Source organism: Mesoplodon bidens, assembly GCF_964165515.1.
Source record: "Mesoplodon bidens genome assembly, chromosome: 10".
Classification (NCBI taxonomy): Eukaryota; Metazoa; Chordata; class Mammalia; order Artiodactyla; family Ziphiidae; genus Mesoplodon; species Mesoplodon bidens.
The window spans coordinates 40674431-41249474 of NC_138172.1; the positions used below are offsets into that span (position 1 = coordinate 40674431).

At 46.1% G+C, this 575044-nt stretch overlaps 9 protein-coding genes and 1 long non-coding RNA gene across 26 annotated transcripts; 4 read left to right on the forward strand and 6 right to left on the reverse strand.

Annotated features, from left to right (window-relative positions):
* Nucleotides 1-696: 696 nt before the first annotated feature.
* SCAP (SREBF chaperone) lies at nucleotides 697-87662 on the forward strand. Of its 4 annotated transcripts, none has more exons than XM_081246944.1 (23): nucleotides 697-773; nucleotides 48041-48264; nucleotides 62352-62481; nucleotides 73506-73663; nucleotides 74478-74698; nucleotides 74884-74989; nucleotides 75824-75996; nucleotides 76394-76520; nucleotides 77947-78059; nucleotides 79056-79150; nucleotides 81060-81158; nucleotides 81320-81538; nucleotides 82249-82625; nucleotides 83164-83352; nucleotides 83436-83637; nucleotides 83726-83841; nucleotides 83923-84448; nucleotides 84527-84612; nucleotides 86172-86254; nucleotides 86361-86527; nucleotides 86709-86789; nucleotides 86979-87185; nucleotides 87268-87662. In XM_081246944.1, exons 2-23 carry the CDS (start codon nucleotides 48143-48145, stop codon nucleotides 87511-87513), a joined length of 3843 nt encoding a protein of 1280 aa, XP_081103070.1. In that variant the 5' UTR covers nucleotides 697-773; nucleotides 48041-48142; the 3' UTR covers nucleotides 87514-87662. The 4 variants fall into 4 exon arrangements, with proteins under 4 accessions (XP_081103070.1, XP_081103071.1, XP_081103068.1 ...); XM_081246945.1 differs by having other exon boundaries at nucleotides 83926-84448; XM_081246942.1 differs by having other exon boundaries at nucleotides 83923-84612.
* A 327-nt stretch (nucleotides 87663-87989) lies between these two features.
* Nucleotides 87990-128853, reverse strand: PTPN23 (protein tyrosine phosphatase non-receptor type 23). Its single transcript, XM_081246946.1, has 25 exons — nucleotides 128663-128853; nucleotides 119942-120016; nucleotides 96635-96762; nucleotides 96314-96390; nucleotides 95648-95697; nucleotides 95363-95494; nucleotides 95046-95126; nucleotides 94819-94950; nucleotides 94687-94734; nucleotides 94216-94272; nucleotides 94030-94088; nucleotides 93769-93848; nucleotides 93540-93654; nucleotides 93380-93445; nucleotides 92863-93008; nucleotides 92242-92553; nucleotides 92007-92161; nucleotides 91754-91905; nucleotides 91487-91666; nucleotides 89655-91389; nucleotides 89391-89575; nucleotides 89193-89297; nucleotides 88979-89117; nucleotides 88778-88891; nucleotides 87990-88697 (listed from the first exon to the last, which is right to left on the reverse strand). Exons 1-25 carry the CDS (start codon nucleotides 128744-128746, stop codon nucleotides 88218-88220), a joined length of 4887 nt encoding a protein of 1628 aa, XP_081103072.1. The 5' UTR covers nucleotides 128747-128853; the 3' UTR covers nucleotides 87990-88217.
* A 34062-nt stretch (nucleotides 128854-162915) lies between these two features.
* KLHL18 (kelch like family member 18) lies at nucleotides 162916-217554 on the reverse strand. Of its 4 annotated transcripts, none has more exons than XM_081247508.1 (10): nucleotides 217235-217554; nucleotides 186048-186178; nucleotides 182761-182901; nucleotides 178127-178325; nucleotides 175760-175920; nucleotides 174365-174501; nucleotides 172610-172847; nucleotides 168608-168712; nucleotides 166893-167004; nucleotides 162916-166156 (listed from the first exon to the last, which is right to left on the reverse strand). In XM_081247508.1, the coding sequence occupies exons 1-10, from the start codon at nucleotides 217361-217363 to the stop codon at nucleotides 165770-165772; spliced, it is 1740 nt and encodes a 579-aa protein (XP_081103634.1). In that variant the 5' UTR covers nucleotides 217364-217554; the 3' UTR covers nucleotides 162916-165769. The 4 variants fall into 4 exon arrangements, with proteins under 4 accessions (XP_081103634.1, XP_081103631.1, XP_081103632.1 ...); XM_081247505.1 differs by having other exon boundaries at nucleotides 172610-172832; nucleotides 217235-217432; XM_081247506.1 differs by lacking the exon at nucleotides 217235-217554 and adding an exon at nucleotides 192868-192958.
* Nucleotides 217555-217631: 77 nt separating this feature from the next.
* Nucleotides 217632-267184, forward strand: KIF9 (kinesin family member 9). 3 transcript variants are annotated; one of them, XM_081247504.1, is made up of 21 exons: nucleotides 217632-217836; nucleotides 222035-222132; nucleotides 223801-223966; nucleotides 226013-226119; nucleotides 228184-228408; nucleotides 236094-236177; nucleotides 236288-236380; nucleotides 237219-237366; nucleotides 238466-238530; nucleotides 240558-240635; nucleotides 246036-246104; nucleotides 246947-247051; nucleotides 248795-248850; nucleotides 249632-249722; nucleotides 250209-250342; nucleotides 251905-252096; nucleotides 253268-253482; nucleotides 256497-256673; nucleotides 257103-257218; nucleotides 257633-257737; nucleotides 266103-267184. In XM_081247504.1, exons 2-21 carry the CDS (start codon nucleotides 222040-222042, stop codon nucleotides 266151-266153), a joined length of 2370 nt encoding a protein of 789 aa, XP_081103630.1. In that variant the 5' UTR covers nucleotides 217632-217836; nucleotides 222035-222039; the 3' UTR covers nucleotides 266154-267184. The 3 variants fall into 3 exon arrangements, with proteins under 3 accessions (XP_081103630.1, XP_081103628.1, XP_081103629.1); XM_081247502.1 differs by lacking the exon at nucleotides 257633-257737 and having other exon boundaries at nucleotides 217726-217836; XM_081247503.1 differs by lacking the exons at nucleotides 246036-246104; nucleotides 246947-247051 and having other exon boundaries at nucleotides 217726-217836.
* Nucleotides 267185-316264: 49080 nt separating this feature from the next.
* SETD2 (SET domain containing 2, histone lysine methyltransferase) lies at nucleotides 316265-436622 on the forward strand. Of its 4 annotated transcripts, XM_081246579.1 has the most exons (21): nucleotides 316265-316515; nucleotides 354147-354162; nucleotides 355643-359988; nucleotides 363187-363318; nucleotides 366058-366186; nucleotides 369479-369602; nucleotides 370788-370865; nucleotides 372561-372658; nucleotides 374724-374850; nucleotides 380472-380606; nucleotides 381361-381480; nucleotides 382898-383560; nucleotides 401374-401422; nucleotides 405807-405990; nucleotides 412599-413268; nucleotides 421199-421333; nucleotides 423523-423662; nucleotides 427177-427288; nucleotides 433406-433486; nucleotides 435340-435441; nucleotides 435791-436622. In XM_081246579.1, the coding sequence occupies exons 1-21, from the start codon at nucleotides 316445-316447 to the stop codon at nucleotides 435950-435952; spliced, it is 7674 nt and encodes a 2557-aa protein (XP_081102705.1). In that variant the 5' UTR covers nucleotides 316265-316444; the 3' UTR covers nucleotides 435953-436622. The 4 variants fall into 4 exon arrangements, 2 of the variants coding, with proteins under 2 accessions (XP_081102705.1, XP_081102706.1); XR_014016893.1 differs by lacking the exons at nucleotides 412599-413268; nucleotides 421199-421333; nucleotides 423523-423662; ... (2 more) ...; nucleotides 435340-435441; nucleotides 435791-436622 and adding an exon at nucleotides 386284-386567 and having other exon boundaries at nucleotides 405807-405849; XR_014016894.1 differs by lacking the exons at nucleotides 405807-405990; nucleotides 412599-413268; nucleotides 421199-421333; ... (3 more) ...; nucleotides 435340-435441; nucleotides 435791-436622 and adding an exon at nucleotides 386284-386452.
* A 1677-nt stretch (nucleotides 436623-438299) lies between these two features.
* LOC308623430 (death domain-containing membrane protein NRADD-like) lies at nucleotides 438300-441823 on the reverse strand. The gene is made up of 3 exons (XM_081245797.1): nucleotides 440167-441823; nucleotides 439034-439176; nucleotides 438300-438931 (listed from the first exon to the last, which is right to left on the reverse strand). Exons 1-3 carry the CDS (start codon nucleotides 440340-440342, stop codon nucleotides 438612-438614), a joined length of 639 nt encoding a protein of 212 aa, XP_081101923.1. The 5' UTR covers nucleotides 440343-441823; the 3' UTR covers nucleotides 438300-438611.
* Nucleotides 441824-441976: 153 nt separating this feature from the next.
* On the reverse strand, nucleotides 441977-472869 carry NBEAL2 (neurobeachin like 2). Of its 4 annotated transcripts, none has more exons than XM_081245793.1 (54): nucleotides 472256-472869; nucleotides 463156-463244; nucleotides 462956-463084; nucleotides 462773-462854; nucleotides 462565-462689; nucleotides 462300-462382; nucleotides 460581-460666; nucleotides 460199-460481; nucleotides 459930-460036; nucleotides 459354-459434; nucleotides 457789-457872; nucleotides 457289-457387; nucleotides 456236-456837; nucleotides 456021-456153; nucleotides 455815-455934; nucleotides 455288-455609; nucleotides 454981-455063; nucleotides 454778-454870; nucleotides 454408-454585; nucleotides 454146-454279; nucleotides 453613-453772; nucleotides 453261-453363; nucleotides 452940-453093; nucleotides 452677-452835; nucleotides 452312-452471; nucleotides 452050-452135; nucleotides 451370-451882; nucleotides 450531-450709; nucleotides 450277-450436; nucleotides 449899-450036; nucleotides 449450-449806; nucleotides 449213-449362; nucleotides 448904-449061; nucleotides 448628-448752; nucleotides 448405-448540; nucleotides 447772-447932; nucleotides 447357-447673; nucleotides 447161-447256; nucleotides 446736-446860; nucleotides 446524-446664; nucleotides 446226-446356; nucleotides 446000-446109; nucleotides 445790-445907; nucleotides 445585-445682; nucleotides 445398-445514; nucleotides 444684-444773; nucleotides 444488-444597; nucleotides 444147-444319; nucleotides 443938-444032; nucleotides 443568-443684; nucleotides 443313-443471; nucleotides 443088-443236; nucleotides 442516-442651; nucleotides 441977-442431 (listed from the first exon to the last, which is right to left on the reverse strand). In XM_081245793.1, the coding sequence occupies exons 1-54, from the start codon at nucleotides 472304-472306 to the stop codon at nucleotides 442330-442332; spliced, it is 8247 nt and encodes a 2748-aa protein (XP_081101919.1). In that variant the 5' UTR covers nucleotides 472307-472869; the 3' UTR covers nucleotides 441977-442329. The 4 variants fall into 4 exon arrangements, with proteins under 4 accessions (XP_081101919.1, XP_081101920.1, XP_081101921.1 ...); XM_081245794.1 differs by lacking the exon at nucleotides 472256-472869 and adding an exon at nucleotides 463848-463881; XM_081245795.1 differs by lacking the exon at nucleotides 459354-459434.
* A 1884-nt stretch (nucleotides 472870-474753) lies between these two features.
* Nucleotides 474754-523856, forward strand: CCDC12 (coiled-coil domain containing 12). The gene is made up of 7 exons (XM_081246594.1): nucleotides 474754-474895; nucleotides 508224-508291; nucleotides 518608-518687; nucleotides 520291-520352; nucleotides 520598-520632; nucleotides 521673-521749; nucleotides 521847-523856. The coding sequence occupies exons 1-7, from the start codon at nucleotides 474785-474787 to the stop codon at nucleotides 521930-521932; spliced, it is 519 nt and encodes a 172-aa protein (XP_081102720.1). The 5' UTR covers nucleotides 474754-474784; the 3' UTR covers nucleotides 521933-523856.
* LOC308623842 lies at nucleotides 496905-501309 on the reverse strand. The gene is made up of 3 exons (XR_014016896.1): nucleotides 500967-501309; nucleotides 498565-498666; nucleotides 496905-497368 (listed from the first exon to the last, which is right to left on the reverse strand). It is a non-coding gene; the product is annotated as an uncharacterized lncRNA (long non-coding RNA).
* A 16558-nt stretch (nucleotides 523857-540414) lies between the features above and the next one.
* Nucleotides 540415-562186, reverse strand: PTH1R (parathyroid hormone 1 receptor). 3 transcript variants are annotated; one of them, XM_081246211.1, is made up of 15 exons: nucleotides 562079-562181; nucleotides 560934-561056; nucleotides 550542-550644; nucleotides 548514-548648; nucleotides 546785-546895; nucleotides 546555-546673; nucleotides 546292-546386; nucleotides 545883-546078; nucleotides 545234-545387; nucleotides 543562-543622; nucleotides 543133-543199; nucleotides 542752-542846; nucleotides 541950-542091; nucleotides 541803-541844; nucleotides 540415-541141 (listed from the first exon to the last, which is right to left on the reverse strand). In XM_081246211.1, exons 2-15 carry the CDS (start codon nucleotides 561006-561008, stop codon nucleotides 540764-540766), a joined length of 1773 nt encoding a protein of 590 aa, XP_081102337.1. In that variant the 5' UTR covers nucleotides 561009-561056; nucleotides 562079-562181; the 3' UTR covers nucleotides 540415-540763. The 3 variants fall into 3 exon arrangements, with proteins under 3 accessions (XP_081102337.1, XP_081102338.1, XP_081102339.1); XM_081246213.1 differs by having other exon boundaries at nucleotides 540932-541141; nucleotides 541950-542087; XM_081246212.1 differs by lacking the exon at nucleotides 550542-550644 and having other exon boundaries at nucleotides 562079-562186.
* Between the last annotated feature and the right edge of the window lie 12858 nt (nucleotides 562187-575044).

Sequence of the window (575044 nt, forward strand, 5' to 3'; positions counted from 1 at the left end):
TATTACAACAAATATGTGTTCCATGTAGAAGATGGTTACATGCCCATGAGCAAATGGAAAAATCCTAACACCCTAATCCTCCACCCAGAGATATCCACCGACCACACATCAGCATCGCCCCAGACCCTTCTTGGATTGTTTTTAACAAAATGAGCTCATACCCTACAGCTCATTTTGAATATTCTTTCAAGAACATCTTTCCACATTAGTTAAGTATTCATAAAACTTACCCTTTTAAAAGGCCTTAAGGAAATCCAGTTTATGGACTTAATTTATTCGACCCATCTGCATTTGTTGTATATCTCGGCTGCTTTTAATTTTTCGCTGTTATGAAACGGAACATGGGCAGTCTGTGCGTGTTCTTGCTAATTCCGCGGAACGTGTTAAAAGCTCTGGTACTCTACTCAAAGGTCTGTCCCACTTTCGCGGTCCGCCTCGCCCGGCCCCGCCCCACCCCACCCCAGACCTCTCCCCAGGGGTCGTGTGACCGGTGTCCACCAGGGGGCGAGCGGGAGCCGCGGTTGGGGGCTCTATCACGCATGCGCACGCCACAGGGAGCATATGCGAAGGACGGCGGGGGCGGGAGCGGGAGGGGAAAGGTAGGAGGTGAGAGGTGAAGGGGCGGAGAGCTGCGCGGGCGCCTGGCGGCCGGGAGAGAGAGGGCGGGCGCCACGCCCGGACCGCGCGGGCCGGGAGCGCGCACGCCGCGCCCCGCCCCCGCCGCCGCCGCCGTTGCCGCCGCTGTCGCCGCCCGAGAGCTGTTGCCGCCACAGGTACCGCTGCGCGCGTCCCCACGGCGTCCGCCCGCGGGCCCGGCTCGGGCCTCCTGCTGCGCGGCCCGGGGAGTTCCGGGATGGGGGCCACCGGGGGCACTGGCGCGCCGGCGTGGGCGCTGTCCAGCAGCCGTGCGGGCCGGGCTGAGAGACTGCAGCCAGAGAGGGGGCCGGGTTGCCGCGTCCCCAATCCCACCCTGGCTGCGCCCCCGTCCGGGCCAACCGCGCGCCCGCAGCCCTCCCCCTGGCCCTGGGGACCACTGGCCTGAGGGTGGGTCGCGCTGTTGCGCCCACTGGCCCCGCCGTCCCTTGGGAAGCTGCCGGTTCTAGAACCTGCTTTTGGGCTGTCTGGGTTTTCCGGAGTGCGGAGGAGAGCACTCTGTCCGCACCTGCCTCTTTTACAAGATCTGATTGAGAGGCAACACGTAGCTTCTTTGCTGGGTTTTGCTTGGTTTCTAGTTTTCTCTTTCGCTCAGACCTAAACATTGCTCACTGATGTTGCCTCTGTTTATTCTGGGTGGTTTATTACCTCCGTTCATCATGCAGGATCCTAACGTCAGAGTAGCATTAGCTGCAGGGAGCCAGGGATCTAGACTGTTTGAGCCGTAGGTGGTTGTACAGGTGGAAATGCTCGTGGCCTAGGGGAGCAGTGAGTCCCCTCCTGGCAGGAGTTTGCCCTGTTTCGTGTCACTTACTGCCCCACCTTCTGTGGTGATAGAGCTGGGTGACTGAACTCCTTCTGGGGATTTTGTAATTTTGTGAAGAGGACATAGTAAAAGGTTTCTTTAATGATACTAGCTTTGAGTGTGTTTCTGACCAAACGTTTGTGAAGTTTGGTTATGCGGTGTCCTTATTGCTGTGCTGCCATCTCAGGGTATTGTGCTAAAGACTGAAGCTTTTATAAGGGAGTCAGGGTCAAGGGTGTCTGAGAGTATTTTAGGTGTTCCTCTAATTGACGACCTATATCTTTTTAATGTATGTTGATAGAATTTAGGTTTTAGGTGTTTTACACATTTGCAGCATTCCCCGGGGCACACGATGTAAAAAACACAAAATATGTATAAATATATCTCCACACTCATTCTTTTGGTGATTTATTGAAATTGAAAGAATTACTTCTCATTTATTATGAACGCGTCTGGTGTTTGAGAGCTCTCTTTTGCTATTGTGGCAAAAACAGCACCTCTCCAGAGGTCTCCATGTGCTTTATAATCACTGGTTTGGGTCCCCCTCTCCCATCATCTAGATTAGTTTACTGCCGGGAGGTGGGTATAAAAAGTCTACTACTCCTAGTTTATGCACAGAAAATGGAGGCATAAAGACTGTGAATTCTTTGAGGTCATATATGAACAAGTAAACTGTCCAGTTGGGAAATGAACCATACCTGTGAGGTTCAGTACACAGGCATTTATTAACATTTGGTGGTAGACTTTAGGGGATGCTTACTGTCTTAGTGTATACATGACTGTGTCCTAAGGACCCTGGAATGACACTTAGGTTTATGTGTTATCTGCTTACCCTCACCATCGGTGGCCATTCGGTGGCCACCAGTGTTAGTTTTACTGGCTCCGATAGGTACTTCATGTACAGTTTGTGTCATCGCTCCCATTAAACAGGTGAGAAGACTCCCCCTCATACAGAAACTGGGTTGCCAGTGTCAGCCAGCTTGGCATTGGGGATCAGGCCTTCAAACCAGGTCTGCCGAACTGCACCACCTACCTACTCCCACTGTAACTTGCTCCCTTCCTGAGTTGGCCACTGAAGCAAAGTCCAGGTGACTTCTTTTGCCGCCTGAAATAATAATTCTGGGTAAAATATTTATCCAGCACTTGGGCTGTCTAGATTCTGTGCTAGGTGCTCTCATAACAGCTTATCTCACTTAATCTTCATAATAACCAGGGGCAATGACACTGTTATCACCCCCTTAACTGATTAGTTTTAGAGACGCTATCTGACTGGCTCTGGGTCACCTAGTGAATTAGACGCTGAGGCCAGGTGGAAACCCAGGTTTGTCTGAAAACAGAGTCCATGCTTTTATGCTGTTCTTGGACCTGCTGGCTTGACAGTCTTCTCCACTGCCTACCAAGTGAAAGGTAGCAGAGGAGGGTGTTAGGGGTGAAGGAAGGAACCCAGTGTCACAGACTTGAGTCAGAGATGGTGGAACTCCGCAGGAAGGAGACATTCATTTGATCACTGTGTTTGACAGCTTCCCCTTGAGTGGTCAGGGGCACTGCCTGAGAACGTTTGCAGGGTTGCTGGGCCATGCAGCTTTGCCGTAGAGTCCAAAGAGTGGTGTGTGTGTGTGTAAGCACCAAGGGTGCACGTGGGTCTCAGGAAAAAAAATTAAAACGAATCTTTGTGTTTATTTCAGCCTTATTTAATTTTTATTTTGTATTTTATAATGTACACTCTATTATCACAGTAGTACATATATATAATTTATGTATAAGTATACATATATTGGGGATATGTACTTGAATTTTTGTTGGGGATTCATAATCAAAAATGTTAAGAAACCACTGGTTTATTTGATATTTAGCATTTTCTGAATTCATAAAATATGTGAAGTGTTATTTGTCCCATTTGTTCCTAAGTTGGAAGTCTAGTGAAGTTCAGTGTAATTCCACATAATCAGAGAAATGCTATTTCCTATTAATAACCAATTATTATTTTAGAAATTGCAGTCCGAGTGTGAAAGAGGATCTGGTATTTCAATAGTCTTTATGTCTCAAATATAGTACCGCTCTTAAGTTTGACACTATAGTGACTGATAAAGCCCTTCAGAAGTTAAAATTTGGGGGAATTCGCTGGCGTTCCAGTGGTTAGGACTCTGCACTTTCACTGCTGAGGGCCTTGGTTCAATCCCTGGTCAGGAAACTAAGGTCCCACAAGCCACACAGTGCGGCCAAAAAAAAAAAAAAAAAATAGAAGAAGTTGTTAAAATTTTGTTGTTGAACCTTTTCTATTTTAAACATGTTAATTCAGTCTGAAGCCAGAGAGACTAAACTATTCAGTTTACGCAAATATGGCAGTTGTAATAGTTGTATTTGCACTATTTCCCAACCTTAGAGTATTTTCAAATCATCTAAATATTGAAATTCCAAATACATTGATTCCTTATCACTTTTTACAAACTAGATTCTTCAGTTCATTCCACTGCAGTGGTTAGTTAGTACATTATTTTAAAATGAGTGGTTCCAGAATTATACCTAATTAAAAAATATCTTTGTCATCTTCCAGCTTATCATTTCACAATTGAATAGATTAGTGTTTGTTCAGGAGTTTAGGTTAACATAACAGAATGGGTTTTGAGCAAGAAATATATTTTCCTAATTATATAAGCTGTTTTTATCCAGATGAGTTATCATTACTTTGTAACTAGGTTCTCAAACATTAGTGTGAATTAAAATTACCTGGAGGGATTGTTTTAACCCCACCTCCAGAATCCGTAGGTGAGAGGTAGGCCCTGGAATTTGAATTTCAAACAAGTTACCAGGTGCTGCTACTGTTTGACCTAGGGAACCACACTTTGAGAGCCATGGCTCTAAAACCAGAGCACGATGTCAGTGCTTTCATGTTTCACTCTGAATCTCGTCAGCATCAGTCTTTTTTTTTTTTTTTTTAAATTTATTTATTTATTTGGCTGCTTCGGGTCTTAGTTGCAGCACGCGGGATCTTCATTGTGGCATATGGGGTCTTTTTAGTTGTGGCATGTGGAATCTTTTTTTTTAGTAGTGGCATGTGGGATCTTTATTTGCAGCATGTGGGATCTAGTTCCCTGACCAGGGATCGAACTCGGGCCCCCTGCATTGGGAGTGCGGAATCTTAGCCACTGGACCACCAGGAAAGTCCCCAGCATCAGTTAGTCTTATAGTATAGTTTTGCCAAGTATGGTTGGTCCCTGAATTAATGATGATTCAACTTACAGTTTTTCCATGATATGACGGTGCCAAAGCAATCATGCATTTGGTAGAAACCATACTTCAAATTTTGAATTTTGATCTTTTCTGGGGTAGTGATACTCAGTACATGCTCTTTCTTGTGATGCTGGACAGCAGCATCGAGCCGCAGCTCCCAGTCAGACCTGCAATCATGAGGGTAAACAACTGATAAACTTACAGCCATTCTGTACTCAAACAATCATTCTGTTTTTCATTTTCAGTACGGTACTCAGTAAGTTACATGAGATATTCAACACTTTATTATAACATGGGCTTTGTGTTAGATGCTTTTGCCCAACTGTAGACTAATGTAAGTAATCTGAGCACATCTAAGGTAGGCTAGGCTAAGCTATGATGTTCAGCAGGCTAGGTGTATTAAATACATTTTCGACTTAACAATATTTTCAACTTAGGATGGGTTTATTAGTATGTAACTCCATTGTAAATTGAGGAAGATCTGTACATAACTGGCTCTTGTTTTTAGTCAATTTCCTTTTTATTTTTAGATGACATCATAATTAAGATTGTATCCTCAGTTATAGTGCTATTTCTGTTTTCCCTGAAGTTTTAAGGTTCTTGAGGAATTAGTTTTTTTTTAAATTCGAGTCACCCAGGTTGAATAAAAATTAATAGGTGTGCCCTCAAGCGCACACATACACACACATGCACACGCACACATTTCAATTGTCTATAATCCCAGTGGTAACCACTAGCAGGCTTCTTCTCAGGCTTCTTTCTTGCTCATTCTCTTGTTCTCTCTTTGTATAATGAGATCATACTGTTTTGTATACATTTTCTGTTATTGTGTGAACATTTTTTCATGTATAAAACTATTCTGGAACATTTTTGGATTTTTAAAAACATGAGCTCTCATTTATTTATTAAAAAAATATTTATTTATTTGGCTGCACCTTGTCTTAGTTGTGGCATTCGGGATCTTTAGTTGCAGCACACAGGATCTAGTTCCCTGACCAAGGATTGAACCTGGGCCCCCTGCATTGGGAGCGCAGAGTCTTAACTGCTGGACCACCAGGGAAGTCCTCTCATTTATTTTTATGTTTTCCAATGACTTTCTCTTTGAGCAGCCTTGCTCACAGTTTGGCTGTGGGCTTCATTCGCACCTTTCAGAAGACTGCGTTGTCACTCACGAAGTCTTCAACCATGGTCTCTCTCCTCTTCAACAATCTTCAGTAGCTCCCCACTCTCATGATCTGCCCCAAGCTGGCCTACCCACTCCTTCCCTCTACCAGCCTGTATTTATGCCACCTCATCTTCATGGGGTGATTAGTTACCTTCTTCAGGTATGAGCCGTGGTTCGGTTTGACATTCATTCTTGGTTATCACCCCAGCGACAGTGACTGTTAGAAACGTCAAGACCTGCCTTCCTTCCGCAGGCAACAGAGAACATTGCATCTCATATTCTTGTCAGGGAGGATAATCTTGAATTCTTCACCTCCCAGAAGCTATCCTGAGCTCAACTGTGGTAAAGGACATCCATGGGATTGTGCTGGAACATGCTTCAGTGTACCTGTTCTAGGCAGTGTTTTGTCTTTGGATGAAACTGGATCATTAGGAAGCAGCATATTTCCGGCCTGCTTCCAGTTGTTTTGTTTTTGTTTTAACTAAACTCATTTTGCATGGCCCCATAAGCTTGCGTTGAGATCTATATTAGAAGTCCCCAAGAAAATCTGGAGGCCAATTAGAAATGTCCTTCAGGTCCAGTGCCTGGAATGCTCGTGCCTCTTCTGAACCATTGGGCCATTGGTTTGATTAAACCCTACTGTGAACTGTGTCAAAATGGTTTCCTCTTTGCCTTGGCCCCTAGGGAGCTCAGAGTCTCTTTTATATTCAGAGCCCTCTGGCTTGTGCTTTCTGTATTAACCTTACTTCTGGCATATAACATTTTTTTTTTTTTTACAGCTAGATGTTTTGCTCTTTCTCTCAAATTTTACCATAAAATATATAACACATTTCATCTCTATTCTAAACATTACTGTGATTATATTTTTGTAGCCAAATTTATGTTGTCATCTGTTTCCTTTCATTTTTTTTGTACACTTGAATCCCCCTGAGCTCTGCTTTCCCCTGCCCCCTCCTATGTACTAATTTTTTGTTGTTGTTGTTCCATTTTTTTAATTGTGGTAAATACACAACTTAGCGTATTAACCATTTTTAAGTGTACAGTTCAGTGGTATTAAAAGTACATTCATGGGGCCTCCCTGGTGGCGCAGTGGTTGAGAGTCCGCCTGCCGATGCAGGGGATACGGGTTCGTGCCCCGGTCTGGGAGGATCCCATATGCCGCGGAGCGGCTGGGCCCGTGAGCCATGGCCGCTGGGCCTGCGCATCCGGAGCCTGCGCATCCGGAGCCTGTGCTCCGCAACGGGAGAGGCCACAACAGTGAGAGGCCCGCATACCGCAAAAAGAAAAAAAAAAAAAAAAAAGTACATTCATAATTTTTTTTGCAACATCAACACCATTCTCTCCATATCTCTTTTCATCTTGCAAAACTGAAACTCTGTACCCATTAAACAATAACTCCTCTTTTCTCCTCTCCCAAGTCCCTGGCAGTCACCATCCTACTTTCTATGATTTTAACTACTCTAAGTATATCATATAAGTGGACTTACACAGTATTAGTCTTTTTATGGCTCGCTTATTTCATTTAGCATAATATCCTCATGGTTCAGGCATGTCGTAGCATGTATCAGAATTTCTTTCCTTTTTAAGGTTGAATAATATTCCATGTATATACCACGTTTTGTTTATCCATTTATCCGTTGACAGACATTTGAATTGTTTCCACCTTCTGGCTGTTGTGAATGATGCTGCTGTAAACATGGGTATACACATATTTGTTCAAGTCCTTGTTTTCAGTTCTCTTGGGCCAGTATGGAAGTGGAATTGCTGGATGGTAATTCTATGATTAATTTTTTGGGAACCACCATACTGTTTTCCACGGAGGTTGTACCATTTTATATTCTTACCAGCAATGTACAAGGGTTCCAGTTTCTCCACATCCTTGCTTAACACTTGTTGTTTTCTGTCTTTTTTTAAGCTTTATTATTATTATTTTAAATTTATTTTATTTTTGGCTCCATTGGGTGTTCATTCCTGTATGCTGGATTTCTCTAGTTGTGGCGAGCAGGAGCTATTCTTCGTTGCGGTGCATGTGCTTCTCATTGTGGTGGCTTCTCGTTGCACAGCATGGGCTCTAGGGCACATGGGCTTCAGTAGTTGTGGCATGCGGGCTCAGTAGTTGTGGCTTGCGGGCTCTAGAACGCACGCTCAGTAGTTGTGGTGCACAGGCTTAGTTATTCTGCGGCATGTGGGATCTTCCTGGACCAGGGATCGAACCCGTGTCCCCTGCATTGGCAGGCAGATTCTTAACCACTGTGCCACCAGGGAAGTCCCGTTTTCTGGGTTTTTTTGTTTTGCGGTACACGGGCCTCTCACTGTTGTGGCCTCTCCTGTTGTGGAGCACAGGCTCCGGACGTGCAGGCTCAGGGGCCATGGCTCACGGGCCCAGCCGCTTTGCGGCACGTGGGATCTTCCCGGACCGGGGCACACACCTGCGTCCCCTGCATCGGCAGGCGGACTCTCAACCACTGCGCCACCAGGGAAGCCCTCTCCTTGTAGTTTTTTTGTTTTTTGCTAAGAAGTTTTTTAAAGATAACTTAAAATCAACACAGAAATTGGTTACATAGTACAGGTCTCAACTATTCGCTGAGAATAAATTTTAAGAATAACTTCTTTTTTTGTTGTTTTTTTATATATAAACATTTTATTTTAATAATACTGTTTATCACTTCAGTTTACATCATTCCATTATGAAAATGTTTAACTGAAGAGAGGATATTTCTTCAAAACACTAAATAAGCAGAGCTTTATCAGTTAAATTTACAGCAATACAGCATTTAGAAATACATAATTCTTCATTTTACAATAATACTTCCTCTTTAAAAATTTGTCATGGTTTGTCAGACGTAATGCTATGAAAGGATAATACAGTATATGTAGTGTAAGTGAACCAGATCTTTTCTCAAATAGTCTTTCTAAAGTCCTACCAAATTTGTGTGAACGTATTTGTTGAATAAATTAAACATTTTTTGTGTTGTTAATTTGTAATATTGTACAAAACTCAAAAATAGCACCTGTACCTATTATAGGAAGCTTATTTTAGCATTTTACCTGTAAGAAACACTGATCTGTATACTTAAAATGATTTCTTGAAAACATTTTCATAATATAGTCCAACATTTAACAAATATCTGAAAATAAAGTCTCCAGAACATTAAGATTTTATCCCCTGATTAGTATTCAAATTAAGAATAATTTTCTTAATGTTATACAAATGAGTAGTTATGACTTGAGATAAAATGTCCATTCACAGCATCATACGTTGATTCAGAAAGATATCTTCAATAACTAAGGCAGGAGTGAAAGTGTACTCTAGAAAAATATGAGCCTAGAAAAGAGCAGCATTTCTTAATCTCATTTTACATGTGTATTTTAAAATTTATAGGGACTTCCCTGGTGGTCCAGTGGTTAAGAATCTACCTTCCAGTGATGTGGGTTCGATCCCTGGTTAGGGAACTAAGATCCCACATGCCGCAGGGCAACTAAGCCCACACGCTGCAACTAAGATCTGAGGCAGCCAAAAATAAATAAATAAATAAATTAAAAAAAATAATAAAATTTATAGCATAAGCAGTTTAACAATTAAATATCATAATTACAGAGTTGACCATTTTATTAATATTCCGGAAGTTCATATACTCACTTTGGCCTTAAAACCTTTTAAAATTCTTTTCATAATTTAAATGGTAAATACTGCCTTGTATTTGTGCTTGTACAGTTTATAAAATGGATGAAAGAAACTACAGAAGAGATTTCTAATAAATTTATTTAAGGTAGCAGCAGTGTGTATTTAAGGATCTGCTTTAATTCCACCTAAAGAAAGAAGTTATGAGTTTATATTCTGAACCACACAACCTAGTATTCATTGTACACTGTTTCAAATTCCTGGCCCCCTGCTCACTTTAGATAGCTAAATCCTGCCTTCTTGAATGTTTATAAATGGGCAGGAGTCCGGTTAGATATAGTTCAGTGGTTTTTTTATACCAGCAGCTCTAGCACTAGCACTGTCCTGGGTGCAGAGCAAGCTCTATTCTATTAATATTTCTGAGGTATTTTCAGTGGTTGCTACTGAGTCATTGTAATTTCGATTTGCATTTCCCTAGTGATTAGTGATGTTGAGCATCTTTTCATGTCTTTATTAGCCATCTGTATATCTTTGGGGAAATGTCTATTAAAGTCCTTTGCCCATTTTTTAATCAGATTGTTTTTTTTGTTGTTGAGTTTTAGGATATTTCTGTATATTTTCTGTATATTCTATATATTAATATATAGATATATTTTCTGTATATTCTATATATTATAGAATTTTCTGTATATTTTATATATTAATTTTCTGTATATTCTATATATGAATCGCTTATCAGCTGTATGGTTTGTAAATATTTTCTCCCATTATGTGGGTTGCCTTTTTACTCTTTTGATAGTTTTTTTTTTTTTTTGCCATGCTGCATGGCTTATGGTATCTTAGTTCCCCAACCAGGGATGGAACCCGGGCACTCAGAACTGAAGAGTGTGGAGCCCTAACCACTGGGCCACCAGGGAATTCCCTGTTGATAGTATCTTTTAAAAAAAAATTTGTGTGTTTACTTTTAAAAAATATTTATTTATTTTGGCTGCACTGGGTCTTAGCTGCAACATGTGGGATGTTTATTGCCACATGTGGACTTCTTAGTTGCGGCATGCATACTCCTAGTGGCAGCATGCATTCGGGATCTAGTTCCCCGACCAGGGATCAAACCTGGGCCCCCTGCATTGGGAGTGCAGAGTCTTACCCACTGGACCACCAGGGAAGTCCTCGATAGTATCTTTTGATGCACACAGTTTAAAAATTTTTATGAAGTCCAGTCTGTTTATTTTTTCTTTTGTTGCCATTGCCTTTGGTCGTACACCAAGGAATTGCCAAATCCAATGTCGTAAAGCTTTTGCCTTATGTTCTCTTCTAAGAGTTTTTATACTTTTAAGTCTTAAATTTAGGTCTTTGATCCTTGTGTATTCATTGTTGCTAAATTTTGTAAAGGGATAAATTCTGAAAAGGCCTTGCACGTTACAAAGGACTTCTCTATTTATTAATGTTTATTATCAGAAAATTGAAATATACACAAAAGCAGAGAGCAGTATTCCACCGTGTATGTATCACTTAGTTATGTCTGTCATTTACTCATTAACTTGAGGGCACTCGTTTCATCTATATCATCCACTCTTCTCATTATTGTATTTTTAAATTATTTGGTGTTTTTTTTTTTTTTTTTTTTTCCAGTACGCGGGCCTCTCACTGCTGTGGCCTCTCCCGCCGCGGAGCACAGGCTCCGGACGCGCAGGCCCAGCGGCCACGGCCCACAGGCCCAGCCGCTCCATGGCACGTGGGATCCTCCCGGACCGGGGCACGAACCCGCGCCCCCTGCATCGGCAGGCGGACTCCCAACCAGTGCGCCACCAGGGAAGCCCCGGGTGTTTTTTTTTATTGAGGCAAAATATACATAACATAAAATTTAACGTCTTAACCCGCACATTGGAAGCGTGGAGTCTTAACCACTGGACTGCCAGGGAAGTCTCCATTTTAACCGTTTTTAAGTGTAGCATTCAGTGTCATCAAATATATTCACAGTGTTGTGCAGCCATCACCACTTTCCATTTCCAGAACGTTTTCATCATTCCAAACAGAAACTCTGTACCCATTAAACAACTCCCCATTCTCCCCTTCCTGCCAGGCCTTGGCAATCACCATTCTACTTTCTGCCTCTATGAATTTGCCCATTCTAGGTCCTACATATAAGTGGAATCATACTATATTTGTTCTTTTGTGTCTGGCTTATTTCACTTTACATGTTTTCAGTATTCATCCATGTTGTAGAATTTCATTCCTTTTTCAGGCCCAATAATATTCTGTTGTACGTACATCCACATTTTGTTTATCTCTTCATCTGTCAATGAATATTTGAGCAATTTCTGCCTTTTGCCTGTTGTGAATTATGCTGTTTATCTGTAAAGATATCAGTACGGATATCTGTTTGAGTCCCTACTTTCAGTTCTTTGGATATATACCCAGGAGAGGAATTGCTGGATCATATGGTAATTTTATGTTTAACTTTTTGAAGAACTGCCAAACTGTCTTCCACAGGGGCTTGTACCATTTTTCACTCCTACCAGCAGTGCACAAAAGTTCCAATTTCTTCACATCCTTACCAACCCTTTTTTTTTTTTTTTTTTTTTTTAAATTTTTTTATTTTTTGCGGTACGCGGGCCTCTCACTGTTGTGGCCTCTCCCGTTGCGGAGCACAGGCTCCGGACGCGCAGGCTCAGCGGCCATGGCTCACGGGCCTAGCCGCTCCGCGGCATGTGGGATCTTCCCAGACCGGGGCACGAACCCGTGTCCCCTGCATCGGCAGGCGGACTCTCAACCACTGCGCCACCAGGGAAGCCCTTTTTTTTTTTTTTTTGTTGCCTGCACCATGCAGCATGTGAGATCAAACCCGCGCCCCCTGCATTGGAAGTGTGGAGTCTTAGCCACTGGACTGCCAGGGAAGTCCCTTTTTTTCTTTTCTAACACTTGTTATTTTTTTGTTTGTTTGTTTGTTTGTTTGTTTTTTGTGGTACGCGGGCCTCTCACTGTTCTGGCCTCTCCCGTTGCGGAGCACAGGCTCCGGACACGCAGGCTCAACGGCCATGGCTCACGGGCCCAGCGCTCCAGGGCACGTGGGATCTTCCCGGACCGGGGCACAAACCCATGTCCCCTGCATCGGCAGGCGGACTCTCAACCACTGCGCCACCAGGGAAGCCCTGTTTTTGTTTTTTTTAATAAGAGCCATCCTAATGGGTGTGAAATGGTATCTCATTATGGTTTTGATTTGTATTTTCATAACGATTAGTGATGTCGAGCGTCTTTTTATGTGCTTTTTGGCCATTTGTATATCTTCTTTAGAGAAATGCCTATTCAAGTCCTTTGCCCATTTTTTTTTAACATCTTTATTGGAGTATAATTGCTTTACATTGTTGTGTTAGTTTCTACTTTATAACAGAGTGAATCAGCTGTACGTATACATATATCCCCATATCCCTTCCCTCTTGCGTCTCCCTCACATCCTCCCTATCCCACCCCGCTAGGTGGTCACAAAGCACCGAGCTGATCTCTGTGCTATGCAGCTGCTTCCCACTAGCTATCGATTTTACATTTGGTAGTGTATATATGTCAATGCCACTCTCTCACTTCGTCCCAGCTTACCCTTCCCTTGCCCCATGTCCTGAAGTCCCCTTTGCCCATTTTTGAATCAGATTGTTTTGTTTGTTTTTTTGCCGAGTTGTAGGAGTTCTTCCTATATTCTGGATATTAATTCCTTCTTAGATATATGATTTGCAAATATTTTCTCCCATTATGTGGGTTGTCTTTTCACTCTGTTGATAGTTCTTTTGATGTACAAAAATGATTAGTTTTTTTTTTTTTTTTTTTTTTTTTTGCGGTACGCGGGCTTCTCACTGTTGCGGCCTCTCCCGTTGGGGCTGCGCAGGCTCAGCGGCCATGACTCACGGGCCCAGCCGCTCCGCAGCATGTGGGATCTTCCCGGACTGGGGCGCGAACTCCTGTCCCCTGCATCGGCAGGCGGACTCTTAACCACTGCGCCACCAGGGAAGCCCCATAAATGATTAGTTTTTATGAACTCTAATTTGTCTATTTTTTCTTGTTGCCTGTGCTTTTAGTGTCATATCTAAGAAATCCTTTCAAAATCGAGTATCATGAAGTTTTTAACCCTATGTTTTCTTTAAAAAAATTTTTTTTTAAATAAATTTATTTTATTTATTTTTGGCTGCTTTGGTTCTTCATTGCTGTGCGCGGCTTTCTCTAGTTGCGACGAGTGGGGGCTATTCTTTGTTGTGGTGTGCGTGCTTCTCATTGCGGTGGCTTCTCGTTGCGGAGCACAGGCTCTAGGCACGTGGGCTTCAGTAGTTGTTGCATGCAGACTCAGTAGTTGTGGCTCGTGGGCTCTAGAGCGAAGGCTCAGTAGTTAATGGCGCATGGGTTTATTTGCTCCATGGTATGTGGTATCTTCCCGGACCAGGGCTCGAACCCGTGCCCCCTGCATTGGCAGGTGGATTCTTAAACACTGCGCCACCAGGGAAGCCCTATGTTTTCTTTTAAGAGTTTTATAGTTTTAGCTCTTTGTTTAGGTCTTTGATCCATTTTAAGTTAATTTTTGTATATGATGTAAGGTAAGGGTCCAGTTTAACTTTTTTTGCGTGTGACTATCCAGTTTTCCCGGCACCTTTTGTTGAAAAACTGTTACAAGGAGAAGGGCCCCAGGTGACCCTCATCTCTTGGCTCTCTTTGGCACTCTCCCCCTCACAAAAAGGTCTTTTGCATATTTTGTGTTTGGAATGGAACCACCTTCCATGTGACATTTATATTAAAAGCTCTTGAGATAGTAATAAAATAGAGACTCGTCACAGCTTCACTTTTGGGTAAACTATCAAGAACCGTGCTGCTTTCCAGCAGACCACAATTCTGTCAGGAAACCAGGCAAGAGGCCACCATTCTGTGTGGCTTGGATGTGCCCATGTGTGGCTGAGAGCAGGAGGCTGGTCCTGGCCATGCTCCTGCCAGCTGGGACCAAGGCTGAGGGCACCCTACCTCTGAGCCAAAGGTCCTATCTTGTGGAATGACAAGGCTGCCCCATTGAGCCCCTGGGTTGTTTCTAGCTTTTTTTTTTTTTTTTTTTTTTTTTTTTTTGTGGTACGCGGGCCTCTCACTGTTGTGGCCTCTCCCGTTGCGGAGCACAGGCTCCGGATGCGCAGGCCCAGCGGCCATGGCTCACGGGCCCAGCCGCTCCGCGGCATATGGGATCCTCCCAGACCGGGGCACGAACCCGTATCCCCTGCATCGGCAGGCGGACTCTCAACCACTGCGCCACCAGGGAGGCCCTGTTTCTAGCTTTAAAACAGATTCTTTGCCCATGTTCTTAGCAGTGGTCATTTCAATCCCTTTGTTAGTCATTGCTGACCAGGTCAAGAGGGAATGAAAATGTAGGTAGCTGGCGTTGTGGACGAAAATCTTTAATATGTTTGTTGATGCTGAATTGTGAAGAGGGTTGGCATCTTGTACCTGGTTATTTGTGACGACCATCACAAACAATTAATGTAATTTAGTCTTCCTTCAATATGGGTATTGCTGTGCCATCACAGTTACTCTAAATGTGACAGTAATCATCCTCTTGAATATATGTGTTTTCAGACTTCACATTCTCTGAAATCAGCTTTCACTCATTAGCTGAAACTCCTTTCTTTTTTCAGTACTGTTCATTTAGTCTGCTGAAAATTCTTCCAGCTTGTTTGGGTAATTTTGATGCTTAGAGAAGCAGAATTTCCTGTCCTGATCATTGGTCCACTTTGCAAAGCAACTTTCCCCCAAAGATGAATTGTTTGCACCAGTGGGCTAGTTTAGCACAGTGAACAGACCTACAGTGACTTTCTTTTCGGCACCAAATGAGGTGCTGGCTGCTCTAGGGAAACAAAGGTGATTCAGCTGTGACCTCCCAAGAGGGACCACGCTCAATCAAGGGAGGCTGAGAAAGTCAGAATGGACACAGGGCAGTGTGGAAATACAGTTACAGAAGCTCAGAGTAGAAGGCTGCTGCTCCTACAGGGAGGCTTTCATTATTTTTTAAATTTAGCTTTTCAGTGCAGTACTACATTCACATAGCACAAAATTTAAAGGGTATGACAGGGCATACATGGGAACGTTTCCCTTCCACCTTGCCCCTGGCCACCAGATCCCTTCCCCAGAGGCAGCCAGTGTTACAAGTTCTCGAGTGTCAGTTCAGGGCTGTTCTGTGCATAATACAGACAAATACACAGAGAGCTCTTTTCTTTCTTTCTTTTTTAAAATTTATTTATTTTTGGCTGCGTTGGCTCTTCATTGCTGCACATGGGCTTTCTCTAGTTGAGGCAAGTGGGGACTACTCTTCGTTGCAGTGCATGGGCTCTAGGCGCGCAAGCTTCAGTAGTTGTGGCTCGCGGGCTTAGTTGCTCTGCAGTATGTGGGATTTTCCCGGACCAGGGATCGTACCCATGTCCCCTGCATTGGCAGGCAGATTCTTAACCACTGTGCCACCAGGGAAGTCCTGAGAGCTCTTTTCTTTTACATGAAAGTAGCACACTATATCCCTTGCTTTTTCTTCTGTTTATGATAGTTCATTATCCATACATAAGAACTTTTTCATTGTCTTTTACAACTGGATAATATTCCATTGTCAGGATGTACCTTAATTTATTTAGCCTGAGCTTTATTGATGGACATATAAGGTGTTTTAAACTTTGCTAACACAGACACCACTGACTAATGTTCTGTATGCATCAGTCCATGCATGGCCAAGTGCACCTATCCATTCACTTACCTGAGCCAGGAAGGCTGGGTTGGTGAGTATGTACTTCTGTGATTTTGATCCCTCTTACCAGATAAACCTCCATAGAGGTTTTGTCTACATATGCTCCCAGCCGTGTGTGGCAGTGTCTGTTTGTCCATACCCTCATCAACACCGTGGTACCTCACAGTTTGGTTTTTGCCAGTTTGGTAGGCGAAAAAATGGTTTCTCTCTGTAGATTTTTTTCCCACCTAAACTTCTTAGTTCAGCCTGCAGAAAAGTTAAAAGAGTAAGAGAATGAACACTCAGGGGTAGTTTTAGTTTAAGGTTGATGGACCATTTCTGTTTTCTGTGAAAAAGCTGTTTGTATCCTTGGCCTATTTTTCTACTGGGCTTTGGTTTTTTAAAACTTAATTTTGTAAAAATTATTTATATATGAAGGAACTTTGTACTTTGTCAGTGGTATGAATTGCAGTTATATTTTTATAGATGGTTATTTATTTTTTTACTTAGGATGGTTTTGTCATGGAAAAAAAAAGTTTTTAATTGGGTTGTATTTATTGACTTTTTAAGGCTTCTGGGGTTCTCTGTCATACCTAGGAAGATTTTCCCTAGTAGAAGACTATGAAAAATTATCCTGTGGTTTCTTTTTTTTTTTTTTAATAAATGTATCTATTTATTTTTGGCTGTGTTGGGTCTTTGTTGCTGCACGCGGGCTTTCTCTAGTTGCGAGAGCAGGGGATACTCTTTGTTGCGGTGCGCGGGCTTCTCACTGTGGTGGCTTCTCTTTTTGCAGAGCACGGGCTCTAGGTGCTCAGGCTTCAGTAGTTGTGGCTCGCACTCTCAGTAGTTGTGGCTCACGGGCTCTAGAGAGCAGCCTCAGTAGTTGTGGCACACAGGCATAGTTGCTCTGCGGCATGTGAGATCTTCCCAGACCAGGGCTTGTACCTGTGTCCCCTGCATTGACAGGTGGATTCTTAATCACTGTGCCACCAGGGCAGTCCCTATCCTGTGGTTTCTTAAAGTACTTTTTCTATTTCATTTTTTACCTTTTAGTCTTTTATCCATTTGGAATTTATTTTGGTGTGAAGTATGGGTCCACCTTAATTTTTTCCCAATTGGCCACCCATTTGTTGCAGTACCTTTTATTGAACAATTCATCTTTTTCCTACTTGTTTAAATATCCCCTTTCATTTACTACATATAATATACTTTGCCACATATCATGTACGTTTGGGTCTATTTCTGGACTTTCTGTTGTATACATTAATCCATGTTTTAGTGTGTTCTTATCACATTGTTTTTTTTTTTTTTTTTTTGCGGTACGCGGGCCTCTCACTGTTGTGGCCTCTCCCGTTGCGGAGCACAGGCTCTGGACACGCAGACTCAGCGGCCATGGCTCACAGGCCCAGCCGCTCTGCGGCATGTGGGATCTTCCCAGACTGGGGCACAAACCCGTATCCCCTGCATTGGCAGACGGACTCTCAATCACTGTGCCACCAGGGAAGCCCTATCACATTGTTTTAATTACCCAAGTTTTATAGCGTGTTTCGATATTTGGTAAAGTTAATTCTCATTCATTATCTTTATTTTTCAGAACTTTCCTGGCTATTTTTGTTTTTCTATATGAACTTTAAAATAACTTTGCTAGTTAAAAGTCCTGTTTGTTTCTATTGGGACTAAGTTACATTTTTAGGTTAATGTAGGAAGAGTGACATTTTGATGATGAGTCTTCCCCACTAAGAAGATTGCATGCCTTTCTCTTTGAGTCTTCTTTTATTTTTGAGAGATTTCTTGACATTTCTTGTCAAGTTTATTCTCAGGTCTTTTTTTGTTTTTAGTGCTGAAGCATTTTATCTTCTACCTACTTGTTGATGATGTATGTGAAGACACTGATTTCTCTATATTAATTTTCATTACCTTACCTGATTCTTTTATCAACTATAAAAGGTTTTCAGTTGATTCTCTTGAGTTTTTCAGGTATAAAATAATATTATCTTCAAATAATGATACTTTAATCTTTTTTTCCCCAGTTGTATACCTACGTTTTCTTTCTGTTGCCTAATTGTGGTAGGTAGTACCTCCACAACAGTAGTAAATAGTGGTGGTGAAGTGCATAGATAGCTGTGTTTGGTCTCTGACTTTAGTGGGAGTTCTTCTAATGTGTTTCCATTGGGCTTGGTTTTAGCTTTGTTATAAATGAAGCATTCTACCCTTTGACCAGCATATCTCCATCTCTCCGAGGCCCTGGTAACCACCATTCTACTCTGTTTCTATGAGTTTGACACTTTTTTTTTCTTTTTAAGATTCCACATAGAAGGGAGATCATGCAGTATTTGTCTTTCTGGCTAATTTCACTTACTGTCATGTTCTCTAGGTTCTTCCATGTTGTTGCAAATGGCAGGATTTCCTTCTTTCTCACGGCTGAATAATATTCCAATACACCCCCAAACACACACATCTTCCTTATCCATTTATCTGTTAATGGACAGTTAGGTTGTTTCCATATCTTAGCTATTGTGAATAATGCTGCAGTGAACATAGACATGCAGATATCTCTTCAAGAATTGATTTCATTTTCTTTGGATGTATATCCAGAAGTAGAATTGCTGGATAATATGGTAGTTTGTTTTTTTTTATTTTTTATTTTTAAAATTTTTATTGGAATATAGTTGATTTACAATGTTGTGTTAGTTTCAGGTGTACTGCACAGTGATACACATACATATATCCACTCTTTTTTAGATTCTTTTCCCATATAGGCCATTACAGAGTACCGAGTAGAGGTCCCTGTGCTATACAGTAGATCCATATTAATGATCTGTTTTATGTATAGAGGTGTGTATATGTCAGTCCCAGTCTTCCAATTTATCCCCCCACCCTTACCCCCAGTAACCATAAATTTGTTTTCTACATCTGTAACTCTATTTCTGTTTCGTTGATAAGTGCATTTGTACCTTTTTTTCTTTTCTTTTTTTTTTTTTTTTTTTTTGTGGTATGCGGGCCTCCCACCGTTGTGGCCTCTCCCGTTGCGGAGCACAGGCTCCGGACACGCAGGCTCACTGGCCATGGCTCACAGGCCCAGCCACTCCGCGGCATGTGGGATCCTCCTGGACCGGGGCACGAACCCGCGTCCCCTGCATTGGCAGGCGGACTCCCAACCACTGCGCCACCAGGGAAGCCCCATTTGTACCCTTTTTTTAGGTTCTACATATAAGCGATATCATATGATATTTGTCTTTCTCTGTCTGACTTACTTCATTCAGTATGACAATTTCTAGGTACATCCATGTTACTGCAGATGGCATTATTTCATTCTTTTTTATGGCTGAGTAATATTCCAACGTATATATGCACCACATCTCCTTTATCCATTCCTCTGTTGCTTCCATGTCTTGGCTATTGTAAATAGTGCTGCAGTGAACATTGGGGTACATGTATCTTTTCAAATGATGGGTTTCTGTGGATATATGCCCAGGAGTGGGATTGCTGGATCATATGGTAGCTCTACTTTTAGTTTTTCAAGGAACCTCCATACTCTTCTCCATAGTGGCTGTACCAATTTACATTCCCACCCACAGTGTAGGAGGGTTCCTTTTTCTCCACACCCTCTCTAGCATTTATTGTTTGTAGATTTTTTGAAGATGGCCATTCTGACTGGTGTGAGGTGATACCTCACTGTAGTTCTTATTTGCATTTCTCTGATAATTGGTGATGTTGAGCATCTTTTCATGTGCTTTTTGGCCATCTGTATGTCTTCTTTGGAGAAATGTCTATTTAGATCTTCCGCCCATTTTTTGATTAGATTGTTGTTGTGACATTGAGCTGCATGAGCTGTTTGTATACTTTAGAGATTAATCCGTTGTCAGTTGCTTTGTTTGCAAATATTTTTTCGTATTCTGAGGGTTGTCTTTTCATTTTGTTTATGGTTTCCTGTGCTGTGCAAAAGCTTTTGAGTTTCATTAGATCCCATTTGTTTATTTTTGTTTTTTATTTTCATTACTCTAGGAGGTGGATCGAAGATCTTGCTGCGATTTATGTCAGAGTGTTCTGCCTATGTTTTCCTCTAAGGGTTTTATAGCATCTGACCTTACATTTAGGTCTTTAATTCATTTTGAGTTTATTTTTGTGTATGGTGTTAGGAAATGTTCGAATTTCATTTGTTTACATGTAGCTGTCCAGTTTTCCCAGCACCACTTATTGAAGAGATGGTAGTTTGGTTTTTAAATTCTGGGGGAACCTCCGTACTGTTTTCCATAATGGCTGTACCAATTTACATTCCCACCAACAGTGTACAAGGATTCCATTTTCTCCACATCCTTGCCAACATATGTTCTTTTTATAGACGCCATCCTCACAGGTGTGTGATGATATCTTATTGTATTTTGATTTGCATTTCCCTGATCACTAATGATGTTGAGCATCTTTTCATGTACCTGTTGACCACTTGTATGTCTTCTTTGGAAAAATGTCTATTCTGGTCCTTTGCCCAGTTTTTAATTAAGTTACTTGTTTTTCTGTTTTGTTTGTTTTGTGTTGTTTTGCTATTGAGTGGTATATGTTTGGATATTAACCCCTTATCAGATACATGGTTTGCGAATATTTTCTCCCTTTCCATACATTGTCTTTTCATTTTGTTGATTGTTTCCTTTGCTGTGAAGAGCCTTTCAATTCAATATAGTACTTTGTGTGTGTGTGTGTGTGTGTGTGTGTGTGTGCTTTTTATGCCTGTGCTTTTGGTGTCATATCCAAATAGCATTGCCAAGACCAGTGTCAAGGAGCTTATTCTCTATGTTTTCTTCTAGGATTTTTATGGTTTTAGATTTTACACTTAAGTCTTTAATCCATTTTAAGTTAACTTTTGTGAGTGGTGCAATATATGGATCCAGTTTTATTCTTTTGTGTGTGGACATCCTGTTTTCCTAATGCCATTTATTGAAGAGACTGTCCATTTTCCATTGCATATTCTTGGTTCCTTGTCAAAGTTTAGTTGACCCTACATGTGTGGGTTTATATCTGGGTTCACTGTCATGTTCCATTGGTCTGTGTGTTTGTTTTTATGCCAGTACCCCACTGTTTCATTACTATAGATTTTGTCGTTGTTGAATTTTTGAATTTTATTTTATTTATTTTTTATACAGCAGGTTCTTATTAGTTATCCATTTAATACATTTTAGTGTATATATGTTAATCCAATCTCCCAATTCATCACACCACGACCACCCCCGTCCCTTTCCCCCTTTGATGTCCATACGTTTGTTCTCTACATCTGTGTCTCAATTTCTGCCCTGCAAACCGATTCATCTGTACCATTTCTCTAGGTTCCACATATATGCGTTACTTCACTCTGTATGACTGTCTGTAGATTCATCCACGTCTCTACAAATGACCCAATTTTGTTCCTTTTTATGGCTGAGTAATATTCCATTGTATATATGTACCACATCGTCTATCCATTCGTCTGTTGATGGACATTTAGGTTGCTTCCATGTCCTGGCTATTGTAAATAGTGCTGCAATGAACATTGAGGTGTATGTGTCTTTTTGAATTATGGTTTTCTCTGGGTATATACCCAGTAGTGGGATTGCTGAGTCATATGGTAATTCTATTTTTAGCTTTTTAAGGAACCTCCATACTGTTCTCTATAGTGGCTGTATCAATTTACATTCCCACCAACAACGTAAGAGGGTTCCCTTTTCTCCACACCCTCTCCAGCATTTGTTGTTTGTAGATTTTCTGGTGATGCCCATTCTAACTAGTGTGAGGTGATATCTCATCGTAGTTTTGATTTGCATTTCTCTAATAATTAGTGATGTTGAGCAGCTTTTCATGTGCTTTTTGGCCATCTGTATGTCTTCTTTGGAGAAATGTCTATTTAGGTCTTCTGCCCAATTTTGGATTGGGTTGTTTGTTTTTTTAATACTGAGCTGCATGAGCTGTTCATATATTTTGGAGATTAATCCTTTGTCCGTTGATTTGTTTGCAAATATTTTCTCCCATTCTGAGGGTTGTCTTTTCGTCTTGTTGTAGTTTCTTTTGCTGTGCAAAAGCTTTTGTTTCATTAGGTCCCATTTGTTTGTTTTTGTTTTTATTTCCATTACTCTAGGACGTGGATCAAAAAAGATCTTGCTGTGATTTATGTCAAAGAGTGTTCTTCTTATGTTTTCCTTTAATAAGAGTTTTATAGTGTCTGGTCTTACATTTAAGTCTCTAATCCATTTTGAGTTTATTTTTGTGTATGATATTAGAGTGTTCTAATTTCATTCTTTTTTTTTTTTTTTGCGGTACGCAGGCCTCTCACTGTTGTGGCCTCTCTCATTGCAGAGCACAGGCTCCGGATGCACAGGCCCAGCAGCCATGGCTCACGGGCCCAGCCGCTCCGCGGCATGTGGGATCTTCCCAGACCGGGGCACGAACCTGTGTCCCCTGCATCCGCAGGTGGACTCTCAACCACTGTGCCACACCAGGGAAGCCCCTGTTGGAAGATTTTTAATCACAGTTTCAATTTCATTACTTGTGATTGGTCTGTTCATATTTTCTATTTCTTCCTGGTTCAGTCTTGGAAGGTTATGCCTTTCTAAGAATTTGTCCTTTTCTTCCAGGTTGTCCATTTTATTGGCATAGAGTTGCTTGTAATAGTCTCTTAGGATGCTTTGAATTTCTATGGTGTCTGTTGTATCGTCTCCTTTTTCATTTCTAATTTTATTGATTTGAGTCCTCTCCCTCTTTTTCTTGATGAGTCTGGCTAAAGGTTTATCAATTTTGTTTATCTTCTCAAACAACCAGCTTTTAGTTTTATTGATCTTTGCTATTGTTGTCTTTGTTTCTATTTCATTTATTTCTGATCTGATCTTTATGATTTCTCTCCTTCTACTAACTTCGGGTTTTGTTTGTTCTTCTTTCTCAAGTTCCTTTAGGTGTAAGGTTAGATTATTTATTTGAGATTTTTCTTGTTTCTTGAGGTAGGATTGTATTGCTATAAGCTTCCCTCTTAGAACTGCTTTTGCTGCATCCCATCGATTTTAGATCGTTGTGTTTTCTTTGTCATTTGTCTCTAGGTATTTTTTGATTTCCTCTTTGATTTCCTCAGTGATCTCTTGGTTATTTAGTAACGTATTGTTTAGCCTCCATGTGTTTGTGCTTTTTACGTTTTTTTCCCTGTAACTGACTTCTAATCTTACACCGTTGTGGGCAGAAAAGATGCTTGATATGATTTCAATTTTCTTAAATTTGCTGAGGCTTGATATGCGACCCAAGATGTGATCTATCCTGGAGAATGTTCTGTGTGCACTTGAGAAGTAAGTGTAATCTGTTGTTTTTGGATGGAATGTCCTATAAATATCAATTAAATCTATCTGATCTATTGTGTCATTTAAAGCTTGTGTTCCCTTATTAATTTTCTGTTTGGATGATCTGTCCATTGGTGTAAGTGAGGTGTTGAAAGTACCCCACCATTATTGTGATACTGACGATTTCCTCTTTTATAGCTGTTAGCAGTTGCCTTATGTATTGAAGTGCTCCTATGTTTGGTGCATATATGTTTATAATTGTTATATTTTCTTCTTGGGTTGATCCCTAGATCATTATGTAGTGTCCTTCCTTGTCTCTTGTAACATTCTTTATTTTAAAGTCTATTTTATCTGATATGAGTATTGCTACTCTAGCTTCCTTTTGATTTCCATTTGCATGGAATATCTTTTTCCATCCCCTCACTTTCAGTCTGTATGTGTCCCCAGGTCTGAAGTGGGTGTCTTGTAGACAGCATATATATGGGTTCTTGTTTTTGTATCCATTCAGTGAGCCTGTGTCTTTTGGTTGGAGCATTTAATCCATTTAATTATTAGGTAATTATTGATATGTATGTTCCTATTACCATTTTCTTAATTGTTTTGGGTTTGTTTTTGTAGGTCCTTTTCTTCTCTTGTGTTTCCCACTTGGAGAAGTTCCTTTAGCATTTGTTGTAGAGCCTGTTTGGTGGTGCTGAATTCTCTTAGCTTTTGCTTGTCTGGAAAGCTTTTGATTTCTCCATCGAATTTGAATGAGATCCTTGCCGGGTAGAGTAATGTTGGTTGCAATTTCTTCCCTTTCATCACTTTAAGTATATCAAGCCGCTCCCTTCTGGCTTGTAGAGTTTCTGCTGAGAAATCAGCTGTTAACATGGGAGTTCCCTTGTATGTTATTTGTGGTTTTTCCCTTGCTGCTTTCAATAATTTTTTTTGTCTTCATTTTTTGCCAATTTGATTACTATGTGTCTTGGCGTGTTTCTCCTGGGGTTTATCCTGTATGGGACTCTCTGTGCTTTCTGGACTTGGGTGGCTATTTTCTTTCCCATATTAAGGAAGTTTTTGACTATAATCTCTTCAAATATTTTCTTGGGTCCTTTCTCTCTCTCTTCTCCTTCTGGGACCCCTATAACGTGAACGTTGTCGCATTTAATGTTGTCCCAGAGGTCTCTTAGGTGTCTTCATTTCTTTTCATTCTCTTTTCTTCTGTCCCGCAGCAGTGAATTCCACCATTCTGTCCTCCAGGTCACTTATTTGTTCTTCTGCCTCAGTTATTCTGCTATTGATTCCTTTTAGTGTATTTTTCATTTCATTTATTGTATGGTCCATCTCTGTTTGTTCTTTATTTCTTCTAGGTCTTTGTTAAACATTTCTTGCATCTTCTCGATCTTTGTCTTCATTCTTTTTCCCGGACCATCTTCACTATCGTTATTCTGAATTCTTTTTCTGGAAGATTGCCTATCTCCATTTCATTTAGTTTTTTTTTCTGGGGTTTTATCTTGTTCCTCCATTTGGTACCTAGCCCTCTGCCTTTTCATCTTGTCTGTCGTTCTGTGAATATGGTTTTTTGTTCCACAGTCTGTAGGATTGTAGTTCGTCTTGCTTCTGCTGGCTGCCTTCTGGTGGATGAAGGTATCTAAGAGCCTTGAGCAAGTCTCCTGATGGGAGGGACTGGTGGTGTGTAGAGTTAGTTGTTGCTCTGGTTGGCAGAGCTCAGTAAAACTTTAATCCACTTGTCTGCTAATGGATGGGGCTGGGTTCCCTTCCTGTTGATTGTTTGGCCTGAGGCGGCCCAACACTGGAGCCTACCCTGGCTCTTTGGTGGAGCTAATGGTGGACTCCGTGAGAGCTCACACCAAGGAGTACTTCCCAGAACTTCTGCTGGCAGTGTCCTTGTCCTCACGGTGAGACACAGCCACCCCCTGCCTCTGCAGGAGACCCTCCAACACTAGCAGGTAGGTCTGGTTCAGTCTCCTATGGGGTCACTGCTCCTTCCCCTGGGACCCGATGCACATACTACTTTGTTTGTGTCCTCCAAGAGTGGAATCTCTGTTTCCCCCAGTCCTGTTGAAGTCCTGCAATCAAATCCTGCTAGCCTTCAAAGTCAGATTCTCTAGGAATTTCTCCTCCTGTTGCCGGACCCCCAGGTTGAGAAGCCTGATGTGGGGCTCAGAACCTTCAATCCAGTGGGTGGACTTCTATCGTATAAGTGTTCTTCAGTTTGAGCGTCACCTACCGAGCAGTTATGGGATTTGATTTTATTGTGATTGCGCCCCTCCTGTTGCCTCACTGTGGCTTCTCCTTTATCTTTGGATGTGGGGTATCTTTTTTGGTGAGTTCCAGTGTCCTCCTCTAGATGATTGTTCAGCAGTTAGTTGTGATTTCCTATAGCTTTTTAATATAGTTTGAAATTGGGACACATGGTGCCTATAGCTTTGTTGTTCTTTCTCAAGATTGCTTTGGCTATTGGGGATCTTTTTGTGGTTCCATATGAATTATAGGATTATTTTTCTTATTTCTGTGAAAAATGCCAATGGAATTTTGATAGAGGTTGCATTGAATCTGTAGATTGCTTTGGGTAGTATGGACATTTTAACAGTATTAATTCTTCCAGTCTATGAACTTGGGATATTTTTCCATTTATGTGTGTCTTCCTCAGTTCCTTTCATCAGTGTCTGTTTTTTTAACTTACTAATTCATTTTTTAAAGTTTTATTTTTTATTTTTGGCTGTGTTGGATCTTCATTGCTGCATGCGGGCTTTCTCTAGTTGCGGTGAGCAGAGGGTACTCTTCATTGAGATGCACGGGCATCTCATTGCGGTGGCTTTTCTTGTGCAGCATGGGCTCCAGGTGTGTGGGCTTCAGTAGTTGCAGCATGCAGGCTCGTAGTTGTGGCACACGGGCTCCAGGGTGTGCGGGCTTCAGTAGTTGTGGCTCATGGGCTCTAGAGCACAGGCTCAGTAGTTGTGACCCAGGGGCCTAGTTGCTGCACTACATGTGGGATCTTCCTGGACCAGGACTCAAACCCATGTCCCCTGCATTGGCAGGCGGATATTTAACCACTGTGCCACCAGGGAAGCCCCCAACTGTATTTTGAATGTGACTATATATATATACTTACCTTTAGCAGTGTGTTTTATATTTCTATGTTTCTATGTTATTAGTTAGTGTACATTCATTACAGCTTGAAGAACTTTTAGCATTTCTTGTAAGGCAGGTCTAGTGATGATGAATGCTCTATACATTTGTTTGTCTGGCAAAGTTTTCTCTCTCCTTTATTTCTGAAGGACAGCTTTGCCGGGTAAAGTATTCTTGGTTGGAAGGGTTTTTTTTAATTGAAGTATAGTCAGCTTACAATGTGGTGTTAGTTTCAGGTGTACAACAAAGTGATTTGTATACACACACACACTGTGCCTATACAGTAGGTCTTTGTTATTTATCTATTTTATATATAGTAATGTGTATCTGTTAATCCCAAACTCCTAATTTATCCTTCCCTCCATCTCCCACTTCCCCTTTAGTAAACCCTTGGTTTGTTTTCTGTGTCTGAGTTTTTTTTGTTTTTGTTTTTTAACTTTTCATTTCATATTGGAGTATAGTTGATTAACAATGTTGTGTTAGTTCCAGGTGTACAGCAGAGTGATTCAGTTATACATATACATGTATCTATTCTTTCAGAAATTCTTTTCCCATTTAGGTTGTTACATAATATTGATCAGAGTTCTCTGTGCTGTACAGTAGGTCCTTGTTCATTATCCATTTAAAATATAGCAGTGGGGCTTCCCTGGTGGCGCAGTGGTTGAGAGTCCGCCTGCCGATGCAGGGGACACGGGTTTGTGTCCTGGTCTGGGAGGATCCCACATGCCGCGGAGCGGCTGGGCCTGTGAGCCATGGCCGCTGAGCCTGCGCGTCCGGAGCCTGTGCTCCGCAACGGAGGGGCCTCAACAGTGAGAGGCCTGCATACCACAAAAAAAAAATAAAATAAAATATAGCAGTGTACATGTCAGTTCCAAACTCCTTAACTATCCCTCCCCCCCACCCATCCCCCCTGGTAACCATAAGTTCCTTCTCTAAGTCCGAGTCTGTTTCTGTTTTTTTTAAAATAATTTTTATTTATTTATTTTAAATTTATTTTTGGCTGCATTGGGTCTTCGGGCTGTGCGTGGGCTTTCTTTTAGTTGCAGCAAGTGGGGGCTACTCTTCATTTTGGTGTGCAGGCTTCTCATTGTGGTGGCTTCGCTTGTTGCAGAGCACAGTCTCTAGGCATGCAAGCTTCAGTAGTTTTGGCGCATGGGCTCAGTAGTTGTGGCTTACGGGCTCTAGAGCACAGGCTCAGTAGTTGTGGTGCACGGGCTTAGTTGCTCTGTGGCATGTGGGATATTCCCGGACCAGGGCTCAAACCCGTGTCCCCTGCATTGGCAGGTGGATTCATAACCACTGTGCCACCAGGGAAGCCCTAGTTTCTGTTTTATAAATAAGTTCATTTGTATAATTTTTTAAAGATTCTGCATGTAAGTGATGTCATATGATATTTCTGTTTCTCTGTCTGACTTCAGTCAGTATGGCAAGCTCTAGGTCCATTCATGTTGCTGTAAATGGCATTATTTTATTTTTTACTGGCTGAGTAATATTCCATTGTATATATATATACCCCATTTTCTTTATCCATTCTTCTGTTGATGGACATTTAGGTTGATTCCACATCTTGGCTATTGTAAAAGGTGCTGCAGTGAACACTGAGGTGCATGTATCCTTTTGGACCATAGTTTTCTCTCGATACATGCCCAGGAGTGGGATTGCAGGATCATATGGAAGCTCTGTTTTTAGTTTCTTTATTTTAATATTTATTTATTTATTTGGCTGCGCCGGGTCTTCTTTGTGCCTTGAGGGATCTTTTAGTTGCAGCATGTGGGCTCTTAGTTGTGGCACGTGGGATCTAGTTCCCCGACCAGGGATCATACCCAGGCCTCCTGCATTGGGAGCATGGAGTCTTAAACCACTGGACCACCAGGAAGTCCCTGTTTTTAGTTTCTTAAGGAACCTCCATACTGTTCTCCATAGTGGCTGTATCAATTTAAATTCCCACCAACAGTGCAAGAGTGTTCCCTTTTCTCCATACCCTCTCCATCATTTGTTGTTTGTAGATTTTCTGATGATGCCCATTCTAACTGGTGTGAGGTGATACCTCATTGTGGTTTTGATTTGCATTTCTCTAATAATTAGTGATGTTGAACATCTTTTCATGTGACTCCTGGCCATCTGTATGTCTTCTTTGGAGAAATGTCTCTTTAGGTCTTCTGCCCATTTTTTGATTCGGTTGTTTGTTTTGATGATATTAAGCCGCATGAGCCGTTCGTAAATTTTGGAGACTTATCCCTTGTTGGTCACATATTTGCAAGTATTTTCTCCTTTTCTGAGGGTTGTCTTTTCATTTTGTTTATGGTTTTCTTTGCTGCACAAAAGCTTTGAGTTTAATTAGGTCCCATTTGTTTATTTATTATTATTATTATTTTTGCACGGTACGCAGGCCTCTCACTGCTGTGGCCCCTCCCACTGCGGAGCCCAGGTTCCGGACGCGCAGGCTCAGCGACCCTGGCTCATGGGCCCAGCCGCTCCGCGGCATGTGGGATCTTCCCAGACTGGGGCACAAACCCGTGTCCCCTGCATTGGCAGGCAGACTCTCAACCACTGCGCCACCAGGGAAGCCCCCATTTGTTTATTTTTGTTTTTATTTCCATTACTCTGGGAGATGGATTGAAAAAGATATTGCTTTAATTTATGTCAGGGAGTGTTCTGCCTATGTTTGCCTCTAGGAGCTTAATAGTGTCCCGTCTCACATTCAGGTTTTTAATCCATTTTGAGTTTATTTTTGTGCATGGTGTTAGGGAATGTTCTAATTTCATACTTTTACATGTAACTGTCCAGTTTTCCCAGCACCACTTATCGAAGAGACTGCTTTTCATCCATTGTATAGTCTTGCCTCCTTTGTCATAGATTAATTAACCATAGGTACATGGATTTATTTCTGGGCTTTTATCCTGTTCCCTTGATCTATATTTCTGTTTTTTGTGCAAGTACCATACTGTTTTGATGACTGTAGCTTTGTAGTATAGTCTGAAGTCCAGGGGCCTGATTCCTCCACCTCTGTTTTTCTTTCTCAAGATTGCTTTGGCTATTTGGGGTCTTTGGTGTCTCTGCACAAATTTTAAGATTTTTTGTTCTAGTTCTGTGAAAATTGCCATTGGTAATTTGATAGGGATTGCATTGAATCTGTAGATTGCCTTGGGTAGTATAGTCATTTTGACAGTATTGATTTTTCCAATCCAAGAACATGGTATATTTTTCCATCTGTTTCATTTTTGATTTCTTTCATCAGTGTCTTACAGTTTTCAGAGTACAGGTCTTTTGTCTCCTTAGGTAGCTTTATTCCTAGGTACAGTATTTTATTCTTTTTGATGCAGTGGTAAATGGGATTGTTTCTTGAATTTCTCTTTCTGATCTTTCGTTGTTAGTGTACAGAAATTCAACAGATTTCTGTGTATTAATTTTGTAACCTGCGAATTTATCAAATTCAGTGATGAGTTCTAGTAGTTTTCTGGTATTGTCTTTAGGATTTTCTATGTATAGTATCATTTCATCTGCAAACAGTGACAGTTTAACTTTTCTAATGTGGATTCCTTTTATTTCTTTTTCTTCTCTGATTGCTGCAGCTAGGACTTCCAAAACCATGTTGAATAAAAGTGGCGAGTGGGCATCCTTGTCTTGTTCCTAATCTTAGAGGAGATGCTTTCAGCATTTCCCCATTGAGTATGATATTAGCTGTAGGTTTGTCATATATGGCCTTTATTATGTAGAGGTATGTTCCCTCTATGCCCATTTTCTGGAGAGTTTTTTTAAATCATAAATTGGTGTTGAATTTTATCAAAAGCTTCTTCTGCATGTTTTGAGATGATCATATGGTTTTTATTCTTCAATTTGTTGATGTGGTATATCACACTGATTGATTTGTGGATATTGAAAAATCCTTGCATCCCTGGGATAAATCCCACTTGATCATGGTGTGTGATCCTTTTAATGGATTGTTGGATTCGGATTCCTAGTCTTTTGTTGAGGATTTTTGCGTCTGTGTTCATCAGTGATACTGGCCTGTAATTTTCTTTTTTGTGTGTGGTATCTTTGTCTGGTTTTGTTATCAGGGTGATGGTGACATCATAGAATGAGTTTGGGAGATTTCCTTCCTCTGAAGTTCTTTGGAACAGTAGCAGAAGGGTAGGTGTTAGCTCTTCTCTAAATGTTTGATAGAATTCGCCTGTGAAGCCTTCTGGTCCTGTACTTTTGTTTGTTGGAAGTTTTTTAATCATAGTTTCAATTTCAGTACTTGTGATTGGTCTGTTCATATTTTCTGTTTCTTCCTGGTTCAGTCTTGGGAGATTGTACGTTTCTAAGAATTTGTTCATTTCTTCCAGTTTGTTCATTTTATTGGTATACAGTTGCTTGTAGTAGTCTCTTATGATCCTTTGTATTTCTTTTTTTTTTTTTTGCGGTATGCGGGCCTCTCACTGCTGTGGCCTCTCCCGCTGCGGAGCACAGGCTCCGGACGTGCAGGCCCAGCGGCCATGGCCCACGGGCCCAGCTGCTCCGTGGCATGTGGGATCCTCCCGGACCGGGGCACGAACCCATGTCCCCTGCATCGGCAGGTGGACTCCCAACTACTGCGCCACCAGGGAAGCCCAATCTTTTGTATTTCTGTGGTGTCAGTTGTAACTCCATTTTCATTTCTAGTTTTATTGAATTGAGTCCTTTTCCTTTTTTCTTGATGAGTCTGGCTAAGGTTTATCAATTTTGTTTATCTTTTCAAAGAACCAGCTTTTAGTTTCATTGATCTTTGCTATTGTTTTCTTCATCTTTATATCATTTATTTCTTTTTATTTTATTAATTTTTATTGGAGTATAGTTGCGTTACTCTTTATCATTTATTTCTGCTCTGTTCTTTATGATTTGTTTCCTTCTACTAACTATAGGTTTTGTTTGTTCTTTCTGTAGTTGCTTTAGGTATAAGGTTAGGTTGTTTATTTGAGATTTTTTTGGTTTCCTGAGGTAAGATTGTATTGCTGTAAACTTCCATCTTAGAACTGCTTTTGCTGCATCCCATAGGTTTTGGATTGTTGTGCTTTCATTTTCATTTGTCTCTAGGTATTTTTTGATTTCCTCTTTGATTTTTTCATGATCCATTGGTTGTTCAGTAGCATATTGTTTAGCCTCCATGTGTTTGCACATGTTTGTGTTTTTTACAGTTTTTTTCTTGTATTTTATTTCTAATCTCATAGCATTTGGGTCAGAAAAGATGCTTGATATGATTTCAGTTTTCTTAAATTTACTGAGACTTGCTTTGTGGTCCTGTTTTTTTTTTTTTTTTTTTTTTGCGGTACGTGGGCCTCTCACTGTTGTGGTCTCTCCCGTTGCGGAGCACAGGCTCCGGACGCGCAGGCTCAACGGCCATGGCTCACGGGCCCAGCCGCTCCGCGGCATGTGGGATCTTCCCGGACCGGGGCACGAACCCGTGTCCCCTGCATCGGCAGGCGGACTCTCAACCACTGCGCCACCAGGGAAGCCCTGTGGTCCTGTTTTTGTTTTGTAAGTAAGTTCATTCGTATTATTTTTTAGTTTTCACATTTAAGTGATATCATGTAATACCTGTCATTCTGTCTGACTTACTTCACTTAGTGTGATAATCTCTAGGTCCATCCACGTTGCTGCAAACATGGCCATATTTCATTCTTTTTTTAATGGCTGAGAAATACTCCATTGTGTGTATATATATATATATATATATATACACCACATTCTCTTTATCCATTCATCTTTTGATGGACACTTAGGTTGTTTCCATGTCTTGTGTATTGTACATAGTGCTGCTAAGAACATTGGGGTGCATGTATCTTTTCAGATTAGAGGTTTCCTCTTTTCTGGATATAGGTTGGCAGTTTTTTCTTGCAGCACTTTGAATAAATCATTCCACTCTCCCGTGGCCTATAAGGTGTTTGCTGAGAAATCCACTGATAGCCTTACAGGAATTCCCTTGTATGTGAGGAATTTTTTTCTCTTGTTGATTTTAAAATTTTTTGTCTTTGGTTTTAGATGATTTCATTATAGTGTCTCTTGGAGGAGGTCTTTTGGGGGACCTGTAAGCTTTTTTTCTTTAAATAAATTTTTTTTTTTTTTTTTTTTTTCTTTTTGCGGTATGCGGGCCTCTCACTGTTGTGGCCTCTCCCGTTGCGGAGCACAGGCTCCGGATGCGCAGGCCCAGCGGCCATGGCTCACGGGCCCAGCCGCTCCGCGGCATATGGGATCCTCCCAGACCGGGGCACGAACCCGTATCCCCTGCATCGGCAGGCGGACTCTCAACCACTGCGCCACCAGGGAGGCCCTAAATAAATTTTTAAAATAAATTTGGACGTCCAAATCTCTTCCCATATTGGGAAGATCTCAGTTGTTATTTCTTTAAATAAGCTTTTTGCCCCTTTCTCCCTCTCTCCTTTGGGGACTCCAGCAGTGCTTATGTTGTTTCTCTTGATGATACCTCATGATACATGAAGGCTTTCTTCACTCTTTCATTATTTTCTCTTTGTTCACCTTGAACTGGATAATTTCAAATGATCTGTCGTTGACATCATGGATTTTTTTCTTCTGCGTGATCAAGTCTGCTGTTAATACTTTCTAGTGCATTTTCATTTCATCCATTTTATTTTTTTCAGCTCTAGGATTTGTTTGGTTCTTTTTAATGATTTCTGTGTCTGTTAAATTTTTTATTTTGTTCATGTATTGTTTTTCTGACTTCACTGAATTGCCTTTGTGTGTTTTCTTGCAGCTCACTGAGGCCTTCTTTAAAACAACTATTTTGAATTTTTTATTGTGCAGATTGCAGATCTCCATTTTTTGGGGGTCAGTAACTGGAAAATTACTGTGTTCCTTTGGTGGTGCTATGTTTCATTGAGTTTTCACGTTCCTTGAAGTCTTGTGTTGCTGTCTTCGCATCTAAAGCAGTCATCTTTTCCAGTCTTTACTGACTGGCTTCAGGAGAGATACACCTTTTGTCGGCCCTGCTAGGGATTCCGAGGCTTTCTCAGTAAATGAAAATTGCATTAGCAGATATTCCAATTGCTTTTTAAATGGTTATCAAGTTTTAGAATTAACCTGTAGAAAACACACGGAAGATTTTATTTTATTTTATTTTTTGGGTTGACTTAAACAACAACATTTATTTTCTCACAATTGTGGAGGCCAGAAGTCTGAGAGCAAGGTGTCCACTGGGTTCATTTCTCCTAAGACCTCTGTCCTTTGTGGAAATTTTTATAAGAGTTGAAAAAGTGAATATGAAAAACCTTGACAATGTATGAAGACATAATCATTAAAATAACTAAAATCAGAAATACATTCCAGTAGTCTTTGATAGAAATGCGTGTATACCACTTTTTTTTTTTAAGTTTATTTATTTATTTTTTTAATTAGTTTCTGCTTTATAACAAAGTGAATCAGTCATACATATACATCTGTTCCCACATCCCTTCCCTCATGCATCTCCCTCCCTCCCACCCTCCCCATCCCACCCTATACCACTTTTATAAATGAAAAGTAATGACTGTTGCAGCTCATAAAGAGGAACTTTGGGGTGATACTTTTATTTCTTGATTGAGTGGTATTTAGATTAAATGGCTATGTTTACTTTCATGGAGCTGCTTGCTGTTAATTTGTATACTTTTCTGTAATATTTAATGCGAAGCTTTAAAAGTTTATTTAAAGTTAAAAACTCAGTACTCTTCACTTAAACTGTCTCTGCACGTAAGCATATCACATGAAGACCAACAACCACTATTAACATTTTCTTCCATTCTTTTGTGCATTTTTTGCCTATAATCTTTATTTAATATTTTTTCGTTTTGTGAAAGTACATGCTCTGTACTTTCACAGAGCACAGTGGATTGATGATATGATTGACAGAAAGATGCTAAGAACCATAGTATGGGAAGTTTCTTTAATGTCAGAGAATCCAGAAATTTATTAAGGTTTTTACATTAAAAATATAAGGGTTCTGATTCTGGTCAACATGTAGTAAGCACACTCTACCCTTTCTCTCTGACTAAATACAATTAAAATCCTAGGGCAGACTACATGGACCAGCTGTCTGAGTACCGTGAAAGATAAATGGTAGCAGATGGAATGGGAAATGAAATTGTTTTTGTTTTTTCTCTCCATAGAATACCTTCCAGCCTGGACTCAAAGGTAACCCAAAACCTGGAACTGGGCACTAGGTGCAGACAGAAAGAAGTCTGAGGGAAGCCCTGTCTTTATAGTCTGAGGAGTGAGAAAGGGGATTCTTAAAGAGGTTGGAAAGAAGGGATGGAGGAAGAGAATTTTTTGTGTTTTGTTTGCTTTTTTTTTTTCCATTTTGTCCTGCTCTTGTCCCCCATGAAATTCTGTGGTGGTGAAGGCAGCAATGACATTGGCAGCCAGGTGGGAGCAGAATCCTTTTATTTATAGGGATTATGGTCCTAAGAGCATGGAGATATTTGCTGATTTTGTCCTCTCAATTCTCACCACGTTACCCGGGAAGCAATCACAGTTGTGGGAGGTGCTCAGCAGAGCAGGAAAACAAAAGCCCTTCCCTTCTAGCAAGAAGACCCAGAAAAGATCCTCTAGGACCTGGAATGTCTTGGGAGGATTGTAGAGAGGAAGGAACTCAACAAAGTGAACCCATAATATTGTGTATGAACTCCTGGGTTCTTTTCCAAAATAGCATATGTGCATCTGACTCTAAACAGCATGCCAAAGGCTACACTACTGCCCAAGTCCTATGTTGGCCGTTGCACAATATGCATGAGACAGATCAAAATGGTACTGCAAGGGCTTTGAAAACCAAACTGACATTGGAACCACAGCCCAGGGAAATTGGATAGGAATTTGTGGATTGGACTTAATCAGGTAGATTGCTGCTAAAACAAAAATCCAACATTTTCTGTTGGATTTAAACAAGGTTCAGAGTAACATAGCGTAGTATCTAAACATTCAAAATTACTCCACATATAAAGAATCAGGAAAATCTCACCATCTCTTAAGAAGAAAAGATAGTCAACAGATGGCAACCATGACATGACATAGATGTTGGAATCATCAAAGAGTTTAAAGTGTAATTATTAATTAAAACTTTGCTCTAATAATTGAGGTTAAACCTCCTTGAAGCAAATGGAAAGTTACACATTTAAATTTAAAATTGGAAGTTTTGGGACTTCCCTGGTGGTGCAGTGGATAAGACTTTGTGCTCCCAAAGTAAGGGGTCCAAGTTTGATCCCTGGTCAGGGAACTAGATCTCATACGCATGCCGCAACTAAGAGTTTGCCTGCCACAACTAAGGAGCTCGCCTGCCGCAGCTAAGGAGCCTGCCTGCTGCAACTAAGGAGCCTATGTACTGCAACTAAGGAGCCCACATGCCACAGCTAAGGAGCTGGAGAGCTGCAACTACGGAGCCTTGGAGCTGCAACTGAGCCTGTGAGCCACAACTAAGGAGCCCCTGCCGCAACTAAGACCTGGTGCAACCAAATAAATAAATGTATATTTTTATAAAACATAAAAAAATGAAATTGGAAGTTTTATAACTAAAACTAAATTTAAAATTCATTGAGTGGTGTCAGTGACAGAATAGGGATATATTAAGTCAGTTAACTTGAAGGTAGAATAAAAACTATCTAGTCTGACCAACAGGGATTTAAAATAAACTGAAGAAAGATGAGGAGAGCTTCAGGGACCCATGGGACAATAACAGAAAGTTTATCTTTCATGTTATTGAGGTCCCAAAAGGAGTGGAAATGGAGTGGTGCAGAAAAAGTGTTTGTGGAAATTATAGAAAGAAAGAAAGAAATATGTTTCTATTTGCAGTTGACATGATAGTCTGCTTAGAAAATCCCAAGGAATGTACAAAAAAGACTGTGGAACTAATTAGTGAGTTCAGCACAATTGTAGGATACAAGATCAACATATTAAAATCAGTTATATTTCTTTGTACTAGCAATTAACATGGGGAAACTGAAATTGAAAACACAACCACTCAAAAAACTATTAGGCGTAAATCTAACAAAACATGTACAGCGCTTATATGCTGAAAACTATACAATAATGATTAAAGAGGGAATTCCCTGGTGGTTCAGTGGTTAGGAGTCCACGCTTCCATTGCACGGGGTGTGGGTTCGATACCTGGTCAGGAAACTAAGATTCCCACAAGCCATGGCTTGGCCAAAAAAAAAAGAAAAATGGTTAAAGAAATCAAAGATCTAAATAAATGGAGAAAGATATCATGTTCATAGATTGGAACACTAAACATAGTAGTGATGTCAGTTCTCCAATTGATACATATGTTTACTGTAATTCCTATCAAAATTCTAGCAAGATTTTTTTTTTTCTTTGCGTTACACGGGCCTCTCACTGTTGTGGCCCCTCCCGTTGCGGAGCACAGGCTCTGGACGCACAGGCCCAGCGGACATGGCTCACGGGCCCAGCTGCTCCACGGCATGTGGGATCCTCCCGGACCGGGACACGAACCCGCGTCCCCTGCATCGGCAGGCAGACTCTCAACCACTGTGCCACCAGGGAAGCCCTAGCAAGATTTTTGTAGACATAGACTAGATTACTCTAAAATGTATATGGAAAGCAAATAAACTAGAATGGGTAAAACAATTTTGAAGAAGAATAAAATGGAAGGAATCATTTTACTCATTTCAAGACTTTATAGCTATTGTAATCAAGACTGTAGAGTATTGGTGGAGGGCTAGACGTGTAGATCACTGAAACATTATAGAAAACCCAGAAATAGACTCAAAGTACAGCCAACTGGTTTTTTTATTTGGTTGCACTAGGTCTTTGTTGCAGCACATGGGCTCCTTAGTTGCAGCTCGCCAGCTCCTTAGTTGCAGCATGTGAGCTCCTTAGTTGTGACATGCAAACTCTTAGTTGTGGCATGCATGTGGGATCTAGTTCCCTGACCAGGGCTAGAACCCAGGCCCTCTACATTGGGAGCATGGAGTCTTATCCACTGTGCCACCAAGGAAGTCCCCAGACACCTGCTCTTTGACTGAATGTTTGTGTCCCCCCCGCCCCAAGTTCGTATGTTGAAATCTTAACCCTTGGTGTGATTGTATTAGGGAGTTGGGGCCTTTGGGGGGTAATTAAATCGTGAGGGTGGAGTCCTCATGAATGGGATTACTGCCCTTATAAAAGAAACCCCAGAGAACTCTCACTTCCTTTTCTGCCATGTGAGGACACAGTGAGAAGATGGCCAATTATGAACCAGGAAGTGGGCCCTCACCAGAAAGTGAATCTGCCAGTGCCTTGATCTTGGACTTCCTAGCCTTTAGAACAGTGAAAAGTAAATATTTGTTGTTTAAGCCATCCAGTGTATGCTATTTTTATTATAGCAGCACAAAGGACTAAGACAGGTGCCAAAGCAATTCATTGGAGGAAAGGTAGTCTTCTCAACAGTTGGTGCTAGAACAATTGGTTATCCATAGGGAAAAACAAAATGCAAAAATCCTAGATCTAATCTCACATTTTACAGAAAAAGTTACTCAAATGTATCATAGGTTTAAATGTAAAACTATGAAAAATTTTAGGAGAAAACCTCAGAGAAAAAATTCAGAATTCTTTTACATGACACCTAAAGCATGATCCATTCATTCCACCTAAAGGAAAAAAAAAAGATAAATTAGACTTCATCAAAATTAAAAACTTCGGCTCTATCACAGTCTGTGAAAAGAATTTTAAAAAGAGGTTAGGGCTTCCCTGGTGGTGCAGTGGTTGAGAGTCCGCCTGCCGCCCCGGTCCGGGAGGGTCCCACATGCCGCGGAGCGGCTGGGCCCGTGAGCCATGGCCGCTGAGCCTGCATGTCTGGAGCCTGTGCTCCGCAACGGGAGACGCAACAGCAGTGAGAGGCCCGCGTACCGCAAAAAAACCCAAAAAACAAACAAACAAAAAAAATAAAAAGAGGTTATAGATTTGAAGAAAATATTTATGAACAACATATCTGGTAGAGACTTACATCCAGAATATATAAGGAAATCTCAACAACTCCTAAATACCAAGAGGATCAAAGAAGAAAGTACAAGAGAAGTTAGAAAATACTTTGAGGTGAAAGAAAACAGAAATCACAAATACAGAAACTATGGGATGCAGCTAAAGTAGTGTTTGGAGGGAAATTTACAGCTGTAAATTCCTGTATTAAGAAAGAAGAAAGAGTGGGGACAGCAGAAGCTAGAAGAACTACAGTCCTGCAGCCTGCGGAATGAAAACTACATTTACAGAATGATAGACAAAATGAAAAGGCAGAGGACTATGTACAGATAAAGGAACAAGATAAAACCCCAGAAAAAGAACTAAATGAAGTGGGGAAAGGCAATCTTCCAGAAAAAGAATTCAGAATAATGATAGTGAAAATGATCCAGGTCCTTGAAAAAAGAAGGGAGGCAAAGATGGAGAAGATACAAGAAATGTTTAACAAAGACCTAGAAGAATTAAAAAACAGAGGTGAACAATACAATAACTGAAATGAAAAATGCACTAGAAGGAATAAATAACAGAATAACTGAGGCAGAAGGACGGATAAGTGACCTGGAAGACAGAATGGTGGAATTCACTGCTGTGGAACAGAACAAACAAAAAAGAATGAAAAGAAATGAAGACAGCCTAAGAGACCTCTGGGACATTAAATGCACCAACACTCATGTTATAGAGGTCACAGAAGGAGAAGAGAGAGAGAAAGGACCCAAGAAAACATTTGAAGAGATTATAGTCAAAAACTTCCTTAACACGGGAAAGGAAATAGCCATCCAGGTCCAGGAAGCACAGAGAGTCCCAGGCAGGATAAGCCCAAGGAGAAACACGCCGAGACACATAGTAATCAAAATGACAAAAATTAAAGACAAAGAAAAATTATTAAAAGCAACAAGGGGAAAATGACAAATAACATACAGGGAACTCCCATAAGGTTAACAGCGGATTTCTCAGCAGAACTCTACAAGCCAAAAGGGAGTGGCATGATATATTTAAAGAGATGAAAGAGAAGCACCTACAATGAAGATTACTCTATGTGGCAAGGATCTCATTCAGATTCAACGGAGAAATCAAAAGCTTTACAGAGAAGCAAAAGCTAAGAGAATTCAGCACCACCAAACCAGCTCTACAACAAATGCTAAAGGAACTTCTGTAAGTGGGAAACACAAGAGAAGAAAAGGACCTACAAAAAACAAACCCAAAACAATTAAGAAAACTCATAAGAACTCACATATCGATAATTACCTTAAATGTGAATGGATTAAATGCTCCAACCAAAAGCCACAGGCTCGCTGAATGATACAAAAACAAGACCCATATATATGCTGTGTACAAGAGACCCACTTCAGACCTAGGGACACATACAGACTAAAACTGAGGGAATGGTAAAAGATATTCTATGCAAATGGAAATCAAATGAAAGCAGGAGTAGCGATACTCATATCAGATAAAATAGACTATGTTTTAATAAATTTATTTATTATTTTAGTTTTGGCTGTTTTGGCTCTTCATTGCTGTACACGGGCTTTGTCTAGTTGCGGTGAGCGGGCGCTACTCTTCGTTGTGATGCAAGGGCTTCTCATTGCGGTGGCTTCTCTTGTTTCAGAGCACTGGCTCTAGGTGCGTGGGCTTCAGTAGTTGTGGCTCACAACTCTAGAACACAGTCTCAGTAGTTGTGGTGCACAGGCTTAGTTGCTCCACGGCATGTGGGATCTTCCCGGACCAGGGCTCGAACCTGTGTCCCCTGCGTTGGCAGGCAGATTCTTAACCACTGTGCCACCAGGAAAGCCCAAAATAGACTTTAAAATAAAGACTGTTACAAGAGAGAAGGAAGGACACTACATAATGATCAAAGGATCAATCCAAGAAGAAGATACAAGAATTATAAATATATATGCGCCCAACATAGGAGCACCTCAATACATAAGGCAAATGCTAAGAGCTATAAAAGAGGAAATCGACAGTAACACAATAATAGTGGGGACTTTAACACCTCACTTAACACCAGTGGACAGATCATCCAGACAGAAAATTAATAAGGAAACACCAGCTTTAAGTGAGACAGTAGACCAGATAGATTTAATTGATATTTATAGGACATTCCATCCAAAAACAGCAGATTACACTTTCTTCTCAAGTGCACATGGAACATTCTCCAGGGTAGATCACAACTTGGGTCACACATCAAGCCTTGGTAAATTTAAGAAAATTGAAATCATATTAAGCATCTTTTCCAACCACAATGCTATGAGATTAGAAATCAATTACAGGGAAAAAAATGTAAAAAACACAAACACATGGAGGCTAAACAATACACTGCTAAATAACCAAGAGATCATTGAAGAAATCAAAGAGGAAATCAAAAAATACCTAGAGACAAATGACAATGAAAACACGACGATCCAAAATCTATGGGATGCAGCAAAAGCAGTTCTAAGAGGAAGTTTATAGCAATACAGTCCTACTTCAAGAAGCAAGAAAAATCTCAAATAAACAATCTAACCTTACACCTAAAGGAACTTGAGAAAGAAGAACAAACAAAACCCAAAGTTAGTAGAAGGAAAGAAATCATAAAGATCAGAGCAGAAATAAATGAAGTAGAAACAAAGAAAACAATAGCAAAGATCAATAAAACTAAAAGCTGGTTGTTTGAGAAGATAAACAAAATTGATAAACCTTTAGCCAGACTCATCAAAAAAAAGAGGGAGAGGACTCAAATCAATAAAATTGGAAGTGAAAAAGGAGAAGTTATAGTGGACACCTCAGAAATACAGAGCATCCTAAGAGACTACTACAAGCAACTCTATGCCAATAAAATGGACAACCTGGAAGAAATGGACAAATTCTTAGAAAGGTATAGCCTTCCAAGACTGAACCCGGAAGAAATAGAAAATATGAATAGACCAATCACAAGTAATGAAATTGAAACTGTGATTAAAAGTCTTCCAACAGACAAAAGTCCAGGACCAGATGGCTTCACAGGTGAATTCTATCAAACGTTTAGAGAAGAGCTAACACCCACCCTTCTCAAACTCTTCCAGAAAATTTCAGAGGAAGGAACACTACCAAACTCATTGTATGAGGCCACCATCACCCTGATACTGAAAGCAAAGAAAGATACTACAAAAAAAGAAAATTACAGGCCAATATCACTGATGAATATAGATGCGAAAATCCTCAACGAAATACTAGCAAACAGAATCCAGCAACACATTAAAAGGATCATACACCATGATCAAGTGGGATTTATCCTACGGGTGCAGGGATTCTTCAGTATATGCAAATTAATCAATGTGATACACCATATTAAAAAACTGAAGAATAAAAACCATATGATCATCTCAATAGATGCAGAGATAGCTTTTGACAAGATTCAACACCCATTTATGATAAAAAGTCTCCAGAAAGTGGGCATAGAGGGAACCTACGTCAAGATAATAAAGGCCATATTTGACAAACCCATAGCAAACATCGTTGTCAGTGGTGAAAAACTGAAAGCATTTCCTCTAAGATCAGGAACAAGACAAGGATGTCCACTCTCGCCACTCTTAATCAACATAGTTTTGGAAGTCTTAGCCACAGTAATCAGAGAAGAAAAAGAAATAAAAGGAATCCAAATTGGAAAAGAAGTAAAACTGTCACTGTTTTCAGATGCCATGATACTATACATAGATAATCCTAAAGATGCCACCAGAAAACTCTAGAGCTAATCAATGAATTTGGTAAAGGTGCAGGATAAAAAATTAATGCACAAAAATCTTTTGCATTCCTATAACAACGAAAGATCAGAAAGAGAAATTAAGGAAACAATCTCATTCACCATTGCAACAAAAAGAATAAAATACCTAGGAATAAATCTACCTAAGGAGGTAAAAGACCTGTACTCAGGAAACTATAAGTCACTTATGAAAGAAATCAAAGATGACAGATACAAATGGAGAGATATACATACCATGTTCTTGGATTGGAAGAATCAATATTGTGGAAATGACTATACTACTCAAAGCAATCTACAGATTCAATGCAATCCCCATCAAATTACCAATGGCATTTTTTACAAAACTAGAAGAAAAAATCTTAAAATTTGTATGTAGACATAAAAGATCCAGAACAGCCAAAGCAATCTTGAGGGAAAAAAACAGAGCTGGAGAAATGAGACTCCCTTACTTCAGACTATCCTACAAAACTACAATAATCAACACAATATGGTACTGGCACAAAAACAGAAATATAGATCAATGGAACAGGATAGAAAACCCAAAGATAAACCCATGCACTGGTGGTCAACTAATCTATGACAAAGGAGGCAAGGATATACAATGGAGAAAAGACAATCTCTTCAATAAGTGGTGCTGGGAAAACTGGACAGCTGCATGTAAAAGAATGAAATTAGAACACTCCCTAACACCATGTACAAAAATAAACTCAAAATGGATTAAAGACCTAAATGAAAGACCAGACACTATAAAACTATTAGAGGAACACATAGGAAGAACACTCTTGACATAAATCACAGCAAGATCTTTTTTGATCCATCTCCTAGAGTAATGGAAATAAAAACAAATAAACAAATGGGAACTAATGAAACTTAAAAGCTTTTGCACAGCAAAGGAAACTACAAACAAGATGAAAAGACAGCTCTCAGAGTGGGAGAAAATATTTGCAAATGAATCAACAGACAAAGGATTAATCTCCAGAATATATAAACAGCTCATGCAGCTGAGTATTAAAAAAACAAACAACCCAATCCAAAAATGGGCAGAAGACCTAAATAGGCATTTCTCCAAAGAAGACACACAGATGGCCAAGAGGCACATGAAAAGCTGCTCAACGTCACTAATTATTAGAGAAATGCAAATCAAAACTATGATGAGATATCACCTCACACCAGTTAGAATGGGCATCATCAGAAAATCTACAAACAACAAATGCTGGAGAGGGTGTGGAGAAAAGGGAACCCTCTTGCACTGTTGCTGGGAATGTAAATTGATACAGCTACTATGGAGAACAGTATGGAGGTTCCTTAAAAAACTAAAAATAGAATTACCATATGACCCAGCAATCCCACTACTGGGTATATACCCAGAGAAAACCATGATTCAAAAAGACACATGCACTCCAATGTTCACTGCAGCACTATTTACAATAGTCAGGACATGGAAGCAACCTAAATGCCCATCGACAGACGAATGGATAAAGAAGATGTGGTACGTATGTACAATGGAATATTACCCAGCCATAAAAAGGAACGAAATTGGGTCATTTGTAGAGACATGGAAGTAAGAAAGAGAAAAACAAATATTGCATATAAACGCACATATGTGGAATCTAGAAAAATAGTGCAGATGAACCATTTTGCAAGGCAGAAATAAAGACACAGATTAGAGAAAAAAACATATGGACAGCAAGGGGGAAAGCAGGGGGTGGTGGTCGTGGTGGTGGGATGAATTGGGAGATTGGGATTGACATATATACACTAATATGTATAAAACAGATAAACTAATAAGAATCTGCTGTATAAAAAAATAAATAAGAAAGAAGAGCTCAAATCAGTAACTTTAAGAAACTAGAGCAAGAAGAAAAAGAAGAGCAAAATAAACCCAAAGCAAACAGAAGGAAGAAAATAATAAAGGCTAGAGTGGAAACAAATGAATAGAGACTAGGAAAATAATAGAGTAAATAAAAGCAAGAGTTTGCTCTTTTAAAAGATCAACAACTGAGAAAAAAAGAGGAGACTCAAACAGCTAGAATCATTAATGAAAGTGGGGACGTTAACACCAAACTTGTAGAAATGAAAATGATTTATAATACTTTGAACAGCAAATATTATGCCAATAAATTAGATAGCCTAGGTGAAAATGGGCAAATTCCTAGAAACACACAAACTAACAAAATTTACTCAAGAAGAAATAGAAAATCTGAATAGATGTAACAAGTAAAGAGGTTAATAGTTTATAAACTTCCCACATAGAAAAAAAAAGCCCAAGGACTTCCCTGGTGGCACAGTAGTTAAGAATCCACCTGCCAATGCAGGGGACATGGGTTCGAGCCCTGGTCCGGGAAGATCCCACATGCTGCGGAGCAACTAAGCCCATGTGCCACAACTACTGAGCCTGTGTTCTAGAGCCTGCAAGCCACAACTACAGAGCTCGCATGCCACAGCTACTGAGCCTGCGTGCCTAGAGCCCGTGCTCTGCAGCAAGAGAAGCCACCACAGTGAGAAGCATGCACACCACAACGAAGAGTAGCCCCCCGCTCTCTGCAACTAGAGAAAGCCAGCACGCAGCAACAAAGACCCAATGCAGCCAGAAATAAATAAATAAAATAAATTAATTAAACAAAAAAAAGCCCAAGATCAGATGGCTTCACTAGTAAATTCTACCAGATGTTTAAAGAAGTTTTATCATGAACTGTTACAGAAAAGTACAAAGGAGCACTTTCCAAGTTATTCTACAAGGCCAGCATTACCCTAATGCCAAAGCCAGACAAAGACATAAAAAAAGAAAGCTACACACCAGTATCCCTTATGAATATAGACGCAGAAGTTCTCAATATTATTAAACAGAGTCTAGCAAAATTTAAAGGGATTATACCCAGGAATGCAAAGTTGGTTCAATACAAGAAAAAAAATCAATCAGTGTAATACACCTTATTAGTAGGATAAATAAAAAACCACATGATCATCTCAAAAGACACAAAGCATAATACACTATCATGATTAAAAAAACAAAACACTCAACAAACTATGAATAGATGGGGACTCCCTCAACTTGATAAAGGGCTTATATGAAAAACTCCCATGTAATACCATACTTAAGGTGAAAGACTGAATGCTCCTTTCCTAAGATCAGGAATAAGATGCATTCTCACCACTGCAATTCAACATTGTAACAGAAGTTCTAGCCACAACAATTTTACAAGAAAAACAAAAGGCATCCAGATTGAAAAAGAAGTTAAACTATCTCTATTTGCAAATTACATGATCTCATATATATAATGTCTTAAGGAATACACACACAGACACATGCACACATGCACAGGTTCAGTGTCACTAGCCATTAGGGAAATGCAAATTAAGATCCAATAAGATACTAATACATTCTTATTAGTACAGCTAAAATAAAGAGTAGTGAGAATACCAAATGCTGGTGAGGATGATAAGAAATGAAGTCTCATGCTGCTGGTGAAAATGTAAAATGGTATGGGCACTCTGGAAAATATTTTGGCAGTTTCTTAGGATAAATTTTGCTTTGGAAAAGCTTTGTGTTAAAATGACTACAGTGGAGTAAATATGAATAATTCCCCTCTTGCTCGGTTCAGGTAGGTGGGCTGTGTAATGAAGTAGAATTTGGATTTCTTTTTTTTTTTATTTTGTTTTCCTGGTGCTGTGAAAATTAGCAATTAGTATAACTAATAAGGATGAATGGAAACTGAAAATGACTAAGGTCATGTCAGAAAGATTTGTATTTGCTGCAGAATTGAAGTGAGATGGTTTTTTTCTCATATTAGTAGTTCCATGTATAAGAGAACCCACCCACACCCCTGCCCCCTGCTTCTTGTGTTACCGATTTGTGTGAGAAGAGGCCTGAGAAGGAGATTAGGATTAGTAGGATCGCAATTTCCTGGAGGGCTTGGTTTTGGGACACTTAAGGGAAGAGATGTGGGGCTTGGCAGAGGACTGAGGTTGGAAAAGCTACAACTTGTTTATGGCCATCAGTCTTCAGGGATCCTCTTGACAGCGTCTTTCCACAGGCATATATCTCATTAGTGTGTGTTTTTCCCCTTGAAGTAGAGCGGAGGGTTGGGGACACAGGAGCAGAAACGTTGCTTCCCTTGAGTCCTTGTTTATGCTGGGTGGTGAGCACTGTTGCTGGTGCCCTGCTGCAGGTCTACTGCTTGAGACCTTTCTGAGCTGTTATGTTCCAGGTGAACCTTGTGAATGGTTGAGCTGTTGTCAGCACCTCTGCTCTCGGGTCAGCGTCTGTCACCTGCCGATTCCTCTATCTGTTGCCTTCTGAATTGACCCACAGAGGGTTCTTTGTACTATTTCCTTAGATGGTTCTTGGACTGGAAAATTGCATGTGCGCCTGAGACTTGTGCTTCCAGGAAGGTGGATGGAGTGGTAGCCATTCCTTCTTGTGAATTGGCTGTGGTGTGACTCCTTTTGCTTCTCCCTTCTGGTCTCAACACTTCTGAGGAATCATCTCCTTGGCCTGGGTTTTCATCAGTGAGCTGAATCAAGCCAAGATACATGTCTGGGCAGGTTCCCTGCAGCACACACCAAAGAAAACAGCAACATGGAACAGGAGAAGTGGATTTAAACTTGAATTTCATCGGCGAGCTCAGTAAGGAAAGGAATTCTAGATTCTTGGGCCCTTCTGCTAGAGTTTTCTATTCTGATTTTATTTGTTTAAGTTTCTCTACTTGGAAGCAACAGAAATTAACTGGCTCACACAAGCAAAAAGAGTATTTATTGGAAGGATATGGGGTGGCTCACAGACAGGAAAGAAGAGCTGATGAGCTCGTCTTCAGAAAGGGCTGGAGCCAGAGCAGCCCATGATCTGGGGAGCAGGAACCTCTTGGGGAAGAATAAACACCACTGTATCCAGTTTTGCTTCTTTCTGCTCAGAAGGCAAAGGCCAGGGAGAGAGGCCTAACCAGCCTGGCGGGGGTCAGGGAGGGGCACCTTAACTGGCTGTTATGTCCAGGCCAAATCCTGTGGAGAAAGGTGGTTCTCAGAGCCACACTGGACTGCTGTTACTCCAAGGAGGAGACAGCTGCTGGGCAGGCAGAAATAGGAGGGGCCCTTTGCCCTCACCCTCCCAGGAACAACTGGGGGACCAGGAGCAGAGATGTCTACCCAATACCACTGTCACAGTGAATTTTGTTTTATGTCAGGGGCCTAGGCTTTTTGGTGTTTTTGTGTTGAGGGCTGACCCCACTGGACTTTCTTTATCAGTGAATCACTGTTTGTGTAAGAATGTTTTTTGAGGGATCAGACCTTGTATAAAGGTTTTTCCCAAGGATTTCTCTCAGTCTGGCCTGTGCACAGAGAATGGACGGGGGCGGTTTCCAGAATGTCCATTTGGCCAAGAGCAGCTGAAGGTGCTGTCTGTTACACAGGAGTGCTTTCCTGTGCCACGTGTGAGAAAAATGCCCTCTAGGGAGTGGCCTTTTAGAAGTACCTAATATGGAAGAGGATTGAGAGTTTATTACCAGAGCTAGAGAGGCAGTTTTTTTGTTTCTTTGGTTAGACTTACTTAGACACTACCCACAGTCACTAGGAGCCGACCAAGATTGTGTGTGTGTGTGTGTGTGTGTGTGTGTGTTTTGGGATTGATGTCTCCAGATCTTGCATGTAGGCCTCCTGATTCCCTGTCCACGTCCCTGCCACCTCCCCCAGCAGCCCTAGTGTTGAGAGCCAAGTACTCTTTGTTAATTGGCTTTTCTCCCTTCTTGCCAGGTGCCTGCCTGCAGATGGTGTCCATTGTCAGTGCTGTCCAACGTGTGCCAGGCTGATCCATGGTCACTTTCCGGGATGGCAGCAAGGTGACTTCAGCTGAGGATGACCCTGACTGAAAGGCTGCGTGAGAAGATATCTCAGGCCTTCTACAACCATGGGCTGTTCTGTGCGTCCTACCCCATCCCCATCATTCTCTTCACGGGGCTCTGCATCTTAGCCTGCTGGTATGTTTCCAAGTTGCCCTGGATATGGGGGGCCAGTGCCTTGGCACAATAGATTTCCTAACCCTGACTGTTCAGTAGCCCTTGCACCGTGTGCTTTTTACACAATGGAACTTGAGGCTCATTGGATCTGTCAAGTGGAAAGCTCTAGTCCTGGGGTGTTTAGCCACGACAGTAAAACAGTCCAGGCTGGCCCTGACTTGGTGAGTCACCAGATTTGTTCACATTACTGGTAATCTGTCTCAAAATAACGTTTAGATGTTTCTAAGAAACTGCAAGATAATTGAAAGCATGATCTTTTAATTTTCCTTCTCAACAGTGGCAGCTTCCTTTTGGTACCTGGTTAAGAGCAGGAGCCTTGGAATGTTGCAAGGCAAAGTCCATTTGAACAGTTCCTTGGACACTGTCTTGTAGGCTAACCCCAGAGACTTGGTTTTCTACTCTCTAGTCATTTTCTTGTGTTCATGTGGACCCTCCTTCTGACCTCTGGTTGATATTTGGGGCCTGCTGTGCTCATCAAGGACTGTTGTGACTGTCATTCTGTCATAGGGCCCCATAGAGCCCTGAAGAGTGTGGCTGATGAGGACATTGTGAAAGGAGACGTTTGATGTAAGATGATATCCAATGGTCTCCTTGGCTCTCAAACACTGATACTCATGAAAAGAGCCTAACTGATTATCTTTGTCTCTGGAAAGAATTATGGTTTCCAGATTCATTGTACATCTAACGTTTATAGATGTTTTCAGTGCTGTGCTGGAAGAAGGATGGTTCAGGACTGAACTCGTTATTCAGTTGTTAATGATCGCAAGTTCTTCCCTAATTAGGACAAGGAAAGATGAGCATATTCATTGAGAATTTCCTGCTGGGTGCTGTGTTGGTGCTTCAGGTATCTAATTAAATGTCTCGTTAATCCTCATAAAAACCTTGGGAAGTGATCCAGTTATATTTCCATTTAACCAGTGGGGGATGGAGGATTAGAGGCTTGCCTGGTCTACACAACTAATAAGTAGGGAAACTGGGGTTCAAATCCAGCTTTAAAGGGATTCTGGTGCCTGCACCTGTGGCACTCTGTTCCCCCTGACTCTTCTCACTCTGGCTCAGTGTATTTGTACTGATGTTTAAACTTTGTTAATTTGTGTTGTACAAGATTAGACACTTGTGGCTATGTCCTGTAACTGATGAATTAGGAGTGTTCTGAGAACCCAGCTCTTGGATTTGCTTGTTTTTTTTTCCTGTAGGTTAATTGACCCATCTGTCTCTTTCAAAATCATACTTTTCTAGGCCTGGCCCATATGCTAGGGCAGTGGTTCTTAAACCTGAGCTAGCATCAGAATTACCTGGAGGGCATGTTCAACAAGATTGCTGGGCCCTACCCCAGTTTCTCATTCATCAGATCTGGATAAACCCAAGAATGTGCATCTCTAAACAAGCTCCCAGGCCTGGGGACTACATGCTGAGAACCACTAGGCTGTGTGTCTTTCTTGAAAATTTCTCTGAAGTTCTACCGTGTCTCAGCTGAAAGTATTTTCTCTTTTATTCTGACTTCTAGAGCAGCAGTTTGTGGTGACACTTATGGTTATCATTAGGCATATTGCCTTCTGTTAGAGGTGGGTGGGGTCCTGCTCCCCTTCATACATTCTCAGTTGATAGCTTCTTTATATGTGTATGTGTATGGTAAGTAAATATATAATGGATGAACACATTGAATTAAACTTGTGTTCTCTGTGGCAGGGGTCCCCAACCCCTGGGCCACGGACCAGTACGGCCTGTTAGGAGCTGGGCCACACAGCAGGAGGTGAGCGGCAGGTGAGCGAGCAAAGCTTCCTCTGCGCTCGCCATCGCTCGCATTACCGCCTGAACCACCCCCACCCACCCCCACACCGGTCCATGGAAAAATTGTCTTCCACGAAACTGGTCCCTGGTGCCAAAACGGTTGGAGACCTCTGCTCTATGGGCAGTGTAAGTTGAGGAGGTGGTTGTGATTCCCCTTCCACAAATATGGCTCTAGCTACTGGAAAAGGGAAGGATGTTTCCTCTTTGCCATTCATCTTCTGAGGATTGGATTTGGCCAGCTGGGACCAGGCAGCTTCCTGGACAGGGAAAGTAGGCTATGTGTAGCAGCTGCAGTTGTAGCTGGGTGCAATTGGCCTTTATCTTTGAATGAATAATTTGATATCACACAAGTGTTTCAAAACAGATTGTCCTTGGATTTATGACTTGGGGGCCTCTGGTATGAAAACTTTATGAGATGGCTAAGGTCTCAAGTGTGGAAGACTCCTTCTCGACTCTGGGTGAATTAGAATGGGATGGAGGATGGGGGAAGAGGCAAATGTGATAATAACAGTATTTAACAACCGGTACAGCCCAAATGCAGCCAAACTGGGCAGACACCTGTCTTATATCCCACAGGTGTCTTGGCTGAACATCAGTCCTGAGAAGGGAGTGGGTGAGCCTCAGTGTAGGATTGGGCTGATAGGAGGGAAAGGAAAACTAATCTTCACTGAGCACTGGCTTTGTGGTCAGGTGCTTCCACACACAGTGTTTCATTTGGTCGCCTAACATCCTTGGAGGAGGTGGTTATTCCCTAGTTCTTTTGCTGATGATGAAACTAATGTGGAGAGATAGTAAGTGGTATGTGCTCCAACTGGCCGGTCTGTGTGGCAGATCCAAATCTGTACTTTCTCCACTTCGCTGTGGCGACATGAACTTTATGAAGAACACTGTTTGGTGCTGATACCTTTCGCTGCAGGGAGTCTGCTCCTTGAACGAGAAGCCTCAGAAAGAGAATCTCAGTTGCAGTGGGCCAGGGACAGGGCCTGGCGGGATCTGCCTAGACAGAGGATAGAGAGGCTTTTTGAAGCAGTGGCCCTACATAACAGAAGTTGAGGAGAGAGCATAAAATTGGGTTTTACAGCCACCTCAATAAAGATTGCTATAATATATGCCAAGAACTGTGCCAGACCAGTGACGCAGAACACAGTCCCTCCCACAGTCTCAGCCTGAGAGAGATAACTTCAGTGCCATTGGGTATTGTGCATAGCACATTTGACCTAACCTTGGTGCAAAGGGAGACAGCGTTACGGAGGCTTCCAGGGAGGAGAACACCTGGGCCGAGCCCTACAGGAAGAATGGGTGGCATCTTCCTTGCCTCCTTTCCTGTTTATGGTTGTGTTCATTCAGCTCGCCGCTCTCCCAACAAAAGCACAGGGAGGCTCCGACCCTGGCGCACCCTTCTGAACCTGCTGCCTCTTGTGGTCCCACTCTCTAAGGGCACTGTGGTTTCCTCTTATCTTTACAGTCACCCTGTACTGGGGTGTACCGTCACATTCTTAATGCTGTGTACTTACTTTTTCAAACCAGCATCTTTGTTATGTGATTGTAAAGGAATTTAAAATTTTTCTTAAAATCTGATTGGCTCAGGAGAAAATTTCTAAGGCTAGATGAAGTCCCTCAGCCTCCAAAGATGATAAAGGTTGTATCAGAAAATCCAGAGATTCTGGGCCTTTATGGACAGGAGACCAGATATTGTGGACCCAGGGCACAAGCCTCGCTATCCTCTTCTGTATGGGAAGCTTTTCTATCCAGAGCATCTCCCCTTCTGCCAGAGCTTCAGGTTGCCTGCAGAAAATAAAGTGTGGTTAATAGATAGGGTTTTTTTTCATATTCTGTAATTTTTTTAAAATTCAACAATGTTGTGTTAGTTTCTGGTGTACAGCAAAGTGATTCAGTTTTATATATATATATATATATATATATATATATATATATATATATACACACATACATACACAAATTCTTCTTCATATTCTTTTCCATTATGGTTTATTATAGGATATTGAATATAGTTCCCTGTGCTATACAGTAGGACTTTGTTTTGTCTATTTCATATATAGTAGTTTCTATTTTCTAATCCCAAACTCCTTATTTATCCCTCCCTGACCCCCCTTTCCCCTTTTGTAACCATAAGTTTGTTTTCTATGTCTGAGTCTGTCTCTGTTTCATAAATAAGGTCACATTTGTGTCATATTTTAGATTCCACATATAAGTGATATCATAAAGTATTTGTCTTTCTCTTGCTGACTTCACTTCGTATGATCATCTCTAGGTCCATCCATGTTGCTGCAAATGGCATTATTTCATTCTTTTTTTATGAGTAGTATTCCATTGTATATATTTACCACATCTTCTTTATCCATTCATCTGTCAAGACATTTAGGTTGTTTCCATGTCTTGGCTATTGTAAATAGTGCTGCTGTGAACATAGGGGTGCATGTATCTTTTTGAATTTTGGTTTTCTCCAGGTATATGCCCAGGAGTGGGATTGCTGGATCACATGGCAACTCTATTTTTGTTTTTTTAAGGAACCTCCATACTGTTTTCTGTAGTGGCTGTACCAATTTACATTCCCACCAAGAGTGTAGGAGGGTTCCCTTCTCTCCACACCCTCTCTGGCATTTATTGTTGGTGGATTTTTTTTTTTTTTTTTTTTTTTCTTTTTGCGGTATGCGGGCCTCTCACTGTTGTGGCCTCTCCCGTTGCGGAGCACAGGCTCCGGATGCGCAGGCCCAGCGGCCATGGCTCACGGGCCCAGCCGCTCCGCGGCATATGGGATCCTCCCAGACCGGGGCACGAACCCGTATCCCCTGCATCGGCAGGCGGACTCTCAACCACTGCGCCACCAGGGAGGCCCTGTTGGTGGATTTTTTGATGATAGCCATTCTGACTGGTTTGAGATGGTACCTCATTGTAGTTTTGATTTGCATTTCTCTAATAATTAGTGATGTTGAGCAGCTTTTCATGTGCTTATTGGCCATCTGTATGTCTTCTTTGGAGAAATGAGTGGACAGCTTTTAGTAGTTTTATTAGATACTCAGATTCCATTTAACTGCTTACCTTTATTGTACCTGGAATGAGAGAGTTGTTCAGCTTGAACCGAAAGGACTGCTGCTCTTGCTACCTCTGTCTGGATCTAGCAGCTGCCTGGGCTGTGGACCTGTTCATCCCACTGGATCACCCTGGGAGCCATAAATGTTCTTTCCTCTGGGAAAATCTGATGAAACTTGTAGCAAGTAGGCACTGTGGCAAGAGGTATCTGTTTACATTTCCTAGAAGTTAGGCCACCAGGACCAGAGGTGTGGCTCAGCAGCAGTCCAGCAAGGCAGAGGGTGCTGTTTCTTGGGACCTGTCCTGGGAAGTGGTAGGTATGCCATGGAATGAAGGAAGAGTGTCTGGGTGCCAGGCCAGCTTAATTGCCCTATGTGTGGGTCAGAGGTTAATGTGAGGAGTCATCAGGTCACCTGTGATTCCATAACCTGCCTGGTCATGGTTAGAGAGGGTGGATTTTAACTTGGAGAGCAAGTTGGAATCATGATGAGACCATTCCAGACCTCCTGAAGGAGGATAATCGTACAACCTGTGTGGGTATCTGAGAGCAGACTTGACCCCTTCCTCCTTCTTTTTCTCTGGAGGAAAGCAGCACCTTCAGGCTGAGGCTGGACATCTCAGTTGTGGTGGCTTCCGCTCTCAACCTCTCTCCCTTGTCTGCCTACAGCTCAGGTTTCCCCACGATCATCGTGACCCCTTTGTGGGTGGGCACACAGGAGACTATGGAACAGGCTCCCTCTTTTTGTACCTATGTGGCCACTCTCTGGACACATTTATATTCCATTTAATGAACAAGAAAGAAATCTGAGTAACTGAAGCCCTGTCTGCACCTGTGCTTTGGAGAGCTGGGCTGGATAGCTGAGAACAAAGTCCCAGAGCACCACTGACCTCTGCCCCAAAGCCTAGACTCAAGAGCCCAGGGGACCAGCTCCAGCAGCTGCTCCTGGGTCTTGTTCAACATTCCAAAGCCAGAGCCTCCCTCCAAGCAGAAGTTACCCCTGACCTCACACACGAGCTCTGGAAAAGCTCTGAAAGGCTTGTAGGAGATCAAATACTGCTTTATCACCCCAAATTTCCTCCAACCCCAAATTTCCTCCAACAGAAGAGAGATCAGGAGATCTCAGAAATTTCCCTTTATAGTCTTTCACTACCCCACCCCTAGTCCTGTATTGTTCTCCCCTGAGAAGGGAAGAGAGAAAACATGTCCCACTCCTGATGTCTCCAGAGAGGTGTCCTGTGCCACATCTCTTGAGTGTCATTTTTCTGGTTGCTCTTCCTGTATGTCTTCAGTGTCTCCTGAGCTCCCATCACAGATGACTAGGAGTGAGAATGGGAGGAGATGTAGAGCCAACATCATCATTTGTGGGACCCAGTGCAACGTGAAAATGCAGAGCTGCTGCTTCAGAAAGCAGGGGAAACGTACTGTTAAACGTACTAAAATATGCTCGGATGGGAGTGGATGAAAGGCTTCCTCCTGCCAAAATGCCCATCAGATTGCTGTGGTGCAGCCAGCCTGGGATAGGCGATGGCCAGTGCCTCAGCCTGCTCCAGGACACTGCGGGGTATGCACTTCTGAACAGCCCTTCATGTTTTGGTCAGGTGCCTGCAGGGGGCAGCAGCAAATGGATACCTGGACAGGGAGGGGAAGGCCAGATCCTAGGATGCAAGTTAGCAGTGGAGCTGGTGGTCAAGCTCCTGTCCTGGGGAGGAGGGACCACCTGTGAACCTACACTCCAAATCCTCAGCACATGCTCCATTGTGATGGACTTCATTTACAAAACACAAGTTGAAATGTAGATTTATTAAGAATTTCCACATATGGTGAGAATGTAAATTGATACAGCCACTATGGAAAACAGTATGGAGGTTCCTTAAAAAACTAAAAATAGAACTACCATACGACCCAGCAATCCCACTACTGGGCATATACCCAGAGAAATCCATAATTCAAAAAGACACATGCACCCCAATGTTCATAGCAGCATTATTTACAATAGCCAAGTCATGGAAGCAACCTAAATATCCATCAACAGAGGAATGGATAAAGAAGATGTGGTACATATATACAATGGAATATTACTCAGCCGTAAAAAGGAACGAAATTGGGTCATTTGTAGAGACATGGATGGACCTAGAGGGTGTCATACAGAGTGAAGTAAGTCAGAAAGAGAAAAACAAATATCATATATTAACACATATATGTAGAATCTAGAAAAATGGTATAGATGATCTTACTTGCAAAGCAGAAATAGAGATACAGATGTAGAGAACAAATGTATGGATACCAAGGGGGAAAGGGATGGGGTGGGAGGAATTGGGAGATTGGGATTGACACATATACACTATTGATACTATGTATAAAATAGATAACTAATGAGAACCTACTGTATAGCACAGGGAACTCTACTTAATGCACTGTGGTGACCTAAATGGGAAGGAAATCCAAAAAAGAGGGGATATGTGTATACGTATAGCTGATTCACTTCGTAGTACAGTAGAAACTAACACAACATTGTAAAGCAGTTATACTCCAATAAGAACTTTAAAAAAAAAGAAACCTTGCATTTTGCTTTTTTTTTTTTTTTTGCGGTACGCAAGCCTCTCACTGTGTGGCCTCTCACTGTGTGGCCTCTTCCATCGCGGAGCACAGGCTCCGGGCACACAAGCTCAGCGGCCGTGGCTCTCAGGCCCAGCCGCTCCGCGGCGTGTGGGATCTTCCCAGACCAGGACACGAACCCATGTCCCCTGCATCGGCAGGCAGACTCTCAACCACTGCGCCACCAGGGAAGCCCTGCATTTTGCATTTTTTTTTTGCGGTACGCGGGCTTCTCACTGTTGTGGCCTCTCCCGTTGCGGTGCACAGGCTCCGGACGCGCAGGCTCAGCGGCCATGGCTCACGGGCGCAGCCGCTCCGCGGCATGTGGGATCCTCCCAGACCGGGGCACGAACCCGTGTCCCCTGCATCGGCAGGCGGACTCTCAACCACTTGTGCCACCAGGGAAGCCCCCATTTTGCATTTTTGTAGAATCTTTTCCTTGGTGTTTTTCTTGAGCTTCTATTAAAAGGAATTTATGATTGTTTAAATTTTTAAACAAAACAGAAATGTAATACAAGAGTATACTGTGATGTTAAGAGGGTGGACTCTGGGGCCAGACTGCCTGTGTTCACATACTGGTTCTGTCACTTTCTTGGGGGCTAGAGGGGATATAGCTTCTACGTGCCTTGTTGGGTTGTGGTGAGGCTTTTTTTGGTTTTGTTTTGTTTTAATATTTATTTATTTATTTATTTTGGCTGCGCCGGGTCTTAGTTGCAGCACATGGGATCTTCATTGTGGCATGCGGGCTTCTTAGTTGCAGCATGTGGACTTCTTAGTTGTGGCACACACGTGGGATCTAGTTCCCCAACCAAGGAACAAACGCAGGCCCCCTGCATTGGGAGCACAGAGTCTTACCCACTGGGCAACCAGGGAAGTCCCTGTCGTGAGGCTTAAATGAGAAAAAAGATGGAAGGCACCTGGCACACAGTAGGTACTCAGTGAGAGTTAGAAACCATCATCATTGTTACAGAGATAGAAATGGGCAGGTTCACCATCAGTGATAAGAACCATGTTGGGGTGAGTACGGGGCATTTTGGCAGCAAATAGGAGGAGGGGCCTTAACTCAGACTTTGGGGAAAGGGGAAAGACTTCCTAGGCAAATGATACTGTAGTTGAGGCCTTGAAGCTGAGTTATCTAAGAGAAGAATGAGCAAGAGTGTTCCAGCAAGTACAGAGCCTCAGAAGCAAGAGGGGAGTTGTGTGGCTCCAGGGCAAGATTGGAGAATGACTGTAAGCCACTTTAAGCATTTCAAGGCCTGTGGACATTTCCTAAGAGACTTTATCCTAAGAAAGTGGATGCTCTGGAGTGTGCTGCCCTTCTTTCTCTTCCTGCTGGAATGTTTAGACTCCTGGAATTCACAGATACTTTACATATTTCAAATCTTGAGAAACAGGCTGCCTTTAGTCAGTATGTTTTGAGCAGCTACTGTATGGAAAGTGAATGTAGATAAATAAAATGTACTGCCTGCCTTCATCTTGTAGTAGAGCTAGAGCTTCAGCAGTCTTAGCTCTGGGCCCCAGGACTCCTCTCTGCACCCAGAGCTCAGGGGTCAGCCCAGGCATTGTGCAGAGCTTTCCCCAGCAAAACCTTAGCTAAGTCCAGAGACAGCCCTTGACACCTCCCTCCAAACAGTTGAACCTTAGCTTTTGGAAGGAGCAAAAGAGAAGCAACTCTTCACATAAAAGGGATTCTCGATGGATTAATAGCTGATTTCTTCTCAGAAACCATGGAGGCCAGAAGGCAGTGGGATCACATATTTAAAGTGCTGAAAGGAAAAAAAATCAAGAGTTCTAAATTCTATAAAACTATACTTCAGGGACTTCCCTGGCGATCCAGTGGTTAAGACTGCACTTCCAACACAGGGGGCACCGGTTTTTGTTTTGTATTTTTAAATATTTTTAAATTTTATTTATTTATTTTTGACTGTGTTGGGTCTTCGTTGCTGCATGTGGGCTTTCTCTAGTTGCGGCGAGCGGGGACTACTCTTCATTGTGGTGCACGGGCTTCTCATTGCAGTGGCTTCTCTTGTTGCGGAGCACGGGCTCTAGGCACACGGGCTTCAGTAGTTGTGGCGCATGGGCTCATTAGTTGTGGCTCGTGAGCTCTAGAGCACAGGCTTGGTAGTTGTAGCGCATGGGCTTAGTTGCTCTGCAGCATGTGGGATCTTCCCGGACCAGGGCTCAAATCCGTGTCCCCTGTGTTGGCAGGCAGGTTCTTAACCACTGCGCCACCAGGGAAGCCTGGGGGCACAGGTTTGATCTCTGGTCAGGGAACTAAGATACTGTATGTGGCAGGGTGTGGGCCAAAAAAAAAAAAAAAAATTAAACAGTGACTCTTTCAAATTGAAAAAAACAACAACAAAAAACTATACTTCAGTAATGAAAGAGAAATTAAGACATTTCCAGATAAACAAAAGCTGAGGGAAATTGTTACCAGTGCACCTACCCTGCAATTTGAAGCCATAAGAAAAAATAAACACTAGTAAAGATAATCAGTATTGTTGGTTTGGTTTGTAATTTCTTTCTTTGTCTTCTGTGATTTAAAGGGCAAGTGTATTAAACAATAATTTAAAATCTACATTAAAGAGATTAAATGTAAAGTGTAATCTGTGACAACAATATAAAAGGGGAGAGACAAGGATGTATAGACAGAGTGTGTGTATCCTGTTGAAGCTAAGCTGCTCAGACTGCATGATTTCAGTTGTCTTATTTTCATGATTGCTCATCCTTTCTTCTCTGCTCAGATTTGCTGTTGAACCCCTCTATTCAACCTATATAAGTTGTTAATAATAGAATTCCCAAGGTGACCACTAAGAAAATAACTTTTTTTTTTTTTTTTTTTTTTTTTGCGGTACGCAGGCCTCTCACTGTTGTGGCCTCTCCCGTTGCAGAGCACAGGCTCTGGACACGCAGGCTCAGTGGGCCGTGGCTCACGGGCCTAAGCGCTCCGTGGCATGTGGGATCTTCCAGGACTGGGGCACGAATCCACGTCCGCTGCATCGGCAGGCGGACTCTCAACCACTGCGCCACCAGGGAAGCCCAGAAAATAACTTTTTAAATATGTAGAACAGGAAAGTAGAAGGGAATCAAAGTGGCACACTACAAAAAATCAATACCCCCCCCTTAAAAAAAGGGCAGCAATGGAGGAACTGAGGAACAAAAATCATATAAGACAAACAAAACAAATAGCTAAATGGCATAAATAAATCCTTCCTTGTCAGTAATCACATTAAATGTAAGTGGATCAAACTCTCCTCTTAAAAGAGTGGCCAATTTGATTTTACAAAGACTTTATCTACATGCTGTCTACAAGACACTTTAGATATATACTACGCTTTTTTTTTTAACTTTTTTTTTTTGGCTGCACCCCACAGCATGTGGAATCTCAGTTCCCTGACCAGGGATTGAACCCATACCCCCTACACTGGAAGCATGGAGTCTCAACCACCTGGACCACCAGGGAGGTCCTTAGATATACACTACACTTTAGATATAAGAACACAAAGAGGTTGAAAGTAAAAGGATGGAAAATGATATTCCATGCTAAACAGTACCCAAAAGAGAGCTGAAGTGGCTATATTATTATCAGACAACATTAAAAAATTTATTAGAGACAAAGAAGGACATTATATATTGATAAATGCTTCAATACAACAAGAGGATATAACCATTATAAACATATAACACCTAACAACATATCCCTAAAATATATGAAGCAAAAATTGACAGAATTGAAAGGAGAAATACACAGTTCTCCAGTAATAGTTGAAGTCTTCAATACTCCACTTTCAATGATGGCTATAAGCAGACAAGATCAATAAGGAAATGGAGGACTTGAGCAACACTGAAACCAGCTAGACCAATACATATTCTTCTCAAGTGAACATAAACATTCTCCAGGATAGACCATAGGTTAGGCCACAAACAAGTCTCAGTAAATTTAAAAAGATCGAAATCATACAGAGGATCTTTTCCAATAACAGCAGAATGAAACTAAAAATCAATAATAGAAGGAAGGCTTCCCCGGCAGTGCAGTGGTTGAGAATCCGCCAGCAAGTGCAGGGGACACAGGTTCGAGCCCTGGTCCAGGAAGATCCCACATGCCACGGAGCAACTAAGCCTGTGCGCCACAGCTACTGAGCCTGTGCTCTAGAGCCCATGTGCCACAACTATTGAAGCCTGCGCGCCTAGAGCCCGTGCTCTGCAGCAAGAGAAGCCACTGTGATGAGAAGCCTGTGCACCTCAATGAAGAGTAGCCCCCACTCGCTGCAACTAGAAAAAGCCTGTGCATAGCAACAAAGACCCAACGCAGCCAAAAATAAATAAGTAAAATAAATAAATTTAATTAAAAAAATAATAGAAGGAAAATTCACAAATACATGGAAATTAAACAGTATATTCTAAAACAACCAGTGGGTCGAAGAAGAAATCAGAAAGGAAAATAGAAAATACCTTGAGATGATGAAAACAAAAACACAATATACCAAAACTTATGGGATGCAGCGAAAGTAGAACTAAGAGGGAAATTCATAGCTGTATAAAGGACTGCGGACTCATATCTAGAATATATAAAGACGACTCAATTAAAAACAGTTAAAGAGTTGAAGAGGTGCTTCACAAAAGAGGATTTATCCAAATGGCTAATAAGCACATGAAAGAGTTTTCGACACTATTTGCTGTATATTAAAACCACAGAGAGATACCACCACCTCCTCCTCTAAATGGTTAAAATTAATTGGACTGACAATATCAAGAGGTGACAAGGATTTGAAGCAGTTGAAACTCCTATCACACTGCTGGTGGGAACATAAATTTAAATAACTACTTTGGAAAACTGGTGTTATCTACAAAGCTAAATATACGTATACTCCACAACCCAGAAATTTCATTCTCTGAATATACCCAACAGAAATGAGTGCTTACATAAAAATGAGTGTATACATAAAAATTACCACAATAGCTCTATTCTTAATAGCTTCAGCTGGGAACAGCCAGATGTTCCTCAACACTGGAATAGATAGATGCACTGTAATATGTTCATTCAGCAGAATAGTACATATGGAAAAGAATGATCTGCTACTTGTGCCACTGTGGATGACTCTAGTAGATGTAATTTAAGAGAAAACAGCCAGTCACAAAAGAATACACAGTGGAATGGATGATTTCAGTTATATGCCATCAGAAACAGGCAAAACTAATTTATGGTGATAGGAATTCTAATAGCGGTTTATGGTAGTGGATACTCTTCACTGGGCCAGGGCACAAGGCCACCTTCTGAGGTTCTGGAGATATTTTATAGCTTGATCTAGGTAGTGGTTACACAGGTGTAGGCATATGTAAAAATTAATTGCACTATATACTTAAGATTTTTTTAAAATTTATTTATATTTTATTTTTGGCTGCGTTGGGTCTTTGTTGCTGCATGCGGGCTTTTCTCTAGTTGCAGAGAGCGGGGGCTACTCTTCGTTGCAGTGCGCGGGCTTCCCATTGTGGTGGCTTCTCTTGTTGCAGAGCATGGGTTCTAAGCATGCAGGCTTCAGTAGTTGTGGCTCGCAGGCTCTAGAGCACAGGCTCAGTAGTTGTGGCGCATGGGCTTAGTTGCTACGTGGTATGAGGGATCTTCCCGGACCAGGGCTCGAACCTATGTCGCCTGCATTGGCATGCGGATTCTTAACCACTGCACCACCAGGGAAGTCCCTATACTTAAGATTTGTGCATTGTACTACATAAAAGTTAATTCTCAGTTTTATTTAAAACTGAGAATTAACTTTTATGTAGTACAATTTTTTTTTTTTCCGCACCGCGCCACATGCGGAACTTCCCCGACCAGGGATCAAAACTGCCACCCCTGCAGTGGAAGCGTGGAGTCTTAACCACTGGACCACCAGGGAAGTCCTGAAGAAAAAGTTTTAAAAGAAGTGAAACCTGAAACAAAAGCACATCCATTTGCCAACTTTTTGATGTTAGGCCAAGCTTTTTCCTTTGCGTATGGTAGGTCCATTGACTTCTGTTCAGCCTGATTTAGTGTAAACCACACCCTCAATGTGTTTTGCACAGTTTCCATGGTCTGTCCCTTTAAATTGGAGCAATTTGCTCAGCAGTCTGAATCAGGATCCTTCTGGATTTTTGTTTCCCCAGTTTTTTTTTTTTTTTTTTGGCTGTACCACTCAGCATGTAGAACTTCCCAACCAGGGATCGAACCCATGCCCCCTGCAGTGGAAGCACGGAGTCTTAACCACTGGACCACCAGGGAAGTCCCTCCCCAGTTTTTTCTTGTTGTCTTACTTATGTCTAAGTTGACCAGAAGTTTGTGTAGCAGCATCTGGCCTTTATTACATCTCCAAAAATATTCAACCAGTAAACTACTTCATAAAGTAGTTTATGCATTGGGCTTCCTGTGACTAAAAGGGAGTTTGAAAAATTCTGATCTAGAGGCTTCTGAGTTTTCTCCTAGCTCTGAAGTTTTATGACTAATATTTTGTACATTTGTACAGTTCTCCTAGCATGGAGAATTTAGTGCAACTGCAGTGGTTCCTGCGTCACTGTTACCTCAGCACAGCTTCTACCTGCCATCGTGTCCTAACTCTTCTCTCCTTTTTGTTCATCCCAGCTACCCACTGCTGAAACTCCCCTTGCCAGGAACAGGACCCGTGGAATTCACCACTCCTGTGAAGGATTACTCGCCCCCGCCTGTGGCCTCTGACCACAAGCCAGAAGAGCCTAATGAGCAGCCAGAGTGGGTAGGTGCTCAGTGTATCGCTGAGGAGAGCCCTGGGCCTTGGGTGCAGACTGGCCGAGGCAGGGGTTCTGTGAGCGAGTGAGGGTGGTCAGCTTCTGATGTGTGAATACATATACTTGAATAGCTTTATAAAGGCACAGAAAATATTCAGTTATACATTTAATATATCTAGTTATACACTCCTGTTTTGAAAGGAAACACCAAACTACATAGAAAGAAGTGTGTCTGTCCGAGAAAAGCTGGGGATTGTGGTTGCCATAGCTGTGGACAGCTGGGTCTGGGTTCATATGTAGGCTGCTCACACACCATGCACAGGTGCCAGGCAGTGCCCTGGCAAACTGGCCATCTCCTTCTTGCGCAAGGTCGTTATGGGAACCACTGAGCATCCCTAGAGAATGTTTTATCATCAGAGTCCCAACACCATTTAATATTTGCAGTGTGCACCTAACTTTTTCAAATCCGCTAGGTCCTGTTTTATCCTCACAATCCAGTCAGGTAAAACATGCAGGTTTTGTTTATCTCTTTTGCAATTAAGGAAGCTGGGGCCCAGAGTGATGATGTACCTCAGTTTAAATTTAGTTTTCATGGGGTCAACACTGGATTAGAACTCCAGATCTCCTGACCTGAAGCCCACTGCTTCTTCTTGAATCATACTGTTCTCAGCTGACTGTCTCTGAGCTGAGCACTAACGTAAACAAGGAAGAAACAATCTTTCCAGTTGAGCGTCTGAGGTGCAGGACTTAACCCACCAGAACTCTGGACTCATTATTTGGAAATCTTCTAAGAGTGATTAGTTCGTCTCTAAAACTTTTACCTGCCAGGTATGGATGAAGTGTTCTTCTCTCATGTATTGTGCTCTGGTCCCATGGATTGGTGCTGGGCTTGCTGAGTCTGTTGTTGAGGAACAAAACCAAGCTCAGGGCACAGAGCTTTTCCTCTCCTACCTTCTCTCTGACAGTGATTACACATTCCTTCCCGTTTCCTTTTTGGGTAATATAGCAGCCAGGTAACTTGTTATAAACTGTGCTCTAATGTTGCTGAAATAGAGATATATCTGGTAAGATAGGTATGTGTTACAACTACGCATGGTGTCAAGAGGAAGTACACAATCCAGGCTCAATGGTACTCTGCCCATGAAGGTCAGATGTGGCAGAAACCAGTTCTGTTGCTTCATGTCTCAGCTTGACCCTTGGCTCACTATGGAACCTTACCGGATCAAGCCTTTTGCCTCCATTAACCTCTTCATGCAGTTTTACCACATAATGGAGCTGATGGTTCCCGGTCACAACAGGGTTGTCTGTGTTTGTGAATGTTTTGTGACTAGTAGAGTTCAGTGGACCGGATGGTACAGAATAGATGTTTCATGGTACAGCTGTTAGGGGTTTACTTGTTTGTGAGCCCTTTAAACTTCCTTAGTGTTCCGTCTTTGGCCTGGGATGGTGATAGTAAGCAGGTGTACAAAATAACTTGAGGGTTCAGGAATTAGAAGATTGTCCCTTTTTTCTCTTTCTGATTGGGGTCCCCAGCCCCTGAAAGGTTGAGAAGGAGACCCAGGCCCTGGTGCAGTCACCTGGTGTCATGCAGCTCAGTGGTCAGTTATCTCACCTCCATTGACTGTTCGTCATAAAAATAAAGGTCAACACTATAGGAATTCTAAGGGTTGCTTTAATTATAAGGAACAGGAAACACAACCCAAACCAGAGTAAGTGAAAAGGGCATTTTTTGAGTCATATAACTCACAGCCACAGGCAGGGCTTACTCAAGGGCAGCATGGTTTAGGCCTCAGAAGGAGTCCACCTTTCAGCTCTGCCCTGTCTGGATCGCTCACTGTTGTCTCCCTAACAGTGGCTGCAGCAGATTCAGTCCCATGTTCTTGCAATATCCAATCCAGTGGAGGATGAGAGGGTGCCCACTTGGCTCTGAATGGGGTTACCTGCCTGTCCCCACCCCAAACCCTGTGGCCGAGGGAGGTGCTTTGTTGACTGACTTCATCACCTGATTGTCTTCATCACCAGGCTGGGGTTGAGAGAGGATGGTTTCCCAAGGAAAATTAGGACGCTCGGGCACTGGGCGTCTACTGCTCACACCAAGGAACCAAAATGTCCTTCATTCCTCTGTTCATTCCTTTATTCAGCACATGTTTATTGCACATGTGCAGTGTGCCTGGCAGAATGATCTTGAGCCTCACTGCTCCGGAGGAGATCTAGTGTGCTTGGGAGGAGAAGACAAAGATATCAGTTTAAAATAAATTCAGCATATGTCAAAGGGAAACAGGAGCCAACTGAAAGAGCTCCAAATGGCCAATGCTGGAAAATAAAATACATTTTGCAACAAAATAAGTAAAGTAGTATTGGATTGTAACCCACAGTGTAAAATAAATATCTGAGTCCATATGATTGAATAAATCAGCGAAGGAAAATAGACAAATCTGGGCAAAAATTCTAAATTTGTGTAGCTGGGCTTCCCCAGTGGTGCAGTGGTTAAGAATCCGCCTGCCAATGCAGGGGACACAGGTTCGAGCCCTGGTCCAGGAAGATCCCACATGCCGTGGAGCAGCTAAGCCCGTGCGCCACAACTACTGAGCCTGCGCTCTAGAGCTCATGAGCCACAACTACTGAGCCCGTACGCCTAGAGCCTGTGCTCCGCAGCAAGAGAAGCTACCATAATGAGAAGCCTGTGCACCATAACGAAGAGTAAGCCCCGCTCGCCGCAACTAGAGAAAGCCCGTGCGCAGCAACAAAGACCCAATGCAGCCAAAAATAAATAAAATAGAATAAATTAATTTTTTAAAATGCAGTAAAAAGTAATCATTGTATTAAAATATATATATATATAAAGTAGCTACTCTGCCCTCAGGGAGGTGGAATATAATCCCTCTTCCTTAATTGTGGACTGTGCATAGTGGCTTTCTTCCAAAGAGTACCGTGTGGAGAGGGGAGAAAAGCGTCTCTTTACAGTGGAGAACCTGAGCAAGGTGATGAGGGTCAACATCAACAGTGATAAATCAGGTTGATGATATGTACCCTTGATGTGTGACAAGAAGGGTGCTTTACCTCTGTGGTCTTCCTCCCAAAACCCCATAAATCCAGTCTAATCATGAGAAAAACTTCAGACGAGTCCCGGTTGAGGGATGGTCTGTCTACACAGGTCCTGACTAGCGCTCCTCAAGACTGTCAAAGTCATCAAAAAAAAGAGTCTGAGCACTTCCCTAGTGGTGCAGTGGTTAAGAATCTGCCTGCCAATGCAGGGGACACGGGTTCTAGCCCTGGTCCAGGAAGATCCCACATGCAGCAGAGCAAATAAGTCCATGCGCCACAACTACTGAGCCCACATGCTGCAACTACTGAAGCCTGTGCACCTAGAGCCTGTGCTCCACAGCAAGAGAAGCCACTGCAATGAGGTGCCTGTGTACAGCGAAGAGTAACCCCCACTCGCTGCAAGTAGAGAAAGCCCGTGTGCAACAACAAACACCCAATGCAGCCAAAAAAAGTCTGAGAAACTGTCACAGCCAAGAGAAGCCTCAAGAGACAGGACAACTAAATATAACATGGTATCTTGGATGGGATCTTGGGAGAGAAAAAGGACATAGGTACAAGCTAAGGAAATCTGGTTTCCTTACTTTTCCTTAGTGATAGTTTCTCAGACTTTCCTTGTTCTTAATGACCTGGACAGTTTTTTTTGTAAATAAGTATTTTATTTTATATTATATTTAATTAATTAATTAATTTTTATTTTTGGCTGCGTCAGGTCTTCATTGTGGCATGCAGGATCTTTTTGTTGTTGTTGCGTTGTGTGGGCTTCTCTCTGGTTGTGGTGTGCGGGTTTTCTCTCTCTAGTTGTGGCGCTTGGGCTCCAGAGCATGTGGGCTCTGTAGTTCGTGGCACGCAGGCTCTTTATTTATTTACTTATTTTAAAATTTTATTATTTTTTGGCTGTGTTGGGTCTTCGTTGCTGTGTGAGGGCTTTCTCTCCTTGTGGTGAGTGGGGGGCTACTCTTCATTGCGGTGCATGGGCTTCTCATTGAGGTGTCTTCTCTTGTCGTGGAGCACGGGTTGTAGGTGCACGGGCTTCAGTAGTTGTGGCACGTGGGCTTAGTAGTTGGGGCACATGGGCTTCAGTAGTTGTGGTGCTGGCTCAGTAGTTATGGCTCACGGGCTCTAGAGTGCAGGCTCAGTAGATGTGGTGCATGGGCTTAGTTGCTCCGCGGCATGTGGGATCTTCCCAGACCAGGGCTCGAACCTGTGTCCCCTGCATTGGCAGGCGGATTCTTAACCACTGTGCTACCAGGGAAGTCCCGCAGGCCCTTTAGTTGAGGCGCGCAAGCTCAGTAGCCCTGCAGCATGTGGGATCTTAGTTCCCCAACCAGGGCTCGAACCCATGTCCCCTGCATTGGAAGGCAGATTCTCAGCCACTGGACCACCAGGGAAATCCCGATCTGGACAGTTTTGAGGAGTGTTCCTCAAGTGAGATTTGCTTATTTTTCTCTAGATTAGACTGGGGTTATGGGTTTTGGGAAGGAACACTACAGAGGTAAAGTGTCATTCTTTTCACATCTGTCACGCTCCTAAATTATTATTATTATTATTTTTTGCGGTATGTGGGCTTCTCACTGTTGTGGCCTCTCCCGTTGCGGAGCACAGGCTCCGGACGTGCAGGCTCAGCGGCCGTGGCTCAAGGGCCCAGCCACTCCGTGGCATGTGGGATCCTCTCAGACTGGGGCACGAACCCGTGTCCCCTGCATCGGCAGGCGGACTCTCAACCACTGCGCCACCAGGGAAGCCCCCTAAATTATTTTTTAAATTTCCATACATTAAAGTTCAGTCTTTGTGCTGTAAAGTTCTTGGTACTGTCAGGTTTGTTTGGGTTTTCTTTAAGCCTTTCTAATAGAAGTATGGAACAATCTAGATGTGTTTTTAATTTGCATTTTCCAGATGACTACTGTCAAGTGCTTATTGTATTTGCATACCTTCCTTTGTGAAGTGTTTCAGTGTTCTGCCTGTTTTGAATTGAGCTGTTTGGATTTCGTTTTATTGAACTGTAATTCTTTCTGTATGCTGGAGGTGTCTCTTTCTATATAGTATATGACTCCTCTTTCTCCCCTTTTGCTGAAGTGTTCCCCCACAGTGGGGTGGTGTCTGCACCCTACAGTTGGGCTTTTCTGTGTCCTCCAGAAAGGACTCTAATCAACTCTACTGGGTCCTTGTGCTCTGAGTTAGGTCTGCCCTGTGTTGGAGTCACTGATCAGTTGTCTTGTGGGTAGGGGAGGACAGTTCCCTCTGGAAGGAGGGATGTTTTTACCAGAGGAAGACCAGAGCAAAGCAGAAAGGTGAAGACTTTCCATTTCACAGGCATGTGACCTTGGGTAGGTTATGTAACACCTGTGTACCTTAGTTTCCACGTTCGTAAAGTGGGGATAATAATTATACCTGCATTATACATTGTCATAGGATTAAGTTAAAGAATGCAAAAGTTAGGTCAGTGCCTGGCCCATCATTTGCATTCGATAAATGTTTCTGGCTGTCATTGTCATTGATTAGATCTGGTCGGAGCAGAGGGCAGAAGAACAGAGGTTCACATGCTTGCACTGCCCTCTGAGTGCACCGGGCATGCACTCCTTATCTTTTACTCCTTTGTTCACATCACGCTCTCCAGGAAGCCTTCCCCCGCTGTCTTGCAGATGTGTGCTCTGTTTCTCCTTGTGAACTGTAGTGTGACCTAGTTGCAGTCATGTTTCATTCAAATTTGTCCAACCTTTTGCACATAATATATGCTTAAGAAAGGGTTTATTTTGGAATGATTTGTTGAATAAGCGTGGCTTATTTAGGAGACAGAGAGTCTGAAGTGAGGCATTTTTCTTGGAGCTTGATAGGTGATAAGTTAGGTGGGACCAAGTTAAATCTTGGGCTCTGGAGTTTAAATGAATTCTCTGGGCAGTAGAAAGCCATTCCCTTAGAGGCAGTGACATGATGAAAGTGGTGGTAAGAAGGTCAATCTAATTGAACTTAGAGAAACTTGGAGACTGAGTTGACCGTGCCTAGGAGGGAGGGTGAGGGGACAAGAAAGGGGAGGAGAGATTGATTTTAAAGGGATGCCAAACCAATTTTAAGAGTTTTAAGACATAATGATACAACTAGATATCACTAACATGTATTTGGCCAGACACCTTACTAAATGGTTTCTTTTGTTTGGTCCTCACAGTGATCTGCTGAGGTCTGAGAGTTTATTCCCGTTTCCCTCAGTAAGTAAGGGACTGAGTCTTGGAGAGTGTAGAGACCCTTGTCCAAGGCACACAGCCAGGGGTGGAGCTAGAATTTAACCCTGGCGTGTCCCCTGAGCCTGCCCTTCCCACCACACCCCCACCCCCTCGCCTATCCAGGGCTGGAGAGCAAGGAGCCGGAGCCCTGTTTTCCAGAAGAGCTGAGTAATGGGAGTCCTCTGTATGGTGTTGTAAAGGGAGCCCCTGGGTGTGTCAGTGTAAAGGTGAAATACCTGGAGCTCTAGCTTGCTTTCTCTAAATGTGAAGGAAGGATTGTGTTTAAAACAGCAAACTTGAGGTGTCCTGCACTGGCCTGGCTCCCCTAGACCAGGCCACCATGGAAACCTGAACCTCACACCAAGACCTACCTGCCGTGTCCACAGAGGTGGCTGGGCTTCCGGCCCAGCACTGCAGTGTTTGGTGGTAGCCTGAGCCTGATGCAAGGTTTCCAAGGAGCCCTGGTCAGGGACCCCACAGGTCCTCAGGACCTCAGCTCCCCTCCTGCACTGCTTGTGCTGGGCCTTTCCATCTATGTCCTGTTCTCCATGGGAACTCACATAGTTCAGAACTACCCAGGCAGGTAGAATATACCAGCTTGGGAATTAGGCGGCCCTGGGCTGTAATCCTGGTCTGCTGCCTATCAGCTGTGTGTCCTTGGGCATATCCTATTTATCTCTCTGAGACTTGGTTTTCTTATCTGGGTCCTCTAGCTCAGGGTCTCTTACAAACTGCAATCAAGGTGTCAGCCAAGGCTGCAGTTATCTCAAAGCCTGACTGGAGAGAATCTGCTTCCAAGCTCACTCAGAGAGTGAGCTGGAAGCAGGTTTCTTGCAGGCTGTTGAACTGAGGGACTCTTGTCCCTCATTGGGTGTTGGCTGAAAGCCCCTCAGTTCCTTGACACATGGACCTTTCTGGAGCAACTCATGATATGGCTGACTTCATCAGAGTGGTGGCTCTAAAGGAGGGGGGCAGAGGAGGACTCATCTGCTTTTTCCTTCCATTAAAAAAAAATTATGGCAAAATACACACAACATAAAATTTACTCTCTTAACTGTTTTTTTTGTTTTGTTGTTTTGTTTTCTTTGTTTTTTTGGCTGTGCCATGTGGCTTGTGGGATCTTAGTTCCCCGACCAGAGATTGAACCCAGGCCCCAGCAGTGAAAGCGCTGAGTCCTAACCACAGGACCATCAGGGAATTCCCTCTCTTAACCATTTTCAAGTGTGCAGTTCAGTGGTATTAAATACATTCACGTTATTGTACAGCCATTATCACCATCCATCTTCATAACTCTTCGTCTTGTAAAACAGAAACTCTGCACCCATTAAAACAGTAACTCCGCATTCCCCCTTTCACAGCCCCTGGTAACCACCATTCTGCTTTCTGACACTATGAATTTGACAACTTTAGGTACCTCATATAAGTGGAATCATATGGTATTTGTCTTTTCGTGCCTGGTTTATTTCACTTAGCATAATGGCGTTAAGGGTCATAGACTTTTGTAACCTAATCTCAGAAATAAGAGCTCATCACTTTTGCTTTATTCTGTTTGTCAGAAGCAAGTCACTAGGTCCAGCCCACTCTCAAGGGGGATTATACTTGGGCATGAGTGCCAGGAGGTGGGGATTACTGGGGCCATGTTAGAAGCCTCCATCTAGTGAGCACTCCTCGCTCTGTACCCAGGGGCATCTGTACTCCACTGACCCTTACACTTTCTCCATCACCCACTTAGGATACCTCGTGTTGTCTCGTGTTTCCATGTCTGTTTCTTACTTGAGTATCAAGTAGGGATTATGATAGGGCCCAGCACAGTGAGTGGTAGGCCCTGCCCACATCTCCTGCTACCATTTTCGTGCCTGCCTGCTTTCCAGCCACCAGTATCCGCATCTCATTTGTCAAAGGATCTCTGGTACAGAAGGCCTGAGGTGCTGGAGAATTCGCACCCCCTAGGAGCAGCCCTCAACCAATAACTGTAGGAGTTGGTTTGTAACCTCAGCTGTCTTCCTTTATGTGGGATAACTCAGCTAAATCCAGTTATCCACAGAGGATGCTTGCTCAGTAGCACACACTTTGTGGGCTGCCTTCCCTTCCCTGCTCCTGTACCTACTCCCCTCCCTGTGTTTCCTCCACCTCCCAAGGAAACTACTTGTCTAAGGGCCTGCTGCTGGGGGAACCCAAACTAAGATAGTGAATGACAAGAGTTAGGCTCATGCCTGTAAATAAACCACCATAAGAAAATTTTGATGCCCAGAAGAGGGAGTTTGAGGGTACATTTTTGGACGATGAGTTTGATACAGTCATATTAAATGACTAACCCAAGATCTTGAAAAGAGCTGGACAGATGTGGAATAGCTGCTTGGAAAGTTCAGTTGGAAATCTGGGAGGTGAATAAGAGCCGGCCAGCAGAGGGAGGTCCAGCCAAGGCCGGAGAGCGTGGCTGTGCCGTAGGCTCTCTTCTACGTGGTTTTTGTCTGGTAAGGCTTACCAGCTGAGGAGTGAAAACAAATGAGCAGTGGATTTTACCCGGGGCTGGTGGAAGGTCAAAGGAAAAAGAGGTGTCTGGGGCATAGGGGTTACATATTCTTGATGAAAACCATGGATCCTCTCCCCTAAAAATGATGACAGTGATAATAATAGATACACTTTTCAGAAGAAATATGAGTTAAGCAGGGTGCTCATAGAACTCCTGGAGCCATTCCTAGAGCCCAGAATGAGAGCTCTGGTTCTGAAGTATGTTCATTGTTACTTTGTTGAAATGGTGGCCTGGATGGTCCTGGGTGGGAAGGGGGCTGGATTTGGACTGGAGGGCCAAGGAGCTGTCCTGCCTGGAAACCAAAGGTTCAGTTGCACAGGCTCAGTGGGCCTAAGGGTGGGGGTGGAGTGTGTGACGAGGGCCGTGGGCAGAGGAGATGGTACGTGCGGAGTCACAGCCTTGTGCCCAGTGGGAACAGACCTGGATCTGGAGGCTCCACAGTGCCAGCTCTACCTGGGTGATGTGCTGTGTCCTTCACAGAGTTTGAGGATGATCCCCTGGGTATCGCTCTCCTTGTAGAGCTGTGGGTCTCTGGGCAGCTCCGTCCATACTCAGGCCTGTGTGGTGTGTTGAGTTGATGAGCTGCTGTTTGGGTCAAGACCTGTGGCAGTCAGTTCTGTCTAGGTACCTCTCTACCTCCTGGCAGCTTCTAGTGGGCTGAGTCTGCTGCAGAAGACTAAGTGGGTGAGGACTTCTGTCCCCAGAGCCTTTCATAAATACACACTTCACAAAGGCTCAGATGGATACCTGGGGTTGTTCCTTTGCGCCCAGGGGCTCAGGGGCCCAGGAGCTGTTAACTTGCTGTGTGTGCTCAGCATCTTAACCCTAGCTCGTGCCACAGCCTGGAGTACGGTATCACTGAGTGGCTAGGTGGCCTGCCTTTCATCTACACACCTGCCCTTCAGAGTTCCTGATTGCGGCACGGGCTTCAGGACAGTCCCCTCGTCCCTCGGCTCCTCCAGCCTGCTCTTGACAATGCCTCACGCCTGTGGGCGCACAGTCCCTGTCTCTGGGTGGGTTGCCCCTCCCTCTCAGAGATAGTCAGGGGCTTTTGTTTGTCAACTGGTTAAAATCCAGACGGCTCAGTCAGGTGTCATCCTGGCCACCTCTCATTTTTACTGTGATTTCCATTATTACCCGCCAGGACCCCTCTGTGCTGTCCAGGCTGCTCCTCAGAGGCCCTCACTGCCCCTCTTCCACCAACCCTTCCCCGCCTCCAGTCAGCTCCTCTCCAGCCACAACTTCGCTGCAGCTAGTCCAGTACCTTGTTTTGGGGGTGCTCCTTGACACATCCGTCACTGGAAGTCATTCCTCGCCTATTACATGTGTGTCACTTTTGTCACTTAAGTGCATATTAGCTCTTTAAGGATAGATGGCAGGTTCTAGTGAGAAAAGTGTGGTGTTCAACGAGGAGACCTGGGTTTGAATCCTCATACCATCCTTCTTGAGTCCTGAAACCCTAGCAAGTCACTTTGCTTCTTATAGGACTGTTTTGGGGGTCAGTGAGACAATGTGCCACACCTGTTATTGCTAGTGTTTCCATCGGCACTTAAGTCTCTGCATGTGCTGTTTATGTGCGCGTGTGCGCGTGCGTGTGCTTGTGTGCAAATCGTAGTGATGCTGCAGGGTGAATGTCATTATCTCCCTTTCACTGAGGAAATTGAAATCCAGAGAAGTCAAAAACATTTCCAAGGCCATACAGTTGGAGAGTAGAGATTTAGAACTGGGTCTGTTGAGCTTCAAAAACCAGCGACCTGCAAGTGGCCAAACCAGGATCGGCAAGATAGGCTACACCCTTTGGGGAGCTTATGGCCTATTGCAGGGTCAGCAGGCATTTTGCATCAAGGGCTAGATAGTATAGGTTTTGTTTAGGTTTTGTGGGTCATGCCATCTGTCGTGAACACTCACCTCTCATTGTTGCATGAAAGTGGAACAGTGCAGAAGGGGTGGGTATGGCTGTGTTCCAGGAAAACTTTATTTAGAAAAACAGGTGCCAGGCTCAATTTATGGCCTGTGGCCATAGTTTGGCAACCCCTATTCTATTGGAAAATGTGTAGGAAAGTGGTCCATTAAGTGGTAAGAAGTCCCTTTGGACATCTTCATTTTTGAAGGCCTGTCCTGTTGGCCCCGCATTGCTTTGCCCATAGTAGGTGCTCAGTAAATCCTTCCTGAGTACAGGCCATGATTCTCCCTCTTGTGCTGAGCTGACCTTTCTAACCCTCCCCCATTTCTTCTGCAGTACGTGGGTGCCCCGGTGGCTTATATCCAACAGATATTTGTGAAGTCTTCAGTATCTCCCTGGCACAAGAACCTCCTGGCAGTAGATGTGTTCCGCTCACCTCTGTCCCGGGCATTCCAGCTAGTGGAGGAGATCCGAAACCATGTGCTGAGAGACAGGTATCCCTCCCTGGGACCGCAGCCTCCCTGATCCAGCTCTGTATTGAAGGGAGGGAGCAGCCCTCAGTGTAAGTCCATTGAGCCAGCCAGCTCTGTGGAAGGTGAACAAGTGAGAAAGAGGTGGGTGGGCTCACTTTGCTTTTCTCAGCACGCTTGTGGGTACACTGTGGCTGTGTTCCCCTTGGACCTGTGCAGATGGCACAGGTAGAGCCCTGAGCTTCGTCGCCAGGTCTCAGACAGACTAGGTATCCACTGGGCCAACCCTGTGACAAGCTGAGGTCTGTTTGACTCGTGACCCAGAGGGCTCACTGCCTAGGGGTTGTGAGATGTGAATCTAATGGTGGTGGCCATTCTGACAAGAAGCAAGCTGTCCCTGGCGGTACACTTCTGAAATCCCAGCCCACCAGTGATTCTCTGGAGTGTGCTGTCTTTGTAAGCTGCCTCACTGCTGGGTTTTAGTTAGCTGAGGGCTTTGACAGGCATTTTGGTGAACAAGACAAAGCCCTTGGTTTTCACCCTATCCCCTCTGCCTGCTGAACTGGCCAAGGTATTCTAGTGAGTGGGACTGTGCACACTCCCAGATCTTGCTTCTCCTCGGAAGTGATGGGCTTTTGGGGTCCACATGCACTTTGAAGGTCAGACAGCCACATGGTTTGGTTGTTGACCACCTGGAAGAACTTCTCCTGCTGCCCTGGTCCTCAGGCTCTTTGAGATACCAGGCATCTGGGAGCCTGATGACGGAGACCTTGTAAGCGCAGTGGGCCTATCCTGTGCTGGCAGACACAGCAGGTGCCTCATCCTGTCTCCCGCACAGCTCCGGGACCAGGAGCCTGGAGGAGGTATGCCTGCAGGTGACCGACCTGCTGCCAGGCCTCAGGAAGCTCCGGAACCTCCTCCCTGAGCATGGATGCCTGCTGCTGTCCCCTGGGAACTTCTGGCAGAATGACCGGGAACACTTCCATGCTGATCCTGACATCATCGGAACCATCCATCAGCACGAACCTAAAACCCTGCAGACCTCAGCCACGCTCAAAGGTACCCCCAGGGCAGGTTCCTTGAGAACCCGCCAGAGGGCCTGTTGGTCACCATGTCCTCTTTGATGGCTGCTCTAGCAGATCAGGGGTTACCCCTAGTTTCCAAAGATGGGGGTGGAGAGGGGTCCTGGTGTCTCTACAGTAGCTGCCGTTCCTTTGTCAGCACCTGCTGTGTTCTGTCTGCAGACTTGCTGTTCGGTGTCCCTGGAAAGTACAGCGGAGTGAGCCTTTACACCAGGAAGAGGCTGGTCTCGTATACCATCACCCTGGTCTTCCAGCACTATGATGCCAAGTAAGGCCATCAACGCTCAGGGCTCCTGACGGGGCTGTGGGATGACAGGAGGCTTTGACTAGTCCTTGTTCTGGTTAAAGTGTCCAGAATGCCCCCTGGGAACTTGGAGTTCTCAGGCCTCCTATAGAAATGTTTATATCCCTTAGGCTGAAGGGTGCTGTCTGCTGACACTTGAGTGGGATGACCTGACAGCTGGTTAAGAATACGGGGCGATGAAAAAAAAAAATAGAATAAGGGACTCTGGGACTTCCCTGGCGGTCCAGTGGTTAAGACTCCGCACTCCCACTTCCAGGGGCGGGGGTGGCGGGGGTTTGATCCCTGGTCGGGGAACTAAGATCCTGCATTCTGCACTGCATGGCCAAAAAAATTTAAAAAGAGAATAAGGGACGAAGGCACGGCTGGCACATTCAGTGTCCTGGTGCCTCCAGGGGTCTCTCTTGAGCCTAGGGCAGGGGTCCCCAGCTGGTTACTACAGAGCCCCATGTGACCTCAGAACCTTCCCAGCAGACCGCTGCAGATAGCTCCCAGCAAGGGCCCGTAGGATGCTGCTGATCGGCTGTCCTGGGCCTTTGGCAGGAGTGGGGTGATAGGTTGGGAATGGGGTGCTGAGGGGGAGGTCCTGAGACACCTTTGCCAACTTTTTAATTCTTTTTAATTCTTCCAACCCCCCACCCCCACCCCACCCTGGAGACTGGAGGGAAGGTTAGACACCACAGAGAAGCTCCCTCCAACACGGGGAGGAAGGAAGCCCCGACAGACCTTCCTTTCAGGGATTGTCTTTGTCCCCTGGACCAAGAGGTACAGTCCATCTACCCCACCCCACTCCATGACCAGGTTTCTGGGCAGCCTGCGGGCCCGCCTGATGCTCCTGCACCCCAGCCCCAACTGCAGCCTTCGGGCAGAGAGCCTGGTCCACGTGCACTTCAAGGAGGAGATTGGCATCGCTGAGCTCATCCCCCTTGTGACCACCTACATCATCTTGTTTGCCTACATCTACTTCTCCACGCGTAGGTCCATGGCAAGGAAGCTGGGGCTTTCTCTGAGCTAATATGGGCATTTCCAGATCACCCCCTTCCCTGCCTGTGCAGGTGGCCCAGGCAGAGATGTAGAACGTGCTTGGTGGTTACAAAAGCTGGGGCTTCACCACCCCCACAGAGTCTCAGGGGCTTGGGTGGGTCCAGGGCTCCTCTTACTTCTCAAGAGAAGTCCCTTCTTGGGTAAGGGTTCCCAAAGGGCACACTACGCCCCTGAGACTGGGAAGTGTACACCTTCTTTGGTCAAACCGGGGCCTTCCCTTCCTCAACTGTCAGGGCACGCTCCCCTCCTAGGAGCTCAGTTTAGAAGGGCCTGTGTGTGCCAGGCTCTGGGGAGATGCTATCCTGACGTGCCTTCTCTGCCCTCCAGGCAAGATCGACATGGTCAAGTCCAAGTGGGGGCTGGCGCTGGCCGCCGTGGTCACAGTACTCAGCTCGCTGCTCATGTCGGTGGGGCTCTGCACGCTCTTCGGCCTGACGCCCACCCTCAACGGCGGGTAGGTCCCGAGCAGGCTCCACTGGGTGGCAGGGTGGGACCGCAAGCAGGAGGACCTTGCACCTCTGGGCACTTGGCCTCCCCTGCACTGGACACTTGCTGTTACCCCATATTCTCACATGGTTATTTTGACATTTAAGAGGTACATTTTTTTCCTCTTTAAGTTACCTGATTTGTGTCCATACATATGTATATACATAGTATATCTATATTTACATATAATACACATATAGTTATGTGCATGTATGTACGTTCATGTGTATATTTCTGTGTGTGTATATGGGGTAGGTATTTATATATGCATATATGTGTGTTTATGCATATATATGGGTATGTATTGTATGTATAGGGTATATGGGGGTGTATGTGTGTATTTGTGTATTATGTATACACGTGCAAATTGCTTCTTGATGGCTTAAGCCATAGATGGGTGTGACAGAGAAGGTACATTTCTTCCTTTCTTACTATTAAAACATTTAAATGTCTAATAAAATAGGTAACGTTAGAGTGAGCTTTTTAAAAGACATAGGACATAAACACATTCTAATTTGTCACCTTTCCACGGTTTGCTTTCCCTGCCATTTCTCTCTGAAACTTGGTCTGAAAACCCTTCCCTGGGTGTGTCCTTGGGCTTCAGTCTCCTCAGCTTTGCTGGGCCCCACTTGCCTGTCCGTTAGCGAGTACTGCCAGTTGGCCTGTGCCCTGCCTTGGCTTGTCACACTGGTCTCAGGAACAGCGATTTTGTGTTTTCTGTTACCTTCCTTGCTCACAGAACTGCTTCCTTTCCTAAAGGTGATAGTGCTAAACACCCGCTCCCGCCAGAGCTGTCTGCTGTGCCCTCAGAGCCCCCCACTTCCACTGCTCTCCAGTGGAGACCCCAGTGAGGTTTGCCTCGGCTGGTGTTCTTTGTGCCTAGACTTCCCTCATAGACCGTTACTAGTAGTGGGAGCCTCTGGTCTCAGAGAGCTATAGGAGAATTTTCTTTAGAAACAATTGCTCGTCTCCAAACACAGCTTCTCCACAGAGGCGAGTAGGGCTTTAGGCTGGTCTCCTCCCCCTTCCATTTTGTCCTGATGGCTTGTCTGGGTGGTCTCTGGCCAGTGTGGGAGCCTGGTGTGGGGAGGCCCCGAGAGCTGTGCTCTGGCAGCTGGGCAGCCCAGGGGCCTCTCTCCGCTGTGCTGGATAGATGGAGATGGGGGTGGTCGCTCTCTCCCCGCACAGCTTCGAAGCCTGCCTGAAAGCTGAGAGCCGTGCAGACAGAGGCCCTCCTGGGATGGGGGTCGGTCTTGTGCTGTGCAAGTCGCTCAGCAGCCCCCACTGTAGGGTGCCAACCCCACAGCCCCCCGGGACCCAAGCCCGTTAAGAACCAGCTGTGTGTCGGGGGCCCTCCTCAGTGCTCGGTTCACCCTGTCCCTCTCTGTCCCCAGTGAGATTTTCCCCTACCTTGTGGTGGTCATTGGGCTCGAGAACGTGTTGGTGCTCACCAAGTCAGTGGTCTCCACCCCAGTGGACCTCGAGGTGAAGCTGCGCATCGCCCAAGGTAACAGGTGGGGAGTGCGGGGTGCACTAGGGCAGGGGAGGGGGGCTGTGCTACGTCTTCCGGCTGAGGAAACGGGGAGCCCAGGAGCCTCCCTTGCTGTGGCCTCCAGCGTCCCATGGCAGCTTGTTAGCATGAGCCCTGAGGAACCATGGAATCACCAGGCCATGCTTCGTCCTGGTTCATGTGTCAGTCAGAAAGCAGACCAGACTCTGCTGCGGGGCTCATATGTTTGACCCTTCGTCAGGCTGGCACCTGGTCTTTCCTCCTGCCTCACTCCATCACATGAGGCCCAGGCCCCTGAAGCTGGTCACCTCAGAGACGCTGCCTCCACAGCTGTCAGGAAAGCCCCCCGTGGCCTCCATGGCAGGAGCTGGGGATCTGGGGTTCTGGCAAAAGCGAGAAAAGAGCCTGGAGGTCTGAACTCTTGCACCTCCTTGTCCTTCTCACCCCCTATCTGTGGGAGCAGGGCTGGGGGCAGGCTGTTCACTCAGCAAACCTCTGTGAGCTTCTGTGAGAGGCCAGGCTCTGCACTAGATGTAGGGTTCTGAGGAGACTAGGGGAAATGGCCGCTGTCCACTAGACGCTCAGAGCTTTAAACGTGAGACTCTGTGATAGCCTGGGGCCCGGGGGGGGCTGAGGTAGATTAGAACACAGCGACCTCCTCTGTCCCTCGAGCCATTCTCCCACGTGCAGACAGACCACGCACACCCGACGAGGACAGCCTGTGAGGCTGGATGTGCCAGCTTTGGGGTCACTTGGCTCTCCTCTTGGGTTTGCTCAACTCACACCTTGCTTCTCCCTTCCTCTGATGGTTGTAGCTCTCCCCTGGACCCTCCAAACCCTCCTTCCCTGCAGCAGCTGTGACAGCAGGGTCCTGAGGGTTGGGGCGCTTTGGTGGAATGGCTGCCTCGGAAGGCTCCCCATGTGGTTGTGTGCAGACACGTAGTGGACAGTGGTCACGTGCTGGCCTCATGGTCCTGTTGTCGTCCTCTGCAGGCCTAAGCAATGAGAGCTGGTCCATCATGAAGAACATGGCCACAGAGCTGGGCATCATTCTCATTGGCTACTTTACCCTTGTGCCTGCCATCCAGGTAAGGCCCCCTCCAGGGCTGTAGCTTAGGTGAGCATGGAGCGACTGCTGTTTCCCCAGCTGTGTGGGGCACTCCCCCGCTACACTGCCACCCTCACCTATGAGGTGGGCCCTCTGCTGGCAAGATGGCTGTCACCATGCACAGGGTGGTCCTGGCGTAGCTGGTTCAGGAGGAGGACTCAGTGAGCCGAGGCTGGGCCATGGGATTGAGCTCCCAGCCTGGCAGCCTCTGCCTTTGACCCTGTCCTTGCCCCTCGCTGCCTGTCTCTCATTCACCCAAGTGGCAGGAGGGGGCTTGGTGGGTGCAGCAGAGGCTGGCTGCCCGCTGTGCAGTCCAGCCAGACCTCGTTTCCCAGTTCTCAGGCAGAACACGGTGGGGCCCCTGAACTGGGCCCTTCCTGCCTTTCCTGACCCGAGCCCTGACCCACCCTTGCAGCCTCTGAACACATGGCCCGCACCCTGGGAGGGCCACCAGCCATTGCCCAGAGCCCTGGCCCAGCCGTGGGGCTGTGAGCAGAGGTGGGGGTGGACCCACACTGAGTCAGAAGCCCAGACTGTTGCTGCCGGTTCCAGGACGAGTTGTGTGAAGGGAGTGAAGAGCCATCCCCTCCCCGTCCTCCTCCACAGCGTGCAGGCCTGCTGAAGTTTGGGGATGAGCTGAGACCACAGGGGCCCCAGGCTCCCACCCCCGCCAGAGGGCGTCTGCAGGACGCGGGCAGTCTTGGGACATTAGAGCTGACATGACCACGGTGCCACCATGTGCTCCATCCTTCATCTTACCCCACATTTGAGTAGAAGCCATGGTGATGTACCAGAGGTTGCAACAAGGGCAGGGGAGAAGAACTTAAATCTGAGAAAATTCCATCTATCCACAGGGCTTGGGGAGCAGAGAGACCACCCCTTTTCAGTTTCAGGGCAGAATTAATTCCCCCCCCGAGCTCTTCCCTTCCTTTCATTGGTCCAGTGTGGTCACTGGCCAGGAATATTTCTTTTTTTCTTTCTTTTTCTTTTTTTTTTTTTTTTTGCGGTATGTGGGCCTCTCACTGTTGTGGCCTCTCCCGTTGTGGAGCACAGGCTCGGACGCACAGGCTCAGCGGCCATGGCTTACAGGCCCAGCCGCCCCACGGCATGTGGGATCTTCCCGGACCGGGGCACGAACCCGTGTCCCCTGCATTGGCAGGCGGACTCTCAACCACTGCGCCACCAGGGAAGCCCTGCCAGGAATATTTCTGAGAGCCCCCCAAACCAGGCCAGGCTTGGGCTCTAGGTAAGTGTTGGTCTGTGGCACGTGAGCAGGGCCAGGGGCTCAGTCAGGGAGGGCTTTTTGGGTAGCAGGCTGGTGGGGCTCAGAACTTTCCAAGTTGGGGCTTCCCTGGTGGCGCAGTGGTTGAGAGTCCGCCTGCCGACGCAGGGGACACGGGTTCGTGCCCCGGTCCGGGAGGATCCCGCATGCCACGGAGCGGCTGGGCCCGTGAGCCATGGCCGCTGAGCCTGCACGTCTGGGGCCTGTGCTCCGCGGCGGGAGGGGCCACAGCAGTGAGAGGCCCGCGTACTGCAGAAAAAAAAAAAAAAAAAAAGAACTTTCCAAGTTGGGTCAAGGCACCTCACCTCCAAGTTCAGGCATCAGCCTTCTCTGGGTAAAAGGGTGTGTGTGTTGTGGCGGGGGGGTGGGGGGGTGGGGGGGTGGGGGGGGTGTGTCTCTGCTGCCCCCTTGTGGGGAGGGAGGGAGCTGCTGCATTATCCTCTTCGGCTGCTCCCAGATTTCAGAACTACCAGCATCTCTTTTCTTTCTCTCTGCTGTGCCTTGCCTGAAACTGCCCTACAGATGCCAAGGTGCCTGCAGGCACGGAACTGGTTCTCTAGGTGCTGGACCGTGAGGTCATGGTGTCCCCTCATCTGCTTAATTCCAGGAGTTCTGTCTTTTTGCCGTCGTGGGCCTGGTGTCTGACTTCTTCCTTCAGATGCTGTTTTTCACCACTGTCCTGTCCATTGACATTCGCCGGATGGAGGTAGGACTGGGCTGAGCCCTGCCCACCCACCTCCTCCGCATCCCTGGCTGTGCTCAGGGGATCTCTGGGTGAGACAGGGGCAGGCCTCGGGGAGGGCAGCAGCCCAGTGCGGGCAGCCTCTGGACAGCAGCTTTGGGCCCTGACCACTGCACCCCCAACAGCTAGCGGACCTGAACAAGCGGCTGCCTCCTGAGGCCTGCCTGCCCCCAGCTAAGCCGGCGGGGCGGCCAGCACGCTTCGAGCGGCAGCTGGCTGTGCGGCCGTCCACACCCCACACCATCACACTGCAACCGTCCTCCTTCCGAAACCTGCGGCTCCCCAAGAGGCTGCGTGTCGTCTACTTCCTGGCCCGAACCCGCCTGGCACAGCGCCTCATCATGGTACCTGCCACCCCTGCCCGAGGGCCAGCGCTCAAGTCCCTCTTGTATTTTGCATTTGTCTTGGAGGTGGGGGGTGCCCCTCAGGCCTTCATGGCTTTGGGAAGCCACCCACTCTACCCTCCTGCCCAGACCCTGGTGGTTTCTGAGGTGATAAGCCTATCTTTGGAGACGTAGCCAAGGTTATTAGGGAGAGGAGTCATCTCCCCAGGGTGACCCAGGACGGGGTGCCCTGGGATGGAGCCACCATGGTTGCCCGAGTCAGGGTTCACTGTGCAGGCATCAGAAAATGCTGGGCTGGGCAGAGGGGAGAAGGAGCAGGGCTGGCCGCTGGTCAGTGGGCCTCTCCTAAGGAGTTGAAGTGAGATGGCAGCGAGGCTGAGGCCCTCTGAGGACTAGGACCCGTGGTGTCTATGGAGCAGGTCATGCAGCTGGTCCCTCTGGCCATGCTGACCATGGGAAAGGTAGCAGCTTTCTGGGCCAAGCTGAGGTGGGGTTTGGGGATGGGAAAGTTCTGTAACAAACCTAAGGGTGCACCTCTGTTTCCAGGCCAGGAGTCCCAAACCCTGACCATGGAAAGGGAACTAGGTCCCTCTGGGGGGCAGTTGGCCCCCAGTCATAGTGGGAGGACTTGGGGAGGCAGGAGGGAAGGACAGGTTGGGGCTGCCCGTTGCTCCCAGAGGTCCTGCTGAGCACCCGATGCCCCACTGCAGGCTGGCACCGTTGTCTGGATTGGCATCCTGGTGTACACAGACCCAGCAGGGCTGCGCACGTACCTCACTGCCCAGGTGACAGAGCAGAGCCCTCTGGGCGAGGGTGCCCTGGCTGCCATGCCCGTGCCTAGCGGTGTGCTGCCTGCCAGCCACCCGGACCCCGCCTTCTCCATCTTCCCACCTGGCACCTCTAAGTTACCCGAGAACCAGACATTGCCAGGGGAGCTGCCCGAGCCTGGGGCTCCGGCTGAGGGCGTCCATGACAGCCCAGCCCCAGAGGTAACCTGGGGGACTGAGGATGAGGAACTTTGGAGGAAGTTGTCCTTCCGCCACTGGCCAACGCTCTTCAGCTACTACAACATCACGCTGGCCAAGAGGTGAGTTGGGCTGTGCCAGGTCCCACCTCCCCACCTGGCGATGTCAGCTCGCTGTCCCCAGAGCATCCCTTCCCTTTAGGAGGGAGATCCTCTGGTTTGAATTCTGCATTTCCTTTCAAATAAACACCCCTAAAGTTGTGAAGTAGGAGCCAGGGCTCCAAGCATCCACAACCTAAGAGTAGCCCGGGGCCCTGCTCTGGGGAGTCATAGGTTGCTGTCAGCCACTTGGCCAGAAGGAGATCCACCTCACTCACTTCCACCCACTCTGAGCCAGAATGGGTGACAGACATGGCAGTGATGGCTTGGCTGCCGGTTTCTGTGACACAGCAAGGTTGGGGTGCCAGAGCTGGGCTGGGGAGGGACGTTACCTCTGCTGCCCCAACCCGTGCTGGGAAGACTGTCCTGAGAGGGTGTTCTTGGAGCCTGGCAGGTTGAGCTGAGTCCCGTGTGAAGAGCAGAGAGGGGGACTGGGGCAGCAGCAGGAGGGGGGTCCCTTCCGAGGGCATCTCTGCTGAGGCTGCCCGCTGCCCGGCCCCAGGTACATCAGCCTGCTGCCTGTCATCCCGGTCACGCTCCGCCTGAACCCGAGGGAGGCCCTGGAGGGGCGGCACCCTCAGGACGGCCGCAGTGCCTGGCCCCCGCCGCGGCCTGGGCAGGGTGGGCTCTGGGAGGCCGGCCCCAAGGGGCCAGGCACGGCACAGGCGCACAGAGACATCACCCTGTACAAGTAAGGCCCACGAGGGAGGGGGGCAGCTGGCAGGGACGGGGTGGGGGGATGGGGCATGCCTCACCAGGCTCCGCCCGGTGCAGGGTGGCAGCACTCGGCTTGGCCTCGGGCATCGTTCTCGTGCTGCTGCTGCTCTGCCTATACCGCGTGCTCTGCCCTCGCAACTACGGGCAACCCGGCTCGGGGCCTGGGCGGCGGCGGCGTGGGGAGCTACCCTGCGATGACTACGGCTATGCGCCACCCGAGACAGAGATTGTGCCCCTGGTGCTGCGCGGGCACCTCATGGTGAGCGCGGGTGGGAGCTGGGGGCACCTGAGGCCTGGGCCGCTCAGACACCAGCGCCTGTGCCCATGTCCATGCTGTGCTCCCACAGGACATCGAGTGTCTGGCCAGTGACGGGATGCTGCTGGTGAGCTGTTGCCTGGCAGGCCACGTGTGTGTGTGGGACGCGCAAACTGGAGACTGCCTCACTCGCATCCCACACCCGGGGTAAGTACCCCCCACCTCCCACCCACGCCCTGCCCTGCATCTGTGCCCCACTGTCCTCACCCCACCCTCCCCACCCCCCAGCAGGCAGCGCCAGGACAGTGGTGTTGGCAGCGTGTTGGAGGCTCAGGAGAGCTGGGAACAGCTGTCGGACGGTGGGAAGGGTGGCCCAGAGGAGCCTGGGGACAGTCCTCCACTACGGCATCGTCCCCGGGGCCCTCCGCCAGCTTCCCTCTTCGGGGACCAGCCGGACCTCACCTGCTTGATCGATACCAACTTCTCAGCGCACCCACAGCTCCTAGAGCCCGCTCAGCCCGAGCCCCGGTACCGGGCGGGCTGCCGCCGTGCTCAGGCCTCCCCAGGCTATGACTTCAGCCACCTGGTGCAGCGACTGTACCAGGAGGAGGGAATGGCTCCTGTCCACACACCAGCCCTGCGCCCACCCTCGCCTGGGCCCACGCTGCCCCAGGCCCCTGAGGACGAGGGGGGCTTTCCTCCCGAGAAGGGCTCCCCTTCCCTCGCCTGGGCCCCCAGCGCAGATGGCTCCATCTGGAGCCTGGAGCTGCAGGGCAGCCTCATCGTGGTGGGGCGGAGCAGTGGCCGGCTGGAGGTGGGCAGAGGGGACGTCTGTGCAGGGGGTTTGTGGGCCCTCCCAGCTCGCAGGTGCTCACAGCCTCTGGGCCTACAGGTGTGGGACGCCATCGAGGGCACTCTGCGCTGCAGCAGCGAGGAGGTCTCCTCGGGCATCACGGCCCTCGTCTTCCTGGACAAAAGGTGCGCGTGCTAGGATGCCTGCCTCAACCCTAGACAGCCCAGCCCAGCACACTCTGAGGTTTGAGCCCTGCTTCCCCTTCACTGGTGTGTGACTTGACTTCCCTACTCTGTGCCAAGCCCCACACCTGTGAACAGCAGGTAGGCCACCTCAGTGGGAGGGTGACAGCTCAAAGGGTTAACAGGTAGGAAGCACTTAGAATAGGGCCTGGCACATGGAGAGTGAGCAGTTCTCACCCTTCTGAAGTCAAAGTTGCTCTAGGTAGCCTGTCAATACTGGCCTTTCTAGGTTTCCTGGGTTTTCAGTTCCAGAAAAATGCATTTTCAGAAGAACCGTCTTTTCTTCCCCTTTGATGCTGGACACTGTCCTCGCCTCCCTCCTCAGCACGGCTGTTGGCTGGGTGTTCCCGGGGCTCGATCACACACTCCCTGGGAGAGGAGGATTCCCGGCTTCTCAGGCTTGAGCTCCCACCTCTGGGCTGAAAAACCTGGGCCTCACCCATGACTAGGTGCCTTTGCTGAATGCTTCACCTGCCTGACCCATGCTGGCTCTTCCTTGCAGGGTCACTGACTGTGGCCCCACCATCTGAGCTAAAGCTGGAGCCTCATTTTCTTGGGGTGGGGATACCCCTTGCTCTTACCTCTTAGCTTCTGTTGGCTGCTGCTGTCATTCCTGCCATTGCCAGGCTTCTTGCTCAGGCCTTATTTAGCTAACATCCTACCCTGCGGTCTGGCCAAGTTCACTGGGTTCTCCACGCTTGGAAATTCTCCCCTGCTACTGTTTGTTTGTTTGTTTGTTTGTTTTTTTGAATTTTAGGGGAAGCCCACATGTCTCAGCTCAACCCCCAAAGTTCCATGGTCTCTCCCTCCCACCCCTGTGCTGTGCCTTCCCCATCTCTGTCATAGATCCTTCAGATTATGGGCAGAGGTGAAGATGTGCATTGCCCCTTTGCTGGAGTAAGATTTTGAACTCCACTCACTTCAAAGCTTTGGGGCCACAGGGCTAATGTCTCCATCTCTGCCTGTCAACCTGTGCCTAGGAATCAGGGGCGGTGGAGAATAATCCTTATTTCTTTGTGGAAAAAGGAAATGGAGCAGGTGGTGCTTGGGTCGAAGCTGCTTTTCTGTGATGGAGACAGCAACACCTTCTGTGGCTCTAGAACACAGCCCCACCTTAGGTCCTATTTCTCCTCCCCGAAGCCTTTCCTTTAGCTCCAGGCTGTGGAGGGGGACTGCCCATCCCCCTTGTTTGTTTTTGTTTTTAATTTCCAATCTTACACGATGCTCCCCAGGTACCACTTTACACACACTAGCTCATTTACTCCTCATGACCACGCTGTGAGGTGGGTACAGTTGTTCCCATTTCACAAATGAAGACTGAGGCACAGAGGTTAATAATTGGAGTTGCAACCTGGTCCCCAGCACCTGTGCTTCCCTCTTGGCCACGGTCCCTCATGGCTCCACTGTTCCCACAGCCAGTGGGAAGGGCCTGTGAAGGGCCCGCGGTGCTCAGCCCCAAGGCTCTGAGGGAGAGCCACCTGGCAGCCGCTCTTCTCTTCCAGGATTGTGGCTGCCCGGCTCAACGGTTCCCTTGATTTCTTCTCCTTGGAGACTCACACTGCCCTCAGCCCCCTGCAGTTCCGAGGTCAGGGGACCTGGACTGGGCTGCCGCCTGCACCTGGTGGGTGGAGCGGAGGGGCTGCCTGCAGGGTGTCTTCTCGGAGATCTCTCACCTGGCCTGTTGTCCCCAGGGGCCCCGGGGCGGGGCAGTTCCCCCACATCCCCTATGTACAGCAGCAGTGACACAGTGGCTTGTCACCTGACCCACACAGTGCCCTGTGCACACCAGAAGCCCATCACAGCCCTGAAGGCAGCTGCCGGGCGCCTCGTGACTGGCAGCCAGGACCACACACTGAGAGTAAGTGTTGGCACCATCTCTTGGGCACTGGGGTGGCCCAGCACAGGGGGTGGGGAGCACATGGGGTCAGTCAGGGAGTGGCTGGAGGTGTCCTGGATGAACTGTGGAAGGGAGTTCCTGGCCAAAGTGTGATTTGGAAAATCCCAGAGAGACCAGAATCTGATACCTGTTCCTGCCCCAGGTGTACCGTCTGGAGGACTCATGCTGCCTCTTCACCCTGCAAGGCCACTCAGGGGCCATCACGACTGTGTACATTGACCAGGTGAGGGCCGTGGCTGGGGTGTAGGGTATCAAGCCAGGCCCATGGCCCTTGTTTCTAACTCCCGGGAGCTGGTCCCCAAGGGCCTCTGTGAAGCAGAGTGAGGGCTCCCACCCACCAGGGCACTAAGCCACCCTTGTGGACAGAGGTGTTTCACCACAGTGACCAGCTCCCCTGTGCCTGTTCCCTTAGACCATGGTGCTGGCCAGTGGAGGACAAGATGGGGCCATCTGCCTGTGGGATGTGCTGACTGGCAGCCGGGTCAGCCACATGTTCGCTCACCGTGGGGATGTCACCTCCCTCACCTGTACCACCTCCTGTGTCATCAGTAGTGGCCTAGATGACCTCATCAGCATCTGGGACCGCAGCACAGGCATCAGGCTGTACTCCATTCAGCAGGTAGGCATGTTGGGGGCCACGGGATTCTCGGTGTTTTAGGGAAGGATTCAAGACACCGAGCCTGTCCTGTCCTTGCCTCCAGGACCTGGGCTGTGGTGCAAGCTTGGGTGTCATCTCAGACAACCTGCTGGTGACCGGCGGCCAGGGCTGTGTTTCCTTTTGGGACCTAAACTACGGGGACCTGTTACAGACAGTCTACCTGGGGAAGAACAGCGAGGCCCAGCCGGCCCGCCAGATCCTGGTGCTGGACAATGCTGCCATTGTCTGCAACTTTGGCAGCGAGCTCAGCCTAGTGTACGTGCCCTCTGTGCTGGAGAAGCTGGACTGAGGGTGGGCCTCCCTGCCCGTCTGGCTGGGGTGCTCTTTGGGGCAGTGTGCTGGACCTGTACTGGGGAAAGAGCTGAATCTTTGGGAAGCTGTCTCTGAACTGTCCTGTCCTGCCTCATGACTGTAATATTAAATTTTTTTTAAAAATCACATCAGCCAGGGGCTTTGTGAGCCACTTGCGTCTTCCCCTGGGTGAGCTCTGGCATCATTTACACCCTCCCGGTGCCTGAAGTGCAGCACTTGGTTAGACAGTTCTCAGCTCAGAGCAGCTCCTGCCAGAAGCCATACAAGTCAGAGGAACAGTTTACAGGCTGGGGAAGTTTAGCAAGCCAGCACTAGAGGCCGCCTTGCATAACCACTTCAGAGGTGTGGAAACCAAGGTGACCCCCTCCACCTCCACACTCGCTAAAGAAAGGTGGTGCTGCTGGGGCCCAGCCCCCCACCTCCCGGGGAGCAGCGCTGAGCAGAGACACTGGCCACAGAACAGGTTTGTTTATTCAACAGCAAAGAGCTGAAAATGTCAGGTCCCACAAAGGAGCAGAACCTGACCCAAGACCCGTGGTGTATCTCTATCCCATAGAGCTGTGGGCTGGGCCAGGCAGGGCTGAAGGCAGCAGGAATGGGAGTAAGACTAGGCCCCACCTCAAGAGGGGCAGACTGGCATGGGAGACAATGTAGTGCAAGGACCAGGCAGGCAAACCCTGTTCAGGTCTTGTTGAGTGTCCAGAGTGGATCCAGAAGGCTGAGGGGGTCGTCAGTGGGCCGGGCAGCCCGCAGACCCTGCCCGTTATGGGCTTGCAGAAAGTTTTGCTTGCTCATCCGCTGTTTTCCCCTCAAGGAGCTGTCCAGAGAGAAGGCCTCAGGAGTTAGGGAGGCCAGCAGCTCCAGGGAGGAGGAGGGGGGCCCCAGGCTGGGGACCTCAGGTACCGGCTGCTCCTCCTCAGGCGGGGGGGCCTCAGGCAGGGGTGAAGAGAGAGGGGGTGGGGAGGAGGATGGGAGCTGGGTGGACTCTGGGAGGCTGGGTGGTGGCAGGCCTGGGGGCTCTACAGGGCCTGGCAGGCCGGCAGCCGGGGAATCCAAGCCCCCAGGAGGCCGGATGCTGAGCTTGGCGATAGTGGCCTGGATGGAGCTGATGGGCACATCCCCACCGAGAACCAGGTCCTGGGAGTCCTGAGGAAGGTGATTCTGAGGAGACAAGAGTGGGTGAAGAGGGAGTCCACGAGGCACTGTCAGTCCCAGCAGCCCCCAGGGGCTCCCTCCCTCACCTTCTGGGTGACACTGGTGCCAGCTGAGGGCTTGCACGGAAGGGGCACGCCGTGGCGCTGCAGGACCTGCTCCACGTGTTTCACCACCGCCTCATGGCAGAACCTGAGATGCAGCTGCAGGGGCGCATTGGGCCTGGTCAGCCGGGCGGGGCCCGTCACCCAGGATGGAGGGCCCATCCCAGCTCCCGCCCGGGCCCTCACCTTCTCCTGCAGCATGTGTTTCCTCTGCTGCCGCATGCGCCGCACCAGCTGAGGCAGCTCAGGGATTCCACTCCCAGCCTCCACCTCCTGCACAGCCGCGTAGAGCAGCGCGAAAGCTCCCGTGCGGCCCACCCCGGAGCTGCGGCAGGAAGGGGCTGTGAGGCCAGCCCAGGAGCCCCCAGAGGAGGGCCGCTTGGGAGCTACCCACACCTACCTGCAGTGGACGACGACGGGCGTGTGCAGGGGGCGCTGATGCAGGTAATGAGCGTGCACCTCCTGGATGAAGTGCAGCAGGTTGCTGGGGCTGTCCGGCAGGCCTCTGCGGGGTGGGGCGGTGTCTCTAAGCCAGACCTGCTCGAAGGCCGCATCACCCTCCCAGCCCCCCAACCACCGCCCAGGGGAGCAGACGCACAACTCCGGCCACGTGGGGAAGTGGAGGTGCACGAGCGAGCGCTTGAGGCTCTGGTCCCGGAACTGCAGGCTCAGCACCCGCTCCACGTGGGTCTCGGTGGTGCGGACACTGCTCAGGGCCAAGCTCAGGGCACCGTGCACCATGGGCTGGCCCCTCTCGGTTGGGAAGTAGCGAGCCACCTTTTGCTGAAGGACAAACAGGGCAGTTAGGGCTGGTTTTCCAGTTTCCCTGCTGGGCACCCACCAACCAACCTCTCCCTCTCACCTTTTCCATCTCGGCCTCGGACACGAGCATGACAATGACTGACACTTTCTGCTCATGCACCATGAGCCAGAAGTCGGCAGCTGTGCCAGGCAGGGGGGCCTGGGTGGCCACCAAAGGTGGGCAGTACGGTGAGAGCCCCTCCACGCGGCTGGCGTTGATGTAGTCGTCCTTGCCCGAGCGCAGCACCACACGGTTGCTGTCGTAGGGCATGACGTCCTGGTGCCGGTTCTTCAGTGAGTAGCAGCGGGCGATGGCGATGGAACGGCCACGGGCATCGTGCTCCTGTGCGTCTTGCAGCTCCCGCCAGACAGCGTCCAGAGCCCCTGCATCGCCCAGCTGGCCCCGAAAGGCCTCCAGCTCCTGCTGCAACTGCTGCAGCCTCTCTGGGTGCTCGTAGGGGTCCTGCTCGATCAGCCGCAGGGCCTGTGGCCGCCGGCCCTCAGCTGCATCCACCTTAGTAGGCTGCAGCAGGGGCTGCCCACCCCCAGGAGGCTGAGCGCCTCCATGCTGACTCTCAGGGCTGGAGGAGAGCAGATCTGCACTCGCAGCACCTCGGCGCAGACACACGGCTGGCTCTGCTGCAGGGGGCCGAGGAGGGACGGGGCCGGGCCCCGGTGATGGGGCAGGTGAAGGCACCAGGTGGGGAGTGGGGGCAGGCTGGCTGGCAGGCGGAGGGCCTCGAATGGAGAGTGGGGGGGCCTGGGGGCCCAGGGGCCTGGGGGAAGGGGCAGGGCCATATGCCAGGGTGGGATGGGGAGGCTGAGGGGGCCCAGGGCTGGGGAAAGGCAGCACCCCTGAATGGGGGGGCAGGGGGTCCTGAGAGGGGCCTGGGTAGAGCTGGGTGTGCAGGGTGGGCGGTGGCTGCCCCAGGACACCAGGCTGAGGGGCAAAGGGATAGGGAGTCTGTGGGGGTACCAGTCCTGAAGCCTGGGGTGGGAAGAGGTGCGGATGCTGGAGTGGAAGGGGCTGCTGGGGAGGCTGGGGCCCAAACACCGCTCGTGTGGGATGAGGCTGGGGCCCAGTCCTCGGGGCTGAAAAACCTGTGGGCATCCCAGGAGAAAAGTGGTGCTGGGCTGGGGGAGCTGCGAGGGGTGGCTTGGCCCCCATCGGGTAAGTGTAGGGCACGGGCAGTGGCTGGGGGGGCGGCCCCGGGAAGCGGGGCCGGGGAGGAGCAGGGGCAGGGTTTGGCCGTGGTGCCGTGTGGCTGGAGATGGGGGCCTGGACGCTATCTACTGTGGTGGTGGCTGGCCGAATCCCCACGGCCAACTCAGGGCCCGAGAACTGGGGAGGTGGGGCTGAGGGCAGGCCTGCAGCTGGTGGGGTGGGCCCCACCCCCCCATAGGGACTGCTCACCATGCCATGCTGTGGCGAGGATCGTGGCATGAGGCCCAGCTCTGGTGTGTAGGCCCCGGGTGTGTAGAGAGCAGGTCCAGGTGCCATGGCCACCACAGGGTGCCCTAGGGCCTGGGGGGCCCTGGGCTGCAACATCTGGGCTGGGCCTGAGTAGGTACCAGGCGGTAAGGTGCCTGAGAGATAGTGGGGTCCTGGGCCTGCAGAGCTGGGGAAGGGGCCGGGGGGGAAGTGGAGTGGGGCAGCGGCCCCCAGGAAGGTGTCGGGGGGCAGGCTGCGCAGCTCCTCAGGCAGGTCCCCGGCCTCCACTGCCTCGCCCTCCTCCCTGCGGGGCAGCAGCGGCTTTGGGGCCGTGGGCCGTGGCGGCGGCTTCTTTTTCAGCTCCCTGTAGGATGAGGTAGGGAAGAAGTGGAGCCACACACCCCCTCAGCCTGACCTCGGTCTGGGCTGCAGCCACACCCCGGCCCCGGGGCCACACTCACCTGTCCAGGAGCTGCTGGCGGGCTGCCTCGCGGGCCTGGCAGGTGGACTGTGCCCGTTCCAGGAGAGCAGCCACCTTGCTCTCCAGGTCTGCATAGAAGTCCTTGCCCTCCTGGGACTTCTTCATCAGGTCCTCATAGGCTTCATAGGAGGCCACCAGGGTCTGCAGCGTGGAGTTCCACCTGGTGGGCAGAAGGGCCGGCAGGAGGTGAGTAACTGGAGCCCAGCTCTGGGCAGGACTGGGTAGACGCACAGGGCTAGACACTGACTTTTGGTCCAGTTCACTGAGCACCCGCCGCACAGATGCATACTGCACGTTGGCCTCTGTCAGTGCCCGGAGAATGTTGTCCTGGGCGGCCAGGTTCTGCTCCAGGTACACCCTCAGCTGGTCATACTTCTTCAGCTGCTCCTCAAACAGCTTCTGAGGGAGTGTGTTGGGGGGTGGAGGACAGACACTCAGGGCCTCACCACCTAAGGGTGGAGCCCAGAGTCAGCCCCTGCACACTGCTCACCCAGCCCCACCTTTATCTCTGAGTGGTCTGTGGTAACCAGTGACGCCGTGATGTCATCCTTCTGGATAAGCTCACGCAGCTGCTGCTCCAGGGACACACGCTGGTCCCGCATCTCCTGCACCTTGGCCAGGATGCGCTTCAGGTTCTGCAGCACTGCCTTGTCCTCTGGGAGCGGCAGTGGTCAGTGAGGCCAGAGAAAACCCCAGCACCAAGCCTCTCCCCATGGGGACAGGAAGGGGGCTCACCTGGGGTGAGGGCTGGCGTGGGCAGGGCGGCCCGGACCTGGTCCAGAGGCCCACTGAGCAGGCGCAGGTTGCCAACATGCAGATTCATGGCGCGGTGCAGCTCGCTGTTGGTGAAGGAGGCCTTCTCGTGGACCTCCATGTACTTGGCCCATTCTCGCCTCACGTCTGCCAGCTCGGCCTTGGAGACAGCCGTGCTGGCCCCTGCCTGGCTCACTGCCTCCTGCATCTTCTGTTCTAGCAGCTCATCCTCCTCCAGCAGGTCCCTGATGTCCTTCAGGGAGGCCTCCACATCCGTGAACACACCTGACAGTACTGGGGGCATGTTTAGAGGAGGTGGGGTCAGCTCCTGTGGCAGGCAGACCAGGCATCCAATCTGGCCCATCCCCCAGGAGACAGAACTGCCCCCTCCGTCAGGCTTGTGTGCAGCCCAGTGCTGGCTGAGCAGTGCAGACAGAAGGCACACAGGGTGCGGTGGTTCACCGAAGTGTGCAGTCGGTGCTGTGACAGGGGCTGGGAGGGGTGAAAACCTCCATCCTCGGTCAACAAGGGACACAGAGAAGGCTGCAGCAGATGACTCCCACGTTCCTGCCCTCCACCTGCTTGCTCTTCCTCCTTACTCACCTTGCATGGACTGGACGAGGTTCCTGACAGTGTCGGGCCGGACGCTGAGAGCCGCACACTTCTCCATGAGCTGGGGTGGGATGTGGCTGTAGGCATCAAGGTTGTCCACTGTCTCGGGATCCAGCTGCATTGAATCCATGAACTGGCTGTTGAGGGGCAACGGGACCAGGTGGGTGCTGGCTCAACCCCTCAGCTACACAAGGAGCCCACTAGGGCAAGCCCCCACCACTGAAGCAAGGTCTGAGGTCCTAGCAGACAACAAATCAGCATCTCAACTGCCACCACAGAACATGCCCAGGGCACTGCTGACAACAATGGGACATCCTCCTCTCAAGATGCGTGACTCTCAACTTACAAATCTAGCATACAAGACCCTGGGCAGGGAGGGCACAGCCCGGAGGCCTGCTGGTGCCAACAGACCTTTCATTTACTCCTCTCCCTGTCGCAGGCAGCACTGGGGACCCCACAGAGGTCTGGTGTGTACCCTCCATGCCTCCCACCCGAGCCCTGCACTCACTCCAGGACCTCATTCTTGTCCTCAATCCTGGCCACCATCTCCCGAAGCAGCTTGGCCTTCTCCTCACTGCAGGAGAAGTGACAGCCATTTGCTGGAAGCCCACGTCTGCTGAGGTAGCCCAACCCGACCTGGGCTAATAGGGCCTGCCTGTCCCGCCCACCTGTACAGCGACGAGGCTTCATGGGCAGCCATGGGTACCAGTTTGGTGAAGATGTCAGGGCCCGTAACAGCTGGGTCTGTGGGGTTCACTGGTAAGGGCTTCACCAAGGGGGCACCTGGGAGGGGTGAGGAAGAATCGTGGAGACCAGGCCCACTCGAACCTCGACTGCCTCTCTTCTGTCCCATCTTCAGCCCCTACCCCGATCCTCGGCCTCCCTTCAGCTTCAGACCTTTTACAGGCTGAAGGGTGTCCAGTGCTGGGACAGCCTCGTGGTAGATGAAATCATTGTCCTTCTTGGCAGAATTGTATCTGGGGGTCAGGAGAAGGAGGAATGGGGAGTCTTGAGTGATCAGCAGGGATCCAGGACCTAGCCTCCCACGTGGGCCACTACTCTCTGGCCCTGGTGGCTTCCTCCCAATGATGCAGGCAAAAGGCCAAGACCCTTCCTAACAAGAAGGAACCAGAGCCACCCCAAACCCCAGAAACTCACTTTCCCCCAATGACGTCCATAGTGAAGCGAAGTGCGTCTTGCACAGTGTCAGGCTGGCCCTGTAGGGTAGGGATGGGGGTGCTCAGTGCCAACCACAGCCAGTGCTAGGACACCCCTCAGCCCCACCAGGCTTGCTCCTTGTCTTCTCAGGCTCCGAGGGGCAGCCAGGCTCTTCCTCATCTTTACCTTGGCCAGCTTGATGGCTTCATTGAGCTTGTCCAGGGCACTCTGGAAGTACGCGACCTGCGGGGGACAGAGACCAGTCCGTCCTTCCCTGCTTGGACCCTACTCCTTCCGCCACCCCAACCCCCACCGAGCCTGTCTGGCCATCAGGTGACCCATCAGAAGACAAGGAGCTGAGGAGGTAGCCACGCGCCAGCCCAGCCAACAGCACGACGCTTAGCGTCTACCTTCCAGCTCCACCCCACAGCCTGCATCTCCCACCAGCCATCCCGAGGGGAGCCTGCTGCGCCTCCTCTGTCCCCTGGGGATGAAGGCTGCACACTTGGGACAACACATGAGAAACACCAGGTCTACGGTGGTGGTGGGGGGCGGCCAGGGATGTGGGGGTGAGAGACAGAAGAAGGGTCCCCACGAGGATCTGACCAACAAGGCTGGGACCAGTCCAGAGTCCCCTCCTTGCCACAGCTCACTCACCCGCTCTCCGAACTTCTGCTGCTCCTCAGCCTGCTTCCCCATGTGCAACTGAGAAAGAAGAGATGTCACTACTTACTTCCTGAGCTACGGCAACTCAGCCCAGCCCAGCCCTGGTGGCCACAGTGCCCTCACATGAGCCACAGCCGCAAAGTAGTAGATCTTCATCTGTACCAGCTTCTTCCAGTCCTTCTGGATCCGGCCCAGCAGTGAGGCGGTATCGGGGTTCTCCAAGGCCCGGCACGCCTCCTTGTAGTAATCCACCACCTAGAAGCCAGGACAGCGCTATAAGTTGGGGATCGGAAGTAAACCAAAAGCCTGTCATCAGTCCCTTGTGGGCCACCGTCTATCCCTGTCCCTACCTGTGCACTGATGCGAGCCACCAGAAAGCTCTTCCTGTTGTCCAACATGGACTTCTCCAGCAGACACTCCTGAGCCTGGCCCTGGAAGAGCAGATGGAGATGCACTCCATTCCTCACCGGCACAGACCACACGGACGCCCTCTCCGCCCAGCCTCCCGCACTCCAAGCAGCACAGCCCTGCTCCTGATCCAGCTGGGGCTCAAAAGATCAAAGCCTCTGATCTTCCCTCACTGCCATGTGCACAGGACCTCTAGGATCCAGCCCTAACCGTGCCCGCCCCTGGGTTCAACTCGGCCCCAACAAGGGCATCTCCTCACCAGCATGAGGTTGACATTGAGAGTGAGGATCTGCCGGCTCATGTCAACGCTGTAGGCTTGAGGGAAGTGCTCACGCAGGTAGGCAAAGGCACCTGCTGCGCACTGGAAGTGAGTGCAGGAGACCTTCATGCCCTGGGAGAGAACAGGGGAGGATGCCAGAAGCAGAGCCACAGAGCTGCCTGTGTCCTCTCCACAGGGCAGGATTCACACTCTGGAGGCTGACAATACTCAGCACCCCTCCCTGGTTCTGTCCTATGGCCCACCCACTGCCCCTACCCTTCTCACCTCCTCAGACATGCGCTTGTCCATGGCCCCCAGCATGGAGTGCAGCGCCCCTGGGGAGGCACAGAACACGGGGTCAGGGCTAGCCTGGGACTGCTGGTGTCACCCATGATCAGGACAACAGGGGTCTGGGGCAGTCGGACCAAGGGCACCAAAGCTGGAGTAAATGGAGTCTCGGTCTCTGGCTCTGCACCAGGCAGGGATGGGGTGAAAGGGAAGGGGCTCCTGCCATCCACAGCCCTCAGCCTACAAGTCCAGTCTCAGTGCCTCAGGGATGACTACATAGGACTTGGGGCTCCCCAGGCTGAGGCTGAGCCATCAGGGTTGACGGCAAGGCAAGTCTAGGCCAGCCTTGTTCTCCTCCTGTTGGAAGCAATCCAGAGCCACACAGGGGGCCAGGATCTGTCCAGTCAGAAAAGCGAGGCCACCCCTCTGGGCCGGAGCACACTAGCAACACCATGTGGCAGCCAGCCTAGTAGAGCCTCTCCCCAGCAGGGTGGCTCCCTGTGGGCCAGAAGAGAGGTACCAGCAGAGCTGTGGGAAGGCAGTGGGAGGGTCAGAATCCAGGTGTCTTCCATCAGCCCACTGCCCTTGTGGCCTCCTGCTGAGCGGAGATGGGGTGGGCAGGGCTGGGAGGTAGGGCCATGGGGAAGGGGTTAGGTAGCTCACCAAGGTTGTAGAGAATGCAGGCCTGCTCATACTTGATGTCTTCATGGGCCACAGACTTGCCTGAGAAGATCTCAGTCCTGTGGACAGGCCACCCCAGTCATCTCGAGTGAAGGAGCTGGTGAAGCAACCCGCCACCCCCAGTGTGGCATAGGATGGGAGGGAGGCCTGGGGAGACCACACCAAGCCACTCCCCATGCTGTGCAGCAAGGAAAAGAAAGCGGTGGGGGCGGGGGGTGGGGGAGAGGGGCATCCCCACCGCCCAGACACCCCTGGGCCGTCCCAGGCAACCTCCAGGCTCCCCCCAGCCCTGCCAGCTCTCACCAGGTGACAGAAACAGCGGCCTCCTGGCCTGCACCCATGGGGACCCGACTCTGCAGGTAGTGGAGCTGGCCCAGGTACTTGCGGAGGACACTGCAGCCCTCAAAGTCCCGTGGGACACGAACAGCATTCTGGGGGATGGATGGAAGAAGCAGGCCTACTGTCATTTGGAGTAGAAGACAGGCAGGGCTGTCCACCCACAAATGCCCAGGAAATAATCGGAGCTGGGGGACTGCACAGTATAAGGGACCCAAAGAAAGCCCGCAGCTACCTGTAGTCATTCAACAACCATCCTACCAGCCAGGACTGTTGGACTGAATCATTCCCACTTTTCCAGGAGGCAGTTTAAAACATGCATTAAAAATTTTAATGTACTTAATGTTTGACCCACAGTTCTGTATCTAAAAATATACAGTAAGAAATCCAGAAAAGCAAATGCTTGGATGAGCATGCAAGGATATTTATCACAACATTAACAGGGCCAAATACTGGATGCCACCAAAACTTCCATTACAGAGGATTAAATAAATTACGTCAAGGCTACCCACAAAAGAGAATACTCTGCAGCCATGAAAACTGAAGACAAGGATCTCTACTGATATGTTAAGACGTCCATAACACATTTATTGTTGGGGGGAAAAAAGCATGTAACAGATGAGCAACATAATTTCATTTTTATAAAATCATATGGAAATTGATATCAACTAGGTATATAAACAGAGAGAAAAAAATCTAGACAGTTAAGTGATTATCCCTGGATAGTAGGGTTTAAGTAATTTATCTTATTCTATACATGCATACAGAGACATATTTGATTCTTTATATTGCTTATGTATTCTTTTATACGAACAATTTTCAATTTTTATAGTAAGCAATAAATCTAGTCCCATTTGGGGAAAAAAACAAAGTGAACCCTCTGCTCAAACAAACAGAAGAAGAGACAGTATGCCCTCCAAGAAGCAGGTGCACAAAGAGTGGAGGGGCTAGAATCACTGTGCATACCCTAACCCCACCTGCTGGAGCGACCAGAGATCCCCACACCAGGGTTCCAGCAGCCGAGGGGCCCAGTAGAGAGCTGCTGGGCACCAGCTAGAAGAAATCCTCTAGGGGACTTCCCTGGTGGTACAGTGGTTCAGACTCCGCACTCCCAATGCAGGGGTGGGGGGCACAGGTTCGATCCCTGGTGGGGGAACTAAGATCCTGCATGCTGTATGGCGCACCGTCCCCCCCACCAAAAAAAAAAAAAATCCTCTAGGACAAGACACTCCAGAGCTGGGCTCTGAGCCTTCTGTCTGGGATGCTCAGAAGGGATGTGGATACCCTGTGGAACATCAGAGGAGGAAGAGTCCAGCACCAGTCCACTCAACACCACTTCCCAGCAGTGTCTTGGGGGACCATCTCCCCTCTGGGCCTCAGTCTCCTCTTTCAACAGGAATGCTAAGCTCCCTCTCTGCCCTCTAGAACGCCCACTGCAAGGATAAGGTGTGTCACAGCCATACTGCTGAGGTGCCACCTCGAGGGGCCTATCCCACAGGCCAAGGCTTCTCATATAGTCATTCTTATCACTCCCCTCCCCATCATACTTCCACCATAATGAAATGGCACTTAACGTTTTCCATTTTTTAAAGTGGAGCCACATCCTAAGCAGTTAACATCTCTAAGATAACAGGTATGACGTACTAGCTACACATTTTTAAAATACTAAAGGATATACAAAAAGATTAAAAAATGTTTGTCTGCGTACTTCCTAAAACCATCTTTGGGAAACAATGGAAGCAACCCTCCCTCCAGGTCATGGAGATTCACCTGCATCCTTTAATCCAACCAAGAATGCAGCTGCCTCTTGTCCCACCCTGGTCTATCACACTCTGAGGAACTGCATGTGGTAGGAGTAGAACAGAACAGGGGAGTCTGAAAGCAAGCCCAGCCGCCACACCACACCCACTCCCCCACCCTCCAACAACCCCCTCGCCACCTCTGTCAGTTTTATTCCCTGTGATCACAGAACCAAAAATTTACTCCAGAGTAACTGAAAAGTCTTCTTAAAGAATTACTTCAGGGCTTCCCTGGTGGTGCAGTGGTTAAGAATCCACCTGCCAATGTAGGGCACACGGGTTCGAGCCCTGCTCTGGGAAGATCCCACATGCCACGGAGCAACTAAGCCCGTGCGCCACATCTACTGAGTGTGCGTGCGCTCTAGAGCCCGCGAGCCACAACTACTGAGCCCATGTGCCACAACTACTGAAGCCCACGTGCCTAGAGCCCATGCTCCGCAACAAGAGAAGCCACCGCAATGAGAAGCCCGCGCACCGCAACGAAGAGTAGCCCCCACTCACTGTAACTAGAGAAAGCCAGCACGCAGCAACAAAGACCCAACTCAGCCAAAAATTCAATATAAAAATAGATAAATAAATAAATTTAAAAAAAGAATTACTTCAGGCCCAGTTTTACAGATGAGGAAACTGAGGCCCAGATCAGGAAAAGAGAATTGCCTACAGATTTCCAGATTATATCCACCTTCCATTTCTACTGCAAATCAATGAGTTATGGTAAAAGGTTAACTTGACTTATGCTGTCTCTGCTTTCTACATCTCTGTGCTTTCATAAATTTCCTGTAATTCACTAAAAACTGGACCAGTGTTCTAAAACTTCTGTAATAGTTCATTTAGTTACTCTTTTATTTTCACTTTATACACTGCTGAATCTGGGAGTTTTCTTGATCTGATAATTTTTTTTTCACTGAAATAATTATTATCACCGTTCTATGTAAGAAAGTTTGTTCTGTGGTTTCACTGAAGAAACACTGATCTAGTCCAACTCCCACACTCTTTCAATCAGTAACTCAAGCCCCAGGAAGGGGAAAGTGACTATCCTGATGTCCTTCTGTGAGCTGTCTGTGCTGGGAATAGCCTCAGATCTGGAGCATTCTTGGGGTTGGCTCTCTCCAGCCCACTGCTCTGTGCAGGCTGCCTGCCCTACACCATAAAGGACCTGCCTCAGACGAGGCTTTGGAGCTGGGTGACAATGCTCCCTCGAGGGTGTTTTGTGTGCATGTGCACCTGTGTGCACAAAACAATGGTAGTCTGAGGGGTTAAGATTATCTCATTAGTTTTCAAACTCTTCAAACAGAATTTTTTTTTAAATTTAATTTATGCAGAGTATTCTGGGAAGGTAGCAGAGTAGGAAGCACCAGAAATCTGTCTCCCCACATAGACAACAAATGCACTGGCAGAATCTGTCTGATGTAACAGTTCCAGAACTCCTGGAGTCTACTGAGGACTTGCAGATGTGCAGAGGAATGTTTGGATAAATTTTGGTGAATCTCAGCCCTTAGCACAATCACAGCTACCCAGTGCCCATCCCTGTGCAGGCAGCCTTGCATGTGTTTCTGGAGCAGCTTGCATACACAGCCTGTGGGCGCCAGGGTGGGCAATGAGGACGCTGTCCTCCAAATATCAGGGATCTGCTCTGATCGGGGCTGATCGCGCTGCTTCTGATCTCAGAGGTGCAAAGAGGAGGCGGACACTGTTGTTACACCTGCCCCTGCTGTTGCACTCCCCCTCTGGCTGAAGTGACTTCAAGGGGATTTAAAGCACCAGTGCTTCTCCCCCCATATCCCTTCATTTTTCTCTTTTTCTCCTTTTGGGAGCCAGATATTGAGAACTATTGGATTCAAAAGCAACCACATATTCAGAGGAAGTTAGACAGTCATCATGCACACCCAGGGGAAGGCAAAGGCTCAGAAAAAACCTGAGAAGACTTCAAGTCCACACCTCAGACTGATTCTTGGCACAGAGACAGCCTACAACACTCCAAACAAACAAACAAACAGCAAACCCTGGGAAAAGGGATGATTCTGATTTCCAGAGTCACCACATCATTAGATTCAAATGTCCGGTTTTCAACAACAAAAATACAAGACATATATAAAGAAATAGGAAAATATGACTCATTCAAAGGGACAAACAAACAAACAAACAAACTGTTCCTGAAAAAGATGTGATGACAGCTCTACTAGATAAACAACTGTCTTAAAGATACTCAAAGAACTAAAGGAAGATGTGGAAAAAAGTCCAGAAACCGACATAGGGAACAAAACGGAAATATCAACGAGACAGAAAAAAAGGAACCAAGAAGAAATTCTGAAGCTGAAAAGTACAATAACTGAGTTGAAAAATTCACTAGAGGGCTTCCCTGGTGGCGCAGTGGTTGACAGTCCGCCTGCCGATGCAGGGGACACGGGTTCGTGCCCCGGTCCGGGAAGATCCCACATGCCGCGGAGCGGCTGGGCCCGTGAGCCATGGCCACTGAGCCTGCGCGTCCAGAGCCTGTGCTCTGCAACGGGAGAGGCCACAACAGTGAGAGGCCCACATACTGCAAAAAAAAAAAAAAAAAAAAAGGAAAAAAAAAAAGAAAAATTCACTAGAGTGATTCAAAGGCAGATTTGAGTAGGTAGATGAAACCATCAGTGAAATCAAAGCTAGGACAATTGAGGGGACTTCCCTGGTGGTCCAGTAGGTAAGACTCTGTGCTCTCAATGCCGGGGGCCTGGGTTTGATCCCTGGTCGGGGAACTAGATTCTGCATGCAAGCCACAACTAAGAGTTCACATGCCACAACTAAGAAGTCCACATGCCGCAACTAAGAGTCTGCATGCCGCAACTAAGACCTGGCACAGCCTAAATAAATAAATATTAAAAAAAAAAAAGTCTAGGACAACTGAAATTATCAAGTCTAAGGAACAGAAAGAAAAATTATTGAAGTGAACAGAGCCTAAGGGACCTGTGAGACACCATCAAACAGATAAACATACACATTGTGGAAGTCCCAGAAGAAGAGAGAAAGGGGCAGAGAGAATATGTGAAGAAATAATGGCAAAAAAATCTCCAAATTTGACTGAAGACATGAATATAAACATCCAAGACGCTTAATGAACTTCAAGTAAAATGAACTCAGAGACCCACACCAAGAAAAATTATAATCAAACTGTTGAAAGACAAAGAGAACCTTGAAAGCAGCACAAGAGAAGTGACTCATCAAATACAAGGAATCCTCAATGGGATTATCAGCAGATTTCTCATCAGAAACTTTGGAGAACTGAAGGCAGTACGTTGATATATTCCAAGTGCTAAAAGAAAAACACTGTCAACCAAAAATCCTGTATCGGGCAAAACTGAGGAGAAATGCTTCAAAACTGAGGAGAAATCAAAAGACATTCCCAGCTAAACAAAAATTGAGGGAATTCACCACCACTAGATCTGCCCTACAAGAAGTGCTAAAAGGAGTCCTATAGATTGAAATAAAAGGACACTTGATAGTAACTTGAAGCCATATGAAGAAATAAAGATCCCAGTAAAGGTATGCTGTACATGGGCAATTATATAAGCTAATATTATTATAACACTGGTGTGTGACTCCACCTTTTGTTTTCTACATAAGAGACTAATAGTTTTAAAAAATTCAACTTACACACAGTAGTCTTTAAAGAATATATCTTTAACATATATAAACATACCAATTAATTATCCCTGCTTTGGGGGGAAGATACAATCTCCTACACTTTGAAATTATAAATAAAAATTTTATTTAAATCCTCTTTTGTTATTCAAATAGAAACAGTTGTTTTTAACTACTTTCAAACAGAGTAGCAAATGAGATAATTCACCTTTCTGACAATTTTTTCTTCCTCTTAAGAACAGTGTCACCTTCTTTAAAAGGCAGGTAAGTTCCTCTACTTCAACATAATAAAGGCTATATATGAAAAGCCCTTGGCTAACATCATACTAAGTTAGTAAAAGACTGAAAACTTTTCCTCTCACACAAGAAACAAGATGACAAGGATGCCCACATCAACCACTTGTATTATCACAGTACTGGAAGTTCCAGCCAGAGCAATCAGGCAAGAAAAGGCATCCAAATTAGAAAGGAAAAAGCAAAATTATCTCTTTTCACAGACATGAACTCATATGTAAAAATACCCTTATAGATTGCACCAAAAAAATCTGTTAGAATTAATCAATGAATTCAGTGAAGTTGCAGGATACAGAATCAATGCACAAAAATCAGTTGTTTCTAAACAATCACAATTAAAATTTTTTTGAATTTCAATTCCAATAGCATCAAAAAGAATAAATTACTTAGAAGTAAAATTAACCAAGAAGGCCAAAGACTTGCGTAGAGAAAACTACAAAACATTGCTATAAGAAATTAGACATAAATAAATGGAAAGACGTCCGATACTCATGTATTAAAAGACTTAATATTGTTAAGGTGGCAAGCCTCCCTAAAGTGATACAGTTTTTAGATTTTACTTTGTTACGGATTCAGTGCAATCCACATCAAAATCCCAATGGCATTTTTTGCAGAAATAGAAAAATCCATCCTAAAAATTCATATGGAATCTCAAGGGACCCCCCCCCACAAATAGCCAAAACAATCTTGAAAAAGAAGAATAAAACTGGAGATCCCACAATTCCTCATTTCAAAACCTATTACAAAGCTGTAATAATCAAAACAGTTTGGTACTGGCATAAAGACATATGGACCAGTGGAGTAAAAGAGAGTGCCCAGAAATAAACCCTCAAATATATGGTGTTATGGACTGAATAATGCCCCCCCTCACCAATTCATACTAAAGTCCTAACTCCCAGTACCTCCGAATGTGACTGTATTTTAGGAGGTAGAGCCTTAAAGAGGTAATTACAGTGAAATGAGGTCCTAGAGGTGGGCCCTAATCCAATATGACTGTTGTCCTTCTACAGATATATGTAGAGGGACACCCATGTGAAGATACAGGGAGAAGATGGTCATCCACAAGTCAAAGAAAGAATCCTTAGAAGAAGTCAGCTTTGCCAACACCTTGATCTCAGACTACTAGCCTCTACAACTGTGAGAAAATAAATTTCTGTTGTTTAAGCCAGCAGTCTGGGGTACTTGGTTATGGCAGCCAGAGCAAACTAATACACATAGTGAAATGATTTTTGACAGGGGTGCCAAGACCATTCAATGGGGGACAGTCTTTTCAATTTATGGTGCTGGGAAAACTAAATATCTACATGCAGAAGAGTGAAGCTGGAACCTTACTTTACACCATTTACAAAAATAAACTCAGGGCTTCCCTGGTGGCGCAGTGGTTGAGAGTCCGCCTGCCAGTGCAGGGGACGCGGGTTCGTGCCCTGGTCCGGGAGGATCCCACATGCCGCGGAGCGGCTGGGCCCGTGAGCCATGGCCGCTGAGCCTGCGCATCTGGAGCCTGTGCTCCGCAACGGGAGAGGCCACAACAGTGAGAGGCCCGCGTACCACACACACAAAAAATAAATAAATAAACTCAAAATGGAGCAAAGACCTAAAAAATATAAGAGCTGAAACTATAAAAGTCTTAGAAGAAACAAAAGGGAAAATCTTCATGGCATTGAATTTGGCAATGATTTCTTGGATGTGACTTGAAGAGCACAAGCAACAAAAAAAAAATTGTAAACTGGACTACATCAAAATTTAAAACTTCTGAGCATCAAAAGGACACAACCAACAAAGTAAAAAGGCAACCCATGGAATGGAAGAAAATATTTGCATATCATATATCTGATAAGTGGTTAATGTCCAGAATATATGAAGAACTCCTACAACTTAACAACAGAAACTCGATTCAAAAATGTATAAAGAGGGACTTCCCTGGTGACACAGTGGTTAAGAATCTGCCTGCCAATGCAGGGGACACGGGTTCAATCCCTGGTCTGGGAAGATCCCACATGCCGCGGAGCAACCAAGCCCGTGCACCACAACTACAGAGCCTGTGCTCTAGAGCCCGAGAGCCACAACTACTGAGCCCACGTGCCACAACTACTGAAGCCCACGCGCCTGGAGCCCATGTTCCGCAACAAGAGAAGCCACTGCAATGAGAAGCCCATGCACCACAACGAAGAGCAGCCCCTGCTCACCACAGCTAGAGAAAGTCCGCACACAGCTACGAAGACTCAACACAGCCAAAAAATAAATGGATAAAGGGGATCAGAATCAAGATGGTGGAGTAGTAGGAGGTGGAACATATCTCTTCCCACAAATACATCAAGAATACATTTACAGATGGAACAATTCTCACACAACACCTACTGAACACTAGCAGAAGACCTCAAACACCTGAAAGGACAAGAAAGATTGCCATGTAACTGGGTAAGACAAAAGGAAAAAAAATAAAGAGGAAGCAGATGGGTCCTGCACCCTAGGAGGGAGCTGAAGGAGAGAGGTTCCCACACCCTGGGAAGTCCCCTCACCAGCGGAAAGATCAGCCGGGACAGAAAAGAAGCTTCCAAGGCTCAGAGAGAGCAACAACCAGTTAGTGGCAGGCAGGACAGCCAGAGATTACACAGATGGGCCGTGCCACTGCCCTGTGCATCCCAGCCTTAGAAGCACCTTTGCTGGTATGGGCAGGGGCTGGGTGCTGGAACGTGGGGTTTAGAGGACAGACCCGGGGAGAGGACTGCTGTTGGCTGCATGGAGACAGCCTAAAGGGGCTGGAGTGTGGGGCACAGCAACTAGGAGTGTTCATGGAAGAAGCCCAGGCTGCCACAGAAGCGAAGTGCCATTAAGTGGCACAGGAAGGGAGAGGTGGGGCCACCACTGCAGCCTCTTTCCCCACCCACCAGCTCCTACCTCCATAGGCTCTGGCCGCTGCCCCAGCTCCCTTCTGCCTGGGCAGGCCCAGGCACTCCAGCTGCCACTTTGGTTCCCTCCCACCTGGGCAGGCTCACAAGTTCCAGCCACTGCTTCAGCAGCCCTGGGCGCAGACACCAGTGGGTTGCCCACACACAGAGGTGGGGCTGAAATCACAGCTGAGCCCCCGGGGCCGCGTGACTTAGGAAGCAGAGCTGAAATCTCTCCCTGTGGCTGAACGAACCACAGATTTACACCTCCGCTGCCAGCTTCGTAAATTCAGTGCCTGCAGAATATCTGAACAGAAAACTGGTGCTCCCATGGCTGGGACAGGTCTGGCCTTAGCAGCTGTGCGCATTGTGGGCGTGTACACCAGGCGGCTGGGCTGAGCCAGGGTCTGAGCTGCCTCCATAGCGCCCACAGAAGGTCCAAGTGCACAAGTATTGCAGTCTTGGGACCTGACTTCTGTGGATCTGTGCTGGTGGCATTGTGAAAACAAAGCCTGAGAGGAACCAGGGAGGGCTGCCAGCATACCTACGGTTGAGGTGGGGCTGAGGGCAGTGCCAATAACAGTGTACTCTGAGAGTCTGCACAATAGGTGAAAGGTGACACAATGGAGCACACTCACACGTGAACAGCTCAGGAGGAGGAGGAGTACTCAATGGCTCCTCTCCCAGTGGGCGCACCCCAATCCAACCTACCTTGCACCACATACCAGAAATGCAACTCAGAAATGGATCTGGGGGCTTCTACTCCAACAACTGGGGAGCACACCCTGCCCCGGACAAGGCAGTGAAAACCACAGAGCAAAGAGGAGGCCCCGCTCAATATCCAGTGCTGGCTCTGGTCAGCACATCAGTCACACCTCCTATCAAGGGGATGATAGCCAGCATACAGTGAGGAAAGAGGTGGCAGGCATCCATACTAAAAACAGCCCTCACACCCAAAAATATTAAGCCCACACAGGCTACACAGGAATGTTACCACATAAAAATAGCCCTCCAAGACCACAGTAGACAACTGTTTCTCCTCAACTCATACAGCAAGAAAATATAAGTAAAATGAAGAAGCAGAGGAACCACTCCCAGTGAAAAGACCAAGAGAATTCCCCTGAAGAACAAACAATGAAGCAGACCTCTTCAGTCTAACAGACACCAAATTCAAAAAAGAGATAATGAGGGACTTCTCTGGTGGCTCAGTGCTTAAGAATCTGCCTGCCAATGCAGGGGACACAGGGAAAATTCCACATGCCGCAGAGTAGCTAAGCCTGTGCACCACAACTACTGAGCCTGCATTCTAGAGCCCGTGCACCACAACTACTGAGCCTGTGCACCATAACTACTGAAGCTGATGCACCTAGAGCCCATGCTCCGCAACAAGAGAAGCCACTGCAATGAGAAGCCCGCACACCGCAATGAAGAGTAGCCCCCACTCGCCACAACTAGAGAAAGCCCACGCAGCAACGAAGACCCAATGCAGCCAAGACTAAACAAAAATAAAAAAGGAGATAATGAAAACACTGAAGGAACTGAGAAAAGCTATTGACAGAAATGCAGACTGCTGTAAAAAGGAACTAGAAATTATAAGGAAGAGCCAAGAAAAATTAGTGAATTCATTTGAAGAGATGAAAGCTGGACTAAAGGCTATGAACAGAGGAATGAATAATGCAGAACAAATAAGTGATCTAGAAGACAGAATAATGGAAATCACCCAATTAGAACAGCAGACAGAAACCCAAATAACAAAAAATGAAAGCAATATGAGACCTATGGCATAACATAAAGTGGGCCAATCTATGCATAATAGGGATCCAAGAAGGAGAAGAAAGAGAAAAAGGTAATGAAACTGTGTTTGAAGAAATTATGGTTGAAAACTTCCCAAACCTAAAGAAGGAAACATATCCAGATACAGGAAGCACAGAGGGTCCTGAACAAGATAAAAAGTTAAAGATAAAAGAGGATTCTAAAGGCAACAAGAGAAAAACAAAAAATTAATTACAAGGGAACCACCATAAGGTTATCAGCTGATTTCTCTACAGAAATGCTGCAGGCCAGAAGGGAGTGGCAAGATATATTCAAAGTCCCAAAAGGGAAAAATCTGCAACCCAGGACACTCTACCCAGCAAGATTATCATTTAGAATAGAAAGAGAGATAAAGAATTTCTCAGACAGCAAAAACTAAAAGAATACAGCAATACTAAACCTATCCTAAAGGAAATATTGAAAGGTCTCCTCTAAGTAGAAAAGTAGAGGGAATTCCCTGGCAGTCTAGTGGTTAGGACTCTGTGCTGCCACTGCAGGGGGCCTGGGTTTGATCCAGGTCAGGAAAGTAAGATCCCACAGGCCACATGGCACAGCCAAAAAATAAATAAATAAGAAAAGCAGTAAGAATCTACAGGAAAGAGAAAATCATAATTGGAAAGTAAATCATTTAAACAAGAAAGTACACAGATTTTTAAAATAATAAAAAAAAATTTGTGAAAGCAATGATAATCACAATGAATGGCAAAAGGATAAACATGAAGATGCAAAAGAGGGCATCAAAATCATTAAATGTGGGAGAGGAGAGTAAGAAAATGTAGATTTTTTTTTCTAGAAGGTGTCTGAGCCTATTTGACTACCAGTCTAAAGCAAGTAGATATAGGAAGGAGTTAACATACTTGAAAAACAGGGCAACCACATAAAACAGATTCACAAAAAAACAAAAAGAAGAGAAGATAAGCGTAATACAAAAGAAAATCATCAAACCACAAAAGAAAAAAGAAAAAGAAAGGGACAAAGAAGAAATATAAAATCAACGGGAGTGCTCGCTTCAGCAGCCATATACTAAAATTGGAACAATACAGAGAAGATTAGCGTGGCCCATGCACAAGGATGACATGCAAATTCATGAAGCAGTCTATTTTTTTTTTTGATACAGCCACTATGGAGAACAGTACTGAGGTTCCTTAAAAAACAAAAAATAGAACTACCATACGACCCAGCAATCCCACTACTGCGCATATATCCTGAGAAAACCATAATTCAAAGAGTCATGTACCACAATGTTCACTGCAGCTTTATTTACAATAGCCAGGACATGGAAGCAACCTAAGTGTCCATCAACAGATGAATGGATAAAGAAGATGTGGCACATATATACAATGGAATATTACTCAGCTGTAAAAAGAAACGAAATTGAGTTATTTGTAGTGAGGTGGATGGACCTAGAGTCTGTCATACAGAGTGAAGTAAATCAGAAAGAGAAAAACAAATACCACATGCTAACACGTATATATGGAATTTACAAAAAAGTTATGAAGAACCTAGGGGCAGGACAGGAATAAAGATGCAGACATAGAGAATGGACTTGAGGACACAGGGAGGAGGAAGGGTAAGTTGGGATGAAGTGAGAGAGTGGCATGGACTTATATATGCCACCAAATGTAAAATAGATGGCTAGTGGGAAGCAGTGGCATAGCACAGGGAGATCAGCTCGGTGCCCTGTGACCACAGAGGGATGGGATAGGGAGGGTGGGAGGGAGATGCAAGAGGGAGGAGATATGAGGATATATGTGTATGTATAGCTGATTCACTTTGTTATAAAACAGAAACTAACACACCATTGTAAAGCAATTACGTTCCAATAAAGATGTAAAAAATAATAATAAAAATAGAAATAAAAAAATAAAATCAATGGGAAAACAAGGTTTAAAATGGCAATAAATACATACTTTCCAATAATTACCTTAAATGTCAATGGGCTAAATGCTCCAATCAAAAGATACAGAGTGGCAGACTGGATTAAAAAAATAAGAGCCTACAATATGCTGCCTACAAGAGACCCACTTTGGGGCAAAGGACACACATAGATTAAAAGTGAGGGGATGGAAAAAGATATTTCATGCAAACGGAAATGACAAGAAAGCAGGGGTCACAATACACATGTCAGACAAAACAGACTTTAAAACAAAGGCTATAAAGAAAGATAAAGAAGGACACTGTACAGTGATAAAAAGATCAACACAAGGAGAGGATATTACACTTGTCAACATATATGCACCCAATACAGGAACACCCAAATAAATAAAACAAATACTAACAGACATAAAGGGAGAAACTAACAAGAATACATTAACAGTAGGAGACTTTAATACCCCACTCACATCAATGGACAGATCTTTGAGACAGAAAATCAGTGAGGCAACAAAGATCTTAAATAATACAGTAGAAAAGTTAAACTTAATTGATATCTTCAGGACATTACATCCAAAAAACCCAGAATACACATTCTTTTCAAGTGCACATGGAACATTCTGTAGGACTGACCACATACTAGGGCACAAAACAAGCCTCAACAAATTTAATAGTATAGAAACTATTTCAAGCATCTTTTCTGACCACAACAGCATGAAACTAGAAATCAACCACAGAGAAAGAAACAAGAAAAAACCAATTACATGGAGACTAAACAACATACTACTAAAAAAACCAATGGGTCAACAAGGAAAATCAAAGAAATTAAAAAATACCTTGAGGCAAATGACAATGAAAACACAACCATAAATACCTCTGGGATGCAGGAAAAGCAGTTCTTAGAGGAAAGTTCATAGCAATACAGCTCGTCCTTAAGAAACAGGAAAAATCTCAAATAAACAACCTAGCTCACCACCTAAAAGAATTAGAAAAATAAGTACACACAAAACCGAAAGTCAGCAGAAGGAAGGAGATAATAAAGATCAGAGAGGAAATAAATAAAATAGAGATAAAAAAACAAGACAAAAAAATCAATAAAACCAAGAGCTGGTTTTTTGAAAGGGTAAACAAAATTGACAAACCTCTAGCCAGGCTCACCAAGAAGAAAAGAGAGAAGACACAAACAAAATAAGAAATGAAAGAGGAGAAATCACAACAGATACTGCAGAAATACAAAAAACCATAAGAGAATACTATGAATAATTATAGGCCAATGAATTTGACAACCTCAAAGAAATGGACAACTTTCTAGAAACATACAGCCCATCAAAACTGAATGAATGGGCTTCCCTGGTGGCAAAGTGGTTGAGAATCTGCCTGCCAATGCAGGAGACATGGGTTTGAGCCCTGGTCTGGGAAGATCCCACATGCCGCGGAGCAACTAGGCCTGTGAGCCACAACTACTGAGCCTGCGCGTCTGGAGCCTGTGCTCCGCAACAAGAGAGGCCACGACAGTGAGAGGCCCGTGCCCCGCAATGAAGAGTGGACCCCGCTCGCTGCAACTAGAGAAAGCCCACGCACAGAAACGAAGACCCAACACACCCAAAAAAAAAAGAAATAGATAACTTGAATAGACCAATCCCTAGAAATGAAACAGAATGTGTAATTTAAAAAAAACCCTCCATACAAACAGAAGTCCAGGACCAGATGGCTTCACTGGGGAATTTTACTAAACATACAAAGAACTTATACCAATCCTTCCCAAACTCTTCCAAAAGACTGAAAAGGAAGGAACACTCCCAATGACATGCTATGAAGCCACCATCACCCTGATACCAAAACCAAAGACACTACCAAGAAAGAAAATTACAGGTCAATATCTTTGATGAATATAGACACAAAAATTCTCAAACCAAATCCAACAATACATAAAAAAGGTCATACACCACTATCAAGTTGGATTCATCCCAGGGTCACAATGATGGTTCAACATACACAAGTCAATCAATGTGATACACCACATTAACAAAAGAAAGGACAGAAACCAGGACTTCCCTGGTGGCCCAGTGGTTAAGACTCCATGCTTCCACTGCAGGGGGCATGGGTACAATCCCTGGTCAGGGACCTAAGATCCCATGTGCCACATGGTGTGGCCAAAAAAAAAACCCGGGGGGCGGTGAGGGGCAGAAATGACAGAAGCTACATGATCATCTCAACAGATACAGAAAAAGAATTTTATAAAATTCAACATCCATTCATGATAAAAACCCTTACAAAAGTGGGTATAGAGGGAATATATCTCGACATAATAAAAGCTATTTATGGACTTCCCTGGTGGTGCAGTGATTAAGAATCCGCCTGCCAAAGCAGCGAACATGGGTTTGAACCCTGGTCGTGGAAGATCCCACATGCCACAGAGCAACTAAGCCTGTGCGCCACAACTACTGAGCCTCGCTCTAGAGCCCGCAAGCCACAACTACTGAGACTACTGAAGCCTGAGGGCCCAGAGCCCGTGCTCTGCAACAAAAGAAGCCACCGCAATGAGAAGCCTGTTTGCCGCAACTAGAGAAAGCCGGCATGCAGCAATGAAGACCCAACGCAGCCAAAAATTTTTAAAAATAAAATAAATTTATTTAAAAAAAAAACACCTTGTGGTAACTGCAAACTGAAAATCTATAATAGATACACACACAAAAAAAAGAAAAAGGAATCCAAACAAAACACTACAGTCAGTCATCAAATCACAAGAGAAGAGAACAAAAGGGTAGAAAAAAGACTTACAAAAACAAATCAAAAGGGCTTCCCTGGTGGCACAGTGGTTAAGAATCCACCTGCCAATGCAGGCGACACGGGATTGAGCCCTGGCCTGGGAAGATCCCACATGCCGTGGAGTAACTAAGCCCGTGTGCCACAACTACTGGGCCTGAGCTCTAGAGCTCGCAAGCCACAACTACTGAGCCCACATGCCACAACTACTGAAGCCTGCGCACTTAGAGCCCATGCTCCGCAACAAGAGAAGCCATGACAATAAGAAGCCCATGCACAGCAGTGAAGAGTAGCCCCCGCTCACCACAACTAGAGAAAACCGCACACAACAAAGACCCAAAACAGCCCAAAATTAATTAATTAAAAAAAAACAAAACAATTAACAAAATGGCAATAAGAACATACATATCGATAATTACCTTAAACATAAACAGATTAAACACTCCAACCAAAAGACACAGACTGGTTGAATGGATACAAAAACAAGACCCATTTATATGCTGTCTACAAGAGACCCACTTCAGATCTAGGGACACATACAGACTGAAAATGATGGGATAGAAAAAGGTATTCCATGCAAATGGAAATCAAAAGAAAGCTGGAGTAGCAATACAGTAAGTCCCCTACATACAAACCTTCAAGTTGCACACTTTCAAAGATGTGAACGTGCATTCTCATGTCTAATCATGTAAATCAGTTCATGTGTTTGGCATATATTGTCACGTGCGTGCACCCTCTATGAGTGGCTGTGTTTTTGTGTACTTTACTGTACAGTACTGTACAGAGCACAGTAGTATAGTATCTTTATTTCAAGCCCAGGATGTCTGGAAGCAAGCATAAATGCAGCGGTGGTGTAGCTGGTACAGTACTACCCAAACATCACTGGAACATTTTTTTCAAGAGGGTAGATGGAATTTAATCCAGCAAGGAAGCAGAACCTGTGCCATCAACTTCAGGTGTGAGTGAAACTGCAGCTTGCCCTCCATCTCCTATTGCTGACGATCCATCAGCCCTACCATCTCCCATCTCCTCTCCCTCCTCCAGGCAGTAACTCTTCTTGCCTGTTCACTCAATACCAGCCCCTATATGCAGCTGTTGTACTGTATTACTGTATTTTTCAAGGTACTATATTGTAAGATTAAAAATGTTTTATTATTTTTTTTAATTTTATTTTATTTTTTGCGGTACGTGGGCCTCTCACTGCTGTGGCCTCTCCCATTGCGGAGCACAGGCTCCGGACGTGCAGGCCCAGAGGCCATGGCTCACAGGCCCAGCCGCTCCGCGGCATGTGGGATCCTCCCGGACCGGGGCACGAACCCACGTCCCCTGCATTGGCAGACGGACTCTCAACCACTGCGCCACCAGGGAAGCCCCAAAAATTTTTCTTTATTTTTTGTGGGGTTTTTTAAATGTATTATTTGTGTGAAAAGTATTATAAACCTAATACAGTACAGTACTATATAGCTGACTGTGTTAGTTGGGTACCTAGGCAAACTCCGTTGGACTTACAAACAAAACGGGACTTATGAACACACTCTTGGAACAGAACTCGTTCGTATGTAGGGGACTTACTATACTCATATCAGATAAAATAGACTTTAAAATAAAGAGTGTTACAAGAGACAAAGAAGGGCACTACATAATGATCAAGGGATCAATCCAAAAAGAAGATATAACAATTGTAAATATATATGCACCCAACACAGGAGCACATCAATATATAAGGCAAATACTAACAGCCATAAAAGGAGAAAGCAACAGTAACACAGTAATAGTGGGGGACTTTAACACCCCACTTTCATCAAGGGACAGATCATCCAGACAGAAAGTCAATAAGGAAACACAGTCCTTAAGACACATCAGACCAGATGAACTTAATTGATATTTATAGTGCATTCCATCCAGCAGCAGAATACAGATTCTTTTCAAGTACACATGGAACATTCTCCAAGACTGATCACATGCTGGGCCACAAAGCAAGCCTTAGTAAATTTAAGAAAATTAAATCATATCAAGCACCTTTTCTGGCCACAAGACTGAGATTAGAAATCAACTACAAGAAAAAAATGATAAAAAACACGAACATGTGGAGGCAAACAATATGGTACTAAACAATCAAGGGATCACTGAATAAATCAAAGAGGAAATCAAAAAATACCTAGAGAAAAAAGAAAATGAAAGCACAATGATCCAAAACCTATGGGACACAGCAAAAGCAATTCTAAGAGGGAAGTTTATAGCAATACAATCTTACCTCAGGAAACAAGAAAAATCTCAAACAACCTATCCTTACACCTAAAGCAATTAGAGAAAGATGAACAAACAAAACCAGAAGTTAGTAGAAGGAACGAAATCATAAAGACCACAGCAGAAATAAATAAAATAGAGATGAAGAAAACAATAGAAAAGATCAATGTAACTAAAAGCTGGTTCTTTGAAAAGATAAACAAAATTGTTAAACCTTTAGCCAGTTTCATCAAGAAAAAAAGGGACAGGGCTCAAATCAATAAAATTAGAAATGAAAACTAAGTTACAACTGACAGCACAGAAATATTGGGTTGCCCAAAAAATTTGTTCGGTTTTAAGTAAAAATAAAAGACACATTTTTCATCTTCACCAAGAACTGTACTGAACAATGTATTTGGTAACCAAACGAACTTTTTGGCCAACCCAATACAAAGAATCACAAGAGACTACTACAAGCAACTATATGCCAGTAAAATGGAAACATAGAAGAAATGGACAAATTCTTAGAAAGGTACAATCTTCCAAGAATGAACCAGGAAGAAAGAGAAAATATGAACAGACCAATCACAAGTACTGAAATTGAAACTGTGATTTAAAAACTCCCAACAAACAAAAGTCCAGGACCAGATGGCTTCACAGGCGAATTCTATCAAACATCTAGAGAAAAGAGTTAATACCTGTCCTAAAACTATTCCAAAAAATTTCAGAGGAAGGAACACTCCCAATCTCATTCAATAAGGCCACCATCCAGAAAGTGTCCAGAAAGTGGACATACAGGGAACACACCTCAACATAATAAAGGCCATATATGACAAATCTATACCTAACATCAAACTCAACGGTGAAAAGCTGAAAACATTTCCTCTAAGATCAGGAACAAGACATGGATGTCCACTCTTGCCATTTTTATTCAATATAGTTTTGGAAGTGCTAGCCATGGTGATCAGAGAAGAAGAAATAAAAGGAATCCAAATTGGAAAAGAAGAAGTAAAACTGTCAACTGTTTGTAGATGACATGATACTATACACAGAAAATCCTAAAGATGTCACCAGAAAACTACTAGAGGTCATCAATGAATTCTTAAAATTGCAGGATACAAAATTAATACACAGAAATCTGTTGCATTTCTATATACTAACAACAAAAGATCAGAAAGATTAATCAAGGAAACGATCCCATTTACCATCACAACAAAAAGAACAAAATACCTAGGAATAAACCTACCTAAGGAGGCAAAAGACCTGTACTCAGAAAATGATAAGATACTGATGAAAGAAATTAAACATGACACAAACAGATGGAGAGATATACCATGTTCTTGGATTGGAAAAATCAATATTGTGAAAATGACTATACTACCCAAAACAATCTACAGATTTAATGCAATCCCTATCAAATTACCAATGGCATTTTTCACAGAATTAGAAAAAAAAATTTTTTTAAGTTTTTTTTTTGATGTGGACCATTTTTAAAGTCTTTATAAAATTTGTTACAGTATTGCTTCTGTTTTATGTCTTTGGTTTTATTGGCTGCGAGGCAGGTGGGATCCTAGCTCCCCAACTGGGGATCGAACCCACACCCCCTGCATTGGAAGGCGAAGTCTTAACCACTGGACCGTGAGGGAAGTCCCTAGAACAAAAAAATTTTTAATTTGTATGGAAACACAAAAGACCCCAAATACCCAAAGCAATCTTGAGAAAGAAAAACAGAGCTGGAGGAATCAGGCTCCCTGACTTCAGACTATACCACAAAGCTACAGTAATCAAAACAGTATGGTACTGACACAAAAACAGAAATACAGATCAATGGAACAGGATAGAAAGCCCAGTGATAAACCCACACACCTATGGTCACCTAATCTATGACAAAGGAGGCAAAAATATACAATGGAGAAAAGAAAGTCTCTTCAATAAATGTGTGGGAACTGCTGGGAAAACTGGACAGCTACACACAAAAGAATAAAATTAGAACACTCCCTAACACTATACACAAAAATAAACTCAAAATGTATTAAAGGGGCTTCCCTGGTGGTGCAGTGGTTAAGAATCCGCCTGCCAATGCAGGGGACACGGGTCTGGGAAGATCCCACATGCCATGGAGCAACTAAGCCCCTGCACCACAACTACTGAGCCTGCACTCTAGAGCTCACAAGCCATAACTACTGAAGCCCGCGTGCCTACATCCCGTGCTCTGCCACAAGAGAAGCCACCGCAATGAGAAGCCTGCGCACCACAACAAAGAGTAGCCCCTGCTCGCCCCAACTAGAGAAAGCCCGCACGCAGCAACAAAGACCTGATGCAGCCAAAAATTAATTAATTAAAAAAAATGTATTAAAGACCTAAATGTAAGGCCGGACACTATAAAACTCTTAGAGGAAAACATAGGCAGAACACTTTTTGACATAAATCACAGCAAGATCTTTTTCTATCCATCTCCTAGAGTAATGGAAATAAAAACAAACATAAACAAATGCAACCTGATTAAACTTAAAAACTTTTGCACAGCAAAGGAAACCATAAATAAAACAAAGACAACCCCCAGAATGGGAGAAAATATTTGCAAATGAAGCAACTGACAAGGAATTAATCTCCAAAATATACAAACAGCTCATGCAGCTCAATATCAAAAAAACAAATAACCTAATCAAAAATGGGCAGAAGATCTAAATAGACATTTCTCCAAAGAAGACATACAGATGGCCAAAAAGCACATGAAAAGATGCTCAACATCACTAATTATCAGAGAAATGCAAATCAGAACTACAATGAGGTTATCACCTCACACCAGTCAGAATGGCCATCATCAAAAAATCTACAGGGCTTCCCTGGTGGCTCAGTGGTTGAGAGTCCGCCTGCCGATGCAGGGGACACGGGTTCGTGCCCCGGCCTGGGAAGATCCCACATGCCGCGGAGCGGCTGGACCCGTGAGCCATGGCTGCTGAGCCTGCGTGTCCCGAGTCTGTGATCCGCAACAGGAGAGGTCACAGGAGTGAGAGGCCCGCGTACCGCAAAAAAAAAAAATCTACAAACAATAAATGCTGGAGAGGGTGTGGAGAAAAGGGAACCCTTCTACACTGTTGGTGGGAATGTAAATTGGTACAGCCACTATTGAGAACAGTACGGAGGTTCCTTAAAAAACTAAAAACAGAGCTACCATATGATCCAGCAATCCCACTCCTGGGCATATACCCGGAGAGAACCATTGTTTGAAAGGATACATGCACCCCAATGCTCACTGCAGCACTATTTAAAATAGCCAAGACATGGAAGCAACCAAAATGTCCATCGACAAATGAATGGCTAAAGAAGATGTGGTGTGTGTGTGTGTGTGTGTGTGTGTGTGTATTTATATATATATATATATATATACATATATATATATAAATACACACACACACACACACACACACACATATATATATAATGGAATATTACTCAGCCATATAAAATTATGCCATTTGCAGCAACATGGATGGACCTAGAGATGATCATACCAAGTGAAATCAGACAGAGGAAGACAAATATCATGTTATCACTTATAGGTAGATACGAAAAACTGATACAAATGAACTAATTTACAAAACAGAAACAGACTCACAGACTTAGAAAACAAACTTATGGGCTTCCCTGGTGGCGCAGTGGTTGAGAGTCCGCCTGCCGATGCAGGGGACGCGGGTTCTTGCCCCGGTCCGGGAAGATCCCACATGCCGCGGAGCGGGTGGGCCAGTGAGCCATGGCCCTGGGCCTGCACGTCCGGAGCCTGTGCTCCGCAATGGGAGAGGCCACAACAGTGAGAGGCCCGCGTACCGCAAAAAAAGAAAAGAAAACAAACTTATGATTACCGAAGAGGAAAGGTGGGGGAGGAGGAATATATTAGGAGGTTGAGATTAACCTGTACACACTAATATATATAAAATAGATAATCAGCAAGGACCTACTGTATAGCACAGGCAGCTCTACTCAACACTCTGTAATAACCTACATGGGAAAAGAATCCGAAAAAGAATAGATCTATGTATGTGTATTACTGGATCGGGTTGCTGTACACCTAAAACAAACAAAACGTGGTAAACCAACTATACTCCAACATAAAATAAAAATTTTTTTAAAAAGAAGAGAAAAAAAAGAAATGCCTACTCTATTCCCCTCAGGCCTCGGTGACCTTGGCTGGTGTCACATCCCTAAAGCCTGAGCAGGCTTGGGTCCCGAGGCTGGACTGTCATGGGGCTGAGGGAGCTGGGGAGGATGTGCCGGCAAACGAGCCCCCCCCGCCCCCGCAGACATATAGTGCCTGGTCCCTCTGCACGAAACCACAATCTCCAGATCCAGGTGGGCCCTCCTACAGTTAAACCAAGCCTAGTGTACCGAAAGGATGTTGGACCCTCTGGGCTGAAACAGCTTTGAAAAGTCAGCTGGCCTCTAAGTCTCCTGGTGGGGGGATTCCCACCTCCAGCCTCCTTCCTTAGAGTTACCCCACCTATGTACACCACCACCCTCAGCACAGCGGTTTGGCAGGGGTTGGGATTTGTCTTGGGGGTGAAAGGTAAGGGAGAAGAAGTAATGGAACAGAAGCCTGAAAGGTTCAAAAGGATACATGCACCCCAATGTTCACTGCAGTGCTGTTTACAATAGCCAAGACATGGAAGCAACCTAAATGTCCACCGACAGATGAATAGATAAAGAAGATGTGGTACAGGACTTTCCCTGGTGGCACAGTGGTTAAAAATCCGCCTGCCAATGCAGGGGACACAGGTTCAATCCCTCGTCCAGGAATATTCCACATGCTGTGGAGCAACTAGGCCCATGCGCCACAACTTCTGAGACTGCGCTCTAGAGCCCACGAGCCACAACTACTGAGCCAACGCACTGCAACTACTGAAGTCTGTGCACTCTAGGGCCTGTGTACCACAACTACTGAGCCTGCGTGCTGCAACTACTGAAGCCCGCACGCCTACAGCCCACACTCCACAAGAGAAGCCACCACAATGAGAGGCCCGTGTACCGCAACAAAGAGTAGTCCCCGTATGCTGCAACTAGAGAAAGCCCACGCACAGCAACAAAGACCCAATACAGCCAAAAATAAATAATTTTTTTAAAAAAATGTGCTACATATATACAATGGAATATTACTCAGCCATTAAAAAGAATGAAATAATGTCATGTGCAGCAACATGGATGAACCAGGAGATTATCACACTAAGTGAAGTAAGGCAGACAGAGACAAATATCATATGATATCACTTCTGTGTGGAATCTTTAAAAAATGATACATATGAACTTATCTACAAAACAGAAAAAAACTCACAGACTTATAAAACAAACTTACGGTTACCAAAGGGGAAAGGTGGTGGGAGAAGGATAAACTGGGAGTTTGGGATTGACATATACACACTACTGTATTTAAAATAGATAATCAACAAGGACATACTGTATAGCACAGGGAACTCTACTCAATATTGTATAATAACCTAAATGGGAAGAGAATTTGAAAAAGAACAGATATCTGTATATGTATAACTGAATTACTTTACTGTACACCTGAAACTAACACAACATTGTAAATCAACTATACTCCAATATAAAATAAAACTTAAAGCAAAATTATTAGATAAACCAAGAAAAAAAAATACCACTGCTGTATGCTCACTGATACAGAAATATATCCACAGTATGTTATGTGAAAAAGGCAGGCTACATAGGCAGTATAGGTGGGTACATGGTCCTACTGTGGTTTTCTATAGTATATATAAATAACATTAAAAAAACATATATATATATATACACAAAAAATTGTGAAGAGGGTTTTTTCTTTTGCTTTTTGATTTTAGTATTTTCAAATTTTTCTATCATTAATTTTGCTGCTTTTACAGAGGAAAAACTACTAAATTAAAATAAGAAGACAGTTCTAGGTGGTTTCTTTACTTCCCTATCAAACCAATTCTGTTCACACCTGCATAAAAACAGTATCCTCCTACCTGTCTGAGCAACTCCAGCTTCTTCAGTTCCTCATTGTAGGCTTCTGGATTCTCTCCATAATTCTTCTGGACAAACTAGGGAGAGAGAGAGAAGACTGTAAACCAGGGATAGAGCATACTGCCCTGCTCCCGCTCCTGCCCTCTGAGTCCTCGGCAATCACCAGTCAGGGCTCAGGATAGAGTTCAGTCCCACAACCACGAGCTCATCTCCTGGGCCGCTAGAAACTTGACCTCAATAACGGGACAGCACCAAGATGCTGACTGCGGGAGCCTCCTCCATTGAACAAAATGAAAAAGAAGACTGGACAACCTGACTGGAACACCCTGGCTGGCCCTCATCATGCTGCAGCCCTCTCTCTGAAGCCCAGGACTCTGCCAGCTCAGGAAGCTGGGGAACTCAGCTGGCTGAAATGGGATCCTACTGAGCATTCCAAAATGGGCCACAAATTCAGGCCTCCCTCAAGTACTGGTCCCTGGTGTGTCCTGGGGTCACAATCATAATCCTGACCCAACAGCAAATGTAGTAGGAAGAAGAACCAAAGAAGAGTGGGAGCACAAAGCCTTCTTCACCAGCCCGCCTCCCTGCGGAAAGGGCACCACAGAAGTAAGTGACCTCATTGGTGAGGAAAGGCCTGTGGATGTGTGATGGGAATGACCCAGACAGGGGGAGGGGAGAGAAGGGGGCCCGTAACAGAGAAGGGGCTGGCATGCCTGCCCACAACAGCCTCACCACCTCTTGGACAGTGAGCACACTCACCAGCCTGGGGGCATGGCCTGGACCAAAGGGCCCCTTGTTCACCTAAGATCAACAGACTAAGGCAGCTGGAACTACTCCTGTTGCAGGAGGTCCCGTGGGACAGAGGCCGAAGGGACTGGAGGGATATCTGAGAGTCCTAGAAACAAGGCTTCACCTGACATCGCTGAGAACCTCTGTCCCTGTAGTCACACAATGGTAAAGGGGAGAGAGATGCTGCTCCCTCCGCTCCCAGCAAACTGCCCCTAGAGGAAACCTTCTACCTGTCTCATTCCTCCTCCAAGACCAGCAGCAAACACCTACTGAGCTCCTACCCACAGGCCAGACACTGTGCCAAGTGCCTAATAAGTCACTCAATCCTAACAACAACCCAAAGAAGCAGACATCATCATCGTCACCATTTTACAGATGAGGAAATGAGGAAACTGAGGCACAGAAGTTAAGGCATTTGCCGAGGTCACACAGCACCAATAACTGATGGGGCAGTGACTGAAATCCAGGCATTTGGGCTCCAGAGCCCATATTCTTAACCACACATCAAACCAATCCATTTCTATTTTTTAAACATGGTTCTCATAAAACAAAAATGGGAAGCGAAAATCAATCTCCGGCCACACAGTGAGTCAGTGGAGCAGACAGGTTATTGTTTAAATTCTGATAAAAATCCTCCATGGCTTGGTCACTCCCCCTACTGACCAGAGGAAAGAGGCGGCTGAAGGTTCTAGAGTAAAGGACAGAGACCATCTCTCAGTCAGTCTCTCTATAGCTCACACCTCTGCACAGCTCAAAACAAGGTCTGGTCAGGACCTGAAGGTCACGGCAGAGTCTGAGAAGGAAGGCCCAGCAGCAGGTAGAGCCTGGGCCTTCGCACCCCAGATCAAGAGTAAGATACTAGAAGGCACTGAGAGGACCCCAGCACACCTACAAAACTAACAGCCGGTGGGGGTTGGGAGGATCAGGGAACCTCCAGAGCCCAGCCAGGCTTTGGAGTAGCTGGGTATCCTTTTCTGAGGGAACAATAAGACCTATGAACAGTTTTATGTTGAAAGCATGTCCAGGGTTCAGAGCCACGGCAGGGGGCAAAAAGGCGAGGAAGGAGTTATAAGTGAAAACAATAAAACAGAATGAAAAGACCACTTCCAGAGAGAAATACCAAGACTGAGTAAGTCCTGGTTGTGCCCCTGGGTTGCTTTGAGATCTGGGCTTGGTTTTTCACCTGTAAAATGGAGTTAACATTATCTGCTATGAGGCTTCCCTGGTGGCTCAGTGTTTAAGAATCCACCTGCCAATGCAGGGGACACGGGTTCGATCCCTGGTCCGGGAAGATGCCACATGCCATGGAGCAACTAAGCCCGTGCGCCACAACTACTGAGCCTGTGCTCTAGAGCCACAACTACTGAGCCCACGCACAACAACTACTGAGGCCCACAGGCCTAGAGCCCGTGCTCCGCAACAAGAGAAGCCACTGCAATGAGAAGCCCGTGCACTGCAACGAAGAGTAGCCCCTACTTGCCGCAACTAGAGAAAGACTGCGCATAGCAACAAAGACCCAATGCAGTCAAAAATAAAGAAATTAAATTAAAAAAATTTTTTAAATTATTTTTAAGAATTACCTGCGGGCCTCCCTGGTGGCGCAGTGGTTGAGAGTCCGCCTGCCGATGCAGGGGATACGGGTTCGTGCCCCGGTCTGGGAGGATCCCACATGCCGCGGAGCGGCTGGGCCCGTGAGCCGTGGCCGCTGGGCCTGCGCGTCTAGAGCCTGTGCTCCGCAACGGGAGAGGCCACAGCAGTGAGAGGCCCACATACCGCAAAAAGAAAAAAAAAAAAAAAAAAAAAAAAAAAAAAAAAAAAAAAAAAAAAAAGAATTACCTGCTATGTCTAACTCACAGAGCTGTCATAGGACTTGAGCTATTCACTAAACAGAGAAAGAGGATGCTAAGTTGAAAATACTGTTTACAATATGCCAAGACCTGTACTAGGGACTCACATGCATTAATTCTTGATTCCCACAAGCTTATAAGGTATATTATTAGTCCATGTTACAGGTGAGAAAAATGAGGCCCAGGTTAGTGATGTAATCATTTGTAGCAGCTGAAAGTCACCAACTATTAAGTTGTAAAGGTGGGACCTAAGGCAAGGTCTGTCTGATTCCAACGTCTATACTATTTCCATGACGGTACTCTGCTCTTTTAACGAGCAACAAACGGCCCAGAATTCTGCAGGTAAACTGAGATCACTGGAAACATCCATCCTGGGTCCTGCCATTCTTTCGCAGAGATGAGCAATCGCAGTGCTAGCTCTCTGGGCCAAACTTCCTGATTCTTGACCCAGGGATATTCCTCTTGTGTCACCTTCTCTGGTACTATCACGGTCTCATTCTTCTGTGCATGCTCTTTTTTTTTCCTGGATGATGGGGATGTTTAGCTTCTGCTTTTAATTTGATATAACACCTTAGAATTTCATGGTGCTAATTAAAGCAATAACCCAAGAAGAAAAGGCAATAAAAGGCATCACACCTGTTGGCATTGTATTCATTCACCATGCACATTATATTTCTTTTTTTCTTCATTTGCAGGATTGACTCAAATATGGGGAATGCCTTGGGCTATTCCACACAAAATTAAGTCCCACTTACAGTGTTGTTAATGAATACAATATACGTTTTGCTACTGAATTTCAAGTGAGATTAATTTTATTCAGAGAAGGAAGTATTATTGCCAAGGGAAATCTTCAGCCCCTTGGTATCAGCAAGCCTAAGACCAAATTACAGGCCAAGAGCATCAGGGGGCTTCCCTGGTGGCGCAGTGGTTGAGAGTCCGCCTGCCGATGCAGGGGACATGGGTTTGTGCCCCGGTCCGGGAAGATCCCACATACCGCGGAGGGGCTGGGCCCGTGAGCCATGGCCACTGAGCCTGCGCGTCCGGAGCCTGTGCTCCGCAACGGGAGAGTCCACAACAGTGAGAGGTCCGCGTACCGCAACAACAACAAAAAAAGAGCATCAGGGATGAGAACAGGCATTCATCCTCACCTAGTCTAACCCCTACATAAGACTCAAGGCTTCTCTCCTACACCTCTTCTGACCGGCCCCTCCAACTGCCTGGATAACACTAGTGAGGACGACTCAAGTTACCTCCCCTGGAGGGTGCTAGAACTAGACTAGGTCGCTCAACCTAAGCACTCTCTACACACAAGTATTTATTACTTCCCAAGTAAAGAAGCTGGTGTGAAAGGGATATACGGCTTTTATGTATGAGATTAAAGTCAGAGAAGAATGAACTGAACAATCCAGGTCACCTGCACCTGGAGCCATTCTGCAGTAAACTCGAGTGGGCAGATAGGCTCAAGCAGACCGGCTCAGTGATTCCAAATCTGTGATAAGAGATAAGACAGGTCACCACCAAAGGCAACTGGCAACATCCTGTGCTCCTCACTGCTGAGGAGCCAGGCACTTTTAGGCCTCTGGTCATCTCATTTCCCCATCTATGTGTGGGATAAGTTTTTCAAGAGTGAGCTATCCCATAAGAAATCTGGAAGGGGAAAAAAACTCCACAAACCTGAAAACCAGACTCTACCTACATGAGAATAAGATGAACAGTAAGAAAAGGCAACAAGAGTGTACACTGTGGCACAGGTCAACCGAGTGAGGGGAGCGGTAAGATCTGTCTGAATTTGAAGGAGGGTGGTACAATTGCCGGCAGCTAAAGGGACCCCGAGAAAGTACGGTTCAACCTGGGTGATGAAGAGGAGGAAAGGAATTCCAGTAAGGACTGGAACAAGGACAACGACCAGGAAAAGAGGCTGAAAGTTCCTATGGGAGGCCTGGTAAGACTGAAGTGTGAAAGGCAGGCTGAAGCGAAGTGGTGGCAGGCCTTGAACAGCAGACAGTTTCTCTGGAGTAACCTGGTGGGAAAGTGGAGACTTAGAGAGATCAACCCAGCCAGCGAGGGAAGAGGGGAGAGGCCAAGAAGCCACTTGGTTGCTAGGGTGGCTACCTATGGTACATGTGTCCTTGAGGATGGTTTACTATGTGGATCACTAGAAGGTAAGCTCCATGAGGGCAGAGATTTTTGTCATCACATACAGCCCTGAATTCTCAGGGCTGGCACATAATAGTCACTCAATAACTATTTGTTCAATGAATGAATCAGGGATGGATGTAGCACCTGAGTCCAAGTGAGCCTGACCTGAGCTCAAGTGCAGTTGGTTAAGGGCAGGTGTTTGGGACCACAGGAGGAAAGAACTTCAAACATGAACATGTGTGGCCAAATCGCTCACTGATGAAGAGCACAGAGTCATCCTTCATCAGTTTCCAGTGAGTTAGCACTCTGGGCTCCAAAACACAGGTATGGTACAGGGCTAGCAGCATTTCCCCACTAAAAAATTATGTGGGTCCAGGTATCCCAACCTAAAACTTGGCACTGCCGTTCAAAACCAGCTTGCTGTTCTCCTGGCTCTTATTTCACATTATTCCATAATTGAAGGCATATCCATCAGGAATGAAAACCAGTACTAACCATTATGAAAGGTTTTTTTCAAAGGCCCAGCTCTCACAAATAAAGAAACCCTTTACCTTCTTGAAAAACTCCTATTCATTCTTCAAAACCCACCTCCTTGGCAAGCCTCCCCTGATGGCCCCTCCTTAGGCTGGTACTTCTGTACACACTGCACATTATTTCTATTCTTCCACTGATGTCACAATCTAATTTTTAAATCTCCTCTACCAAACTATGTATTCCATGAAAAAAAGGACTCTTATTCATCTGTATTTCAGGACTCCGCATGGTGCTCAACAGACTGACCTCAACAGAACCATTTTCATTCTACTATCCTAAATTAAATTCTACTCCTAAGCTCTAAGTCATTGGTGAAGGTTCCTGTAGGTCGGAGCAAGGGTAGGAAAGGACAAGGGTACCAGTGGCAGAAGGTTAAGCGTGGGTTCTAGGGTTGGGGACAGGAGTCCTGGTCAGGGAGAGTTCCCAGCTGCAGTGGCTACTGTAGTCTCCTCTGCAGGAAGACAGTTCCAGAGTACCTGAAGCAGTTGGCCACCCACAAGATTGCTATTCCTTTTCAGTGGGTTCATGTAAACCATGCAACAATTTTAACCTATCAAATAAATGGTGTATCTTTCCCCAACCACAACATAAGGAAACAAAGAAAAAGAGCAGATGTCTAGGAAATGAATTTTTCCTCAGCATCTGATACCACCTTAGTAAATGGCTGAGTAACTCCTCCCATGGAGGCCCAGGGGCTCCCAGGAGATCACTGCTCACATAATACCTTGTGGGCTAGGTGTAAGTGACAAGAGCATCAGAGGCTAAGTTCAAACAAAAAGATCTCCAAGGAGTTCCTGGACTAAGATTTTATCCACTGGATTTCCATAAATTTATGGTCACCATCTCTTAATTCCCTCTCAACTGTCAGTCATCTGAGAAACATTTTCCTGCATGCCAACTATGAAAAAGGGACCCTGCTAGGTTCTGAGGAGCAGGGAGATGCCTCTCAGGTTACTTACAATAGAACAGCGGGGTTAAAACATAGCGCACGTGGGCTTACCTGGTGGCGCAGTGGTTGAGAGCCCGCCTGCCGGTGCAGGGGACACGGGTTCGTGCCCCGGTCCAGGAAGATCCCACATGCCGCGGAGCGGCTGGGCCCATAAGCCATGGCTGCTGAGCCTGCGCGTCTGGAGCCTGTGCTCCACAACGGGAGAGGCCACAACAGTGAGAGGCCCGCGTACCGCAAAAAAAAAAAAAAAAAAAAAAAAAAAAACCATAGCGCAGGGCCTCCCTGGTGGCGCAGTGGTTGAGAGTCCGCCTGCCGATGCAGGGGATACGGGTTCGTGCCCCGGTCTGGGAGGATCCCATATGCCGCGGAGCGGCTGGGCCCGTGAGCCATGGCCGCTGGGCCTGCGCATCCGGAGCCTGTGCTCCGCAACGGGAGAGGCCACAACAGTGAGAGGCCCGCATACCGCAAAAAAAAAAAAAAAGAAAAAAAAAAAAACCATAGCGCACGTAACCGTCACTAGGAAAAGGATAAAAAGAGTGAGGAATTCAGAGAAGGGAAAGATTAATCCAGATGAAAGACTTGTGGATGAGACAGAGCTTAAACTGGGCCTTGAAAGACTGACAGAACCAATAAATAGAGATTAAAGAAGAGCCCCATCGGGACTTCTCTGGTGGTCCAGTGGTTGAGACTTCGCCTTCCAATGCAGAGGGGGGCAGGTTCAATCCCTGGTCGGGGAGCTGAGATCCTGCGTGCCTCGGGGCCAGGGGGCCAAGACGTGAAGCATAGGCAATACTGTGACAAATTCAATAAAGACTTTAGAAGTGGTTCACGTCAAAAAAAATAAAAATTAAAAAAAAAGAAGAGCCCCATCCCCACCCCAGAGGGCAAAGATGTGAGCTCTTCTGGGTGGGAGGAATTCCACAACCAAAGGCACAGAAGAGCAAACATACAGAGAATGTTAAGGGAACAGCAAGTAGCTGTGAACAGAATCTGGGATACTTGTATCAGAAGCACGTAGATCAAGCACATCCTGAAAAAATGATGAAAGAACTGGGGTAGGTCAGAGAGTACTCTGAATGGGTTACGGTTGAACTAGAAAACAAAGTTTTGTTGTTTTAGAAAAATTCACCTAATTGAATTAAAAGAGCAGATGGAAGATAAACCCAGTGGATAAAATCTTAGCCCAGGAACTCCTTGGAGATCTTTTTGTTTAAACTTAGCCTCTGATGCTCTTGTCACCTACACCTAGCCCACAAGGTATTATGTGAGCAGCGATCTCCCTGGGAGCCCCTGGGCCTCCATGAGAGGAGTTACCAAACTCTGGGAAGGAGGTAACAAAATTTTGGAGTTTTAGATCAATTAATCTAATTTCCTGGTTTTACAAATGAGGGAAAAGATGCCCAAAGAGATTAAATGATGGACTCAAAGGGATACAAACTGTTAGTGTCTGAATTGAGGCAGTGGCAGTGTCAAGAGAGAATGGGAGAGCTTCTTCGGAAACTACTTCTCAGTCTATTTTCTTTGTCCTATTTTTTTTCTCAAGCACCTTACTGAATGGTACTAAAACCACAAGGATGTCAACCTGCAAGAGCCTCCTGGTTGTTCCTTTTCACTACTGCTCTGACCCCCAATGCTACCAGGTGGTCATTCCCAAGGCAGCAGATGTCTCAGAGGGCATCTGATGCTCAGTCGACACACGTGGCCCCGCTTTGTACCAGCCACACCTGATCACGCCACAGCGATCCCTTGCCTCCATCAGCGCCAAACCTGCCAGTCTCTTCCGTCCAACTGAAGGTTCAACAAATGACTCCTAAAGTCTCTCCGGAAGCTACAACACTGTTTATCCCCTCTGGGCAGTCGTGAAAGGCAGTAACCCTTCCCCAAATGACACGGAACTGTATCTTCTGGTCCAAAGGGTCTCCAGATTAGGGTTCTTCTTCTGAGGAGACCAGACAAAATGGCACCAAGTGTCAGAGAGACTCCAATCGCAGAGGTCAGGCATTCCTGTGGCTCACGGAGCTCCCGTCTTAAAACACATCCTGAGCCATCCTCAGCGTCTGTCCCAGTCCGGTCGTGGACAGACAGCGCACCGAGGGCCGGGCACAGCCTTTCCACCCAGCCGTTCAGGGAGGGCCGCCCACCGCTCCCCGCAGGGCGGTCCTGGCGTGGATTAGGGGCGGAGCAGAACGAGGTCCACAGCGTCACACCGAGGAAGTGAGGTGCCTGGATGGGAATCTTGGATGGCCGAGGAGACAGCGGGTGCTACCCGGGGCCTGCGGGCGCGCAGGGGTGGGCTGGGGTGAGATGGGGGTGGGCCAAGCTAAGGAAAGCCAGCGGAGGCCCCTCCTGGCCTCACCCGACGTCGCGACAGGGCCTGGGGAGATGATGGACGCACAGGGGGCGTCCCGCGCCGGCAGACGACAGAGATACGCGGGAGAAGGGGGGCGGGGAGGAGGCGCACTCACCTTCTTCACGGCCGGCTGAAAGTGGAAGTCACCGGCCTCTTTCAGGTCCAGCCAAATCATAGGCATGCGGGGCACAGCCTCCATGGCGGCTGCCGCCCGCCGGCCACTCGGCCGCTCCCCTAGCTTTTCCAGGTACTAGCTCAGCTGTATGCACCGCGCCGCCCCTCCACGCCGGAAGTCCCTGGTCACGCTGGGATAAAAGAATGCCCCCACGGCCTGCTGGGAGATGCGGTCCCCGCCCGCACAGCCTTTCGCGCAGGCTCATCTTCCATTGCGCATGCTCAGCCTCCTCCACTGGGCGTGTGTAGAGGGCAAATCTCCAGCCCGAGGCGAAAGGGTTTCTGGGAGTAGTAGTCTACCTGCACTTAAATGCCAGGCAGGGTGGTCACTGGTTTCTTCCTCCTGGGCGAAGTAGACCTGCTGGATTGACTCTGGCCCGAGGTGCTCCGCACTCAGGGAAAGGGCGTAAAAGAACGTAACCGTGAACTTGTAGACTTAAGTAGTGTCGAGGGCCTTGGTAGATGGGGTTAGGTGCGGTGGTAGAGATAACATGGCGGCAGGCCACCCAGAAGAGGTGACTTAAAAACTGAGCCTTGGGGTAGGGGCCTCCAGGCCAAGAGGGAGACAGGGCTAGGAAGAGAGCAAGAGGTTTCATTCCAGGTGTCGAGGTTTGGAACAGAGGAATGACTGGTTGGAGACTGGCACACTCGGTCCAGCCTGTAAGGCCGGGCACTGCCTAAGAGACGGGCATGTCCGTTTGTGATGATGAGATAAGAAGGCGTAGATGGTGTGTAAAGAGGAAAAAAAAAAAAAAAAAGAGGCCTAGAGCAATGTGGGTAGATGGGGGTGGGGATGAATATATACGGCCACGGGAGTACCTTTCAGACTGTCTGGAAGCGGACCAGGGAGAAGAGAACAGCTATTGCCTTTGAAGAGGTAACCTGTAGAGAAGGGATTTAAAACTCATGTATATATTACCTAGCTTTAAAAACAAATAAGATGTAGAATGGTTTGTTAGATAGGGCAAAAGTGGAAGCAAGGAAGTCAGTGAGGAGCCTTTTGTAGTCTTGCAGGAGACAAATGATGTCAGGTTGGGGCAAAGGGAGATGAAACGTGGGCAGATTTGAGAAATGTTTTGGAAAAAAGTATCAGAACTTGGGGTGAATGGATGTAGGGGGTTGAGAATATAAAAGATTATTGCCAAGTTTCTAGTTGGTATAGCTGGGTGGCTCCACGACTGTTTGCCGACATGGGAAAATGCGGAGAGGAACAGGTTTGGAAGGGAAGAGCAAAGGTTCAGGGCTGTTTCTGTTAAGCAGGATATAGATGCCCTTATGTTGTTCAAGAGAAGATGTGGAGGGCTACCCTGGTGGCGCAGTGGTTGAGAGTCCGCCTGCCGATGCAGGGGACACAGGTTTGTGCCCCGGTCCGGGAGGATCCCACATGCCGCACAGCGGCTAGGCCCGTGAGCCATGGCCACTGAGCCTGCGCGTCCGGAGCCTGTGCTCCGCAACGGGAGAGGCCACAACAGTGAGAGGCCTGTGTATCGCAAAAAAAAAAAAAAAAGAGAAGATGTGGAGGAGACCACGGGATGTGTGATCTGGGCTCAGAAGAGGGTGCTCATCCATAATCAAGGGCCCAGGTCCCCTTTGCAATCAAGGACCTTCATGCCAGTTGGAGTTAGAGCAAAAGAAAATGCAAGTACACCAATGTTCACAGCAGCATTATTTACAATAGCCAGAAGGTGGAAATAAACCAAATGTCCATCAACAGATGAATGGATAAACAAAATGTAGTATAACATACACTGAACTATTTTATTCAGCCTTAGAAAGGAAGGAAATTTGGATATTGGGTTGGCCAAAAAGTTTGTTCAGGTTCTGTAACATCTTAGGGAAAAACCCGAACAAACTTTTTGGCTAACCCAGTACATGCCACAATATAACTGAACCTTGAACACATGATGCTAAGTGAAATAAGTCAGATACAAAATGGCAAATATTGTTTGATTCCACTTAAATCAGTTAACTATAAGTAGTCAAATTTGTAAAAATAAAAAGTAGAATGGTGATTGCTCAGGGACTGGGAGGAGGAGGGAATGGGGAATTAGTATTCAGTGGGTACAGGGTTTCAGAATGGGATGATGAAAAAGTTCTGGAGATGGATGGTGGTGATGGTTGCACAACAATGTGAATGTACTTAGTGCCACTGAACTGTACACTTAAAAATGGCTAAAATGGTAGACTTTATGTTAGGTATATTTTACCACAATAAAATCTTTAAAAAAAATCCAAGACCTGGGACTTCTCTGGTGGTCCAATGGGTAAGACTCCGCGCTGCCAATGCAGAGGGTCCGGGTTCGATGCCTGGTCAGGGAACTAGATCCCACATGCTGCAACTAAGAGTTCGCATTCCGCAACTAAGAAGTCCACATTGCTGCAACTAAAGATCCCGCATGCCACAACAAAGATCCTGCATGCCTCAACGAAGACCTGGCACAGCCAAAAATAAATAAATACTTTTAAAAAACGCAAGACCTTACAGATAATTTTTTTAAGGAAAAAGAAAAATTTACCAGCATCTTAGAAGAGCTCGTATCTGGAGGACCTTCTTGGGGTCACCTGCTCAGAGGTGGAAGAATTGAGGATAAGACCACAGTCAGAGGTTAAGGTGTCAGCAGGGTTAGTTTATTCTGAGGCCTTGCTTCTTGGTTTGTAGGTGGATGTCTTCTGCCCACGTCTTCACATGGTCTTCCTTCTGTGAACATCTCTGTCCTAATGTCTTCTTATAAGGACACCAGTCATATTGGATTAGGGCCCACCCTCATGACCTCATGTTAACTTAATTACTTCTTTATAGATTCCATCTCCAAATAGTCACACTCTGAGGTACTGGGGGTTATTACCTCAACATATGAATTTTGGAGGACACAATTCAGCCTGTAACATATGGTCTCAGTGACATGAAGGCAATTGGCATGAGAGGCATCAAAGACCAAGAGGTCCTGTGAGGGAGCCTTGAATCCTGAGGCAATGGAATGAAGATGGGCCGGTGGAGGTGAGACAGCAGAAAGGATGCCTCTGGGTTAAGGGTGCCCTCCTTATGCACATAGTTCCTCACATAGATGGGCAGAGTTGGGAGTTTGGGGAGATCTAAGACTCACTAGTACTGGGGAAGGGTAGGCCCTGTCACAAGGGGGCAGCAAATACCCCATTCAGCCAGGTCAGTACACCCCTTTCTCAAGACAACCCTCCTGTCAGAATTGGAATGACCTCAGAGACACACAGACATCCTCCCTCATTTAATCGATGTGGATCCATTTTACTGATGTGGAAACTGAGGCCTGCATTGGGGAGTGGACCACTCAAGTCTCCCAGCAAGTGGATAAAGAGTCCAGGCTGGGCCTGGGTCTCCTCCCTTCTAGTTCATTTATTCAATTAATATTTATTCAACACCCACTGCGCCCTATGTGCTGTTCTAGGCACTGTTGAATAAAACAGGCAAAGATCTCTGCCCTCATGAGGTTACAATCTAATGAGGAGAGATAGATATTAACACAATAAAAAATATACAGTGTATGAGATGGCAGAAACTGCTATGGTAAAAAGAAAATGCGGAGAAAGGGTGGGAATATGAGAAGGAGGACTTTTACAATTTTATATCTTTTATATTGGGTGGTCACAGAAGGCTTCACTGAAAAGATACTATTTGAGCAAAGATCTGAAGGACGTGAAGGAGCAAGCCAGGGGCATAGCTAGGGGAAGAGTGTTCTAGAAAGAGAGAATAGCAAATGCAAAGTCCCTGAGCCAAGACTGTCCCTGCCATGCCTGAAGGACAGCAAGGAGGCCAGAGTGGCTTAGGTAGAGTGAGTGTGGAAAAGAGCAGTAAATGGGTTCAGAGAGGTAATGGGTAGGGGTTGCAGATGGCGTAGAGTCTCTCAAAAACTGTAATGAGGATTTGGGCTTTTCCTTGGATGACCTGGGGAACCATGGGAGGATTTGGAACGGAGGAGGGATAAATCTGATGTAAGTTTAAGGGTTCTACTGGCTGCTGTATTGATCGACTGTGGAAGGGAGTGGTGACTAGGAGGAAGGGCCCTTAACTGGGGTTGTGGATTCCCAGGACACTATTTAGGCCCTAGAGAGGGGAGGGCGGAGACAGGAAAACTGCACCACTCAGATCCTCCTTCAGGGTCTTTTTAGGGGGTCTGGAATACGGACACATACAGGAAGCATGTGAGGGGGGCTTGAAAAAGAAATATACCACAGGGGCAGCATTGGGGTGGGGTTTGTTGGGCTTAGGCCAGCCAAAGAGGCCAAATTACCTCTATAGAATAGGGTGGGGCGAGTGTGAACCCAGAGGGGGCAGAGAGCCTCATGGGGTTGGTAAGGAGTGAAGGCTTCCTGGGAGAAGAGAGGTGATCCATAGGCTCAGTGCAATTCCTCTCAAGTTCCCAATGTTTTGGTGTGTGGAAGTTGTGTGGAAGTTGACAAGCTGTTTCTCAAATTTATATGGAAAAGCAAAGGCCTGAGAAGTCTTAAAGAGGAGAAACAAAATGAGAAGCCCTGTTCCACCAGATGTGTAGTCCTGTTAGAAAGCTGAGTAGGGCTTCCCTGGTGGTGCAGTGGTTAAGAATCTGCCTGCCAGTGCAGGGGACATGGGTTCGAGCCCTGGTCTGGGAAGATCCCACATGCTGCGGAGCAACTAAGCCCGTGCACCACAACTTCTGAGCCTGCACTCTAGAGCCCACAAGCCACAACTACTGAGCCTGCACGCCACAACTACTGAAGCCTGTGCGCCTAGAGCCCGTGCTCTGCAACAAAGAGAAGCCACCGCAATGAGAAGCCTGTGCACTGCAACGAAGAGTAGCCCCCACTCACCACAACTAAAGAAAGCCCTCACCCAGCAATGAAGACCCAATGCTGCCAAAAATAAATAAATAAATAAATTTATATAAAAAAAAGAAAGAAAGCTGAGTAATTGGAACAATGTGGGTATTTGCTCAAGAACACATTAGACCATCAGAGAACCCAGAAACAGAACCCACGTCCACTTAATGGACTCTAGAGGTGGTATTGCAAGCCAGTAAGGAAAGGAGGTACTAGTGAATACGTGATGCAAGTCAGTTGGTCATCCAGAGGAAAAAAATTAAATTGGAGTCTGTTATGGGTTGAATTGTATCCCCCCCCAACCAAAAGCTATGTTGAAGTCCTAACCCCTAGGGATCTGTGAATGTGACCTTATTTGGAAATAGGGTCTTTGCAGATATAATCAAATTAAGATGAGATAATACTGGATTAGGGTGGGCCCTAATCCAATGACTGGTGTCCTTAACAGAAGAAATTCTGCCTCAAGATGCCCATATCAACTCATGCCTGAGTCTCTGACGTGCTGGCCTGTCCTACAAATTTTGGACTTGTGAAACCCCACAATCACCTGAGCCAATTCCTTAAAAGTAACTCTGTCTGTCTATCTATCAACTATCTGTCTCCTATTGGTTCTGTTTTTCTGGAAAACCCTGACTGATAGAGAGCCTACTCCACACCATATTTCCAGTAGTATTTGAAGTCAGGAGAGCGGTCATCCTTGTGGGCTGGGGGAGAGAAGTGACTGGAAGTGGGGGACACAAGAAAAGCTTGTGGGATCTTATGAATATTCTGTCTGTTGATCAATCAGGATGCTAGTTATAGGAGTTTGTTTACTTACTCCTGTAAGAGGTAAATAAACCAAGCTGTACACTTCTCTTTTGTGTTTTTGTATATATGTTACAGTTTAATAAAAAAAATGTTAACATAAGAAGATAATTCCAGGTATATTAAGGACCGAAATGAGAAAGACAAATATCTCTAACTTTTAAAAAGTAGATACAGGAGAATATCTTTACAAAGTTGACTAGGGAAGAATTTCTTAAACAAGCAATAAAAAGCACTAGCCATGAAGGAAGATCAATAAATTAAATTTCACTTAAGAACTTCTGTTGAGCAAAAGACATCATAAAACACAGGAACCAACTTAAGAGGCTTCACCTGCCAAATCTGAGACAATTTGAGCATCAAAATAAAATAAGGATAGTAAGAGATTATAACCCATCAAATAAAATAATACATGAACTTACACAGGTTTAAATAAATAATTGGGGGAGAGGACAAAAGCTCTTCTCTGCAGTAGAAAGCCAACTACTTGATGTACAAGGAAGGATGAAATTAGAAAACCACTATTCAGCAACCACGATATTAATAATTCAGGGAAAACCATCAATGGATGTAAAACTAATGGACTTGAGAAGTAAAGTAACAGGATAATTACAAAGTCCCACAGTATCTCCCCACATATACTTATTATTACAAAGGGAAAAATAGTAACTTTATATGGAGAACCTTGAAAGACCTCACCCTAACCTAAGGGATGAAATTTACTATCACCAGCAATGGGATAAACACACATCATGTACCTCCTGGTATGATGCACTGAGAAGGACACAGCATCAAAAATTACCTTAATATAATAGTGAATAAACACTAGACAAACATAAGCCGAGGAATGGTCCACAAATGTTATGAAACACAATGATATATTGTTCTAGACTAACGGACACTAAAGAGACCTAACAACTGAAAATAACACATGATATGGGATTTTCTTTTGCTCTAAAGGGCATTACTAACACAAATGATGAAATCTGAATAAGGTCTGTACGTCAGATAATGGTAGTGTATCAGTGTTAATTGCCTGATTCTGAGATTTGTTCAGTGGTTATGATTACATAGAATGTTCTTGTTTTTAGGAAATATACACTGAAGTATTTAGGCATAAAAAGGCATCATTCTGCCGCTACCCTTTACTCTCAAGTGTCTTGTGGGGAGGGGAGGGGAGAAGGGAGAATATGCATGTGTGTATTTTATATATAATATAACATATATATATATGAAAGAGAGAGAGAAGAAGGGAGGGAGGGAGAGAGAAAAGGAAAACAGGAAGATGGAAATGTGGTAAAATGTTAACATTTGGGGAATTTGAGTAAAGTATATGAAGGAATTCTTTGCACTACTTTTGCAACTTTTCTGTGTAAGTCCAAAATCATGGCAAAAGAAAAAAGTTAAAAGAAAAACAAAGAAAGTGGAAAGATAAGACCAAATTGGGAGAAGATATTTGTGAGACATAAGCAAGAAAAGTTTACCATCTAGAATATGTAAAAACTCTCAAGAGTTCTCAAGAAAGACAAACAACTCAATAGAAAAATGGCAACTTGTATGGCAACTTACAGAAACAGCCAAAAATGTATGGAAAGGTGTCAAACCTCATCAGTAACCAGAAAAATGCAAACCCAAACCACAATGAAAGTTCACTTTGTACTCATGGGATGAATGAGTATACATTAGTCAAAAATAAGTGTTGGTGAGGACATGGAGCAACAGGAACTCTCATCCCCTGCAGATGGGATGTAAATTCGTGCCACCACTTTGGAAAACTGGCATTATTTAGTCGTGTTGACACTGTGAACAAAGAATGTCACCTGCCAATTCAGTAAACAAAGGATGTTGTGGCCATAAAGCCATCAGCCACTGCAGCCCCCGACTGTGTGCCGAGGGGATTCAGGATGGAGAAAAACAGGATACTGGCCCTGGATAATTAAGGTGCCTATCAAAGGAATGATTTCAATAAGCCCAGACTTTTGCATCTTCCCATACGTAGAGAAGCCCTGAAATCATTAACTTGAGATGTGTTTTTGTGACTAGCAGTAATCCTTGGATGTCCTACTGCATGTTTTTTCCTCAGCAAAAACTCCTATGTATTCTGGCTTCTCTTTGGAACAGTCCCTCAGAACTGAGAGGCTGTATCCCAGGCGTAAGTCCTCAGTAAGTCTGCTGAATAAAACATAATTCTCAACTTTTAGGTTGTGCTTTTTTTCCTTTCAGTCAGCAACTCTATACGTCCTTTGTGTCCCAGCAATTCCATTGCTGGGTGTCTGTATAGCCTGGAAAGACTCCTGCCCACAAACACCAGGAGGCATGTCCAGAAAGAAGGGTCATAGCCACCCAAACAGGAAACATGGAGCTCTCTCCCGCGTCCACCTTTCTGGGATGCGAATCCAGAATCACTGCATTACAGGTGGGGAAATTGAGGCATGGAGAGGGGAAAGAGGCTGCCCCAAACACCATGTAGCCTCTGAGGGAAGGTCAGAGGAGAGGTCTGGTGTGGCCGGGGAAGGGAGTTGGGGAGAAGAGTAAAGGGGAAGAGGGGAACTCACCTGGTCTCAGACCTGGTCAGCTGGAGGCCAGAGCCGGAAGAATTCCACTGTATCCCTTCCATCTCAGCCAACATCCATGTTCCTGGAGCTTGGGGAGGGAACTCTGGGGTGGCCCCCCTCCCGTGGTTCAGAAAGAGGCTTCTATGGGAGCAGCAAAGAAGCAGCTGCTCCTCCCTCCAGAGGGTCCTGGGCCCTCCAGGAACCCTTGGAGCATTGCTTACTTTCTCCCTAGAAAAGGCTCCAACAAGACAGGTTCGCAAATATGAAGAAGTTTGGGGATCTCTGAGGCCCATTCACAAAACCAGCACCCCTCCCGAGCTCCCAAGTCACTTGGCCAGCAGATGGCACCAAGGCCACAGGGTTGTCAGCACGGCTGTGATCCTGGGGGTCATTGGCTGCACAAAAGCCCAGCAGATTTGAAATTATGTGGGGTCTTTTTGTTTTGTTTTGTTTTGTTTGCTCGGAACCAGGTTTAATTCTTGGGGGAAGGGGGCCCTCCTGTCCCAGTGTCTGTGAGCGGAAAGAGAGCAACGGGGGATTTATTCCTCCCCTGCCTAGGACAGACACCCTCATTCAGGCCTTGATAGGGAGGGCCTCCAGGGTAAATGGTGCCTTCGAGATTTCCCAAATACACCCTCCTGATTGCATGGTGCCAGGAAGTGAGCAGTAGCACAGCCATATATGGCAGAACTTTGAGACGTTCTGGCCTTTGCAGTGAAAGCCTGGAGGCTGGGTAGCACCCCTAGTTGGGGGTGGGGTGGTGACAAACTTGATGGGTCAGGGCTGAGGTCAGCTTGTAGGAATTTCCGAGGCCAGGGCCTTCCCAGCTGAGGTCTCTGTGTCTGTGGGTAGTGTGGGCAACTTGTGTCCACACTGCTGGTTCTAGAACATTAGGTGTGTGTCCCCAGGGGACCAATATGGCCCACAGCCACTTTCTCCACACCCTCCTTGACTTGCACAGGCCACTTGGGCAAGGGGCTAAGGGTTTCTGAAATCTGTGCCCCCCCTCCTGACCACCCCATTACAGCAAGGAGGAAGCCAAGGCCCGAGAAGGGCAGAGCTTGCCCAAGGGCCCACCAGGCTTCTTTCTTCATCATTCTCCAGACCTTGTGAAAGCTTTTTGTTCCAACCATGTTTTCAAGGAGGTGTGGGAGCCGTGGGAGAAGTCAAGGGCCCCAGCTGCCTGGGGTGCTGGCTGAGCAGGTAACTGCAGAGTGGAAATGCTCACATGAACGGGATCTCTTGCCTCCTGCAAGACATGTCCCTGGAGTGTCCCCTTCCTGCTCCTCTACCCCCCAGCCACCCTCCGGAGCCTCACCCACACCCTGCTCCAACCTCAGGCCCCAGGGTCGAGTCACAGGCTGGGTGGAGAAACCTCCTGCTGGACACCTGGAATCCTGCCCTCACCCTCTGCAGCTCAGCTCCCAGCAGCCGGGGACCCAGACACAGCCCCCACGCTGAAGGCAAAGCAGCACAGTGGATGACGCTACCTTGGGCTGGAATCTCAGAACTTCCACTTACCAGCTCTGGGTCAGGCCCCAGTTCGTAACATCCCAGTGCCTGAGTCTCCTCATCTGCAAAATCAGGTCTCCCGGTCAGAGCCTGGAGGGGTAAGAGCTCTGTGCTTCCTAATGGTCTCAGCTGCATCTCTGAGCCATCACTGCCCTAAATAAAAGCCACCACACCTGAGCTTCCTCCACCCACATTAGCTTTAATCCTCTCACCTCGCTTATAAGGTAAGAATTGTTATCTCCGATTTACAGATGAGGCACACAGAATCCCAGAGAGACTGGCCAAGAACCAGTGGGGAAGTGGCAGCGGTGGGATTTGAACCCAGGTCTGTGGAACCCTGAAGCTGAGGCAGGGCTCACAGAACCGTATTCTGAAGATGCTCTGGGTCAATTATCAAGCACAAGTTATTGAAGGATTTTTATGTGGCTATAACAGAGTTTGACCTTTGGAACTCATACTCGGTAAGGTCCACCTGTCAAAAAAAAAAAAATCCCACCAGAGCCCCCAGCCCAAGTTCCCGGGCCTGATTACTGCCATCCAACCTCAAACCTTTGGACATGTCATAGAGTCTTATGGTTTGATGAGATTATAAAGGCTACATAGTCTGTCCCCACACCTTTCTATTGGACGCCTGAACCCTACATTTGTTGCAACATCATGTTGCAAGTAACAGAAAAGCCCATTCAAACTAGCTTAAATAGTAACATCCAGAGGCCCTCCACCTTCAGGCAAGGTGTGACCCAGAAGCTCAGTGATGTCATAAGGATCTGTTTTTCTCTTTCCTCTCTGCCTTCTGTGGTGCTGATCTCATCCTAAGGGGCCCACCTCACAACCTAAGATGTTTTCTCTGTCACATCTAGCCATGCTTCCTTGTTTACTTCCAGGAGGAAGGAAAGTGCCTAGTATTCCCACCAAAAGTTCTGAGATGTATTCTAAGTGGACCAGCTTAATCAATCACCAATGGTGGTGGAGAGATGGAAGGCATTGCTTGACTTAGACCAAGTTGAGTTTTCCTCTCCCGGAGCCATGCAGATCCTCAAAGGGGAACTGGGGCCTCATTGGAAGGGAGAAGGGGTAGGGCAAATGGATGCTGGAGAAGCCAGGCATCAAATGGCCCCTATAGTCTCCTACAATTTCCCTGCCAAGTGATCTTCTAGACTCTGTTCAGTGTCTCCCAGGCCACCTCTGCCATGCTGGACTCCAGCTATTATCAAGAGACCTTTCTTGGTTTTGTTTGTTCGTTTTGTTTTGTTTTGAGAACTTTCTTGTTGACATGCCTCCCCCTGGGAAGAACAATCTGGTCCTCTTGTTCGTGGCAGCCTTTTGGAGACAGAGCAGGGAATCAAGGTCTCCTTGTCAGTCCTCTCCTCCAGGGAAAGCTTCCCAGTTTCCCACCATTCTACACAGGACTCAGCTGTGTAACTTGGACACACTTCCTAACTTTTCCAGGCCTCATTTTCCTCATCTATCAATGCTGGGGACAACCTGAGCTTCTCAAACTGATGGGGAGCCATGTGATGGGGGTCTACAAAGTCCCTGAAAAACTACTTTACACATCTAAAGCCTTGATTTTACTGGAGGCTTTTTTTCCTCCAATGGAAATCTAAAACATTTTGATGTTAAAACAGTGTGTACAACTCAACAATATAAAGACAAATAACCCAATTAAAAATTGTACAAAGGACTTGAATAGACATTTCTCCAAAGAAGATATACAAATGGACACTAAGCACATGGAAAGATACTCAACATCACTAGCTCTTAGGGAAATACAAATCAAAACCACAATGAAATATCACTTCATACCCACTAGGATGGCTATAATAAAAAAGAAAGGGCTTCCCTGGTGGCGCAGTGGTTGAGAGTCCGCCTGCCGATGCAGGGGACACGGGTTCGAACCCCGGTCCTGGAAGATCCCACATGCCGCAGAGCGGCTGGGCCCGTGAGCCATGGCCGCTGAGCCTGTGTGTCCAGAGCCTGTGCTCCGCAACGGGAGAGGCCACAACAGTGAGAGGCCCGCGTACCGCAAAAAAAAAAAAAAAAAAAAAAAAAAGAGAGACAATAAAAATCATTAAGATGTGGAATACCATAGGTTGCTGGTGGGAATATAAAATGGTACAGGCTCTTTGGAAAATACTTTGGCAATTCCTCACAAAATTTAAAACACAGAGTTACCATATGACCCAGAGATTCCATTCCTAGGTATAAGCCCAAGGTAACTGAAAATATATGTCCACATAAAAACTTGTATGTGAATATTCATAGTGGTATGATTCATAATAGCAAAAATGTGAAAACAAACCAAATGACTATCAACTGATGAATGGATAAACAAATGTGATATATCCATATGATGAAATCTTATTCAGTCATAAAAAGGAATTAATCCACAACATGGATGAACATGAAAACATCATGCTAAGTGAACAAAGCCAGACACCAAAGACCACATATTGTATGATTCCATTTATATGAATATCCAGAATAGCAGACCCATAAAGACAGAAAGTAGATTATTGGTTGCCAGGGGCAAATGGGAGGGGAAAATGGGGAGTGACTGCTAATTGGCACAAGGTTTATTTTTGCGATGATGAAAATGTTGCGAATTGTACACTTTGAAAGGGTAAATTTTATATGTGAATTTTATCTCAATAAGAGTTCCATTGAACTTAAAAAAATAGTTGCAGATGTGGAATAAAATGTAGACTCCATGTGGGTATTTAAAAAATATTTTTGTGGGCTTCCCTGGTGGCGCAGTGATTGAGAGTCCACCTGCCGATGCAGGGGATACGGGTTCGTGCCCCAGTCCGGGAAGATCCCACATGCCGCGAAGCGGCTGGGCCCGTGAGCCACGGCTGCTGGGCCTGTGCGTCCGGAGCCTGTGCTCCGCAACAGGAGAGGCCACAACAGTGAGAGGCCCGCGTGCTGCAAAATATATATATATATATATATATTTTTTTTGCTGTTTTTGTAAAACAAAGTTGTTTATTGTAATTTTTTTTCAAATAATAAAGAAAAGTTGAAAGAAGGAATCAAAATCCTTTGCCAGCTCCATACAGAGAAAAACTGTATGGATATTTATTATTCATTAATATTTTAGTGAACATCTTTTCAGACACCTTGCTAGTGATACTGTTATGGGTATTGATCAGTGTATAATTTTCTGTACAAGGAATCCAACCTTACACTGCAGGCTGCATTGGTGAGTTTTCTTTGGTCTGTGCAAGCCCCCTCTCTGCTTTTTTTTTTTCTTCCAATCTCATTTCCTGCCCTCTCAACCATCATTCATTCTTACCTGCGCCTTGTGGGTGTTATGTTTATCAATTTGAGGGATGTATTCTGATGTATTCTCCATACATATATATGGAGAGAGAGAGAGAGGGAGGGAGAGTTGTTACACATCTCATTCTGTTTCTTTCCTTTGTTATCAAGCACCATGTGTTTAAGATTGATCCATCTGGTTGCTCTGTCACAGGACTTCTCAACCTCAGCACTCGTGACATTTGGGGCTGGACCATTCTTCCTTGTTGGGGCTGTCCTGTGCATTGTAGGGTGATTATCAGCATCCAGTGGCCTTTATCCACTAGATGTCAGTTGCGCCCTCTCCCCAGTTGTGACAATCAAAACTGTCTCCAGACATTGACAATTGTCCTGGGGGGTCAAGGGGCAAAGTCACCCCAGTGGAGAACCACTGCTTAACTGCTGCATAGAATTCCTTATTCACACTTCCTGTGATGGACACAAGACCAGCTGCAGCAGAACCCTCATTCTTCAGCTAAGAACCTGTGATGAACATAATGATCCACCAATAACTGGACCTGTATTCCAATATGTAGTAGCAGTATTCCATAGGTGGACATATCACAACTGCTCTAACAATCTGCTCTTGAAGCACATTTATTTATTTATTTATTTTTATTTTTTGCTGGGTTGGGTTTTCGTTGCTGCGTGCGGGCTTTCTCTAGTTGCAGAGAGCAGGGGCTACTCTTTGTTGCAGTGCGCAGGCTTCTCACTGCGGTGGCTTCTCTTGTTGCAGAGCATGGGCTCTAGGCGTGTGGGCTTCAGTAGTTGTGGCTTGTGGGCTCTAGAGCGCAGGTTCAGTAGTTGTGGCGCATAGGCTTAGTTGCTCCGCAGCATGTGGAATCTTCCCGGACCAGGGCTCAACCCGTGTCCCCTGCACTGGCAGGCAGATTCTTAACCACTCCACCACCAGGGAAATCCCTTGAAGCACGTTTAGATTTTTTCTAATTTTTCACCATTATATGCCATGGCTGCATGGATTTTATGATGAGACTTGGGCCCTTGAAGACCTGTTGGGCCTGTGAGGACTGTTCTGTGCTCTGCCTTCTTTCCTCACTTCTGGCTCTGACCTTCTCAGCTCTACCCTTAGCTTTTGGGGGAAGTCATGATCTGCTCTGTGCCTTGGTTTCCCCACTGGGGGGCTTCAGTGGAAACACCCGGTAGTTGCTCTCCTCCTCCCCAGTTTCTGAGTCTCCTGCAGAACAGGAGCCCCGCAGCCAAGGAAGGGCTGGGAAGTTAACATGCAGACCCCAGTAACTGAGGGAGTCAAGGAAAATGGGAGCCCTCGGAGGAAGGGGAGGCCCTTGCTCTTCCTCTTGTGAGCTGCTGCCTGGGGTTGGCCATGTCAGCAGCCAGGAATCCCTGCCCTGTTCCTGTTGGGGACAGCCTCCCTGCTTTGCCAGCAGGGAAAGGCCTGGGGGAAATGGACAGCGAGGCTTTCCCTGGAGAAGTTGCTGACATCACATCCATGAGGGGCTGTGAACCATCCATTGTCAGATCTTGTGATTTCCTCCTCTGGAAACCGGGCCGATCGAGCCCTTCTAAACGCAAGTCGTCGGGAGGTGAAAGGCTTGTGGAGTGTGAGGCGTGGTTGGACCTTGATGACTGCTAGTCATTTGGCAGGAGGGGAGGGGAGGAGAGACTGGTGGTCGAGGCTAAGGGGCGTCCTGGGGCTGAGAGGGAGCTCAGACTTCTCAGGACACTGGCTCTGCTCTGGCCCTGAGCTCTGGGAACCCTCCTCCACATCCCACATTTGGAAAAACTGAAGCCAGAGGTGCAGCCTCCTAGCAAGTGAGTGGAATAGCCAGAGTGGAAGTGAGTGGCAGAGTTCAGGCCTTCCCAAGCCCTCTGGGCTCCGAGGGGAAGGGCCTCACTGGGGACCACCTCCAGCCCCATCACCAACGTCACTGCTGGTGCCTCACACTCATCCCCACCTGGAGAGAGGGGCCACAGGCAGGACAGGAAAGGGGGCCAATCAAGGAGGGTGATCGCGTCTGCATCACTTCTGCAGGTCCGCCGGGTGAGGCGTTCTGCTGGGTCCCCTGGAGCGGACACTCCAGGAACTGAGAGCTCCCAACTGCCACCTGCAGTCAGGGACCTGTACGAGAAAGCCAAGTGCGACATCATCACCAACATACTGAGGAATTTCTAGGGCTGCGGAAGGGAAGGGATGCCCTGCAACCCCACCACAACCTCTTATTCCCACCCATTCTCTTCCTCTGCTGCCCGAAGCACTCCCTTTCCTGCAGTCTGAGCCCACCCATACTCTGCATTCGCATACCTGCTTCCCTCTGTCTGGAATTCCTGCCCATCCTGTGTCTGTAAAGCCTGCTCATCTTTAAAGGCACAGCTCCAAAGTCACCTCCTCCAGGAAGCCTCTCTGCTCTTCCCTGGGCAGCATAAGTGTCCTTCCCTCATCTGTGCATTCATGATCCTCAAACCATCACCTGGCATTACCTGCTGTGTCCCAGGCTACGTAGCACTGTATTTACTCACAGCTGAGCCCTCCTCAGCCAGCTGCAGGTGGCTCAGCAAAGTGCTCCTGAATCCTGGGAGGGCAGTGCCTTCTGTGCAGGACCCTGAGTGCCCCTGTTCCCTGCCCAGTCACTGTGACAACTAAATGTCCCTTCATATATCCAGGTACCTCCAAGAGGGGGTCAGTCCACTCTCTGGTGAGAGCCACAGGAGAGAAACTCAATAAAACGCTTCTCAAATAAATGATTACATGAATGTGAATGAATAAGGTGTTAGAGCTGGGCTAGCTGGACTTGGGGTGAGGAGACAAATGAGACAGGTCCTGGGGGTGATTCCACTGTGCATCATGGGAACACAGACTCCCTAAGGTCAGGGCAGGGACAATGAAAAGAAACACGGGTTGGGGGGGCATCCGAGGGCTGCCCTGGAAGCTCAAGAAGGCAGAGTAATCTGCCCCCAGCCTCCTCAACCACCTTTCATTCTTTTATGCTTCCTTCTTTATCTAAGCTCCAGCCAGAACCTCTCCCTGAACCCCAGACTTGCATTTCAGATTGCCTCCTGGACGCCTCCCCATGGATGTCCAAGGTGTGCCACACACTCAGTATCTTCCCTCCAAACCACCCTTCCTACAGCCCAACCCAGACCAGCTGATGGCAGCCTCCATCCAAGCACCTGAGCAACTGGCTCTCTGCTGTCTTTCACAGCCACATCTGGTCCACCAGCAAACCTTGGCCTTGGTTCCTGATGCATCCAGCCCTGAGAACAGGGCCTGACACACTGTAGTTGCTCAGTAAATACTTGTTGAATGGATGAATGCCCTTTTCTGCTCACTAGTAGGCTCCTTTTTCGAGAGTCTTTGCTACAGAAATATCTGTGGGAAACTCTCATTTGAGGGGCCATAGTGCAGAGCCCCTGGGGAAATGGGTTTTTTAGTAATTATCCCAGGAAAGCCAAGGACTCCTCTCCATCAATGATAATAATAACCATGATTTATAATGCCACTTCCCATACAGTGAATGGGAATACACTTCTCAGGTCTCAGAACTGCGTTGCAAGCTCCATGCATCACCTGCAACTTTTAGTGAGAAAACTAAGCCTCAAGGAAATTGGTTAACTTGCCCATAGTCCACACTCCAACTCCCTTGCCACCTACATCTCAGGTAGCCCCACTGGTGGGCAAGAGGGGGTGGGGGATGCTGCAGGGAGCGACCCTGGGGTGGGAAATGGGCAGGTTTGGGCTGAGCAGGATAAACTAGACCCCAGACCCTCTCCCCATGGTGGGACAATGATGTTCAGCTGGAGAAGGCCACTTCTAGCTCGTGCAGAGAGCAGAAGGCGCCAGCACCGCAGGCACACCACCACACATCACTCCCTTGCCTGACCCCCACCCCGAAAGAGTACTTCCAGGTCTCATCCAGGTCTTCTGGGGGGTCCTGGACACTAATGGGCTGAGCAACTTCTCCCAGGAAGCTCAAGGCTCATCTATGGTGGTCAATGCCACATTACACAAGGCCCATCATGCTGTACCCCGCAAGAGAGGCAGGCCTATAGGATCAGCCACAAGGCTCTGCTGGGGCCACTCTGCTGTATTCTCATAGCCCAGACACTATCAGGCCCTGAGATAGTATCAAGGCTCCAAATACAGCTCAGTCTCTTGGCCTTGGCAGCTTCTGAAAGTCTTCAGGCCCACAGAAGCAAGACTGAGAAGGAAAAATTCACTGGGGGTTGGGGGTGGGAACACAATGGGTGAATAGACCTCTAGGGCAACATCTAAATGGCTGTAGGAATCAAATTTCATTCCTCATACATACAGGTACAATGTGAGTTTTATTTTTAAAAGAAAAAATGACTTCAGAGTCATTTTATGGCCCATTTTACAACCAGCTTATTCTCATTTAACCTGTCAGCTAACACACTTCAGTCACTATTGACTCACCCCATGTTTTTTTTCTGTCTAATTCTCCATTGGGTGGTTAGACCTCCATTTATTTAAGTCACTCCTGCTGTCGAAGTTGTTTCCATTTTGTTTTGCTTTGAAATTGTTGTAAACAATGCTGAGATGAAAATAAGTTCCTAGAATGGAAATGGCATCAAAGTGTATGACCATATTAAGAATTTAGGGGCTTCCCTGGTGGTGCAGTGGTTAAGAATCTGCCTGTCAATGCAGGGGACACGGGTTCAAGCCCTGGTCCAGGAAGATCCCACATGCCGTGAAGCAACTAAGCCCATGTGCCACAACTACTGAGTCTGCGCTCTAGAGCCTGCGAGCCACAACTACTGAGCCCGTGTGCCACAACTACTGAAGCCCGTGAGCCTAGAGCCTAGAGCCTAGAAGCCTCCTACTTCCCCAACAGCTCCGCAACAGGAGAAGCCACCGCAATGAGAAGCCCATGCACTGCAACGAAGAGTAGCCCCCACTCACCACAACTAGAGAAAGCCCGTGTGCAGCAACGAAGACCCAAGTCAGCCAAAAATAAATTAATAAATTTTAAAAAAAGAATTTAACATATTGCTAAATTACTATCTAGAGTTATAGACAGTAGTTTAGCAATACTGCTCTTCTGGCAGTTTTATTTATGCTGCTGGGAAACAGGGAATTGCCTGAGTACCCAATAGGGGAATGGTTAAGTAATTTGTATTATATTCACTGGATTGAATATTGTACAGGTTTTAAGATAAATTTGAAGACAATGTTATATCAAAGAAAATGCTTGTGTTAGACTGCAGAAAGCCTGATTAAAGAAAACAGGGACAGAAGGCAAAAAGAGCTCAAGTTACATGAAAGGGGATAGCCATAGATACAGGAGTGACAGGATTTAAGAGCTTATGACTACTTACACCCACAGAGAATATGAAAACCTGGAGGAAACGAATGCTTTCGTAGCTAAACATGATTTATCAACATTGACTCAGGACCTGAAGGGGAATATGTGAAAAGGCCAATTTTCTCACAAGAGTCTGGAGAGGTGATTAGAGCTCCAGGACCAGACAGTCCACAGCTGAGATTTATCTAGTCTTTAGAGTGGGGCTTCTCAATGTACATAACAGTCATCTGAGGAGTGTCATTAAACTATAGACTCCAGACCAGTAGGCCTGGGGTGGGCCCCAGGAATCTGTTTTTGTAACTATCTTCCAGGTGATGCTGACACTGCTGATCCATGAACCACACTTGGAGTAGGGAGGCTTTAAAGGACATATAATTCCAAAGTTATTTAAACTTTGTTAATAGTTTATATAAAATACACATAAAATTATATATCTATGTATAAATTATTTAATTCAAAATCAAGGAAAAAGATGGAAAGCTCCTCAATTCATTTTCTTTCTCTCAGAATACACTTAATAGTAGAACCTAAAGATAGTATAGGGGGTGTGGCCAAGATGGTAGCTTAGGAAGAACCTGAGCTCACCTCCTCCCACAGGCGCAACCAAAACTACAACCATTTATAGAACAGCTATCTATGAGAATGTCCTGAAGACCAGCAGAAAATGTTTTCCACAACTAAAGATACAAAGAAGGAACCACAATGAGATGGGGAGGAGGGGTGGAGATGTGATATAAGTCAAGACCCACACCCTCGGATAGGCAACAAACAGGAGGATAATCACCACTGCAAAGTTACTCCCCAAGAAGCAAGGGGTCTAAGCCCCACATCAGGCTCCTGAGCCTAGGGGTCCTGCATCAGAAAGGTGAGCCCCCAAAACATCTGGCTTCGAAGGCCAGCAGGGCTTGCATTCAGAAGAGCTGGGGGGCTGTAGGAAACAGACTCTGTTCTTAAAGGGCATGTGCAAAATCTCACATGATCCAGTGTAGAGGCAGTAATTTGAAAGGAGCCTGAGTCAGACCTACTTGCTACTTGCTCATCTTTTTTTTTTTTTTGGCCATGCCACGCAGCTTGCGGGGATCTTACTTCCCCAACAAGGGATCGAACCCAGGCCCTCGGCAGTGAAAGCATGGAATCCTAACCACTGGACCACCAGGGAATTCCCACTTGCTTATCTTAGAAAGTCTCCTGGAGAGGCAGGAGGCAATTGGGACTCCCCCTGGGGACATAGATGCTGGCTGGAACCATTTTTGGGAGCTCATTTTTGGGAGCTCATTTGGGAGCTCAACAAGCTCATACCATGAGAACACTGGTGCTGGCAAGTACCATTTTGGAGTCCTCCCTCTAGTTTACTAGTGCCAGGGCTAACCTGCCCACCAGTAGGCTGGGACCAGCCCCAGGTTCCCCTGGGCTACGCAGCCAGCCACACCAGGACCTGGCCTTGTCCACCAAAGATTGGTAGCCACCACACAAGGCAAGGTCTGGCAGCCAGTGGGGGTAGGGGCCAGCCTGACCTACCAGCATGCTCACAGTAATCAGGTCAACCACAACAGAACAGCCCACATAGGGGGCATCCCTAGAGTATACAGCTCTGGTGACCAAAGGGAAGTGTGTTGCTGGGCCCCTTAGGATGTCTCCTACACAAGGCCACTTCTTCAAGATCAAAAACAAAACCAACCTACCTAATACACAGAAATAAATACGAAGAATTAGGCAGAATGAGGAGACAGAGGAATATATTCCAAATGAAGGAAAAAGACAAAACACCAGAAGAAAAACACAGTGAAGAAGAGTTCAAGGTAATGATCATAAAGATGCAGAATGTACTCGGGAGAAGAATGGATGAACACAGTGAGAAGTTTAGTAAAGAGTTAGAAAATATGGAGAAGAACCAAACAGAGCTGAAGAATATAATAACTGAAATAAAAAATACACTAGAAGGAGTCAACAGTAAATTAGATGTTACAGAGGAATGAATCAGTTAACTGGAAGACAGAGTAGTGGAAATCACCCAAGCTAAACAGAAAAAAGGAAAAAAGATTTAAAAAAATGAGGATAGTTTAAGAGACTTCTGGGACAACATCAAGCATACCAACATTTGCATTATAGGGGTCCTGGAAGGAGAAAAGAGAAAGGGGCAGAGAACTTATTTGAAGAAATAATAGCTGAAAACTTCCCTAATCTGGGGGGAAAAAAAGACATCCAAGTCAAGGAAGCACAGAGAGTCCCAAACAAGATGAACCGAAAGAGGTCCACACCAAGCACATTATAATTAAAATTGCAAAAATTGAAGACAGAGAATCTGAAAAGCAGCAAGGGAAAAGCAACTAGTTACGTACAAGGGAACTCCCATAAGACTATGAGCTGACATTTCAGCAGAAACTTTGCAGGCCAGAGGTAGTGGCATGATATATTCAAAGCAATGAAAGGAAAAAAACCTACAACCACTCTACTCAACAAGGCTATCATTCACATTTGAGAGATACAGAGTTTTACAGAGAAGCAAAAGCCAAAAGAATTCAGCACCACTAAACAGGCTTTACAAGAAATGTTAAAAGGACTTTGCTAAATGGAAAAGACCACAGCTATAAATATGAAAATTAGGAAAGGAAAAATCTTATTGGTAAAGGCAAACATACAGTAAAGGTAGTAGATCAACCACTCATAAAGCTAGTAGGAAGCTTGAAAGACAAAAGTAGTAAAATCATCTATATGTGCAATGAACAGTTAAGGGATACACAAAAATATGTAAAATATGATGTCAAAAACATTAATGTGTGGGGTGGGTAGTAAAAATTGCATTTTTAGGTTGTTAGAATGCATTTGAACTTAAAGAGATCATCAATTTAAAATAGCTATATATATATAAAATAACCACATATACATATAAAATAACCACATATACATATAAAATAACCACATATAAAATAACCATATATATGTTGTTACATATGAACCTCATGGTAACCACAAACCAAAATTTATAATAAATACACACATACAAAAAGAGAAAGGAATCCAAACGTAACACTAAAGACAGTCATCTAATCACAAGGGAAGACAGCAAAAGAAGAAGAAAAGAAACAAAAAGAACTACAAAAGCAACCAGAAAACAGTGAACAAATTGCAGTTAAGTACATGCCTATCAATAATTACTTTAGGGCTTCCCTGGTGGCGCAGTGGTTGAGAGTCTGCCTGCCGATGCAGGGGACGCGGGTTCGTGCCCCGGTCTGGGAAGATCCCACATGCCGCGGAGCGGCTGGGCCCATAAGCCATGGCCATTGAGCCTGTGTGTCTGGAGCCTGTGCCCCGCAACGGGAGAGGCCACAACAGTGAGAGGCCCACATACCGCAAAAAAAAAAAAAAATTACTTTATATGGCATGTACGGCCTTCAATAAATAAATGCAAATGATGTAATTGAAAAAAAATTACTATAAATGTAAATGGACTAAATGCTCCAATCAAAAGACAAACAGTGGCTGAATGGATACAAAGACAAGACCCATATATATGCTGCCTACAAGGGACTCATTTCAGATTTAAAGACACACATAGACTGAAATTTAGAGGACAGAAAAAGGTATTTTATGTAAATGGAAATCAAAAGAAAGCCTGGGTAGCAATACTTATATCAGACAAAATAGACTTTAAAACAAGGACTGTAACAAGAGATAAAGGACATTATATAATGATAAAGAAATTGATCCAACAAGAAGATATAACAATTAGAAATATATATGCACCCAATCAAGGAACACCTAAATACATAAAGCAAATATTAACATAAAGGGTGAAACTGACATTAATACAATAATAGTAGGGAACTTTAATACCCCATTTACATCAATGGACAGATCATCCAGATGGGAAATCAATAAGGAAATACTGCCCTTAAATGACACAATAGATCAGGTGAACTTGATAGACATATATAGACTATTCCACCAAAAGCAGCAGAATACACATGCTTTTCAAGTGCACATGGAACACTCTCCAGGACAGATCACATGCAAGGCCACAAAACAAGTCTAAATAAATTTAAGAAGATTGAAATCATATCAAGCATCTTTCCTGATCACAACAGTATGAGACTAGAAATAACTACAAGAAAAAAACTGCAAAAAACACAAAAACGTGGAGGCTAACCAATATGCTATTAAACAACCAATGCACCACTGAAGAAATCAAAGAGGAAATTTTAAAAAGTACCTGGAGACAAATGAAAATGGAAACACATGATCTACAATCTGTGGGATGCAGCAAAAGAAGTTCTAAGAAGGAAGTTTAATAGCAATACAAGCCTACTTCAGGAAACAAGAAAAATCTCAAATAAACAATCTAACCTTACACCTAAAGGAACTATAAAAGGAAGAACAAACAAAACCCAAAGTTAGTAGAAGGAAAGAACTAATAAATATCAGACCAGAAATAAATGAAATAGAGACTGAAGAAAATAGAAAAGATCAATGAAACTAAGAGCTGGTTCTTTGAAAAAATAAGCAAAATTGATAAACCTTTAGCCAGACTCATCAAGAGAAGGCCTAGATAAATAAAATCAGAAATAAAAGAGGCAAAGTTGCAACTGATACCACAGAATTCCAAAGGATTATAAGAGATTACTATGAACAATTATATGCCAATAAAATGGATAACATAGAAGAAATGGATAAATTCTTAGAAATGTACACTCTCCTAAGACTGAGGAAGAAATAGAAATATAGGGACTTCCCTGGCCCTGGTGGTCCAGTGGTAAAGAATCTGCCTTACAACACAGGGGACGCGGATTCGATCCCTGGTCAGGGAACTAAGATCCCACATGCCGCAGGGCAACTAAGCACGCACACCACAACTACTTGCACCTCAACTAGAGCCTGCGTGCTGCAAACTACGGAGCCCACGCGTTCTGGAGCCTGCGCGCCACAACTAGAGAGAGAAAACCCACACGCCACAACGAGAAGCCCATGCACCACAACAAAGATCCCGCATGCCTCAACGAAGATCCTGTGTGCCACAACTAAGACCTGACACAGCCAAATAAAATAAATAAATAATAAAATAAATCTTTTAAAAAAAGAAATAGAAATATGAATAGACCAATTAATTATCAGTAGTGAAATTGAATAATAAGGATAAAAAAAACCCTCCCAACAAACAAAAGTCCAAGACCAGATGGCTTCATAGGTGAATTCTACAAAACATTAAAAAAAAAAAAATGTGGCTGCACCGTGCAGCATGCAGGATCTTAGTTCCCCAACCAGGGGTCAAACCTGGGCCCCAGCAGTGAAAGCGCCAAGTCCTAACCACTGGACCACCAGGGAATTCCCTACAGAATATTTAAAGAAGAGTTAACACCTATTCTTCTCAAACTATTCCAAAAAATTAAAGAATGCTTCTGAACTCATTCTAAAAAGCCTGATGCCAAAACCAAACAAAGACATCACAAAAAAAGAAAATTACAGGCCAATATCACTGATGAACATTGATGCGAAAATCCTCAACAAAATATTAGCAAACAGAATCCGACAATAAAATATCATACATCATGATCAAGTGGGACATATCCCAGGGATTCAAAGATGATTCAATATCAACAAATCAATCAATATGATACACAACATTAATGAACTGAAGAAAAAATCATATGATCATCTCAATAGATGCAGAAAAAGCTTTTGACAAGTTCAACATCCATTTATGATTAAAAAAACTCAGGGGTTTGAGATTAGCAGATGCAAACTAATATATAGGGTAGATAAACAACAAGATCCTAATGTATAGCACAGGGAATTGTAATTAATATCCTGTGATAAACCATAATGGAAAAGAATATATATGTGTATAACTGAATTGCTTTGCTGTACAGCATAAATTAACACAACACTGTAAATCAACTGTACTTCAATAAAATTAAAAAGAAAAAAAGAAAAAACCTCTCAACAAAGTGGGTATAGAGGGAATATACCTCAACATAATAAAGACTGTATATGACAAACCTACAGACAACATCATATTCAATGTTGAAAGTCTGAAAACATTTCCTCCAAGATCAGGAACAAGACAAGGATGCCCACTCTTGCCACTTTTATTCAATATAGTGCTGGAAGTCCTGTAATTCAATATAGTGCTGGAGGGAAGGAGGGAGGAAAAAGAGAGGAGAGGAAGGAGGGAGGGAAGGAAGGAAGGAAGGAAGGAAGGAAGGAATGGAGAGGGGTAGGGAAGGAAGGAATGGAGAGGGGTAGGGAAGGAAGGAGGGAGGCAGGAAAAAGAAAAGAAAAAGGAAAGAGGAAGGAAGGAAGGAAGGAAGGAAGGAAAGGAGGGAGGGAGGGAGGGAGGGAGGGAGGGAGGAAGGAAGGAAGGAAGGAAGGGAGGGAGGGAGGGAGGGAGGGAAGAAGGAAGAAAAGGAATCCAAATTGGAAAGGAAGAAGTGAAACTGTCACTGTATGCAGATGACAACATTTTCTGTACTTCATATAGAAAATCCTGAAGATGCCACCAAAAAACTATTGGAACTAATAACTGATTTCAGTAAAGTGCAGGGTACAGAATTAATATACAGTAATCTGTTGCATTTCTATACACTAACAGTGAACTATCAGAAAGAGAAGTTAAGAAAACAATCCCATTTACAATTGCATCAAAAATAATATTATATCATGCTCATGGATTAGAAGAATTAATATTGTTAAAATGAACATACCCAAGGCAATCTACAGATTCAATGCAATCCCTATCAAAATACCAAGGGCGTTTTTCACAGAACTAGAACAAATGATTCTAAAATTTGTATGGAAACACGAAGGGCCCCAAATAGCCAAAACAGTCTTGAGAAAGAAGAATAAAGCTGAAGGTATCACACATTTTGAACTATATAACAGAGCTACAGTAATCAAAACTGTATGGTACTGGCATAAAAACAGACATATAGACCAATGGAACAGAACAGAGATCCCAGAAATGAACCCACACTTATTTGGTCAATTAATCTATGACAAAAGAGGCAAGAATATACAATGGGGAAAAGACAGCTTCTTCAATAAATGGTGCTGGGAAAACTGGACAGCTACCTGCAAAACAACTGAACTAGACAACTTTCCACACCATACACAAAAATAAACTCAAAATGGATTAAATACTTAAATGGAAGACTTGAAACCATAAAACTCCTAGAAGAAAACATAGGCAGTAAGTTCTAAACTGGCAGTTCAATTCAGTGGGGAAAGGGTGGATTTTTTAATAAATGAGGCAGGCCTAACTGGTTCATCATCTGGAGGGAAAAATACAGTATCTGCTAAAAATTCTAGCTGGATTAAAGACTCACGTGTAAAAAAAATAAAATAACATCTTTCAAGAAAACCCAATGGCCAACATATGGAAACAAAGAAACCACCAGCTGAGAAATGACTGAATAAATGATGGGACATATACACCCTGGGACATGACACAGCCTTTAAAAATGGATTAGAGCTTCAGCAGAAGGTGTGGGGAAAAGAAGGCTCCAAAAATTATGTACAATGGAATCCATCTTCTGTAAAACAGAAACTCCCAAATATGGACCTGCAGATACATACAGATGCTTTATATTGGTGTAGCGAAAATAGAGAAGAAAATACCCCAGGGTATTAACGTGGGTTATTGTGGGGAAGCTACTGATACAAGAGGTAGGAGAATGAAGGGTGGAGTCAGCAAAAAAGGAAAAGAAAAAAGTGGGAGCTGCACTTTAGCAAGAATGACTATGAGGAACACTTCTGCATTTATATGAAATAGGAGGGGTATGTATGAGGTGAGCATATGCATAAAGGAATTAAACATTCCAAAACTGTGATAATCTTGAAGCCCATGTAACATTGAGGAAAGTCTGTCAAAAGACAAAAGCAGGATTCTGAAGTTAACCCACATGGAGGACACACCTGACTCCAGCAAAGGAGCTGCTAAGCTGGGGTTGTCCCCACGTGATGGAGACCACAATGCCCTTGGAGTCCACAGGTCGCCTTACCATCTCGGCCTGAACTGCACCCCAGGATCTGGAGCCCCAGAGGAGACAGCAGACCTTGGGGACTCAGAAGCCACAGTGGAAAATCAGTGTCCGACTTTTTTTTTTTTTTAACAGCTTTATTGAACTATAATTGACATACAATAACTTGCACATATTCAAAGTATACATTTTGGTAAGTCTGACATAGTATACATCTGTGAAACCATCACCACAGACAGTGCACATATCCACCATCCCCCAAAGTTTCCTCACACTCCTTTATATCCCCTGACCCCTCCCCAATACCCTCCTCACCAATCCTGCTGTCCTCAGGCAACCTGTGATCTACTTTCTGCTGCTACAGATTAGTTTGCATTTTCCAGAGTTTTATATAAATGGAATCTGCTACAGAATGGAGGTTTTTGTTCCCTCAAAATTCACATGTTGAAATCCTAACCTCTAAAGTAAGGAGGGGAGGGCGTTTGGGAGGTGATTAGGTCATAAGGGCACAGCCCTCACGAATGGGATCAGTGTCCTTATAAAAGAGACTACGGAGAGCTCCCTTGCCATGCCCATCATGTGAGGACACACAGCAAAAAGACAGCTGTTTGTGAACCAGGAAGCAGGACCTCACTAGACAGTGAATCTGCTGGTCCCTTGATCTTGGACTTCCCATCCTCCAGAACTGTGAGAAATAAATTTCTGTTGTTTATAAGCCACCTAGTCTTTGGTTTTTTGTTTTTTTTTTTTTGCAGTATGCGGGCCTCTCACTGTTGTGGCCTCTCCCGTTGTGGAGCACAGGCTCCGGACGCGCAGGCTCAGCAGCCATGGCTCACGGGCCCAGCAGCTCCACGGCATGTGGGATCTTCCCAGACCGGGGCACGAACCCGTGTCCCCTGCATCGGCAGGCAGACTCTCAACCACTGCGCCACCAGGGAAGCCCATTCTTTGGTATTTTGTTACAGCAGCCTGAACAGACCAAGACAGAGCATACAGCATATACTCCTTTTTTGTCTGGCTCTATCACTAAGCATCATTATTTTGAGATTCATTCATGTTGTATCAATACATCAGTCATTCCTTTTATTGCCAAGTATGGATGTATCACAATTTGTTATCTGTTTTATCTATTTTCTCTACCACTTATTGAGTGTCCTTGAGTAGGTCTCCTCCCCACTCAGCCTTTATTTGCACATGTATAAAATGGGGATATCCCTGCTATCTCTTCAACCAGGCTGTTGGGAGGATCTGACAAGACCTGATATGCAATGCTCTATAAAGAACCAAGGAGAGACTTCCCTGGTGGCGCAGTGGTTGAGAATCCACCTGCCAGTGCCAGGGACACGGGTTCGAGCCCTGGTCCGGGAGGATCCCACATGTCACAGAGCAACTAAGTCAGTGCACCGCAACTACTGAGCCTGCACTCTAGATCCTGCGAGCCACAACTACTGAAGTCCGCGCACCTAGAGCCCGTGCTCCACAACAAGAGAAGCCCCCACTTGCCGCAACTAGAGAAAGCCCGCGCACAGCAACAAAGACCCAATGCAGTCAAAAACAAATAAATTTAAAAAAAAAAAGAACCAAGGAGAGCTCTGTTTGGGATGGAGGGGGCCACACATCTTATCTGCTAAGGCAACTGTGTCTGAACTTCTCCCCAAACCATCCCAAGAAGAGAACAGGCCCTGAAGCCCTGGAGAGCCACTGGAGGGGTATGAACAGGAGAGTGACACAACTTTGGTTTATAACTTTACAATTTCACTCTGGCTGCTCTGCTGCCTATAGACTGCAGAGTGCACAAGGGTGGAAGTGGGGGCACAAGGGTGGAAGCAGGGACACCACTTAGGAGGCCACTGTAGTGATCCAGGTTCTAAGGGATATGCTGACAGTGTGGACTAGGATGGAAGCAGAGGATAGAATTGGATTGGAAATAGAGTCAACAGAACTAGGTCATGGCTTAGCTGATGGAGATGATGATGATGAATAACTTTCATCCCTTCCCCCCTCTAAAACCCAGCACTGGGTTCCTGACTAAACCACTGGGAAGATGAGAGATACACTATGAGGATGGGGAAAACTAAGGGCTGACCAGGTTTGAGGTTCCACTTTGGACATGGTCATACTGGGACATATCCAAGTGCATATGTGAATCTGTGCTGGCCCAGAGATAAGACTCCAGATGCCTTCCTCACATATGGGAAAGGGCAGTATCAGCTAGGGAGAGCTCACTCTGAGCTCCGAGGCCTCTTTATATTTGGAAGTTAGAAAGAGGTGGAAGTGGGCAGTACCAAAGTGGAGAGAAGAGATGATCATGATCTCTGAGACAAGAAGAGGTGAGCATCTCCAGACAAGGGAGAGAGGGAAAGTGAGGGGCTTGTAAGGGCACAGACCAGGCCCACTCTGGTAATATCAATCTCTGTTAATGGTGCAAGAATAGCCCTAACCACAAGAATCCAACCTTCTAAGAGAAGTGGGTACCCACCTTCAGGAGGCCCCCAGGCAAGTGAAAAAATTGAATTAGAAATTAAAAATCATCCTTCTAATAACAGGCCCAGATGGCTTCACTGGTGAATTGTATCAAATATTTTAAAAAATAATACTAATTCTTCACAAACTCTTAGAGAAATAAGTAGGAAACACTTCACTCATTCTATAAGGCCAGTATCAAAGGCCAAAGCCATCACAAGAAAAGAGAACTACAGAAAATAGCTCTCTAGTGAACACAGATGTAAAAACTACTCTTAAAAAATCAGCAAACCACCCAGCAACGTAAAAAGGATTACACACCATTACTAAGTGAGATTTATCCCAGGAATCCAATGTTAGGTCAACATCTTGAAAATCAATTAATATTATATACATATTAACAGCTTAAAGGACAAAAACCACATGATGATCTCAATAGGTGCAGGAAAAGCATTTGATAAAACCTAACACCCATTCATGAAAAAAACTTCTTCAGGGCTTCCCTGGTGGCGCAGTGGTTGAGAGTCCGCCTGCCGATGCAGGGGACGTGGGTTCGTGCCCCGGTCCAGGAAGATCCCACGTGCCGCAGAGTGGCCTGGCCCGTGAACCATGGCCGCTGGGCCTGCGCGTCCGGAGCCTGTGCTCGGCAACGGGAGAGGCCGCAACAGTGAGAGGCCTGCGTACCGCAAAAAAAAAAAAAACCCCAAAAAACCCCAAAAAAACTTCTTCAACTTGAAAAAAGACATTGATAAAAAATCCACAGCTTAACATATTTAATGGTGAAGGACTAAATGTTTAATGTTTTCCTCCCTCAGACTGAGAACAAGGCAAGAATGTCCACTTGTGCAACTTCTACACAACAGTGTACTGGAGGTTCTTTTTTTTTTGCCCAGGCCGTGCAGCTTTCAGGATCTCAGTTCCGCAACCAGGGATTGAACCTGGGCCATGGCAAGTCCTAACCACTAGGTCACCAAGGAACTCCCTGTACTGGAGATTCTAGCCAGTGCAACACAGCAGGAAAAAATTAAAGGCTTCTAGATTGGAAAGAAAAAAAGTTAAACTGTCTTCATTCACAGATGACATATCATGCATGTAGAAAATCCCAAGGAATACACATATACATTTTTTTTTTTTTTTTTTGCGGTACGCGGGCCTCTCACTGCTGTGGCCTCTCCCATTGCGGAGCACAGGCTCTGGATGCGCAGGCTCAGAGGCCATGGCTCACCGGCCCAGCCGCTCCATGGCATGTGGGATCTTCCCGGACCGGGGCACAAACCCGTGTTCCCTGCATCGGCAGGCGGACTCTCAACCACTGTGCCACCAGGGAAGCCCCAATTTTTGTTTTTAAAAGATAAAATCTAATAGGGAGTTCCCTGGGAGTCTAGTGGTTAGGTTTTGGCAGTTTCACTGCTATGGCCCGGGTTCAATCCCTGGTTGGGGAACATCCCTCAAGCCACGTGGTGCAGCCAAAAAAAAAAAGAAAAGAAAAACTAATAGCTAAGTTTAGCAAAGTCACAGAATATAAGATCAATATACAAAAAAACAACAGTATTTCTATATACTAGCCCCCAAAAAACCCCCAAATTAAAATTAAGCAAGCACTTCCATCCACAACAGCATAAAAACAAAAATACTTAGGATCAATTTAACAGAAGGAAGTGCAACACTCATACAACAAAAATGGCAAGATATTGCTAAGAGAAATAGAGGAAGATCTAAACAAATGACATTCCATGTTCATGGATTGGAAGACTTTGTATTGTCAGTATGGTAATTCTCCCCAAATGAACTATAAATTCAAGACAATATCTATTAAAAACCCAGAAAACTTTTTGTAGAAATTGACAAGCTGACCTATAAAAGCTATATGGGAATGCAAAGTACCTAAAATATTCAACAGAATTTTTAAAAAGAACAAAGTTGGAGAACTTACATTATCTAATTTTAAGACTTACTTTAAAGCTGGAAAACTCAGTACCATACAATCAGTGTGGTATTGGCTCATGGACAGCCATAGAGATCAATGAAACAGAATTGAGAGTCTAGAAGTAGAAGTTAACACTTATATTTATGGTTAACTGATTTCAACAACAGTACCAAAGCAATTCAATGGAGGAAGAGATAGCCTTTACAACAAATGTGCTGGGACAAATGGATATCCACGTACAAAAAAAGATGAATTTTAAAATTAACTCAAATGGATTATATACCTACACAAGAACTAAAATTATAAAACTTCTAGAAGAATTTCTTCATGACCTTGGGTTGGGCAAAAGCTTTTAAGATATGACACCAAAAAGCACAATAATAAAAGAAATAACTGATAAAACTAACTTAATCAAAATTAAAAACTTCTACAACATTATTAAGACACTATTAGGAAAATAAAAAGACAAGCCACAGACTGGGAGAAAATATTTGCAAATCATTTATCTGATAAAGAATCGGTATCAAGAATATGTGAAGAATTCTTTAACTCAATAAGACATATGACCCAATTTAAAAATGGGGAAGTTTTCAGTAGGTATTTTCCTACAGATAGACAAATGGCTGACAAGAACATGAAAAGATGCTCAAAAACCATTAGTTGTTAGAGAAATGCAAATTGTCAGTTTCTTAAAATGTTAAACATAAACTTACCGTATGTATGACTCAGCAATTCCACTCCTAGGAATATATTCGAGGAATGAAAATATATGTCACACAAAAACTTGTACATAATAGCAGTACTATTCATAAAAGCCCTAAACTGGAAACAACCTAAATATTCATCAACTGGTAAAAAAAAAAATGGATAAACAAAATGTGGTATATCCATACAGTGGAATACTATTCAGGAACAATAAAATAAAAAGAACTACTGATATATTCTATGACATGAATGAATTTCAAAAACATTATTCTAAGGATAGAAGCCAGACACAGAAGACCACATATTGTATGATTCCATTTATATGAAACATCTAGAACAGGGAAATATATAGAAACAGAAAGCAAAATAGTGGTTGCCCAAGGATGGGGGTGAGAATGGGGACTGTGTATGGGGCACGAGGAAACTTTATGGATTGATGAAAATAGTATAAACTGGGGTAGTGGTAATGGTTGCACAGCTCTGCACATTTACTACAAACTACTGAACTGCACATACAATGAGTGAATGTTAAAGTATGTAAATTATACCTCAATAAAATTGTAAAAAAAAAAACAACCAACAGTGATGCAAAACAAAGGGAAACTAGGAAGCATGATTAGGTGAAATCTGAATCTGGCTATACCTGACCTCAAGTTCGTCAAGAAACATAATGGTTGTATCTCTTCCATGTGTCTGGTGTTGGTACACAATTGTGGAGATTCTTAAGGAGCTCACCATCTAGTGGGTGAGACAAGCAAACAGGCCACTGCCCTGCTGGGATTCAGTCAGGGACAAGCATGGAGGAGAAGTACCAGGTTGACCAGAGATGCCAGACCACAGCAGCCTTCTATGCCATGCTAGGTAGTTTGGGTTTTTATCCTGAACTACAAACCTGGAAAAAGAGAATTAAATAGGGAACTGAGCTCCGTTAGAGGAAAACATTTGTGTATCACTAGAGATAAAATAGGAAACAGTAAGCCTGGGATAATTTCTGTAAGAACTGTGAGATTCCCTTGCCATTTTTCCATTGGGTAATGTTATGTTATTGTGAGCAGCAGTAAAAACCAGTACTGTTGATCTTTGGGGTGAAGAGGAGTGGGCTCTGCTGCTAGTTGGGAAAGCAGAGTAGTTCAAAGAACAACAACAACAGAGAAATGGAAAGTCAAGCAGATGAGTCTAGCTAAAGTTCACTGGCCCACTCTCTACCCATGAGCTCTTTGGTTCTGAGCAAAGGGGTGTAGGTTACATGGAAAGGGCTGTTAATACTTTAGAGGCATTTGACCTTTCTCCCACAGTAGAGCCCACAGATAATCTGGTTTCCTCTGTTTCAACACAAAGGTACCTGTTTCCATAATCCAAACAGGGTTCTTCTCTTTCTCTCGCTGCTCAGTCTGCTTCTCGAAGGCCATCACAGTACTGGGCAGCAGACCTCCACACTCGGGGCATGGAGGCTGGATGGATCAGCTGCTCCAGAGAACGAAGACACTGCTCTTTCCTCAGGTGAACTGGACTGTGAATGTGAAGATCTGGTCTCAATTCTTGACGGTACTACCAGTTAGTTGATGAATCAGGTCAGTTACTCAGCCCTTCGGAGAAAATTTATGTTAAAATGAGCTATGTCACCTATTGCACAGAGGTTACTGAGAGGACCAAGTGAGAATCAACAGTATTTATATGTGAAACGTGCTGGGGGGGTGTATGTGGGAGTGACATACCCTTCCAAAAACTTTTTTAAAAAGTTACCATCCAGGGCTTCCCTGGTGGCACAGGGGATAAGAATCTGCCTGCCAATGCAGCGGACACGGGTTCAATCCCTGGTCTGGGAAGATCCCACATGCTGCGGAGCAAATAAGCCCGTGAGCCACAACTACTGAGCCTGCGCTCTAGAGCCCATGAGCCACAACTACTGAACCCGCATGCCACAACTACTGAAGCCCGCGCGCCTACAGCCCATGCTCTGCAACAAGAGAAGCCACCGCAATGAGAAGCCCGTGCACTGCAACGAAGAGTAGCCCCCGCTTGCCACAACCAGAGAAAGGCCACATGCAGCGACGAAGACCCAACACAGCCACACACACACACACACACAAAAAAAGTTGTCATCCAAGAGTACAACCATTACCCACTGGATGAGGTTGACCATAAGCTGACTTTTGGTAAAGTGTGAATGAAGAATTTCCTAAAATCCACCACCACAGTAACCAGGATGCAATCTCGGGAAGGCAGATCTGGAATGTGGCTCTATCTGGGAAAGAGGAAACTAAACACTGGAGTCCGGTTCTCACACCGGGATAAGCATACCAACCATGGCGGAAACTTGCCTGCACAAGGGCCTGAGCTGCACCCCAGCCCTAGGGAATTGGTCTCTGGGGAGGGTTCTACAAGTCAACCTGTGGTTTAAAAAATTTCCAGTGACTTTTATGTGCACCAAAGCTAAGCACCTCTGGCTTGGAGGTATAAAAAAGGAGCTGGGGGTTTTGGCTCCAGGCGGTCACAGGCAGTCACATTCCACTTAGGAACTCTAGGAGTTTTATAGCAGGGAGTGAAGAAAAGGGGAAATCCAAGAGAAGTGGTGATCCGGACAGGAGCAAATATGCAACACGCTCATGAACTCTTTTGCATATATTTTTCATCAGAACCCATTCTTATAAAATACACGTCTCTCCAAAGCCTACTTTTGCCATGCTGCTGGGCTTTTTCCTTATTTTCACAGAAAGATTTTCACTTTGTCCAATATTTTTTCACTGAATTACAATAAAAATATGATTTACCTCTAATTTAAAAGAATAAAATCAGGAAAGGGCAAGAAGATATTACGAGTGTACTCTTTATTTCTCTTTGGTTTCTTAACACAAAAGACATGCGTTCTATAAATAAAAGGAATTTAAGATTTTTCTGGGAAACAATAACTTGGGGGGAGGGGGAATCAGAATTCCTACCTACTCACATCTCTGTGGCCAAGTCAAAAGGTTGGACTTCAGCTCCCATCCTGGCTTTGCTCTCGGATGAAACCCAGAAGAGAAGGCTCCTTGTGTTATCTAAGGGGAAATACCCTAGGACAGCAAATGCCACAGTCCTCTGCTCAGAGCTGGGCTGGACCCCAAGGTTCACTGTCCACAGTATCTGCCCTATACCCTTTTCACAATATCTATGGGTAGCATCTCTTCTTTTCATGGTTTTACTGGAAAGGCTCCAACACCAAAGGATCAGACCAGCCACCTGTAAACAGTCATCACCATCAGACTGAGGAACCAACTGTGGAGAGTGTGAAAATGTTAGTGTTTGCTCACTTGTGCTCAGAGCCCAGATCAAGGCACTGGCTTCACCTTACTTGGAAACACTGACCCCAGGTGGAGCAGTGTAACTTCTACACCAGGAGGTGGGAGTAGATGTGGGAAGGCTATCACAAGAGCAGCAGATCATGGGAAAATGATCTCTCAACCCCAATGGCAAAATCTGGGTCAGCATCCTAAGGACCTGGTGAGGCCCACTGGCTGATTCTTAACACATTCACAACCCAGGTTTGTCAGTGCTGTTGCAAATTCACAAAAGAAAGGGGCTTATAATAAGAATACAAGCACTGATAACTCCTCTCTAACAGGAAACACAGACCCCACCCTCCTTCCAAGTCTACCTCTTAACAGGCAAACCGACAGGGAGCGAGAAATGCCAGAGCTCTACCACGAGCCCAGGCTAAACTATATCAGATTGTTAAGTCTTTTAAAATAAAAACATCATTTTCAAGTGCTTTTAGCAGAGGCCCAGCTCCTAAGTGGCAGGTAACAAAGGTACTTCCCTCTGGAAACATGGCGATTGCACACACTGGTAAACCTCACAGTTCCAGGGTAGGAGAGATGTCTCAGGTGTCACATTGTGCCTTTCTGAACAGGCTTCCAGGACACCCAGGCAGGCAGCGATGGGCAGGAGACCAACCAAGTAGAGATTGGGACCCTGAGACCCAGTCTTGCATTGGAAATGTATCCTCTTTTAGTCTCTACTGGAAGAATTTTAGAAAACCAAATTTTGGCAGCAGCAGTTGAAGGACAGCTCCACTGCCCAGTGCACTGGTAAGAGAAGAGTCCTCCTGTTGGGGTCCCACTGTGCAGCATCAAGGTCCCATCCAGGGAGGAGGAAGGAGGAGCATGGAGTCTCTTCAAGAGGTCATTAGCTAAGATCATAGGAAGAAATATAAAATCTGTTCTTTGCAGCAGCAAGAGATTCTTTCGGCTTTTAGTTCTTTATGTCATTAAGCCAGCTTTGCTAGAATATAAAGGTCCACCTTGCTGGTCAGTCTGCCAAGGGCTGGAGGGGAGACCAGACCCCTGGAATTGGCGAGTGGATGGAGGAGCAGCGGACTGGCAGGGTAGATAAGGTTACTGGACCACGCCAGCCGTGGCTGGTGGAAGGACCAAGTCTCTGGTTAGGTTCTAGAGGTACAAATGGTCAATGTACCTCAGAAGCATCACGATGAAGAAAACTACCCAAGAATGATAGATGGGCAAATGAGAATCTGGCCAGACCTGCTGTTACCTGCTGGTCAAATAAGGAAGGAATGAAAGTGGGGTGGGAATCTGCATGAGTGCCATGGTGGCAGTGGGAGATAACCACAGGGGCATCTGGAGCCTCCAGCGACAAGTTGGAGCTCCCACCTAGAAGAGTGGCAGTAACTTAGCCAACTCACTAAGCCTACGATTAAAAAAGTCCTCTGATAGTGGGTGTGAAGACAAACCCCACGAGCACCTTGCTACAGGACTGGTCGAGTGCACACTGATTCTGGACACGCAGGGGCTCAGAGGGAACCCCGAGTGCCATGCGAGGCCTTAGGACCCTGGGATCCGAATGTGGGAGCGGATACCACCCTTTTCACGTTGGGTGGTTTTCCATTTAAACACATATTTGCCTCTAGTGTCTTTTATGTTTTCTTCTTGCAAAAAAATGTTCACTTTAAAAAATTATTTTTCTTTTCAGTTTCTTTCAAGTGTTTCTTTAACTTTCCTTCAGTTTCTTTGAAGTATCTTTTATCCTCTCCCTCTGTTTCTCCTGAACAAGATGAAAAAGACCTCACTGAAATCCCAAAATTAGACACAGGAAAAGCTTCTGTTCTTCCTGCTTACTCAGCAATGCAGACAAAATTCTCGGTGCACTCGGATGGGAGGAGGAGGTGCGTGTGTGCAACCAGCACTGCTGTGGCTGCAGCCTTGCAGTGAGGACAACCCGGCCTGTGTCCCTCCTCTCCCACCCACACCCCACAGTTTCCAACACGCTTGGCCATTGAAGCCACCCCATCACAAACTGGCCACAACACAGCTGCCGAGCAGTAGGCAAGGAGTGTCAGATGGAAGACACTCTGCAGATGGGCGACCCACAGAGCTGTGGCAGGTGAGAGCTGGGCTTGGATGGAGCCTGTGGACATGTGGACCAGCAAAGCAGTCCTGTGTCACCAGCTGCGGGACCCAGAGGGGCTTCTGTCCCACGCTGTGCATCTTGATGACCTAGGCCTGATGGTCACAAGGGCTGCACAGGGAGGGAGGACTTAAGCACCTGGAAAAACTGTACCTCTGGCGAGCTCACATTTCACCCTGTCTTCTGGTCCACCACCTCTTCCGAGGGGGACTATCCCTGGAAGGAAGTGACTGTGTTTGTACCAGATCCCTACCCCACCACATCCCACCCTTCGCCTTAGATGGTGAGGAGAGGGATGCAGCCCACACCGACCCCTCCCTCGTGACATGCCATGGGGGCCATAAACGTCCAGCGGTCCATGTCTGGGTCGTACATCTCCACCGAGCTCAGGTTCGACTGCCCATCGTAGCCCCCCACGGCGTAGAGCCGCCCACAGCTGGCCACCAGGGAGACCCGGCTCCGGCGTGTGTGCATGGGGACTATCAGGCACCACTGGTCCGCCACAGAGCTGTACACCTCAGCAATGCTGAGGAAGCCCGAGCCGTCGTAGCCCCCGCACACAAACATCTTGCTTCCCAGGGATGCAGCTCCATGCCGGCAGCGCTTGTTGAGCATGCCGGCCGCCGGGTGCCAGGTGGCTGTGTGGTGGTTGTAGTGTTCCACCTGCAGTGGGGAGAGAGGTGCAGGTTCGGGACAGTCAAAGCCAAAGCTTGGTCACCGGTGGCCCACCTGGCATCAGGCCCCAGGGGGAGGCCTGGGGACAAGGAGCTCTGCCAGTGTGTGCTCTGCCCGATGCCCAGTTTCCTCAGCTGCGCACCTGCTCATGGGCTTATAGGGACAGGTGAGAGAGAGATGGCCTAACCTGACCAGTTCTGTTTACACCTGAGGAAACAAATCAAGGAGTTGCCCAGGATGCACTGCTATGTAGTGACAGAGCCGGGATGAGAGCAGGGTCTCCTGAGATCCGTGCAGTGTGTTCCCTCACAGCACTGACTGACTTTGGAGGGACCAGTAAATGGCTCTTGAGATTTTTTTAAAAGAATAAATGCAATTTCAAACAAATTATCCAGAAGAATGCAACTATTTGAAAATTCACCCTCTGTATATGACTGGGCTTACTTTGGGCAGGAATTTCACTGGGTCTCACGCAGCATCCGCTGGGGAACTGAACAGGGTGGGGGTGTGGGTGGTATGGCCACACCCTATCTCTCTCCTTTGTGCACACTGGTTCCCATTCTTGGAGGCATTTCGGAGCATGTGGCAGATGGCCTGAGGCCTCTAGATGACACCTTACCTAGCAATGGCAAGGCTGAGGCTTTTTCCAAAGAATATCCTTTCAAAATAACTCTCAAAGATAACAAGAGTAGGTGCCCTTAGCCCAGGAGGAGCCCAGACTCACACTATTGAAGATCTGCAAACCGTCATGGCCGCCCGACACGTATATCCTGCCCTCAAAGACTGTAACCCCTGCAGCACTGCGATTGGAGCTCATCGGGGTCACCACAGTCCACCTTCAGGAAAGAGGCAAAGTAGAAGGGGAGCCATGAGATTTGGTGTTCCTGTCCTCCCAAGACAGCTTAGAAGGATTCAGGGGAACTGTGCTGTGCTCGGTCTCACCCTGGACGATCTCCCCACTTCTTGTCGCCTCCCACACCGCCTCTGCTAAGGGCTCACTCTGGCTGCCGCCTCTCACTTTAAGCTTCGGGCCCATAGCTGGTCACCTCTGCCGGCACTCAAAATTAGCATTGCCCAAGCAAGACCTCTCTGATAGATCTGCTCCTCCATCACACTCCCTGGTCTCGATAATGGGACCATTAGCTACTTAGTTGCTATACTTATAATCTCAGCATTTTCATGACCTCTTCTCCATCATCCTCAACATTCTGTGGTCACCACGACCCCCCTGGTTTGCTTCCTAGTCACTGCTTGTCCCCATCCCACTACTGCTGCCCTAGCTCTGGCCTCTCACTGGACCACTGCAACAGTCCCCTTACAGGTGGTCTGGCTTTCAGACCATCCCCATTCCGATCCTGCACAGCAGGTCCTCTAGTGAGGACTCCTGTTTCCTCTAAGGCAGAATCCAAGTTCCTTAATGTGGTTCTTTACCACTTGGTCCTCATCCACTTTCCAGCTTCGCCTCCTGCCATGTGCCACCCACACATGCTCCTCAACCACACACAGCTCTTTCTTATCTCCAAGCCTCTCTTCCTGCTGTCCCCCCACCTGGGATGCACGTCTCCCACTATCCACGATGGGTCTCCCCTTAGAAGACATCTCTGCAACCTGACTCTCCCCACCAGCTGTGGGGAAGATGAGAGCCCTCCCCACTCTGTGCCCAAGAGCTCTAGACATAGGCACCCAAGGGAGGACGATCATCTTGTGCTGTGGCCCCAACAGACTAGGTGCTACTTAAGGAGCTGAGACATCCTGCTCGCTGCCCGATACATAGTAAGTTGGTTAAGTGAATGGAATATTGGCTTAAAAGCACTGTGATGAATCCATTCTACTAATGTGCTTATATTGTTATAGTAAAAGCAGATTCAAATACTGAAATGAAGAACTCGGGCTAACCTTGCCAGTGTTTTCCAAAGAGTGTTCCGCAAAATAAGTCCACCAGATGGTGACAGGTGTTAGATAAAATGAAGTTAAGAGGTTTCTCTGCCGCATAATTTTTCAGTCTTTAAAATAGTAATATGTATTATGGGAAGATGAGGCCTCTGGTGGTACAGACATCAATGTTTCCCAAGCTTCTTTGAGTATTTGAAACATAACTTTTTTTTTCCAAATCCTATCTTACCCACTTTGGAAAGTGCTGTTCATCTATTTCTCATCCCCTTTCACCTGCATTTCTATTAAAATGCGCTGATATAGTTAAGAGGTACAGAGCATTAATAACTGTTTCCAAGTATCTAAGCAGACTGTTTTTAGAATTTATTTAATCATTCATTCATTTAACCAAAAGTTATTAAATACCTATTATATGCAAGGTACTACAGGGGCTAAATAGGTGAGATATTCCCTATCCTTGAGAAGCATGATTAAAAGACTGCAGTTCTGATTTTTCATACTCTGTTTAGCAAGCTCCAGTTGCCCCAGGGGAGCTGGAGTCCTTACTTGTCCGTCTCAGGTGAGTAGGTCTCCACAGAGTTCAGAGAAGAGTTGCCATCATAGCCACCACAGACGTAGATCTGCCCGTCCAGCACGACCGTCCCCATGGCACTGAAACAGAGGTGTCATCCCGATGGGCCTCAGACTTCTTGGGGCAACCTCTCACGCTCACTGAGAAGTAAACCTAGCCCCCAACTGCCTCTTTCTAGAACAGACCTAAATCCCAGGAATGTGACTAAGCAAAGTGTAACACTGAGGGGAAAGGAGCTGCCCTGTGGTTCCTCTTGCCTCCCGCCCCCCTTCTTGGGGTTACTTCCTCTCCCTCCTCCTCAGTCCCTGATATGCTCATCTTCCACCCTGCCGTGCTCAGGGTCTGATTTACCTTTAAGGCCCAGGTCAAATTCCTCTCTCTCCTCCTCCAAAAGCCATCCTGAATCCCCCAGCAAGAATTACTCCCTCCCAACCCCACACTCCCAGAGCAGCTCCTTTATCACAGCTCCTGTCAGTCGTCCATTCGTTCAGCACGTTTTCATCAGGCCCTCATGAGGCACACCACGCACCAGGTTTAGAGAACTGAGCAAGCCACACTCCTGCCCACGGGGTACCAGGAATCGACCTGCCATCTCTTAACAAGTGGGGACCTCCTGGAAGACTGGGGTCTCTATCAGTGTGACCCTGACAGTACTTAGTGTGGTGCTTCGTACGTAACAAGCCCTCAACATACGTTTGTTGTGTTACCTTGATTTCCCCACGCAATTCACTATAAAGTTTGACAGACATCTTTTCATTACATACATGGCCCTGCATGTCCCCTAATTTGTCTCAGTGGGTGAGGCAACAGCTTCTGTTTGTTTCGTACTTACTACACACATCAGGTGCTCCACACTTGCTATTTTCCACTCTCACACATCCGACATGAAGTATCACCATCACCACTGTATAGATGAGTAGCTGTGGCTTGGGGAGTCTGGGCTATCCTCTCAGGGCTGCCCAGAGAGAGGCATGCCTTAGATTTCAATGACACAAGTCTGATTCCCACACTGTTCATCATGCCAAGCTCTCCTAAGAATCTTCTACATAAAGCCTCATGAAAAATTAAACATGAATGCCAAGCTGCCCGATTCACTGTTTTCAAACCTGATGCTGGAGAAGATTAAAAATGAATCTGGGTGCCTAACAAATAGGAAAATAAACTATACCAGGCTTTACAGCCCCCTTTCAAATGTACACAGCAAATCAAAGTGATCCACACGATGTCCCTGAACCAGCCTGAAAGAGGAAAAGGACCTGCCTTGGGAGAGGACTGTGGGAAGGTCACAAACTCACTAGACATGTCACTATCCTTCTAGAAGTGGACAAAAGTAACAATTTAGGAGTTCAACAAAAATGTAAGGAAGAATTGATAGGTGCCACAAAACTGTGTGAGATTAACTATCAATGAACGGTAAAGACAGTGTGAAGAGATAAGGGGAAGAAATGCTGACCAGTGTGGACTGGATAAGGCATGGGAGAAGGCTCCACGCAAGCAGCCTGGAAGACTGGAGAAGGACAGGGAATGACGGCAGAAAAGAGGCTGTCACCAACTGGCAGGACAGAGGGTGTGTGGTTCATCAGGGGAGAAGTGACTATGAACATTTTAAGGTAGCCTGTAATTTAAAGGGGACGAAATGGAGCTGGGCCCACGCTACTGATAACAGGGCATTAACCACAGTGAGGGAAAGGGCTACCCGCAGGGCCCCTCCCAGGCAGCACTCCAAACCCTGCGACATCACAGCTAGCAAGTGGCCCAGAGCAGACACACAATGAAGAACAACTGATTGACATCAAAGCGAAAAAGGTCCTCCTCGTTGGGGATATATATGGAGCAGTGAGTCATTCGAGGTCACAGAAAGCTGCAAAGTATCCAAGGAGCAAGAAGGGGAAGCACGGAGGCTGAGGTGGCGGGGAAGGAAGGAACCATGAGAGTGTAGCTTACGGCTTCGGGAGGAGTAGATCTTATATACATACTTTTTCTTCCAAAAACGAAGCTACTTTGGCCTTTGGTGAATCTTACTGGTACAAAGGCAGATTCCCCCCTGCTCAAGGCCACAAACAAACACTACTGAACGTGATAGACCATGTGTATCACAGACCATGTGTGACAGTTTTGTGTGACAGTTTCATGTGGCAAAGGACTTCCACACTGAAACATGACTCTTCTTCCTGACCACAGTCAATGACTTGATCTTTTTTTTTGGTGGTCATGTGATCTTACAAGTAGAAAACCCAAATCATGGCCAGACAAAGGGGTCTGTAAGGCAAACACTCAGACGAGAGAATTACAAAGCAGAAAGGCCTTTAAAGGGCAACTGGTCCAGTGGTTTTCGAACTGCCTCTTTCAAAAAAAAATTTCATTTACCTTTTGCCTCCTAAAGTTGGGCATATGTCAAGGAAGCTCAATACATAAAGGGATAAATGCAGAGCTGTTCTGGTTAAACAGGTAGGGGGCCTTGGATGGCTGACCTATCTTCTGTTAGTTTTGGAAGAGAAACAACAGAGCGTCATCTGAAACCACGATCTCGGGGCTTCCCTGGTGGCGCAGTGGTTAAGAATCTGCCTGCCAATGCAGGGGACACGGGTTTGAGCCCTGATCCCGGAAGATCCCACATGCCACGGAGCAACTAAGCCCGTGCGCCACAACTACTGAAGCCCGTGCGCCTAGAGCCCATGCTCCACAACAAGAGAAGCCACCGCAATGAGAAGCCCACGCATCGCAACGAAGAGAAGCCCCAGCTCGCTGCAACTAGAGAAAGCCCACGTGCAGCAACGAAGACCTAACGCAGCCAAAAACAAACAAACAAACAAACAAACAAAACACCACAATCTGGGGCGGCTACCCCAAGGGTAAGAGAACACAGAGCCTGTCCAGTTACACTCTTCCCCTCCAAAGCTCCTGCCGTCCAACCATGACAATACCCCACACACGGCTGACGTAAGGAAGGATGCTGCCAGTCACTTTGGCACTAAGAAGACTAAATGGAGGCACTATGTTTTCTTACTCAGGAAATGTGAGCAGGAGGAGACAAGTGGCTGGAAGGCGTTAAGAGAAATAAATTCGGGACTTCCCTGGTGGCACAGTGGTTAAGAATCCGCCTGCCAATGCAGGGGACATGGGTTTGAGCCCTGGTCCAGGAGGATCCCACATGCCACGGAGCAACTCAGCCCATGTGCCACAACTACTGAGCCTGCGCTCTAGAGACCGGGTGCCTAGAGCCTGCGCTCTGCAACAAGAGAAGCCACCACAATGAGAAGCCCGCGCACCGCAAGGAAGAGTAAGGCTGGCCGCAACTAGAGAAAGCCTGAGCACAGCAATGAAGACCCAATGCAGCCAAAAATAAATAAATAAATAAATAAATAAATAAATAAATATCTTTTTTAAAAAAAGAGAGAGACATAAACTCGGTCCACCTCACAACTAGCTGGGTGCTCATGCCTGGGGGACGTGTGGCATCCAGAAGTAAAGAGCACTGTTGTGGTTCACACACTCCCTGGTAGTGAAAGCACATGTGGGTCAGGGATCCTGGGGGAAAGAAAGTATAAAGAGGAGCACCTCGGATTCCCTTTTATGACTAATAAAGTTAAATTCTCCTCATTCTTCAGGTTTCAACTTTAATCTCACCTCTTCCCTGAAATCTTCCAGACGTTCCAGTCCAGCTTCTCTCCTGCCTCGCGCCTTCCATAATACAAACCTTTAGTCCTTACCTGGCACTTAAATAATAATACAACTTCCACACGTCCCTGTCTTCCCTGTCTTGTCTCCCCAGGTTCCTCAAAGGACAAGGCAGGGGTTTTACTTTTAAGCAGATGGGGGCTGGCTTCTAGGAGGTACGGGCAGTGGCTGGCCTGGCTGCAGGGGATCCCCAGGCTGAAGCTAGCGTCTACTTTATAATGTGCCCTGCTTGTCTAGCATGGTGTCCCCCAGAGGCCTGGTGTGTATGCTCAGGACATACAGACTGGCTCCCAGAATACCTTCTCTTGCTATTCATGCTCCCCACTCGGGTCCACGTGTCCGTCTCTGGGTTGTAGACCTCCACAGTGCTCAGCCGCAGCTGGCCGTCATACCCCCCGATGGCATAGAGGAGCCCGTTCACCACGGCCACACCGACACGGCTGCGGGCTGTGGTCATGGGATGGCACTTCTCCCAGCGATTGGCGATGGGGTCGAACACTTCCACCACATTCAGGGAATCACCTGCATAAAAATTTGCTACTCAAATTAAAACAAATGAGACCGCTCGTTTAGATCACAGCTGTTGTGCAATGATTATACGGAATGTTCAACTTCGTCCTATCAGCTCTTCCCGCAGAATTACTCAAGCCAGGAGGGCACACTAAGAAACTGCAGCCATGATTAACCTCAAACTTAATTGTTTAAGGAAAATCAGAATCAGACAGGAGGCATTTATTTACTTTCTGGAGAGGGCAGTTTTAAGTTGCAAGGAGGTTCTTCACCTGCTTAAAGGCAGAGGTGAAGGCAAATGGATCCACTATTTCCCCGACACAGAGCAGGAAATGGCTTCCAATGCGACTCTCACTTCCTAGTGGTGACCCTGGGCAAGCTGCTTTGTATCCCCATCTTCTGTTCTCACATGTGAAATAATCTCCATAGCAGAGTTCCCATGAGGATTAAATGATATAATATGTAAAACACCTAGCACAGTTCTAGAATATACTAAGTACTCAATAAATAGTAGTCACAGAAGCAAGGAATAATAACTCCAACCCTACCGTTTTCATCAGTTTTTTAAGATCAAATAAAATAACTCCCTCCCTGTTTTATTCTGCTTTGGGACACTCAGCACCTGCTAAGCTCTAGCGTTTACTAGTTGAGGACTTACCTTTCCCAGGTCATATGGTTAACAAGTAGCGGAGGCCAGTACCCCCCTCCCATTAACTTTCAATTAAAAACAAAACTGCCCAGGACTGCCCACCAGCTCCCCACCTCCCACAAGCTTGGGCTGACTCTGAAAAGGCCTGGCCTTCACATCCGAGGTGACGACTCCCTGTGCCACTGCGCTGCAAGGATTCACGTGTCTCCACTGCCCTCTCCTAGACTGCTACTGCCCTGCAGTGGTGCCTGGGGTGGGCAGGAGTGGGGGTGCCCCATGGAGGTTTCCTGAAAACTTGACTGTATGATACTAGAACTGCCAATAACACATGGACTACAAGGCATGTGGGTTTCACTGGAGGTAAGAGGTGAAGAGTAAAAAATATTGATAGTGCAGACCATGCGTATTTGGAGAATCTTCCTTCTTATGGTGACACTCTCACAGTCTAAGTCCAGAGATCCACATGACCGAATGTGATTAGCCTGGTAACAGAATTGGGTCTCTGATTATATCCTATCCAAAGCTGAGTAAATCCCATAGGTGACGTGATATTAGGGGAAGAGTGCAGGCTCAGGAACCAGGACCTGAGTTCTAGTCCTTGCTCAGCCAAAAGACTTGTGTGAACATAGCTAAAGTTCCCTGGGCCTCTACTTCCCCATTGTGAAGGAAGGGAGCCAGGCCTCTGGAGTTTCTAAAGGTCCCTTTTGTGCTGATATTCTGCTTCAATGGTATTAATATCTGACATGCGCTAACTGCAGAACAATTATATAAAATCAAGAGGGATAAAGGTGGTGACACGCAAGGGGGAGGAAGCAGAGAGCCAGGCTAGGTTGTTTGGTGTTTCTTCAACCACGGCATCCAAGACAGAGCTCTACAAAGGGGAGCTGCAAGATACCTGCTGAGTTGAGGCCCCCCACGGCATAGATGAGCCCAGCGATAGACGTGCAGCAGCGAGGCCGAGTTCTGAAAGCTGGCAGGTGGGGCCGGCGCTCTGGCATAAGGTGATAGTCCTTTGCTTCATCCACCAGGTCCCTGGAATAAAGTGCAAGATGCTAGGACAGGAGGTATTCTCTCCACTTGGCCCACATTTGTAGGTCTGAGCCTGGCTCCGCCAACCACAACTGCAGGGGAAACATGGGAGGAGAAGCCTTCTGGAAGGTTTGCTCTCAAAGAACCCAGGTGAGTCCAGGGGAAACTATACAAAGCTATTGGGGTGTGCTCAGCATTGGAGAGGCAAGATGAGCAGAGCCCATCCCTGTTAGTTTAATAGAAGAAAAACAGGGTGTTCCCTAAAATAGTCAGCCTTGGGGAGGTTCAACAAGCTGCTTGCACCCTGTTGCCACTCAGACCCCGCTCTTCCTTTGCATCCCTATGGCTCACACCCAGCAATTAACCATCTCACCTGGACTGTGGCAGCAGAAGCCAACTGCTCCTGAGAGATCTCCCTGCCTCCAGCCCCACCCCTCCATTCCAGCCTCCACACTGGGGTCCAAGCTGGTTTTCTAAGACCCTTCGATAACTACCCACTGCCTACAGAACAAAGCTCAAACTCCCCAACAGCACTCTTGAGACTGCTCATCACAGGGTCTCAGCTACCTCCAGCCACACCTCCACCCCTCCCTGACACACACACTTTCACGCTGCGTGGACCACGCCAGTGGACCACGCCACTGACTTCCTCCTGAACCAGCTGTGAATATGAGGAGCAGTTTGAAGGAAGATGCATATTTTCCTCTGCTGCTCTACTTTTATAACCATCCTTCTACAGGGCTGCCGTGTCCTGAGCTGTTTTGGTGGCTCTGCTGCACCCTGTTGTTTTTGATTTATTCTGGCTAACAGTTTTGCATGCTGCTGAACATGCCCCACCCCTGCCCATCACTGTAGCTGGGCAGACCCACCTGAGGCCAGCACACTGACTAATGTTTACTGAAGAGGATGAGGAGCCCCAGGAAGTCACCAATAAGTCAGCTGCTGGTGTGGACAGGGTCCGGGCAGGCAGTATAGACGCCTGTAGGTCCATAAACAGCTCAATGGAAAGAGATGCTAGAAAATCCTCAGATAACTTAGGGGAGGAAGCACCTTTTGCCTTGATGCTCCCATGCGGCACATTTCTTTGCCCGAGGTGAGAGACTCGGGCTCTTCCAGGTTCTAGACAGAAGGCAGATCAATCTGTGTGCTGTGAATTAAGAACGACCACTCCAAATCCTTCCTCCCCCGAGCTAAGTGGCCAAGTTCTCTTCTCCGTCCAGACCCTCGGCATCATCCTCGTGCAGGCCCCACCTCTGCTCACCTGCATTTGTGGCAGCAACGCACCAGGTCATCCTGCTGCACTCGGTCTGACAGGAACTGGGGCCGGCAGAGGGGCAGGCGGATGTTGGACAGCAGCTCAGGCAGGCAGGGTCCCCTCTGCTCCCGGTCGTATCTGACCCAGGCCAACACGGCCTCAAAGACCTGTCACAACAGAGACGGGAAGCTCTGGCGGCAACTCCTCCACCCGTACGCCACAGCCCTGTACCCCCCAATCTCAAACCCTCTGCTCCCTATACTGGGCCCACCAATCTTTCCTCCTACTTGTCTCCTGAATCCACTGTTTTCTCTCCACGTCCCCAGCTACCCCATTCAGTCCACTCTCTTGAAAGGCAAGCCTAGGTTACTGCAACACCTTCCTGGCTTTCATTATGACTTCCTAACGAAAACCTGTCAAAGCTTCCTTCTTCCTTCCTGTACTGTAACAAAGTGCTGTTGACCTTCCCTCCCACTGCTCCTGCACCCTCTTCTCTAGCCAGGCCAGGTGTCCCTTTTACCTCGAATACCCCCATCTCTTCCTTTCTATCTAAATCCTTTCCCATTTCTTTTAAGGCCTGGATCCAGATCCGTGTTCTCCAAGGAGGCTTCCCTAATGGCTCTGGTCACAAGGATATCTCCCTCTAAAGCCCCACAGCCCTTGTAGAATGCATCACTGCAACAGATGTGAGCTGCCCTGGGTCATATTACCTAGTGGAAGAGCCAGGGACAGAACCCCTTGCTCTTGGGATGGGGTTCTTCCTACAAATCTCAGGGCCCACACTGCTGAGCTGAGAGTTCACTTTTCTAACGGTCACTAATACGAAAGGGTGAGGACTCTTCAGACATTAAGGAAATGAGCTGAGTTGGGACTAACATCCCAACGGCTTGCCTCCTGGAGCCTGGGGCTCCTTCTGCCGAGGCACGGCTTCATGATAGGCCAGGACTCATGACCAACTGACGAGACGAGCAGAGGCCTTGCTGCAGTGGTGCTCTGGGTGCCTGCAGGGCCAGGTCCAATTCCCCCCACATCCGACGCCCTTCACTGCTCAGCCCTCGTCACCCTCTGCTCAAAGAAACATTGACTCACTGTCCTCTTAAGACACCTTGCACCAAACTTCAGTTGAACAGAAAGATGTCCTTCACTCCTCTCTGGCTACTAACACCCTACACTCTCATTTAATCTTTTCTTGACCGCTTCAAGAAGATGTCTTCTTTGTCCTCAGAGGACCCTGTGATCACCCACACCTCACCTGGCCAATAGCTTCACCTCCTCTTCCATGCAACCAACTCCACTTAGCCTTGGGCATGGCTCCCTCTCAGGTCCCCTGCAGCCTATTTCCTCACCTTTCTCTCACCCGACACGGATTCCAAGGGTCATTATTGCCATGCTAGTCTCCTATCTCTCTTAATCACACTTACCTGGAAAAAAATCTGTACCCTGCTGAAGTCCAGCTCTTTATATCCAATTCATCCCCTACCCTGCACCAGTATATGCAGCTGATAGAAAACACACAACAGGGCTGACCAGCTCATATTGAACTTGTGACTGAAAATCTCATCTGGCCCTGCTTCCTATCCAGCCCTCTCCATTTCCTGAGCTTCATCCATTTACTCTCCCCCTTTCCTAGAGGACTGGTTCATACCTTTTCATCTCTCCTCAAACGTCTAACATTCCTCCCTCATCCTCACTCTCAGATGAAAACACAGAAACAAACAAGAAGAGAGTGTGAATAAAAACTCCCAGCATCTCCCTTCCCACCCATCCATCCTCCCCCTGTGCAGGGCATGTGCTCTCCTTCTCCCTCTTGTGGCCGTGGATGTGAACAGCCTAAGCTCCTCTCAAACACACACCCCGTGCCCTACACTGTCTCTTCTCACCTACCCCAGGACACCATTCTCCCTTTTCTCCTACATTACCAATTCTTCCCTCTCTTCCGGAAAATTCCCATCAGCAGTCCAACTGTACTGTAATTTCTCTCATCTTAAAAAAACCAAAATGCTCTTGACTTCATATTCCCACCCCCCAGCAACTGCCCCCACGCTCTACTCTCCTTTAGAGTAAGACTCTTCCAGAAAGTTATCTATGCTCATTTCCGGTTCACAGAAACATTATTTCTAATAGTAAATTTTGGAAATAACCTGAACATTGAAGAATGAGGGTCACAGGATTGATAAAAATCAGCTGAATATTATTTAGACACTAAAATGTGTAAAAAGTTTTCATGAAAAATGCATATGGTATGATAAAGCAAACCCATAATAAACAACAGCTGTGCACACACCATGATCTACATTTTGAAAAAAGTAAAATAGAAAACAAAGGTTAGAAAGAGCAGCAGCCCCCATGTCACCTCTGGACTGCTCTACAGACCTGCTCCTCTGATTTCACATTCAGCTCATCCCGAGACACCAGCTCAAGCACGTCTTCCAGGGGCAGGGCCAGGAATTCTTCCGACATGGACACCTCCACAAAGTGCTGGTGGATGAAGCTGTTGGCCGCGTCGTATAGCACAGCACACATCATGGTCTCAGCAAACTGGCGTACACCCAGGCAGTTTTTGGGGTGAAGCCTTTTGGCATAAGAGAAGATAAAAAGAAAAAAGTTAGAGAAAGAAGGTTATCTTTGATCATTCTCAAGTTGGTTCTGGGTAGAGTTACAGAATGGAAAAAAAAACAAGCTCTGTCCTCAGCTTTAGTGGAAACCCCCTGCGTGACATCAGGTGAGCTTCTCTGGGACTCAACTTGTAAAGGTATAAAAATAAAGCAGGGGCTTTCCTGGTGGCGCAGTGGTTAAGAATCCGCCTGCCAACACAGGGGACACAGGTTCAAGCCCTGGTCCGGGAAGATCCCACATGCTGCAGAGCAGCTAAGCCCGTGCACCACAACTACTGAGTCTACACTCTACAGCCCACAAGCCAGAACTACTGAAGCCCATGCGCCCCAACTATTGAAGCCCACATGCCTAGAGCCCGTGCTCCTCAACAAGAGAAGCCACCACAATGAGAAGTCCGCACACAACGAAGAGTAGCCCCTGCTTGCTGCAACTAGAGAAAGCCCGCGTGCAGCAATGAAGACCCAACGCCGCCAAAAAAAAAAAAAAAAAAAAAAAAAAGGCAGATTATCCTCAAAGGAGCCTGCCTCTTGGGCCTAGTGCTCCATGTGTCTATGTGGAGTGAGCTCTCTGGGAAGTCCTGGGAAGCAGCTCTCAGGAGAGAGGAATAGAGCACATACTGGAAAACTTTGCTTTCTTTCAGTGGTTGACATTCTTGATTGAATGTCCGCCTCTGGTCACCGGGAAGGCCCTGAATATGTAGAATGAGAGTTTAAACCACATGGAGAGATGACTTCTTTAATATCAGGACCCTTACACTTTTTTCTTTCCTTTTTTTTTTTTTTAAACAAAAAGAGGCTCTATGGGCCTGACTGTTCAGTCAACAGCGGCAGCTATCACTTATTTGGCACCATCAGTGAGTCAAGTACTTTGCCAGGGCTTCTAGACACATTCTCCAGGATCTTTTAAACAACACTCCACAGTAGTAATTGCTCTCATTTTTAGGTGGAAAACTGAGTTTCGGAGAAACTAAGAAATGTGCTCATCGTCCCTCTACAAGCAAGTGGTGGTGCTGAGATTGAACTCTGGCCTTTTGTGCACATTCCCACAGTCCCGAGACAGACCTGCACTCATCAGGGCCAGGGAAACCCAGGGTAAATTCTGACCCTGCCACACTGGGCAACTTGGGTGGATTCCTTAGGCTCCTCAAGTGTCAGTAATAGCCTTGCCTAGAAAAGGTGATGACAACAGCTACTCACCTCCTAGGGCTGTGGCCATGACTAAGTAGGAATGTAGGAAATGCATCCGACATAGTGCTTGGTATGAAGTTAGCTTCTGGTTTAATTTTTAATATGGTTGTTTTTCTTACTACTATTACACTTGAGAAAATTCCAAATGAGCCCAATGTGGTTCCAAAATCTTGGTGACAGCAGTGGACCATGGGGGATATGGCTTTTCTTATTTTGATTTTGTGACTGACAATCTTGTGATGGGAGATGGTACATATTAGATTAAAATTGCCCAGGTTTACTCTTCTTTGTGAGAACGCTTTCTCTTCCCCCTCCCCCCCATATTGATTTAAGGGTTACAGTAAGCTATACTTACTAATCAGTATTCACCATTGCCCACCGCCAGTAAGTAGCAAACCTGTCAGGGACTGAAAGGGCAGAGCATCTCAGGAGCCTGGCTTTATGACTAGTCTAAATTCTGCATAGCTGTTGTTTCATTCTAGCCTAAACTGGCTCTGTCCATTGCTTTGGAAACCTAGGCCATTTCCAAAGGCCAAGGAAACATAAGCATTGAGCACCCCTGGGCAAGCAGCATGGCCAGGGAGAAATACGGGACTCAGGGTCAGAATGTCAGCTCAGTCATCTGTCAAGTAACGTTAGCCTTTCTCCTGGTTGAGACTTGTTAAAAGCACGTATGGCAGATCAGATACGAGGACAGACCCTCCCTGGGCCTCTACAGCATGTGCTTCACTCATCCCTACTACTCTGACATCAAGTCAAGAGGAGGGTTCAAATACCACGGATAAGAAACTGGATAGAGTCCAAAGACACAGGACAGGATGATCCACTTTGCTGACTGGCACACATTTCCATCCTTTCCCTCCCAGGTTAGGATTCCTGTGCCTCACCTTTGGTTGTCTTTGACTGGCTTGGAATAATTAAGCACAAAACACACTTTCCACTGAAGTGGGCTTTCACATCTAAGAGGGTAGGATGTGGGGAGCCTGTCTGTAAGCCAACTGGTGGGGAAAAGGGAGGGAGAGCTGCCATGCAGGAGAGGGGACCATTCAGGAGAAGGAGGAAGACAAGAGGGGCAATAACCCAAAGGGCAGATAGAGACCCATATCTGTCAACAGCCACTTTACAACCTCCTTCCTTGCGGACATAGCTTGACCATGATAAGATGTAATGCTTTATTGACTTGAATTAAATAAGTTATTGGCTTGGTTCATTGACGCATCTGATGTTCTGATCCAGTTCTGAGAGAAGAATTTTGGAAAATACACACCTCCAATCCTCACCTAAAAACAAGGAGGTCCATTCATCTGAAGGCTGGATAAGGAGCCACAGAAAAAAATCAACCCCAACCTCATGGGGGAAAAAAAAAAAATCAGCAGGCTGAATACCTAACAGGCAAAATGGCCTCAGGAACTACTGCTCTCAGGACTCTGACGGCTTTGCAGCTTTTCTGTACTGTCATGCCCTGTCCTTTTCACAACCGCTCAGGATGGTTTCCCTCAAGTCTTCAGTAATCAAACCTAGAAACTGAAGGGCCCACATGCTTGTCTTCAAGAACACACAGGAAGGGGGCAGCTGCGAGACTCCATCACACTCTGCAGCCAGGCTCAGGGAAAACCACCCCCAGGAACACAGGCAGTGATGGTAGCTATTGAAAAGAAAACAGAAAGGCCAAACCTCTGGGGCCTGTGGCAGAGAATAAAAACAGGAATAAGGTGTGAGTTTAGGCTTCAGAAGGGGGCTCCCAGTGCTGAAAAGAAAAATGTCAAGGACAGACTCAAAGCATCAGGCTTTGTGCTAAAAGTACCTTTTCCTAATATGTCACTGGTGCATGTAAAAACTGCACTGGTCTAAAAATCACTTCTAAGCATCTTTTACATGACACTACTTTATAATAGAGCCTGGATCCAGTGTTGACAGTGAGGAACTCAAACGCCCCTAGGTGGAGCTGTTGTCCCCTTGTGAGAATGGCCAACTTCATCCTTTCCACAGGGCCTTAGTCATTCTCCAAATTCTGTGGGAATACAGAGATGAACCAAGTCCAGTCTGCGTCCTTAAGCTCGCAAATAATGTAGGACAGACAGTGTGTGCCCTACAAGCCCATCACACGCAGCTCTCTAGCCTGACCCAGAAGGCATCCTAGGGCAGGTTAAGCCAGGCTCTGGGGCTGCACTCACTACGTGGTCTCCAGCTGCAAAACCCGAACAGACCACCTACCTCCCAACGAAACCAGCACAGAGTGCCCCTGAGTGTTAGCATCATTACCACGGTCGTTAAGACCATCTGCACACACAGCAGTGCTCACTGATGCCCGTGAGCACCATAGGCAGGATGTGGACCTCAGGCAGGGTCCACAGAGCCGCTAAGTGAGTTGAGCTGGTGGAACAGAAATGGGGGAGGGAGAGGTTGGCTCTAAGAAGGGATGAGGTTCAGGAGGCCAGGTCTGAGGCAGAGGAATGCTGGTCTTCAGGCCAGGGGCCTTGTGATCAGAGGAGCTCAGGCGGAGCCAGGCCTTGGAGAGACCACAGAGGGGCACTGTTCTGGTTTCTCCCTGCCTGTGTGTAGCCCAGCACTAACCCTCACCCCCAAGCCTCTAGTGGTTAAAGGTGGCTTTTACCTTGTGGCTAAGAGCTCTGCCTCTTGAGGGGGAGGAAGAGCCTTCTTATCTGCTCAGTCCTCAAAAGGTCATGGCCAAGTACTGGACGTAGGTAGGGGTATAATCCATGGCCTTACTCTAAAGGAGCATATAATGATTGCTCCCAGGGACTGAAGGGGACAGAGAATTTCAGGAGGTGAAATTTGGGTGGGTTCTTGCAGAGCAGAAGGAAAAAAGAAGGCCAAGAAATTCAAGGAGAGAGAAGGACCTAAACAAAGAGGGAGACAGCTGTGGAACAGTTAGGGAGCACTGAATAAATCTGGTGGTGGCTGGTTAGATTGGACAGAGAGGACCAGAAGAAGAGGTACATGTCAGACCAAGGGAGAGTGCAGGCAAAGCTCCATAAATCATGTCCCTGAAAGGTTCATCCCAAAGAACCGGGTACTGCTTGATACTGATTTCAAGAAGGGTCATTTCTGCAGAGTTATCTTCCCAGCTCACTCCCTTCTTGCGACTCTCCATGCCCCCAAAGACTCAGCAAACCGGCAGGGGGTCCCAGAAATGAAACGGTCTGCTCCCCGACACAGGCCAAGCCCATCACATCACCTCACCGTTCTCGGAGGAATGTGCAGCAGGCGTCTTTGATGCTCTGCAGCTGCAGGAAACTTGCCCCCATCAGCAACGACTGGACGTTTTGCTGGTCAATGGCAAGGTGGCCGTTGTAGGCGAAGTTGATCAGAGCTTCCAGGGCGCTAGAGGAAAGAGGAAAGACGCTCTTCAGAGATGGTGTTCAGCCCACAGGATACTCAGGCCCTAAGGAAGCTGACATTGTTACCTGAGGAACGGGTGGGCCCCGCTCTCAAATACATTTAGCCCACGCCCTTTGAGAATCTACCTGAATGGAATAATTACTTCACCATAGCTATCATTCTACTTCTTAGGTTGTCTTTACTGCCCAAATGATTTTATTATAGAAGGTTCTGAAAAGACAAAGCAATGACCCAGAATCTCACTACTGAGTCAACTGTAGTCATTTTTCTAGATTAAATTTCATTTCCTATTTGCCTGCATGCTTAAGTTGTATGGATATAATCATGTAATACTTATGAAGCCCTTTCCCATGTTTCTACACTGACTTCATGTTCAACTTTCTTTTTTTTTTGGCAGTGCCACGCGGTTTGTGGGATCTCAGTTCCCCCCGACCAGGGATTGAACGTGGGCTATGGCAGTGGGAACGCTGAGTCCTAACCACTAGATCGCCAGGGAACTCCCCATGTTTGACATTTTCAACGGCTGCTATACAGTAATCCAACACGTAAATGTGCTATAATTTATTTCCTTTATTGGTAAGCATAATAGCTATTATAAATAACATTTTTGGATTATTTCTTTGGGATAAGTTTCCAGCCTGAGGTTTCCAACATTTTTTTCTGCCTTCCAATTCACACCAAGAATGAAATCCAAATTCTGTCTATAGGGCTGTATGTGGTCTGGCCCCTTTCCATCTCTCTGACCTCATCACCTTCTACTCTTTCCCCCACACTCTATTCCAATATGCTGAACACACTCTCACTTCAGGGCCTTTGCACTGGCTACTCCCTCTGTTTGAATGGCTCCTCCCCCAGAGGTCTTGCTCCCTCACTCCAACTAAGGTCTTGGCTCAAATATCACCTCATCACAGAGGGCTTTCCTGATCACCCTGAAATAGCACAGACCCTCACCATCATTCGCTAGCCTTTATTCTGCTTTACTTTTCTTGTATCACTTTCACTTCCCAGCCATATCATGTATGTATTTGTTTACTGCCAGATCACCACTACCAGCAAGTTGGAATAATAAGAGGTGCTTTCTGTTTCCTCTGCTATACCTCAGTACCTACAGCAGCACAGATCACAGGTGCTCAGTCTGTTAAATGAAGCACTTGGACGGTGCATGGTGATTAGCATGGCTCTGTCAGACACAGACCTCAGAGATGAGAGTGTACAACTGCCCTTGGATATAGACACACTTCTATGTCTTTCATTACAAGTAGCTGGCCTGAGATTGCACCCTTGCAGTGCGTATACAGATCCTCTCCATGTACTGGGGCAAATCACCTTCAATCATCCAGAAGGTACCATACAGTTTCCTAGCTCCTTTCCTTCAAGTTTTCACCACGGGGAGATTAAGACGTTAGGCAACCAATGACAGCTTACTGGCTAATATTTTGGAGTTATTGGTTTATTTATTGTCTCTCTCCCAACAAGAATCTTGCGTGTCCTGTTTGCTGCTGCATGCCCAGACCCCAGAACAATGCCAGGTACATAGTAGGTGCACAGTGGACCCTTGGATGTAGCCTAGGTTATAAACACAGAGCCTCGGCTCACAGACTTGCAGTAAAATCTTTTAAGTCATAAAATATGCCTTTTTCCTTTCAAGGCCCCAAAAGGCATAATGTGGAATATGTTTATATAAAGCCTTTATACAGAAGTCAGGAAAGTATTTCTGTAAAGAGGGTCTAGATGTAAGGATAACTTTAAGTAAGTGTGTAAATGATGCAATTTCAGGGTTTACAGTACTGCCTCCTGACCCTAAAATTTATCTAGGGCAGAATTTCTCAACCTCAGCACTACTGACATTTGGAGCCAATGATTCCGTTATGGAGGGCTTTCTGGGACACTGAAAGACGTTTAGATGGGATAAACTCTGGGCTTGACCTCCTTGGACTTCAGTTTTCTTCTATTTTAAATTTTACTTATTTATTTTTTTCGCTACATTGGGTCTTCATTGCTGCGCGTAGGCTTTTTCTAGTTGCAGCGTGTGGGGGTTACCCTTCGTTGTGGTGTGCGGGCTTCTCATTGCCATGGTTTCTCTTGTTGCGGAGCATGGGCCCTAGAGCGCATGAGTTTCAGCAGTTGTAGCACGCGGGCTCAGCAGTTGTGGCTCGTGGGCTCTAGAACGCAGGCTCAGTAGTCGCGGTGCATGGGCTTAGTTGCTCTGCGGCATGTGGGATCTTCCCAGACCAGGGCTCAAACCTGTGTCCCCTGCATTGGCAGGCGGATTCTTAACCACTGCTCCACCAGGGAAGTCCCGGGCTTCAGTTTTCTCACCCATCAAATAACCATGATTTCTGCTACTTTCTCGACCTGCGTCATCCCATTAACAGCCAGTAGACACACGTGGCTAATTAAAACTAAATTTATGATTATGTTTTATTTATTTATTTATCTATCTATTTATTTATTTATTTCTTGGCCACACTGCGTGGCTTGCAGGATCTTAGTTCTCCGACCAGGGATTGAACCCAGGCCCTCAGCAGTGAAAGCATGGAGTCCTAACCACTGGACTGCCAGGGAATTCCCCTAAAATTAAATTTAAATGAATTAAAATTAAATAGTATTTAAAATTCAGTCCCCCAGTCCCACTAGTCACATTTCAAGCGCTCAACAGCTACATGTGTTAGTGACTACCAATTTGGAGAGAACAAACAGAACATCTCCATCGAGGCAGAAAGTTGGACAAGAGTGGACAACAATGTTCTGGACTGATGGGAAGGGTAATGAATGAAGACACTTATTTGAAAGACTAGTCTGCCAGCTAAAAAGCCTAGCACAGAAGAGTGAAGAGAATAATATACCACTAACTTTGTACCCAGTCCTAGTTTTAAAAACGTATCTTGGACTCTAGTTCCTATGAGACGTGTTACTCTCATTGAGTTAAAACACATCAAAACTCTCCTTATTTTAACCCTGTCTCAGGCCACTGGCTGAGGTTCTAGCTTGTTTACTGGTCACCTACTATGTGTGTGGAGCTGTGCTAGATACTGGGTCCTGCTGGAAGGCCCTCAAAGGGCACCAAACACAAGGCTGAAACTGCACCTAGAAAGCAGGTTGTGAAACCTGATGGAGGAATTTAGTACCTTGGGTCCATTCCTTGCATTACAATCTCATCCTGCTTGCACTCCATCATGTCATTTGTAAACATAGCGTGGAAATACGGGATTGAGGCTGCTAAGACGATCCGGTGAGCACTGAATTTGTGGTCCCCAATCTGCGGGCAAAGTAAAATACAAAGACAGATATTGAGGAATGCAAATACAAAAACCCACCCTGCCCCTTCCACAGCTCAACTCTCTGCCCACTGGAGTGGTACTGAAGGCATCCCAGTATGTGACAGCCGAGGCTTTTCATGGAGACCCTGAAGTATTTTAAACTCAACATACGCGGTTATAGTAGGAGAATGTAGACAACACATTTTCATAAGGTATTAAAATGGTTAAAAGTTTTTATTTATATGGCAAGCTTCACTGCACCCCTCCAAACTCCCCCCACCAACTCAAAGACCTGATTTCTCGAACACTTTATCCTGATTCCAATTTTATTAGATGGCAGATGGAAGAGACAAACTGGCCAAGAACGCTGAAGCACCTAACAGTAGGTTCCTCCAGAAGAGTAAACAGACAATGACAGGAAGAGATGAGGAGAAACAAGACCAAGCTTGAATAGAGGGTGCATGTGGGGATCAAGGACAGAGGAGGCATTGTGGGCACAGATGTTAGGGGGTCCCTGGGCACCAACCAGGCTGTGGTAGACCACAAGGAGCCCAGAGTCCTCTAAGGAACATGACCCTGGCAGCAGCAGCTGGAAGGACTGGGGCTGTGGACTGGCCAGTGCTCTGCATGGCCCACAGGGCTCATGTGGACAGAGGCAGACTCTCTCTCTAACTTGTACCAAACGCTCAGGAACACATCCTTAGCCTGGGGAGTTCCGTAAAGTGCTTTCCAACTATCTGCCAAAAGGATACTCCCTTTAACTTTGCCATTTATAGCTCCAAGACACATAAACATTTCCACTTCAGAATTTTCTACTCTTCAGAAAGAGCAAACAGTCTTTTTTTTCTTCCCCTTCACCTAAGTTCCACATTAGTGAAATGCCAGAGCCATCTCACTATCTGATGCTCATCTCTTTGTGTCATATTTATTCAAGGATTCTAGCTCAGGTTCTGTCACTATGTCCTCTTTTTCACTGAACTTTAGGTTTATTATCTGTAAACTGTCCTTCAAGATCAAGCACACAACCATCCAAATACCAAAGGATCCTTACTAGATTCAGATTCTAGGAGTTCCTCATATAATCCATGTGTTGTTCTACTACCAGTGTTGGGGACATTAAATGGCTGCATGCTTTGAGGGTTTTTCATAATTAAAAAAAAATCACAGTAATAAATGCAAATACTTCTTAAAGTTGTTCTACAAGGCTTATAATGAAAACCAGAAGTTTCTGTTTCCCTGATTTCTGTTCCCAGGGCAGCCACTTTCTTCTGGTATTTATCTCTATCTTTCTAAGTAATATGCCTCTAATATTATTTCTTGAATTTTCACTTTTAGTTATTACTTGTGGTAGTCAGCCTCCAAATAGCTCCCAACTCATCCCTGCCTTCTGGTATTCATGTTGTGCAGGTCCCTCCCACAGTGTCTCAGGGTTGGTCTGTGTGACTGATGGAACGTAGCAGAAGTGCTGATGGTATGTCACGTTAAGGCTAGGTCATAAAACACACTGCAAATTCCTCTAATTGTCTCTCCTGGGTCACATGCTCTCAGGGAAGCCAGATAACAACATATCCTGAGAGGCCCAGATGACTGCAGCCCAAGGTGACACCTGGACTGTAACCTCATGAGAGCTTCTCAAATCCTGCTTCTCAATTCCTGACCCACAGAAACTGTGAGATAATAAATATCTGTTATTTTAAGTCACTAGGTTTTGGGGTAATTTGTTATGTGGCAAAATATAACTATTATGTTATGTATTTAATTCTTATGATGGAAGATTAGGATTTTGCTCTGACATGCTCTCTTCACATACTACTCCATACTACTTCACATACTATCTCCATTTTCCCATAGAATTATGCCAAATTTTGGTCAAATTAACATTAAGAATTGCATTATTAGATCTATGTGAATACTATTTGTAGACAAGCCAGGATGTATACTATGATTACATTTCTTTGTTGGTATAATTTCTGTTTTCCCTGAAGAGAATAATAAAGTGTAAAACTCCCTTTAATATGTTCCATCAGGTACCCTATCAGTTTGTTCTTGTGACATCCATACTGGAACTCTGTCTTTCTGGGAATTCCTTTCCCCTTGCCTATATTGGAACTCCTGTTTCCTGGATCCCATTTAGTCCTCTTCTTTATTATTCCCTTGTTCTGGTGAAAAGTGTCTTCTAGCAGAGCTTCCTAAGAAAGGGTGTACTATAAACTGTTTTTAACTCACAGCACTTCTTTCACAATATGTGTGGGTTTGTTCTCACACCAACCAATTCTCCAACTTTCCAGATACCAATTGGTATCCTACAATTTAATTCAAATCTGACACTAACTACCTAGAGTTAGTGCAGACCCCACAGGTTAAGGACTCAGTCCCACCAGACTGCCCCTGCTTCAGATGCTAACTGGGCCACTCATACTTCTGACCCATCAGCTATAAGGTCAGGGTGTGGGCGGTGTCCCCAAAACCTCCTCTTCAGGTTTGATAATTTTCTAGAATGGGATTTTTCTGTAGGCATGACTGATTAACTCATTGGTGATTAACTCAATCTCCAGCCCCTCTCTCCTCCCCAGAGGCAGAGAGGTGGTGCTGAAAGTTCCAACCCTCTGATTACATGGTTGGTTCTTCTGGCAACGAGCCCCCAACCTGAAGCTATCTAGGGGCCCACAAAGAGTTACCTCATTAGTGTAAACTTAGCTGACTTCTCGTCTTACCCCTATCACTCAGAAAATTCCAAGGGTTTTAGAAGCTCTTGTGTCAGGAACTGAGAACAAAGGGCATATATTACAACAAAAGATGCTCTTATTACCCTTACTACTCAGGAAGTTATAATGATTTTAGGAGCTCTGTGCCAGGAACCAGGGACAAAGACCAAAAACATATTTCTCATTATATCACAATATCAGAGGGCATATGCACAAAATGTCTGAAAATGTCTTTATTATCCTTAAACTTGAGTGACAGTTTAGCTGGCTATAAAATTCTAAGTCGAGAATATTTTTTTCTGTCAGAATATTTTGGTTTTTTGCCATGCCATGTGGCTTGTGGGATCTTAGTTCCCCAACCAGGAATCGAACCCACGCCCTCGGCAGTGAAAGCAAGGAGTCCTAACCACTGGACCGCCAGGGAATTCACCTGTGTCAGAATTTTTTTTTTTTTTTTTTGCGGTATGAGGCCCTCTCACTGTTGTGGCCTCTCCTGTTGCGGAGCGCAGGCTCAGCGGCCATGGCTCACGGGCCCAGCCGCTCCGCGGCATGTGGGATCTTCCCCGACCAGGGCACGAACCCGTGTCCCCTGCATCGGCAGGCGGACTCTCAACCACTGCGCCACCAGAGAAGCCCTAGTTTGTGGCTTTTGAGCAAGCTAATGCCATTTTGAATACTAACATTATATGACTATTCTCTCTAGAGGCTTTGGGACTTTCTCTTTATCTTCAGAGATCTGCAATTTCACAGGGCTGTAACTTGGAGTTGGTTTTCTTTCATTCACTGTGCTGTATCAATCTATAGATATGATTTTAGTTCTGAAAACATCTTTTCATACCATTTCTTTGATAATTTCCCCCTCTCTATTGTTTATTTCTTCTCAAATTTCCATTAGTCAGGTGTTAGAACTCTTGGAATGATCCTCTATAATTTATTTTATCTGTTCTCCCCAATTTTCCATCTCTTTCATTTGGTCTATCTTCTGGGAATCGTCTTTAACTTTACCTTTCAATATTTCTGTGTTGTATTTTTCATATTTGCTATCATATTTTTAATTCCTTTTTTGGGGGGGTGGCGTGACATGTGGCATGTGGGATCCTAGTTCCTCAACCAGGGGTCGAACCCGTGCCCCCAACATTGGGAGCACAGAGTCTTACCACTGGACTGCCAAGGAAGTCATCATATTTTTAATTCTAAGAGGTCTTGTTTTCTGGAGGTTCTTTTTTTTTTTTTTTTTTAAAGAATCTAGTTCATCTTTTATGCATGCAATATTTTCTCTAATCTCTCTCAAGATATTATAGTTAAAATCTTTCCTTCTTCTCCTCCCTGATTTTACTGTTTCCTGAGTTCTTTTCACCTCCATTTGATTTGGACTCTTTTTTTTTTTCCCCCTAAGGAACCATTTAGAGTTTCAGAACAGTACTTTTTATTTTATTTTATATTTTGGCCATGCGGCATGTGGGATCCCAGTTCCCCAAACAGGGATGGAACCCACACCCTCTGCATTGGAAGTGCAGAGTCTTAACCACTGGACCGCCAGGGAAGTCTCCTGGACTCTGTCTTTTATGTTCTTTAAATGTCTCATGACACTTGGCTATCTGCTCATACTTTTAGAAGCTGTTTGAAAGCTCTGTGTATGGGAGCTAAGCTTGCCAACTTGTGTGCTTCACATTAGGGTGATCAGGCAAGAAGAATCTGCCATTTTATTGAGGATCCCCAAAAGTAGATAGTATCGTTAAGACTTTTTCTCTGGGATTAAATTTATCAGAGAAGGATCTTTCAGTCTCTTGCATGAGAGCACCTGCCTGCAGATATTCTGAAAACTGTGAGAAAGGGGAATGGTCCTATTAATCACTATATAGAACTTTGTCTTAAAGCCCCTATTTTCAGTTTTGCTCCATATTCTATCTCATCTTCTGTGCTTGGTGTGCCTCTGGTTCAATATCTAAGACTAAAATATCTGTCTCCTGAGAGAGTAGAGGAGGGGCTGTAGGCATCTAACTGCTTTTCACATAGACTTTCAACTAATCTTCCTGTTTTCAGTATTTGGTTTCTCTGATTCTGGAGCTATTCCAGGGTTCTGCATTACAAATCCTCTTTGTTAGTTCCCTGCCACCCCTCCCTGCCAAAGCAGGCACCTTCAGTTCCTCTGGCCCACTAAGTTCATCACACTTGCTTCCTGGCTTCAACATTCCGTTGACCTCTCATTTGCTGATCTCTCTTTTCCCTCTTACTATCATTTTAATGGGATTACAGGAGGAAATGAGGGCAAAATGTGCATTCAGTTTGCTGTGTTACACTGCTATGCATTTATTTTCCATCTACAAAGTAAACAGAAGACAAAAGAACAAGCTGTATGTGCACGAACTAGGTGACCTGATTTCCCAAAAAAGCTCAGCTAAAGAGAAGACAGGCCTATCTTGGGATATGCTAGGCAGATTACATCTGAATTCTGTGTTCAGTTAAGGGGAACAACTAATTTGTCTTTATCTAGAAGAGGGAGACCAAGATGGAAAAGGGTCTGGAAGCTACATCTTACGAGGAATGGCTAAAGGACAGATAATTTAGGGATGACTATAGCTGTCCTCAAAGACTAGAAGGGCTATCACATGGATGAGGGCAGATCTGCAAGTTACAAGGAGGCACATTTTAGTTTATCACAAAGAATAACAGCTTATTACCTAAGAACGTTTAGGGAAGTCCTTCACTGATTCTAAAACTATTAAGGGAACTTCCAGTTCTACAATCCTAGGATAATACACTATGGTGAAAAGCTTAAAAAAAACCCAAATACTCTCACTGTACTCTTAGTTAAAAAAAAAAAAAAATGAGATGATCATTTATGAAGTTCCTTTTGCTAAGTACCCATTACACATATTTTCTCATTTTAGTCCTCACAGCAACCCTCTGCATTAAGTAGCTACTGTGAATTCCATTTTATAGATGAGGAAACCAAGATTTAGAATTAACTTGCCCCAGTTAAGTAGCTATTATGTGAAAGAAAATTATACTTGAGTTGTTTACTGGTGGAGTTTGAGAGGGACCCAGTAAATAACACACCCCTCCCAGCTCAAGTTCTCAGCCAACTGGGAAATTTTTAGAATTGAAAAATAAACTAACACACATAATAAAAGTATATAGAATTAAATACAAACAGGTGAATGAAAGTAAAACTGGGCAAATCTGAATAAGAGTAGCTGATTGTGTCAATGTCAATATTCTGCTTGTAATGCTGTACTATAATTTTGCAAGATATTACCACTGAGGGAAACTGGGCAAAGGGTACACGGGAATCTCACTGTTAATATTTCTTAACTGCATGTGAATCTACAATTATCTCAAAATAAAAAGTTCCCTAAAAAAAAAAAAGGGACAAAGCAAATGGGAAATCCAAATGATAAATCTAATATTGTAAACTACAGCTTATACAGGAGGACAGTGTGTTCCCTATTTTAACATCTTGAATTACACAGGCCCACGCAAAGGCTACTTTCTCCACTGATCTTCAATTACACACTGTTACTGCAAATCTCCTCCCTTTTCCATCCCTAAGGTGGCAAAGAAATGTGAACTGCTGCTACAGAAGTTAGGAAAAAATAATCAATAAGCAACATATAATTGATTGGTCAGAAAAGTTAAGGCTATCTGGCATATATCTCTACCTTTAATCACATTTTGCTATACCTACCTTTAAATAAACAATATTATAAATATTAATAAAACCATATTTATTATAATCATAAAGTATTAGTAATGCAATTGAATCAGACAGTAAATTAAATGAATTTAATTAAATATTAGTGAATTAAATGGAATCAGATAGTAAAGTATTGGGAAGACCCAGGTTCAAAGTCCAAGATAGGAGGGAAGGAAAGAAATGAATCTATGGTGTCATGAAACACTCTGAACTGAAAGAGCTAAACTCATGAACACACATGTGGAAGTTACCCAGGTGGGATCAAGGTATTAGGTACACAACACACCTCTAGTGCCCGTGCTCACAGGACCACTTACTACGTGTGTATCAGCGCCAGCCACTTAACCACTGTGGGATGATTTGCAATGACCAGCATCTGTGGAGCAAATTAGGGGCAATCACAAGACTTCCTAGGTATATACAATTCTGCGAAATTTGCTTCTAAGAAAAAAAAAAAAATCAATTCAAACGGGAAAGCCCAAACCACTTCCACTAAAACTGCAGCAAAGACTGAGCATTCTTGCCACTTAGCTTCTACAAAGAGTGGACACAGAGCCTTTTCCTGAGCAGTGGTGGTGCACCAGACAGGTGGTGTAGCATCAACATTGGAGTTAGAAGGCCCTCACCAGTTATGTTACCTCAGACGCATCCCCTCCAAATTTGGCTTCCCAACTAAAAAAGTGAGACCATTCCTATTCATCTGACTTCTCAAGTGTATTTGAGAAGATCTAATTTAAGAATGGTTGATATGAACATCATTTGACCAAATGACCAGGGTCACTCCAAATTCCTGAAGCTCCAATGGGAAAAAAGTATTGTCCTGTGCAGACCAAGCTGATGTTGCTGTCAATCCTGGGTCTTGTTTGGAGGGATGGATCTGTGCTGATTTGTCCTAGCCTGGCCACCAATGGGAATAATTCAAGGGCACTTTTGCAAACAACAGAGGTGCTCCATAATGGTGAACAGATAAATAAATAAATACCTGGATGGATGGGCTTTGGAGCAGAGTGCTATTTAGCTTGTTCTGAGAGGGGCCTCAGCATTGCAACTTTGGTCGCGTTAAATTAAGTTATATACAATACATGTGAAAACACCCAGCTCAGCATCAGGCACTTAACAGAGATTTAAAAGTTTTTTGTTGCACCCAGCTGAGAGCAACGGCCATGAAAGACCAAGATATAAATAACTGAAATCCTCTCAAGTTCTGTCTGATTAATAGAACCCTGGTAGAGAGATTAAATCTCTGAGTTTTAGGGCCAGCTCTACTATAGATACAAGCAAGCTGCCTAATTTTACCACACCTCAGGTTTCCAGGTTGGAATATAGGATTATTACTTATATGCGCACAGCAAGGAATATACTAGTTTAAAAAAACTTCTTAAAAGCAGCACCAAAAATACTGGAAAAAATATCACAATCAACCACTCTATTAGGCATTATTAGAAAGTTCAGCATGGGGTCAAAGGTCAAAATACTTGCCAGTCTCTACCTGTGCCCATGCCAGAGGAGACGGAGAGCACAAGCCACATGATACATATAAACTGCACCGATTTCAAGGCCAGCTGTTCCTTTTCTGTATGACCCAGGCAAATCTCTTCCCTTTATCCCTGAGCCTCAGTTTCTTCATCTGTAAATAAAGGGCTTTAACTGGATCAGGGTTCTCAAAAGGTAGTAGCTGTGTTAATAACAGTAGCCTATCACGAATTCAGTAAAGCTTTCTTTTTAATCATGATGGAATCTACATGCATTTGAAAAATAACTGTACCTACACCTAAACGATATAATTTATCTGGCCCACAGATTGGTGCACATATAGATTTGAGGGCCCCCTGCAATAACTCTGCAGAATCCCTGTAGCACAGGAACCCCTGCACCAGAGGTTCTCAGAGGTCCCTTCTAGTTAGTAGTGTCTGAGACCTTGACTGAGCAAAAGGAACCAGAAATCCTCAGCACCTCATGTCTACCTAAGTTTTGACTTTGTTTAACACACACACACACACACACACACACACACACCCTCCTCCCATTTCCTTCCTTGGAAAGACTGGGGAATCTTCCATTCCTGACCCTGCCCTGGTGGTATCTTGGATCAACAGGGATAGTGTAGCGTGACACCACAAATTCTGTTCCCTATCACAGGCAGGTGAGGCGCAAGATTCAACCAGTTGCTTATTCAAGCAGGAAAAGCAGCAGGACAAAATCTGAGTTGGAAGTAATCTGAGACAGGTGTTCCCAAAGAAAGCAAAAGATACACCCAGAATTGATTTCTCTTTGATGGAAAACATTTTGATACTATTGCTCCTACCTTCAAGGAGCCCACAATGAACATAAATTAAACAATAAGTGAACAGTTAAGTGCCCTGCCTGTGCAGACAGAATACCCTTGGGATCAGTGGGGTTTAAGATTAAGCGTTTAGGCAGTCACAAGAGATGCTGAAAGTGCATAAATAGTAATCCATAATTTTACTAAGGCACACATTTGAATCATAAAGACTATGAATCTTGTGTGTAAGAATGAGCCTGTAAGAATGAGTAGCGATGGGTTAATCTCTAAAATTCCTTTGGGCTAGAAAGTCAATAATTAAGAGAGACAGTATATCATGGTAGATAAGAACATACTCTGGAACTAAATTACCTGGGTTCAAATCTAGGTTTTGCCATTTACTAGCAGTGTAACTCTGGACTAGTTACTTAGCTTCACTGTGCCTCAATTCACGAAATCTGCAAAAATGGGGTAAACAGTACCTCCCTCATTGTGTTATTGTGAAGATTAAATTAGCATTTAATGCATGGCATTTAAAACAGTGCGTAGCACATATTAAGTGCTAAATAAGTGCTTGTTAAATAAATAAAATGTCCTTAAATTGAGAACTTTATAGAATTTATTTTTAAGACCTTTAGAGAAAGGGTTGGCAAACCATGGTTATGGGCCAAAATTTGGCCTTCCTGCCTCTTGGTTTTTTCTGTGACCCATGAGCTAAGTGTAGTTTTTTGTTTTTTGTTTTTTGTTTTTTTTGCGGTACGTGGGCCTCTCACTGTTGTGGCCTCTCTCTTTGCGGAGCACAGGCTCCGGACGCACAGGCTCAGCGGCCATGGCTCACGGGCCCAGGCGCTCCGCGGCATGTGGGATCTTCCCAGACCGGGGCACAAACCCGTGTCCCCTGCATCGGCAGGCAGACTTTCAACCACTGCGCCACCAGGGAAGCCCCTAAGTGTAGTTTTTACATTTTTAAATGGTTGAAAAAAATCAACCCTAATATTTCATGACATGTGAAAATTGTATAAAATCCAAATTTCAGTGTCCATATATAAAGTTTAATTGGAACACAGACATGCTCATACAATGGCAAAACTGAGTAGGTGTGATAGTGACCAACGGCTTGCAAAGCCAAAAATATTTACTATCTGCTTCTTTATAGAAAAAGTTTGCTGACCACTGCTCTAGAGTCACAGGAAGAAATATTATGAACAGGGATGTGAACACATTCTCTAGAAAGAAGAAGATGCTGATCACTTATCTAAGACCCCCCCCCATTCTCCACCCACGTCACACCTGATTTTCTGCTGGTATTCACAGACTCCCCTGCCAAACCAGTATGATCTGTCTGCACTTTGTGGAATCCAGCACTGAGATAAAGTGTCTTATACAACGCTTGCTCCTCTTCAAAAGGAAGTGAGCTAAGGCATTCACTCTGGAGTCATGAATAGCCTGTAACCACCAAATGCCTTGTTATTTTTTTGTTTGTTTGTTTGTTTGTTTTTGCGGTACGCGGGCCTCTCACTGTTGTGGCCTCTCCTGCCGCGGAGCACAGGCTCCGGACGCGCAGGCTCAGCTGCCATGGCTCACGGGCCTAACCGCTCTGCGGCACGTGGGATCTTCCCGGGCCGGGGCACGAACCCGCGTCCTCTGCATCGGCAGGCAGACTCTCAACCACTGCGCCACCAGGGAAGCCCCAAATGCCTTGTTTTAAAAACTTCAGTTTCTTTCTTTTTTTTAAAAAAATTATTATTTATTTTCTTTATTTTTTTGGCTGCATCGGGTCTTAGTTGCAACATGAGGGATCTTGGTTGAGGCATGCAGGATCTTTTGTTGCGGCACGTGGTCTCTTCGTTGCAGCACGTGGGCTTCTCTCTAGTTGTGGCCTGCGGGTTTTCTCTCTCTCGTTGCGGCGTGAGAGCTCAGTTGTGGTGCACAGGGCATGTGGGATCTTAGTTCCCCGACCAGGGATTGAACCCGAGGTCCCCTGCATTGGAAGGCGGATTCTTTACCACTGGACCACCAGGGAAGTCCCTAAAACTTCAGTTTCTTAATCATAGTTATACAATTATTCTTTCTCCAACCCCCCACCCCCATGGAGTTTCAATGCTAATTAGCCTCAGCAAATAATGCAGCCTTGTCCATCAGATACATAGGAGATGGACTGCGTGGAGATGCCTTGAAGCATCTGCCTTCCAACCTCAGGTATCAACCTATCCTCCACGTTATTCAGCGACCACCCAGCACAAAGCCAGCTCAGCCCACCTCTCCACGGCAACCAAAATCTTACACGTGAGACAAGTAAGGCTACTCCATGTTAGAGATGGGAAGCTTCAGTCTCAAGAATTGCACTTTTCTGGGCTTCCCTGGTGGCGCAGTGGTTGAGAGTCCGCCTGCCGATGCAGGGGACACGGGTTCGTGTCCTGGTCCGGGAAGATCCCACATAGGCCCATGAGCCATGGCCACTGAGCCTGCGCGTCCGGAGCCTGTGCTCCGCAACGGGAGAGGCCATAGCAGTGAGAGGCCCGCGTAACGCAAAAAAAAAAAAAAAAGAATTGTACTATTCTGTTCTTACCTACTCCAGTGGACTTCAAACTCTTTGAGGTAATAAGGGTCTTGTACATCCCCTAAACAGTTCAGTAAATATTTATTGAAATTAAAATACCAACTCTATCCTTAATAGCTGCCCAGAAAATCAACAATTCCCTGTGAAAATAAATTAACCCTGTAGACAAAAAAGCAGTTTCACTAAAAGTTATAGTCAAAATGGACTGCAGGTTCTTTCAGTTAAGTTTACAAAAGGATATGGAAGACTGAGAAGGAGGCACTGTGATTTTTCTACTCATTTCCTTCAAAATCTTCTTACATATATAAGTAGGTACAGTAAATCTTCAAATAACCACAACACTTGAGGGCTAGTACAACAATCTATTATTATTATTTACTATCAACTAGATATCATATGATCTCTATATAGCTGTGTAGTATAAATTTAGCTATTAACTATGTATTAATACTGCTATAATAATATATTAACCATGAATGATCTATAATAGTACGATGATGATGATCTATTAACAGTTTTAGGTTACTTGAAGGTTAACAGAAAGAAACACTTGTAGCTTCAATACATGCCACTAAAAACCTTCCAAACAAACATGACTAGCTATGGACTCTACCTCATGTCAGCTGTATTCAGTGTGCCTTACCTTCTTCTGGGAATGTCTTCTATCTTCATTCCCACCACACTATACAAAATATGACCTAAGCCCTACCAATTAGACCCTTCCTCAGGATTTTTCAAATAAGGAAGAAGGAAGAGGGACAATCCCTCCAGGTACCAAGGAGCTATCAGGTGCTTCATCCCCTTCCGTGTGTGATGAAGCAGTCTGCAGTGGGAGAAGGATGCTGACCACAGAAGGGACGAGTCTTAGCAGCATTTCAGTCCCCCAGGCCCATCATCAACCCTATCTTTTCTCCTGTTTGATTACATGAGCCAATAAATGATTGGTCTAGACTACTGAGGCTAGTTCTGCCATTAAGAGCCAGAGCTCTGAGCACTGTGGTCTGGAGAAAGTCCTGGGGAAATGCAGGAAAGGGGGACCTTCCTTCCTGATCTTAATAGATGGGCTCTAACTAAAAGTGGTTTCGGCTCTGATTGCACCCTGGTGGTGCCTCAAGGCCCCCACTCTGCTCAACAGTTAGGTCTTAAAGGATCCCATGTGTGAAAACACCAGGGTGATAGCATCCGCTACAGGCATCACAGGCATAAAGCAAACACAGTGTTTTACTGACTGGGAACACTGCGGGGGATGCAGAAACGGGCAACAGGTACCTGGTGCATGGATGACTCATTTTTCGAATTCCTAGCAGTTTATCTTCTGAGAAAAATATCGTAACGTTGGATAGGGATAGCCAAACCCAGCATCTGAATCCCCATCATAACTGGGGTATGTGACCTGCCTGAGGTCAGATGGACAGGAGCTAGGGCTACTTAGTGTCCTCCTCTGTAAGTGTGAACAGTAGACTCTGAAGAAATGTTACTCCTAGCTCACACTCCCCCTCCCCTTCCCCCTCCAAAATGAGACCCTGATCATTTTAATAGCCCTATAGCTAATAAAGAAATCGATTTTGTAATTTTAAAACCCCTGAAAAGAAGGTCTCCAGGCTCAGGTGGTTTCACTAGAGAATTCCACCAAACATTTAAAAAAGAACTAATACCAATTCTAAACAATCTCTTCCAGAAAATAGAAGAGGAGGGGACAACTCAAATTTATTTTATGAAGCCAGTATTAGCCTAATACCCAAACTAGACAAAGATCGTACAAAAAAAAGAGAAAACTACAGACCAATATCCCTCATGAATATAGATGCAGAAACCCTTAACAAAATATTAGCAAATAGAATTCAGCAATATATGAAAAGAACTATATACTGTGACCAAGTACAGTTTATTTCAGGGATCCAAAGGCAGGTTCAATATTCAAAACTCAATCAATATAACCCACCATACTAACAAGTTAAAAGAAAAAGAAGTCACATGATCCTCTCAATCAACGTAGAAAAACCATATTACAAAATTCAACACCTATTCATGATAAACACTAGGAGTAGACGGTAATTTCCTCAACTTGATAAAGAATGTCTACAAAAAAACTTTAGCTAACTTCATACTTACTGGTAAAAGACTGAATGCTCTCCCCTAAAATGAAGAAAAAGGCAAGGATGTCTACTCCTACCACTGCTATTTAACACAGTTCTGGAAGTTCCAGCCAGTGCAGTAAGGTAAGAAAATGAAATAAAAGGAATACACATTAGAAAATAAGAAATAATACTATCCCTATTTGCTAATGACACGACAGTTTATGTCCAAAATCCAAAGCAATCTACCAACTCCCACCCCACACAGAAACACCAAACCCCACGCAGAACTAACCTAGAACTAATGAGTGAGTTCAGCAAGGTCACAGTACATAAGGCTACAGGACACAATACTGACATAGAAAATCAACTGTATTTCCACATACTATCCATTAACGTGTGTAAACCAGAATTTGAAATATAATTATATAATTGTTCAAAAAAGTAAATACTTCAGTGTAAATCCAACAAGCTGATTTAGAGGACTTACATGCTACAAATGCTGATGAAAGACATCAAAGATCTAAATAAATGGAGAGACATACTGTGTCCAAGGATGACAAGACTCAATGCAATAAAGACATCAATTCTCCCCAAACTGGTGTACAGATTTAATGCAATTCCTATCAAAATTCCAGCAAGATTATTTTTATAGCTATAAAGATTATTCTCAAACTTATATGGAAAGGCAAAGGAACAAAAACAGCTAAAACAATTTTTAACAAAAATTAAGTGCAAATGGCCAATAAGCACATGAAAAGATGTTTAACATCATTAATCATCTGGGAAATATAAATCAAAACCACAATGAGACACCACTTCACACCACACTCACGAGGATAGCTATTATCAAAGGAAAAAAAAAAACCAAACAGAAAATAACAAGTGTTGGTGAAGATGTGGCGATACTGGAACCCTTGTGCACTGCTGGTGAGATGCAAAATGGTGTAGCCACTGTGGAAAGCAGTTTGGTGGTTTCTCAAAAAGTTAAACACAGAACAATATGACACAGCAATTCCACTCCTAGGTATGTATCCAAAAGAACTGAAAGCAGAGTCTCAAAGAGGTATTTGCACACCCATGTTCACAGCAGCACTACTCACAACAGCCAAAAGGTGGAAGCAACCCAAGTGCCCATCAATAGATGAACGGATAAACAAAACATGGTATATACATACAACAGATTGTCACTGAGCACTAAAAAGAATGAAATCAAGAAAGAAGCCACAGATTGGAAGAAAATATTTGTAAAACACATGTCTGATAAAGGACTGTTATTCAAAATATGCAAAAAATTCTTAAAATCCAACAATAAGAAAACAGCTGAATTTAAAAATGGGCAAAAGACTAACAGAAATCTCACCAAAGAAGATACACAGATGACAACTAAGCATATTAAAGAAGCATATTAAGATACTCCACACCACGTCAACAGGGAAACGCAAATTAAAACAATGAGGTAAAAATACACATCTACTAGAATGGCCAAAATCCAGAGCACTGACAACACCAAATGCTGGCAAGGATGTGGAGCAAAAGAAACTCTCATTCATCGCTGGTGGGAATGTAAAATGGTAAAGCCACTTTGGAAGACAGTTTGGCACCTTCTGACAAAACTCAACATATTCTTATCATATAATCCAGCAATCACACTCCCTGGGATTTTCCCAAAGGAGTTAAAAACGTATGTCCACATAAAAATCTGCACATAGATGTTTATAGCAACTTTATTCATAACTGCTAAAACCTGGAATCAACCAAGATGTCCTTCAGTAGGTGAGTGGATAAATAAACTGTGGTACATCAGGTCAATGAAATATTTTTCAGCATTAAAAAGAAATGAGCTAGGACTTCCCTGGTGGCTCAGTGGTTGAGAATCCGCCTGCCAATGCAGGGGACACGGGTTCGAGCCCTGGTCCAGGAAGATCCCACATGCCGCGGAGCAACTAAGCCCATGCACCACAACTACTGAGCCTGCGCTCTAGAGCCCGCGAGCCACAACTACTGAGCCCACGTGCCACAACTACTGAAGCCCGCACGCCTAGAGCCCGTGCTCTGCAACAAAAGAAGCCACTGCAATGAGAAGCCCACGCACCACAATGAAGAGTAGCCCCTGCTCGCCGCAACTAGAGAAAGCCTGCGCACAGCAACAAAGACCCAATGCAGCCAAAAATAAATAAATTAATTAATTAAAAAAAAAGAAATGAACTATCAAGCCATGAAAAGACAGGGAGGAACCTTAAATGCATATTTAAGTGAAAGTAGCCAATCTTAAAAAGTTACATACTGTATGATTCCAACTACATGACATTCTGGAAAAGGCACAACTATGGCGATAGTACAAGGATCACTGGTTGCCAGGGGTTAGGGAGGGATTAATAGGTGGAGCACAGATGATACTTAGGGCAGAGTTTTAGGGCACAGAATATGGGTTTTTTTTTTGCTGTACGCGGGTCTCTCACTGTTGTGGCCTCTCCCGTTGCAGAGCACAGGCTCCGGATGCACAGGCTCAGCAGCCATGGCTCATGGGCCCAGCCGCTCCGCAGCATGTGGGATCTTCCCATACTGGGGCACGAACCTGTGTCCCCTGCATCGGCAGGCGGACTCTCAAACACTGTGCCACCAGGGAAGCCCACAGAATATGGTTTTTGATAAAAATATGACACACATTTATCACAAAAGTGTTCCCTAATGTAAATTATGGACTTTGAGTGATAATGATGTCTCGATATAGGTTTATCTATTATAACAAATGTACCACTCCGGTGCAGGATACTGATAGTGGGGGAGGCTGTGTGTGCAGTGCGAATAGGGAGTGTATGGGAAACCTCTGTGCTCTGTTCATTTTTGCTGTGAACCTAAAGCTGCTCTAACAAAACAAAAGACTATTTTTTTAAAAAGGAATGATATTCTAATACATACTACAACATAGATGAACCCTGAAAACATTATACTAAGCCAAATAAACCAGGGACAAAAGGACAATATTTTATGATTCCAGTTATATGAAGGGTCTAGAATAGGGAAAATCATAGGGACAAAAAATAAAACAAAGGCTACCAGGGGCTGGGATAAGGGGCATTGAGGCATTATTGCTTAATGTTTATAGAGTTCTGCTTTGGGTGATGAAAAAGTTTTTATAAATAGATAGCAGTGATGGCTATACAACATTGTAAATACATTTAATGAAACTGAATTGTACAATTAAAAACAGTTACAATGGGGGAAAAAGGTAAAATAAAATAGTACAGTGGCAGGAGTAACTACTCATTTCACGATTTATTATACAGACGGCTAGAATAAGCAAAACTGTGCTGTACTGGTGCAGGAATAGGGACACTGACCAATGAAACAGAACAGAGAACCCAGAAGTAGCCCCACACAGGTACAGCCAACTGGTTTTCGACAAAGGTACACAAGCATTTGTGTACCTTGAATGGAGGAAAGACAATCTCTTCAGCAAATAGGACTGGAGCAATTGGACGTCTTTAGGCAAAAAAAGGAACTTTGACATAAACCTCAGTTTATACAAAAAATAACTGAAATCTGCCAGCAAGTGGGAAATAAAGGCAGGGTTTCTATGTTGCAACCTGGAAGAACTGTTTCTTCTTTGGGAAACCTCAGTTTTTGCTCTTAAGACCTTAGACTGATTGGATGAGGCCCATTACATTACGGAAGGTCATTTGCTTTACTCTAAGTCTACTATTTATTTATTTATTTATTTTTCTTTTCGGTACGCGGGCCTCTCACTGTTGTGGCTTCTCCCGTTGCGGAGCACAGGCTCCGGACGCGCAGGCTCAGCGGCCATGGCTCACGGGCCCAGCTGCTCCGCGGCATGTGGGATCTTCCCGGACCAGGGCACGAACCCATGTCGCCTGCATCGGCAGGCGGACTCTCAACCACTGCACCACCAGGGAAGCCCCTCTAAGTCTACTATTGAAATGTCAATCACATCTAAAAAATATGTTCACAGCAACATCTAGACTGGTGTTTGATCAAACAACTGGGCACCAAAGCCTAGTCAAGCTGACACACAAAATTAACCATTGCACTCACATATGCTGGTAGGAATGTAAAATGGTACAGCTACTCTGGAAAGCAGTTTGGTGATTTCTTCTAAAACTGAGAATGAATTTACCATGTGGCACAGCAGTTGTAGTCTTGGGCATTTATCCCAGAGAAATGAATACCTACATTCATACAAAATCCTGTAAATGAATGTTCACAGCACCTTTATTCGTAATACGCCCAAACTGGAAAGAACCTAAATGCTCTTCAGTGGGTGAGTGGTTAAACAAAACGTGGTGCATCCATACCATGGACTACTACTCAGAACTATAAAGGAAAAAACTATCGATACAACAACTTGGATGGCCCTCAAATGCATTATGCTGAGTGAAAAAAGCCCATCTCAAAGGTCAAATACAACACTCTTGAAATGATATATGGAAAACAAGTTAGTGGTTGCTAGCGATTAGAGATGGTGGGTGGGAGGGAGATGGGCCTGATGATAAAGGGGTAGCACAAGGGAGATCTTTGTGGTCACGGAATAGCTCTACATCATGGAAGTGGAGGTCACTGGTAACCTTGACAAGAGCAAATGGTGGCTGCCTGACAATATGAACTTACCTATCCTACTAAAACACGAGTCCCACCAAGGGAGCAATCTTTCATGTTTCCTGGAATAGTCTAGCAATTAACACTCAGTATATGTTGAATGAATGAAGTTTCTGAATGAATCAACTCGATTTAAAATTGAGTCTGGTCGTGTCAGTCTCCATTTTGTTGAGCTCCCTACTGCCTGAGTCAGATCCAAATTCTAAACTGGCGCCAATCTACCCTAACCAGTTTTATTCTCCACCAGGCCTCTCTTCCAAGCCTCTGCCAATTCCCTTACAACGCTCTATTCCCTCTGCTTGGATCCTTATCCCTTACTTTTCTGCCTGGTGAATTATTCCTCATCCTTGAAGATCCAGCTCAAATGTTCCCTCCTGAGGGGCTAACCTGACTTCCAGGCAGTCAGCTCTCCCCTTCCTGTAGCACCTGGTACAAGCCTCTAGCACACAAGATACCACACTATGTTGTCCCTAATGAATGTCTCTGCATCAAGGCTGAATATTCTTCCCATGGAAAGGATTGTATCCTAGCACTTAGTGCCTCATTCTCGAGTCTTCTTAATGAATCCTAAAACGATTTCATCTAAAAGGTAGCTCTCAGTCCTTCATCTGAGATAAAGATAACAAAACTTCTAGGAGTTTCACCTCTGCTTTTTAATCCTGGTCTTCTGGCTCAGGGCTGGTGGAACTGGTGGGAGGAAGGCACTGGCCCTTAACTACAGAAAGCATCAGGAGTGTTACTCTCTAACCTTATCTGAAAATTTATTAGTTGAAGTAAAAGCCTCAAGAAAAAGACGATAAGGCTTGGGGCCAACTGGCAGAGGGCTTGCCTTCCAAGCTAACAGTGCATTCTCAACCCTGGAAGAAATAAGCCACTCCACAGTTGTCTAGTTCAGGTGCATGTCTAACAAGGTGGCATGTAATGAAATGGGGTGGCAGGGGTGTCACTTCATCTTGAATGCTGGATAGCTTGCCTGCCAGCCCAGAACACGGTCAGAGGGATGCTCATCCATCCTACTCTACGCAGAAATGTTTAGTCCTCACAAACCCATGGGGCCGGGAAACAGATGACAAGTACAATGAAACATATGGAATTGGTTTGGTCTGGGGTTTTGATGGCATTTAAAGCACACTGTGTGAAACCCTCTGTGATGGAGCTTGGGTGTCTCTGCTTTAGGGGGCCCCACGGGGTAAGTGATTCAGGAAGGGGGTGAGAGAGGAAGTGGCTGACCAGCTAGCACTAAAAAAAGACCTGGGGCTATGGTCCCACGGGAAGAGCCAGTAAAGAGCTGGCTAAACACTCAGGCCTGTCCCCACCTCTTCCAAACCCTTCCCTGGCTCACCCATGTCCAGCAAGGTAGAATGGGAGGTAAGTAGGAGACAGGAGGGAGGAGTCATCAGAAACCACTCAACATCTAACTGTACCAACCACATGTGATTTGCAAATGTTTCTTACCAGTTCAGACTCCTGACCATGAGAATTCAAGGAGTTCAGTCTGCATTCAACCCACCTCCCCAAACACACCTTCCACCTTGCTCCTCCATGTCTTACCTGTTCAAGAAACATCCTGCATACGCACTTTCATGCCTGGGCCCTTGAACAGGCTCTCCCCAGCATGGAATGCCTCTTCCTACCATATCTGCCTGTCAAAGTCCTATTCATCTTGCAAGGTACCAATCAGACACCATCCTCTCCATGAAACCATCACAAACCCTCTAAACTGGAAATAACTGCCGTCTCTCTGGTGTTCCCTCAGGCCTCTGGTGATACCGGGGCAGTTACAGAATTAATCACACTCTGCCTTGTCTCATAGTTAACTGATGGGTAGCTCTCTCTCTCACCAATCTTTAAATGCCAAAGATAGGGGCTGACTCCGACTCATAGCAGGGTGCCTCACGTACCTAGCAAAGCACCATGCACAGCTAAATGCACTTCAACAATATGTTGACTGAAGGAGCGTCTCGAACATAATGGCAGGGGTCCTTGAGGGTAATTCAGCAAACACTTTTCAACACTTGAAACACGCCAAGTACTGTGTTAACTAATGGATGCTTCACGTGCTTCCAAAGCTCAACATCTAGAGGTGGAGAAAGACTCTCTTAACACACCTACATTCTGCTCAGTATGCTAAGGGGGGTAGGTGCAAAGTGTTAAGGCAATGTTTCTCCAACTTTCAGGTGCACAGGACATAAGAATCACCAGATTCTAGCTTAGTAGGTCCGACATCCTGCATTTCTCACAGGCTCTCAGGCAATGCTGATGCAATGACAATACTCTGAGTAACAAGGGGTTAAAGTGGGAGAGGGAGAGATTAACTGCACCTGGAGGAATGAGAAAACTCTTCAGAGAGATGCGATTTCACACAACTCCCCACTGTGATAGGGCAAAAGAAAGAAGATGGCACAGGTCTCTGCCCAACAGAAACACAGGTTGGCAGGGAGTCAGGCAAACAAACTTTCGACCACAAGACAATGCTGAACAGACACAAATGCAAAGTGCTTTAGGAGAAGAGAGGAAGGAGTGTTTGGCCGCTTCTCTCCCCTTAAGAAGAGAAAACTACAAAAGGAGCTTTAAAGCGTGGGTAGGACTCTGCTGGCCGAGGTGAGTGGGTACTCCAAGCCAAAGGAATACTAGAGCAGAGCCCCAGAAGTTGGAGAACTTAGGTCCTTAGAGACAGCCAGCAGGCGGAGACTGTGTGCAACTAGGGGAGAAAGGCAGAGAGGGGCCAAGTCTGAAGGAACTGGACTATCAAGAACACAGATGGAGGGCTTCCCTGGTGGTGCAGTGGTTAAGAATCTGCCTGCCAATTCAGGGGACATGGGTTCGAGCCCTGGTCTGGGAAGATCCCACATGCTGCGGAGCAACTAAGCCTGTGTGCCACAACTACTGATCCTGCACTCTAGAGCCCACGAGCCACAACTACTGAAGCCTGCGCACCTAGAGCCCGTGCTCCACAACAAGAGAAGCCACCGCAATGAGAAACCCGCACACTGCAACAGAGTAGCCCCCGCTCATCGCAACTAGAGAAAGCCCGCGCACAGCAACGAAGACCTAACACAGCCAAAAATAAATAAATTTATAAAAAAGAACACAGGTGGAGATCCTAGAAAATTCACCCAGAGTGGCAGTCGACACCAACAGAACATCCTTAAGCTTCTCCCTCTTATATCTCACAGAAGGCAGTGACAGATTTCTGTGAGCAGCTTAGAATAATCAGAGATTCAGTTAAATCAGCAGTCCTTCCAATAATCCTAGAGAAAACCAGCCAGCAGCTGCTGCTCCTGCACTGCCACTACCCCATGGCTCTTCCCAGATGTCTTGCTGACTTAAAGTGATAGCCTATGGACATGTGGAAAAAAAGGCAAGCTTTACCCAACATGGGTAGGACCACCTTTGAAAACCACCAAGAGCCGAGCAGCTCTGTTCTACTTCCTGCTCCCCTGACAAGTTTCTAACCTCTGATTTTCTCTGTGGTGTGGAAGAACAGACGTTCCTTCAACAACAAGCCAGAACTGGTCTTTCTTGCTCTGGCCATTACCATTATCTCTCCTGAATGGACAAGAAGGGGAAAATGGAAACGATATGCTGTGCTTGCTTCATGAACTATGGAAAATGCATCCTACCTCTCTTAGATACACCTCTAAGACTCACCCTGCCCTGCCGATTCTTCATTCACTCATTCATAAATAAATAAATACTGTCTAGCTTCATTCATTCATTCATTCACTCATTCAACAAGTATCTACTGAGCTGTACTGTACTGTACTAGGAATTATGCTGGGCCTGGGGGCTACCTCTCCGACCTTGTGTCCTTCCCCTTTTCTCCTGGGTCATGCTATTCTTATCACACCAGCTGCCTGCTATTTCCCCAAAATGCCAACTATGCTCCTGCTTCAGCTGTGCTGATTATTCCCTCTGCCTAGAATACTCTTCCCTCAGATACACTTATGGATCCCTCCTTCCCTTCCTTCAGGTCTCTACTTAGAGAGACTGGCTCTGGTCCCTCTGAGAAAACAGCACTCAGTCCCCTTATGGTCCTTTATTTTTCTCCATAGTACGCATCACCACTGGACATTTTATATCTGTTCATTTGTTTATTGTGTCGTCCTGTCCCCCACACCCCCAGGCTGGAAGGTAAGCTCACATTCACAGAGGTTCTGCCTACTCTGCTCACTGCTGCGGCCCCAGCACTTAGGACAGTACTTGGCTCATGGAAGGCGCTGACATATCTGCTGATACACTGTTGAATGAGAATGAAAGGGAAGTCACTCAGAGCGGGAGAATGACATGATCAGAGCTGAAAAACAATCCCTTAGCTATACCAGGATCATCCCCTAAAGGGTTTAAAAGAATTCTCAGCAAGCTGCTAGAGTTAAAGAAACCCCAGGTTAGGTAAAAGGTGAAGAGGGTCTGAATTAGGACAGTGGGTTACTGAGCACCTGTTATGCAGACACCTCAGTAAACGATTCAGTCACAGCCCCTGCTCTCACAGTTACAATACTGTAAATAATTATGTAACTGTCATTATGATAAATGCCACAAATACACCTAAAGGAGAGGGGACAAGCCAAAGCCAATCCCGGAGTTTCAATCCTACATGACTAGATGGATGGTGTGCCATCCTTACACAAAGGGAACAAAAGAAGAGATTGTTGAGAAGGGAAAGAGGCTTCATTTTAGACTTAATGAGCGTAAGGATCAACAGGACAAATGGAAATGCAGGTCTAGTGTTTAGGACCAAAATAAGCAGTTGGAGCAAAGATCTGAAAGTCATTTGTAACTTGTAAACTATGCCAACAAACCTTCAGTGGAAGACAGGTTAGCATAGTATGTTTCGCTGATCCTCAGGATAGCTCTGTTAAAGGTTACATGACATTCAGATTTTACATATCAGTACAGGAAAAATAAGCTTATAACATGTGTGCATCACTTAAATGTGTATCTCTTAGAAGTCAATTCCTTTTAAGAGACCACTTGAAGTGCAGCCACAGGGCTGAGCTAATAAAATGTGGCTCTTAACAGCTGAAGCAGCTTACTGCAAAAGCTAAAGAAGATTACTCCTTAGCATGAAATGTTTTTGATCAGTGGATCCGGACAGAGACAAATTCTGTTTTTAGTGTCTCTCCAATCACAAAGCACTATGAGCAATCTCATTCGCCCACTTGCTAACAAGTCTTCTTCAGCTTCTCTCTTCTTTTTTAATTGTAGTAAAATATACATAAAATTTACCATTTAAACCATTTTTAAGTGTACGGTTCAGTGGCATTAAGTACATTCACACTGTTGTACAACCATTACCACCATCCATCTCCAGAACTTCTTCATCTTCCTAAACTGAGATTCTGTACCCATTAAACACTAACTCCCGATTCCCTCCTTCTCCCAAGCACTGCGAAATCTCCATTCTACTATTTATTTTTATGAATTTGACTACTCTAGTTACCTCATTTAAGAAGAATCATACGATATTTGTCCTTCTGTGATTGGCTTATTTCAAAACTCAGACCAATGTCTTTAAGGTTCATCCATGTTGCAGTATGTGTCAGAATTTCCTTCCTTTTTAAGGCTGAATAATATTCCAGTGTATATATGGAATATTATTCCATTGTACGTATGGAACAAAATGTACCACATTTTATCCATTCAACCACTGATGCAGTCCACCATTGGGCTGCTTCCATCTTTTGCATATTGTGAACTATGAACATGCTTGCACAAATATCTGTTCTTGAGCCTATTTTCTAAAAAGCATTTTTGTGTTCTCATCAGATATGCAGCACACTGCCCAGACAAGTTGGGCCATACCTGAACTACTGATCTACTTTGCCTGCCAAAACCCAAACTCCGGCCCTTACCTTCACGGCCCTGCACACAGCCGCTCAGGTCCACTGGAACACAGGAGCCATCACGGTCTCCTCTGGCCTGCCATTGTGCAAGCAGCTAAGCATCCTCAGCTTCAACTAAGACAGAAAGGGAGCACGGTGTCTTTAGTTAATGCTTTGGAATAGTCTGCTTCAAGCTTCAGCAGAGTTACAAGACTTTAAAGATGAGATGCAAAATATAACAGTAACTTCTCCTATGTCAGTTATTCAGTCACCGACCAGGACAGTCCCATGATCACCTGCAGTAAGCTGGAAAAAGAAAGTTTTTCACTTCTGGTTCACCCGTACTCTTTAACAAGAGATGCTTCCAATTTCTGAAGTATACGCCGGGGCAATAAAGCAACTGTAATCTACTCCAAAAACCTTAAACTTTACAAAGGCCATATCAGTATACAATATGGGTAAGGCAACAGGTCTGGCCCACACCTGTTTTTGTAAATAAAATTTTACTGGAACACAGCCAGACCCATTCGTTTATGTACTGTGTACAGCTGCTCTAGCTATAACACCAGAGTTGAGTAGCTGCAACTGAAACTGTATGACCCACAAATCCTAAAATATTTACTATCTGGCTCTTTACAGAAAATGCTTGCCAACTCCTGGTTCACACATCTTGGTTCATTCTCTCTTCTCCCCACCTAGAAACAAGTAATGATGTGATCAGCTGTTTGGGTAGAAAAGGCCTAAACTGATTGTGGGGAAGCCGGCTGGCTTCTATGCCAAGAAGGCAATGTGAGTGCCAACAGTCAACAAACCAAAAGTAGGAAGGTAGATGCCATACTTGTAATTCAGGAGGGGCTACAGGAACACATCTTCGGAAAAACATTGTGGTCTCATTTTCCATCAACCAGCCCACAAGCTGAACCAGGCACGGCCAAGGGGCAAACAATGGAATCTCACGCAGAAAACAATAGAGGAACCACCTGCAGTAAGAAGCATCCCCAAACACAGGCTTCTTAAATTCACCCAACTGGACGGCAAAGCTCCAGAAGCCTCAGAATGAATGCCATGAATGTTGCTCAGCTAGTAACTGATTTTCCAAGATACCTCTGTTGGGCTGCACACAACAGGCAACATGGCCTGCACTTGTCCAGCTTTAAGACCAAAGAAAGAGCCCGGAGTCTGCAGCAACAGAGACATCAATGGTGTAATGGATGGGGGACCTTACGTGTCTGAAGCAAGGTCCCGGAGTGACACCCCACCGTGTGCGGCAGACAGCGGGCAGGACAGGGTGGCAGTCTTCATTCCCACATGGAAGGGGAGATTGCTAGTTATAGGGGAATTGACATCAGGTGGGCTCATTAGTTACCACGGAAACCAGCAGAGGGGCACACCCCTCCCAGCTCCTTTGATAAGAACAATCACCAGCTGGGGTGGGGAAAAGAGTGTAGGAAGGTCAGTCATACGTGTAGGGTACAGGTGGAGCAGGCCCTGGCCGGGCAGGGGATGTACAGAGAGCAAGAGAACAGCCATCTTGAGTGCCCTAACCATACAATCTCCAACCCTCTTTCCCCACCTACGTGTCAGGAAGCATCAAACTCTCTCATTCATCTAATTGGTATCCAAATTTAACAGCATCACCTACAACATAACTCACAGAAAAAAGAGCAAAACTGACTTTTTGATATGAATTCATATCACAAGTGCACATTGTGATATGTGTGCACATGCTCTAAAGGAGCACATTCTTGCCCTTAGTTTTAATTACTCATTAAGCAGAGGCAAGGCTGAAAATGAAACACAATTACCTGAAGAAAGACAGTAGAAAGCCCCGGGAATGAGCAATATTCAGAGGCACAATATCTCCCAATACAGTGTCATTTCCAAATCGAAACAGTCAAAAATTCATATGTTCAGAAAACTAGCAGAAAAAGCCTGCATCTGTCTTCTCTCCTGAAATAGAACAGTGGTGTTGCATCTGGCCATACACATCACCGTCCTCCATGCTCACAGATGACACTGCAGATGGTGTTTGTTCCCTGCTCTGCTTTATACCATTAGCAGGGCAGGTGAGTAATCTGACAGAGGATGTAAAAGCAAGCTTCCACCAAACAGCTGTGTTGGATCTCAGATAATATAGCTTTGTGCCTTGGGCAATCCCTTAATATCACTAAGCCTCAGGGTTTTTTCACCTGTAAAATGGATGGCTTTGATAGAAGACCTCTATGGCTCCTTTTAATATGATTATTCTAGCTCTATAATTACACCCGTGTAACTCACCACACTACACATAGCATAAAAATGGCATGCATCAGCAAGTCCTTACCTCACTTCCTGACATCCTTCTCCACCTACTCTTTCATCACAAAATCAGCATGACAGCAAATTAAGCAAGATTCCACACTCAGATGTGAGGCTCTTGAAGTCAGTTTCAGTGAAAATTGTGTACCTGGATTCAGTGGGGCAAAAGGAAATATTCTAATACTGTGCCTTTCACCCATGAAAAGATATTTCCTTCTGAAGGCTAAATTCTCAGATCTGGGCTCAAAACTTTAGCAAGGGCCTTGGGAAAATGCTGGGAAGACTGATGCCGGCAGATCTTTGAGGAACCCTGTATTAGTGGTTGCAAAACTGTGTGTGTGTGTGTGGCGGGGGGAGGTTCCTGTCTCTTCTAAGCTTATGGGTCAGCGAATAGTATGTATATGCGCTGATCCCATTCTGCTCTCACAAATAAAGAAAAAGAAAGGATATGTGAGGAAAGAATAGAAATATAGGAATCTGGTGAGTCTAAATCTCATGAATAAGAGATTGTGGAGGGCTTCCCTGGTGGCACAGTGGTTGAGAGTCCGCCTGCCAATGCAGGCGACACGGGTTCGTGCCCCGGTCTGGGAAGATCCCACATGCCGCTGAATGGCTGGGCCTGTGAGCCATGGCCGCTGAGCCTGCGCGTCCGGAGTCTGTGCTCCGCAACGGGAGAGGCCACAGCAGTGAGAGGCCTGCGTACCGCAAAAAAAAAAAAAAAAAAAAAAAAAAGAGATTGTGGAGAACACGCATTGCATCTGGGGAGTCTGCCCAATTTGCTGGATCCAGATGAACATGACAGATGCGGCCTAAGCACTGGGCTCCTGGTAGCCCAGAGGAAAGGGGATGAAACCAACTGTTGGGAAGAGGAGATAAGAGCCTCTGTGACTGCAAACCTCTCTACCCAGACTTAGTCTTATGTTACAGGCTGCCAAGAAGTCTTGCACTACTATCCTTCTAACCTTTAAGATAAAATGATTTGCCAAGGAAAAAGACATGGGCTTTTTTCCTAATAGAAGAAGAATAATACTCAGTTCTATTCATAACCCAAGATCCAAAGATGGGCTCCAGGGGAACTGCTCTTATGACTGAATGCAAAAGTTTGCACATATGTAAGTATGTGCATTTTTCTGGGGAGAGAGTTCAGTGCTTTCAGTTTCTCAAAGAAGTTCGAGTCACCATAGATATAAAATGTGATTCTAAAAAATCCAGTATATCAATATTACTCTTTTCTGTTATGCCTCTACTTAACTATCCAACAGGCATCTAAGGAATTTAAATTTCAAATATTTCCAAAAAGAAAATTAAGCAAGGTTCAAGAGTTGGCAGTGAATTTTGAGAAAGTGGCATGCTTGCTAATGCTGTCACACTCTCCCTAAAACTTGGAAAGATAGAAAAGGTGACATGTTGTTAAGGATGAGTACAATTGACCTGAGGTAGATTAATTCAAATGGTAGCAGCTGAAATCACTTCAGTCACTGTCACTGATAGAAGAGGCAACAGGAGAGCAGGAAGGAACACCTGACCTGGAGTCTGGACACCAGGAGTCTAGTCTCTAGTTCTAGCTCTACCCAATCTAATTTGTGACCTTGGATGAGTCCCCTCTCCCTCTAGGCTTGGTCCTCATCTGTAAAATGCAAGCTATGGAAGTAGATCAGTGCTTTGCAAATGCTTTTAAGGCAATGAACATAATGTTTAGATAAAACCATCTAGAATTAAACCGAGTCTAAAACGAATTCAAAATGGCAGGCAGAACACATGCATTTATCTCCACTTCCCCTTAATAGGAAATCCCATTAAGTTATTATTCATAAATATCTTCTACTTACTGAATATTTACTACATGATTGTTTTAAGTGCATTAACTAGTGGAATCCTCAACACTCTTACTAGGTAGGTGATGATCCCCATTTTACAGATGAAGGAACTGAATCACCAGCATTTAAGGAACTTGTCCAAGTTTTCACTGCTAATAAGTGGCAGAGCCAGGCGATCTGGCTCAAGTCTGTATTGTGCTACCTCTCAGACTGACAATCAAGGAATAGCAAAGCTCCCAAGTACAAAGAAGCTGAGAGAGCAGATTAGAAATGTCACCATATTTTGGAAGATGAAAAGCAGACAAACGGATAGTAACTGACTTATATGGAGAATACTGAGTGCTCTAGATGGCAAGTCACTCCAGAACACCCTCCAAAACTCAACTGTTGAAGATACAGGTTTCCTCTGAAGGTGTGAACATAAGGAAGGCTGTAAACAGGCAGTACTGGTTCCCTGCCCCAGGCAAGTGCCCTGTCACTGCCCCAGCAGAAGTCTGGAGGTTTATTCTCTGGACAGGATGAACCAGAGACTCCAGACTTGGGCAACCAGAGCACCAAGGAAGACATGAAGTGGTACTATTCAGGGGGATTAAGGGAAAGTCTGCATACAGAAGCAAGAGCTCCCAGTCCCCTCCCACTATCAGCTCCTAGAATGATAACAGCCAGGCTTACTCCATGTAGGCAGAAGCCTGAAGGAAGATCCATGGACTCTGAACATATCCCATAGAAAAGGACAGGTCCACCACCTTACAGGTATGGCTCTCAGGATGTGGCCCGAGACCAGGAGTAGTATCACTGCGGAATTTATCAGAAATGTGAATTCTCAGGTCCATTCCAGACCTACTGAATAAGAAATTCTGGGGTGAACAATGTTTGAACAACTGTTTTTTTAACAAGGCTGCCAGGTGATTCTAATGTCTGCTAAAGTTTGAGAACCACAGCCCTACTGGGAGGCCCACTAATCAATAAACCCATCCCATGCCAAAAAGCTTCCAACCAGCTTTTCAGTTTCTATTTATTTGGAAGAAAGTCTGGAATCACCAGAAGTTTCAGGAAAGACTCTATCTTGAAAAAGAGAGACCGAGGGACTTCCCTGATGGTCCAGTGGTTGAGACTCTGCGCTGCCAGTGCAGAGGGCCCAGGTTCCATCCCTGGTCAAGGAACTAGATCCCGCATGCCGCAACTAAGACCTGGCACAGCCAAATATTAATTAATTAATTAACTAATTAAAGAAAAAAAAGAGAGAGAGACTGCAACAGATTTCACAGAGCAGCTCTAGGGAAGGGGAGTGAAATGAGGCAGAGCTTGGTTTGCGTGGCCTCTCTCTGGGCCCTACCATAACAGGGCATTGAACTGCTCCTCAGGCTCCACAGAATAGTCAGAAAACCAATGAAGCAGAGCTTTCTACAGTCCTGTCCAGCTCTAGCCTATGCCTTTATACTGGTCCTTATGCCCCAGATCCTTGAAACTAATATAGCAATTTAGACAGGCATTCTCAGCTGGAATCACTTCTGATAATTTACTTGTCCCTTTGAGTGAACAAAAAGTATTTCAATGGAAAAAACACACAAGCATTTTTATGCTACGGGGTTGCTATACTCTATATGTGCATTAAGTGCAGAGGCAAAATGCAATGCTTTAACTTACGTAGTGTGACCATCTCACTCTATCATTCCCTATTTGCTTCTCTGTGTCTTATAAGCTTTCCCTGGCTTACCCTTACCGCCTAAATCTTAATCCGAAAATTCGCCCCCACTCACCCCAAGTGTTACTGCCACAACCAGATCATTCTTTTGTTGACAAATCTCTAGTAGCCTCGACATCTACTACCATGTGATCACCGTGGACAAAAATCTCTCATTTATATTTACTTTCTCTGCTTCCTTCCAGCTCATTTTTCTCAAACCCTTTGGTTCCCCACTAAAGATGCTCTCCCCTCTCAGTCCACTTCACTCCTCTACTGAAAAACTAATCTCCTTCAGGAGGGGTTTATAGTGATGAAAACCTTAGGCCAGGCATTATGCAAAGAATACCACCAATTTTCTCATTTAATCCTCGTATGAATACGAAGAATTAGGAATCATCCATTTTTACACTGGGAAAGCTGATGCTTAGAGAGATTAAGTAACTTTCCCAAGGATTTTAATCCAAATCCTTCTATCTCCAAAGCCACACTCTTTTTTTTTTTTAGTCTTTGGTTGAACCATATACCATTCTCAATGCCACACTCTTAACCATTCTACTTTACCGTCTCCAGAGGTCTGACTCAAATATGTGGAAGAGGAAGTTTCCTTAACTTGTCGAAAATAAGAAGAGCAAACAGATCTCTGCATAGTTTTATTTTTTAAACAGGGTCCTTCACAGATGCTGACAGCCTTCTAGCCAAAGCCCAGCAGGGAACAGGGTTTGCAGCAGCATCTCCCCGCCTGGAGAGCCCCACCTGGCTCAACAGCTTGGCCAAGGAGCAGCACAGCATGCCTCTCTAGCAGGAATGGATGCAAAGCACGGGAGGAAGCCTGGCTCTTGCGCCCAGAATGCCAATAGGGAACAGGTGGTTAAGAGAGCCCTCTCCCCACGCAGCCCATCAGTCCATTCTCCGAGACCTTTGTGGTGCTGCTGGTGGTGGTAGTGTGCCTTCTAGTGCGAGGCAGAGTGGTTGCCCACCTCAAAAGATTTCCAGATGCGATTTTAAAAGCTCTTAAGAGACAAGGTAGTAATCTATCAGTCAAGGGCAAGCAATGACTCCTCAGGAAAAGCCCACGCCTCTACCACAGCGCAGCTAACTTCGAGGGGCACAAAGAAACGTCTGTAGTGGCAAGAAAAGGTGCTTCCGTAGTGCCCATCAGAATGTAGACAGAGCCACAGCCCCTTCGTCCATAGAGGAGCTGCAAGTCCATTTTCTCTCGTCTGAGTGACAGAAAAGGGAGGCGGGCACCCCAATGTCTCCACTCCGAGGGCCTCAGCGGCGCACCTCTCAGCCTTTCTTTCTAAGGGCTGAGAGGCTGTCTCTGTCCGTCTCCCCACTCAGTCCCAATCCCCCTCTCCCAGTCAGCGCCCTTCTCTCCCCTACTCGCTCTCCCTCCAACCTCCTTTCCCCACCCCGCTGAGCTCTAGACCTCTCTTCCCTTATCCCCCGCCTCTCTTCCCTCCCCATTCGGTCCCCTGGCCCTCAGCCCCGCGCCGCCCAGCACCCGGGACCTTGAGCGTCACGTCGCACAGCTTGCCCTGCCGCCGGATCTCCTCCATGACGCCGTAGCCGCGACTAGGCAACTCGGACACGGAGAAGTGCACCAGGTCCTCCAGCTCCTCCGCGCCGTCCTCCACCATCTTCCCCGGCCGCCGCGACTGCGCAGGCCTGGCCGGCTGGCTCGAAGCTAAGCTGGGCGGGGCGAGGGCACCTATGGACCGCAGCTCGGAGCGCAAGGCTGGAGTTAGGCGGAGCTGCGCGGCCGCCGTAGTCTCAAACAGCTGTGAGCCGGAAGCCTGGCTGCCCCGTTTCCTGGTTCTTGCGCATCCTTCGTTCCCCCGCTACCCCTACCCTGGCTTCGCGCCTGCAGCTGCCGCAGTCTTTTTAGATTAATCGGTCCCATCTCCCGTCCTCCTAATTCGGCCCTGGCCTTACTCGTATCTCAACAGAGGACCACGGACTTCATTTCCGCCACCACCCCCTACTTCCGGAACCTCCGGAAGCGGCCTGTTGCCACGGCGACTGTGTACACAGCCCGGCAGCCGAGCTTGCCGGGTTTCTGTAGCTGCTAATGCAGTGGTCGGGCTGCGGAAGGGCTCCAGCCTCCGGAGCGGTAAGCAGGGGTCACGCGCGGTCCGGGTGGGGAGAAAGAAGGCCGGAAAGGGGGTGTCCGCCCGGGCGGCGGGCAGCTGCTGGAATCTGAACACCGCTCCACCCGGGAGTCCCCCAGCTTTGGCTCGCTGATCTGTGAAACCCGGGCGGAGGAGGGTGAGGCGTCGATGCTGCGGCTTAGGGTCTTCGGATTTAACGTTCCCTGGCCCCACGAGGGTCCTACGTCGCCCCTGAGGTTCAGAGATCTCTGGTCTTCTGGACTCTTCTGTATTCGGTTTTCTAACTGGAGGGGGGCTTCGGGATTGCCATGCCGGCCCTTCGCTTTACAAATGCGGAAATCGCTCCGGAGAGGCACAGGAATGGTCCCAAGGCCCACTGCCTCCCAGACACCACACAGGGGTCCAGAATGTTGGGTTAGAAAAAGGAGAAAGACCAGTTTGGCCTGGGTTCGAGTCTTTTGTTTAGTCCAAGGCCACGTGCGTTTGGACCCTCTTTCGGGGGGTTCAGATGCTGCTACCTTGCTGGTGGCTACGAGTGTTCTCCTTGAGAGCCTCTGTTCTGGACAGGAACGCTGGAAGATAGGGACCCACCTGGTCCTCTCCTTTTGTTGATCTTTCAGGGGTGCTTGGTGGCAATCTGTTCATTCCCACCTCTAAAACAAATGAGGAAACTGTGAACCTTTCAGCAGAGAGGGCTCTAGGTGGCCACTCAAAGGTTCACTTATTTACACCAGAAATATCTAAGGGTGGTGTCCACGAGGGAGAGGCATTCCTCACAAGGTCCTGAGAGAGAAGGACCCTACTAAAAGGGAGAGCGTGGTGAGGGGCTGAAGTTGGCTTCTTGCAAGTGGGCCTGGAAACCCAGTGTCCTCCTGGAAGGGCTGTGGGCTCAGGGGTTGGAGGCGGTGAGGGAGGCGAGTGACATCATGTGCCCTTTGGGACTCTCTCAGTAATGACCGAAGATGGACCCACATATGGAGATTCCGCCACCCTCTGACTTCCAGTCATGACCATCACCACCAATCACCATTTCTTAAGCACCTACTCTGTGCTGGGCACTGTTCTGGACTTTGAGGGGGGATTCAAAAGAAATAAAAGACACAGTCCTGTCCCTCAAACAGCTTGTAATTTAATTTGGGAGCTGAAACCCACTCAAATGATGTGGTGTAAGAACGGTAACAAGCATTATTTCAGTAAGTGCAAGTTGGTGTGGGGTCTCCAAATGACTGGGTGTTGAGGGGCTGCTGGGTAGTGGATTCGCAGGAGGGATGTAGTTAATAGAGAAGGCTTGTGTCAGGTGGATATGGCTCCTGGCGTGCCTGGAGCCATGGGCGTGAGCATGGGGAGAATTGGGAAGCACAGATAGAATGACTGCATGTGCATGTTGGCAAATTGCTGGGCAGAAAAGGGGCAGGCTCTGAGGGGAGGGTAATGCTTGGAGCTGGCCTGTGCTGCCTTTGGGCTGTCTGTGGGTAGGGGCTGCCAGGAGGGAGGCTTGAGCAACCACCCTACTTCTTCATGGTCCCTTTCAGAGGGCACTCTGGGCAGCATCTTAACTTCCCTGGGCAGGAGGATGGGCCTTCGGACTGGTATGGGAAATGGTTCCCAGAACTTTAGAAATTGAGTGTTAGTGTTTGCTTGAGTCAGCACACCTCTCTCCACTCTTCACTTCCCAAAAGCCTAGATCAAAGTGAACTTGGAGATGAGATCATCTCTTAAGTTTCCTCAGTTTGGGAGTCCTGTTAGAGCTATTTGTGGCTTTTTATTTCTAGAGCTCAATTTTGCAAACAAAAATCTTAGACCTGAAATTGGACAAGCCATTATCCTTACTCACCTGAATACCTTACAGATTCACTTTCTAAAAATTAAAAGATCTGAGTGATCCCACAGTGACCAGGAAAAGACTTCCATGAAATAATTACTTGAGGACTGTGGGAAGTGGACTCACACTCTACAGTAGGCAGGTGTGAAAGTAGTTTGCTTATTTAATGTAACATCTGAAGGGTTTGTAATAGGGGTTAGAGTTTTATTTTGCCCACTTCATTGAAACTGTAAACTGAATGGGCAGGGCCTTTCTCTATTTAATTTGCTTCTGTAGAGATACTTAATGCCACTTGATGATAGCTAAGATAATTGTATGAGGAAATCAAGTGGTCACCACAAGTTGTGTCTAGAAATGTGGAGGGACATTAATTTTTTAACAGTCAAGGTCTTGCAAATTAGCTTTTTAAAAATATTGGCCATCTGATCAGTTTATTTGTTAGAACACTTTGCAGTAGCACAAACAAGCTATTTCTTTCTGAACAACTGTGATGGTATTGCTGTTTACCAATTTGAAGATGAAATTGAGTCAGCTCCCTATCCCTCATGTTTCCCTACTTCTTCATAAATTCAGCAATTCCTTTGCTGGTTGTCTTTTTCAGAAGTATCCAGGAGTTTTCTTTAGCCTCAACTCCTCTGTCCTGCCCCATGAAAGTACAGGTTATTTTAGGGGCAAATGCCTCATTTCTTATGGAACTGGCCCAACGCTGTCAGGGACATCAAAAGAGAAGTGCGTGATGCAGCACACATCCTGACCCTCAGGCATTGTCTCTGTTCAAAGTCTGTTTTGTACTTTGTGGAGCATTAACTCTAAATGAGTTCTGGGGTTTTTGTTTGTTTGTTTTTTTGCGGTATGCGGGACTCTCACTGTTATGGCCTCTCCCGTTGCGGAGCACAGGCTCCTGACGTGCAGGCTCAGTGGCCATGGCTCACGGGCCCAGCTGCTCCGCGGCATGTGGGATCTTCCCGGACCGGGGCACGAACCCGTGTCCCCTGCAGCGGCAGGCGGCCTCTCAACCACTGCGCCACCAGGGAAGCCCAGTTTTGTTTTTTTTTAAATAAATTTATTTATTTATTATTTTTGGCTGCATTGGGTCTTCGTTGCTGCGCGCGGGCTTTCTCTAGTTGCGGCGAGCAGGGCTACTCTTCTGTTGCAGTGTGCGGGCTTCTCATTGCAGTGGCTTCTCTTGTTGTGGAGCACGGGCTCTAGGCGCACGGACTTCAGTAGTTGTGGTACGCAGGCTCAGTAGTTGTGGCTTGCGGGCTCTAGAGCGCAGGCTCAGTAGTTGTGGCGCACTGCTTAGTTGCTCTGGGGCATGTGGGATCTTCCCAGACCAGGGATTGAACCCATGTCCCCTGCATTGGCAGGTGGATTCTTAACCACTGCACCACCAGGGAATTCCTGTACAATTCAATTTTTTTAAATGTTTATGAAATACTTTAGTTGGACAGGATATTAGAGATCAATTAACTCTCCCTGTAATACAAACAATCCCTTTTGTAGCATCTCTGCTAGTTGGCATCTTGCTTGACTGTTTATAGTGTTTATGGTCCTTACTTTGAGAAAGTCTTTCCCACTATAGGAAAACTCCACATAATAAGAAGTTAATTTACCTAATTTCCCTCCCTGTCATTTATAACTATAAGCTTTCAATCTATTGGATGAAGCTACATTCAATGTTTATTTTAACATTTTATTATACATGGTAATTACTTGTGATAGTATAAATGAAGGAATACAAATATATGTGTGTCTGCCTGAAAGAAAATGATGAGAATATACATAATTACGTTTTAGGAGAGGCAGAGGAGGTAGGGGACTGAGATTTTTCTCTGAATGGAGTGGCAGAGAAGAGAATATTAGACTATGGGCTAGATTAAATGTACTTCCAGGGAATCTTTTTCTGAGCTAAGTTAGTCTAATGGAGGTAGAGAAGGAGGTGCTACATCTGAAGTAAGGTATATTAATGAAAAAAAGAAAATTAGTTCTAATGCATTTCATAGTCAGTATTTTAGAGGAAAATATAGTGAATAAGTCAAAGTGTAGGTAAACTCTGATACGGAACATTTCTAGAAACCACATCTAAAATTAGGCCACTAAAGGAAGCATTCTTTTTGCTTTGTATTTTGGTCTCTTAGGGGGTTGTTGGTGGAGAGTGGTGAGGCACCCTGTAAAGTAGGAAGTACACGGACTTGTTGAACAGCATCCTGTGGACAGATCACTGAAATGCTGGGGGGCAAAAGGAAGACTGGCTCTCAGTGGGAGAGGAAAACATGGACTGCACATCATGTTTTCTGATCTTCTTGATGAATGACACCTCCGTTCTAATGGTTGTTGGAGGATGACTACTGAAAATTTTTCTATTTTCTTCTTTTTAGCTAGAATGGGTACTAGGAAAAAAGTTCATGCATTTGTCCGTGTCAAACCTACTGATGACTTTGCTCATGAAATGATCAAATATGGAGATGACAACAAAGTAAGTACAGTGTGTTTGCCTTCACCTGCCTGGGCATCTCTCTGTCCCTCCTCACTACAACCTCTAAGGTTTCCAAGCAACCTTTTAAGGACCAAGACAGAATTGGTAAAAGTTCAGATGGAATCTAGAGTCATTCAAGGCCAAAGCACTCCCCCACAATGTTGTTGATGAGGAAACTCATGAAACTCCCATTTTTAATGGGAGTAGGTCCTTGTTGGTTATCCATTTTAGATACAGCAGTGTGTACATGTCAATCTCAAAATGGGAAAAGAATTTGAAAAAGAATAGTTAGATGTATAACTGAATCACTTTGCTGTACACCTGAAACTAACACAACATTGTTAATCAACTATACTCCAATATAAAATAAAAAGTTAAAAAAAAGTTTACCTTTATCCTTATATCTGACACAGGAAGCTGACATTTGTGCACACTCATAAAACTTCCTGGTGATCAGATCTCCCAGGAAGTACAATAGGAATGTCTTCAGATGATTATTATTAAACTTACCAAAGGGAGGGAGAAACTCTTATGGAGAGAACTGGAAAGATCTATCCATCCCCCTGTCCCCACCACTGTCCTGACAACTCTTCTGAAGGCTGTGACAGGCTTAGGACACCTCGAGACTATGGGATGTTTTCATTCAGCAAACATTTGCGGATCTACTATGGGCAGCATGGAGACATTAAGAGAGGAATTCAAAGGCCAACTTCTCAAGGTTCGAAAGTCCTAGCAGTCAGAAAGAAACTCACATGCAGCGCTGTGAAGTGCACCCTGCTGGACATGGATTCAGTGATGACTGAAGCACACAGCATTTAATGTATGAATAGACCAAGGCTTTCTCTGTTGATCTTAGTTTTTCTGCGTGTGGCTGTGTCTTGGCTTCTGGACTAGGGCAGCCAGTATAAGATTCCAGTGAGAGTCTGTTTACTTTAGAAGTCCCCATTTCCAAGATTGGAATCTACCATTGACCTAACCCAATATGTTTCTAAACTAGCTGCTGCCACAGTGGCTTGCTATGGAGGGATCTAAAACTCTAAAAAATTTTTTTAGAAATCTTTGCATCTAAAAATGTGCTGATTACAAGTAGGTAGTCACCCTCAATTTAATACCAGTGAGTAACTGTGTCTGAGGAGTCCAGAGCCTTTCCTGTGGCTATCATTTCATCATTGCTCACATTAGCCCATAGCGTGTGTGTGGAAGTAAGTGCTCACCACAGTGCTGAGGGAGGCCTCACCGCCAGTCACGAGGGAGATGGGGCTCAAGCCCAGGCCTCTATCACCAAGCCTGCTATTCTCTCTGGCCTAATTCAAGGCCTCCCTGTGCTTATTGAATTTATCTAAAGCTTGTTTAATGTGATAAATATTGATATGTGATAAGTATGCTTGACCCCATATCAGAAATGGGGGAACCAAGACAGACAGCACCCTGAACACTAGGGTGAGATGTGCTGAAACCAGCAAGTGCTCCAGTCTCCTGATCCTTCCATCTTGAGGGTGTGTGGCCTCCCTGCAGTGCCTTCCTTCCCACCTCCCAAAGGTCGTCCAGAATACGTGCAAGTCCCTGTTCTTCCTAAAGTTCACCTTCTCTGTTTCCTCCAGGTCAGGCCTTGGCTATCAGTGACTTTTTTATACCAGTTTCTTAACAACTATCTCTCTCTCTTCCTAGACCATTGATATTCACTTAAAAAAAGATACTCGGAGAGGAGTTGTCAATAACCAGCAGACAGACTGGTCATTCAAGCTGGATGGAGTTCTCCATGATGCCTCCCAGGACTTGGTTTATGAGACAGTCGCCAAGGATGTGGTTTCTCAAGCCCTCAATGGCTATAATGGTAATTTAGTTAATTAATTGTTGTTTTACATAAGAACCTGTGGAACCCCTGCCCACCCAGGAAGAGGTACAAGTATTTTATGGTGAATAAAATACAACTTCACTTACTAACTTTTGTTTGATTATTTGTCTGTCTCCATGTTCTTATGGTGGAAAACTTATTTGCTTGGTGATACTGTGGGCATGGCTTGATCCATGGTCCTGGGATCCTACCTTCATAGGAAGATTATATGACCCTGACTCTCTGTAGGTCATGGGGATTCAACTATTATCCTGTTTCAAATCCCTGAATATTAGTTTTGAACATAAAGTCTTTATGATAAATTTGATGGAGTCAAAACATTTTTCTCTTGGCTACCTGCTAGGGGATATTTCCATTCATTCTACCAGTACAATCAATCTATTCCATTGTATTATAGTATTATTTACATATATCACTAAAGACTTGAGTACAGTTTGAGTTTCTTAAAAGCTTAACTAAAAAGCTTTTTTAACAAATTAAAATTTATTGGGAAATTTTTACAAACTAGTTCACTCTAAGACTGTTTCAAAATCTTTTTTAAAAAATATTTATTTATTTGGCTGCACCAGGTCTTAGTTGCAGCATGTGGGATCTAGTTCCCTGACCAGGGATCAAACCTGCCTCCCCTGTATTGGGAGCACAGAGTCTTAGCCGCTGGACCACCAGGAAAGTCCCTTAAAATCTTAAAAAGATTTAAAAATCCATAGAGGGACTTCCCTGGCGGTCCAGTGGTTAAGACTCTGTGCTTCCACTGTAGAGACAGCGGGTTTGATCCTTGGTCGGGGAACTAAGATCCCGTATGCCACGCAGCGTGACCAAAAAAAGAAAGAAAAAATACATAGAAAAAAATATATCACAGTCTGTAGACTTTGCCCGTCTGGTGGCTCCTGACTAGAATGTTCCCTGTTTGCAAGTTTTAGGTCTTCTGCTTAAAAGTCCGTTGAGTGTAGATGCCTAAATGTTGTAACGTATCCTGTGTGTGATATATAGCTATGGTCTCCATTGGTCCTGAGGGGATGTGGCCCTGAGGAAGCAGAGACAAAGGAGCTAAGGCCCGGGGAGGCTAAGAGTCATGGGCTCTGAGTCCCAGCTGAACTGACTCCTTCCTGCACATTTCTGCAGGATTAATAGACACTGCTTCTGACTCCAGCTCAGATGCTGAATTAAGACCCCTTGTGTAAAACCTACCAATCCCAGGAACTTCACGTGGCAAAGGCAAACACTGATTTCCACGGCCCAGCATTGCCCGGGCAGATCTGTTTTGTAAATGCCCAGAAGCAGCCTTTGGGTTGGGTCTGGCTCAGGCTGCTCAAGCCAGGAAGAAGAGCAGATGGGAACCGGAGCCCGTGACTGGTTTGTGTCCCAGAGCCTGGTGATGGTAGACCTAAAGCATGAGAGAGGTGCAAGTGAAAGTCTTCCCAGAGAGGGCAATGTGACAGATCAGGGCTTGGTCATGGTGTTCCATTTCTGAAAGTGGCCTGGGACCAACTAGCAGCCCTTCAGTCCAGTGGGAACTTGCAGTCTACAAAGAATTCCCATCACTAACAGAAAATGCCCTTCTGACTCCCATCTCTTCCTGGGGATTTTGAAAGCCCTTCTTTCCTCCTGCCTGGGCTGCCCTGCAGGGAGGCCAAGCCCTGAGAGCCTGGGTGTTCATGATCTTGCTAAAGAAGGGCTGAGTTCAATGCTCTTATCTCCCTCATCTTTCTAGGAAAATTCCAGTGTTCCCTGGAATTCCCTGCTCTCCTCAGAAGCCCTAGGATCAGATCCCCTCTTTGGAGAGGAAGCAGTAGAGAACTACATGGACCACAGATTCGGAGCAGCTGTCTGTGTTTTGACCATTTATATCCCTGTTTCCCTGCTCACCCACCCTCCATGGCAGGAATTCCTGCTGTCCTTGGCTGCTCCTGATGGCCACCTTCGCACTAGGGTTCTGGCTGGCACTGGGCATGCTGGGGGACGGGAGAGCTATCCTTGGAGCTGTTTTTCTGGATGTCACCAAGACGTGTTTTGAAATGTTTGCAGGCACCATCATGTGTTATGGGCAGACGGGAGCTGGCAAGACATACACCATGACGGGGGCAACTGAGAATTACAAGCACCGGGGGATACTCCCTCGTGCCCTACAACAGGTAGAGAGTGGGCCCGTGGTGGGATGCCACATAGGTCCCCTCTTTCTACCATACATGCTGCCCGTCCCAGGCGAGCTCCTGGAGACAGTGGGGTCCAGCCTCAAAGGAGTTGCAGCCTGTAGGGGAGACAGGTTACCCATGGTGGGGTGTGTGTGTGTGTGTGTGTGTAAACCAAGAGTTTAGGTTCCAGGCTCTGACCTACGCCCATGCTGAGCCTGTTTCCTCATTTGTTAAAGAGGCAGTCAGATGTGCTGACTGGCTTCTTGCTGCTCTGATGGTCTGTGACCCTGTAATTGAGGATTCAGAGGTCCTAATCCTGTTCCTTCCTGGTTTTAATGAGGGAGGTATGAACCCTTGCAGAGCTTCCTTACTGGACTGCTCTGGTTTCTTGCACCACCACAGCCCCAGAAAGAGCAAAGGGAAGAAGCAGGGCACGACATGAGCTTTCAGGACCGAGTCAGCCTTGGGGGTCTGGGAAGTGTGACTGAAGACAGGACAGATGGGCCTTCCTTCAGAGTCTGCTAGCCTGCGTTCTGTGAGGACCCTCTTTTTGAAGGTGGGAGGCAAAGGACTTTTCCCTAAAAAGCATCTTGAGGTTTTATAGCCCTGTGCTGTAAGAAGTGTAGATGTCCCTCTAGTGTATGACCATCCATGCGATAATTTCTTGAAGCAATATCCTTAACATCCCACTGTCAATGCTTCAGTATCTCAGCATCTTAGACTTTATAGTCTAGCCCAGCACTGCCCAATAGAAATATAATGTAAGTCACATATGCAATTTTAGGTTTTCCAATAGCCACATTTAAAAAAGTAAAACAAGTGAAATTATTTTTAAATAATATGTAATAATATATTTTATTTAACTCAATATAGCCAAAATAGCATTTCCACATGTAATCAATATGAAAATTATTGAGATATTTTACATTCTTTTTCTTTATACTGAGTCTTTGAAATCTGGTATGTATTTTACATTTACAGCCCATTTCTATTTAAGACACTAAATATTCATCAGAAAGAGCTGCTGTGTATTTACAGTTCATGAAATTTACAGTTGAAAAGGTAGATTTATAAACCCAAGTTGTTCCAAACATACTTAAAAGTTTACCAATAACTGAATTTAGGATCAGTTTAAAATTTTTAGTGAAAATTAAATAAAATTTAAAATCCAGTTCCTCATTTGCACAAGCCAGATTTCAAGCGCTCAGCAGCCCCCTGTGGCTAGTGTCTAGCATATTGGACAGCACAAATCTAGCCTGTAAGAGCAAGGCGGGGACTTCAGGGATCATCCAGCCCAACTCCTCATTTAACGGATAAGAAAGTTAAGGTCTAGAGAGGGGAAAAGACCAGCCCAAAGTCACCTGCTGATAAGCACTGGGGAGGGTATTAGGAGTCGAGAAGGCTGAGTCCTGGCTTGACTTCTTCCCTTAGTAGCTGAGCCACCACAGATGGGTATTGCCCCTGCCCTGCTTCAGTCGCAGTGGCATCATGAGGGTAGAATTAAAAAATGGATGTCGGGGCCTCCCTGGTGGCGCAGTGGTTGAGAGTCCGCCTGCCGATGCAGGGGATACGGGTTCGTGCCCCGGTCTGGGAGGATCCCATATGCCGCGGAGCGGCTGGGCCCGTGAGCCATGGCCGCTGGGCCTGCGCATCCGGAGCCTGTGCTCCGCAACGGGAGAGGCCACAAGAGTGAGAGGCCCGCATACCGCAAAAAGAAAAAAAAAAAAAAAAAAAAATGGATGTGAAAGAAGCTTATATGTGGTGAAACCCCACAAAACAAGAGATCTTCACTCCAGAGTCCTTTCTGTTCATCATGCCTCTACTTCTTGAGACTGTACACGTATTAGCCAATCTGTAAGTCAGGCCTCAAAAAACTACAAGATGATAATAAATACTGCCCGATAAACTGCAACTACTAATAATTGTTGTTGCTGATGACCATCACACCAACTAGACTGTAAATTCTTCTAGGGCAAGGATTCCTTCCTAAGGTAAGAACTCCCCTAGCACTGGCTGGCCGTTGGAGTTCTGCTCTCAGTGACTGCTGTCCAATCTCCCATCTAGGTTTTTAAGATGATCGAAGAACGCCCCACACAGGCCATCACTGTTCGTGTTTCCTACCTGGAAATCTATAATGAGAGCCTGTTTGATCTCCTGTCCACTCTGCCTTACGTTGGACCCTCGGTCACACCTATGACCATCGTGGAAAGTCCTCAGGGGGTCTTCATTAAGGGCTTGTCGGTCCACCTCACAAGTCAGGAGGAGGATGCATTCAGCCTCCTTTTCGAGGTGAGATGATCAAGTCTACCGGTTCCTTCCTCCTTACCTTTCCTCCCTCCTTTACTTTTTTTTTTTCTTTTCCTCCCTCCTTAGTTTTTTACTTACTTTGATAACCAGAATGAAAATTAATATATGCTTGTTTAGCAAGTTCAGATAGTAATGAAAAATACAGAAGCAAAAAAAGAATTCACTCATCTGTTTTCTACATATGGCAACAATAATGTGTATTTTGGCTTATTTCCTTCTAGTCTTTTTTCTTGTGAAGTTTTTTCTTTACTTAGTTGAAATTGTCCTTTTTTTTAGTTATCATTAAATCACAGGCATTTGTGGTATAGAAAAAAAATAAGAATTAATGTCCTTGGTATATAAAAACTCTTACAAATCAATAAAAAAATTCCCCGGGATATGTTATTCTTTTAAAAATCATGTAGATTAAAACTCTGTGCATTGCTGGTGAAATGTAAAATGGTGCAACCATTTTGGCAGTTTCCTAAAAAGTTAAACATTAATTTTATCATAGGACCTAGCACTTCTACTCCTAGAAATCTACCCAAGAGAAATGAAATGTGCACACAAAGACTTGTACACAAATTCATATTAAGACTATTCATAATAGCCAAAGACCGGAAATAACCAAAATATTCCTCAATGGAGAATGGATGAACAAAATGTGGTACATCCATACAACGGAAAACTGTTTAGCAATAAAAAGAAATGGAGCACTGAGACATGCTACAGCTTGGATGAATCTCAAAAAAATTCTAAGTAAAAGAAATAAAAAAGTTACCTGTTGTATGATTCCATTCATTTGAAATGTCCAGATAACCCCATCTATAGAGACAGAAAGCAGATTAGTAGTCGCCTGGGGGAGGGGACAGGAAGTGACTGCAAATGGGCCTGAGAGAACTTTTTGGAGTGATACAACATTTTAAAAATAGAATTGTGGTGATGGTTGCACAACCCTGTAATTTTACTGATTTTAAAAATCATTGAATTGTATACTTAAAACAATGAGTCTTTTTTTTTTTTTTAAACAGTGAGCCTTATGGTATTTAAAATACATGTAGGGGACTTCCCTGGTGGTCCAGTGGCTAAGACTCCACACTCCCAATGCAAGGGGCATGGATTCAATCCCTGGTTGGAGAACTAAGATCCCACATGCCACGCGGTACAGCCTAAATATATATATATATATATATATATATATATATATATATATATATATGTATATATGTCAAATAAAACTTTTTTTTTTAATGTCATTTAGGTGTCCTCAGGGGTGATATAAACCTGGATCCCTTGCATGTACACAGAAGAGCCTCCCAGGTGGCAGCAATGAGGCATTCTCGTCTTATTGTTGCTTCTGACATTTCACCATGAAGAATGTTTGCCGTAGGTTTTTGGTGGCTTAAGTTAAGTTTAAAGAAGGTCCAAGTTTGTGAAGGTTTTTTTTTTTTTGCGGTACATGGGCCTCTCACTGCTGTGGCCTCTCCCGCTGCGGAGCACAGCCTCCGGACGTGCAGGCTCAGCGGCCATGGCTCACGGGCCCAGCCGCCCCGCGGCATGTGGGATCCCCCCGGACCAGGACACAAACCCGCGTCCCCTGCATCGGCAGGTGGACTCTCAACCACTGCGCCACCAGGGAAGCCCAAGAGTTTTTTTAATCATGAATAATTATTTATTCATACCCTTAGAAGTAAGCACTCTCCTGACTTGTATGGTAATCATTTCCTTGGTCTTCTTTATAGCTTTACCACCTGGAGCATCCCACCTATGTTTTCTCAAGCAGCATAAGTTACTTTTTTGGAAATTTATATACAAGGAATCACGTAGGATGAATTCTGTCTTATTTCTTTTACCTTTTATCTACTTTTTATGTGTAATTCATCTGATGTTGCTGTATATTTTTCACTTTCATCATATTACATTGTGTGAATATACTACAATTTAGTTATCCATTCTGCTTCTGATGGACAGTTGGGTTTTCCTAGATTGGGTGTATTTCAGACACGGCCATTAGGAATGAGAACTAGCAACATTCTTGTATGTATATCTGGGGCACATAAGCATGAATTTCTCTAGGTAAAATCAAGAACTGTAATTGCTGAGTCATACAGTGTGTGTGTCTTAAACTTTCTTAAATGATACCAACTATTTTCCATAATGGTATACTCCCACAACACGTTATCAGAATTCCCATTATTCTGACCCTAAAATCTTGACCAATCTGGCTGATGTGTAGTGTTTCCCACTGTGGTCCCACTCATTGGTTTATATTTCCCTGATTACCAGTGAGATTAAGGACCTTACTATGTATTTTTTGACCATTTGGATTTCCCTGTTCATGTCATTTGTTTATTTTCTTTACAGATGTCTTTTTTTTCTCTCTTACTTGTTTGTATAAATTCTTTATATATTCTGAAAACTAGTTCTTTTTTCAGTTGTGTGTATTACAATGTTTTCTATTTCCTGTGACTTTTTTTTCTCTTGATGTGTTATTTGATGAACAAAAATTCTTAAATTTAGGTTAGTTGAATGTGTATAAATTTCTTGTTTTGGCTTTTTGTGTAAAGAGCATATGAGAGGATTTTAAAAAATTTACTCTGACAGTCTTTATCTTTTAACTGAAGCATTTCATTCCATTTGCACTTAACGTAGTTTCTGAAATACTTGGGTTTAAATCTGTCATTTGACTGTGTGTTCTTTGTCCCATTTATTTTTCTTACCTGTTTTGCCTTCTTTTTCATTGGATTTTTTTATTATATATTTTTATTTTTTATTATATTTGTTTCCCTCTTTACTAGTTTGGAAGTTATATATTCATTCATATTTATATTTTCTCTCTCGTTTTTCCTAGAAATAACAACTTGCATAGTTAGTTAATGCACACACATACAGACATACATACACAAATAAGTTGTATAACTGGTGAAATCTGAATAAGCTCTGTGGATTATACCAATGTCAATTTCTTGGTTTTGACATTGTACTACCATTTTACAAGATGTTAATCATAGGAGAGGCTGAGTAGAAGGTAGAGAGGACCTCCCTGTATATTTCTTCCAAACGTTCTATGAATCAAAATAAAATGTTACCTTATCATAACAAGTATGTTTTGTAATTTGATTATAAGCTGTACTCCCTTGGCCCTTTATCAGTGGGTCTTTTTTTTTTTTTTTTTTTTTTTTTTTTTTTTTTTTTTCTTTTTGCGGTATGCGGGCCTCTCACTGTTGTGGCCTCTCCCGTTGCGGAGCACAGGCTCCGGACGCGCAGGCCCAGCGGCCACGGCTCACGGGCCCAGCCGCTCCGCGGCATATGGGATCCTCCCAGACCGGGGCACGAACCCGTATCCCCTGCATCGGCAGGCGGACTCTCAACCACTGCGCCACCAGGGAGGCCCTATCAGTGGGTCTTTTTTGAGGCTTGGGTTGAGACTATATTACTTTAGAGTATAGTTTTTTCTTTCAGGAGCCTAGGGAACATTACCAATCCAGGGCCTCTTTAAATCAGATTTAAACTTTTTTTAAATTTATTTAATTTATTTATTTTTGGCTGCGTTGGGTCTTCGTTGCTGCGCGCGGGCTTTCTCCAGTTGCAGCGAGCGGGGGCTACTTTTCGTTGCGGTGCGCAGGCTTCTCATTGCGGTGGCTTCTCTTGTTGTGGAACATAGGTTGTAGGCACGCAGGCTTCAGTAGTTGTGGCACGCAGGCTCAGTAGTTGTGGCACACGGGCTTAGTTGCTCGGCAGCATGTGGGATCTTCCTGGACCAGGGCTCGAACCTGTGTTCTCTGCATTGGCAGGCAGATTCCTAACCACTGCACCACCAGGGAAGCCCTACAGAGGGGAGAGGGTGTCTGTACTATTGGAGAGGAATTCCAAAGTTACGAATCTCAGAGCTTATATAGGAGCTGGTACATTTACTCCTCTTCCCCTCTGTTAGGATAGAGAGAGATTGCAGCGTGGGGTGATAAAGCTAGAGACAGAAAGGGAGGATGAGAGAGAGCATGTGCTTTTATTTTGAAATGTTAAGTAAATCCTCTCTTAGGAAAGGAGGGCAAGGTCTCTACCTGGAAGTTAAGCTTTTGTTTCTGAAGGAGAAAGATCTTATCACCCTTTGAATGTAACAGATGGCTTGGGTGGGGGGATGGGAGTGGAGGGAGGTGAGGGAAGACAAAAGTGGCTCTAGGTCTACCACCCTCAGAATGTGAAGAGCAAATGGCTCTGGGAGCAAAAGGAGATATTCTCTATCTTAATAACATGTCAATTTCATTACTCAGAGAATCACCAAGAAATCCAGCAAGGGCTATCTTACAGCACCTCCGTCTGCAGGTGCCCTCAGGGCAGTAAGAGCACTGGTTCTGGCTTGCAGTTCCTGGATTCCTGCTCCTGCTTTGTGTCTGGCCCTGGGTACTGGCCTTACTTTCTTGCAGTCTCAGCCATGCATTCAAAAGGAATTTTTAAATATTCTCTCTATCATCTTTAGGTGTTTTGCAGTGGGAAGTTTTCTGAATATTTAGTCCATTGTATTCCTGGAAGGCCCCCTTGATGTTTTGGGCTGTGATACAGTGCAAAAGGTATAGAACTTAGAATTGGGGACTTGGGCTCAAATTCAGGTTTCTTTCAATCTATGAAGCCTTAATGTCGAGCAAATCATTAATCTCTTCAAGCTTCAGTTTGCTAATCTATAAAAGTGGAGACTGTTTTTAAACCTACCCTAAAACATTGTCATAAGAATCAGATGGGATCAGATATTTTTTTAAATTGAGGTATAACTGGCTTGTAACATTATATTAGTTTCAGGTGTACAACATAATAATTCAATATTTGTATATATTGCCAAATGATCACGATAATAACTCTAGTTAACATCCGTCACCATATATAGTTACACATTTTTTCTGTGTGCTGAGAACTTCTAAGATCTACTCTCTTTGCAACTTTAAAACTTTCAAATATGCAATACAGTATTATTAATAGTCACCATGCTGTACATTACATCCCTGTGATTTATTTTATAAATACTCTGAAGTGGGATTGCTGGATCATATGGTGGTTCTATTTTTAAATTTTTGAAGAGGGCTCCTCTGGTGGCGCAGTGGTTAAGAATCCGCCTGTGAAGGCAGGGGACACGGGTTTGATCCCTGGTCTGGGAAGATCCCACATGCCACGGAGCAACTAAGCCTGTGCGCCACAACTACTAAGCCTGCGCTCTAGAGCCTGCGAGCCACAACTACTGAAGCCCACGTGCCCTAGGGCCCATGTTCCACAACAAGAGAAGCCACCGCAATGAGAAGTCCACACACTGCAACGAAGAGTAGCCCCCACTCACCACAACTAGAGAAAGCCTGTGCGCAGCAACGAAGACCCAACGCATCCAAAAATAAATAAAATAAATTAAAAAAATTTTTTTTGAAGAGCCTCCACATTGTTTCCCATAACAGAGGCACCAGATGGGATCAAGCATTTTGAGCACTGACTACAGAGCCTTGCACACAATAAGTGCTCAGTGGATGCTGTTCAGAAGCATGATTGGCACTGCCTGAGCACTCATATTTAGAATTGAACCAGGCATTTTGTTTGCAGCAGTAGTTCCTCAAGGGCCATGTCCTTGCTAGGCAATGATGGTGGAAGGATAAATGTGAGGCCTAAAGAGGCTCGCTGTGGGGTGGAGAAGGATGAGGAAGAAACCCGTGACAACCACGGCACGATCTGAACTGTGCTCCAGGAGTGACAGACACCTGGATGGATGTGGCCAGGGTGAGGGCAGTCAGCAAAGGACTCTTCATGGAGGAAACGACACTTCTCTGGCCTTCAGAGGTTGCTTAATTAGAAGGCAGAAAGACAAGCAAAGAGGGCTTCAGAAAGAGGAGACTGAAGGATAAAGGTGAAGTGACCCCTTGTACTCTTGGTGAGTGTCACTGAATTTGCAGGAGAGGTGGACAGTATGAGGCAATGAGGGTATAGCCTGGAGGCCAGCTAGGCCTCCTCCACAGCCCAGGGCCTCCCCTCCTCTTCGGGTGCTCCACTCTCCCCAGGGGAACGTGGCATCACTGATTTGAGGCTTGTTCATAGCACCTCTAAGGGGCCTTTAAGGAGACGGAGTCCCTCCTGCAAGGATCTCTTTCTCTAAGAACAGCCACTTCCACCACATTTCCTTTTAAGTGTATTCTGGTCATAGTGCCCAATCCTTTGAATTAGAGGCAAGGGCCTGCTGTCCCTTTAAAGAAACAAATCATTGACTTTTCCTAACTTTTAAAAGTAAGGGGCTTCCCTGGTGGCACAGTGGTTGAGAGTCCGCCTGCCGATGCAGGGGACACAGGTTCGTGCCCTGATCCTGGAAGATCCCACATGCCGCGGAGCGGCTGTGCCCGCGAGCCATGGCCACGTAGCCTGTGCGTCCGGAGCCTGTGCTCCGCAACGGGAGAGGCCACAGCAGTGAGAGGCCTGCGTACCGCAAAAAAAATAAATTAAATAAATAAATAAATAAATAAATAAATAAAAGTAATACATGTTCACTGTAAAAAAAAAAAAATGAAAGCACAAGCCCTCATATATAAAAATTCACCTATAAACTCCAACCCAGAAGTGACCATTATTAACATCTTGGTAGCACCATCTGTCTATTCTTTCTTCTGTGAATGCTTTTGCATTCCTTAGATTGTACCATCATATGATTTTGTCCTTCATTTTGTTAATGAAGTGTATTACATTGATTGATTTGTGTATGTCAAACCATCCTTGCATCCCGGGGTATGCAAGGATGTGGTTGTGGTGTATAGTCCTTTTATTGTGCTGTGGAAGTCAGTTTGCTATGATTTTGGATTCTGCATTTTTCTGTTATTAAAAACTATTTGTCGGGACTTCCCAGGTAGCTCAGTGGTTAAGAATCTGCCTGCTAATGCAGGGGACATGGGTTCTAGCCCTGGTCCTGGAAGATCCCACATGCCGTAGAACAACTAAGCCCGTGTGCCACACTACTGAGCCTGCACTCTAGAGCCCTTGAGCCACAACTACTGAAGCCCGTGCACATAGAGCCCGTGCTCCACAACAAGAGAAGCCACTGCAGTGAGAAGCCCACGCGCTGCAACAAAGAGTAGCCCCCGCTTGCCGCAACTAGAGAAAGCCCGCCTGCAGCAACGAAGACCCAACACAGCTGAAAATAAATAAATAAATGTATTAAAAAAAAAAAAACTATTTGTCAGCATTCTCCTGGCTGCATAACATTTCATTGTACAACTAGACCATTCCCTAATTGTTGGATATGTACGTTGGTTATGATTCAATATTCATGAACAATTTTAAGCCTCTTAATTCTTATTGCTGCTTTGCTTTTCAGAAAGATATTATACAGGGAATTCCCTGGTGGTCCAGTGGTGAGGACTTGGATCTTTCACTCACAAGGGCGCAGGTTCAGTCCCTGGTCGGGGAACTAAGATCCCGCAAGCTGCATGGCGTGGCCAAAAAAAAAAGAAGGAAAGAAAACTATTATACAAATTCACACATCTCTAGCAGTGAGTGAAAGTATAGGTCTGGACTCCAATTTGTCTTCTATTCTACTAGTTTATAAGTGAGAGTTCCCTGGAAGGCCTGGCTGATTGCAGTGATATAAATATCATTTCTGCATAATTGAAAAATTATCCAAATGCCATGTTATTTTAATATTTCAAAATGTCTGTGTTTTCCGTCCTCTTCAGGGAGAGACCAACAGGATTATAGCCTCCCACACAATGAACAAGAACTCATCTAGGTCACACTGCATTTTCACAATCTACATGGAGGTAAGTGCAAGCTCTCTGAAGAGCCGAGAGGAGTTGTTGATTCCCATGGGGCCTGCTCAGTAAGAACCTTCTCCCTGTGACAGTTTAACCTCTTTTTGGGTGTTTCGTAGGCCCATTCGCGGACCTTATCAGACGAAAAGTACATCACTTCCAAAATTAACTTGGTGGATCTAGCAGGCTCCGAGAGGCTGGGGAAGTCTGCGGTAAGTGGGGGAGCAGGAAGTTCTTCCTCAAGAAGCTACAGCTCTGTTTCCGGCTTAGTTTCTGTGCACCTGGGCCGTCCCTCATAGGGCATTCGTGAGCACCATCCCGAGCTAGGAGCAGTGGAGCTGGAGGGACAGAACTAGCAGAGGTGAAACAGAGAGGCAGTTCCTACCTGGCAGGATTTTTGTAAACATTAAATGAGATAATGGCTCCTAAATTCTTAGCAAAGTACCTGGCACTCAGTCAGTGCTCAGTCAATGCTCCATGCTCGTATTAGCGTTTCTCTGTTTATCAGTGTGAGTGTTCACACAATGAATATTTGCATGAATTTTTCATCTCACATAAATATTCATGTGAGCGTATTAACATAAGTATTCACAAGAGCATTCAGATGAGCATTCCTATGTGCGTTCTTATGAATGTTTGTATTTGTGTATTGAATGAATGTATATTCCCAGGATTATTTGCTCAAGTATCTGCACAAATATTCCCATGTGTATTCATAATAGTGTGACTCTTGAGAGTATTCATATACATATTCACGTAAGTATTCATATTCACATGAGCATTCATTCATAATAGTGTGACTCTTGAGAGTATTCATATACATATTCACATAAGTATTCATATTCACATGAGCATTCATTCATAAGAATATTTGCACGAGTGTTCCTGTGAGTGTTCCCATTAGCCCAAGATGGATACAATACAATCCCATGACAGGGAGAGAGGACCTGGTTCTGGGAAGGAGGCTCTGGCCTGGCCACAGACCTGCAGTGTTCTTTGTGGGGCAGCCTCTCCACTTGGTCTGATGAGGAACTGACCTTTGGTTTGTAGTCTGAGGGCCGAGTCCTGAAGGAAGCCACCTACATCAACAAGTCGCTGTCATTCCTGGAGCAGGCCATCATTGCCCTCGGGGACCAGAAGCGAGACCACATCCCCTTCCGGCAGTGCAAGCTCACCCACGCCCTGAAGGATTCCTTAGGTGAGGGTGTGGTTGGTGCACAGCAGGGGACGGACAGGCCTGGCATGTCTGTTACTGGTGATAATGGATTTGCTCCCTCCTGGTGGCATGGACTTACCTGCAGCCTTTTCACAGTGACCTCAGGCACACCTGGAAAGGCAGAATCAAGCACAGTGCCCTCTCATGTCCCCCATGCCATTCTCTTCACTCCTCAGAACCTTTGCTTAAGCTTTTGCCTCTACCGGAAGTACCTTCTCATTTCCCCTCATCCCTGAACCAGCTGGCAGAATCCTTCATCACCTTGAAGACCAAGGTGGAGGGCTTCTCCTGTGACGTCCTCCCTTCCCTGACTGAGGAGCTGGGGCTGTGTCTTGTCATCCTTGTGTTCCCATGCTTTTGCATTGGGTCCAATGGCATGGTGGTTGGTGTGTGATTATTAACTGAGTGCTCCCCCCACCCCCCCATAAGCAAAGCCCTGGCCTAGAGGCCTCTGCCCTACCCCAGGCCTTCTCTCCTCTGCTTTTCCCCCAGCTCCTCTTTTAGGTACATTTGACAGCCTCTCCTGCTTCTCTTCTTCTTCCCCTTGCCTCCCAGCCTCATGCATGCTTGCGTTTGTCCTCTCTGACCCTGTCTCAGCTCAGGCTGCTAGAACAAAATATCACGGACTGGGTGGCTTAAACAACAGACACCTATTTCTCACAGTCCTGGAACCTGGAAGTCCCAGGTCAAGATCTGGCAGGAATGGCTCCTGGTGAAAACTCTCTTCCTGGCCTGTAGATGGCCACTTTCTCGTTGTGTCTTCACATGGCAAAGAGAGAGAGAGAGAGAAAGAAAAGAAAGAGGTCAGAAAGGGAGACAGGGCTCTGGTCTCTTTTTCTTTTCTTACAAGGGCACTAATCCCATCATGGGGCTCCACCTTCATGACCTCTTGTACTTAATTACTTCCTGCAGGTGCCACCTCCAAATACCATCACATTGAGGGTTAGGACTTCAATATATGAATTTTGAAGGGACACAAATGTTCAGAGCCCTCCCGCCCCCGCCACCCACCAGCCTCAAAGGAATCTCTTGGCAGAAAACCCACATGGTTCATGGCCCTTCTGTGTCCTGCTTTCTGCAGGGGGAAATTGCAATATGGTCCTTGTGACAAACATCTATGGAGAAGCCGCCCAGTTAGAAGAGACGGTATGTAAAGACAGCCAGTGCAACTGGGATGGAATCCCTCCTCATGCATGCCAGGGCTGGGTAAACTGACACAGTAGCTATAGACACGGTCAAGGGTGGAGGGATCCAGGGATGAGTCTGAGCCAAAATTGCTGAAGGGGGCCCAGCCAGGATCCAAATACCAAGTACCAAGGGGCAGAAGCCATGTCAAGGAAGAGGCAAGGCAGGTGGCAAGCTCAGTGTGGGGGCCTATGTGAGAAGAGAAGGCTGAGAGCCAGCTTTGTGGGGCAAGGACTGTGTTTTCTGGCCCATGCCAGGAGTATTTTGCCACTGCAGCGAGGAGCTCAGGAAGGAGAGGAAGAAGAAGAAGGTGCAGCGGCTGGATGGGCCCTGGCGGCCATGCTGAGGCCTTGGCTATTCTGCTGCAGGTGGCTGGGGCTGTCACAGGGTTTTAGTAGGAGAGGGCTGTGGCCAGAGTTGTGACTCAGGGAGATTAATCCAGCAGCAGTCAACAGGTGATCTGGGGAGGTGAGAAGCTTATGAGAACCAGAGGCAGGAATATGAAGTGAGCCAGTGACACAGGTGAGTCCACATAGCTAGGCACCCAGGCTGGGGCTCCCCGCCGCTCCTCCCTACCCATCCTAAATAAGATAGGTTTGTAAATCTCTCCCTAGACATTTTGGTCAAATGTGGATGTTTGGGGCAAGCTTCAGTCATCTGGAGAATCCACTAGGTGAAACAGGTCATTTCCAGGGACATTGCAGGGCAAGATGCTCCTACAGGGCCTCCCAGCTTGGTGCATTAGGGACCATCCCAGCTTCCAGGGGGAGTTCTCCCGCCACATACCCAGTGCCCTGGGACTTGGGAGGCCAGGGAGGGGAGCTCCAGCTGACGTGCAGACAGCATCCCCAGAGGAAGGCTTCAGGCACCTACTGGTCTCACAGCATAACAAAGCATGAGTGAACCCCAAGAGGAGTCATATGAATATTGGGCCTCCTGGCTGCCTGGTTAAGAAATACGTCCTCCAAGATCGTGGAAGACCCTTTCTCCCCTTATCCCCACCCCTGAGATGGTCACATAGGAAGCAGCTCTCCTGGTACCTGCTTTCCCCTGAGGCTTGTGCCCACACCACCTGGGATCTCTGATTAGGACTGAGCCCACAGGAGCCCTAAGGAGCTGCTGGAAGAGTTTCGGGGGTTGGGACAAAGGCATATTGGGGGTGCAGAAGCTCATGATTCTCTTCTCCAAATGCTTTAAAACTTTAAAACTGTTCCTGTCATGATTCGTGTTGTTTTATGCAGTGAACATGCATGCGTGTATGAGGGAGTCGTGGCCACACTTGCTGCTGTGCTTACAGCAGGAGAGTCTGATTTCACCCTCACAGAAGCAACTCCAACTAAAATGACAGGGGTCTCTTCCTGAGGGCTCTCTGTGGGCCAGTTCTGTCCAGAGCACATTACACACCTCAGCACTAAGTCTCCCAGTGACCCTGTGAGGCAGGTCTTCCCAACTTTACAGAGAAGTTACAAGACCTGTCTGAGGTTGTGCAGTCAGTTGGTTGGTGGCAGAGCTCTTAACTACTAGGCAAGACTGCCCAATGGAAGAGCCCTTTCAGGCCTTCCTCAGGCTACTTCTGGGTTACCCATCCCCCCTCCAAGTCGGCTTCCCTGTTTCAGGGCTCCAAGTCAGCCCAGCACAGTATGAGGCTGGGATGTCAGGGCTCACTGGCAGCTCATGTGCCACTGGCTGCTCCTCACTGCCAGGGAGCAGCCCTCCACTCCTCATGGAACATCAACACAGTGGGGCTGTTTCCCAAGTGCCCGCTTCTGTGGCCACCCCATGGGCCACCCAGCCATAATTACCCCTGGCTGGCTGTGCCCCCAGAGGGACTCAGGCAGGACCCCCAGATGTCACTCCATGGGCCCATGGAGCATTCCTCTCTGCAGGGAGACTTGTTTTCTAGTGGAATCCTTTAACCTGTTTTGCACATATCTCTACTCACAAGTAATTGACCAAGAACATAGAGGTCTGTCTGATGTGTTTTTCAGCTGTCTTCACTGCGGTTTGCCAGCAGGATGAAGCTGGTCACCACTGAGCCTGCCATCAACGAAAAGTATGACGCTGAGGTACTAAGGGGCTTGTAGGCAGGTATCTCGCTGTGGGGAAGGTGTATGGGTTTGCAGGCTGGGTCACAAGAGCCTGGCTTCCCTTCCTGCCTTGACCAAAGATACGCATGTGATCCTGGGTCAGTCCCTTTCTGCTCTGGGATAGACCAGTGTTTAGAGTCCCTTGGGGGCTGCCACAAAGGTGAAAGGGCTAGGTCAGGCCCCCACCCAATTCATATGTGGGGCTTCAAGTCCTCTGAGTGCCCCTGGGCTTCTGCATGAGAGTCCTTAGAGCTAATTGTTTCTGAGTTAAATCAGTGTGGACCATCTCTCAGACTCATCTGGTTAGGTCACTACAGAGCCTCTTTCTTCCCAGCCTGAGCGATGCCTCTCAGCAAACAGCTGACCAATCAGAAGAATGATCAGCCTCACCATTAGCCAGGGAAATGCAAGTTAAAACCTTAGTGGAATTCCACCCTCAGACTAGCAAAAATTAGAAATTTCCTGACAATGTAGAAACAATGGTGAGTATGTGCAGAAACAGCAATGCTTATTTATTTCTGGTCAAAGTGTAATTGACAACCACTTTGGAGAGCATTTTGGCAACATCTAGTAAAGTAAAAACACATTTACCAATAATTTGGTTTTCCTTTAAGATGCTTATGCAATCGTAGTTACTGGAGACAGGAGCATATACATGCCCTAAACCCATGACAAACCAGCTAAACTTTCTAGATTCTAAATCCTGAAGGAAAATAACAGTCCGGGGGCTCTGTGGATCTAACCCATGGTTTGGAGGTTGAGGAGGAAGTAGAGCTTAGAGCAGTGGTTCTCAAACTTGAATGGGTGCCAGAATCACCCTGCGGGCTCATTGAACCACAGGTCACTGCACCCGTTCCCAGAGTTCCTGATTCCATCGGTCTGGGGTGGGGGCTGAGGATTCAAATTTCTCATGAGTGTCCCCAGTGCTGCTGCTGCTGCTGCTGTTCTGGGGCCACACTTGGAGAATAAGGGGCACAGTAGTTAAGAGCGCTGGCCCCTGCGTTGGGCTATCCTGGTTCAGCAGCCTGCTCTTTCCTTCGTCAGCTGTATAACCTCAGCGAGATACTTATTCTTTCTAAGGCAGGAGTAACAGAGTTCACTCTCAAAGAGATGTGAAGAACAAGATAATGGGTAGGAATCTTTTAGCACAGTGCTGTCATGGAGTAAGTGCTCAGGAAATGTTAGCTAGCACTATAGTCACTTCTGTAGACCAGCAGTATCACTTCTAGGTATATAGTCTAGCAGCATTGTCACATATGCACATAAAGAGACTTATAGAAGATGGTGCTGCACTGCTTGTTGTAATGGTGAAAAGTCAGGAACATGATTAATAGCCTTTAACAGAAAAGTAGCTAAGCAGGTTGCAGAGGGAGGGAGTCAGTGAGCTGCGAGCATGGATAATCTCTAGTGAGAAAACAACTTGGGGATTGAATGGTGGCATCTCTCGTTTATAACAAGTATAAGAACACACGAAGCAATGCTGATCATCATTAGTGGATAGATGTGTGTACAAAGAAAAAATGTATGGGAGTGAAAAGACCAAACTGAGCAGAGGTTCCTTCTGGATGTCAGGGTGGGGAATGAATTTGGAGTGGGGTAGCCAGGGGCTTCACATTTATCTGAAATGTTTTATTTCTTAAAAAAACAAAAACACCTGAAGCCAACATGGTGGCATGCTGTTAAAGTCAGATTTTAGGGTGGTCTTCCCAAGGTTTCATGGCATTATTTTCTATGCTTTTCTGTAGCTTGGAGCTTTTCTTATTTATTTTTCTTATTTTCTTATTTGGTGCTCTCTTAGCTTAGGACTACCACATTACCACCTGTGAACCTGGCTGAGTGGGCGTTGCACCTGGCAGTGAGGACTTTCATTTTAATGTAATTCCTGTTCTGAAATCTGCACTGTTGTTCCTGGACAGCCAAGTTGCCATGTCACCAAATGCAAATGTGTTTATAATCTTTATGATAAGCATTTTCCTTTATATATATGAGTTCTCGAGAGAGACCTGGAAAATTATTTTGGTTGTTGCCTTTCCTAGACTGTGGCCAGTATTCCCAGGTTTCCAGCACCATTTTCAGTACTGACACCTGTTTTCAAGGGGGTGGAATAGCTTCTGTAGAGTTTCCTTGGTTGGTGGGGCTGGCTGGAAGGTGGTAGATTGAGTTCCTGATCCACCTCTGCTACCAGCTCTCTGTGGTGAGTTGCTCAGGCTCTGAGCCTCAGGATATTCATCTGTGAGCTAGGAGGTTGGACTGATGACTTCCAGCAACCCTCCCACTGTGTCATTCTGTGATTCTGTGAGGTGGTGTAAGGGTTGTGAGCCACAGGCATAAACAGACAGCAGAGAGACTTGGGGTACCCTACTCTGCCAAGAGGAAGCACACCTGCACGCTGCCGTGGGGTCAAAATAGGGAAACTTCTTAGGCTGATAGCTGCTCACAACCTGGCGTGGACTTAAGCAGAACTCTCTGAATTATCCTCATTACATTTATGATGGAAACACCTAACCATCAAGGATCTTACATGGGTCTGTACTGTCTCTGAGGCATTTTTTTCCATCCAGAAAATGCCCCTGTTTCTTATAAGGGAGTTGGTCAGCCAGGAGGTGCTGCCAGACCCTATTCTGTGTGGTCTTCTGCTTCAGCCCTATTTCCAAGCAGCTTCTTTCCAGTCAGTAGAATAGGGCAAGTTAGAGGCCACGAAGCCTGCCAGGTAGTAGGAGAAATGGCTTCCATACTGTCAGGGTGCAGCATAGAGGCTGGTGACCCATGGGAGCAGATGGCTCATTTCCACCATCACCTGATTGGCCCAGAGGTCTAACCTGGCTCCTCATGCCACACTGGACAGAGTCATCCAGCTGGAGGTCCCCAGCAGCTCAGCCAGACTTTTCCTAGCTGGGCATAGTGCATTTTCTAGAGCTGAGATCCCTCAGCTGAGAGGAAGGGATGGAGATGAGTAGGGGACGTCCACCAGTCCTCTCCCATTCACCTCACAGGGAGTCCACCTGAAGGACCATCTTGAGGATGCCCAGAGGGGCAGAGTCAGAATCTGGACCCTGGTCATGTGTCTTGAGTTCAGGCTTTGTGCCCTGATTTGCCACTGAGCCACCAGGACACCAGGACCCCTTGCTACAGACTGGTCACAGCTTTGGTCACCAGTCCTGAGAACCAGCTGTCAGGGGCTCCCTCCAGTGGCCATTTTTTGACAACTAAAGGAAGCCCTGTTGTTCACAGTGAAGGTTCTCAGCATGAAGTCCCTTGTGCTTCTTATATGAAAAACACTAGGACAGTATCTATCAGATGTAAAATGACTTAGCAATTCTGCTTCTAGAAATGTATCATTTATTCATTCAGCTAAAATTTCTGGAGTACTTACTATGTGCCAGGCACTTTTTGAAGCACTTGGGATGTATCAGTGTACCAACAGAAACGCAAATCTCTGTCTTTGAAGAGCTGACAGTCTGCCGGGGGTGGGAGAGATAGATACAATAAACATGAAGACATCAGTCATTTCTAGATTTGCTATTTACGACAACATGGATGAACCTAGAGGACATTATGCTAAGTGAAATAAGCCAGACACAGAAAGAAAAATACTGCATGATCTCATTTATATGTGGAACCTAACAAAGTCAAATTCATAGAAGCAGACATAGAGCAGTGATTACCAAGAGTGGGGTGGGGGCAGGCTGAGAAATGGGGAGATGTTGGTCAAAGGGTACATATTTTTAGTTCTAAGATGAATTAGTTCTGGGGACCTAATATATAGCATGGTGACTATAATTAATGGTAGTGTATTGTATACTGAAAATTTGCTAGGAAAGCAGATCTCAGATGCTCATACCACACACACAAAAAATGGTAACTAGTGGATATGTTAATAGCTTGACTGTAGTAATCATTTCACTGTGTACATGTATATCAAAACATCATGTTGTAGGGCTTCCCTGGTGGCGAAGTGGTTGAGAGTCCGCCTGCCGATCCAGGGGACACGGGTTCATGCCCCGGTCCGGGAAGATCCCACATGCCGCGGAGCGGCTGGGCCCGTGAGCCATGGCCGCTGAGCCTGCGCGTCCGGAGCCTGTGCTCTGCAATGGGAGAGGCCACAACAGTGAGGGGCCTGCGTACTGCAAAACAAACAAACAAACAAACAAACAAAAACCACATCATGTTGTACACCTTAAATATATATAATTTTTCTTAAAACCAAAATAGGTAAGTTGTAGAGCTTCACTGTCCAATACAGTAGCCACTACTCACATGTGGCTACTGAAATCAGTAAAAAAAAATTTTTTTTTTGGCTGTGCTACACGGAATGCGGGATCCTAATTCCCCAACCAGGGATCGAACTCATGCCCACTGCAGTAGAAGTGCGGAGTCTTAACCACTGGACCACCAGGGAAGTCCCCTGAAATCACTAAAATTAAATAAAATTAAAAATTCACTTACTTGGTCCCACCAGTCACATTTTAAGTGTTCAATAGCTTTATGTGGCTTGCAGCACAAACACAGAACATTTTCATCATTACAGCAAGTTCTATTAGACAAGACTGCTCTAGGGTATGTTCTATGAAAGAAAAGTAGAGCAAGATTTTTTAAAAGAGTGGTGTGAGGGTGGGGAGGGGATTGCAGTTTTACATGGGGTGATAGAGATGCGCCTAATTTAGAAGCTTTTGAACAAAGACTTGAGGGAGGTGAGCCATGGAAATACCTGGGAGAAGGGTGTCCCAGGCAGAGGGGACAGACAATGCAGAGGCAGGAATGTGCCCATTTGGTGGGAATGGAGTGAGCAGAGAGAAAGAGTAGAAAAGAAGTAATGGGGCAGATCACATAGAGCTCATACATCACTGTGTTCTCATACACAAAGATGTTAAGTGCAAAGATGTTTTGCAGCATTTTTTGTAGCAGCAATAAATTGGAGGTGGCATACCTGATTATCAGTGGGGAATGGTAATGCTTTGTGTAGTGGTTGGGAAGGATGAGGGTCAACGCATCCTGGAGGCATGGGCTGCACTGAGAGGGCCATTACCCTGTTGGACTGGAGTATCCTGGAGCTCCTGGGAGTCAGGGTTTGAGGTGGCCCTAGGGGTGCCTGTGCTCACTCTGTTCTCAGTCTCCTCTGCAGTAAGAGGCAGAGGCCAGAGGACTGCTGAGACCCCCTCAAACCCTAAAGTCACCCAGTTGGGGAAAAGTCACCAGTGGGGAGGGAATCATCCAGATGCTGAGATCACACCCCATGGATTACCTGGAAGAGCCAGGATGTCCAGGCACGGGTGGGGAATTATAGGCTTGATATGGAAGAGGTAGGGTGGCTTCTCTGACTGTCCTCCCTGCTTTCCCCCTCACCCCCCACCCCGACCCCACAATATGTTTCCCTGGCAGCGAATGGTCAAGAACCTGGAGAAGGAGCTGGCACTGCTCAAGCAGGAACTAGCCATCCATGACAGCCTGGTAAGGGGCTAGAGGTGGTGGTGGGGCGTGGTTGCCAGAATGCTAGAGGGACTAGGGTCAGGGTACCAGGTGGGCAGAAGGGCTAGGTTGGGAGGGGGCAAAGGGTCAGGGCAGGGATGCTGGATGAGCAAAGCCGGTTGGGTGGGCAAAGGGACTGGGTAGACAGGGGGCCGTATGGGTCAGGGGCCGAGTAGAGAGACTCGGGGGTGGGGCAGAAGTGCTGGGGGACCAGGAATGTCTGGTAGGCAGGGACACTGGACAAACAAGAAGATGTGGACAGGGGTGTCAGATGGTCAGGCAGTAGGCAGGGGGGATGAGGGCCAGGGGCCAGAGGCCTGGCAGGGGTACAGGGGCAGACAGCATGATGGGTCAAGGTCAGGAGAGGTGGCCCCTGACCAAGGCTGGATGGTCGGGTGGGAACAGCAGCAGGGAGCCATGAAGGTAGGGGGTGGGGGCAGGAGTACTCCAGTAGTAGCCTGTCTGAGCTAATGCTCATGGTTCAGAGGAGCCTCAAGGCAGAGGCTGCCCCCTCCGTCCTGTGGCCCTCATCCTACAGAGTCTGCTGAGACTCAGTCAGCAGAACCCCCTTGTTTGGAGTAGCAGGCCCCCTGTTGGGCACCCTTTCCTTCCCCGCCCTACCTGGTTGTCCCTTGCTGACATGAACACCTGGCCTGTGAGTCAGGCCCTCCTTGCCAGGACGTGGTGATGAAGGGAATGGAGCTGGCTTGGGCGGCCAGGGTCTGTGCCCAACTTCCCCACTTTGGTTCTCAGAATGGTCCCTGCCACCCCACTTGGGCTCGGGTGCTTGGAGCTTAACAATATGTTCCTTTTCCTCCTCCAAGGCCAACCGTACCCTCGTTAACTATGACCCCATGGATGAAATTCAAATTGCCGAGATCAACTCCCAGGTGCGGAGGTACCTGGAGGGAACGCTGGACGAGATTGACGTAAGGAGCCCCTCAGGACCACCGTGTCCAGCTGGCCCGGGCCTCCATCTCCTGGCCACACCCCGATGCGTACTATGCTAGCCTTGTAACCTCACACTGAGAGGGTACAGGGGGTGTAGGGTAGGTGGTGCTGGACTCCTGGCCTCAGGGCCCTTTAGCCCACCTCAGGGTCTCGGCATCCCTGTTTAGGGTTGCAGGGCTGTGGGTGACCCACAGAGTGGCTGACAGCCTTAAACAGCCTTGAATACACGGGAGGTGGTCCATCACTGGGGGCACAAGTGTGGACCCTGGAGCTAGGCTGCCCTGGATCGAATCTCAGCTCAGCTATCTCCTTGCTGAGTGACCTCAGGAAAATGCTCAAGCTTGTGTACTCTGGTGGCCTCACCTGTACGGTGTGGTGGGGAGGGAAACCGAGCTGGGATGAACTGAGATGCAGCACCTCAGGGGCTTGACTGTGCCAGACAGAGTGAGGGCATTAAAGGATGACAGTCATGCTGGTTGTCTACAAGGCAGACCCCCCAGGGCCCATGCTGGAGTGGGCCAAGGAGGAGGAGACAGCAGCCACACAGGGAAAGATGCATTGTTTTTATAGCACAAGCTGGCAGACCTCTTATCAGGGAGCTCATGGGCAGAACCTCGCCTGACCTGTTACTGTGAGCAGCCGCCAGAGGCAAGCCTGGGACAACTGAGGGGCAGGCTGCTCTGGTCTTCCTAATAAGGGCAGCCCCAGACTGACCAAGGCATCGAGGGTAATGCTGGTGGGCTATAGGCCCAAGAGGGAGGCTGATGGCCTTCCTCCAGCCACAGGTGAGTGTGTCTGTGCCCACACAGAAAAGTTCGTAATGGAACCTTTTGGAAGCAGGAGAGAGCTGAGGACAATAAATTTTATTTAAATGTTTTCTTAGTATTCTCAAGAACTAGAGTCATTTTAATTTTATAGAGGTCTTCACTCAGAAAAGGTGATTTTTATAGTCGCAGTAAATAGTTTTACAACTACTAATCAGGTGTTTCTCTGTTCTTGAGGAGGGCTGGACCGCCACTTTCCTGAGAGGGTGTTGGCAGATGTCCAATTCGTTTTTTTTTTTTTTTTCCGGTACGCGGGCCTCTCACTGTTGTGGCCTCTCCCATCGCGGAGCACAGGCTCCAGACGCGCAGGCTCAGTGGCCATGGCTCACGGGCCCAGCCGCTCCGCAGCATGTGGGATCTTCCCGGACCGGGCACGAACCCGTGTCCCCTGCATCGGCAGGTGGACTCTCAACCACTGCGCCACCAGAGAAGCCCTCTTTTTAAATATATATTTATTTATTTATTTTTGGCTGCGTTGGGTCTTTGTTGCTGTGCACAGGCTTTCTCTAGTTGCAGTGAGCGGGGGCTACTCTTCATCATGGTGCGCGGGCTTCTCATTGCTGTGGCTTCTCTTGTTGAGAAGCACGGGCTCTAGGCGTGCAGGCTTCAGCAGTTGTGGCTCACGGGCTCTAGAGTGCAGGCTCAGTAGTTGTGGCGCACAGGCCTACTTGCTCTGCGGCATGTGGGATCTTCCCGGACCAGGGATCAAACCCATGTCCCCTGCGTTGGCAGGTGGATTCTTAACCGCTGTGCTACCAGGGAAGTCCCAGATGTCTCATTCTTGAGACAGATGGTCCACGGGTTAGCCAAGGGGTCCTGGTTTCTCTACTAACACAGACACAGCCTTGGTCCCGTGGTGCGCTTGGTCTAACCTCTGCCTTGTTCTCTTCCCTCCAGATAATCAACCTCAGACAGATCCAGGAGGTGTTCAACCAGTTCCGGGTGGTTCTGAGGTAAGGGTCCCACCCCATCCACCCCATTGCTACGTCAGGCTGCCATTTTCATTTCCCATGGTATGGATGCCGGTCTCCAAGTGCACTGCCTTCTCTCTGGTGTGTGAGGAGCCAGATCAGAGGCCTCTGGGTATGGCAGGCCCTGGGTGTCCCCGACAGCCTCTGCCCCTGAGCTCTTATATCCTCCTGCCCTTCCCTTCCCCTGGGGGAAGTGGGGAGGACAGCCCTCCATTCAAGGGCTACTCAGAAACGAGGTGGTCCCCGGTTTCCTGAGTTTATTAATTGGACAGGAGGTCCTTATGGAGTGCCAGCCCTGAAGATGGCCGGAGCAGGACACTTTGATACTCCCCACACCCCCCTCCCCACCTCAGGAGGGATTTGTGGTTTATTTGGGTACAGACATACCTGTAGCCTGACTGGCTGATGCTGGATGGTATCACAGAAGATGGGTATGTGATTTTGAAGGGCCTGTTAGAGACAGACAGGTGGGAAAGCATGGTGCCGAGGCAGGCTTATGGTCCTTGTTAAAGGTCATCTTAGAGCAGTTGTGCTTGGCACATAAGGTGGCCCCTGCAGATTTGGGGGCTGGACAATGGGTACACGCACTGGGGAGTGGGGAGCAGGGGAATGAGCGTTTTTGGTCTGGTCTGGTTCATGATGAGGATGTGGCTCTGTCGCAGGGGCCACACACAAACGACTTCTAACTCCAGTACTTGGTGCTCACCCCAGTGGGTTCAGCATGGCCCCAGCTGTGAGGGGTTCTTTCACTCTCTCTCCCAAGCCAACAGGAACAGGAAGTGGAGTCCACTTTGCGCAGGAAGTACACCCTCATAGACAAGAATGACTTTGCAGCCATCTCTGCTGTCCAGAAGGTAAGCACAATTGCCTCTTGCCGACAAGACTCACATCAGATTTTTCCATCCCCAGATCTTTCCAGAGACAGTGAGTGTCTTGCATTAAAGCAGATCTAGGGTTGCGACAGATAAAGGTAACACCAGCATGAGCATGGGGTGATCCAGGCAGGAGTAAACCACATATGAGTTCAAAATGTTCTCCATAAAATGGAGATGTGGCTAGTAGTAAACAAGACCAATTCCCAGAGTTAGGTTGGAAACGGGCCCCGAGAGCCTCAGCGTATGGAATGAGACACCAGACCATGAGAGGAGTTGATGTAGGAAGTGGACATTGGGTAGGGTGGTCAGAGACAGCTCTGCTGGGGACAGCCTGAAGTGACATCAGCAGGAGCCACATCTCGGTGTGTGGGATGAACATGTCCACCTTTGGTCCATATACGCCTGGTTCCCCAGGGAGCCTGAACCCTTAATCTAACCACAGACCTGCAACTGGCCTCTGTCCAGGCAGGGCTCATGGACGTTGACGGCCACCTAGTGGGCGAGCCTGACGGACAAGGCTTCGGACTCGGAGTCGCCCCTTTCTCTACCAGACCCGGGAAGAAATCCAAGTCCAAGAAGATGTTCAAAGAGCAGCTCAGGTGAATGACCTTCCTGCTGCTCCAGCTGATCAGCACCTGGCCCTCCTTGGCTGGTGAAAGGGAGGACATAAGCTGTCCCTCCCTTCCCCTGGTATCTTAGTTATGGGGTGGTCACAATGGATACCTCTCCTGCCAATCCTAGCAGCATCTGTGGGGCCCAGGCTGGGGCTGGTCACCTGTCATCCTCACAGCAGTTCCACGAGGTGGGAGTTCATGTCTCCATTTTAACTGAGAAAACCAAGGCTCAGAGAGGGGAATTCATTCCAAGGTCACATTGCTAAGGTGCGGTAGAGTGGAAGTGAGAAGCCAGGCTGGCACTCGCCCTCCGGTACTTCATGTGGAAACCCAGCCCCCACCACCAGGTTCCTTCTGTGACCCGGCTAATTGGCACCCACATCACCTAAAAACTCCAGCTCACCTTTCAGGCAAGACTCGTTTGTAGATGGAGGGTGTCAAGGTTCCCTTAATGAACCAGCCTCGCTGGGAAGTGCTGTGTCATGGTGGACAAAGCACACGCTCTGGAGGTAACTCCTGGGCTCACCTCTCTGCTCAGTAGTTCTTTCACCCAAGGGGGTCACCTCTGTGAGGTATAAGAGCCTCTCTGCCTCTGTTCCCTCATCCCTAAAATGGGAATAATAATAATAATAGCATTAGTCACTGGGGTGGTTTTGAGGATAAGTGAGTAAATGCAATCCCTGTCCCTGGAAGACCTCAATACAAATATGTTGTTACCATTATTATCACTTGTAAAAGGACACGGGCCAGAGCTGATTGTAGAAAACTCTCACATGCAGTACTGGAGTTGGGTAGGAGGATGCCCTGGCCTCCTCCTGCCTCTTCAGGAAGGGAGGTCACACCCCCACCCTCTCTGTTCTGCCGTTGGGTAATTAGTGCAGTAACAAATGGATCAAGGCTTGGTTCCCCCAAGCCACACCTGTTGCAAGAAGAAGAAAAGAGAAGGAAACAGTAGAAGGAGCCATGTATATCCTCCCTTTAGTTCAGTCCTGCTCACATGTACCTCTCTGGGAGGGAAGACCCCAGGTGCCATCAGTTGGAGAGGGAGGATGGCTACTTTCTGGGGAGCTGGTGTGGGCACTGACAGAGGTGGGAGAGCAAGTCGTGGACTGATCAGAGCAGCGGGGCAGACGTGTCTCTCTTTACTGTTGGTCCGCAGACAGACGCACCCTGGGTGGGGGATCTGCTACTCCTTCCCAGGGATGCCTGTGTGACTAATACCTCAGCAGCCATGATGCTCCTTAAAGCCTGTGGCCCACCCCAAAGGTCCTTATGCTTCCAAACTGGAGACTGCCCATTCTTCCCAGGTGTCTCCTGCTGAGACTGCTGGAAGGAGGACTTCTTGTTCTGATAAAAGGGAGAGAAATTCTCTCCTCTTCCTCCCCATCTGCATGGCTTAGGGTTGTACTCTTTGCCCTTTGGCCTGGGTTTATGTTCAAGATAGGAGCTGAGCGGGCTGGGGCTTCTGGTGTATAAGTGCTGAGCAAGATTACTCCCCTCAGCATCAGAGACACTGAGCCTGGGGTCTCCCTGCCTTCTCCTTCCAGCTCCTTGGCAAGAAAGGAGGGTGCCAGCAGCCCTGTGAGTGGCAAGGACTTGGCTGCTTCCACCTCCAAGACCCAGTTGACCCCATCCTCCAAGGATGGAGATGTCAAAGACATGCTTCTGCAGGACCGGGAGACCTCCAGTATTGAGCCCCTTGCCTCGGAATCCCCAAAGGAGGAATTACGCCCACCCAGGTGACCATCTAACAGTAACTCCTGCACCAGATCATACAAAATCAGAGTATGACAAGGAAAGAGCGCCTGCAGATAGAAGAGAAATAAAATGGGGGTAATAGGCAAAGACTAGGAGCACAGTCCAAAAAAGAAGAAATATGATGGCTTATACACGTGCAAAATGGTTCAACCTCAGGAGTCATCCAAGATACACAATTATACACGGAATCATTTTAGACCCTCCAAATAGCAATTATTTAAATAATTAAATTTGCCTATTTTGAATAAGTAATATATTCAAAAGATACAAAATTCTCAGGTATGAGACCCTTCCTCCAGCCACCCAGTTCCTCTCTGTGGTGAGTCAGTGATTGAGTTTTTAGGAATCTATCCTGAGGAAATATTTAGAGATGTAGACAAAGATTTATACAAAAAGATTGTGTCATTAATTTAAAAAGCAAAATAAAAAATTTTTGGTAACACCTTCAATAGTTGACATTAGGGAAAGGGCACTAAGTGAATTATTTTCTCTGCCCTTGAAATGTACAAAGATGTACATGAAGAATTTTTCCCCACCCTGGGGAAAAAATTCCAAACATTCAGAGAAGTTGGAAGAATTGTATAGTGAACACCCTCTTGATTCTACCATTAATGTTACTATAGTATTTCATCATGTGTCTTTCTCTCCATCCTTCCATCCATCTTTTTTTTTAAAAATGGATTTCAAAGTACGTTGCAGACAATCTACTTTCCCCTGCCCAGCACTTCATCTTACATCTTATTAACTAGAGTTCTCAAAGAGTTTTTAATAGCATGAAAGAATGCTTCTGTGAAAAAAGTAAGATGTAAAATTATATATATTGCATGACTCCAAATATTAAAACAGTTATCAAAGAAATGAAGGAGATACACCAAAGTGTGGTTGCCAATAGGTAATGAGTGGTATTTTGGGGGGGTTTTTGGGTAACTTTTCCTTACTTTCCTCATTTTCTGCAACAGTCACGTGCCCTTGTGTGCTCAGTAAAACGAGACGAGAGAATGATTCCTACACAGTTTAGCTCCCATCTGGGGTAGGTGGTGCCCAGGAATTCTGACCTCCTGCTTACGGAAGCCCCAGGGAAGAAAGGTGAAGTGCCCGGTGGCTCCAAGACAGCTGCCCCATTTCTCCCTCCTCCTTCCCCTCCATCTTCAGGCCCAGCACCCCACCCGCCAAGCCTGTGGCCTTTGAGGACTTTAAGAACGAACGGGGTAGTGAGATCAACCGCATCTTCAAAGAAAACAAATCCATTTTGAACGAGCGGAGGAAAAGGGCCAGCGAGACCACACAGCGCATCAATGCCATCAAGCGGGAGATCGACATGACCAAGGAGGCACTAAATTTCCACAAGTCACTACGAGAGAAGCAAGGTAAAGGTGATGGGAAGATAGTTGGGGGACAGTGGCATCTGAGACATCCTGCTCGGGATGGGGCAGACTTGGGCACTGGAGGACTGAGTTGGTAGGGGGCCAGCAGGGGATGCTGGGGTGCAGGCTTCATCCCTAGGTCATCACTTGGCTCTAGTCAGCCCTGGGGAACCACAGAGTCCTTCCCTGTCAGCTAGCTTCTGCCTGCAAGTCCCCTTTCTTGCATTATCTCAGATCTAAGTGCTGGACCTTCCATCTGATATGTGCTTCTGCCCATGCAGGGACAGAATGTTGGTCTTGTAGACACTTCCCCAGGGAGATGGGTGGCTGGCGACCACCACAAGGTCCATGGATCCTGGTGTTGTCTCCTCACTGACCACAGTGGTCTGATTGGGGTAGGGGTGCTAGTCAAGACATGAGAAACTGAGGAGGGAATGAGAATGTGGATACCAAGGGCCAAGTGATTCACTGTCACTAAGACCATTCCTCATGCCAACCCCGCAACAAACTGGCCTAGCAAAGTCTCGTCTCTTAAGGCAGGTGGTGCGGGAAGCCCTCAGGCTCAACGAGCAGGGACCTCTGTGTGGGGAGTGGGGAGAGTGCTCACCTGGTTACCCTGACCTGGTGCCCTTGTCCCAGTGGCAGACACTGCCCATACCTTCAATGTGCACCAAGAACCCTCAAGCTCGAGTAAGCAGAGGACTCATTTGGGAGGGCTGGTCAAGTGCAGATTCCTAGGCTGCAATCAGTGGCTCTGACTCAGGAAATCTGGAGCAGGGCCCAGAACCTGCATTTTAATGAGTAACCATCCCAACACTGAGGCTGGTGGTTCAGAGGCCACACTCTTGTTCACAGGCAGGGCACACAACCAGTTACTGGGCTTTCCCTTGCTAAATCGCAACCCTATGCTAGGCCAGCCTTCTTGAATGATCTCACTGATCACCTGGTCATCTCCAGGTGGCACTTGGTTTTCTGCAGGTCAGGGGGATCATCTCACTCACAGAGGTTGCATTTTACTCACTTATTTCTCAGAGGGCAACTTTATTTCCAAATTCTTGGGGCTACTTTGCTCATACCCTACGGACCAAGCGTAACACACTGTTCTAGAGGGCAAAGCCCTCCATGGGTTTGGGAAGTAGGGGAAGGTGGGTGATGATGGCTCCAGACATGCCCCCACCCAGAACCTCTAGAGTGAAGGCCTTGCAGGACCAACAAGCACTTCTCTGTGCCTTCTGCCTACACCTTTTTTTTCTTCCAAATATTTATATATTTATTTATTTGGTCGTGCCAGTTTTTAGCTGTGGCAGGTGGGCTCCTTGATTGCAGCTCCAGGGCTCCTTAGTTGTGGCACGTGGGCTCCTTAGTTGTGGCATGCGAACTCTAAGTTGTGGCACGCATTTGGGATCTAGTTCCCTGACCAGGGATGGAACCCGGGCCCCCTGCATTGGGAGCGTGGAGTCTTAACCACTGTGCCACCAGGGAAGTCCCCCCACACCTCCTTTGAATATGCAACCCCTTATTATATATTTACATATTTTAAATAATATATATGTATGCTATGCTGATATATCACTTACTCCTCAATATACCTGAAAATGGACATTTTTAAAGGATGGGATGAAGAAGAAATAAACAATATTTTAAAATATTTAAACTTTTATCAGTATCAAAAAACATTTTTGCTCTTTCCCCCCGAAAGCAGTTGTTTTCCCATTGGTTGTTAAAATAGCAAGTAAAATACCTTTATCTTAAGGGAACAGATCGAATAAATTCATTTTTAAAAATATTTTCTAGGTACCTTGACTGACAGCCACTTATCAGCCCAGAACAGTCACTGAATTTGAGACATTAATTAGTCTTTTGTGAAAAAAAAAAAAGAAAAAGAAAAATCATCTTAAGTTCAGCTCTCATAAGTGTTTTCTGTGGAGATAATCAGAGAACCTCTGGGTAGTACAAAAGATGTTGTCACTCCCCATGTCAACAGAGTACTCTAAAGACTCTACTCTGTGATTGACGGATTTGTCTGTATCAAAGTGACCACATCAGGCCCACGGCATGCAAACCAGGTTGCTCTGCACTGAAGGTGAGGGCTACCCTGGACACCACTCCCCCCGCCACTGCAAACACCTTGAATTGGAACCCTTGCCTCTCCATGAATGGTGTCAGTGACACTTAATGTGCCTCACTTCTTCCCCGTAAACATCAGCGGAAGTGCTAATGCTTTCCTCCGGTACCTGGGGACTGCCTCGTGCACCCTGGCCACACACCTCGGTCACACACAGGACTCACTCTCCAGGGGTCCTTGGTCTCGGTGTTGACATGACGCCTTTGCTGAACTTTCAAGGTGCTATGAGCAGTAGACAGCCAGGTGAGTGGCTCCACAGATATCGTTATTTTGTCTTAACCTAACAACCTTCATCACACTGACAGACCTTAAAAGGTCCATACAAAGAGACAGTGAGCGGAGGAGATGACTAATAGCACAACTGACCCCTCTCCTCCTGGAGCCCTCTGACAGCCATTCGACAAGATGTCTGATGGCCTCTGACAAGAAGGTAGCCGGCGAATGCTGAAATCGTCAAGAAGACAATTTGAAATGTGGGTTTACATCTGTTATTAATAAGGAACCCTGCCCAACTGCCTTGTGGTACTAGCCGGTGGGGGCAGCTTGTTTACATAATTTATAAAAGTAAACACCTGTATAATAGAGGTATTTACTGGATATCTTTGGCTAGTGGGGTTTAAGGTCAAAATAATCGTGGAACGTGGGCCATCTCTACCCTTTCCTCTGCCTACCCCTCCTGTTTGTCCTAAAAATGCCAGTGTGGTCCTCTGACCTGAGCTCCCTCTCCCTGTGAGACATATCCTAGTAGCCTGGCCTTCTCATGCCTTGTCCACCTCCATGCTGCACCCCAGCCCTTCCCAGGTCCTGTCTTCATGCTTTGCCAGCACTCTCCCCTCTTTCTGACCACCTCAGGTGGGCACCTCATTCCCTAACCTCCTCCTTCCCCTTGCAGGCGAGTATGAGAACAAGGGGCTGATGATCATTGATGAGGAGGAATTCCTGCTGATCTTGAAGCTTAAAGACCTCAAGAAGCAGTACCGGACAGAGTATCAGGACCTACAGGACCTCAGGGCTGAGATCGAGTACTGCCAGCACCTGGTGGATCAGTGTCGACATCGCCTGCTCACGGGTGTGCCGTTTGGGAAGGTTGGCTGGCCACCTGGGGTTCCAGGAGGCACAGGGCAGGGCTACCATCTGGGTTCTAGAAGTGGCTTCAGAACTTTTCTCTGGCAGAGGCAGGGGCTGGACAGGACTTTTTTTTTGGCTGTGCCCTGGGACATGCGGGATCCTAGTTCCCCTAGTTCCCGCTGCAGGGATCAAAGCCTGCATTGGGGTCTTAACCACTGGACTGCCAGGGAAGTCCATGGACAGGGCTTTAGATGTGTGTTTCCAGGATTCTGAGGGCAGGAGATGGAGATGGGAAAGGGTGAGGCCCTGGAGCAGGAAGTGAAGAGAGGGTGAGCTGTGACAAGTTCAAGACAGACAGACACACACAGCCTTGACCTGCTTCCTCAGGGACTCCCCACCCTCACAGTGCCATCTCCCTGTCTCCCTGCAGAATTTGACATCTGGTACAATGAGTCCTTCTTTGTCCCTGAGGACCTGCAGGCGGCACTGAAGCCAGGTGGCAGTATCCGTCCAGGCATGATGCCTCTCAGCAGGATTGTGTCTCTGGTGAGTGGCACAGGGCAGGGGTGGGGATGGTGGACAAGCACAGGGCAGTGGGCAGTGCCCCTTGTCCTCTGTTCTCTCCACAAGCTTGGCAGTGTACCGGCGGCTCCCAGCCTCTCCTACAGCTGGCCCAGGCAGGTGGGCAGGTACAGGTCTCTCCCCTGTTATCAAGGATGAGGACACAGAAAACACCACATGCTGCTGCACCCCTTCCTGAGTGGCTCATCTTGCCCTGGTGGCGGTTACAGGGTGTCCGTGATGACACTGGAAAACATGAGGCTGGGGGATTGTGAGCTATCCTGGGTGGAGGTCTGCAGACCCAGCGAGAGGCTGCCCTAATGCCCACCACAGGCCCTGTCAGAGTGGATCCTGACAATGCCAGGCTGAAGGAACTGTGCTGTGTTGGGACTCTTGTAGGGAGAAGATGACCAGGACAGGTTCAGCCGGCTGCAGCAGACGATGCTGCCAGAGGGCCCAGATTCTGTCTCCTTCTACAATGCCAAAGTCAAGACAGAACAGAAGGTAACTCGGGAGATTCATGTCTCCAGGAAGGCAAGGCCTCAGGGACCTCATTACTAGGACACCCAGGATTACACTCCCCACTGCAGAGAGGCAGAGGAGGAATAAGCCAGTCCAGGGAAATCCAGAGTCACCCAGAGTCAGTGGGTATCTTCTGCCAACTCCAGAGTCCTGGGGCTGGGCTGGAACCAATAGGGGTCCCACAGACTTTGGCCAGGCCTGGACATGGCTGGTGAGTGCTAAGACAGCCCATGTGTGAATAACATGCCAGGACAGGGCCTGGGGCTCCCCTGAGGCCAGTTCCTGTTGGGGAGAACCTCTCCAGTGGAGGCGACTGTGCACAGGTGGCAGGGGACCAGAGGACCACAGGCAGCCAAGGCAAAGCTAGACATGGCCTGGTACTCTCCTCACTGAGCGGGCTGGAACAAAGGGTCTCCGCTCTGCTGAGGCTCAGCCTGGAGCCAGAACACAGGAGGCCTGTATGCTGTGTGCTTTTCTGTGCCCAGAGGCAGTTCTTATACGGCAGGTGGCAGCGGCACATGGGGTGACTGCCCAAGTGAGCTCATTGTTTTAAAAATATTTTTGTGGTATTCATTTACATTTTCAATAGGATGATACAACTGAAGCACTAAAAAGCACGAAAATACTAATACCCAGTCCCCCATCAGTCCAGCTCCCACCAGTCCCCTCTGACAAGGAACCGCTGTCACTTATTTCTAGTGTTCCTCCTGCACATTGTTCTGCATCTCGCTTTTTCCACTTAACAGTCTATTCTGAAGATCATCCCCTTTCAACCTGTTGGTGCTGCTGTGTTCTTTTTCACAGCTGCATGGTAGTACTCCGTTGCAAGGATCTATCAGAATTCATTTAATGCATCTCATATTGAGGGATTTTAGGAGGTTCCATTTCTTTACTATGACAAACACTGCTGTGATAATTAAACTTGTACAAATGTGAATTCACACAGGAGTGAAAGGCAAGTTTGTAGGAGTGAATTTCTTGGCCAAAAGGACATTTGTACTTTTGATAGATGGTGCCGAATTGCCTGCCTAGAGCTGAACCCATCACCCACACCCCACCCCCCAGCAGCATATACAGGATGCTAGTTCCCCACAGCCTCTCCGCAAGATGCAGTATCCTGCTTTTTGGGTTTTTCCAATCTGAAAGGTGAAAATGGTCTCTCAGTCTAGCCTTGATTTGTATTTCTCTTATTATCAGTAAAGTCAAGCTTCTTTTCATATGTTTAAGGGCCATTTTAATTTCTTTTCCTATAAACTGCCTGTTGATATTTTTGCCCATTTTTCTATTGGTTGTTGGTATTTTTCTTATTAATTTATAGGAACTCTTGATATATTGGGGAGATTAGCTCTTTATGATATGAGTTGCAAATATTTCCCCCTATTTGTCTTTTGGCTTTACTTACGGTTTTTTTGTAGTTATTTTGCTGATTTTTATGAAATCAAGTTTATCAGTCTTGTCTTTCTTGGCTTCTGGATTTTGTGTTATAGTTAGAGAGCCCTTCTCCTGACTGAGTTCATTCTTTACATTTATAGTTAAACTGATACCTTCACTGACCTTTGATGGCTGTGAGGAGCTAAAGCCCACTCAAAGAAGCTTGAGTGAAGGGGTTTGTTAACACAGATTTTGAAGGTTCCATAGTAGCACCTCTCACCCTGTGCTGTGTACATACATCACCAGGAGTCTTGTTATAATGCAGATTCTGATGCAGCAGGTCCAGGGTGAATCTGAGAGTCTGCACTTTTAATAAGTACCCAGATGGTGCCCATGCAGCTAGTCCAAGACCACACTTTGATTAGCAGGCCATAGAACTCATCTGTAGGAAGCAGGGCCCAGGCTCCTCTCCCTCCAGGCCTTTCTCCTTCCAGATCTGACCTTAGCTTCTCCCTGAGGTTTGATCCTTCATCTATCTGTTCTCCCCTCCCCACCTCTCAATTTCTAGCTCCAGCCTTGGCCCTGGCATGCCCTTATTTTCCAAGACTTCACAGCCCCAGTGCGCAGTATCACCTGACTACTTACTTTGTGTCTCTCTGGAGGGAGAAGCCTAACTGACTCTTCTTGGGTTAAGTGTGCATTCTTGGTTCAGTCAGCTGTGGCTTGGGGCAGGGTCACCTGCCCATCCTAGTTGCCTGGGCCCACTCCTTCAGCAGGAGAGAGGATGGCTTTATCCAGGCAGCCATTTAGCCTTATGCTGTGAGCATCAAGCTTTATTAACTCTGGCCCCTGAAGGGAAGCCCAGATCAGTCCTGGATCAAGGAAGCCCAGACCTGTAGGAGAGCAGGGCTCTATGGGAGAGAATGGAGTGGGGTCAAGTAGGCATAGGCAGCCCAGGCTTGGACATTGTTTGACTGTGACCACTATGCAGGAGCTTCCTTGTCTGACCACAGAGAGGCCTACCCTTTCTGGGCTCAGAGGAGGGGGCATATGATGTGAGGCAGGGGTCCAACTTTATTCTTTTCCTTGTGGATATCCAGTTTTCCCAGTGCTAATTGTTGAAAAAGTGATTCTTTCTCCATTGAATTGTCTGGTACCCTTGTTGAAATTCAGTTGACCATAAATGTGATTGAACTTAAGCTCTAAGAGTCCTGAATGTACAAGCTGAAATTACTTTCCTCCTGAAAGAGTTTGCACCTGCTTTTGCCATGCGGCATTACCAACACAGGACCATTTTAAACTCCTTCAAGAATTCCAGCCTGATAAGGGATTAATATCCAGAATATGCAGAGAATTCCTAAAACTCAACAACCAGAAAACAAAATCCAATTCAAAAATGGGCAAAGGATTTGAACAGACATTTCTCCAAAGAAGATATACAGATGGATAGTAAACACATGAAACGATGCTCAACATTACTAATCATTAGAGAAATGCAAATCAAAACTACAATGAGATACCACCTTACATGCATTAGGATGGCTAGTAATAAAAAAAAAAAAGAAAAGAACAAGCGTTGGCAAGGATGTGGAGTAATTGGAACCCTTGTGAGCTGTTGGTGGGAATGTAAAATGGTACAGCCACTGTGTGAAATAAACCAGTCATAGAAAGACAAATAACTGTATGGTTCCACTTACATGAGGTACTTAGAGTAGTCAGAAATCATAAAGATAGACTATACATAGAAAATCCTAAAGATGCTACCAGAAAACTACTAGAGTTCATCAATGAATCTGGTAAAGTTGCAGGATACAAAATTATTACACAGAAATCTGTTGCATTTCTATACAGTAACAACAAAGGATCAGAAAGAGTAATTAAGGAAACAATCCCATTTACCATTGCAACAAAAAGAATAAAATACCTAGGAATAAACCTACCTAAGGAGGCAAAAGACCTGTACTCAGAAAATGATAAGATACTGATGAAAGAAATCAAACATGACACAAACAGATGGAGGGATATACCATGTTCTTGGATTGGAAGAGTCAATATTGTGAAAATGACTATACTACCCAAAGCATTCTACAGATTCAGTGCAATCCTTATCGAATTACCAATGGCATTTTTCACAGAATTAGAACAAAAAATTTTACAATTTGTATGGAAACACAAAAGACCTCGAATAGCCAAAGCAATCCTGAGAAAGAAAAACGGAGCTGGAGGAATCAGGCTTCCTGACTTCAGACTATACTACAAAGCTACAGTAATCAAGACAGTATGGTACTGGCACAAAAACAGAAATATAGATCAATGGAACAGGATAGAAAGCCCAGAGAGAAACCCACGCAATATGGTCACCTTATCTTTGATAAAGGAGGCAAGAATATACAGTGGAGAATAGACAGCCTCTTCAATAAGTGGTGCTGGGAAAACTGGACAGGTACATGTAAAAGTATGAAATTAGAACACTCCCTAACACCATACACAAAATTAAACTCAAAATGGATTAAAGACCTAAATGTAAGGCCAGACACTATCAAACTCTTAGAGGAAAACAGAGGCAGAACACTCTATGACATAAATCACAGCAAGATCCTTTTTGACCCAGCGCCTAGAGAAATGGAAATAAAAACAAAAATAAACAAATGGGACCTAATGAAACTTCAAAGCTTTTGCACAGCAAAGGAATCCATAAACAAGATGAAAAGACAGCCCTCAGAATGGAGGAAAAAATTTGCAAATGAAGCAACTGACAAAGGATTAATCTCCAAGATTTACAAGCAGCTCATGCAGCTCTGTAACAAAAAAACAAACAACCCAATCCAAAAATGGGCAGAAGACCTAAATAGATATTTCTGCAAAGAAGATATACAGATTGCCAACAAACACATGAAAGAATGCTCAACGTCATTAATCATTAGAGAAATGCAAATCAAAACTACAATGAGATATCATCTCACACCGGTCAGAATGGCCATCATCAAAAAATCTAGAAACAATAAATGCTGGAGAGGGTGTGGAGAAAAGGGAACACTCTTGCACTGTTGGTGGGAATGTAAATTGATACAGCCACTATGGAGAACAGTATGGAGGTTCCTTAAAAAACTACAAATAGAACTACCATACGACCCAGCAATCCCACTACTGGGCATATACCCTGAGAAAACCATAATTCAAAAAGAGTCATGTACCACAATGTTCATTGGAGCTCTATTTACAATAGCCAGGACATGGAAGCAACCTAACTGTCCATCATCGGATGAATGGATAAAGAAGATGTGGCACATATATACAATGGAATATTACTCAGCCATAAAAAGAAACGAAATTGAGATATTTGTAGTGAGGTGGATGGACCTAGAGTCTGTCATACAGAGTGAAGTAAGTCAGAAAGAGAAAACCAAATACCGTACACTAACACATATATATGGAATCTAAGAAAAAAAAGTCATGAAGAAGCTAGGGGTAAGACGGGAATAAAGACACAGACCTACTAGAGAATGGACTTGAGAATATGGGGAGGGGGAAGGCTAAGCTGTGACAAAGTGAGAGGGTGGCATGGACATATATACATTACCAAACGTAAAATAGGTAGCTAGTGGGAAGCAGCCACATAGCACAGGGAGATCAACTTGGTGCTTTGTGACCACCTAGAGGGGTGGGATAGGGAGGGTGGGAGGGAGGGAGACGCAAGAGGGAAGAGATATGGGAACATATGTTTATGTATAACTGATTCACTTTGTTATGAAGCAGAAACTAACATACCATTGTAAAGCAATCATACTGCAATAAAGATGTTAAAAAAACAAACAAAAAAACCCAGTATGGTACTGGCACAGAAACAGAAATATAGATCATTGGAACAGAATAGAAAGTCCAGAGATAAACCCACGCACCTATGGTCACCTAATCTATGACAAAGGAGACAAGAATATACAATGAAGAAAATAACAGCCTCTTCAATAAGTGGTGCTGGGAAAACTGTACAGCTACATGTAAAAGAATGAAATTAGAACACTCCCTAACACCACACACAAAAATAAACTCAAAATGGATTGGAGACCTAAATGTAAGGCTGGACACTATAAAACTCTTAGAGGAAAACATAGGAAGAACACTCTTTGACATAAACTGCAGCAAGGTCTTTTTTGATCCACCTCCTAGAGTAATGAAAATAAACACAAAAATAAACAAATAGAATCTAGTTAAACTTAAAAGCTTTTGCACAGAAACGGAAACCATAAACAAAGCAAAAAGACAACCCTCAGAATGGGAGAAAATATTTGCAAATCAAGCAACCAACAAGGGATTAATCTCCAAAGTACACAACCAGCTCATGCAGCTCAATATCAAGAAAACAGACAACCCAATCAAAAAAATGGGCAGAAGATCTAAATAGACGTTTCTCCAAAGAAGACATACAGATGGCCAAAAAGCACATGAAAAGATGCTCAACATAACTAATTATCAGAGAAAGGCAAATCAAAACCTCAATGAGGGGACTCCCCTGGCGCTGGTTAAGACTCCCTGCTTCCAACACAGGGGATGCAGGTTCGATCCTTGGTCGGGGAACTAAGATCCCACATGCTGCACTGCTTGGGCAAAATAACTAACTAAAACAAACAAACAAACAAACAAAAACTATCAATACAATGAGGTATCCCCTCACACTGGTGAGAATGGCGATGATCAGAAAGTCCACAAACAAAATGCTGAACTCATAGAAACAGAGATTAGAATGGTGGTTACCAGGGGCTGGGGGTGGGGGTGGGGAATGGGGAGATGTTGGTCAAAGGACACAAACTTCCAGTTATAAGATGAATAAGTTCTGGAGATCTAATGTATAGCATGTAATTATAGTTAATAATGCTGTAGTATATACTTGAAAGTTGCTAAGAGAGTAGATCTTAAATGTTCTCACCACAAAAAAGAAATAGTACTTATATGATATGATGGAGGTGTTAGCTAATGCTATGGTTGCAGTCACTTTACAATATATGTGTGTCAAATCAACACACTGTACACCTTAAACTTATGAAATATTATATTATATGGCAATTACATCTCAATAAATCTGGGGGGGAAAAAGTCCACAAAAAATAAATGCTGGTGGACATATACATACTACCAAATGTAAAACAGATAGCTAGTGGGAAGCAACTGCATAGCACAGGGAGATCAGCTCGGTGCTTTGTGACCACCTAGAGGGGTGGGATAGGGAATGGGAGGGAAACGCAAGAGGGAGGAGATATGGGGTATGTGTATATGTATAGTTGATTCACTTTGTTATAAAGCAGAAACTAACACACCAAAAAAATATAAATAAATAAAAATGAATAAATAAATAAATGCTGGAGAGGGTGTGGAGAAAACGGAACCCTCCTACACTGTTGGTGGGAATGTAAATTGGTACAACCACTATACAGAACAGTATGGCGGTTCCTTAAAAAAACTAAAAATAGAACTACTATATGACCCAGCAATCCCACTCCTGGGCATAAACCCAGAGAAAACCAAAATCCGAAAAGATACATGCACCCCAATGTTCATTGCAGCACTATTTACAATAGCCAAGATATGGAAGCAACCTAAATGTACATCGACAGAGGAATGGATAAAGATGTGGTACATATATACAATGGAATACTACTCAGCCATAAAAAAGAATGAAATAATGCCATTTGCAGCAACATGGTGTGACCTAGAGATTATCATACTAAGTGAAGTAAGTCAGAGAAAGACCAATATCATATGATGTCACTCATATGTGGAATCTAATTTTTTTAAATGATACAAATGAACTTATTTACAAAATAGAAACAGACTTACAGATATTGAAAACAAACTTATGGTTACCAAAGGGGAAATGTGGCAGGGAGGGATAAATCAGGAACTTGGGATTAACAGACAACACACTACAATATATAAGATAGATAACCAACAGAGACCTACTATATGGCACAGGGAACTCTACTCAATATTCTGGGACAACCTATATTCTGGGATAACCTATATGTGAAAAGAATCTAAAAAAGAATGAATATATGTATATGTATAATTGAATCACTATGCTGTACACCTGAAACTAACACAACATTGTAAATCAACTACACTCCAATAACACTTAAAAAACAATTTAAAAATTAAATGACTGACTTAAAAAAGTCATAAAGATTGAAAGTATAGTGGTGATTTTCAGGGTCTGGGGAGAGAGGGGAACGGGGAGTTATTGTTCAAAGCATATGGAATTTCAGTTTAGGATGATGAAAAGAGTTATGGAGATAGATGGTAGTGATGGCTGCACAACATTATCAATGTATTTAATACCACTAAACTGTACACTTAAACACAGTTAAGATGGAAATTTGTATGTTTTGTGTATTTTACCACAATAAAAAATTGGGGTAAAATAATTCCAGCTTCATGTGGGAGCTTCAGTTTCAGTTCAGATTCACCATGTGGGGAATCTAGGATTCACCTCCAAATTCCATGTTCGTCTTAGCATTTGCTTGCTCACTGCCCTGCCCACTGATTCTGTTTCAGCTTACTTTTTCCACATGCTTTCCAAGAGCCTAGCAGTTCATTAAAAGGGTAGGATTCACGAACATCTAGTTGATTTGCAGAGGGAAGGCCCTTCAGAATACATGGGCCCCCACCCCTCTGGAGAGAGAGCCCTTTTCTTTTTTTGAACCTACTTCTTGTCAGAAGCTTTCAAGTGGGCCCTTGAAACACGCCTGTCTCCTTTTAAACATTTAAAAACAGTTTTACACACTTTCTTTAGCATGAAAGAATGAGAGGGATTGAATGGAACATTATTTCTCACAGAACGGGCTAGTCAAAGGGAATCCTTGTCCTCAAACAGTGATATTTGCAGGAAGAATGATGGGGTGGATATAAGTGGTGTGGCTTCTGAGTCCTTGTTAGGTCCGCATGTCCTAATTAACTTCTGTTTTCTCCCCTTTTCTGTGTCTAGCACAATTATTTGAAAACCATGATGGGCCTCCAGCAGACACATAGAAAATAGGGAGTCACTGCCACTGCGTTGAAGGACGAAACCACCAGCTACTCCTGCCTGCTCTAGAGGCACTGCCAAAGCACCTGCCCAGACTCCAATCCCTCTGCTCCAAGGCTGGGTGCAGCCCAGAGAACACACAATGGCCTGCCTGCCAGGAGGAACAGCCTTCAAAGGACACCTTCGAATATCTTCACAGAACACTTATGGTTTCGATTCACTATCTTATATGCAGGGACAGGATAAAATAACTTCCTAGTTTGGCTTTCGGTGCTCATCCAAGAACTTTATTTTATTTCCTATCTGGGAGGATGTCTTCCCTATGTACAGGTGGGGTCCTAACTGAGTCTCCAGTAAGAAAGTGAAAAAGTAGCTCAGCCAGTCTCCCTTTGGCAGGCCTTTGTCCCACTGGTCAGCCTCTTTCCTTTCCTGGATGGCCATCCTGGGGATGAGCTGGGTCTGAGGAGCCCTGGTTCTCATGGGTGAGACTGTAGGTTCTCGCAGGGAATCCTCTTTGTGTTCCTGAGCCAGTGAAGGCAGGAGGTGCTTCTTCCTCAGCAACCAGGAGAGGATGGGGTGTAGGTGGAAATGACTGAAAGGCAGATTTTTACCTCAAAATAAGAAGAGGCTTAAAATGAGATCATTCCTACCATGAAGTTAGCAGTGAGAACCCCATGGTGGGAGGCTGTCTGGCAAGGAGATTGCAGAACCTGCACTAGCTGGAAGGTTGAACTAAATGGCATCTTTCCAATCAAAGACACTGTGGTTCTGTTCTTCAGCCCATCAGTGAGCAGCCAGATGGGGGTTTTGTTGAAGAGAGAAAGCTGAAGACTTTCCTTAAGGTCTCTGCCCTCTCTCCTATCCACCCCCTTTCTCTTTCACTGACTGGCAGATACACAATGGTCCTGAAACAGCTTTCAGAGACTCCTTCTATGCCAAGGCTTCCCGGAGCAGCTTTGAAGTCCCCTGACTTCATTCCCCTGGATGACACACGGGGAATGTCAGTCCTCATGTTTCCTTTAAATGTGGCCAAACAGGCAGATATGTCCAGGCTCTGCTCATCATCCCAGCTGATGAGTTGGAGGCCTTAGAGATTTCAGATTCTTTCCCTTCTTGGCTGCCCTTGCCCTTACCAGGACTTGTTTGGGGTTCCCGCATCTTTGGAGCAGCTCAGGAAATAGAACATAGTAAACAGGGGTACATCATCCTGCTGGAGCCACAGGAAGCAGCCATTTGTGGTATAACCAGTCCCCCTTCCCTTCATTCCCTGTCACTGGCTAGAATGTCATGCTGGACGTCCCTGCACAGAATTCCTGGACAGCCAGTCCTGGGGCCTGCAGGCCAGGGCAGGCTGGGCCTCTGTCATGGCAGTTGGTCCCATGTGTCTCTAGCTCATTCATCACCACATACGCCTCGGTCAGTTCTGGCACAAACAAACAAGTAATCATCAGCGTGGGCAGAGCCACAGGAATAAGCCAAACGGTGCTCTGTAGATCACCCTCCATGCAAACTCCTCACAGAAGCAGATGCTTCCAACATGACAGGGAGCTAGGGGGCATGATATCCACTCAAACATGCCTGTTGTTCTAGAAAATAGTTCCTGCTGAGCTAATCTGACCATCACATTCACCCCTAAAGGGACTTCCAATTCCATCAATGTGACAGATCAGGTAACCTGAAAACACTCTGGCTACAAACAGATACTGTCTAAAGTATAACATTCTTTTAAATGCAAAGCTAAATTTGCAGGAAAGAAAGGGAACTGCCAGGAGCTGGAGAATTGAAAACCAGAGTGGTCAGTGTGTGAACCGGCTGTGGCTGGTAGAAGGTGTGTGAGTGGACGGTTGCTCTTGAGTGTTAATGCCCACATAAGTGTGAGAAATAAGACTATGGCCCATGCCTTATAGGAAGATGGAAATGGGACCCCTTGCATAAAGGTAGCACCCGATGAAGAGGTGAGCTAAAAAAATTTCCCCACTGACATGGAGAAATAACATTTCCCCAGGGATGAGGGAGAACAGGTCCTGTGAGAATTTGCAACCATGCACAGGTTTGGGATTCAAATTTACACTGTGTGGTCCAGGAGCCACCAGGCTGAAGAATTAGCATAAAAATTAGCCCAAGGCTTCAATAAAACTGGAGATCTAAAGGTTTGTTTTTAGACAGAAAAAAATTTTTTTCCCAAGGTTGAAACACCTAGTAGAATCAAATTTTAAAATCTAGTGTTCAGGCCCTTTATCCAGCTACACAGCATTCCCACAAAGCCCTAGTAAACATGAGCTCCAAAGATTAACACACAGAGACACACACATGCATATGCATGCATGTGTGCACATGTGGCATACATGGAAACAATGTATCATGATGGAGGCACAGTGTAAACAGAATCAGAGTTTCAGAGTTAAGAACTTCAGATAACAAATTACTGGATAAAGATTATACAATATATATGTTATGTTTTAAATAAAGACAAAGTATGTGTCAAACATATGATAAAGGCTATTAAAATAGAGTGCATATTTTTTTAAAAAGAATTTCTAGGAATGAAGAAAATGTAGTTCTAAAAGTTAAAATGACAGACTATAAACAGTGAAAGAGAGAATTAATGACCTAGATGTTGGATCTGAAGAAACTGCTGGGACTTGTAGCGTAGAGGGAGGAAGAGAAAGAAAATTGAAAGCACGGATAAGAGTCATGGTGGAGAGAATGAGAAGATTTAGGAAACATCTAATCACAGATCCAGAGGAGATAATAGGGAGATCACTCTCTTGGTGATCTCATCCAGCCTTGTGGCTTTAAGCATCATCCATGTGCCAAGTCTCAATTTTATATATCTAGCTTAGGCTGCTCTCCTGATCTCCAAAACTGTACAGGCATACCTTGGAGATACTGTGGGTTTGATTCCAGACCACTGCAATAAAGTGAATATCTCAATAAAGCAAGTCATATGAATTTTTTAGTTTCCCAGTCCATATAAAAGTTATGTTTACACTGTAGTCTAATAAGTGTATAATAGCATTATGTCTAAAAAATGTACATACCTTAATTAAAAAATACTTTATTACTAAAAAATGCAAACCATCATCTGAGCCTTCAGTGAGTTGTAATCTTTCGCAATAGTAACATCAAAGATCACTGATCATAGATCACCATAACAAGTATAATAATAATGAAAAATTTTTAAATATTGTGAGAATTACCAAAATGTGACACAGAGATGCAAGTTGAGCAAATGCTGTTAGAAAAATTACACCAATAGATTTGCTCAATGCAGTGTTGCCATAAATCTTTAATTTGTAAAAAGCTCAGTATCTGCAAAGTGCAAAAAGCAAAATGTAATAAAACAAGGTATACCTGTATAGCTAACTGCTAACTTGGCATCTCCACTTGAGTGTCTGTTAAGATATCTACAAATCAGCATGTTTAAAACTAAATGCTCGGACTCCCCTGGTGGCGCAGTGGTTAAGAATCCACCTGCCAATGCAGGGGACGCAGGTTCAAGCCCTGGTCCGGGAAGATTCCACATGCTGTGGAGCAACTAAGCCCATGAGCCACAACTACTGAGCCTGCGCTCTAGAGCCCACAAGCTACAACTACTGAGCCCATGTGCCACAGCTACTGAAGCCCGTGCACCTAGAGCCCATGCTCTGCAACAAGAGAAGCCACTGCAGTGAGAAGCCTGCACACTGCAACGAAGAGTAGCCCCCGTTTGCTCCAGCTGGAGAAAAGCCCACAGGCGGCTACGACCCAACACAGCCAAAAATAAATAAATAAATTTATTTATTTTTAAAAAAACAAAAAAAACCCCTAAATGCTCAAATGCCACCCCAAAACATGCTCCACCCACAGCCTTCTTTATCTCAGCCCTATTGCTCAGGCTAAAATCCTTAGTTTTGTATTTCACTCCTCTTACACCCCACATTGAATCTGTCAAGAAATTCAGTGGACATTAACCTTTGAACTATATTAAAAATCTGATCATTTATCAGCTTGCAGGATCTCCACAGTGAAACCGCATAGTCTTTTTTTTTTTTTTTTTTTTTTTTGCAGTACACGGGCCTCTCACTGCTGTGGCCTCTCCCGTTGCGGAGCACAGGCTCCGGACGCACAGGCTCAGCGGCCATGGCTCATGGGCCCAGCCGCTCTGCGGCATGTGGGATCTTCCCGGACCGGGGCACGAACCCGTGTCCCCTGCATCGGCAGGCGGACCCTCAACCACTGCGCCACCAGGGAAGCCCCCGCATAGTCTTTAGCCACTGCACTGCCAGGGAATTCCCGGGAGTCTCACTCTGAACTTGACTGTTGATCAGTGGTTGCACTTTTCTGAGTCAATATGATATAGGGGTAGAATATGGGCGTAAACATCTTACTGGTGTGGGACCTTGGAACAAGTTGTCCAATTTCCCTGCCTTCCTTTCCTCATGTGTAAAACAACAATTAATTATCCTGGGGCTCTGTGAAATGAAATTAATTTATGCCTAGTGCACAGTAGGACCTCAACCAACTGAAACTGCCATGACAGTAACAATAACTATAATAATAATAAAGATATGAATGTGCTCAGCATTACATCTGATAGATGGTGAACAAACACACACATGTGCACACACACACACACACACACACACCAACCAATGTTAGGCTCCCTTTCCACTCCCCAAAATAGATTTTGGATTTGAGAAGGCTGGCATTCAGACTGGCATTATCTTTCTCCAATTAATCCTGACTGATGGCTTTTTAAGACCAACCCAAAAGTTTACAGTAAAAGTAGCTGCTAAAAATATAGTGCCATCCTGGGCAGTGTTACTGGAGGTCAAGTGTCTGGGGTTAGGGAAGCAGCAGCCCCACTACACACCACATCTGCCAGGCTGCACTTGGGACTTCATGTCAGGGACTGGAGGCAGTGTTATAAGTGAACAGACTCCCCTGGGAGGGTGACCAGCATCATGAGTGGCTCTGAAAATTCTGTCAAGCAAGGAATAATCATGGAAACCAGGGATATTCAATCTGAGAAGAGAAATCCAAATAGGACATATTCATATTCATATTCTGTCATTTCAGGAGACAAAAACGGAATGACCAACCAGGAATGGATTCTCTTGGTACAAACTGGGCTCCCAGTCCCTGGAGGATACAAGCAGTGTCTAGGCAGACCCAATCAAAGCCCTCAAACCAGGAAGAAATATCTTGAAGGCCTCGAGTTTTCTTCTAAATCTAGATTCTGTGATTCTATAAAAGCAGTTGTGGAAAAGTTACTTAACATATCAGTTGAAAATTATATCATATACAGAGATATTCACACATATATATGAATAAAAAAGACGAAAATGTCAAAAGTGGTTATTTCTGGATGAAACTGGAAGTGATTTTTCCCCTTAAATTTTAAAATATTTTAAAATTTTTCTGTTAAATATAATTTGCTTTTCTTAACAAAAATAACATTTAATTTAGAAAGATATTTTTGTATGAGCAGATGAAAAACATTTTTACCAGCTCAGCTTTCCAACAATAAAGGGAGAGGCACGCTATTTGCAGAAATGTATCAGCAACGGCTGGAAGAAAAAAGAGGGAGTATTGCATGCAGGGAAGGGGCTTACCTCAAAGGCCAGCCATGATTGTGTGATTTGATAACTAAATGGCTTTTAAGAAACAAGTGGGATTTTCCTATTATACACCCCTTGAAGGAGAATCTGCTCTGTCCAGAAAAGCTGCAAAAAGCATTAGGATGCTAGAGTTGAGAGTGTGTGGAATGGACAAGTATTGTTCTTTTATTATTATTATTATTTATTTATTTTGGCTGCACTGGGTCTTAGTTGAGGCATGCGGGATCTTCGTTGCAGCATGAGGGATCTTTTAGTTGCAGCATGTGGACTTCTTAGTTGCGGCATGCATGCAGGATCTAGTTCCATGACCAGGGATTGAACCCAGGCCCTCTGCACTGGGAGCATGGAGTCTTACCCACTGGACCACCAGGGTAGTCCCAAGTGGACAAGTATTGTTCTTAAATTTGGGAATGATGGCAAGGGCAGAGATGGCAAGGGTGGAAGAAACTGTCTTTGCTATAGGGCTGTGCCTGGCCTTCTCCTGCAGAAGGTGAGATGGGCTGAAGGAGGAACTGGAAGGCTCCCAAAGACGCTGAGAGCATAGCGAATGTGGTCACATAAGTGGCCAGGTACATGAAAAAGGAACACAGGGTCTGAGAACCCTATGCCAAGTCCACATGCTACCACTCAGAGTCTGTGACCTTAGGTGCCACTTCTCTGAGGCTCAATCTCTGCATTTGTAAAATGGAGGCAGCAGCTGTTACTGCCCTCCCTACTACATGGATGCTAAAAGGACCAGGCAAGTTAATGTCTATGAAGACTTTGCAATTCATAAATGCCCATTATTTATTCCTGTTCACGATTATAACTTTTTTGAAAAATTCTCCTTTAACAACACATAAATGGACATTCTTCTTCAGTGTTGCAGAATCAAATGGCTCATGTTTTCTGGAGGACAGTTAGGTAGTCTATCTCCAGAGCCTTAAAAATGTATATTGGTACATACTTTTTACATTAGTACAAACTTTTTGGATAAAAATTTGGTGATACCTTTAACAATTTTAATTGTGTTAACAGAGGTATACCATAAACACATTTTGTTCAAATACAAATTTTAATTAGATTTCAAAATTATTATTATATAGTAATTATTTTTATAAATAATTATAATTATTTTATTTTAGTAGCCAAATTTTTTAAGTTTTACATTTTAATACTTATGGGCACCGTAATTTCCAAGTAACATGGGCTGCTCAATTGTTATGTGTACTTTTGTGATACTAAACAGTCATTCATTTTCAGTATAGTCAGCAAAGGTGAGTGGAGGAGCCAGATTTATTTCTGTAGGTTCTGCAGTAAAGTGTTCAACTGACAGTGATGTTGTCATCAAGTTATTAAAGTTTCCTTCCTCTCTAATAGCGAGCTGACTGGGTAAAGATTTATCTCCTCTTCAATTCCTGGACTTGAGGCTAAGTTGATGATACAATTTCACTGAAGCAAACACACAAACTGAAGAGTTTTGCTTTACTTGAAGAAAACACCTACTAAATAGTAGATGTAACATTGCTACTTTCACTTACATATTTTTATTTCTAATAAATAGATTCCTTTGACTTTGGACCTAGAACTGTTGCTGTGGAGCAAGGTGACTTGTGTTTAAGGAAATAAAACTGTATATGAATATCCATGTGATACTCAGCTTCCACTGCATACACACCAACTTCAGTATCTTCCCTGGAGTGAGAATATAGGAGAATCTTTAGAGTAGGGTTCATGGAAAGTATACTAGCACCCTCAAGGTTACCTCTATCGGGAAAAGACTCTCCAAAAGACCCCCTGAAAACCTGTTCAAGTTAAGTTAAATTTAATAAACTTACAGCATTAAAGAGAATGCCAAATTGACAAAGTCATAAAAATTTCTCAGAGGGGGAAAGTCAGGGAAGGATGTTTACAGGGCTTTAGGGTCCAAACTGGGTAGTTTAAAGGAGGGTCTTGCAAAGTAGGAAACTGATCGAGATTAGGCAGAATTTATAACAATAATTTTGGATTGGTAGGCACAGTGAGGCAACAGTCTTTAAGCAAGCGTCAATGAGTAAAATGCTAGTTTTGATAAGTAAGCTCTTTTTGTTAGTTCATAGTTTTCTAGGAGCAAGTATTTGTTGGAACAAATAGCTGTTATTTTTGCTTGTTCTCTGTGTATAATGACAGGAAAGTATGCCTGGACCCAGTACTTTTTTTAATCCAGAGAGAGGAAATTAAATTGGTTTCAGTTCTCTTTATCAGGTTCCTGCAAACTATTTTTATCGTAAGCAACAACTGGTTGTTAGTAAGTCCTACTGTGTTGGTATTATTATTGAAAAATAGTGAAAAGTCTTCTTCTTATAGTTGTACTTAAACACCTAATGGCTGCCATTTCAACTTGTATATGTATGACAAGACAGTTCCCAAATCTATGACAGGTCAGGTAATGTCTTTGCCTGAAGAAAAATGATGAAAGCAGCCCATTCTCTGCCTTTGACCAACACATCCTGCTGCACTAAAGGGACTGTCTGAAGAAACATCTGAAAGGTATAGACAGAGCACTGTATGTCTCTGATTCCAAAACCACTCACAAGCTTTACCATGTGCGTTCCATTGTCAAGGACACTCATGAAACATTTTCTTGATTGATTTTCCATCCTATAAATACTTACTTAATCAGATTAGCTCTGTTAGACCAGAAATCTCTTGATTACGGTATTAGTTTTCTATTGCTGCTGTAACAAATTACCACGAATTTAGTAGCTTGAAACAATACAAATTTATTATTTTATAGTTTGAAGTCTGATGTTGGGCTAAAATCAAGGTGACAATAGGGAAGAATCCATTTCCTTGCCTTTTCCAGTTTCTAGAAGCTGCCTACATTCCTTGGCTCATGGTCCCTTTCCTCCATCTACACAGCCATCTCTCTGACTGTTCTTCCATAGTCTTGTCTCCCTCTGACCCTTCTTTTCAGCTTCCTTCTTTCACTTTTAAGGATCTTTGTGATTATCTTGTACCCATCTGGATAATCCAGGATAATCTATTTTAGAATCAGTTGATTAGTAAACTTGATTCTGTCTGCACCTTTGATCCCCCTTTGCCATGTAACCTAACATATTCACTGTTTCAGGTATTAGAAATGGACATCTTGGGCTTCCCTGGTGGTACAGTGGTTAAGAATCTGCCTGCCAATGCAGGGGACAGGGGTTTGAGCCCTGGTCCAGGAAGATCCCACATGCCGCGGAGCAACTAAGTTCGTGAGCCACAACTAATGAGCCTGTGCTATAGAGCCCGCAAGCCACAACTACTGAAGCCCGTGCACCTAGAGCCCATGCTCTGCAACAAGAGAAGCCACTGCAATGAGAAGTCCTCGCACCGCAATGAAGAGTAGCCCCCGCTCGCTGCAACTAGAGAAAGCCCGCACGCAGCAACGAAGACCCAATGCAGCCAAAATTAAATAATTAAAATAAATAAATAAATAAATAAATAAATTTTTAAAAAAGAGAGAGAAATGGACATCTTTGGGGGAGGGGCATTATTCTACCTACCAGAGTCAATAAGCGAAGCAGGAGCTTGGTTGACTAGATGGACTTGTTGATGTCCAGGGCTACCATGTGATCACTGATGACGAGGTCAGGAAAGTCAGAAGTGATCACAAGATAGGCATTTTGCTCTTTGGCTAAAACCAAACGCAAATATCAAATTTTGGTAGAATACCAAGGCTGAGACTGAACTTCAGTATGTTCCTAACACATTTTGACCCAGAAATCCACTTCTAGAATTTATCCTAAAGAATTACTCACACAAGTGTGCAAAGTTATACAAACAAGAATATTTACTGCCACACAATTTATAAGAGAGAAATACTGGAAGCAACTTAAATGTCTGTCCACTGGGGAATGGCTTACAAAATATACCTTTATTCTGGAATACTCTGCAACTTAAAATGAGGTAAACTTATAGACTAGGAGGATGTTCATGATCTACTCTAGTTTTTATAAAAGAGCAAGCTGTGGAACAATATGCATAGTATGATACCATTTTACCTTTTATAAATGTGTGTCTGTGTGTGTGCACACATATGTGTGTGGACATGCAGAGAAAAAAGGCTGGAAGTGTATACACCTATTAGCAACATAAACTTCTGTATTGTTTGAATTTTTACAGTGAGCATGCATCACTTTAGTTTATCCCTTGACCCAGAAATTCTAATTCTAGGAAATTTACTAATGAAAACATCGTGGTGATGAACAGAGATTTCTCTGCAAGGATATACACCACTGTTTATATAAGAGTGAACAATTGTTAGCACCCAAAATGAAGAGGGAATTGATTAAATGAGTTGTACATTTATATTATGGAAGCGTATACAGCCATTAAAAATAAAGATAATTTACAAAACAGAAATAGACTCACAAACATAGAAAACAAACTTATGGTTACCAAAGGAGAAAGGCAGGGGAGAGATAAATTTGGAGTTTGGGATTAAAATATACACACCAGGGCTTCCCTGGTGGCGCAGTGGTTGAGAGTCTGCCTGCCAATGCAGGGGACACGGGTTCGTGCCCCGGTCCGGGAAGATCCTACAGGCCGCGGAGTGGCTGGTCCCGTGAACCATGACTGCTGAGCCTGCGCATCCAGAGCCTGTGCTCTGCAACGGGAGAGGCCACAACAGTGAGAGGCCCGCATACCGCAAAAAAAGAAAAAAGAGTATAAAATATACACACCACTATATGTAAAATAGATAAAAAACAAGGACTGTATGGCACAGGGAACCATACTCAATATCTTGTAATAACCTATAATGAAAAAGAATCTAAAAAAGAATATATATATATATACACATATATATATCTGAATCACTTTGCTGTACACCTGAAACTAACACATTGTAAATCAATTATATTTCAAGAAAAATTAAAAAAACAAGATCTCACACACATACACAAAGACTGACAAATATATTACTAAATAAAAATATTATAAAACATTATGTATAACATGTACCATTTCATTCAAATGTACACACAAATAAAAATATTATTATGCAAATATCAACAGTAGCTATCTATGTAGGGTGGAATGATGGGTGATTTTTACTTTCTTACGATTTTTTGGAAGAGAGGAAGAAGTCAGAGATGGGGCTCTAGTTCCACACTTCTCTCAGGGTTGAACTTCCAAGGACAGTATGTGTATTAAGGACCCACAGTTTTGGGGTGGGATGAGAAATCCCAGAGTAGACAGCTTGTCTTGGATTCCCTAAAGCAGTCATTTAGAGAGCCCGTGCAGCACTCAGTAATCACAGATGGCCCACCAACATGCCCCCATCTACTTGGTGCCACTGCCAACATGGTGCTACATCCAACATGGCACTGTTGCCAATGTGGCATTCGATCCAACATGGAATTCCTCTAACATGCTGCCACCACCAACATAGTGCTGCATCCGAAGGGCCCTACCACATAGTGGTACTCTATTCAACATGGTGCTACATTCAACATGACATCAGAACCAACAAGGCAACTGAGCTGTAGAGTAACTGTGGCTGAGGAAGACTCCCAGGCAGTGGAGCTTGAGGTAAGCTTTACTGGCCAGCACATCCCAGTGAGGTGCCAGAGCAGAGGCAGAATCCAAGTGGGATAAATAGGTTAATGAGCAAGGACCAACCACTCCCCCTATTCAAGCTTCCTTACCCCGGATCCCAGGAAGGAGGGAAAGAGGAAAGAGGAGAACCCTTGAGAGGGGGGCAAATGCTGAAACACAGAGGCAGAGGTTTACACATATTTGATATGTGGTTGTTGAGTTTATGCACACTACATTTGCCTTTGTCTTGGCTAGTTTTCTTGCTTTGAGAGGGGATGTCAAAATATTCAAGCTTATCAATAGCAACAGGTCCTTGGACCTTCATTCTGCAGATTTGTTCATTACCCCATAAGCCTATTACTTCGGCCTTTCTTGAATTTACCCCCTGGAGAGATGTTTTAGGGTCTCTTTGGCAGCCTTTTGCCAAATAGGTTTTTCTATAACCACCTCTCCCTTTTATAACTTAAGCTCGTTGCCCTTTGAAAGCCCTTTTACTTACTAATTAATTTGCAAGGAACACTTTTGTTTACTCATTAACAGTGATCATTGCTCTCAACATTCACTGCATATTTTTATTGTACAACACATATTTTGACCACATTAAGAAAATGATTTAAGAGAAAAAATTCCTCATATATCTCCCACCTAATATGTTAAATTTCTCCAATTCAGCTCTGAACCAACATAACCTGACTCACTGATATCAGTGTTCTAGTTTCTGCATTTAAGATGCTTTGTAAGCTTGGGATTAACATACACACACTACTATATATAAAATAGATAACTAATAAGGACTTACTGTATAGCACAGGGAACTATACTCAATATTCTGTAATAACTTATATGGGAAAAAAATCTGAAAAAGAATGAATATATGTATATGTATAACTGAATCACTATGTGGTACACCTAAAACTAATACAACATTGTAAATCTATTATACTCCAATAAAATTTTTTTAAATGCTATTGTACACAACCACATCATTTGCCTTCAACATTGCCGTTTCTGTTGACTGCATGGTATTTCATTATGTTGATAAATTAGCATCTCTTGAGCCATTTCCCAAGTGTAACAGTTTAGGTAGATTGCTCCTTTAAAAAGTGTTCTGGGGTGGGCTTCCCTGGTGGTGCAGTGGTTGCGAGTCCCCTTTAAAAAGTGTTCTGGGGTGATCTCAATATAGGAACTTAAACAAAGTCACAAAATGATTACAGATCTTCAAACAAAAAAGTTCTGAAGAGAAAATCAAATTTTGGCTAACTATTAAAAGAATTAAAAGACCTCTCTTGTCAATTTTAATGTCAAGTAAACATGAAAACCAGTGTGTTTGAGCACTAGGCATAAATAATAAAAAGTAATAGAATATAGTTTATTCATGAAAACCTATGAATAAATTAAGAAGAAAAGGTATTATTATTATTAATTACTCATTAAAAGGTCATAGTCCCTCCCTTTTCTGGCCGAGGGATTTACCTCCAATTCCTTCTGGATCTGGGAGAGTGAAGAGGCAATATCACTTCACCAGCTCCACTATGACCAAGATATGTGGTCTTCAAACCAGGATCTGATTCCACTGGGGCATGAGAAGGCCTTCTTAGGGCTTTGATACATGTTTCCAGTTCTTCATTGCCCATAAATTTTCTAACATTGGTTGGCCCAAGTCTAGGCCTGGATCACCAATAGCCCTCTGTCCCTTTATAAGAAAAAGGCATTACCCTTCTTTACTCTTGGAGAGGGCTTCCTGTCTCTCCCTGTCTTGGGCTCATTTCTGTTAAGAGTAAAGTTAAATTAAGACCAGGGCATTCTGCCCCAAGTTTTGAATTTGGATAAATGATAGAGGCAGTGGGAGTATTGACAATTTTTATTCAATAATTTTGCCTCTTCTATCCCCTGACTATTGCCCAAGAATGCCTAGCTCTTGTTAGATAATCACTTGAGAGCAGAACAAAAAAGGCAAGAGTATCAGCCATAAAAAAGGATGAAATAATGCCATTTGCAGAAACATGGATGGACCTAGAGATTATCATACTAAGAGAAGTAAGTCAGAAAGAGAAAGACAAATATCATATGACATCACTTACATGTGAAATCTAAAATATGATACAGGGACTTCCCTCGTGGTCCAGTGGTTAAGACTCCAAGTTTCCAATGCAGGGGGCACAGGTTCAATCCCTGATTGGAGAACTAGGATCACACATGCCGCATGGCTTGGCCAAAATAAAAAGATACAAGTGAACTTATTTACAAAACAGAAAGAGACTCACAGACATAGAAAACCAACTTATGGTTACCAAAGGGGAAAGGGGGGTGATGGAGGTATAAAATGGGAGATTGGGATTGACATATACACACTACTATATATAAAATAACCAACAAGGACCTTCTGCACAGCACAGGGAACTATACTCAATATTTTGTAATAACCTGTAAGGGAAAAGAATCTGAAAAGGAATATATATATGTAAACTGGATCACTGTGTTGTACACCTGAAGTTAACACAATTTTGTAAATCAACTATACTTCAATTTAAAAAAAGCACGATAAGAAATTCTGTCCTGAATGCCAAAAATGTCTTTCTATATGTATATAATGTAAGCAGGTCTTTAAATGATCATTCTTGGAAAGAAAAAACGTACGGACTGTTGACAGTGATTCTTTTAAATATACCTGGAACGTTTTCACGGGACTACTAAATCTTTCCAGATATCTTGGATAAAACTTTTATCTGATTTATTTTAGATTTGTTGTGCATTACTTGATTAGGTAGTTAAAATCATTTTTATCAAATCATATCATGATGGGCTTCCCTGGTGGCACAGTGGTTGAGAATCCACCTGCCAATGCAGGGCACACGGGTTTGAGCTCTGGTCTGGGAAGATCCCATATGCTGCGGAGCAACTAAACCCGTGTGCCACAACTACTGAGCCTGCACTCTGGAGCCCGCGAGCCACAACTACTGAGCCCGCGAGCCACAACTACTGAAGCCCGTTCGCCTAGATCCCGTGCTCTGCAACAAGAGAAGCCACCGCAATGAGAAGCCCGAGCACCGCGGCGAAAGTAGCCCCCTCTCGCCGCAACTAGAGAAAGACCCCACGCAGCAATGAAGACCCAAAACGCAGCCAAAAAAAAAAATCATTTCATGAAGTATTTGTTATAATGGTAAATCCTTATTGTTTTAAAAATTGGTTTTGTTCTGGCTGCGTCATGTAGCTTGCAGGATCTTATTTCCCTGACCAGGGACTGAACCCTGGCCACGGCAGTGAAAGCACCAAGTACTACCACTGGACAGCAAGGGAACTCTCTAAAAATTGTTAAATATTGTCTACCTTCTATTGACCAAAAAAAAAAAAAAAAGAAAGTACAGGCTAGTTTAATTAGTGTTTAGCAGTAAATACGTTTCTATTTCATTAAATAGGAAAAGATTTCCTATAACGGAGTTATTTACTGTTTTTTTTTTTTTTTTTTTTTTTTTTTGCGGTACGCGGGCCTCTCACTGTTGTGGCCTCTCCCGTTGTGGAGCACAGGCTCCAGATGCGCAGGCTCAGCGACCATGGCTCACGGACCCAGCCGCTCCGCGGCATGTGGGATCTTCCCGGACCAGGGCACGAACCCGTGTCCCCTGCATCGGCAGGCGGACTCTCAACCACTGTGCCACCAGGGAAGCCCTATTTACTGTTTTTATACTTGATTTTTATTTATTTTTTTAAAAAAGCTAAACACTAGAATTTGAATCACATCCACATCCACATATGTACTCTTTACTCAGGGAAACCATGCATTTATCATACTCCTTGTTTCACAAGTAATGTATAATTTTAGCTACACATTACACTGCATTATTAGAAATTAGTAAGAAACAATATATTGATGTATTATCTTATTTTTAATAAAATTATAAAATGGATAACTTAATTATATTAGACCTTTATCACGTTATTTATTTATTAATTTATTTTTGGCTGCATTGGGTCTTCGTTGCTGTGCAGGGGCTTTCTCTAGTTGCAGCGAGCGGGGGCTACTCTTCGTTGTGGTGTACGGGCTTCTCATTGCAGTGGCTTCTCTTGTCGTGGAGCACAGGCTCTAGGCGTGTGGCCTTCAGTAGTTGTGGCTCACTGGCTCCAGAGCGCAGGCTCAGTAGTTGTGGTGCATGGGCTTAATTACTCCGTGGCATGTGGGATCTTCCTGGACCAGGGATCAAACCTGTGTCCCCTGCATTGGCAGACGGATTCTTAACCACTGCAACACCAGGGAAGTCCTAAGCCCAAGTCTTAACCACTGGACAGCCAGGGAATTCCCCTTGAGCTTATATTTTTTATGAGGTCAATTTATCAACTGTCTTAAGTTCAATACTCAAGGAGGAAAGCAACACATAACTAAATCACAACTGCCACTTGAAGTTGATGAACTGAAAGGAAGCAACTCTGAGAGATCCTGCGATTTCTTTTTACTTGGACCATTCAGCCCCTAAACACACAGGCCAGAAGTAAAAGGTCCAGCTCAGAACCTTCTCACACCATGTGGTCTCTTCATGCCCAGTAAGCTGTTCCCAGGACCTGTTTCTAACGCCAAAATGCCAGCTGCCCTTGCCTGTTCTAATTCTGCTCCTTGAGCTCCACCTCCTGTGCGATGCTGAATACTTGTCTGACACCACTGCCTGCAGGCTAGACTTCTTTCTCTCTAGTGGATTCTGTGGGGCTCTATCCTATCCCCTCTTCAGAGCTGATGCACCCATCCCTCAGCTGCTGTAAGTATTAATTGTTTATAGTTCATAGCTGCACTTCTCACTGGAAACTGCCCTCAGCTACAGGGAACTGGCCATGCAGGCTATGCCCCATTCCAGGGGCCAGCCCATAGCCAATGGTGGGCTGATGTGGAGATAAAAAAGCCAGCTCCTCATCTCACAACTTGAGTCAACTTTGGGGGCTACCCCAGCTCCCGATCTGCCTGTAGGGTGATCTGAGGTCTCATTTCCAACCTTGGTTGGTTTCTCCTTCTGCCCAGTTCTGCCTCCTTTGCCCCTTACAGTTGTGCCTACTGAGCATGTTCTCTAACAGACTTGCTGTACAAGTTTGTGGAACAAACTCTCTGCAGCTCAGAGTCTGTTTCAAGGGCAGCCAATCTAAGACATCCTCCTACTGGGAGTCAGGTCTATGCTTGCTGTGGAATCACAGGAAACAATCAAACCCATCAGGGGGTGGGGAGGCCTGTGTTCAGCAAGGCCTGTGTCCATCACTAATAGAATGATCTTGGGAATGTTCCTTGACCTCTTGGGTTCCCAGTTAGAACATGAGGAAAGAAGACAGTCTGTCTCTGATAGTCACAGAGATGGTGGAAAGTCCAATCCTACCATACATAAATATATATAGACTAATATAGTATATAGTGTATAGATATAGACACAGCTATAACTATCTATTTATATAAAATATATAAACATATAAGTATATTAAGGAATATGTAAGCCAGGTTTCTCATTGCAAAGAAGGGAGTAACAAATATAGAAATGAAGAAAACTGGAAGAACTCGGCGGTATTAGATTAGAACTAGTGGATTCAGTGTGAACTACTCATGAATGTTAATATAGGTATATACATATATAATATACAAATATACACATACAATGACATAAATAATAGATATAAATGTGTATGTGTGTGTATATAGGGGATTTACTTATGTATGTATCTGTTTATCTATTTATTTATTTATATTCAAATATACCCTAGCTCTGTGCACTGAGAGGGTTTTGGAGCAGTAACATCCCCAATAGCAATGTACCAAGATCTAGTACCAAGTACCAAAATTTTGACTCCACTGAAAGAACCAGAACTCCTTGGCTGTGACAAGAAAAATTATGAAATGATCTTGAAATAATTTATGCCAGAAAGCAAGGGAGTGGTCAAAAATGATATAGTTCTTATCAAAAGGACACATAAGACAGTTGAAGAGGTTTTCACTAGTAAAATATCAGACAATTTGAGATTAATTAAAAAATGATCTCCTCAATTTGACTTATAAATTTAACACAATCACTATCAAAATCCAGCAGACCTTTCTGGAAAAACTGACAAGCTGATCTTAAAATTTATATGGAAATGCAAAGGACCCCAAAGGATAGCCAAAACAATTTTTAAAAAGAAGAACAGAGTTGGAGGAGTCACACATTTCAATTTAAAACTTACCATAAGGGAGAAATTGGCAAACTTTCCTGTAAAGAGCTCAATAGTAAAAATATTAGGCTTTGTGGACCATATGGTCTCTATCACAACTATTCAACTCTTTTTAGTATATTCATAGTGTGGTGCAATCATCACCAGAATCTAATATTAGGCCATTTTGTTACCCTCTTAAAAACTTTGAACTTATTAGCAGTTGCTCCCCATTTCCTCATTCTATCTCCCCCAGCCACAGGCAACCACCACTCTACTTTCTGTCTCTAGAGGTTTGCCTATTCTGGCCACTTCACATAAATGAAATCACACAATATGTGGTGTTTGGTGACTGACTTCTTTCATTTAGCATGTTTTCAAGGTTAATCTATATTGTACCATGTATCAGTATTGCATTCCTTTTTATAGAGGAATAATATTTAAATGATGGGTATACCACAATTGTTCATCCATTATTCAGCTGATGGAAATTTGGATTATTTCCACTTTTTGGCTATTAGGAATAGTGTTGTTATGACCCAAATACAAGTTTTTGTGTAGACATACGTGTACATTACTCGTGGTATATACCTAGGAGTGGAATTGCTGGGTCAAATAGTAACTCTACGTTTAACCTTTTGAGTAGTTGCCAGACTGTTTTCCAAAGTAGCTCTACCATTTTATCTTCCCTCGGCAGTGTATAAGGGTTTCAATTTCTCCACATTCTAAACAAGTTATTATGTCTTTTTTTTAATTACAGCCACCCCAGGGGGTATGAAGTATTATCTCATTTGGTTTTGACTTCCATTTCCATAATGACTAATGATGCTGACTGTCTTTTCATGTGCTTATTGGCCATTTTAATATCTTCTTTGTAGAAATGTCTATTCAAGTCCTTTGTCCATTTTTAATGGGTTATCTTTCATTTTTAAGTTGTAAGAGTTTATATAGTCTAGATACATGTCCATTATCAGATATATGATTTGCAAATATTTTCTCCTATATGTGGGTTCAGTTTCTTGGTGGTGTCCTTTGAAGCACAAAAGTTATAAATTTTGATGAAGTCTAGTTTTTTTTTCTTTTACTTGTACTTTTGGTACCATATCTAAGAAAACATTGACAAATTCATGGTCATGAAGGTTTACACCTATGTTTTCATCTAAGAGTTTCACAGTTTTATGTAGGTCTTTGGTTCATTCTGAGTTAATTTTGTGAGGTAGTAGTCCAAATTCATTCTTTTTTTTTTGCATTAAAATTTTTCCTTACTGAAATAGAGTTGATTTATAATATTGTGTTAAGTTTCAGATGTATAGCAAAGTGATTCACTTATACATATACATAAATATATATATTCTTTTTTTACTTTTTTTCCATTATAGGTTATTACAAGAAATTGAGTATAGTTCCCTGTGCTATACAGTAGGTCTTTGTTGGTTATCTATTTTATATATAGTAGTTTATACATTTTAATCTGAAACTCATTTATCCCTCACCTCTCTTTTCCCTTTGGTAACTGTGTTTGTTTTCTATGTCTGTGAGTCTATTTCTATTTTTTAAATAAGTTCATTTGTATCTTTTTTTTTAGATTCCATGTATAAGTGATATTATATGATATATGTCTTTGTCTGGCTTATTTCACTTAGTATAACAAATTCATTCTTTTGCATGTGGATATGCAGTTGTCCCATTATTAACTGCCAGAATTAATGGTCTATCATCCTTTTTGTGGCCCAATTTCCAAAGTTCCTTGATTTTTTTTGCATCAAAAATTCAGTCAATGGCTTCCCCAGTGGTGCAGTGGTTAAGAATCTGCCTGCCAATGCAGGGGACGTGGGCTCAAGCCCTTGTCCGGGAAGATCCCACATGCTGCAGAGCAACTAAGCCTGTGTGCCACAACTACTGAGCCTGCGCTCTAGAGCCTGCGAGCAACAACCACTGAAGCTGGTGTGCCTAGAGCCCGTGCTCTGCAACAAGAGAAGCCACCGCAATGAGAAGCCTGCGCACCACAATGAAGAGTAGCCCCTGCTCTCCGCAACTAGAGAGAAGCCCACGTGTAGCAACGAAGACCCAATGCAGCCAAAAAGAAAAAAAAAATCTGTCAAAGCTGAATTTAGTCATTTTAAGTCTCAACATGATATCACAAATTTTCCACCAATTGTACAAAATGTCCCCTTGGGCCAGTTTTAAATTAGGTTCGTGCAACAGAACGTGCATTTCATTTGAAAGCTTTAGTGCAGGTGTGCCCAAGCCATCAAATCCAATTAAACAGGACCAAATGCCTTAATAGCTGAAGACTTAGTTTTTCAGCAGGCTGTCTCTAGAGAGGTTCTAAGCATATAAAATAGTAAAATCCCAAGAAACCATTTTTTTTTAGACCAGCCAAGAAAGATTGGTACTAAGTAATTTGGAAGGGTGTCAAGGGTGATTCAATTTATTACAGCACTGATTCTGAGGAGAGAGTGCCAAGTGCACTTGCCCTTGAAGGATAAGTTGTACTCTGACCTCTGGCAATGAAAGGCAGGGTCTTTGGTTGATGGGAGAGGGTGGGCAATAGTTCTGAAGTAGAAGAGTGTGGTATACATGGACGGTAAGGTGTAGAGGGTAGCTGGACTTAAAAAGCCATGCTGGGACAGATGTGGGCTGGGTGGGGGAAGAGAACTCAAATGCCTGGCTGAAGAAATATGAAATGTTGTTAAGAAAAATTACTTGGAAAAAAGGCAAGAAGGTAGGTGGCCCATACTTTCAATGCATTACTGGGGATGGATGGTGGTCTCATCTAAGAGTTAATTCATTACCTAGCCTAAGGGAATGTAGCATTGTTATTACTATCAACTATATGCTTAGACTCTGAAGTTATATGCTAGATATTATCCAGTAGAAAAGATAACCTCAAAGGGTACAGTTTGAATGCCCTCCTGGATATGAACCAGTTTTATATCTAATCTAACGTTTTAATTCTAACATTCCTTTTTTACTCCTAGTTTTCTTTTATAAATGTCTATGAATACCCAGTTCCTCAACATGCTCTTATAACCAGCTTTAACTTACTGGCTCCCTTATTATTAAGTTAATAAATCCTGACATACGTTCATTCTGTGTTTGTATGAATCATGTTTTCAACATTAAAAAAAATTATACTTTGCCAGCATTCAACCGTGATGCCCCAAACTATCAAGGGTTGTTAAGCATCCTTTGAGAAAAAAAGCAGCCCTCATTCCAAGGAGCCCAACTCTAATTCGTCATTGGGTTCCTCATTCTTCATGAATTTGTAAAGGACTAAAAAAAATTTAAAGCTGTGAAAATGTATTCCAAGGGAATGGGAGGCTCATTTCTGATGGCTGTGTTATTACACCACCCTAGATAGTACAAACCCTAGGAAGTCAGACATTCTCACATGAGCATGTATTTAAGAATGATTTCAGGCAGTCTTTCGCCTTAGCCCCTGCCTTGGCTAGCAGCTGCTCCATTGTTGAAAGCCTATAACCTAGATTCAGATTCTCATAACCTAGCACATAAAGCTGTCTAACCACTTGCTTTGGTTCTCTGTAGGAGAGAACAACCCTCTTGGCTTCAAGTATGCTCCAAAGTTACTAACAAACTCGCTAATAGGGCTAATGTTCACTGCCTGGAAATGCCCTCACCTTCCCCCTTTTTGGTCAGATAAATAGTTACTATTTAGTGCTCAACTTATGTACCATGTCCTTCCTAAACTCCTCCAGGCATGAGGAGTTACTTCCTTTTCCCTTAGCACTCTGGTCCCCTCTTTACAGTATGTTCAATACAGTACTACCCCTTAACTGTTTGAAGTGTTTCTCCAGTTACTTTGAGAGCCTCCCAAAGGCAGACATTATCTCATTTATTTCTGTACCCTCAATTTCTACCCACAGGTTTTGGCATATAGAGAGGATTCAATAAATTGCTACTGAGAGAGCACTTTGATCTGAACACCAGTTCTCTAGATACAAGCCATTTTCTCAATTTAAAAAAAGCATGGAAGGGCTTCCCTGGTGGCGCAGTGGTTGGCAGTCCGCCTGCTGATGCAGGGGACGCGGGTTCGTGCCCCAGTCTGGGAAGATCCCACATGCCACGGAGCGGTTGGGCCCATGAGCCATGGCCGCTGAGCCTGCGCGTCCAGAGCCTGTGCTCCGCAACGGGAGAGGCCACAACGGTGAGAGGCCTGCGTACCGCAAAAAAAAAAAAAAGCATGGAAAATTATTGTACTTCGATGGAGTATACATACAAGTTTTCTCTCTGAGATGTACATAGCTGTGAGTGCTGTCTGGTGAGGCAGAAATTAGATTGTATTAGGGATAAAATGACCAAAAATTGTCTCTACCACTTGGGGTACTTGGATGTGCTGAAATATGTTCGGTCATATGCTAGGGTTAAATAGTGTGAACTAAATGAACAGACGCTTTGCATATTACAATAGGGTTAAAAGAGTTTGTAAATATTAGACAATCCGTAATCTCAAAAACAGTTCACATTCATTTGAAATGGACAACAGTACACATTCACAGTTTTGCCCAAAGCTATCTTAACTCTCATGACTTCGGTCAAACTATAAAATAAAGAGATCCAAATAATCTGGACATTCTTCAGAATATCACATTGGTCCACTATATTGATGACATCATATTAATTGGACCAAATAAGCAATAAATGGCTAGCATGATGGAGTCTTTGTCATGTGCTACAATGGTTGGGAGAAAAATCCTATGAAGATTTGGGGGCCACCACATCAGTAAAACTTTTAGGGGTCCAGTAGTCTGGGACATCACCTCCAAAATAGAAGACAAATTATTGCATTTTACACCTCCCACCACCAAGAAGAAAGCAAAATGCATCCTTGCCAATATTTGATATGGTCAGTCTTTCTAACTTTAGCTATTCTGATAGTGTAGTGGAATCTTGTTCCATTTTATATTTGCATTTCCTCAATGACCAATGATGTTGAGCACCTTTTCATGTTCTTATTTGCCATGCGGATATCTTCTTGATAATGTGCCTGTTCAAATCCTTTACTCATTTAAAAAATTGTGCTGTTTTCTTATTGATTTTTGAGAGTTCTTTACATATTCTCGATTCAAGTTCTTTATCAGATATATGCGTTGCAATGGTTTTCTCCTACATTATGCTTTGTTTTTTCATTTTCCTAATAGTGTCATTTGAGGAGCAGTTTTTAATTTTGATGAAGTCCAATTTATCAGTTTGTTCTGTGCTTTTATTGCCTAAGTCAAGGCCACAAAGGGTTTCTTCTGTTTTCTTTTAGAAATTTTATAATTTGAGGTTTGACATTTAGGTCTATGATTAATCTAGAGTTAGTTTTTGTATGGTGTGAGATATGGATCCAAGTTTGTTTATTTTTGCATATGGATGTCCAACTGTCTAAGCACCAATGTTGGAATGGCATCCTTTCTCCACTAAATTGCCTTTATGCCTCTGTTAAAAATCAATTGTCTATACATGTGTGGGGTTTTTTGGGACTCTATTCTGTTCCTTTGATATAGGTGCCTATCTCTATGTCAAAACCAAACTGTTGGGTTTTCCCTGGTGGCTCAGTGGTTAAGAATCTGCCTGCCAATGCAGGGGCCACGGGTTTGATTCCTGGTCCGGGAAGATCCCACGTGCCACAGAACAACTAAGCCCCGGCACTACAACTACTGAGCCTGAGTTCCAGAGCCCACGCACCTAGAGCTGGTGCTCCACAACAAGAGAAGTCACGAGAAGCCCACGCACCACAATGAAGAGGAGCCCCTGCTCGCCGCAAGTAGAGAAAGCCCACACGCAGCAACGAAGAACCAACGTAGCCAAAAAAAAAAAAAAAATTAATTTATTTAAAAAAACCCAAACTGTTTTGGGAATTCCCTGGCGGTCCAGCGGTTAGGACTCAGTGGTTTCACTGCCATGGCCTGGCTTCGACCCTCGGTTGGGGAACTAAGATCCCACAGGTCATGAGGTGTGACCGAAAACAAAACAACAAAAAAACTGTTTTCATTTACTGTAGCTTTATAATAACTCTTAAGATTAGGTAGTATTAGCCTTCCAAATTTGTTCTTCTTTTTCAGAGTTGTTTTGACTGTTCTAGTTCTTTGAATTTCTGTGTGAATTTTAGAATCAGTAAGACAATGTTTTCAAAAAAGCTTGCTGGGATTTTGATTAGTACTGGACCTAATCTGTAGTTAAATTTGGGGAGAATTGACACAATAATATTGAGTCTTTCAATCATAAAGAAGGTATGTCTCTCCATTTACATATCTTCTTTTTCTCAGCAGTATTTTATAGTTTTCAGTGTACAAGTCTTTCATATCCTTTGAAAATTTATCTATATTTTTATATTATTGCTAATGACACTTTTTTAAACATTTTTATTGGAGTATAATTGCTTTACAATGGTGTGTTAGTTTCTGTTGTATAACAAAGTGAATCACTTATACATATACATATATCCCCATATCTGCTCCCCCTTTCATCTCCCTCCCACCCTCCCTATCCCACCCTTCTAGCTGGTCACAAAGCACCGAGCTGATCTACCTGTGCTATGCTACTGCTTCCCACTATCTATCTATTTTACATTTGGTAGTGTATATTTCTCCATATGTACACTACCACTCTGTCACTTTGTCCCAGCTTACCCTTCCCCCTCCCCATTTGCTCAGGCACATTCTCTAGTAGGTCTGTGTCTTTATTCCCATCTTGCCCCTAGGTTCTTCATGACCTTTTTTTTTTAATTCCATTAATATGTGTTAGCATACGGTATTTTTCTCTTTCTGACTTACTTCACTCTGCATGATAGACTCTAGTTCCATCCACCTCACTACAAATAACTCAAATTTGTTTCTTTTTATGGCTGAGTAATATTCCATTGTATATATGTGCCACAACTTCTTTATCCACTCATCTGTTGATGGACACTTAGGTTGCTTCCATGTCCTGGCTATTGTAAACAGTGCTGCAATGAACGTTGTGGTACATGACTCTTTTTGAATGACGGTTTTCTCAGGGTATATGCCCAGTAGTGGGATTGCTGGGTCGTATGGTAGCTCTATTTTTAGTTTCTAAGGAGCCTCCATACTGTTCTCCATAGTGGCTGTATCAATTTACATTCCCACCAACAGTGCAAGAGTGTTCCCTTTTCTCCATACCCTCTCCAGCATTTATTATTTGTAGATTTTTTGATGATAGCCATTCTGATCTGTGTGAGATAATATCGCATTGTAGTTTTTTTTTGGTTTTTTTTTTTTTTTTTTTTTTTTTGCAGTATGCGGGCCTCTCACTGTTGTGGCCTCTCCCGTTGAGGAGCACAGGCTCCGGACATGCAGGCTCAGCAGCCATGGCCCATGGGCCCAGCTGCTCCACAGCACATGGGATCCTCCCGGACCAGGGCACAAACCCATGTCCCCTGCATCAGCAGGTGGACTCTCAACCACTGCGCCACCAGGGAAACCCTTGCATTGTAGTTTTGATTTGCATTTCTCTAATGATTAATGATGTTGAGCATTCTTTCATGTGTTTGTTGGCAATCTGTATATCTTCTTTGGAGAAATATCTATTTAGGTCTTCTGCCCATTTTTGGATTGGGTTGTTTGCTTTTTTGTTATTGAGCTGCATGAGCTGCTTGTAAATTTTGGAGATTAATCCTTTGTCAGTTGCTTCATTTGCAAATTTTTTCCCCCATTCTGAGGGCTGTCTTTTCATCTTGTTTATGGATTCCTTTGCTGTGCAAAAGTTTTTAAGTTTCATTAGGTCCCATTTATTTTTGTTTTTATTTCCATTTCTCTAGGCGCTGGGTCAAAAAGGATCTTGCTGTGATTTATGTCATAGAGTGTTCTGCCTATGTTTTCCTCTAAGAGTTTGATAGTGTCTGGCCTTACATTTAGGTCTTTAATCCGTTTTGGGTTTATTTTTGTGTATGGTGTTAGGGAGTGTTCTAATTTCATACTTTTACATGTACCTGTCCAGTTTCCCCAGCACCACTTATTGAAGAGGCTGTCTTTTCTCCATTGTATATTCTTGCCTCCTTTATCAAAGATAAGGTGACGATATGTGTGTGGGTTTATCTCTGGGCTTTCTATCCTGTTCCATTGATCTATATTTCTGTTTTTGTTCCAGTACCACAGTGTCTTGATTACTGTAGCTTTGTAGTATTGTCTGAGGTCTGGGAGCCTGATTCCTCCAGCTCCGTTTTTCTTTCTCAAGATTGATTTGGCTATTCAGGGTCTTTTGTGTTTTCACAGAAATTGTGAAAATTTTGTTTGAGTTCTGAGAAAAATGCCCATGATAGTTTGACAGGGATTGCATTGAACCTGTAGATTGCTTTGGGTAGTATAGTCTTTTGGGTAGTATAGTCATTTTCACAATGTTGATTCTTCCAATCCAAGAACATGGTATATCTCTCCATCTGTTGGTATCATCTCTAATTTCTTTCATCAGTGTCTTATAATTTTCTGCATACAGGTCTTTTGTCTCCTTAGGTAGGTTTATTCCTAGGTATCTTATTCTTTTTGTTGCAGTGGTAAATGGGAGTGTTTTTTAAATTTCACTTTCAGATTTTTCATCATTAGTGTATAGGAATGAAAGAGATTTCTGTGCACTAGTTTTGTAATACATTTGTTTTGTATTGTAAAGCTAATCAAATTCATTGATTAGCTTTAGTAGTTTTCTGGTAGCATCTTAAGGATTCTCTATGTATAGTATCATGTCACCTGCAAACAGTGACAGCTTTACTTCTTTTCTGATTTGGATTCCTTTTATTTCTTTTTATTCTCTGATTGCTGCAGCTAAAACTTCCAAGACTATGTTGAATAATACTGGTGAGAGTGGGCAAACTTGTCTTGTTCCTGATCTTAGTGGAAATGCTTTCAGTTTTTCACCATTGAGGACGATGTTGGCTGTGGGTTTGTCATATATGGCCTTTATTATGTTGAGGTAAGTTCCCTCTAAGCCTACTTTCTGGACGGTTTTTATCATAAATGGGGGTTGAATTTTTTCAAAAGCTTTCTCTGCATCTATTGAGATGACCATATGGTTTTTCTCCTTCAATTTGTTCATATGGTGTATCACATTGACTGATTTGTGTATACTGAAGAATCCTTGCATTCCTGGGAAAAACCCCACTTGATCATGGTGTATGATCCTTTTAATGTGCTGTTGGATTCTGTTTGCTAGTATTTTGTTGAAGATTTTTGCATCTATGTTCTTCAGTGATATTGGCCTGTAGTTTTCTTTTTTTGTGAGATCTTTGTCTGGTTTTGGTATCAGGGTGATGGTGGCCTCATAGAATGAGTTTGGGAGTGTTCCTCCCGCTGCTATATTTTGGAAGGGTTTGAGAAGGATAGGTGTTAGCTCTTCTCTAAATGTTTGATAGAATTCACATGTGAAGCCATCTGATCCTGGACTTTTGTTTGTTGGAAGATTTTTAATCAGTTTCAATTCCATTACTTGTGATTGGTCCGTTCATATTTTCTATTTCTTCCTGGTTCAGTCTCGGAAGATTGTGCTTTTCTAAGAATTTGTCCATTTCTTCCAGGTTGTCCATTTTATTGGTATACAGTTGCTTGAAGTAATCTCTCATAATCCTTTGTATTTCTGCAGCGTTACTTGTTACTTCTCCTTTTTCATTTCTATTGATTTGTCTTCTCCCTTTTTTTCTTGATGAGTCTGGCTAATGGTTTATCAATTTTGTTTATCTTCTCAAAGAACCTGCTTTTAGTTCTATTGACCTTTGCGATTGTTTCCTTCATTTCCTTTTCATTTATTTCTGATCTGATCTTTATGATTTCTTTCCTTCTGCTAACTTTGGGGTTGTTTTGCTCTTCTTTCTCTAATTGCTTTAGGTGTAAGGTTAGATTGTTTATTTGACATGCTTCTTGTTTCTTAAGGTAGGATTGTATTGCTATAAACTTCCCTCTTAGAACTGCTTTTGCTGTATCCCATAGGTTTTGGGTCGTTGTGTTTTCATTGTCATTTGTTTCTAGGTATTTCTTGATTTCCTCTTTGATTTCTTCAGTGATCTCTTGGTTATTAAGTAGTGTATTGTTTAGCCTTCAGGTGTTTGTATTTTTTACAGATTTTTTCCTGTAATTGATATCTAGTCTCATAGCATTGTGGTCAGAAAAGATATTTGATATGATTTAGATTTTCTTAAATTTACCAATGCTTGAGTTGTGACCCAGGATGTGATCTATCCTGGAGAATGTTCCATGAGCACTTGAGAAGAAAGTGTATTCTGTTGTTTTTGGATGGAATGTCCTATAAACATCAAGTCCATCTTGTTTAATGTATCATTTAAAGCTTGTGTTTCCTTATTTATTTTCATTTTGGATGATCTGTCCATTGGTGAAAGTGGGGTGTTAAAGTCCCCCACTATTATTGTGTTATTGTTGATTTCCCATTTTATGGCTGTTAGAACTTACCTTATGTATTGAGGTGCTCCTATGTTGGGTGCATAAATGCTTACAATTGCTATATCTTCTTCTTGGATTGATCCCTTGATCATTATGTAGTGTCCTTCTTTGTCTCTTGTAATAGTCTTTGTTTTAAAGTCTATTTTCTCTGATATGAGAATTGCTACTCCAGCTTTCTTTTGATTTCCATTTGCATGGAATATCTTTTTCCATTCACTCACTTTCAGTCTGTATGTGTCTCTAGGTCTGAAGTGGGTCTCTTGTAGACAGCATATAGACGGGTCTTGTTTTTGTATACATTCAGCCAGTCTATATCTTTTGGTTGGAGCATTTAATCCTTTTACATTTAAGGTAATTATCCATAGGTATGTTCTTATTACCATAGGAATTGTTTTGGGTTTGTTATTGTAGGTCTTTTCCTTCTTTTCTGTTTCCTGCCTAGAGAAGTTCCTTTAGCATTTGTTGTAAAGCTGGTTTGGTTGTGGTGAATTCTCTTAGCTTTTGCTTGTCTGTAAAGGTTTTAATATCTCCATCAAATCTGAATGAGATCCTTGCTGGGTCAAGTAATCTTGGTTGTAGGTTTTTCCCTTTCATCACTTTGAATATGTGCAGCCACTACCTTCTGGTTTGCAGAGTTTCTGCTGAAAGATCAGCTGTTAACCTTATGGGGATTCCCTTGTATGTTATTTGTTGTTGTTCCCTTGCCTTTTTTTTTTTTTTTTTTTTTGCCGTATGCGGGCCTCTCACTGTTGTGGCCTCTCCCATTGCAGAGAACAGGCTCTGGATGCGCAGGCTCAGCGGTCATGGCTCATGGGCCTAGCTGCTCCATGGCATGTGGGATCTTCCCGGAACCGGGCACGAACCCGCGTCCCCTGCATTGGCAGGTGGACTCTCAACCACTGTGCCACAAGGGAAGCCCCTGTATTTAATTTTTGATAGTTTGATTAGTATGTGTCTTGGTGTGTTTCTCCTTGGATTTATCCTGTATGGGACTCTCTGTGCTTCCTGGACTTGATTAAGTATTTCCTTTCCGATATTAGGGAAGTTTTCAAGTAGAAGCTGTTCAAATATTTTCTCAGTCCATTTCTTTTTCTCTTCTTCTTCTGGGACCCCTATAATTCAAGTGTTGGTGCGTTTAATATTGTCCCAGAGGTCTCTGAGACTGTCCTCAATTCTTTTCATTCTTTTTTCTTTATTCTGCTCTGCTGTAGTTATTTCCACTATTTTATCTTCCAGGTCACTTATCCGTTCTTCTGCCTCAGTTATTCTGCTGTTGATTCCTTCTAGAGAATTCTTAATTTCATTTATTGTGTTGTTCATGATTGTTTGCTCTCTTAGTTCTTCTAGTTCCTTGTTAAACGTTTCTTGTATTTTCTCCATTCTATTTCCAAGATTTTGGATCATCTTTACTATCATTATTCTGAATTCTTTTTCAGGTAGACTGCCTATTTCCTCTTCATGTGTTAGGTCTGGTGGGTTTTTACCTTGCTCCTTCATCCGCTGTGTGTTCCTTTGTCTTCTCATTTTGCTTAACTTACTGTGTTTGGGGTCTCCTTTTCACAGGCGGCAGGTTCATAGCTCCTGTTGTTTTTCGTGTCTGCCCCCAGTAGCTAAGGTGGGTTCAGTGGGTTGTGTAGGCTTCCTGGTGGAGGGGACTAGTGTCTGTGTTCTGGTGGATGAGGCTGGATCTTGTCTTTCTGGTGGGCAGGTCCATGTCTGGTGGTGTGTTCTGGGGTGTCTGTGACCTTATTATGATTTTAGGCAGCCTCTCTGCTAATGGGTGGGGTTGTGCTCCTGTCTTGCTAGTTGTTTGGCATAGGGTGTCCAGCACTGTAGCTTGCTGGTCGTTGAGTGGAGCTGGGTCTTTGCATTGAGATGGAGATCTCTGGGAGATTTTCCTCATTTGATATTACATGGAGCTGGGAGGTCTGTAGTGGACCAGTGTCCTGAACTTGGCTCTCCCACCTCAGAGGCACAGCACTGATGCCTGGATGGAGCACCAAGAACCTGTCATCCCATGGCTCAGAATAAAAGAAAAGAAAGAAAGAAAGAAAGAAAAAGAAGAAAAGAAAATATTTATTAAAATAAAAACCAAACAATAATTATTTAAAATTTTTTTTAAGTAATTAAAAAAAAAAGGACGGCTTCCCTGGTGGTGCAGTGGTTGAGAGGACGCCTGCTGATGCAGGGGACATGAGTTTGTGAACCAATCCGGGAAGATCCCACATGCCGCAGAGCGGCTTAGCCCATGAGCCATGGCCGCTGAGCCTGTACATCCGGGGCCTGTGCTGCACAACAGGAGAGGCCACAACAGTGAGGCCTGCATACCGCAAAAAAGACAAAAAAAGAAGAAGGAAAGAAAGAACAACCAAACCAAAAAACAAATCCACCAATGATAAGAAGCGCTGAAAATGATAGTAAAAAAACAAAAAAACAAAACCGGACAGACAGAACCCTAGGACAAATGGTAAAAGCAAAGCTATACAGACAAACTCACACACAGAAGCATATGCATACACACTCACAAAAAGAGAAAAAGGGAAAAAAATATATATCATTGCTCCCAAAGTCCACCTCCTCAATTTGGGATGATTCGTTGTCTATTCAGATATTCCACAGATGCAGGGTACATCCAGTTGACTTTGGAGATTTAATCCGCTGCTCCTGAGGCTGCTGGGAGAGATTTCCCTTCCTCGTTTGTTCGCACAGCTCCTGGGGTTCAGCTTTGGATTTGGCCCCGCCTCTATGTGTAGGTCACCTGAGGGCATCTGTTCTTCGCTCAGACAGGACGGGGTTAAAGGAGCTGCTGATTAGGGTGCTCTGGCTCCCTCAGGTGGGGGGAGGGAGGGGTACGGAATGTGGGGCGAGCCTGCGGCAGCAGAGGGCAGCGTGACGTTACACCAGCCTGAGGCGTGCCATGTGTTCTCCTGGGGAAGTTGTCCCTGGATCATGGGACCCTGGCAGTGGCAGGCTGCAGAGGCTCCCGGGAGGGGAGGTGTAGATAGTGACCTGTGCTTGTACACAGGCTTCTTGGTGGCTGCAGGAGCAGCCTTAGCATCTCATGCCCGTCTCTGGGGTCCGCGCTGGTAGCCGCGGCTCACGCCCTTCTCTGGAGCTCCTTTAAGCAGCACTCTTAATCTCTCCTCGTGCACCAGGAAACAAAGAAGCAAGAAAAAGTGTCTTGCCTCTTCAGCAGTTCCAGACCTTTTCCCGGACTCCCTCCTGGCTAGCCGTGGCGCACTAGCGCCCTTCAGGCTGTGTTCACGCAGCCAACCCCAGGCCTCTCCCTGGAATCTGACCGAAGCCGGAGCCTCAGCTCCCATCCCCCATCCATCCCGGGTGAGCAGACAAGCCTCTCAGGCTGGTGGCTATTGGTCAGCACCGATCCTCTGTGAGGGAATCTCTCCACTTTGCCCTCTGCACCCCTGTTGCTGTGCTCTCCTCTGTGGCTCCGAAGCTCCCCCCTCCACCACCCGCAGTCTCCGCCCACGAAGGGGCTTCCTAGTGTGTGGAAACCTTTCCTCCTTCACAGCTCCCTCCTACTGGTGCAGATCCTGTCCCTATTCTTTTGTCTGTTTTTATTTTTTTCTTTTGCCCTACCGAGGTACGTGGGGAGTTTCTTGCCTTTTGGGAGGTCTGAGGTCTTCTGCCAGCGTTCAGTAGGTGTTCTGTAGGAGTTGTTCCACATGTAGATGTATATCTGATGTATTTGTGGGGAGGAAGGTGATCTCCACGTCTTACTCTTCCACCAAATTGAAGCTCCTCTCTGACAATGCTTTTTTTTTTTTTTTTTTGCGGTATGCGGGCCTCTCACTGCTGTGGTCTCTCCCATTGCAGAGCACAGGCTCCGGACACATAGGCTCAGCAGCCATGGCTTATGGGCCTAGCTGCTCCACAGCATGTGGCATCTTCCCAGACCGGGGCATGAACCCACGTCCCCTGCATCAGCAGGCGAACTCTCAACCACTGTGCCACCAGGGAAGCCCCTGACAATGCTTTTTAAATTTCAATTTCCAATTGTCCATTGGTAGCATGTAGAAATACAACTGACGCTTATCAGTGGTGTCTTCTTTTAACAGCTTTATTGAGATATAATCCACACACAATAAAATTCACCCATTTAAGAAAATAATTCAATGGATTTTAGTATATCAAGACCATCACCACAGTCTAATTTGACAACATTTGTCCACCCACAAAAAAAATCCCTTGTATCTGTTACCAGTCACTTCCCATTTCTCCACCCCACCTCCATCAGCCATCAGCAACCACTACTCTACCTTCTGTTGCTATGGATTTGCCTATTCTTACATTTCACATGAATAGGATCATACAGTACGTGCTTTTTTGTGGTTGGCTTCCCTCACATAGAACAATGTTTTTACAGCTCATCTATGTAGTAGCATATATCAGACTTCCTTTTTACTGCTGAATAATATTCCATTGTATGGATACACCACATTTTGTTTATCCATTCATGAATTAAGTTTTTGGGTTGGTTCCACTTTTGCTTATTATGAATCATGCTCCTGTGAACATTCATGTACAAGTTTTGTAGGAATGTATTTTTTTTATTACTCAACAGTGGAATTGTTGGTTCATATATTAACTCTACATTCACTATTCTGAAGAACTTCCAGACTGTTTTCCAAAGTGGATTCATAATTTTACATTCCTGCCAGCAATGTATGAGAGTTCCAAGTTCTCCACATCCTGTCAACACTTAGTGTTGTCTTTTTTATTCTAGCCATCTTAGTGCATATAAAGTAGTATTTCATTGTGGTTTTGATTTGCATTTCCCTAATGACTACTGATGTTGAGCATTCTTTTCATATGAGTTTTAGCAATTTGCATATTTTCTTTGGAGAAATGTCTGTTCAAATCCTTTGCCCATTTAAAAATTACTTTATTGATCTTTTTCTTATTAACTTGTAAGAGTTCTTATATATTCTGGATATAAACCCCTTACCAGATATAGGACTTGCAGTTTTTTTTCTCCCATTCAGTGGGTCATTTTTTTACTTTATAATATCATTTGTAGCACAAGTTTTATTTTATTGTTTTAATTTTTTTTTTTTTTTTTTTTTTTTGTGGTACGCGGGCCTCTCACTGTTGTGGCCTCTCCCGTTGCGGAGCACAGGCTCCGGATGCGCAGGCTCAGCGGCCATGGCTCACGGGCCCAGCCGCTCCGCGGCATGTGGGATCTTCCCGGACCGGGGCACGAACCCGTGTCTCCTGCATCGGCAGGCAGGCTCTCAACCACTGCGCCACCAGGGAAGCCCATATTGTTTTAATTTTTAAAATATCTTTATTGGAGTATAATTGCTTTACAATGTTGTTACTCTCTGTTGTACAACAAAGTGATTCAGCTATGAGTATACATATATCCCCATATCCCCTCCCTCGTGAGCCTCCCTCCCACCCTCCCTATCCCACCCCTCTAGGTCGTAACAAAGCATCGAGCTGATCTCCCTGTGCTATGTAACAGCTTCCAACTAGCCATCCATTTTACATTTGGTAGTGTATATATGTCAGTGCTACTCTCACCTCGTCCCAGCTTCCCCTTCCCCTGCTGTGTCCGCAAGTCCGTTCTCTACATCTACGTCTTTATTCCTGCCCTGCCACTGGTTCATCTGTACCATTTTTTTAGATACCATATATGTGCGTTAGCATACGGTAATTGTTCTCCTTCTGACTTACTTCACTCTGTATGACAGACTCTAGTTTCATCCACCTCATTACAAATAACTTAAACTCGTTCCTTTGTATGGCTGAATAGTATTCCATTGTACATATGTACCACATCTTCATCCATTCGTCTGTCAGTGGACTTTTAGGTTGCTTCCATGTCCTGGCTATTGTAAACAGTGCTGCAATGAACATTGGGGTACATGTATCTTTTTGAATTATGCTTTTCTCAGGGTATATGCCCAGTACTGTGATTGCTGGGTCACATGATAGTTCTATTTTTAGTTTTTTAAGGAACCTCCATACTGTTCTCCATAGTGGCTGTATCAATTTACATTCCCACCAATAGTGCAGGAGGGTTCCCTTTTCTCCACACCCTCTCCAGTATTTACTGTTTGTAGATTTTTTGATGATGGCCATTCTGACCAGTGTGAGGTGATACTTCATTGTGGTTTTGATTTGCATTTCTCTAATGATTAGTGATGCTGAGCATTTTTACATGTGTTTGTTGGCAATCTGTATGTCTTCTTTGGAGAAATGTCTATTTAGGTCTTCTGCCCATCTTTGGATTGGAGCACAAGAGTTTTAAATTTTATGAAGTCAAAAGTATTTTGGCTATTCTATTGTACTTCCTTTGCCTTTTCATATAGTTGAGTCATGATTTTCAAAAATTTACTCTCCTATGCTCTCACTCCCTCTTTTGAGAACACCAGAATCCCAACTAAGTGCTGAACAATCATTGACAGGAAGACACTGAAACTCACCAAAAAAGCTACCCCACACGCAAAGACAAAGGAGAAGCCGCAGTGAGACGGTAGGAGGGGCGCTATCACAATAAAATCAAATCCCATAACTGCTGGGTGGGTGACTCACAAACTGGAGAACACTTATACCCTAGAAGTCCACCCACTGGAGTGAAGGTTCTGAGCCACACATCAGGCTTCCCAACCTGGGTGTCTGGCAACGGGAGGAGGATTTCCTAGAGAATCAGACTTTGAAGGCTAGCGGGATTTGATTGCAGGACTTCGGCAGGACTGGAGGAAACAGGGACTCCGCTCTTGGAGGGCATACACAAAGTAGTGTGCTCATCGGGACCCAAGGGAAGGAGCAGTGACCCCACAGGTGACTGAACCAGACCTACCTGCTAGTGTTGGAGGGTCTCCTGCAGAGGCAGGGCGTGGCTGTGGCTCACCAAGGGACAAGGACACTGGCAGCAGAAGGTCTGGGAAGTACTCCTTGGTGTAAGCCCTCCCAGAGTCCACCATTAGCCCCACCAAACAGCCCAGGTAGGCTCCAGTGTTGGGTCATCTCAGGCCAAACAACCAACAGGGAGGGAACCCAGCCCCACCCATCAGCAGACAAGAGGATTAAAGTTTTACTGAGCTCTGCCCACCAGAGCAACAGCCAGCTCTACCCAACACCAGTCCCTCCCATCAGGAAGCTTGCACAAGCCTCTTAGATACCTCATCCACCAGAGGGCAGACAGCAGAAGCAAGAAGAACTAAAATCCTGCAGCCTGTGGAACAAAAACCACATTTACAGAAAGATAGACAAGATGAAAAGGCAGAAGGCTATGTACCAGATGACGGAACAAGATAAAACCCTAGAAAAACAACTAAATGAAATGGAAATAGGCAATCTTCCAGAAAAAGAATTCAGAATAATGATAGTGAAGATGACCCAGGACCTTGGAAAAAGAATGGAGGCAAGATCAAGAAGATGCAAGAAATGTTTAACAAAGATCTAGAAGAATTAAACAACAAACAAACAGAGATGAACAATACAATAACTGAAATGAAAAATACACTAGAAGGAATCAATAGCAGAATAACTGAGGCAGAAGAATGGCTAAGTGACCTGGAAGACAGAATGGTGGAATTCACTGCCGCAGAACAGAATAAAGAAAAAAGAATGAAGAGAAATGAAGACAGCCTAGGAGACCTCTGGGACAACATTAAATGCAACAACATTCGCATTATAGGGGTCCCAGAAGGAGAAGAGAGAGGGAAAGGTCCCGAGAAAATATTTGAAGAGATTATAGTCTAAAACTTCCCTAACATGGGAAAGGAAAGAGCCACCCGAATCCAGGAAGAGCAGAGAATCCCATACAGGATAAACCCAAGGAGAAACATGCCAAGACACACAGTAATCAAATTGGCAAAAATTAAAGACAAAGAAAAATTACTGAAAGCAGCAAGGGAAAAACGACAAATAACATAAAAGGGAACTCCCATAAGGTTAACAGCTGATTTCTCAGCAGAAAACCTACAAGCCACAAGGGAGTGGCATGATATACTTAAAGTGATGAGAGGGAAGAACCTACCACCAAAATTACTCTACCTGGCAAGGATCTCATTCAGATTCAATGGAGAAATCAAAAGCTTTACACACAGGCAAAAGCTAAGAGAATTCAGCACCACCAAACCGGCTCTACAACAAATGCTAAAAGAACTTCTCAATAAAACTGTCACTGTTTGCAGATCACATGATACTATACATAGAGAATCCTAAAGATGCCACCAGAAAACAACTAGAGCTAATCAATGAATTTGGTAAAGTTGCAGGATACAAAATTAATGCACAGAAATCTCTTGCATTCCTATACACTAATGATGAAAAATCTGAAAGAGAAATTAAGGAAACACTCCCATTTGCCATTGCAACAAAAAGAATAAAATACCTAGGAATAAACCTACCTAGGGAGACAAAAGACCTGTATGCAGAAAACTGTAAGACACTGATGAAAGAAATTAAAGATGATACCAACAGATGGAGAGATATACCATGTTCTTGGATTGGAAGAATCAATATTATGAAAATGACTATACTATCCAAAGCAATCTACAGATTCAATGCAATCCCTATCAAATTACAAATGGCATTTTATACAGAACTAGAATAAAAAATCTTAAAATTTGTATGGAGATACAAAAGACCCCGAATAGCCAAAGCAGTCTTGAGGGAAAAAAATGGAGCTGGAGAAATCAGACTCCCTGACTTCACACTATACTACAAAGCTACAGTAATCAAGACAATACGGCACTGGCACAAAAACAGAAATACAGATCAATGGAACAGGATAGAAAGCCGAGAGATAAACCCACGCACCTATGGTCAACTAATCTATGACAAAGGAGGCAAGGATATACAATGGAGAAAAAAACAGCCTCTTCAATAAGTGGTGCTGGGAAAACTGGACAGCTACATGTAAAAGAATGAAATTAGAACACTCCCTAACACCATACACAAAAATAAACTCAAAATGGATTAGAGACCTAAATGTAAGACAGGGCACTATAAAACTCTTAGAGGAAAACATAGGAAGAACACTTTTTGACATAAATCACAGCAAGATCTTTTTGACCCACCTCCTAGAGTAATGGAGATAAAAACAAAAATAAACAAATGGGACCTAATGAAACTTAAAAGCTTTTGCACAGCAAAGGAAACCATAAACAAGATGAAAAGACAGCCCTCAGAATGGGAGAAAATATTTGCAAATGAATCATCAGCAAAAGGATTAATCTCCAAAATATATAAACAGCTCATGCAGCTCAATATTAAAAAAACAAACAACCCAATCCAAAAATGGGCAGAAGTCCTAAATAGACATTTCTCCAAAGAAGACATACAGATGGCCAAGAAGCACATGAAAAGCTGCTCAACATCACTAATTATTAGAGAAATGCAAATCAAAACTACAATGTGGTATCACCTCACACCAATTAGAACAGGCATCATCAGAAAATCTACAAAGAACAAATGCTGGAGAGGGTGTGGAGAAAAGGGAACCCTCTTGCACTGTTGGTGGGAATGTAAATCGATACAGCCACTACAGAGAACAGTATGGAGGTTCCTTAAAGAACTAAAAATAGAATTACCATATGACCCAGCATTCCCACTACTGGGCATATACCCAGAGAAAACCATAATTCAAAAAGACACATGCACCCCAATGTTCACTGCAGCACTATTTACAATAGCCAGGTCATGGAAGCAACCTAAATGCCCATCGACAGATGAATGGATAAAGAAGATGTGGTATATATATACAATGGGATATTACTCAGCCATAAAAAGGAACAAAACTGGGTCATTTGTAGAGACCTGGATGCATCTAGAGACTGTCATACAGAGTGAAGTAAGTCAGAAAGAGAAAAACAAATATCGTATATTAACGCATATATGTGGAACCTAGAAAACGGAAGATGAACCGGTTTGCAGAGCAGAAATTGAGACACAGTAGAGAACAAATGTATGGACATTGATGGGGGAAAGCGGCGGGGGGTGGGGCTTGAGGTGTGATGAATTGGGAGATTGGGATTGACATGTATACACTGATGTGTATAAAATGGATGACTAATAAAATAAATAAATAAATAAATAAACATTAAAAAAATTTACTCTCCTAATCTCTGGTTTTTTGTTTTTGGCCATGCCATGTGGGATCTCAGTTGCCCGACCAGTGATTGAATCCCATCCCCCTGCATTGGAAGCACAGAGTCTTAACCACTGGACCACCAGGGAAGTCCCTCTCTGTCTTTCAATTACTGTATTTATATCATTTACATTTAATGTATCGATGTGTTCTGACTTAAGTCTGCCATTTTATTTCATTTTGTTTGTTCCTCCTGGTGTTTCCTTTTGTCTTCCTGTGTTAACTGAATATATATATATTTTTAGAATTGCATTTTGATTTATCTATAATGTTTCGAGTGTATCCCTTTGTATAGACATTTTTGGGGGTACTCTAAGTATTACGTTATACATACATTACTTATCACAGTCTACTGTTTTTAATATTCTACCAGTTCAAATAAAGTATAGAAAACTAACCTCTCTTTAAGTCCCTTTACCCTCCCCTATTTATAATTTTCTTAAATATTTCTTCTATATACAGTGCAAACCAAATCAGACAATGTTATATATATATATATATATATATATATATATATATATATATATATTGTTTCAACTGTCAAACATAATTTAGAAAACTTGAGTGCAGGAAGTCTGTTGTATTTACTAATATTTTTGCTCTTTCTATTGTGCTTTCATTCTTCCTGATAGTCTGTTTCCATCTTTCATCATTTCCTTTATATTTGAAGAATATTCTTTAGCAATTTTTATAGCAGATTTAGTGGTGACAATTCTTAGTTTTTCTAAGTTTTCTGTAGTTTCCTTTCATTCCTGAAGGATAATTTCACCATATGTAGAATGGAATTGACAGTTCTGTTCTTTCGGCAATTGAAAAATATTGTGCCACTTCCCTCTGACCACCATGGTTTTGATGAGAAATCTGCCATCCAAAAAATGTTCCCTATAGATGGTATTTCTCTTTCATTGCTTTCAGAAGTTTAAATATGATGTACCTTGGTATAGATTTCTTTGGGTCTATTCTGTCTATTCAACTTCTTGAATCTGTAGGTTTATGATTTTGACAAATTTGGAAATTTTCAGCCATCATATCTTTGAATACTTTTCAGCTCTACTCTCTTTCTCAGTTTTTCTGAGACTCTTGATTACACAAATGTAGATCTTCTGTTATAGTTCCACTGGTCCCTGAGGACCAGTTCATTTTTTTTTTTTCGTCAGTCTGCTATCTCTTTGTGGTTCAGACTGAATAGTTTTTGTTGTTGTTTTTGTTTTTGTTTTTTTGGTCCTATCTTCAAGTTCACTGGTTATTTCCTCTATCTTCTCCATTCTGCTGTTGAGCTCATCCATTTAGTTTAAAATTTCCATTTGGTTCTTCTTTATATCTTCTATATTTTTGCTGAGACTTTCTATTTATTTCTTTCAAGTGTGTTCATAATTGCTTGTTGAAGCATTTTTATGACAATTGCTTTAGAATCTCTGTCAGATAGTTCTGACATCTGATTTATCTTGGTGTCAGCATCTTTTAATTGAGGTATAGTTGATTTATAATGTTGATTTCTGCTGTACAGCAAAGTGATTTAGTTATACATATATACATTCTTTATTATATTCTTTCCATTTTGGTTTCTCTCAGGATACTGAATATAGTTCCTTGTGCTATACAGTAGGACCTTGTTGTTTATCCACTCTATATGTAATAGTTTGCATCTGCTAACTCCAAACTCCCAGTCCATCCCTTCCCCCACCCCTGTCCCCCTTGGCAACCACAAGTCTGTTCTCTATGTCTGTGAGTCTTTGTTTCATAGGTAGGTTCATTTGTGTCATATATTAGATTCCACATGTAAGTGATATACAATATTTGTCTTTCTCTTTCTGGTGTCAGCATCTTTTAAAATTGTATTTTGTCATTCAATTAGAAATTTTCCTGGTTCTTGGTGTATGATCAATGCTTTTATTTTTAATTTTTTCAATATTCTAGGCTTTAAAAAAAATTATTTTGGCTGCGCTGGGTCTTCGTTGCTGTGCCCGGCTTTCTCTAATTGCGGCGATCAGGGGCTACTCTTCATTGTGGTGCGTGGGCTTCTCATTGCGGTGGCTTCTCTTCTTGTGGAGCGTTAGCTCTAGGAACGAGGGCTTCAGTAGTTGTGGCCCATGGGCTGAGTAGTTGTGGCTCACAGGCTTTAGAGCACAGGTTCAGTAGTTGTGGTGCACGGGCCTCGTTGCTCCTCAGCATGTAGGGTCTTCCCGGACCCGGGGTCGAACCCATGTCCCCTGCACTGGCAGGTGGATTCTTAACCACTGTGCTACCAGGAAAGTCCCAATGAATGATTTTTTTAAAATGGTATCCTGGACATTTAGAGCATTATAAGACTCTGGATCTTGTGTAAACCTTCTATTTTAGAAGGATCACTCTGACACTAGGCCAGATGGAATGGAGTGCCACCTCCTGACTGCCAGGTGGGGGTGAAATTTCAGGTTTCCCATTTCTCCTTCTTTCATACCCCAGAGGGGAGTGGTGCCTTGTTCCTGTTGGATGGAAGTGCAGATTTCTGGCCTCCCACTATGCCGGACAACTGATAACTGGTACAAGGATAAATCTGAAAAGTAACTGAGAGTGGGAAGCAATATTTCTTTTGAATTTCTTTGTTCATTCATTTAAACGCTTTCTTTTCATGGCCTCCATGAGACCACACTCTCCTGTTTGTTGTTAACTTCACCTCTGTCCCTTGGCTGGCTTATCATTCTTTGACCTGTAAGCACTAAGTTCTCAATGCTCAATCCTGAGCACTGTCCTTTTATCTGCTTTTTTCTCTAGCTGTACTTTTTCCCTAGGAAATCTTATGCAGTCCTATAGCTTTAAATATCAGTTGTATATTGAGGACTCCAAAATTTGTATTTCCTTATGAGAAATCCTCTAAATTCATGACTGGCATTTTGAACTACTCACTTGACATCTCCATTTGAAATTTATCAGCATTCTTTGCCTTAATATGTTCAAAGCATAATTATTAATTCCGTAACCCCTAAGCTATTTCTCCCAGTCTCGTGTCCACCAGTCATCCAGTTGTTGAGGTAAAAAATTTAGGATTCATCTTTGATTTCTTTCTCTCATACCCCACATCCAAAACATCAGCAATAGTATCAGACTAGTCTGTACTTTTTTGCACCTTTCTCATTTTTTGGATATACTTACACAAGCATTTACATTAATATGCATGTCTTGGTTTAAAGAAATAAGACTCCAAATACTTTTTTAAATTGACACCCCTATAATTCAGTAGATACATACTTTGTTCTTCTAATTTCTTAATGGAGCTCTAAATATATACAAACATCTGTAGATCAATATTTATTTACTGGGGTGTGGTGGTAGTAATTTTTCCTTATTTTTTCTCTCACTTCCTCCCCTTCAACTCCCAACTCAATATAACTTGACTAAATGACATATAGTTAAAGATAAGCTCATATCTTTTATCACACTCACAAAATCAAATAAATATATTCATGTATATATACACATTTTTATTATGCCTAAAAATCTTGCTTTTCCTATTCAACAAACCCACAAACCTCATGAAAATTCCTCTAGAACACCAAGCATGGTGAAAATTCTTTTCAATGACAATATAATATTCCTTGGTATGGATATTCTATGAAGTAGAAGTTCAGAAATAGAATTTGCTGTGTCAAAGGATGCACACAAAGTTTTTATTAAATAGTAAATAGATACAAATATTAATCATGCATAGGGTAGACAAAATAATAAAATATCTATGTACTTACCACCTAGTTTAAGAAATAGAACTTTACCTTTTCTCTGAACCTTCTGGGTGCCTCCATGTGATCCTTTTACCCCTTTAGAAAAAAAATTATCCTGAATTCTTTACTTTTCCCTTTCCTTCTTGAATTCTGCCATTTTTCTTCCTTTTTTTTCCCCTATGGGTCAGGTCCTGTGCAGGGACCCCAGATCTCTGATTCCAGTGGGTGATCCCCCTTGCCAGCCTGCCCGCTTGAGCTCTGTGGCCCTCAAATCCTGGAGTGGATGAATCCTGGCAGGAGTGGGAGAGCCCAGCTCTCATGAGCAGCCCAGCCCCAAGTTCTGCCATGTTTAACTCCCTGTACAATCTGTTGTTTAATTTTGACTTGTAAAACTTCATATAAAGGAAAAATATATTCATTTATTCCTTTTTTTTTTTTTTTTTTTTTGCAGTACGCAGGCCTCTTACTGTTGTGGCCTCTCCCGTTGTGGAGCACAGGCTCCGGACGCGCAGGCTTCGGACGTGCAGGCTCAGCAGCCATGGCTCACAGGCCCAGCCGCTCTGCGGAATGTGGGATCTTCCCAGACTGGGGCACAAACTAGTGTCCCCTGCATCAGCAGGCGGACTCTCAACCACTGTGCCACCAGGGAAGCCCCATTTATTCCTTTTTATCCTGCTTGTTATGTTCCTGAGACTTAACCATTTTGATAGGTGTAGCTATATTAACATCAGACAAAACAGAAATAAACAAAGCTCACTAAATAATGATAAAAAGTTCAGGGCCCTAGAACTTTGGAATTCTAAACATATATGCACCTAATTACCAATCCTTAAAATAAGAAAAGCAAAATTTGACAAATTACAAGGAAAAATGGATATATTTACCACTATAGTGGAGATTTTAAAACACCTCAAAATAATGGATAGATCTTACAGACAAGAATCAGAAGATACGAGCAACATAATTAAGATTGAATTAACACACATTTTGTGTTGCACTATACAATTAGAGCATTCATATCCTTCTAATGCACATGTGGAATATTTATGAAAATTGACCACGTATAAGTTCAGGTAGTAATTCTCAACAAATTTCAAATGATTGATGTTATATAGGCCACATTCTATGAGCACTATGCAATTAAGTTAGAAGAAATTACTAACTAGGGGGGAAAAACACTTCTGAAGTTTCAAAAGGAGACTTGTAAATAACTCCGTGGTTATTTAGTTCTAATAACATTGGTTATTTAGTTCTAATAACTAATTAGAACTAAAGATCAATGAAATAACTAAATAACAAAATTGTATAATACAGCTAAAGTAATAACAGGGAAATTAAGAAATTTAAATGCTTATGTTACAGGGGGAAAAAAGACAAAATTAACAAATTATGTCAAACTTAAGAACTAAAAAAGTAAAATAGTAAAGATGAAAATACAAAATAAAAGATATACAGTAGAGAAGGTGCACAAAGCCAAGAATTGGTTCTTCTAAAAGACTGTTGACCAATTTCTGGCAAATTGGGGAAAAAATATACAAATAATGAGAAGTGGGACAAAACTGTGGAAATTGCAGAGACTATAAAATTAACTGAAAAAGTGAACAAGTTGATGCCAATAAATTTGAAAACTTCGTTCAACTTGGACAACTTTCTAAGATAATATAAATTAGCAAACTGACTAATGAGAAATAGAAAACCTATTTGGTCCTAGAACCATTAAAAAATGAATTATCGGTCAATTTTCCTTCAAAAAAGAAAGGCAGGGAGGAAAGGATAGACAGACGGATGAACATACAGACCCAGACAGGCAAGGATAGGATGAGAAAGAAAAATTATAAGCTATTCTCATTCTTAAATAAAGATGCAATGATCCCGAACAAAACACCATTAAAGCAAATCCAGCAATTTGTTTACAAGGTAAAAATCATGACCAAGTTGAGTTTGTTTCAGGAATGAAAGTTTGGGTTGAATATTGCAAGTGTAGTTCATGTAATCCACCATATTAACAAGTTATGATGGTGTGGTAGGCAGAATAATAGCTCCCCAAAGATGTCCACTCCCTATTCCCTGGAACCTGTGAATATATTACCTTAAGTGGCAGGGACTTCCACGTGATTGAATTACAGACCTTGTAGTGGGGAGATTATCCTGGATTACCTGGGCTCAATCTAATCACAAATTCTTAAAAATGGAAGAAGACAAAAAGAGTTGAACACAGAGACAAGGACAAGGATTTAATATGCCTGTTGCTAGCTTTGAAAATGGAAGAAAGGGGCCATAAGCCAAGGAATGTGGCAGCCTCTACAAGATGGGAATGACCCTTACTCATTTTATAGCCAGCAAGAAAGTGGGACTATGGTCCTACAACTTAAGGAACTGAATTCTGCCAACAATCCAGAGGAGCAGGAAACAGATTTTCCTGTTGTTCTGCGCGGTCTTCTCATTGTCGTGGCTTCTCTTGTTGCAGTGCACGGGCTTTAGGCACTTGGGCTTCAGTAGTTGTGACTTGTGGGCTCTAGAGTGCAGGCTCAGCAGTTGTGGCACATGGACTTAGTTGCTCCACGGCATGTGGGATCTTCCCAGACCAGGACTCGAACCCGCGTTCCCTGCATTGGCAGGCGGATTCTTAACCACTGCGCCACCAGGGAAGCCCTAGCCTGACATCTTTTTCTATTTACATCTTTCTGTGTTTTGTTTTTGGTTTTATGTTTCACTATTTCTTTCTTTTTTCTACATATCTTGCTTTTTTTAAAAAAATTGATTTTCTCTCTCCATTAATTTGGAAATGATACACTCTTTTAGTAGTTACCTAAGACATTTTAACTTGTACACTTAAAAGAGTAAAGCTTAAAGTTAATCAGTATGTTTACCCTCTTCCCAAACAGTACAAGGACCTTGGAAAACTTCATATCCAATCACCACCCCACCCATCCCACTTCCAAATTATGACTTTGTTATCCAGGATATTAGTTCTATCTTGCTTTACTTTATTAACCACACAAATTATGTATTATTATTACTTTCTATGGTAAATATTTTTTAGTTTTAACCACTTATTTACCAATTTCTTTGCTCACGATTCTTTCTTATATCAGGGATTATGTTCTATTGGTGACAAACTCCAGATTTTCTGCCTGAAGATGTCTTGAATCGGATAACCAAGTTCAAATCCTGGCTTTACCACTTCTTAGTCATGTGACTTAACCTTTGGGATTTTTGGTTTATTTTTTAAAGCAGAGATAATCTTGAGCAGTTTGATCCTCTGCTGCAAGAGAAGAAGCTCAGGAGATGAGTTCTCTGAAAGGGTGCCAAGATTCAAAACAAAACAGGACAAAAACAAACAAACACTATAATCATTTCCCTGAGTGCTTGATTATCTTGTAGGGAAGACAAGATTAACACATATTGCAAAAAAAATTACCTAATAACGATATTCCTGTATACTTGAGGGCTAAAGTTTGTGGTTCTTTTTTTAAAATTAATTAATTTAATTTATTAATTTAATTAATTTATTTATTTAGGCTGTGTGGGGTCTGCTGCTGCACATGGGCTTTCTCTATTTGCAGCGAGCGGGGGCTACTCTTCTTGCAGTGCGCAGGCAAGACTCATTGCAGTGGCTTCTCTTGTTGCGAAGCACAGGGTCTAGGCGCACGGGCTTCAGTAGTTGTGGCTCGCAGGCTCTAGAGCACAGGCGCACGGGCTTAGTTGCTCCATGGCATGGGGGATCTTCCCGAAGCAGGGATCAAACCCGTGTCTCCTGCATTGGCAGGCGGATTCTTAACCACTGCACCACTAGGGTAGTCCCTGTGGTTCTTTTACGTCAGTACTTTCAAGCTCAGAGACATGGTTGGCTTGTAGGAACTTATGAAGGAGACTTATAGAAGCCTGTTAACTGCACAACAATCTAGTCCCGATAGAAAAATTCAAAGTGAACATTTTAAGAGCTTCTAAAAGAAAAAAAAAAGTAAAAAAAGTAGCAAAGTAATAAAACAAACTTAAAGAGTTGGGAAGATAGACTTATGTAATGCAAGTCAGTTAACAAAGCAGTATGAAACAGAAAAGATAACTATAGAGTATAATACTATATATATAGGAAGGTTCTTGGCTTGATACAAATAATACATGTAATAGGGCTCAATGTAGGTCTTGTATTGTTTTCTATATTCTTAACTTGTGTTGAAATGTGCTAATTAAACATGAATAAAAATCAACTGTAATTACACCTCCCCAAGGAAGGTATTCCAGAGCCAAAGAGTGTGAAAGATTTGTGTAGAACAGTTAAAATAACCATTATTTTAAATGATGCTTTTTTTGGTATACTGACTAAATCTAAAATAACTTTCAATTCTGTTGAGTCTCATGTAGCTACATAAATTTATAAGGTATCTAATTTTTTACTGTATAGCTATTAGTTTACATGTGCTAGGTACTTTCTCAGACATTATCCCATTTCATGGTCCCCAAATGCTGAGATGTTGGTTATATATATTTCTGTCCTACAGAAGAGTAAATACACATTTAAACCACTTGATCCAAGTCTTTCATTTGTAGAGTAACATACTTTATATTTTGAAAAACACCTTGTTCATTATATTTTTAATTAATGGAAAAGAATTAGTTTCAGTTACAACAGAATGACATATTGATCTATTAAAACTAAGCAGTAAATCAGCATTAAAAAACTGTATATAACAGCTTATAGACACCCACATCACGTTTCTATTCTAATGCTAGGATGTACCTGTTTGTAATCATGACATAATGGTTAATGTGCAACTACAGTAACAGCCAATTTTGGTTTCCTAGAGACCAAATAAAGAAAAATACATTTTTGGAATATGTAAAACAATTCCTCTATTCAAAAGAACACTGGACTAGAAAATAACAAACTGATGACAGGAACATTAACATCAGGGAATAGATTCAAGATAATATTTAAATAATCAAGGAAATTAATTAGGTGTCTCACAAACTGTTGTGATCTTCATAAACCTTGTACTGGCAAGCTTCAACTTTCAAACATTTTATCTTGATATAACCCAGCCTTCTGTATATCATTCATGTATACTCCCAAACTGCCTCTCTGATATTAAATTCAACCTTTTATACATGGGCAGACCATTATTAACCATAGGCTATGGCCATTAAGAATGGGCCTAATTCTGCCAACGTGAGGGTGTTTGTGGGAGCACATGGGTAGAGATACGGTTTCCCACATTGCCCTGCTCACATTGTCCTGCTCACGCTGCCCACATTGACTTTGTTGCCACTGTCAACCCTGTCCCCTCTTGGCAAAGCCAGGAACCTTGGGGAGTTGCAGGACTGAAGGCCTGGGGCGTGCATGCCCTTCCCACGTTGGCATTTCTTGAGGAATACAGTCTTCTGACAATCCTTAGGTCAGCGAAGGATTTGGTGGGGGAAGAATGGGACAGGAAGAGGCAAGGGTAAGTAGGTAGGGGCAGCTTCCCCACTCAGCCCCAGCTGTAGGTTTCGAGGGGTAACAACCTTTTCTCTCTCTCTCTCCTAAAGCCTTAGCCAGGTTCCCATTTGAAGCCAGCAGAGCTCTGACTTGGGCACACTGAAAAGAGGCACCACCCAGTGGTACCTCAGACTACCTCAGTGTCTTGATTTTATTGCTTCTGTGTTTTATCAGTCCTAAGAACTGTCTTGTCAACATATGACCTGAAAAATTTTGTTTACACATAGTATTTTTGAAGAATGTGCTCAAGCAATCAACTGGTGCTCTCTCCTCCACCTCAATTATATTTTTTCTTTTCCCATCCAGGTAACAGGAGCATAACTGTGGGCAATATCTGATGTTTGGCCTTCCATTTCCCCTAAGGCAAGAGATGCCCTAGTCAACTTTGTTTCAGGGTTATGGCTACTGGCTATGTTTGGGTCCCCCTGAGATGGGGGTGCTCTGGGCCTACAGCAGTAGTAATGGCAGGAGCAATTATGAAAATTTCTATGGTTTTAGCACTCTAAGAATAGAATGCCTTTTATAATATGTTTTACTTTAAGACTTCTGACATTTTTCCTTCAAACATATTTGTAAAAGGTTTTATGTAAGAAAGTAGGAGATAGTCAATTATAGGCTAAAGACCAAATTATCACACAGCTTTGATCAAGAGGTCAGGCCCAAGTATGTGTTCCAAGGATGCCTTCTCTTTGAATTTAAAATACGTGTACAGAGAACTCCTAGTACAGAGATAGATGAGGCCATTAAATGGTACTCAATCTTCCAACAATCTTGCCTGTAAAAACTCGGTTCATTTATTTACGTTTGGGGCTTAGTATTTCCCACTGAATCCCATAGTTTGGCCTGCTTATTGCATTGGGTTCTAACCAGACTAATGCTATCTTAAGACCAGGTATTATGAAGACCAGCTGCACCTCCTGCAAGAGAACTATTTACTTTGTTATTTAGGAAACAGGAAACTTGTAACTGACTGCTTTTTTCTCATTCACCTCAGTTTAGGTCCTTATCACCTCATACTTAAATTATTTTAGCCACCTCCACCTATAATTAAAGTAGCCCTTTCCTGTCTGTCCAATGTCAAGTGGCTCCCAATGGCCTATGTGGCATCTAAGGCACAGGGCTCCAATCTATTCTTTCAAAGCCTAAAACATAACACTTACTCAATGACAGGTATTGTGCAAGGATGTTTTATACAATTTAGTTCAATAATCACAACACTCTGTGCAATGGATAATACCTCTATTTTACAGATGAGGCACTGGAAGCATGAAAAGTAACCATGCCTAATGTCACAAAGTTAGAAAGTGGTGGGCTGGTATACAATGCCTTGTAGCGCTTAACCACTGTACTATAACTTCTGAGTGAGTGCTTGATATTTATTGAAGGTTTAAGGCTTTACAAATATTATCTCATTGGATCCTTACAACAGTGAGGTCCTGTCCACATTAATATTCTCATCTTACAATGAGAAAAAGCAGATAAATTAGGTAATATTCATAGTTTGTAAAGAAGTGGCCATGGGAGAGTTGAACCAAGGGAGTGAGACAAGCTCTGGACCTGCATGACATGCCTAAAAACCAACAAAAAAGCCAAAATAATCCCCACGTGAGAAACAATGATGATAAAGTACTAACAGACAGTGACAACATACATATATGTGTGTTTACACACACACACACACGATATAAAAGAGTTAGTAAAGGATGTCTAGTCTCTTACACTGTCGGTTGCTAAAACGGAATAACATAGACTGGGTGGCTATAAACTACAGAAATTTATTTCTCACAGTTTTGGAGGCTGAAAGTTGGAGATCAGGGTGCCAGAACGGCTGAGTTCTGGTGAGGACCTTCTTCTGGGTTGCACACTGCTTTCTCCTTGTATCCTCAGGCAGACAAGGAGAGAACTCAACGGACTTTTATAAGGACACTAATTCCATTATTCATGCAGGCTCCACTCTCATGACCTAATCACCTCCCAAACGTCCCACCTTCTAATACTATTATCTTGGGGGACAGAATTTCACATATAAATTTGTGGGGTGGAGTACACATTCAGTCCATAACACATACCTCCATCCAATTGTTTGCTGGTAAAATCCGATTCAAAATTACAGTGGAAAAAAAAAACTACAAAAAATCTGATCTTATGACCCTCCCTTAGAGTTTAGCTAATGGCTTTATGTATTCTTGTTTCTCCTTCCAAAAATAACAGACACACAGCCATTTCAAGTTATCCTACTTCATCTTACCATGTCATTTTTGCAGGAAAGTGATTAATAACCTTTTCTTAAAAGACATTTCCTCCAAGGCCTTTAAGAACCACGCAGAAGACGGGATCCGCAGCTCCCAGATGCTGGGGTGGGGGCAGAATACGTACAGCTCCAGGTGGAGGTGTGGGTGGTGGAACGCAGCCCGGCGACAGGCGGACGGGGACCAGCCGACGGCGCCCAGCCGACCCAGCGGGTGCGGGAGGTAGGAAGGGGCGTCCCCAGAGCTCGGCTTTAGGGCGAATCCCCAGCCTAGCTCCGCTTCCGTACTTGCTGAGGGGACGAGATGAAGAGGCAACAGGGAGAAAAAGGAAGGAAAAATAAAGGAGAGACGGGGGAGAGGCACGGGAGAAGCGGCGACCGCCTTACCTCAGAGCCCGCAGGCCCGGGGGAGGGGCCCTCGGCGCCGCTGCGGACTCCGGCGCTCCGGGAGGGCAGGTCTTCGAGAGCGGCGGAGCAGGCAGGCTAGTGTCCCGGCGGGCTCGGGCTGTTTCCCCGTCGTCGCCGGCAAACAACCCCGGGGCGCGCCGGGTCACGCCTCAGCGCGCCGCCGCCACAGCGGGCCCGAGGGAGGGTTCGCGGCGCAGCGGCTCTCGGCCCGGGGCGGGCCAACGGCGCTCAGGCCTGGAGCTTATTGTTCCAGGAAGTCGCTGGCGAAGTCGGGCCGGGTCCGCGGGCTGCGCGCAGCCCCTCCCGCTCCCCCCGCTCCTCCCGCTCCGGCCTGAGTACAACCCGCAGCTGCCCGCGCGCCGACTGGCGGCGGACTCGCGGCGGGTGCGTGTCTCTTTAAGGGGCCGGGCCTGTGCTGCAGAGGGGAGGGCGTGGTTAGCGTCGCTCCCGGTGTGAGTGTGTGGGGGAGAGAGCGGCGGGCGGGCGCCGGAGGGAGGGAGCGAGCGAGCGAGCAAGCGACGCGGGCCGCCCCTGCCGCCGCCGCCGCCGCCGCGGTCGGACCAGCGGCCTCCTCCCCTCCCCTCCCTCCCGTCGCCCTGCCGCGGGGAGGGGGCTCGCGTCGCCGTCTCTAGCCGCTCCCGATGAAGCAGCTGCCGCCGCAGCCGCCTCCGAAGATGGGGGATTTCTACGACCCCGAGCACCCGACTCCTGAGTAAGTATCAGCTCAGCGCCTTCCCGCTGCCCTCGGCCGCCTCAGCGCAAGCCGAGGGTGGCGCGTCCTGACGGGTTGTGGCGCGGGGAGTAACGGGCCTGCGGTGGACTCGCGCAGGCGGCGTGGGGAGCAGGCCAGCGCCGCCGCCACCGGCCCCTTGTCCGGGCCGCCGGGGACCGGCAGTTGGGCCCGGCGTTGGCGCCGCTACTCGCGTCGCAGCGGCGGTTGGGCCGGGCCGGTGGGGGAGGGGCGGCGCGGCCTCTGCCGCCACCGCCGCGTCTTCACCGACCCGGCCGGCCCGAGGCTCGGCGGTCTCCTCCGGCTCCTCGCGGCCTGCGCGGACCGCGCTACAGACGAAGGGGCCGAGTCGGAGGAGCAGCCGGTGCCATACTCGGCGAGAGGGCACCGGCGAGGGTAGGCCGCGAATCCCCGGGCTCGGGTGAAAGCCTGGCCCGTCGCCTGGCCTACCGGCGACGGCGGCTCCGACCGGAAGGGCCTAGCGTGCGTCTCTCGGCCCAAGGCGGCCGAGGGCCCCGCGCTGCGCTCTCGGTTTTGATTTTTTTTCTCCTGGAACTCGATCCTGGCCTGGTAGTGCTTCCGGCTTTATATTCTGCACCTTTGGCATTTCGGTTTTGTAATGGTGGCGAGGTTTGAGTGGCCCCAATGTTGAGGTGACACCGGGTTGGTTTTTCCGCCCGAAGGTGAAAGCATCCGCAGGGGCATACGTTCTGTACTAGATTATGAGATTTGCACACTTTCGGACACTCTACTTCCTTGGTAGCAGCAACCTCTTACCCTGAACGGATGACTTTCTACTCCTTTTGAAGACTTTGTTAAAAAGCAAGAATCGTTTGAGGATTCTCTAAACAGACAGTATTCTAGAAAACCGAAATATCGTTTTGCCCAACGGTATGTTTTCAGCCTAGGACATTTTTACTTTTCTGTTGTGGGTTGTGTCTGCTGCTGTATCTGATATCTCAAGAGAGCTTCCACTCCAGAGCCTGGATTCACTTCTTTCTCTGCATCCTCACAAGACTATTGTTTTAAAAAGCTATCCTTAAACTCCATTTGCTGGTGTTGGTTGAAGTCTAGACCTACGAATGTGACTCATTTCAAACTTAACAGTTGATAGGGATTTCAAATGAAATTCACTTTTATGACCAGAATGATTCCAAGAGATAACGTTCTTTTGACACATTTTACCTTAGTTTTGGTGTGGCTCTTTATAGGCTTTTGGTTTGAGACTTGGAAAACCTCCAAAAAAAAATTCTGTATCATGATCCGATAAACGCTTGTTGAGCACTTGTCCTGTCTAAAATAACATGCTAGCTCCTAAATGGGCTAAGTGGCTGCTTTCAGTTCCTTTTACCAGGTTGTTTGGTGAAGTCCCGAAGCTTTAAGTATCACATTCTTACAGTTCTTGGGGGAAAACATAATTTTTCATACTACGTGGGAAAATGGACTCAGAAGTGCATCTCTGATAGATGTGAATGTGGGGAGGAATCAAGAATGTTTTATTTTTTTTATATAAGGGCTTGGAGTTTTTATTTTCACTGCTTTTTGGCAGTGGAGATTTCTAATTTCTAGCAGTGGCTAAGTGCTAAAATACACGTGTGTGTGTGTGTGTGTTAACCTACTTGGAGTATGTAAAGAATTATAAAATGTTTTATTTCATAATACTCTAAGAATTGAAAGGGGTCTTGATAGGAGGCATCCTAAACGATATCCCCTGTTTTACAGATGCCGGAATTGAAGCCTAGATAAGTGAAGTGACAGCAAATCCTATGAGGTAGTGTATGTATAAACTAGTTAGGGTTCGTAATATTGGAGAGAGAAAAGCGGTATAGTGGAGGGTTAAAGAACTTGGATTTCAGAGTCAGGCAGACCTGTGTTTGAACACTCGTTGAACCTTGAGTAAGTGGTTTGATCTCTCCAAGTTTGAGTTTTCTCATCTTTGAAATAGGTGTCATAATGGAAGCAACTTCATAGGGCTTTTGGGAGAATCAAATGAGAATAACATGGAAAGCAGTTGGCCCAGAGCATGGCACGGGTAAGTGCTTCTAGCTGGGGTCATCAAGGAACACTTAAGAGGATTTTAAGTCAAGCATGAAAAGATTAGGTGGGCTAGAGAGGTGGTGCCATGGCTGGGGGGCAGGAATGACCAAGTGACCTCTTTAGACTTAAGATAGTTTGAAATGCTTCTTAGACACATGAAGGAATGAAGCATGAAACTTAAACTCAGTTTGATTGAAGTAACAGTTGGAACCTGATGTTCTGTGTTTGCCTTCTACCAAGTATTTAATCAGACACAGCTGTAAGACCTGGCTTTTCCTGTGGCATATAGGGTTGTGTTTCAGGTGAAAGTGGCTGTAATCACCTGAGTATCTGTGTTAGGTGTCTGCTGTTGGGCAGGCCCCAGGCCAGGTGTTGAGGGCACTACAAATTAGATCCAGTCAGAGTCTTCAAGGTATTCTGCTAATGAGAGACACAGGCAAGTACTTTACAATGATAGAAGTGCTGTTTTTTTAATAGGTGCATGTTTACTTTGTGCCAAACATAGGCGTACTAGAGGTGAGTGGTGTACGAAACAATTTTGCTTGTGTGGGCACCCCTCCTAGTGCGGGGTGATAAACAATAAATAATAATGGAATGTTCAAAGTTAAGTGCTTTGGAAAATGGAGCACGGTAAGGGGGTTCAGAATTTCTGGGGTAGATGTTGAAATTTAAAATAAGGTGAACTGAGCCTTCTTGAGAGTGATATTTAGGCAAAGACTTAAAAGGGAGGAAGTTAGCCTCGTTAACATTTGGGGAAAAAGCTTTCCAAGTAGAGGGAATAGTTTGTTCCAAGGTGCTGAGGCCGACCTAGTGAGTTCTGCTCAGTATGGCTAGAATGGAATGAACAAAAAAGTAATAGTACATTATGTTGGGGTGGGGTACAGATTTCACAGGGCTTGGTAGAGGCTTTATAAGGACTTTGCCTGGAGTTTTCAACCAAGGAGTGACATGATACGCTTTCAGCTCCTAAAGGATCACTCAGTTTGTAGGGGGGGAACAACAGTAGAGGCAGGGAGACTTATAATTGTAAGGAAGCTAGAAATCTAGCAAGGAGATGCTGGTGACTTGTATCAGGGCGGTAACAGGAGATAGAAATGGTTGAATTCTGGATATATTTTGAAGATCAAACCAGTACGATTTGTTGATAGATCAGATGTGGCATGTAAGAGAGGAGTCAAGGATGATTCCAAGAGTTTTGGTCTGAGAAGTGAGAAAGATGGGGTTGCCATCAACTAAGATAGGGATGACCGTGAGAAGAACAGGTTTGGGGAATAGATTAGGAGTTCAGTTTTAGACGTGGTAAGTTTGAGATGCCTGTTACACATTCTGGTTGAATTGATATCCAAGTCTGGAATTTAGGGGAAGGGTCTGGACTAGAGATAAACTTTGTAGTCATCAACTTAAGTAGTATTCAGAGCCACAAGACTGGATGAGATCACCAAGAGATCCAATGTAGAAAGAGAGAAGGACCCAGGATTGGTCCTTTTTTAAACTGCAGTGTTAAGAAGATTGATATAGTGGGCAGTGTTAACATGGATGGCATCCATAAACTTAGGGGGAAAATTACCTCTTCACTAACCTCTAACTAGAAGTTAGCATTCCTTTTAATTATTAATGTAAACAGCAAACTACAGTACTATTAACAGTACCTGTGATTTTACTACTAGTACAAATCACAGATATTATATTGTGATTATTGTAGATATCTCAAGATATTATTTATGTTCATCATTACATAGAAATTACAGTAAATAGGAGATCCACCACTAGATTGTTGAGAAGCATATATATACTACTATATCATACATTTGAGTTTTTTGTCCCCAAGGTAATTGGTCTCCTTTGTTTATTTCATATATTTAAAAAGCTGAGAAGGAATTTGCAGGCTTCATCAGATTGCAGAATGGTCCAAGGCACAAAAAATGTTAAACCCTTGAGCTCTGGATCCTAATTCCTGGTTTAGAATCTCACCTCTTTTACTTAATAGCATTATGAACCTGGGCAAATTTTGTAATGACTCTGTGCCTTAGTGTCCTTATATGTAAAGTCAGGATCATAACAGTATTTTCTACAAAGGGTTTTATGAGGATTTAAGAATTAGGACAGTGTTAACTCTTTTATTATTAGTATTGGATGGAAAGATGCAGCTAGAAAGAACAGTACTTTACAAGGCACCATGATATGAAAAGCATGGTGAATTTGGCAAAAATAAAGTTTATTAACTGGGAAAAAATACTTCAGCATGTCAAATAAAATATAAAGCAGTGAGGATAGTCGCGTTCTCATAAAATTCTCATAACTCATCTAAGTTACAGTGGGGATAGAGATGCCATAGGAAGCCAACTGAAAGAATAACGTGGTCACCAGATTCCACATATGGTCTGGACCTTTAGTAGCTTTGCAGCCAGTACATAATTCAGTTCTTGTTATTTTATAAGAGAGAAATAGCTTTGTAGTGATTGAGGTATGTTCTACAGGCCAGGGTACAGTCTTCGGTAGGTACATGGGAGGCCAAAATATTACTTGGAGGCTTTCCTGATGATCACAGAAAGCCTGGTGGAACTATCCTAGTACTTAGGATAGAGTATACCTCTCCAAAATTCATGTCCCTATTTGCTCTAGCCTTATCTAGATTTCAGGCCCACCATTCTTCTACTGACACACTATGTCTTTAGAAGGGTATCAAGCAACTGTTGATACAGTTGTGTTTTCCTAAGAAATGTTCAAACTGCCAAGACATAACTATCAATCATACTTTTCTAGTGTTAGTGGGACTTTTGTGTTTCAAATCTTCTCTGCCACTTTTCACTGTAGTGATTAATTGATTTAATCTATTCCCCTTTAAATTGAAATGCATTATGATTTACTCTTTAACAGATATTTATAATAATTTTTCTTAACCCTGATATTTAGTGTTCTATGAGCATTGTCAGTTTTTTCAGAGAAGCTATAATAGTCATATGCTAGAATCAAAAGTTGACTAGCTTCATCATTTCTGTTAATTTTTCCAGGATACTATAGAGCACCTTATTTTGTAATGCATTAAGGGCTATTATTGTAAGACCCTGAGAGACATTTCATATTAGAAACTGAAACATTTACACCTAGTGTAACTGAAAGTCAGGTTTAGAATTCTTCCTTTCCCTTTCTGAGAGAGATCCACTCTCTAGGGGGAAGGAATCTTTTATTTTGAAAAAAAATTCAAACTTGCAGGGAAGTTTTAAGAATAGTATAGTGAACTCCCGTATTTTCTCCTAGATTGACCAGTAGTTGAAATTTCACCACATTTGCTTTATCTTTCTATATAAAAACACATATACCTGTGTTTGTTTATTTTTGGCTGAACCATTTGAGAGTAAGGTGTAGGCACCATCACCCTTCACTGCTGAATAGTTCATAGTATTACCTAAGAATAAGCATTCTCTTAGATAACCAACATGCAGTGATTAAATTCAGGCAATTTAACATTTATAATATTACACCTGATATATGTTCATATTTAAAGTGTGCCTGTTATCCCAATAGTGTCCTCTTTTTTCAGTCTGGGATTACACATTGGATTTAATTGTCATGTCTCTTAGTCTTCTTTATTTTGAGGATAGAGCTTTAAATTCAAGGTTTGAAGGTACTTTACTACTATTATCTCTTTGTACTAACCATCAGTGTGATATTTTGAAAACAATAACAATGTCTGGTAATAGTTTTGAAATGGTTTCTTTTTTTATTTTTATTTATTTATTTTTTTGGCCATGCCGAACGGCATGCTGGATCTTATTTCCCTGACCAGGGTTCGAACCTGTGCCCCCTGCATGGAAGCGCAGAGTCTTAACCACTGGACCACCAGGGAAGCCCTGAAATGGTTTCTTTTTTTAATTACCAAAACAATAAATGCTTATTGTGAAAGGGTAAGATAATACAGATGTTTATAGAGGAAAAAGTAAAAATCCACCTTTAGCATATCTTTCTGGCTCCATCTCTTCAAATCCCACATCCAAGAGGTAACCACTACTGGCAATTTAGTGTATACCTTTCCAGACCTTTTGTTTTTGTCTACTACACATATTATATCATCTACATACTTGCATTTACGTGTAAGATATGCTTATCTTTTTTTAACAGGGAATATTCTATACTGTGGATGTACTATGTTAAGTTGCTTTGTTTTCTTACCATGTTGAGGGGTTTTAAAGGGCCTTAGGATATGTGCTGTGTGGCAAGTGTCTCCTTCCAAGTGTATCTGGTAGTTTATGATGGTGTTTTGCGATTCTCTCTAGAGTTTGATTCCTATATTTCTCTCTTTTCTTTTTTAAAATTTTATTTTTTTGTCCATGCTTATTTCTGTTTGTCCTGTCTGGTGCTGATGGATTAAATAGCTTTTATTCCTGCCCTTTGATTAGTTGGTTGCTTATTTTAAAAACTCAAGGTATTGAAGTATAGTCTATTGAAAATGGTTGATTTGAAGCTAGCCAACAAACTAGCCAAATGAAAATTCAATAGGTTTATTTTTTTTTTCATAATGGGAATTATATTTGGAAGTGTACTTTCATGGATTCAAATGAGAGGCAATTTTTGTCATTCTTGGTTACCATACACTAATCAGGTGTTGTATTTGAGTCCCTTAGCTTTAGAATTAATGTATAATGTCCTTTATGTTTAATTTGGTAGTTTTTTTTTTTTCTTAATCAAGCTCAATGGTTGCTTCAATATCTTTTCCAACTGAGCAAAATACTTTGGTCATTTAGATGGAGGTTTAAAGTTGGTGTGAATTCCTAAAGATGCTTTTTATTTTAGAATGCCTTTTCTGTCCGGTGCTAACATCTCACAAGTGAAAATATCCTTAAAATGGTGCGGGTATTGATAGGAATTTGATCGTGCTGGCAGGCTGCTACCAGGTCTGCTTACTGGGAGCACAGCTGTGAGCTTGTTAAGAACCTGGAGCAAGTGGTGGTTTCTGACTGTAGCTCTTCCTGCTGCCCGCTTTTTGCCAAGTACAGTTAGACTCTCTTTGGGGAGGGCTGTATAGTAATCACCAACATTTGCTTCATGATTAGCTCTTTGGAGACTCATGGACTAACTTGTATTTTGAGTCTTTTGTGTGATATTTTGCTTCTTGGTGGATAGTTGTTAATTACATAGGCTCTACTTTAGTAGGCGGAGGGTGCCATGTTTAAGATTTTTATGAATTTTGTATGAATGTAAATTAGAGCTAACATTTTTCATAAATTGTATAGATGGATGCAAAAACCTTTTTTTGGAAGTCCATTTTTCTGAACCTGAGCACACACACAGACTTTCTAAAATTGCCTGGTTAAATATATAACTCTTCCATAATTTCTCAATTCTAGTATCTATATCAACTCTAAAACATAAGCTACACATTTTATGGTACTGCTTCTGTGCTGAAAATTTAGTTAAGGATTATCTATAGTAAACAGTTGAATTTTGTTGAGGTACAATAAAATATTTTGTTAGAAATATGTGAAAATGTACTACTAAAGTTTTCCTCAAGGTCACCATCATAGGTATCTTATTTAAGCTTAAGTTTACTGTATCCATTAAAAAATTAAATCTGTTATGGGTGTATTATTATTTAGGAAACCAATTGTATAAATTATGAGAAATATAGTATGGAGTTTTCTTGGCAGATTAACAGCAGTTTGATGAATTAATGTTAATAACTAAATAGTAACAAATTGAAACAGTGGTAGTTGAGTATAAAACAGGTATTTCCCCAGTTATAGAATGCTCACGTGTATTATAGAGAGACAGTGAGACTACCAAAAAATACTTGGTGCTCACCTTTCTTTGACTCCTTTTCTTTATTACTAGAGAAGATAATGATAGTGTCAGAGGATATGAAATTGGAGCAGGAGTTGGAACCTATGATAGGACATGTTTTTCAGCTGTGCATATGCTAGCTGCAAAATTTGTTAGCTATGTGCTTTTGTGAAATGTACTCATTGCTTAAGTATTTTAATTTTTTTCCATATAAGTATTTTAAAAGATGTATTTGTATACATGTGTATTTTTATAATTCTCCAACTTTTAAGGTACTTTGGGTGGTTACTAATACACAGCATCAAGAAAGACTAACATTTCATTGGAGCCTGTCTGTCTTAGCATTCATCCATTCTCTTGCATGATCTAGACTTGTTGGTTCTGTTGCTAGGACCTAAGGGATTTTGTAGTCCTATGTACCAGAAAATCCAAGGACCGTGATGAATATGTTTTAGAGACTTATTCTTTTAAATGGAGGAATCCCAGTGACTAGCAGCTGGGAACATAGTAGTATGTGCTTAGTATTGATAAATGTTTGAGTTGACCTGATTCTTCATAACTATCATTATTCTATTTTCCTCATAGAGTGAATAGCAGCATTAATAATAACTGACATTGAAAGACCATCTTAAATAACTATTAGATTAGGAGAGAGGAGGTCAGGGTACTGAGTGGTACGTGTTGAGCTGATGAGAGTGATTGGTGCTCAAGACACTTTTTAGTCTTCTTCTGTTGATCCTGGTGGAGACAAACTAATGAAAATTAGAGATCTCATGGTGGTGGTCTGAGAGAGATTATGACAGCTGCCTTTGGTGGGACAGTGTAGTGTGCTTTGTTACATCCCCCGCACACCCCCCCCCGCCCCAGTCTTTTTAGTTGTTTTATACTTGTGTGTTTTCCGGAATGGATAACCTATTTAAGCTAGGCCTGTGTGCTTTACTCTTGTTTCTCTTTTATTCAGATCCTTCAGCTCAGTAGTTTCATTTATCTCTTTATGAATATTAGGAGCCAAAAGGAAGTGAGGAAGCTACAAATGCAGTGATAAATCAAGGGGTGTTTTTGGATATACCATAAAGCTGTGACATTGAAAAATGGTAGAAAACTTGGTACTCTAAAAATTGAGGCTTTTGTTGTTCTGTAGGATAGTTGATGCTTTTTTTTAAAGTGTAATTGCTTAGCTCTGTAATTTTCTTTTTTAAAAATTTTTTATTGAAGTATAGTTGATTTACAATGTTGTGCCAATCTCTGCTGTACAGCAAAGTGACTCAGTTATACACATATAGATGTTCTCTCTTTTATATTGTTTTCCATTATGGTTTATCCCAGGAGATTGGATATAGTTCCCTGTGCCTAGGATCTTGTTATTTATCCATTCTAAATGTAATAGTTTGCATCTACCAACCCCAAACTCCCAGTCCACCCCTCTCCCTTCCCCACTTCCCCTTGGCAACCACAAATCTGATCTTTATGTCTGTGAGTCTGTTTCTGTTTTGTAGATAAGTTCATTTGTGCCATATTTTAGATTCTACATATAAGTGATATTATATGGTATTTGCCTTTGTCTTTCTGACTTCACTTAGTATGATAGTCTCTAGGTCCATCCATGTTGTTACGAATGGCATTAGTTCGTTCTTTTTTTATGGCTGAGTAGTATTCCATTGTACATATATATCATATCTTCTTTATTCATTTCTCTGTCGATGGACATTTAGGTGGTTTCTGTGTCTTGGCCACTGTGAATAGTGCTGCTATGAACATAGGGGTGCATATATCTTTTTGAATTATAGTTTTGTCTGGATATATGCCAAGGATTGGGATTGCCGGATCATATGGCAACTCTATTTTTAGCTTTTTGAGGAACCTCCGTACTGTTTTCCACAGTGGCTGCACCAATTTACATTCCCACCAACAGTGTAGGATGGTTCCCTTTTCTCCACACCCTCTCCAGCGTTTGTGGTTTGTAGACTTTTAAAGTTTTAATTAATTAATTAATTAATTTTTTGCTGCGTTGGGTCTTCCTTGCTACGTGTGGGCTTTCTCTAGTTGGTGGTGGGCAGGGGCTACTCTTTATTGCGGTGCGCGGGTTTCTCGTTGCAGTGTCTTCTCTTGTTGCAGAGCACAGGCTCTAGGCGCACAGGCTCCAGAGCACAGGCTCAGTAGTTGTAGCACATGGGCTTAGTTGCTCTGCGGCATGTGGGATCTTCCTGGACCAGGGCTCCAACCTGTGTTCCCTCCATTGGCAGGCAGATTCTTAACCACTGTGCCACCAGGGAAGCCCTTATTTGTGGACTTTTTAATGATGGCCATTTTGACTGGTGTGAGGTGGTACTTCATTGTAGTTTTGATTTGCATTTCTCTAATAATTAGCAGTGTTAAGCATTTTTTCATGTGGCTATTGGCCATCAGTATGTCTTCTTTGGAGAAAAGTCTAGTTAGGTCTTCTGCCCATTTTTTGATTGGGTTGTTTGTTTTTTTGTTATTGAGTTGTATGACCTGTTTGTATAATTTGGAAATTAAGCACTTTTCCATCACATCATTTGCAAATATTTTCTCCCAGTCTGTAGGTTTTTTTGTTTATGGTTTCCTTTGCTGTGCAAAAGCTTAAAAGTTTGATTAGGTCCCATTTGTTTACTTTTGCTTTTATTTCTATTGCTTTGGGAGACTGACCTAAGAAAACATTGCTAGGATTTATGTCAGAATGTTTTGCTTACCTTCTCTTCTTGGAATTTTATGGTGTCGTGTCTTTTTTTTTTTTTTTTCTTTTTGCGGTATGTGGGCCTCTCACTGCTGTGGCCTCTCCCGTTGCGGAGCACAGGCTCCGGACGCGCAGGCCCAGCGGCCATGGCTCACGGGCCCAGCCGCTCTGCGGCATATGGGATCCTCCCAGACCGGGACACGAACCCGTATCCCCTGCATCGGCAGGCGGACTCTCAACCACTGCGCCACCAGGGAGGCCCCGATGTCGTGTCTTATATTTAAGTCTTTATTCTCCATGGCTGTGATTTTAAAGGGCATGGGAGCTAGTGCCTCTTATTTTACAGAATAAGAAAGGAAAAGAAGGCCCAAAGAAGTTAAAGCTATGCTCACTAGCTAGTTTAATGGTAGTACCACAACTTGAGCAAAAGTCTCTTCATTTACCAATTTGTCAAAGACTATCTTTTTAACGGTATTAAGAAATAATATTTGGAATAGCTGCCATTCATAATCAGCTGGATTTCTATATTCTGAGTTGTTTTCCTAGAGGTCTTCTGGATTAGTTTTGAGGTGCTTATGATAGTTCAATTTGGAAGGTGCAGGGGATTCCCTAGTTGTGTTGGTTCTTTCGTCTGACTTTGCAGATATGTATTCTAGAGGATTAGAGGCCTGGACATCATTTCAGCAAAAGGTACACTGGATATGTGGATCATCCAGGTCTGCCCCTTTGGCCAAGTGCCTTTAATCTGAAATCTGCATTGGAAATGAGGTTCTAGGAACTCTTAATCCCATATGAAACTCAAGCCTTGGTTTGTTGTCTTTCCATAAACTAAGGAAAACTATGAGAGGTACACATGTAGAGAACTTGCCTTTCGTTGAGAGGCGTGATGTTTGTTTTTATGCCTTTCACGTGTCATGCATACTACTGCACTGCTGCTTGTGCTTTTTTTTTTTTTTTGTCTTACCAGTGCATACTGCACCCAGGCCTTGAGGTAGTCCTAGTTCAAGGGTGCTCTTAGGACTTTAACTCATAGTTTTTGGACAGATGGACACAGTTCATAAGTAGCAATAATGAACATATTTGTGGGAGCATAAGATGCCAAAGAGACGTTCCTCATTGCTGATACTAAGGAATCAAAGTAGTTGCGGATTAACAGGAGAGGCTATACAATCATGGTTACTTTGAAATAAGAAACTTGAGTGTAACTTGCTAATGTCTGTAGATGTTTTTTCTACTTGAAGAATTGTTTGGGAAATGGGGACCATTATTACTTTAACCTAAGTTCTCAGTTGAACATCATTAAGACCCCAATTCAATTAATCTCTGATTTAGAAATTTACATTATTCAAGGTTAATTTTAAAACCAGTGCTTATTTTATGGTGCTGTAGAGGTAGAAAGAAGGTACGCAAGTTTGGCAAATATTTAAATTGAACCCGCATCATACTTTGAAATTTCCCTGTTAGTAAATTTTCTTACCTTTAGTCTTCATTAAAAGGAAGTTTGAGGAGGGTAAGTAACATTGTTTTGTAATGTAAGTAACATTAACGTTTCAGGTTAGTTACATTATAGTTTAAACCTAGGTTGGCTAGAGTAATTCTTTTTCTTTTTTTTTTTTTAGTCCATCAATGAACATAATACTTTGATTTTGTAAGAGGCACAATCTAGAACGGGGTTGGCAAACAGGCCACTGGGCCAAATCCAGCCTGCCTGCATGTTTTCGTACAGCCTGTGAACTAAGAATGATTTTATATTTTTAGATGGTTAAAAAAATCAAAAGAATAATATTTTGTGACATGTTAGAAATTTCAACTTCATATCATTTTATGTCCATAAATAAAGTGTTATTGGAACACAGTTATGCTCGCTCATTCACAGCAGTCTGTGGCCCCTCCCTCCAGTCCTCCCTCCATCTCTCCCTTCCTTCCTTCCTCTCTTTCTTGGCTTTATTGAATTTGTTACAATATTGCTTCTGTTTTATGTTTTGGTTTTTGGCCAGGGAGGCATGTGCGGTCTTAGCTCCTCAACCGGGGATCAAACCCGCACCCCCTGCATTGGAAGGCGAAGTCTTAACCACTGGACCACCAGTGAAGTCCCTGTCTATGGCTGTTTTCATAAAAAAATGTTGGGAGTTGAGTAGTTGTGACAGAGACTGCAGGGCCTGCAAAGCCTAAAATACTTGCTTTCTGTCTCTTTATAAAAAAATTGCATACACTTGCTCCAGAGCACTAATGAACAATCATATAGCGAGTGTCTCATTTTCAAGACTGCTTATGTACAGTTTTTAAATGTGTTACGTTTTCCAGAAAGCATGACCCATCCCAGTTTCATGCTTTTTATTATTTATTTATTTTAAAAAATTTACTTGTTCATTTATTTTTGGCTGCATTGGGTCTTTGTGCACGCGGGAGCTCTCTAGTTGCGGCGAGCAGGGGCTACTCTTTGTTGTGGTGTGTGGGCTTCTCATTGCTGTGGCTTCTCTTGTTGCAGAGCATGGGCTCTAGGCATGCGGGCTTCAGTAGTTGTGACACGTGGGCTCAATAGTTGTGGCTCATGGGCTCTAGAGCTCAGGCTCAGTGGTTGTGGCGCCCAGGCTTCGTTGCTCCGTGGCATGTGGGATCTTCCTGGACCAGGGCTCGAACCCGTGTTCCCTGCATTGGCAGGCGGATTTTTAACCACTGTGCCACCAGGGAAGTCCCCAGTTTCATGCTTTTAGAGTGGCTTGGTAAGAAGCCCCAACTTGGCATTAGAGTGATGATATCACAGGTTGGAATAATTACTTGTATTTTATGTTTCTCTTTTATGATAAGCTTTCAAGGAAAGAGTTTTAAACTTTCATGTTGTTCTTCTCATACTAGTCAGGAGAACAGAATTTAATGTGAGGAATTGGTTAAAAGCGTTTTTGGAGAACTAAGAAAATGAAAAGGGGACACTGAGGTAACAGAAAGGCAGAAGTAGCTACTTGCCCTAGGGCTGGGAGAAAAAAGGGAAGAGGGTGTGGTTACCAGAACCCAGAAGCTTAGAGTAGGGCCCCTCTTGGAGCTGAAATTTCCAAAGGAGGGGTATTGGGCAGCTGGTGCTTGTGTGTGAGGAATTGCAGTCAGACTGGTCTGGGATTTTGAAAAAAAGGTAGAAACTGGAATCAATGCCAGGATGAAATGCATTAATGGGTCCATACACATAGGAACTGTGACCAATAAGAAGGAGCATATATATTCCCTCTTATTTTTCCAGACTTTGATTCTTCCTGTAGCACATGCTATTACTATCAAAGGAGAAATGTAGTTTATAGGGTCCTAATCATACTTTAACAAACTAGAGTGTGGAAAGTGTGGGCTAGAAGCTGGAAGAAAATATCTTAATAAATGGCATGTGGTCTGAACATATTGAAAATTTCTCAAAGCCCCAGGTAAAAAGTGATTGTAGTGTATTTTCAGGAATCTGGGAAGGAAAAAAGAAATCCAAAAGAAGATTTTTGGATGAGCACTGTGAAGCTTCTGGGAACCTTTTTGTTTGGTTTTGTTTTTTAAGGTCTGTTTAATCCCCACACATTGCACTCTTCTGGAGGCATTGTTTTAAAGTGAAAGTCTGGCTTTCTGTTTTTCTTGGTCTGTTGGGTACGATAGGGGTGAAAGGAGTGAAGAATAGAACTTTATTAGCAGTTAAACCCTAACATACAGAAAGTGGACACTTTCTGTATATGCTTCAACTTAGCATTGTCTACTAACCCAAAGTAGAAAAATAAATACTTACTTTCTCATTGCGGTGGCTTCTCTTGTTTGGAGCACGGGCTCTAGGCACTCAGTTATCAATTATTTAGAAAGTAAGGGGTTCCAAATAGAATAAAGACAATTCGTGCATGTTCTGGTTTAGTTAGTGTTTCTCAAACTATCTGTGGTGAAAGACCAGGGTTTTTTTTTTTTTAATTAATTTATTTATTTTTGGCTGCGTTGGGTCTTCATTGCTGCGCGTGGGCTTTCTCTAGTTGTGGTGAGCGGGGGCTATCTTCGTTGCCGTGCGCGGGCTTCTCATTGCAGTGGCTTTTCTTGTTGCGGGGCATGGGCTCTAGGTACGCGGGCTTCCGTAGTTGTGGCTTGTGCGCTCTGGAGCGCAGGCTCAGTAGTTGTGGCGCACGGGCTTAGTTGCTCCGCAGCATCTGGGATCTTCCCGGACCAGGGCCCGAACCTGTGTCGCCTGCATTGGTAGGTGGATTCGTAACCACTGCACCACCAGGGAAGCCCCATGCTTATTTTCTAGTAGTGAAGACTATTGTTAGAGAATATTTCAAATACGTAATTCAGATAGCTCACAGTTCTTATTTGTTGAGCACTATGTGGCAGGTGCTCTATGGAGGGTTTCACTATTTATTTTTTTAACTGAAGTGTAGTTGATTTACAGTATTGTGTTAGTTTCAGGTGTACAGCATAGTGATTTGGTTTTTTTGCAGATTATATTCCATTATAGGTTATATTACAAGATACTGGGTATAATTCTCTGTGCTCTACAGTAAATCCCTGTTGCTTATCTATTTTATGTATAGTAGTTTGTATCTGTTAATCCTATACTCCTCATTTGTCCCCTCCCCACCTTGGTAACCATAAATCTGTTTTCTGTGTCTTTTTCTGTTTTGTATAAAGATTCATTTGTATTATTTTTTAGGTTGTACATATAAGTGATATCATATAGTATTTGTCTTTGTCTGGTTTATTTCACTAAGCATAATATTCTTTAGGTCCATCCACATTGCTACAAGTGGCAATATTTCATTCTTTTTTATGGCTGAGTAATACTCCACTGTATGTATATATCCCATCGTCTTAAGCCAGTCTTCTGTTGATGGGCACTTGGGTTGCTTCCATGTCTTAGCTATTGTAAATAGTGCTGCTGTGAACGTTGGTGTATATGTATCTTTTCGAATTAGAGTTTTCATTTTTTCCGGATATATTCCCAGGAGTGGAATCACTGGATCGTACTGTAGTTCTATTTTTAGTTTTTTAAGGGACCTCCATACTGTTTTCCATAGTGGCTGCACCAAGTTACATTCCCACCAACAGTGTATAAGGGTTCCCTTTTATCTACATCCTCTCTAGCATTATTTGTAGACTTTTTGATGATGGGCATTCTGCCCCGTTTGAAGTGATACCTTATTGTGCTTTTGATTTGCATTTCTCTAATAATTAGCAATGTTGAACATCTTTTCATGTACCTGTTAGCCATCTGTATGTCTTTTTTGGGGGGGAAATGTCTATATTTAGGTCTTCTGCCCATATTTTGATTGGGTTGTTCTTTCTGATACTGAGTTGTATAAGCTGTTTGTATGTTTTGAATATTAGCCCCTTGTCCGTTGCATTGTTTGCAGATATTTTCTGTATAGAGGATTTTAAATAGATATTCTCTGCTCATCATCTTTGAAGTAATTACAGTACTACTATCTCAGTTTTATAGATAATCTGTTTGGCCACCGTTTCTCTTAGCATCTTAGGTTAAAAAGTATTGGAGTTGGTTTTCAAATCCAGTTTTCTGACTTTTCAAGCTTTTGCTCTTACATATTACTCTGTTATGCCCCCTCATCAGGTGTTTTGAAAACATATAATGGGGGAGAAGAGGAATTGGATGGAGCATGCCTTCTGGACAGAAGGCCCTAGAACAGAAAAGTTTGGCTGAACCGTGTACTGGTTAGTGTTTACATAGTGTCAGCTTTGATTTTCAGTGCTCTCATCGGTGTAGATGGTAGGCATGAAAACCAGCTGCCTAGTTCAACTTCTGGATATGGTATTAGTTACTGTTGTTAATTCTAAGTCATAGTCCTGTCATAGTCCTTTTATCATTTTATTTTACCCTTTGTTGTTTCTCTGTGAGGTGTGCATCTGCCTTGTCAACTTGCAGTATTTCTTTGTCATAGAGCATAGGATTTGACCTCTTACAGTGAGTTGTTTATGTCACTTACTGCCCCTCTGTGATGGCGGGAATATTTTAGAGTGGGTAGGGACTTGACGGCTAGGGCTGTAGATGAGCTGCATTTTCTAAATTGTAATATAGTATAACTTGACATTTGAGATACAAAACAAAACAAAAAACCCATGGTATATAAGTTCTGATAAAATTCTATTTTATGGAATAGCTAGCTTTATTATCATTATACATTATTATTATAATATAGTATTTATCTGGAATTTGGTATCTGGAAGTGGAAATTGCATCCAGACTTCTCATTTGCAAAATGATGTACAAAATCCTTTATTGTTCTTAGGTTTACCTTGAGAACTCAAAAGATAATTTTCGCACGAAATGAAAATTTAGCACAGTGGTGCCTTATCCAGAGAGATTGGCAAATGGGTGGAAAATGGATTCAAATATTCAGAATATTAATATTCTCCTTCCCAAACACAAAACAGTTTTATATTTACCATTGCTGAGTTTTTTTTTAAAGTTTCTCACTTTGAATCTTTTCAAATAAAATGACTCTAAAGTAGGGACTTCCCTGGTGGTCCAGTGGCTAAGGTCCCACGCTCCCAATGCAGGGGGCCCAGGTTCGATCCCTGGTCAGGGAACTAGGTCCCACCTGCCACATCTAAGAGTTCGCAGGCTGCAACTACAGATACTACATGCCGCAACTAGGACCTGGAGCAGCCAAGTAAATAAATAAATATATTTTTTAAATGACTCTAAAGTAGAACTGTGTATTGATGTTATTTGGCAAAAGTTAATTTATGGAAAATACTTCCCATCATAGCATAATGTTTACTGTGGTTACATATTTATGATTTTTTTGTGGGGGAGGATTATTGTTGGGGAGTTAAATTCTTACAACCATAGAGATAAATGCTGAATCAGATGGGTGAATCCTGGTGATTACTTTTGCTTGGGTCAGGGGATTAATGCTTAGCCACAACCTGGTAAATGGGCCTTAATTGTGGGTAAGTGGGTGATTGGATGGTAACAGGAATACATATCTTTTGCCAGCACACTTCTCTGCTTGCTGCATGTGCACACGTCGTCTCCTGTTGTTTACTTGTTTGGAGATTTGTTATCCTCTTTCATATTGCAATTAAAAATTAAAAATTTTTTATTGTGGAAAACTTCAAACATTCATACAAGAGAGAATGGTATAATGAATACCCCTTGCCCCTGCCCAGTGTACTCATCCAGCTTCAACAGTTATTAACGTTTTGCCATTCTAGTTTCATCTGTCCCTTACTTTTTTGTTGTTGTTACTGGAATATTTTAAAGCATGCCAGATAGTCTCTCATTTCATACTTTAATATATAGAAGTGAGAGGCTTTAAAAATAACCACAATGCCATTATCATATCTAATGCAATTGGCAGGAAATATTTAATGTTATTTAGTACACCATCCCTGTTCATTTTTTTTTAAAAAAAAGTTATGTAATTTTTTTAAAGAATTTTAAAAAATATTTATTTATTTGGCTGCATTAGGTCTTAGTTGTGGCACACGGCATCTTCGTTGCTGCATGCAGGATCTTTCATTGTGACACACAGCCTTCTCTCTAGTTGTGGCGCATGGGCTCCATAGAGCGCTGGCTCAGTAGTTGTGGTGCAAGGGCCCAGTTGCCCTGCAGCATGTGGGGTCCGATCGGGTTCCCTGGCCAGGGATTGAACGTCCCTGCTTTGGAAGGCGGATTCTTAACCACTGGACCACCAGGGAAGTTCCATTATGTGACTACTAGATTTCAAATCTCTCTTAATCTGTGATAGTCTCCTTATATGTTTGCTATATAATTTTTGAGACTGGTAGTTACATCAGACCCCTCACCCCCATGACTGCCAGTAGTTTATCAGTTACCTATTGCATCATATGTGGGGGGGCACATACCCTGTTGTCTTACTTTTAGTGATGTCAGAATTAATCAGTGGATTCTGGTATAGTCACTCTGATCCATTCATTACAAAGTTCCTCATCAAACTTTCATCTACTGGGTTTTGCTACCATTGATGATTGTTGCATTTATTAGCTAGAATTCTGCTATAAAGTACAGCTATTACTCACCATCTGTTTGATTGCCCTGAAACACAGACACATGATCATCAGGACTCTAGTTTGAACACTTCTGTTACTCTGCCCCTTCGGTTGTTAGGCAGATACATTGACTATTACACTGAATCAAAATACATTTCTCTGAAACTTTTTACCCTTTTTCTCCCAGTTTTGTGTAATAGCTAATAAATATTTGACTTAAAGAGCAAGGGCTCTGCAGTCAAACAGCCTGGATAATTGGCTCTGCCACTTTGCCAGCTATAACTGTAGGTTTCTTCATTTGTAAAAGTGGGAATACAAATACGTAGTATACCCTTCTTAGGTTTGAGGATCACATGAGCTAGTTGTATGTAAAGCATTTAACGAAGTACCTGAAAAATGGAAAATACTCTATTAGCTACTTATAATGGTGATGGTGGTCTAATAATGGGGCTATAAGACGGTAGTATACATAATGTAATGAGGTTACTGAGAACTACCTTCAGCTCTTTCTGTTGTGATTTATTGACTAGTAGTAAAAATGAATTTCAGCATTTATGCATTCTGTGTTTTGAAGGTTATTTGGTAATGGATATCCCCTCTCCTACAGTTTGCTAATGAGGAAAATAAAACAGATAATTTAAGAGATTTAATTCAAAGTAATGAATAAAGGTAGTGAAACTCATTTGTATGTAACAGGCCCTAAAATGTTCAAATTAGATCCCCATGCAGCCTAATTATGGGTTTTGGAGAACAGATTGCTTGAACAGGAGAACATAATTCACTTCATTCAAGTATTCCTGCAAGCTGATTTGGAAGACAAATTTAGAAACAGATTTCAGGTATATACAATTGTTAACATTCGGGATCATATTCTTGCCTTTCCTCACTGACTAGGAACTGTACAGTGTACATTCGAGATCAGCTGTGTTTGTTTACAAAATGATTTCTTGTTTAAAGAAAATAGCTTTACTTACTATCTGTATAGACACTCCGCATTAAAGTTGCAACTATTTGGGGGTATAAGAGTAGCTGATGAGTATGACATGGGGGAGAGAAGTGCTGTTTTGACCTATATCAGAGATAGATTTTTTTTTTTTTTTTTTTTTTTTGCAGTACGCGGGCCTCTCACTGTTGTGGCCTCTCCCATTGCGGAGCACAGGCTCCGGACACGCAGGCTCAGCGGCCATGGCTCACGGGCCTAGCCGCTCCACGGCATGTGGGATCTTCCCAGACCGGGGCATGAACCCGTGTCTCCTGCATCGGCAAGCAGACTCTCAACCACTGCGCCACCAGGGAAGCCCTCAGAGATAGCTTTGATTAGATGACATACTGTGAGAATATTCCTGCTGTGTAAATGCTGTAATTTTAATAACATTAGTTTTTATTAATTTTTTTCTAGATTTAATCTGTGTACATGAACCTGTGTCAGTCGAAACTCTATGTTTCAGACACTATGCTAGTTGAAGATGTGGACTTTAGGGCAAGTGAGAAATAGTGCTTGTGTTTATCAAGTCCATTGGCACCAGTTCAGGTTAGCATATTCATTCCAAAGTGCTTTGCCTAAAGTTTCCAGGCCTTTGATAAAAAGCAGTGGTATTCATGACTTTTTTGTCCACATAAATCACATATATTTCTCATCAGTGTTTTAATTCACTTGTCCTCATGTGTCCTATTTCTTGGATGAGAGTATGACAAGTGTTATAAATTAATTTATGGCCTGTATGGCTTGTTTTTTCCACAGATCAGCTTTGAGGTATTTCCCTCTTTTCCTTTGAGAATTGCTTGAAATGAGAAAGCTAAAACCTGGTATTATTGTTAAGGAATTTCTTTGATTCAAAAAGTAATGGGAATTTGGGCTTCCCTGGTGGCGCAGTGGTTGAGAGTCTGCCTGCCGATGCAGGGGACCACAGGTTTGTGCCCCAGTCTGGGAAGATCCCACATTCCGCGAAGCGGCTGGGCCCATGAGCCATGGCCGCTGAGCCTGCGCATCTGGAGCCTGTGCTCCGCAACGGGAGAGGCCACAACAGTGAGAGGCCCGCGTACCTCAAAAAAAAAAAAAAAAAGTAATGAGAATTTATGCTAAGAATGGGACTGGTAAACCCAGGGGAGATTATACAGTAAGGACAAATTTTGCCTTTGTCTCTTTGTAACTTAAACTCTATTTGGGAAGGCAGGAACAATAAATGCAAGTCAAGGCTATGTATGTGATTGTCATTCTGCAAAGTACATGATGTAGGAGTCGCGTTTATTATTAGCGTCTGGAATGTTAAGGAAAGGCATAGGAAAAGGCAGTATAGTGCCGAGCACATAGTAGGCACTCAGATAATTGTCAAGTGAATGAAAGTTACTGAGAGGACTAAGATGAGTATGGGAGCTGATAATGTGTGTGTGGACGCTGAGAGAGAGGGAAGGTGGTTGAATGAAGAGCAGTTTGCAAAATTATTGAAGTCAAGACTGATCTATGTTTGAACTTAGGGGAGACCATCTTAACTATTGAAATTGTTAGTGGGGAGTAGTGTAAAGCAAACCTAGCTAGATAGGAAAGTGAGTATGATGTCAGCCAAATATTTACTGAGTACTTTCTGTGTTCAGGGTTTTTGGCACTTAAATGCACCTGTGAACAAGATAAACCCAATCCCTGCCCTAAAGCAGCTTGTATTCTAGTGGGAGGAAACAGGCACTACATTAAAACCAAACAAATGGAAAAAACCTCATATTGATAAAGGCCAGGAATAAAGTAAGGCACTATAAGATAGAATGATGGGGGAATCTCACAGGGGATAACATTTGGGATGTCATCTTACGATTGAGAAGTAGTCTGTCAGAGATTTAGGGTGAACTGTATTCTATAAGAGAACCTTCAGGAATGTTTGAGGAATGGAAAGAAGGCTAATGTGGCTAGAAGCTAGGAAATGAGGAGGAGGGACTGAAAAGAGCTCAGGTCAGAGAGAGTGAGCAGGTATGTGCCATATGATTTATGTTTTTGAAAGACCACCTGGCTGTTATATAAAATTCATAATATGTGTCTATAACAATCATCTTAATTGGTATGGGGTTATCATCATTAGTTCCATTTTGACCATGTTACATTTGGGATAAATGAGACATCCAAGGAGAAATGTCCAGTGAGCATTTAGGTAAGTAAGTGCAAAGGGTTTGGTTTGGAGATGTGGAAGTCAGCAGTCTATAGATGACACTTAAAGCCATGAATTTGGATGAGATGGGGTAGGAGGGAAAAAAGTAGATGGAGAAGAGAAGGAAGGCCAAGTAGGGATCAGGTTTTGGGACACTCGCAACGTGAGGACATCTGAATAGGAAGATGTCAACAGATAAGATTAATAGGAGTAGCCAGTGAGGGTAGGTGGAAAAACAGGAGAATGTGGTCTGTGAAAGCCTAGGAAAGAAATTGCCATTGGCCTTAAGATGTTGGTCACTAGTGATGTACCCCCGCCCCGCCCCCCCTCTTTTTTTAAGGTAAGGCATATAAAAATCTGTTTGACTAATGAGAATGGAGAGAGACAAAGACAGACTGATGGTAGAGGAGAGGAAATTAATTAGGAAATGAAAGTCCTTGAGAAGGCAAGAAATAGGACACTGAGCAAAGTGGTGGTATCAGTTGAGAGTGGTCAGGGAGATGGTGGTGACTGAGATTTGGGGTAGGGGGATGTGTGAAGTAGTCATCTAGGAGGGTGAGAAAGGGAATTGAATGGCGCAAATCATAGAGTTAGTAAATATAGAGAAAGGATTCCAACGTAGGTATCAAAGTTTGATCTTTTTGCTCTGTTGCATTGACATCCATATAAGCAAAGTAATAAATACTAAAGAAGGAGAATCAGAAACTGTGCCTAATTTGAACCGAAAAAAGAAAAATTAATAAGAAAGCCCCTTATTAGCCGTTTCATTTATGGCAATAATTATTTATTACCTTGTATCATGGTTATTTGGTATACCTCTGTGCCATATTACTTCAGTAGAGTGTGAAAATCCTGATGGGGTAAGGATTGTGAACTTGACATCTTGCCTTTATAGAACTAATATTGCCTCCTTCAGTGGGGTAGATCCTTAAATAATTGTTGAACAAATAGCCTTGTGATTGAGATGTGTACTGATACTTACAATTAACATTGTTGCTTTTCTAAAATAAGTCATTGGCCAATCCATCAGTGTGGTTGTGTGCTATGGAAAGATATGTTCTGATGCAGTTTCCACATTTCCCTTATGCCTAGCTAACTCATGGTAGTTGGCTAGGACACCTACTCTGTACCAAAACTTTAGTCTACAGAACTCATTTTGTTTGGAAGAGGTTTGCAAACGTGTATGACCATAGGCCAAGCAGTGAACTAGGTAGATGTGATCTTTTTTGGTAAAAGTTTTACTTATGAAGACTTTATCCCTTACATACTTTTTCATATCATTGAAGATCTGAGGCATTTTAAGTCTTGAATGTATGACACTCTAAGTGCCTTAATGCATAAGTGTCAAAACATGCATGACTTCAGTGCATTCATTCCGACTTTTTTTTTCCATGACAGATATTTTCATTTGTACCTGTTGGGGAGCAGGTCAAAGATTTAGAAATCTTAAAAGGGAAACAAACTGAGGGGCAGGAGGTGGGTGGCTGGAGCTGTGAATTTCCATTTCTTTTTTAATGTTGGGAATCACTTGGTGCTTGAGTCGGGATCCTTGCCAGTATTTCTGCGTGGCTCTTACTTGGGCCTGGGTATATACAGCAAACCAGTTTTCTTCTAGAGAGCTCAGAGTACTACTCGAAGTGAACCTCTGGGCTAGGATGTGTTACAAGCAATGTTATGAAATACTAGTTTTCGGTTTTGTCATTGTTGGCATCCTTCCTTTTGTTATCAACCAGTTCTCCTGTCTTATCTCTGAGTTTTCACCTCTTCACAATACTATCTCTGCAATTTTATACTCTATTTATTATAAGGTCTAGTTTTTATGTAGCTTATTCTAATCAGTGCCTACCAGAGTATGAATTTAGAAAGATTTCAAGTAGTGTTTCTTCAGGTAGTGTTTCTCCAGCTGAGGCTCTAGGATCTCCAAGAGTCCATTAGTATTTTATTTTCTTAACACATTCTTAAGGGGTGAAGGAGTCTGTGAGGATATTTAATAGTTTTTTATATTTTATCTTAGGTTGAAAAAATACTTTTTAAAAAATCCATTATTTATTTATTTTGGTTGCGTTGGGTCTTCGTTGCTGTGCGCGAGCTTTCTCTAGTTGAGTCGAGCGGGGGCAGCTCTTCCTTGCGGTGCGCGGGCCTCTCACTGCAGTGCCTTCTCTTGTTGCGGAGCGTGGGCTCTAGGCACGTGGGCTTCAGTAGTTGTGGCACATGGGCTCAGTAGTTGTGGCACACGGGCTCAGTAGTTGTGGCTCGTGGACTCTAGAGCGCAGGCTCAGTAGTTGTGGCACATGAGCTTAGTTGCTCCGTGGCATGTGGGATCTTCCTGGACCGGGGATCGAGCCCATGTCCCTTGCATTGGCAGGTGGATTCTTAACCACTGCGCCACCAGGGAAGTCCCAAAAAACTAATTTTTAATTTTTGAAATAATTTCAGACTTATAGAATGGTTTCAAAAACAATAAGGATTTCTTATATACCCTTCATCTAGATCCCCCAAATGTGAACATTTTCCCACTTACCTTTCTCTTTTTACACACACACACACACACACACACAATTACTTATTTTTTTCTGAAATGTTTGAAAGTTGTAGACATGATGCCTTTTTATCCGTGTCTTCCAATGTGTATTTCCTAAAAACAAGGCCATTCTCATATAATCACTATACAACTCAATTTCAAGAAAGTAACATTAATACTATTTTCTAACCTACAGACCTTAACAATTATTTTTAAGTTTTAAAATTTATTTCACTTGAAAACTACCATTACCTTTCAGTGGTAATTTTCAAGTACAGTTGACCCTAAACAACATGGGTTTGAAGTGCGCAAGTCCACTTACACACAGATTTTTATCAGTAAATTGGAACTACACAATCTACAGTTGATTGAATCCGCAGGTACAGAGCCATAGATATGGAGGATTATAAAATAAACATAAGCATACAGTTTATGTTCATAAACATATAAACTAGAATTATATGCAGATTTTCAACTGTGCGGGGGTTCCATGTTGTTCAAGGGTCAAATGTAAAATAAATTTAAACTTAGAAAACAAACTTATGGTTACCAAAGGGAAAAGGTCGGGGGGAGGGATAAGGGAGGTTGGGATTAACACATATATACAATAGATAATCAACAAGGACCTGTATAGCACAGGAAACTCTACTCAGTACTCTGTAATACCTATATGGGAAAAGAATCTGAAAAAGAATAGTTATATGTATATGAAAACAAAAAAAAAAGTATGGACTTCTGAGATTTTCCCTGAATGTTTTTTATTTGGCGTATGAATCGTAATTCTATTAGAGGGACTAAAGCTTTCATTCAGTAGACCAAAGTCCTCAGGGTGAATGTTCAATACAGAATTTAAAAGACAGTATTTTGTAAAAATCTACTGCTCTGAATTAAAAATTCATACACATTCAAACTTACTAGGGAAAAAAAAGACCCCTATATCACTCAGATGTGAGAAACACTGGCTTTAAGTATTATATTTGAGGAATATTTGAATTTTAGTAAGAAATCTTTAAAGATTAAGTAGGAGTGACTCTTTAAAGTCTTTACTTATTAAAATCAAGATAAAATGCTGTTTCTGATTTGTGGTTCAGGAAATTCAATAAACTGAAGGCCCTGATTGATACCTTCTAGGGCCTCACTTTTGTAGCCTTATATCTGGGTTAGGAATTCTGTCTGATCTTAGGTAAGTTCTCATCCAGATTCTTCTTAAAACATTTCTGAGGACAAGGAAACTTAAGTACCCTTTACAGTGACACATTCCAGTTGCAGCTTCCTCACATTTTGTTTTTATAAAGCAGTAGGAAAGACTAACAACTCAATAGGTAATCGATTGACAAAGGACCTGAAAAGACACTTCCCAGAAAAAAGAAAACACCAATGACTTATGAAAGGCTATTATGCCAGTAGAACTACAACTGAAGCTGTATCTAAATATGTTGATATGTAATTATATCCAGGGCTTTAAGTGGAGAAAAGGTAGAGAAAGGTATGTTTCCATTTGTGTATGTCTTTTCTCCTTTAAAAGTAATGTATTTTTTTTTACATCTTTATTGGAGTATAATTGCTTTCCAATGGTGTGTTAGTTTCTGCTTTATAACAAAGTGAATCAGTTATACATATACATATGTTCCCATATATCTTCCCTTTTGCGTCTCCCTCCCTCCCACCCTCCCTATCCCACCTCTCTAGGTGGTCACAAAGCACCAAGTTGATCTCCCTGTGCTATGCGGCTGCTTCCCACTAGCTATCTATTTTACATTTGGTAGTGTGTATATGTCCATGCCACTCTCTCACTGTCACAACTTACCCATCCCCCTCCCCATGTCCTCAAGTCCATTCTCTAGTAGGTCTGTGTCTTTATTCCTGTCTTACCCCTAGGTTCTTCATGACATTTTTTGTTCTTAGATTCCATATATATGTGTTAGCATACGGTATTTGTCTTCCTCTTTCTGACTTACTTCACTCTGTATGACAGACTATAGGTCCATCCACCTCACTACAAATAACTCAATTTCATTTCTTTTTATGGCTGAGTAATATTCCATTGTATATATGTGCCACATCTTCTTTATCCATTCATTCGATGATGGACACTTAGGTTGTTTCCATCTCCTGGCTATTGTAAATAGAGCTGCAATGAACATTTTGGTACATGACTCTTTGAATTATGGTTTTCTCAGGGTATATGCCCAGTAGTGGGATTGCTGGGTCATATAGTAGTTCTATTTGTAGTTTTTTAAGGGACCTCCATACTGTTCTCCATAGTGGCTTTACCAATTCACATTCCCACCAGCAGTGCAAGAGTGTTCCCTTTTCTCCACACCCTCTCCAGCATTTATTATTTCTAGATTTTTTGATGATGGCCATTCTGACTGGTGTGAGATGATATCTCATTGTAGTTTTGATTTGCATTTCTCTAATGATTAATGATGTTGAGCATTCTTTCATGTGTTTGTTGGCAATCTGTATATCTTCTTTGCAGAAATATCTATTTAGGTCTTCTGCCTATTTTTGGATTGGGTTGTTTTTTTGTTATTGAGCTGCATGAGCTGCTTGTAAATTTTGGAGATTGATCCTTTGTCAGTTGCTTCATTTGAAAATATTTTCTCCCATTCTGAGGGTTGTCTTTTGGTCTTGTTTATGGTTTCCTTTGCTGTGCAAAAGCTTTGAAGTTTCATTAGATCCCATTTGCTTATTTTTGTTTTTATTTCCATTTCTCTAGGCGCTGGGTCAAAAAGGATCTTGCTGTGATTTATGTCATAGAGTGTTCTGCCTATGTTTTCCTCTAAGAGTTTGATAGTGTCTGGCCTTACATTTAGGTCTTTAATCCATTTTCAGCTTATTTTTATGTATGGTGTTAGGGAGTGTTCTAATCTCATACTTTTACATGTACCTGTCCAGTTTTCCCAGCACCACTTATTGAAGAGGCTGTCTTTTCTCCACTGTACATTCCTGCCTCCTTTATCAAAGATAAGGTGACGATATGTGTGTGGGTTTGTCTCTGGGCTTTCTATCCTGTTCCATTTATCTATATTTGTGTTTTTCTGACAGTACCATACTGTCTTCATTACTGTAGCTTTGTAGTATAGTCTGAAGTCTGGGAGCCTGATTCCTCCAGCTCCGTTTTTCTTTCTCAGGATTGCTTTGGCTATTCGGGGTCTTTTGTGTTTCCATACAACTTGTGAAATTTTTTGTTCTAGTTCTGTGAAAAATGCCAGTGGTAGTTTGATAGGGATTGCATTGAATCTGTAGATTGCTTTGGGTAGTAGAGTCATTTTCACAATGTTGATTCTTCCAATCCAAGAACATGGTATATCTCTCCATCTATTTGTATCATCTTTAATTTCTTTCATCAGTGTCTTATAATTTTCTGCATACAGGTCTTTTGTCTCCTTAGGTAGGTTTATTCCTAGATATTTTATTCTTTTTGTTGCAGTGGTAAATGGAAGTGTTTTCTTGATTTCATTTTCAGATTTTTCATCATTAGTGTATAGGAATGCCAGAGATTTCTGTGCATTAATTTTGTATCCTGCAACTTTACCAAATTCATTGATTAGCTTAATAGTTTTCTGGTAACATCTTTAGGATTCTCCATGTATAGTATCATGTCATCTGCAAACAGTGACAGCTTTACTTCTTCTTTTCCGATTTGGATTCCTTTTATTTCTTTTTCTTCTCTGATTGCTGTGGCTAAAACTTCCAAAACTATGTTGAATAAGAGTGATGAGAGTGGGCAACCTTGTCTTGTTCCTGATCTTAGTGGAAATGCTTTCAGTTTTTCACCATTGAGGACGATGTTGGCTGTGGATTTGTCATATATGGCCTTTATTATGTTCAGGAAAGTTACCTCTATGCCTACTTTCTGGAGGGTTTTTATCATAAATGGGGGTTGAATTTTGTCTTAAGCATTCCCTGCATCTATTGAGATGACCATATGGTTTTTCTCCTTCAATTTGTTCATATGGTGTATCACATTGATTGATTTGCATATATTGAAGAATTCTTGCATTCCTGGAATAAACCCCAGTTGATCATGGTGTATGATCCTCTTAATGTGCTGTTGGATTCTGTTTGCTAGTATTTTGCTGAGGATTTTTGCATCTATGTTCATCAGTGATACTGACCTGTATTTTTCTTTCTTTGTGACATCCTTGTCTGGTTTTGGTATCAGGGTGATGGTGGCCTTGTAGAATGAGTTTGGGAGTATTCCTCCCTCTGCTATATTTTGGAAGAGTTTGAGAAGGATAGGTGTTAGCTTTTCTCTAAATGTTTGATAGAATTCTCCTGTGAAGCCATCTGGTCCTGGGCTTTTGTTTGTTGGAAGATTTTTCATCACATTTTCAATTTCAGTGCCTGTGATTGGTCTGTTCATATTTTCTATTTCTTCCTGATTCAGTCTTGGCAGGTTGTGCATTTCTAAGAATTTGTCCATTTCTTCCAGGTTGTCCATTTTATTGGCATAGAGTTGCTTGCAGTAATCTCTCATGATCCTTTGTATTTCTGCAGTGTCAGTTGTTACTTCTCCTTTTTCATTTCTAATTCTATTGATTTGAGTCTTCTCCCTTTTTTTCTTGATGAATCTGGCTAATCGTTTATCAATTTTGTTTATCTTCTCAAAGAACCAGCTTTTAGTTTTATTGATCTTTGCTTTCATTTCCTTCATTTCTTTTTCATTTATTTCTGATCTGATCTTTATGATTTCTTTCCTTCTGCTAACTTTGGGGTTTTTTTGTTCTTCTTTCTCTAATTAATTGCTTTAGGTGCAAGGTTAGGCTGTTTATTCGAGATGTTTCCTGTTTCTTAAGGTAGGATTGTATTGCTATAAACTTCCATCTTAGAACTGCTTTTGCTGCATCCCATAGGTTTTGGGTCATTGTGTCTCCATTGTCATTTGTTTCTAGGTATTTTTTAATTTCCTCTTTGATTTCTTCAGTGATCACTTCGTTATTAAGTAGTGTATTGCTTAGCCTCCATGTGTTTGTATGTTTTACAGATCTTTTCCTGTAATTGATATCTAATCGCATAGCATTGTGGTCGGAAAAGATACTTGATACAATTTCACTTTTCTTAAATTTACCAAGGCTTGATTTGTGACCCAAGATATGATCTATCCTGGAGAATATTCCATGAGCACTTGAGAAAAATGTGTATTCTGTTGTTTTTGGATGGAATGTCCTATAAATATCAATCAAGTCCATCTTGTTTAATGTATCATTTAAAGCTTGTGTTTCCTTATTTATGTTCATTTTGGATGATCGGTCCATTGGTGAAAGTGGGGTGTTAACATCCCCTACTATGAATGTGTTACTGTCGATTTCCCCTTTTATGGCTGTTAGTATTTGCCTTATGTATTGAGGTGCTCCTATGTTGGGTGCATAAATATTTACAATTGTTATATCTTCTTCTTGGATCGATCCCTTGATCATTATGTAGTGTCCTTTGTCTCTTGTAATAGTCTTTGTTTTAAAGTCTATTTTGTCTGATATGAGAATTGCTACTCCAGCTTTCCTTTGGTTTCCATTTGCATGGAATATCTTTTTCCATCCGCTCACTTTCAGTCTGTATGTGTCTCTAGGTCTGAAGTGGGTCTCTTGTAGACAGCATATAGATGGGTTTTGTTTTTGTATCCTTTCAGCCAGTCTGTGTCTTTTGGTGGGAGCATTTAATCCAGGTACATTTAAGGTAATTATCGATATGTATGTTCCTATTCCCATTTTCTTAATTGTTTTGGGTTTGTTATTGTAGGTCTTTTCCTTCTCTTGTGTTTCTTGCCTAGAGAAGATCGTTTAGCATTTGTTGTAAAGCTGGTTTGGTGGTGCTGAACTCTCTCATCTTTTGCTTGTCTGTAAAGGTTTTAATTTCTCCATCAAATCTGAATGAGATCCTTGCTGGGTAGAGTAATCTTGGTTGTAGGTTTTTCTCCTTCATCACTTTAAATATGTCCTGCCAGTCCCTTCTGGCTTGCAGAGTTTCTGCTGAAAGATCAGCTGTTAACCTGATGGGATTCCCTTGTGTGTTATTTGTTGTTTTTCCCTTGCTGCTTTTAATATGTTTTCTTTGTATTTAATTTTTGACAGTTTGATTAATATGTGTCTTGGTGTGTTTCTCCTTGGATTTATCCTGTATGGGACTCTGTGCTTCCTGGACTTGATTAACTATTTCCTTTCCCATATTAGGGAAGTTTTCAACTATAATCTCTTCAAATATTTTCTCAGTCCCTTTTTCTCTTCTTCTGGAACCCCTGTAATTCGAATATTGGTGCATTTAATGTTGTCCCAGATGTCTCTGAGACTGTCCTCAGTTCTTTTCATTCTTTTATCTTTATTCTTCTCTGCAGTAGTTATTTCCGTTATTTTATCTTCCAGGTCACTCATCCATTCTTCTGCCTCAGTTATTCTGCTATTGATCCCTTCTAGAATATTTTTAACTTCATTTATTGTGTTCATCGTTGCTTGTTTCATCTTTAGTTCTTCTAGGTCCTTGTTAAATGTTTCTTGCATTTTCTCTGTTCTATTTCCAAGATTTTGGATCATTTTTACTATCATTATTCTGAATTCTTTTTCAGGTAGACTGCCTATTTCCTCTTCATTTTTTAGGTCTGGTGGGTTTTTATCTTGCTCCTTCATCTGCTGTGTGTTTCTGTCTTCTCATTTTGCTTATCTTACTGTGTTGGGGTCTCCTTTTTGCAGGCTGCAGGTTCGTAGTTCCCGTTGTTTTTGGTGTCTGTCCCCAGTGGCTAAAGTTGGTTCAGTGGGTTGTGTAGGCTTCCTGGGGGAGGGGACTAGTGCTGTGTTCTGGTGGATGAGGCTGGATCTTGTCTTTCTGGTGGGCAGGTCCACGTCTGGTGGTGTGTTTTGGGGTGTCTGTGGACTTATTATGACTTTAGGCAGCCTCTCTGCTAATGGGTGGTGTTGTGTTCCTGTCTTGCTAGTTGTTTGGCATAGGGTGTCCAGCACTGTAGCTTGCTGGTCGTTGAGTGAAGCTGGGTGTTGGTGTTGAGATGGAGATCTCTGGGAGATTTTCGCCTTTTGATATTACGTGGAGCTGGGAGGTCTCTTGTGGACCAGTGTCCTGAAGTTGGCTTTCCCACCTCAGAGGCACAGCAGTGACTCCTGGTTGCAGCACCAAGAGCCTTTCATCCACACGGCTCAGAATAAAAGGGAGAAAAAGTAGAAAGAAAGAAAAAGAAAGAAAGAAAGAAAGAGAAAGATGATAAAAGAAAATAAAGTAAGATAAAATAAAATAAAATAATTAAAATAAAGAGTAATAAAAAAATTTTTTTAAGTAAAAAAACACAGAAAAACAAAAAAAAACGGATAGAACCCTAGGACAAATGGTGAAAGCAAAGCTATACAGACAAGATCTCACACAGAAGCATACACATACACACTCACAAAAAGAGGAAAAGGGAAAAATATAATAAATCTTGCTCCTCAATTTGGGATGATTCGTTGTCTATTCAGGTATTCCACAGATGCAGGGTACATCAAGTTGATTGTGGAGATTTAATCCGCTGCTCCTGAGACTGCTGGGACAGATTTCCCTTTCTCTTGTTTGTTCGCACAGCTCCTGGAGTTCAGTTTTGGATTTGGCCCCGCCTCTGCATGTAGGTCGCTGGAGGGTGCCTGTTCTTCGCTCAGACAGGACAGGGTTAAAGGAGCCGCTGATTCGGGGGCTCTGGCTCACTCAGGCTGTGGGGGGGGGAGGGAGGGGCACGATGCGGGGCGAGCCTGCGGCGGCAGAGGTCGGCGTGACGTTGCACCAGCGTGAGGCGCGCCGTGCGTTCTCCCAGGGAAGTTGTCCCTGGATCCCGGGACCCTGGCAGTGGCGGGCTGCACAGGCTCCCCGGAAGGGAGGTGTGGATAGTGACCTGTGCTCGCACACAGGCCTGTTGGTGGCGGCGGCAGCAGCCTTAGCGTCTCACGCCTGTCTCTGGGGTCCGCGCTGTTGGCCGCGGCTCGAGCCGATCTCTGGAGCTCCTTTAAGAAGCGCTCTTAATCCCCTCTCCTCGTGTACCAGGAAACAAAGAGGGAAGAAAAAGTCTCTTGCCTCTTCGGCAGGTCCAGACTTTTCCACCCCGGACTCCATCCCGGTGCAGTAACCCCTTCAGGCTGTGTTCACGCCACCAGTCCTCTCCCTGCACTCCTACCAAAGCTGAGCCTCAGCTCCCAGCCCCGCCTGCCCCGGCGGGTGAGCAGATAAGCCTCTTGGGCTAGTGAGTGCCGGTTGGCACCAATCCTGTGTACGGGAATCTCTCCGCTTTGCCCTCCGCAGCCCTGTTGCTGTGCTCTCCTCCGCGGCTCCGAAGGTTCCCCCCTCCGTCACCCGCAGTCTCCGCCTGTGAAGGGGCTTCCTAGTGTGTGGAAACCTTTCCTCCTTCACAGCTCCCTCCCACTGGTGCAGGTCCCGTTCCTGTTCTTTTGTCTCTGTTTATTCTTTTGCCTACCCAGGTACGTGGGGAGTTTTTTGCCTTTTGGGATGTCTGAGGTCTTCTGCCAGCATTCAGTAGGTGTTCTGTAGGAGTTGTTCCACGTGTAGATGTATTTCTGATGTATCTGCTAGTGTTGGAAGCTCTCCTGCAGAGGCAGTGGGTGGCTGTGGCTCACCATGAGGACAAACACTGGCAGCAGAAGTTCTGGAAAGTATTCTGTGGCGTGAGCCCTCCCAGAGTCAAAAGTAATGTATTTGCTCATATATGCACACAGTTTTTAGAAGGATGTACGAAACTTAACAATAGTTGCCAGTACGTAGAGAGATCTAATTTTAGTTGTATATCTTTTTGTATTATAAAGTTTTCCCCTGTGTACATGTGTTACTTTTTCAAATAGAGAAAGAAAATTAATTTAAAATGTTCTAAATTAAAATGAGGTAAAATCTGTCATCCTATACTTCTGTTGGTCATAGGTCCAAGTTTTGGAATTGAACAAAATAAGACTATTTTATCTTGGAAGTTTTCTGATATTTTGAAATAAATCACTAAGGTTCTGTAAGTCAGGGGTCCCCAGCGCTTAGGCCAAGGACCAGTAGCGGTCCACAGCCTGTTAGGAACCGGGCTGCACAGCAGGAGGTGAGCGGTGGGCCAGCGAGTAAAGCTTCATCTGCCGCTCCCCATCGCTGGCATTACTGCATGAACCGCCCCCCCACCCGCACCCCAGTCTGTGGAAAAATTGTCTTCCATGAAACTGGTCCCTGGTACCCAAAAGGTTGGCAACCACTGCTATAAATTGTCTTTTTTCCACAGTAGATAAAAATACTTCCGTTTTAACTATAAACATTTCCTGTGTAGCATGGTATCTAGAATAGATTCTCTTACTATCCAACTTGTTTACGTTTATGAATATTGTTGACATGGCCAAATATCTCTCATTATACCAGGCCTCCCTTTGGAAACTTTACTTCTTATGTTCTAGCCTGAGAAGTTGCTTGGTTGTTGATTTGAATAATCATGTCTTTCTTTGGTTCTTTGAGATTGCTATGACTAAAACTCTTAATTAAGTCTTTTCCCACATGTGTCCTGTGACCTAATAGAGATTTGTCTCTGCGTTGACATGGATTAGTCAGAATTCTTTATAGTTCTTCAGTAAGCTGCAGATCTGCATACTGTACGTTTTTGACAGAAAACTGGCTGCGGTATCCTCTGGTTTTTCTTCTGTAGTAGCTTTTCAAAAGAAGAAATAAGGCACTCTAGCACAATCCCACGCTGGAGACTTAAATGCCTGTTTTCGCATGCCTCATTTTTTATGGCAGGGCACAGTTGGCTCAGTACTCTTACCTGTGGCTTCCATACCCTTGTTCCAGCAACTTTCCTTCAAAAACCCTATTCTTTGTTCTTGACATTATATTATTTACCAAAGCAAGTGTTCTTCAAAAAATTTTTTTTTATTTATTTATTTTTTATTTTTGGCTGCGTTGGGTCTTTGTTGCTGCACGCGGGCTTTCTCTAGTTGCGGCGAGCAGGTGCTACTCTTCGTTACGGTGTGTGGGCTTCTCATTGTGGTGGCTTCCCTTGTTGCGGAACACAGTCTCTAGGCACGCGGGCTTCAGTAGTTGTGGCTCGTGGGCTCTAGAGTGCAGGCTTAGTAGTTGTGGCACATGGGCACAGTTGCTCCATTGCATGTGGGATCTTCCTCAACCTGGGGTTGAACCCGTGTCCCCTGCATTGGTAGGCAGATTCTTTAACCACTGCACCACCAGGGAAGTCCCCGCAGGTGTTCTTTTATTAGAAACATTTGTGGCTGGTTCTTGCTATTAATTATGGCCTCACAATTTCATTAATATCTTTAAAAAGGGCTTGTCCTCTTATTGCTGTGGCAGTCTATTCACCTGGCCACACCTAGGTATTATCTCCTGATGGGTACTCCAACTCTGAAATATTAGTCTGACCATAATATCCAATTCCTTCACAATACCCTTCTACTTCTTTTTCTGGTTTCCACCAAATCTACTCTTTGAAGCTGCTGCTATCTTGTCCCTACCCTGTTCCTTCAGTTTATCAGCTTCCTTCAGATTTTACTCCCTATTCTATTATCTGTGGATCATTCTTGGGAATGCCTTCAATTCTCTCAGCCCCTTGTCGCCTTCTACCTCTCTTGTCCCACCCAACTTGATAGAGTAACTCATCAGTTGTTTCTCCTCATTGATTCTAGATAGCCTAATGCTGCAAGGGGAAGTAACATAAGTGTGCCAATGACTCTGATTATAAATTAGTAATGTCCAACTTGGGGCAGCAACATTGAAGATTATAGTCTGCTTCTATTTTTGTTCCCCACACTTGAATTTTTTCAAGTCTCTTACCTTGTCCCTGCCCCTAACTTTCAACTAATGATGTCAGAGAGAAATACAGGCCAAAAGGAATATTCTTGCTTTATTTTGAAACTTAACTATGTCTTTACTCATCTGTATCCCCTTCTCTCAAGATCATTCCCTCCGCCATCTGTTGCAGTGATTCAATTTTTTTCCTTTGATCTGAACACCTCGTTTGCTCACCTGCTGTATTTATGATGATGGGGGGGAAGCAAGGTACAGAATGACTTGTATGGTATGATTACTATACTCAAAAAGAAAAACAAAAACCTCTGTTTTAATGCCCTCTCCACACACAAAAGAAGTGTTAGAAGGCTCTGTATACCAAGGTGTTTGCAGCAGTTGTCTCTGGATGGGTTGGATTGTGGACTTTTCTTTTTGTTTGTGTGTAATTTGATTTCTGTTGACATGAAATGATTTTAAGATGAGAAAAATTTGATATTTTCCCCCAAATTTTCTGTATGTGCTTATATTGTTTTTATTATAAATTTATTTTTTTTAATATTTATTTATTTATTTGGCTGCACTGGGTCTTTGTTGCGGCATGCAGGGTCTTTGTTGTGGCATTCAGGGTCTTCGTTGCATCATGCAGGATCTAGTTCCCTGACCAGGGATCAAACCCGGGCCCCCTGCATTGGGAGCGCGCAGTCTTAACCACTGGACCACCAGGGAAGTCCCCTTTTTATTATAAATTTAAAAAATATTATCAAGTTATGAGAAATGCCTTGCTATCTTTGTCAAGCAGTTTTCTGATTTCTGAATTGAAACTTTATTTCCTCCCCTCACATGCCCACTCAGGTCCCACATTTATGTTTCTTTAGCCCTTTGATCATGTGATCACTTTGATTACAGCTTGTCAGAATTCTTTTCACTTGTTTATCCAAAGTATAAGTGCTGAGACTTAGGAAAGGGTTCTGGTAACCTCAGTATTTCCAGCACTTTGTGTGTATGGATACCGTGAAGACAACCATGAATGCTTTTTCTAAAACATCCACTGAAAAGAGGAGTACAAATATGAATGACATTCCAAATGCTTGGACATCTCCAAGTTCCTTTTCTGTTCTTTAAAAAAAATTTCACATAGTACTAATTTAAATTGAATCTAGTATGCCATATTGTGAGACACAATTATTTTTTTTAATCACTAAGAAAGGAAAAATCTCTTGCCAATTAGATTGTGATGTTATTGATAGTATGATGCATTGTGTAGAGGTGTTATATATGGGAAAAATGTATATCATAGAATTGATGAAATACAGCAGTTCTAAGGTCACATCTCTGTAGTCTTTATGGTTTTAGAGTAGAAAAAAGTGTTTAACCCTGGCACTGCTTTAGATCTCATCCATGTATTGCCAACTTTGTTTCCCCTTCATTACTTTGTTTTGTATGGCTACCATGGACTCTGGTGAATGGACTGAATTACAGTGGAGTAAAGCCTACATTTAGGGAAAGGATTTTTAGTACATTTCTTTTAAGGGGCATTTAAGACAGATTATTGTACTCCAGTCTTGCCACATAGCCTACAGAGACACCGGCTTAAAATACAAATCTGGGGGCTTCCCCGGTGGCGCAGTGGTTGAGAGTCCGCCTGCCGATACAGGGGACGCGGGTTCGTGCCCCGGTCCGGGAAGATCCCACATGCCGCAGAGCGGCTGGGCCCGTGAGCCATGGCCGCTGAGCTTGCGCGTCCGGAGCGCTCCACAGTGGGAGAGGCTGCAACAGTGAGAAGCCCGCATACCGCAAAAAAAACAAAAAAAACCAAAAAACAAAAAAACCCAAATCTGGCTGTTATAGCCTAAAACCCTTTTGTATCTTCTCTTCCCCCAGTGTGCTTCAGTGCACTGATATACACCAGACTTTTTAGCTTTTGATTCCTCAGTCAAGACATAGTGTGGTTATCTTTGTTAGAATATAACTGTGAGCTCAGAAAGCCACATTCTCTCATGTAGAGTGTAAACCTTGCATTAAGCAAAGGGACTGCTGAATGGAAACCAGAACAGGTTGAGAACCACTAATTCATAAGATAAAATGTTTCTTATCGTAAGAGACCTGGCCTCTGGACCTGGCCACTGCTCCCTACTTTGGCTAATTATTGGCTTCTTTCTGCCTTATGCTTTATACTCAGATAACATTATTTTATAGTTTCCTTACTCATATTGTTCTATGTTTTAATCTCTATATCTTTGCCTGGGATCTTCCTTCGTTAAAGATCTCCCTTCAAATACATTCTTCAAAAACTAATTTTTCTTTTAGGAAGGATTCTTTGCATTCCTATCCTTCGACTAAACTGAGTTGTTTATCTTCCTCATTACTGTTACATTTGTGCATATTTCTATCCTTGTATTTACTCCATTATGTTGGAATTACTTTTATAACAAAATTATATTTTGTATTTACAGGAAACTGTAAGAGCTTCTTGAGGGCAGGGACTCTGCTTTATTCACCTTTTCTCTCCATCACCTAGCACAGTGCATGACACTATCTTCATTAAACGTTTGCTATGCTAAATGTAACTAAGGCTATGAAGGAACGGACAGCCTATATAGAATATACCTGGAGGTTGTAGGTATCCTAAGTTTTAATAAAAAACAACTTACATTTCAATCGGTTTTAAGTATTTATGATTTTTTTTATTCTTTTGCATGCTTTCTTGGCTGGATGACAATAGAGAAGAAGAAAATGAGGTAAGTATAATTTAATTAGATATTCAGCAATTATGAGCTTGAAAACATTCAAAATTTAGCTATCATTTTGAATGTGAAACGAAGTAATAGTTTTTGCTTAGTTTTGTTTTTGGATCTATAGTAATTCATTCCAGTGAGGGATGTTGTATATCTCAAGAAAGTGGTTTTTAGACTTCGGAGTTTCAAGAGCTTTAGTCAAGGTAAAGGAAGCTGGCAACTTGGGAGACAGCTTTTTACCTGTTTTTACACGTTGAGCTTCCATGTAAAATTCAATTTGAAAAGTGAATTTTCTCTCTTAAAAAGTATTTGAAGACCACTGCTCTGTGATAATGCATGTGAAAACATTTACTTTCCCACTTGAATGGTAACTGTATAATTTTGAAAACTGATCTCAGATTTTACCATGTTGAAGTGGAAAACTGTTCTCTTAAATAGCCAGGGTTGATTAAAGAATGTCAGTTAGAAAAATGTGGTAGATGGCAAGTGTACTATCTTTAATTTAGGCTTGAGTTTGTTGCTATAGACTTTTCTGCTGTTCTGTCTACAACCGAGGTTATGCCTTTAACTTCTAACACCCATCAGTTCCTTTGGTGGTTTGGCAAATAATGAAGGGTGAAGTCTTCTTAGATGTACACTTTGTAGTTGTCATTCACAGTAGGATCAGACTATAAATCAGCATGGCCTGGGTGTGTGGGGCCCAGGCAGATGCAGTAGTAGTATGCCAGGACAGAGTAATTTCCAGGAAGGCAGAAAGGCCTGGTCACCATTTGGTTACCTCATCTGTGAAATGAGTGAGATGGGAGACTGCTCTATACCAGTGGTTTCCCAAATCTAGGAAATCCCTCAGAATTGCCTGAGATGGTTGTTTTCAAAAAACAAAACAAAATAAACTTTCTTATTCACCTTAGAGCTATTGAATTGTTATTTCCTGGAGTTTTGTCACAGATCTATATTTCTACCAAGTACCCAAGTGATTCTATGTGATACCAGAAGACCACTGGTTATAATGACTTCTGATATTTCTTCTCAGATAGGACACAAGAACAAAGTATTTTCATTACTGAGATGTTAGCTGTTGCTCTTGTAGTGTATCTTGAAATACACATCAGATTATTTTTTAAATTCTCATTAAAAATTCTGCCTGGAAAATAGTTATAAAACTGGATAAAATTCTTTAAGATAAGAATGGAAAAATATGGATAATTGTTGAAACTGAGGATGTGTACTTAGAGGTTTATTAAACCATTCTCTGTACTTTTGGGTATGGTTGAAAATTTCCGTAATAAAGAGTTTTAAAAAATGCATATATAGCTTAATGAAATTCATGCTGTTTGTCATTAAAAAGGACTTTTCATTACCCTGACATTTTTAGTATATGTGCTGCCGAAGCGAGCACTACCCTGACATTTTTAAACTGTGATGCTAGCCATTTGAAAGTAACTTTATTGTAGTAGTAACTGCTTTTTTTGTTCATTTATAGGCAAAGATTGAAAATGTGCAGAAAGCAGGTTTCATCAAAGGACCAACGTTTAAAGGTGTTGCTTCTAGTCGGTTTTTGCCCAAAGGCACCAAGACAAAAGTTAATTTGGAGGAACAGGGACGACAGAAGGTGTCATTCAGCTTCAGCCTTACAAAGAAAACTTTGCAGAACAGGTTTCTGACGGCACTTGGCAGTGAAAAGCAAAATGATACTCCAAATTCCCCAGTTGTACCTCTTCAAGTAGACTCGACCCCTAAAATTAAAATGGACATTGGAGATACATTATCTACTACAGAAGAATCTTCCCCACCAAAATCAAGGGTAGAATTGGGCAAAATCCATTTTAAGAAACATCTGCTTCATGTAACATCCAGGCCACTGCTGACTTCTGCCACAGCAGTGGCATCTCCATCTCCTCCCATAGTACCATTACCAGCGGTCACAGCAGAATCAACAACTGTAGACTCGCCACCCTCATCTCCGCCTCCACCACCTCCACCTCCCCAAGCCACAACACCCTCATTACCAGCACCAGTAACAGAGCCAGTGGCCTTGCCACACACACCAGTGACAGTTCTGATGACAGCACCAGTAGATGTAGCTGCTAGAGCGTTGAAGGAACCACCAGTTACAATTGTACCAGAATCATCAGAAGTGGACACTAAGCAGGACCCTGTATCTAATAGTTCAGAAGAACACATAACTCACAATTTGAATGAGCAAGCAGATATTCCTTCACAAAAAGAAGATTCCCATATTGGGAAGGAAGAAGAAATTCCAGATAGTTCTAAGAGTAGTCTGGGCTCTAAGAAAACAGGTTCTAAGAAGAAATCCTCACAATCTGAAGGCACCTTTCTTGGTTCAGAATCTGATGAAGATTCTGTACGGACTTCCTCAAGTCAAAGATCACATGATTTAAAATTTTCAGCCAACGTTGAAAAAGAAAGAGATTCAAAAAAGAGCTTAGCAACTTTAAAAAGTGAGGATTTAGGGAAATCTTCACGATCTAAAACAGAGAGAGATGATAAATATTTTAGCTACTCAAAACTTGAAAGAGATACTCGTTATATATCTTCTCGCTGTAGATCAGAGAGAGAGCGAAGGCGGAGCAGGTCTCGTTCTAGATCTGACAGAGGTTCTAGAACTAGTTCATCCTATTCTCGGTCAGAACGATCCCATTATTATGACTCTGATCGTCGCTACCATAGGAGTTCCCCTTATAGAGAGAGGGCACGCTATTCTCGGCCATATACAGATAACAGGGCAAGAGAAAGTTCTGATTCAGAAGATGAGTATAAGAAGACATACTCAAGGCGCACCTCATCTCATTCTTCCTCTTACAAAGACCTAAGGACATCATCCTCCTATTCTAAATCTGATCGAGATTGTAAAATTGAGTCCTCTTACTTAGAGATGGACAAGAGAGGAAAGTATTCTTCAAAATTAGAAAGAGAATCCAAAAGGACTTCAGAAAATGAAGCAATGAAAAGATGTTGTTCTCCCACTAATGAACTGGGATTCCGACGGGGGTCATCATATTCCAAGCATGGTAACAGTGCTTCCCGTTATAAATCTGCCCCTTCAAAACCTGCACCCAAGTCTGATAAATTTAAAAATTCTTTCTGTTGTACAGAATTGAATGAGGAAATCAAACAGTCTCATTCTTTTAGCTTACAGACTCCTTGTTCAAAAGGTAGTGAATTAAGAACGATTAATAAAGTTCCTGAAAGAGAGAAGATTGGGTCTCCATCTCCATTAAATCGATTAAATGATTCACCTACTTTTAAAAAGCTAGATGAATCACCTGTTTTTAAGTCTGAATTTATAGGACATGATAGCCATGATAGTATTAAGGAATTAGACTCTTTATGTAAAGTGAAGAATGTTCAATTAAGAAGTTATTGTCCCACAGAATTTAATATAAACGGATCACCTGGGGCAGAATCTGATTTGGCAACATTTTGCACTTCTAAACGTGACACTGTTTTGATGTCTTCTGATGATAGTGTGACTGGATCAGAGGTATCCCCTTTGGTCAAAACGTGCATGCTTTCATCAAATGGATTTCAAAATATTAATAGATGTAAAGAAAAAGACTTGGATGATACTCGCATGCAGCATAGTAGGTCAGAAAGCCCATTTAGAGAAACAGAACCTCCAGTGTCGCCACACCAGGATCAACTCATATCTTTGCCAGTTATGACTATAGATTATTCCAAAACAATAGTTAAAGAGCCAGTTGATGTGAGAGTTTCTTGCTGTAAAACCAAAGATTCAGATATATACTGTACTTCAAACAACAACTGCCCTTCTTTGTGTCATTCCGGAGCTGAAAATACTGAGCCTTTAGTAACGAAGATTTCTTCAAATAGCTTTATGAATGTGCATTTGAAATCAAAAACAGTTATATGTGATAATGGAAGTCTGACAGATCAGCACTCAAAATTTGCATGTGGAGAATATAAGCAGAGTGTTGGTAGTACTAGTTCAGCTTCTGTTAATCATTTTGATGATTTATATCAACCTACAGGGAGCTCATGTATTGCTTCATCTCTTCAGAGTCTTCCACCAGGAATAAAAGTAGACAGTTTAACTCTCTTGCAATGTGGAGAGAATACATCTCCAGTTTTGGATGCTGTGCTGAAGAGTAAAAGCTCAGAGTTTTTAAAGCATGCAGAGAAAGAAATAATAGAAGTAGGTAGTGGCCTTCCTGATTCAGGAAGAGGATTTGCTTCCTGGGAAAATAGGCATAATAATGGACTCTCTGGGAAATGTGTGCAAGAGGCTCAAGAAGAAGGGAATTCCATACTGCCTGATAGAAGAGGAAGACCAGAAATCTCTTTAGATGAAGAAGGTGGAAGAGGACATGCACATACTTCTGATGATTCAGAAGTTGTATTTTCTTCTTGTGATTTGAATTTAATCATGGAGGACAGTGATGGTGTAACATATACCTTAAAATGTGACAGTAGTGGTCATGCCTCAGAGATTGTATCTACTGTCCATGAAGATTATTCTGGTTCTTCTGAAAGTTCAAGTGATGAAAGTGATTCAGAAGATACAGATTCTGATGATAGCAGTATTCCAAGAAACCGTCTTCAGTCTGTTGTGGTTGTGCCAAAGAATTCTACTTTGCCCATGGAAGAAACAAGTCCTTGTTCTTCTCGGAGCAGTCAAAGTTACAGACACTATTCTGACCACTGGGAAGATGAGCGATTGGAGCCAAGGAGGCATTCATATGAGGAAAAATTTGAGAGTATAGCAAGTAAAGCCTGTCCTCAAACTGAGAAGTTCTTCTTTCATAAAGCAACAGAGAAGAATTCAGAAATTTCTTTTATACAGCCCAGTCGAAAACAGATAGATAATCACCTGTCTGAAATTGCTCATCCTCAGAGTGATGGGGTTGATAGTACAAGTCATACAGACATAAAATCTGACCCTCTAGGTCATCCAAATTCTGAGGAAGCAGTGAAAGCCAAAATAACTTCTAGGCAGCAAGAAGAGCTGCCAATTTATTCTTCTGATGATTTTGAAGATGTCTCAAGTAAGTCTCGGCAACAGACCACTTTCCCTAACAGGCCAGATAGTAGACTGGGGAAAACAGAGTCAAATTTTTCTTCTTGTGAGATCTCCCGAGTGGATGGTTTCCGTTCATCAGAAGAGCTCAGAAATCTAGGGTGGGACTTCTCTCAACAAGAAAAGCCTACTACCACATATCAGCAACCTGACAGCAGCTATGGAGCCTGTGGTGGACACAAGTATCAGCAAAGTGCAGAACAGTATAGTGGGACACGTAATTACTGGCAAGGCAATGGCTACTGGGATCCAAGATCAGCAGGTAGACCACCTGGAACTGGGGTTGTGTATGATCGAATTCAAGGTCAGGTACCAGATTCCTTAACAGATGACCGTGAAGAGGAGGAGAATTGGGATCAACATGGAAGCCAGTCCAATAAATTTTTTCTGGCCCTTCAGAAGGACAAGGGGTCAGTGCAAGCACCTGAAATAAGCAGCAATTCCATTAAGGACTCTTTAGCTGTGAATGAGAAGAAAGATCTTTCGAAAAACTTAGAAAAAAATGATATGAAAGATAGAGGGCCTCTTAAAAAAAGGAGACAGGAATTGGAGAGTGATTCTGAAAGTGATGGTGAGCTTCAGGACAGAAAGAAAGTTAGAGTGGAGGTAGAGCAGGGAGAGACAGCAGTGCCTCTAGGCTCAGCATTGGTTGGGCCTTCGTGTGTCATGGAAGACTTCAGGGACCCACAGCGGTGGAAGGAATGTGCCAAACAAGGGAAGATGCCTTGTTACTTTGATCTGATTGAAGAAAATGTTTATTTAACAGAAAGGTAAGCCAAATTAATACTTGTTGGACAAGTATTAACCTCCTTTTGTGGGGAAAAAAATTAACTTTCAAACGTTCAGAACATATGAGCTCAATTGTATGAAATATGGTTGTGTGATAAAATGTAACTTAAAAAATTTGAAAAGTGTATTTACCTATTTAGATTTGATGGTGTATAGTCCCCCAATTCCCCTCCCCCCCTCAACAGGAAGGGGATGTCTAAATTTTTTTTTTTTTGGTCCCATTACTTCTTTGGTTCTAGAAGTACATTTAAAAAAGTATATAGACCAGCCCAGTTTTTCTTAAATTTCTTTTACATGTGAAACTGTGGCAGAAAGTGAAACAAAACTCCAGCAAAATTGTCTGCTTTTAGAGAAGAAAAAAGTTACGTTGGATTTTTTTTCCTTCATTCTGAACATTTTTTTTAACATCTTTATTGGAGTATAATTGCTTTACAATGGTGTGTTAGTTTCTGCTGTATAACAAAGTGAATCAGCTATACAGATACATATATCCCCATATCTCCTCCCTCTTGCGTCTCCCTCCCACTCTCCCAATACTATCCCACCCCTCTAGGTGGACACAAAGCACCGAGCTGACCTCCCTGTGCTATGCGGCTGCTTACCACTAGATATCTATTGTACATTTGGTAGTGTATATATGTCCATGCCACTCTCTCACTTCGTCCCAGCTTACCCTTCCCCCTCCCCATGTCCTCAAGTCCAATCTCTACATCTGTGTTTTTATTCCTGTCCTGCCCATAGGCTCTTCAGAACCTTTTTTTTTTTTTAGATTCCATATATATGTGTTAGCATACGGTATTTGTTTTTCTCTTTCTGACTTACTTCACTCTGTATGACAGTCTCTCTAGGTCCATCCACGTCACTAGAAATAACTCAACTTCATTTCTTTTTAAAAATATGGAACCCTTCACGAATTTGCATGTCATCCTTGCGCAGGGGCCGTGCTAATTTTCTCTGTATCGTTCTAATTTTAGTATATATGCTACAGAAGCGAGCACCATTCTGAACATTTTTGAAAAATATCTTTAGGTACTTTACAAGCTGGAACTAGATTAGAATATAGTTTTCTTTTGTCATGTTTCAAAATCTGTTGCTAGTAGATTAAACTTGGCAATAGCATAACAAGTTTTTAAGTTTTAAATGGTGAAATCCCTAACATGAAACAAGGTATAATAAGACTAGGATAATAAAAACAAATTCCTCTAGAGCACAGATTCTCAGTCGACTTTCTTTCACCTATCTTCGATAATCTTGTTTTCCCAATGTAAATATATGTTGAATATGCCTTTAAAAAAATTTATAGTCTCCTAACCACCTACCTCCTTTTGGAAATTTCTCCTCTAGTTGAGAATCAACTTAGCCATCATCCCTTTAAGCATTCAGAATTTTTTAAAATGAAGACATTTTCCACTGTGGATAAGGTAAAAGACTTCATCTTAAAGTTAGACCCATCAGAAGTTTTTCCTATTTAAAAAGCAAAAACAAAAACACTTTTTTTTTTTTTAAGGATAAAGCGGGCCTCTTACAATTACGTTCATTTATAACTAGTTGTAAATTAGGTTTAACTTCAAAATATTGAATATTTTAAGTGGTACTTCTTAAGAATTTTGTGAGTAGAGTGATTCAACTTACAGGATCTTTGTGAAAGAATAGAAATAAAATTAATCAACCCAACCCTCTGGATTTTATTCAGTGAGTTTCATATACATAATTGGTTGGTGAGAGGCATTTTAAAGTGCTTGATATAAGCTGGGCATTTATAGAAGCCACTAAGAAGACAAATTGTTGTAAAATAGTATGTGCATTCTTATGTCTAGTGAAAATAGGCTTACCTGAACGAAATCTGTGCCCATTAGTCCTCATCTGGCCTTTTGGAGCAATACAAAGTAAAGCTACTGTTCTTATACATAGCTCTTAAGTACTTGTAAAAAGATAATTTGTTTATCTTTAGTCATCTTTCTTCAGGCTAAGCATATTCTTATGCTCATTAGTGAATTATATCTTTAATTGATCCAGATGAATCATTCTTGTTACTCAAACTTAGTGGAAACTGTCGTGACACTAGGTACTTTATAAAACTGAGACTGTAGTAGAACATATGTTGGAGGTGAAAGCAGATTAGTTAGGAGATTAAGACAGTCACTTAGAGCAGCTGTGCTCTTCACTTGTCTAATAGCTGAAGAGTAAGTCATAGTTCCCTAATCTTAGGAAAGGGATCTTATTCGTCTGTCCTTGATTTTTTTTTCCTTTTTGACAAAGATCAAAAAATAGAGTTCAACAAAAAGGCCAGTAAATAATCCCATTTTCACTTTTGCTTTGCGAACTCTGGCTTAGGTTTTTATGAACCCAGTCAATTTCGAACAGTTTATCTTCTCCCCCCAAATCTACACTGAGAAAGTTTAGTCCTCTGTAGTAATGCTATTCTATAATAATATATACGTCATTCTTTTTTTTTTAAATCATTCAGTCTTCTTTTAAACAGGATTTGTACAAAAGTGATGTTGCTGCAGGATTCTCTAAAGGATTTGATTGAGTTAAATTCTTAATTAAAAACTCCTTTTTCTTTCTAAAGCAACTCCTTTTCTTCCTTAGCCTTGTATCTCAACTATTATTTGTATATCCATGAGGACTGATTCTTTTTTTTTTTTTTTGGGCTGCTCCACTGCATGCAGGATCCTAGTTCCCCGACCAGGGATTGATCCCTTGCCCCCTGCAGTGGAATCGCGGAGTCTTAACCACTGGACTGCAGGGAAGTCCATGAGGACTGATTCTTAAACCTAACTTTAATTAATCAGCTATGTTATTTGATATTCATGAGTTTTCCTGTTTTTCTGTGGAGCCAAATATGACTATTAACATTTGAAACTGCTCAGAATTCAAGGTTTAGATGACAAGGACTAGGAAATAAGGACTGAGTCCAAAATGATAGACTTGAACTTACCCCAGCTTCCCATTTGCCAATGCTGAGGTTGTCTCTCTCACCTGTTTTGCAATACAGTTCTTAGTGTTTTCAGTCTCATAAATGCTTAGTGGTTAGATGTTTTCTTCTTTTTGAATGATTGACTTAACCAGGATCATTAAATGGGAAACTAGTGAGATTTAGCACATTTTTGATTGTGTATGTTGTATCATTGCCAGGACATTTTTTTAACCAATTTTAATAAAATTTTACCCAATAGAAAGAAGAATAAATCCCATCGGGATATTAAGCGAATGCAGTGTGAGTGTACACCTCTTTCTAAAGATGAAAGAGCTCAAGGTGAAATAGCATGTGGGGAAGATTGTCTTAATCGTCTCCTCATGATTGAATGGTAAGTAAATTAGAATGCTCTGCTTTTGCTCAACTATTCTATTAAATGTCTCTAAATTTTAAGAAGAATTATTAGGAGTAAAATTTAACTTTTCTTCTTCTACCTATTGTTGAGTATTTCTGAGCAATGAAATGTCCAATGTGTAATAGTGTTTATAAGGAGGCAAATTTCCCTTGCATTGTGCGTTAGATTATAGTACATATTGTAAGTGCTCTGTAAAGTAGCCCTAATGCTAACATAGTAATACTAATTTTTACCCAGTCTCCTTTTATCTCTTGTAAGGTTCACGTCCTGAGAGGTAAATGTTGGTATTTTTTAGCTTTTACTATAAAATAAGCCAAAACCCTAACATTTCAAAAGTGCTTAAAGTAAAATGTCTTGTTCCCCCAAGCCTCAATCCCTCTATTTGTAGTCTTTCCAGATAATTTTTATGCCTATACCAGCATGGGTAGACGTTTCCTCTTTTTATGTGTAGAAGTGAAATCCTTACTATATGTACTTTTTCCCCCTCACCTGCCACACACACTTTTCTTTTTTTTAATAATTTTTTTTAATGTAATTTTGGCTGCGTTGGGACTTCGTTGCTGTGCGCGGGCTTTCCCTAGTTGCGGCGAGTGGGGGCCACTACCTGCTGTGGTGCATGGGCCCCTCATCGTGGTAGCTGCTCTTGTTGCGGAGCATGGGCTCTAGGCACGCGGGCCTCAGTAGGTGTGGCTCGTGGGCTCTAGAGTGCAGGCTCAGTAGTTGTGGCACACGGGCCAAGTTGCTCTGCGACATGTGGGATCCTCCCGGACCAGGGCTCGAACGCGTGTCCCCTGCATTGGCTGGCGGATTCTTAACCACTGTGCCACCAGGGAAGTCCCCACACTTTTAATTAAATATGTTTTGGAGACCTATTCAGAGCTACATATTTAGACCTATCTAAATCTTTCTCTTGACTACATTATGTATTCTATTCATAGTTAACCCATATTTATTAATCTTCTATTGATAGACATTTGCTTCCATATTTTTCATATAAACAGTAAATATCTTTACATTAAAAAATGTGATTAAAAAAACCAGTCGGATTGAAAATTGTATCATTTTTAACATGGAAAGAATATTAAGGTGATTTATAGTATAGGTACCTTATTTTTAGTGTTAATGAAGTGTTTTTTTTCAAAACTCAGTTTTTGGTTTTGCTTATGTAATAGCGTTACAAAAATAAAACATATACCTCAAAAAATAAAAAAGAGAAAGCATTTTTGGTATTTTTAAATGTAAACTAAAAGTAAAGATGACAGTAAACATATAAGAAGAGAAGAGGGATTTCCCTGGTGGCACAGTGGTTAAGAGTCCGCCTGCCAATGCAGGGGACACGGGTTCGAGCCCTGGTCTGGGAAGATCCCACATGCCGCGGAGCAACTAAGCCTGTGCGCCACAACTACTGAGCCTGCGCTCTAGAGCCCACAAGCCACAACTACTGAGCCCGTGTGCCACAACTACTGAAGCCTGTGAGCCTAGAGCCTGTGCTCCGCTACGAGAAGCCACCACAATGAGAAGCCTGCACACTGCAACTAAGAGTAGCCGCCACTCGCCACAACCAGAGAAAGCCCACGCACAGCAATGAAGACCCAACGCAGCTAAATTAATTAATTAATTAAAAAAGAAGAGAAGACATAAGAACAGTATTCTTCTAATTTGACATTGTTGCCCTAGTCTCTGCATTCTTCTGGTATTTCCTGCCAACCTTGTTGAACGGATATGAAGTACAGAAATTCTTTTTTCTTGTTATTCCCACGCTCAAAACTTAGTGGTTCTCAAGATTAGGTTCAAATGTAACCTTGGTATTGAGAGCCCTTCCTAGTACATCAACAACCTGCCTTTTCATCTTCCAGCAACCCACCTTTCTTATCAGTTATCCTTAGCTATTTTATTCCCCTTTTCTCAAATAGGCCTTGTTTTCTATTTCTGCACACAGGTGGGCCCTGTCATTGTACCTCTTGTTTTCCTTATCTGTCCATATCCTCTGTGTCATTAGAGATTCTGCTTTAATCCTACTCCTTCCGGAAAGCTTTCCTTCACTGCTTCTCTCCAGAGTGAATCCCTTATCCTTTGGACATCTGTAAAAATGTTGCTTACTACTACTGGTTTGGCAATAAATAATAATATGTTGGAAATAATTGGTAATTTTTATTGTAGCCTTACTCAGTATTAAAAGCCTTTGTAAGCTTTGGAATATTAAGAATTCAGTAAATTTTTGATTTTATTTTTATTCTAGGATCCATGAGGGAAGAGCCTTGCCAGTTTATATTGTGCTTACTGTGAACAAAGATACGTTTAATGACGACTTAAATGTAGCTCAAGTAGTTAGCTACATTCAAAAGATGAAATTAGTGATGATTGGAGTGGAATATAAGAGAAGCTGCACTGATTGAAAATAAGTTAGCTCTGCATAGTTGTCAGAGTACTGCAAACTTACATGCAGCCTGGAAATGTATCTTAGACACTCAGGGAGGGGTAATGACCAGTTGACAAGACTGTATTTTGGGCATCATCTGTTTAACAATGTAGACACTCAATTTTAAGGAATCCCTTCATGATAGAAAGAATTATTGAGGAAGGCTCACTTGGAGGTTTACCACACATATGCTGATTACGCCATAAAGATATGGATATATTTACATAACATTCTAGTGAATGTGTTTTTGGTTCTTTTGCTACTTGAAGAATTAATTTCTCCTTTTCTCATTTCAGTTCTTCTCGGTGTCCAAATGGGGATTATTGTTCCAATAGACGGTTTCAAAGAAAACAGCATGCAGATGTGGAAGTCATACTCACAGAAAAGAAAGGCTGGGGCTTGAGAGCTGCTAAAGACCTTCCTTCGTAAGTTATGTTTTAATCGCCTTTCACTTCATTTGTGTTGTTGAAGTTGGTTAGATACTTTTTAGGAAAATAATTTGCCCATTACACTGAAGTTTAATAATGATTATTGTGCAGAATGACCACTTGGTAGCTAGTTTGTTCATTTTAAATTCACTTCTTTTAGGAAATTAAATAGAAATCTCTTCTGTCTATATATGAGAGAGCAGTTTGTCCCTTGTGATATTTGGACTAGGCCGGTCCTTCTTTGTCTGATAATTATGTTACCTTAATTCCAAGTAATTACCAAGTGTTTGCTGTAGATCCCCAGAATCCCTATGAAACTCTATAAAAAGGAGTTAGGACAGAATCTATAAAGTTGAATCTATATAAAGTTTAGTTGGGATAAGAGTAGTGGAGAGTGTCTGAGGATATTGAGATAGAGAATTAAAGCATACTTGATAGACACTCATTAAACATTTTTGAATGAATAAGTGTTGCCTTCTAAAGTCATGTAACTTTTATATGTAATGCAGTAAAAGGTTCAGTTTTATTTTCTACCATATTCGGTATTTCCTTTAACCACTAATTTTCTTACATATAGCATATTTAAGTATTCTTATGAAAGTTGAGTACCTTTTTCTTTAAAGTTAAGTATATACAGATTACATGTGTTTATGATTGAAGAATTTTTTAAAATACATCAAAGGAATAAAGGAAGAAAATAAAACAGTTGCTGATCCTAGTGACTCAGGCACAACTGTTTTTTCAGAATCCTAAGCATATGGCCACACTTGAATGGGAATTGGGATGGGGTGAGGGGTTTTAGTCTTTTTATTGTGGGGATTCAAAGCAACCAGGTAGCAAATAACCTAATAATAATTACCACCACCACCACCACCAGGTAATTTAGTTTTCTGACAGGAACCTCAATATCTTTTGAAAGCCAAATCATTTGGTTTTTATTGTGAAAATAGGAAATGATATTCATGTCACTTTATCCTTTTGAGAACCAACCAGAAAAAACCCATGTTTTATTATATAAAAAAGGAACCTCATATATTTCCCTTTTCTGCAAAGTATTATCAAAGTATTTTGGTTTATAACCATTTTTAAATTTTTTCTTTGAAACAAATATCTCAGAATCATCTCAATATGTTTAATATCCAAATTCATTGGATCCTTTATAATATTTTAAATAAATAATAGACTAAATTTCCCTTGAACACTGTTAACAACACTGAACTCAGTACTTCCCAAGGCAGTCTGGTGCATTTCTAAAATCACTAACTCTGGTCTAGATGCAGGTTTTCAGGTATGCTTTCTTTTATTCTACTCAAGCCAGCCAGGCTTTTCTTTTGGAGAGTCTTTTAAAAAAATTTTTAAAGGAACTCCAGTTTGGACATAACCCTCTCTTACAGGGGTAGTAATGGACACTGCCTCTTGGCAGAGTCTGCACTAACATAGCTTCAACTTTAACGTAAATTCTTGTTGTATGCGACAGAGACTATTTGATGACTCAGGAGTCCTTGTCTGTTATGGGGAAGGAGATGGGAGAAGAGGGGAGAGAATGTGTGACTGTTTCACATAGCAGGTTAAAATTTCTGAAAGCTCTTTAGCTTTCCTCATCTACTCACAAAGAACCCTGCTTTGGTAAAATATACTAGGACTTAATGTTTCCATGATTCCCACACCTTCACTCATGTACTTCCATGTGCTGATGGTAATACCAATTTTATAAATTTTTAACTCTAAGCTATTTAGGCGTTCACTGGTAGAGTATTCCCACTTAAGAAGGGCATACTGTCAGATGTGCACAGTATGAGGAGGAGGTATTTGGAGCAAAGCTGCTAGTTACTGTTAACATACCATGACAGACTCAACCAAAAAAATAAGCAAATTCCTACCAAAACCCAAGTTTTAGGCTGTAGGAATGGAAGGTAGTGCTGTCTAGGTTGACTTAATGTTATTGGATACCAAATGGGACTTCGTTTTTTGGGGATGGAGTAAAATTCACACAAATGTATTATTAGCCTTTTTAAAGTGCACAATTTAGTGGCATTTAGTACATTCATAATATTGGGCAGCTGTCACCTCTGTCTAGTTCCAAAAATTTTTATCACCCCAAAAGGAAACCCCTTACCCATTAAGCAAATTCTCCCTATTGCCCCCTCTTCCCAGCCCTTGGCGACCTCTAAATCTGCCATCTCTATGGATTTACCTATTCTAGATATTTATATGAAATATAAATGTGGCTTTTTGTTTCTGGCTTCTTAAAGAAAGCTGTTAAACACAGCGTTTTTTTAGCGTGGCCAAAAAAAAGAAAAAAAGGAGAAGTATACTGATTATGTCAGTATATCATAACAAATACGAATGATCTACATTTTTACATTTTAAAAATCTCTTTGGTTAGTGTTAGGGCATGTTTGTTTATTTTCTCTCTGCGCATCTTGTGGGGTCTTAGTTCCCCGACCAAGGAATGAACCCAGGCCCCAGCAATGAAAGCACCGAGTCCTAACCACTGGATAGCCAGGGAATTCCAGGGCATGTTTATTTTGAAAGGGTAAGACAAGACTTCCAGGTAGGTCATTTTAGGTCAGAACTTGAGAGTAAACCGTAGAGAAGCATTTGTTTACATGGAGGTAATACTTGAAGTCATTGGTGAGAATGAGCTTTTATAAAATAAAGGGAGAGGGAAGAGACTGAGAATATCTTCAATGAGAAGAAATAGGTGTAAATAACCATGAAAGAACAATCAAAGGTAGAAGGTAACTGAAAGAAGCCAAGGAGAGAGCTTAATCATGATTGTTGATAAATGCTAGAGAAAACTCACAGAGAATGCAGTCAGAGAAAAGGTATATTTGACCTTTAACATCATTAGAGACCTTTGAGAGTAAAGGTAGTAGAAGGGCTGCTGTATTTAAGTTGCCTTCTTTTTTCTTAGGACATAAAGCCTCTAATTTTTCACTGCTTCTGATTTCTTCACAACCGTTTCTCAGTTGTGAATCATTGTTTTCATGATAATGTAAACCAGACTTGAAAGTTTGTTTTAATATCTAGTGAGAGCAAGGATATGCATTTTGGTATAAGTGTAAATTATAAAAGCTTCTTAGAGTCAACATTCTTTGAAAAGTATTAGGAAGGAGAAAATTAACCTCGATTAGTTGCTAGGCACTTTTACATATATTTTAATTACATCTTGTGTAGTAGCAAATCTGTCCACTTTACAATAGTTTTTTAAATTTATTATTTTTGCATGGATGTATGTGTTTTCCATATATCTCATAGGCAGGAAATACTGTTTTTCTTTTGCCAGGAACACCTTTGTCCTGGAATATTGTGGAGAGGTACTTGATCATAAAGAGTTTAAAGCCCGGGTAAAGGAGTATGCACGAAACAAAAACATCCACTACTATTTCATGGCCCTGAAGAATGATGAGGTAAGTGGCATGAATGTGTTTGTTTTGAAACAGATCTGGAAATTCTTGAGTTTGAAAGGGGTCATTGATATGGACTGATCTCTAAAGTATATTAAGTGACCAAAATAAGGAGCTGAACAGTGTGGATAGTTTTTTTCTGTTTGCTTACAAAAAGGATGAGGGAGGGGGGGTATTTACATGTATATGTAAACGTAAACATACATGCTTCATACTATAATTCTTAAAAATTATTGATGACCCCCAAAAAGCTTTTGTTTATGTGGATTATATTTATCAATATTTATATTAAAGACGAAAGCTGAGAAGTTGAAAGTACTTATTTTTTATTAAACCATTTAAAAGTGACAATAAGCCTATTACGTTGACACAAATAGCATATGCTTTTGTGAAAATTAAGTATTTTCCAAAAAGTTTTTTTTTTAGTGAGGAGTACCATTTACAAATCTCTTTAATGTCTAGCTTACTAGAATTTAGCTAGATTCTCATGTCTGCTTCTGCATTCAATCTGGAAATGCAAGTTGTAGGGACCCATCCTAGGACCTGTTGAATCTCACTCTGAGGGTGGGCTCAGCAAGAGTTTTAACAAGCTCTCCAGTGGATTCAGATACATACTCAAGTTTGAGAACTACTCCACTGTGGTATCGCATGCATTTGAAAATGAAGTTTTAAACACATGAAGTAAGATTGGAATATAATAGGATGTAAGAAATAGCTAAAAGAAAATGAGACATTGATAGATATGGAGATAATTTTGCCCCGCAGGTAAAATGTTGATAGTTAGAGATCTTTCTGAGGAAGAAGTTGGATATTTGTCACTTTGATGTGTAAAGTAATATGAGAGAGTTCTCTAAAGGAACGGGGGATTAGGGATAAGGGTCTTAAATTTGCCAGATGCCTTGCCTTTGCAAAATGCACATATGTTTTAAGGTCTCTCTTTTTTTTTTTTTTTTTGCCGTATGCGGGCCTCTCACTGTTGTGGCCTCTCCCATTGTGGAGCACAGGCTCTGGACGCGCAGGCTCAGCGGCCACGGCTCACGGGCCTAGCTGCTCCGCGGCATGTGGGATCTTCCCGGACCGGGGCACGAACCCGTGTCCCCTGCATCGGCAGGCAGACTCTCAACCACTGCGCCACCAGGGAAGCCCCTAAGGTCTCATTTTTAACTGTTAAATTATCCTTTTCCCTAGATAATAGATGCCACTCAGAAAGGAAATTGCTCCCGGTTCATGAATCACAGCTGTGAACCAAACTGTGAGACTCAAAAAGTAAGTTGAGGTAGATTTAGAGTTTGGGTTATTTGTTCAAGACTGCTATTCTGACAATTTTAGATTCTATACCAAAGGTACCCATGGATATTATTTATTCATGATTTTTTTCTTACTCTGTTAAAATTTATTTTGAAATAAGTTTAGATGTATAAAATAGTAAATGGTGCTGAAATAGTACAGAGTTCCCATATATTATCCTTCACTAGCTTCTGCAAATGTCTACATTGAATGTAACCATAATATAATTACCCAATCCAGGAAATAATATTAACTACTAACTAGTCTAAAGACCTTATTCAAGTTTTGCCATATGTCATTTTTCTAGTCTAGGATCCAGTCCAGGAACTCCAGTTGCATTTAATTGTCACATCTCTGGCCATAAATTTTAGATATTGTTTAAGGTGCCGAAATGAAAAACTAAATTTTAATTTTGATGAAGTCCAGTGTGTACTATTATATTCAGATTTTATATCAGTCTTATCCAGGTGCCAAATTTGGTGGTTTTAATAACATTTATAAGGGGCTGAATGGCCACAGATGAGAGAGCCGATATATGGTATGCATGTGGATATACTGCTCCTCCTCAACAAGGCCAGACTTTGGGTCTTGGTTATCTTTATGTCCCTGTGCCTGCACATAGTTGACACTTGATAAATCCATTTACCGAATTCGATGTAACATTTTGAAGTAATGATCTCGGTACCCTCTAATTTGTGTTTTAAGCTTAGAGTTTAAAAAAAGAGCATATAGATATATATATATGCACGTTAGAATATTGGTTCTTTTTTAGGTTAAGAAAGCTGTGGACCCACGCCCTAGAAAAATATATCAGTGATTTCCTCTCATATTGAATAGTTTTGACTCTTGGATATTTTTTGTCCTTTGATCTCTGTACTAATAGATCTTAGATACAGCTCTTCCAAGAGCCAAAACATATAACGAATAGGAGAACCCAGTGTGAAATTATTTAACCTAATTAAGTTCTGGTTCTAGTTTTGCCTGCAGCTGGTGGCCACATGTCTAGCTGTGAGACTCCAACTGTACTGTTTCCTTTCACCTCTTTAAGTCTGGGTTTTTCATCAGTAGCGGGTTCAGATGGTCTGGACAGGAGCTTTCCAGTCAACTTACATCTTACATATTCTGGAACTGCAAGGTCCAATCCCTGTGTATTTACCCCCATTTTAATTTTTGAGTTTTATGTATCTGCTGTGATGCTTCCCTTCCCTTTCTCTACACTCAGCATTATGACCACTGTTTCATGAAATTAAACTTCTGGCATTGTTGTTTCCCTTTTTCCATGCCCCATCTTATCTTACAGTTACTTTTAACGTAACATAATACAAATTCGCCTGGTACTCAGTGACACCAAGCATTCCATATTTGCCTATTTTTACTACAAGTGAATCTTTACTGTGTGGAAATGTGTATTAAGATAAGTTAAAGTAGCAGTTACTTTTATTAGAGTTAAATTATAGATGATATTCATCTGGTAGCTCATTAAATAAGAGTGATACTTAAGTTTTTTGTTTTTGTTTTTGTTTTTAATTTCCCTGTTAGCTATTTGGAAAAGCCTTTATTATCTAAAGAGGCACATGCATAATTAAGGCAGATGATGATGATCTTTTTTTTAAAAACACACACACACAGATTAACCAGTTACTAATTTCTTTTCTTTTAAAAACAACATCTCAGTGGACTGTGAACGGACAACTGAGAGTTGGGTTTTTTACCACCAAACTGGTTCCTTCAGGCTCAGAGTTGACATTTGACTATCAGTTCCAAAGATATGGGTGAGTATTGATTCCGTTCTGTTTTGCTGCTTCTGATGGAGAAATAGACTGTTCAGATATAGGAATCTAAAACTTAGATGTGAATTACTAAGAAGTTATATGTACTGTCAGTTCTTATCTATAGTGTTCTCTTTTAGTTCTGTGTCTTTTCCTTCTGTATGACACTTCAGGCCATTAAGGGATATTGTACAGGAACTACATGTTCCTCCTCTGAACTTCATGCTGCCTTATTTATATAATTATGTTTCTAATGTAATTTTAAAACTTTTTATTACAGAAATGTCAACAGGGTGTTGACATAGTATAAAGAGAACAATATAATGAATCCCTGTGTGGCCATAATTCATCTGTCAGTTATCAGTTCATGACTTTATCATGTCTCATCTATACCATATTGTACTCTGAAAAATAATTTGTTACCTAGTTCTACCAAAACCAGTAACTGATGCAATAGCACTGAATACCCTTAGCATTTATATTGTGGTTTTAATAAAACCAGACTAAAAGGAACAGGGTTCCTCGGAGAAATATATGGTGTCAACTTTGGGACAGGTATTGAACAAGATGACTCTGGTTTATCTCCTCATACCAGAAAACCAGTTATAAAAGATTAGGAGGGTCATGTCAAAGGGACTTCGGAGATAGCTTGAATAGAATCTCACCAAAAGTGGGAGAGTTCTTATTAACACTTAAGCATCATTAAGAATAATAATGGCAAGTGGTTTGAAACACACTATGTAAAATCCATGAGTTTTAATGACATTTAAAAAATAAAAGCGCATTAGTCATAATTGAAAGGAACCAATTCATGATTTTGGAAACTAGTTTGTTTTTTTTTTAATTGAAGTATAGTTGATGTGCAATATTACATAAGTTACAGGTATGCAACATAGTGAATCACAATTTTTAAAGGTTTCCATCCATAGTTACTACAAAACACTGGCTATATTCCCTCTGTTGTACAGTACATCCTAGTAGCTTATTTATTTTATGCATAATAGTTACATCTCTTAATCCCCTATCCCTCTTTTGCCCCTTCCCCTCTCCCTACGAGTAACCACTAGTTTAAAAATTAAAAGAAGAAAAAAATCAAGCATTTATCCATCCTTTCCCAGTGAATTTTTGATTAAACCAAGCAGTTGGTGAGAGGAAATTCTTTATAGAGGTTATTTTAGCTAATAAATGAAGCAGTAATGGTATCACCATTTTGCAACACCTCATGAACTAATGGATCTAGGCAATGGTCAAGTATTCTGGGGTTGACCAGGTTCCATGTAGGGCTCCATTATTTTTTTTTTCCTCTTGTATTTGTACTGTCCTCTTTGAAAGAAAGGCAACTGGAAATTAAGTGCTGTTTGTGATTCCCTGCTGTATTTATCAAATATTTTTGTGCCTCTGATTGCTACTGTTATATACTAAATCTATCAGTTTACTTTTGGAATAGTCCTTTGTGTTTTCCTTGGGCAGCTCTGGTTGCAGAGTAAATAAATGGCAGAGGTGGTTTATACCCAGGGCTGTAGACTTAGGCCTGTATTCTTTCTTCCACTTTACGTTGACTCCATGGTTACATTTATTTATTACTATATTTATTAGTAGTGTCTCATCCTTATGTAATAATAACTTTTAATAACCACGTGTCTAAGTGTCCTTTACTAATTATGCATTTTATATGTGTCTATCTGTTCATAATAATACATTTTGTTCTGTATGTCAGTTAAATATTTACATATAAGTTATAGGTGTTGATCTGTTTAAGCAATTTTGTTCTTAGCCCCAACAGGTATATATGATCTCTTATTTTCATACATTAGTAGAAACTCTCATAAGTGGAGAAATTACTTATTAATTTCCTGGCTAGTTTTGTCTAGCTAATAAAGAATGACTTTTAAGAGCAATTTTCAGGCATTTCCATTAGCTAGTATCAGGTTTGTTGGTGTCTCTTAGAAAAACTGTTTTTTTCCTTTAAGCTGGATTGACTCTTCTCCTGTATGTAGTTGCTATACTATCAACATTTTTTATGGTTTACTTTCACATAATTGACATCTTTCTTATGCTCCTTGAACAGGAAAGAAGCGCAGAAGTGTTTCTGTGGGTCGGCTAATTGCCGGGGTTACCTGGGAGGAGAGAACAGAGTCAGCATCAGAGCAGCAGGAGGGAAAATGAAGAAAGAACGATCTCGGAAGAAGGATTCGGTAAGTGTTCCATTCTTCTTTCAACTGTCACAATGTGCATCTTAAGAAGGGAGGTAGCTTTCCTGATTGAACTTTGAAAAGTCAAACTACAACCAGAGAAATTCAGGGTCAGATGAGATAATCATGGAAAAGAAGTACGATTGCTATTTTTGTTTCATGGAGATTAGACGTGGATACTGAGAACTATTGAAGTCATCTTGAAAACAGACAGGCTAATAGTTTTTGAGAGCCTGTAAAACTCCTAATCTTATATATAAGTAACATGTTTATCTGTTGACTCACATAAGTCTGATCTACATTCCTAATCTTTTAATATTGTTTTGTCTTTTGTTTGCATGTGTTCTTAAAATCTCTAAAAATCCTCCTTGGAGCGTAAGGTGAGTTTTGAGAGGTAACAGGCAACCCAAGAGTGAGAAAGGGATAGTCTCAGATGGTCTTTGTATTTAATCCATTAGAACAGTGGTTGATAGCCTTTTTTCTACTCCAGTTCACCTGAGTCGCAACTGGAGGTGAGTGGTATCTTGCTACTACAGGAGCTCTTAACTAGGACAAGAATTTTGTGTCGTTTTTAAAAATTCCACCCCCCTTTTTCTGAGGATCCCTTTGTCAGAGCAGTGTTTCTCCGCCTCAGAACCACTTGGCAGGGTCCATTGTAAAAAGGCACATTTTTGGGCCTATCCCCAGACCTATGAATCTTAGTGGAGGGCCAGAAGGAGCCAGGGGGCCAGAGGTGTTAGCCAGCAAATCCACCTGTGAGTCTTTTGCAGTGAGCTCATTCCTAGGCTTTTCAGGAACCCATACTTATGTTAAGAATTATAAATGACAGCAGTCTTACTATTTAGTTGAGCAGATAGAATACATAAGTCAGGAAAGGGATAAAAATATAATAGTTAAAAGGTGATGTCAGTAAACCCAAATTAATTGGAGAGAATTAGTTACTGAGAACCTGAATTCTATAAGAAGACTTAGATAGCAGGAAGCATTAGAAAGGGCCATTTAAAAATTTAAAAAAAAAAGGATCAAAAAAGAGTCATTTAAAAAATGCAAAAAGGGAAAGTTTACAAGAAACACCCATGCTTCTACCACCCAAGATGAACAAATGCTCTTCAGAGTATTGTTGCTTCAGCTCTTTTTTAGAGAGCATATATATTGTAACTGTGTGCTAAGCACTCTTCTAAGCGCCTGACACATTAAATCATTTAATTCTCACAATAAGCCCTTTAAGTTAGGTACAAGGATTTTCCCTCTTTTACAGATGAGAACACTAAAGCACAGAGGTTACAAGGTCACCCAATAAGCGATGGGAAAGAGCTAGTCTAACTCTTTTCTTTGCTTTTAACCGTATTGAGTTCCTTTGTGTAGAGTTTTAGAAATGATATATATATATATTTCTACAATTTTAAAAAAAATTTTTATTTTATTTATTTTTTGGCTGTGTTGGGTTTTCGTTGCTGCACGTGGGCTTTCTCTAGTTGCGGTGAGCAGGGGCTACTCTTCATTGCAGTGCGCGGGGCTTCTCATTGCAGTGGCTTCTCTTGTTGCGGAGCACCGGCTCTAGGCGTGTGGGCTTCAGTAGTTGTGGCTCGTAGGCTCTAGAGCGCAGGCTCAGTAATTGTGGCTCGCAGGCTTAGTTGCTCCGCGGCATGTGGGATCTTCCTGGACCGGGGCATGAACCCGTGTCCCCTGCATCGGCGGGTGGACTCTCAACCACTGCGCCACCAGGGAAGCCCTCTATACGTATATTTATCAGAATGTATTAACAGTGGTGCTTTAGACCCATTAAAGACAGTTCATACCCCAAAATAAAGAATAAACATTTTTCTTGAACTGATTAGGTAATTAACAGAATAAATTTTTAAGTGCTGTAGAATTGTGTATATACATATAAATTTTCATTTATCAGTAATTTATTAAAATACATCCTAATCCTCCTTATACTTACCATAAATCCTTTTTGGAAGGCGGTGACCCATAAATGAAAAATAAATACTTTTAGTAAATTTAATGAAAGCAATCAATGTCAGTCATCTCCTGGCTTCCTCCCCTGTAGGTGTCCTAAAAGTTATTAATTCCACAATTGATTGTTCACTTGAGTACCCCAAATTATGGAAGCTGTATCATATCACCACTAGGATTGGCATGCTTACTTTTATGTAATACAACCATTAAGCTTATCATTATAGTAGGAATGTTCAAAGGTTGTTCACCCTCTCTATTTTGTTTGCAAAATGTTGTTATTTATACTTCTACATTTTTACTGTTTATTTCCTTAAGAATGCTACTTTTTTATATCCCAGTAGTGCCTCTTATACAGTAATATCTACTCAATTTATTGATGAATGAAAGTAACAACTCAATTTTAACTTTTCAGATTACATGCCTAATTATGAAAAGGAAATAACCCCAAAAGGAAATATAAGCTTAGTGAATATTTGCATCTCAAAACTTTCAAAAGCAAGATTCTTGTATTTGAGAGGGAAAGTAGTATTTTAAAGCCCTTGGTCTTTCCTATGCTAATCCTCTGGAATTTGGGACACAGGAAATTTTTACATTTAGGATATGCAAGGAAAAAAACATCTTTAAGGAAATTGTCTTACATTAAGATTTAACTGTAAATTGGCTTTTCTGTTCATGTATTTAATCTATTCAAAACCTAAGAAATAATACTGGAAACGAAAAAGGATGAGCCTCAAATGTACTTTTCAGAAGGAAAAAATGAGTTTATATATCTTCAACTTCTTGCAGGCAGCATTTTATATTTTCTCATTTATTTTTGTTCTATATACCATAATAAGAGTTTTGGGGTATAATATGAAATAGAAGTGTTTCAATGCCTTGCCTAAAATTATATTAAGTGAGTAACAAAATTTACCAGTTAAGTAACAGAAAATTTCAAGATTTTTTCTTTTAGATTTGCTTTTCTCTAATTTATTATCAGCTCATTCTGTACTTTTATCATTTCATGTCAAGCTGATTTAATGCTATCATTTATATCTCTTCTCCTTCAATCTCTATTTTGTCTAGATTTCATCCTGTTATTGTCAGACTAATTATTCTCAAATTCCATTTTGATCATATTATTCCCTTTTTGGGATTCAGTAATAGAGCTCTCTTACTTAGTGTCATCAAATCCAGATTCTTTTATATTACATCTGAGATGTTCTAACACCAGTCTTCTTTTTGATAAGATTTTTCTCAATTCCTCACCGCACCTTATCCACTCCAGCCAGGCTGAGCATAGTATGCACTGTCATAATTTTCCATTTCAGGTTGTTCAGACTTTTCCTTCTGCTTCCTCCCTCCTCCCTCCTCTTGTATTTATCTTACCTATTTCTAACCCCGCTTCGGTGAATTCATTTCTGGTGACTCTCTTTTTTTTTTTTTTTGCGGTACACGGGCCTCTCACTATTGTGGCCTCTCCCATTGCGGAGCACAGTCTCTGGACGCGCAGGCTCAGCAGCCATGGCTCACGGGCCCAGCCGCTCTGCGGCATGTGGGATCTTCCCGGACCAGGGCACGAACCCGCGTCCCCTGCATTGGCAGGCGGACTCTCAACCACTGCGCCACCAGGGAAGCCCTCTGGTGACTCTCATTTTAAGCACTCCCTTCATCTTGGACCTCTTAGGTTTTTTAACATTAACATTTACCATTAACATTTATATCATTGTTCGTTTTCATATGAGTTAATTTTATCTCCGCGATAGTAAGTTCTGTGAGGGTGTCTTTTTTTTTTTTTTCTTGCGGTACGCGGCCTCTCACTGTGTGGCCTCTCCCGTTGCGGAGCACAGGCTCCAGACGCGCAGGCTCAGCGGCCATGGCTCACGGGCCCAGCCGCTCTGCGCCATATGGTATCTTCCCGGACCGGGGCACGAACCTGTGTCCGCTGCATCGGCAGGCGGACTCTCAACCACTGCGCCACCAGGGAAGCCCTGTGAGGGTGTCTTTATATCTTTTATAACTACTGCAACACAGCTAGAAAACAAGCTTTGGAACCTTGATTTTTGTTGCTGTTGTTCTCTATTATTTAATATCTTTGGAACAAAGAATTTATGTAAGTTATAAAGCCTATAATTATACTTTATATGTGCTTTTGAGCACTTCTCTGCTTCCTTCTCTCTGCTTATAGCTCCTGGAGGATACCACCATTTTGAATTTTGTGGCTTACCTCCCTTGCCCCTTTTTAAAAACAAACAAACAAACAAAAATTCATTCATTCATTCATTCATTCATTCATTCATTCATTTATTTATGGTTGTGTTGGGTCTTTGTTACTGCGCATGGGCTTTCTCTAGTTGCGGCGAGCGGAGGCTAATTTTCATTGTGGTATGTGGGCTTCTCATTGTGGTGGCTTCTCTTGTTGCGGAGCATGGGCTCTAGGTGTGCAGACTTCAGTAGTTGTGGCATGTGGGCTCAGTAGTTGTGGCTCTTGGGCTCTGGAGCACAGGCTCAGTAGTTGGGGCCACGGGCTTAGTTGCTCTGCGGCATGTGGGATCTTCCCGGATGAGGGATCGAACCTGTGTCCCCTGCATTGGCATGTGGATTCTTAACCACTGCATCATCTGGGAAGTCCCCCTTGCCATTTTTTGTTTTTTTTTCTTTTTGTGGTATGCGGGCCTCTCACTGTTGTGGCCTCTCCCGCTGCGGAGCACAGGCTCCGGACGCGCAGGCCCAGCGGCCATGGCTCACGGGCCCAGCCGCTCCGCGGCATATGGGATCCTCCCAGACCGGGGCACGAACCCGTATCCCCTGCATCGGCAGGCGGACTCTCAACCACTGCGCCACCAGGGAGGCCCCCCCTTGCCATTTTAAAGTAGACTTTTCAGATGTATCTATAAAAATTTTTGTTTGAGGTGCAGAGAAACGGATTCATACAGCATGCAATATTCTGTAACTTTATTTTTTTACATAGCATTATGTGTGCTAAGATTGATAATTTTTGTTGCATTTGGCTGCACTTGATTTCTTTCATTGTGGTATATGCCATTATGTGAACATGCTGGTTTATCCAGCCTGGCCACAGGCATTTGGGTTGTTGGCAGTTTTTTGCTCTTATGAATGTCTGTTCAATGAACATTCTTCTGATTCTCAGAGTACACATGTGCAGAAGTTTCTCTAGGGTTTATTCTTAGGTGTACAGCGGCTAGGCATAGGGGATACAAATATTTTATTTTTCAAGCTTTATTTCAATGCTTTATTTTTTCTGACATACTTTTTTTTTCTGACATACTTCTCACCTAATATAATTTTTCTTCCTCCTACAAAGGCAGATTTTTTTGTTTTGCTTCATTGCAATGTCTTCAGCACCTAGAACTATACTTGATGTATAAGTTCTTGGTAAATATTTGATGATTGAATGAAATGCTTTTCAAATTGATCATACCAATTTATATTTTCATTAGCAGTGTACAAAAGTTTGTTTTGACCCACATCTTTGCCTAGACTTGATTTTATCAGACTTCTTATAGTGAGTGTAACATGGTTTCTTACTGTGGTCTTAGCTTTCCTTATTATTGGTGAGGTCGAGCATCTTTTCAGATTGTTTGATTCTTAGATTATTGGGGGTTTTGTTGTTGTTGTTTTTGTTGTCGTCTATAACCATATATTTTTCCTTGCTGTGGCAGGTGGATGGAGAGCTAGAAGCTCTGATGGAGAATGGTGAGGGTCTCTCTGATAAAAACCAGGTGCTCAGCTTATCCCGGCTAATGGTTAGAATTGAAACTTTGGAACAGAAACTTACCTGTCTCAAGCTCATCCAGGTGAACACTTTGATATTAATTTATTTTTTATTTCTGAATTTGAGGTGGGACATTTAAACTACAATCCAGAATGATGAATGGAAAAGGAATAATTCTGATACGAGAAGAGTTACTCGTTTTTAAAATGGATATGTGAGTTCTATATGACTTTGAAAACTTGTACTCTTAAAAATGTCTTAAGAGTTCAGCATCATTTAATCTATTAGTAGATATTGTGTGTTTTCTCTCTAGTCAAAGAACATGGTGGAATTTTTTTTGTATGTGTAAGAATTCATGACACTTGATAGAGGGTCTCTCCCCACCGCCACTTGATTATTAGCATGGCAAGGCCATTTTTACCACAGGATCTCAAAGCAAGGAATTTTAACAGTAATCATATTTACTCCAGTTTATTAAATATTCCACAAGAAGTTGGATAATAAGAAAAGATTTTTAGATTTTTTTATAGTTTTAACTTTTTCAGTAAAAATGGTGAATATAATTTTTTTTCTTAGTCCTTCAAAATTTGAACTTTAGTAAAGTCAAGGTTGACATTTTAAGTATCAAAAAAGATTATAATCTCTGACTTTAAAGCATTTATTAATTGCACAGTTCTAGTAGATTAATCAAAATAAAATTTCTAGGTTTCTTTTTGAATATAAATGAACTCTTTAGTCCTCTCTGTGGGCCCTCTTTAACACTCTTTCTGGTATTATGTGTCTCCCTCCTCCCATCCCCCAATACACTGCATCCTGCTTTGCTTCCCCCATGGAAGAATACACATTCACAGTCTTGCCTGAAGTCCTTTCTGGAACGTCATGGGCTGTCTTTGTTGTGGATCTGGATGGCAGAACTAGGTGATGGCCGGGAAAGTAACCGGAAGCTTCAGGAAGAGGTCAGTTCACATTCAGCTGACCTGTTTGTTTCTTAAAACCACTGTATTTATTATTTAGGTTGAGGGTATTGTGATAATATCAGTGATAATGAATTTAGCACTATATTTACCACTCATATTAAATAATTACATCATTTTATCATCCCAATATCATTCCTATAACTGTAACTTTACATACACCTTGCTGGAAGTGAATTTGCCCAGTGGTTTTCCCTATGGTATCTTTTAAAGCTTAGTACTACATAGTTGGGAACTGCAAGAGCAAGATATACTAGTATTATAGTTAAGTGAAAGGTCCAGTGTGTTGCTAAAACCATAATTTTAAAAAGATAGGAAACCATATGGAACTTAAATTCTGGGGTTCTAAAAAATTATGAAGGAGCTGAATTCTGGATGACAAGAGTAAGAACATTTTGAGGAGTAAATTGTTTTAAAAGATCTAAATAGATGTTCATTGACCATGTCGTTAGTGGAATTGTTATATTTATACTGTCCCATGAAATACACAATATTTTCTAATTTGGTTTAAATGTAGTTCTTTTTAATCATAAGTGCTAATATAATCCCCAAGTCATTTAATAATATACTTTTAAAAACAAAAACGTGAGCGGGCAAATGAGTGATTGTCTCGCCTCCATCCTTCTCCCAGGAGATTCAGCAATAAGTAGGAGTTGAGGAAGCCTTGGGGTTTCTGTAGGACTACACTGGGGGAGTACTTTGGAGGAAATTCTTGGATTTCAGAGTGTGGGATGGGGGTGGTTATCTCAGAATGAAGAGAGTGTTTCTCTTTGCTAGACAGCTGTTTGTCAACGGCTAAGGAGGTTAAGTAATATATGCATTTTTTGTTTGTATGCAAGACATTTAAATATATATTGTTGCTTAGTTCCCAAGCCTTTATCACAGTCACTTGGGAAACTTTTTAGAAAAACATACCCAGGATGAGGTCCAGTAGTGTTTATATTTTTAAAAAATCTACCTGGGTTTGAGAACTACTGGTGGAGAATATTAATTAAACTAGTCCTATTTTGATGTGTGAGCAGTCACCTGCTTCACATTTTATTCTTGCTGGTCAGGCTTATTAAAACACTTTTCTGGGACTTCGCTGGCGGTCCAGTGGTTGAGACTCTCAGCTTCCACTGCAAGGGGCACGGGTTTGATCCCTGGTTGGGGAACTAAGATCCCACATGCCTCGTGGTGCAGCCAAAAAAATAAAAAATCAAACACTTTTCCTTCCATACTAGAGGAAAGTAATATTATGACATTTAAATCCGTCCGTGGTTACAAGATTTAGGTCTTAATTTAATAAGACAGTAAAAAAAGCACTGCTTCTGCAGAATTGATCTGAGTCCCATGGAGAGGCTTGGAAAGTCAACTGTACAAAGTGATGTTTGTTTTTTTTTAAATTATGTTTAATCAGATTATAAAGACTTTGGAACATTTACCCATTCCTACTAAAAATATGTTGGAGGAAAGCAAAGTACTTCCTATTATTCAACGTTGGTCTCAAACCAAGACTGCTGTCCCTCAGCTGAGTGAAGGAGATGGGTATTCTAGCGAGAATACATCACGTGCTCACACACCGCTCAACACACCTGATCCTTCCACCAAACTGAGCATAGAAGCTGATACAGACACCCCCAAGAAGCTAATGTTTCGCAGACTTAAAATTATAAGTGAAAATAGCATGGACAGTGCAATCTCTGATGCTACCAGCGAGCTAGAAGGCAAGGATGGCAAAGAGGACCTTGACCAGTTAGAAAACGTCCCTGTAGAAGAAGAGGAAGAGTTACAGTCACAACAGCTACTCACACAACAGCTGTCTGAATCTAAAGTTGATAGTGAAATTGCTGTGGAGGCCATTAAGCTACCCACATCTGAACCAGAGGCTGACACTGAAATAGAGCCTAAAGAGAGCAATGGCACAAAACTAGATGAACCTATTGCTGAGGAAACACCATCCCAAGATGAAGAGGAGGGTGTATCTGATGTGGAGAGTGAGAGGAGCCAGGAACAGCCAGATAAAACAGTAGATATAAGTGATTTGGCCACCAAGCTCCTGGACAGTTGGAAAGACCTAAAGGTAAGAAAACATTTCTGTTCATTTTAACCTGAATTACCCAGGTTTAGAGTTCTATAAACCTTCAGTCGAATTACCTACTTTTCTAGCTATGTGTATTTTTGAAAAATGGAATACTATCTCTCTGTCAGCTAATTATAAATGTCTTTATAAATAAATAATGTCTTTTAAACCTTGGCCAGAAATACCAGCCAAACTAATATACAAACATCCCCCTTTTCCTTGTTTACAAAGGTATATCACAACAGTAAATTCAGTCATTCAAGTGGTCTTTACATTAAAAACAAAATCCTTTTAGTAACAAATATGGATTCTACATTTGAGCCTATGTAAGAAAAAAATGAATGTTTAAAATAATTGGAAATTAATTTATTGGATTAACTAGAAATTAATTAAAAATAAAATTAATTGGAAGCCAAGGTAATTTTGCAACTTTTCATCAAAAATGATTGAACATATAAAGCTATAGAATCATGCTTGTTAGCTTGGTGGAATGTCTCATGACAAAAACAAACAAAAACTATTGAACGTAAATACCTGTTCCAGTAAAACAACATTATATGGAGCTAGTTCATATTCAGTTTTATTATTGTTTCTGAAATAGGCCTACTTTTAAATGCCTATTTTTCTGGCCAGAAGATGTTATCGAGAAGAAAAATATAGAGTTCTGGAACCCTTACATCTAATACTTGCATAATCACTTGTTAAAGTATATAGCATGATGTGCAGGGTTTTCTTTGCAGAGAACCCAGTCTGGGTCTTGGATAAACACAGAAGTGAATAACAGGATGAGCCTAGGAGAGATGTGGCAAATTCTGATTGTAAGTGGGATCCTGGGATCCAGGTCTTGAGGACTCTGTGGGAACAGGTTACTACCTAGCCTCTGTTTTTCTGTTCCTTCTTTCTTGTGCCAGAGGTGAAGCAACCAGATAAACCAAGAATACAGATTTGCAGCAAAATGGACACCTGAGTCTTCTCTGTTCCCAATTATGACTACAAAGCTCACCCATTATATCCTACCATTTGACCCATAGGGAACTATCCTTATACTGAGCAGAATGAGTAGTTGGTTGGTTGTGCACTGTGCTTATTTTTGCATTTGTAATTTACTGTGTTGAGACCCTTCTTTAAGTATGGTGTGGTTTCAGCTCTCATTTACCCATTTGAGCTCTTACTCATGCTACTCTTTGATCACCTACAGTTCAGCATAAACTCAGCCTTATTATTTGAAATCTGACCTTTTTATAAATACAAAAGGAAAGATTCAGAGTAAATCTGTTTATGATACAACATGTGAACGCAGGAACTGGAGTTGCAATTAATTGAAAGACCTGCTGGGACAGTCCTTTGTGTGAACCTTTATTTAAGGCCTGCTTTGTGATGGCACAGGAGTCCCTGGACGAAGTCCCTCTTGTGTTTGGAGACTGCTAGTAGAGCCTGTACTATGATTGGCTCAGTAAGGAAGGTGGAAATGGAGACAGACACTCAGGTGAAGGTAGAAAAGACCTTACAGACATAGTTTTATAGAGAGGGGGGTTGTAGACCTAGTAGTTCACTTTTGCCTGAGAAGGCTCTGGTTGACGTAATTAAAAAAAAAAAAAGACATAATCATCTTAATTTCTTAAAAACCTGTCTCTTCTTAAAATCTGAAATAAGTAAATGTTTTTGTTTCTCTGTATGATAGTTTTTTTAATTATAATTGTAATGATATAAATTATTCTCTGGAATATCCTTAACTCAATTAGATATAACTGGTACTTTAAACTCACACTCCAGACATAAATGTTTTTGAGTCCTACAAAATTATTTCTTCCCTTGCTTGTCCTCTTCACTCCTATCTGAAAGATCAAAGTGGTTGCACAGTACTATGTAGACTGATGATCCTCTTGACTTGAGGTTTAAAATTTTATTTGTACCTAAAATATATTCTTAACGTTCATACTTTGGATTTATCCCAATTCTTAGCATCAAGGAAGTTATTAAATAAAATTCTCCTTCCTCAAACTTTATAGTTTGCTCTGGAATCATTACCCATCTAGAATTGCATTACTGAGAAATGTTTTTGCTTTCCTGAACTGTGATGTTTTGTTACACATTGATGCTGGGGTTCTTAATTCATCTATCATTCTAATTAACATTCACTATGGTTCTAATTTCAAAACCGGTTATAGTTGTCCTTAAAAAATATACTTCAGCTAGGGAACCCATAATTTGAACATGTTTTAGAGAAACACCTTGACTTGATGTGATTACTATATATCCATCCTATTCCCGGCATTGAAAGAGTTAACTACTTCTGTCTGACTTCCACCTGTGTGTTCAAGTAGATGTTGGCAGAAAAGAAAATGTGTTATTCAACCAACCTTTATTAAGCACCTGTTGCCAAGCATGTGTTAGTTGCTGATGTTAATTTCAAGATTATACTAAAAAGCATTTATCTAAGATTGTGGTTATGTTAGCCACTCCAAGCTTCCCTGACCTTCCTGGGCCACTGTAACATTGCTGGACATGTGTTCCACTTGTCCTTTCTACATACTGGATGGAGTGAAGAACTGAAAGAGGTTGCTTCAGATTTCTTAATCTTGATTTTGCTGTGAAGGCAGACTATAGGGATCATCAGTAAATGAAAGAGGGTGGGAGGGAAGGGAATGAAGCTTCATGAATTACTCTTTGTCCTCCCAGATCTGATGATGATCCCCCTTGTAACTTGAACCATTTCCATCTAGCTTCTCAGGGCAGCAAGGAGCTTGTTAACATCACCAGCTGACCATGTGTCTCCTTTTCTCAACTCCATTTTCAACTTCGTGCTGAAGAAAAACAAGAACCTAGCGTGCATTCTGTGAAGAAAACAGGAAGATGGTTGGGAAGTTGGATGATGCATGAAAAATATAATAGGTGAAAAGAGGACAGAGGTGGTTAACTCACTGGCACCGGCGTTATTTTGGTGCGTCCATTGCCGACAATGGATGTCGTTCTGGGAAAATCCCGACTCCTGGCGAGAAAGGATTAAGTGAGCTACTTTTTCTATACCTCTATACACAGGACCACTGCCTTGGTTCCACAAGGCTTACACATTTTTTACTCCTAAAGTAGACCTCAACAAGAAACATCACTTAGCACATTGCTACTACACATGAGCATGTATTCATTTTCACATGCAAATTAACTAGGCTACATTTTCAGCAGGGACATGTGCATATATTTCTGTTTGCAAAAGGAATTACTGTACATCACCCCTCTTGCTGAAAATATACCCGACACTTCACAGGGCAAAACAGCTGGTTATAAGTGATGATTAATTATAAACTTGACTGGAAAATCTTCATTTGGATCATGAGAAGAAGAGGTAAGGTTCCCATGAATTTGGCAGTTTCAGTTGCAATTAAACAGCTGAGAGATTGTGATGGCTAGTGATTCCAGAGCCTCTCTTATAAACACTTAGGTTACAGGATGTGTGTCTCCTTATAGTGAAGTCTGAGTAGTTACAGTTACACCTGGATTAGATGATTTAGGGACATTTTGTACATGTGATAAGTTGGACTTTTCTTAAGAACCATCCTTATTATCTTTTTCATCTTTATCTCGAGACATTATCTTTAATTAAACATATTATTTTCCTAGAAAGTTAAGCATTGAACTCTCTACAGAAGTTTTAAATAATTCAGAGAGTTACCCAACTGAAAAGTTTTGAGTCTGGGGAACTCCCTGGTGGTCCAGTGGTTAGGACTCTGTGCTTCCACTGCTGAGGGCCTGGGTTCAATCCCTGGTCGGGGCACTAAGATCCCAAAAGCCACGTGGTCAAAAAAAATAAAACAAGTTTTGAGTCACTGCTTGAAATTTTGGTTCCTAACTAATACGTGAAATCTGCTATGCAACATTTCAAAATGAAATGATGTGCCCTGAATTTCTGTAATAAATTTCAAAATCCTTAGTAGACATTATTCTGTATCCAAAAGGATCAGTATTACTTATCCTTTTGTGTAAAATACAGAATTGCCCCCAAAGAGCACTATTTTAGGTACCACTACATTGAATTTTTGTAATAAGAATCTCATTTGATAAAAGGCAAACATGGTCTAAAACTTATTAGTAGCCTGGTTTCTTTATTATCAGATAATACTTTCATCTAAATTATGGGGTGGCCTAATCTGCCCCGCTGCCTTTTTTCGTAAATGAAGTTTTGGGGGGAGCCCAGCCAAGTTCGTTCATTTACATACGTCTGTGGCTGCTTTTGCACTGCACTGGTAGAGTTGAGTAGTTGCATCAGACTGGATGGCCAACAAAGCCTAAAATACTTACTGCTTTGTCCTTTACAGAAAAAGTTTGCCAACACCTAATCTAAATGATAAAGTACAGAATCTGGCTGCTCTAAACATTCTGATTTTGAATGAAGTCATTGTGACACTTTATTCTTTTGGGTGAGCTCTTAATTCTGTTTCCCTAAAGACATAATGACCATGTTTCCATACCTCATGAAGTTACTTTTTTTTAAAAAAAAGTCTTGACTCTGTTTAGGAAAAGTTACTTTAAGTGATTTGGATATAGGACTATCTGAGAAGTGGGAGAGTATATACATTATAGAATTACTGGGCTAGAAGACACCTGTAAGGAATGTCGTTCTTCCCTCAGGACCATGATCAAGTTAGTCGGAAACTTAAGAGACTTTTCGAGTACAGATAAGTTGGTATAATCTAGTTTTATATATAACCATAATGAAAATATATAAACTTTCCTTCTTAATGTTCTTAACTTTTGATTTTGATGTAATTTCAGACTTACAGGAAAACTGCAAGAATACTGTTCTTTATGTATTCTTCATGTAATACACATCCAGTGACAGATGTATGTTAAAAACATTAAAAATTCCTCTAAACCCTTCATCCAGATTCCCCAGTGTTAACATTTTACCAAATTTACCTTAACATTTTCTCTTAATTTCTTTTTAACTTTTAAAGAATAAGTTACAGATACCATGCCCACTGCGCCTAGATATTTTTAGTGTGTATTTCCTAAAAACAAGGACATTCTTCTTTATGACTTCAGTGTACTTATCAAAATCAGCAAATTACAGTGACACAATACTATTAATCTGTTAAATAGACCTCTTTCAGATTTTGCCAGTTGTGCACATAATGTCCTCTATAGAAAAAAGAAAATTTCTGATCCAGAATCTAACCTGAGATCAAGCAATATTTACATTGAGTTGTATCTCTTTAGTATCCTTTAATCTGCAATAGTTAGTTCCTCAGTCTTTGGCTTTTATAAACTTCACATTTTTGAATATTTTTAAATTTTTTAGAATATTCCTCAATTTGGGTTTGTCTGAAGTTCTGTTTGGAATGTTCGTTTATCCCATTACTGGCATTGTCAACTTCAGTCACTTGGTTGAGTTGGTGTCTGCCAGGTTTCTCCAATGTAAAGTCACTATTTTCCCCTTTATAATTAAAGAGTATAATATAGGAGCACCTTTGGAAATAATAAATACTCTTTTGTGAAATTTATCCATCCTGTGAATTTGCCTGAATCTTGTACAACTCTGATTGTTAACAAATGGTGATTTTCTAATCCATCATTCCTTTTTCTGTATTTCTATACAGTGGTAGCAGTCTTAACAGGTTATTAAAATTACTTGCTTAGATGCTTGTTTCTCCTCACAGGACCATGAGATCTTCAAGGGCAGAGACCATTCCTTAATCGTTGGTAGTAAGAGTTACTTTTATCATGGTATCTTTTTAGTAATGGTTGTAATAAGTTACCACTTAATAATAGTGAATGACTACTCTGTGCCCCCTACAATCTGTGCTACATTCAGTATCCAGAGTGATCTTTTTGGAAATGTACATCTGTTCATGTCAAAGTCCTATTTAAAAGTTTTAAATGGTTCCTCATTACATTGTTAAGTTAAACCCATTTTTCTTAACAAGGCTTGCATACCATGCCATGACCTTATTTATGTATGCATTTTCACCTCAAGAGTTTCTGGCCTACCAGAGGGACAGTGCTATTAATGTTCACACACACACACACACACTCTCTCATTGACTTGTTTCTGAGAAGGCTTGCTTTTGTTTAGATGTCTCCTCTCATCTAAGTTTCATCCTTTCCCCTGAAAACCATTCCTGTTCCTCCAAGACAGAGTATTCTGCCTTTTCTTTATGCTCCCATAACATCCTTTCCAATCATAGCAGATAACATTTCGTAATTGTACATTGTGCAGAGGCAGAGACTGTGTCTGTCTTGGTCACTTGAGTCTCCTCAGGGCACTGTGAGAGAGTACTATGTAGTTTGGTACTTCATAAATATTTGAATGATGAAGTGAAGAAGGTCCTTCTTTTTCCATGGTACCACACTGCTGCTATTTTTTTTTAATTTAAATTTTAATTTTTTGGCCGCACACCATGGCATGTGGCGTCTTCGCTGAACAGGGACCGAACCCACGCCCCTCCGTAAGCACGGAGTCTTAACCACTGGACCACCAGGGAAGTCCTGATTCTTCTTGAATCCATAATGTGTATATTTTATTTGATAGGTGGTCAGAAAATACTTGAATGAGTGTCATGTAATCTTTACAACCCTGTAAAGTAAGTGGTGGTGTTTTTATCAACTGTAAAAGGGAAACAAACAGGCCCATGAGTTTGTAACTTAACTTTAAATGACACAGCTGAAAATTATCTTCTGATTTAATCCTATGTTCTTTCCATTCCTTTTTCTGATCCAGCAAATAGTGATTGCCACGTCCTTGCTAGACAGTTCATGCAATTATGTATCTTTGCTGAATACTTTTCAGACTTCTCTCAATCTGTTTCTGTTTTAGTAACTGTAATAAGTTCAAATTCATTCTTAAATCATAGAAATTATCATTTTAGTGTTTTGTTCAAGTATCTTTTTTCCTTAATGCTGCAGAGATCAACCTGTGAATCCATGATTGAATTTCAAGGGATTTTCAGAACGCTTGAAATCATATGTAAAACTGTGGGGTTTTCTGGGGCAAGGGTCCACAAATATGAGCAGTTTCTCAAACAGGGGTGTGTATATATGTGGGTTGGAAAAGAACGAACTGTGGTCCAAAAAGTGTTTTCTGAATGGTCTTAGCTGCAGCGTTGTATTGACTAGTGCAACATATAACTTCAGTGAAGTCTCTTGGAGGGCTGTGGTGATTTTTATGTTTTAATTAGAAAAATTATAGGGAGGTAAATTTGAAAGTGTAAAAGAAAATCTTAGATTTGGAATTAACTTGCCTAGAAAACAGAAATCTGAAATTTGAGAAACATTTAATCATCATGACCTTGATTATTCTTCAGTGATTACTTACCAGAATAAAACTTTAATTTTTCTACACACATATTTTACTACTGGGCTGGGGAGGCCTTGAAAGCAGGCACATGTATCAGGTGTTCACCTTGTGCTTCAGTACTAGTGGAAGCCCGGCACATTTTAGATGCGTGTTGAATAAAACCGAGTGTTGTTAAGGTAGAGTTTTTGAATTAGACTCAAGGTGGGTAAGGCTAGAGAAGGAGGAATTTGGGGGGACAAGTTTAAACTGAATGGCAGGGACTTCCCTGGTAGCGCAGTGGTTAAGAATCTACCCACAAATGCAGGGGAGATGGGTTCGAGCCCTGGTCTGGGAAAATCCCACTTGCTGCGGAACAACGAAGCCTGTGCGCCACAACTACTGAGCCTGCACTCTGGAGCCCTCAAGCCACAACTACTGAGCCTGCGTGCCACAACTTCTGAAGCCCACACGCCTGGAGCCCGTGCTCCGCAACAAGGGAAGCCACCGCAATGAGAAGCCCGCGCACCACGACGAAAAGTAGCCCCCACTTGCTGCAACAAGAGAAAGCCTGGGCACAGCAATGAAGACCCAGTGTGGCCAAAAATAAATAAATAAATTTATTATTTTTTTAAAAAGAGAGAGAAATGGAATATTACCAGCACCCCGGATGCCTTCCTTTAAAAATAAAAAATAAACTGAATGTCAGTGAACTAGGAAAGCTTTTTAAGGTATGGTACTTGCTAAATAGTATTTAGAAGTTGCCTTGGGAATCCCCATGTTCCTTAGGCCTTTGCCTGAGACTTTACAGCCCCTCATTCTTTACCTTGAATGCAGTCACAATGCACAGAAGTCTTTTGGTACTGTGTCTAGGGCTGCTTCTGAGGCATGTTACCTTTTCTTTTAATTTTTAAAATAGACCATTCCTGCACACGACAAAATTCAAAAGGCATACTGCAAAAGGCAACATTTCACTCCTAACCCTGCCCCGTGTCCTGTTCCCTGGAGGCAACCAATACAACTAGTTTGTTGTTAGCATTCTAGAGATAATTTGTGCATATTATGTGTATATATTTTGCCTTTTTTACAAAGCTGGCACCACTGTTTAGCTCCTTTTTACTTAATATATTGTAAAGATTATTTCATACCAGTTTATGAAGAATTTATCTTTCATAACTGCATAGTATTTTATTGTATAAATATACCATAGTCAATTTATCATAATCATATATTAATCAGTCTTCTATTTCGGCCATTTAGGTTGATTACTTTCTTTAGCTTAGCAGCAAGTAACTTTTTGAACATGTTCACATATGTGGGATATATATGTTGGATAAATTACTAAAAGTTGTGTATCTGAGTCATAGTCTGTGTTATTTGTAATTTTGATAGGTACTGCCAAATCTCTCTTCATAGCTGTACCAGTTTAACTCTCATCAGCAATGTTTATGTGTAAGAGTGCCTGTTTCACTACATCCTGGCCAACACAGGTGTTGTCTAACTTTATGTTGGTCAGACTGATAGGCAAAAATGGAATATTGTTATAGTTTTAATTTGCATTTCTCTTATGCATGAAGTATTGAATATATTTACGTTTATATTTCCTATTGTAAGAACTATGTCCATATCCTTTGCCCATTTTTCTGAGTGGCTGAAAACTGAAATTGGATCTTATTATCTTTTGTTTGTTGGGAGCCCAGCTGTCTGAAGTTAGAGTGTTTCTTCAGGGGTTTAAAAGAATAAATAAAATTATTCTACTCCCTTTTCCCCTTACTCTCCCTTCCTCCGCCCCTCTCGTGTGTGATTTTATAAAACTTCCAGACATGTGTATTATCTTCTAAGTTATTTTTCCAGTCAAATCTCAGGACCTCTGTGACCTAATGGAGATACTCCTACTCCCACTTTTTGTAATACAATTTATGAGATAAAATCATAGACTCTTAACACTTCACAGGGGTATGATGATCGAGGTACAGTTCTTCCTTCTGTTAAAGGAAGCTAAATCCGGGTTATAGAACCATTACCACTGAAAGCATTTCACAGAATTACGCTGAGGGAAAAGGAGCCTAGGGTATTTACATATCAGTATTTGCCCAGTAATTAATTAATTAATTAATTAATTCCTTCCTTCCTTCCTTCCTTCCTTCCTTCCCTCCTTCCCTCCCTCCCTCCCTCCCTCCTTCCTTCCTTCCCTCCCTCCTTCCTTCCTTCCCTCCCTCCTTCCTTCCTTCCTTTTTCTTTTTTTTCTTTTTAACCTTAGAGTGGTATAGGGCCATAGACATTGAAGTTATATGTTGTATGTTCATTTTTTAAATTTTGTTGTTGTTAATCAAGAAAATGGATTTTAAAAATCTTTATGCTAGTATATAGAATTATGAATCAGGTTCCAAGACAGTCATATATTACTCAAAGATGTGCTTCTATTTCTCTAGATCAAGGGTTGGCAGTTTTTTTCTGTAAAAGGTCAGATAGTAAATATTAAAATACTTAAATTTAAAATGTGACTGTGAGGCCTCAGTTTCCTCCTCCCTTCTGCCTTTTTCTTCCCCTTCCTTTTTCTTCTTCCCTCCCCTTTTCTCCCTCTCGTTAAAAATGTGAAAAACCATTCTTAGCTGGGGTTGAAGAGGCGCTTAAAGAACCAGGCTGCAGGTCAGACTTTAGGGTGTAGTTTGCTGATCCCTGCACTGGTGTGTGGAATTGTGAATCAGGTTTCTTTACAGTCTGATATTACCCAGATATAAGTGTTTTAATATCCTTAGCCTAAATGACTAACAGAATTGATTTAACCATGTATTTTCCAAGATGATTTGTCTGTAAGCCATACGGTTTCAATGGGAACCAAATGAGCTTAGTTTTTTCTGTTGTCATTTTTTGGCTGCACCGCACAGCTTGCAAGATCTTAGTTCCCCCACCAGGGATTGAACCCAAGGCATGGCAGTGAAAGTGCCAAGTCTTAACCACTGGACTGCCAGGGAATTCCCGAGTTTATTTATTTATTATCATTTTATTTCTCTGAGTTCTTACCTCTTTTTCTAGATTTTCAGTGTTCAGTAAATTCATGTAAATATTTGGTTTCTTTGCTTCTAACCCTGAAACTTCACAAATACCTGAAAATCCTAGGAAAAAGGATTTTTTTAAATGGAGTTTAAAATGGGGTTTAAAAAAAATCTTCTAATACATTCAGTTATCTTGGAGAAGCTTATCTCTCACATGTAACTAAATAAACATTCATATATACATATATACATATACACACGTATATGGTATTCTCAGTATCTTCACAGTTTCAAAATTGCTTAGAGAAACAAAAATTATGACAAAAAACATTAGTGAACTGAACACTTAAAAAAATTCTTATTCAAAGATTCCTTCTCAGTTAACATCAGCATGTATCGTTGTCCAATGGGTTATTTTCTTTTTCAGCCAGTCTCACTGTTATAAAAGTTGGCGGGCCTATTATGAAATTAAAATGCACTGATTTCATAAAGTCAGTAAAAATAATATTGAAGTTGTAAAGGAAATATATAAGGCCACTAGTGTACTAGAAGCATTTTCAGAAAAAGTAATGAAAAGATTCTGAGATACTCTTGGGAAAAGAATGTTGCATCATGTTATCAGTTAATTATTTGGAAAAAGTATACCAAAAAATATCAACAATTGACTCATCTTTTGGGGGGAAGAGTTGGTGAAGTTTTGTCTCATGTATTGATTTTGGGATTACAAATTAGTGAGTTGGTGAATTTGCAGATACAGAACCTCTGAATAATGAGGATAAATGCAATCATGAAATCTGTGGCTTTTTGTGTCTGGCTGCTTTTACTTAGCATAGTGTTTTCAGGCTTTATCCATGTTGTGGTATGTATCAGTTGTTAATTACACTTTATAGCTGAATAATACTCCATTGTATGGATATCATTTTCTACATATCGTTATATGAGCCAGTATGAAATTGGGTGGGGGACGGATAGATAAACACAGATGCAGAATTGCTAGATCATAGTCTTTGTTTCTTATTTGATGCTCTTTGCCTTTTTAATCAAAGGTATTTTATGTTTCTTTAATTCTGGAAAACTCATCTTCATTATTTCTAAACAAGTTCCTTCTCTCCTAGAATTCCTTTTACCTGCAGTTGGCACTTTAACTTCTAGCCTCCATATCGCATAACTTTGCTTTCACATTTCTTTCTGTCCCTTCCTGCTGCTTTTTTTTTTTTTTTTTTTTTTTTTTTTTGCGGTACGCGGGCCTCTCACTGTTGTGGAGCATAGGCTCCGGACGCGCAGGCTCAGCGGCCATGGCTCACAGGCCCAGCCGCTCTGCGGCATGTGGGATCTTCCCAGACCGGGGCACGAACCCCTGTCCCCTGCATCCGTAGGCGGACTCTCAACCACTGCGCCACCAGGGAAACCCCCCTTCCTGCTGCTTTTTATCTCCTCTTCCAGCTGTAAAAATGGCACCTTGCTCAGAGTCTCTTTTTCTTTTTTGTTCTTAGTATTGCTGTCATTTAGGAATAAAGATTTGTTTGACACATACACTACACAATTTTATCTGTACTTGCTAATAACAAGGAAAAGTAGTCTTAGTTGTAAAAAGTAAATCTGTTATTACAGAATATATAATCTGATCTGTATATAATAAAAGGTAAAAAATTATACTCTCATTGTAAATTACTTTGTTCTCAAAGTCTTGTTTAGCTAAAGAACAGTCTATATCAGTGTTAAATTTTTACACTTTCCAGAAAAAGTATTGGTTTGTAATTTTGTTTTAATCCTGTTTTTTACTACAGTCTATTCTATTTGAGTCTATTCTATATCATTTGAGATGTGTTAAAAATATGCTGGAGTACTTTGCCAACAAACTTCCAATGAGTACTTTTTGAGACTGTTGGAAGAAAACATCCCCGTTTAGACCCATTTAGTGTGACCTATTAGCAGTAGGTAACTTTTTCAAGTGTTGTTTTTTTTTTAACTAAAAATGGGTAGTATAAAAACCGTATAATTAAAAGTGAACTTCTTTTTCCCATAAGGTAATCTGTTTACTCAGAATCTATTTACTGTACTTTAAATATAATCTAACTGCTTTTGGGGAATAGTGATTCACATACCGTAAAGACAAAAACATCGAACTCATAGCTATATAATATTTCTTGAGTTAAAATGGTCCTTTGTTTTAGTATCTACATTCCTTTCTTTTCTCCCCAGCTTTATTGTGATATAACTGACATTTAACATTGTGTAAGTTTAACGTGTACACCTGTTGATTTGATACACATGTATATTGCAAACTGGTTACCACCATAGTGTTAGCTAACACCTGCATTATTACCATTTCTTTTTTTCGGGGAGAATATTAAAGATCTATTCTCTTGGCAACTTTCAAGTATATAATACAGTATTATTAACTGTGTCACTATGCTGTACATTAGATCCCCGGAAATTACTCATCTTATAATTGGAAGTTTGTAACTCTTTGACCAAGTTTGTAACTCTACCTCCCTTCACCCCTGTTTTAGTCTCTGTTTCTATGAGTTCAGCTATTTTGGATTATATATAATAAGTGATATTGTACAGTGTTTGTCTTTTCTCTGTCTTATTTCATTTAGCATGATACCCTCAGGGTCTATCCATGTCACAAATGGCAAGGTGCCCTTCTTTCTCCTGATTGAATGATAACCATTGTATACATATATCATAGCTTCTCTATCCATTCATCTCTTGATGGACACTTAGGTGGTTTCTGTATTTTGGCTATTGTGAATAATGCTTCAGTGGACATGGGAGTCAGGCATCTCTTTTGAGATCTGCTTTTCATTTTGTTTGGATACATACCCAGAAGTGAGATTGCTGGCAGGTGTTTATTAAGAAATGGAAAACTTACAGTATGAATCAGGTATAAAGATTTTCCACCTTTTAGTTTCATTTTCCTTCAAGTCAGCCTGTTTTTCTCTATGTACCTTCTCTCTTGGCAATCTCTGACAGTAACACAATATATCGATTGTTTTCTTATGGTTTTCCCAGATTGTGGATCTCTTGCTTTAGCCTATTTCCTGAATTTTAGGTCTATATTTTCGGCTTTCTCTCTCTCTTTTTTTAAAATAAATTTATTTACTTACTTATTTTTGGCTGCATTGGGTCTTCGTTGCTGTGCATGGGCTTTGTCTAGTTGTGGTGAGCAGGGACTACTCTTTGTTACAGTGCGCGGGCTTCCCATTGCGGTGGCTTCTCTTGTTGCAGAGCATGGGCTCTAGGTGCACGGGCTTCACTAGTTGTGACACGTGGGCTCAGTACTTGTGGCTTGTGGGCTCTAGAGTGCAGGCTCAGTAGTTGTGGCACACGGGCTTAGTTGCTCTGCGTCATGTGGGGTCTTGCCGGACAGGGCTTGAACCTGTGTCCCCTGAATTGGCAGGCGGACTCTTAACCACTGTACCACCAGGGAAGTCCCTTCAGGCTTCTCTTGGCTCTCTCCTCCACTTGCCCTTCAGACTCAAGCTAATAATCTTGTTTTATAAGCTGATTCTTCGTCTTTGGTGTACATTTCTGTTAACATCTTCATCATTTTTCAAGTAACCCATAGTCAAAACATGTACCCCTTTTGTGATTTAAAAAATTTCTATTGCTAATTATAACAGTTGCTTTAAAAACACTTTCTAGATAACTAAACTTTTTAGTTAGGGACAGTATTGTTGGAAGATAACTTTTTTTGAAATTATGACAGGTTAGAATGACATCTTCAGATCTTTTGCAGGTGTTATTTTAAATAGCTACCACTGCTTAGTTATTTGCACAGAAGTAGAGTTTGGACACTTGATCTATTTTGAATGCCCCGTTGTTGAATTTATATATATATATTTATTAATCTATGTCTATATCATTTAAATGCTGGATAATTCATTTACAGTAACTTTCGAAAGATTTTCCATCACTCTGTCAGGAATTATTGTTAGGTCTTATAAATTATTGTACCTAGTATGGTACAATGTACACTGTAGACAATTTGAGATGTATTTCACACAATCTAGAATATTGAATTTTAGGCCCTCCACATTGGAGTGTCTTTAACATTCTCTTCTAGTAGACAAAATTTTGAGACCTTGTAACTCTGAAAAATACCTTTATTCTATTCTTGTTTGGCAAATCATATAATTACCATTTGGAAATAAATTTTCCTTCAAAATTTTCCTTCAAAATGTTCAAGATGTCATTGCATCATTTTCCAGCTTACAGTGTTGCTATTTTGATACCATTTTGATACCATTTCGACTCCTTTGTGGTGGGAGGTGCTCTGAGCCCTCTCTATCTGGTGACTTAATATGTCTTTCAGTTCTAAAAAATTTTCTTTACTTTTCTTTTTTTTTTATATATACTTTCTTACCCTCAGTTTTCTCTCTCCCTGCTTTCTGGCTACCTGTTAGGAGATGTAGGACTTCTAACTCTTATCCTCTAATTTTATTTTTTTAATCTCCCATTTAGATAAAGGATTAGTGTGAATGAAGGCAACTCAGATAGCATTTTCAGCAATGGATTCTGTGCCATGCGGGTGTGACATTATTCCAAACAGATTTTCATATCATGTAGGCTAACACTATTGCTATTTATTCACAAGACAGAATGATCCTAAGAAATGTTACAGTAATCTTTATAGGGCTGCTTCCTTCTTACTTTTTGTTGTTGTGGGACTTTGGAAAAATTCTGTTGCATTTCAGAGCCTCAAAGTATATAATCTTAGTTTCCAGCTTAAATTTTGTATACAGCTTTGACAATATGAAGAGGAGGATGTTAGTAATTCCAAGTGCTTGGGTGCATGTTGATAGAACTTCCCCATAGTGTTAGGCATACTCTAATAGTCAGTAGCTCTTGGTCACTAATCAGTAGTAATCAGCCATTTTGTGAACATCAGCATACCTAAAATTTTTAAAAATTATTTATTTATTTACTTATTTATTTTGGCTGCACTGGATCTTCCTTGCGGCGTGTGAACTTCTTAGTTGTGGCATGCATGCATGCAGGCTCTAGTTCCCCAACCAGGGATTGAACCCGGGCCCCCTGCGTTGGGAGCACAGAGTCTTACCCATTGGACCACCAGGGAAGTCCCTGAATCCTTTTTTTAAATTGAAGTATGTTTGACATACAATATTAGTTTCATGTGTACAACTTAGTGATCAGAATACATTTTCTAGTTAGCAGTTGCTCTAAACTTTTGAATGGAATTAAGAATGTATCTTTGAGAAGCATTTTCTCGGTATATTAACCACCACCATAGAATGGGGTCCCAAACTTGAGGTCTGTAATAAATTGCTATAAATGTTTGTAGTGAATACTTGTAATGCTGAGACCTTCTGCAAAAGAAACTAAATAAGTTAAAATTGTGTAATTCTTAGTTGACTCAGATATCCCTCGATAACATCTGTTCTGAGCACCCTTCATGAATGAACTCTTTTGGAGTGCCTAGGTTTACAGAGTACCTAATGCAACAGTCATTTTCAAACTTTTAAAATTAGCAGAATACCTGTTTTTCCCTATAATGTGGGTAGATGCTGATAAGTGGCATTCTTTTTCCTGAGTTTGTTAACCCCTCCAAGAGGTGGATAGAGAAGTCAGAGCTAAAAGTGTTAAGTCCTTCCTCTCTTTATCCCTGATTCATACCCACAGGTAGACATTGAATTAGACGACTCCAGGCATCCCTTAGAGGAATAGATTGGAATGTATCCTCTCTACAGACAGAAGCAGCCCAAGAGGAGAAAGAGCACAGATGGCTCTGAGCTGAGGACAGATATACATAGTTCTGTCTCTCAAATTCTCCCTTGTGAGGAAGGAATGAGTGAGGGCTGTTAAGAGAAGCCAGTAGTTCAGTGATGTCCACCTTCTCTGGACATCAGAATCATCTGGGGAACTTCTAAGAAATACAGATGGGGCTTCCCGGGTGGCGCAGTGGTTGAGAGTCCGCCTGCCGATGCAGGGGACACGGGTTCGTGCCCCGGTCCGGGAAGATCCCATGTGCCGCGGAGCTGCTGGGCCCGTGAGCCATGGCCGCTGAGCCTGCGCGTCCGGAGCCTGTGCTCCGCAATGGGAGAGGCCACAACAGTGAGAGGCCTGCGTACCGCAAAAAAAAAAAAAAAAAAAATACAGATGCCTGGGACCCATTCCCAGAATTTTAGATTCAATTTGTTTTGGATAGTGTATCTATAAAAGTTGCCTGGAGTGGTTTAATTCTGCAGCCAGAATTGAGAATCCCAGCTGTAGTGGAAGTTCTTAGAAAAGGCTAGGGGGATGGTGGATGTTAACCTACATGTGTGGATAAATCCCCAAAATGGTACTCCTGCCCAGAATAATGCCACTGTGTCATCTGGTACAGATGATAAAAGGCATCGTAACCTTGGGCAGGTTGCTAAACTTTAAGTGAGTTTTCCCATTTGTAAAATGGAGATAACAACCTCATAGGGTTGTTTTGAAATTCAAATAAGATAATGCATTCATACAGATTGCCCTGCATCTGTAAAGTCCACACTGGCATTTTTAATGGCAGGTGAATACTACATCTTGAACTTCCCTCAGTTGTGTGACATGTGGGTTATTTCGTTTTCCACAAATGCTGCTAGAACCAAAAATCATGTGGAAAGATTTTTCTTGGAGTACAATTCCTAAAAAATGGGATTACCAGGTCATATAGGTGTGGTCAATATTATGAGATTACTCTGAAGAAGGGTTTTATATGATGTACCATTGAGAATGTGTGGGTTTGCCATTTGCCCACTTAACAAGGTGACTGGATAAGGAAGTATGTGCCCAAGAGCTACTTGATGGACTTAGAACAATGAGAGATTGTCAGGGAACAGAATTGTTGCTAGGCTTTAGATTCATACAGCAAGAAAAGGTACCTCAAGGCTTAAAAACAGTTTATATTTCTCAAGAACAATTTTGATAAAGTATTAGGTAGTATTTGAAGAGCAACAGTGATCTAAAACTTTCCTTTTTTAAAATAACAGCAGTATAAAAGTAGATTACATTTGGCCATTAGCCAAGTTGATTCTGTATTTATAGAAAAATATGCTGAATGGCAGGAATTGTCTTTACACATGTAATTTTTCTGAAGTGTGTTTATATAGCTGAGTTATTACTAACCTTTTCTTCCCTTAAGTAGGGATGGCAAGTGAGATGTTTGACTTGTTCATATGAATACTCTCAGTAAAGGAACTATAGATGACTTCATTTTATGTGCAGAAGGCATATAGAAATTAAGATTATCAGGAGGTGTATTCCTGCCAGAAATAAAATGTCTTAGTTACTTAGTCTGCTACTTGGCTAATGGGGTCATACAAGCCTGGTAGACGTTTAGAAATAAATATGTATTTGTGCTATATGTTTTTACTTGTTTTTTAAGGGACCAGGATCTATTTTTATTTAAAGCCAAACATAAGTAAAATTTTGGAGAATAATTAAATACCAGATTGTTCCTACCCATTTCTTTGTTGCCATGTGAAATCACTCAGCTTCAAAGCAATCACCACTTCCATTCCACACTGATAACTCTTCTTTTGGTTTATTTTTTGCAGGAGGTATATCGAATTCCAAAGAAAAGTCAAACTGAAAAGGAGAGCACAAGTAGGTATTCAGAGATACTTTGTGCATATGGCTTTACAAATATTCTTTTAGAAGTATGCAGATGTAACTGATAAGAACTTTATTTTGTTTTTGAAACCAGATAATATGTCATTAGGTAAATATTTGGTACAAGTTTGAAAACATGCGTTTTTAAAAAAATTTTCTTGGAGTATAGTTGATTTACAATGTTGTGTTAGTTTCAGGTGTACTGCACAGTGAACCAGTTATACATATACATATATCCACTCTTTTTTAGATTCTTTTCCCATATAGGCCATTACAGAGTATTGAGTAGAGTTCCCTGTGCTATACAGTAGGTCCTTATTAGCTATCTGTTCTACGTATAGTAGTGTGTATATGTCAATCCCAATTTCTCAATTTATCCTTTCCTCCCTTCCCCCCGGTAACCATAAGTTTATTTTCTACATATGTGACTCTCTCTCTGTTTTGTAAATAAGTTCATTTGTACCATTTTTTTTAGATTCCACACATAAGTGATATCATATGATATTTGTCTTTCTCTGTCTGACTTCACTCAGTATGACAATCTCTAGGTCCATCATGTTACTGCAAATGGCATTATTTCATTCTTTTTTATGGCTGAGTAATTCCATTGTATATATGTACCATATCTTCTTTATCCATTCCTCTGTCAATGGACATTTAGGTTGCTCCTCTGTCCTGGCTCTTGTAAATAGTACTGCAGTGAACATTGGGGTGCATGTTATCTTTTCGAATTACGGTTGTCTCCGGATATATGCCCATGAGTGGGATTGCTGGATCATATGGTAGCTCTATTTTTAGTTTTTTAAGGAACCTCCATAGTACTGTTCTCCATGGGGGCTATACCAGTTTACATTCCCACCAACAGTGTAGCAGGGTTCCCTTTTCTCCACACCCTCTGCAGCATTTATTGTTTGTAGATTTTTTGATGATGGCCATTCTGACCAGTGTAAGGTGATACCTCATTGTAGTTTTGATTTGCATTTTTCTCATAATTAGTGATGTTGAGCATGTTTTCATGTGCTTTTTGGCCATCTGTATGTCTTCTTTGGAGAAATGTCTATTTAGATTTTCCACCCATGTTTTGTTTGGGTTCTTCGTTTTTTTGATACTGACTGCACAAGCTGTTTGTATATTTTGGAGATTAATCCCTTGTCTATCACTTCGTTTGCAAATATTCTCTCCCATTCTGAGGGTTGTCTTTTCGTCTTGTTTGTAGTTTCCTTTGCTGTGCAAAAGCTTTTAAGTTGAATTAGGTCCCATTTGTTAATTTTTATTTTTATTTTCATTGCTCTAGTAGGTGGATCTGTGCATTTTTATTCTTAGTGAATTTTTGTCAAAGCAGATGTCCCTTTATACTCCCTGTGTTGTTTCTTTCCTTGAAGTCATGGCCTTTTAGTAGCTTTTCTTCCATTCATTTTTTCATCTAGAGCAGACATTCTTTTTTTTTTTTTTTTTTTTGCAGTACGCGGGCTTCTCACTGTTGTGGCCTCTCCCGTTGCGGAGCACAGGCTCCGGACGTGCAGGCTCAGCAGCCATGGCTCACGGGCCTAGCCGCTCCGCAGCATGTGGGATCTTCCCGGACCGGGGCATGAACCCGTGTCCCCTGCATCGGCAGGCGTACTCTCAACCACTGTGCCACCAGGGAAGCCCTAGAGCAGACATTCTTAAACCTGTACTCCTTAGGTGTGTGTAAGTTTTTACCTGTAGATGTTTATATGCAAAATTCTTGGTATACATTCATTTTACTGGGGAAAATTCAAAACTTTCTTCAGATTCTCAAGGAATCAGTGATCCCTCACAAGGTTAAGAATCATTATTACAGAACAGATAATAGGGAGACCATTGCAGTATGGTTTCTGGGCTTTACCACTTAGCTATGTTTCCAACATACTTTAGAGATTAAAGCAATGGTATAAATTATGGTGGCTCTTGTTAGTCTCTTGTGCCCCTCCAGCAGTGACCCAATATAAATAGAGTAAAGGAGCCAGTGTGATCATGTTTTTGGTCTTTTTCTTTATTTTTGTCATGAAGAACTTTTTGTAATCTTAAATCTTATTGGTTAAATAATCTTATTGGTTAAAGCCCTGTAAAGTATCCTTTACATCACTTTTGTTTCTTTTGGATATTTTTAGTTCTACTGGTTTAGTCTCTTCATAGCCAGACATCCTACTTAGGGCTGCAAAGAATTCTTCCCATAAGAAAGAAAGCTGGGTTGAGTAGTACTGGTTGGCAGTATCAGCAGCACCACTATACAGTTGATCATCAGAGGCTAGCTTCTCTGGGCCCACTGAGTTGAAAACATTAGCAAGACAGGCAAAGTTTCAATACCTATGAAGGTCCTCCCACCCCACCCTGCCACCATTATTTTGTAAATATCTAGTCTGGTATGGCCCTCTGAAAGAAGCAGGACATGGTCTCTAGTGGACAATTATAATCGTTTCAGGGAGCAGCCTTTTGTGTGCCAACTTCAGTCTCATCCTCACATGTGGGGAACCCCCGCCTCCATCTCAGTATCAGGCTTTTAGATTAGAGAAATGCTTATAATGCAAACCTGACTTGCTCTGATACTTCTCAATGTCAAGCGATTAAAAAGCTTAGAACTTTTAAAATTCATAAGGATTGTGAAATAATTTGGGAAATATGCAGCCTAGCTTTAACCTCGTTTTAAAATATGAGAAAATCAGCCTGAATATATAAGATGATTTCTCTGCCTCACATATTCTAAGATTCAGAGTCAGAATATACTGTTGGTATGATTCCTTTTCTTGTTTTACCAGTATATAGTGAAGAAATAGCCACATTTTAAGGAAATTAACACCAGGGTAAGGAACCTGGGTTTGAAGGAGGAAATAGAGAGTCATGGGCAGATCCAGATGAAACTAGATAATAATACTTCACAAAAGGATGTTGTGCTAATACCTTCTGAGCTGAACAGTTGTTTTAATTGTATAGTATTTTCTGCCAGCATGTGGTATTAGATGAGTTAGTTCTGTTAGCTTCTCCCTGACATACATGGCTGTAGATTAATAACTTTTTTGTAAATAAATGGAGCTTTGGGCCAGCTAAAAGAACTGTGAGAATGGTATATGTAAACCTGATCCTACTGCTGGGGAAAAAACAACTGATAGCACATTTTTCTGAGATGAGAAAAGAAAAAACAATGTTTATTGAGAATCCACTTTGCGCTATGAGAGAGATTTTATAAGAGATTTTCTCCTTATGAAGAGAGCAATATGATTAGTAGGTAGCAGTACTAACATACACAAAGCAACAGCATATAATACCAGTCAGTTTATATTGAAATGTTCATTGGTGTGATCTAGACTACTTAGGAAAATGAAAGACTAGGTGGTATGATCAGTGAAAAGTAGTACTTAGGGCAGCTTTTGGGAGCAGTGGCAATGGAACTGGGTGAGAACCATTCTAGGTAAAGAGACTGAGTGAAGAAGGTTAGTGTCCATCTTTTTTTTTTTAATTTATTTTATTTTTGGCTGCGTTGGGTCTTTGTTGCTGTGCATGGGTTTTCTCTAGTTGTGCTGAGCAGTGGCTACTCTTCGTTGCGGTGCATGGGGCTTCTCACTGCGGTGGCTTCTCTTGTTGCGGAGCACGGGCTGTAGGTACTCAGGCTTCAGTAGTTGTGGCTTGTGAGTTCTAGAGTGCAGGCTCAGTAGTTGTGGTGCATGGGCTTAGTTGCTCTGCGGCATGTGGGATCCTCCCGGACCAGGGCTCAAACCCGTGTCCCCTGCATTGGCAGGTGGATTCTTAACCACTGCGCCATCAGGGAAGCCCCCAGCTTCCATCTTTGAATCAGAAGCTGGCGTTCTTTTTTTGAAGATGTAGCTCTCTGGTTTTGATAACTTACTGAGTTACCACCTGTTTCACCTGTGTTTGAAATATTCTTCTTTTGAAATTGTAGTTCATAAAAAGTTGTCTAATTTTTTTTTTAATTAAAGAGATGTTTCTATTGAGGTTTTTATGTTTAGCATGCCAGGCTGTTTTTCTACCAATTGTAAATATGCAGAGTTATAAGGGCAGGGGAAGGCTTTTACATTTTGAACTGACAAGCAGACTGCCTTACTTTTAAAGGTATCAGGAACATCTTGCATGCATGTGTTCCACAGAACTTGTTAGAAATGATGAAAGCTTGGATTGAGACTTTGGGGAAAAGGTAGAAAAGGGCATTCATGGAAGAGACTTTTAGGAAGTAGAGCACACAAGCATATAAGACCTTATGTCTCGTCCAAATTCGGGACTGGGTATATGAAGGAGGAGTCCATAGATCTGTTTGTTGGATAGAAATTTTATTATACAGTTGGTATACTATCATGATGGAGAAAAGTCTACCAAGTAAATTTTTTTAAAAACGCTTTTCCCTTAGTAACCGAACGAGGAAGGGATGCTGTCGGCTTCAGAGATCAAACAGTTGCCCCAAAGACTCCTAACAGATCAAGAGAGAGAGACCCAGACAAACAAACTCAAAGTAAAGAGAAAAGGAAACGAAGGGGCTCCCTCTCACCACCTTCTTCTGCCTATGAGCGGGGAACAAAAAGGCCAGATGACAGGTAAGTGGCCTATGTGAGTTACTCTCTTTTCTGAGCAAGTCGAAAAGTACCCAAGTGATACACTTCTGATTTGGGGCAACAAGTGCTTTTGTAATAAATGTATTCTCTTGTGAGTGAGTATAAAAGGAAACTCTACTCATAACTATTGAGAGTCTCTTTTGACAGTAATAATAGCAGTGAAGACTAATAGATTTTTGGTACTCGAATGGCTTCTACTTCATAACGTTTAAATGCTATTTGAGGAGCCAGAGATTTGTTCTTTAAAGGGGAATGGGGGTTGCTGGGAGATAACCCTATGTTTTCTAGTGAATCTTATACCATACCAGTCCAAAATGTTGTTTGATCCCTGTGTCAGAGGCTGTCTTGTGATGCTGGTAGAAAAACAGGCCACATAATCACCTGCTGGGTACTAGAAAACATTTGTTCTCGAGAAGTTCTTTTTAAATTAAATATACTTAAAAAAAATTGAGATATAGCAGTCATGTAATGCAGTTGTCAGAATTTTTAATTTTGGATTCTCTGGGTATGTAATAGTAATTCATCATGATTTTAATTTACATTCCTCTAATTACTAAATAGATTGAACATTTTGCCGTATGTTTATTGACCATTCCTGTTTACTCTTCTGTGAAGTGTCTTTTTATATGTGGTGTTCATTTATTAAATTTTGTCTTTTTAAGCTCTAGGGATTCTTTTTTTATATTCCAAATATAATTCTGCAAGTATTTTTTCCCAGTTTATGACTTGTGTTTTGACTCTTTCTGTGTCTTTCAATACACAGAATTTATTAATTATGGTGTAATTGAATATATCATATATATTGTATGTTTCCTTTATGGTTAGTGTTTACAGTGTTTTAAGAAATTCTTCCCAACTCTTGAGATGACTTTGTGTGTGTGTATGCATTTTTTTAGCAATATTTAAGTCCTTAATCCATTGGGAATTAATTTTTGTATATATTTTAAGTTAGGAATCTGGTTTCATTTTTTTCTAGGTGAACACCCAGTTGTCCCAGCATTATTTACTGCTTGAAATCTCCTCCTTTCCCCACTGATCTGCAGTGCTGCCTCTTTCCAACAGGTTTTCACATATGGGAGGATCTGTTTCTGGGCTCCTATGACTATCTTATATTTAAGTCTTGATAGCAAGTAGGGCAAATCCCTACTTGATCTTCTGGGATGCCCTGTCTTTTCTCAGATTTATTCTTCCTTAGAATCTGCTTTGAATATTTGAATGTTCTCTGTCTAGTTAGGTCTTCTTTAATATTTCTAATGAAGATAAAGTTTTTCATTAATGTCTTTGTTTATAGTTTTCTCCAGAATAACTTATCTTTTGGTGTATTTATTTCTGAGAACCCTAACTTCTATTACATATTCAGTTTGGTTTTGGTGTTTTGATATGCAATTCACCTTTGTATATTTATCCTATGTTTGTTAACCATACAAAACTTGTATTAATTTCAAGAGTATAGGATTTTTTTTTTGCCCCACTGTCTCCTTTTTTGGTCATTGTCAACAGCCCATATCATATGAATTTGTTTTGGTTTTCCTTTCTAATTCTTACGCCTTGTTCATGTTACTTTGCTAGCAATACCTCCAATGCAAATCACAGAATGATAGCATTTTTTATCTTGGTAATTGATTTCTACTCATTTTGTTTCCTTCCACTTTTTTAGGCTTGTTATATTGTTTTTTAAATTTCTTAACTGGAACAATTGGGATTCTTAGCTCATTAATTTTTCTCTTCTAATAGAAGTGTTTAAGAACTGTAAGACTGCTTGAACTACTCTTGTTAATGCAGCTTCATAATCTAGTTTTAAATACTATTAGGATATACAATGTGTTTAAATTTCTTTTTGCTAAATTTTCAGTTGGTCATCAATTGATCTGTATGATAACAGTTCTTAGAATTTTATTGAAGCTTGCTTTATAGTCTCTTTTGTTTGATATTCATAGAAATATGCTTATCTTCCTTTTAGTAGGATTTAACTGGTATATCTTTCTTCCTTTTATTTCATTTTATTTTATTTTATTTTTTATTTTTTGGAGCAGGGAAAGGTTTATCACAGGGCCATGCAAGAAGATGGGTGGCTCATGCTCTAAAAAAAACCCCAAGCTCCCTGAAGGGTTTCCGCAAAGCATTTTTAAAAGCCAGGTGAGGGAGGGGGGTCACAGGGTAAGTGATCGACTTGTGCACCATTCTGTGATTGGCTGATGGTGAGGTAACAGGGTGGTGTCACAGGGGTTAATATTATCAGTCCTTAGGCTTAAGGAGGCCTGGGGCTATGTGCTCCTGGTCTTTAAGTAGTTAACATCTTCCATTTGGTGGGGGTTTTCACATCTGTAAAACAATTCAGGAAATGTGCATCAAATACTGTTGTCTAGGTACTTCAGAGAGGAGCTAAAGCAGAGGATACAGGGCAAGCCCTGTCCCAGGAAGGCTCTTCCTTCCTTTTACTTTCAACTTTTCTGTGTCTAGTAAATAGCTTATAGCTGATTGGGTGTTTTTGCTTTTGTTTTTTTTAATATTTTATGGCAATTCTTTAACTGGTTGTTTCAATTTAATAAAATTTAAAGCTAATCGATATCCTGAACAACATAAGTACTTTAAGATACTTTAACTCTGACTATTCAGCCTGCCCAATTTACATGGTATTATTGTCCAGTATTATAATTCCTTCTCCCTCCTCCCATCAGTTATTGTTAATTTTTTTATGTAGACCAAATGATTTTTTTAGTTTGTTTACATTTACTAGTTTCTTTTCTTTCTTATTTCAGACCCCTTTAAATGGTTTCTTTTTTTAAAATTATTGTTTATTTATTTATTTTTGGCTGCGTTGGGTCTTTGTTGCTGCGTGCGTGCTTTCTCTAGTTGCGGCAAGAGGGGGCTACTCTTCGTTGCGGTGCGCGGGCTTCTCATTGAGGTGGCTTGTCTTGTTGCGGAGCACCAGCTCTAGGTGCGTGGGCTTCAGTAGTTGTGGCTCGCAGGCTCTAGAGCTCAGGCTCAGTAGTTGTGGTGCTCGGGCTTAGTTGCTCCCTGGCACGTGGGATCTTCCCAGACCAGGGATCGAACCCGTGTCCCCTGCATTGACAGGCAGATTCTTAACCACTGCGACACCAGGGAAGTCCCTGAATGGTTTCTTTTAGTGAGTTTCTCTTCATAATATTTCAGTTTTTGTCTTAAAAAGTCTTTTTCATATTTTGTTTGCATTGCTCACCCTCAGTTTTAAAAATCAGCTATATTTAACCAGCAAGTATAAATTGCTTACAGTAAAATTCATGATTTTAAGTGTATTGTTCATTGAGTTTTGTCAAATGCATAGTTATATAACTACAACCACAGAGGTTATATATTGGATTGGCCAAAAAGTTCATTCGGGTTTTTCCATAACATCTTACAGAAAAATCCAAACGAACTTTTGGGCCAACCCAATAGAACATTTCATCACCTCATAAAATTATCTCTTACCCCTTTGTAGTGTGTCCCCTTCTTCTACTCCTAGTCCCTGGCCACAACTGATCTCCTTTCTGACTTGGTTTTGTCTTTTCCACAATGTCATATATATGGTATCATATACTATAAAATACATTCTGTCTTCTTTCACTTAGCATATTATTTTTGAGATATTCATCCATGTTATTATGCATCTCAGTTCTTTTTTGGTGCTTAATAGTAGTCCATTGTATAGATATACTATAGTTTGTTTATAAATTCATTAGTTGATAGGCGTTTGGATTGTTTCCAGATGACTATTGTGAATATTACTGGCTATGAACAAGTCGTTATGTGAACATTTATTCTCATTTTTGAAAGGAAGTTCTTTTGGGTTGACAGTTTTTCTGAACACTTTGAAGCTGTTATTCTTCATTCTTCTGACTTTCCTTATTGATTTTACGAAACTTGTTGGTTGCTATTCTTTGTTAAGTAACCTGGCTTTTCTCTTGGCCTGCTTTTAAGAAGTTCTCTTTGTATTTGGTGTTCCGCATTATTGCTACCCTGCGTTTATATGAGGATTTCTTTTTTTTTTTCAACCTGGTTGAAATTCATCGAACTTTTTAAATTTGAAGATCATCTTCCAAGTTACTAATTCTCTTCAGATCTAATCTCTTGCTTAACCATACCATGGCTCGTATGGGCACTAAATTGAATTGAATATTAGGTTATTTCTTGGTTCATGACACTTATTTCTATCCACGGACCTTTTCTCCATACATTTATTATAATGTAATGAGCCCTGGAAGTCCCAGCACAAGAGTCAGGATCTTAACAATTATATAAATCTTGCTATGTCACTTATTTCTGCACCATCCCCTGTCTTTACTACTTGTGATAACAAGTAGTATCTGTTGGATTCTGTGTTCATTGTACCCTGGCCTGCCTTTTTTAAAATATAGTTTTATGTCATCTAATATATATTTATTAAAAATATGTTAGTTTTAACTGTATGAAAAGGCTATTATTTTGCATTTAATTAGATGGTACTTTGTTTTGACTTGATATTTATTTACTAAGATTTATTCATAGTAGTGTCAGTTTATTCATTTTTATTACTGTATAATGTTTTGTTATAAAGCTTTTTCTATTATGTATAGTGCTGTTATCTTATTTTGGTGTACATGTGCAAAAGTTTCTCTTGGATATTTAAGTAGAATTTTGCCAGGTATGTGCAATTTCAATTTTATATGATAATTGAGTTTTAATTTTCATTCTTTTTCCTTTCTAGATGCTTCATGGGGTTCTTATTCAAATCTGCCTGATAGTATTTTATGGTCCTGTTCCTTAGGCATATTTTTAATAGCCTCTTTTATCTTACTAAACATATTAAACATCTCTAATATTTTGTGTGTGATAATTCCAGTATCAGCAATCTTAGTATGTCTCTTCCTCTCACTTGTGTGTGTGTGTGTGTGTATGTGTGTGGGTATTTTATAATTTTATAATTATATACCTTTTTTTTGCTTTCAGTGAGATATAATTGACATACAGCACAGTATAAGATGTTAAGCATATGATTTAACTTACATACATCATGAAATGATCATCACAATAAGTTTAGTGAACATCCATCATCTCATGTAGATACAAAATTATAGAAATAGGGGAAAATACCTTTCCTTGTGATGAAAACTCTTAGGGTTTACTCTCATAACTTTCATATAGAACATACAGCAGTGTTCATTATATATGTATCACGTGGTACATTATATTCCTAGTACATGTTTATCTTCTATGAGTTTGTTTCTGTGAGTTTTTTGAAGTATAATTGACCTACAGCACTGTTAGTTCCTGTTACACAGCATAGTAATTTCATATTTCTATACCAAAATGATCACCACAATAAGTTTAGTTACGGTATGTCACCTTACAAAGATATTACATAGTTTTTTACTATATTCCCCACACTGTACATTTCATACCATGTGATTCATTTATTTTGCAACTGAATTTTTGTGCCTCTTAATCTCCCTTACCTGTTTCTTTCTTCCCCTCTCCCCTCTGGCAACCAGCTGTTTGTTCTCTGTATCTGTAACTCTGTTTGTTTTGTTTGTTCATTTGTTTTGTTTTTTTAGATTCCACATACAAGTGAAATCATACAGTATTTATCTTTCTTTGTCTTACTTATTTTTCTCAGCATAATACCCTCTAGGTCCATCCATGTTGTTACAAGTGGCAAGATTAATTTTATTTTCTAATGAACTCCTGTTCCTTAGAACTTAATCTATAGGAATTCATTGAGGCCTGGATTTAAGGTGCTCTCTTCTATAGACTGTTTGCATTTGTTTCTGCCAGGCAGCTAAGGGTACTACCACCCCACTAACACTTTAAAGGAAGTTTTCAACTAAGAGGTTTTTAGACCATATATTTTTTGTTGTTTGGATAAATGTTGTACCCTTATCCATGAATCTGTTATTAGATGTTTGTTTGCAATGAAACATCTTGAAATTAGTTGTCTTTTTCATTTTTGCCAATAGCCTTTCTCAAAAGTTTGATTCAGTCCATAGAACTTCACAAAAGAATCTTTTAAGTCCTCGGTTCTCTTGTGAATGTTAGAGCTGATGGTTTCTTGGGGGCTTACTGGGGATACTTGTCAAAACTATCACAGGGTATTAGGTTTAGCAATATGATATTATACTTGGCACTGCACAAAGAAGAATATGTGAATATAACTCCCCATACTTTTATGTGTACATGCTTATCTTTCACTTAACTAACCTGTGTTGATATTAATGGGTGTACATCAAATTCTGTAGCTTTTATTAGTGTATTTGGGGTTTTGTTTTAATTTCAGAATTTGTAGTTACAGAACTACAGAACTTAACTATAAAGAGGAATCTATTTAGGATACTACATGTATCTTTAATTTGAAGTTCTAGAAGCTGAGGATAAGGATAAAGTTATTATTTTCATCTAAGTGTCTATTTCCTTGAGGTTCTCTCCTATCTGCAAAACTCCTTAAGTAATTTTGAGTATGATTTTCAGCCAGTGCCAAATTGGAGTTGGTGTGGTTAATGGTTTAGTATCTAGTGGCATAACATTTATTAGTGCTTTGGTTATGTCTCTGATTTAGGGGAAAACTTTTTGTGGTGCTCTTATTGTTTTCTTTCTAGATATGATACACCAACTTCTAAAAAGAAAGTACGAATTAAAGATCGCAATAAACTTTCTACAGAGGAGCGTCGAAAGTTGTTTGAGCAGGAGGTAGCTCAGCGGGAGGCTCAAAAACAACAGCAGCAGATGCAGAACCTGGGAATGACGTCTCCACTGCCCTATGACTCTCTTGGCTACAATGCCCCTCATCACCCCTTTGCTGGCTACCCACCAGGTTATCCCATGCAGGCCTATGTGGATCCCAGCAATCCTAATGCTGGAAAGGTGCTCCTCCCCACACCCAGCATGGATCCTGTGTGTTCTCCTGCTCCTTATGATCATTCTCAGCCCTTGGTGGGACATTCTACAGAACCCCTTGCTGCCCCTCCACCTGTGCCAGTGGTGCCACATGTGGCAGCCCCTGTGGAAGTTTCCAGTTCACAGTATGTGGCCCAAAGTGATGGTGTGGTACACCAAGACTCCAGTGTCACCGTCTTGCCAGTGCCAGCCCCAGGCCCAGTCCAGGGACAGAATTATGGTGTTTGGGATTCCAACCAACAGTCCGTGAGTGTACAGCAGCAGTACTCTCCTGCACAGTCTCAAGCAACCATATATTATCAAGGACAGGCTTGTCCAACTGTCTATGGTGTGACATCACCCTATTCACAGACAACTCCACCAATTGTACAGGTAACTAATTTTGGAAATTCTCTTGTCTGTTTTACTGTCTGTTTATGGGATGTTAAATCTGATGTGAGGGGGAAGTCCTGCCATTGATCACTTTTACATATTGGCTAATTTTATATATACTAGTTATCTATTGTGTCACAAATTACTTAGCAGTTTAAAACAGTAAGTAATTATTATCTCATAGTTTCTGTAGGTCAGGAATTCAGAAGCAGTTTGGCTGGGTGGTTCTGGCTCAGAGTCATGAAATTACAGTCAGGCTGTTAAGCAGGGTTGTAGTCATCTGAAGACTAGACAGGGGATGGAAGGTTTACTTTCAAGCTCACTCACATGGTTGTTAGCTGTCCTTGGTTCCTTACCACTCTCAATAGAGCTGCTTACAACATGCCAGCTGGCTTCCCCAAAAGCAAGTGATCAGCGAGAGAGAGAGAGAGAGAGAATAACTTTTGAAGTGTATTTTTGTGGTTTTAAATCAAATTTCTTTTCTTTTTTATAAAACCCATACATTTTTAAAAAAAAGACTCTTTAAGTCATCGTCTTCACCACAATCCTATGTCTCTCCCATCATTCCTTGTCACCCCTTAAAGGTGAATTATTGTGGATGGCAGAGACTCCCAGAGTGTTTCCTGTACACATTACTTAGTATTGAAGTAACAGAAGTAATTTTTCTTCTGTTTCTATTTTTGTTATGAAGCTGTATCAAAATTTTGTCCAAAAGGCCGTGACAAAGTGTCCTGCTTTCATTCTGAAAACCTTAACTGTATTAACTGCCTTCATTTTGTTTGTTTGTTTGTTTGTTTATGGCTGTGTTCGGTCTTCGTTTCCATGGTGGGCTTCCTCTAGTTGCGGCGAGCGGGGACCACTGTTCATGGTGGTGTGCAGGCCTCTCACTGTCGTGGCCTCTCTTTTTGTGGAGCACAAGCTCCAGACGTGCAGGCTCAGTAGTTGTGGCTCACGGGCCTAGTTGCTCCGTGGCATGTGGGATCTTCCCAGACCAGGGCTCGAACCCGTGTCCCCTGCATTGTCAGGTAGATTCCCAACCACTGTACCACCAGGGAAGCCCCTCCCTTCATTTTTTATGGTCTCTTTAACCACATGTTTATATATTTTATGAATTTGTAATTTTGAAGACTTGGAAGTTTTTTTATCCCATGTTTTTCTGTGTAACATGATTCTTAACCATTTTTCCAAATTACTCTGTATTTGTGTGTGTGTGTGTGTGTGTGTGTGTATATATATATATATATATGTATATGCATACATACACATACACTTTTTTTTTTTTTTTTTGCGGTACGCGGGCCTCTCACTGTTGTGACCTCTCCCGTTGCGGAGCACAGGCTCTGGACGCACAGGCTCAGCGGCTATGGCTCACGGGCCCAGCTGCTCCGGGGGATCCTCCCGGCCTGGGGCACGAACCTGTGTCCCCTGCATCAGCAGGCGGACTCTCAACCACTGCGCCACCAGGGAAGCCCAAGTATTACAATTTTATTTCCAGTTTTCAGTCTGTTCCTACCAAGGAGTCATTTATTGACTCCCTAATCTGCTTTTCGTGTGCTAGAGTAGTTGATAAATGGACTAAGATGGTTCAGACTATCCTTCCCTTCTTTATGAGATTAGTTGATCAGAGATGATGTTCGACTCTGGGTAATGAGAAGCATAGAGCATGTTGTTAGCGTGTGTATTTTAAGTCCTAGTCTGTCACTTACTGTGTGTCTTGGAGAGAGGCACTTAGATTCTTCAGTTATAGTTTTCTCATTTATTAAATGGGCAGAATGCCTCAGAGTGGTTGAGGTTTGTATGAGATAATGGATATTAGTAATGATAAATTTAAAGCACCATATACCTTGAAGGTTTAATTATAGTTCTTACTTAGTTACGTTAATACTGAGAGTATTGACATTAGTGGGCTGTGAATTACAGCTGATCAAGGTCATCTGTCTGGTGTCCGGCTCATAATGTCTGTGTTGAGGCCTGTGTTGTTCAAATCAAATATCAACCATACCAACAGGAGGTGAGGTATAATAACCTATAATAAGGTATAATAACCTTGACAGTGAAGTCGTATGTGATATGGTATAATATAACTTTGTGAGTGTGTGTACATATGCAGTATCTTTGAAATTTGGAGCAGATGTGTTATCAGAAGGTGACTTTAATTTTTTGCCACAGCTGCTTATTAGACATAAAAGCTCCATTTTAACTGAGGCCATGTGCTTTATAGTGGTCTTGTGACATTAGAGTGACCTATTCTTAAAAAGTTACACTAAATTACATCTCAAAAAATTGAGTGCTTAGACTATAAGTTGTTCACATAAGTGAAGTGACTCAGATATAAAGTAATAGCTGTTTTTTTCCCTTTAGAAGTGGGAGCCGAACAATTAGGTTTTCCCCTCTATAACATATTGGACCCTCTCTTAAAATTCCCATTAAAAGTCACATTTTAAAGGTATTTCTAGACTGGATTTATGTTTGAGAAATTAGCTTTTGTATAATTTCAAGTCTCTTGTAGGTAGAGCCAATCTCCAATAGACTTTCATCCAGCAAATGGATAAATTTCACAGGCACATGCTATTTGGATATATCTCACAAATGTGTACATCTTTTGTATTATTTCAGTGGGACTACAAACCAGTTTCCCCTTTTTATTGCTGTTAATTGTTTTGGCTTTGGCGTATGATTGTCAGCTAGTTTGGGTAGGTACTACAGAACCCTAGAAAATGTTTATTTTCCCTCTGCTTTTTGACAGTTTGAATTTCAAACACTATATCTGCAAATGAATGTTGCAGTTTTGGGTGTTTTTGGGTTTTGTTTGTTTAGGTTTTGTTTTTTGTGGGGTTTTTTGTTTGTTTGTTTTGCAGTGATATTGTTAAGATGTTTTTGGCATTTCCTTTGGGAATTATTTTCAGTATGTGTAACATTCCTTCCTGTTGATAAATTGTTATCCTTTAATATATCTTTGCACTTTAGAAACAGGTAAAATTTGTCTGGAGCCATATCTAGTAAATACAGGGAATGATCAAGCTGGGTAATGCCATTTCAGTTTAGAAGTTATCTCCCAACCAACATTTGTAGCCAGACTTTTCATGCTAAAGAAACCACAACTTTACTACACATTAATTGAATCCTTTAGAGTGTCTCCATGATAAGCCTTACACAACTGTGATCTTGTCAGATAAACTCTTCATGAACGTAGTTTCACTGATGGTCAAAGAAATTTTACCCTCCAAAATATTAACATTTTTCTGTTGTAGATTTGGGTGTTTAACCTCTTGATCACTCTGAAGATAACATGTTTCATCCTATTGACAGTTCTCAAAATTAGTATTTTGATCTAGCTTAAAAAAAATTTTTTTTCAAAATCAGGATATGAAATGTTTGTCATTCAAAATGTGTGGTATAATTGTGAAGCCCTTCCTTTTCCAAATGAGTTAAGGTGACAGTACATGCACACCTCATTTTATTGTGCTTTGCAGATACTGCATTTTTTACACATTGAAGGTTTGTGGCAACCCTGTGTCAAATTAAGTCTGTTGGCGCCATTTTTCAACAGCATTTGCTTACTTCATGCTCTGTCACAAATTGATAATTTTTGCACTATTTCAGACTTTTTCATTTTTATTATATTTGTTATGGTGAGCTGTGATCAGTGCTCTTTGACATTTCTATTGTAATTGTTTTGGGGTGCCATGAAGTGAGCCCATATAAGCCAGCGAGCTTAATCGGTAAGTGTTGTGTTCTGCCTGTTCCGCCGACTGGCCATTTTCCGATCTCTCTCCCTCTCCTTGGGCCTCCCTACTCCCTGAGACAAAATAATATTAAAATTAGGCCAATTAATAACCCTACGATGGCCTCTAAATATCAAGTGAAAGGAAGAGTCATACATCTCTCACTTTAAATCAAAACCTAGAAATGATGACGTTTAGTGAGGAAAGCAAGTTGAAAGCTGAGATAGGCCAAAAGCTAGGCCTCTTGTGCCAGTTAGCCAAATTGTAAATGCAAAGGAAAAGTTCTTGAAGGAAATTGATAAGAAAGCAAAATAGTCTTATCACCCTTATTGCTGATATATATGAAGAAAGTTTTAGTGGTCTGGATAGAAGATCATACCAGCCACAACATTCCCTTAAGCCAGAGCCTAATCCAGAACCAGGTCCCTAACTCTCTTCAGTTCTATGAAGGCTGAGGTGGGGGAGGAAGCTGCAGAAGAAAAGTTTGAAGCTTAGCAGAGGTTGGTTCATGAGGTTGGAGGAAAGAAGCCATCTCTGCAACATTAAAGTGCAAGGTGAAGCAACAAGTGCTCATGTAGAAACTGCAGCAAGTTATCCAGAAGATATAGTTGATTCCAACTCTAATTGATAACTTGGAGGGGTTGAAGACTTCAGTGGTGGAAGTAATTGCAGATGTGGTAGAAATAGCAAGTGAACTAAAATTAGAAGCAGAGCCTGAAGATGTGACTGAACTGCTACAGTCTCATGATAAAACTTGAATGGATGAGGAGTTACTTCTTATGGATGAGCAAAAAAGAAAGTAGTTTCTTGAGATGGAATCTACTCCTGGTAAAGAGGCTGTGAAGATTGTTGAAATGATATCAGAGGATTTAGAATATTACATATATTTAGTTGATAAAGCAGAGGCAAGTTTAAGAAGATTGACTCCAATTTTGAAAGCAGTTCTACTGTGGGTAAAATGCTATCAAATAGCATCACATACTCTAGAGAAATGGTGAAAGGAAGAGTCAGTCAATGTGGCAAAAGCTTCATTGTCTTATTTTAAGAAATTGCCACAGCCACCCAGTCAGCATCCATCAACATCGAGGCCAGACCCTCCACCAGCAGACAGATCCTGACTCTCTGAAGGCTCAGAGGAGGGTCAGCATTTTTAAGCAGTAAAGCTTTTTTTTTTTTTTTTTTTTTTTTTGCGGTACGCGGGCCTCTCACTGTTGTGGCCTCTCCCATTGTGGAGCACAGGCTCAGTGGCCATGGCTCACGGGCCTAGCCGCTCCGCGGCATGTGGGATCTTCCCGGACCGGGCACGAACCCGTGTCCCCTGCATTGGCAGGCGGACTCTCAACCACTGCGCCACCAGGGAAGCCCAGTAAAGCATTTTTAAATTAAGGTATGTACATTGTTTTTTAGACCTAATGTTACTGCACACTTAATAGAGTACAGTATAGTGAAGCATAACTTTTATATGTGCTGGGAAACCAAAATATTCATGTGATTCACTTTTTATTGGAATATTCACTTTATTGCATGTTCTGAAACTGAACCCACAGTATCTCTGAGGTACACCTGTAGTAGGAAATGAGGTCAAAGCCTGGGGGAGGAACAAGATGGTCAGGGCTTTGTGAGGATTTGGGCTGTTAGTCTGAATAATGTGAAAATCCACTGGAGCAGTTACAGCGGACTGGCATGATTTGACGTATTTTAAGAGAATCGCTCTGGTTGCTCTGGGTGAAGAGATTGTGGGAATCAAGGGCAGAAGTAGGGAGATCAGTTAAAAGACTGTTGAGTGATCTAGGCAAGAGAATATGACCACTTATATGGGAATAGTAGAAGGAGAGATGGAAGAAATCAGATTTTATTTTTATGTATTTATATATATATATACATACACACATATATATAAACTCATATGTACAGATACACGTACACATGTACATACATATATAAAAAATGCAGAGCCAACAGAATTTGCCAATTGATTAGATTAGGAGAGTGGGTCCGGAAGAAATTAAATTTGGGATTCGTTACAGTATCTGGTGTTCGGCTTAGTGGGTTGGGAAAATTCCAGTTTATCCATCTGTCCTCTTCAGCCTCCCAGAAACTGTTTCTACTCAGAATCAGGGTTACCAGCACATATGTGTTAACCTCCTACATGCAGAGTAACTTGCCTCTTAAGGATGCTTCCTTCTGGGCGTCGGCCCTTAGAAACTTCGTTGGAAACTTAACTTTCCAGATAAATTGGTGATCATAGAATAGAGCCCAGTTAGATATGTTTTGTTTTATGGTTTATATTATCAAAGTTAAAGTAGAAATTTAAGAATTATTTATATTTTATCTTTAGAGTATGCTTTTTAATTTTTTAAGCAGTATTTGGTCATCTTTGTTGCTAATACTTCTTTGGTACTGACTTCTGATTCAGTATTGTCTGGTTATATGTCAGTGTTGAAAAGTGTTTTGGATTTAATCAAATTTCAGGCTTTGGGGCAGGAGTTAGGTGAGGAGATAAATTTCTACAAAATTTTTTTTTTTTTTTTTTTTTTTTTTTTTTTTTTTGCGTTATGCGGGCCTCTCACTGTTGTGGCCTCTCCCCTTGCGGAGCGCAGGCTCCGGACGCACAGGCTCAGCGGCCATGGCTCACGGGCCCAGCCGCTCCGTGGCATGTGGGATCTTCCCGGACCGGGGCACGAACCCGTGTCCTCTGCATCGGCAGGCGGACTCTCAACCACTGCGCCACCAGGGAAGCCCTCTACAAAATTTTTGATGTTGCACATATTTCCCATCTTGTATCCAAATACCTAGAGATGAAAGTATTTCTAAGGTATACATTTTTCTCTCAGCTTCATGATACTATTCTGACAATTCTGCTTTGACAGTTAGCATTGAATCTGGTTTATGATATGTATAGATTAAGCTGTTTGCAATACTGGATCAAGTATTGTATTCTTCCTCTTTGTGTGTGTCTTCTCAGTAATTATTCATCCAGAAATCTGCTGGGCAGCTACATTTACCTATTCAGACTCCTTGGGTCTTTACTGGTATCATTTGGAATAATTATATTTTGATTATATTTTGTATTTTGAGTACTTATCAATTAATACTTCAGAATCATTTTACCTGATAGAGCCTCAGTTTATAGGGTCAAAATCTGTCCTTAAGTACGTATCTGTTCAGCTCCTTGGTAGTCATGACCTTTTAACAAAACAAGATTGTTTTCAGGGCTTCTTGTCACTTCTTTAGACAGTTTTTCTATCGTAATTTCAGAGTAGGTTTAAGTCCTAGCTAGCCATGGTACTTATTTGTTATATAACTCCAGGTGTGGGAGATACACCTACCTCTGATGGTAGTCAGGATTGAGTGAGATAATATATGCAAAAGGGCTTTTCTGCTTGATAAAGCACTATATATATAAATCAGTGTGTCATAAGGATTTTAGATACATTGAATTCCACTGTCTTTCTTATAGAAGCCTACAAAAAGCTAGAAAACTAGTTTAAAATTTGATCACCTTCAGCTTCCTCTACCGTGGATCACTCCTTTTGACCTTTTCCGGTCAAAACAAGCTGTTAGGGCTTCCCTGGTGGTGCAGTGGTTGGGAGTCCGCCTGCCGATGCAGGGAACGCGGGTTCGTGCCCCGGTCCGGGAGGATCCCACATGCCGCGGAGCGGCTGGGCCCGTGGGCCATGGCCGCTGGGCCTGCGCGTCTGGAGCCTGTGCTCCGCAGCGGGAGAGGCCACAGCAGTCAGAGGCCCGCGTACCGCAAAGAAACAAAAACAAAAACAAGCTGTTAGTTATTAGGAATTGGTAGTTAAAACACTCTCTGTAAAGAGCATTGTGTGGAGCTCTTTCTCAGATATCCTAGGAGTAGCACTTCAGTTGTTATTCAAGTCTCATTGAAGCCAAACAATTGGATAGGTTTCATGAGTACTCCACCCCACCCCCATCCCCGCCTCCACCTCAAAAAAGTTTTCTAACTTTTTATGATAAAGTAAAATCAAAGTAAGTAAATGAATAGGGAATTATTCAAAAAAGAAAAAAAGAGTTTGAAGTAAAAGATTGTTTTACACATTTGTAGTAAAATGTTCATATTGAAAGTTAAAAAAAAATTAATGGATGTATCTTCCAATAAGATTTGTCAACTTGGAAGTCAGATACTGCTTATTAAGAGCTAGAAAACTATAAATTGTGAATTTCTTCATTTTATCTTTTAGAGTTACGCCCAGCCAAGCCTTCAGTACATCCAGGGACAACAGATTTTCACAGCTCACCCACAAGGAGTGGTGGTACAGCCAGCCACAGCCGTGACTACAATAGTTGCACCAGGGCAGCCTCAGCCCTTACAGCCAGTAAGAAATATTTTGGTTGCTAAAACTCTCCTTGGCTACCTACCTTATCTTTAGAAAGATTACTTTTTGTTTGGTTTAGTTAGGGGGGTTTTTACTCCTTTTTTGTTTGTTTGTTTTTTATAAAAAGTTTTGTAGTCGCCAGTTTCACTCAAGTGCCTGTGTACCCTGAGGGAGCACTACTCAACAGTTTTGTCAATTAAAAAAAATTCTGTGGAACTTACAGCTATGTTAATTTATATGTACTTTGCCCTTAGGATCCTTTTTATTTGTAATTTAAACTGACTGATTTTGTATTCTTATACTTTGCTATGAATTTCTGAAGTAATAGTTTTCTAGACTAGCTCCATCATTATTTATGGAGAACTAGACTATGATACTGTACTGAGGACTAGAGATATAAAATTGAATGATATAGTTCACTTTACATGTTGTACAATATATATTGAAAGAAGCTTTTAGTATTCTGCAACATATGTAGAAGGATATGATGAAATCTTGATGAAATGCTGTTTTTAGATGAAATGGGAAATAGGAGCTGGCACTAGAAGCAGTTGAGAAACTAAACATGAACAAATTAGCAGGTTAGAATACTGACAATTCCAGAGAAGGCTCTTGTTGCATTCTGGTGGCTTTCGATAAGTAGGGCATTTGGTGGAGATGGAGTAAAAAGACTACATGTGAAACACTTAGAAATAAGACAGTGTGTATGGCAGGTATTTGAGGGCTTGCTATGAATTGGGTCCTTCTAGGCATTTTGAAAATGAATGTAAGATGCCATTCCTGTGCTTAAAAGCTGACATTCCAGTAAGAGAGATGAGGATCACAATGAATAATACTAAAAGTAGTCAGCGTTTAGTGTCATGAAATATGCAGATAGAATTTGAGAAGGGGAAAAAATTATTCCCAAATTGGAGAAGGATTGGTAATCTAGTAGTTATTGAATAATTTGGAATATTCTTAAGTGACACGAAATAGGGGAAAGAGATCACCTTATAGGCTAGATAGAGGACTACAGGAATGGAGGAAGTGGAACTTAAGTGGAGCCAACAAAAAGCAGCTCTGTGAAGTAAGGCTTGGGGGGTATGCACAAAGCAGTCATGCTCGGAGACTTAGGTTTGCTTAAAAGTGGCCATGTTTTATCTGAGCCTGGGATCTCAGGTTCCTCTTTAACTGCTCAAGCAAAGGTAAAGTTGGAAATTGTTTTCTTTATTAACTGGATTACATAGAATGAACAATTAAGGGTATATATCCTTATCATGATTATATTATCAGTTTACTAGAGCTGCTTTAACAAAATACCACAGACTACGTAGCTTAACTAACAGAAATTTATTTTCTCATAGTCTCGGAGCCTGCAGGTCTAAAATCAAGGTGTCAGCAGGTTTGCTGTCTCCTGAGGCTGCTCCTGTTTTGCAAATGGCTGCTTTCTCACTGTGCCCTCACCTGGTCTTTTCTCTGCGCACATTCCCTGATGCCTCTTCCACTTCTTATAAGGACACCAGTCCTGTTGCGTTAGGGCCGCACTCTCGTGACCTCATTTAACCTTAATTACCTATTTAAAGGTGCTGTCTTCAAATACAATCACATTGGGGGTTAGGGCTTCATATGAATTTGAGGGAAGCACAATTCAGTTTATAACAGTGATTATGAAGTTTTTATGTTTTTCAAAATGTGGCATTGAATTTTTAAAAGCTATTTATTTAGAAAAATTTTCTTCAATTAAACTAAAAAACAAAAAGCTGTCCACCCACTTCTATATTTTTTAAATATAAATATGAGGTTTCAAACATACAAAAAATATATAATGGATAAATGTTAACATTTTATCATATTTGCTTCTATCTAAAGCCCATTCAGCTAATTGGTATCTTGGAGTTGGTTATATGCCATTTAGCATTGGTTTTTTTAATGTTGAAAAATATTGTTCTAGATAATGAGCTGCTGAATATTTTTAAATATGGTGTATTGGATGGTGAACTCGGAGCCTGCTGTGAATTTTCTGATAGATCCCTAAAGCTCTTCATATACACTGTCTCTAATCATTTCCCAGATTGTACCTTTACTTTTTATCTTTTTTTAAAAGAAGAGGTAGATGTATGTTTTTACATACTGCTTAAGTAGACTATTTTGGTCCTTCTCAGCCAGATTAAAAGAAATGTCACTGATCAAGAACTTGTGTGTCTTTTTAGCCTGAAATGGTTGTGACAAATAATCTCCTGGATTTACCACCCCCATCTCCTCCCAAACCAAAAACCATTGTCTTACCTCCCAACTGGAAGACAGCCCGAGACCCAGAAGGGAAGATCTACTACTACCATGTGATCACAAGGTAAGAAGCGCTGTCTGAGCATCCCCAAATCAGCTTTCAGTTGGTCAAAGAAGCTGCCACTGTAAGGGGAGTTTTATGGTTATAGACTTGTTATTAGCTGTTAACTGTGCCTGAGGGCTGCTGGTTTTCCAGAATCCCATCATAAATGTTATGACATACGTTAGACTTTGGTCCTTTTTAGGTATGTTCTGGTGTTTTTAATCTGCAAGACTCTTGGAGAAAACTAAGGAATTTATTTTATTTTATTTATTTATTTGGTTGTGCCAGGTCTTAGTTGCAGCAGGCGGGCTCCTTAGTTGAGGCATGTGAACTCTTAGTTGCAGCATGTGGGATCTGGTTCCCTAACCAGGGATTGAACTGGGGCTCCCTGCGTTGGGAGCGTGGAATCCCAACCACTGTGCCACCAGGGAAGTCCCAAACTAAGGAATTTTTTTAGAAAATGGTAATGACTTCATCTAACATTGTAGATAATCAGGGGTCATGGGCAAACCTTTTCTGTAAAAGGCCAGATAATAAATATTTTAGGCTTTGCTTGCCAAACATTCTTTGTCACAACTGTTCAGTTCTTCTGTTGTTGTGTAAGCAGCCATAGACAATACATAAATGAATGGGTATGTCTCTGTTCCAATAAAACTTTATTTGGTTCGTGAGCCATAGTTTGATGACTCCTGCAATTTATATAAAAAACCTGATTTATCTTTTTCTTAGAATTAAACAAATATATTTTAGGCAGATAGCTTTATGTGAATATATGTGTTTTCTGTGTGTGTATGTATGTATTCATTGGTATATAATGTGAGTTATTGGGGTGCATGTTTTGTCATCTGCTTTGTTTACCAGTCTATTTATAGAACTTTCTGTATCAATTAATGAAAAACTACATTATTTTTAATACTTGCTTATTTGTTGCAGGGCTCAGCAAACTATGTCAATGGGCTACTTGTTTTGTTAAATAAAGTTTTTTTGGAACACAGCCACACCCACTTATTTAGGAATTGTTGATGGCTACTTTCATACTCCAATGACAGTAGACTAGTTGTGACAGAGATCGTTTGGTCCACAAGGTCAAGGGTATTTACTGTCTGATCCTTTATGGAAGAAGTTTGCCTAGCCCCTGCTCTTCTGTATGGCTATACCAAATTTTGTTTAACCCACCCTGATTGATGGATTTTCACTATTTTATATATAACTCTAAACCTGGACATCCTTACAGACACTAATACTAATCTTACTGCCTTCTTCAGGCAGATTCTTAGAGGCAAAATATTTGATCAAAAGAGATACACATTTTAAATTGGTAAGTATTGTCAGCTTACCATTAAAAAAAAATGGTACCAATTTAGACTCCCACAAAAGGTACACAAAAGTGCCTTTTTCTTCATGTAGTTTCTTTAACTCATGTAAAATAGTAGATGAGAAATCTTATTTTTATTTTCAGTTCTTTTATTTTTGAGATGGAACGTCTTCATTAGATTATTGGCTATTTGTATCTTTTGTGAATTGCTTGTTTGGGGCATCTACCCATTTTCTGTCAGCATTGTTAATCTCTTTATCAAGAATATTGCAGGGCTTCCCTGGTGGTGCAGTGGTTGAGAGTCCGCCTGCCGATGCAGGGGATGCGGGTTCGTGCCCTGGTCCAGGAGGATCCCACGTGCCGCGGAGCGGCTGGTCCCGTGAGCCATGGCCACTGAGCCTGCGCATCCGGAGCCTGTGCTCCGCAATGGGAGAGCCCACAGCAGTGAGAGGCCCGCGTACCACAAAAAAGAATATTGCAAATGTTTTTGTTTGTAATGTCTTGTGTCGTGAAGAAGTTAAAAATTTCATGCAGTCAAATATTTTCCCTTTATGTATTCTACTTAGAAAGGTCTTCATTATTCCCATAAAAATACCTTTATAAAACAAGCCCTTGGGACTTCCCTGGTGGCACAGTGGTTAAGAATCCCCCTGCCAGTACAGGGGACACGGGTTTGATCCCTGGTCTGGGAAGATCCCACATGCCATGGAGCAACTAAGCCCGTGTGCCACAACTACTGAGCCTGCACTCTAGAGCCCGCATTGCCACAACTAATGAGCCCACGTGCTGCAACTACTGAATCCCACGTGCCTAGAGCCTGTGCTCCACAAGAGAAGCCACCGCAGTGAGAAGCCCACTTGCCGCAACTAGAGAAAGCCCGCGCGCAGCAATGAAGACCCAATGCAGCCAAAACCCAAGAAAACAAGCCCTTGTTATGCTGCTGACTGAAAGTGTTGTGACTTTAAAAACCAGTGTCTTCAAATTTTACCAGAACTTTGTTTTTTCAATACCAAAGCAAGCTTTTTAATGGACTATCACTTTTCAAAAAAAAAATTGTATTTCTTATTTATGTGTGTAATTTTTCCATCTTTTTTTCTAGGTTTTCCTTAGCTAGCACCTAAGAGCATAATACCTCCTGTTTAATTCCCATAATAAAACCCACAGCTGCTTGTGGTTCTTTGATTACAATAGAAATCTTGAGCCCATTTTATAATTAGTTCTGTTGGTCAGAGATAAACCTATTTTCATAATCATCTGCAAAACTGATTTACATCAAATGCCTTTAATGTTGCTAACTAAAGATTGCTGTGGTAGGAAAGCACAAGACTGTAATGGCAGGATAGACCTGTCAGATATGTCGCTAGCTTCTTGGAGGCTTTTGACGTTTTAAGTGATTCCCCTTAGAGCATTTCCTGTAACAGCCGACTTCTGACTCCTGAATAGAATTTCCTTACTTCCACATGTTAATTCACAGATCTAGCTTTAAAAAAAAAACAAAAAAACAAAAAACATCTTTGCCTGCTAACTTTCAAAACAGCCGTAAACATGCAATGAGGGAATTCCCTGGTCGGGAACTAAGATCCCCAAGAGCTATGCGGCGTGGCCAAAAAAAAAAAGCATGCAAAGAGTTAACGTGGTTGAACTCTTTTTTTGTAGCCAGCTGAAAATATTTTTAACAGAGGGCACAAGTTTTTAACCTGTACATCTTTTCCATGCTGTAAGTCATCAAGCCAGAGGGGCAAAACTGCAAACAAGAAGACTCCTAAGGCAAGGAACAGTTTTCTCACATGATCAAGGATTGTGAGGAGGATGTTGTGATTTATTTTATTTTGCTCCGGGTACGTGCTAGGTACAATCATGATCACCTGCAGAGGGGTGGCATAGGCAGGCACCTACTCCATGTACTTTCCTTAGACTTTGCTGAATCCTGATTTCAGGACATTAATAATCAGGTGAGAGACAAAGATGTTTGGTTTTACTGTTGTCTTTGATACCCAGCAAACGTTGCCACAGCATTGGCTACGGAAATACAGTGGGCTAAAAACAGTGTATGTCTTTGGGATAGAATCACTGCTGCTGGGAAGAATGTCTCTGTCTTATGAAGCTGACTTGTTCTGTTTCATTGCATGTTGTATATTATGTATATATGAGTAGAGATACCTATGCCAGAGTTCTCTGTTTTCTGGCCATGACAGCATGGCTGTTCTTACCTTCTTCTAGGCAGACTCAGTGGGATCCTCCTACTTGGGAAAGCCCAGGAGATGATGCCAGCCTTGAGCATGAAGCTGAGATGGACCTGGGAACCCCAACATATGATGAAAATCCCATGAAGGTGAGTGTGGCTTACAGATATGTTTCCTGATCATTTGGGATTCTTTGCCTTGTCATTTTGTAGAGTCAGTACCCACGTTATCTTGGAATTCTATTTTTCTTATTGTTCTGGAGAATTATGCATATAAAAAATGCTTGGGGGTGGTAGGACGTCCAAACAATACCGAAGTACAGTATATAGAACAAAAAATAAAAGCCCTTAGTTTCTATTTAGTTTCTCCCCTTTCATCATACTTCCCTCTCTGGAGATAAATACTGTTAACTTTTTAGTGCACAGGTTCTCAACCAAGAGCAGTTTTGCTCCTCAGGAGACTTTTGATAATATTTAGAGACATTTTTGGTTGTTACAGCTGTGGAGATGCTACTAGCTTCTAGTGTGTACAGAGGCCAGAGAAGCCACTAAACATCTTAGAGTGCACAGGATAATCCCCCACAACAAAGAACTGGCCCAAATGTCGGTAGTGCCAAAGTTGCAAAACATTGTTTTGTTGTGTGTTCTTCCAGACCTTTATGGAAAACACACACAGTTGTTTTTCTTTCATTTTAAACATACAAATAGAATCATAGTATTCTTATTCCATTATAACTTCCTTTAATATATCTTAGCTCTTTCCCTGTAGATTACAGCATTCTTCTTCCCTTTTTTTTTTTTTTTTTTTTTTGCGGTACACGGGCCTCTCACTGTCGTGGCCTCTCCCGTTGTGGAGCACAGGCTCCGGACGCGCAGGCTCAGCGGCCATGGCTCACGGGCCCAGCTGCTCCGCGGCACGTGGGATCCTCCCGGACCAGGGCACGAACCCGCGTCCCCTGCACCGGCAGGCGGACTCCCAACCACTGCGCCACCAGGGAAGCCCAGCATTCTTCTTAATGTTATGTTTCTTTTAAATGTGATTTTTCTGTTTAACTGCAGTCTTTCTTAGTTTGCTTTAATGTCCTGCCATTTTGGGATTGGTGGGTTTGGAAAGAAGTTAAACTGGTTGCATTAAAACCTCACCAAAGGGGCTTCCCTGGTGGTGCAGTGGTTGAGAGTCTGCCTGCCGGTGCAGGGGACACAGGTTCGTGCCCTGGCCCGGGAAGATCCCACATGCCACGGACTGGCTGGTCCCGTGAGCCATGGCCGCTGAGCCTGCGCGTCCGGAGCCTGTGCTCTGCAACAGGAGAGGCCACAACAGTGAGAGGCCCGCGTACCGCAAAAAAAAAAAAAAAAAAAAGAAAAACAACTCACCAAAAGAGTATAACTGGGCCCCCCCTTTTTTTAAGATTTGAAACTGAGATATTTTACTCTGGAAATACTATTCTAGAGTAAAGCGAAAGAGAGCTTGTTCCTCGCTCTCCTTCTCACAAGAGAGTAATCGGGATTAGAGGTCATGTAAATCAGTGTGACTCTCAATGCTTGAATTAAAAATTTTTATCCTTTTCCACTTGGAACAGGACTCACTGTCTCCAGGGATGTGGTGTCTTGAATGAAATCAAAGACAATATATCTATGCTCTAAGATTTGAATAGTATTTAATTTTGAAAATAAGAGACACTTAACTAGTTAAGTCAGTGGAAAGAGGTGGAAGAGGGAAGGAAGGAATGGGAGTAAGAAGGAAAGTGGAAACAAATCCATACCTCCTTTTATATTTAATTCACTTTGGGGGAAATGTTTTTCTTTCTTCAGCATTATATTTAGCATTCCTTTAGTCTGAACAATTTCCTTTTTTTATATATATAAATTCTATCCACTTTAAAAAAAATTTATTTGGCTGTGTCAGGTCTTAGTTGCGGCATGTGGGAATCTTCCCATTGAGGCATGCGGGCTCTTCGTTGCAGTGCACGGGCTTCTCTCTAGTTATGGCATGTGGGCTCAGTAGTTGCGGTTTGTGGGCTTAGTTGCCCCATGGCATGTGGGATCTTAGTTCCCTGACCAGGGATCAAACTTGTGTCTCCTTCATTGGAAGGCAGATTCTTAACCACTGGACCACCAGGGAAGTCCCAGTCTGAAGAATTTCCTTTAATACTTTGAATATTTCAGATCTAATTGTGATGAGCTCTCTCATTTTTGTTTGTCTGAAAAGGTCCTTATATACCTCTTTTTCTTAATATATTTTATTTTCAGACAGTTTTAGGTTCCCTTTAAATCTGAGCAGAAAGTACAGAGTTTCCATACACCCCCTGTCATCACACATGCATAGCGTCCTCCACTATCAACAGCCTGCTGGAGTATGGTACATTTATTGCAATCAGTGAATCTACATTATTATCACTCAAAATCTGTAGTTCACATTAGTGTTCTTGGTATTGTACATTCTGTGGGTTTTGACAAATGTATAATGGCATGTATCCACCATTATCATCTACAGAATAGTTTCACTGCGCTGAAAATCTCTGTGCTCCTCCTATTCATCTCATCCTCTCTCCCCGCCTCCCCCCATCCCCATCCCTATCCCTGACAACCTCTGATCTTTTTACTGTCTCCAGTTTTGCCTTTTATAGAACGTCACATATTTGGACTTGTAGCCTTTTCAGATTTGCTTCATTCACTTAGCAATATACATTTAAGGTTCTTCCATGCCTTTTCATGGCTTGGTAGCTCGTTTCTTTTTAGCACTGAATAATATCCCATTGTATTAGATGTGCCACATTTTATTTATCCATTCACCAGTTGATGGACATTTGGGTTCTTTCCACTCTTTGGCTATTATGAATAATGGTATATGAACAATTGTGTACAAATCTTTGGACATACATTTTCAGTTCTCTTGGGTAGATACCTAGGAGTGGAATTGCTGGATCAAAGTTAGACAGTCTATATCTAACTTTTAAAGAAACTGTCAAACTGTTTTCTAAAGTTGCTATATCATTGTACATTTCTGCCGGCAGTGTATGAAGTTTCTGTGGGAGAGTTTTTATAGAGACAGGTACCTAAGGGGAAAAAACCCCGTAACTGTCATGTGCTTCCAGTAAAAAACTATCTGGATGTTCATTCACTCTCTCTCTTAGCTTCTTAGCCTTTTGTCTCTGACTTGTCAGCTTTACCTTTTCTTGTATTTCTAATGAGAAAATATAAATGAAGTCATCTATTTTGTTATTAACTCTTTGATAGTTTATGAAGGAACAAATGAGTTTTGATATTCCAACCAACCTTGCCATGATGCACAAGTCAAAGGCTTGAGGTGTCAGTCTTTGGATTTCTTTCTAGACTGTTGTCTCTATCATTAGGACCTAGTCTGACTTGGATAGCCAGTGACTTATTTGGTTCTAACCTTCCTAACCAGTTTACTACTGTATTCACCTAGCTAGCGTCTCAGACAGGAGAAGGATGCCTGTGGGTTATGTGTTTATTCCTTCTGCTCCAACTTTTTTTTTTTTCCCATCTTTAGGGCCTTCATTTAGATTTTAAAGCCCTTGGAGATGAAGACTGTAACATTGTAAATTTTCATTAATGCACAGGGCTTGTGTAAGGTATTACAGATAGAAAGAGAAATAAATCTGAGTACTAATCTTCATGAAGTTCAATCTAAGGAAATAACCACATCTATAAACCAAGAACACAATGGGATAATTGCTGTAGTAGAAGTATGTACAGAATGCTATGGGAGCACAGTGATTAGTCTAAGAAAATGCACTAGTGATATGTCACAGAAAACATGACTTTACCTATAGCTAAGGTGAGCAGGAAAGAGGATTCTGGGCAAATAAAGCCGTTTTGGCAAAGGTATAAAGTCAGTACAAGACAGAGCCTATATAGGGAACAATAAAAATAATTTGGTTATGGTGAGAATTTAGATACATATGGGGTAGGTAGTGAGCAAGACAAAAATATGGAAAAGTAGGTCAGATTTAAATTGTCTAAGATCTTGGTATCCTACCAATGTGATTATTGTATGCTTAAAAGCCAGTGAATGCTTTTAAAGCAGCAAGACAGGCAATCAAATATGTGTTCCTTGAGTGAAACAGGCCCATTTGAAAAGGTGAGATTGGTAGCATTGGAGATCAGATTGAAGAGTATTTTAATAGTTTAGGCAAAGTGAGGAACTAAGAATGGAGATGTTGAAGATGCATGCAATGGCATCTGAGAGGCATCATTTGGGGCTAAGCAAACAAGTGGATATGGAAGAGGCAAGGAATGGCCTGCCAGTTTCTTGAAAGTGTCGTAGAGATGATTTGTTCCTGTTCTCTCACTTCCTGCACCCCCTCTCCCATGCCTCATTTGACAAACTAAGGTGTGGTATATAGTGCCTGATCTAGAACCAAACTGAAATTATTTTGCTCTTTTTGTTACCAAAGGTGGCAGCAACTTCAAAGCAGAATATACTGAGTTTTTATTATTTTCAAGGATCTTTCTTTCTTAACCTTTTAATTGGTGTGTACAGGTTCATGTGTTGCAGAATTTAGGTTGAATCATGTGTACTGTTTCTGATACCTCAACTTCTTCTGGACCAGGAAAGCTCCTAGAGAGAGCTCAGGGGATTGTGTGTTTTTAAAGCCCAACAACCTCACCAAGTCAGAGATTAAATTAGAAATGCACTGGAATTATTTAGCTTTCTGAACACATACCCCATTCAGAGGGAAGCAGAACATTCCTGTTTACACAGTGCCCTCACTGAGAGCCTGGCCTCTTCTATAGGAGCCAGAGCCTTGAGATCATTGTTATACCTTAAGGGGCTTTCTGTACTCATTGCTGCTGCTACTCATTTCTGAGATCCACAAGACAGCAGCTGAGGGTGTGTTGAAATTACCTTGGCTTATTCAGGCAATTCTTGATCCCTTGCTACATGAGATCTTATTGTGAAGCACACCCACACTCTCTACTGCTAGAAAAAATAACCACAAAATCTCAAAGCAAAACATTTGAAAACAGAGTTATTTGCATTTTGTTTCCTAAAACCAGAGGTAGAATCTGTATGTTCTTTCTACCCTGCCCTCCCTTTCCTGCTCCCACAGCCACAGAAAGAAAGTAGAAAAGTAGAAAATACGCAAAGCTTTTATAACAAGTCAGGGAAAGCTGATGTATAGAAGCCCAAAAGCCAGGGGAGTGCCACCTTTCTCTGGAGCCAGTCCAGGGCAGAGGGAGTTGAACAGTCCCTTCATCACCAGCACTTTCTTAGTGTTTCTGGAAAGAGAGGAATCAGAAGTGGGGGTAGGTTGAAAAAATTTTGTGCTCTAAGCAGCTAGCAAAAAAATGAAGTACCTGTAATGCCAACTGCTTCTACATCCATCTGAAGTGAGTTGCATTCAAAGGGGAATGCTCATCATCTTTTCCATGGAGAAGTACATTTACTAGGAAGGGGCTTGATGACTGGTGGTGAGCAAAGGTATGGGGAGATGGCCTTGCATGGTAGGTGCTCTGAATGCCAGGGCTGCTGGCCTCTCACCTCTCAGCAGTGCCTAATCAGGCGGGGGGCAGGGGGACTGGCAGCCTCCCCCTTGCAGTGCTGGAAGGGAGCATTCCTAGGTTTGTCATCATCCTAGCATCTTGGGACAGAGTATCTTCTGTCTTAGGATCTACTCATCTGTTCACTGACTTGCATGACCCTCATCTCCTCCCCTGCAACACCTTGATACCTCTTTAGTCTTTCCATTCCTGATCCGAGGATACCAGCCTTTAAGGAGCCTCTCTTGCATACTGAGACTGTCTCCTGCAGTCTAGGGGACTTGGATGAGGAGCATGGTATTTGGACCATGGTTGTGTGGCTAAAGCATTTTGCCTTTGTCCAGGAGTCCTAGAATGTCAGAGACGGGAGAGGTGGAGCCCGTTGAGTCTGGGCCTCTCTTGACAGTGTGGGATACTGCAGCTCAGAACAGGGACCTCAGTGGTCCAAATCACACAGCACATTTCTCTGCAGAGGAGGTGACCCTGAAACAAATGTTTAGCTACATCAAGGATGTAGCTTTCACTTAGGGTAGAGAATTAGAACTTGGTTTATAGGAGCGAGGCCAGTGCCAGATGACAAGATTTAAACATGAAGTGAGAGTGGTAACAGCAGCTAAGTTGACTCCAGGCCACGTCCCTTTAAGATTCTAATACCAAGAGTCAGGCATCCCAACTGCGGGAAAGAAGGGAGGTTCTGGAAGAGCAGGGCATCACTGACCCAACCTCTCGTTCCCACACTGTGGTGTTTTCCATTTCTAGACCTCAAAAAAGCCTAAGACAGCAGAAGCAGACACCTCCAGTGAGCTGGCTAAGAAAAGCAAAGAAGTATTCAGAAAAGAGGTAAGGTTTGGTGGGATGTGGACACTACGTTCTGAAGGCTTAAACTGAGACCCTTTCTTTCTCATCCTAAGTGTGCACAGCTGTTTGTAGTACTAGGTGGCCCTGCCTTTGGGTGTTCCTTTGCTTCTGTGATTGGACTGTGTAGTTGTTATGTGATGACATATTGGTATGGTCCTTTACAGTGGGGTAATAAGCACTTTCATATCCATTATATCATTTTATCCCCACAACAGCGCATGAGGTAGGCAAGACCGGAATTGTCATTCCTCTTATGCTGGTGGAGGAGCTCTTGAGGTTCAGAGAAGGCAAGCTCTGGACAGAAGACTTGAACTCGGGCCTCTGGCTCAAAGTCCGTTTCTTTTTCTGTGATATCTCATTTCGTGGCTGCCTAATCCTCAAGTGATTGGGAGAAAGCAGCTCCTCTTTATGCTGCTGGAAGTGCAGTACAGCTCTCAGGACACTAACCTTTTCTGCCTCAGGGCATCCAGATTCTAAACTCCAGTCTTTGTTCACCGAAGGGGCTTATAGTCTGTTGGAGGAAGTAGACCTGTAAATAAGTAATGGCATTAAAAAAAAAAAAAAGTAATGGCAGCTGTGTGAGGAATGTGCCATGATAGGGCTTGGAGGTCTCTGTTCAGGGTGTCAGGAAGGGCTCTTGAATCGGGTAGGAATTAGCCAGATAGGATCAGGAGGGATGTAATTCAGGCAGTAGAGTGTACAGAGGCAGAAGAAGGCGTCATCCCTTTCAGGGAATCTGTGGGCTGTAGCGCCCGGTATGTGAGGGGTGTCGGAAGATGAGGCTGCACAGTATTGTGCTGCTTTGTACTGTGAGTTGCAGGGAATATTGCAGGATTTTAAGCTGGGAATAATGAAATCCCCTATTTTATTTTGGGAAATGGATTGAAGGGAGAGAGTATGGAAGCAGGAGACCACAGAAAAATTTTGAGTAAAAGCCTTCTCTAGAGTTAAAACTTAAGTTTCTCACTGTCCCTTTGTGATTATTGGCATTTCAGCCCAGCCAACTAGCAGCTGTTTATTTAGTGCCTACCTTGTCATATAGCCTTGTTCTTTGAATGTCTGAAAACTCACTGACTTTCAGGGATGGGTAGACCCTGTTCATGGAGCTCCCTGGTGAAGTGGCTATCACTGACCTCCTCGCTCCCTTTTTCCCCTGGGGTCAACTTTGTGGCTTAGTGCCACAAATACTTCCAGAAATCCTGTGCCTGGATCTCTTTTGAGAGCCACTGGGTAGGACAGACACTACAGAGATAGCTCAGGAGGACATGGGAATTTGTGTATTGAAAAGGGTCTTGCCCCAGATGTTCTCCAACCAGCTGTCATATCATGTGTCCCTCTGCTTCACATTGATGTAGTATGAATCAAATGAAGTACAACACTTACAGAATCTAAGTAGCCTTCAGTAACAAAATGCCTGCATTTCCTGGAGTCACTGAGCCTCCTGGTAGCACAGAAAGGCCCTCTCTGCCCTGCCTCCAGGGGCCAGAGAATTTAGCTATAGTCTCTTTATGCCAAGAACATGAGATTTGTTAGCTGAAATCTGGGGCTGCCATGAGATTCAGCGTGGAGTCCTGCTGCTCTGTCCCTCCATCTGCAAGTGAGGCTTGCTAAGTCCATCCAAGGGAGCCCTTTCCCTCTGGAGGCTGACCCAGGATTCTTTTCTCTTATATCGCACTGGCATACTAACATTCTTCTGTCCACACCAGCTAGCATGAGTGAGGGGAAGGGAAGGATTGGCTGGCTCTGCTTACTGCCTATTCTAAGTGTTTCCTCAGTACAACGTTCTTGCCTCCTCTGGACTGTCGAGCAGTGTGCTCTTCTCCCCATACCTGTAGATGTCCCAGTTCATCGTCCAGTGCCTGAACCCTTACCGGAAACCTGACTGCAAAGTGGGAAGAATTACCACAACTGAAGATTTCAAACACCTAGCTCGCAAGGTATTCCCCCCTGCTTGTGGTCTGACAATGTTCTGGGCAAACTATACCTTCCTAGAAGGCCCTTTTCATCATAAAAAGTGGGTTTTCCTTGACATATGCCCAGGCTGGAGACCCAGGAACAGAGGGGGAAGGTTTGGGAAGAGAGGGTACCCTACTTGATGGTAGTGGTTCTCTGAGAGCTGAGCTTCCCCTTTCTGGTGATCCCAGCACCAGCCTGCCCCAACCTCCCCCTCCAGTTCACCTCCCAGTCTTTGTGAGAAGGGGCCCGAGGCAGCAGACTGGCCTTCCCCCCTCAAATCATTTCCACTCTGATGGGTGGCTGTGATCTCTCTTCCTGTGTCCTGGACAGCTGACTCACGGCGTTATGAATAAGGAGCTGAAGTACTGTAAGAACCCCGAGGACCTGGAGTGCAATGAGAATGTGAAACACAAAACCAAGGAGTACATTAAGAAGTACATGCAGAAGTTTGGGGCTGTTTACAAACCCAAAGAGGACACTGAATTAGAGTGACCTTCAGGGCCAGGGTGGGAGGACGGGCAAGCTGGTGGGAGAGACTCTGGGGAGTAGAAATCCTGTGGGCCCTCTCTCCCCACCCCACTGTCAGGGCTGTGCTACTGATGACACATCACCCTGGGGAATTCAAACCTGCAGATTTCAACTGAAAGCCACAAAACTGAGCTCCATCTACAACAAGCGGTCCCTGGTTGTGAGCTGTTGGTAGAGGCCATCTGAGGCAAGGGTTTAGGCCCTGAGACCTTCCCTTCTGAGACCCTGGCCAGGCCTGACCCCACTCTCAAGCCTGGGTCTCCTCCTTGGCGGTGCTGTCAGCGCACAGACTCATGCGCATCCCCCACCCACGACCCCTTACCCTGACGATCTGTATTATATTTTAATGTATATGTGAATATATTGAAAATAATTTGTTTTTTCCTGGTTTTTGGTTTTTGTTTTGCTTTTAAGCCTCTACGTGCTAGGATTACAGAAGACTTTGTAAGGATGGTTTAAGTTCTCCTGCAAGGTTTAATTTGTTACCATGTAAATATTCCAGAGCAGGCTGCCTTGTGGTTTCGGCCAGCCTTGTGCTATGTTGATAAGATTGATTTACTGCTTAAAATCACTTTACTTTATCCAATTTTTACTGAACTTTTTATGTAAAAAATAAAATCAATTAAAGAACTTGGCACGTGTTCCCTAAAAGCTAGTCAAGCATGTTGGTATATAGTGTTGGCACTGAGAGAGAAAAGAGATGATCACGGCCATAGGTGTGTGGAGTCCAAAGTTAATCCTTGAGAGTGGAGTTTATCCCAGCTCTTCCCCACAGGTCCCACTGTGACTGAGATAGGCATCTTACACATGCATTCCCGAGCAAAGGAAGTGGACCTGCGACCTCTCTGGCGCTGGGCTTCTTTACTTTGGTTAATAAGCCAGTCAAGAGAAAGGCACTTGTCTTCCCCTTCGTACCTTTTGGCTGGTGAAAGGTAATGAACCTCTTCCATCCAGAGACTTGAGTTCCCAGAGCCCACAGGAATGCTTATTTGATGTTTGGGTTCCCTGACTCCCCACCATGCTTCCTGACACTGGGCTTGGATCCTAGAGGGAGTACCCCGATAAAGGTGTACAGTGCTCAGGTAGTGAGAGCAGACATCTTCTGGAGGACACAGCTCAGTGGAGACACACCCCATCCTTGATGGACCAGTTGTCTGGGCAGTGAGAAGGGCCAAAGGTTTCAGGCCAGCCTGAGGCCCAGCCCATCTTTGCAGAGACCGGTACCATCTCTTCCTCACCGGGGTGATTTTGCTCATTGCAGCAATGCCCTTGGGGAAGAGGCTGTGGCCTGCCAGATATTGGGTGGGGTGGGCAGCAGTTGGAACAGTCACTGCCTGCTGGGCACTTAGAGCTCAGGTTGTGCTCCTTGGATCCTCACAACCTGGAGGCACAGGAATTGGCACTGTTTGGATAAGGAGACTAAGGTTCAGAAAGGCTCAGTCACTCATCTCATATCCTTGTATTAAGGAAATTGTGAAAAGAGGAGAAAAACACCTATTTTAAAGACATATCATTAGACATGCTATTTAACAATGTAGCCAAAGTATTTTCCCATGGTACTGCAGCCTTAAACTGTTTAACTCAAGCACATTATTATATCAAATGGAGGGACCCTAATTTAATCCCCTTAACATTTTATTTATTTTTAAACATTTGAAATGTTGATAGCACATATTTTAATTTTTATTTTTATTTTTAGGCTGTGTTGGGTCTTTGTTGCTGCGCACAGGCTTTCTCTAGTGGCGAGCAGGGACTATTTGTTACAGTGCATGGGCCTCTCACTGTGGTGGCTTCTCTTGTTGCAGAGTACGGGCTCTAGGCGTGCAGGCTCAGTAGTTGTGGCTCGCAGGCTCTAGAGCACAGGCTCAGCAGTTGTGGTGCACGGGCTTAGTTGCTCTGCGGCATGTGGGATCTTCCCTGACCAGGGCTCGAACCTGTGCCCCCTGCATTGGCAGGCAGATTCTTGGGTTTTTTTGTTTTTTCTTTTTTTTTTTGCAGTACGTGGGCCTCTCACTGTTGTGGCCTCTCCCGTTGCGGAGCACAGGCTCCGGACGTGCAGGCTCAGTGGCCATGGCTCACGGGCCCAGCCGCTCCACAGCACGTGGGATCTTCCTGGATCGGGGCACGAACCCATGTCCCCTGCATCGGCAGGCGGACTCTCAACCACTGCGCCACCAGGGAAGTCCCCCCCCCCACCTTTAACAGTAAAGAAAATGTTTTAACTACTGTGCTTGAGCACATTAAAAGAAAGTGTTTCGGGCTTCCCTGGTTCCCAACTGTCTCACAGGCCTACGGAACCAGACAGAGCGAGGACAGTAGTCCAAAGTTGCCTTTAATATGGGAGACAAAAGTAGAAAAAAGTTGAGGCTAAGTAAGGGGAGGTGGAGTGGGGATCAGGAGGGCAGGACTGCTCCTCACTATCAACCCCTCCCCCCGGTATCCTGGTCCCTATCCTGGAAGAATGTAGGGCAAGGGGAGGTGAGTGGTGCCTGGATCTTCCGTGTCCCCCCAGAACAGCAGGCCAAGGTCACCAATGCCAGGAAGCCCATGAAAGGGAAGGTGTATGAGCTGGGGGTGGTGGGAGCACCAGAGCAGGTTCCCTGAGAGGCCAGGCTGTGGAGCATCACACCACGGAGCGGTCCTCAGCCAGTGGGCCCAGGGCCCGGACCACATCTTCACGGCCCAGGACAGCCAGCGCATCTGCTAGCACCCTGAGGGGGGCACCGCTGCCTTCTTGAACAGCCCAGTACTTCAGCAGGGTGTAGGCTGGCACCTGGCTCTGAGCCATGGTCTCCACTGCCTCAGCCTGGTAGCCCAGGTGGCCCGCCAGGCCCCACCAGCCTTTGTCAGGTTCACCCGATGCCTCCAGGAGCTGTTCCACTTCCTCCTGCTGCTGCCGAGGGAGATGGAGGTAAAGCCGGCAGCCAAGTTCAGAATGTGGCCCTGGGATGGGAGACGTGAGGGACACGTGAGGGTTAGGCAGGCTTTGTGGTGGGGCAGAGCTACGTAGGTCTGAAGGACTACAGTTTGGGGAAAGGGGCTCACCCTGGCTGGGGACACAGGGCTCCAGGCTGCTAGGAGAGTCCCGGAAGACACTGCTCTCCCCATGCATCTGGTCCCTGTTGAAGGCCCCCAGCTCTGCAGTCCAAGCTTTGGCCAGCTGCTGTCTTTGTTTACGTGAGCACCAGCTGTGGGGAGCAGGGGGAACCTGCCAGCCTGCTCCAGCCTTCACTGAGACAGGGAGCTGGTTGGAAGCCCAGATGGGGAGGGAGGTTACCAGAGGGCAATGCCCAGACCACCTACCACTTGAAGGCCACATAGGCAAGCAGACCGAGGACCACAGAGGCCAGGAGGGCACAGTAGACAGGGATATTGCTGCCCGAGGCCCCTGGAGGCTCAGGGGGGAATGGGGAGGAGGTACCGGGGGCCAGGGCTCCCCCTGCCCCTGCCCACACCCCTTCCCTGTCCCTGTCCCTGTCCCGCTCCCTCCGGGACTTACCTGTGGAGGAAAGGACAGACAAGGTCAGGGGCAAGGAGGCAGCCGACATAGACTTTGCTGCTAGAAAGACTGGAAATCATAGTCCCTACTGTGTAGAATCAAAAGTTCATACCATGGCGTCAAAAGCTGACTGGTTCGTTCCCCACCCTCATCTCCCACAGCCTCCCCTTGGCTCGCCACGCTTGGACACCTAGCCCTTCCCGGATGTACCTTCTCCGGGCTTCCAGACGTCTGCTCTTGCTGGTCTACCTTTGCCATCTGACAAACTGGCAGGAAATCTCCTACTCTGGGAAGTCTTTCCTGATCTCTCCCAGGCTCCCTTTTCTGGCTCCTGGTGCATCTCCTCTGCCTACTATGGCACTAAACTGTGTCCTGTCTCCCCCACCAACTCTGGACTGTGAGAGCATACTGATTCATTTTGGTCCCCTGCAGGAGCCTCTGTGCAGAGGAGACCTTGTAGATTTTTGCGAAATAAAACTGACCCGGAAGGCAAGTAAATGCTGCTGCTAACTTCTGCCTGCAGGCCAGTTGTCCCCACAATCCAGTGCAGGCAGGGCACAAGAAACAGGTACTCCAAAGCCTGTGACTGGACTTGTGTGTGGCCTGCAAGGTCAGGGGCCCATGGATACCTCTCATCCTACCCTCTCGGTGCCCCAAATCTGGATCAAGGAGTACTTACCCACATGCACCATGCCTTCCCTGTGGCTGGAGTTGTGAAGCATGGTTCTGCCAGCTAGCAGTGCTCCCAGTGGCTGCATCTCTTAGAGAAGGGGTTGGAATGTCATGGGCAGCACTCAGAAAAAGGAGCTGGGAGACTTCTGAGCCGAGTCCAGAAGGGGCTGTGTACAGGGACATGGGGGAAATTCCTCAAGCCTGAAGTCAGGAGTCCCTTGAGGTAGTCTGTCCCGCTTTCCTGGCTCACTTCATCCTGATTCATTGCAGGGCTGTACCTACCCCCCAATCTCCCCAGTCACCAATCTGGACCAGTTTCCTCCAGTGTCAAATGGGGTGGAAGTGATATTGCTGGCTCCAGCTGGCCAAAGCTGGAGGAGACCATATTGCAGCTCTGGATGGAAAAGGGCACACTGACTGGAAACCACCCTGTCTCAAAGACCATGGCAAACCCCTGGTCTGAGTCCAGGGATGGCACAGGAAGACTCCCATCCCCATCTAAGCCAGAGGCAGGTAGAGACTTACTGGCGGGTAGGAGGCTTTCCAGAGTTCTCAGCAAGAGCATAGTCCCTGGAGTGACTAAGCTCTCACTCCTGCCTCTAGGGTCAGTGTCCAGCCCTCACCACCTGCTCAGGGGCTGGACAAGAGGGTTCCTTGGTGGGTTCAGCAAGGGCAGATGGCCCCCCTGGTCCTTTCTCATCTGGGAATTTGGAGAGGGCCTGGAGGCCAGAAACCTGAAGAACACTCAATCCAGGACCCATCTGTACTTACAAGGCTCATCCTGCTGGGACCTACCTCCTGAGGCCTGGGGAAGAGACCCTGGTCTGGGCAGAGGAGGGGATTTTCCCTGGAAAAGGGACAGAGATGAGACCTGGGGGAAGGTCCTCCAATTCCCCCACAGGCACATCCGACCTGGTCCAACCCAGGCACTCCAAACTCACTTCCCTCCACAAGGCCAGAGGCCCATGTGTATGGCAAAGCACACAGTCGGCAAGTAGGTCTGGCACTGAGGCTGTGGTGACCTTTGCCACCTGAAGGATGTGTATGTACATTTGTGTCACTTACCACATAAGGGGCCATTTCTGGATCCGGGTTGGCGGGTGAGCTCGTGACTAACGCTCGCAAAGACAGCCAAGCCTTGTGCCCAACCCACCCCGAGCTGTGGGACTGGGGCCTCTACCAACTCCCACACACACCCATCTCGAGGCCCACAGAATCTGCACACATGCACACACAGCAACACCCTACACGCCCACACTACCCGACTTCCCACAGGCAGTCCAACCCAGTAGCCAGCACCACAACCGCACAGGATTTCGGGTCTGGAAGTGGGGGGCAGAGAGGCAGCCTTGGCTCCCTCTGTCCAGAAAGCCCCAAAGCTCTGTCCCCAACCGGCTCCTGACCTGTGGGGGCCGACCCTCCGCGGGTCCCAGGATCTGCTCAGCCGGGCGGGACGGGGCCTCCGGGCCTTGGGCCGGCCGGGAAGACAGAGTGGAGTCCCTGGGGATACCAGGTTCTTACCCGCCCGAGACTAAAGCCGCGGCGCAGACAGGAGGACTGGACACCGAGTGGGCGGGGTCGCCCACGGTCTTGCCCCGCCCGGCCCCCCGGAACGCACACATGCGTGGAGGTGAGCCCGAACGGGGACTGAGCGTGCCGGAGAAACTGCGGCCGGGGCCCCTAGGGACAGGGGCGGTGTGGTTGGGGAGGGGACGGGTCGCCGCAGGTGCTCATGGACCAGGGGGACGCTAGCCCGGGACTGTGGCCAGGGCGGGTTGAGACGCCGCGCGTGCACACATGCTTGGAGGCGGAACAGCTACAAAACTAGTCCAGGTTTATTGCTGAGATGCGAGAGCGGGGGGCCGCCCTTAGGATTAAGGCCACGGCCCGGCCCCTGTGCTCTGCCGGGACGGGGGCTTGGGAACCTGGGCTCCCCACCCCAACCTGTGCAAAAAGTGCTGTGCGGCTGCTGAGGCCCCTCTGCCGGCGAGGGGCGGGACTTCCTGGAGTGACATCGCCCACCAATCCCTGAGCTGGGCAGAGGTGGGGCCCCGCCCACCCCCTGCCAGAGTGTGGGCTGGATGTCGCCCTCTCCTTCGACTCCTGGGCGGGGCCCTCCCGGGGGCGAAGCCCGCTGGGGCGGAGCTGCGCGGCGGGGCAGGGCAGGCTGTCAGCGCGCCTCTCCAGGGTTGTACTCTGTCTCCCCAGAGGACACCTGGGAGATGCGCCGGGAGGACCGCCACAGCTTCCGCGCAAACTGGCTGCTGCGCACCTGGTAGGAGCAGGAGCAGGCTGGGGTCAGCCAGGACCGTCGCTTCCCCACCCCGTTCGAGGCCCTCCCGGCCCTCATCCTCACCTCAGAGGGCTGCCCTGCGCCCACCACGATAAGTTTGCCGTCTTCCAGGCCCACGAGCACGTGGCTGCGCTCCTTGGTCACAGCCACGCTGCGGATGGGCACCTTCATGGGCAGGGGAGGCGCGGCCGGCAGCAGTCTGGAGGGAGGGAGGGAGGGGATATATATATATATACATATACATACATATATATATATATATGTATATATATATATATATGTGTGTATATATATATATATATATATATATATATATATATACGACCTCGCAACTACAAGGAAGCTTTGATCCAGCAGATAGATGTCTCTCCATTCTCCCATCTACCTCCCAGTCCTCATTTGTAGGATGACTTGATTAAAATCCTGACACAGAAAGGGACCTCCCACAAGTGTGTGGCTAAGGGAGGCCCAGGGCAAGATGTCCCCATTGGGGGATGGGAGGACAGGTGACAGGCCTTGAAGAATGTGTCCACAGACGTGTAAAGGGGATGTGGGTCCACGGGGGCACCTCCTAGTGTCCTCTGCCAATGACCACCACCCTGAAGTATCACAAAGCCATAAACAATGGGGCTCACTTGTTCAAATGGAGGATGTGCAGGGCACACTGGGCTGTGCCCAGCAGAACAAAGTCCTCCGTCACCGCGAGGGCTGTGGGCTGCTCTACCAAGGGCAGTGAAGCCCGCAACCTCCCATTCACCGAGTACAGGTGCAAGGAGTAGGTGACCTGGAGGAAGCAGGAGGTGTCAGCAAGGACAGAATCCCAACCACCCCTATCATGGCTGGGCGCCCCTTTCCCGTACCTGGGCCCCCAGACGCTCCCGCGCTGAGCTCTGCACCAGGATCTGGCCCTCAGACCCCAGCGCCAGGTGGGACACAGGTCCAGGTAATGTGTCTCCTGGGGGCCTTAGTGCGGCCACAAACTGGCCACGGCGTACAGTGTGGATGATCACAGTTCCATCCTGCAGGAAGGCAGCTTAGGGTGCTAGGCAGGGGTGTGTGAGCTCCAGGGGCAGTGCCCAGCAAACAGCCTCCCCTGGACACAGGTATACACACACCTCGGATCCAGACACCGCCATGTCAAGTTCAGTGCTGATGGCCACACAGCTCACTGCAGCCTCATGCCCGTATAGGACCTGCACAGGCTTTGATGCCAGCCCCACCGAGAGACCACCCTGTGGGGAACACCAGAGCTGGCTCAGGACTGGGGCCTCCCACTACCTTGGCCCCTGAGTGAGAAGGCTAAAGCTCAGAAAAGTGAAGGTCTTGTCCGAAGCCGGAGAGCTGGAGGGCTGTGGAGCCCCAGACTTGCTCGTGGTAGCAGAGGGAAGGAGAAGAGAGCAGGGAAGGACTGCAGAGGCCCACTGAGGGGCAGATGGACTGCAGATCTGGACTATGGGGGCCCCGGAGGGCTGCCACCCAGCATACCTGCTGCAGGAGCCGCCACACCATGCATGTGGTGTCCCGGGAGCCTGAGATGAGGTAGATGCCACAAGTGTCCAGTGCAAGGCAGGTTACTACATCTGAATGGAGAGGGGAGGGGAGGGTATCAGCAAGACAGAGTGGTTACCCCCTCCCTGGCCAGCCTTGGAACCCTACTCCCACCTGCACACCCCGAGCTCCAAGACTGCACATACCGAGGTGGCAGCTGAGCTGCTTCAACAGCTTGCCCCGGGGTAGTGCAGTCACACGCAGGCTGCCATCCCAATGGCCACCACTGAACACCAGCTTTCCGTCTGGGGCTGCTGCCAGGGCCTGCCCACTCACGCCACCGCCTGGCACCCAAGGGCCACTCAGCAGTCGCTGCATCCTGACCCAGTGAGGAGGACCACAGGTGAGGCCAGGCCACACAGGAGAACCCAGGCCCTCAGAAATCTTGGCCAGAGCCTGCAGCTGGCCCGCATTCTATTTGGGTGGGGAGATGACTTGGGGTGCAGGGTATTTAGAGCCCACCCCTGCCCACAGCCCTCTGTCTTACTTGGGGTTGCCCACGGTGGGGTCTTTGCTGAAGCTGAAGTAATTGCTTATATTACGGTCATAGGGCAACCAGCTGTGGGTGCCCAGCAGCCCACTGGCACTCACAGTCACCTGCGGGCAAGAGGGGACAGAGGTGGGTTTGGGGCAGAGTCAGAAAGGGGTTGGAGCTGAGATGGGGCCCAGCCCAGCGCACTTACCAAAAGGTCTGCGGAGCCCTGGGTGATGAAGGAGTGGGGCTGCCGGTGGGGAACCAGGGCCAGCACTAGGGGCACGCCATCGCTGATGACCTGCAGGGCGCGGAGCAAGGCTAGCTGTGCCTGAGCAGCCAGCTAGGGCCCTCACTACACTACCTGCTCCCTGGAACATGGCTCAGTCCCTGGCCCTCAGCCCCCAGGGGTCACAGGCTAGGAATCATACAGACAGAGGTCCCTCAGAGAAATAGGCATCAGAGACCAGTGTGCCTTCAGGGCGTCTCAGAAAGTGAGTGAGAAACCAGATGGACAAGGAAGATCCTTCCAGGGTGTCAAGCTTGGTTTCAGCTGTGATCATCCCAACCCATTACTCCACGGCTCTGAGCCTGCTAGCAGGAGGAGAGAAGAGCCTAAACACGTCAGACTTGGGGGCATTCTGGGATGCAGACAGGAAGGTGAGGTAGAGTATCTAAGGCCGGACTCCCTCCTTCTGGTCTCCCTAAGGATGGTCAGGTGAGTCAACACCTTTTCCTGACTCTTCCTCACAAAGAAGGCATCCCACCCGCACTCCCATATCCTCTGATGTTTACCTCTTTTTCTAAGATGTCTTAGCATCAGTGACCTTGATTTAGGTTTTCCATCTGCCCCAAGAGGTTGGTAAGGACAGTGGGATTAAACGAATTTCACAAAGTAGCAAGTCGAGACCCTGCCTCCTCTCACCTCTGCGAAGAAGGCCTTGAGCTGGTCCAGGTGCTGGAAGATGCTAGGTGAGTTAGTGTCCAGACGTGCAAGGCGCTGGGCTGCTTCCTCAGCTGAAAGCCGAGCTGGATGTGGCTCCTGTGGACAAGTGGCCGATCAGCACTGTGGCGAGGGCATCCCTGACCACTGTCTTCCAAGCTGGTCTTACCTTCAGCAGCTGACAGGGAGTCTGCCCGAAGTTGCTGATAATGCCCTCCAGAGCCTTCCGTTCCCGCTCATCTGCCACTTGGTCCAGGTCCACAGCCCCTGAGCATCAGATGGGAAGGGCAGGGCAGTCAGGACTCCCTCTGTGCCCACCGCATTCACCCCTCCTCTGTGCCCCGGCTCCCACTTGAGTCCAGGACACTGTTCACCCTCGTAGGTGCAGTAATAGAAGACGTTGAGGGCCTCCTCTGCGGCTGGCCCCCGCTGCTTGTAGCCAAAGATGAGGTCGATCCACTCGTGCAGGTGGGCGGACACATATTCTGACTCCTGGGGGCAGGGAGGAGGCAGTCAGTCCAGGAACGGCTGACCCCCCCCCCACCAACCCTGCCTGCCCGCCTGTCTGCGTGTGCTCATCTCACCAGAGCCCGGCGGTGCTGCTGGATGAAGTCCTCAGGAGAGCTGGCCCACGGGGGCAGCACCACGTCGCCTACCTTCTCGTTGGTCAGCTGCAGGCAGCCCAGGTCAAAGCCTGGCACAGAAGACTGGGTCAGCTGTCTCTCTGCACCATCTTCATCTGCTCCCTGGCCACCGCCCCCAACCAGAGCTCTCCATCCCCACACCTCCCGCCCCCACGCCAGCTCCTACCGTTCTGGTTCTCCAGGAAATCAGGGAAGTAGAAGAACTCTGGGATGAGCTCCTTCACGTCGGCTGGGCTCTCCAGGCGGGCCTGCCAGGCTGCTGCCACCGAGTGGAACTGCCGGTCAGAGCAGTCAAAGCTGGGGAGGGGCACGGGCCAAAATGAGGTGGAGACAAGGGAGACAGCGGGGGAGAAGGTGTGGCCGCAGGAAAGCAGGGAGCCAGAGGGTCCAGGATGTCTGGAAGACCCGCCTCTTCCCTTCATCCACCCTGCCCTGCCCTGCACCATCTGCCTGCCCCTCCGCACCGGCCACTCTGCAGCTGGACGTGCAGGGAGGTGAAGGGTTCCACGCGGATGAGGTAGTGCATCACACCTGCTGCATTGGAATAGTGGGTGCCATAGTGGAATTTGTCAATGGTGCCCGCTGGGTCCTCGAAGCTCTCATACCTAGAGCCACAGTTGGGGGAAGTCAGCAGAAGCCCTCCTCTTGTCCATCCCAACCTCACTCAGGCACTCACTTCTCTCTCACAAGCTGGGCATGCTTGGGATTCACCACACCGATGGGCTTGGACAGGTCCCGGAAGACGACTGGGTTGCTGAGGTCCAACGTTGGGGACACATAGTCCTGTAGGACCCAGGGGAACTGGCCACCCACCCGGGCAGGAGCTGCATGAGGATTCTGATGGCCACCTGCCCTGCCCTCACCCTCACCCTCAAGAAGATGGGCGGAGCCCACAGGTGGGGATGCACCACGTGGAGGGGCTGCAGGGGAGCAGGAGGGACTGTCTGGGACAGGATTCCCTTTGGGGAGAACAGAGGCCAGGCCTCAGACAGCACCTGCCCAGGACCCAGCTCAAGGCTCGGTCCACCATCAGTACCCACAGTTGGGTGAACCAGGGCTGGCAGACCAGAGGAGTGGGGGAGGTGGGGAGCAGGCCCTCACCACAGGGTACTGAGACAAGTCATTGTAGGTCCGCCCCGCAATGGTGTTGAGTTGCATCAGGTACTCGAAGTTGGAGATCTCACGCTGTACCCATTTCTGGGGAGCAGAGGCAAGAGGTGAGCCAGCTGGGCTGCCAGCCCTCTTCCCAACCGCAGGGCCCTGACCTCACCCAATCCTCACACTCCAGGGCTCTCACCTGGGTAAGGCCTGAGGCGCGCAGCATCTCCTGTGGGGAGCGGCTGCTCAGGTAGCCTTGGGTAGGGGGTCGCAGGCGCAGGAGCCACGAGTACACCTGGTTCCGTACCTGGGTGTGGGGCGGAATAGGGCAGGGTTGGGGCCTGGGGGCCTGGCACGGAGATGAGGCCGTGGCCCCACCCATCTTGCAGGGGAAGTTGAGGAAGTAGTTGGCCTGATCAATGAAGAAGAGCTCAAGCGCCGAACGGCGCAGGTTGAAACGCCGCAGGTGGACCTCGCGGAGCTGGGCCAGTGGGCGCCGGAAGTCATGGCCGATGCCTGTGGGGACGGAGAGCAAGTGCAGGAGTCACTCGCCCCGGCCCCACAGTACCCCAGCCGTCCCTGCCGTCCCTCCGTCCCATTCCATCAGAACACACCCTCCTCGGTTTCCACACGCTCAGCGCTGCCGTCGTAGAAATACACGTGCTGTGTGGTGACCTCCAGCAGCCCTGGGACCACAGCCACCACTGTGACCAGCTGGCACTCAGCTGACAGCACCAGCTTCTCGTGCTGCTCATCCAGTTCTGCGGCCTCCAACCTGGGGGCCAGCACCCACTTTAGGCACCAGACTCTGGGATCCCCTTTCTGACAAGCCCAAGGACCACACTCTCGGAGTGCCACCAAGTCATAAGGTACACAGCTCATGACTCCCAGAGGAGGAGCTGCCCAGGGTCCAGACTGACCACAGTCCCCACCCCGAAACCTGGGCCTCTGAATGTCTTGCCAGGACACCAACCCCCGTCCCCAGCTTCCCTCACTCAGCCCCTGCCTGCTCCCATGGGCCCCCATCCTAGTCTGGTTTGTGTTTCTCAGTCCTGCTCTGGGGTGCCGAGCCATGAAAGAGCAACTATCCATCCTGTTATAGCTGTGCCCAATACTCCCACCTGATTTTGGACCATTCCTTTCAGCAGGAGGGGAAACAGACTCCGAAGTCAATCCCACCACCGGCCAGCACACACTGGAGCAGACCCGTTGCCCCCATCAATCAGCTCTTTCCCAGCCCCACTCACGCGGTCTCCAGCGCAGCCAGCTCATCCTCACCCAGCTGGTCTTCCTGCAGCTCCTCGGGTAGGCTGCTGACTTTGGCCTCTTTGGTCACTGCTAGAGGCAGGGAGGCCTCCTCTGTGGCTGTCAGGGGGGCCTCACCTGCAATGGGTCCAAGGGTGCTCAGCCAGAGAGAGACAAGACAGGGTGTACGAGGTTGGGTGGACCCAGCTCAGCACACCCTCTCACCCAGGTTGTCGCGGAGGGCACTGGCTTCCAGATGAGGGTTGAAGTGATGGTTGGGCACCAGCTTCAGACGCATGCGCGAGTATGTCTCGGCACTGGAGAGCTTCCACCGGGGGGTGGGCGGGTCCCTACAGATATGTCCCCAGTGATGGTCACGGGCAGGCGGGCAGAAGGCTGTAGACCTCTGGGTTCCTGCCAGGTTTCACCCACAAAGGCACCCTCCCGGCTCCTCCCTCCCAAGCCCCACCCCGCCCGGACTCCACCCCGAACCCCGCCCACCTCAGGGCCCAGGCCCCACAGGGGCTAGAGAGCTGACGCCACAGCGCCCCCCAGTGCAGCAAGGCGGTCGAGTGCTGCGCTGCCTGCTGCTTCAGGGCCGCTGTATACCGCAGCCCCTCCAAGCGCGCCCGCCGCTGTGCAGGTTCCAGCACCAGCTCCTGAGGAGTGCGGGGGTGGGTAGGGTGGAGAAACGGGTGAGTCCCGCTGGCTGCTTCATGTGCTGTCCCTGTTTCTCCACTCTGTCCCATCAGCTGTCCTCTGGGCCCACGTGTGGAGCAGCTCCCCGCCCCCCCGCCTCAGGTCGCACACCTGGAAGGCCCGACGACCGCGTGCCCGCTCCCGCTGGCGCCGCTGCCCACTGCTCATGAGCATGTCGTAGCAGGCATTCCAGAAGCCTGACATGAGGTCGTGGCTCTTAGCGTAGGTGTCCATTTCGAACTGCGACATGGTGGGCTGCACCTGGAGGACGGGACAGGGACAGGAGGCCGGTGCTCGGTGTGGGTCCCCAGCTCCCACTTCTCTGCCCATGCCCCCAGCTCCAGGCACCTGCTTGTCGATGAAGTGACGCCATTCGGGGGTGGCACAAAAGGCCTGGAAGTCCTCGAAGAAGGTGGGGCTGCCGTTGGTGGGAGGCAGGGAAGGCAGCCCCCACTGCAGCCCCAGTGGCCTGTAGGCACGGTTCAGCAGTGTGCGCACCAGCGGTACCAGCCATGAGCAGCGCTCTGCAGCAGCGGCTGAAGCTGGGGGCTCCCCGTCCCCGGTGGGGGTCTCTGAGGGTGGGGTGTTCAGCGCCCGCGCCAGCACCGCCTCCAGCTTGGAGAGCACATAGCAAGCCTCCTCCCGGCGCATGGGCACTGCAGTCTGCAGCAGTGCGTGCAGCTTCACATAGGCCTGGGCGTGCAGCTGTGGACCGAAGGGGTGGAGGTGTCACCAGCTATTCCCAGAGTTCCCTACACCCACCACACACCCTCCCCTCACACCCACCCTGTGCTCACCTGTGGGTCCTCCAGCAGAATATAGCCAAGCACGAGGCGCAGGCCGATCTGTGCCATCTCTCGGAGATCTGCTGTGCCATTGGCCAGGTGCAACCAGGCCCCCAGGTGATCAAGCAGGCTGCACACACCTTCAAAGAGCTGCCACACACCATATATTCCAGGCGGCCATCACCAGAGGAGGCCAAAAGCCCATGGGGCAAGAGCAAGGTAAGGTTTGGGCTGGAGGCCAGGAATGGTTTGTACGTACAGATAAACCTACGCTCACAGATACCGGAGCTGATGCACCCATGATGGCACACGTGTACTCATCCACCTCCCAGACCAGATGCCCTCAGGTGCACGAGAATATTGAGCACGTGCCCCTCTGAGCTGTCATACCTTCTCACTCCACAGCTCCTGGTTACCGTGGCCCTCAGCACACAGGAAGTCCTGCAGCAGGCGCAGCAGCCAGAGCGCCTGCTGGGTGAGGCTGGCTGGGACCCCAAGGGGGGCCTCTTTGATGTCGGTCAGGGCTGACTCCAGCATCATCTCCAGGAGGCTGCAGGGCGGCGAGGAACTCAGGTGTCTACCTGACCGCCTTCTTGGCCCCAGGTTTCCCCGAGGCTCTTCCCCCTCCTGAGTCACCCCCTCACCTGCGCTTGATGCAGTCTGGTGGGCGCACAAGCGTGGCCGAGGCCCCCAGCTGGGTGAGCACGGAGAAGACCTGGCCGCGCTCCCGCCAGGCAGCCTCGTCACTGCCATCCACTCCCCGCCAAGTCACCGAGAACAGCACGTTGGTGAGCAGGTTACAAAGCTCCTCCTCACAGGATTGCTGCGGACACAGTGGGTGTGTGGGGTGCAGGCTGGGGAGGGAGGCAATCACTGCCCCACTACCATCCCTGTTCAGCACGTCCGCCCACCCACTAGTAGGGACAGCAGGAAGCCGATCCTTTGGCCAACAGCTGAGCCAGTCTGGTGCTAAAGGCCTAAACAGATGGTGTGGGCCTCAGCCACTGCCCGAGTTCCAGGGAGGATCCTGGGATTCCAGGACTCCTAAGAGGAGAGGCAGTTCACACGGTTACCTCACAGTCCTCACAGGCCTCAAGGACTGTCCTAGAATTCTCTGGAAGGATGCCATAGAATAAGCAGACGCCCATCCCCAGATCCAGAAGCACAAAGCAGGACCCTTAGAGCAATGCTGCCCATGAGCCCTGTAAAGTTCCTGCCTCACAGGCTCTCCAGGGCCTTCTGAAGCCTAGTTAGTGCCCCCAACTCTGTCTCAGCATGACTTGCCCTGTTCCAGAACACCTCCCACCCCCCAGGGAACACACTGCAGATAAAAGCTACGAGGCGGCAGCGCCAGACCCGAATGGCAGTTGTAGCCCTGATGTCAAATAGGGCAACACCTTTGGAAAAGCTACGCTGCCTGCCCTGTGTCCCAGAGGTGCCCTCCCTTGGTGCCGTACAGTGGTAGAGGGTGGGCCCGCCTCACCTGAGGGTTGCTTGTATTAGAGGCGTCATCCCCACTGATGGTGGGCTCTGGCAGGCTGCCATCCTCCAGCACATTGGAGAGACTGGAGCTGTGGCGGCCCTGGGCAATAGGGAAGGACCGGGGCCCATCCAGCGGGGAAGGTGTGCCAGGCTGGCTGGCTGGAGTGAGAGTCCCACTGCCACCGCCACCACCAGCAGTATTGCCTGAACTCACACTGGCCCGTTCCAGGCCCAGCTCAAAGGGTGCGGAGAATGGGGAAAGAGCCTGGTAAAAGGCGTCAGGGTCAGGGCAGGGGACCTCTTCGGGCAGGAAGACGTCCGAAGGCTCAGGTGACTCAGTGGGTGGCTTGTGTAAGGCTGGCTCCGGGGAGGCGGGTGGCTCGGGGGTAAAGGGCAGGGGACTGCCAGCTGTGACGGCTTCCAGGACAAACAGCCGGGTCAGCACATCCTGCCAGCCGGCCTGTCGGGCCAGCAGCCGCACTACGTCTGGCTGTCCGTAGATGAGGTGGAAGAGCTGCCAGGCCAGGGCACAGCAAATGAGGGACTCATCCGACAGCCTGCCTCAGCCCCTCCTCCTGGGGCCTTTGCATGGGAGGCCTCCAGAGACCCCTCGTCACAGGCAAAGTCTGCAGGGTAGAAGCCGCCCCCCAACCCCCAACAAAGTTTTCACTTCCCACTCACCTGACGACAGATGTCTAGGCGGATGCTGAGGTCAGCCTGGAGGGACAGCTGCACCACAGCCAATAGATCTGAGAGGTTCAGGCAATCTGGGAAAACGGCCAGAAAAGGCCTGAGGGATTGACCCCAGAGAGGGACTGTGCTCCTCTGCTGGCTCAGCCTTGGTCTCTTGGTACCAACGCCTTCCCTATTCCCACCTGCCCTGGTTCCTGGATCCACATCACCCCTCTACTTGGCCTGCCTCTTGGCCCCAGCCAGGTTGTACCTGCCCCCAGGAACAGCTTGAAGAGGCCCTGGCAGAGCTGGGGGGAAACGGCCCCGTCCGGCAGGCAGGCAACGAGACCCTGGAGGCCACACTCTCGCAGCCGGAGCCGCTGGCGGCTGCGCTCAGGTAAGCGCTCATTCTGCTGCAGTCTGCGCAGGATCTGTGTAGGGGTCGTAGGGGGTAGGGGTCGTCATCACGGGGAAAGAATTACTGTAGGAGGGTGAGTCACCACGCAGGTGTGTGGCTCCAAGAGAGGCCTGCAAAGGCAGCTTCACCCACCAGCCTAAGGCCTTCTGCACCTCTCTGGACTCAGGCGGGGGCCCCCGTGAATTAGGATGCCAGGGTCAGGAGTGAGCTGAGTGTACCTTGCAGACTCGGTCGGGGAGCAAGGGCATGGGCCTTGGCCGCACCAGCAGTGCCAGTAGCACCTCAAGGTTCCCTGGCTCCAGCAGGAAGACAGCCAAAGACTCCTGTGCTGGGGAGCCCTGCAGCAGTGCCAGCAGCAGGTCCAGCGCACCCAGCACCTGGGGATACAAAGTCTCACGCTGAGCCGACCACCCCCCAACCCTGAACGTGGTCCACACTCCACCCCTCCCCCTAGTCTCACCCTCGCCAACCCCCAGCTTACGTGGCCATCATCACCCGCAGCCGCCAGAAAGTTCAGCACCACCTGCAGGTCATCAGCGGAAGAGCTCCGCACCAGAAACTCCCGCGCCAGGCCCAGGAGTGAAGTCTGCACTGTGCGCAGGTCATCGGCCGCTAGGGGGCGCTCCCGCTGTAGGCTGGGCAGGTCCCAGCAGAAACATGCACCCAGGGCCAGGAGAACACAGGGGCATGGAGGGGAGAACAGGGCAAGTGGGCAGGTGAGCTGGGGGACTGAACAGACCTGCCCCCAAGGCCAGAAGCTGCAGTGTCGGCACCCCACCCCATCTGCCCCCACCAGCCTCACCTGTAGTGAGCACGCAGAGCATCGAGGATGAACTGGACCCCGTACTTCTTCCGCAGTTTCTGTCTATGCTCACGGACTATGCTAGACACGTACTGGATGTGGCCTACGTGGGAATCGGCAGAGGGCTCAGGCTACCTGGCTGAGCCGGGTCCCTTCCATCCTCCAAGACAGGAGCCATGGCCCTGCCAAACCTCCCTGCCCACCTCCACCCCCCACCAGGAGAGGGTCATGGTCCCCTCAGATGCCTCAGGGCAGATATGTCCCCTCAGATCACCCACAGGGCTATAGCTTCTCAGAACCTCCACCAACATCCTGCCTGGCGGCATCCCCTCACCCAAGTCCCCACACCTACCCAGGCGCACAGCGAAGTCGCTAAGGGTCCAGAGGTGAAAGTTGAAGAGCAAATGCTGGTAGAGCAGGTACAGGAGGGGCCCACCGCCCTCGGCTGCCACCTGCTCCATCAGAAGCTGGGCAGACATGAGCACATTCATGTCCATGGCCCAGCTGGGGACCTGGGGGAGGACAGAGGAGCTGGGGTGAGGTATCAGGCCCTGCCCGCCCCCTCTCAGGCCTCCCAGTTTCCACCCTGCCCTGCACAGGCAGACGGACACAAGCATCCTGCCTGCTCAAAACGCTTCAGTGGCTCCCTACCGTCTCTGAAGTGCAAGCTCCCAGCCTGCTGTGCAGGTGCCCTGCTGTGCTGCTACTTCCCCCAGACCCTCTTTAGCCAAACCCTGCCCAGCCTCTCAAGGCCCTGCTCAAATGCCATCTCTCCCAGGAGGCCCTCCCTGACCGATGGCATCAGGCTCCCCTTCTCGGTCCCTCCAATCAGTCCCCTTAGTCAGACAGGGCAGTCCCCTCCCCGCCTGCCCCAGCAGGCCCCACCTTGCGCAGGAGGGCCCCAATGATGGCAGGCCCCTGGCACTGCACCAGGCTCTCCTGGTTCACAGCATGGCCCTGTAGGAAGTTCCGCAGCATCAGCAGAAAGGCAGCCACTGCATTCCTCTCCATTCGCTCCTCTACCGCCACCAGGAAGGGAACAGATGAACGTCAAAGGCCTGCCAGTGGCCACAGAGACCTCAAGCAGCCCAACCCCACAACCATGCCAAGATCTCCTCCCCCCAGTTCAGGCACCAGGGACACTTACCTGAGGACTTGCCCAGTGGGAGAAGCAGTCCCTGGGTGGCGTTGTGGCCAGAGGTCAGTTCGGGCCCCACCAGGTCATGTGTTTCTGCTGGACCTGCCTCGGCTTCTTGGGGCTGTGCAGCCACTCGTTCCAGCAGGGGCAGCAGGGCACCCATGCCTCCCACGCAATTCACCACATCCTGTGGGTGGGGGCCACCATGAGAGGGCAGCACCCAGCCATCTCCTGCCCCACTCCATCCCAGCAGACCCTCCAGCCTGGAAATCTAGGTCTCCTCAAGACCTCCCAGGGCGCAGTGCCACTCCCCAGCCCACCCTGTACACATGTGCCCATGCTCATGCTTCCTGCACACACTGCTCACGTGAGCACACACCTTCACGTCCCAGGTCTCCACCCTGTGGCCTGTCAGGCGGCCATCCAGCCCGTGACCAGGGGACAGGTCCAGGCAGATGTTGTTCTTACAGGCCTGGGGACAGGGGGTGAGCAGGCAGCAAGGCTCAGTGGAGGAGGTGGCAGGAGACAGAGGTGGGAGGCAGGGGGAGAGAGCGGGATTAAGCCAACTGCCCCCCCCAATACCTGAGGTGAGTAATGGAGGAGCAGCTTGGTGCCAAGGTCATGCAGTTCACCCTCAGGCTTGAAGGGTGCTGTCTCATTGGGCCCTGGGGGGTGGGCGGGGGGCTTCAGACCTGGCTGGGCTTCTGGCCAAACCCCACCCACAGCCTGCCTCTTCTCTGCCTGATCAGAGGACAGACCCCCCCCCAGGGACACCTTCCCCCCGCCAGACCCCTCGTTTCTGGCCTGGGCACTTGTTGAGACCCAACCAGTTGGGTCCTGGGGCAAAGCGGTAGGGGCTGGGGCAGGGCACGGGGATGGCGCTGCATACCCAGGGTGCACAGGACCCGCAGGGCTGCCGCCTGCAGGGCTTCATGGAAGATGGCCACAGCCCCCAGCTCGCCCTCCAGGGATGTGGGGCTGCCCCACCGAGTGTCCTGTGTGCCTGCGAGGGTGGAGCTGATGCTGCCCTCCTGCAAGGGGGCCACCAGCCCGGACCCCCAGCCAAGCCCTGTGGTGGTCGGGACTGACTTGGAGCGGGTGAGGGAGGGGTGAGTGTGAGCCAGGGCAGCAGGGACAGGTGGCGCAGGCAGGCCCGTGGTGGTGGTTGTTGTGCGGTGCCCAGCAGAGCCGATACAGCAGGAGGAGAAAGGCTGTGGGGCCAGGGTTGGGGGAGTGGTCAGGTCACAGCAGAGCCTGGGGTTCCACCTGCATCCAGTTCCTCGGTGACCCCCAAGGCTGCACAGGCCCCCGAGGCTGAGGCCTGTGGGGTGGGGGAGGGGAAACACGGGGCTCCAGGCCCCACCCTGTCCAAGTGCCCCCAGCTGCCCAAGCCTCCCCAAACCCTGCCTGGCACACCTCACTAAGGGAGGGGCAGCGAAGGGGTGCCGTCTTCACCAGATAGCCGTCTTTGTAGACATGCACCAGGTTCTGGCTGAAGGGTCGGCGCCCTGGCACATGGACAATGGCCACACAGTGCTAGAACAGAAGCCACAACATCAGGTCACAGGTTGGGACGTGGTGTCCCCTCCACCTCCCTGGGCCACATGAGGACAGAGGCTCACCCAGGCAGAGTCGGCAAAGGACACTTCAGGCAAGCTCATGGTCAAGTACTCCTTCCGGGTGCACACGGCCACCACCAGGGTCCCAGCCGCCGTGAAGAAGGCTTCAAACCCTGAGCCGCTGCTGGTGAAGAAGCTGGGGGCAGGCCAAGCCAGTTATGCCCGCTGGTCCTCCTGCTCACCCTGGCACCGCACCCTGGTCCCTAGCAGTCACCCACCTGTACAGTTGCTTTCGCTGGAGCAGCCGGGTGGGGGCCGGGGCAGGTGTTACAGCCGTGGGGTGCAGACACAGCCAGGCATGGAAGGTGAAGCCAGGTCCTGGCCATCGCTGCACAGTGGGTACCATGATACCCGCCATGCTGGGCGTGAGGTCAAAGTAGCACAGGGCTCGTGCCGGGCCCCGGTGCCGGGCCATGCCTGAGAGCGCGCGGATGATGGCACCTGCGTGTCGGGCCTCCCCGGCCTCAGCTCCACCCGGCCCTGAGTCCAGACCTGGTGGGGGACGAAGCAAGCGACGCAGCTCCAAGGGCCTTAGTGACACGTGGCCCAATGCTTGCAGCAGCGCCAGCAGCTGCTCCTGGCAGCGAGCCCCCAGGGCTACGCCCTTGCTGAGTGTCTCCAACAGGCAGCCCACCAGACCGGCCTGGACACACGTGGCACGGCTGGCAGGGCAGCTGTCACAGAGCCACCAGAGGCGCTGCGCTAGGAAGAGCCGCAGTTCAGCTGTGGGCAGTGCTGGAAGCCACCGCATTAGCACCAGCACCGGCTGCTCATTGCGGATTGGTGGTGGCGGACACGTGCTGTGGTTGCCCTCCACAGCCTGTGGGAGGAGAGAATGATAGTTCCCGGGCAACTGGCATGGAACAGGCCACCCTACCAACAGTGGGACTTCCTGTCTCAGTTTACTTGCCTACAGCATGGGAACACAACGTGTGCTACCCCATCCAGCTCACAGGTTGTGTTTGAGGCTCAGGAAAGCCAGAGGTGCTCAGACAACCACCGCTACCAACAACAACCCTTGGCTTTCGGTCTGGGTTGGCCTAAACCCCAACTGCCTATTCCTAGGATCATCCTGGGGCTTGCTAACATGCAGCAGCTTCTGGGCCCCATGCAGCTCAGAATCCTCACCCCAGTGACCCTGACACACAGGGTCAGGCCCCAGGTCACACATAGTCAACATGGTCCCCTAAGGTGGAGAGCTCACCTTCTGTGGTAGCCCTGACTCAGTCCTGGCTGCCCTTGGGACCCTGCCCCCAAGCCCTTGCCCTCACCATGTTGAGCAGCTCTTGCAACAGTCGATGGGTGGGGGGACCGTGACTCTGCAGAACCTCTTGCAGGTGAGGGTAGCCGATGCGCTCCTTAAACACCTCCTGTGCAGGGATGCGTGGGAAAGGAGTGAGTGTGTATGTGGGCCCCAGGGCGCACTCACACCCTACGAGAACCCTGGAGGAGGCATCACCTTTCAGGGCCCCCTTGCCTGGCTCTGCCTCTGGGTCACAGTGCTAGCAGGGGAATAGGTCTACCTCGGAAGGCTGCAGATGGTGGTCAGCCACAAGCATCCTTCCGCCCTCCAGCTCTGAGCCAGGACAGCCAGCTCCCAGGACTAATGACCATGCTCGCCCAGGGGGCTGAGCCGTACCCCAGAGGGCAGGATGGTCACCTCCCCAGCTCACCTGCTCTGACAGCCATCAGCCAGGCCTGTTCTCGAGACAGCTGGTCGATTTAACTCCCATCCCGCACCCCTACTACAGCAGGACCGCAGCATCCTCACCTTGGCGGAGGGGGAGCCGCTCATGATGCAGGTCAACACTCTGACTACGTGGACTGCAATGGCGTCTGTGTCCTGGTCCAGTACCTTGGGGTGGGGAGGGGCAGTCAGGAGAGGCAGGTGCCAGGACATCACAGCTGGCAGCACCCTGCAGTAAAAGGGGTACAGGGACAGGAACAGATGCCCCAAGGCAAGTAGCTGAGCTGGCTTGGGGCCCTGGGAGTGTGGCAACCCTGTCTGGGCCATACAGTGCTAGAACAGAAGCCACCAGGCCCTCTACCCTTGCCCAAACTGCCACGACCCTCACCCTGACCTTGGGGCCCTCTCTGAGCAGCTGGGCAAGGCCCACTCTGACAGAGAAGCCAGGGAAGAAACCAAGGCTGGGAAGGGCCTCACTGGGATACTGGGACAGATCACCAGTGAACCCTTCGGCCGCAGCCCTCTGCCCTCCACTGTGCAGTGGGTTTATGGGTCCCGGTCTCCACCCATCCCCACCCAAGCTAAACACATGTGCAGGCAGGCTGGCAAGTGCCCCATCACCCATAATGATTGACAGGGGGTTGGGGAATTTAGGGACAATCAATCACAGGATGTTAGAACCAGAAGAACCTTCGAAACCTTTAAGTCCGACCCTGCCCCTTTCCCCTAGATCCAGGTGGGGATACTGAGGCTCACCCTTGCTGAATCCAACAGCCAGAGGCATGCTACTCCTTCACCCTGCCCTACTGAGGGGCTGAGAAGTCAGGAGGGCTTGGAGAGTTTGTCAGCAGGTGCCAGGCTGTATTTTGGCTCCATGGGGCCCTTGGTCCCAGCTCTGCCTGACTCCCCAAGGGACCTCAGGCAATCTTTTCCCTCCCCTAGGACTCAGTTTCCTCATCTGTAAAAAGCAGGGGTCTCACTGGCCTTGCCTACTTTGTAGATGAATGGACATGCAGGTTCTCAGAAAACAGCCTAGTGCAATAGTCACACAGGGCTGCTTCATGAGGACAAAGCCAGGGCAGGGCTCTGGAGGTGGGGGCACAGGTGTTGAGCCACCAGAGAGAGGGTGCCCCATGGAGAGCCCCTGAAACCCCGCAGCCTCCTACAGCCCCCATGCAAGATGAGGCAGGGAGCACGTCATGAGGGCATGAGGGGATAGGGAACTCCCAGTGACCTGCTTAGGGCAGGTGCAAGGATCCAAGCAAAGAAGTGGCCCCATGTGGGGGACCTCCTTCTCTGTGAGTGACCACAGCCAAATCCCTGAGTATCTGGCCTCTTGTTTCCCCTTCTGTGCAATGGGGGTGGGGTGGTTGAGTATCGAAGGTTCCTTCCAGGTTGGCATAGCCAAACCCCAGCTCCCAAGACTAATATAAGTCAGGGAACAGACCACAACTGTGCCATTTCCTAGGATTGGGATTTGAAAGGTAGGTGAGACAGCATGGGGGACCCAGCCCCATCACTAGGCTATACCAGGACTGGCATGTATCTGCTCGTTCCCCTGCATAGTGCAGAAAGGCTCAAAGAGGGAACCCTGGGGGGTGGGTGCCCAGGGACGTGGGTGCCTGAGTTGGTCAGCCCCAGGGTGGTACCTTCTGGACATCGGGCTCGGTCAGTAACCAGGTAGCCAGGTCACTGTCCCCCTCAGGGGGCGCCCGGGCCTGCAGGTACAGCTGTTGTGGGGGAGGCACAAGGTGGAGGAGGCAGAGGAGAGAGAAGATGGAGGAAGGGTGGGATTAGAGCAGAACCTGGGGCAGTTGCCAGGGCTCCGCCCCATAGGGAAGGATGCGCCCTGAGCCCCAGGCCGAGCGCCCCACCAGGCACTAGGGAAGAGGAGGGGAGCTGAGCCACCCATACCCTGCCCGGAGGGACGGAGCCGGGGGCAGATAAGTGGGCAGGGGTAGGCACTGCATCCAAAACAGCTGAGCCTTCCTCCTGCCCCTACGTTTGGGGTTGGGGAAAAGGGAAACAAGGGGCCAGGGCAGCTCCCATCCTTCTATAACACACTCTTCACGTGGGGTCCAGAGCCATCCTGAGCCCCAGGCCCTCCCACTGAAGTGCAAGCCATCCCACCAGCCCAAGTTTGCTCATCAGCAGCTCGGCATCCACACGCGGTGCCCCCAGCCTCTGGGGTCCAGGCCCCCCACCCCAGCCTGGGCCCCACCCACCTTGCTGTTCTGGATGAGGCGAATAAGGTGTTCAAAGCAATTGTTGCTGAGGAAGGTGGCCTGCAGCACTGGCCGGTCCTCACATGCCAGCATCATGGGGATGGCATCTGTGGAGAGGTCAAGGGTCAGCCCTGCCCAAGCCGGTCTCAGCAGAGCCTCTGGTCAGCCTTAAACCTTCTTCCCATGCTGCCCAGGCCAGCCTTTCCATCATCACCTGGGCCTTCCCCTGCTAGTGCCACCTCCCCAAGAGCCCAAGAGGCTATACCCACCGAGCATGCTGACCCAGAGGGTGATGAGGGCCTCTTCGGGGTCCAGGCTTGGCCCAGCCGGCCAGTCGGCATTAAGGACACGGAAGTAGCCCTCAAGCAGGGCTCGGAGTTCTGGTCCCCGGCGGGGTGTGTGGCTGGCGTGCAGGACATGTACCACACCCACCAGTGCCTCCAGTGCCAGCGGCACTAGGCGGGGGTCCTGGGCTGGCCTGTGGCCCCGGCCCTGCACCACATCCAGCAGGCCCTGAACAGTGCCAGCGCTCACAGCCTTCTGCCCGTTCTCCTGCAGGTGCGGGCAGAGGTGGGCAATGGGCAAAGGGCTCACCCAGCAGAGAGACCGTGAGACAGCCACCCTCGGGCCCCCAGGCTCCTCCCAGCCTACCTTCCCTCCTGCAAGGACAGCACCAAAGAGATGGATGAGACGCAGCAGGAGCACAGGAGGCAAGTGATCTGCATCCTGCAGGCTCTCTGATGGGGGTGGGGAGCAAGAAAGTGTCACAAAGCTTGCAGGGCTGTGGGTCCAGGGGACCACACAAGAGGTGGGTGCCCTGGGGTGGGAGTGGGGGGCTGGGTCAAGGAACAAGGCTGGGAGGCCCAATCTGAGGGAGAAGACCGGGTTCTGTGCAGGGAGTCTAAAATGTCATGACTCTATGCTAGGAGGTCTGAGGAGGACACAGCCCTTCGTTGGGGAGCTTGTAGGGGGCATGGCCCTGCCCTGAGAGCCTAGCCAGCTCCCTGGAAACTTAAGCCCCAAAATGAGGACCCCAGGGTGAGCACCCCCCATGCACTTCCCCATGGCAACCCAGGGTTTAGTTTCTTAGATACAAGTCTCCTGGTCCCTCTGCCCTGTGATGGTTGGAGCATCCCGTGACCGGCTCTGGGGACCCTGCCGTACCTATCATACAGATGCTCCGCACACCATCCCCCTACACCCGCACTGGGGACTTCTAGGGGCTTTCACAGCGTCATATCTGGGAGGCCCACCTGGCCCTGCTCCAGTAAAGCTGGACAGGATGCCAGGACACGAACTGAAACTCAGAGAGCAGAAAGGACCAGCCCTGGGTCACATGAGTGTGTGGGCGTTGGAGGGGGGGAATGCAGAGCTGCCTTGATACCAGTGGGATGGGGTGGGGGGCCTCCCGGGGGACAGGGCTTTCAAGGTGAGGCCTGATAATGCAGTTGGCCAGGAAAGGGAAAGGAAACAGTATGGACAAAGACCAAAGGTGGGATAACTAGTTGGATACTAGGAATGAGAGGACAGGACCATGGCTGGAGAGCGGAGAGCAAGCGGAGCTGGAAAGGAAGGCTGTGGAGACGATTGGATTCTGAGGGCGTCAGGTCCCCACTGAGGAATTTACAGTAGGGGAAACAAAATCCAGTGTGTTTTAAGAAGAGTACTCAGGCTGTGGGAGAACAGAGGCAGGGAGCTTCCCAGGGGCATCTCCCCTCTTGGAGCTGTTGCGCCCGTTCCAAACCCAGGCCCGCAGCTCCCTGGTGCATCCCAGAAACACTGAGATATTTACTAGGCCACCACCTTCCCAAACCTGGCCTGTCCCTGTCCAGACAGCATCCTGCCAGGAGCCCATCTGAAATCCTGGCCAGTGTCTTCCAATGAGAGGAGAGAGGACACTCAGGAGCAAAAGGTACCCAGGGAGAATAGGTCGCCAGAGATGTTCTGGGGGGTCAGCTTCCCCGGGAGTATGGGAGCAAGAAGGGGAGACACCTAATGTAGACACTGTCTTGTGGAAGAGAGGAGACTGGGTGGAGCTACAGGGACAAAGAGATTGGACCAGGGAGTTTTAAGATGGTCCAGATCAGAGTGGGGTACAAGCAATGGGGGGGTCCCAAGAGACAGGAGAGAAGGGGGAAGGGAAATCGACTCCCCGGCAAAAAGAAATTACTCATTTTGTGCAGACATGCCCTTCCTCTCCTCTCTGCCCCTGAACTCCTACTTGCCTTTGGAAGCCCACTCAAATTCCCATGGTTCTCCCAGCCCTGAGTACAGCCACAAGTGGGTCCTATCCTGCATATGCAATGGGGAACCAAAGGAGGGGGCTCATGTTTGGGGGCGGGGCCAGGCAGGCCGGGGGTGGGGTCTGACCTCGGAAGAAGGTGCTGAATCCACAGGGCAAAGCCGCAGGAGGGAACTTGTACTTGCTCTTCTCCTTCGAGCTGATGACTTCCCTGGCAGGTGGGGACAGCGTGGGTAGGGACCGAGGTGAGGCCAGTACTTCACTCCTCCTGCGTCATCCTCCCCTCAGCAGCCTGCACACCGGCCCCGCCCACCTCTGCACCTTGGCCAGTGTGGCCACCCCCATCCTGTCCCGGGCCTCCTCTGGGTCCTCCGCCTGCGGGCCGCCTCTCACCCGCTGTGCTGGCGCCGCCAGGTCTGGTAGGGGTCGAAGAGGCCCTCACAGAGGAGCAGGGCATGCAGGGCTACGTTTTCCAGCTGGGACCCATGGCCCTCCTCCAGTGGTGGGGGTCCTTTCAGCTGTAGGCATGCGGAGAGGGTGAAGGGGGGTTAGCTGGGCTGTGGCTACCACCTGCCAACCCCCAGGGTAGAGGCCACCTCACCTTGGCCACCAAGCGGGTCAGCAATGCCAGCACCCGGGGCACCAGCACCTGGCCCCAGCCTGCCTCTACATTCTCCGGGTTCCTGGGAAGTGAATGATGGGAGAGGTCCCGGTGACAAGCCAGCCCTCACCCCAGCCCACAATTGCACATTTTCTCACCGTGGAGAAGACAACAGGGACCCACCTGCAGAGGATGACGAAGAGCTTGAGCAGCAGCAGGGCTTGCTCCAGGTCTCCCTCGTCCAGCTGCTCGGCCAGCACGTGCAGCGCATCCCAAGGTAGCAGCGGCACCTCCGCACCTGCTTCCTCCGGCCTGCAGGGAGCGGGGTCACTAGGCGCCGAGCATCCCTCAGCCTCCCGCCCTCCATGTAGCTCCAGCCTCACCTGCGTGGCTCCAGAGAGGATAGTGAGATGCTCTTCTCGAAGGTACTCACAAAGGCCTTCAGCCACTGCTGCAGATAGCCCAGGTCCTTCTGCAGGCAAAGGAGTTCAGGGGAACAGTGGTGGGGGCAGAAGGGGCACAGTGGACAGGGGAGGGACAAGGGGATGTGGACAGAGGTGGAAAGTGAACGGGGGCACACAGAGATTGGAGGTGGAGCAGTGGGGGGGGAGAAAGGGAGGGATGGATGGGGGAGGAGGACAGGAAGTGGAAGGTCAGCATCAGAGGACTGCCTTACATACTGACCGCTCTCTCAGGGCCCCCATCTGCTTTTCTCAGCCTCCCAGTCTCCTCTCTCACTTCCTGAACCCTTGGGGACCCAGGCAAGCCTGACACAGGCAGGGGAGGGACTTAAGTGTATACATTCCTAGGGCATGGTTGTGGCCCACAGGGGTGCTGGGGCTAAAGGTCTCCCACTCACCAGCCTCCCTGAACCCAAAGCTATGGGATGGGCTCTCGCCTGCCACCTTCTCCCAACTCAGCATCCACCACCTCCAGGAAACCTTCCTTGACTGTATAGCCCAGGCTGTATGTGCACTATCGGCCAGGCACACCCACGCACACACACATCCCCCACCTGTACAGGCAAAATGCCCTGCCTCACCCTGGGAACCTCCGCCCACACCCTGCTGGTTACCTGGACCCCAGGCCCCAGAGCTGGTTCCATGGGTAAGAGGGACAGCGGGCTGAGCCCGAGTTTGGGCGCCACCAGCCAGGGAAACTTTGGTGTGAACGGGAAATGTCCCCTCTCACCCTGGCCCCCGGGGCAGGAAGCGCAAAGTCACGGTGGGGGAAGGGGGCCGCTTCCTCCCGGCAGACCGCAGGGATGTGGGAGGGCCTGGGGCACCCAGGGCCCAGCAAGAGAAGCTGTGAAGGACCCAGCCTAGCACCGGGGGTGGGGCCTGCAGCACAGAGGGGCGGGGGTCACATTGCCCTGGGTGGAGCTTGTGGACAGAAACTAGTTCTACAGGCATGACGTCCAGGAGAACTCCGGGATAGGAGCCAGGGCAAGCCTATCCAGGGACAGGTTGTGGTCCCTGCTACTATAGTGCCCTTCATTCAAGGCACCCACAGCTCCCTGCCTGGGTCTAAGGCCTCAGGCCCAGGCAATAATGTTGAAGGACTCATCCATACCTCTGCCCCACCCTCCTCCAGCGTCCAGGCTCCCCATCTGGCCCTGCTGGTCTCTTTGCTCCAGAGACACAGGTAAGCCCTGGACTAGCCATAATCTGTTCTAACCTCTAAGCCCCTCCCAAGGCATGGAGTGGGTGGTGGCCTGGATCTGAGCTCCTCCTTCCATCCCTCCCCCTTCCCTCCTTCCACACCAGCCCCATCTGGAGCACCCACCCTAACCAGCAGGGCCCAGAAGGCAACTTTCTTTCCCAGGGGCAGGGGGGAAGGACAGGGACTATACTGAACATGTATGGGCAAGGGACACATCACAGACAACACCCTGAGACTGCTCCCCAGGTGCCACGGACCTCAAATCAAGGACCTCCAGAACTACCTTTGCATGGACGGCTAATTTTTTGCCACTTGTGGGCCCCAGACCACAGGGCCAGGGCTGAACGGGCCCCAGGGAAGGGGCCTGACCCCAGCAGACTGGGCCAGGCCCCAAAAAAACCTAGACAGAGCAGCCCTCCACCCTGTGGTTGGACACCTTCCTTGTACATTTTGTCACAAAGCCAAGGCCCAGGCAATTCAGAGAGGGGCTGGGGCCACCAAGGTGCAGGCCCACACCACTGTGACTTTTTGCCTGTCAGTTACCTTTGGTGACCTCTCCACCCTCTGCCGCTGGCAGCCTCCCTGCTCACCTACCTCTGTCTATACCTCTCCTCTCCACAAACCAGCAAGGACACCAACATGCCCAACCCTGAAAACACCAGAGCAGGCCAGGGCTCTTAGACCATTTCTTTTGAACACTTCCCACTGCAAATGGGAAAACAGGGCGCCCCAGAGGGGATGCCTCGTCCATTAGCACAGTTGCAGCTCAACCTTTGTTCTAGGCCAGGATCACTCATGGTGGCTAGAGCCAGTCAGCCCAAGCTGACCACATGACCCACGACCCTGCCTCAATGACTCCACACATCCCTCCCTACCTTCAAAATTGTCCCAACACCATCCTCCCTTCTTCTAGCCCCAAACCACCCCCGGTCAAGCCACAGTCTCTCCCACCCAAAACCTGAGTCCTTCTTGCCCACTGCAGCTCTGCTGAGCACCTGTAAGCCCACACTTGACCATGTCCTCCCTCCCTGGCCCAAAGATAAAAGGCTTAATTGCTAAGCCAGGCATTCTGGGTCCCTAGTCCAACCAGGGACTGCTTCTCCAGCCTCTCTGCCCTTCCACATCCGTGATTCACATTCTCCTGTGTAGGCCTCTGATCTCCCATGCCCCACTGCCATCTGTGACTTGGGCTTTTGGTACTTAAGCAGGAAACTCCCACCCTCCTCATGGCCATCACCTGGATCGGCCCTCCCAGACCTGACGGGCCCCTCAAACTCTGCACACCCCTGCTTTCTGTCCCTAGAACCACACCCTCAGCCTGTCCAGTCCTGCAAACTTCCAGCAGGTCCAGGCTGGGCTGGGTTCAGGTCTGAGGCAATCAAGGCAGCAGTCTTTGTGGGTTCTGGAGGGGCCAGAGGGGACTCTAAAGCACAGTAGTAGGCAGGGGTAGGGGTAACTGCCGGTCTTTACTCTGGGGATCTCACCTCTTCTCCCCGGGAATCCTCGGCCTGGCTCTGACCTGGGCCCCATGGCTTGAGGCTGCAGTGCTGGGGGGTGAGGGAGTCCCTGCAGGCACTGGGGCTGGGAGGCAGGGCAGAGCAGGGGCCTTGAGCATGGAGGCAGGGCTGCATGCCGAAGGCTCCAGAGCCGGCAAGAGGTGGCTGTGCTGCTCAGGGTGCCCACACTCCTCTCAAAGCTCTGCCTCGCTGGCTCCTCCTTCCCTTTACAGCTCTGAACAGGAACGTCGGTGGGCCAGCCCAGTCCCCACCCCAACCTGACTGGGCAAGGGTCCCAACCCTGCCCCTCCCATGAAGGCAGGTCAGGAGCAGTCACACTCCTCCCAGGGCCTTGCAGCAGGGGAGAAAGCTGTGGGTATGGGGGTCTCAGAGTCACCCCTGTAGGGACCCCAGTCTATGCCCAACCAGCCCTGAGGACACTCAGTGCAGGAGGAGGGGAGCTCCCACAGGTTGCTTAGGTCCTGGGTGAGCATGGAACTGCCACTTCCTCAGAACTCTGAGGTAACCCGGGAGGGCTGAGGGCAGGCAGCTGAGGCGTGGATGGGTGGGTGGGGCTGTCTTTCAGAGGGACAGGGACCACTGAGCTCCTGACACCGTGCTGCCTGAGACCTGCGTGCCTTACCCCGAGCCTGACATAAGGCCTGGCTTGCCCTGTGTCTCAGGGACCAGATCTTGCCCCAAATCCCCCATCCCCAAAGTTCCTTAAACAGTACCCAGCGCCCCCAGGACCCATCAGTTACCACTACTGTCTGAGCAGCCAGTCAGCCACCCTACCACAGGCCCAGGGCACGTCCACAGCCTCCCCCCGACATCCGAAGCCCCCCACAGGTGGTGCCCACCTCATCTCCAGCCTCACATGCCATATTCACTGGCTGGCCCACTGGATATTACTCACTGTCCCCACTGCCACAAGTCTGCATGTGCTTTGCTCTCCATGTTTCCTCTGCTTAAATGTATCCCCATCAGAGCCAGCACCTTCCCCAAGATGCAGCCCTGTCTGGTACTTCAGAGGCCGGGGGTGCCAAATTGAATGTGGTTGAGGGCATGGGTTCTGGAGTCCAGACCTGATTCTTACACTTGGTAGCTTACTAAATATTAATCTCTCAAAAGGGAACTCTCCTACACTGTTGGTGGGAATGTAAATTGGTACGCCCACTATGGAGAAGAGTATGGAGGTTCCTTAAAAAACTAAAAATAGAGCTACCGTGTGGTCCAGCAATCCAATTCCTGGACATATATCCAGAGAAAACCATACTTTGAAAGGATACATGCACCCCAATGTTCATGTATCATGAAGAGCACGGTTTACAATAGCCAAGACATGGAAGCAACCTAATGTCCATCAACAGATGAATGCATAAAGATGTGGTACATATACACAGTGGAATATTACTCAGCCATAAAAAGAATGAAATAATGCCATTTGCAGCAACATGGATGGACCTAGAGATGATCATACTAAGTCAGAGAACAACAAATGTCATATGTTATCACTTATATGTGGAATCTAAAAAATGATACAAATGAACTTATTTACAAAAGAGAAACAGACTCACAGATTTAGAAAACAAACTTATGGTTACCAAAGGGGAAAGGTGGGGGGGAGGGATAAATTAGGACATTGGTATTAACATATACACGTTACTATATGTAAAACAGATAATCAACAAGGACCTACTGTATAGCACAGGGAACTCTACTCAATACTCTGTAATAATCTATATGAGAAAAGAATCTGAAAAAGAATAGATATATGTATAACTAAATCACTGCTGTACAACTGAAACTAACACAAATTGTAAATCAACTACATTCTGATATAAAATAAAAATGAAAAAAAACAAAACAAACGATTAATCTCTCTGTTTCAGCTGCCTCTTTAAAACCATCTCTTTGCTTAACAGGTAAAGGCTCTCCAACCACACCCACCAGCATGTGGTAAGGTGAGTGAGAGCTCCACTCCCAAATTCAGGGGCTCTGCCTTCCCAAGCCCTTGGCATTCCAGGGCAACACTCATCTTCTCCCCACCCACCTCCATGAGTGACAGATGAGTGGCAGACCTTGGTTCACTGGCAGAGCCAAGGTCCCATGGGCCACTCCCCAGCTGGCTGTCCCAGGCAGGTGGAATGGGAGGATCTTCATGGACCCCAGGTTAGCGCTAGAAGCAGGGTAGGGAGAGAAGACTGAAGCTCCATAGTGGTGACTCTTCCCAGTCAGAGCTGCCTAGGTGGTAGTGAGCACCCCATCTCCTGGAACAGGCAAGCAGAAATGGGATAGGGTGGGGTGGGGCCTGACCAGGATGACCTCCTTCATGTGTGGGGGGTCTCCCCACTCAGCATGAGGGGGATGGCAACGTCAAGCTGAAGGTGGCTTTTGGCTACACCAGGACGACTGGAGGTCAGACTTGGAGGGCCTCGGGCCAAGGAACGAAGCAGGAAGATGGGGACTTTGCCAGGGGCAAGGACAACTGAGGCTAGTGGTCCAAGTGCCTACGTGGCTGGGCCAGTCTCTCCCCCTTACCTGGGGAGGGGGTCTTGAAAGGCATGGACCTTCTGGTCTCCATAACAGCCCTCAGGGTTTAACCTTCCCCTTGTCCTATCACTTTGGAAAACAGGAATTTCCTTTCAGGGTCCCCATAGTAACCAACCTGCTTCCACGGTGACCCCACACTTCCACATCAGCTCCCCCAGTTGCCATAAAAACTCCAGGGATTACCAGCCCCTCCCACAACCCTGGACTCTGTGCTACTCTCCCCATCACCTCAGTCGCTCTGTCTTCAGTTGCCTCAGTAATAAAGGCAGGTAGCAGGAAACCCTGGTTGCCCCTTTAACGTACGGAAGAGGGTTGGGGGGGTGGTCAAGCACCAAGGAGGTCCTTTTTCCCATTTCAAGATGGTAAACTGAGGCAAAGGAAGAAATATGACCCAGCTAAGGTCTCGGAGGGAGCAGAGGGCCTGACTAGGTTTCCATGAGGCAGTAGAGCTCAGCAGTCAGGGGTGAGGGACCAGGGAGGGGCGGGCAGAGCGACGTCAGCTCGGGCTCTGACCTGACCTTCCTAGAACCCTGAGTCCTCAATGGCATAAGCAGAGAGCTCAGCCTACGCTCCCCACCAGAACCCTGAATGTTTGTCCTGTCCTGACTTTTGGGACCCTAAGTACCCCTCAGCTTTCATGCTCCCCAATGCTCCCTTGCACTAGAGGGCTATAGAGCGGCACTACTGCTCCAGCCTGAAAGAGGGCCACGCATCTGCATATTTTGCATAACCTTTACATGCCACCCAACTGCTAGCCTACTGGGTGCTGCTCCAGTCCCCTTATCCTCTCCCCCACTTCCTAAGCCCTCACTGGGGAAGCCCTGCCGGGTTGAGTCCTCTGGATGTGCCCCCACCCACCCAACGAACTTGCCGCTCACAGTTCCCACTGCCCTGTGCTTGCTCCTCCTGCTCCTGTGCGCTCAGCCCCTCCAGGCCCAAACTCAGTCCTCTGGTAAGACATCCCTGATCAGTCACCCGGACATTCAGCTAATACCCAAGGAGCACCTACTAAATGTGAGGCGTGGGGAAACCGGAGAGTGGCAAGCGCAATGAGGGTTCAAGTGGGGAGACGCCTGGGCTGAGGTCCAGCTTGGGCTGCGGGAACAGGCGGGGAAGGCCTCCTCAGACAGGAGGGAGAAGGCTCCAGGCAGAGGAAACGGCCTGTGCCGTCCCAGGGTGCAGGCCCACCTGAGTCTTCCCGCGCACAGGACTAGACCTTTCCTGGGTAAAGGAACACAGAATGGAGGCTGGGCCAGAGCTCTGCCAGACTCTGCCCCAAACCTGTCCAACGACCTTGGTACGACCCTGCCTTGGTTTCCCCACTAAGGCTCTGAGGGGCTCAGACTGAGTGATATCCAGGGGGCACTCTGGCCCTCCGTCCTCCTTCAGTAGCCACCCACAGCCCCCTCGCCCACTCGTGGCCCCAAGAGGTAGAGGTGAGCAGGCCTGAACCTGGGGTCTGTGAGGGGAAAGGAAGGGCAGAAACAGGGGTGCTCCCAGGGCGGGCCTAGACCCACAACTGGGGAAACAGGTTTGCCAGCTGATGTCAGCTCTCACTGTTGAAGGGAGGGGCGAAAGTATTGGGGGAGCCTACTGGCTGGGTAGCTGGCCATTTCAGGGGTCTCTTAATACCCTCTCTGTTCGACCCCTTACCTTATCTTCCCCTCTCCCCCAAGCACACACACAATAGGTCCCTGGCAGGGCTCAAAGTAGCACAGCCACCACTCCCTAGGAGCTCAGTACAGAGGGTGGAGACCATGTTCCGGGAGCAGAAGCAGGACCAAGCCGGCAGGAAGGCAGTGCTGGGAGGCTGGCTGAAGCTTCCTCTCCCCAGGAAACCTGGCCCCTCCCGGCTCCTGGGTTCACACTCATATCCTGGATTTGTTTGCCTGGCCCCAGGCCGTACTCTGCCTGCCCAGGCTTCTAAGGCTACAACCAGCTAGCCTGTGCCCCACACCTGCCCTGTGAGGTGAGGAGCTGGAGGGGGAGAAGGGACTCAGCACAGATGAATGCTAAACACCTGTGAGGGACTGACCACTTGCAGAGCTCAGCTAGAAGGGGCAGCAGGAGGTAACCACGTCGGAGGTACAATCCTGGGAAACTGCCAAGATACCCTTCCCCAGCAGCATGCCACCCAGCCTGAAGACCCACCATTAACAACCCTCAGTCTCGTCACCTCGTTCAAGCCCCCCGTCGCCTGATCACAGGTGAAGAAACTGAAGACCAAGAACCTGCCCACAACCACGGAGGCAATCAGAAGCTTGATTAACATCCCTCAGACTCATCACCTTGTTCAAGACCCCCTTTGCCCTGTCACAGCTGAAGAAACTGAAAACCAAGAACCTGCCCATGACCACGGGGGCAATCAGAAGCATGAGGGCCAAGGGCAGGTTTCCTCCCAAATCTTTTGCTCCTTCACAAGGACCAACCTTTGGAGATGGAGACAGAGAAGCTGGGGTGAGGGGATCCAATGGGGCAGGGAAACAGGAAACTTCTCTGCCCTGGACCAGCCATACTGGCTATCCCTCTGCACAGTCCAGGCCACCAGAGGCCAGGACTGTGCCAAATTTACAGATATGGAAGCAGAGGCTCAGGGGTGTAAAGAGCGTGCCCTGGGTCACACCAAAGACACACTCTACTCCATGCACTGCCTCTTGCCGGGTGCCTGGACTTCTCACCACCTAAGCGGGCTCAAGAAGCTATGGCCCTTATGGCCTGGACTCCTGATCCCTGGGGCCCAAATCCTGGCCTGCAGTCCTGGGAGACAGTTGGCTAGCCTCTTCAGAGGGCCGGCTGATTTGAGCATGAACTTCCCCCTAGTGACGAGATCAGGGGCACACAATAGTGCATTGTGCCCAAGGCACACCTGAGCCAGGAGTATGATGCCAGGCAGGTGCAGGGAGGAAGGCTGGTGCTAGGTGAAGGGGAGGGGGGGCCTTACCCTGGGTTCTCTCCTTGCTGTGAATACAGAAGGAAAGTGGGGGCCTATGGGTGCGAGACACAGTTTGGGGTACACCTGGGTCAGAGTTGCTCCTTTCACCTTCTGAGGCCACTTGAGGTAGTCTCTGAGGAAGGACGGGGAGCTCAGGAGAAAATGGCCTCCCCCCATCCCTTTCAAACATCCCTCCCACCTCACCCGCATTCCCCATTTTCACCCCCAGCATCCAAGGCGAATCTTTTCTTTGGGCTGGACCCCCCCTCCCCCGTAATGCACACCCTGGCCCCCGGGGGTTGGGGTGGGGCCACCTGGGGTCAAGGAGGAGCTCACCACCGGCAGTTCGTTGCAGGGTATCTGAGGACTTGACTCAAGTCAGACCGAAGTAGGGACGCCCCCCTTGCATGCCTGGAGACCCCCAGCCCACTCAGACCCGTTGGCCATGACCACCCAACTGGGCTGCGCCCACAGGAGTGGCACGCCCAAATTCAAAGTAAGCCTCCCGCCCCTTCCGACCCAGCCGGCCTTTTTTTTTCCCCCGGGCCTCAGTTTCCCCAACTGTAAAAGGGGTAAGTGCCCTGTCTTGGTCCAGGCCCCTCTCCTCAGGGATAACCGAGGCTGCACTGTCCCCACCCAAGAGGTTCCTGTAAGGTGCGCGCCCGCGAGGGCCGACCCCCAGGTATAAGTGCCAGAGGCACCAGCCGGCCGGGGGCGCACACGTGCGTGCGGAGCCCGAGCACGCCCAGCGCGGGCGTATACATGGCCCAGGTGGCGCCGGGCGCAGGTGCAGCAGACGCCGGGCGCGCGGAGCTGTGGGCACGGCGGGCGCGGGCTCACCTGCGCGTAGTAGAGTAGCCACAACTCGTAGAGCCGCTCCGAGGCGGCCATGGCCCGACCAGGCTCCAACCCTGCTGCACGCCACCTGCCGCCGCCGCCGCCTCCTCCGCGCCGCCCGCCGGTTGCCCTCGGCCAGGCCCATGGGCGGAGGGCGTCACTCCAGGGCGGAGCGGCGCGGTACTACTGAGGGAAGTAGTACTGGCCGCCGTCGCGCTCCTCCTCCTCCCTGTCGGCCACCGCCCGGCTTCCTGCGCTTCTGCAGCCGCTACCGCCGCCCCGCCTATCCCGGGACCGTGCAAAGGGCGGGGAGCCCGACAGAAGGAGGAGCCTGAGGTCAGGGCGGCCCAGGAGGGCGCCCAGCAGCCCCGCCCCCCGCAATCCGCGCCCTCCGGAAAGGCCAATCTGAGCCTCCCGGACTAGGGTCGGGGTCAGGGATTCCAGATTTGTCTTACGTCTAGATCTAACCGGGACACAGCCCGCCTGGCTGGAAGGGCCACCATTCGTGGAAGGGACAGGCTCGAGGGATTGGGGGAAGGGGCTGTGAGCCGCGTGCAGATGGGCAGGGTCCTTCAATAACTAACGAGGACAACAACCGTGACAACCACTTGTAGAGTTTACCACGTGCCAGGCGTTGGTATAAGCTCTTATGGGGAGACCGAAGTGTCACTTTTTTAATCCTGTTGTTAGTGGAGCAGGATTGTGTGGCAGGAGTGCGGGGCGGGGGCGGGAGGGGGGATCAGAAAACAGCAAGACAAGCCTGAAATAACTCCGGGGGAGCAGTTCCCTCCATCTGTTGGGCAGATCCCTGGAAGATTTAGGTACTCCTTGCCTCGCCTGGATCCCCTCCTCCGGGAAGCCTTCCTAGATACTCCAAATGGAGGCACCCTTCATTCCAGGGCTCAGCACTTGATTCACATTTTTTTTCTTTAACGTCAAGAGGTTAAAGGCTAAAGGGTACCTCATGCTTCTGTTTAACAGGCAGAGAAACTGGGGCCCAGATGGGCCAAATGAGGACCATCTGGGCAGCATGGACAGGGACAGAGGCCTGACTTTCCAGACCCACTGCCACCATCACCCCTGGGCCTCTTCCCCCACCTCCCCCTACACCCCCTGGGAGGTCAGGAGGGCCCATGGTGTTGGGCAGGGGTGAGGCCCTTTGTTGGGGGTGGGGGGAAAGTTTGTGGGACCCAGAGAGTTACCATCAATTGGAGGAACTGACCAGGCTGGAGCCCCCTAGACCTTGGGTGGCCAAGAAAAGACAGACTCTGTCCCCATACCCATCCTGTTCTGTCCTCCTGGCTTCTTGGGCATCTCCTCCACTCTGGCCTTCTGCCCCATCCATCCTACTTCTGACATTTCCTGAACACTTATTACATGCGTATTGGGTACTACCTGCATACCAGGCCCTGGCAGGGCACCCCACCTGACGCAGGGGAGAGGGCACCAAAAGGCCCAAGTTACAGAGGTCAAGAGGGTCGTTTGTGGGGGCCAGTTGGACAGGGGTCTGTGGCACTGGGGGTCTCTGAAGGGAAGTGGGAAGCAAGGAGTGGGTGTCCACCTGCTGTCAGCCTGGGAAGGGAGGTCACAAGCAGGGAACAGCTTTGCTGAGAGACAAGTCACTCTCCCCAGGTGGGAGGAGGTGTGGCTCTGGGGACCTGGATAGGCTGTCAGAAGATACTGACTTCAGCCAAAGTGGTCTCTCGGTTGTCAGGGCATGCTAATTGACTTGGGAAAGGATACCCTGGCAGCTCCTGCTGGGAAGCAGTGCACCTATTGGCGGAGGCCAAACCAACTCTCAGCTTAGTTCTCAGGAACTAAGCTCAGGGTGGTCCCTTAGGGCCCACTGGGCCCAAGTTGGGGTTTGCTCTTCTCCAGGTTAGGTAGTCTGACCCTGGGTACTTTGCCACCCCGGGTGGGGGGGGGCGGGCGGGGGGTTGGAGGTGGGAGGGGATCATCCATGAACCCAGAGGAAAATGGCCATTCAGCCAAGCCCTGCTCTGCTTAGGTTTTGTTTGAGCTGAGAGTGGACAGAGAAGGGCCCAGAGGCCCATGAACAAGTGCGTCCAGGAAGCCACAGATAGCTTAAGAGGAAAGGAGAGGCAGACCTCTCAGGCTGGGATCAGAGTAGAGAGTCAGGGAAGGCTTCATGAAGGCATTCGAGCCTTTAAGAATCAGGGCAAGTGGACAAAGATGGGCCAGCGCAGTCCAAGTGGCCAGCATGGTTGGCGCTTAGGTAAAACCAGAGCGATTGACGCGCTCTATCCTCCTTCACTCAGGTCTGGTTCCTCTTGCCGCTTTTTCCCTGATTGGCATTGGACGAATCGAGCCTTAGAGCCTTCTTTGCCGACCCCCGACGAGTTAGACGTTTTGTGGGGGAGGAAGGGGGCGGGTCCTCCTGTAGCAACTCAGCATTGGTTGGCTTTCAGGACTTCCTGCTCTCCCATTCTCGTCCCTGGATTGGCCGTGAGGGGTTCGTCTAACACCTTGGGCCTGCGCGCTGCGGGACAAGAGAACAGTGGGGGAGGGGGGATGTCTGCGGGCAAGATGGCGGCTACTGCGGCCGGTGTGGGCCGGTTGGAGGAAGAGGCGTTGCGGCGAAAGGAACGGCTGAAGGCCTTACGGGAGAAAACCGGACGCAAGGTGAGGAATGCAGAGTGAGAGCCGTGGCTGAGGTACCCAGAGTTTGGATTCGGGATCAGGGCGAGAGGGCAGGGGACTACTGGGAAAAGGCAACTGCCGAGGACGCGCATGCGCGCTGCTGGAGCATGCGCACGGCGTCGGCGCCCGCCCAAGTCTGGGTCTGCGAGAGCGGTATTATGCTTGCGCTAGTGTTGTCGCGCGTGCGTTGGTATGGTAGGGCAGTGGTCGACGCGCCGCAGGCCCTTTGGCTCCTGGCCGGTGTTTCCCGTGTGGATTTCCAGGGCCAGTTTTAGTTTCATATGCTCGTTGGTTTGGGCGTGATTTGTTCGTGTCTGAGCACGCTGAACCTTCCGTTTTCCCATGACCAGCCGGCCTCCCATCCCTGGTGAAATACCGCGAGTCTGGCAGACTCTCCGCTGTGTGCCAGAGCGCCTTGGGCAGGGCAGTATGAGACTGCTCTGGGCGCCCGGCTGGATCGTTGAGTACAAAAAACCAGAAGGAAAGATCCATGTCTGGGTTAGGGTAGACCTAAGGGAAAGAGGCGGGCGCTTAGTTCTTTACCAGGCTCTTCTTTGGGGATTTAGTCCTATTAGTTGCCAAACTTGGAAACATTTTTCCTTGGTCTTGTTTGACACCAGAATGGTCTGATTCCATTTCTACTTCGTTGTTCTTTCCGAAGTAATCGAGAGGAAGGAGAACTCTGAAGTTCACTACTTCTGTGCGAACCCTGGTCCTGTCACTTGGGGTTGTAGGATTTGGGACTAATTGCTTCATCTCATGAGCTCCGGTTTCTTCATGTCTCCAGTGGAGGATAACAATCCCTAAACATTCATTCTCACTGGGTTATTTTGAGATCTAACAGGATAATCTGTTAGATTATCTGTATGCAAGAGCCCTAAAGAGTATATAGAGTACAGAGGATGGACGTTGTTCGTTCTGCTGTTTTGGGGTGGGCAAAAACGTTGTCCTCAGCTGTACAAAATACAAAGGATACTAAATATCTAGACCTGCAATGGATGGGGGGAAACAGGGACTCCATTTTCCAACTAAAAAGAATCAGGCAGGTTGGTTTGGCCCGTTTCCTTTCTGCATGGCTCCCTGGTGTCCTGTGAGAAAGTGTAAGGGGAAGTAATAGAAAGTGAAGGCCAGCGGGATTGGCTTCTGTTTTTGTTGGCAATTTGTCGGCTCTGTCAGTTATCCCTGCAAACTGCTTGGCCTAGGGATGCTCAAGACCTCAGCCTTTCAAACAATAGCTAGTCAACCCGAGCTGTTTCCTTGGTTTTAGGGTCCAGATTATGGAATTGGGTTTGAGGGCAGAATACAAAGGACAAAATGGCATCCTCAGGCCCCCTTACAATGGGAAGGATGCCCCAGGCTATTAGGAAAACTGGCCTTTTAAGAGGGATTCTCTCAATGCGCTGAAAATATGGACCTATTTTTTTCCTTTACTTTTTAAAAAATTTTAGTAGACTATACATAACATAAAATTTACCATTTTAAGTGTACAAATCAGTGACATTAAGGATATTCACAATGTTATATAATTAAACCACTATTTCCAGAACTTTTCATCATCCCAAATGGAAACTCTGTACCCATTAAACAATAACTCCCCTTCCCCTTCTCTCCCCAGTTCCTGGCAGCCACCATTCTTTCTGTCTCATGGAATTTGACTACTCTAAGTATCTCGTATAAGAGAATCATATACTACTTGTCTCTCTGTGACTGGCTTATTCATTCAGCATAATGTTGTCAGGGTTCAGCCATGTTGCAGCATGTGTCAGAATTTCATTCCTTTTTAAGGCTGAATAATATTCCATTGTTTGTATATACCACATTTTGTTTATCCATTTATCTGTTAGTGGGCATTTGAGTTGCTTCTAGCTTTTGGCTGTTGTAAGTAGTGGGTATACAAATATCTGTTTGTGTCCCTGTTTTCAGTTCTTTTGTGTATATATCCAGAAGTGGAATTTTGGGATCATACAGTAATTCTGTGTTTAACTTTTTGAGGAACCGCCGTATTTTCCATAGCTGCCACATCATTTTACATTCCCACCAGCAATGCACAAGGGTTCCAGCTTCTCCACACCCTTGCCAACACTTTTTTTTTTCTTTATGTTTTGTTGGTTATACACATCCTAATTGTGGTTGTAGTTTTGATTTGCATTTCCTTGATGGGTAGTGATATTGAGCATCTTCTCATGTGCCTATGGCCATTTGTGTATCTTCTTTGGAGAAATGTCTATTCGATCCTTTGCCCATTTTTAAATTGGGTTTTGGTGGTAGTTGTTGAATTGTAGGAGTTCTTAATGTATTGTGGATATTAACCCCTTATCAGATGGGTGATTTGCAAATATTTTCTCCCATTCCCAAGGTTGTCTTTTTACTTTCCTGATAATGTCCTTTGATGCACAAAGTTTTAAATTTTAATGAAGTTCAGTTTATCTTTTCCTATTGTTGATCCTGCTTTTGGTATCATACCTAATAAACCATCATCAAATCCAAGATCATGAAGCTTTTCCCCTGTGTTTTCTTCTAAGAGTTTTATAGTTTTAGCTCCTACATTTGATCCGTTCTAAGTTAATATTTGATCCGTTCTAAGTTAATATTTGTATATGATATAACGTAAGGATCCGGTATATTCTTTTGCATGTGAAGATCCAGCTTTCCCGGTACCGTTTGTTGAAAAGACTGTCCTTTCTCTATTGAATGTTCTTTGTACCCCTCTTGAAAATCATTTAACCATATATGCAAGGGTTTGTTTCTAGACTTTCTATTCTGTCCCATTGGTCTGTATGTCTGTCCTTATGCCAGTATCACATTGTTTTGATTACTGTAGCTTTGTAGTAAGTTTTGAAATCAGGAAGAGTGAGTCCTCCAACTTAGTTCTCTTTCAAGATTGTTTTGGCTGTTTGGGATTCCTTGAGATTCCATATGAATTTGAGGATAGATTTTTCTATTTGTGCAAAGAACACCATTGAGATTTTGATAGGGATTGCACTGAATCTGTAGATCATTTTGGGTAGTATTGTCATCCTAACAATATTAAGTCTTCCAATTCATGAGCATGGGATGTCTTTATGTTTATTTAAGTCTTTAATTTCTCTCAACAATACTCTTTAATTTACATTGTACAAGTCTTTAGCCTCCTTGGTAAATGTATTCCAAAGTATTTCGTTCTTTTTAGTGTTGTTGTAAATCGGATTGTTTTCTTAATTTCCTTTTCAGATTGTTCATTGCCAGCATATAGAAATGCTGCTGATTTTTGTTCATTGATTTTGTATCCTGGAACTTTGCTGAATTTATTATTTATTCTAACAGGGTTTTTTTGGTTTTGTTTTTGTTTTGTTTTTTTGGTGGACTCTTTAGGGTTTTCTGCATATAAGATCATGTCATCATTGAAGAGAGATAATTTTACTTCTCTTTCAATTTGGATGCCTTTTATTTGTTTTCTTGCCTAATTGCTCTGGCTGGAACTTTCAGTACCATATTGAATAGAATTGTTGAAAGAAGGCATCTTGTTTTGTTCCTGACCTTAGGGAAAGAGTATTCAGTCTTTGACCATTGAGTGTGATGTTCACTATGGGTTTTTCATATATGGTCTTTATCATGTTGAGGAAGTTTCCTTCTATTTCTAGTGTTGAGTGTTTTTATCATGAAGGGGAATTGGATTTCATCAAATGCTTTTTCTTAATCAATTGAGATGATCGTGTGGTTTTTTTCCTACATTTTATTATGGTATTATGTTGATTAATTCTGTAAGTTGAACCATCCTTGCATTTCACGAGTAAATTCCACTTAGCCATGGAGTATAAACCTTTTAATATGCTGCTAAATTCAGTTTGCTAGTATTTTGTTAAAGATTTTTGCAACAGTATTCATAAGGGATATTGATCTGTAGCTTGTCTGGCTTTGCTATCAGGGTAGTGCTGATCTTATAGAATGATTTAGGAAGTATTTCCTTCTCTTCATTTTTTTCGAAGAGTTTTAGAAGGTTTGGTGTTAACTCTTTAAGTGTTTGGTGGAATTCACCAGTAAAGCCATCTGGCCCTGGGCTTTTCTTTGCTGGGAGGTTTTTGGTTACTTATTCAGTCGTCTTTTTAATTATAGGTCTATTCAAATTTTTTATTTCTTCATGAGTCAGTTTGGTTACATCGTGTGTTTCTAGGAATTTGTCCATTTAATCTAGGTTATCCAGTTTGTTGGCATACTGATTACTACTTTAATTGGTTTAATCTTCACAGATCTGACTTCAGAAAGCTCATGGCTGTGAACTCATTTCTAAAAAATGGACATTTGGAAATCACATGACTTTCCTCTTGGAATTGAGAGCTCACTGGCCTTTGGAGTTTCCTTGCATTCATTTTAAGAAACAAGAGTTACTGTGAAGCCACAATTTTGATTCCGTTGGAAGCTTTTTCCTTTCTTGGCATGCGTATCTAGGAGCTCCTGATTTTTCCACTCGTATAGTCCTTTTCCTGCTTAGAAAGCGAAGTTAGAATTTTTAGTTGACTCTTTGATTTCCATGCAGTGGTGTCAATGGTGCATTAGCAGTAGGTGATGAAATATTGTTTGGTTTGTTTCAAAATGGGTTATTAGAGCTAGTAGTCCATTCCTTCAACAGAGGTGTACTGAGCACCTACTGTGCACCAGTGATTCAGGCACTGGAGGTACCACAGTGAACAAAGCACACAGAAGTCTGTGCCCCAAGCAGCTTCCATTTAGCTGGGGGCACAGATGGTCAAGCAAAGTATATCTAGTGTTAGACGGAGATGATGTTATGAAGAAAAGGAAAGAAGGAAAGAGAGGGGGGGAGTACATGGTGCTCCTATTTTACTCTGTAGCTCTAGCAGTTTAATTTCTTTATTAAAGGCAACAGTGTTTTCAGATTTAACATGGCTAATGATACCGCCTGCCTGGCTTATCTTATCTGGTCTTGATGACAGCCTTGAGAAGAAGGAAGAAGGAGGGCTAATTTATAGGTGGCAGCACTAAGGCCAATAAATGGGAGGCGGTTTTATTTGTCACATAAGGAGGCGGTATCCCAGGAGAGTGCTGGGGTTAGGAGGGACCATGAGAACAGGTGGTGACTCTCTTTATGCACTGACTTGGGCTGGTTTCTCAGAGGCAGGGTGGGGGCAAGTTGAGAAGCTTTCCTATATAATTTCTGATTCCTTGAGGTTTTATGAATTACATCCCCAAAAAACAATAGTGGAAAAAGAGTATAGGCCCAGGACTTCCCTAGCAGTCCAGTGGTTAAGAATCCGTGCTTCCACTGCAAGGGGCACAGGTTTGATGCCTGGCTGGGGAACTAAGATTCTGTATGACGCATGGTGTGGCCAAAAATAAACAAACAAACAAACAAACAAATAAATAAAGTTTAAAATAAAGTTTAAAAAAAAAAGAGTATAGGTCCTAAGTCCAAGCTGCCCGTATCTACATGCCTTAATCCCTACTGATTAAGATCCCAGTTAGTCCTGATTCTGGCCCTTCTTCCCACTGACAAGAATGGGTGTAGCCTTATTTGCCACAGTTTTTTTTTTGGTATTTTTTTATTATGGTAAAATCTATATGACATAAAATTTGCCATTTAACCATTTTTCATTGGCATTAACTATATTCACAATGTTGTGCAACCGTCACCACTATTTCTTTTTTTTTTTTTTTTTTTTTGCTGTACGCGGGCCTCTCACTGCTGTGGCCTCTCCCGTCGCGGAGCACAGGCTCCGGACACACAGGCTCTGCGGCCATGGCTCGCGGGCCCAGCCGCTCCGCGGCATGTGGGATCTTCCGGGATAGGGGCACGAACCCGTGTCCCCTGCATCGGCAGGCGGACTCTCAACCACTGCGCCACCAGGGAAGCCCGTCACCACTATTTCTAAAACGTTTCATCATCACTCTAAACAGAAACTCTGCACTCATTAAGCAATAACTCCCTATTCCTCTCTTACCCCGGCGCCTTGTAGCCTCTAACCTACTTTCTGTATCTCTGAATTTGCCTGATGTAAATACCTCATATAAATGGAATCTTGCAGTATTTGTTCTTTTGTGTTTGGCTTATTTCACTTAGCAAAAGTTTTCAAGGTTCATCCATTCTAGTATGTAACAGAGTTTCATTCCTTTTTAAGGCTGAATAATATTCCATTATATGTACATGCCACATTTTGTTTATCCAATCATCTGTTGATGGACACCTTTTGGCAGTTGTGACTAATGCTGTCATTGGTGTAGTGGTGTACGTTTTGGTGTATAAGTATTTGTTTCAGTTCCTGTTTTCAGTTCTTTTGGGTATATACCTAAGGAGTGGAATTGCTTATAATTCTGTGTTTAACTTTTTGAGAAACTGCCAAACTGTTTGCCAGAGCAGCTGTACCATTTTCCACTACTACCTGCAATGCATGAGGGTTCCAATTTCTCTACATACTTGCCAACACTTGTGATTTTCCTTAAAAAAAAATAATTCTAGCTCTCCTAGTAGGTGTGAAGTGGTATGTCACTATCGTGTTTTTTTTAATTATTATTTTATTTATTTATTTATTTATTGTCTGCTTTGGGTCTTCATTGCTGTGTGCGGGCTTTCTCTAGTTGCAGCGAGCAGGGGCTACTCTTCGTTGTGGTGCACGGGCTTCTCATTGTGGTGGCTTTTCTTGTTGCGGAGCATAGGCTCTAAGGTGTGAAGGCTTCAGTAGTTGTGGCACGCGGGCTCAGTAGTTGTGGCACGCGGGCTCAGTCCCCTACATTGGCAGGCAGATTCTTAACCACTGCGCCACCAGGGAAGTCCACTGTTGTGGTTTTTTTTTTTTTTTTTTTTTTTTTTTTGCGGTACATGGGCCTCTCACTGCTGTGGCCTCTCCCGTTGCGGAACGCAGGCTCCGGATGCACAGGCCCAGCAGCCATGGCTCACGGACCCAGCCGCTCCGCGGCATGTGGGATCCTCCCAGACTGGGGCACGAACCCGCGTCCCCTGCATCAGCAGGCGGACTCTCAACCACTGTGCCACCAGGGAAGCCCCACTGTTGTGGTTTTGATTTGCATTTCCCTAATGATTATTGCTGTTGAGCATCTTTTTATGTGCTTATTTGCCATTTGTATATGTTCTCTGGAGAAATATCTACTCATGTCCTTTGCCCATTTTTTAATTGGGTGGCTTGTCTTTCTGTTGTTGAGTTGTTGATTTTTTTATATACGCTGGACATTAAACCATTATCAGGAATGGGACTTGCAAATATTTTCTCCCATTCTGTGAGTTGTCTTTTCTGTCTCTTGGTAGTGTCTTTTTTTTTTTTTTCTGTATGTGGGCCTCTCACTGTTGTGGCCTCTCCCATTGCGGAGCACAGGCTCCGGACGCGCAGGCCCAGCGGCCATGGCTCACAGACCCAGCCGCTCTGCGGCACGTGGGATCCTCCCGGGCCGGGGCACGAACCCCTGTCCCCCGCATCAGCAGGCGGACTCTCAACCACTGCGCCACCAGGGAGGCCCTGGTAGTGTCTTTTGATGCACAAAAGTTTTAAAAATCTTGATAGAGTCCAAATTATCTTTTCTTACCTTTTGTTACCTGTGTTTTTAGTGTCATATGTAATCTCCACAGTTCTTGAGTGACGTTACTTTTGGGGTGGATGCCTGGGGAAAAGAGAGTCAAGGGTCTAAAGTCTGAGTTAATTTTTCAGTCCACAGTCATTTCTTGTGGGACCTGTGAGTGGGGAGGAAGTATGGCCTACCTACTGCTGGCAGATAGGAAGCAAGTGGTCTCCTCCCTCAGGGAGGAAGTGGTGCCCCACTTTTAGTTCAGTCTTCTGATGTTAGGACGAGGCCTCTGTGGGACAGACTCCAGGGTCGAGCGCTGCCTCAGCCTGCCCCTGTTGATGGAGAGTGCCTGTCTGCCCCATGGGGTGGCTCCCTGTTGGCCCCCTAGACTCTGTGCAGGGCCTTCATTGATACCTTCTGTGCACGTGGTTTTGCAGGAGGCGTCAGGGTTTCGGGCATGAGGTTGATTTTCCTCATGGTGTTATCTTCCTTTCCTCCCCCACAAGACTATAAACATAATTTAGTGTAGTGTGGAGGAATCAGTGCTGAGATTGTGACAGATGGACTCAAAATTATAGTCATGAAGTTTCTGTGTATTATTCAGCAGTAAAGCTCCATCATGGTTGTGCAGCTTAGCAGTTTTACAAAGTGCTTCCTTGCTAGCCCATCTGATGCAACTGATTTGAGAGGGGGCAAGACAAGAAGAGGTTCAGGTGCCCGAGGTTATGGAACATAAGTGACTCTCCTGGATTCCAGCTCAAGCAAGACCCCCTGCTAGAGGGGGCTTTTATGCAGGGACAGCCCTGCTTGTAGCAGCATCCTGTAGGTCAGCCAACCCAGGTTGACAGGTGGAAAGACCACATACGATGTTCGACTGTGCTCCTGGGGTTCATTTCCTGGGAAAGCCAAGCTCGGTCCAGGGAGGCTTCATGGGAAGGCAGAGTGGAACATGGGCTGAGTTGTGGTGGATGGGACTGGGAAGGGAGTATTAAAATAGCTGGAGAGGAATGTTCCAGGGGAGCAGTTCAGAGATGGGAACATTCAGGGGCACAGAAGGGAGAGTGGGGGATACTCCAGAGGGTTTGACAGCAAGCAGTTGGCAGGGATTGGGGCACGGATGAGGTCTGAAAGTGCTGCTGGGTGCTTTGGTGGCCAAGTTCTGCAGGAGCCAGGGCTTGCAGCTGCAAGGGCAGCCAGCTTGCCCGGGCACATATTTCTGTATTGCAGTATTTGAACCTCATTTCTTGATGCTCATCCAGAAGTTCCAAGCTGGGTGAGTAGGTGAATAGTTCAAGGCTGTAGGTGAAGTTCTGTGGCATCTCTCTACCATGCCATCCAGCAGGGCACTGTGAGGCCACTTTCTTTTCTGACCTCTTCCTCAGCAGCCAAATGGTGGCTTCTGAAGGTGATTCACTTGGCACAAACACTTGCCCCTTGGCTGTTGGCTCTACCTACATTTGGCCTGGATTGGGCTGTCTCTTTCTGCCCTGAGACAGGGAGACTGGTTGTCGGCCTGGCCAGCCCCTCAGGGGTTGGGTGTGATCTTAGGGCCAAGGTCTGGCTGTCAGCTTTCAGGTTCAACAGCAGTTCCTGTTTTTTACCTGGCTCTAGAGATCAGAGCAGGACTGTTCAGTGTTCTACATATAATCTGTGCTGTCCAGTGCCATAGCCACAAGCCACATGTGGCTCTTGAGCCCTTGAAATGTGGCTAACAGGACATTAATTTTATTCCATTTTAATTAGTTTACATTTGAACAGCTACACTTGACTTATGGCTGTCTTATAGGATAGTGCATCTCTGGAGGACTTGCTTCCTCTAGTCCATCTCATAAGAGACCATGTCTCTACCTAACTCCCATTTATTGAGAGCTGAGAGGGAGTGGGCAGGTGGAAACCCAGGGGACCATCAGATCAGCCTGGGGGGCCTAAAAGTCCAATGTGCTACCCATTGCACCACAGAGCCAGGTCTTGGGGGGCCTAGAGTTGGGGCAGAGGGCTTTGAAGTTGCCAGTCTTCGTGGCTGGTGTCTTCAGCACCTGCATATCCCTGACCTTCTGTGTGTGCACCCAGTGCAGTTAAATGCTGACCATTCAGCGGTACAGTTGTGATCTTCCCACTCAAGGAATGTGCGTGTGGAGAATGGGAGCAGTGCCCAGGCAAAGCGGAGCACGTTGAAACTTTCTGACTTTGGTGCGCCGGGGAAGGTCCTGGCCAGATGGGGGCAGAAGAGGGAGCTGGAGGGAAGGGCTAGCAAGTGGGGGGCGGGCAGAGTAGGGCAGTGAGGGGGGCGGTGGAGGAGAGCCCAGTGAGCTGGGGGGAGTCTGACTTGTCCATGTCCTGATCACCTCTCAGGAAGTTGTCTCTGTCCCCACCCCATGTGGCCACACCCCATGCCCAACAGCCTAATTGCTAAGTCACTTGAGGAGGTGACTGCCTCTTGGGTTGACAGCCTTTTGCAGGTTGGCAGTACAACATTTACACGGCCGTTTGTGACAGGATCTCGTGACTTGTTCAGTCCCCAAAGCAGCCCTTTGAGGTAGGTGTTGGTTTCTCCCTATTTAATAGACAAGGAAAGCTGAGGCTGAAGGGACCTCTTGTGCCTGTGCTTTGCCGTCTTGCCAATCCTGGATGGTCCCTTAGTCCCTGGCCCTGTATCCCTCTCTACTCCTCAACCCCAGGTGCTTGGGAACAAGTGGCCCCCAGGAAGGGGTCTCCTTCCCATCACACACAGAAATTGCCATCAGGCTGCCTGGTGGGAGCTGCCTGGCTTAGCGGAGAGCATCTGCTTTGGAGCCAGGTAATGTGGTTCAAATCTCAGTTCCATTCATCACATCTTTGGGATAGAAGCAGATCTTCAAAACTCTGAGCCTCCCTATCCTAGACATGGCTTCTGACCTCTTCAGTAGCTAAGAGCCCAGAGAAAGAGGTCCAAGAAGTGTCCAGCTCAAGATCTTGCCCATGGGCCTTTTATAAACATGGGTGTCTGTCCTTTATCCTCTGCCCTCTTGGAAGCAGGGAAGTCAAGTGGTCCTCCAGCCCTCTCTGCTGAGTGACAGTGGGTGGAGCCCGCTCTGTTTCCGATGGAAGCAAAGAGGACATCCTCCTGGTACCCTGCCTTTACTCAGCCTAGCCCTAATTCCTTGAAGGTGGAATTCATTTTTAGTGCAAAATGTTAGATTATCAAAGTGGATTTGCAGAGCTGCAACCTTGACGAGGTTTGCAGTTCCCATTCATCTTAAGGACTGACCTCTTCCCCACCTCTGCTCAGACCCTAAGGTCTTAGAGCCAGTGAGAGAGAGAACCCTGTGGGTGGGAGGTTTGGGCTCCCAGCACAGACACCTGTTGATGAACCAGTGTTGAAACTTTGGATTCAGTCATCGGCTTGGAGGGCCCTGACTTGTTCATTTGCAAAATAAAGATGTTGGTTCAGTCAGAGGTCCTCAGACCTACCAGTGCATCAGGATCACGTGGGGAGGCAATTTGCAATCTGTTCTCTGGCTCCATCCCAAACCTCCTGTCAGGATCTTAGAATCAAAGCATTTTTATAGTTCCCCAGATGATTCTGATACATTATTTTTCTGGAAATCTCTGATCACTCCCCTGACATTCTCCCTTGACAAAAGGAAGTAGAACATCTCCTTTCCCTGGAGCATTAGCTGCCCTTTCTGACTGCAGAAACTCTGCAGCCAGCCACCAAACAAGTATTATTGAGCACCAGCTGTGTGCCAGGCCCTGGGGATCCAGCCTGTGAATAAGACTGCCTCCCTGACTCCAGGGGCTTCCATGGGAGGAGTAGGTGGTTAGTAAAGTACACGTAAACAGGGAAGATAACTTGTGAGGGCTAGGATGGGGTTGTTGGGTGTGTGTGTGTGTGTGTGTGTGTGTGTGTGTGTGCGCGCGCGCGCGCGTGCGCATGCGTGTTGCACAGCCGCCTTCGGTTGGGAAGATCTCTCTGAGTGGGAGATTTGAGATAGAGGGGGTAGGAGTGAGGGGTGGGGGTGGGGGTGGGGGTGGGGGTGGGAGGGATGGGATGCCAAGATCTAGGGAAGAGCATTCTGAGCTAGGTGGAGCTTGGCTGGTTTCAGGGGCAGAAAGAATCCCTGTGTGGCAGGAGTAGAGTCAAAGGTTGGGGGCGTAGGGTGGGCCTGAGAGTAGAGAGGCCCTGGGAGGCTGGGGCCGCAGGGGCTGGACCTCCCTCTGATGGGGAGCCACTGGAGGCCTGAGCGAGCACCAGTGCCCTGCCCTGACAGTGTGTGGCGGTAGGAGGCTGCTGCATTAGCCGAGGTGTGAGGCAGTGGCCCTCGGACAGGGTTCCGGGACGTCCTGACAGATGGGCTGTGAGGTGAATGAGCTGAGTGGATGGTGGGGCCTGTTCCTGAGATAAGTCCAGGGAACAGTGGTCTTGAAGGGGAAATCAGGAGTCCAGTTTAGGTCACTTTAGGCCTGAGACGACTATTAGACATCTAAGTGCAGAGAGGCTGGCAGGCGGGCATCTGGACTGTTGAGAGGTGCTTGTGTAGTAGGATTTGAAGCTGTGGGGCTAGATGAGGGCCCCTGGGTTCAGAGCTTAGACAGCAAAGGGGGAGAACTGGGGGCACCATCAGTGCCCTGAGGCTCGCCCTGCGGGCGTTTCGGAGGAGTTGGCGGAGGAAACTTAGAGGGAGGGGGCAGTGGGGCTGAGGGAAGCCAGGTGAGGACTGGGATGGCTTTGGGCAGGACAAGGTGGCAGGCAAGCTTGGTCCAGCTGTTTCAGGGAAGTGTATGTGGGAGGGGAGGGTGCCAGTGGGGTCCAGGCCGGCTGGATAGGGGTGCAGCATGGCAACCACAGCCTCGCTGTGAATTGGGCCTCCTTTCCACTGTAGCAAGGCCTCACCGGACCCCAGCGGTAAGACTCACCGGTCTCTCAGGAGAGGTAGCACAGGCTGAGGCAGTGCCCCTGTGGCTTGGCTCTCTGGGCTGGCCCAGTGCTGTGGAGCGGGCGGCCTTCCTGCTTCCTTCTCTTTTGCCCTTACCCATCCCTGTGGGCGGGCGGGCCCCGAGGGCTGCTCCCATTTGAACTGAGTGCTGCCTCTTGAGTCAGGCTGGTGGCTTCTCTGAGGTTCCCTGCACCAGGGTTGCCTAGGCAGATTGCATTTGCCACCTTGCCTGCTACTCTGCTAACTCTGAGACCGATAGGAAAATCTCCTCGTGTTCCTGAGCTTACATTTCTTCAGCCGGCCACGGTAACCCCGGCCCCCCAGGATGAGGATGAAGTGGGGTGGTGGGTGCAGAAAGGTGTTGAGAAATGAGAAGTGTATATGTGTGTTTATTCTTTCTGCTGTACTCTTGTTCTACCCCCAGTGAGGACCCCTTTACTTTACACATGTGACACTGGAGACCCAGAGAGGGTCAGGGGCTGTACAACGTCACACAGGACTGCCCTCCTGGAGATGGGCACAGAGGAGCCCACCACCTCATGGCTGAGTCCCGTGGAGCCCTCCCAATGGGGTGGAACTGGTGCAGCCTCCCCCTTGGAGCTGTGCAGGGAGGGGCTTTGCCATGGGCTGCAGGGAATAGAACGAGACCTTCCCTCAGCTTGCTCTGCTATCGTGGGGAGAAGCTACTGAACTGGGCAAAGGGTGAACCTCTTTATAAGTTTCCCTGGGCGGGTAGGGCTTCCCGAGGTAGATGCACAGCTGTTCTGGCTCCTTTACGGTTTAGCTCACCTGCGGTGGCTGAGGCAGCCTCATGTAGCAGAAGGGACCCTAGACAGGAAGCCAGAAGACAAGATCCCTCTTTCTTGCTCCTCCACTGCACTGACACAGTTATTCAGGCCTCAGTTTCCCTTTCGGGTGACTTCTGTGGCATTACAAGATGTAACCAGGTGTTCTCAAGGCCCCACTGATGGGGGACAGGAATTGGAAAGCAAAGGAATCTTGAAATTCAAGCTGGTGTGTAATCTTTCTCTTAGCTTTTGCAACAAAAGAATTTGTGTGACCTTGATGGTGAATCCCTCAGTTGTATTCGCTTGTCTCCTAGAGTCAGGAGGGTGTGAGGGAGTGTGCTTCCCTCTTGGTGTCCAGGTAGCTGTCTTCTTGGTGTGCTTGGGGCCCCGAGATATTCTTCTCTTTGGAGAACTTACTTCTTACTGTCATCTAGACAGAATTAGCCCCCGCTTTAGGTTTTAATGATTTATTTTTGGTTTCTAAATGGATGTCAGTTTTTCTGTTTTAACAACAATGAAATGGCGCTAAAATTTTTTTTTAAAAAACCTCTTAATTGAAGTATATTATACAGAAAGAAAAGTACACAAATCAGCTCCATTATTTTCACTAAGTGAATACACCCATGTAATCAGTAACTCAGATCAAGAAACGTGGCAGAATTCCAGAATCCCCTTCCTGCCCCCACCCAGGTGCTTACATCTCAAGAGTAATCTACCCCTTGGGACTTTTAACACCAGAGTTTGGCTTTTCTTACTTTTGAACCTTATGTAAATGGAATCATACAGCACATACTCTTGTATCTGGCTTCTTTCATTCATCATTATCTGTGTGGGCTATTTTATTGAGTGTGGCATTACTTCATTCTTATTGCTGTACAGTATTCCATTGTTTGAATACACCGCATTTTATCCATTCCACTCTAGATTTTCAGGGTGGGGCTATTATGGATTATGCTGCTGTACCCAATCTTGTGCATGTCTTGGTGAATCTATGTACATATGTCTGCTGGGTGTATGCCTGTGAGTAGAATTGCTAGGTCATAGGGCATATATAGGGTAGATACTGCCTAGCAGTTTTCCAAAACGCCTGTACCATTTTACACTCCCACCAGCGGTGTATATGAGAGCCCTCTCTAGCACCTTTGTGGTTTAAATTTGCATTTTCTTCCTAACTAATAGAGTTCTGTATCTTTTCATCTGTTTATATGAAGTACCTGTTCAGGCCTTTTATTGGATTGCCTGATACTTTTTCCTGTTGATTTTTAGGAGTTCTTTATTCCAGTCCTGGGTGAATCCTTTGTTCTGTATGTGTGCTGCAACTGTCTCTTCTACCGCCTCTGGGCCTTCACTTTTCTTGCTTTTAATTGCATTCTTTGATGAACAGAAGTTCTTCATTTAAAGTAGACCAGTTTATCAATTTTTCCCCCTAATACCTTCTATGGCCTATTTAAGGAAATTGTTGCATACTCTGGGTCATGATGATATTCTCTTATGTTATATTCTAGAAGTTTTACTGTTTTACCTTTCACCTTTAGATTGCCAGTCCATCTGGAATTTATTTATTTTTACATGGTGTGAGGTAGAGGTCAAGATTTTTCCCCCATATGGATATCAGTGACTCAGCACTACTTATTATTTGACATTTGTTTTTTTTAGAAAGAAGACTGTTTCCTTGTGAATGGTTGGCATGCAGCGTCCTTGATAAGCCATACTGCTAACTTCCCACATCTTGATAATAGTTGTAGTTACTATAATAATAATAGTAGTAACCAATTTTTTTTTTTTTGAATGTTACTGAGTCCCAGTTCATGCCAGCCCCTCAGTAGACAGGCAGCTCCTTGGGGCAGGGACAACTCAAACTTATTTTAACTAAGCATTTGGATATTTCATGGCATTGGCAGTTGTCCTGGGTGTTCTTTGTCCCATGACTCTGAGCCCCTTGGCTTTGTGCACCAGACCACGGACTCACACAGAGGGCCGAGACCTGCTGAGCCTGGCTCCCCAAAGCTGCTTGGACTTGCCATCTACTCTCTCCATGTTCTGGACCAACTGACTGGGGTGTTCTGACTAGAAGTGTGAGTTGCCTCGAACAATTGCTTCTAGGTCAGCTGTTTCAAACTCGGGCTGTATGTTTTAAATTCACTCCTGCTAACACTTGGACCAGGATGTGGTTGCTCCGTAGTACTAAGTATTGTAATACAGGATTGAAATGCAATTTGTGTTCTTTGTTATTATTTTTAAATTTTTTATTGGAGTATAATTGATTTATAATGATGTGTTACTTTCAGGTGTACAGCAAAGTGAATCCGTTATACATATACATGTGTCCACTCTTTTTTAGGTTCTTTTCCCAGGTAGGTCATTACAGAGTATTGAGTAGAGTTCCCTGTGCTATACAGTAGGTTCTTCTTAGTTACCTATTTTATATATATTAATGTGTATTTGTCAATCCCAATCTCCCCATTTATCCCTCCCCGACTTTCCTCCGTGTTCGTTTTTTTTTTTTTTTTGCGGTACGCGGGCCTCTCACTGTTGTGGCCTCTCTCGTTGCAGAGCACAGGCTCCGGACGTACAGGCTCAGCGGCCATGGCTCACGGGCCCAGCCGCTCCGCGGCATGTGGGATCTTCCCAGACCAGGGCACAAACCCGCGTCCCCTGCATCGGCAGGCGGACTCTCAACCACTGCGCCACCAGGGAAGCCCCCTTTTTTTTTTTTTTAACTTATTTATTTTTAGCTGCATTGGATCTTCATTGCTGTGCGCTGTCTTTCTCTGGTTGTGGCGAGCGGGGGCTACTCTTCGTTGCGGTGTGCGGGCTTCTCATTGTGGTGGCTTCTCTTGTTGTGGAGCACGGGCTCTAGGCGCGCGGGCTTCAGTAGTTGTGGCTCACGGGCTTAGTTGCTCCGTGGCATGTGGGATCTTCAAGGACCAGGGCCTGAACCCATGTCCCCTGCATCAGCAGGCAGATTCTTAACCACGGCGCCACCAGGGAAGCACCCCCACCCCCCGCAGCCCTGTGTTCTTGTTTCAGGGGAAGATATGTCCCGTGTTTCATCTTGGGATACTGAAGAACACCTCCCCCCAACCCACACTCACATACTTCCCCACACCCCCCTCACATACCCCCAACCCACCTCCAGCACGTACAGACACACACACACACACCAGTATCCCCCCCACATCCTCCAACCCCCGCTCACTCCCTTACATCATCGTATCCCATACCTCCTCACACTTCCCCAGCCCCTCCCCACGTACCCCACACAGCAACCCGCCAGACTACACCCAGTCCCCTGCATTCTCAACCCTTAGTACCTCCATCCCACACCTCTGCACATCCCATAACTCCCCAAAACACACACATGGACCACACCCCACACCCTCAACACTGCTGAGCCTGGCTCCCCCCCAATACATACAACCCTAAACAGCTGGGAGGGACTCGCCATTTCTAGTTGCTAAGCCATTGCAGAGACCTGGGAGACCCCAAGGCAGAGCTTGCTGTGGCTTCGTCACGTCTGGCCCTCCTTCTTTCAGGGTCTTCCCTTACTCCTCGGTGCCCTGGCTTCTCCCCGGTTTTGTTTTTGAGGGAAGCAACAGCTTGTACTCTTGAAAGAATTCCAAGAGGAAAAACAGTTGCTGTGGTAATGAGGCCCCGTGGCCAGTAAAATCCACACTCCAGAGCTGTTTTGATTCAGGGCTCTCAAGAGCTGCTCTGTCTAGAGAAAATATGAGTGGCTGGAGCAGAAAACATTTGTCCTTTCAAGGATGGCACTCCCTCTCCCCCCACACCCTGTGTTCAGGGCAGGGCCACACTCCAGTTCTGGCAGGGCAGTTTGAATCCTAAAGAAGCACCTGTATGTTTGATTTCTGGGAGAGGCAGTCCTTTGGTGAGAGCAGGACTTTCCTGCCCCGGGTCCAGGAGTCCATGACTCCTTAGAGAGTGGGGCTTGAGGCCTGGGCTCTTTGGGGCGAGGCATAAGTTTCCAAGCCCTTCTTTGCAACCCCTGTTCTTACTCCTACTGAGGAGCGCTGGCTGTGTGCTGGGCTTGTGAAGAGCTTGGGGACCGATGTCAGTGAGGCTGGGCCCAGTGGGGCGATAGACCCACTCACACCAGTTATAATACTGCATACTGCTGTGCATTGAGGAGGGACAGGAGGGGTGTCTGAGAGAGCTGTGAGCCTCCTGGAGGGAGGGCTTGCAGCAGGGCGTGGGCTGCGTGGAGGAGGGAGTCCTGAGCCCAGTGTGAAGTGCTTTCCCCGCTGTGTCTTATTGGTTGGCTTTGTGCCCCAGGCAGCATAACTGACCCAGCGGAGGTGCTGAGAAAACACTTGAGGAGGGATTGAGTGGAAGGCAGTCTGGAGGGCTGGGAGAAGGCGAGGGGCCGAAGCAGAACAGGCACGTGTGGAGGTGTCTGACTTCGGGGAGAAGCTCCTGCCCCAGTTCACCCACCCACTGTGGCTAGCTTTTCTGACCTGGACTCATGTCCTCTGCACACGTGATGCATCTGCCCTTCTAAACTGAGGTCAGCTCAAGGGCAAGGGTTCGGTCCTCCTCTAGATGAAGTGAGGGGAGGGGAGAGGCGTGCATGTGGGGATCTGTCATATGACCTCTTTCAGGGATGGGGTGGGGGAGCAGGCCTCACTTGGGCAGTAGAATTTCGGGGCCTCACACGGAGGGTGCAGGTGAGAGCGTCCAGCCCCACTGTCAGTCATCACCGTTTTGGCGCCTACTGATCGAGGACTTCTCCGTGCGGCCACAGCACAGAGCTGCACACATCACATACGCTCCCTCATTTAACGCCCCTCTGCAGTTTTGGAGAGTGCAGCGCTGAGAAGCTCAAGAACTCAGCATAGTCCCATGGCACAGCTTCTTTGTGTGGTTCTGCCTTCTCAGCCTTTCAGCCCAGCACGTGGTTAAAAAGAAAAAAAGGCTTTGCTTCCAGAGGATATATGTGTAGGTGAAGACCAAAAGACCTTGTTTAAGCGATATTTTCCGCAACAAATAAATGTGCCAGTTCTGGCTTGTAGTTTAAATTTGGTTTAATTAGGATTTTATCACTTGGAGATCACACCAGCGAGGAGACAGCTGTCTTACCTTTACTTCTCAGACTGTGACACTCTGAGAAGCAGCTGATCAGAGGTTAAAATAGCTTCTAGTCTCCTAGGAACTTCAGCGCACTTTGTTGCTCTGTAAACTGCTGACTTGCCTGGGAATTGACTTGTAAAGAATTTGCTTTTTGAACTGGGGTGCCAGTGTTAGGACCCTGCACATTTCAAGCTCAGCTCCAGCTTGGGATGGAAGGATGGTGAGAGGAACCCCAGGCCAGGTGAGCGCCTTGGCTTGTCTGCATCACCTATTGGCCTTTGTGTTGGACTTGGGGGAATGCTGGGACCAAGCCCACAGAACACTTTACATCCTGAGCCCAGCTTCTCCATTTGCAAGCTAGGCATCAGAACCTTTGCCTTGCTTGCATCCAGGGTCTCCCTGTGGATCAGATGAGTCAGGGAATTTAAGAAACTTGGAATGCTTAAAGTGATGCCCATAATTATTGTTAGGCTATTGCTGTAACTGGTCACATGAAGCTAGGGTACTTAGTTGCAAGCAACAGAAATCTATTCTGACTGGCTTGTTTGTTCATTTTTGAAAAGAGAGAGAGCCTACCTTGGCAGTTCGCAGTCAGAAAGAAGCCCAACATTTCACAGGAAAATGGCTTGCTCTCAAGTACTAGACACTGCAGTTTGCTCTGCTACCGATGCCACCAGAGAGAAGTCTGTGCTGCTGGTGCCTCCCCAGCTGGGACAGTAAGTGGGGGGCACTTTATAGCCGGCAGCTGGCTCTTCCTCCCTCGAGGCTCCACGTGGAGCCTTCCCAAGTAAGGGAGGGGCATGGGCATTGGGCAGCCCATAGAATGACTTGGGAATTGAAGTTCCAGTCACCTTCCTCCATGGCTCCAGGCAACATGGTAAAATAGACAACATACCAGTCAAATTGAAGTCCAGAGACCTGAGGTCTAGTTTAGCCCTAGCTATTGCCCTTCTTGTCCTGTACTTTACTTGGGTCTCTTGTGGCCCTCAGGATGTCTATGTTGTATGAGAGATTTCTGTGTTTCTTCTCATCCTGCCTGCTCTGATCCAGAGCCCACCCACCCTGGTGACCACAGTAGGTACTCAGGCAGCTTGGGGTGGCATCATACAGGTCACTTCCTCCCGTGGGTCAGCCTCTTTGAGAGGAGGGATGTGGTCTGACTCAGAAGCTCCTCAGTCGGGCCATGTGGTAGAATCATGACCTGGGAGTGGGCAGGCTCTTGAAACATTCAGATTCCTGGGTCTTACCCTGGAAGATTCTGATTTGGTCAGTTTGATTTCTAACACCCTCCCTGGGCCACTGGATCTAGTTCATGTTGTACCAGCTGATATCTGAGGTCTTTGCAGCCCTAACAGTTTATGGGTTTGTTACTTTTCTCACTTGGTAATGGACATGGTCACACTTCTCTGGCTACTGTGCAGAAAGCACACCCAAGCCTTGAGGCTATTTATTTGAATTTTGGAAGCATGATGCAGTCAAAAACTTCAGTTTATTATTTATTTATTTATTTTTTTTTAATTATTATTTTTTTTTTGCGGTACGCGTGCCTCTCACTGTTGTGGCCTCTCCCGGAGCCGCGGAGCACAGGCTCTGGACGCGCAGGCTCAGCGACCATGGCTCACGGGCCCAACTGCTCCGCGGCATGCGGGATCTTCCCGGACCGGGGCACGAACCCGTGTCCCCTGCATCGGCAGGCGGACTCTCAACCACTGCGCCACCAGGGAAGCCCAGAAACTTCCGTTTAAATGCTGACCTTTCATTAGCTGTGAACCGTTGAGTAAGTTCCTTAGTTGTTCCGAACCTCGTTGTTTGGGCGAGATGATAACGCCGGATCCCAGGGTAGTGGGGATGAGAGGCCCTGTGTGCCTGAGTGACGTGTGGGCAGCTTTGCGAGCACAGCATGGTACCGTGCAGCTGGAAGAGTCTATCCCTCCAGACAGACTCAGAGGCAGCTGCCATCTGCCATCCTTGGGGTAAGGAGGTGGCTTTTTGAACCCATATGTGGTTTGTTTTTCCAGTGGCCTCAGCCAGTGAGCCCTGCACTTTCCTTTCTGGCCCTTTCTGAATGTTCTTTATAAATAATGCTCTCAGCACATTTTTGCCACCTCCCTGCCTGTCCTTTCGCTGGCTTCTCAGTGCTCATGGGATAAAGTCTGTAGCCCATATGGGGCAGGCCTTCCCATACTGGGTCCCTCCTCCAGGTGCACCTTGGGGGTCTCTGCCCTCTCCATGGACACAAGGCCCAGCCTCAGTACACCCACTCCTTCCAGTAACTCCGGCGCTCCCTGCCATGCCCGCTCTGCCTTGAGTGTTCCTCCAGGTGAGCTGAGGTTTTTATCTTCCCCTCAGCTGTTAGTCACTCTGCGTTCCCCTAGCACCCAGGAATTCACGGCCTCGCTGTGTGGGGACTCTCCTTTCACCTGTCTGCTTCCCCTTTCACCTGCCCCTCAAGTCCCTGAGGCCACATCTTAGTCACCTTTTTGTCTGCCAGATGACAAGACCCAGAGGCACTCTGTAAACATTCGAATGAAGAAATGAAGCAATGTGGCAGGCACATGGACTTGGGAGTTGGCTGGGCTGAGATTTTTCTGAAGGAAAAGCAGACCTGCCCTTTGGGAGGAGTTCAGGGGCTTATTTAAACGTCTGCAGGCAGCAGCCATGTCAGCAAGATCAACTTCACTGTGTGTGAAGTCTACTAAGACAGTTAAGTTTCCAAAATCTGTTGTTGAGGCATGGACTGGGGTTGCTTTCACACCTGTCCACGTGGAGAAGAGCTGCTCATGTTAGTCGATCACAGGCTTTTAGTAAGCCAGCGTGTGATGTTGGTAGCAGGAGCCCTGATGTTGTCCTGTTGGTGGCTGTTGGGGAACCACTTGGGGGCACCCAGCATCGGTGTGAACAGGCACATGTGCTTAGGTGTGTGTGGGTGTGTGTGGAAGGGTGTCATTTCAGGGGCCATTCACTGGGGTTTTCAGGCCCTTGCTTGCTGCTTCCATTGGATCCAGGGATGGTGAACACACAGGAGATAGGCTCCCTGGGACCTCCCTTCGGGACTCCGCCTCAGAATCCCACCCACCAGCCAGAGTTCAGGTGCAAGGGGGAGGCCTGTTTGCTCTTCAGCCCTGCAGATCTGAAGAGGGTCAGACACCAGCGGCGTGTCCTCAGGACCTGAGCTTCCGGGTCGCTCTTCCATTCCCTGCAACTGATCATCTGGGCCCCCCATTCCCCGTGCCTGGTGACTCTGGCTGTCCCCTGTGAGGCGATAGGGAGGGGGCTCCAGGCCGGCTCCCCCTGCAGTGCCACGTGAGGCTGTCCCATACCAGGGCAGGGGAGCTTCAGGGACCTTATCATTTGCCATTGGGATTCGCTTGCTCTTGTTTCAGCTGTGAGTCTAGCATGGTGAGGCAGTCCTGGTGGTTGTGAGTTCTGCTTTGTGGCAGGGGAGACGTTTTCCCCCTCCCTCCACAAAAGGGAAATGGTGGGGCAGGGTGAGGGTAGGGGAGGTAACCTCATCGTTCGCCATCAGTTAATTTCTTAACTGAAATTTTCACACTGATTATTCAGCAGGAGATGTTTGGCCTGATTGGAGGCCGCTCGGCCTGTAGTGTGACTGCGGGGCCTGTCCCTGGGCGCACAGGGATGCTGGTGTGTGCAGGCCTCTGTCTGTCCTCCTCTTTCCCCAGCAATGCTGGGTTTTTAGTTTTTGCTTTTTTTTTAAGCTTGAGAAAGGTCATTAAACATTGGGCTGTGTTGGGCCTGAGGGCCACCCATGGTTTCCTGCTTTCCTGTTGAGCCAGGTGAAGGTCAGGAGAGTCTGTTTATGGTGTGAGTACAGTCAAGCAGTGAGCCACAGGCAGCTGGGTTCCTTGTGTCACTCTTATTTTTAAATCATTTTGTTATTAAGTCATTTTGACAACAGAATTAAAGGAAACGGAAGAAGCACTGCCCACAGTCCTGCTGTGTGAGCCTGTGAAGTCTGTGACCATTCTGCGTCAGGTGTTGCCGTGGTCTCACTCATGGTTACGTGTGTGGGCTCCACACCCCTCATAGTCCTATTCTGTCTCACGGTGATGCCCATCAGGTTGCTACTTCAGCGAGCAGCTGGCCTGCCTCACTGCGTCCGGCAGGTCACACCTACCTCCTGGCCCCACTTCTGCCTGTTATGAGAAACACAGCTATGAATACCTCTACATACATTGCTCTTTTGTCTCCTTTGGTGCTTTCCTGGGATTGGAGTTCCTGGCCCAGTATTGTCTATATGTGGGGCTCCTGATGGTTTGGTCATGTCTCTCTGAAATGTCACCGGGAAGAGATATCAGCCCTGTGATGGGATGCTGAGTGCCATTAGATGCCAGTGAGACCACCTGTGTATTCGAGGTGGGTGGGAGTAGGATCAGAGCAGAGGGATGGGGTTTGTGGGGGAGCCACCTAGGCATGGGGCCCACGCTACCCTTTGGGCGCTGGCAACCCCAAGCAGTGTGACTCTGGGTGGGTAACTTAATGCAAATAGCATTGGGCCTCCAGTTTTATCTGTGAGAGGAGAAAGCGGTATTGACCTTATTAAATTTTTATGCTGATTAATTAAAATGTTATTTCAATTAATTGAATAGTCAATTGCCTAGCATACTGTTATAACTGTGGTTGTAGGAAATACAGTAGAACAGAGTTGAATAACAATTGGGTCCAGCCCTCCCCAGAGCTCACCTTTTATGGGGAAGTCTTCTAAATTTATGGAACCTAGTCAGATTTGATTCTTAACACTCTCTTAGGGAGTGGGCACGGTTGAGATTTTTGCCCTCATTCTCCGGGAAAGAAGCAGAGGCGTGGGTAATTGTCAGAGGGGAGGATAGAACAGACAGCTTAGGGGTGAACAAGCGGATGTGTTGGTAAAAGGAACTGTGTGTGTAGAGGCAGGGAAGTGGGCTTCCAGTTGTCTGTCTCCTCAAACTGATGGAAAGAGTGTAGGGTCCGACATCACAAGCCTAGTGATGCCTGAGGCACGGGCGCTGTTTGGAGGCTCAGACAACCAACTTGGGGAGGAGAACCTCATCTGTAAGCGGGGGAATTAACATGTGCATCCTGCCTCCCCCCCCCCGACTTGTCAATTCATTCATTGACTATTGTTTCCCTGCTGTCATGTGCCAGGTGCTGGGGAACAGTGATGGACGGGCCTCTTGAAGCTTGAATCTAGGTGGGAAGACAGGTGACAAATAAAATCTCTTGTAGGCAAATCCAGGTAAAATAGAATGTCTGGGACAATTATCATTAGAGGGCCTGCCTGGGAAGAATTCCCTCTGCTAAAAAGGGGTGTAACTTTCAGCCTGCACAGCCAGGGGAAAGTGCTGTAACCCACCAACCATCTTTCAGCTGCTGTGGAGTTTTGTGGTGCATGCAGAACAGGGTTTCTGTAGGGAAGCCTCACAGATGTCGTGTCTGCTCTTCCAGCCTGGGGCCCCTGAAGGAATCAGACAGGTCGTTCTTAATTTGAGTCTCAATTTTAAAAATTAAATTTTGTCATTTACAGAAACTTGGCAGAAAATAAAGAAGCACTATCAGAAAAGGATATTGAGGGGTCAGGCAAGCAGGTGGTGGCGGGGGAAGGAGAGGGAACATCTGGTTCCCCAGGAGGATGCAGCAAGAGTCAGGCTCACTGCTGATGGATGACAGGACTCGGAACACCCCAGGTTGCCAGCAGGTTGTTTCCCATAACGGGTGTCATGGGGGGTCCTGCACCGGATGGTGGACCCCAAGTTAGCCTGTTTAATCCTCAAACACCCTGTGACATAGCACCAGCCCCACTTTAACAGGGGAGGGAGCAAGAGCCTCGGAGAGGTCCTGCAGGTGCCCACAGTCTCACCATTGGTAAGCAGTGGAGAGTGATTCTCCTACCGTCCGGCCTGTCCAGTCCTGCTCCCTGGCTTCCTGCAAACCACAGTGCCCCCTACAGGTGTCTGGGCGGGAGTTGGGAGTCTTGCCTGGATGCCCAAAGGAACTGGTCCAGGCTGACTGTGTATGAAGGAAAGGAGGGGACTGGTCTTTGCTCTGCCCTCAGTGTGACCTTCCAAAAGGTTTCCTGCAGGGGATGTGGGAGCAGTGGAAGGGCCCTAGCAAGCCTCTACACACTCACAGTGATAGTTGTTCCCTCTGCTGCCCATCTCCCAGCCCCTCTTCCCACTCAGCCTTTAAAATGCAAGACATAGGGCTTCCCTGGTGGCACAGTGGTTAAGAATCCACCTGCCAATGCAGGGGACACGGGTTCAGGCCCTGGTCCGGGAAGATCCCACATGCTGTAGAGCAACTAAGCCTGTGTGCCACAACTACTGAGCCTGTGCTCTAGAGCCCGCGAGCCACAACTGCTGAAGCCCATGTGCCACAGCTACTGAAACCCGTGCACCTAGGGCCCATGCTCCGCAACAAGAGAAGCCACCTCAATGAGAAGCCCCCGCGCCACAATAAAGAGTAGCTCCCGCTTGCCGCAGCTAGAGAAAGCCTGCGTGCAGCAACAAAGACCCAACGCAGCCAAAAATTAATTAATTAATTAATTGTAAAAGATAAAAATTAAAAAATGAAATGCAAGACAGGTGGTACTGTACTTTCTTTGGAGAGCCTCCCCAGATACCTCAAGTGCCACAAAGAACCTCCTTCCCCACCATGCTGTCGTCACCTTCCCTTTCCTCCTCTGGGTCATCATCCCCTTGAGAATCTGAAGAGCTGTGGATTCTTACTCCAGAAAAATGAGCCTTTGCACACCTGGCCTGTGTGTGTGTCTGATCATGGACCTCTGGAATCCTGTCCATGGACCCAGGCTGAGTCCCCACCCTGGTCTGTGAACACTAGGTGCCTACTTGTTCTTTTTTTCTCCTCAGCCAGTGTGGAGTACTTAGCAGGAGGGAGCCAGTCAATATTTGTTGACTAATAGTCTACTGGAGGGGTTATCTGCCACCCCCTTTGAGCACGACTGGTTCCCCAGTTGCACTTGTGGCAAGAATAGGACCCAACTTGGCTTGGGGCCACCTCCCCACACTAGTCTGCCATACGCAGGACGTCAGCAGTCATCTGGGGCTAGGCCATGTGTTAACCTGCATGCCGTTGCCTGGGCCTCGGGATAGGGTATCAGTGGTGGGGCCAGCCCTGCCTCTGCTGAGGAGTGGGCCCATTTTCTGCTGCTGAGGACACCTTGACAGGCACTGGAACCTCAGCCATGGTCCGCACCGGCCATCGCCAGACCCTAGGCATTAGGCCTCAACCCTGGTCATCCTGAAAGCTGCCGCACACTCTCTCTTTGTCGCCTAAGCACTGCCACCTTTTTTGTTAAAGGCGCCTTCATTCTCCCAGCGAGTCCCGGTCAGGACCTCAGTCGTCCCTGACTTCTCCCTGTCCCCTCACGGCATTCAGGCACCCCCTTGTTCTATCCCATTGCCACTGACCTAGTTCCGGCTCTTATCTGCAGTCCTTATCTCCCGCTCCCTTTCTGTTCTCCCAGCCCTCAACTCGCTTTGTTCTCTCCGCTCACAAGCCTTTAGGGAATGTCCACACCCACAGGAGAGCAGTGGCTCTCAGCTCTGGGCCCACCCTCCCCTTCTGAACTCTCTGATCCTTGGTGAAGCACTGAACGGGGAATCAGAAGACCTGTTCCCCCTGTACAGATTGTCTGACATGTCTTCTGACATCGTCTTCCTGGAGCAGATGTTATCATACTGCCCATCTCAGGATTGCAGAGAAAGCCTGGTGAAAACAATGAAAGTGAAAACTTACCGTGACCTCTGCAGGTGCCAGCAGTCTGGGCCTGTGGCCTCGTGGCTTCTCTGCGGCCCTTCCCTTCTTGCCCTGGCCCAATTCTCCCTGCCCCTCAGGGTCTGCTGTCCTGTTACCCAAGCCGCAGGCCTTCCTCCTTCCTCCCTGGTCACTTCTTTCTTGTAATATTGCCATGATGTTGGTATGATAGTCCTGGTTTTCATACATGGGGACACCCAGGCCAGACAGGTTGCATGGCTTGCCCAAGGTCACACAGCAAGGTGAAATTGAGCCGGGCTTGCCAGACACGTTCCCACCCAGAGCCCATGAGCTCAACCACTGTGCTGTGCCTGCTGTAGGCGGTGTCAGGCCCACGGGTACAGGTGGGTAAGACAAGCATCTGCCTTCAAGGATCTCTCCGCCTACTGAGCAGGCAGTGGGTACACCGGCCAGGTCATCCTAGCAGCAGACTGAGTGCCAGGGCCCAGAGTCAGGGGCCCTGCCGCCCAAGCTGGAACCTCCCCTCCCCACCCCCTTCCCTGGTCTCTGGGCAGTAGAGAGCCATGCGGTTTCTGTGCCCAGGCGTGGTGGTGTTCGGCCCAGGGCTTTTCATTGCATCTTCAGGGTGAGTCAGACTCTGGCTGACTGCCCTGCCCCCTAAGTGCCCTTGGAGCACAGCTCCGGCTGCAGCTGCACCCGACAGGAAGTCCCTTTGCCCCACATGGGGCTGCCCTGGCTCTGAGGATGGGCAGCAGGGTGATACTGTGAAACCTGCCAGGTTTGCCCTCAGCATTGTCAGTGCCTTCCTGCTCCCCTCTTCCTGGCATCTGTGCCCATGTCTCTTTGACTTTTCCCCACCCTGGGCCAAGTTGGAACTGGAAAGGCTCAAACCGGGGCCAGTTTCCCCTCTTCTTAGGAAACGAGGGTTTGGAGCCTATTCTCTTGATTGTTGAACAGAAGGGCTGTTTCCATGGACAGTACCCCAGGCATACTCAGAGCTAATGAGGCATGTTTGCCTGGGCACTGGAAAGTGTTTTTGTACCTGTGAGTTTCTGTTGGCTCTCCAGCTGCTTCAGTAATGGTCTCACGGTGGGAGGAACCTAGACCAGAAGTTGAAGTGTCCCTCTGTTAACCCTTTCCTGCCTCCCTCTTTTTCTTCTGGAAGGGAGAGCCCCAGGCAGCAGCTCCTCCTCAGATGAGGGAGGGCCTTGTTCCTTGTCCCCTCAGAGCAAGCGCCCCTGCCTCAGCACATCTGCCCCTGATGGCACCCACCCGGCCCTCAGCTACTCTTAACCACCCTCCCCAGCGCATACTCACAAAGAACAGGTAGGGACAGGTCCAGGCTGGGAGTGGAGCATCTCACCTAGTTTCTAGTCTCCGTCTTCTCCCACCACTCACTCTCCAGGCTGCCAAAGTGCTTTTCCGAGCATCAGCCTCGGCCCACCCAGAGCCCTGGAGGAAGACCCTGTCAGCCCCCCTCCACTCCTGACCCCCTCAGTCTTGGGTGGGCCAGCCACCTGGGTCTGCCCTGCAGGTCTTATCAGTGCCCTTGCTCTGCTCTCATGTCTGCCAGGCAATTACCATTCCCAGGAATGTTCTGCCTTCTTTAGCCACTTGGCAAGTCCCCATTCGACATTTAGGGTTGAGTTGAAGGGTAATCTCCTTCCCTGACAACACCTATTCCTTGCCGATTCTCCAAGTACACAAAACATTGAATGAAGCTTTCCTCCTCACTCTTGGCACAGTTACCATTGTCTAAACCTGCTCCTTGAGCTCCTTGTGGGCAGGGTTCTTATTTCCTTTATCCTTGTGCCTAAGGCAGGCCCAGCACACAAAGGGGTCCAGGGGTACAAGGGAAGAGGGACCCTTGTCTTTGCCTGGGTGGGGAGGTCAGCAGGAGGAGGTGCAGCAGCCTCCCTTCTCCCCCTGCTTTTCTACATTTCTGGTGGTTAACTGAGCTACTTCTGGTAGTCGCCCTACATTCAGGCAGCAAGTATGGATTGATCTCCCCGCCCCCCATTTTGTATACCATCCAGAGGCAGGTGCATTCAGCTAGTGAGGGCTCCTTCTGAGAGGGGACTGAGGAGCAAACACGGAGTTAAAACACCAAGTCTCGGGACTTTCAGTGGTTAAGACTCCGCACTTCCACTGCTGGGAGCATGGATTCGATCCCTGGTCGGGGAACTAAGATCCTGCATGCCGCGTGGCGTGGCCAAAAAATTTAAAAAACAAAAACAAAAAAAACACCAAGTCGGGACATGTCCCAAAATTGATAAATCTTCAGCTGGTCTAATAAGGAAAGAGAAAAAACACAAATTATCAATATCAGTGGGTATCACCATGGATCCTACAGACATTAAAAGGATAATAAGGGGGGCTTCCCTGGTGGCACAGTGGTTAAGAATCCACCTGCCAATGCAGGGGACACAGGTTAGAGCCCTGGTCCGGGAAGATCCCACATGCGGCGGAGCAACTAAGCCTGTGTGCCACAACTACTGAGCCTGCGTGCCTAGAGCCCGTGCTCCACAACAAGAGAAGCCACCACAATGAGAAGTCCGCGCACTGCAACGAAGAGTAGCCCCTGCTCACCGCAGCTAGAGAAAGCCCGCACACAGCAACGAAGACCCAACGCAGCCAAAAATAAATAAATAAAATAAATTTTTTAAAAAAAGGATAATAAGGGAATATTATAAGCGACTTTATGCCGGTAAATTCAGTATGAATGGATATTCCTTGAAAGACACAATATAATAAGACTGACTCAGGAGGAAATAGAAAATCTAATGAGCCCCATACCTAAAACCTCACAAAGAAAACTTCAGGCCAAGATGAAGTCTTGTCATATATTTAAAGAAGAAATAACACCAATCGTGCACAATGCTAATTTTATTTGTAAAAGTGTTGTTCCTGGCAAAAGGATTACAAACATTATGAAACAGGTCGGTCGGGCTCTGTTTGGGGCAGGGCTGTTTTTGAGAGCCCCTGAAGTCCTGCCTGAGAGGCCCCTTCCTCCTGTGGGCTCTGCGGGAGGTGAGAGCAGGGGCAGGGCCTAGGTGTGGAAACCTGGGCCGGGGTCAGAAATGTGGGGTACCTCCAGTAACAGGCAAGCGGGCTGTGGGGAGGACCCCAGTCCAGGCCTTGGCTTTCCTGCCCTCCAGCCACCAGTGTTCTAAGAATTTGGCTCTTCTGGAGTTGGTGGAGAGAGTAGTTAAGTTAGCACAGAGTTAATGAAGGTGATGTAGTCCAGGCTCATGGCTACGCCTGCAAGAGCTCTAGGAGATGTCCCCACGCTGAGAGGGACCTGGAAGGGACACAGAGGTCTGATTATGAGTAGGAATGACGACAGGCCTGTGTCTTGGGCCCAGAGGAGTGACAGAGCCTGTTCCCTGGGAACCTCAGAAGGCTGCCTTGAGGAGGTAGCCTTTGAGCTGGAGTCCAGAACTGGCCAGAGGGTGGGCTTTGTTCGGGGTAGTCAGAATGGACAGATCAGGATTTGGGACAGAGGGTCCGGTGTCAGGGTATTCTGGACAAGGCCAGTATGGATGGGCTACAGGGAGAGTGCTGAGGCCTTGGGAGGCTGCACCTTGAGGAGAATGCTGTTCCTGAGGGTATGGGGACCAATGAGAGCTTTGAGCAGAGGACACCCTCCGTCCGTGTGGATGGATAAGGTGGAGAGAGATGTAGGGGAGATGGATTAGAAAGAGGAGGAGGAGGGTGCAGCAGGCTGCTGTGTTCTCCAGAGTGTAGGGGGTAGCTGGCGGCAGGCAAGGGTGGGGGGAATAGCTGTGGGCTTGGCTGTGGTGGGGACCTATGGGGGTGGGACAGAACATGGGGCTGGAAGGAGGGAGAAAGGTGGGAGATAGGGGAAGGGTGTGTGTAAGCGGGGCTAGGCAGCGAGTTCCATTTAAGGGTCTGGGGGTGGGTAAGATGTCTCTAGATTCCCTGGGATGCTGTGTACCTCGGCCCCTGCCTGCACTCCCATGGGTGTCCCCCAGGGCTTAGACCTAGGCCCAGGCTGGCTGTGACTGGTCTGAATGCACGTGGCCAAATCTGAACTGTGAGGGGAGCATGGGAGAGGTGACTGGGTTTAGAGCTGGTTTTAGAAACTAAGTGCCTCTCCCGTCTCCTCGGCAAAAATACAAGAGCTCAGGAGGACCTTGATCCAGAACCCCAGCTACCACTGACAGATTCTGTGACCTTGGGACAATCTTTCCTTTCCGTGGCGGTCATTTGCCAGCTTCCCCCATGGGTTGATTTGGGGACTCGGAAGGCGGTGGTCCTGTGAGCCCTCCAGTTCTGAGGGCCTTCGAGTTTCTCAGGCTGGGTGGGCCATGAAACTGGTCAGTGCCTCCTACCACTATCCCGAGCAGTGCAAGTCCTGCCTTGTGACCTAGGCCAGGGTTGCCCCAAGGCCATTTCCCTGCTCAGTGATGCTCACCATGCTACCCGAGTTGCCTTTGCGTGGGCCGACTGGAGCGCACCTCGTCCCTGCACTTATGTGGCCTGTTCATTTGTTCACTGGCTCCGGCTCCACGCACCTATGGGTTCCATTCTTGAGCCCCTGCTCTTGCACAGCATCCCAGGCTGGGGTGTTCCTTAACCTCAGAGGTCTGCACGGCCCACCAGACAGCGGGGGATGTTTTTAAAATGTCATTTAGATCATTGGGTGTTTTCTCATTTATTAATAAATAACTTGGCCTTTGCCGAGACACTTGAGTGTCTCCGGGACCCCAGGAGGGTGGTGGCAGCTGTGCCGCTGAGTTTGCCCTTGCTCGGGGGCTGTGAACGTGCATGGTGTTTGCAAAGGAGTCGCTCCCAAAGGCTGTTTCCACAGTCCCCAACCTCTGCCTCCAGCTGGCCCAGGTTAACAGGGCCCTCGTGGAAAGAAGCCTTCCTGTGGGCTTGCGCATCAGCCCACTTCGGGGGAAAGCTGAGCCTTTGCTGCTCTTCCACCCCTGTCCTTTCTCACCAAGGGGAGGTGTCTGCCACCTTCCTCCCCTGCTGCAGGACCTCTGGCCATCAGGGAGTCCACTGGCTGGCAATTAGGAAGGAGCTTTTAGTTCCAATGTCCTGGCTTCTGGCTTAACGTAATCACTAGCATTTGTCAGGGAGGGGTGCATGCAGCCTGGGAGCCACGTGGGGAGCCTTAACTGGTTTCTCAGTTGAGAGTTTGTACGCCTGCTCCCCTTTCCTCTTTGGCCATCACCAAACAAATGCTTCTGCCCCAGGGCCTCCCTGCCCAGCCTGTCAGCAGGCTCTTGGGAGAGGCCTCTGGTCCTTCCTCCAGCAGGTCTGCTCCCGTTGCCCTAGAACACTGGCCAGAGCCCTCTGTGATTGGCCCCACCCCTTGACAGCCTTACCTGCATTCACCTGCGCCCTGACTGCTGCTCCAACCACCTGTGTGTTCTTCAGACCACATCCCGCCTTTGCTCAAGCTTGCTCCCCTCTGGGAGTGCCCTTCCTGCTCCTGTCTCCGCATCCTGTAACACCCAAATTCTGCCCACCCCTTAGTAGGAAAGTAGGAAGCCCCCTACCCACCCCGCAGACCCGTGCTGACCTCCCTCGTGGAGCTGTTGTCACTCGTTCCTGCCGCCTCATCCCCAGGAGACTGAGCCGCCCAGGGGAACATCTTGCTCTGTTCACATCACAGAAACCTTTCTCTGGTCCAGGACTCCGAGCCTGGTTTGGCTGGTCTCCTTGCCCATAGGTGTGTGACCAACGAATGGCGCAGTCTGGTGGTTTCCAGGGTCTCTGCGACGAACACTGGCAGGAAGTGACTCATAATGCGAATGCCACTCTCGAGGAGGCCGTTGTCAGTGCCATAAACAAATCTCTAGGAGAGGTGGTACAAGCAGCTATTTTACTTATAATTTATATGTTCTTTTCTCCATTGCAGCAGGTCCCCCATGACAGGGGCTTCCGAATATCTCCTCGGAACATGCTCCAGCAAGTCAAAGGCAGGTCATGGCCAGTTATCAGGGGCACATTGATCCCCTCTGGAGGGCCAGCCCTGGCACACAGGGAGACCCCGGGCAGGGCTCTGTCCCAGATTTTCTCAGGACAGACACTGGGGGCGTGGACGCATGTGAGAGCACACCCAGCGCACGCCCTCCATGTTCGTTTGTCTGCAGGCAGGTCTGATCCAACTGCAGTGGTCACATGGTAAGGAAGAAAGCCCAGGAAGGTGTTTCCTGCTGCAGGTGGAAGCAGCATGGGGGTGTCCTTCTGCCGGGCCCTCGGCGCACCTGAGAGCAAGCATACTCTGTCAGGGTTGAGATGAACATGACTTCTCTAGACTTACAAAGAGGTGGGGAAGGGGGGAAGAGGAAGATAACGAGATTTAGAAATTTTTCCCATGGAAACTTCAAACTAATTCCCCTTCCCTCTATCCCCCTGAATACATTGCAGGAGTGAACCTGTTACAAGCCTGGTCCTAATTCGAGTTACGCTACTCCTAAAGGGAACCGAACAGGTGTTTCTGGAGAGGCCTCTGGCCTGGAAGGCAGGGGGTGGCGGTCAGGAGACCTGAGCTTTTGTGCTGCTCTGGTTGCTGGTGACTGCTCTTTGCCCCATCTCTCCCGACGCATGAGGGTGGCTGGTGGCCTGTCAGCGTGGGCCCTCGGCGGCACTGACCAGCATCATCTCTCACCACTTAAGACCTTCCAGCTCTTCCTGCTAGTGTTCTCTGAGGGCCACCCTGGTCTGGGCCTGGGCTGGGATCATGGGTTTTGTTTTGTTTTGTTTTGTTTTTTAAATTTATTTAGTTTATTTATTTTTGGCTGCATTGGGTCTTCGTTGCTGTGCCTGGGCTTTCTCTAGTTGCAGCAAGTGGGGGCTACTCTTCATTGTGGTGTGCGGGCTTCTCATTGCAGTGGCTTCTCTTGTTGCAGAGCACGGGCTCTAGGCGCGTGGGCTCAGTAGTTGTGGCGCGTGGGCTTCAGCAGTTGTGGCTCGTGGGCTCAATAGTTGTGGCGCACAGGCTTAGTTGCTCCGTGGCATGTGGGATCTTCCCGGACCAGGGCTCAAACCCCTGTCCGCTGCATTGGCAGGCAGATTCTCAACCACTGCGCCACTGGGGAAGCCCAGGGTCATGGGTTTTAAATTCTGCTGAGGGAGCTGAGGGCTGGGAATTGTGGCTCCAGCGTTGTGCCCCGTCGGTTGCAGCAGGCATGTGCCCCGCTTGGAGGCTGGAATGCCAAGCTGGTCCTGGCCAGGCTGTCTAGCTCCTGGAAGGAGGAGTGTTCATTTGAGCAGCTGGTTTTCTCCCTTCCTTTGCAGGACAAGGAAGACGGGGAGCCAAAGACCAAGCAGCTCAGAGAAGGGGAGGAGGAAGGCGAGAAGCACAGGTAATGCCCCACACGCAGCTCTCTGCCCTGCGCTCTCCTCCAGTACCTCTTGGCTTCCACATCCTTCCAACTCTGCATTCAGTCTCTACCCCGTTGCTTCCTCTCCACCCCATGGCTGCCTTGTTCAGACAGGACAATCTTACAGTTGGAACCTTCTCTGCACCCTTTCCCCCACTGGCTATCTGACTCTTAGCCACCAGCCTTTTATTCCAGACCCTCATATTATGTCCCCTCACTCTTCTCCTAAAACACTTTGGGTGACATGGTTCTACAGCACCTGCAGAATCAGCTCCAGACTCTCCCTGGTGTGTGAAGCTCTATCTGAACCAGCAGCCTGGGCGCCTGCTCACTTGGGGGAGTAGATCTTGATGCCCTGAGAAAGCTTATCTCGGTGGGCTGTGCTTTGAGGGGGTGCAGCAGGTGGGGAGGGGTGCTCCCCAGAGGAAGCTGGACCAGCACTCGGAAGCAGGCCTTCCTGATGCCACAGCCTGCTGTTTCCTTCACCAGTGTGAGTGGAACCTTCCCCAGGTGCAGGCCCCTCATCCCTGCCTTCTTATTCAGGAGCTGATCTCAGACGAGATGGGGCTTTTTCAAGTCCACAGGGGCACGTGTGTGTCTGTGCATGTGTGACTTAACACTTTACAAAGTGTGTTCACCCCTTCCTCACAGCAGCCCTGCAGGGTCCTTGCCATCTCCCTTGTTATCACAGAAGGTGACAGCTCTGTGCTGAGAGGCTGGTGATGCTCAGTGGTGGTGCAGGGACCCTTGTCACCCTAGCACTGGGCTCTCTGGTGTCTTGTTGGACCTTGGCCCCCCCCAGCACAGCATGCGGCCCTCTCTGGTGACAGAGACGAAGGCCAAGTCATTGCTCTTTTGCCAAGTGACTGCAGACTTGGGGGCTTGGGGGTGGGTGCCTGCACAATTTCCCCCATTCTGTGGTAACTGCTGAGAGACCCTTTGGTTTTCTTCTGGTTTTTTCTTAGGTTTTTGATTACTGGCTGGAGCCTTGAGTCATTTTGCAGATTCAGTTGTCTAACCAGATACAGTGTGGGGCCAGGGGTTGTGGCTGAGGAAATGAGAAAATCCAGCAGGATTGGAGGCAGGCACCCCAGGACCTCACCCCTCACCAGCCCTGCTGGAGAATCACCCACCTCCCTCTCTGCCCATGCTCCTACCCATCTGTCCAAGGAGACCTTTTTAGAATCGTGGCTGTTTTAGTTCCTTTGGCTTTCCTTATAAATTTTAGAATCAGCTTGTTAATATCTATTTTTAAAGCTTGCTAAAGGTGACTGAGAGTAAAGAGTGACAGAGGAGGAGAATGATGTGTTGTGGAAACCAGGAGAGGAAGCGGGGGTGGCTTTCTGGAGACGGTGCCCCTCCCTTCATCCTAACCCATTCCTTAGTGGCCCTGTGCATGGGTATTTCAAGAAGTGTGGAAGGGATGGACTATCTCATGTCAGTTCCTCTTAAAATTTCAGAACGTAGGCATCATTCAAGTGTACGTGTTTGTATTGTTGCCTGCTTATTAAAAATAAACTAATACAAAAAAGAATAAAATAAAAATAAATAAAAAGTTTGCTAGAGTTTTGATTGGTATTGCATGGAATCTATAGGTCAGAATACCTTTAAACATTTTTTTATTACTCTCTTCAGGATAAATCGTACCGCATTCCCCTACAACCAAATCCCCATTGAGTGGGAGTCAGTCCCCCGAAGGTCGACTAGCATAGGCCAGGCTCTGTGGGAAGGAAAGACGAGTTCCCACCCCCAGAAGGACCCCGGCTTCTCCTCTGGGCTGGATCTGCCCTCTCCCAGCCAACCTCCCCTCGTGGTTAACTGCAGGGGCGCCCATGACTCATCTCTAGCACAGCCCCCTGCTTGCTGCCTAGGTAAGAGGTGATATGGCAGCCCTGGAAACCTGGCCACAAAAAGGGGCATTAATGTCAATTGCTGTTGTTTTTTGTAAGCCCTCAGTCACTGTCTCCTGATGGCAAGTTGTCTGGTGTATGCCGTGGAGGTATGTCTAGGGTAGGGTTTGTGGCCAACAGTCGTGGCCACCCTACCAGGTGGGAGGAGAGGGCCGGCGTTGCACACTCGGTTGGGCATGGAGCGGGGGAGCGTGTCTTAAGTGCCTGAACAAGCAAGCCCCAAACCCTCAGCTCCCACAGCCGTCACCTCCCCTTGGCTTAGGATTGAGGTCTGCACCCAGCCAGAGCCGTCAGCATTCAGGGACACCCTGGGTGAGTGTCACGTAGCGGAGAAGGAACTAGGCCACGAACCTTCCTTCCTCGGGGATGGAAAACCGGTTCTCCAACTCCATGTGGAGAAAGGTCCCACCCCAGCTGAGGCCCGGCCCAGCCTTGTCCCAGTGCCCAAGCCCTTTAGGCTGGCAAATGCCAGGCCTTCTCTCATCTGCCGGTTGGGTCCCCAGGATGGTGGCTTTGCACCAGGGCGTGCTCGCAGACCCGTGACGTCAGCTTGATTCGGCGGACATTGCTGTGCTCTCACGGTGATGCTCAGAGCGGCCCCTGCCCCCACTTGCTGAGTTACCTCACTCCCGCTCCAGGCCAGAATGTCCCGGCCCTGGATAGAGGGGCTGGACTGTGGCTCCATGACTCGTGCTAAGGCAGCAGCACAGAGACCCGCGGCCGCCCCGTGTTTCCTGATCCTGTTGCTCGGGACTAGGCGCAGGAATGTGGAAGAGTGAACCAAGAGAGAACTGGTATAAGGGATGTGGTGTCGTGGGAAGACGACTCGATGTGTGACCGGGCCGGGTGCTTCCCTTCGTGTAGGGGGAGAGTGGGAGCACGGCTGGGGCCTTTCTACATGGAAGACAGTCTTCATCTTGTATGTTGTGATCTCCAGTGCCTCGAAAGCCCTTCTCGTTAAACCTGTTCTGGGGGAAGGTTGTGGTCCACCGTGAGGTGAGGAAACCACAGTTCACACAAGTGAAGTGACTCGTCTAAGATCTCCCAGCTGAGAGGGAGGGGAGCGGCACTGGGACCCCTGCACCATCCCTGTCTGGTGTGCAGGCAGGGTGGAGAACACTGAGCTCATCCAGCTGTCATGTCACAGATGGGGAAACGGAGCCCTTCCCGTCCTCTGCGTGCGAGCTCCCCGGCAGGCCAGGCAGGCCTGGTTCCGTCGCACCGCCTTCACTCTTAGTGCTGTGGCCTTTGTCCCGTGTCTCCTCTTGGCTGGGGCTGGAGGGGTGGGCATCAGGGCTGCCGACAGCTGTGCGGTGGAGAGAGAGTGTTTCTCTTGGGCAGCCTGCAGCTGGCATTCTGCAGCCCAGGGCGGCCCCCAGAGTGGTCTGAGGGATAGATTGGGCCCCAGGAGAGTGGGGAGCAGTGAACTGTGCAGGCTCCGGGCCCCACCACCGCCTGGGCCCCGACAGCCAGTGTGGCCACTTCAGTTCTCATCTTGTGGGCCCTTTGGGATTTAGCTTAGCTGCCATAAACTTTTACTCCACTCCTCTTTTTAAATTTAAATTGATATTGAAAGTACTTAGAGATTTTTTCAATTGTCGGAAATTTAGTAAATCCTATTAGCCTGTATCTGTGAATATCCTTCTGTTTTGTAACCTTTTTCACATACCGTATCTTGATCATCTTTTGATAAATATGCTTCCATAAAATTCTCAATGGCTGCTTAGTATTTCTTTGAGAGTGCCATAATTAATTTTTCAGTCCTTGAGTTTTGGCATATCAGCTGTTTCTACTTCTTTAAGTGCCCATCAGCTATGCATTTTCAGGTGGATTGGGGGCAAAGCTCAGCCTGTAAGTTTATTTATTTACTTTAAAATTTATTTATTTTCTTTTATTTATTTATTGGTTTTGGCTGCGTTAGGTCTTCGTTGCGGCGTATGGGCTTTTCTCTGATTGTGGTGAGCGGGGGCTACTCTTCGTTGCGGTACGCGGGCTTCTGATTGTGATGGCTTCTCTTGTTGCAGAGCACAGGCTCTAGGCGCACGGGCTCAGTAGTTGTGGCTCATGGGCTCTAGAGTGCAGGCTCAGTAGTTGTGGTGCACGGGCTTAGTTGCTCCACAGCATGTGGGATCTTCCGGGACCAGGGCTTGAACCCGTGTTCCCTGCATTGGCAGGCGGATTCCCAACCACTGTGCCACCAGGGAAGCCCCTCAGCCTGTAAACTTAGAGAAGCTGGGCTGGGCTCTGTAGAGTCTTGGGTGGGAGTAGGTTCAGACCATGTGGCTCAGATGCGATGGCAGCTCCAGCTGGGCAGGGGCCTGACTTAACTAGCGCTTGACACATTCAAAATAACCAAGTGAAAAATCACCCTTAGATAATCATTGTCAACTTTTAAAATAATTAATTAATTTATTTATTTAATTTTTGGCTGCATTGGGTCTTTGTTGCTGCGTGTGGGCTTTCTCTAGTGGCGGCAAGCCAGGGCTACTCCTCGTTGTGGTGTGCGGGCTTCTCATCGCGGTGGCTTCTCTTCATTGCGGAGCACGGGCTCTAGGCGTGCGGGCTTCAGTAGTTGTGGCACATGGGCTCAGTAGTTGTGGCTCACGGGCTCTAGAGCGCAGGCTTAGAAGTTGTGGCGCACGGGCTTAGTTGCTCCACAGCATGTGGGATCTTCCCAGACCAGGGCTCAAACCCGTGTCCCCTGCATTGGCAGGTGGATTCTTAACCGCTGTGCCACCAGGGAAGTCCCTCATTGTCAACGTTTGGTTGTTGTTTTCTATCCGTTAAATTTCTGTTATATGTTCAGAACAATCCTTTGCATACATTATTTTCAGTGGTTATATATAATGATCCATGTAATGTCCGGGTGTATCTTTATGTATTTTATATATATTTTATTTTTTGAGTATGTAAAGGATTCATGATTCATAATGCAAAAGGTGTTAAAGGACACACAGGGGAAAAAAATCTTCCTTCACTCCCAACCTCCTAGTTGCAAGACCACCTTGAGGGCCAGCTGCTTGGCTCCTTTCAGAGGTGGCCTGTGCACAGATATTCAAATATGCTGATATAGATCCCCCCAACCCCCCACATACACATGCTTATTTTTACACACGTGATAGCACACTACACTGCCATATTACTGTTCCTCACCTCACTCATGTCAATTTGACAGTACATCTTGACATTCATTACACAAAAGTTCGTGAAAAACATCTTCCTTGTCCCTTTGGTCATGTGGCGTTCTGTTGTTCATATGGGCCGAAGGGCACACAGCCAGGGTTTGCATGATGCACTCTCCCCGCTAGGAGAGGGTTAGCTCCAGGAGGGGGCTCTTAATGTCTGTGTCCTCCAGAGCACCTTAGCACAGGACTCTCCTGTTTTGCAGCCTTAGACCGGGGGAGTCTGAAAGGCTCCTGGTTCTCCTCTGGCCTGGCTCTCTCCACCATCTCTGCCTTTGGCTCCTGCAGAGTTGGGGATCGGCTCACATTTCCTCAGTGTTTGGGCATTGCCTCAGGCATAGGAAGAGCCCATGCTGTTGGAATCTGTCTTCTTCCCTTATCCAGAAGATTTCAGTCCAGGTCCATTTCACACCCAGTGCTGAGCAGAGAGGGCTGTAGAGATAAGCAGTAAGATAAGAAGCCAGGCTCCTGGACTTACTAGTAACAATGCCAAGTTCATGGAGATCAAACATACTGGAGAGGCAGGTAGTAGGCTGTTCTTTGGCTGGGCCTCAACTGCTGGGGTATGTCCTGGCCAGCCCTGCCACTTGATGTACATGTGCAGAAACAGGCGCATCCCTGCCACCCTGTGGGCCACACGAGGACCACTTTCAATCTGCTTGGGCAGTATTTTGAGAAGGCTTGGTAGGCCGTGCGGGCTGGGCATGGCCCAGCCATGGGCTGCTGGGCTGCTCGTTCCCACCTGCACTCAAGGGTTACTCTCTGGGCTTTGGAGGGTTGACCGTCCCATTTTGGGACAGTCTGCCGTATTCCCCTCCTAGCAGTTAGAGAGCTCTCAGAGTTTGCGAAGGGGCTTCTGGGGCAGCAGTGTGGAGTGGGAAGGTAGCACTCCTGGGCGATTTGACCTTTGCTCTGCAGGACACCACTCTGTGCAGTGTTGATGTCCACATTCTGTGTCACCTACAGCCTCATGAGAAATGATACCTTTGATTTCCATATGGAAGCCAGTGAAAGCATGACCCTTTCCATCCTGTCTCAAAAGCTTCAAAGCTGCATTTGAACCCAGGTCACACTGTTGGAAGGCCAAGGCTCTTGTACCCTCTCCCCCAAGCAGCTTCCTCGTTCTAAAATGGGGATAGCAGAACCAGCGTTTGGCTCTAGTGGCCTCCAGAAGGGTGAATTCCAGACGCCAGTGCCTGCCTGATGAATGTAGTAACATCCCACCCAGTCTCCAAGAGCTGTGGCAGTTCCAGTCACTGCAGGGGGAAGCCCCCAGGACAGCAGCCTGGGCCCACCTCGTGACCCTCTTGTCTTACCGTTTGTTTCTTGGCTTTCCTGTTGTGTCTCAAGTCCGGTCTTCTTTTGGATTTTTTGTTTTTAATCTTTCCATTTCCTTGCTGTTATCTTGCTAATAATATACTCTTTTCCCTTTTAGTGGTTTCCACAGCGGTACAACATATACATCCTTAACTTATCAAAGTCTAATAACAAGTCACATTTTACCATTTCCATACAGTGCCACGACCTCAGAACACTTTAAGGCCATTTACCTCTCTTCCTGTCTTCTGTACCGTTGTTGCTATATTTGAAATCCCACAAGTCATTATTACTGTTTATACTGTCAATATTCATTTAAATTTACCCACGTATTTACTCTTTCATGCTTCTCAAGGAATGCATTTCATTCCTTCCTGAGTTCCATGCTTCCATGTGAGATCATTTTCCTTCAGTCTAAAGCATTCCCTTTAGTGTTTCTTAAAGAACAGATCCTCTGATGACTAATTTTCCCAATTTTTCTTTATCTGGAAAAGTCTTTCTTTGAAGGCTGTTTAACCTAGCTTTATCATTCTGGTGTGACATTTTATTTACTTTCGGCCCTTCCCATGTATCTCTCCATTGCCTTACGATTTTCATGGCTTCTGTTAAAAAATCAGCTGTCATTTTCAGTTTCTCCTTTGAGGTTTGGGTGTCTTTGTCTAATTTAAGAATTTGTCTTTGGTGTTAAGTAGTTTGACAGTGATTTGCCTAGTTACGCTTTTCTTTAGAGTTCATAGAGTTTCTTTAATCTATGGCTTGATGTTTTTAATTAATTCTGTAAAATTTTCACTCATTATCTCTTTAAATATTGTTTTTGGGACTCTAATTACATGTATGTTAGATCTTTTCACCATGTTCCATATGTTTCTTAAGTTATTTTCTGTATTTTTCAACTTTTTTACTTCTGTCCCTCAGCCTGGATATTTTCTGGCTTATCTTACAGTTCACTAATCCTTTCTTTAGCAGTATCCACACTGCTGTTGAACCCATTTATAGACTTATTAATTTTGATTCTCTTTTCACTTGTAGAATTTCCATTTGATTGATTTTTACAGTTTCCAAAATTCAGATATCTCTGCTAAAATTCTTGATCTTGTGGTATACCTTCCTGAGCTTTTAATAATTTCAATTAACTTACATTTCATTTCTGATATTATATTCCAATATCTAGATCTCCTGTGAGTGTACTTCTGTTATCTTTATTTTTTTCTCTTGGCTTTGATTGAATTCTGGATATTGCATATGAAAAGTTCCAGAGGTAATTTGGGATTTTGAATAGTTTATTTTCCCCCAGAAGGAGTTTATTCTAGCTTTTAGCAGGCATGGATACCCTGACCTACCCTTTCAAGACTGATGAAGAGGCTTCCTCTCACTGAACACAAATTTTTGTCTCTTCAGCCTCATGAGATTGCAGGAAGCTCTGCTTGGTCTCTCGGCTTTTCAGCTTCTGCTTGTAAAAAGACAAATGCTTTAAGGGGAAAGAAATGCCCAAAGCCAGGCTCACCTTGTTGCACTTCCCTTCTTTCTGTGATTGCAGCCCCTCAGGTCCTTGTTGCCGTGGTAATTCACCAACACACAAATTTTTTTAAGTTTGCAGAAGGAGGGAATTAAACCTTGTTCCTTTGTTAGAAAGGCCAGGCCCAGAGCAGAACCCAGTGCCCCATGACCTCTCCAGAGATGTTTGCCATTTGGTGGTAATGGGGGTGGGGTGGGAGGAACAGTTAATTGGACATTAGTGAGGGTCAGTCTCTTCACTCTCTCTCAACAGACTGAACCAGGGAAGGACTTGAACCTAGCTTGACAGAGCTCGACACACGCAGCATAGCCTTCTTGTTTACAGATGTGAAAATCGGAGCCCAGAATGGGGCAGTTCCACGGTGACTGGGACCCAGGTGTTCTTGAGTGCTTGACCAGTGCTCAGCTCTAGGGGAGAACAGGGGACAGTGGCCGGCGGGGCTGCGGGGGGTGCTGGGGGTGGTTGCTGTGCAGCCAGCCCACCAGATGCTGCTGCTCTTTCCTGTTGCTTCTGGCCCCTCCCTGTCTCCTGCTGGGTCCTCCCTCATTCCGGCTAGTCTTCTGAAGCCTGGGCAGCAGGGGGTGCTGGAGGTGTGGGTGCTTGTGGTTACTGCTGTGAGCTCTGGGTACAGCTGCCACCAGACTCTCCTCTCTCTGATCTCTTACAAGGCCCTGGAGCCAGTTTCTGAGAGTGACAGGTTTTTTTTTATTCTCACTAATCCCCACAGTTTTCTTCCCACAGCCAGTTTCTCTTCCGCTTTTCTCCCCACCCTGTTATAAACGAAAGTCAGTGTACCGATCATGCCCCACTTTCTCTCCCAGTGCCTTAGTGACTTGGCATTTACCTCCAGGCATTAGGGGATGGGGGACAGGGTGGTGTCCCTGCTCCTTAGAGGAGGTAGACCCTGGGAGTAGGCAGCAGGCTTCCTCCACACAGGCCATGCTGGTACTACTCCCAGGCACACAGGTTTAGCCAAGCCCCAGGACTGCAGGCCCTGGGGGGCCTGGCAGAGGGCAGGGGGGCAGGTGAAACTGGTGAATAGGGGACTGATTTGGTGTCAGGAAACCCCCAAGTTCAGACCACTGTCACTTGCTAACTGTGTAGCCACAGACACCTCCTGCCTCACTTCTGGAAAAGCTTGTTTGCCCAGGGGCTGGAGAAATCAGCCACACATTTCCCTGGCACAGACAGAGGGTTCCGTAGATGACAGACCACAGGAGGCCTCCTGTTGGGAAAATGTTCCCAGGACTTCTGAGGCACCAGCAGTCCTGAGAGGGCTCAGCAGAGGTAGTGGGGAAGAAGGAGGACCCACATCCCAGTCCCGTCTGTCTAACCAGTTGGGGAGGCCACTTCTGCCTCCCCCAGGGCCTAGATGGTCTGTCCCAGTGTCTCTGTCTTGCCTGCATTAAGCAGCAGCCCCCAGGAACTCTCTCTTTGCCACCCTGTGGAGTTAGCCAAGGGCCCGTCCTGCAGGCAGGCTGCTGTGTGTGGGAGTCGGGGTTTGATGAGCTGCTGAGCCAGGGAGGCCCCCAGTGAGCACTTGGTACAGCCCACCCTGCCCAAGGAGACTACGATAAGAGGAAAACAACACCACGGTCGCTGGTCAATCCCAGCGTGCCGTTCTGACTCCTTGTGGCCGCTCCCCTTTCAAAGAGGAGGTCGTGGGATCTGCTCTGGTAGATTTAAAAAACCCCTTGCAGGGACGAGGTATGTGAACTTCTCATGGCTGTCCAGGTGCATTGTGGCTTTCCCAGCCTTGCACACTGTCATGCCTGTTCCCTCAGCCCTTGCTGGCCACTCCTAGCCACTACCAGACCCTTGCCACCAGTAGCTGAGGCTCCAGGGCACGAAGGCTCTGAGGAGCAGGTGGGGCTTGGGGAACCAGTGGGTGACCACTGGCTTCCTCTTTTAGGAGTAGCTCTGGCCCTGGCTTGGAGTCACAGCTTGCCTTGTCTCAGATGCTGCGACCACTGCTGTATGACCCTATAAAAATAGTGCAGTCTCTTTGACCCCCGGTTCCCGTAACTGTCAAATGGAGATAATGCTGGAGAGACATCCAGTGAATGCTCTCTGTGCACCCCTGGCCCCAGCTCTTGATGAGAACCTACGGTGCAAGTGGGGCTTTGGGAGAGCACCCAGCCCAGCTGCTAACTGGAAGATGAGGAGGCTGAGGCTCAGAGAAGGGAGCCTCTCACAATGAAGCTTCTGTTGCTGTGCTGTCCCCCTTCACCAGGTCATCTCCAGAGAGACCAGAGGAAAGTCAGGAAGTAGCCAGCTCCTATGGCTTCATCACATGCCAACCTGCAAGTGTGTAAGGTGAATGAGACTGTGTTATACCTTACTTCCTCTCTGCTTGTTCTCTCTGCCCTTTAGGGAACTCAGGCTGCGGAACTATGTCCCAGAGGATGAGGACCTGAAGAAGAGAAGGGTGCCCCAGGCCAAGCCAATCGCAGGTAGGTGGGCTGCATCTCCACCTCTGCTCTATGGCACTGTTGGTTGCCTCCACCTTGGCAGGTGTCACCCTCTCTTGGAGAATAACTGACAGTGCCAGGGCTGGGAGTTGGGCCTCCAGGACCCTCCATCACCATCTCGTGGCAGATGCACAACTAGAAGCAGTCTGGGCACTGAAGCGGCCTGTTGTGCCTGCTCTGCCCTGCTCACGCCCTGCCTTGGAGGCTTTCCAGGGACCTGTGAGGGAAGTGGCCACATCCCCTCAGAGGACTCTCCGGGCTGAGAAGTGGAAGTGGCCCTGGGGCCCTTGGACAGCAGGGGCAGGGTGATGGGTGCTGTGGGCCCTTGGAGGGTCAGAGTGAGAGACGCTGAAGATGGGCTGACCATCCAGGTCCTTGGAGAGTAGTGGGCAGGCAGACACCCGCCCAGCTTGGGGCGTGGCAGTGCCAGAGCACAAAGGATGGGCAGAGGTGTTCTCACTGGTGGGATGAAGGGCCTGGCCCAGAGGCTGCCCAGTCACACCACGGTGCGGGGAGCAGCACAGCAGCCAGAGCATCTGGCCAGCTGCAGCCTGTCCAGAGCCATCCACGCTGGAGATGCTGGGGTGCTTCTTATCATGCAGATCCCTGGCCCTGGCCATGTTTTTTATTCTTTGTTTGTATCAATTTTTAATTATATGAGTAATAAACTAATAGATACATTTATCTTATAAAAGAGTAAAGTGTTGCCCATTCAGCCACACTCCAGTCTGCCTCCCCATCCCCTTCGCCCCTGAGATTCACACACTTCCCAGGTGATCTGCTTCATGGTCTGGGCCTTGCCATGTTGAGGCAGTGGCATGGTGGGGAGAGTAAGGCAGGACAGGGACGGGGAACTGGTCCCATGTCTCAGGGTCAGCACTTGTGGCTGGAGGGAGGTGAGGCCGGGCAGAGGGGCCATGAGGAGGCCCGGGACAATGGTGAGGGGGGGTTAGAGGAAGCCCGTGGAGCCCAAATTTGTTGTTCTTGACATCTGTCCCCACAGGGTCAGGGCCCTCCGGGTCAGGCCACCCAGAGGCCCGTTGTGCTGTTGGCAGCTGGGTGGAGCCGGGAGGTACACGTAGGCAGGACTCCTCAAGGTGGCTGCCCCCCTGGTCTTGGGAGCACAGATCTAAGAGTGGGACGGGAAGAAACGCCACCTGTGCCCTGGCCATTCCCAGGGCACGTCCTCAGAGCCCAGGAGCCCCAGGAGGGTATGGGAAAAGCCAGTCCTCAAGGCCCTTCCCAAAACCATACTTTGGATATATCCAGGCAACTGTCTCATTTCCCACCTGGGGATCCTGGGACTAAGAGAAGCACCCATGCTTCCTGGCTAGAGGTCTGGGCTCCGTCTACTCTAGCCTGCTGGCCCTCCTTCATCCCCGGATTGGCTTCATCCTGAGAAACCCAAGCCCTTCCTCCAGAGCTGCCTTTGCAGGATCTTCACCTCTAGGTAGTTAGGGGCCAAGGGGAGAGGCAGGGCAAGAAAGCCCAGACTCTCCCAGGGACCTGCAGCTGCAGTTTGCCATATCTGGGAGAGTGGTGGCTCCTTTCCGACCTGCCTCCGTTGTTGTCTTGCGCCCCCTAGTGGAAGAGAAGGTGAAGGAGCAGCTGGAAGCCGCCAAGCCAGAGCCCATCATTGAGGAAGTGGTGAGTGCCTGGGGGTGTCCCCGTCCTCCCTTGCTCCTTCTGTGGGTCCTTTTCTGCTTCCCGCCTGCTCTCTTCACACATCCTTCCTTCTCGTCACTTCTTTATTCCCTTTCTACCTCCCTGTTTCCCCTCAGCCCCCTCCTTCCTCCTCCCTTTTCTCCCCTTTTCCTACCTCTGTCCCCTGTCTTCTACTTCCCTTGGGGCTAAGCCCTTCCAGCCCTGACATGTGTCTCCTCCCTCCCCAGGACCTGGCCAACCTCGCACCCCGGAAGCCTGATTGGTGAGTGTTGCCCATGTAGGACCAGTGCAGACTGACTGGGACACTCTTGGTGCTAGGCATGGGCTCCGGCTGGGCCTTTCCCAGCCTTGCAACGGGAGGCAGGCAGTGTAGACTTACAGCTACAGGAGATTATTAATGTCTGAAGTGAGTGCCGAGAAGGACATAAGTGGAGGATGAGAGGGACATGACGGGGAATGACACCTAAGGGTGGGGAGGGGCTCGGGCAGAGGGGGCTCAGCAGTCCCCTCCAAAAGTCCCTTCTGAAAGGGTGAGGGCCCGCCCCACCTCAGAGAGCTCCGTTTGAACAAGGCTGACCGTTGCCCTCAGGGAGCCGTAGGGTAGAGGCAAGACGGTGGGAAGGGCAGATGAAGGTTTCTGCCCCAGTTCCGCCACCAGCTAGCCTGTTTCCCTTTGGCCTCAGCTCCCTCTGCAGTGCAATGGGGATGCTCATCCTTCCTGGTGCGCCTTTGACTGGGCAGAGAAAGAGGGTGAGAGAGGGCCGTGTGTTCGCTTTACCTTGGGCCAGAGGTACCAGCCATTTCCCTCTCACTTGCAATTCTGTGTCAAGTACGGCACTAGCTGAAGGTGGTCTAATTTGATGAAACAAAAGCATGGGGCGCGTGTCCTTGGAAACCCAGAGCCAGGGGGAATAGGCTGTGTGTGCACTTCTGGAAGCTCCTGGTGGTGAGGGTGAACGTGTGGTCGAAGGAGGAGCAGGACCCCCAGCGGGCCGGGGCAAGTCACTCCCTGATGGAGACCAAGGGGAACAGACAAAGAGAGGACCCTAAGGACCATCTACCTTGTACACCTTGACTCGGTCCCCTGTGTTGGGTGGGTCTGCGGTGCTAGTCCCTGCCTCACTGGGACTGGCAAGGATGGCTGATGCTGGGTTTTGGAGGACACAGAGAGAGGGAGGAGCATCCTGGCCTCAGGCACCCGAGTGTGATTCCTGATGCCGGAGGGCCTGTGGGAGGGGAAGGCCCCAAGGCTACACCAGGCCAGCCTTCAGCCTCCGGCTTCCTCCCACCTCCCTGCTCCAGGGACCTCAAGAGAGATGTAGCCAAGAAGCTGGAGAAGCTAGAAAAGCGGACCCAGAGGGCCATCGCCGAGCTGATCCGTAAGTGCGGGGCCTGGTAAGACAGGGTTCCCTGCCCTCTGGGTGGTGGCGCAAGCACACGGCCCCTCTCCACTCCTCCTATCTGCCGCCCTTCCAGGTGAGAGGCTGAAGGGCCAGGAGGACAACCTGGCCTCTGCAGTGGCGGCCACCACCACCGAACAAGAGGCTGGTGACTCCGACTGAGGCACGCCCTATCCCCTCGCCGCCCGCCTTTCAGGCCTGTCCTATAGGAGGATGGTCTTGGGCAAGGGTAGGGGCTGGGCTTGCCATCACCTCCAGTTTGGCCTCAGAACAGTGACTCCCTGCCTAGCAGTCTGAACCCCACCCCTCCCCATGCTGTGAGGTCGGCTCCTTGTCTCCTGAGTGGTCCCCAGCGTGCTGAGTTGGGGCAGAGCCAGCAACAGCTCTGTGGGCTTGCTGTATCTCTACGTATATATGTTATTTTGAATTTTTTTAATGTCTGGAAATAGAAACAAGCAGACCCCTGTGTATGGCAGAAACCTCCTGAATATTTGGGATACTCTGGGTTTGGGCCCCAAGACAGGGCAGCTGCAGAGGTGATGTTTAATATGAGTAAGCCCTGTGTTGGGCTGAACATGTTGAGGCTGGAGGGGTGGGGAAGGCCCAGGCCTGACCTTCTGGGTCGGGTTCTGGTCCAGTCCTTGGTCAGCGGTGATCACCTCAAAATCCTTGGGTGACAGAGGTAGGCCTTACAGTAGTTTGTGGGATACCTTGGAGAGGCTCCCACTCTGGTCCTCTGTGGACCCCCTCGCAGTGAGAAGGAAACGACTGGGCCCATGAAGGGGGTGCGCTGTGCCTTGGCAAAGCCTTGACTCTGGGCCACTACAGATTCGGGGCCCCTGGCACTGCTCGTTCACATTCCACCCACAGCCCCAGCAGCCCGTCTCCCCACTTCACCGGCCAGAGCTAGACGCTGGCTTCCCTGGCACAGGGCGCCCGTATGGGGGAGGGTGGCCCATTCTGCTAAAGACTGGGGTATTGTAGCCTGGGTTTCGGGGGTGGTCTTGGACCCTGGGTCCCCAAGGTCCTGGCTTCAGGACCGTGAGCCTCCTCCATGGAGCTGACTCTCCACAATGACTGGCTGGCCACAAGTCTGACTCCAGGTACCTGTGACCATTTAGAGTTTCATCTCCTCCAGAATGATCACACTCTTAAGTTTCCTTCATGGTTTCCCCTTGAGCCTCCCACCCCTGCCCTGAGTCATCCCGGTGTATTCCTCCCTCCGTGCCAGCTTCTAGAAACACAATGGCCCAGCTCTGGTGGACGGTGCTGAGGACTCAGGCGGTAGAGGTGGAGGGAGTGTGTGCACACAGACTGTCACTCATACAACAAAGTAAACGGTTTAACTTAAAATTATGCAACTCCTCTAAGAAGATAGTTCTTGGGAAGGGAGCAGAAACTGGCAGCTCTGAGTAAGGGCTGAAGTGGTAGGTGGCTGACTGCTGCGGTGAGCAGTGAGACAAGGCCAGGACTGATTCCCACAAGGGACAGGGATCAGACATGCCCCACTGGTGTCAGGACTGGAGCCAGGCTCCCTCTGCATAGCCAGGGTCTAGAGCTGGGCTTCCCTTCCTAGGAATAAAGGATGAAAAGATGCCCCCACCTCCTGGGATTGCAGTTGGAAGCAGGATGTTTGTCTGTGGCAGTGTAGGACTCAGACACCTGTGACTGGCAACTAGGCTCCCACTCAGCACCAGAGTAAGGATATCCCCACTGTATGAGAGCCCAGAGAGTTAATGAGAGGTTTGCTTCTGCATTTACAACCCTGTGTGCCCTATAGAACAACGGCCCTGCAGGGAGAGAGAAAAGCAAAAACTATCACCCATGAGGGACACTCAAAAATTATAAAATGCATGAGAAAATCCAGTGCCGTAAAGAATGGCCAGCAGCCCAACAAGTGGGAGAATTTCTACTTGAAGAAAGTAAAACGATAATATCCTAACAGGCTTTAAAATGAGCATTTGTTTTATCACCAGTGAGATCAAAGAGGGACTGACCCCCCTCCCACACACAACTCAAGAACAGGGATTTGGTATAAGAAACAACTGATTAGAAATCTTGGAAATAAAGAATGTTTATTTATTTATTTTTAAAATTTATTTATTTATTTATTTTTGGCTGCGTTGGGTCTTCATTGCTGCGTGCGGGCTTTCTCTTGTTGCGGAGAGCGGGGGCTACTCTTCGTTGCGGTGCACGTGCTTCTCATTGCGGTGGCTTCTCGTGTTGCAAAGCACAGGCCCTAGAGTGCTTGGGCTTCAGTAGTTGTGGCATGCGGGCTCAGTAGTTGTGGCTTGTGGGCTCTATAGCGCAGGCTCAGTAGTTGTGGTGCACAGGCTTAGTTGCTCCGCGGCTTGTGGCGTCTTCCCGGACCAGGGCTCGAACCCGTGTCCCCTGCATTGGCAGGTGGATTCTTAACTGCTGAGCCACTGGGAGGCCCAAGAATGTTTATTAAAATAAGAAACTCACTGGAGGAGCTAAATGATAACTTATAGTCAAAGAAGGGATTAATAAATTGGAAATAAAGTTGAAGATCCAAAAGGTGGCAGAGAGAGAGAAAGAAGGAGAGAGAGGGGTTGGGTTGAGAACCCTGACGTACTGGTAGCTGTCCTTTAGCTGATAGGAATTCGTTCGGGAAAAGAAAACTGGAGAAAAAAGGTACTTGAAGAAGGAGTAGCAGTCACTTCTGTTTCTGGCATCTTGGTAGGATGGTTGCCTGAACTGATCTTCCCTTGGAAAACAGCTAAAAATACTAGGTAAATAAATATTGACAAATGCTTTTTAAATGCATCAATGATCTGGCAAGAAAGGAAGGAATACTCAGGCCAAAAGGTAAGAGAAGCGGCAGAATGCTGAAGCCTGACCTTTGCCCTGAAGGTATTTGACAAGCCAGGTGAAATCGAGCCTTGGTTTTGGAGGCCCTCAGTGCCTGGTGGGGCCCCAAAGGGCAGCACCCTCTGTGAACTAATAATCAGTCTGTACTCTTGGCATCCCAAGGGGAACTTGAACCCTGCGAATTACTGGAGTAGAATAAAGTCTCCCTTGAGAACTGAAGCAGCCCTCCCTCATGTGGGTTTGCACACGAGAAACCTCAGGGCAAGATTTACAGTGGTCCCAGAATGTGGTGGTCTCAGACACTTGATAGAAGGAAATGCAGATCCGACCTGAATGAATCTTTATTCATCTTAGTCCTCAAAGAATCCCCACCAATAAAGTTCCAAGAAAGAGGAATAGCTTACAGAAAAGTTCACCAGATATACTAGGCAACAAAGCAAAGGACATCAGAAAGAACATGGTAGCATGAGAGTTGCAAAGACTTCAGACATTAGAATTATCAGTCAGATAATTTCAATGTTTAAAAATGATTTAAGAACTAAAAGAGAAGCTTGAAAACCAGAATAGATTTGCAGAAGAACCAAAGTGATGCTCTAGAAGTAAAAATTATTATGGCAATTTAAAACCTTATATCTGTGAATTAGAGCCAAAGAGATAATTTGTGAATAGGAAGCTAGATCTGAAGAGGTTATCCAGAATGCAGCCAGTGTGATAAACAGGTCAGTAATGTAAAACAAGAGGCTAAGAGATATGAAGGATAGAGTGAGAAGATCCAACCTGTGGTTAGAGTTCCAGGGGGAAAAAAAGGCAAAAATGGGACAAAGGTAATTTTTTTTTTTAAATGACTGAACTTTTCAAAACCACCAGTCCACAGATTCGAGGTCAACAGTTCTCAAGCTGGGCAACTAAAAGACATCTGCAGTCAAATGTTCTGTCTCTTGTTATGGGTGGTGATTCATTAGGTATGTTCACTTTACGAATATTCATTGAACTTTACATATATGTTTTGTGCACTTTTTGTACGTTCATTACAGCTCAATAAGCAAGTTTGCCTCAAGTTTTTTTCACACTTCATATTAATTATAAATTGCTGCATACAAATTACCCCAAATCTCTGTGGCTTAAAACAACAAATCGTTATTATCTGACAGTTTCTGTGGATCAGGAATTCAGGAGTGGCTTAGCAGAGTAGTTCTAGCTTGAGGTCTCTTTGAAGTAGCCGTCAAGATGTCCTCCAGGGCAGCAGCATCGCAAGGCTCGACTGGGGCTGGAGGATCTGCTTCAGGACCGTTTCCACTCCCAGGGCTCACAGGAATGCTTAGGGAAGCATTACATACACACAGTTCTTGCCGCGTGCACCTCTCCATAAGGCTTGCGTGAGTGTTCACATGTGGTAGCAGCTGGCTTTCCCCAGAATGAGCGATCCCAGAGAGGAAGCAGGAGGAAGCTTTAGGGTCTTTTATGACCAGGTCTTGGAAGTGATATTCTGCCACAATCTATTTGTTAGAAGCAAGTCACTGCGTCCAGCCCACACTCAAAGGGAGAAGAATTAGGTTCCACCTTGAGGTGGAGTCTAAGAATTTGTGGACGTATTTTAAAACCAGTACATACCTGGACACATTGTAATAAATTGTCAGAACAAAAAGACCAAGAAACAATCTTAAAATTAGAGAAGATTATATTTTCTTTCAAAGAGCAAGCCCACAGCAAATGTCTCAAACACAGCCGGTGTTAACTGGAATGGTACCATCTGGCATCAGTGTTAACTGGACAAAAGGTAATTGTCAACTTGAAATTCTATACGCAGAGAAAATATGTTACAAGTACAAAATATTTTTAGACAAACAAAATCAGAGGTTTTGTCACCAGCAGACTCTTTAAAAATATATATCTTGAGGTAATGAAAATATTCTAAAATGGATTATGGTGATGGTTGTACAAGTCTGTGAATATGCTAAAAGCCACTGAATTGTACATTTAAATGGGTGAATTGTATGAGGTATATATTATACTCAATAAAGCTGTTTTTTAAAAAAAGAAATAAGCATTCTCCTTAAAAAAAAAAAAAAAAAAAAAGACTGAATGTCTTTTTTTGAATGAATGTCTTCAGACGGAATCCCAGATGGAAGATCTGAGATGTAAGAAGGAATGAAGAGAAAGAAAGTGTAAATTTAAGTAGACATTAACCTTATAAAACAAATACGTGTTGTGAAGTAAAAGTAAAACAAGAGCTACTTAGAGTACATAACAACAATAATAGTAAGTCCTGAGGTGAGAGGTGAGTGGAATTACAGCCATCTACCAAGCTCACTCAGGAAGAGAGCAAAGACTCTGGTGTACAGACAGGCTGACATTTCTAGGATAACGCTAAAAATAGAAATAGAGTGATAGAATGTACCCCTTCTTTTTTTTTTTTTTTTTTTTTTTTTTTTGCTTCACCATGCAGCATGTGGGATCTTAGTTCCCTGACCAGGGATCAAACCCCTGCCCCCTGCATTGGGAGCGCAGAGTATTAACCTCTGGACCGCCAGGGAAGTCCCTAGTACCTCTTCCAAAGAAATTAAGAAAAAAAAAATGGACTGAGAAAAATAAATTATCCAAAAGAAGGCAAAGAGAGAAAAAGGTGGGACAGATAAATCCAAATATGTCATTAATTACTATTAAAGTACCTGTTCGCTTTTTAAAAAAACTCGGTCTGATGTCATTTAAAAAAAGAAACCTAAACACAGTCAAACAGATTGAAAGGGATTAGAAAAGCTCTGTCATGCTCAAAATCAACAGAAGGAAGCTCAGGTAGCTGGGATGATGCCAGACAAGGGAGACTTTCAGACAGAAGGGTTACTAGCTACCCTGGTGTGCTGTGGAGCAGCGGGCCTCCCACCTGCCACATGTGGGAATGCTGGTTGGTAAGACCACTTTTGAAAAAGTTGAACTGGTGCACAGCCAGTGACCAGCAATTCCACTATTAATGTCCTAGAGCACTGTTGCACAGGAGTACCAGGAGACAGGGACAGGAACCCTAATAGAAGCAATGTTCATAATAGCACACATACACACAGTAAAACACAATGAGTTATTGTTTTGACAGTGGAATACTCTATAGCAAGGAAATGAGCTATAACCCCGTGTAAGATTGTGAATACATCTCAAAAGAAGCAAGTCAGACTTCCCTGGTGGCACAGTGGTTAAGAATCCACCTGCCAGTGCATGGGACATGGGTTTGAACCCTGGTCCCAGAAGATACCACATGCCACGGAGCAACTAAGCCCGTGCGCCACAGCTACCGAGCCTGCGCTCTAGAGCCCGCGAGCCACAACTGCTGAGCCCACGTACCACAACTACTGAAGCCCACACACCTAGAGCCCACGCTCCACAACAAGAGAAGCTACCGCAGTGAGATGCCTGCGCACCACAACGAAGAGTAGCCCCCGCTCACCACAACTAGAGAAAGCCCGCACGCAGCAACGAAGACCCAACGCAGCCAAAATTAAATAATTTTTTTAAAAAAAAAGAAGCAGGTCACGGAAGAAAAGAAGTATGAGACATTTGTGTGATGTTCCAACACAGGCAGAGTAGAACAATATAGTCTCTAAGGATACACACATGGGTGGTAAAGTCGGCACAGAAGAGCAAGGCAATGATCCTCATCATCAGGCTTGTGGTTAGCTCTGGGAAGGGGCCTTTTGAGGTGTTGATAATGTTCTTTTTCTTGGCTTAAGTGGTGGGAATTCATTTTATTCTTTATCTATTCATTGTATACATTTTTTTGGTTGTATATACTGTATTTCACACACTTTTAAAAGAAATTTCCAGAATTCACAACCTAAATTACTCGATAAGTATGAAGTGGAATTTTTTTAATGGCCACCTCTGCAGTTTCACTACAATGGTTAAGATTAGGACATTGAGGGGAAAGAGGAAAATCCAACAAGCTACAGGAGGAAAAGAAAAAAAACAACAACGGAAAGATTGCCTACTAATGAATGAGTTCCACTTTTCATCAATCAATGGTAGATAGTAGAAGACAAATTTTTCCTAAGTGCTGAGGAAACATAAATGTCAGTCTGCTCAATAATAAATAATAAGGGCAAGATAGACATTTTCAGGCTTATGACATAAGTGTTTACTCTGCACTGATCTTTGCTGAAAGAACTACTAAAGGATGCTCCATAGCAGGAGGAGCAGGGTGGGGGCAGGGAGAAGGATATGGGAATCAGGACGACATTTGGCAGATGCTCACCTACAGGATTTTAAACGAGGAGGGGTTTTTTCTTGTGTTATGTGTAAGGTGGTACAGTGACTCCTTGAGACCACCAAGGACGTGAGTCCCTTCCGTGTCCTCAGCTGCCATCCTTAGCTCTCTTGGGAGCCTTCCCCCCGCCGGCCCCCACCCCCGACCTCCCAGGTTCGAGCTACAGGCAGGTGGGGGAAGGGCAAAGGGCAAGCCAGCGGAAGAAACAATGGCTTCAAGCCCCATCCCCCATGATTTCCTTCACATCTGATCAGCCATTACTGTGTCAGATCCAACCCTAACTGCAGACATGTGGGGAGTAAGGGTATTTTGAGCTGGGCACATTGCCACCATGATTGAAATTGAGGTTCCATGAGAAAGGAAGAAGGGTAGAAAGAGTACCGGGAAGGCAGCCAGCAGTGCCTGCCACAGGATGCAGGAAGAAGTGGTGAGCAAAGAAACTGGTAAACATTGCAGAAATCAGTAATTGACTAACAAGAAATAAAGACTGACGAAGAAAGAGGAGACAGGGACTTCCCTGGTGGTGCAGTGGTTAAGAATCCCCCTGCCAATGCAGGGGACATGGGTTCAATCCCTGGTCCAGGAAGATCCCACATGCTACGGAGCAACTAAGCCCGTGCGCCACAACTACTGAGCCCGTGCTCTAGCGCCCGCGAGCCACAACTACTGAGCCCACGTACCGCAACTACTGAAGCCCGCACGCCTAGAGCCCGTGTCCGCAACAAGAGAAACCACCGCAATGAGAAGCCTGTGCACCGCAATGAAGAGTAGCTCCCGCTCACCACAACTAGAGAAAGCCCACGCGTAGCAACGAAGACCCAATGCAGCCAAAAATAAATTTAAAAAAAAAAGAGGAGACACACATTAGGCATATTAGGAATGAAATAAGGCTATCACTATAGACCCCATGGACATCAAAAGGACAATAAAGGGGTACTGTAAATAACTACCCACATTTTGACAAGTTGATGAAATGGACCAATTCCTTGAAAAGTGCAAACTGCCATAACTCACCCCAAATGAAAAAGATAATTTGCATAGCTCTGTAACTATTAAGGATATTGAATTCATAATTTTTAAACCCCTGAAAAAGAAATCTCCAAGCTCAGGTGGTTTTACTGGGAATTGATACACAGGTTTAATGCAATTCATATCAAAATCTCAATAAGATTTTTATATATAGACAAGATTATTCTAAAATGTATCAGGAAAGTTACAAGAACTTGAACAGCTTAAACAATTTTTAACTAGAAGAAGAAAGCAGGAGGAATCAATCTACCCGTTTCAAGACTTACTATACAGCTACAGTAATCAAGATGGTGGTATTGATGGAAAAGTAGGCACATAGACCAATGGAAGAATACAGAGAACTCAGAAGTAGCCCCACATAGGTATGGCTCACTAATTTGTGGCAAAGGTGCAAAATGAGCTCAATGGAGGAAGGATAGTCTTTAGTAAATTGTGCTGGAGTGATTGGATATCCATCCAAAGGCCCCAAAAAGGAACCCCAACCTACACTTCAGACCTATACAAAAATTAAAGTGGATTATAGGAGAAAACCTTCAGGACCTAGAGCTTGGTGAAGAGTGTTCTTAGACATGAGAAAGCACAATTCATGAAGAAAAAAATGGGCAAATTTGACAACCAAAATGATAAGCTTTTGCTCCAACAAAGACCCTGTTAAAAGGATGAAGAGAAAAGCTACTGACTAAGAAAATACGTGCAAACCCCATATCTGATAAAGGACTTCTACCTAGAATAATACAGTACTCTCGATTGGAGGGACAGGCCCCAGCAACAGACTCTCAGGCCCCAGCAGCTCCTTTGTCATAGGGCTGAAGAAATGGGCCAAGTGGCAGTGCCCAGCTCTGTGGATGGAGCCCTGGTGTGCCCATTGCTACCCGGTTCACCAGGCACTCCTCCAGGACAGCCCTGACCTCCCAACGCTCCAGGCCCCTCCTCCTGCTTGAAATCCTCGAGGACATCTGGCCTCTGGGTCATCTCAGGAGAGGTGTCAGGCTTGAAATGTTTGGCAACAGCATGGATACCCCGTTGCCAAGCAGAGGACAGGAGTACAGGGCCTGCTGGCCCAGAGGCTCACGCTTGATGCCTCTGAGTAAGAGGGCAGGCAGCACGAGGGCTGGGAGGAAGTCATACCTGGGATTGCAGGGACTGGACCCTAGAGGCCAGGTGGACATCCGGGCTGGTATAGGGCCTGTAACATGGTGAGGAATGGCAGACACAGGGTCACAGAGAGGCGCAGCCCCTAAAGTTACAAGGGAAAATTCTGTCTAGCCCAGTGGGTTGCAGGTGAATTGTGTGAAGGTGACCAATTTGGGCACATCAAGCCCCCTGGACTCTACCTGTGCATCCTCAAGCCCCAGGCATCGTCCAGGCCAAGTCCCCTGTTGGGGTTTCATGCTGCTCTTCCCCACCTCTGGGCTTCAGTGTGCGAGACTCCTGCTCACCTTCAGGTGACCTCTCCATGGGGCTCTGAGCTGCATCTGGGGCCTGCTGCAGCACCCTTACAGGAGCTGGGGATTCAGGCATTAATTCATCCTGTTTCCTGAGTATCTACCTTGTGCTGGACACTGTTCCAGGGGCTAAGGATGCAGCCGTAAACCTGATGTTGCCCTGCTCTCCGGGGGCTGACCTTCCAAGTGGTCTCAGGATCTGTGCTAGGAGCCACGTTCCTTCCCTCAGACGAGTCTAAAAGACTTCGCTTTCCCCAAACCATCTCACTGGGCATCACAGTGGGGTGAAGTGAGTGGTGGGGATCTAGGGCCAAGAGCCCAGCGATTCTATTCAGCCAGCAGGCCTTTATGGGTAAGAATCTCCGTGTAGCCTTTATTTCCCCCCGTTGCCCTCACACGGCCACTGGGGGGCAGCAGAAGACACTGACCCAGGGCCCCTGCAGGGGAGTGTGGGTCAGCATAGCCTGCTTTCCCCGCTGATGAAGTGGATCTTCTGTAAGGAACCTCACCCCACCAGATGAAGCACCCCATCCTTTCCCGTGGGGCCTGTGTCATTTAAGGGGCTGATATCAGAGGTGATCCCAGGAGTGGGGCTCAGTCAGCCTGAAACCCAGAACAGTGGTGGCCATGTCCTGGGGAGCAACAGAACCCTCCACTCCGCCCCCCCACCGACACCAGCCTTCCGCAGGTTCCAGGCACCAGGCACTTTCGGGTGTGTGGGCTCCAAGTGGAGTGTATTGCGTACCCTCCCAACCCTGTGGGGAGCACCGACCCTGCCAGGTCACAGGCAGCCTCATCCCTCCCGAGGGAGGGTCTACGTATGTGTGAGACATGTGTGGACAGAATACTCAGGGATGTGGACCCACTGTAGCCTGGCTGGGAAAGGGGCCCCACCTGGAGGGTCAGGTCCCCTTAGTCCCTGGGCCAGGTCTGACATGGCATCCCCTGGGCCTGTCCTGAGCATCTGTTGCTCAGAGCCAAGCTGCGAAGATGCCTAGATCCAGGGGCCATCCAGGTGGTGTAGGGGACTCACCCACTGGATGGGCAGAAGTGGGTATCCATAGAGCACAGTGGTTGAGCATGCTGGGTTCTAGGGCTGCTTCCCTCCCTGCCTTAGGCCTGGACTCAGGGCCTCTGGCAGCTGTGGGCTGGGCAGGGTTGTCCAGCCTATTTCCCGGCCAGCCTGCCCTTTCTCTATGTATTTACTGGTTTTCTTAAAATGTTCCCATTACTCAGGCCTCCGGTCGGCACTGAGACAGAAATAAATCCCACAAGGCGGCCCGGCCAGAAGCCCGGAATCCGATTCCCCCCTCAAAGACCGAAAGAAGCTCCTGTGCAGAGCATGCTCAGACCGCAGTGGCTCACACACTCCACATGGCCACAAATATGTCCACGCAAACCCCATGCACACACACCTGCAAACGCATGCATTCACATACCTAAACCTCCACACGCACAGATGCCCTACACACATGCAGGCACTCACATGTCCCGCACACTCACATTTGCCTAATGCACACATGCACACATTCACACATGCGCTCAGCCCACTGACACAGATTGACCTCATATGCACACACGCATTCACGTGTACACGCCCCGCATTGCAAAATGGATTTATGCACACACACATACACTCATACCTCCTCCCCGCTACATACACACACATGAACTCGTCCCATACACTCGTGCACACACTCCCTGGCAACCAGGCTTACACTCGGTCATGACCACACACTCTGGGATCACAAACTCAGTCGTCCTCAAGGTGCTGCTGGGCGAGAAAAGCGGTGAGGCTGTGGAGGGTGGGAGGATGAGGCAGCCCCTGAGCAGCTCTGGAGGAGAGTGGCCTCATGGGAACGCAGGCCTGAGGCTGCCAGGGCTTCTGAATTTTTAAAAGAAACTGAAAAGCTGAATTTTTATGTGAAATATCCTGATTTTTAAATGTTGGCTCAAGATGTTGAAAATACTATGAGGGCCAAACCAAACATGTCTCTGGGCCAGATTCCACCCACAAGCGGCGTTCTCAGACCACGGGTCCACACAGACACACACACACAAATAGACACACACATATACACAGACATACCAATAAATACAAACAGACACATTGGTACACACAATACAGTCATGCACACAGACACACCAAAAGACACACATGCAAATGGACACACAGATACATATTACAAACATGAGCACATCTACAAACACACAGACACAGGATACAAATAGAACTACAAACTGACAGTACAAATAGACACAACAGATACATATAACTAGGCACATATACAAACACACGTAGACAAACACAAATGCGAATAAGCATATATACAAACACGTACACATAACAACAGACACACAACACACCTCTCTATCTCACTGGTGGGGGTGAGCTTGTTGGGGGCAAGTAGCCTGACAGTTTTGCCTCTGGTCAGGGCCAGGACGTGGTTCACACCAAGGCTGTCCCCTGACTTATACATGCTGCAGCAGGAAAAGGGTGCTGGGGCAGAGGCCCCCAAGGAGGGCTGACGAGAGCACAGCGTGGGGAGTGGAGAGGAGCAGGTGGAGGGAGGGCCTCGTGCACCAGGGCCGGGGAGTCCGGAGCCACAGGTACTGAAGCTCTGAGAAGGGAGCTTGCAGTGGTCACAAGCCCAGCGTCCCACGCCCAGAACCCCATCCTCCCACCCTGGCCTCATCCCCTCCTCCTCACCATTGGGAAGCAAAGCCAACAGGAGCCTCATGGGGCTGTCCATCAACAGAGTCCCCTACCAGAACTGCTGGCCGTGTCCCCACCCTGCAGTCTGAGAACTGGGACTGAGAACCATCAGGCCTTCCAGTCAGGAAGCCTTTGGGGGCATTGAAACTCTGCTTTCTACCCCCCTAAAACATGCTGCAGGTGGCAGGGGCATAATTAATTCAGGCACACGAAGGGCCCCACCTCCCCTCCCTTCACGCACAGATGGAAGGCTGAGGCCCCAAGGGATGGTTTTAGGCCTGGGATACAATTTTCTGCCTCCCAGACCCTGGCCCCTTTCCTGACCCCCAGCCTTTGGATGGGGAGGAGATGCACAGAATCCACACCCACCCTCTTGGCCTCCACTGCCTTCATGACCGGGATGCCGAAGAAGGAGGGAGCCTCTCACCTGGGGATGTCCTGGCCTTCAGTGCTGAGGGCCCCAGGTCTGCCCAAGGGAAAGATAAGGTCCTTGTCCAGGCAGCCAAAAGCTAGCCTGGGGGCCCACCAGGGAGCAGGTTGGGGTACTGAGACCACACAGGCCAAGAGACCTAGACAGGAGCCCGACCTCAGGAGTGAAGCTGAGGCTCAGAGAGGGAAGGCAGCTTGCCCTGGATCACACAGTGAACTCGGGGAGCCAGCCAGGGCCCAGACCCCTGTCTGGCTCTAGAGTCCCCTACGCTGCCCAAGAGGAGGCACCTCTGCCCCAGGCAAGGCTTGTTTCAGTTGGCCGTGGGAGCCTCAGGCTGGGATCATTCTGGAGCTGGCTGAGGAGACAACAGGGTTATAGCTGAACACAGTCCAGCCTGTGTGTCCCAGTGCTCAGTGAGAGCCACTGACCAGCACCCTCTGACCGGGTCCCCACAGCCAGACCTCACTTCTAAAAATGAAGGCAGAGCCAGGACCCTATTAGAACCCCTCATGGATGGATGGTCCTTGTCCCCTCAAGCACCCTCAGAGTGCTGCTTTTTCCCCTCAGAGCCCCTCAGGAAGTCCATGCCCACAAGCACCCTCCGTGTAGGGCTGTGTCCCCGCAGTGTTTCCCACCCCAACGGCTCCATGTCCCTTCATGTGCCCTCAGGGAAGGATGGTGTCTCTTCACACCACACAGGGCAGGTCTTGCCCCTCACACGCCGTTGAGTCCGCTCAGACTCCCCGTGGAGGTCCGTGTCCCTCACGTGCCCTCAGGGAAGGATTGCGTCTCCTCAGACCACACAAGGCAAGTCTTCTCCCCTCTTGCGCCCTCGGAGCAGAGCTGTGTCCCTTCCGACCCCCTCAGGAGGTCCAGTGTCCCCTCACGTGCCCTCAGAGAAAGATTGTATGTCCTCACACCCCACAGGGCAGGTCTTGTCGCCTCACGTGCCCTTGGAGCAGAGATGTTTCCCCTCAGACCCTCTGAGAAGGTCCATCTCCCCTCACATGTCCTCGGAGCTGAGCTGTGTCCCCTCAAACCCCCTAGGGAGGTTCGTGTCCCCTCACAGACCAGAGCTGTGTCCCCTCAGACCCACTCAGGACGTCCAATGTCACCTCACACGCCCTCGGGCAGAGCTGTGTCCCCTCAACCCCTCAGGAGGTCCAATGTCCCCTGAGGCGCCCTCAGAACAAAGCTGTATCCCTTCAGACCCCCTCAGGAGATTCAATGCACCCTCACACGCCCTCGGAGCAGAACTGTGTCCCATCAGACCCCGTGAGGAAGTTCAGTGTCCCCTCAAACGCCCCCAGAGCACGGTGTTTCTCCTCAGAACCCCTCAGGATGTTCAATGTCACTTCACGCGCCCTAGGAGCAGAATGTGTCCCCACACACCCCTATGGAAGGTCCAATGTCCCCTTATGTGCTCAGGGAAGGATTGTGTCTCCTCAGACCACACAGGACAGGTGTTGTCCCCTCATGCGCCCTTGGAGCAGTGCTGAGTCCCCTAGACCCCCTCAGGAGATTCAGTGTCCCCTCAGGTGCCCTCGGAGCAGAGATGTGTCCCTGAAACCCCCTCAGGAGGCCCAACGTCCCCTCACGTGCCCTCAGAGCAGAGCTGTTTCCCCTCAGACTCCCTCAGGAGGTCCATGTCCACTCACATGCCCTCGGAGCAGAGATGTGTCCCCTCAGACCCACTCGGGAGGTTCATGTCCCCTCACCAACAGAGCAGAGCTGTGTCCCCTCGACTCCTCGGGTTGTTCAATGTCCCCTCGCGCTCCCTCGGAGCAGAGCTGTGTCCCCTCAGACCCAAGCACGAAGTCCAATGTCCCCTCACATGCCTGCAGAGCAGACCTGTTTTACCTCAGACCCCCTCAGGAGGTCCAGAATCCCCTCACACGCCCTCAGAGCAAAGCTGTGTCCCCTCTAATCCCCTCAGGTGGTTCAATGTCCCCTTACATGCCCTTGAAGCAGAGCTGTGTGCCCTGAGACCCCCCCAGAGGGTCCATGTCCCCTCGCGTGCCCTCAGGGAAGGATTCTGTCTCCTCAGAACACACAGGGCAGGTCTTGTCCCCTCACATGCCCTTGGAGCAGTGCTGTGTCCCCTCAGACCCCCTCAGTTCTCCAATGTCCCCTCACGCGTCATTGGAACAGAGCTGTGTCCCCGCAGACCTGCAAGGATGGGCCATGTCCCATCACGTGCCCTCAGAACCGAGCTGTTTCCACTCAGACCTCTTCAGGAGGTCCAATGTCGCCTGTCATGCCCTCGGAGCAGAAAAGTGTCTCCTTAGGCCCCCTCAGGAAGTCCAAATTCCCCTCACCTGCCCTTGGGGCAGAGCTGTGTCCCCTCAGACCCCCATGGAGGGTCCATTTCCCCTCACCTGCCCTCGGAGTAGATCTGTGTCTCCACAGGCCCCTCAGGAGGTCCAATGTCCCCTCACGCACCCTCGGAGCAGAGCTGTGTCCCCTCAGACCGCACGGAAGGTCTGTGTCCCCTCACTCACCCTTGCAGCAGAGCTGTGTCCCCTGAGACCCCCTCAGGAGATTCAGTGTCCCCTCACGCACCTTCAGAGCAGAGCTATGTCCCCTCAGACCCCCATGGAAGGTCGATGTCCCTTCACGTGCCCTCAGGGAAGGATTGCGTCTCCTCAGACCACACAGGGTAGGTCCTGTCCCCTCATGTGCACTCAGAGCAGAGGTGTGCCCCTCAGACCCCCATGGAAGGTCCATGTCCCATCACGTGCCCTCAGGAAAGGATTGTGTCTCCTCAGCCTACACAGGGCAAGCCTTGTCCCCTCAGGTGCCCTCGGAGCAGAACTGTGTCCCCTGAGACCCCCTCAGGAGGTTCAGTGTCCCCTCCTGTACCCTCAGAGTAGAGCTCTGTCCCCTCAAACCCCCATGGAAGTTCTGTCTCTTCACCCCCCCACTCAGAGCAGGGTTGTGTCCCCTCGGACAACCTCGGCAGGTCTATGTCCCTTTATGTGCCCTCAGAGCATGGTCGTGTCTCCTTCTTCCCCCAAGGAAGGTCCATTTTCCCTCGCAAACTGTCTGAACAAGGCTCTCATCAGACCGCTGGACTGGGTCATGTCCCTTGCATCTTCCAGGGAACTCAGTCCCCTTTCTCCTCATTCTGTTCTCTGTCCTACCACCGCCCCAGGTTGAGTGGTAACAGGAGTGGACTGTCAAAGCCTGCTCATTCCGCTGACGTATGGGCCCCACTTAGTCTTTCGTTCTCCACAGGCTTGCATGGTGTGGGTCGTTAGAGGCCTCTCTTCTATGACCCATGACCCTCTAGGTCCTGCTCTGAGCTGAAGCTTCCTCTTGAAGCCTGGCCTATGTTCTAGGAGCCCCCAGCAGGGTACATTCCTTCCATGGGTCTTCAGAGGTCCCTCTTTCAGCCTGGGGTTGGAGGAGACAGGCCAGAAAAGGCCGGGCCTATCTTCATGACCAAGACAGGTGGGAGCTGGAGCTCGTCTTACTGGCCTGACTTGGAGTATGGAGCAGCACCATGAGGTGTCCAGACACCGTGGCCAAGGAGGCTGATGAGTCAGGGTCTTCTGGTCTCCTCCTCCCTGCCTGCCTGCCGCCCGGCTCAGCTGGTGTTTACGTGTTCCCTGTGGCTTGGCTGGGCTGTGAGGCCTTGAAGGGAGAAATGACCACCTGGCTCCAGCCTCTGTTCAAGGCAAACAGGGTCCTGACTGCCTGCCAGGCCCTCTGAGGGCTCCCACTTCCTCTGCCAACACCTGGATGGCCCAGGTGGGGCTCAGGGTCTCTCTGAGTGGGGGGGCTGGCCCTGGCCCAGGAGCTCCAGGTCTAAGGGAGGAGACCTTGTCCTGAACTAGGAGCTTAGACTGATGTAAGAGGTCCAGTCCTATCCTGGACATCCAGTCAAGGGGGAAAATGGTGCCCAGTCTAAAGGGGGAGGGCTGGCCTTGGACTGGGTGCAAAAATCCTGAGGAAGGAGGGCCAGCCATTGGGGAGGAGGTATCCAAGTGGATATGGGGGAACCTTGCCCTGCTTGGGATCACCAAACCTGAGGGGGGTACCCAGCATGTCTTGGGGGCATTTAGTTCAAAGGGAAAGCACAGCCCTGTCTTGGGGGTTCATCTAAAGGGAAGGTGGTAACAAATCTGAGGGGTGAGTATAACCTTGTCCTGGGGGGTGCCCGGTCTGTGTGAGGGGTGAGCATAGCGCTGTTCTGGGGGGTGCACAGTCTGAAGGATGAACACAGCTCTGTCCTGGGGGTATCCAGTCTGAGGAGTAAACACAGCCCTGTCATGGGGTGGAAGAGGTCCTCAGTCTGTGGGAAGAGGCTAAACCATGTTCTAGAGGAAATCCAGTTTGAGAGGAGAGGTCTCCACTCTGTCCCGGGGGGCACCCAGTCTGAAAGGAAGACATAGCTCTGTCCTAGAGGTGGCCAGTATGAGTGTTTCAGGGTGAGTAGGTCTGTGGACTCTACTTCAGAAGCCTCCTGAGGAGGAGTCTGGGCTGGAAGATGGGGCACTGAGGCCCAGCCAGCTGGGGGCCTCAGTGACTCTGCCTGTGGGGTGGGTGGGATGAGTTGCCCTGAAGGCCCAGTGATGTGGAGGTCCCATGGCTTAAGCCCTGGAGAGGGATATCAGACTCCCCTGGGGCCCGGTGGGGGGAATGGGGGGTCTGTCCTGCTTAGGTCTCCTTCCCCCAGCCAGTACCTCATCCAGGACGCTTCCAGAACAGTACTTCCCACCCCTATCCCCATCCCCCCACCCGGCCACCAGCCCCTGCAAGGCTACCTCTCCCCTGACCTCTGTGTAACCTTCTTGGGCCTCTACATTGGAGCATGTTGCTCACACCTTGTTGCTCTCCCTCTAGAACTTTCAGAGGCTCTCAGCATTCACAGGAACCCTTGATGCTCAGCCTGATGGCTCAATGGGCTTCAGGTCCTGCCCTGTGCCTCTCTCACACCATTCCAAGCAGGTGGTGCCACAGAGAGCTCCATGGGTGCACCAGGCCTTTGGATAGCTGTTTGCTTTGCCCACCATCTAGAAGGGCAGGTGGGCAGGACCTGAGACCTCCGAGTATGCCTACAGCACCCACCAACTGAGTTTGTGGTCCTGGCCTCATGACCCCTCTCCTAGCCCTCCGTGTGGGGTGGGGAGCTGGAAGGGAGTTGGAGACAGGGAGCACTCCCCAGATGCTGAGTCCATGGAGAAGAACAAGAGTTGGAGCTGGAGATGAGAGGAAAGAAGGGCCAGGCAGGGTACCAGCTTGTGCATAGACCCAGAGGCAGGGCCATCTTCAGGTCTGAGCAAGAACATGGATGGAATGGAGAGGCAGTTGGCTCAGTTCTCAGAGTGTCAGGCCGAGGAGGGCCTGTGCCATTCTAGAGTCCAAGACTGTGGTGGGCAGGGGCTGAGGGGGCAAGTAATGTGGTGGGTGGGTATCGGGTGGGGATGCTAGTGACCACCTTGGATCCACAGTGGTGGATGTGCTGTGCCTTGCAGACACCCACCCTGGCCAGCCTCTGGCCTCAGGTCCCTGGCTGCCCCCCAGTTCCTTAGCCAGAGCAGAGACCCCAGCCCACCTCTCACCTGATGGCCTTGGCACTGCCTCTGCACCCTCTGTCTGGTTGCTAGAGGTGTGTCAGGTCCAGGGTAGGGGCTGGGGGTCACGTTTGGAGGGTTCCCTGAGGGCCCCAGCCTCCAAAGGGCATAGCGTGGCCACTAGACAGGCAGAAAGGGGCCTGTAGCAGGGCCCAAGGCTTGGGGGTGTGGCCAGGGACCCAAGGGATCTGTCAGCCCTGGGTGACAGTGACTGGGGGCCAGCAGGAGGAGAGATGGCCTGGAGAAGCCTGGGCCAAAGGCAGCTTGGGTGCCCACGGAGCCTGTGTACAAGTGCAGGGAGCAGCCGAGGTGACAACTGGAGACAGGGAAAGGCTGGGGCCCTCCTCCTGCATGGGTCCACTGGGGTGCTGATGACCCAGCAAACTTGAGCTTCTCTAGGCTTAGACAGGGGCCTCTCTCAGGCCCTTTCTGCCGGGCTGGGTCCCGACCCCCCAGGGACTGGCCCATGGTTCCTAGACCCCCTCCTGAGGTAAGACCAAGAAAACACCCCCGTGGCTCCCAGCTCCTCCCCTCCTGGAATAGGTGCCCAGTTCAGACCACAGGAAGCCACACGCTGCTTCCTTTTCCTTTTTTTTTTTTTCCTGTTTTGTCCTCCCAGCCCCAGTCCTGAGTGGGCAACTGTCCAACAACCTGTCTCTTGGTCCGCTTGTCCACCCTTATGTCCACAGGTCCAACCCTCAGGTCCCCAATCACATGACTGTCTCCCATTCCTCCTGCAATAGGACAGGTGGCCTGCCTGGTGCAGACGCCTCCTCATCCAGCCCTGAGCAGGAGCCGTTGAGGAACCCATCGTCCTTAGGAGCGGCCACGGCAGGTGGTGTGGTCTGAAGTGCTGGGGACCCTGGCTTGGTGTGGCCGGGCAGCTGGGGGTGGCCATTGGCTGTGGCAGCAGGCAGCAGGCGGGGGCTGAGGGGCAGGCCAAGTCCCATGCGGGGCCCTACATTGGTCACACTTGTGTGAGACACCATTGGACCGTAGCTGTAGCTGCTGCTCCCGCTGCGTGCCTTGCGCTTGAAGTCCAGTGCCAGTGTCCAGCGGCTCCAGGATTTCTTGATCTCAGCCTGTACCTGGGATGGCAGGAGGAGGGTGGGTGGTCAGGTGTGCCCCTAACCCCTCTGCCACATGTCCCCAACCCCAGCGGTGCCCCCATCCCTGCCCCTGCAACACTCAGCACTGAATGTAAAGAGGCACAGGCTACTACTGGAAAATTTCAAGGCCAAGAAGAATCCTGTCATTCTCAGAACATGGCGCCTGGCTGCAGGCAATTGACACACCCAGAATCTAGAAAGCTCAAATGACCCCAAGGGTGGATGAGTGTTCAATCCGGATGACAGACGATTCAACCATGGGGCTGGGAAGATACTTGGCTTTGCCCACAAATCCTAGCGCATCCTCAGCCTGAATCATCTGGAAAGACTTCTCTCTGCCTTCAGAACGTCCTCAGGGATGTTCTTGGAGGAACAGAGTAAGAACCAGGCAGAAGAATGAAGGGACAAGACTCGGGAACCCCTGGCACTTCTTTTTCATTTTTTAATAAAAATTTTTTTTTTAATTTTTGGCTGCGCCTTGCGGCTTGTGGGATCTTAGTTCCCCGACCAGGGATTGAACCCGGGACCCCTGCAGTGGAAGCATGGAGTCCTAACCACCGGACCACCAGGGAATTCCACCCACCCTCCCCAGGCACTTCTGCGTCCTTCCTGCCTTGCCCCAGCGTGGCCCACCGCTTACCTCGCCGTTGCAGAAACAGTATATGATGGCGACAAAAAATCCCTGTGGAGAGAGGGTACTGGGTCAGGGCCCAGAGCTGCATCTGGAGAGGGTGGAAGCAGCCTCCCCAACCCCACCCACCCCTCACCCTCAGACAGGGCTGCGCACCTGGAAGGAGTTGAAGAGCATCTCGTAGTGCATCTGGACTTGCCAGAGCGTCCCTGAGACCTCGGTGTATGGCGTGGCCATGAAGACGATGTAGTGGACGCCAAAGAGCGGCATGAGCACCAGTGTGGATTTGAGCAGCTTCCTGGGCCAGCGGGGCAGGGGGGTCAGGGTGGAGCCACTTCCCCCTCAACAGGCGCTGTGTACCCCGACCTGCCAACCCCAGGCTCCAGAAGCCACTAAAAGGCCCGAGGCTCTGGCAGCCAGTGGGGGAGCCCAGTTCACCTGAGCCAATGACACTTTGTTTTCTCAGCAAAGTGTTAACAGGGCCCCTTGATTCTGAGGTGTCCCAGAGTGGACCATAAGTTATGTCACCTTGTCCCAGGGCCCTTTGCACCTGCTGGTCCCTCTGCAGGCACCCACCCACTCCCCAGTGGCCTTACCTTGGTATCCCAAAGTCCCTCCTCAGGTTTCAGTCAAGCTTCCGCCTTCTCAAGGCCACCCACTGCCCACCTGTCTCTCAGACTCCCTGCGACCAGCCCTCTGAGGAGAAGTCTGGGTTCGTCCTGCCCAGACCCCGGCTCTAGTGCAGGGCCTAGCACCAAGAGGCCCAGCCTGGCTTTGGGGTGTCCCCAGCAGCCAGGCAAGATCCCATCACTGCTGGCAGGGCCAGCCAGGGAGTCAGGAGCTGAGTCCTTCCTTGAGACAGGCTCATTCTTGGAGCCTCTGTCTGCTTTTGTACATGGTGCTAGGGTTGGATGACCCCTGAACCCTGAGGAGCCTGGACACGGTAGGTGTGGCTCACCGGTACTGCTGCCGCGTGTCACACCGGCCAGCGTTTGTCTCCCGCAGCTTGGTGGCGAGGACCCGGACAATGTTGATGAAGAGGATGAAGTTGAGCTGTGGAAGTGAGGGAGGGCTGCGTCTCGAGGCCACACCCTAGCAGGGAGGGGCAAGGACTCTGGGACCCATGACCCTGCTCAGGCTCTGCTCTGCCACTGTGTCTCCAGGTGGCTCCTTAGGCCCTTGTTTTCCCCATGTGGACTCGGGTGGGGATCAGCTGCTTCTTGGGCCTTGTGGCTCCAACCCTGGGGCCCAGGGAAGCCTCTATAGGTCCCTATCAGGGGCTGGTCACTGGGACCCATGGTCCATACCCCGACCCAGCTCTGTGGCCACCCCTGCTTACCACAATGGAGGCCAGGATGGGCACCTGGATGATCCACTTCTTGTTCCCGGAGCTCAAGTCCCAGCACCTGGGGGAGGTTGAGGCATCAGCCCCCACCCCCTGCCGTTCCCAACCTGAGCCTTCCCACAGGGAGGCTCCAGAGCTGGTCTGCTCTGACATTAGCTAGCTATCCCCCAACTCCCACCAAGAGCACAGGACAGGGGAGTGTCATATATGGCCAGGCCTGAGGCCATCCTCCGAGGTCCCTTTTGAAGTAGCCTCCACTGACCCTGAGCGGGTACCCAGCTTGAAGCTGAACTGAAAACTCCTGAAACTGGGCCACTCAGGGCCAGGGTACAGGAGGTGCCCCTCATATGCTCTACAGAGAGGGTAGCAGGGTGTTTCTGGCCTGTGTCAGAGCCTCCTGCCCACTTCACCATCTGGACCTACCCGGTGTTTGCCAGGGTGGCTCTCACACTGACCCACACAGCCACGAAGATGGCGGGCAGACCTGTGGGCACAGAGGGAGACAGTGTGTGAGGGACTGTCCCTGATGTCTCTCTCCTCAGGCCACCTTGCCAGTCCCATTCCCCTCATCCCTGGTGACCCCCAGCTTAGCCCACCATTGTCCCTGACCCCCCTCACCCTGGGCACATGGGCTAATTGGTGACAGAGCCCTACTCTTGCATGTGCTGCCCTGCTGTCCGCACAGCCTCCCCTCAGGGCTCCAGCCCTCAGGACCCTGTTCAGCCCTCTGCCCTCATCTTGGTTCTGCATCTTGTACCACACATGCACTCCTGCTGGGCACTTGGTGAATAAGGTATCACTAATTTATCCACACCCAGTCCATTCTGCCCTCCCCTCCCCTAAAGGGTGCTGCTCTGGGCTAGGGGTTCCCTGTGAGGGAGGGAGCTTATCATCACGGGTTTTCTATTCCAGCACTGCCACCCTTTAAAAAGTCCTAGCCCCATGGATGAGGCTGGATAGGGTGTGCTGTTGTTCCAGGATGGGTAAAGGGCTACAGGGAAATCTCAGTGTGCCCAGGCCCAAGCCAACTCAGATGGTACATGGTACCTCTGAGTGAGTTTTGCCTCTAGGAAGGAGCCCAAATCCCCACCCTCTGCCCCCCACACTTCATTCTAGGCCCGGGGTACCCTTGGGAAGGGCAGGGCATGACCTGGGTTTATGCGAGGAAAAGAGCTGTGACATTCCTGTGCCACAAAGTTCTCTGTGTTCCCCTATCTGTGTGCTTCCCGCCCACACTGATACACTCTAGCCCCAGAGCCCACATCAGCCTGCAACTCTGGGGCTTGCCATGGATGAGGTCAAGGTCAGAGTGTCCACCAAAGGGCAGGGAGGCTATGGCTGTTGATGTGAGGGCCTCTAGGTGCTGAGCGCAGGGAGGGCTCCAGCCACCCAGCCTACCCCTCTGCAGTCTGGCCAGTTGCCCCGGAGCCTGGCCAAGCTCTGGAGCTGCCAACAATAATGGACAATTATTGGTAACTCGATCCCACAGCCCGTGGCGGGAGGAGTGCAGAACCCTAGCAACCCATTCTGCAGAGGAGCTGCTGAAGCCTAGATGATGCTAGAGCCAGGGCCTGCAGTTCTAGGCCATGGACCCTGTGGGCAGGGTGGCAGAAGCATGGGCAGCTCCATGCAGCGTGGGGACTGGTGGAGAAGTGGGGCTCAGGGTGGAGGGAGGGTTCCAGATCCCAACTCCAGCCCCAGCAGTGGTGACACAGTGGTGAGAATAGCTGCCTTCCAACTCCAGCCCCAGGCTGACCTCTGACCCAAGATCCACTCTGATCCTGCGTGGAATCTTGACCTGAGAGTCCCCCCCTCCCTCTCCTGGGCTGAGCCTCAACCCTGGGTGAACCTGCCTCCAGGTGATGAGCCCCAACTCCAGGCTGAGACAACCCCAAGTGAACCCTAACCCTTGGCCAAGCCCTGTTCCCTGAGCTTGGGGTCGGCGGGGGCAGTCAGTCACAGAAGGCTCACCACCTGCTGCCCCACATCCGGCACAGGATACGCTGTATGGGTGCCTTCCCCTCAGTGGCACTCTCTGACCCTGCCGCCCGTGGTCCCACCCTGCTTGCACCTCACTGCCTGCGTGCCTGCATACCCCAGCCGAAGATCGTGAAGCCCCAGAGGTACTTCTTCTCTGAGAAGAAGGCCATGAAGATGAGACTGTGCAGGTACAGCCCCTCCACCAGAATCCAGTAGTAGTTGGTAGCCAGGAAGTAAAGGAAGAAGGTCACAGTCACCCGGCAGCCCACCTAGGAGACCAGCTGGTGTTAGCCAGAAAGCAGGGCCTGCATCTGGCGAGGGCTGGGCTGGGCTGAGGGATGGGCAGTGGGAGGGTGCTGGTAAGATATGACAGGTGCTTGTCAAGCTGGTGAGGAAGGGACAGGCTCTACCAAGGGCAGGGGCTGAGGGGTGTGTGTGGAGGCGATGTTGCCCAGGCAGGAGGGCACTGACGACGGGGTTGGGGGATCAAGGTGAAGAGGTGGGGTGACTGGGGGTCCGGGGCCGAGGCAGGAGTGTTGATGAAAGTGCGGGGAGGGGGAACACTCACAAAGCTCTGGGCAACAGGGCCTGGAAGCAGGGCTGAGAGGTGCAATGGACGCAGAGAGGTGGGTGGCCTGAAGCGCGTGGCTGCAGGAGACAGGCAGGCGCGAGGGCAGAGGCGCCGCAGGATGGGTGGGGCTCCCGCGAAGCCATTGGTGGCTAGGGGCCGCGGGCGGGCGCGGGCCGCCGGAGGGGGCACTCACGTAGCCGGCGGCGGCGGCGGTGGGCAGCGGCGGTGCCTGGGCGATGGCGCGCAGCTCCTCCTCCGTGAGGCGCTCAGCCTCATCAAGCGTGGCGCCGGAGTAGAGCACCGCGTCCTTGACGAAGATGCTCACGGCGCGAAGCATGAAGGACAGGAACAGGTGCATGTGGATGTAGTTGCGTGTGCAGTGCAGCCTCCTGCGGAGCGCGCGGCAACACCGTGGGTGGGGGCACGGGGACGCGCGGCGGGAGGGCACGAAGCGGGGCTTGGCGTACAGGGGTACAGTGAGGGGAAGAGAGACATCATGCCTCCGCCCGGTCCAATCACGCCCCCCGCCCCCCACCTCGGCCCCTCCCCGACCACGTCCCCTCCCCACCCCAGACCCCCGCCCCACTCCTCGCCCCGCCCACCTAAAGTAGGCCAGGATGAGGACAGCCACGGTGAGAGAGGCCAGCGAGACGGAGTAGCCCACAGTGTAGATCATGCCCAGGCGGTCAAACACCTCCTGTGCAGGTGGGGAGTTACTGTCAGAGCCCCGGGACTGGGGTGAGCACCAGGTTAAGGGTCAGAGGCCACTTTAAGGTTGCTGGAGGAGTCAGGACTAGGTCCAGGGGTCAACAGTGGAGTGGGGTGGCCTTACACGGGTCAGGTTAGGGAGGGGGAAGCCTCGCACCCGTTCACGAGTCTCATTGGTCAGGAACTTGACGCACTCGCTGTAGTTGGCCCATGTCCGGTTGTGCCCTGGCACCAGCTCCCAGCTGCCATTACGGTCACAGCGACGGTAGGCATGGCCTGCAGGTCCGTAGGAGGGTCAGGGCAGGCAGAGAGGTCTGGAACCACTGAAGCCCTGAGCTCCAAGTCCTGACATCCCTGTGGTCCCCACCCTACTCCAGCCTGCCTTACCTTTATGATTGAAGTCATAAATGTAGTCAGGACAGGGCATGGCCACCACCTCACCTGGTGCCCCCAGCGGCCAGCACAGGATGTGGTCCCACTCTGGCAGGCAGGGGCGCCCTGTGACCACAGAGATAGACAGAAAAGGTGGGGGACATCAGTCAGATCCATGGTTAGTGACCCAGAGAAATAAACACACCTGTGGTCTCTGACTCCCTCAGGGATAGGTGTGCCCCAAGACTGGAGAACTCAGGCCTGGAGCATTCTGGAGAGAATGTATCGAGCCCTTACTCCCTACTGTGCCCTGCACCCACCTGGCCTCATAGAATTCCCTACAGACCCTCTATGCAGGTGCTGGTAATGGTCCTATTTTCTAGATTGGCTGGCGCAGGCCAAGAGAGGCGAGTGATTTACCAAAGTCATACAGCCCAGGGCCCTGCCGTCCTCTGGTGCTCAGCCCCTAGCCAGGCCTCTCTTTTTTCTCTCTGTTCTTGGTCCCACCTTCCAGGTGTCCCTAAAGAAGAGCAAGTTCCCAGACTAACTGTCCCTCGGCTGAGAATATTTCCTATGTGCTCCTTGCCCAGGGACCATGGACTAGAGGAAGAAGGTCTAGTTTCCAGTGCCAGCTGGACTCCTGAAGAGCTGCCCACCTCATGCAGGTGTCTACCCTCTTTGCACTTCAGTTTCTTCATTGGAAATTGGGATTGATATGCACTTCCACCACTATCCAAGACCCGCCCTGAGCACCTGCTATGAGACTCTGGTGACCACTCGTGGGGTACATATAATCCCCCAAATGTAAGTGCTAACTGTGGGATTCAAGGCAGGGTGACACATCCCACTTTGGGGCTCCAGCCTCACAGCAGAAATGCTAAGTGACCTTGGAGAGTCTCCAGGCTCTGAATCTTCCACTTTGCACTCCCAGCTCCCTTCTTTCCCCCTGCAGGGCTCCAACCACAGGACTCTCCAGCCACCCTGGAAGGTTGCCTTGATGGCTAGACCCACCCCAGCTTGGTGAAAGGCTCTGTCCTGGGCACCATATTCCCAGCCCTGCCTGGCCAGGCCCACAATTCCCTCTGATCCCTGGGGAGCCACAGGGTGACCACAGCCTCCCAGATGTGGCCCATCTGGAATCTGCTGCCCACCCAGCCGGTTCAAACTGGCCCTGTGGCTGCAGCCTGGGCTCTGCGTTTGTCTCTCCTTACCTCCCTGAGGGACAATGCAGCCCGCACCTCCCTCCCTCTCTTCTCTTCTGCCCTCCTTGTCCCACTGTCTGGCCCCACCCCTTCACAGCTGCCCTTCTGTCCTGCTCTGTCTCTGTGGCCAACCCCACTATGTGTCTTGATGCACCCTCCTCTGACACCCTGAGTCCCAGTTCCAGTGTGTGCCTCCTGGTCCCCTCTCTGTCTCTTCCTGCCTCTCTTTGTCTCTGGGTCTCTCCCAGCCTCTCCCTGCCCCTCTGTCTCCCGGGTTCTCTGTCATCTCTCTCCATGGGAGGGGCCACAGCCCTGGGTCCACCCCTGAGGTGTGCGGTCAAGTTCTCTGCCCACATCTCCTGGGGGCCCTAGTCCATCCAGCTTGCCTGCCCCCTCCACACTCTGCCCCCTTGGCTGAGTCTCCTCCTAGCACCTCCCCTTCTACAGGAGCCGAGGAGCATGAGCTCACATGAAGGCTGTAGAGCAGTGGGGCAAGTGGGTCCGAGTCGGTCTCAGATGGATGCATGGAAGCACAGACGTACCTCGGTGCCTGCTGCCAGTGGACACCTCCTTGTCCTCCTCAGACTCAGGGTAGAGCTTCCCAGATGGCTTCTCTTTCTTGGGCTTCCCTGATGTGGATGCAGATGCCCATCCTTTGCCTGATTCCATTATGTCAGCTGGAGAAATTAGGGCAGTTATGGCTGTTGACAGCACTACAGCAGAAGACCCAGGTTATCCTCCTGCCTCAGACTCCCCCTTTGTACAATGGGGGTTGTCCCCTGCCTTGCTGACACCTAGGCTGATGACAGGTAGGAATGTGCTTTACAAACTGTAAAGTGCTTGCCAGGTGCAGAAGTAATCAGTCGGCATGGAGACGGTAAACAAGGGGTTCAAATGGTAACGAACACAATTCAGGTGTGGGATCAACTAGTGAGTGGGTTGAGCGGTAAATCTGGGCAGAAATGTCTGACCCAGGAGTCATAGCCAAAGCCCACGCAGGAGATGAAGGCCCCACCAGGGGGCGCATGGCAAAAGTAGACAGTAGTGGTGATGTCAACAGAGGTGAAACAGTGAAAATGAAGCCCGGCCGGAGCGCTGTGTAGGTCGAGAAGCTGGTGGTATGGAAGACAAGAGCAAGAGTGTGCAGTTGTCAAGGGAAGACAGATGAGCCCACCTACCCCATCCCCTGCCCTAGAATACCCGAGTAAGGGGTTCGCAGCTTCCACAAGGGACCCTGGAGACTCTCCATCTGAGATGGGGCCTGGCCTCTCCCTCCACTGGAGAGATGCCTGAGGTCTCTCTTCCTTGCTGAAAGTCTTCCTCATTATCTAACCTTCAGCTACAGCCCAAGCCAAGGCCCCCTGGCCCTCCCATGTCGGGGTTTGTGGCAACAATGAGAAGCTGAGTGCAGACACCTTGGGCTGGGATAGAATGGCTGTGCCCATTTTCCTGCCTGCACCCTGGGGCATCAGTAGGGTGGGGGTAGCAGGATGAGGTAGAGTGGGAAGGGAAGGCCTCCATCGTGAACAAAGAGAGGGCAGAGGGAGGTGCCTCCATGCTTCCACAACCAGAAAGACGGCTGGGTTCAGGACCGCCCAGACCCTGACGTGACTGGGGCAGGGGACCAGGGAGCCACTGGTGGGGCCAGGGTGGGCAGGGCTGTGACTGCAGAGACCATGTGAGTCCCTGTGAATGGCAGCAAAGTCTGTGGGCTCCAGGGTATGTCACTGTGTGCTTGCGTCCTGGGTGTGCGTCAGCATCCTCTCCCAGCAGTCTGAGGGCCAGCTCAGGGGAGGAAGCTGTTCTTGCCTGCCAGTCAGGTGGGGTCTGGGCCTCTTCCAGGTTGAGGAGATTAATCAGACAGAAGTTAGAGGCCTGGATGGTTGCTAATGAAGCTCCATTTCCGCTTCCAGGAAATGGACTCAAGGAAGAGACCAGCTTGAGACTGGGGCAGGAGCTGTGAGGTCAGGTGAGTGCCCCTCCCAGCTTCACCATGGCAGGGGTCCCATGGAGATGCTGTGTTGGTAGAAGGAAGCCTTCCTACCCCATCAAGAACCCTTTACTGGACAGTGGCTGTGACTGACATAGAAACCCATCTGTATCCCTCTATTCTCCTCCCCTTCCAGCCCCTGGACACCTCTGCCTTGCCCTTTGCCCAGGGGGCCTTTTTCAAAGACCTATTATTCCTTCTGCACCTGCACTGGATAGCTCCCCCTCCTGCAGGAAGCTGTCCCAGCCCAGTCCAGCGGGGTCTGGAGCCCTAGTCAGTGCTCCTGATCGTGGCGTGGCCTCACTAGATCTAAGCCAGTTCGAGGTAATTCAGACAGTAGTTGCCTCCATAACCTCCTATCCCCACCCTGGGAGGGGAGGCTCAGTGCATCTCTGAGCCTGCTGACTTTAATCTCACCTGACTCACCCCATTTTTGGTCCTCACTTTGGCCTGGCCCACTTTATCTGGACCTACCCTCCCTTGGTGCCACTTGGTTCTGTGTCCTGGACTCCCACCTTCCTCTGGCCCCTCTGTCTCCTGACTTTGCCCCCAGACCCTCCTCCTTTGGCCCCGCCCCCACCTGGCCTCTGCAGGACTTCTTTGAGCCGCTTCTCACATTGGGCCTGGGCACGGTGCAGCAAGAAGATCTGCTCCTCTTTGGTCATGACGTCATCTGCATCCACCTACCAAGCCGAAGGTCAGATTGCAGGCAGGACTTCCCAGCAGAGCGGCAGACTGCTATCCCAACCTCCTTGAGGGATTCCCCCCCCCTTTCCAAAGAATGTGGGAAATCTGCCTTACGTAGCTCCACTGTACAGACAGGAAGCCTCGGCTTCGAGGGGAAGGGCCTGCCCCACCATAGGGAAAAAAGGGGGAGGGGTGCTGTCCCCTGCTTGCCCGATAGTAACCCCATAGGCTGCAGCCACTGATATTCTCTGTCCAGTCTGTTCCCCAGGGGTACGTGGGAAAGGGATGGAATGTCCCAGGGTGGATCCTCACAGGATCCTGGCTGTCTATTGGGGACCTGGGTGGAGAGGGGGTGGATAAGGGGTGGTGAACTCTGGGGAAACAAATGGGGCCTGGATTCCTTCAAGTCCTAGTGCCCTCGGGACCTTGGGAGTCACCAATTTCCATCCTGGCCCTCTCCCCAGTCAGTGCTTTCCTGGTGAATGGAGAGTGCCTCAGCTCCTCCCACCCTTGAGGTCCCAAGAGGGAGAGGATGGAGAAATTGCTGGCAAGTGGTCTGGGTTGGGCGGGGCACTCCTGTGCAGGCTGTGGGTGGGAGTCACCCACATCCATTGCTTATCTGGAAGTTTCCCTATATCCAAGTAGACCCTGTGTTCTGATGATGTGGACAGGCCTTTGCTCCTGCTGTTCCCTCTGCCTGGAATGTCCTTCCTTTCTTTCCTTCCAGCACGTACACCCTGGGTATTGGCTGCCACCCATGAGGATTCACTGGCATCATTTTAAGAAAGGGAGCAGGAACATCACGGAGGTGGGACTCACCCTGAGCCTCTGTTTCCCTGACTTAGGGTTGGAAGGAAGTCAGAGGGTAAAGGCAGCATCCTGCCCTGGGAAAAACTCAGTGTGCCCAAGCCCAGCCACTCCCATGAGTGGGACCCACAAGAGGTTAATGCACCCCCGCAGACCCCACCTTCACCCCCAAGTCAGGGCCATGTCCCCGCAGACCCCCAGGACAGAGCCTGGTTCCCTTAGACCTTCAACAGGCAGAGCTGCATCCCCTCAGACATCCCCTGTCAGGGCCGGGTCCCTTCAGTCTGAGCGGAGCTTTGGAGGGTGGGAGAGCCCAGAGGAGGCAGGGGAGGGAGGTGGAGGTGGGGGGAAGGGGCGGGCCCCAGCATGCGGGGGCGGGCGGCCGGCCCGGGAGGGTCAGGGAGACCGCTGCAGGGAGAAGTTAATTGACCGAGTCTCTCGGTGGCAGCAGCAAGGGCTTCTAGGGCCAAGGAGTCTCCATTTGGCTCAGCTGGGCTTGGGTTCTGCTGGTTTCACTTAGCAGAGGCGCGTGCGCGTCTTTGCGTGTGCGCGTGTGAGTGGCGGCACAGCCTTGAGTGGCCGCGCACAAAGCTGTCTGGCTGGTGTGTGCACTCGTGTGTGCCCCTGTCTCTGTATATTCTCACGTGGGGATCGTCCAGCATGCACATTTGGAACGTGAGCCTGAGGTGTCTGTGAACATGCACGTGTACCTATGTTTCTGGGCAAAGGTCCACGTGTGTGTGTGTCTGCGAGTGTGTGATACGGTTGCTCATTAGCCTGCATGTCTGTGGGTGTCCGTGCTTTCGCGGATCACTGGAGTCTGAGTTGGACCCTGAGATCTCAGCTGGACCCAATGCCCAGGAAGGGCTGGAGAGATTCCCACGTGCGCAATTGCTGCTGGCCCCTACAGCTCCTCTAACTTCCCCCACCCGCAGCTAAGGCTGAGCAGGCTGGGGCAGAAGTAGCCCTGGGGAGATGGGACTTGAGGGAGGACAACTCGGGCCTTCCCTAATCCAGGGGGCTCCAAGACTAACCTGAAGTTCTCTTTGTGCCTCTGGCATTGGGGATCCAAGGGCTGAGGGGTCTGATCCCTGGGTAGCTGCCCTGCCCATCCCACCCCCACTACAGCACCCTTTCACCTCCATTTCCATTATTGCAACTAGTACCTGTCAGTAACCACCACCACCATCACCACCACCACCAACACCACCACCACCAACACCAACACAACCACGCCGCCCACCACCAATACCACCGATACCACCAGCAGCGGCAGCAGCACCATTACCCCCATGAGCACTAACTACTATTACAATCGGTATACCCACCATCATCACCATCACAACTGGTAGAACATCATTACCATCACCACCACCAGTGCTGTTTCCACCAGCACAATTACCACCATGACCATCACCACCACCTCCAGTATTACCACCAGCATTGCCATCACCGTCCCCACCAGCACCATTACCACCAAAGGCAACATCAGCACCATCACTGCCACCAGCCCCATAACCACTGTCAGTACCACCTTTCCTATCATCTTATCCTTACTCCCTCAGCATGCCCCCTTCCCCACCACCCCTTCTTCTGCCCACCTTCATCTCTTTCAAGATGAACAGATAATCACCAGATTTTTTTCCAGCTGAGGAAAAGCTCCTGAGTGGCTGACAGGCTTCCACCAGTCCCCAAAGTCTGGCACACCAGCCCTCCCAATAGACAGACTAGCCCACTGATGTGACCCACTGAGGGTTACGGCTGATGGCCTAGACTAAAGGCAGGCAGCCATGGGTTGAAAACTGCCCATTTGGCAGACTGACAGACAGGTGTGCAGCTGGGTGACGACCAGGAACTGACCCACACACCCTCTCACAGGCTCAAGGCATCTGCTCAGCCGCCACCTACTGCTACTGCTGCACTCTATGGCCAAGAGGAGGCACATCCTCTTTTCTGGAGTCTCATTTCCTGGTGGGTCTGGGAATGCCCAGGAGAGGGGAAGGTATGTGCTTCAGGCACCAGATAGCCCCCAGATTCCTTCACCCACAGGGATGGTGGCACCATCTCTGGCTTCCCTGGACTGTACGACCCATTTCTCTGTTACCCAATCATGGCAGAACTGCCATTGCAGCAAGAAGAATTCAAGCCAAGGAGTCAAGAAAGCACTTTCCCAAGGAGTGGAGGGCAGCTCTACACCAAGAGCATCCCCACTTGCTTCAGAGTACAGCTCCCCTGCCTGGAATTCATCCATCACCTCTCCCTCCAGCTGCACCCTCTCATCTAAGGAGATTCTGCCACCAGCACCGGTACTTGAATCCTGTCTCCACCACTGACTGGTTTTGTATCTTTGGCAAAGCTGTTTAACCCTTGTGCCTCAGTCTCCCACGTGTAAAATCAGGATAATAATAGGGCTGTTGTGAGGGTTAAATGAGGTCCTGTATGAAAAGCTGGGGCAGGGGTGGGGCCCACAAAAAGCTGGTTGCTATTATTACCACTGGATCAGCAGCAGCACCAAGTCATGGCTCCCCGCCTCTGGCTATGGGCCACCGTGCTGCCGGGCACCATGGGTGCCCCCAGGCTCAGGACCCAGAGAAGCAGGGGGAGACTGTCTTAGTAGATGACTGAGATCAGGGGGCCACAGTGAGGAGCAGGTGGGTGGTGGGACTCCCAAGGAGGATTGGGAGCAGGGAGTACAGGAGGGCCTGCAGGTGAGGTGTGCCTGGCAAGCTTTTGGGGTGAAAGGACACCCCAATAACTCCCTGCATTTCTGGATCCATCCTGGACTCACACTAAGATTCAGGGTCACTGCCAGACCCCCATACTTGGGCTTAAGGGGCAGGAGGGCCCCTGCTCTGCCTCTGCATCTGCCCTGAGTGAGGTCTTTTCTAATGGAGTGATGCAGAAAATGCTGATAGCTCTGATTCTCCTCCTGGCCTGGCCACTCCAACCGCTGCACCCTCCCCGACCAGCCCCTTTCCCCCTGCAGAGTTCAGTTCTTCCTGGCCTAGCTCCTGGTAAGGAGGACTCAGACTTGTATCATTTTAGATCCAGAGAGTCTGTGCATCTCAGGTCTCACGGATGAGGACTGAGGGACCTGGAGCTGGGTCATGGCCAAGGGTCAGTTAGTCCATACCCACCACTGATAGGGTCACCTAGCCCTGGTGCCAGGTGTCCCAAACCCCTGTTCCTCCCACACCCCTCCTACGGTCTTGGGTTAGAGCTGACTTCCCCTGACCTAACCATTGTAGGGCTTGGCTGTAGCACTCCCCCCATGTTCAACCCTCCAACATGGAACCTTCCTGTGTGCACACATGTGCATGATCTGCAGTTTGTGAACATGCCGGGAGAGGAGTGGCCTGGGAGCCAGGGCTGGTATTTGTGGGGCCACAGGCAGGGTGCAGATGGGGGCTGGGAGCCAGTATGTTATCTACAAACATAGAAGCTGCTGTCTCAGGGAGAAAGTAATGTGCAGTCAAGAAGCCCGGATGTGCTTCTCATTTCCTGAGTTCAGAAGCTCAAAGGAAGAGAAAAGCCATCTGCTCAGTACCCCTCCCGCCAGGGGGCAAGCAGCTCCTTCTAACTCAGCTCCCAGGGAGACCCCACTGAGAATGGTGTTGGAGCTGCAGATGGCAGTGATGGTGGCAGTGGGGGTGGAGGTGAAGACAGTGAGTGGGGCAACGTCAAGGCTAGTGATGGTGATGGAGGTGTGATGGTGACGGTGGTGGTGGAGAGTCAGTTTCGTGCCACTGACCAAATGAGGGCCACTCCTCTCAGTTCCTCTCCTAACTGCCAAATTCCACACACTTGCTGTCTGTGATCCCAGACATGCCTACATTCTCCTCCTCCAGGCAAAACAAAGCAGGAAATACAAGGGATCCTTCTTCAGCTGCTGACACCTCTGTCTCTGGGAAAGAGGCTCCTTCTACTGCTTGGTGTCAGTCTCAGGATGCCCTCTTGGGTCATCTCATCCATCGCTCTGACTGGGGTCGGCCTGCTCCCCCAGAGGAAGACAGCTGCTGGCTTCTTGCTCACCTCTAGAGAAAGCAGATCTACCAACATTCATCCCTGGATGTGACCAGTGTCTCCCACCCCATGAGAGCCCCTCTACAGGCTGGCACCAGCCATTGCCCCTGGAGCTTTAACCACATCTCCTTCAACATCCCCATCTTACAAATGAGGCCACTGAGGCGAGAGTACAGTCAGAAAGAAGAGGGCCGGGGATGGAGCTAAGGTCTGCTTGATACTGAAGCAACAACCCCAGAGGAAGGGAAAGAAAGGAGGAAATACCCCGCCACATGGATCCTCTAGTGCCAGCCTCAATACCAGTTTTCCACAGAGTTCTTCTGGATTTTATCTTTCACTGTGTCAAGCAAGAGCCTCTTTGCAGAGCACCTAAGGCAGCTTCCACAAAGGTAATTCAGGAATGGAGGTAGACTTAGAGGTGATCAGATGGTGATGGCGTTGGTGATGGCAGCTTGTGCTCAGCTCTAACTGGGCAGAGGATAGTTGCACCCTTGTATTAGGAGGAAGGAGAGTTTGTACCTTCAGAAAAGCCAGAAGGAGAAAACCTTGGCTAACAGGAGACCCCCTCATGACCTCCTGGCCTTCCTGCCCCTCTTCTCCAGGTTCCACTACTGGGACCTGTGCTGGCACCCCTCGATGTCTCCCATGCCAGCTGGCTAGGGACTGCTCCCTGCCCTTGCTGCCTTCTGTCTGGCTGGCTGGCCTGAGCAGGCTGGGACGGGTTCCCTGCTGGGGACGCTCCTGCCCCACCACACCACGGCTGACAAGTGCTGACTTTTTCTCCCCTTCGCCTGGCCTGCCTGAACAGGCTGCCTGTGTTCGGGGCTGGGAGGGGCTGGGGGGAGGCACTGTGACGCCTCTCATCCTGGCCAGCGTGGAGGCCTTCAGGGCAGGCAGTGGGATGGAGACTGGGATGGCAGAGTTGGCTGCTAGGACCCTGTGGATCTTCATAAGTGGCCTCTACCTGGGCTTGGGGACCAAGGCCCAGATGGATGGTATGACCTAACCTAACCATAACCTGGTCAGCAGAACAGAATCCTACCAGGTCTCACCTCTGCACAAGGCAGGTCCCAACCTGGTCAGCAGAACAGAATCCTACCAGGTCTCACCTCTGCACAAGGTAGGTCCCAGAGTTGGGGTTCTGAAAGGTTTGGAGGTTTCTGATGTCTTTGAGAATCTGAGCAAAACTTTGCACCCTCTCCCAGTCACACTATATTTTGCAGACAATTTCAGGCATCTGCAAACCCCCCACTCCACCCTTTCTTTTTCCTGGGGGCTCTCTGAAAGAGCTGCCTTCCTGATGTGGTGGCCGGACCAGTGAGTGTCCCCAGAAGGCCCACAACAGGAATCTGGGGGAGGCCACTTGATGCCTCATTAAAACATTCCGAAGAAAACCCAAGTTCCCGGGAGGGCTCGGCCCCCCTCCTCCTGCTCTGTCCACAGGCAGCTCCCAGAGCTGGGGTGGAGGGTGGAGGTGTTTAAGGGCAGGTGATATAAAAAGCTTCAACGAATCAATACGAAAAAGACAAATAACCCATAGAAAGATGGGTAATGGCTCTGAGCAAGCTCTTAAAAGATGGACAATAAGCCAATGTAAAAGTCCAAAAGCTCACTGGTAATTGGCATATTAAAATGGCAAGAGACACCATGGCAAAGGTGAGGAAAAGAATCTTCAGGCTACCCTGTGAGACAGAGGGTGTGGGGAAGAGACCTCCTCCGTCATTCCTAGTGTTGAGTATAACCCCACACAGGCTTTTTAGAGGGCAGTTTGGCCATATCTATTAAAATAAAAAATATGCATGTTCTCAGACCCAGCAATGACAGAATCTAGAAATATCCTACAGGGAAATGGTCACACAAGGACATGAGAAGGCACTTCAAGGAGTTTCCCTGCCACCATCTGGAATCTCTCTCTCTCTCATACACACACACACACACTCATACAAACACACATGAAACTATCTAAATGTACATTCCTAGGGACTGCCTAATGAATCTCAGGTTTTGGAACACTATGCAGCATTTAAAAAGATAGATTTATATTTACTGACATGAAGATCTCCAAGACACACCTTTAAGTAGAAAAATGCATATGGCAGAGCCCTACCTACAAACTGCTATCATTTACTAAAAAACAAATAGAGGGGCTTCCCTGGTGGCACAGTGGTTAGGAATCTGCCTGCCAGTGCAGGGGACATGGGTTCGAGCCCTGGTCCGGGAAGATCCCACATGCCGCGGAGCAACTAAGCCCGTGCGCCACAACTACTGAGCCTGCGCTCTAGAGCCTGTGAGCCAAAACTACTGAAGCCTGTGCACAGCAATGAACCCAATGCAGCCAAAGATAATAAATAAATTAAATAAATAAATTTATAAAAACAAACAGACAGCAAATGACAGAATAAAACTATCTGCTTTATATGCACACAAAAAGGTACCTGTTTGGAAATATACGGAAAAAGATCTGGGAGGACATCCCCCACCCACACTGTTTAAAATTGTTTTCTCTAGAATAGGGAATGGGTTTGGGAGTAATTAAGGATAACTTCTGTTTAATCCATATTACTTGACTCTTTTATAAGAAAGAACATATTCAAGTATTAGTTATGAAATTAAAATAAGAAAATAAAAGTAAAATAACCAAAGGATTCTACTTTAAAAAAAATAAAGAGAGAAAAGGAAGAAAAAGAAAACCTGAGTGGGACATAGTCATCTGCCAGCATGAGCCCTCACCCTGCTTTGGAGGTAGAAGCTCAGTACAGGAGTCTGAAGACTTGGGTTCAAATCCCACCTCTGCCACAGACTCACTGGTGACCCTCAGGGCCCTTTCCCATAAAATGGGTGGATGAACAGATGGAATGAGAAAATATTTGTGACCATTTCTAGGTCAGAATCTGGGGACGGCCACTGTTCAATACGTGTTTGTTCCTTCCTGTCTTTAAAAGTGAGCCCCTTGGCTGAGCTGCCCTTGGAGCCTGCTGAGAATGGTTCCCTGGGTACAAGATGGACCAGCTGAGTCTGGCCACAGCCAGTGTCCTCCCAGGGGGACACTTTTTGGTCCTCCAACCATGAGGTCCCTCATGGAGGAAGATGTGAGCCTGGTCCTGGGGCCAGCTGGGCAGGCAGCATATAGATTTGGTGACAGGGTCCATCAGCTGAGGGTGGAAGCAGTATCCCCTAGGTTTAGGAGAGGGAGCTGGCAGACTCTCAGTTTCTTGCTGGCTCCAGCCGAGGTCAGGGGGCCTACAGGGTGTTGGGTGACCCTCAGGCCATATCCTCTATCCCCGGAGCCACGGAAGGTTCATTGCACTCACGGCCTGAGTGTGCAGCCATAGATGTCCCAACAAGGTCCCAGGGCAGACCCAGCCCTGGCATCCCTCCTCCTTTCCTACTCTCAGCCTTGGGCCAGGGCTAAGCTGGGCAAATTCTCTGCATGTGCCTCAGCTTCCCTGGAAATCAGTGTGGGTCCCTCATAGAGGCACAGGGCTTGGCACTGGTTGACATGCAACAAATAATGGTCATATCGGTTGTGTGAAGGTCAGTTAAAGGGGACAATAACAGAACCTTTCTCAGAGGGTTGTTGGAAAGATTAAACTAGCTAATATTGTAAAGTACTTAGAACAGTTTCTGGCAAGCAGACAGCACTACAGAAGCATTTATTAAATAAAAACAAGAAAACAATAGACCTGGATGCACATGTGACCACAAACACACACACACATGCATAACCATGCTTCTACAAGTCATGTGCAGACCACAGCCTCAGACACACGTGAGCTCACACAAGGTCTCAGACACTCGCACCTACGCAGACCCAGAGAATACCATGCTGAGTCCCACAGAGCCCTGCTCGGACACACAGATACACTCACAGGTCACCCACGCCCATCACCCTGTCTATTCCTCTACAGTCACTTGCACACATGTGTGCACACAGACCACACTGGCTGGCTCTGCACAGTGGCTATGCTCACACACCCTGGAAGGGGCCCTGGGAAAGGTGAGCCTGGCCCGAGGGGAGGCTGGGGAAATGGCTCTGGGCCCTGGCATTCACCAGTGTTTGGAGCGTCCCTGCACAGGGTGCTGATCGTCTCTGAACCTCAGTTTCCTTATCAACAAATCCTTGTATGGGGCGATGTCTCTGGCTTTGGGGTGCCATGCTGTGTGGGCATGGACAACAGTGAATGGGGTGTACTGAGGCCAGCAGAGGAGAGGAGAGCCTCAGATCAAGGGATTCTTAGGCAAATGTTTCTTTCTTGGTGTCTTTTTACAGATAGGGAAACTGAGGCGTGGAGAAGGATAGCCCAAGGTTACACAGGCATTGGCAGAGCTGGAGGAATCCAAGAGCTCCTGCCTTACCGCCTGGGGCTCTGCCTGGATAGGGAGCTGGTCAGGGGAAGGCTGCCTGCCTGTGTCTCTAGATGGCAAATAGCCGCACCTGGGAGGTGAGGGGGAGGCAGCGGGGGCCTTGAAGTCGGACACAGGCAGACAGTCTCCTCAGCAATGGCTGATCCCCCAGGACAGGGCTGCTGTGGGATCTGACTGACTCCCCAGGAAACGGCCCCCAGACCCTGGCCCAGTCTGAGGAGGGTACTCGGCTCTTTGTCTCCAGCTCTTGGCCTCCGCCAGTCTCTCCCTATTTTTCTCTGCTATTCTTGGTCTATCTACTCCTCCTGCTCTGGGGAGCTCTCACCCCATCTTCTTTGTCTCTGTCTCTCTCTTCTCTCTCTCTAACCTTAACTGTCGCTTCTTCTCTCTCTGGTCTCCTCTTGGCCTCTGCTCTCAGGAGGGTACGAATGTGGGTCTCCTCACTCACTGGAGCATGTTTCTCCTGTGGGAGCGTTCTGTGAGGTCAGTCTCCTTCAGGGGAGCTCCATCCCTCCTCCATGCCACACCATACCCGCCTCCCTGGGCAGACATCTTCCAGTCTGGGTGAAGCTGGGCATGAGTGCACGCATGTGTGTGTGCATGCGAAGGTGAGAGCTTGAGGGGTCCTTAAATCCTACCCCCTGACCTCAGACCCACAGCCCTGTGTCCCAGATTGCAAACAAAACATGCAAAAAACAGAGGACCCCAGAGCAAAGTCTGTGTGATCCTACATCAGGGCCAAAGCCTAATCTTCCTCTAGATCACACTGTCATCTTCCAGGGAGACACAGAGCAGTGATGCTCAGAGAAGCAGAAGATAGGAGAACCCTAGCCACAGATTTCCAGACCTGGGACCCCAACCCAGTCTTCAGAAATAGGGAAATCTTAGGCATCTGGAACCCAGAGTTCAGACACCCCAGAGACAGCAGGCACTGAGGATCCCGGGCCAGAGGGGACGCCCACCCAAAGTTCAGGTTACTGGGGGAACTCAAGCCTCTGAGCCCTGGACACCTTCCCCCCACCCCCAGCCCCCGCCCAGGGACCCCAGAGCAAGCCCGAAGCCTGTCCTGGACTGCGAGCGGGGGACTTACCAGCACGTATGCGGAGCTGAGCACTGGGCAGCACAGCAAGAGCGCCAGGCCGGGCGCGATCCGGGCGGCCCCCATCGCCACAGCCTAGGGCCCCGTCCCTCGGGGCAGCCGCCGCCGCCGGCCCTGGTGGTGGTGGTGGTGGGGTACAGAGCTGCGTCAGGCCGGGCTGCCCCGCCCACGCCAGGGCCTAGGGGACCCCGGAGGCCCGGCGGCCCGAGGCCCCGGGGCCCGGCGCGGGGCCCATGCGCTGAGGGATAGGGAGCGAGCGCAAAGGAGAGAAAGGGAGGGAGGAAGGGAGGCAGCCGGGGGCCGGGCGGGCGGCGGGCGGGCGCCGAGAGCTGCGGAGCTGCCCGTCTGCCTCGGAGAGGAGAAATCACATCCATATGGCCGGGCCCCCCGCCCCCGGCCCGCCCCCCGCCCCCCTCTCCCCCCGCACCGCCTTTTCTTTTCTTTTCTTTTCTTTTTTCTTTTGGGGAACTGGGAGCTGTGGCTTTGCCCCACGCCCAGTGGGGGAGGGGTCGGGGGAGGGGTTGGGGTCGCGGTCTGCAGGGGGCGAACGGGCTGTTATTTTTAGCTCCGCGGCTAGCGCAAGTAGGGGGGCGGGGTGGGGGGACGCGTTTTGCGCAGCTCCGGGCGTGCAGCTTGGGTACTCGATCCCAACTTTGCAAAGACACTGAGCCCTTCGGCGATCGGGCCGCCAGCTCCTTGCCCCTCGGCCCCCTCTGATCCTCATCCCGTCCGCAGCCGCCTCCGGCACTCCCTCCCCATCCTCGGCCGGAGCCCCGCCTGCGCCCGCGCCGCTAGAGCGCGCCTGCGGCCGGGACGCCCGGTCTCTCTGCCTGTCTGTCAGTCCGTCTCTAGCTCCCCCGGCCTTGGCCTCCGTTCTTCCAGCAGCCCCGAGCTCCGTTTCGGTCACTCCCTCGCTCCCTCCCTCCCCTCCCCCTTTTCTCTCTACGAAAACATTTACAAGTTTCCAAAAAAGCCACGGAGCCGAGCGGCGCGGGGCTGGCGGCTCCACGGGGCTCCGAAGAGGCGCCGCTGAGTGACACCGAGACAAACCAGCCCGCCCGCCCCGGTCAGGCCCGGAGTCACCCTACCCAACTCCAGCCCGCTCCCCTCGCCGCTGGCCCCCAACCCCGACTTACTCCGAGCGCGCCGCCGCGGCCCCCGCCTAGCCATGGGTGTCGGGGATCCCCCGACAGCCTCCCCAGGACAGCGCCCCGTCCGCGGCCCCGGGGAGACTTCATGGAGCTCTTGGGATTCCCCCCTTGCCGGCCTGGCCTCCAGCGCCCCCCGCCCGGCCGCCTCTCGGAGCCGCCGCCCGCCGCGCGCGTGCCTCGCCTCGGCGTCTGCCGCTCCCCCTCCCCCCCCGCCGCGGCCCGGGCGCCTCTTCCCTCCCCCGCGCCCTCCCTGGGCCTCTCCCGCCCCCGCCCCCCCTCCGTCTTCTCCGACGCGGGTGTGTGGAGCGGCAGAGCGGAGCCCGCCGCACCCTGCCCCAGGACATTTCTCTAGAGGCCGCGGCCCGGGGTCGCCCAGCAGCGGGATGTGAGTGTGGAGGGGACGGGGCCCGGGGAGCTCTGACATCGGGGCCCGGGAACGTGGCCCGAGCCGCTCCCGCCGCTTCATTTTCCTCTCCGGGAAGGCACAGACGTTATTTTTTCTGATCGTCCGGCCCCGGCCGGTGAATAGGGGCCCTCAGCCGCGAAGCAGGCCCTCTTCACTTGGAGGTACCCCGCGCGCCCCCGGCCGCAGCGCTGTCTGTGCGCCCGCGGGACTCCCGCTCAGGCTGGACCGGGATCCCCGGAGAGGCTGCTCTGCCGCCAGCCCCAGAGCCTGGCTCCGCCACCGCCCTCCTGCCCGCCCCGCCCTCGCCTGGACCCCCAGCCTCAGGAATCTCCCGAGTGGGTCGGTCTGCTGTGCCCCAGACCCGCCCCCGTCCCTGCCCGCGTCTCTGGGCTCACGTCCCTCTCTCTCCCTCCCCAGTCTCTCCCGGGTCCGGGTCTCTCCGAGTCCCTACCCATCCAGACGCCGGCCCGGCCTCTCTAGCTCCGCCCCTGACTCCACCCCGGGCGGCTAGAGGCCGCAAGACCAAGGGCTCAGCCGGCACCCCCACCGTAGGGTTCCGCCTCCCTCTCCCACTCCTTCACACCCCCCAAAGCTCTTGGCCGGCTCTGGCCCACTGGAGACCCTCAACTTGGGAAAAGGGCGGGAGGAGACTTTGGGGGCAGAGGCCAGATGGGGGCGGGGTTTATGTGCTCCCGCCCAGGGGGGCATGCAGGAGTGCTCAGAGGAGGGGACCTCGGACCCCAAGCCTATGACCTCTAAGTATCAGGTGGGGAAGCTGAGGCGCAGGGAGGACCTGGGGATGCCTGGAGCAAAGGGCTTTAAGGATGGTCAGGAGGAAGCTAATGCGACTGTCAGGGCCCTAGGAAATATCCGGGCTAAGTGGCAACCCCAGCTCTCCCACTTACCAATTGTGTATCCTGGACACGACGACTCTCCTGCTGTCTGAGCCTCAGTTTCCTCATCTGTAAAATGGGGAGCTGACCAGCTGATTCAAAGGGCACTTTTAACTTTACTGTTTCAGTGCCTCCGAGGGTGGGTATCTCTCTGGGTTTCTGAGAGACCCATGGACTCTGGGGGCTCCCCAGGCTCAGCCTGTGGAAATTGAGCTCCTCAGAGCCCTCGAACCGGCCCCCTGTCTCAGGGATGACCCCTCTCTTCAAAGTGAATGAGTGCCCAAGCCCAAGCCCTAAGGCCACTGGAGTCCAACTGCAGCCAACTTTCCTGGCAACCTACCCCCTCCTCCTGCTCAAACCCACCCATCTCCCAGACTGTACCCACAAGGGTCTTCTCCATACATTTCTATGGCCATACTCTCTTCCATGCCCCACTACCCTCAAGTTTCTTGTCCTGGTGTTTAGACTGCTGTCTGAGGCAGTTTCCTCCAAAGGTGACTCTCCCCAACAGGCACTGTTGACTAGACTCCTGGTCTTTCTGTGTTCACTGCGCTGCCTTTGCCTTTGTAGTTTCCTCAGCCAGGATCATACTTCTTTGCCTGGTGTAAAGGACATCCCTCTCTCCTTGTGTCTCCATCTCTTCCATTATTGGAGGAGGGGTGGCTGTGGTTTGGGGACTGCTCCCTATGGTGTGTAGGCTCTTTGGGAACAGGGACAGAGGCTCAGGTGCCCAGAGCAGCCACCTAAAGAACACTCATGGTTCTTCAAAGAAGCTTTATGTCTCTGTTTCTAAGCAATTCGATTCCAAGCTTTATGATTTGATGACCCACACCCCTTGATGATAGGAAAAGAACATTCGTGGAGGGATTGGAGGTCCTGAGAGGTGAAACTAGGAGTTGATGGAGGAAGTCCTTCTCAGATCTGACACCAGCAAGCTTGAGATTGAGGAACAAACAATACCCTGTGCTTGGGAGGACAAGGGTGGGCTGTGGATAGGGCTGCACAGAGGGATCATGGGCTCTGGGCCCCTTAAGGGTGTTTCCCTAGCCATAATTCATGTGCCTCACTCCAGAGTCTCCTGCTGGACATTCCACCACTGTGGGCGGGGCCCCTGACCCCCTAAATCACCCCCAGGCCTCTGGTTAAAGTGCCACCATGGGGGTGAGGGTGTCACACATTAACTGGTAGCACCCCAGTGCCTGGCAGAGCACAGCCCACCCTTTTTGACAGGCAAGCCCCAGGGCCCCAGGGTCAGTTTCTGGTCAGTTTCAGGTCAGTTTCAATGGCATTTAGAAAGTTCTGGTTGGGGGTGGGGAGTGGGAGTAAGTCCCTGTGGGGACTCCCCTCTTTGATCCCCAGGCTGGGGCCTAGGAGGAGGAGCCAAGGCTGTCACTGGAGCTCAGAACTGGAGCAGGGGCTGCACTCTGGTTCAGCAGCCCTAGGCTGACAGGCCTCTGCTGCCGCCACGGCCACCATGAGTAGGGCTCTGGCCAAGGTACACAGACCCTGGGGCCTGGGTGGGCACCAGACTCAAACAGGAAAAACAGAGGCTCTCTGAGACCTGCAGCCTGGCCTCACTCCCTCAGAAAATCCCTTGCCCGAGCCTGGAAGCTATCTGGTAAAATTAGCCCATAGACCCCGACCCTTCGTTCCCTCAACCCTAGCCCCAAAGTCAGCCTGAATCCCAATCTCAGCCCTGATCCCAGAGTTAGCTTTACCCCCAGCTGAGTCCTTTCCTTGCCTGATCTCTAACCCCTGGTTAAACCCTGACCCCAGGCTGAGCCCCCACCAAGATTCAATCCCAGACCTCTTTCCAGGTTCCCAAGCCGCTCTGGAAGCTTTTCAAGGCAAGGGGCTGGTAGGGGAGGGGATGGCCAGGCCATAAGTGAACCTAGGTGCCACTTTTACAGCCATTTCAGCTGCTCATAAACACCCCCCACCCGGATGAGTCACTGGAGGCTCCCAGGCAGCTGGTCAAACAGCCCCCTCCCCTTGCAGCAGGAAGCCTGGCTTTCTCACTTCTCAGGAAGGTGAATGGCGGGAAGCTGGGGACACAGGGGGCCAGACTGCCCTGTCCCAGGCAGGGAGCACTCCCAGGACAGGCAGCTGGGAGTGTGGGATTCCTGTCCCTTCTGATCACATGGTCACAGGACCCTGCTGCGGTAGCACCAGATCCATAGATATCTCCTAGTGGGCATACGTTGTCTGCCCTACAGGCACAGGTACACACACACTAACCCAACTGGGTGCCCCAGCCTCACCCCTTCCAGCTACACTCAGGTCTCAGGGCTCCCCTGAACCCCACTCACCTGGAGCCCACAGGATGTTCCAAATGGGGCCTAGAGCCACAGAGTAGACTCAAATTGGCCATGGGGAGGCTGTGGATAGCCCTGAGCAGCTTCTGTGGTTCAGGCCTAAGCAAGGATGTTGCTGTTCGGGACAGGAAAAGGCCTGAGTCAGAGCTTTCACTTGAAGAGAAAAATTAATTATTTTTTACCAAACCCTGCACCAGCCTAGGACTTTGTCCCAGACCCCTGGTCAGGAAGCAGAGGCAGGTCCAAGTGTACCAGTGTTCAGGTGCCCTGGGCTGGGCCCTCCCCGCCACTGACCATGGGCTTGCCTGCCAGGTGCCCATGCCCGTTCAGTCCCTCACGTGTGTGTATACCTTAGTGGTCCTCTCCTTGCCCTGCCAAGACTTTCTCTGATTAGCTCTCCTTCTCTCTGTTCCTGTGTCCCTGCCTGCCCCTTCCAGCCTTTTCCACATCTCAGAAATTTCAGGCCACCACGAGGTATGAGCACAGCCCCTATGAGTGACTTCATCCAAGTTTTGGGCACCTGGAGCAATCAGATGGTGGATGAGGGTAGTTCAAACCCAGGTCACAAGCAGGAAAACTGAGGCTGAGAAGGCTTCCCCTCCAAGCACTGAGCACCCAGGGTCCCCCAGCTAGGAGCAATGGGGACCCTTGTCCACCCAGCCCTTGTCCTGATCCCTGCAGAGCCCTAGCCACCCTCTCTCTATCAGACTCTTTACTTACTGGAACATGGGCTCCTGGTGTTTAACCAGCCAGGAAGCCCTGACTGGCTGCCCCCCTACCCCGGTTCCCCCCAGGCTCAGGGCCTGCTTATGTAGTTAGAGGTCACAGAGGCAGGGGATTGTAGACAGGATGACCTCTCTCTGTGGTTCTGCAGAATGAGCTGTAGCAGAACCAGTGCTGGACCTGGACGCTGAGGGTGAGGACGTGGACAGATGGTGAGGAAGAGACCGTGCAAGATCCTGGAACCTCACCTCAGGGCCCGGAGATCCTAGTTGGAGGCTGCCTTTCTGTCAGAGCCCAGTCTGAGCTGGTTTGAGTCTGGAAGTCCCAGGCTCAGCCTGATGAGGTGTAATGATTCACGTGGCAGCTGCCTCTCCACACATTCCAGCCACAGCCCCCAGTGCTTAGCCTGTGAGGTGGCTGGCCTGGAACCACCCAGTGGCTGGGGCATGTTCCTAGGGCCCCCGCACTCAGGGGCGACCTCTCCCCAGGCCTCCCAGGCTCCTGGGGAGGGTAGCACTCTTTATAGTTTCCAAAGTACTTTCTAGTTCACAAGCTGGAAAGAGGGGCAGGGAACTTGCCAATACCTGGCCTTCAGGTAGGGAAAATGAGGCTTAGAGAGTAGACTGGGCTGGCCAGGGCCATATAGGGAGACTATGACAAATAGCACTTAACAGGGCTCCTGCCCCTGGCCTGGGCTACTCCCAAGTGTCTGGCTCCAAGAGGTATCCCAGGGCATGTAGGACCCATTCTGTGACCAGGGCCAATGGAGGGGGGGCAGACTTCAGCTTTACAGGTCAGTGGGCAGCTGTGTCCAAGGGGGAAGACCTCCTTTGCCCTCTGTAAAGCTTCCCACTGCCCTGAGCCTCCCCCCACGGAGCCTCTCCCTCCTCTGAGCCCACAAACGCCCCCTGCCCTTCCCGCTGCTCCCATCCTCACTGGCCAGAGAAGCAAGAGGCTGGGGCTCAGTGCCTGTTCTGTCCTGACCTGTGGATCCCCTTCTTATTCATGGCCTCAGTTTCCCAGTCTGTCATTAACAGATGGGCAGTTCAAGGCTTGAAGGGGCCCCATAAAGTGCCCAAGCACTCGGGTCTTGGATGCAGACCCGTGACTCTGAAAACCTGAGGTCCCGTCTCCCCCGCAACCTTGGGGGCTGCCCGTGCAGGCCAGGCTGTGCTCCTCCTGTGGGCCCCAGCCCAGGGCTCTGAGGGGCGAGTCTAGCCCTCAGCTCAGGGACAGGAAGTCGTATTTTCGCCCTGGGTCCTGAGGAAGGAGTCAGGGGGAGAATGGCAGCTCAGACCCAGTCATGTTTACCCGGGCCCGGCCCCCTCTGAGCTCAACAGGCCCATTCATTAGGAGCCCCATAAACCCTTCGGGGCTCCCTGAGGTTCAGAACGCCTGGGCGCCAGGCCTGGCTGCTGCCCCCAGACGTGCGGGGGGCCATGGGCAGCAGGTGGGGCACAAGTGAGGCAGAACTGGGGATGACCATGGGGAACTCAGACATGCCTTAGCTTCCCAGTCTTTGCATTGGAGTAATGGTTGCTGCCTATGCATACTGTGGAGCAGTCGGGAAAATCAAAGGAGTCTTCATGGCTGTGTTCCCTCAGACCAGGCTCCTGAGAGCATGTCCTCAAAACGTATGGCCTTCAAGGCAAACCTGAGACTGCAGTGGCCCAAACCAGAGCGGAATTCCTTGTGAAGACCCTACACCTGGCCTTGGGTTGTCCACAAGCCACACCCTGGCAAGGTGGGCATGGGTGTGCAGCCCTCTGGGGTGGGGGGAATCCCTTGCCCTCTCCAGCGCTCCCTTCCTCATCTGTTTAAAGGCAGATCTTCATCAGAAGTGGAAACATGGGGACTGGATGGGCTGTTGAGAGATGAGGCCCTAGGGTCTGCTCACCCCCAGATCAGGAGGGGATGACTCATATCAGGGGCCCCTCCACACAGTCCTCCAACTGTGCTTAATCAGGTGGGGTAAGGTGTTGTCCTGTGGTCCCTCAAAATGGAAGGGATGCAGCAGCATTTGGTGAAAAGAGCTGTGGGTTGGGGCTCTGAATCCTACCCAGCTCCTGTGTGACCTTGGAATAATCCCTTCTTCACCCTGGGCTTATGCTGACCGGGGTTAGAGGGGACGCAATCCAAAACTCCTCTCAGCCCCTGGGGTTCCCATGTTGGGCAGAGAGGGAGAGGGTAGGAGCAAGACCTCCCACCCCAGACCCCTTTCAGCAGCGCCCCCAAGTGCCCGGGGCAACCTGGCCAACCGCTCAGGGACCCTGGCTGGGGGCAAGAGCAGAGCCTCCTTTCCCAGACACCTTCCAGGTGGGGTGTGACTTCCCACTCCAGTGGTTGTAAAATCCCCTAAAGCCTGGTGAGTCTCTAGTGGTGGTGAGGAGGGGGTCTGTGCCTTGGAATACCACCTCCCATGTGTGTTTGACACGTGTTTCCGCCTCTCCCGGCATGGGCTCCTGCTGCTGCTATTTATAACCTTTAAGAGCTCCTGCCGACTGCAAAGTTTTCTTAAACTCAAAATATCACCGAGGTCCTGGGCACGCTTTCCAGAGGCCGGATGGGCCCTGCGGTTTGAAGGGACGAGGGGGCCAGGAAGGAGGAGGCAGTGGGAAGGGGGTTAGCTCAGACACTGGGTCTTGCCTGGGGGAGACCTTGGGTGGGGACCCTTAGTTCTTGACACTGGGTCCTGCTTGGCCTGGAGGGACCATCTATGTGGGTGGTCCTTATTCAGACTGGGCCATCTGGGGACTGCTGGGCCATCTCTCTGGGCCTCAGTTTCCTCTCACCCTGAATGCCTCAGGGCACGCTAGCTGAGCTAAGCAATGAACTGGCAATGACACTGGGAACATCTCGGGCTGGGACCAGGGCTGTGTCTGCCTGGCTGTCCGACACCCGGCACAGAGCCTGGCCCAGAGGCGCCATGGACGTGGCTGAACTGGCCAGAAGGGGAAGTACTTTGGGGAAGTTTATAAAACTGTGTGGGAGAACGATGTTCAGAGAGGGACAATGGCATGCTAGAGGTCACCCAGCTCATCCAGACCAGGTCTCCAGCCCTTCCCAACACCCAGGGCCCTCTCAGGCTGTGGAAGAGGCTGAAGGGCCCCAGATGGAGACAGGTGAGTTGCCACCTTGGAGGAGGTTCCAGGGTGACAGAAGAACGGCTATGCATATCTCAGAGGCCTCCCCGGGCTGGAGGGGGCACTGGTCACCAGCTGGGCCCAGTAAGGATAAGAGGCAGCTCAAAGTCACACACCCAGCTCCTACCTGCCCTGGGCCACTGCTCCATCTCCAGGGCCCCTCTGCCTCCTCAGAAGTGAATGAAAACCTCAAGCCCCGTTTCCCAGGTGGGAAGCAGAAGCCCCAGCCACTATGGACTCAGTCATGCTCTCTCCATAGGGAGACTGGTGGTTTAGCCTCCCCCCACCTCCACTGCACCCCTTTCCTTCCCTGCCTTCCGGAGCTGGTGTGGGCGTGCAGAGGCAGGGAACAGGAGTGCTGACTCTGGGCCAACTAGCATACGCCGCCCCTCTGCAACACCCTTCGCCCCACAGCCGGCTCTGGAAGCCATTCCTGGCCCAGGGAGCAGAGCTGGGTCCCTGACGGAAGAGTGGCCACCTCCGCCCCTCCCACTTAGTGCTCCACATATATTTTCCAATTTAAGCTTGATCACAGAGGGCTATTTGGGGGCGGACGGGGGCAAAGACGTGATGACCTAGCAGAGACAGGAGAGGGATGAGAGAGAAAGAAAAGTGTTCTGGAAGGTCAGACCTGATGGAGCCACTCCTTTGCTCAGACGCCTTCCTGTGACCCCCCTGGATCAGATCACTCACTCCCCAAACACTTGAGAACTTATTGTGTGCGGGGCTGGGCTCAGAGACTTGGAGGCTCCACTTCTGGGAGCCACTTCCCTGCAGGCACCACTGCCCTGGGGTTCCCATTGCCTGAACCCTGGTGAGTCTCTACCCCTGCTTCTCACTGTCTGACTTGCCCTCCCCTTCTTGGCTTAGGGGGGTGGGTCTCATATACCCTTCAAATGTCCCCTTTTCTCCTAGGTCTTCCTGGATCTGCTTCTGAGCCCCCAGCAGAGTAAGACCTCGGATTCTTGATTCTTGACTCTCTCTTGATGGACTGCGAGCCCTGAGGGCAGGGACTGGGTCATCTCTGTGGTCCTGCTGAGTCTTTCATGGTAGAAAAAAAAGCATCATCTTGTCCAACGTCTCTGCAGGAGGGGAGAATTAGTGGCTGGAGCTTTGGACTTCAAATACTCTCTCTGCCCCTTGCCCCTCTTATCTCTCAGTTGCTATGGAGACAGCCTTCCTCTTCTGAGCCTCAGTTTCCCCAAGAGGAGGGAGGGAATCCCAGGATCTCAGAAAGACCCTCCTCTGGCCTCTGGCCAAGTCTCTTGTCATGCATTGTTAGAAACTTCTTCTCCAGGGAGCCTTAGGATATTAAACCTGATGGATTGGAAAGTTGTTAGCAAATCAGGGAGCAGCCCAAGGGTCAAGCTGGCAGGACTGGAGCCCAACTCCTAGATGGGAGACTGAAGTTTGTGAGGCCTGGGGCTGCAGGGAGGGCCTGACCCCAGTGCTCCAGCCCAGGCCAGCCCATCTGAACCTGTGGCCTCTGTTCTCAGTGGGATGATGGGTTTGGGGGGACCCCAGGGCCAGGCAGGGGGGGTGTGAAGGTGGTGAGGGCTCTTGACTGATGCAGTCAATGGTTCCTCTTCGTGGTTCCTGACCCAAAACTGCATCTACAGTGATTATAGGTCAGGCAGGGGACCCCAAACTGCATCTACAGTGATTATAGGTCAGGCAGGGAGCTGCAGGCAGGCTAGGTGGGGGATGCGCTGGGGGAGGGGCCTGCTACACCTACCAGAGAGGTTCCTGCTTATCCCCTCAGACCAGGACTCCTGAAGGCAGGGCCCCTCTTCAGTGGGGTGGGGCTTGCAGTCAGGCAAGGCTCCCAGGGGACACAGGAATCCCCCAGTCCCTCCTCTATTATCTGTAGCCTTGGATGAGCCCTGTATTCATGCGGAATTCCAGCCGATTGTTCCCTTGTTGACTTGACTCTAAGCTCCAGCAAAGAAGCTCCAGCCTTCTCCGAGGCACTGAGACCTGGGCAGGGGGCAAAGGTTGGTGCAAGTGGGGGAAGGAGGAGACTCAGGTCCGAAGATGCCCCAAACTGACTGTGCTGGGGGGACTGTGTGTCTGCTGAGCTGACCTAAGACCCCACTCCATTGTACAGGTGTGAACACTGAGGTGTCCAGAGGGCAAGAGTCTCTAGGAGTCAGTGATGGGACCAGGACCAGAACTGGGTCCCCTGCTGGCCCCGATAACCAATCCCAGGAGCAGCACCTGGATTTGCTTTGGATGGGACATGGTGCTTTGATGTCGCCTAGCACTCCATCCATCTCCTCAAAACAGCCTCTCCATCCAGCTAAGCTGCAGGTTTCTCAGACACCGAGTCTCTGACCATTAGCCCTGGCTCCAGAACCTAATGAGGCCCCCTGGAGCAGAGGGTCTCAAGTCCAGATCTTGCAGAGAGCAGGGTGTCTGGTATCATCCCTTTCTGTCTGCTGCAGGCCCGACAATTGGAGGTCCCTGGGCTGGTTTGAGGGGTCACTGCACATTCCTGGGCATCTATGAATCTGAATCTGCTGTGGACCCCCTCCAGTTCTCCAGCACAGCGTGATGGGGCCCTACCTGTCCCCCAGCCATCCCCTTTGGCCTCCTGCTGCCTGCTCTGGGGTCCAACATCTGGGAAAGGAATGGGTCGGGAGCCTTCCAGAGAGTCCTTTCCCACGAGAGCCGAGCTCTGACCCCAGTCCTTATCTGGCCTGGGTGTTCCAAGAACAACACAGATGCTAAGGCTTGCAAGCCCCAAACTTGGGGACGCTGACCTCCCCAGGCCCAGCTGCTCTGCTCTGGCCTCTATTTCCTTCTGTGAGCAGGGTGGGGGTGGGGATGGCCCTCCAGGGGGTTTGGAGAGGAGGCAGTGGAAAGGTTCCAAAATACTGGACACACACGTTCAAACTCACACACACACGTGCACTCACACTGCCACCTACCCTCACCTCACCAGGCAGGCCTGCCACGGTTCCCTGATTTCTATTGCTCTCAGCCTCTCTCCTTCTTCCCAGCACTCCTAATTCCCACCCAGAGCTCTTCCTATACCGTGAGCTTGAAGGTGTGATGCGTTAGGGGTATGTGTATGCAGAGGCATGTGAATGTGTGTACGTACGCACACAAAGGGAATGTGTGGGCAAAGTGCACGTGCACCTGTGTATGAAGGTATGTGCGCACAAATGCATCTATAAAGTGTGAGGGTTTGTGTTTAAAGATGTGTGCATAGGAGTGTGCCTGCTCTGGGTCCAGGCACCTGTGGGTGGGGTTCCTGAGTGACTGTGAGTGCGTGAGTATGTATGTGTGCGTGGGTGCACATGCATACTTCAGTGTGGTTCCTGTTGGCCCCCGTATTGGCAGAAAGGGACCAGGTGATGTGAGGGGTGTCCAGGGACCAGTAGGTATCTTCAGACAGACACAGACACACACCGGGGGTGGGTTAGCCTGACTGGGGTATCCTGTGAGTGAGTGTGTGTGTGTGTGTGTGAGTGTGCATGTGTGTGTTGTACTTTAGACATGAATACACTGGGTGGGCGGGCAGATATATAAATATCCACACAGGCAGGTACGGCAATTGACCCTAACTATTCCTAGCTGGGGGCTTGGGCCATTTGCAATGCAGCTCCACACCCTGAGCCACAGAGGGTGTTTGTGTGGCCACTGGAGGCAAGGACATAGCTGGTGCTCGGTGGGGTGGGCTGGGGACAACTCTGGGTCTGTGGGGCCACCACAGCTAGGTGTGGCCTGCAAGGGGACAGGGAGGGAGGCTCTCCCAGCTACCATTCCCTCTTCTGCTGTCATCACTACCGTCACCTCCTGCCTTCACTTCCACCACCGCCATCTCGGTCCCCTGCACTGCCTTCTTTCCTGTCACTGTCTCCTTGTCATAGCTGCCCATCCTACCCTCCCTTCCTGCATCCCAGTCTGGTGCCCCCTTCTGGTCCACCTTGGGCTGCTTGAGGGTGAGTGAGAGGAAAGAATGAATCTGCCTTCGACCCGGCTTGCAGCTGGGACTGGGGGCCAGAGGGCTGTGTGCACACGCATTATCTGTAGGCTCTGGGAAGCTCCATCCTGCCCTGGGCGCTCCCTTTGTCTCTGGTCCTCCTCAACAACCCTCCCTCCCCTCTTTCTGAGTCTGTCCCCACCTCTGTCTCTGTCTTGGTCTCTGTGTGTCGGTCTCTGCCGTAGTTGGGGTCCCTGTCTCCAGTTTCTCCGTGATGGCCCAGGGGAGCTGGTTCCTCCTCCCAGCCAGCACAAACTGTTTGCCTGAGACAGTCGGTCCATCCAGTCAAACAACCACCCAATTCAGACTCCTCGTCTGACTGACAGGGTTTTTTTTCCTCTGCTAAATTTACTTGCATTTTTGACTGAATTGGCCATTCAACAGAGGTTGTGTCCACATGCCCCTACCCCACCCCACGCCAACAGATGAACAAGCTCCCAGATGGACACGCACACAGAGCCAGGAGTGCCCAGGCGTGCTCCTACACACATATGGTCACAGCCTCGTGTGACACACGCCCACAGGATCACACATGTGTTCCCATCCTCCTGCCCACAGTGATGCATCTGAGCACACACAGACTGCACACGTCTACCCGCTCACACACACGTTCATACCTCATGCTGTGGGAACAGAGTCTGAACACCCTCAGACCTATTCTGGGGAAATCTTGGGGAGATGGAGATCTGGGCAGAGCCCCCACCCAGCAGCCTGGGGCAGCCACAGCCCCTCTCCTCTGAGGCCAGCTCATCCTCCTTCCTCTGCCTTCAGCCTCTAGGTGGGGTTTCTGGTCATCTCAGGCCGCTGCTGAACCCCTGCAAGCCTCAGTAGCAGCTCCCAGACCCTGATCCTAAAAGGGGACTCTTTTTTTTCTTCCAAGGACAATAAATATTTGCTCTTTGGGAAACTGCTGGTGGGAGAGTACAGGGTTTGGCCCAACGGCGGGGAATGTCCAGGGCAGTTCAGAGAGGCCGCAGGCCATGCTGGGGGAGGGGCTGGGCCCCTCTAGAAGCTACACCAGCAGGCAGAACCGGGAAGCCAGGGCTAGGGCTGCACCTCACTCCCTTACCTTGGACCCCGGCTTCCGGCCTTTGTTTTCTCCATCCCTTTGCATAGCATGTTGGCACACCCTCCTCCTATCCCTCGCATCTCAGACCCCTCTGCCCCATACCTCGCCCTTTGGGAGCCTTTTTCCCACTCCCATTCATCTTGTCAGCACCCCCCTCCCCTTTCTCATGCACTCAGACTTTCAATCTACCTCCTTAGACCAGCCATTGAGGGCAGGGATGATGACCCCCAGGCCAGGCTCCTGAGAGCAGAGCACGCCCCTCAGATTGGGCCCCTGAAGTCAAGGCTGTGCCCTCCTTCCATAAGGGCACAAGCCTGGCCAACAGTGTCCCCCACCCTGTCCCCCATGAGACACTGGTCCCTGGAGGCTCCTGCCTACCCACCCCTCCCTCATCCTCAATTGGGCTCCCAAATA

Coding starts and splice junctions, on each gene's coding strand:
- PTPN23 (XM_081246946.1), bottom strand. CDS start 128,746: ATGGAGGCTGTGCCCCGCATGCCTATGATTTGGCTGGACCTGAAAGAG. Junction 94,735..94,818: donor ACTTTGCGGCTGTGGCTCAT/GTGAGGGCACTG, acceptor CTTCTTTCTCAG/TTGCACATGGGGAAGCAGGC. Junction 91,906..92,006: donor CAGACCACTCAGAGATAAAG/GTGGGGCTGGGT, acceptor ACACTCCCTCAG/AAGCTGTTTGAGGAGCAGCT.
- PTH1R (XM_081246211.1), bottom strand. CDS start 561,008: ATGGGGGCCGCCCGGATCGCGCCCGGCCTGGCGCTCTTGCTGTGCTGC. Junction 550,645..560,933: donor TCAGCTCCGCATACGTGCTG/GTAAGTCCCCCG, acceptor TCGGCTTGGTAG/GTGGATGCAGATGACGTCAT. Junction 545,388..545,882: donor CCGCCGCCGCCGCCGGCTAC/GTGAGTGCCCCC, acceptor CTGGTCTCCTAG/GTGGGCTGCCGGGTGACTGT.
- SETD2 (XM_081246579.1), top strand. CDS start 316,445: ATGAAGCAGCTGCCGCCGCAGCCGCCTCCGAAGATGGGGGATTTCTAC. Junction 366,187..369,478: donor GCTGCTAAAGACCTTCCTTC/GTAAGTTATGTT, acceptor TTCTTTTGCCAG/GAACACCTTTGTCCTGGAAT. Junction 380,607..381,360: donor CCTGTCTCAAGCTCATCCAG/GTGAACACTTTG, acceptor CCCCCATGGAAG/AATACACATTCACAGTCTTG.
- KLHL18 (XM_081247508.1), bottom strand. CDS start 217,363: ATGGTGGAGGACGGCGCGGAGGAGCTGGAGGACCTGGTGCACTTCTCC. Junction 182,902..186,047: donor ATGCAAGGAATGGACCCAAG/GTACTAAATTCC, acceptor TCTTTCCTCTAG/CGCCCTGGAAGCTCTGATCA. Junction 168,713..172,609: donor AGCATGAATAGCAAGAGAAG/GTATTCTGGGAG, acceptor CCTCTGTTTCAG/TGCCATGGGGACGGTCGTGC.
- LOC308623430 (XM_081245797.1), bottom strand. CDS start 440,342: ATGTCCCTGTACACAGCCCCTTCTGGACTCGGCTCAGAAGTCTCCCAG. Junction 439,177..440,166: donor GGAAGGCATGGTGCATGTGG/GTAAGTACTCCT, acceptor TGCTCCCCACAG/CTGGTGCTCACGTAAACAAA. Junction 438,932..439,033: donor GCCCTGTGTCCCCAGCCAGG/GTGAGCCCCTTT, acceptor CTCCCATCCCAG/GGCCACATTCTGAACTTGGC.
- SCAP (XM_081246942.1), top strand. CDS start 48,143: ATGACCCTGACTGAAAGGCTGCGTGAGAAGATATCTCAGGCCTTCTAC. Junction 79,151..81,059: donor CCCTTGTGCCTGCCATCCAG/GTAAGGCCCCCT, acceptor GCTTAATTCCAG/GAGTTCTGTCTTTTTGCCGT. Junction 86,255..86,360: donor CAGCCCCCTGCAGTTCCGAG/GTCAGGGGACCT, acceptor TGTTGTCCCCAG/GGGCCCCGGGGCGGGGCAGT.
- KIF9 (XM_081247504.1), top strand. CDS start 222,040: ATGGGTACTAGGAAAAAAGTTCATGCATTTGTCCGTGTCAAACCTACT. Junction 223,967..226,012: donor AGCCCTCAATGGCTATAATG/GTAATTTAGTTA, acceptor AAATGTTTGCAG/GCACCATCATGTGTTATGGG. Junction 257,219..257,632: donor TCAGCAGGATTGTGTCTCTG/GTGAGTGGCACA, acceptor GGACTCTTGTAG/GGAGAAGATGACCAGGACAG.
- CCDC12 (XM_081246594.1), top strand. CDS start 474,785: ATGTCTGCGGGCAAGATGGCGGCTACTGCGGCCGGTGTGGGCCGGTTG. Junction 520,633..521,672: donor GCACCCCGGAAGCCTGATTG/GTGAGTGTTGCC, acceptor TCCCTGCTCCAG/GGACCTCAAGAGAGATGTAG. Junction 521,750..521,846: donor GGCCATCGCCGAGCTGATCC/GTAAGTGCGGGG, acceptor CCGCCCTTCCAG/GTGAGAGGCTGAAGGGCCAG.
- NBEAL2 (XM_081245793.1), bottom strand. CDS start 472,306: ATGGCCGCCTCGGAGCGGCTCTACGAGTTGTGGCTACTCTACTACGCG. Junction 450,710..451,369: donor CTAATACAAGCAACCCTCAG/GTGAGGCGGGCC, acceptor CTGTGTCCGCAG/CAATCCTGTGAGGAGGAGCT. Junction 445,908..445,999: donor AGCAGCACCGCCGGGCTCTG/GTGAGATGAGCA, acceptor CCCTGCCCCCAG/GAGTCAGAATATGTGTCCGC.